Source organism: Podarcis liolepis, assembly GCF_965112155.1.
Source record: "Podarcis liolepis genome assembly, chromosome: 10".
NCBI classification, from domain to species: Eukaryota; Metazoa; Chordata; class Lepidosauria; order Squamata; family Lacertidae; genus Podarcis; species Podarcis liolepis.
In genome coordinates this window covers 41,771,814-42,348,529 of record NC_139562.1, presented here as the reverse complement: position 1 = coordinate 42,348,529, position 576,716 = coordinate 41,771,814, and the positions used below count along the sequence as shown (strand labels likewise).

General features: G+C 41.1%; 1 protein-coding gene and 1 long non-coding RNA gene across 10 annotated transcripts; one reads left to right on the top strand and one right to left on the bottom strand.

The window, feature by feature from the left end:
- Positions 1-107,890: 107,890 nt before the first annotated feature.
- NAV3 (neuron navigator 3) lies at positions 107,891-534,487 on the top strand. 9 transcript variants are annotated; one of them, XM_083463072.1, is made up of 41 exons: positions 107,891-108,985; positions 215,184-215,588; positions 363,429-363,546; positions 364,179-364,231; positions 381,142-381,214; positions 386,677-386,860; positions 396,066-396,134; positions 400,725-400,864; positions 404,975-406,007; positions 413,623-413,738; positions 432,253-432,361; positions 433,590-433,973; positions 440,243-440,362; positions 464,309-464,393; positions 467,108-467,384; positions 469,056-469,764; positions 472,489-472,977; positions 479,154-479,195; positions 480,820-480,977; positions 482,310-482,498; positions 485,242-485,294; positions 489,171-489,194; positions 490,625-490,702; positions 499,090-499,173; positions 501,084-501,195; positions 503,176-503,297; positions 503,844-503,864; positions 505,023-505,195; positions 506,560-506,625; positions 508,443-508,596; positions 513,132-513,306; positions 514,638-514,735; positions 515,377-515,472; positions 517,516-517,684; positions 519,333-519,568; positions 521,300-521,454; positions 522,605-522,676; positions 523,471-523,667; positions 525,458-525,576; positions 527,039-527,236; positions 531,595-534,487. In XM_083463072.1, exons 2-41 carry the CDS (start codon positions 215,517-215,519, stop codon positions 531,712-531,714), a joined length of 6,942 nt encoding a protein of 2,313 aa, XP_083319198.1. In that variant the 5' UTR covers positions 107,891-108,985; positions 215,184-215,516; the 3' UTR covers positions 531,715-534,487. The 9 variants fall into 9 exon arrangements, with proteins under 9 accessions (XP_083319198.1, XP_083319197.1, XP_083319199.1 ...); XM_083463071.1 differs by having other exon boundaries at positions 108,103-108,985; positions 464,309-464,447; XM_083463073.1 differs by lacking the exon at positions 396,066-396,134 and having other exon boundaries at positions 108,107-108,985; positions 464,309-464,447.
- On the bottom strand, positions 167,243-203,325 carry LOC310687705. The gene is made up of 5 exons (XR_014516551.1): positions 203,017-203,325; positions 196,903-196,934; positions 174,064-174,338; positions 168,814-168,972; positions 167,243-167,280 (listed from the first exon to the last, which is right to left on the bottom strand). It is a non-coding gene; the product is annotated as an uncharacterized lncRNA (long non-coding RNA).
- Positions 534,488-576,716: the final 42,229 nt, after the last annotated feature.

The following is a 576,716-nucleotide window of genomic DNA, read 5'->3' as shown; positions in this document are numbered from 1 at the left end:
TGGCTCCCTTGGCCTGAAAGTGAGATGAGAGCCGCAACCCCATAGTTGCCTTTGACTGGACTTAACTGTCCAGGGACCTTTACCTTTACCTTTTTTTACTTCTGAGTAGAACGACACTCTCAATGAGGCAATGAAATTGGTGTAGGGCCATTTGTGACACTTAATCTACATGGTTTAACTATATAGGGGGAAAGGGCTGTGTAAAAAGATCATATTGTGAAAATATTGAAATTGTCTATTTTATTGTGATTACCTTTGCCTGGGAGCCATTCTTCCAATAAATACCACAATATAACTTTTTATTTCCCCCCCAGTCCCTTCCAATAGCCAATCTCTGCAGTGGACCAACTGAATGTAGGGCATGGTGGCTTTTAAATAAATTGCAGGGAAGGAATATTTGCTTGGAAATTAATGCAGTAACTACTGTTCCAAACTGTGTGCCTTTTCCCTGAGCATTTTCTGAAAATTAGTAACTCTTTTCTCATTCATGCCTCTAGCTTGAATGCTAATATGTACGATCAGCCAACATCTGACACTCTCCATACCAACAATTCTGGAGTTCATTTACAGAGAAAGTCATAACTCGGTTGTGTGTTTAAATGTGCAGTTCTGTTTTAGAATGTATTTCTGAAGCATTCGAAAATATGACGAAAGGTAATTTGGAGGAACGCAGGAAAGGTGATTTGGACAAACATAAATCCTAAGGATTGGAGCACAAGAAATGGATCTGAACAGTGTAGTTTCTATAAGTGAATATGGGAAGGACATGTCTAGTACGTTCTCAAGACAAAATTTTATTCTTGGCATATCTGCAATGGATTTTGCTCCATGATTCACCTGTCATTAACTGGGTTAAATCTCCGGTAAAGCCTCCTACAAATATAGGTGAAACGAACCTCTGAGTAATGTATTCTTCTTGTTGAAGAACTTGTGTTCTTCTTCTGCACTTTTCTAAGAAATATGGTGGCCATAATTTTCCAGGTAGAAATAATTTATTGACATATGTCCAGATTCTACAGTGAGGTACCCTTAATTTCATTCAACAGGTTAAGGTTGGGAGGAATTTCATTTAATAATGGGCAAAACACAGTATTCTAAAACAACATCACTGCATGCTAGGGATATCCTTAACTAAAACGGAAATAGACAGTTGTCAGGCTCCATCTGCTGGTAACGACATGTAAAGTAGGCTCACCTCACCCACTGTCAGCCCTTGGGCCAAATGTGAATTTAAAGTTGTCAAACAAGTTGCGAAAGGCAGGGCGCAGAGGGCTGTTGCAACATAACTTCACTTGCAAGTTATGTTGGAGGGTGGAGCTGTCCCCACCTACCTTTTCAAAGTGGTTGCTAGAAGTCACTCCCTCAGGCAGAGTGGCCACACACATGATCTGGGGATAAACGAAGAAGTCCCTGCTCCAAATGCCACCCTTTATGGATTTCTGGGTGTCGTCTAAAAGGAGCAGGGTCTTATCTGTAGTGGCTCCCAATTTATACAAGGCTCTCAATACGTCCATTGATCCCCTTCTCTTGTTTTCTTTCAGAAGCAAGTAAAACACTCCCATTCTGCCAAGCTTTTGAAAATTGAATTGTCATTTTCTATTTGTTTCTAATGTTGTTGTCGTTTAAAAAGTTTTATGATGTAACTCACCTTGAAAACTGTGTTGAAAGGTGCTATATAAACGGTTTATAGAAATAAGTGTGGGTCCACCAGCAAAAGTTGTTGCTGAGCAGGGTTGTAAAGCAAGGACTGGCATTCACACTGGGAATCTGTAGCAAATGCAATAAATAAATGAAATAATTCACTTCAGGTATCACTTTCCTCAGGACAGTGATGCCTTCTAGATGTTCCATGTTGGGAAGCCCAGTACAGTGGTACCTCGGGTTAAGTACTTAATTCGTTCCGGAGGTCCGTTCATAACTGTTCTGAAACTGTTCTTAACCTGAAGCACCACTTTAGCTAATGGGGCCTCCTGCTGCTGTTGCGTCGCCGGAGCACAATTTCTGTTCTCATCCTGAAGCATAGTTCTTAACCTGAAGCACTATTTCTGGATTAGCGGAGTCTGTAACCTGAAGCGTATGTAACCCGAGGTACCACTGTACTAGGTCTTAGTATCTGGCCCTATGGATGGAATCTAACCATATTCAAAAGCTTCATGTGGATCACTCCCTGTGATTTATTAATGTATTATTATTCACCCCCCCCAAAGCTTTGGGGCAGGATAAAAACCCACATAAGCACAGGCTGCTCATTGTAAAGAGCTTGGGCTATTTGTTTATAAGCCAAATATCAGTGGTACAAAGACTTCATCATTAACCAGAAGAGGCTGCTAGTCAGCCTGATTTAAATGTTGTGCTTCATAGGTTTTCTGGCAAGGGAAGCTTTTTAACTATTGACCCTGTACACAAATCTAAGCCTATTATAAAGTGATAGCTGTCATAAGGACGGATAGCCTGATTCATTTTAAATGGCTGCTGAGTGTTCATCTTTAATGAAACCTTGAAACATCTGTTTGTGGTCAGCTGTGAAGCATTTCTGTAGCTCACGGTCATTCTGTCTTGTATGTTTTTTGTAGTTAGGTTAAAAAAAAAAATTAAGAGCCCATGTCTGGAATCTTGATCTAGGATTTAGCCTCTGGGGTGCTAATGCTACCATTGGCATTGCAGACATAAACTGCGTAATTATGCTGCAGTGATGTTGTCTCTAGCCTGAGTGGATGAGCTGCAGCCTGTGCAATTCGATGCTCCCCATACCTCTGGGAATTCACTCATAGCTTGAAATTAATCTCTTACAGCTGCTTTGGTAAAGCAGGTGAAAAGTGAAAATAATTATCAAAGCTCTGTGACCTCTTATAATTGTGTGAAATCCGCAGAATATGGGCTGACAGAGGTCGCTAACGTAGCTTGCAGTTTGCTGAAATGACATGCTGCTTAAAATAGATAGCACCATGTTTTTTCTTCTTCTTCCCCTTTTTCTTTTCTTGAAAGGGTAGGTAATCAATTCTGCAGGCTAGGGAACAGTCCCCTCTTTTCAAGCCATCCCGTGAATGAATGGCTCGTGCCGCAAATTCAAAGGCCTAAAAACACACAATCAGTGATCCACAGGGGCGCATGCCCTAGATCTGCATGAACACTGAGGTTTTCTGCTTGTTTTGTCTCCAATCCTGTCAAACCCATAAATTGCTTTTTAAAATTATGCCAGGTTTTAAAGAAAGCTGTTACAGTTCTGCATGGTTAAAGAACAAATGTGTGTGTGTGTGTGTGTGTGTGTGTGTGGATTGAGTGTGTGTGTATGAGGGTATGCATGCCAACAGATCACCTATGCAAATTATGCTCACGTTCCCTCCCTCCTCCACCTACAGTTTTGTTATTGCAAGCCTTTCTGATTCGTGTGCCCCAACCTCTGTCCAGTATCAGCAATTACGATATATTTCACCATTTCATGTACAGTGGTACCTCAGGTTAAGTACTTAATTCATTCCAGAGGTCTGTTCTTAACCTGAAACTGTTCTTAACCTGAAGCACCACTTTAGCTAATGGGGCCTCCTGCTGCTGCCGCGCCGCTGGAGCACGATTTCTGTTCTCATCCTGAAGCAAAGTTCTTAACCCGAGGTAATATTTCTGGGTTAGCGGAGTCTGTAACCTGAAGCGTATGTAACCCGAGGTACCACTGTAATTCATTGTCTTCATCTTGACCAAGCATAGAAGCATGCTTTTATAGACATTATAATGGGCATTGTTTATATTCCTCCCCCCCCCCGGATGAAGCTAATTATTTGGATCCCTTTCAATCTAGCTTCCATCCTGGTTTGATACCGAAACTGCCTCAAGCTGTGCACACGCTATGCCATTAAAGCACATTCAAAGCACATTATTTCCCTCAAAGAATTCTGGGTACTGTAGTTTGTTAGTGGTTGCTGGGAACTGCAACTCCAATAGGGGTAAACTACAACACCCAGAATCCTTTGTGAGGAAGAATGTGCTTGGGTACTCTGGATGACTTGCACTGGGAGATTGCTGGGGCAGTTCATCCCTTTGGATTCTCAGTAGCCTCCAGTACCATGCACGATGTATTCTGGGTTATCTCTCGTGAGTGGAGTTGGGGAACACTACACTAGCGTTGGTCAATTGCATGTTCAGACCTTTAAACCTCCCCCTTAAATAAATTCAGACAAGACCCAAATTTTGGTTTGGTTTTTGGCAGAATTTAGGCCACAACTTTTTTGAGTACAGCAAGTGAGTGCTTGCATAGGCTCTGGTTCGACTAGCTCCCTGCACCGTTGCAGGTAGCGCTGACCCAGGGCACCAGCATAGGTCAGCCTAGGGTGAACACCAGGATAAGCGGAAAGCCGGGAACAGGCTATCTCTGCTACCCAAATCCCCCCCTGGACTCAGGCACGGGCACAACCCCCTCACAGGGGTTGACCAAATTATCTGAGTCCCTGGGTTCCTTTAACGGAATACCCTTCACATAGGGATTGCGAGAGCGTTCTCCCATCCCTATTGTTATGTATTGAAGTTTTCACCCTGGCCACCAGGTGTATATTGTTTTCACTCAGGTCCACGTCAGTTATTTTAGGCGGGAAACCCTGGGTTGCTGTTGCTACAATGTTGACAGTCGGCTGCCTATAAAAGCAGGCCAGCTGAGCTGTTTGCTGTTCAGTTCTGTTCCAGCTTACAAATAAAGAGCTGTCTGAAGAATCGCTGTGCCGTCTGCTATGTCTACCCACTATTTAACACCTATCTCCTGAACCAGAGCCTATCCGCAACCTTACAAGTTGTGACGATTTGCTACGTAGCAGGCGAAACCCAAATGGCCAAGTGGGGAAAATTCCTGCCGTGCCCCTGTCCCAACGACAGACGACGCATGAGGGCATAGCAAGGTCAAGCTCACAGCCCTAAATATAGGGAGAGGTGGGCTGGTGTTCCGAATGCACGCGCTGAAAGAGGAAGCTGTGGGTCACGTGCGTGGGCATAAATAGGTCCCTTGATCTGTTTAGCATGTGTCCCATTGGCCTGATTAAACCCAGCATCAAGGGACCTACCAATTGGGTGTTGCGGCTATCCAATCGTATCCACCCACAAGACAGGGTTTGGTTGCCAGGTCTCACCGCAACACGTTCCCTCTTTAAGCGAGGGCCCGATTTCTAAGAGCCAGGAGCCAAAAAGTGGTTAAGAATTACTGCTGGCCAGCCTCACAGCCATTGCCCTATGGGGTGCTACAAGAGTCGATCTTGCCCCATGTGCTTTTTAACACCTGCATTAAATTACTGAGTGGGACCAGAGTGTTACCACCAGCATGCTAATGATACTCAGCTCCAGTGCTATTTTTCTAGAAAAAGAGGTGCTGAAACTCACCGTGAATGCCTCGGTGGTACTCTTAGAATGGCAATGGCGCCCACCTGAGAGGTGATGGAACTGAGTCCCTCCTGAAAAAAAGCCCTGTTCAGCTCTGTCTCTCACTTTTATCAGATCTTAAAGAGATAGTAGGGATGCGGGTGGCGCTGTGGGTTAAACCACATAGCCTAGGACATGCTGATCAGAAGGTCGGCATTTCGAATTCCCACGACGGGGTGAGCTCCCTTTGCTCAGTCCCTGCTCCTGCCAACCTAGCAGTTCAAAAGCACGCCAAAGTGCAAGTAGATAAATAGGTACCACTCCGGCGGGAAGGTAAACGGTGTTTCCATGTGCTACTCTGGTTCGCCAGAAGCGGCTCAGTCATGCTGGCCACATAACCCGGAAGCTGTACGCCAGCTCCCTCGGCCAATAAAGCGAGATGAGCGTCACAACCCCAGAGTCGATCATGACTGGACCTAATGGTCAGGGGCCCCTTTACATTTTAGGAGATAGTGGAAATCATAAACTGAAATGTTGAGGCAGTAAAGAAATGGATGAAGGAGGACAAACTGACACTTCATCCAGATAAGGTGGAAGTATTTTCCATAGTATTTTAGTTTAACCAGCAGCAGGAGTACAATGACCTGCCTTCGATGGCGTCGCACTGATAATAGGTTTGCGCCTTGGGAGTGCTACTTGATTCAGTCCTGCTTTTGAATACTGAAAAGCTAGTAGTGACTAGGGATGCTTTTTTTTAGCAGCCTCGTCTGGCCTGGTGGCTATACCCCTTCCAAGAGAAAAAAGACTTGGACACCGAAATTCAGGTCTTAGCAGTGTTCTGACTATATTGCTTATAAGACACTTTATGTGAGGCTGTTCTTGAAAAGTGTGTAAAAAAATTCAGTGAGTCCAAAATGCTGCCACCTGCCTCTTACCTGGAGACTATTAGACCGTGCAAAAGACTCCAATATTAATTTATTTTCTTTGTCTACTTGTCACCGTATTTTTCGCTCCATAAGGCGCACCGGACCATAAGGCGCACCTAGTTTTTAGGGGGGGGGGAATCAAGAAAAAAAATATTATTTCCCCCCCCCTTCCCCAGCCCCAAAGAGCTTCTGGGGCTGTCAGGGGAAGCCCGGGTCCCCCCCCCCCAGCCCCAAAGAGCAAAGAAGCCAAGACAGCGAGTGTGATGGATCCCGCTCGCTGCCTTGGCTTGGTTTTTAGCCGTGCGCAACCTCTCCCAGCTGGAGAGGTTGTGCACGGCTTTTGGCACAGGTCCTTATGTAGCTCTTTTAATAATCGGAAGGGGTGATTATAAGGCTGTTCCCTTTCTCATACCAATGTCCAGCATTCAAAACTTTTTTCTGCTCCTACCCCCCCCCCACTTTGATGGAGGTGTGTTTTTCCCTGCCAGCAATCCCACTGGCTGTTTGTTTATTTGGGGGAAGAGGTACATTTCTCCCAGTGAAGGGCTAGCTCCCTGCAGAAAGATTCTCCTCCTCCATTATGTTTGAACAGTTTTCACGCTGTCCCTGGAGAATCAGGGATAATAGAAGCATAGTGTAGTGCAGGAAGCTGGTGTCTGTGCTGCTAAAAAAGAGAGTAAATAAATCAGCCCTTATACAAGCTCTTGGTCTCAAGCAACAATCAGCTCATAGCGGGTAGAAAATCTTTGCTTTCTGTGTCTATGGTACATGTTTGCAATGCAGGTTTTGCACTGATAGCAGCCAATTTGTGATAAAAAAACACCCCACCACTCAACACTTTGTTTCAGAAAATTAGCCCAGATCTTCTGACTCCATGATTCCAATGTCTTTTACTTGCCTGAAGTGTGAACCATGATAGCTGCAATCAACAAGGGGATAACAAATTGGCAGGCAGGAGATGGTTGAATTTCTTACCTGATTGAAAAACTCTGCAGTGCTTTAGAAATTCACAAAGCATTGGATGTGTACAGTAACTTTGAGAAATATTCAAAGATTATCTTACTACCTCAGATTTTTTTTAAAAAAAGAAATATTGCTCTACAGCATCTGGTAGAGTCATTGCTGGAAAGAGGATAATGAGCTAAATGTTTCATTTACTATGGTAATTCCTTCCTTTCTCTCAAAGAGAAGTTTATTCATTCATTGGGTGTATCCATCTAGAATTCTCAAGATGGTACATTTTTTTGTAGCTTATATGTATGCAGTACACTAATTTGACTTGATCCTAGAATTTGATTAGAGTCTAAAAAACCTTGCAGTTGGATATAGAATCTAGGAACTTCTTCAAAAGCGTGACATTATAAAAAGCTACACTTATATTCTACCTTTGTCTCCTTTGTGCCTTTCAGGTCATTTTTACTGAGAGAAGATCTGTTGTTGGTGGTTCTGAAAAAACAGTGGACGTTCCTATAAAGGCAACATTAGATGCATAGGAAATGGAAAGATGTCTAGGCTATAAAATCCAGTAGCTCTTGGGTGCCCAGCTATTTCAACAGTAGAGCATTCATGCTTTCACATGAAGGGGGAAAGTGGCAGGTATCAATCAAGAAAAGATCATCAAAATGCCAAGCAAGCAGTATGGAAGAACAACAGTGTTAAGTTGTGGGTGAACATATCAGACGACACAGTGATTCTTCAAACAGTTCTTGTTTATTCACAGGCCAGAACAGAACTGAACTGAAGGGTTCAGCCAGCCTGCTTATATAGAGCTCCACTAGAACGCAACAGTAACCATTTTCTGTAACTATCCAATCACTGAATGTCACTTTCGATCCCTTATTTGCATATGTGAACCTGAACTATCTACAGTATCCCCCTGCTGGCCCAGGGTGAGAACTTCAGTACATAACAAACAGGACAACAGCAGCGATGGTTCCGAAATTTCAGTTGCTGTCTGATGGAGCTGTAGGCAAAAGTAGCATAATGTAGGGGTCATGGGTGCAGGTGTGCATCTGAATGCATAGGCCATTTCCATCTGAATGGATATGCCATTTCCACATTTGCATCCATGTTCAGATCCACATGCATATTTAGCATCTGTACACATCAAAGGTAAATGTATAGTTCTTGATTTAGCAAGGGATACACATGTATGGATCTCCTTATCAGGACTGGAGTGATAATCCCAGTTTCCTAAGGTAATAAGCATGATCCAGTTCACTCGAACTCATATGTGCATCTTGCATTGAACTGGGCTACTATAGCATGATGTTCAATATCTCTAAGCTATAGTTCAGAAATCAAAGACTGCTCCCTCGCTCTGGACCCTCTTCCATCTGCAGTGAATTCTCCCTTCCTTCATCCTTAACAAGGAGCAATGTCCTGTGGTATATTCAGTAAGTATTGGGATAACTGATCTTTGGGAAACAGTACAAATTCTGTAGGTATGTGGGAATTCCTCAGTTAACAATAAATTAAATTTATTGTAAACTGGGTGGGGGAAGGGGCTTTTGTGCAAACTTAACTGAGAGTAATGAAAGCTGCACAGTGACTCGGCCTGTTGGATTGCACATTATGCTATCAAATTTCACCATCCACTTTGTGCTGAGCAAAATAAAAGGAAGGCATGAGAAACCATTTCAGCCTCTTGAAGTGGTCTCAACAGAACTGCCAAGGACTTGTATAAGGGAGGTCTTTAACGTAACCCTGAAAATTAAATACAAGAGTCCATTGTGAGGAGAAGAAACAGATTTTTTATTTTTGGAGATCAAATTTTGATCCAAACGTAATTGCATCCTACAATTCCAACCCCCCCCCCCACGACTTAAAGGCAGAACTTTGACTAAAGAGCCATTAACTTCTTCCTGTTTGCCTAAATGCCTTTGTGTCTTGAAGGAGGAGAAAGAGGTTCTCTTTTCCATGTAATGAAATAATGTATTTATACTCCAGCTATTAGTTTTGATTTGTTTACTCCTTCAGTCTAGTTGCAGACACACAACAGCGGTTTAAAAGGCAGAGAAGAACCTGTATCCAACTTGCTTTAAGATCAGTGGAGGAAACTTTCAAAAAAGAGAGAGGAGGGAGAGGCTAGTACCCATATTGGCTGCAATCGCTCACAAAGCTTAATTTGGCCTCATAGAATTTTAATAGTAGGCTTAGCAAAATTTCCCACTTCTTCATTTCTCTTGAACAACGCCATTCTCTATCATTAAAACCCCACCTGAGGCCTTTAAAAAGAAACGTATTAAAACTACAGGGGCAGTTATGGAAAGATCTAACCTGTAATTTACTCCCTATATTTAACACTGAGGGGTTTAGGGTCACCTTGAGCAGGAAAGTATATCTCTAAACTATCCCACTTAATAGATGCTCTATTGAGACTCACTATCCTCCCACTTAATCTCGTTTTGTAATGCATTCCTAACCATAAGAATCACTCTCAGGTGCCTCATAAATAGCCTTTTGGGAAGTATTGATGAGTTTGCTGAACACAACCGAGGATTTGAAATAATCTTCACACTAATGAAGCAGAGGAAGTGGTGAGGACAAGACCCAATGGACCAGCTGTAGAGGAAAATGCTTATTTATATTTAAACTTGTGTGGAATCTTCATTAGGCAGGGATGTCCTATTTCTTCTTCATCATCATCATCATCATCATCATCATCACTATCATTTTATTATTTATATCCCACCCATCTGACTGGGTTGCCCCAGCCACTCTGGGTGGCTTCCAGCATATATAAAAGCATAATAAATCATCTAACACTTAATAAAAATCTTCCCTACACAAGGCTGCCTTCAGATGTCTTCTAAAGGTTGTGTCTCCTCGGCTTGTGGGTCACAAAACTACATACCCTCCAATATTTCTCCATTTAAAATAGGGACATCCTAAGGAAAAGTGGAACATTCCAGGATTATATCCATAGCTGTCAACCTTCCCTTTTTTTGTGGGAAATTCTTTTATTCCAGCGCCATTTCCCGCTGCTATCCCGGAATGTTAGATATCCTGTAGACTGTCCCCGGGACAGGTGAGACTGCTGATCCCTTATTTTCAAATCTGAAAGTTGACAGCTATGATCAAATCAGAAACCAGGACTGCTTCTGTAAATCCAGGACTGTCCCTGAAAAATATGGACACTTGGAGGGTCTGGCTCAATGCAAGATGGCAGCAGGCCTCTCCTTGTTGATAGTTGCCAACAACTGGTCTTCTGAGTCAAGTGTTGGGGATGAGCAGCTAGAACTCACTCAGCCCATGATAGAAGCAACAGGCCTCTTTTGCTTCAGATCATGGATGATTAGAAGCCATTGACAAACATTTATTCTATGAATTTGTCTAATCCAGTTTAATCCACACTGTGGCAGTGAATTTCATAACAGAATGTAATCCTTTCCCTTTCCTGCTGCTGCTGAGTAATTTGAACCATAGCCCATACATCTGGGAATAAATGAAATAATTTCCAGACCAAAGGGCTTTACTTATAAGTGGGCTTGAGATCTGGCTCCTCATCTCTAAGAAATTAAGCACCATTTCTATAGTAAATCTTTATGGTGTAGACATGCTGCACTGTAAAGCTGAATTCTCTACATCACTTATTTCTCACATTTTTTTCTAAGTACATCTTTCTGACCCAATGAAATTATTCAGTGCCAGAACATCTCATCTCATTGTTTTCTTATGTGGCTGTAAAATCAGCAAGGAAATGGTTTGATGTAGCCAATTTAATTTTACATCTTATCTTAGGTAGGGCATAGGGAGAGGGCAGCCTTTCTTTTTGTACTTTGCGATGTTCTTTTTTATCCTTACAGCTTTGATGAAAATGTGAAAGAGGATGGCTGTAAATTGAAGGATGATGTAAATACCATCCTTCAGACCAAAGCACTGGACTAGGGAATAATGCCATTCATTTCATCTCAGCTGTTTCAGTTGTATTTCACTCATTGATTTGTCGTACATCTATAAATTTATATTCACAGGGCATAACAAATGGTTCACAGAATTGGGGGTGAGCTGCAGATCCTCTACTCTCCAGTCACCAGCCCAAAGCTCACTTGGACTCTCGTAGTTAGCAAAACTAATTGAAGTTTGAGGAATGTTTAACCAACGTAACATTGAAGGGGTCAGTGTAATTGCCATGCTTGATGGCTGCTTCAGCAAGATCCAAGAATTTAAACGAGGGTGACTTTTCAAAGATGGTGCCTCCAAATGAATTAAAAATACAGTATTATTGGGATTTTTTGTTCTTTAGTGATAATAACTTTACTCCCACTGTCACCCTCTATCCTCCCAATTTTATATTTCGGTTTGATTTTGACAGTAACATTTTTAGTATATGTTACTATTGTAATAGCTTATTTTTAATATGAGTGATAATTTCAAACCCATTATTGTGTTTTATGTCCACAACAACCCTGCGAAGTAAGGTCAGGGTTATTTCACTTCCACTCAAGAGAGTGCAGGGCTGTGAAATAAATCAGCCAAAACAGCCATATCCATTCATTACTGGTGGGATTTGAACCCATTTCCAAATCTGGTTTTCTATCCAACAAGATCAGAGGTAGTGCTCAATGACTCTCAGATCTTGCAGAGGTCAATATGCCTGTCTGAATACAAGACTTCTCCTTCTCCTTCCATATATTTATATCAAGGTGATGTAAGATGAAATATACTCAGAGTCGAGAGTGGATTTCATGCTCTTTATTCAGCTCATAGTGGTGAGGAGGGAATGAATGTCCCCTCAATGGGCTGCACGTGATTTGCTAATTCCGGAATTCTCCTGTAGGCCAATCAGGTTGTGGATTCACTTCTATCTGGAGCTGGATTGGGTGGCTCCTGCCGACCAATCATACTGTTGCATTGTTCTAGGACCAATCAGGCTGCTGCATTCTGAATCAATCCTATTGTTCTAGGACCAATCAGACTGCTGCATTCTGAATCCTATTGTTCTAGGACCAATCAGACTGCTGCAGTTTGGATCCTATTCAACTCAGTACATAACATAAGAAATTTAAGAAAAGCAATTAAAAGCAGTTTAAAACAACACAAAAATAAAGATGGATCTTTTACAATAATACAAAATGGACATCCACAGCAGATACCTAGTTATCCAGCTGGGAAACCTTGTTTGAACAAAAATGTTTTCTATTGTTTCCAGAAAGCGCAGAGAGCAAGTTCCTGTCGTATCTCAACAGGAGTCTTGTTCCACAGAACAGGGGCAACCACATGGAAAGCCCTGCTCCAAGTTACTGTGGTGCTTCCATCCATACAGTACCAGGTATATGCACTTCATTGCTAATATTATCAATAATAATGAGATCCTGTGATGTCTACGAAGGACGGTTGCTACACCAGCAATTACACTGATGCAAACTAATCAGCATCCTGTTCCTAGACAATAGTTTGTGACCTGCATTTTCTCTGGAGGTCATTATTTAGCGTGCTTCCTAGTCACTGTCCCTTTCCCTTTGTGAGATTGTGACTGATGAACATTCACTGTATGTGCCTGTGGCATGCTCCCACATGTAGGTTGCGTGGGCAGTGTGTGGCATGTCATTTTGTGTCTACCTGTGCTCATGTGGGAGGAGTTTGATTTCGTTTCCTTTGAAAAGAGGCCTTAGGAAGATTGTGGTATTTTGTATTTATGTACAAATACAAGGTTGCGCAGAGGTGAAGGCATAGTTTAAGCCAGTGGCCCTCCAAATGATATTGGGCTACAACTCCCATCATCCCTCATTAAGGCTGACTAGAGTTGGTGTTCAACAATAGCTGGACGGCTACACTCCATATGTGGGTTAAACATTCAAACAGACACTCAAAGACCACTTCTTCCAGGGAGACAGCTAGTAGCCCAAAATGTTGTTAGCTTTTCATAGCCCAGCGCTTGGTTCTTGGACTCTTTACAGATCCACACCACACATTCAAAGCACATCCACTGCACATTTAAAGCACATGACTTCCCCCAAAGAATCCTGGATAATGCAGCTTCCCCCTCACAGAGCTACAATTCCCTGTCCCCTTAACAAGTCACAATACCCAGGGTTTTTTTTTGGGGGGGGAAGCTTTAAATGTATGGTTTTGTAACAGATCTATTCTCAGGCTGCCTCAAAATTTTGCTTTTGTTTCCTTCTTGAGGCTCAGAAAACTTGATGACAACCAAGGGATGGAGGAAGGTGAGCTTCCTTCTCCAAAATGGCTCTCCTACTTCGGAAGAGTCTCTGGCTATTTCTTAATCGTTCAGAAAGATGGTGTAACAGTTAGTTCCCATGGCAACATATCACCCTATTTCACTAACAAAAGAACATGCCAGGCTAGGCCTGGCTCACTGGTTTTACCACTTTAGCAATCTTCCTTTTGTTCAGATTCCAGTACCAGAACAACAGAATCATAGTGTGAAAAGGCACCTTTGAAATGATCTGTTCCAACCCCCAATTTCATAACAATGCTCATCTTTTATGGTCTACATCTTACAGTTTTTGCCATGCAGCTAGCTTCTATTTTCTGTTGAGAATTCGGGTGTTGTCATGGGGCCACCACCCTCTCTGATCTATTCCCATTATGCCTGTTCCCCCAAATCCTGCAAACTTTGCAGGCATCAGCATATAAATAAATTCACAAGCCAAAACACCTACTTCCAGGTTTGCAGCGTTCTTAATCCAAGTTGTTCATAAATTAAGATGTTCTTAAACCTAGGTACCACTGTACTTTGAGATTTTGCTTAGTATTATTCATACAAGTTATACATAACATAATAGTTATTTATACATCATCTTTAGAGTGTTCAAAGCATTGCACATACAAATATAATGTATATGTGAATAATAGTCCTCACAATAAAATCCTATGATGTAAGTGTCATGGAAGGCAGCAACACAAACCCCCAGACTCTACCCAGATACAACTAGGTCCAGTGCTTTCTTGTGGCTAAACTATATACAGTCATACCTTGGCTCCTGAATGCCTTGGGAGTCGAATATTCTGGCTCCAGAATGATAAAAAACTGGAGGTGAGTGTTCCAGTATTAAAACTTTTTTTGGAAGCCGAACGTCTGGCGCGGCTTCCGCTATTGTTTCCAACGCGCCTGAGCAATTGGAAGCCGCACCTTGGTTTCCAAACGTTTTGGAAGTCAAACGTACTTCTGGAACGGATTCCGTTCGACTTCCGAGGTATGACTGTAATGATGCTATCCACAGAGTCATTATTAGGATGCCTATACTGCAGATGCACCATTGTGGCGAGGCTAGGATATAGTGTCTTGCCTATAGGCACCTTATCAGGTGAAATTCAATCCAGAGACTCCCTGCTTCATAGTTCAGTCTCTTAATCCCATTCTGAACACTTTTCTGACCCCGTTGTCTGAACACATACACAAACACTGAACACAAACACCATGTTGTCTGAACAGGGAGCAAGGTCCTGTTAGTGGTCCATCCCTGATCTCTGCAGATTTCTTGGTGCCTGTATATATTATGTCAAGCAGCAGAACTGTGAGTTAAGTCCAAGCAAGATGTGGTTTTTATAAGCAGAACCTGCACAACTGCTACAGCATTCAGTAAGGAATTCAAGAAGCAGGCCAAATATCTCCCCATATCTTCCCTTGTCTCCAGGATTCTTAGGCTGCAGAATAATTCAGACAAATGCTTTTAAGTATTAAAAGCACATGTAAGGGAGCAGTAGGGCTGTATGGATTAGTCCCACCCCCTGTTATCACTCTCTTTGATGATACCCTGCCCCTTGACAGTTGGGTATATCAGAGGTGGAGGGACAGGGCCAATGTATTGTCCTAGATCTAGGGTAGCAGAGTCATTAAGGTTGCCCCACATTGGGTGAAAGATTGGTGTTAAGTTGTGGGTGAACATATCAGATGACACAGCGATTCTTCAAACAGCTCTTGTTTATACACAGACCAGGACCGAACTGAACTGAAGGCTTCAGTCAGCCTGCTTATATAGAGCTCCAGTACAATGTAACTGTAACAATTTTCTAAAACTATCCAATCACTGAACGTCACTTTCGATCCCTTATTTGCATAACTATCTACAGTATTCCCCTGCTGGCCCAGGGTGAGAACTTCAGTACATAACAATTGGTGTGTTCCTTCCAACTCTACAGCTCTAATTCTATGATTCTAGAAACAATGGTGAGCCAAGTACTGAGCCCTTAGGGGTCACGGTCACTGGCAATGGAGAAGAACTGTCCCCACCCCCCTCTGAGGAGTGTACTACTTTACTTTGCCAAACCTTTATTAGGCATTACAAATAAAAGCAATCATAAAAGTTCATATATAAAATTTTGAAATACAGTGGTACCTCGGGTTAAGTACTTAATTCGTTCCGGAGGTCCGTTCTTAACCTGAAACTGTTCTTAACCTGGAGCACTACTTTAGCTAATGGGGCCTCCTGCTGCCGCCGCGCCGCCAGAGCACAATTTCTGTTCTCATCCTGAAGCAAAGTTCTTAACCTGAGGTACTATTTCTGGGTTAGCAGAGTCTGTAACCTGAAGTGTATGTAACCTGATATGTATGTAACCTGAGGTACCACTGTATATACAAAAATAATCACGTAAAACATGTAGTAATGAGGATTTTCATTGGAGTTTCTTCCTGCTAAATAGTGCTAAATAGTGACAAAAGCTCAGCCACCTTTGCAGTTACTTCTGGGTTAATGTCAGGCAGATAGAATCTGATATTTTCATTGTGACGTGATGTTAGACTACCCGAAAAAGGGAATAATGTGCTTTTGTACAATGGACAGTAGAAAAGAATATGTTCTACAGTGTCCGGCACATTCAAAGAACATCCACAATGTCTATTGCTTCTGGAGATGTTTAAATATCTGCCCTTGACAAAAGCTGAGGGGGAAAACGTTCAGTCGGGTTAACATAAAGGCCCTGCATTGGACTGGAACTATTGATTTTGAAATTCAAGTGACCCTGTTATCTGTTGTATTTAAACCATCGAACTTGGGGGAGCACATTTTATTTACAGCTGACTCAATGTTTTGTTTTTCAATGTCCCTTAATTTGGTTTGAACGTTGCGATAAATATATTGCTCACTTGAATTATACAAGAGTTCCAAGTCGATACCAATAGATCTAATTTTGCTATGTAAGAGTTGGAACCATCTGGATTTATACGAGTCTTTAAGTAAGCCAGAAAGCAGACTCGAAGGTTAGCAATGAAAATGGCAACGCAACCAGCATTTTATAGCGCTAGCCCGCATCCAATATTCCATTGTGTGTATACCTAGTTCTGCACACACCGTCTCATACTTGATTGAACTTGGGAGCTTGAGGAGTGGACATAGACAGGAGATTGCCAGGATGACAGGGGGTGTGATGTCATGGGGAAATGTGTTCTTTTTGAAATCTAATGGGGTTCTGGGAACAAGAAGGAGGAAGTAGGCAGAAGCATCGTGGCATCGGCTGGAGGAGGCTGCACTGCAGAACCAGGATGTTATGTACTGAAGTTCTCACCCTGGGCCAGCAGAGGGATACTGTAGATAGTTCGGGTCCACATATGCAAATAAGGGATCGAAAGTGACGTTCAGTGATTGGGTAGTTACAGAAAATGGTTACTGTTGCGTTCTAGTGGAGCTCTATATAAGCAGGCTGGCTGAACCCTTCAGTTCTGTTCTGTTCTGGCCTGTGAATAAACAAGAGCTGTTTGAAGAATCGCTGTGTCGTCTGATATGTTCACCCACAACTTAACACAGGAGCCATGACTGACTGCTGCTTTGGACCCACACTTGCTGAGGGTCAATGAGAGATATTCTTGGGTTGGACTTGTAAAAGGGTAAAAGAGTATTGGGAAATGATCCACAATGAATTGAAAAAAATGTTCAAAAAACCCCCAAAAAACCATAATCCTTTTTGTTGGGGATAATTCAGACGGAAATTCCCAGGTCTCAAAAAAGGTTATTTATGTATGCCACTACTGCAGCCCATGTTTTGTTAGCCCCAAAATGGAAAATGAGCGAGGTCCCAACTAAAGAATGCCAACTTAAGCTGATGGAATATGCACAGCTTGCAGACCTGATGTAATGGGAATTGGGGTTGCTTGTGCATAAACTGCAAACTGCTCCTATAGTCGTATAGCTAAACCTTTCCCTGGTTTGACAGCCCTTACAACGCGACTGTCTTAGTCACTGGCAGAATCCGTGAGTGGGCATCTCCTAAACTTCTTCCAACATAGAAATTCTTTGACGCCCAGTCTCCTCCTAGATTCTCTGCGCGGAAGCCTTCTGCGCAGCGTGGGCGTGCCAAGCGGAGGTCCTGTGCTCTCTCCGCTGATTTCACTGGAAGAGTCTCGGAGCCTCCTCTCCGCAGTACTCTCCGCCTCTCCTTCCTCCCTGGTGTCCCCTGGATTTCCTTCCCCAGCGGAAGCGCTCTCTCTCTCCTTGCTAGTTCCCTCCCCTGCATCATTGGAGCATCTTACCTCTCCTCTAGCCTCTGGTGGCAGTTCCGTGACACCTGACATATAGAATAAGAGAACAAGAAGAACATACGTTTAAAGAAGACTGGAAAATGTTTATTGAATATATGGGGGGGGGGGATTGTGTACACTTGAAAACGCTGGCAGCATTAAGATAAATTCAACAGTGTTAGTAAATTTTGATGGATGTAATAATGGAATGGTTTAGTTCAGAGGTCAGCAAACTTTTTCAGCAGGGGGCTGGTCCACTATGCCTCAGACCTTGTGGGGGGCCAGACTATATTTTTTTTTGGGGGGGGGATGAACGAATTCCTATGCCCCACAAATTACCCAGAGATGCATTAAGTAAAAGCACACATTCTACTCATGTAAAAACACCAGGCAGGCCCCACAAATAACCCAGAGATACATTTTAAATAAAACAAAACATTCTACTCATGTAAAAACACACTGATTCTTGCACCATCCACGGACCGGATTGAGAAGGTGATTGGTCCAGATCTGGCCCCCGGGGCCTTAGTTTGCCTACCCATGGTTTAGTTCATGTAAAATATGCAGGGATTTATGGTATGCAAAATGAACCATGGAAAGAGAAGAAGGGAAGTCATTGATATTGTAAGGATGTTTAAATGAGTATTTAACAGAAAATCTATCTATCATCTATGACACTCTTGGGGTATAATGTTCTGCACCTTCTCTACTGAAGACTCCAGGTGTAAATATGTGTACAATAAACCATATTTCTTAAAAACACTAGTCTCTGCTGTGCCTCAATTTTTCCCAACAGAAACACAACCCTGGGCGAGAGCCTGGAGGCCCCTCGGAGTCTTGCTCCTGCTTGGTGGAGATTGCGGGTGCTGTACCGCCTTCGTAACAGGTATGCTATGCAGCCCTACAATCCCCGTGTGTGCTTTGTCTGAACCACCCTTACATATCCTCCCAGCAAGTGGTGCTTTGTTGTTTACAGGCACTACTGTATGTAAGAACGCAGCAGGGTTCACCAAACCTACACACTTGCCAGTTGTATACATATAAGCTGCCTCTACACAGCTTTTTTGCATGCATCAGAACACACAGAGGTTTAGCACATACTGAGCCAATGAATGTGTCTAGAGCTGGGTGTAGGAACAGTGGCAGAATCTCGCTTCTCTGTATTCATTCAGCCTCCACAGTTGGAAAGAGTCACACCAGTTGCTATGGCATCTCTAAGGAGATGCTCAAGTGGGGTAGCGGGTTGTGTGTGTGTGTGTGTGGAACAGGAGTGGGGGAGAGAAATTACTTTTCACCAGTAGAACAGGAAAGAAAATGTACCACTTACCACTATTGCACTTTGAAATGCTCCAGTAGGAAAAGGATATATCACATACCAAATCTGCATCAATTCTCTCTTCACGTCTTTTCAAATCAGGTGCAGTACTGGCTAATCAAAATGTATGTCAGTGAAAACAGCATAGTGATGTTAAGCTGGAAAAAGGAGGAAAGATCAGTGTAGAAGTGGAGTTATCCAAAATCCATATCTACGCATTGATGTGTGTGTGTAAGAGAGAGAATTAAATTAACTGCGCAGTGTAGAGGACGCATGATAAGAAGCGAAAAACCAGTGAATATGAATGAATCTGCTGCTGTAAGGAGAATAATAAATCACCAAAGTTATGCTAATTTGTAGGTTCACCATTTAATTCTATTTTTTCCTTTGTTAATCTTTTTTTAAAAAAACAAATTAACTTGTTAGGTTGCTAAATATGGATGAGGTGAAAATGTTGGGTATGCATTCATGATACTCTGCCTAAAACCATTCATTACATTTGCATTCTCGGCACTACTCTGTGACAAGCGTCATTAAACAGCTAGACAAGTCAGTTTATAGTGACTTCTGAAAGTTTTTCGTTCTTAGCATTTCTAGAGAAGTCAGTAGCCTAAACAGGAGATGACACAGAGCCACCTTTACTGCACTTTCTTGAAGCGCCTGAGTGGCACATGGTTGCAAAATATGGACCAGTCCAGCTAAAGGTGTCACAGGATGTTGGACATCACTTCGTAGCAAATGTTCTTTTCATTGATGTTGTAGTAGAAGAGCAGTGAATGTTTAATAACAATGGCAGTATCTTGCATCACTCCAAATTTAAGGGAAAGCACTGCATGAAGTATTTTAAATTATTTGTGCTTGTGGTCTTCAATTGCTTTCTACAGGGCTGTCACTTGATTAAATAATACTGATTTAGTATATTATTTTAGTTTATTAAAACATCAATAAATGCAGATTAATTCATACGTTAATATAAATTCATTGTGCTGACTCTGTGCACCTTCATATCTACCGTATTTTTCGCCCCATAGGACGCACTGGCCCATAGGACGCACCAAGTTTTTTTGGGGGGGAAATAAAGGAAAAAAATTTATTCCCCCCCCCCAGGCGCTTGTGGGGCCGGCTGCAGGGAGAAGCGCTCTTCTCCCCGCCGCCCGCCTTCAGACCAGGTCCGGGGACAGCGGGAAGACGCGCTGCGCCTCCCAGCTGTCCCCGGAGCTTGCGGGGCAGGCAGCGGGGAGAAGCACACGTCTCCCCGCCGTCAGCCTCCAAGCCACATCGGGAGACAGCAGGATGGCGGCGTTCCGCCTCCCCGCTGTCCCCCGACCTTGTGGGGCTGGCGCTGCGGCTCTCCTGAAGCCTGGAGAGCGAGAGGGGTCGGTGCGCACTGACCCCTCTCGCTCTCCAGGCTTCAGCGAAAGCCTGCATTCGACCCATAGGACGCACACACATTTCCCCTTCATTTCCCCTATAGGGCGAAAAATACGGTAAATAAAACACTTCTGAAGAACAAAGCATTCTTCCTTTTTAATAGGCACATGTCATGTGAGACAATACTGAAGAAGAGGCATTTTCTTCAAATTAGCACAAAGCAAAAATTGGTCAAAGGGGGAGGAACCCAACACATTTTCCTCCTTTGGTACGTTTGTCCATTTATTTGTGTGAATTAAGCATAGATTTAATTCTCTTACATTGGTAGTAATAATTGCTTCCCCAAATTGTTTTAGATATGTGCATTATACCTTCAGGCACGCTTCTTATCCAGCACAGGGCATCTTTAAGAATAAACAAATTGCAGGGGTTTGCAAACATTTTGACAGTAATAACAAGACACCACATCGTTATAGCAACACTGAAATAGTAAACAAGAATTAGCATAGAACACAATAGTAAACATAATGAGATTCAATCATTGTTGAGTCATTTGTCTCCTCCCTATGGAGTCCAGTCCAAGACTGGCAGATACAAGCAACAGCTCGCCTGAGTTTTCCCAATTGGTTCAAGGCCTTCAGTAGCTGCGGAAATTAGATGCACCCACATAGCAATATGGTATTGTATTCAGGTCTGCTCAAACCCAATATTACAAAGTGTTTGCGTACAAGATGGACAAGTTAGGATGGAAGAATCCATGGGACATAACCAAGTTGTAGCCGTGGCATGAAAGCCATTCTCCCATGGTGATGCTGTAACCTTTGATGTGACCAAGGCCAAGCATATGGATCCTTCCCATGCAATCATTGCTCAGGGGCAAGCAGGTAAAAGGACCCATAAGATTGTCCCTGTGGATTGCAGCCCCATGTGAAGTAGCTCCTACTTCACAACTGTAATATAGTCAACAGCTTACTTCCCGAATGTTTTGGCTCCCAAACGTCACAAACCTGGAAGTGACTGTTCCGGTTTGTGAACTATTTTTGGAAGCCAAATGTCTGATAGGGCTTCCGCTGCTTCCGATTGGCTGCAGGAGCTTCCTGCAGCCAATCAGAAGCCGCACTTTGGCTTTCAAATGTTTTGGAAGTCGAACGGACTTCTGGAACGGATTCTGTTCAACTTCCAAGGTATGACTATAGAAAAGGCCCCCCATTCTTCTTATTCTGTGTCAGTGGTGTAGTCCCCAGCTGGATCAATTTCTTGCATCAGGACACAGACTGAGACTACCTGACAAACTTTATTAGCTCCCAGTCACATCAAAAAAGGAGTAGATTATTAAGGGAACCAGACTTTAGGGAGTAAATGAATTCAAGAGAGCATGAACCAATGAAGCTATAGCAGACATTCCTTGGCTGTAATAGGTCTTGTTCAAATAGTTCTCTAAGCTTTGCTGATTATAAGGGGACACATTCACTCCATTTGACATACTGGGAAAAGCCAAGACCACGTCACCATTTCGACCTGCAAGAGGAAACTGTTTACCTAATCAGAGGAAACTTCCATGGACAGAAATCAAGAGGATTTCTTTTTATGATGTCATGCCTATGCCATGTGTCCAGTTCAATGGCAGGAGTAGATGTCCATAGGTATATATTTATTTGGGAATGCATCATAGTACTGTAGAAGCACATTTAACTGTTCAATCCTATACATATCTAATTAGAAGTACAGGTAATCCACAGCTTACACACATCTAATGTGTGCACATTCAGCTTTCTGCACTTGGCAAAAATGAAATAAAAAGGGGGCAGAAAGGGGGTGGGTGCCCAAGAGAAAAGGCTTTGGCAATCCCACCCACCATTGAACCCATTGGGCTATTCTTAGTTTTGGCTTTACGGACTATCCCTGGGATGTACCCCTGCCCCTTAAGTTAAGAGTCACCTGTAAATCCCACTGAATTCAATGGTGCTTATTCCCTATAAATGTAAATTGGTTTCAGCTCAAATCATTTCAGCACCTGATATTTCATTGTGCATTTTATTTCACCAGTTTTATAACAGTGTTCTTCTAAGTGCTTCTACCCTCTCTTTTGAACACCCAAGATGAAGCTGGCTAGTGTGGAATTACGCATTGCATAGAACTCTTACATAGGAATGCATTTGGGGTTTTGTGATTTTTATTTATGTAGCGCAAATGCATCTGTTGGGGCTATAATATAAACAACATTTCAGTGAAATAATATGGCAACATAGTGCCCTCCAAATGTTGGACTACAACTCCCATCATCCCTGACTACTTTTCATGGCAGTTTTGGGACTCCATGTTGGCTACCCCAGCCTATTTTTGCTGGAAATAACATACTCCCCAAGCTCACCATCTCCCCACTGATTAAAATTTATCTAAATGCTTTTTCAATGGGATGAAACGGAAGAGGTGATTTTCTGTAAGGAAGTGGTGCAAGGAGAAAGGGTTAAGAAGCCTCTCCCTCCCTGCACTTCAAATTTCAGTCACACTAGAACAATAAACAATGGTTAGTTCTGACTTAGTAACTAAAACTAAATTCAAATGAATCTATTTTCTTAGAGGAGATAATTTAATGCAAGAAACCAGCACCAACTGACTTCACAAAATTACAGCAAGGCAGCTGTCTACTGCATACTGTACACAGTTTGTGGATGTGACAATATAAGACTGAACATTGTTTAAGAAAAAGTAACATTTCAAGCAGCCCTTAGATGATGGTAGTTGGGGTGCTTACGGTACTGTACTAAACTGGCTAAAGTGATTACTATTACTTACTGGCTCACAATGATCAAACAGTTGTAGAATCCATATGAGGAGTCTGACTGAGAGAACTAAGTCCAACAGACTTAATTGCTTTCTTCTTCCACTCTGTCTTGGCCCAGGATCTGGACTCTGACATTTCTATCTCAGACCTTTCCAAGCAACAGTCATTTCTCAGACAAAAAAAGAGAGACTTCCTTCCAGATTGCATTTTGCTTTGATCAGAGCAGGCGCCAATGGGGGATTCCTCCCACCACTAGCAAATACTAGCTTCCCCTGTTTAGGGACGTTTTTAAGGATTGATGTTTTTATTATGTTTTAAGATATGTTGTAAGCCATCCAGAGTGGCTGGGGAAACCCAACCAGATGGATGGGGTATAATTGTTGTTGTTGTTGTTGTTGTTGTTGTTGTCACATGTAGTTTGACCCACAGAATATTCACTGTCTTCCTACCCACTTCTGAGCAGCGGCTCCTCTGTGAGCTTCAGTCATAAGCAAGAGACATTTCTGTTAACTTGCATATCACTTTATGGCATCTGGCTGTCTAGCTAACAGCATAACTTTCCAAGTACGACTGGTTTATGGTTCCTTCCTGCACAAGCAGCACTGTGTGATAAGTAAATATTGCTTAGGAGGATATTCCTTTTTCACCAACAAATGTCAGAACTAAATCGCCATTTCAAGCTGATGTTTACAGCAGCAGACGTACAATAACAACTTAATTTGTCCAGAACTATAAATGGACTTTGGTATATGGAAAAAGGGAGATGAAAACGGAAAAAAACCCTACTATCTTTCAGGTGCTGTGAAATTTGTTGTAACTCAGCGGAAGAAAACAACACATTGTAGAAAAATTTGCTCTGTACCTGACGTAGCTACCCTGTGGCCTCCTAGATGTTGTTTGACTGCAACTCTCATCAGTCTAGGCCAGCATGGCCAATGGTCAGGAATGAGGGACATTTTAGCTCCGCAACATCTTTAGGGCCACATGTTCCTCATCCCAGCTCCATAGGAAGTAGATGTGCTGTCAGACTTTAAATCCAGCACTTTGCCAAAGTGATATACAGTGGAACTTGGGGTTACAGACACTTCAGGTTACAGACTCTGCTAACCCAGAAATAGTACCTCAGGTTGAGAACTTTGCTTCAGGATGAGAACAGAAATCGCGTAGTGGATGCGGCGCGGCGGCAGCGGGAGGTTCCATTAGCTAAAGCGGTACCTCAGGTTAAGAACAGTTTCAGGTTAAGAACGGACCTCCAGAACGAATTAAGTTCTTAACCCGAGGTACCACTGTATATTTGTTTTAATCTAACGGGAATTAGTTGATACATTTTTTTTGATGGATTGGGACCCGATATCTATGGCAGGTGAAATCCATAACTTTGGCTTTCTCAGATTTTCAGCATGTTAGTTCAACAGCATTTCTTTTTATGTTGTCAAATTTGCAAAACTAGCTGTAAACAGAATTTTTTTAAAAAGATGTTGGAATAGTAAAGATAATGCTAGCTATTTCTGTTTTGTCGTGTTTTGTTTGGGTCTTGTATACTGTTCCTTTCTCCCTTGTTTCGCTTGCTTGTTCTGTCATTGTGACACTTCGTGAAACTAACAAGAAATGATCTGATCTTCAAGCAACGCTGCCCAACCAGGAGGCAATGTTATCAAGTGCCGAATCCCATTCTGTTTGCAGCACTTCTTAAAGTCTTTTTGGGTTGTGTATTGATGGGGGAGAGAAAAACAGTATAAAAGGCTGGAGGGCTTGTCTGCAGAGCTGAAGAACAACTAACCCACATCTGGAAATTGGTGTTGGCATTTCAGGTTACACCATTTGGAGAAGGGCAGATGTTCCTGATAAAGCTTGAGCAAGTTACAAAAAAAATTGTGTGGAGATGGATATGAGAGATAATCTCCTGGTTGCCATGGGTTACTCAAGGTGATCTGTCCCTTTGCTACCTTTGTCCATTATGGTTGGCCTAAAAAAGCGTAGGAGAATTGCAAGCTGCTTGGGAGTAATTGCTGTGGCGGCGGAAGAAGTATGAATGTACCTGAAGAGAGGAAGTTACCAAGGCAATTAAGGAACTTACTAGTGTAAATGCATCCTCAGAAATGAAAAATGAATGCCTGTTCACTGCAGAAGCAGTTGGGGAGTTGAATAGGTTACTCAAGAAAGCTGTGGATTTTTCTAACTGGAGCTCTTTCTCTCTCTGTGTGTGTCTCTGTCTCCGTCTCTCTGAACCTAAATAAGTATTTGGCAAGCAGGAGTTCCAGAAATCATACCTATAAATGGCAGGTGCCTCCAGACTGCCAGTACTTTGCAGGAGGGATTCAATTAAAGGTCATCTAAAGCACAGCAAGTTCACTTTTTTTTAAAAAAATGACTTTTTGCAGTTTGGAAAGTGATGGGGAAATCCGTTGAAAAATGTGTAATGGGAAGATGCCTAAACTCAGAATGAGTGCTGATTGTCGTATAACTGCCCTGTGCGCAAATCAGAACAAATGCTCCATAAAAACAGGACATAGTTTTACCGTACATTTTGTGCAAGCAAATCAGGATGAATACAGTGGTACCTCAGGTTAAGAACTTAATTCGTTCTGGAGGTCCATTCTTAACTTGAAACTGTTCTTAACCTGAGGTACCACTTTATTTAATGAGTCCTCCCACTGCCGCTGCGCGATTTCTGTTCTCATCCTGAAGCAAAGTTCTTAACCTGAGGTCCTATTTCTGGGTTAGCAGAGTCTGTAACCTGAAGTGTATGTAACCTGAGGTACAATGTACTGCATAGAAAGGTCATCTGGAGCAGCCCACCATGGAAGCATTGGCACTAAGGTACTATTAAAGCTAGCAAGCAAAATAGACTCATAGACTTGTAGAAGGGACCCCAGGAATCATCTAGTCCAACTCCCTGCAGTGCAGGAATATGCAGATTTCCCATATAGGGATTGAACCTACAACCTTGGTGTTATCAGCACCATGCTCTAACCAACTGAGCTATCCTAAAAATAGCTTGGCAGCAAAATTCTAGAGACAATGTGGCACATTCAGGGGCCTCCATGCAAGCAATATGGCAGATAAATAGAATCTGGGCCTGGCTTATTTTGTTTCGTGCTGAAGAGCCTTTGGCTGTTTGAACATCAGTCTTACTGCAGATAAATTAACCAAAAAAATTCCTCTGGTCTCACATGAAAAGAGCCGGGAGGAATGGTATTATGTAGAACTGAGGCCAGCAAGGGAGAGATTCAGTCCTGGATCCCAGATGTTTACATATATACCATGCAACAAGAGAGTTATATTCAAATGTAGCTTAATGTCAACCAGAATTGTATTAGGCAAAAAGAGGTGGATATCTAAGTAACATTCCTGTCCCCTCTCTGCTGTTGTTTAAAATATATGTTAAATCCATGGGAGATATTTTTTCTCTGTCGCGGGAGGCATTCCTTTGGTGTTAATCTGTCAGGTGGCATGGCAGCACTGGCCAGAGGTGGGTGGGACTCAAGCTAAAAATGGGAGGCATATCCCTCTTTCTTTCTTTCTCTCTGTCATCCTTCCCCCAATTTTGCCTCCTTGCCACCCACATGGAATTATGCTGAGGGCTGCATTGAGCTTTTGGGCCACAGGTTTCACAGGCTGCAGTGTCTATCAGGAGAAGTGCTTGCAATAGCACCCTCCCACCCCATGCAGATAGCTAAGAAACACACTCAGGGGAAACAATATCTTGGAAACAAAGCTTATTATGTATTTTTAACTTTGTGAAACTCATGACAGGTTTTGCACATTCCATGAATAGAAGAGGGGGAAAAGGTCTCTTGCTTAGTATTGAAACAAGGGTTTTTTTTTGGCACTACACCGCTGAACAGCTTGCACCACCAATCAATTTGACAAAAGGCTCTTCTCTCTAAATGCAGATAAGTGCATCATGTTTGCAAGGCCCATCTATTCCCTGGCTTAATAAATGAGTCAGTCTCTGTTAATGCACAATATTCTTAAGTTTCAATCTGATTTTTTTTCTCCAAGAGAGAAGTCTAACCATTTAAATAGGTTAGCATTTGGGGCTGAGAACACAGCTTGTTTTCCTTTGACAATACCCCTAATAGGATACTAGCCTGCTAGAATAGCAATTCAAAAGTTTCAGCTTAAGAAACTTTCAGTAAGCTCTTGGAGTATTCCCATTATTTCCCCAGATAGATTACAGGTGGAATTTCTCCCACCTGCCATCTACATGACTGGTTTTTCTGTTTTTTGTTTTATACTATCAATATGGCTTATGACTTCAAAAAACCATTTAGAAGCCTGGAACGCAGACTCTTCAGTACATAATTCTTTTACACTGCAGCTGTATATCCAAGAAGCTGAGTTGATTCCCAGTGTTTCAGTCCAATATATTTATAATCTTGCCATGTGCTAAAGGAATACAGATGCCGCGATGCATCCATTAACTTGATCATAAATCATCCCATGATAGCCCAACACTGCGCTGTCTGCTTCCACACTAGCATGAAAACGTCCTTATAATAAAAAATGTCTCCAGAAATGTTTAAGTTCATGCAAATGAGATATGAGTAATGGATTGTTTACTCTGCATCTTACCAAGTGATAGGAGACCATGAACTTGATTATATACATAACCCCAGGATGTCCTGAGGCTGTGGCAATTTGAGACTGCAATATGGGAGCAGACACCATTGAACTAAACATATATGTAGACATTCGTAAGATTGGCCTGTGAAAAGATTGACTCAGAAGCAAGTAAGATATCTCGACGACTCAAGATGAGCAAGTGTTTTAAGTTTTACTAGCTCTAGCAGATATAAATTCACGATTCTCCCTCTTTTTGTAAACTGCTTTGAGGTTTCTTATGATCAAGCGGCATACAGTTTTTTATGAAAAATATATATAAAGAAATGGGGCAAGCTGTGCGTGATCTAAGAAACCTAGCAGTGACCGGCCTTGGTCCAGTATACCTGAAGGAGTGTCTCCACCCCCATCGTTCTGCCCGGACACTGAGGTCCAGTGCTGAGGGTCTTCTGGCGGTTCCCTCACTGTGAGAAGCCAAGTTACAGGGAACCAGGCAGAGGGGCTTCTCAGTAGTGGCACCCGCCCTGTGGAACGCCCTCCCATCAGATGTCAAAGAGAAAAACAACTACCAGACTTTTAGAAGACATCTGAAGGCAGCCCTGTTTAGGGAAGCTTTTAATGTTTAATAGATTATTGTATTTTAATATTCTGTTGGAAGCTGCCCAGAGTGGTTGGGGAAACCCAGCCAGATGGGTGGGGTATAAATAAATTATTATTATTATTATTATTATTATTATGGCAAAAACATTATGCAACTACATAGACAGAGGGGTTTGTTACATCATGCTAGCAATACAAAGGCAACAGCCTCTGATTCTTGATGGCGTGAAAAAAGCCTCAGATCTAGTCCAAATATCAAATCTCTCCCCCGATATAAATTTTGCAGTCTGACATCTAGGCTGGTTCAACGCCACAAATGAAAGTGTCACAACTAGACATATTGCCAGTTGTCTCCTTTCCGCAGCATTTCAGTGGCAACCGTTTCCTAGCTAAAGGGTAAGGCAGAAGGGTAAATCAGGCTGCTTTAACAAGAGCTTTAAGCATCAGCACGATTCAGATTGCTTTGAAGGAAAGCGCAAAATTAATCTTCTTGTAGCTCTGTAAGCGACGCACCGGCATGCAAGGCTATGCTCAAAAGCTTTGTCTTGACAGACTATAGATGTTGTGTCACATAAAACACACAAGATTTGGTGGCTGTTGTGGCAGAGAGCGCAGAAGCTCCCTCTCTGGGGAGCAGTAAGCTGGACAATGCCCTTTCTGGCATCCGGCCATGGCAGGAGACATGCAACAATGTAGGAATGTAAATTGGCTCTTCTTAGGCAGTGTCTGAAATGCCAGGGCTGGTACTGAGCTTGTACATAACAAAAAAAGGGGATGACAATCCTCTTACACTCTCAGTATTATTATTTGTCTTTCCCTCCCTTTCCCCACAGGATGTCTATTGTGATGCTTTCATTACACATGTATACTCGCTAGGCCATTCCTTCATGCAACGTAGTTTGAAAGCAAAAATCTAAGCATTTGAGACTATTGTAAAATTGGTATTTGTCGCAATACTTTATCCCTGCTAAGAAGGTGTACATTGATTGTCCCATTGTGTTATCCTTTCATTTAAAAAACAAACTGTTTTGAAAGTAGGGCAGATATAAAAGCACAAATAAAATAAAAGTGCAAAAATAACAGTGATGCACAGTCAAAATAAAAAAAAATCCTTCCAGTAGCACCTTAAAGACCAACTAAGTTCTTGGTATGAGCTTTCGTGTGCATGCACACTTCTTCAGATACACAGTGATGCACAGATTTATTTGCTAATTGTTCGGAGAAAGAATCAAAATATGATTAGTATTTTGTGGTGTTATTCAGAGAGAGAATGTTAAGGGATAATTTGCATGGGTTTTTTTTTTTAATTGGGCTGATCTGTGGTGTGGAACGATGTCACACTTCTACAGATAAGTTTATTCTTAATTAAAGAAAAAAGGCTTTCTGGTGTTTATATATGCAAACATGGAGCACAATCTACTATTGTTTAGGGTTTTCTTAGTTCTCCCACTGAAAACAGTGAATCATGATGTGTTCTGCCTATTCTCTTCTCTTCTCTTGCTTAAAAAGATCACACAGCCTGTTCCACTGAGGCAGTTCCTATCCTGCTCCCATTTCCACCATCCATCCTTGGTTTCTTATTTCCACATCTTTACGGGTCCACTAAATCCATGCTCTGTGGTTGAATTTACCTGATTCATTTGGATACCGAATAGGGACAGGAAAATCTGCCAGTTTTGATTTCTCTTATATTCTTGTTTTTAAATCTTCAGTTCTCCACATTTCCACATCCATTTGCATTATTTTATATTAAAAAGTCATTATGAAAATTCACCAACATTTTAGTGATGATTTTTACTCTGCTTGGATAGCTTTACCAAATATACACATTCTTGCAAAGCAATGCTCCTTTGTATAATGCACATGTGTGCTAGTTTCCTTGTTATATGCATTTCCATGCACACCTCACCCTAGCATAGGCATTTTTGCATGTATTACTCCGCCAGAGAACTGCAAAGCAAAATTCGGCCATGTGTAGATTTTGAAAGGTGGCTGTGATTCAGTTTGCATATTGCTTTATAGACTGCAAATTAGAAAAATTCCCCTTTACATGCAAACTGGATCAAATTTCTCCTCCATTCCTGATACCAACCTGAGGCAACATTCTACCATCACCATCCTATAAGTGTCAATTTGTTCCAAGGGACCTGCTGTGCTTTCAAATGCTGCTCAACCATATTCTCAGAAATGGTAGTTCCTGTGGAATAGTTAATATTAATTTTTCTATTTCAAGGTGCCTCTAGGAAAAAAATAATGCTGTAGGAGAATGGTAACGCACACACAATTCATGAACCAATAGGATGACAAGGTGGATATGCACTGTAGGCCTTCATTTTGGTGAGAAGAGAGATGGATGGAGCGTTGGAGCATGGAATTAAAACGTAAGTAAGCACAACTCCACAATATTTTTCAAGGTGATAGAAGAGCATGAGACTCTTAATCTTAGGGCCATGGATTGGAGCCCCATGTTGGGCAAAAGATTCCTGCGTTGCAGGGGATTGGACCAGATGACACTTCCAACTCTACAATTCTATGATTCTAAGACTTTCCTCGTTTAGGGGAAAGAGGATAAAAATCTAGACAAAAGTCACTTATCCCTCCCCCCCCAATACATGGCTGTACAGTCGTACCTTGGTTTTCGAACAGCTTAGTTCTTGAACATTTTGGCTCCTGAACGCCGCAAAACCGGAAGTGACTGTTCCAGTTTGCAAACTATTTTGGGAAGCTGAACGTCTGATGGGGCTTCCGAGGCTTCTGATTGGCTGCAGGAGCTTCCTGCAGCCAATCAGAAGCCACACTTTGGTTTCCAAACGTTTTGGATGTTGAAAAGAATGGATTTTGTTCAACTTCCAAGGTACACCTGTACAAGGCTGGTTGCACCACACTGGGCGCTGAGCTTAGGGAGTGCTGGAGGGTGCCACAACTATGACAGAGTAAACTGAGCAGAACAGAAGGCAAGAGGCAGGGGGAGGTGGTCCCAAATTTTGGCTTTGCACAGGAGACATTGCTGAAATGTGAAAGTATTCCATATTTCTCTGTTAATTATGGAGCAGCCCATTCTGACAGGGCAGGGTGGGGGTACTCTAGGGGAGGGACTGCAGAGAGTCCTGCTGGCTGCATGGATGAAGCACTAAACTTGACATTTGATTGATTTCCAGAGTATCACACCTTTTCTTCATGGATTCCTAGGTCATCGAACAGCGCACACAACAAACGATGTCTGATGATGGATGCTGCATACATTGAGGCAGGGCTTTTTTCAGCTGGAACTCATTGGAACACAGTTTTGGCACCTCTCAGGTGGGCGCCATTACCATTATAAGAGAACAAGACACCTCCTTTCCTCAAGAGAACTCAGGTTCAGGCACCTCTTTCCCTCAAAAAATAGCACTGCATCCAGGTGCTTATTGTGTGTTCTCAACATGCTGAGCCTGAGAACCACTACAGCTATACAATTATTCTTAGATTAGTCACTGTAAGTTGTTTTTCAAGAGCATGATTTCAGCCTAACATCCCCATCTTAAGAACAGATGAGCCACAGTTGTTCCGAAGCACACCACTTCATTGCAAAAACGTAAAACTAGATGGCTTTTGCAATGATGCTGCACTATTGCATTGTATCAGTCCTTGCTGCAAAGCAGGGCTATTTATTTGCCATCGCAGATCAATTTACACAATCCAGACATTGTGCCAGATGAGCAAGGTAAAAAGCACTTTAGAAAGCAAAGCAGGTCAAGCTACAATAAACTGAAGGGGACAGCAAAATATGTAGCCAGATGTACTGTGGCAAATGTTTAGGATAATGATGCCATTCTTTAAACTCTTCAGATGCTTTAAAAGTAAGTAACAGCTCTATTACGCCCAATTTGGACACATTGGAACTATTAAGAAACATCAGCATTTCTTTGTACGTGCTGCTTTGCAGCTGAAATAGTGAACTTCGTTTTCCACTGTAAAATCTGTCCACTGAAATATAGCTTAATGGAACTCAGATTTTGTTACACTCCAGGAAACTTAATTTAGATTATCTTCAGATATTACGAGTACAATATGGTTGCCACTGAAAACCTGCTTCTTTATGGTAGGAGCTAAAGCCATAATACAGTGGTACCTCGGGTTACATACGCTTCAGGTTACATACGCTCTGGTGGTGCGGCGGCAGCAGGAGGCCCCATTAGCTATAGTTGTGCTTCAGGTTAAGAACAGTTTCAGGTTAAGTACGGACCTCCGGAACAAATTAAGTACTTAACCCGAGGTACCACTGTATGTGTAATGATGTTGTTAGCCATTCCTATGCCTCGTGGACACCTGGTTGGCATAATGACTTAACTTGAATCTGGTGGCAACCATTCCACACTCATAATATCTAGAGTCAAACACAGTGTTTCAAAATGCAGTTTTTCCATCCTTATCATTCAAGCAGGGTGTCAGTATTCACACCTTTTTCTTTTAAGATTTATTGCCTTGGACACAGTGCATTCTCCCACCATACTTTTTCAGTATACTTTGGCTTCTTGTAGTTGACCTCTCGCTTGAGTTCAAGGGTGGATGCCGAAACATCTTTGATAATGACATCAACCGCAAGATGAGTTGATAGCTTTTGCGTAATTTGATTACTTCATATGCAAGAAAGTATGGTTACTGCACTGTAAGCATGATTTTGCAAGCTTCTGAACAGTTTTTTTTTACCAAATTGAAAGACATAGTCACAATAGGGCTCTTTGGTTTTTATGTTTTTAGATTAGCTTGGGTGGTGTATGCCACAACTCCCTATGTCAAAGGTTTTCAACCTTTTTGAATCCATGGCTCCCTCGACCAACTACATTCTTTCTGCAGCGCCCCTGTGGGGCTCAGGAGCCCAGTTACATCACCCCTTGACTACAGAGCTGGTAGCCTCTCAACCCTTTCTTGAACAGCCTCCCTTGTGGAGTGTTCTCTCAGCCTCCTCTCCTCTCCCCTCTCCTTGGGAGTCCTCTGGGCAGCAGCTGCTGCTACTCCTGATCTCTGAGCTTCCTCCCACCCCACCCGCACCCCAAAGAGAGGTTCCTCCTCACACTGCCTCACAGGGGCCTGGGACTTGTCTGTCCATTCCCAACAGCAAGGGCTGGCAGAGTGTCTGGCTAGGCTCCCTTGCTTGCTTACTCTGAGGCCACTTCAGCTCCTGGCAACCAGCACTCCCTGACCAGCCCAGAGGCACCATTCACCTGGGGAGCTTGTAGCCAGGGCTGCTGCAACAAACAGCTGTGCAAGCCTTTGGGAGGCAGAGATGCTAGAAGGCATAAAAGGACGGAGGGAAGGAAAGAAGGACAGAAGCCAGTGTTGCCCGCAGCACCCCTGCCCATCATTCAAGGCACTCCAGGGTGCCATGGCACACTGGTTGAAAAACACTGCCCTATGCATTCCCTCCTTCTGCCACCTGAGACAATTCAGTTTAACAGTTGCCCTTTACTTCCTATATCACAATCAGATGACAAAATTATTTGTGTTGTCGTTACCCCAAAGCTTAAACATATTTACTCTGCATGGTTAGAATTTATAACGGAATATGTTTAGGATCACAGCCAAAAGAAAGGATTATTGCCATTTGGTGCAAGACAATAAAGAAGTAAAATACAAGCACACTAATGCTGGCATTAAATACCAAATATAATTGCAACTGGGGTTGTTTAAGGGCCGTGCTGGAAATATTGATTGAATTGAATGTGCTTAAAACATGACTTGTTCAAAACAGATTCCCCTTTTTTCTGTGAACTTCTCTGAAATGAACGGTGTGTATACAGTACTCTAGTTCAACATCCATTCATTTCAGTGGGACCTCCATAAGACCAATTCCCAATGGATTTTGCCCAAGAAAGAAAACCGAGTTGTTTATATATTCCAGAGCGCAGCAGTGAACAAAAGAGGCATCCTGCAAGAATCCTCCAGTGGCACCTAAGACCCAGAATGTCTGGAAGGATTACAAACAGATTAATAGTTCCAATTATTTACCCATCCAGAAAGATCCTATTTGTCCTTACAAATGAAGTATGAAGAGAAGCTGATAATTTGCAAATGCTGCATATTAGGGCACATGTGAATAGCCTACAGAATAAGTTAAGATATAAATCTGAGCGATAGAGAAAACCACAAATACAAAACGCCACGCAGCAGCCTATCTGAAGAAGCAGCAGTAACATCTATGAAAAACAATTATTCTCATGTAAGAAGCAACTTATCTTCCTAAGATCTGCTATGTCAGCAGATAGGCAATCAGAAGGGATGTAACGTATACGCTGATGTTTTAACTCAGTCTCACAACACACACCATTCACTAGCTTTTCAGGCAGCTGTACTTTGGACTGGGGTTCGATACTGCAGCTAAAAAAAAAGCTGAGGCTGCTGAAGAGCCCAGAGACCATCTTGCCTGTGAGTCCTAGAAGACCTGCTTCCTGTTCCAGACCAGGCCCAGGGGCAGACCCACAAAGATTGCATTGCAGTAATCTAGTTTAGAGTGCATGAGCTGCAGATGTGGGCAGGGCATTTGAAGTTCTCTTTTAGAAGAGCTCATTTTACTCAAACCCCAGAAAAAAATCTGATGTGAATGCAGGGTTAAAACCATGCTATCAGAGATGTATGAGAAGCATACCCGAAGAACTGAAGCTATGATTCAAGAGCAAACGGGTTAGAGATAGATAGCTTATTTTGTTGCCAGCAAGTTCTTCACAATGTGCTTACATGGGATGAAAGAATGAGAACTTGATCGTTTTAAGGAACAGATGGGGTTTTGTAATGGTCTGCACGAGTGCCAGCAGAATCAGACACAAGGCACTGGTTGGATCTAAGTAGCGCTTGGCTGTAGTCACAATATAAGCAGCCTGGACTGCATAATTTGAGAGGCTGTATTTTGAAGGGAAAAAAAAAAAACCATTCAGATACTCCACAGAAGTGGCAACCTAGCTAACTAAATGGCCCTGAAAGGTATTTAAAATATGTACAGAGCTGTGTATGCTGGGTAAATGTGAGGAGAAAACAACAAGAAACCAAATCCAAATTGTTGTTCATCTGTTATTAAACTTCATACACGATGGAGGTTCTCAAGGGAAAATGGTCCCATTAGACATGTGATACATAAGGGAGAAAACACACCAGATTATTATATATTTGACAACAAAGCTTGGGTAAGAGATTATACTAAGTTGCAGAAGATTTTGCAGAATCTCTTATGAACCTTGTGGAAATAAGTGTAATGTCCACAAACAATCCTCACTCCGCTGCCTTTTATCCTATTCATCTCTCTTTATGGTCCCTAAGGTTTGAGTGATGGACCAGTGTAGGATAATCTTCCTACTGAAGCATAAGGAACATGTGCTAAGCATGATGGGTGGCATGGATCACCATAAAAAGTGGCAATGGTGATGGCAATTCCATACGAAATGTCCAGTATGGAAGTATCCCTCAAATGCTGGAACTGGAGCAAAACTAGTGCTTGTGGGCAAAATAAATAAAATCAAAAAATTGTCCAGTATGATGTCATAATCCATTAAACCAGGGCTAGGAAGTCAGTGTCCCTCCAGATGTTCTTGAACTGCAACACTCATTAGCTCTGACCATTGACTATGATGGATGAGAACAATGGAGGTTGAAGTCTAACAACATCTGGAGGGCCAAAGGCTTTCCCCATCCCTGCCTTAAACTAGACCTTCATATTTATTTAAATGCTGGGTGTAGGGGGTGGCAGGGGGGAAGGTAACCTTACAGTTGTTTGTTCACTATCTATTTAAAATATTTCTGCATTGGTTTCCCCTAACTCCAAGCAGGTTATGCAAGGCAATTAATTACAAATTAGTAACACTATTCTTTATGTTTTGAGGTGATAATGATCATTACGATGATAATTACAATGAACAACAATCAATTAATTAAAACAGTATTTTACCACAGAACCATTAAAAATGGCAGCTGAGCATCATCAAAACAGTTTGTAATCAAATTGACAGCTCAGAAGCTTTCCAAAACAGCTAGATTAGACAACCCTCTTGAAAGGTCATGGTGAGAGAAAACAATGGTTGACTTCACTACGGACATCATTCCAAAGCAATGACATTTTTACCTCACATAATGAGAATATACAGAGCAGGCCCCAGTCTAATGACTGCAATTGGTGCTGAGGCATGAAGAGGCAGAAATGCTCTCAGATGCATTTTTGTTCCAGATCACAAAAGGCTCAAAGGCAAGCACTAGAATCTTAAACTGGGCTTGGAGTTTACAGGTGGGTTTACAGCCAGTGTGGGTGCCAAAAAGAAAATACACTTTTGTTTCCCAGAATTTCCCAGGAGATGAGCCATGGCAACTTGCTCTACCTTCTGAGTTATCACCAATGACAACACCACATAGAACACAGTACAGCAGTCAATTACAGAAGTTATAAAAGCATGGATAAGTGTGGCAAGAGCCTTTGTGTTCAAAATGGGGTGCAGACTTTACAACAAAAGAAAGAGCTGATAAAAGGTCCTACTGACCTTGTGTTGTGAATTAAGAAAATCTAATTTTATTTATAGCATTTGTGGTGGAATATTATGAACCAATGAATCATTATTGTTTTGTTACATATAGTGTAATAGTAATGTGCGTATAAATTTATTTTTCTGTAAAAAACAATTATAAATCATTTTTAATTTATAAAAATTATTTATTTTTAAAGTAAGAAAGGGACCAGTAGTACTTCCTGTTTATCCAGGAGCAAAGCAGGATATGCGATAACATCCTGGCTTTGGAACACCACGAACACCATGCTACCTATGACAGGCAGAGCATCTCCATCAAGAGCTTTGGAATTTCTCTTAAAATAACTCATAGCACATCTTCATACAATGTCTGTCCTTTTCCTCCACTATACCTTCCATTCCCTCAAAGTATATCAAGTCCTGAGACCATAAATTTATGCTGACTTTCATAAATATCAGAAACAATTCTCACCCCTCAAAGCTGAAATAGTCTTTCCACCTCTACCACTTGAAGTCCTTGCTGGAAAGCTGTGTCAGACTACCCTGCAGATAATGACTCGGGAGCAAGACTGAAGCTATGTAGCTTTAAACCATATTACCCCAAATAATCCTGGGGGGACTGTCGGTGCTGGGAACTGTAGCTTTGTGAGGGGTAAACTACAGTTCTCTTTATTTATTTGTGTGTGCCCACACACATGCTTTAAATGTATTTTTAATGAATGATGTATACACAGCCTCAGAGATCAGAAAGCAGAAATGTAATAGAGTTTCTTTATAGAGTTGAGAATCATGAGGCAGAATCTCACACAAGGCAAGCATTTTCAAGTGAAACATAGCTTTTAAGGGAAAAACCAAACTGATAGTGCATATTACCCTGAGCTGCCAGGTATAAGAGGAATACTTACTATCTGTTTCACCTGGGGGAAGCGTTTATCCTAGATTTGCTGAAGTATTTGCATATCCATAATTCTCCATGGCAATTTCCAGAATCCCTGTCAAAGATACCTGAAGTATAGCCTTCCTGTTGTCATTGGCACCTACTTATTTCCTCCCACATTCAGGCAGGGCATTTCAACATCGTTGAGAGAAATACACCCACAATTTATATATCTCTTTATTAAAATACTTAGATACTGCCTGTTATGCAGTTATCTCAGTGTACAATAACAAAGTCATAAAGTAAATCCAACTGAAATTATTAAAATACAGTAAAAGAAACAATCTGGCAGGAACTATCTCCTTAAATTTCATAATGGCTTCCATGAGTTGTCAGCAAAAGCTTCCGAACCAATATTAAGGGCAGCCCCACACAGAATGCATTAAAGTGATTGGTAATCAAGATGACCAATGTGTCAGCCGCTGTAGCAAGGCTGTCCTTGTCCAGGAATGGTGCTTCTCACAACTGTGGTGACGTGGGCCTCCAGCAACAAGGGCTTTAGTAGCGTCCCACAAGACTAAGTCCTAACTGTTGTGAAATAGCATTCAAGAATCTCTAAAATTCCATAAGTCTCTGGGCATGGAGATTTCTAATGGTTCTCCTTCTACTACCGGGGCATGCCAACAGGCTTATCGGAAGTCCTCCTACATTCAGGTCACCCCTCCCATACTCTGGGATAAAAGCCAAATCCAGGGCATGTCCTGCCCTGTGAATGGGCCCCATAACAAGCTGGGACACCTCCATGGTTGAAATTGAAGCCACAAAATCCTGAAATGAGCAGAACCGGTTGTCCTGGAACTCTCCAAGACCTAAGACTTCATCTGCCGAAGCTGCTGTGCAGCAGGCTGGGTGGTACACCAACAGCAACCTCCATCTGACCCTTTAGATGTAGGTCCTTCAACACCACTCCAGAAGTAAGAGGTGGAATCTTCATGAACCACAATGACCCCCGTCCCCCTCTTCCAGCTTGTGCCAGTGCTTCTTCAAGAACCTTAGTGGGCACAGCTGAATCAGGTCTGCCCCACCCAGCTCGCTTGCTTGTTCATCCAGGTCTTGGGTACAGTGGCAGAGTCACCAGATTCCCAAGGAATGGTGGGAGGGCTATAAAAGGGAAGAGACCCTGCGTACTTCTAATTCACTTTATCCTCCTATCTGTAAACACTGTTAGATGACACCTCCTCCCACATTCCAAGCACACAGGCCGAAATCCTGTGCATACTTCCTTTGGAGTAAGCCCCACCAGGGTTCCCCCCCCCCCCAGTAAGCATGCACAGGATTGCACAAGGCAAATGGCAACCGTGTGACCTGCTGTTCTCAGGTGTTGCTTGCTTGCTTTTCACTTCTAATGCAGATATGCCTTTTTGACGCCTATTTGGACAGGCAGTGCTGTCAGAATCAATTAAGCGCCTGTATTGCAGACCACTTGCTCCTTCTGAATGAAGAGAAGGTTAGTTAAATCGATGTGATGACTGAAAACAGAAAAATTATATTTTGCCAAGTCAAAAAAGCCCCGTATCTTGTATAGAGAGAAGGACATCGCCATTCCTGCTCCCCTAAGCCAAGATCACAGCTATGTGTCTATGTACTGAATGTGATATGAACATGCCTCTTTTTCCGGAGGGCAGGAAGCATAAGAGTGAGTGCAAGCGATACAGTGAAGCTCCAGGGGAAACCGTTCCAATTGCTTTCCCTGTCAAACCTCACTGTCAGACGCTGAAATGAATATGATGATAGGTGGATGGTTGAACCCATCTTGGCCTGAGGTTAACTGAAGCTGAATTGGGAAAGTTGGAGGAAGAGATGTGACTAATTATCAGATCCGCGGAAGCAATTGTTTGTGCAGCCTAGTCCGGGAAGGGAAATTGCACATCACATGAAAGGCCAAGTTTAAGGGGAGCGGGAATCCCTTGAGGGCTGAAGGCAAGCTTACAAGTCGTGCTCAACGCCTGAACCATCCAGAATTAACATTCTGAGGCAGCCTATCTCTGTCAGGAGCTGTGCCTTTAGCCATGACTGTCTTGCGATTCAATCCTTGGTGTACCTGCCTGAAGGTGGATGTCACATTAGCAAAGCGAAATTTAGACTCCTGCAAGGTAATACAGGTTGCATTATAGGGAATAAAAGAAAGAGAGAGAAAGAACACAAAAACACATTTTCCAGGATCATCTAAGAATATGGCAGAAGCCCCCTACCATTTCTCTCTTAATATCTTTCATAACATAGGTGCAGTAGACAACATTTTCACTACATGACACCATGCTCTACATTTAAAGAACATTAAAAGCATCCCTTCCCACAAGAATCTTGGAAAATGTAGTTTATCCCACACAATTTTTCACTTCATGTTGTTTAGTCGTTTAGACGTGTCCGACTCTTCGTGACCCCATGGACCAGAGCACGCCAGGCACTCCTGTCTTCCACTGCCTCCACAGCTTGGTCAAACTCATGTTAGTAGCTTTGAGAAAACTATCCAACCATCTCGTCCTCTGTCGTCCCCTTCTCCTTGTGCCCACCATCTTTCCCAACATCAGGGTCTTTTCCAGGGAGTCTTCTCTTCTTCACTTGAGCTCTCTTCTTCACTTATAGCACCCTTAAAAACTACAGTTCCCAAGTTTCTTTGGCCGGGGTGGGTGGGTGGAATAAGCTTTAAATGTGCTTTAAATGTATGGTGTGTACACAGCCTAATTCACTCTTTCTAGCTGCTTTATTTCGGTTACAGCTGCTTCCAGTTGTGCCTGCCAACAGGCTATAAATGGAAACGATAGTTGCAAACCCTCCTGTTTGGCATCAAAGCAGAACAAAAAACCCACCTTGTATATAACATATACAAGGTGAGAGAGCTGAGCTGGGGGTGTATTGGATCTCCGCTCCAAAAGAACTTTGTATAGGGATTTTATTCCCTTGGACAATTTATGCAATCTTAAATTACCTTCCTCTAAATCTGTAGATAACTGGAGGATGTGAAATGGATTATTATTTTTTTCCTGAGCAAAAGAATATTGCTGATGCATGGTGATATGAAACCTATAGATTTCTCGGGTTACAGCAGGCACAATTTTACAACTTGGAAGTAGGATTATTTGGGTAACCGAGTATAAACAAGACAGAAGGAAGCAAAGATTATCTGCTTAAACGTGCACAAAATTTTGGAATTGTTCCACCCAGGCAGAGAGAACGTCCACCCATGTGTCTGATTCTGTGTTTCTCTGAAATAATTTTGTCACTATAGATCATTAAGAAATCATTGCCTCTTTAAAAAACTGAAGCAAATCTGTGGCTTTTCTTATATTATGAAGAGCTATCTGGTCAAAGTAAGTTGTGTAGATTAAGAACCACAACAAGCAAGAGAGCCTTGAAGTTGCCCACCAGCAGTTAGGCCTTTGGCAGCAGGCCATGCAGGCACACGGGCCAATTGGCCAGTCTTCCCTATTATATTTCTATTTAAATTACAGCAATTATTTCTAAATTTGTATCTATACAACAGCATAGGAAAATTTTAGGCAATTCAGTGTCCTGACTTCTTTTCTTTTTTGGGTGATGCATTTCCATTTTTGACAACACGTAAGTCCTGTTAAGGGGATGTCCTATCCCAGAAGTCCTCCTTTATTTATTTACGGTATATGGTTGCTCAGTTATGTGGATCCCACATAAGAGGCTCCGGACCCTGTGATACTAGGGTTGTCATATTTAAAAAACAAAATTCCTGACAACCGCAAAATTGTTGAGCTTTCTCTCTCTTTTTTTTTTTTTGAACAAACCCAAATTGCTGAGATTTTTTGGGGAAACCTGCCCCCAAAATGCCTTCCATTCCCAGCTTTGGGAGCTGTTTCCGCTGCTTTTTCCATTGTGTTGCCATACAGCCAGGTTTTCCCTGACATTTTGACATTTTAGCAAAATCCCCCCACCCCTGACACCATTTTTACAAGCGAGAACCAGGACATGTCAGGAATTTTCTTGACGTATGCCAAGCCTAGTGAACCTAAACTCAATGTACGCTTGCATGGAGAACTATCCATTTATTACTTACGTCAGAGTGGTGAATTGGATAGAATGTAGGTTTTAAATCAGGCTGACCTGGGTTCAAATCTCTGCTCAGCCATAAAGTTTCACCCAATAATTGTCTCTCAGCCAAATCCACCTCCCAGGATGTTTTATTGCAGGTACAGCCTGCAACATGCTCATTACAAAATGGTAGTTCATTTGTGCTGGACTTTTTCCGCTTTAGTTTGTTCTGCAGTGCTTCTCCAATGCTACCACAATATTGTTGTCTGGAGCGGAAGCACTCCTATGTGTAAGGATAAATGGCGGCCAAATCCAGGTATGCTTTCCTGAGTGCGTAAAGGAAACTGTGGGATATACATGTAGCAAATAAAACTTTGTGCTTTGGTGCTTATACTCTTTGGGAGGAAAATGCTTTCAGAAAGAAAGAATGGAACAGGGAAATTCGGTAAACAATGTCTTTGCTGTGAAAAAGAAATGAAAAGAAACAGGCTGCAGATTTTCAGCCAAAGCATATACCTGCAACCCTTGTACTAGGTTTGTTGGAAGCATCCTTGCTCTTCAAACGTACCTTTTCGACATTCAGTGGGATACAATACAATTCCAGGAGGAAACATGGCTAAATAATGCCCCGAGAAAGGAAAGCTTGTTCTGCAACTGCCAGAATGTGAAGAGGAATCCATTCGCCATGTACCAAATGCCTTTCATAAAGGTGAACATCTGCAATGAATATGCCAACCACCTTTGATGAATGTGTCATTCAGAGCTTTGCCACACTACAGAGAAAAGCTCTGAGGCCCCGTTTAATATAATGGCCTTTTCTTTATGGATGAAGAAGGCTGCCTATAGCACAGCATCTTATTCAGTGGGGGGCCAAAACAATGCCGAAATCAAGGTGTTCATCATGCTCTGTCTTTATTACTTTCTTTTAACGTGCATTAGGTTAGGTCCCTCTCTAAATAAAGAGCCCCAGTTTAAATGAGTGAAGGGGTGGTTTTTTAAAGTAGTATTACTATTCATAATTATGAAATTCCCCAGCTGATTGGCACTCAGAAACACTTCATATAAAAATTAATGAATATAAAGTCAGTGCTTTTTTCTCAGGGGGTACTCAAGGGGACGTGGTACTGGCACCTCTTTTTGTTGTTGTTAAAATGTGTGGCACTTACTGTAACAGCTTCATGGTGAGTACCGGCAACTATTTTTCTAGGAAAGAAAGCACTATATAAAGCCATAATGAATTTCAAAACCCTTTGTTGGGGGGGGGAGCTGAAAGGGAAAGGGAACAAAGTGCCAGGATATTTCATACAGAGAAATGTCTTTCAGGAGGGTTGATGGGGGATTCAAATGAGACAGAGACACCTCACAAGGCAAAATTTTCTCCCAAGAAGCTTCTGTGGCCCCAAAATTTCTGTTTTCCTTCCAGCAACAGTGTCAGCTTTTATAAATCCATTCAGCCTGATTAAACATGACTTTGAACAGTGGGTGTTTTGTGCTTGTCTTTATAGGTAGAATTAAACGTCGGCGCAGTCGATGTAGCGCCAGGTATTTGTAGGCTACGTGTGTGAAATTACATCGTGCGCACACCCAGTGCAAGTATGTCGTGCAAACCTGGCTAGATTTATCAGCTGCCATATAAGCAGCAGCAAGAAAACCTAAATTAGAGGTTGCTAAGTTACAAACCAGATAAGGCTAAGGCGTGTTTCCAAATTTATATAAACACTCTGTCTTAATTTCAGCAGAAGGGTCTCATGTAGTCTTGGCTGAAGATGGTACTAGCATGGAATAGGTTAGCTTATAAAATGGATTTATCTCTTGCTCTCTGCAGGGCCTTACTTCCAGCTATATTTCAAAGAGGCATTACTGCATTCAGATCCTATTACAACATATAATGTAGGAGAGAAATAATGTCTAATACCCAGCATGGGAGCTTTCTAATGGTAATACACTTTATCCCACATGCCACCCCCAAAGATACGCTGTGCTGCCCTGGAGTATGAGCTCCTGGCAAATAACACACAAATCTGTATATCCTGACAACACAAGGAAAACAGCCCCCCCTTTTTTTTACAAAGCCCGGAGAACAGAGATGCCTTCATACACACAGATAATGTAGACATTAATCCACTGACTGAGGGAATGGGATTTGAGCTGTGCAAATTCTAGTTCAAAGGAGAAAGCCTTCTTAGTCGTGATGTCTTTGTTATCAATGTTTAGCTAATAAATGACTTAATATGAACTACACGGCTCTGATTGGCTTACCGAATGGATTTGGATTCCTCTAAAATTACAGCTGGCACCCTGTTAAGAGTGATCAGGAAGAGGACTTGTGCTCAAGACCTAAAGGGGCAAGGTCTTTAACAGAGGCACTCTTATCCCAATTTGCCATTTAGACAAGTAACCTTGACACTTGTGTGGAGATATTAGCTCCAGCTAGCTATTAAAGTAGTCTCGGTATGGGTGCAAGGCTGTTGATCTTTAGAGTAACTACTGACCTCCTGGTGGTGAAGAATATATACCGGTATATATTAAGTGCAAGTTTCTGCAGTTTTTGTTTAAAAACTTGAAGCTTGAAAATATGTATCTTCAACCTGTGTTGGGGAAATCCATGCTGTGTGCTCTGCCATAGTGATGTGGATGGGGCAACTGCTGATGCAGGGCGGGTTTTAAAATGTTTCCCCATTGGGATGGAAATTATTTCCACTACATCCAAGACTGCTGTAAAATTGCACCAGTGGCAAGGGAGTGGTCACAATCTGGGGTAGCATAAGATTTGGCATGAGTGTGCCTTCCCTCGGACCACCCATAACTCTGCTGCTTCATTCTGCCAATGTATTTTCACCAGCTGGTTATTTTCATTGGCTGGCATATCTTTTTGTGCTGGTGGTTTGTCTCAATTTTTGCCACCAAATCCTGCAGACCTTCATCCGACAGACCCTGGGTATAGGAATTTCATTCTCTTATTGTTTTAAATAAGCGTTAAGACTTTTTTTTTTTGGCAAATCAGTTGAAAATATGGCTTTTATATTAGCCATGAAAACTAAATGGTGCCTCCATGATTAGACACAGTGTTCCATTCCTGGATGAGGGAGACAAAAAACCAGGGGAACTGGTAAGCTTTTGAAAACGTATGGCTGGCCACAATGCTAGATTTCCTTTGATCAGATAAAAAAATGCACTTTTTGTATCTTGTAAACACAACATTACAAATGGATATTTCAGAATCATAGAAACTCAAGTTAAACTTCCAGAAACGTTCACCAGCACCAAATCTGTATTAAAACAAATGGACAATATTATAAGATAGTCCATAGTCCACTTTAGTGACTTACATACCTTGTCTTCCAACGTTTTAACATTCTGAAACTCTTTGTAATAATCAGACTTATTACAATATAAAAGCAAGAAAACACACACAAAAATCCCACAACCTTTGGTAATGTCTCTCTTTTCCTGTGAGTAGAATGCATCTTAACTTTAAAAGTCTCCTCAGACATATTCCACTACCAAGAATACACTAAAGCTGCTTTTGCGTTTGTTGTGATATTGCTAGTGCCTCCATGCTGAGCTACTCGAGAGAATCCGAAGAGAGATCCTCTGTAATGCAAATCCTCCTTCCCCGGTTCTTAGTATAGTACAGCTGTTACAGGCAAGAGGCATGCTTTGAATACATGATTTTTCTCCCACCCCCACCCAATAACGCACACCTTCATTTTTCCTTTCAAATCAGTTCTTTACATTGCCTTGATATCCGGTTGTAGGATTATCTCCCGACTCAGCCTTTTAGTCACTAGCCACAGTTGAGCAGCCACTTGGTGGTTACTTGGTGCAACTGACGAGGAATTAATTTTGCTACCTGTCAGCTGTTAGCTGCTGGTTATAAACATTCTTCTCATGTCGCACCAGCAGCAATGTGTGTGTTCAGCTTGATCAAGGGCCCTTACTCGCGGCAGAGCTCCGGATTTGAATGCATAAGGTCTCAGGTTTAGGCCTTGACACCCCCAGGTGGGTCTGGGAGACACCCCTGCATGAAACCTGGAGAGCAACAGCTATGCAACATGATGTCTACATGGGGTCAGTTCACTCTGTCTTGCACCATCTGTTGGAAGGGCAGAATGGTCCTACTGGATCATTACTGTGTAGTTCATTATTGTGCAGACACTACCGAACTAGATGAGCCAGGGGTCTGGCTCAGGATAAGACAGCTTCCTGCATTTCAATGCAATCAGAACTGTCTCTGCCACCATTGCCGTTGAAAGTCTGATACCAGTATTATTTCCAGCAGACTGAAAAATTAGAAATTGGAAGCTCAGCATGGTTGTGGTATCTGGATTTTGCTAAGCAAAGCTGCTGGATTTGATGTTATTTGTATGACCTCCCCCTCTTCACGACTAATTCTTAACATTAAGAAGCTTTTTAAATATGAATTTTGCTCTATTCAATCAGTTTCCTACCGATCAACAGCTCTTTGTTTTATAAATACAATTTTTTCCTCATTATGGGAACTGCCCTTAAAAATATGGTTTTTCTACTTACACACACATGGAAGCTCATTTTGCTGCATAACCACTGGTCCACTCTTTGGGGATTTACTAGAAAAATTAGGTCATCCTGTCGGACAGAACGGTACTAGGAAGACAATGACCCTACTTCTACCAAAGTGAGGATAACAAGCAAACCCTACCTGAGATACTGTAAAATGTAGAAAGATTAAACCTTTAGAAGTACAGTGGTACCTTGGGTTACAGACACTTCAGGTAACAGATGCTTCAGGTTACAGACTCCGCTAACCCAGAAATAGTACCTGGGGTTAAGAACTTTGCTTCAGGATGAGAACAGAAATTGTGCAGCAGCGGCCCAGCGGCAGCGGGAGGCCCCATTAGCTAAAGTGGTGCTTCAGGTTAAGAACAGTTTCAGGTGAAGAATGGACCTCCAGAACGGATTAAGTTATTAACCCGAGGTACTACTGTAGATGGTTTTGGGATATGAACGATTAGACATATGTTGTAAGCAGCAGGGACCCACTCACTTAAGGACAAATCACACCCTAAGTTGGTGCAAATAATCCACGGTCCACTTCTGACCCACAATGCTTTTGGAGTTCCCAAGACTCCTTCCAATTTGTTACCTTAACTTTTTTAAATTGCTCCTATTGTTTCCCCAAATGATGCCATGTTGCCAAAAGCTTTTTTCTGTAGCTCCCAACCCCACGAGGTTTTTTCATTCTATTACCCGCCCCCCCAAATGGGGCCTATGTTTAACATGCAAGCTCGTGTTGAAGGGAGCAAGCTCATGCCCCTATGAAAAAAAATGGTGCATGTACAAATTGCATTTGCACAGACGTATGTGCAACAATGGAACCTGCCCATTGAAGAGCTCCCAGTTTTCTGCCCATGCTGATTGAAACTGTTTTATTCTTCTCTCCCCACTGGATTTTATCATGAGCCCTGTGCTATTCTCTCGCTGCAGAATTCGATTAGCCAATATCACACATCGCCATCTTGGCTGCTGTTATGCAGATGTGATATGGGCGATGACCGCCTTCCCTACAGGACTGGTTACACGTGATTGTCAGAGGGAGTCTCTGTGCTATGGATATATTATATCTAGCAACCTCCTATGTCTCTCAGGAACAGCTCGCTTTCATACAAAAATGATATTGTGACTGTCATGCCGCCAGAAAATGTACATCACTGTAACGCAATTGTGTGAAAACTTGCTTTACATGGCAAATTACCCAGAACATGAGAAGACATCTAGGTGGGAGTTCTTTTCCTCATTGAAATGTATACCTCCTGGAATCTTGACACATTTGCGTTAATTTATGCTTCAGCAATGAGTGATCTAAGTTACTGGAATTGCCAGTGAAGTCTTTTAAAATATCAGTTTTAAGATCTCGGCTCTTTTTTTAAAAAAAATCCTCCTGTTGCTAATGGCAGTACTATACGTGATCTCATCAGAGTTGGCGAAGGGGACAGAGGAGAGGCATACCTATGGCTCTGTAACGGAACTTGGTTAGTGCTGAAATGATTCATACTGATTCTGGGCCCTCCTCTGCAAATCATGCTGCCTCTTCAATTTTGTTCTGCATTTCCAGTAATCAATTCAAATGTCTTTGGAAGTCGCAGTGTTTACGTGTAAGCATACACAGTACAGCCTCCCTGGTATAATGAGCAAACCACTGTGTGCATTTCAAAAAATGAAATAGATTGTAAATAAAGCCTCAGTAGGGGTTGGATATTATATATCTGAATAAAGGTATGGAGCGGGGGGGGGGGGGCAGATCTAGAGAGATTATCTGTTTCCTTTCCTCATTGTAAGCGTTTCAGAGAGAAAGTGCGTGTGTGAAGTAATTTTACATCCTCACAGAAATTATTTTAACAGCTCAGGAAGGACTAGGAATGCACGTTAATTATATTACCTCAAGCTTAGAACAATCAGCAATTTCGCCTTTGGGATAATCCCTGCAGGGCTAGTAGCACACCAACAGCATTTTATGCTCTGCAGGGCTGCGGGTTTCATGCCGTGCTTACGGTAAGATCTAGGTCCGAAATCACCACACTAGCACTCAGTGTGCTTAAACTCCTTGCAAGATTGATTAGGAATTGTTGCTGCTGTTTCAAATGTAAGGTGCTGGCACAGCAGAGTGGTCCCTTGCTTTAGTCCATGGGGCATGACCCTGCTAAAATGAAAAATGTCAAATAAAGGTTGTAATTGTGAATAATCACAAATATTGCCTCCCCTCCCTTACAATTGGACATCTAGGCATCTGGAGGCACTTCATTGTGTTTCTAGATAGATCCAACCTTAAAAGCAGAGTCATGACAGATTTTCCCCCCGGAGGGAATCCCAGCATCTTCCTGTCTCTGCTATATTAAGTGACAGACCAACAAATCAGCACGTTGAACGGTGCTTCACTTCTAAGTCTTGTTCTACCAACAATGGTTCATTCTCCACTTTGTCTTTATATATTTCTAAGTGTTTTTATTCTGTTAGATATTCATGCAAAACTTGACCAGAGATGGAGAGGACATGAGTTTGCGTAGGGTGGGCTAGATGTCAAATTTTGCGCAGCGCAGTCCTCTGTTTTGAAGGGCTGACCAGTCTAAGTCTGCTCTGAAGATCTACAGTGGTATTTTGGGTTAAGTACTTAATTCGTTCCGGAGGTCTGTTCTTAACCTGAAACTGTTCTTAACCTGAAGCACCACTTTAGCTAAGGGGGCCTCCAGCTGCCGCCACACCGCCAGAGCACAATTTCTGTTCTCATCCTGAAGCAAAGTTCTTAACTCGAGGTACTATTTCTGGGTTAGCGGAGTCTGTAACCTGAAGTGTATGTAACCTGAAGCGTATGTAACACGAGGTACCACTGTACAACCATAAAGAGGGTGTCAGGAGTCAGGCCCTATGACCAGCAGAGCTTCGCAGGACTGGGGCCTTCCTAAGTTTGTTCTGGAGAGGCGAGGCGCAGCTGCACAGGTGAGGCCACTTGGTAACTCACTGCACCTGGTGGCAAGAGCCGGGAAGGGATATAAGGTCAACATTTCCCTTTGGCATTTTGCCACAGCAACACGTTTCCTGCCTTGCTGCATTTGGCTCCTTGCTTCCTGATCCTTGGACCTTGGCTCCTTGCCTCTCGACCCTAGGACCCTTGACTTCATGACTCCCTGCTTCCTGACCCTCAGACCCTTGGCTTCTGGACTCTCATTCCTGCTCCCACTCTGCCATCTTGCCCCTGGTCCTGATGTCCTCAGCCAGGACTTTGATCGCCCGTAGACCGGAAGAGGACTGCGGAGGGAGCGCAGCGCCCCTGGCAGCGTGATCCTGGTGGGGTGCCATCACGGCTGCTCCTGGGATGTGCACCAGCCCTGCCCCTGCCTGCTCTCCGCCCCGCCCCCCCCGGTGCCGGAACATGAAGCTCCGCCACTGGGTGGGCCATGAAGTTTGTTTGTTGATCACATCTATATCCCACCTTTGTCTTCAAGGAGCTTAAGGCGGCATACATGGTTCTCTCCCTCCTCATTTATTTTGCAGAACAGGTATGGTTTTCCAGGTCCTAGTCTGGCACTCTAATCAGTACAGCATCAACAAGTAGAAAAGCACCTGGGCAGCAGACTGAACACGTGCACAGGCAACCTAACCACAATCTTCTCCGCTAGAGTGAGATGTATTATCATTCTTATGTTATAATAAATTATATTTCTATTTAATTCACAAATGTGCATGTGTTAATATAAAATTAAGATAAATTAAGATATGCACACATTACGCAGCTATGTCATCATTTTGGTGAAGTGTGCCTGTCTTTCTTTGGCAATGCGTAATTGGCCACCCCAGAGATGAGCGAATCAGCACTACGTACAGCTGGCTTCTGCTGCAAATTTACCAAACTGTGTGTGTCCCCACCACCCTTCGCTTGATACTGGTAAGAAAATGGCTTGTTTGAACAGAACGTGATCCTGGGTGGCCCTGTTGCTCAAATAATGCTACATTAGTATGCATTCCAGTTTCTCCAAAATAAAAGCAAAGTATCATTCTAACCGTAGCATATAACAAGACAAGAGCACCGGTAAGTGCAGGAGGTTTAGATTCAGGGGAAATTTGGAATACAATTGATAGAAATAGGTTTGCTTTCAGGAAATCGGTTCACTTAGAATTCAAAACACACCCAAATGTTTTGCCATCAGAACCATCAGAGAACCTTTTCTGCGTCTTCCCATCATTTGATGTTAAGCAGAGGATGACTGGGGGAAAGGCCCATCACTTATGGAATGCCCTCTTCATCTTTCATGTCATTCTGGCACCAGGCGAGTTTGTTTTCTTAAAAGTTACACTCTAGCATGTGGTGTAAGCCGCTTTTAACCGTGGCTTTATCTGCTCTGCTAAATTTTATTGTCTACTGTGACTGCTGTTCTTCTATTTTTATGGTTTGCAGAAGTCTGTCACACTTAATCAGAAAGTATTCTTAGAGCCTAAGCTTCTTTTATTAAATATTTTTGAAGATCCAAACAAGGAACTACTGCTCAAAGAGTTGAACATGCTTTTATTAATGGCAGGGGAAGTGTGCTGCATAAAGAATATTAGGAGTGGTATTAATGGGAAAAGGCGCAATATCAGTCAAGGCTGTAACATGGCCAGACTCATTTAATTGCATGTGGCTCCATATATTTCCTCTGTAAATATCAGTGTCTGCAATACAACATTGTATTGTCATTGTATTGTTTTGACGCCCGCTAAAAAGCATTTTGTTTAGGCAAGCCTATGCAGACATGTAATTTTATTATGTGCTTTTTCTTAAACTCTATTTTATCTATATTCTATTTGTTTTAAAATTTATACATTTTCAGTATTTTCTCATGAATATGCTATTTTATGTAAGTCCTTTACCCAAGACTTATTATTATTATTATTATTATTATTATTATTATTATTATTAAGCAGACTGTAAATCTTGTTAAAGAACTAATAAGTACATACTGTATGTCTTTTTTGATAGGTTAGCTGAGGCATCTAGGTGAATCTAACGGAGCAGAACTTGCTACCTTCCTTGTTTTCTGTATTGGTTTGTGGTGTGCCTGTTTGCTGACTGCTTAGCATGCAATCCTATTACTTGAGAGTAAGCCTCACTGAATGAAACTGATTAAGTTCTGAGTAGACGTTTGTAGGATTGCACTGTAAGTTGTTACAATTTGATTTATTTTGGAGTATTTAAAGCCTGGCTGTCAACTATAGTTCTTGAGGTGGCTTGCTATGTATTTAAAACATAATAATAATAATAATAATAATAATAATAATAATAATAATAGTACAAAGTAAGAGACTTGCCTCTTATTTTGTAATTTGAATCTTCGTTATATTTGTTTGTTCTTTTAAAATGTTGTGAGCTGTCCTGAAGGTTGTTTACTATGGAACGGCTAAATAAAACTATTTTGAATGAATGAATGATTGAATGAATGAATGCAAAAACAAACGTGATGTGCCAAAATAACATCATGGGAATTCTTAGGAAATATTAGTTCACTTTCAACACCGAATATATAAATAGCTATAGTAATAATAATTGTGGGCCTGATAATACTCTGAAGTGGAAAACATGTATCATTTGAATAGGCCCTGTCCGTTGTGAACTGAGGTTGCATTATGAAAGCCAGCTTAGGAATTCTTTGGCCTTGATTCATGCTCAGAAAAATCCCCTGAGCTGAACTTGCTTGCCAGTGGTTAGGTATCAGTTTCAAAACAAAACAGTTTATAAGTGTTTACCCTCTGTGAGGAAAGGCTTAAATTATGTTTTTCCTCCATTTGTTTTTAACAGAAATTATCCACTAACAATGCAAATCCCCGCTCTGTTGGAATGGCTGGAAGAGAACAGGGTAAGATCAGTACAGTATACAAGTGACGTGCAATATTGCGAGGGGAAAAATAATAAGAAAACAATGTTTTTGCCCATTGTTGGGCTGAATAGAATTCAGGAAACGTGGGCTAACAGCTGGATGCAGGTGTGCCCAGTCTACAAACAACATTGTCTGCAACTTGATGAGAGTTTCCAGCAACATCTAGAAATAGTTGTTTGTGCCTCTTTTTAAAGTGTTGGGTTTCATTAATTAAAATATACCCCACATAAAGAGAAATAAGATTGTTTAAAGACATCGATTGAATCCCTCCCTTGCCCTGACTTTAAGTAAAAAATATTTACTAAAGGTTGGATACATAGAAACACAAAACCTAGCAGACCATGACACATATGTTCGACTAGGCTTTCTATAGCATTTGTGCCATAATAATATACACCACACAAGGTCTGTGTGGAATAGAGCCAATGGAGGGATAAGCAGTGCTTGGGATTCTCCAGGGCCATGCATCGTCTCTTCAGGTCATATCCCTCACCCAGCCCTGCTCCTTGGATGCTTTCACATGACCAGAATGTGATAATAGCATTTCGCTCACCTAGATGGATGGAGAGAGGTGTGTGGGTATGCACAGACACCTCTGGCTTTTGCCTGGCTGGAATATAGCCTGCTGTAGAAAGGTAAGAGCCACATCCATTGCCCCACCCACTTTTGCTTCTTCCCCTGCCGACTTTTCTCTCTGGCTGCAATGTCTACTAGTATGCAGGGACTCAGCTACATTAGTAAAGAAACAATGATTCGTATGCGCTATAAACATGCAACACCGGATGGTGCTAGAGAGCAGAAAATGTTAAAATGCAATTTTCCGTTAGAGTTTATTCCCCTTTCATTAGAATAATCTAATTTCTTACTTATTTATAGCATTTTTTCCTGTGTTTAGATCCACCCCAGTTCCGGAGGGCAGCCCACATGGGAATTTCACCCTCAAGCTAGGGTGGAGGGAAACGACTTAAAACGTGGTTTGGATGTTCAATTCTCAAATGTATTTTTGGATCTTGGCAGAGAGGTTAATTTACTTGATTATGACCAGTGTTTGGCACCATCGGAGAAAGAACCCAGAACTTCCTCTGCGTTTTTGTGAAGAAGGTAAGCAACATGTTGTGTGATGATCAACGAAGCACCATATTGGGAATGTGAGGTGGAAGAGTTGGCAGCATTTGTACTGGTTTCGGGGATTTTAATTGTTAGGCCCAGAACATCTCAACTTTTGTCATGATGGGGCGTGCGCTATTCAGACACCCAGGCTCACCTGGAGACTATTGTTCTCAGCAAAAACCACAAGCACGTAATGCTGTGCATTTCAGATGTCCTCTAGCTTCCAACTTGGGACGCGGGTGGCGCTGTGGGTAAAACCTCAGTGCCTAGGGCTTGCCGATCGCATGGTCGGCGGTTCGAATCCCCGCGGCAGGGTGAGCTCCCGTCATTCGGTCCCAGCTCCTGCCCACCTAGCAGTTCAAAAGCACTCTTAAGTGCAAGTAGATAAATAGGTACCGCTTTATAGTGGGAAGGTAAACGGCGTTTCCGTGTGCTGCGCTGGTGCTGGCTTGCCAGAGCAGCTTCGTCACACTGGCCACGTGACCCGGAAGTGTCTCTGGACAGCGCTGGCCCCCGGCCTCTAGAGTGAGATGAGCGCACAACCCTAGAGTCGGACACAACTGGCCCGTACAGGCAGGGGTACCTTTACTTTTTAGCTTCCAACTTAGCCAGGTCTGCTAAGTGTCTGCTTTGTAATGTAGGCTAGGACAATGGTTCTTCTGGAAGATTAGCTGAAGGGAGCGTGTCTCTCTTCCTCTCCTTCCCCTGGCTCGAGGTGATGTCACTGGGGTGTTTGAAAGAGAACAGTCTTGGTAATAGAGATGAAAAAAGAGACAGAGGCCTGTCTTGCTGTCTGCATAATCTAAAACTATTGCTTTGGTGGCTCCCTCCTAATGGGGGACCATGATCTGTTGGAGAGTTAATACTATGAGCCCATCCATCTTATGCTCAGCCTGCATATATAATGTGTGTAAATAAATCTTAACATTGCAGAAAATGCCCTCACTCTCCAGTTACCTTTGTTCAAGGAAACCAAAACCAAGTATGTTCTGGGCACCCCGCTTGGAGGTCGGGGTGTGCATAACACCATTATTTCAGTTATATGTGTCTAGGCTTATAGTAGGAACTAGGACTAGGATTGTGCCAAAGAATGAAATCATGTCAATGTAAAGCACAGTTTTGGGTGTTAGCTTTGGGATTAATAAAGAAAACTGAACACATTTGATTCAGAATAGTCTTTTGTCTCAAAACTTTTGAGAGATCACACAGTGAGAAAACATTCTCACCTACCGCATCGCCCTGCCCTGGAACCTTCTAGCAACAGCAACTTTCTACTATCTCAAATACACTGTGATGCTTAATATGTGATGGAAAGACAAGGTCACATCGACAATGATCAGCGCTACAGCACTCTATGCTCACAATGTCTTTGGCATAATTGGCCCATTTCCACCAGGTCATTCCCTTGCATTAATTATTTTAGCTGAAGCATGAAATATCTGTTTTTCTTTTGGATAATATGCTGCAATGGAGGCAATTTGCTACTTCCGATAGGGCATGAGAGATGCTGATAAAGAGGCCTGCCAGTCATGAGGATTAATTTTCCATTTCAACCTCCTGCCTTGGAATCAGGTCACATCTTGTCAGGCCTTAACCAGACTCTGCTCTTGGTCACCAAGTTGAGGCAAGGGCATGGTCTGGACAGGCACCGTCTAGGTCAGAGCAAGCAGATTAGGGTCTCAGGGGCCAGGTCAGGCTTCAGGAAAGCAGATCACAGTCCAAGGGGCCAGAGGCAGCAGCATAGTCAAAACTGAGCCAAAGGCTGAGTTCCAGAGAAGGCAGTGGGGCTGCTGCTGCTCCTAACGAAAGTCGGATGTGTCAGCTTTGAGGCTGTAGCTTTTTAGGGCTAGATGAACAACTGACATGGTGTGATGGTGTCAGCAGACAATTACTGCTGCCTGACCTGGTATCCTTGTGCTGCAATGCTTAGTCATTCAGGTATGAGGAGAAAGCAGAGTATTAGGAAGTAACTGGCTTCTGGTGCCCCCAATTTGAGGCACACATATATTATGGCACCTTACAATTGTACTGTTGTTTCATATCTTTGACTTAAGTGTAAGTCTGGGTTGTTTCCTTGTCTTGTACTGGTTCCTATATGCTTGTACTGATGCTGAACAGGTGTGTTGGTTCCAGTTCTTACATCCTGTCTCACGTGCTACCTAAGTGCAAGGCGGGGAGGGGGGAGCAACTTAAAGGAACTAAACAAAGGGGAGAATGGGTTTTTTGCATCAGTGAGCACTGGTGCCTGTTCATCTTTTTATTTTATCCAGGTGGCACCTAGCCTGACCTTGCACAAATTGATTTGTTTTCTTTCTTACACCCACCTTAAGTAGTTCTTGTTGATATTTGTTTTTACCTTGCAATTTTACTAACAGGGTTCTTCAGTGTTCCAGTTTTCACATGTAAGCCCATGACTGGATAACTGTAGTTTCAACTGATAATTTCCAACAAATACAAATATAATCTCTCTCTCTCTCTCTCTCTCTCTCTCTCTCTCTCTCTCTCTCTCTCTGTGTGTGTGTGTGTGTGTGTGTGTGGAGAGGCTTAATGAAATCCAGAAACCCCACCTTTGGACTCACTAAAGTTTAGCCAAATCATGTCCTCTGTTGCTTTGTAAAAACAACAGCTAAGAGTGTTTGACAAAAAATATAAGAAGGTTGCCTCTCTCCCCCACTGTAATTTAAGCATTGGGATTTTTTAAAAAAACAATAAAATCTCTCATTACCTCAAGCGTATTTTTCTTGTCCGGCCTGCAGTTCTAAGGGATGGTTCGCACATGCATATACATCACTTCAATACTTGATTACTCGGTACTTGAGAAGATTTGTAGCTAAATATGTGAACTGACACCAGTAATTCTTTTTTACTCTGGCATCCCGTGTTAGAACAGACTGAAATGGAAAGATTAATTTGTAGAGAAATCCTTTAGCTAAGAAGGGTTCCCTCCATCTCATCACTTACTCCATGCTACTGTCTGCTAAATCAAGTACCTCCAACCATCTATCAAAGCTTTGGAAAGGGCTAGAATGGCCACCTTGCCAGGTACTGTACCAGTCTGTTCAAAGCTATTCATTGTCTAGGCCAGCTGAGTAGGCCAGGCATCCATCCTATTCTGCCTAAGAGAGTTACTGCTGCCTGTTAAGGACTAGTGCCCCCCCTCCAGACTAGTGTTTTATTGTGGGTTTATCCTGCAACATGTTCTTGACACAATAACAGTGCACTAGTGGTGAATTGATTCCGCTTTATTAGCTGTCATGTGATGCTCCCCTCACATTATTGCTGTCCGACAAAATCCTGTGATTCAACAAAAGTGGAACAAAGATGAAACATTTGGGGTATTTAAAAAGTTAAGGGATTCCAGGAGGAACTTTTAGGATAGGTGCCAAATGCAGTGTTCAAGGTCCAAAATGTTGGCAAGTGCAAACAGTATTGAGAGTGAAATTGTGTGTGACCCACACCCATAACAAAAGAACACAAATTATCATGAGTGCACCATAAAAAGGATAACTGGAGGGCCCCCGAGGGAGGGCACCAGGTTGAGTCCTTGTGGCCCCTCTGTTCCAACAGGTGATCAGTATTATCAGTGGATGGGGGCAAGACAATGCTGCCTTTAGAGTCAGGTGCTGCTGGTGTTGAATTGGGAGCTCAGGGGAGTCACGTAGTGATTCCCCCCCAGTTCAGGGAAGGGAACTGCAGGCACTTTGAGCTGGGGCTCTGCAGCCAGGCTGACAGCGGAAATCTAGTGTGAGCCAATTCCCTGCTAAGGTCTTCTCTGAAGCTTTCAGACCTTTTCTCTGTTTCGCCGACTTGTCAGTGGGAGAGGCCACTGTACACGGCCAGACTACTCTCCCTCTGGTATTTGTCTGGCCTTGGATCTGAGCCACTAGAGGGTTCAGGTGGGGGACAAGCTGGGCAGAATACAATAGCCTCTTTCAACTTATTTGATTCTATAATTAAAAGGTGATCGAAACATTTCAACAATGATGAATATTTTACCAACAGGCCCATTTCATTTGCTTTGAATAGCCACATTACCAGGCAAAAATAATCCTTATCAGCTTGACCTATGTCCCATTTCCATGAAACATATATGTAGGTCCTACAAAACCATTTGGATAATCAGAAGTTCAAACAACTGCTAGTTACCATATTTTTGTGTGTATAAGATGCCCCCTGTTTTGGGGGACTCCAAATTAAGAAAACACCCCTCAGCACTACCCATGTATAAGACGAGCCCCAATTTTAAACCTATTTTTTGGGTTAGATAACCTAGTCTTATACACGGAAAAATACGGTACATTTGGGCGTGCAGTACACTTAACAAACCTGTCTGTACAACAAGTATTCATGAGGATTCTGTATTTGGATGGTGGGTTTTATTAGTGGGATGTAGCTATGCTTGTGTTTGTGTGGGTGTTAATGAAATCTACAGACTGATGCACCAGCCAGTGAGATGTTTTAATTCCTTTACTACATGGCATTAATTTCCAAATTCTAGCAGTGTTCCAAATAATTTCAATTTGCATTCATTTCTTAAACTGATTTTAGCTCGATTAAACATATTTCTTCCTGCTAAGCGCCTCTTTCATGCGGAGTGTAAAACAATAATCCCATTGTAATGCTTATTGGCAGTGACCCTCAACAAAAGAATGATGATGAAACGGGAATTAATGAGGCAATTTGGTGGGCACCTGGATTCAGCACACCTGGGAGGCTGCTGTTGGGGTGGCAATGTTGATTAAGGGCTCAGCTGAGCATTAGAGGGCTAACACTGCAGAGGTCTCAACTGAGCAATTTTGCTGAAACCAACATTGACTGCAAGAGCACTCTGATTTTTGGCAGAGCCATGCATTATCTTCAGTGGAGAAAACCATGCCCAGAATTAGGCCTGCTGATTCCAAGAGGTATATTCAGCAACCATGAGGGAAAATGCAGATTGTGCCCAAGTCCTAAACTGGCAACTGTGGAAGCCACTGTGTTGTAGTGGTAAACCTGCTAAATTAGGACTGGTTCAGTTTCCCCCACAGTCATGATGCTAGCATATCCTACAGCATTTATCCAGTGAAAACGGGGACGTCCTATTCAATAACAATAATAATAGCTTTATTTTTTATGCCCCAGCCACTCTGGGCGGCTTCCAACATATATAAAAACATGACAAAACACTGAACATTAAAAAACTTCCCTATACAGGGCTGCCTTCAGATGTCTTCTAAAGGTTGTGTAGTTACTTATCTCCTTGGCTCGGGGGTCGCATAACTCCATACCCTCCAACATTTCTCCAATGAAAATAGGGACATCCTAAGGTAAAGTGAGGTATTCCGGGATCAAATCAGAAACTGGGATGACTTCTGTAAATCTGAGACTGTTCCTGGAAAATAGGGACCCTTGGACAGTCTGCGCTAGCTGTGCTCATCATCAGCCTAAGGTAGAAAAATCAAGTTATAGTAAGCGTCAATCATGGGGCATCAGTTGTTGCTGGACTACAACTGCCATCATTCTTGACCATTGGCTAAGATGGCTGGGGATGAAATGGAATTTTTCACTTTTCCAAATGTGCACACAGGCCTGAAAAGGTTGGCAACCTCTACCAAAAAAATCTAACTGTGCAATCCTATGGCATTTATTCAGAAGTACATCCCATTATGTCTGATGATGCTTCCTCCCTGGCCTAGTAAATGTGTTGAGCATTGTAGCTCTGGTCTCTGAAAAATATTATCTGAACAAAGTCAAGAACACACAGACAAAACCCCCATGCAATATTTGATTGATTTTGAAACGTGCACATCTAATAACATTGCACAGGCAAGGATCAAATGTTACATTATTTCCCCTCCTGAAATTAGTGTATTCAACAACGATAATTTACAGCAACAACACTTTGGGTGCCCTGGGAGCAACGGTTTGTTAAAGAGGAGCCTAGCTGATATATGGGTAGAGAAAGAGGCAAGCAGAACAGAGAATGAGGGTGAAGATGCTGAAAAATGAACTTCTAGCATTAAAGAACTCAGTATAGCATTCAAATTTAATTTGTAATTTAATATTAGACCCCTTGAGGACCCCTTAAAAACACCATTGGGATCCTTGGTCTTTACTGAGATATTAAGCTGGTCAAAACCACTCAGTTTCGAATCAGATAACCTTATGTTTTGTTGGTCCACAATTCTCTGGCTTCCTAAGTTTCTTTGCTTCTAGAAAGTCCCCACCCCTTCACAGCTGGTCCTGTGCATGTAACAGAAGTTGACACAAAGAAATGAACAGGTGAAGCTTTCAGCATCAGTTTATTTAGCTTGGGGGGGGGAAGGGAATCATCTGTCTAATCTCTGTGTCAGACAGCTGTCAAGGCAAGGATAAAATATGGTAAACTATCCTATTTGCTCAACCACAACTCCAGGCGTTCTGGACACTGGGACCCAATCCACATGGGCACCCTTCCTCCCAGGACTGCTTTTTGCTTGCTCATGGGGTGCCTGGCACAAGAACCAACCTGTAGGCACTCCTTTACTTTTGCCCCTTTATTATGGGATTTCCAGTGACTCCCCCCTTACTTATTATGTTGTTTTTGCACTGTGCTTTCCATCTGAAGCAGCTATGCAGTTGCCGTATTATTGATAGAAACCCCATGGAGGCTTCTTGGCAGAGCTAGTGATAGTGGGAGGAGGAATGAGATGAGTATGGAAACCGATTTGGGGGTTGGGCCCTGTTGCTTAGGAGATATACCAGTGACAGCGGATGAGATGTCGGTTGCGGCAGCACAAACAGACTTGCTGGTTTTGTTGTATGTCTTTTGTTGTAGTTTTATACTCTTATATTTTGAGATTATTTTAACGTTGTTCTGTACATTATCAGTTTGCCAGCCATCATGAAATTGGAATGTAGCTTAAAAGCAACTGCATGCAACTTGAGGGTGCCTTAAAGGAGATATGATAGCCAGCTTCAAATATCTAAAGGGCTAGAATCATAGAATCATAGAGTTGGAAGAGACCACAAGGGCCATCGAGTCCAACCCCCTGCCAAGCAAGAAACACCATCAGAGCACTCCTGACATATGGTTGTCAAGCCTCTGCTTAAAGACCTCCAAAGAAGGAGACTCCACCACACTCCTTGGCAGCAAATTCCACTGTCGAACAGCTCTTACTGTCAGGAAGTTCTTCCTAATGTTTAGGTGGAATGTTTAGGCTGTCACATGGAGGATGGAGCAAGCTTGTTTACTCCTGTTTTGGAGGCTAGGACCCGAGCCAATGGCTTCAAGTTACAAGAAAGGAGATTCTGACTAAACATCAGGAAGAGTTTCCTGACAGTAAAAGTTGTTCGACAGTGGAATGGACTCCCTTGGGAGTCCAGTGTTGGACTCTCCTACCTTGGGTTTTTTTAAGCAGAGGTTGGATGGCCATCTGTCATGTATGATCTAGTTGAGATTCCTGCATTGTGGGGGGTTGAACGAGGTGACCCTCTTGGTACCTTCCAGCTCTGCAGTTCTATGATACCTCTGTCTATGCCAGTTTGCTGGCATGCACTGAAAGCAGCAGAAGCAAAAACACCAGCTTTTCTTGATACACAGGGCCTTGAAGGGGCTGTGAAGGCACATATGCCAGGAGAACAGGGTGTGTAATCCATTGGTATGGCCCTGCATACTCAGCCCCTGTTCTTAAATGTTCCATGTATTGCATTTACAAGAAACAGCACATTTTGTTTCTACACCTCAGAGCACTGCTAATGGATGTTTTAATGCTTCAGGATAGAGCACAGAGCTTAGGCCTTTCTGTCAGATCTGGCTGCCACAAGTCACAAACCACTGTTGCAGTCCAGGCAAAGTTCCAGTTTGAAGAGGAAGTCTTTCATAGTCCTTCCAGGTTGGGGTTTGTGGGTGGCGAGAGGCAATGGCCAATCTGGGCAATCCCAGCCACTCATGAGAGGCAGGTTGCTTCCAGATGGTCTATTTACTGAGCATTCATCCTGATCTATTTGCACAAAGTTTGCAGGGCAGACAGTTAGATTATATTGGGTAATTATTGAGCGTTCATTGGACTTTGCCTGTGGGAAGGTTATATGGCACCACGTCCAAAAAAAAAATAAAAAAAAAAATGCAACTCCACACCTTCCAGTGTGCTTCCCCCCCCCCCCCGAAGTGGGTTTGTTGTGCAAGAACAGCAAATCAACTTCAATTCAAATTAATTTGCCAGTCTTTCACAAGTTCTACTGAATATGCATCAGGGCCAAGTCTGCTCCTGGGCTATACCTGTTTACATATAATATGTGTATACTGTCCTACAGCCTACAAATAATAAGAGACAGAGATACTAGCAGGGATGCAACAGATAATAAGGGCAATGATAAACAACACTTATTTAGTATGGACACTGCTGAGAACTATACAAACTGCACAGACGCCACCTGTAGCTATCTTGGTCAGGTGCAGGCGATTTTGCCTACTCTGAAATATGTAGGCTAAACTGTGGTGATTGATATACTGATAGCCTTTCCACACTTGCCATTTATAGTGGCATAGTTTCTGTCTGAGCTGACGTTATTAAGAGGTCATTTGAAGATCATTGTCTGCTCTGTTGGTGCATGCCACTGTTTTTAGAGAGTGAATGCAGGGTTTTTCCTGTGCAAACCGATGGTAGGTTGTGCCCAAGCTGAGAAAAGTTCCATGGCTGTGATCCTCAAGTTCGAGCCAGTAAATGTTGGAGTTACCAGCATGCACACGGAGACAGACATTTTGCAGTTTTTGTGTGTGCATATTTAATACCTAGCATTCTGGAATTCTAATCTTGTGGAAGTGTAGGAGATCAGAAGAGGTACTACATGTCTGCTTGAGATATGGCCAGCCTGGTTACTGTGACAAAATTTTGTCTGCAGCTAATGACTGCTGTCATGGGCAGTACTTTGACTCAGTGCCATCATCTTTATCTGCTATATCTCTGAACTGACTTCACCTGTGGATAACTTGTGTTAGTCAAGAGAAAAATGGGACAAAACATGTCTCTCCAAAACCATGCCCACCAACCCCCAACCCCTCCATACAAAAAATGCAGGAAGATGCTTGTACATATGCCACACAAATGAAAACACTGAAGATTTCGTCTGGACCTTTTGCAATATAGAAAGCACTTTTTTAGTGCATTATTCCAAAATACTAGCTGAATAATGACAAAGCTTTGTGGTTGCATGCCAAAAATCCCGAAAAAGTAACAACTACACCACTAAAAATGGTTAGTGCAGAAAGACCCTGAGTGATCATCCTCAGGGTAAAGGATTGGACCTCACTGACCTCCTCTAGACCCATGATTATATGGGGTGGCAAGATGTTGTTGTAATTAGAATAAACTAATTTTATTAAGTTTTCCTAATCTGGTTAACAAGGCTAAGTGTAGGAGGGATGTGTAAAATTACATTAATTTTGCTTATGGAAAAATTAAACCAGTAGTGATTCATATTTCTGGCTCTTTGGCAGAAGGTGTGAAGAAGATCCTGAAATAGAAGTGTATGCAAGGTGATAATCTGCCTTTTCAAATGTGCAATAAACATTGAGCCTTGATTGAAAAAGGTGCTATTGCGAATACCAGAATTGCTTTGCTCTGAAATGCTATTTATTCCTAGCACCTGATAGGAGGAATGAGTCAACTTCTAAGCAAAATGACCTATCGCCAACTGCAGTTGTAAAATACAAGGTTAGGTTATGCTTCAACTGCAGAGAGAAAGAAAAGGAGGATTTTATTTCATGCATTTTGTTGGAAATAGTGGCATTTTCTTCATGTTTCTCTCTGCTTTACAGGTCTTTTCCTGATGACTTGTTCAATGAGCATTCAACTTGATTTGTTTGCACAAAGTTTGCAGGGAGATTAGCCAACACTATGTATTTAGCATTCATTCTGGATTTTTTGTGAGGTGGTTAGATGTTGTTGCATGTATCTGTCAAATTCTAGGGCATTTTCCCATCCCTTTCCTTATCACAAGAAGTCGGGGTGTGTTTTTTTTGGGGGGGGGGTTGTTGCGCAGGAGCTCCAAATCAATATTAGTTGTACAACCAGAATTTGCTATTCTGTGACTGAAACCCACCCCAAAGAGTGAGAGCCTGTCAATGTGCTCATTCTTTTTAAAGAAATCCAAAGAGCTGGAAGAGACCAAAATGGTATGCAGTTTAACTCTTCCCTACTTTCATGGCAGCCTTATAAGAGTCTCAGTTCAGGACTACTTGGCCAAGCATGCCACTGTCTTTCTGGCACGACATCTCCCAACTCAAGTCATTACTCATATGGCCATCCACTGAGTGACTAGGTCTAATCTGAACAATTATTTCTAATAAATAAAGTAAGTACACTCTAATATTATAGCTCATCACAATGGCTGGATATGTCCATGTTTATTTTTGTAGGGTCATGCCCACACCTTATATTTAAAGCACATGGCTTTACCCAAAGAGTTCTGGGAACTGTAGTCTCACAGAACTACAATTTCCAGGGCCCTTAACAAACTACAGTTGCCAGCAATCTTGCGGATTGCCTTCGGCACCGCCAAAAACTTTCCTCTTGTTTGTAGCTGGGTCTGCCAACCCCCCCCCCCAACATTGCTTGGCATAGGGCCACCAACTTTGCTTTAGAAAGAAATGAATAATAAAAAAATAGAACTCTGTTTTATTTCAGCATTTATTTTTTTTTGGAATATTGGATAGGATACACTTAGCTCAGAGGGGATATTATTGACAAATGCGTTAGCGAGCGTGATATGCTGCAATTATTGACTTAGGTTCAAGTTCTACTTCCCACCGTGAATTATTCTGTGCTACATAATAATCTGGCTCCGCCGTAAAGATTTTGCACTTCATCTTTCTCCCCTTGAAGCTTTCTCCTCACTAGCATGGGGTTAATGCCAGCATAAAACAGTGTGAGGGAAGGCAAGGTAAATTGTAAAGGCGGAAGCAAAACAGGAGAAGATGTTCATAGATGCCATTCCTTTTCTGTAACACAGCAACTGTTGCTGTTGCTCAGTAACAGTCAGGGATTGATTTCCGGACATAATTTTATAGAAATCTACACATAAAAAGGCAGCCCTGCATCACAAAGATTGCACTGTATGAATGATAACGCATATTACCACGGTGCAGCTGGTGACTAAGAAAACATTTTGTCGAGGGTAGTGCTCCTGTACCCTGTAGATTACGTGCCAGAGATTCCATTAGAATGGTGTAATGAACACCTGAACTCTGTAATGTGTGGGTGATCTCCATCTGTGCTTTAAACCTTATTGATCTGTGAACAATGGAGACAAGATTAAATGGTGAACCTTAAGCCTCATGCAATCTGCTATTTAGGCAAATAGAAACGGCATTTTCAAAAAGCACAAAAAGCCTTAAACCACAACCTGCAACCACATGACAAGTCATATTCTGGCTTACCATGTGGCGCGAACCAGGCTTTTGTGCTTGTCCAACAGTCAGCATTTTCACCATTTTCCTACCATTACTTTGCTCGTTTCTTCTTTCTTCTTACCCATTTCCTCTCAGTTTTCTGGGTGAAGCTCTTACTCACCCACCTTCCTTCTTGAGGAGGGTTGCCATCCTATCTGAGAGAAAACAAAATACAATGGCTATTCATATTTTCATGACACGTTACTGGTAGGGATGTTGGAGAATTTCAAGGAAAATGGGAGAGGAAATTGCCAATTCAGTGGTACCTCGGTTTTTGAACGCTGATGAACATTTCGGAACTCGAATGCCATAAACTCGGAAGTAAATGCTTTGGTTTTTGAACATGCCTTGGAAGTTGAACATACCATGTGGCTTCCGCTGAGTGCAATACCTGAAGCCTGGCTGTCAGCTATTGAGTTTCAGTTTCTGAATGTTTCGGAACTTGAACCGTCTTCCGGAACGGATTACGTTCGAAAACTGAGGTACCACTGTATTATTTGTTCCACGTCCAGAACATAAACAAATCCAGTGAATACATTCGGTCTTTGCTGTTGTTACTTTCTGTCTGCAAATGATACATACCGTATCTGTATTTCCTTTGCACTGAAATTAATGGGGTGGGATAACACAATCAGAAGTTATATAATTTTGCCACAATGGATGGTTTTGATGGAAGGTGAACTGGAGCAGAATGGAAACAGCGCTGCATGCAATGAATACAGACCAGAACAGAAAGTGGTGCCATCTTACATCCCAAATTATTGATAAATTACTACTTATCTCCATGCCAGAAACAGTTTCACTTGCTGAATTTCTATATATCAGAATATCAGGGCTGGGCCCTAAAAAGAGCAGAAAAAACAGCAATGCTTTTCATTCTATTGTTAATATAAGAGATCCTACATGTGTTAATTCATGTGTATATTTAAAGTTTAAAATTTTTAATTGAACACCATCTGAGGTCAAAATGAAAACAATAAAAATAATCTGCTTAGGTTTGGCTAAAGCCATCTAAGTAGCAAGCCCCAAAGGGATTTGTTTTTAATATCTCATTTCTCTTAACTTTCTACTCTCACTCAATTTAGGATAAAATAGATGGCTTTGTGCCTTGGAGAATACAATACAAATGCACACACACTCCATTCACCACATTCAATTCTTGATTTTTACAAGCCTCTTATCTTTTGTGCGACTTCTTTTTCTGCAGCAAAATTAGCAGGTGGACTAATATGCATATGAGGCTGGAAAAGGACCCAAAAGAAATATTTGAAATTCAAAATCCATTGCTGGAGTTCTGAGGGGTTCCTTCTATACCCAAGATGCCAAAGGCCTTTTCCAAATGCTATTTTATATGCACCAAGCACCGCTATTGTGAAGTGTTTTAATTCCCTCAGCTAATTTATATTTACCTATTCTTGTCTCTTCCTCGAACACTGACATCACAGCTTTCTAATAATTTATGAAAATGTGAGGAAAACACACATGTGTGTGTAACGAGGATAACTTTCCCAGGGCTTTCAATTAACATATGCCTTCAAATAGGGATATCCCTTGGTTTTGCCGTTTGTAATAAGAGGACAACGTTGTTGTTTTATTTTGCTATAAAATCCGCTTTAGCCTCCACGCTCTTATAAAAGCTCTTGCCCCAAAATGCTAGTTATTGATAGATTTCATAAAATATAAATATTTATTGATAGATTCCTGTGTGCATTAGACGTTTTTCAAATATATTCTTGAAAGGAATGACACTATTTAAGTCCCACAAAATTTGTTCTACCACCTGAGGAGGGTAGACAATTATTTAGTATTTTATTAGTATGTAACAAGAGCTTATAATGACTGGTGTGATAACAGCTAAAATCTTGCATCGCAACAGCCCCTCTTTTGTGGGTGGGGGGGGGCTGCTCCTGCCTTCCTGGCTTACTAGCAAGGTGCGTTAGTTAAGCTGTAAATATTGTAGGGGCATTTGCTATATTCTACACTCTCGAAGGACTATTATATTTGAAGCACAATGCTTTCATAGTGGTTGTGTGTATAGACTGTAAAATTTAAAATGGAGAAAATTTACCCATGATGATAAGAATTTTATTTTCCATAGAAACACTTTGGGCGGGGGAAAAACATCTTTGCCAGCCCTGGCTGCATTCTTAAATAATGGTTCATCATTTGCTCAGGCATCACTTGATCTTGTCTCACTAGGCGAAACCATGAGGCAGGCTAGCCTTCTATACCATTGCTTGAGATAAAGTAAATTTGCCGCTGCCTGGAAATTTGACTTGAAGATAGAGAGATATAAAAATACCTACAATAAATAAATCTCTACATTCTTACCAGTTGGTGCATAGTCTCTGGGACAAATGACAAGCACTCTGGAGCTTAATTTTAGTAATATTCAATTCAATAGCTTTGAAAAAACAAGGCTACCTGTGTTTATTTGTATGTTCTTTCAATGATTGCATGCTCCATTATGCCCTCCTGTGACAAAGTTTCTAGTTATGGGGTCCGGACAGAACTCAGAACTTGTCCTAACTTGATGACTGTTTAGAAAACAGGATAATGGAAGTATCCTCAGGCTTCCAAACACAAGAGGAGAACTCTCATCCACACACTGAGAATGTGTGAAAAGAGCCTTACTTGCTTATTTTCTAACAGAAGGTAGATTCCCATTTAAATATTAGGATCAGCTTCTTAAATGTATGAGCAATTCAAGAAGGGAACAAGCTGCCTCAGGAATTTGTGGGCTGTTTTTCTTTGGAGTTCTTCGAAGGGTCAGGCACCAGAGGTACTTTAGTACAGGCCATATGATATCCTGTTGTGAGATATAAGAGGTATCATATGGTTTATTTCCCAGTGCTGTTGGTCTCCAACTTATTATCCCAAGCCAATTGCCAGGGATGTTGGGAGTTGTAGTTCAACAACATCTGGAGGGCCACAGAATCCTCATCTCTGGTTTATTTTAGTTCATTTAATACTCGTGGTTTAAATTTAATCCTATACTGTTTAATCTTGTACATGTCTACTCAGAAGTCAGCCCCACTGATTTCAATGGGTCTTGACCCCAGATAAGCAAGTACAGAATTGTAGCCTCAATCAATTAGTGTCATTGCATCCAAAGAAGCCCTGGATCTGGTTAGACTAGTCACTAGTATAAGAAGTTAAGCTCTGCCATATTGTGCATGGATTCTTCACACTCTTCTGTCAAAGCAAATAGCCCTTCTCTGATGCTTAGCATTTGAAACTTAATGTGAGGTAGATATAGGGCATTTAGAAGGCAATCAATTTCCTGTCACTATTTTTCATATTCCAGGAATACATATCCTGAGAGCCAGTTTCGCACTTAGAACGTTTTTTGTGTGTGGTGTTTTATTATTCCTGTATACTTATGACAAATGCTTTAAACGATTCTTTCCATTTTTATTTATTGGCTGATCAGAACATATGAGGCTGTAAAGAAAAACCCATTGGCAGCAAAACAGTGTGAGCAATCTATTTCAGCTCAAACTTTGTACATTTCTTTGCCCATTGCTTTTTTAAAAAAGCTGATTCTAGCAAACCAAGACCTATGGACCTTGATTTCAGAATTCCTGCCAGGTGTAGCTTATATTTTTTTACCAAACAGAATACGTTGCAACTATTTAAACCCAGAAGTAAAGGCCACTAACTTTTGTCAGCTGTAGGCAAATAAATATTGAGGAAAGTATAAGTTGGGTATTCAGATTTGTAAAATTTCCATTATGGAAGACTAGGCTTACTTCAGACACCAGGGGAAATGCTTAAACAAGTCCATGCTTAAACACACATATCAGTATATATTGAGAGTGAGTCCCTTCCTGGTCTGGAATTAAGTGTTGATCCTGGTTAACCAATGAATGATTTAATAACATCATCAGTACTGTAGGATATTGGAAAAAGACCCCTGAACCATAGTATACAATCCTACAGGAAGGATTAGGAAGAACTTCCTGACAGTAAGAGCTGTTCGACAGTGGAATTTGCTGCCAAGGAGTGTGGTGGCGTCTCCTTCTTTGGAGGTCTTTAAGCAGAGGCTTGACAACCATATGTCAGGAGTGCTCTGATGGTGTTTCCTGCTTGGCAGGGGGTTGGACTCGATGGCCCTTGTGGTCTATTCCAACTCTATGATTCTATGATTCTACAGGATTAGCTCTGCAGAGAGAGTTGGATATGCTACCCTCGCAATGCAAGATGTTTAGGCTCCAATGTATACTAGCTAGCCTGGAAGTAAGCCCCACTGAACTCAGTAGGACTTGAATTTGGGTAGACATATACAGTATAGGATTGCACTGTAATGCTCCAGAATTGTGCAGACTTAGATCCCATTGACTCCAGTGGGATTTAAACAGCCTTACCTTTATAAAAAATTGCAGTCATAGCTATGAGTGATAACATGAAGTATCCAGTGCACAAGGAAATGAAAAATAATGTTTAAACCTCCCTTATCTATCTCAGCATTATCTACACCAGCATCCCCCCAAGTTGCTGTGTCCAGATTTTTGGACAATTTCTTTCATCCCTGAATATTCATCATGGTTGCTGAGGCTGATGGAAGTTCTTATCTAAAGCATCTGGAGGGCACCAGGTTGGGAAAGACTGGCCTGCCTTTGCTAGCAGTATTCTAGACAGGTGTATTTTCTTGGCCCTACATTGAGAGGCAAGGAGACTTTCACAGGTAAAACCACCCTGGGATCATCAAATTTGATGAAGGGAGTCCTCTGTCCCTGAGCTTTTGCCTTTCCTGAACGAGCAGTCTTTCTTCCGTTGGCTCTTGGAATAAAGTTCTTGATGGGCGGGGGAAGCAGCTGCTAAAAAGAAGGGGAGAAATTGAAAAGAAAGGAAAAACCCATTTGTACAGTCTGCTTTCTCACTTACAAAAAAGGGGACCATTTCACTAGGGACAGTCTGAAGTGCTAGTCTGAAGTTCATTGCTTTGTTACTCTTACTTTACTATCTGGGCTCCTTCTTGATGACATAGCTTTAGAGTTATTATTACTGAACCCTCCAGGGAACCTACATATTTTCCATTTATCATGGTCTCTGGAAGAGACACACTAAGGGTTTCTCTACCTATGAATTAATAGGAGGCTTCCATTCACTCTAGCTACTGTGAAGGGAAAATGTAGCTGCACTAGATGCAATTGCAGGCAGATTTTAGAGCAATCAACCCGTCTCTCCAAGTGTACTGGCTCGGTGCTTCCAGTTTGATGAAAAGGACTTTAATTAAACTGGCGAGATCATTTGTGAACTTTGGGAGCACTATGTGGGAAAGGTGGGAGGGCAACCTTATTTATTTATTTGGCAAGCATCTTATTTATTTATTTGGCAAGCATCTTTTTTACATAAAAAACCCCCAACAAAATCAACATACTTTATAAACAAGCAGACTTAATAAAATTATCAATATATATATATAAATCAATAAATCATATGTACACACACTCACTTGGAAGGGATGAAAGCATCCCACAAAATTCAGTGGAACTTGATTTCAAGTGACCATAAAATATAATTAGTGCCTTTTTTCCAGGGGGTACTCAAGGCAAAAAAAAGCACTACCTGCAGGCATCTTCTACTTCCATTTCCAGTGCTACACTGCATCATTTTGTACTAATTTTGCCATATTGTAACACGTACCATTTAGGTCTCTCTCTTTTTTTTGAAATATAATCAGTAACTGGAAAAAGTTTGACAATACGTGTAGGGGTGTGCATATTCAGAATTATATGTCAGTTGAAAGTCGGTCTGGGGGGTGTCATTTATTTAGCAAAGTTTCTGTCTTAGCTTGCATTTAAAAGTGAATAGTTTTAAGGCACAGTTAATTGTTGTTAACTGCCCCCCCCCACAAACACACAAAATTAATCAAAATCAAGAGGCTTTATGAGCATCAAAGCATGGTTAAAACATTGTGAAATGGACTGTGATAGCTGCTGACATGTCAGTCTTGAAAACATGCAGCTAGAGACTTTAAAGCATGGATTGTTGAAGGTATTGATGCTATTGCTGCTATTTATTTAGACAATATTGAAAGAGGATAATGCTTTTTGCCAAAGATGTAGATGGCTTTTGTACTACACAGGACTTTTGGGACACATTCCCAAAAATGATGCAAGCCATTCAAGGCAAAGAACTTGTGTAAATTGGTGGCATGACCATCATAGGTACTCCCAGACACACAGTGTTGGGGAGAATCTGTATGGAAAGCGCAGGGAGTTCCTGCCAAAGGAAATTTTTGCCATTCCCAATTGATTATGCCACTCAAATGTTAAGATGTGTGAATTATTTTATACAGATATGTTATTTGTTTTATTTATTTTTATTTAGACTGATGTAGATATGATTTAATCAGAAAACTGCCCAAGTGATATATATAGTAAAATTATCAGTAAAACACAGATCAAAATTATCAAAATGTTTTAAAACAAATATACACTATACAATAACAGATGTATTATATGTATGGGTAGGCTTGCTGAAATCAAAAGTGATAGGCAGGGAGTTTCAAAACATAAGTGCTGTCACACTGAAATATGCTCTGCAAATGATCTGCAAATGCAAACATTGTAAAATGGCACTTGTAAAAGTGTAAATTTTGCAGATCAAAATGGTCAAATATGTGTATTCCTTTGCAACGGGATCGCCCCAGCCCTTAGGGATTTTTCGTTATTAGTGTACTGTCATTGTTTTACATCAGGGATGTAGAACCATTTCTGTACAATGGTTTGGATCAAAAACAGGCCAACTCTCCATGGGCCACATTTGACTGGTGGGCAGGTCTGCCTACCTGTGAATCACCTGACATCATATGATAGCATCAACTCGATCTGGAGGAGTGTCTCTGAGCTCTGCCAGAAAGCAGCAGGTTTGCATTTGGTGCTGAATTTCAACAGCACAGATCTCAAAATCCCTTCCAATAAGTTTGGTCTCATGTCCATAAATCCAACTGCTTGACTAGAGGTTACATTTCTTAGAAAGGAAAGCCCTTGTCTGATGCACAAGTTCCCTGAGCAGTTTTTCATACTTAATAATTATAAGTCAGTGGGAGCTGTGTGCACATATTGCAGAGTAGACTTTGACCCACAGGCTATTTGTTTAAAAATCTAAAAGCTAAACAACTGTTTTCACTGAGCAATACACACATCCGTTGTCAAATTTAGTTCAAAGCAACTCAAGTCAAGGAAGAACAAAAGCCTCTTAACTTGGCAAACTCTTGTTTTTTCTCTCTAGGGAACTGCTAGACTCTTTGAAGAGCAGCCCCAGAGGCCAGTCTTTCACTATCTTTGCAGAATGACTGACCCATGTCATCCTTCTATAGTCTCAATTTTGACTGCAACCCGTGGAATCAACCTGTAACTTTTGCAGACTTCCTTCAAACTGGCTGAAAGGGTAGGCAATTGCCTGCCATTCACCTTAAGAGCCCAAGAGTAGACTGACGTAACATTAAAAACAGAACCCGCAGCTCATACTTCAGATCTTTCCTTTGCAGATGAAAGGAGAGAAGTGCATTGAAGGAAACCAAGCATTGCTGTCCTTCCTCACTCACCTGCCTGTTCCTTGCTATTGCTGCTGCCTTGACTTTCTCCAGCTGGAGAAAGCAAACAGGGTGCCTGAGAGCTGGGTATCTCAGGTGAGAGGAAGCAACCTCAGTGCAAGCAAAAGGATTAGGCTTCCCACACCATATCCCCTCTGATTTTTTCCACAAGTTTGAGGGAGCAGGTCATCCAATTTGAGCAGCACACTGCTATATACATCGGCAAAAATCTCAGCCAATCCCCCCTCTCCAATTTTGCTCCCAAACTGATCAGCATGAGCCACTGACTTTGCTATTAGAGACATGGCTAGATTCACATGCAAGAGGGCTTTGGGTTAGAGAGACCTCAGTGGGCCCAATGGACTGAGCTCCAAACCAGTTTACCTGGTGGTGGTGGTAGCAGTTCTCCAAAGGTTAGCATCCAGTGGTGCTGACTACAGCACAAATCTTGTGTGCTTCTTCCTCATTTTAAGTTCCCCATATTGCAGTGCTGTTCATACGTATAGCATTGCTAGCTAGACATGGTGGTGTGGTGGACCCAGCACTGCTAGATACCCAGTGCTGCTGCTGTGAGGTGGTGCCAGGTGGGCAGGGAGCCCAACAGTGGCATAGAAAGGAGTACTGGGGCCATGCACATGGTCCCACCCTTACCATGGCAGGGTCAGCTGCATGGTCCTCGTGCTTCTGTCTGTAATGGCCAACAGGCCAATAAAAAGCAGGTCTGGCTGGACCCCAGCATCAGCACAGGTGGGCCCTTCTGATGCGACAAGGCCAACCCAAACATTAGGCAGAATGAGGTAACTGCCTCAGGCAGCATACTTGAAGGTAGTGGCAGTAGCCCTCCAACTGCTAGAGGACAAAATTGTGTCCCACATGCCCTGCCTTGCACCCCCCAAGTTATCTACAACTACAACTCTGATAATCTTTGGTCATTGGCCATGTTCCCGGGGCTGATGGGAGCCAGAGTCCAATATGGAACTGGTGAAGGGTGTGATATAAATTTAATAAAATAAATATAACATTTGGAATGCCACAGGTGTCCCATCACTGGTATTTGAAGCCAGGTTATTTTTAGAGGGGTTTTTCCCGTAGGGTTTCCGAAGCCTATGACATAAGCTTTAACGCGATTATCCTTCGAAGGAGAAATTTCTGACTGACATTTAATGCATTTTGTTATGATGGCTGACAACTGTATTTCGCGAGCTTTGCCGCAATGAAATAGTTGAGGCGATGTTTGTGTGTGCTTAAAAAGAAAGTAAAGACTAGTTGCGATTATGCAGTCCTGACAAAGACATTGACTACCTTAAAACCTGGAGGAGGAGAATAGGATTGTTTCTCAAATGCTAATAAATACTAGCAGCATTATGGTAGGACTGAGTCTTGCCTTAAGAAGATAAGCTCCCTCTCCCTTTCTTTCCATGCTAAGAGGATAAATGCTTCAGCTGCAATTCAAATCTCTGTCAAGACCAATATTTCCCTAATATTCCAAAGGAAGTTGTTATGAGAAGCATGAAATGAAGAGCCGGTGTATATAGACCTCATGGGGCGCTACTGGAAACAACCTGCTTTTAGTGAGTGATCCCTGCCCTACCCATAAGATTTAGAGATGCTTACTTTCAGTGCTGGGTTACCCTATTGATGGGCTAACCACATGTTTGGGGCACCTACAAAGCAGGGGCACAAACAAAGGAATCTGACATTTGATACATAAAAAAGCATAAAAGTAGTCATCTAGAAAATATGGAAAGAATATATTTTAATTTCAGCATACCTGTAAGTTTCATTAAAATAAACTTTTATTTTGTTGTTTTTATTTTGAATTACATATGCAGGGAGCACAATAATCTTTTTGGTGCTTAGGACCTCTAAAGGTCTCAATTTGGCCCGGCTTACTTTGGGGTCTACTATCATTGCACTGAGATTTTCCATGCAATGTGCAGACTCTTGTTGTAATAAAGTGTGTGTCTTGATTCTTCATTTAGAGCGGGTGTGGAGAACCTCTGGCTCTGCAGATGTTGCGTTACTACAACTTCTATCATTCCCGGCCAATGGCCATGCTTGCTGGGGCTGAGTCGTGGCTCAGTAACATTTGGGGAGGGCAGGTTCCCCACCCTTGATTTAGAGGCTAATGTGTGTTGTTTAACTTGCTTCAAAATGTGGTGAGCTGGCTGGCTGCATTTGGATACCCTTCTGCTCATTCTGCTTAGTGGTGGTCCTGGATAGCATCACTTGTTCCAGGAAATGTATGATATCAGAAGATCCAGTTGTGTGGTTTATCTTCTCAGGCTTGATGCCAATGATGCTTCAAGGAATGACTTAGATTAAACACGAGATTTACTTTGCCTGGATCTGCTTCCCCAGTTGCAAATTCTACTTTACCCTGCACGGAATAGACTCCTGTGTATTATGCCTTCTGTAGTATTCTGATACTTTGCTTCAAGGTAGAAATGGGATTGACAAATAGCCTTACGTACATTTTTCTACTAATGTTCAGACCTTCAGGTCCTTATTGACCTTTTGTACCTCAACAGAAAATGACTTATTACTTATAGCTTTGACTGCCAGTCTACAAGATATTTCTAGCTGTTTCTCAGGTACCTAAAAGAAACTTATAAGACTTTTTAAGAGCTTTTTAGAAGCTTTTTTAAAGAAGTAAAAATGAAAAGGTGAGCCAGAACATAAAACGGACACCACCTTTACTTTTTTTTTCATTTGGTGTGTAAAGGGATGGTTGATAGTTTTGTTGTTTCCGAAATACGGTACGATTCCTTGAAATTAATACATTCCACTGCCCCTTTCCCCACTTAACTGCTGCATTAAAAAATAGGGCTTCACAATAGTCAAGCCTGCTAGTGAATTATAGACCACTAGTTGCCTTATTTGATAGGGCGCGAGAGTGCTTATGAAAAGCCAGTCCTACTTCAGAGGCAAAAACTATATAAAACATAAGGCTGAAGTAGACGTGGTTTTAAAAAAATACAATATTGTGCTTCTAGAAAGGAATTGTAATATGAGACATGAAGATTGAGCTGCTTCCTAGCAGGGCCCCCTCATGTGGTGAAAATGTGTTGACACTGTTCTGTGTTTTCCTGGGCTTTTTCACCTGGAACTCAGTTCTGTCATCTCTCAGGTGGGCACCATTGCCCTTCTAACGGAACAAGGGAGGCATTCATGCACCTCTTTTTCTAGAAAAATAGGCACTGGTGTCATCCTAAGACCAACTTGTCTCATGTGATATTTGGGAATCAGGACTTTCAGGGCCTCTGAAAAAAAATCCAGCATTTTGTGGTTGCTTTACCCATCAAGTTCATTTTTTGGGGGTTTTTTTGGTCCTGTAGAATAGATTAAAGTAAATTGTGAGGAGCCTGTGTCTGTGACTTTTGCTGCTTAGGCTTAATGTTGTATATGCTGGTCCTATATGAACAAGCTATTGCAACAACTGTTATGAGCACACAGACAGAAATCAAAGTTGTTTTGAGGAGGGACCTGCTTCTTTAACATATTTTAAGGCCCCATTTGTTTAGGGGATTATGGCATGGTATGACTCGCTGAGCCCTGCTGCTTAACATCTGAAATTATTAGTGGAACATATGGATAGCTGTAAAAGGAGATGTCTTGAAAACACAATGCATGAGATGTACTCTCTGCTTTTCTTAGTTGCAGCTGCCAGGATCCAAAATCAGTGAGCCATTTTCAGTGTATTTCAGTACAAATACACTAGCACAGACTCTGGTCCTGGTAATTAACAAGATTTTCCTTATAGAAATAGCTCCATTTTCAACTGTTAAGGTCTGCTAATATGATGGTGATTGAACACCTAGGTTTTTTTTTACTTTTAAAACAGATTTTTAACTTGCCTGGTAAGCCTGCCCTGTCAATTCCATGTTCAACTATTTTATTTATTACTTTCTGATTTTGCCCCCTAAGACCCAAGAGCAGGATATAACAATAACAAATTAAACAATGAAAATGAAAAGAAAAAGGAAATTATTAACAATATACTTTCTTAACTGCAAAAAGTCCTTTTAAAAAAGAGGTGGATTTGTTGCACTAAATCAACATCAATCTAAATTTATGGATGTGGTCAAATCCTTCCCACAGAATACAGTGGTACCTCGGTTACAGACACTTCAGGTTACAGACGCTTCAGGTTACAGACTCTGCTAACCCAGAAATAGTACCTCGGGTTAAGAACTTTGCTTCAGGATGAGAACAGAAATTGTGCGGTGGCAGTGGGAGGCCCCATTAGCTAAAGTGGTACCTCAGGTTAAGAACAGTTTCAGGTTAAGAACGGACTTCCAGAACAAATTAAGTTCTTAACCCGAGGTACCACTGTACTGACAGACTGGAGGCACCCCAGAATTGTCACTGTAGAGAAACAAAGTTGTTCTACAGTTAAAAGAAAATGGGGGGTGGGTGGGAGAGAAATAGCCCTGTCCACTGAGTAGCCATAGGACTGGAGAGACGTGAGGTGAAGCATCTTGCTTGAGACTGACCTTTGCAAATGCTTAATAATAATAATAATTTTTATTTATACCCCGCCCTCCCTGGCAAAGACCGTTCTCAGGGTGGCTAACATCAAAGTATGATACATTATAAACATAAATCAAACAATCCATTAAAATACAGCTTAAAATCAAATTTGGAGCAGAATAAAATCAGATGGCAACCCACAGATTATAACTATAGGGGATGGGAACATTGAGTGCTCACCAGGCCCAACTGTTTTATATATGCCTTATATGAGCCGGTGGAAAGGGTTAGGGAGGCCACTTACTTATTGGGTCTTATAACAAAGGGGGGGGGGGAGAAAAGAAAAGAAAAGGGAAGGGGGTCAGACTGGGCCCCGACCAAAGGCCTGTCAGAAGAGCTCCGTCTTTCAGGCCCTGCGAAAAGATGTCAAATCTTAGGAGAAACTAGGGCATTTTTTGCCATTTATACAGCCTTCTTCAGGTGTTATGATGGGGTAATAAGTCTTGGTTATTATTTTTTTAATGCTTTGTCCATCTATGTCTAGTTTTGTGACTTTCTGAAATTTGTTTAGTACTGTGTGCTTTTCTTTTTGTAAATCTACCAAATAAACAAAAACAAAAACAATCCTGATTTTATTTTATTTTATTTTTAAGGGGTTTTCTCAGGACAGTGGAAGGTGTCTGTGCTGTGTTAGCGGTGACATTCACCCGTCTTCTCATAGGAAATGGGGGGAAGGGGGAGAAATGTCCCCATCTTCATCTGAAGAATGTTGGAGAGTGAAGTGAAGGCCCAAGACAGGAATTGATCATTATGCAAGCTGCGCACAGGTGGGCTGAAGCAAGCTACTGACCAGTCCTGTGGAGCCTCCTTTTATTGAGACAAATATGCAAGTTAGGCAGATACATTTTGGGCTGTGACCTTTACACATCTTCCGTCCCGAGATCGTGGGATGGTACAAAGCTATTTTGGCACCTGTTCCACAGCGTCATTTCCCCCTTGCACAGTGTATGACGAAGGAGACAAAAGGTCTCAGGGACAAAGGTTACAGACAGGACACTGCTGACTGCTGAGACTGCAAAAGGTCAGACATAGGTGGAACGATGTTCCAGACAGCTATGGCTTGTCTGAGGGGGGAGTTTTTCCTGCACCCCAGGGTCACGCGTGCAGGCAGACTGTTGCTGCCTGCTGGTGGAGAGAGTGCTCCCTCCGGACCTCACTGTCCACTCCGCGATATCCCTACAGGAGAGTATGTTTCCCCCCTGACTCGCAGCTTTCCCTGCAAAAATCTGCTCTTTAAAGTTGAAGTGCAACAAATAGCATAGAATCGTAGGGTTGGAAGGGACCCAAGGGTCATGCCTGCGATGCTGGAATCTCAGATAAAGCATCCATGAAATTAGGCCATCCAACCTCTGCTTAAAAACATCCAAGGAAGGAGAATCCACCACTTCTCGTGGGAGAAGTTTTTCGGTATGTTTAGTTGGAAACTCCTTTCTTATACCTTGAAGCGGTTGGTTTGAGTCCTACCCTCCACAGCAGGAGAAAACAAGCTTGTTCCAATTTGTAATTTCCGTGGTAAGTGTGGATAAGCCCTTAGTTTTTGTTTCCTGCCACAGAGTTGAGAAATATCGTTATATCCTTTCTAATTCTACAATCCGGAATTAGGAACCTCCCACTGACACTAGAATTTCATGTCTTACAGGAGGAGTGAGAAGCCCTTTTTAGCCTGCATTCTCTCCTTGCGGGCAACCTTCTGAAGGCCTCATAACAGTGGTAGGCTGGCCCAGAGACAAAAGTTGGGTAAACAAACAAATATAAATCAGTGTTTGTGTTGTAGCACCCTATCCTCCATTTAGATAAACAATAGGCATCGTCATTGATGAAGGACACATTCTAGCTAGATGCAAAGTGATACGGACCGGGAAAGGGGGGGGGGTACCTCCTTCCCCCTTCTCCTTTGAACAACCGAGGCGATGACCTCGAGGGTGCCCACAATACACCCACCCTCAGCCCCCTCACCGTTACACAAGCACCACACGTCTCCCGTCTCCCCCCTTTTCCTTCTTTCTTTCTGGAGCGAAATAAGCTCAAATATATGAACATGTCCTCCTATTTCTTCCTATGGCTATTCGCGCTCCATTCTTAGAACGGGTAGACCTGGCGTTCCAGCTTCTCCGCTAATTCCTATGGCTGCGCCTTAGCCAATCACAGCCATGCATTTATCCTGCACGAGCTAGCTCACGGAGCCCTTGCACGCCTCGTTGAGCCTACTGACAAGCTGCTGACGGCCCCCCACGGCGAGAACAATGGATCCGAAACCAAGGGCCTCATAAAGCTGTCAAAATGTATCCATTCTTGCTACAATGTATCCATTTTGTTTCCACTTTCAATCACCGATACGGAATAGGTCAGACAGCATAGGAAACCTTAGGAAACCTTTAGAAATTGATATAAAATCAACCGTAACTCCGATTTCTTTCCTTTTGGTGTCATTCAACTCGGCTCCCTATGGACTCCATGATGCTGCCCCTACCTCCATGATCCCCTGAGCGACAGGTCACGTACTCAGGAAGACCTTAATCCTGTCAGATCGTTCTGCCATACCCTTCCTCCGGGCGATGCCAGGTGGCAGACGATGCATATCTCCGCCATTGTCTTCCCATCACCTGTACTCAGGAAACGCTTATCTGTGTTTATCTGTGCATATCTCTTACTCTGCATATTTCCCCCTCCCTTCCTGAAATGTTAATCCATGTAATCCCACCTTCCTGTAATGTATTCATGATGTAACCTGGAAAACCCAGCCTTCTTTTAATGTATTCATGACGTTTTGTCGCACTGTATTCTGGGACTTGGAGGGAACTTTTAAAAGTTTATGTCGCCCCATGCTCGGGGTTCAATTCCACTTTGAACCTGTTGCGCAATAAACTCGGATCTTCGCATTTTGCTCCTGCGTCCGGCTGAGCTTCCTTTTCTTCCGCTAGAATCCACGGACTTGGTCCGATTGGCTGGGTGGCAGGGTAAATACGCACCCAGATTTTCCGTAACAGCTTGGCGCCCAACGTGGGGCTGAGCGGTTCTCCCGGGTTGCTGACCGGGGGCCCCGAATTCTTCAGCCGGCTGCGGGCCAATTTGCCCGAGAAGACCCTTTTGGACCTCCGACCATCTCCCGGGCGGTAATCAACAGCCCCAGGAGTTCAGCCGGGGAGCAAAAGGGATCCAGCCGGCTTATTCATCGATCCCGGGATCGGATCGACGTAGAAGACGCGTGAGTATAGGAAAATCCAGTGCACTGGTGGGAAGGGGTGGAAGTCTCCTGGCAACCGAATTCTCTGCCCTCCTCTCTATCGTGCCTTCTTGTCTTTCTCTTGGTCCAGTCGGTGAGAGAGATCGTGGACCGCTGCTCGACCCGAAAGGGGGGTTCTGAGCTCTATCTCTTTATCTAAACTCTCTAGCCAGCCGCACCAATTGGGAGCCCGAAGGGTAAGACGGAGAGATCCGACTTGAAAGATAGCCGACTCTCCGCAAACGGGTATCCCAGTTGAAAGCAAGGGGTTGGAGCTCTCTTTCCGATCTTCCCGAGCGTCCTTTCTAGGGGGCAGGAAGTGGTCTTGCTTTCTATCCCAATCCCAGCCGCACCGGTCGGGCTACGTGCCACGTGTATCGTAAGCCCGCTTCCGAAAGCAAGGGGGATTTTCGACCCGAAATTCTGTCCAGGGATCACCCGATCTGGCACCGCACGGCGCGGGCGTTCAGTAGGGCCCCTTTTCCTGAGAAGTTTGACGATAGGTAGGAGGTTGCCAGGAGGGAATAGCCCATGAGGAATTGGGCGGGATCGGCAGAGTGGAAAAGGGACCCCAGGTAAATGGTTAAGGAAAAGGGAAGAAAGGAATACCGGATAGCTAGAGCTCTTTAAAACCTCCCTAGGAAGTTGCCAAGCGACTAAAGACCTTTCCCTTTCTTTGTTTCAAGTCCTTTGTCGGACAGCCCTAGACCCACAAATCCTTATCGGCCCTCTCCTCTCTCCTCTTTCCTATCTAGACACGCGTGAAATATACTATGGGTACCCAGGCTTCCAAACATGAGCGGACTCACTCTGGGAGGAAGGCTTCCCGGAAGCCATCCCGTTCCCAGAGAGATCCCGACTCTCCTCTCCAATTCGTCATTGCGTGTTGGAAGTCGATTCCTGGCCACAAATTGTTATCTAAAGAAAAATTAGAAGACCTCTGCTCCGAAACATGGCCCGCCAGTACCGCCTCCGCCAAACCCGAATTGCGGTGGCCACCGGGGGGTTCATTTAATGAAGAACGCTTGAACCACCTAAGGAAAGCCCTGATAGAAGAAAAACCCCGCCAGTTAGAATATCTGGCCACCTTTGAGACAGTAAGGAGAATGCTCCAAGCCCCAAAGGGAACGACCTCCTACCAACTGCCTATATTAAATCCCGGGCGACAGCCAATGCCCCCCCCTTACGAGGATGACGATATACGACAGACCCTGGTCCCCTTCTACTATCAAGGACCACCACCGCGAGCCCCAACATCCAGTGACAGCAGCTCTAGTAGTGGGGAGGAAACGGGGGAGGATGAGACACAAGACACTGACAATAGGAGGGTCACACGACTACAAGCGAGAAAGGACAAAGGGGGCGTCAAACAAGTTAAAAACCCCGGACAAGCTAGGACTAAAACCCCCTCTTCTACTCCCCACAACACCATTGAGAACTCTACCCAAGTCGTGAATAAGCCTACTCCCACGGAACCTCATGGCTCTGCAACGGGGACCCTGGGCTGTGATAAAGAGACTCCGGGGACTTCTGACCAAGTAAGCTCCACCGTGACTTCTACTGCTGTCCAGATGCCCTTAAGGGCCCTGCCCATCCCTCCTCTCCAACCTGATGGGCCCCCACGGATGGTTTACACGCATCAACCCTTCTATACCTCAGACCTGGTAACCTGGTCAAATCAGATGCCCTCACTGAGGGACGACCCGGACAAATGCCACCGCCAGGTCAGCGCTATCTTCTCCACACACAATCCCACCTGGCCAGATGTCCACGTCCTTCTGAATGCCCTCTTCAACGAGGCGGAGAAAGCGGACATCCTAACTAAAGCCGGGGAAGCCATAGAACTACCCGACTACCAAAGGGGACGGCCTCAGGGATTGCAAGCGCTCACAGCACAATGTCTTAGAGTGGAACCGGAATGGGACTATAACACCACCGAGGGTATTTGGTGCTTAAACCTATTTAAAAAGGCCATTTTAGACGGTGTAAAGGCCGCCGGACGACGCACCGTTAATTGGACCAAAGTCCAGTCGGTCATGCAGGGACCAAACGAACACCCGTCCGATTACTACACTAGATTGGTCTCTGCCATTAAAACATGGGGGGGGATAGACCCCGAAAACCCACAGCATGAAGTAATCGTTAAAGGGTTCTTCAAAGATCAGGCATGCCCAGATATCAGAAAAGCTCTGAATCTCCAAATTGGATACGATGGAAAGAGCGTAAGTGAAATCTTGTCCATCGCAAAATCTGTCTACAACTCTCGGGATGAAAGAAAGAAGAAGGAAACAAAACCCGAAGTTGAACAAATACTAGCCTTAAGCATGGACACTGCCTATGGTCCTAATCGAGGCAGGGGACTCCCCCGAGGAAAAGGGATCCGTGGAGGAGGACCCCCAAATCCCTATAGGCAATGGGGACCGGGGACGGGAGGATGCTACTACTGCCAAGAAGAGGGACACATAAAAAGATTCTGCCCCTACCTAAATGCGACACCCTACGGGGGACCAGAGGCAAAGTCTTTCCCTGTTCGGAATCCCCACCCCCCTTTCTCCCCGCAAGCCAACGTAACTCCAGGCTACAGCAACCACAACCCAGCGGCTTATACCCCGCAGACGGCCTCAAACCCGATACCTCAAACCCGACCACAACCGGGACCCCGGACCCAAATGCCGGCCATAGACCAGCCCGCCCACCCTTGGGCGAATGCTACTGCTCCCCCCTTGCACCCTCCAAACCAACCACCTCCCGATGATCAGGACACCTATTGACAATTAGAAGGGGATCCCAGTCAGACCCAAACCATCTGCCCTGTCCTTACATTGTCACCTGAGGACCCGGTCTGTACTATCGAAATAGACGGCCACCCCTATCAATGCCTACTGGACACAGGGGCTACCTATTCCACCCTAACCGACAGTCATCTGGAACCAGGGACAGTGACCAAGAAAGTGATGGGACTGGATGGGATACCCCGCACTTGCCCACTCTCGCGACCGGCCAAGGTCACCCTCGGACCATTACTAGCGGAACACACTTTCCTTTTAACAAGCAGCCCTGTCAATCTCCTCGGCAGAGACCTACTCTGCAAACTTAACGCCACTATAAAATGCTCCCCGGATGGCATTTACCTACATATGCCAGGGAACTCTATCCCCATGTTCCAAGGTATCGTTCAGGAATCTAAAGCGGATCGACAGTTTCCCGAGCTCCCTCTAGACCTGGAAAAGGAATTGCCCCCCTCCCTATGGGGCACTGAATCAACCTCAGTCGGGCTCTTACTCTCCGCTACTCCGGTCAAGATCACTTACCGAAGTGACCTACCCTTCCCGTGCACCAAGCAATACCCTCTGCCCAAAGAAGCCATAGACGGTCTAACACCCATGATTGAGGACTTCCTCGAAAAGGGGATCCTAGTCTCATGCGCTTCACCCTGTAATACCCCAGTTCTCCCGGTCAAGAAGCCCGCTAAGGAGGGGACACCTGTACGGTACCGTTTTGTGCAGGACTTGAGATTAGTGAACCAATTCGTGATACCCCGACACCCGGTAGTTGGCAACCCGAACTCCCTCCTAAACGCCATTCCAGCAGGGACGACCTGGTACTCCGCTGCGGATCTGTGCTCTGCCTTCTTCAGTATACCCCTGGATCCGGCTAGTCAGTTCCTTTTTGCATTTACCTGGGGGCCTGGCCAACTAACGTGGACCAGACTGCCCCAAGGCTACGTAGAGTCACCCGCAATTTTTTCGGCCGTATTACACCAGGACTTAGAGGACATCCACCTACCGGCTAGCTCCACCTTACTTCTTTACGTGGATGATATTTTATTATGTTCTACCAGCGAGGAAGCGTGTAAGATAGATACCAAACACCTCCTATCAGAACTAGCAAGGAAAGGACATAAGGTATCTCCAAAGAAACTCCAGTATTGTAAACAAGAAGTTAAGTATCTGGGACACATCCTGGGAGTAGGGACCAGAAGTCTGGCCACTGACAGGATTGAGGCAGTCACTAAAATCCCTCTCCCAAAAACAAAGCGACAGCTGCGCGGCTTCCTTGGCATGGCCGGCTTCTGCCGGGCATGGATCGCTGGTTACAGTGAAATAACGAAGCCCTTAACTATCATGACGCGTCAGGACCACCCAGACACATTGGTCTGGGAAGAAAAAGCTTACAGCTCTTTTGAACGACTAAAACGGGAACTCAGATCCGCTCCTGCCCTGGGGCTACCCGACTACCGAATCCCTTTCAACCTGTTCATCCACGAGCAAATGGGGGTAGCCTCCGGTGTCCTAACCCAACCCTTCCGCGATCAAGAGAGGCCAGTAGCATATTATAGTCTACAACTTGACAACACTGCTAAAGGGGCTGTCAGTTGCCTCAGAGCCATCGCAGCCGCTGCCGTCCTCCTCGAGAAAGCCCAAGAGACGGTCCTGGGCCACGAAATCACCCTTCACGTTCCCCACTCAGTCTCAACCCTCCTAACCTTAAAAGGATGTCACCATTTCTCGAACTCCCGCCTCAACCGGTATGAAGCCCTCCTACTAACCCCAACCAATGTCACCATTAAACGTGTTAACTCGCTAAACCCCGCTACCCTACTACCCCTTCCCGACGATGGCACCCCGCATCATGACTGCACCACTATAGTCCGGCAAGCCGAAAAGCCCCGCGAAGACTTAGATCATCTTCCCCTGGAGAACCCGGACTTAATACTATATACTGATGGTAGTTCTAAAGTAATCGACGGGGTTAGAAAGACTGGGTACGCGGTAGTCTCCGACTTCGAAGTACTAGAGTCAAACCCAATCAACTCCCAGTACAGTGCCCAAGCCGCCGAGTTAATTGCGCTGCTGCGTGCCTGCGAGATTGGTGAAGGGAAGCGAATAACCATTTATACAGATAGCAAATACTGTTTCGGCCTTGTGCACACAACTGGCCAAATTTGGCTCCAGAGAGGCTTTCTAACCGCTGCCGGGTCTCAAATCTCGCACGCCGCCCTAGTTGAGCGACTTCTCACAGCGATCCACCTACCTGCCGCTATAGCCGTTGTCCACTGCAAGGCCCATACCAAAGGCAGGGACTCAGTTTCTAAAGGAAACAGACGAGCCGACAAAGCCGCACAGATGGCTGCCTTACGCATCCCTAACAATGAATCCGAGTTTCAAGCCCTCCAACTACCAGCAGACCTAGATCTCACAGAAATTTACAAATCTGCCCCAGGGGATGAAAAGGCTACGTGGGAATCGCTAGGTGCCACCGAACAACAGGGTGTCTGGGTCCTCCCCGATGGAAGAACTGTCCTTCCAAAGGCCTGGACTCCAAAAGTAGTGAGGTTTCTTCATCAGCGAACACATTGGGGAAAAGGGAGATTAATGGAGCATGTAATTAGATCTTGGTACGCACCCGGGATAGCGGCCGCTGCAGCAGCAGCAGCAAAGAATTGCATTACCTGCCATCGCTTCAATCCCAAGCGGGAGCCCAGGAGACCACCAGGAGCCAGACCGTGGGCCTTTGTCCCTTTTGAGAACTTGCAGCTTGATTTCATTGATCTGCCCCAATGCCAAGGCTTTAAACATGCTTTGATTATAGTTGACCAATTCTCCTCGTGGGTGGAGGGATTCCCTTGCAGAAAAGCCACCGCATCCGTAGTTGCCAGGGCCCTCCTACAGGATATTATTCCCCGCTATGGCATACCCCGCCGCCTAGACAGCGATAGGGGAACCCACTTTACTGCAGAAGTGGTGCAATTAGTGGCCAAGGCACTCCAAATTAAATGGGACCTCCACACTCCATACCACCCACAATCCTCTGGCCAAGTGGAGCGTATGAACCAGGAGATAAAAATACAGTTGGGCAAACTTTGCGAGCTCACTGGCCTAAAATGGGTGAATGCACTCCCACTGGTTCTTCATAACATCCGCAGCGCCCCAACCGGACGTTTGAAACTCTCTCCATTCGAACTCTTATTCGGGAGACCTCCTCCCGTCTACAACACTCTATTCCCACTATCAGAACTGGAGCTGGGGGAAGCAGAACTTACTAATTATGTTATTCAGCTCCAGACACAACTACAGCGCCTCCACCACTACGCGGCCATCGAGGGACAGAACCTGCCCATCGACGTCCACGCTCACTCCTTCCACCCTGGTGACTGGATCCTCGTCAAAGTCTACCAGAAGGAACCACTCCAACCCGCGTGGGAAGGTCCCTACCAAGTACTCTTGACATCGCCAACCGCCGTGAAAATAGGTGAGAAGAATTCTTGGTTACATCACACTAGGTGCAAGTCCTCACCCCCTCCACCAGAGACTGAAGAAAGCAACGGCGAGGACTTCACCTTTTCGACTCCACCTGCTCCACCGGCCTCATATATTGACAACGACGACCAACAGACCGGACTGGATCGGGGCCAAGTTCGGGCCCAACAGACCGGACCAGCAGATCGGGGCCAAGTTCGGGCCCAACAGACCGGACCAGCAGATCGGGGCCAAGGTCGGGCCCAACAGACCGGACCAGCAGATCGGGGCCAAGGTCGGGCTCAACAGACCGGACCAGCAGATCGGGGCCAAGGTCGGGCTCAACAGACCGGACCAGACACCGCGACACCCAACTGGACGTCTGAAATCATCCCAGATACCAACACCATCAAGCTACGTTTCAGACGCGCTGACAACCACGTTTGACAGCTCCGTTTGACAGCTCCATTGACAGCTTGCTTCGTTCATCTGACAGCTCCGTTTGACAGCTCCATTGACAGCTTGCTTCGTTGATAGCTTCGCCTTTTGACAGCTCATCTGACAGCTCCATTTGACAGCTCCATTCAACAGCTTCCTTTGATAACTTCACTCTACAGCCTCGCCCTACCTAACACCTTTGTTCGTTAGACCATCTGCGCCCTCCCTACACGCATCCGAACCATGGGTCTGCTTGGCACCGCCCTTCTCCTCGCTGCCCTATCCTCGGTCGCGTCCATCTCATCAGACCACTGCACGGGCTTGCAAACGAACTACCACTTCTTGGACTATCATGAGGTCGAGACGGGAAGGTCAAACCCTGATCGAATGGGGGACTTTGATTTCTGCCTTCCTGAGTCCCGAACCCTGCTGCGCCATTCCCTAGTTCCCCAACTCGCCGAAAACGAATATTGGGAACTTTTCATCCGGAACAAGGATTTACACCGCATCGGCTCTGCGGCTCTCACTCTTGACCACTCCTCTTACCGGCTGACCTGCAGAAATGGGACTTATCTTCTTTACGAGAGTGGAGAGGTCTCACAAACCCCAAATTGGACCGAAGTCGAGACAGGAGGGGCTACTCACGCTTATACGCAATCAAGCCACCCCTCTGGAAACTTGATTTTCGGGTTCCAATGCCTCCGCTCCACCCCAGAAACCCGAAAGCCCCAACTCCAAGGACTCTGCCTGCGACGGTTCTGCTGTTTATGGGACTTAGGGGTCACTCATGAGTGGAAAGGGGCTGAATATCTCGAAGGGTGGCACCACCCTATACACCCCTCACTCTCCCCCTCCTGGGACCACGTCGGACCCCTGCGATGCGGCGGTATCGCCAGGGATAGGCGACTACTGAACACCACCGACCCCCTCCATCCGGTTGGTACGGCACCCCGACAATTCGGCACTGACTCGGCACTCCCGGGAGAAGATCTCCTATCATCTTGGGAGCAGAACTCCTACATTAAGCTTCTCAGCCAGGTGGCGAAGGAGTCACCCTACCCGGACTGCTGGATTTGCGCTCACGCACCCAGCCATCTCCAACAGAGCCTCCCACTGGTCCCTGTACCAGTGACCCTAGAACAGTTCCGTTCCGGAAATGTTACCTCCTGGAACTTGACCGCACTCAACTTAACACATCAATACCTCTACCTCACCGGCCCCACAAAGGGACCCCTTTGCCGCAGCTTCTCAGGGGAAGGAACCTTCATCGGATCCAGTACATGCATCAACACTCTAGAAATCCTACCAACTGGACTGGTCACCGTCTCCAACACTAGGGACTCCCGGACTTTTCCTAACCTTACTGTTGCCTGGGCCGCTGCGGTCGGACACCCCTTGGACTGGAAGCCACAACCCACAGACACCATGCTGCTGCAAACTTTTGCCTCAGGCCGAATGGAATCTTACCTCAGCGGCCTATTCTGGGTGTGTGGACACCGCGCTTACACATGGGTGAGCCCACACATGTCCGGATCCTGCTTCATTGGCTACATCGTTCCCGGAATTAGAATAGTACCACACCTACCCCCTGGAAGACAACGAAACAAAAGGGAGCAAAAGGAGCTGTCAGATCTGTCAGATGTCGCTGCAAATGGAGAGACCGTAGGCCGGTCGCTTTTCCCCGCCTACGGTGCCGGTTCAAATCATGTGGATATTCTCCGACTCACCGACATCCTCCTTAAGTTCATGCAGGAGGCGACTCAGATCACAGACTCTCTCATGTCGGAACTATCCGAGGTAAGACAATTGAGCCTACAGACGAGAATCGCGACAGACTTCCTCTTGTCCAGTCAAGGAGGCACCTGCGCATTAATAGGCACAGAGTGCTGCACATATGTGACTGACCAGACTTTGAATATAACTGGACATTTAAATAACATTCATGAGCTAGCAGGGAAGCTCCACGACATCCAGCATGAGGGACTATCCGACGTGGACTTATGGGGATGGTTGCCCAAGCTGGGTTGGCTCAGGCAGTTATTGAAAGTCGTGGTGTTCATCATTTTAACTGTTTTCCTTTGTGTCTCCATCCTCTGTTGTACTATGCATTGTATTACCCCTTGCTGCTCTTTCCTCCGTCAGTCTGCCTCTCCTAGCTCCTTCCCTCTTCGAGCCTATTCCCACTCCCGACATGCTCCCACTTTCCCGGACTACGTACAGATGAGGCATTTGGGAGAAGGGGAATATGAGATCACCGAAATTTGATGCTCCAATGGTGCGGAGAAAGGATTTGCAAGTTCTTACAGAACTTTAATGCAAATCTATCTCCGAATGGGGGACTGATACGGACCGGGAAAGGGGGGGGGGTACCTCCTTCCCCCTTCTCCTTTGAACAACCGAGGCGATGACCTCGAGGGTGCCCACAATACACCCACCCTCAGCCCCCTCACCGTTACACAAGCACCACACGTCTCCCGTCTCCCCCCTTTTCCTTCTTTCTTTCTGGAGCGAAATAAGCTCAAATATATGAACATGTCCTCCTATTTCTTCCTATGGCTATTCGCGCTCCATTCTTAGAACGGGTAGACCTGGCGTTCCAGCTTCTCCGCTAATTCCTATGGCTGCGCCTTAGCCAATCACAGCCATGCATTTATCCTGCACGAGCTAGCTCACGGAGCCCTTGCACGCCTCGTTGAGCCTACTGACAAGCTGCTGACGGCCCCCCACGGCGAGAACAATGGATCCGAAACCAAGGGCCTCATAAAGCTGTCAAAATGTATCCATTCTTGCTACAATGTATCCATTTTGTTTCCACTTTCAATCACCGATACGGAATAGGTCAGACAGCATAGGAAACCTTAGGAAACCTTTAGAAATTGATATAAAATCAACCGTAACTCCGATTTCTTTCCTTTTGGTGTCATTCAACTCGGCTCCCTATGGACTCCATGATGCTGCCCCTACCTCCATGATCCCCTGAGCGACAGGTCACGTACTCAGGAAGACCTTAATCCTGTCAGATCGTTCTGCCATACCCTTCCTCCGGGCGATGCCAGGTGGCAGACGATGCATATCTCCGCCATTGTCTTCCCATCACCTGTACTCAGGAAACGCTTATCTGTGTTTATCTGTGCATATCTCTTACTCTGCATATTTCCCCCTCCCTTCCTGAAATGTTAATCCATGTAATCCCACCTTCCTGTAATGTATTCATGATGTAACCTGGAAAACCCAGCCTTCTTTTAATGTATTCATGACGTTTTGTCGCACTGTATTCTGGGACTTGGAGGGAACTTTTAAAAGTTTATGTCGCCCCATGCTCGGGGTTCAATTCCACTTTGAACCTGTTGCGCAATAAACTCGGATCTTCGCATTTTGCTCCTGCGTCCGGCTGAGCTTCCTTTTCTTCCGCTAGAATCCACGGACTTGGTCCGATTGGCTGGGTGGCAGGGTAAATACGCACCCAGATTTTCCGTAACACAAAGCCAGATGGAAACCCAGCCAGATGGGCGGGGTATAAATAATAAATTATTATTATTATTATTATAAAGCAGGGCAAGTGAGGGCTGTGGCATGGGGAGTTTTCGAGAGACTAGGTGGAGGGATGCATTTGGTCCCTAGGTCTGAGGTTTCCCACCCCTGTCTTAGTGAAATAAAAACCATGCATTTCAACTGCAAATATGTGGTCTTTCTAGGGAAATGTACATAACAGATGACTCAGTCTCTCTGGAAAGGATGTGGTCTGCTTTCTTCGTTTTCGAAACAAACATGATCTTCGTAGTATATTGCCTTGGTTCAAAACCTTGCAAGATAAAGACAATAAATCTGTTTCAATAAACAATATATAAATGCCTAGCCATAGTCTCCTTAAATTATTGGTACTCCCATTTTTTCTCTCCACACAACTGAACAAAAACTTTCAGTAGAGCAAAAAAAGGGGACAGAATGTAGATCTTATCAGCATGTGAAAAACCATAAGAAAACAAGGGCAAGTTCATACATCCATTTTAAGTGGTAGACTCAAGATGGGTGATAGCCAATTTACCTCCCACCTTGACTTCCATTATTGAACAATGGTGTGAAATGATAACAACCAATGATTTATGCAGAGGCTGATTACAGAAGCTTCACATGTTCGTGTTATCAAGTGCTGATGGCAGATAAAACCTGAATAATGTAACATGTGAATTCACCTTTAGCTTATTTATCTGAATCTCCTTATCTACACCAAATGGAATCCCAAAGAAAAAAATCTGTAAGAATAACCCCAAATGCTGCAACTGTACATTTATTCTAAAAGGGAAAAGTTTTTACATTAAATATAATCTGAAAATTTCTAAAATTCTTATGCTATTGGCAAATCATAACACTAGTGTACAACATAATGCCTATACCAGAATTTTTTGGGGAGGTATTCAACATTAGTCCCATTCAGAGTAGATTTATGGAAGTTAATGGACATAACTAACTTGGATCCATTAATTTCACTGGGTCTACTTTGAGTAGGATTTAGTTACATACAACCTGTAATCTATATTGTCAACCCATATTGAAACACATTATTTGGTGAACCTACAGATATTTACAGTTTGAGTTATACTCGTCCCAAAATTTAGAAACCTTTGTATAAGTTATATAAGGGGAAAAAGGGGTGGGGTGGGGGTGAATCAAAGAGAACTACAGATTGGGCTAGAAAATTGGATGGTATTTGCTCTGGTTCCCTTTTGATTCCACTTTATACATAGGGTTGATCCTGCCAGTAATTACTGCTTCTAGATTCATGAGAAAATCTAAATGTGTCATATGCATGAATTAATTTCCCCACAGCCTGCCCAATTTAACTCAGTTCAGCTTAGAGTTGTTAGCTGCCACTGAATTGTGGTAGTTTCATAAATTATTGAAGTAATTTTGCTCCTAGTGTTATTGATCCAATGCATTTCACAAGTGTCTGGTTCATTTACTAGAAATAAACACAAAAGCAAAATGAACCTGTGTTTGTGATATTGCCTCAATTCAGAACTGGGGGAACCTGCAGCAAGAACATCTGCCGTTTGGAACTTTCAAGCTAATCACATGTCTATGGCAAACCTCTATAAAGATCAGGCTCAGTTCATAATTAAGTTGTGATTGCTTTTTCTCCTTTCCTTCTGAAACTTAGCTGGAGGTAGTGGTGACATCAATAAGAAGAGATGCTGCTATGGCCTTCACTCACCCTGCAGCTATATTATGGCTGCCAAGACCCTGGGAAATGCATTTTCTGAAACAAATGCACTTGTGGTTAGGATGAACTAGTAACATATAATCCAAAATATGTGTCCTTCCTTCCAGTGTTGTCTTCAGCAGTTTCAAAAGTTGCTGATGTTTCTGAAATTTATGTACGAATGCAATAAGTAATTTGTCCTCATTTTCAGTTTATATGCAGAGTAGGAATAGGCAAGCAGCAGGCTGTTCACCCTGAAAATGAATCAAGCCCTCTTGAACATCAGTTCTTGTGACTGATTCCTTCCTTAATTCCACCCACCCTCCTTTCCTCCTCCTCTTTGCGAGTCTATCTTTGCTCTTAGGCAAAAACTAACTTGGAAGCTGGCAGGTAGCAGTGGAGGCTCTAGCCAGTGTGGTTACTCCTTGGGTGAAAAAGGCCTATCTCACCTCCCACTCCTTTCTCTGCAAAATTGAGAGGAGGCACAGCCAGTGTCCTGACACAGCAAGTTTCCTTCTGCTTGTGGATCATGGGAGTTGAACTACAATTTCCACAAACCCTGTCAATTGCAATTTTCTGCCAGCGATTATGCAAGTTGTAGTAAACCAAGCTTCTTCAACCTCGGCTCTCCAGATGTTTTGAGACTACAATTCCCATCATCCCTGACCACTGGTCCTGCTAGCTAGGGATCAGGGGAGTTGTTGGCCAAAAACATCTGGAGGGCCAAGGTTGAGGAAGCCTTTGGTAAACTGATGACAGAAGTTTTAGGTTAGCTTTTGCCCCTAGGAGAAGATGAATTGGAAGGGTATGTACATAAATTGAATTGGGTAAGGCAGTTTGATCAAGGCAAGCTGTCCTTCCCATTCCAAACAATTAAAGGGGTTCATCCTTTTTTTAAGGGCCACCACTCTCTCACTCTCTCTTTTTTTAGTGCTGCATATTTTTTGTCTTGAAAGAACTCTGGGGGCTATTTTTGTTTGCTAGTTCTTAAAAATGCAACAGCTGACTTTCATGTTTACAAATGTACATTAATTAACAAGACACATTGGGTTTGCTGAAAGTTGAGTGTGTGATCTATTTTGCTAGAGGTTTATGATGCTGTCATAATAATTCATCAAAGAGATGACATTTTGCGGACAATGCCGGTCAACCATTACAAGACACAATTGGGCCACCTGTGGTGGACCTTATGGACCAGCCTGTAGTTCTTATGCCTCTGGTGTGGCAAGGCTGAAATACCGCAGGCACAAGACATGTGGCTTGAGCCCAGCCTTGTAGAGACAAGTGCATTGATTCGGAGCCTGATGAAAAAGGCAGGAAATGTGACTTACAGTTTTGCCCATGCTACCTCTTATGCTTAGTTTGCCATGGCTGTTAAGCAAAGAACTGGCACAGTCAAACAATCATGTTGCAAGACATTGAAAAGGTCAAGTTATCATAGGGTTGTGCATTACATAAGACTATTTGAAATACCTAGATACATATGGTATGCTTCTTTCTTTGGAAAGTAAAATAATGGTTAAATCTATGTACAGATTTTACCATTAACTCCTCCCAATTGTAAACACATTCTAATTCAATATAAATAGACATTATTTCAGAGTACAGTGCCTCTTCGGTAAGTATCAAAGCTGATCATCTTTCTTCTTTTTCAAATTTTTATTAGGGCAATTTAGGTCAGTGGCAGGGGGCAGGGAACTTTGTGGGTATTGTGGTTCAAATGACATCTCTTCTTTCCCTTCTATTTGGCTCTGATCTGCTGCTGTTTGGACAAATTCAGATAAGTCTGGACTGAGATCCCTGGAGTGACAATAGGCATCGATTGCTGCCACACTGTATGTTATATGATGGGGAAAGTGCTGTTACCTCTTTCTAGCTGTCAAACTGTGTGTTGTTTATGGAGGGCATGTATGCACCAGAATGGGTGATGCAATGTTTTCCTTGCATGCACGACTAACATAGCAGGAAGCATCTCTGGTAGTCTAGAGTTGAAGTTTGTAAGGATGTTGTGTCTTGTCAGTGATACCATAGAATCATAGAATTGTAGAGTTAGAAAGGGCCACAAGGGTTATCTAGTCCAACCCCCTGCAATGCAGGAATCTTTTTGTCCAATGAGGGGCTCAAACCCCACAACAATGAGATTAGGAGTCTCATACTCTATTGACTGAGCCATGTTGGCTACTGTTCTGTAACTACTGTGCCTCTGACTCTCTTGCTAGTTGTGCTTAGGGCTGTGATTGCATTATACTAGTAATAGCCTTGGCATAACACTGACCACATGGCACCACAGGATTGCCTTGCCTATTCTGGTATTCTAAAAAATGTTCTGGGGCTGGACACTGACACCAACTAAGCTCCGGTTGCCTGCCCTCAGGAGCTGTCAGATGAACCATTGAGTTGTTATGAATTTAATTGTGAATGTCAAAAGAAAGGAATCTCATACCATGGCTCCAATCCCTCTCTCCAAGTGGATAATGGCCTAAAGCTGTCACTTGTCCTCACATCCTCACTCCCTCTTCCACAACACGCTTTCCCCTTCCTTCTTGATGCGTCCTGTGGGGGGTCTGTCAGCTTAGGTGTCCCTGCTGAATGCAGTTGCTGTTCCAGAAAGGTGGAAATTTGAAAGAGACTAACCATATGAACTGCAGAAATCATTTGGCATGGCTTTTTCCTGTTGCCCTCCACACTTCTGGCTCAGCAGAAGACAGGAACTCTGAAGATCGCTGATCCATGAGAGAAGATCGTATGAAAAACAACCTTAAAAACGTGTAAGGAGATTCCTGATTGTGCCAGGTGCTCCTCCTGTAAGGCTGATTGTTGAAATGGTGCTGCCCCTAAGCTTCAGAGTCCAAGCGAGACAGCATAGTCACAGCAGTAATAATCTGTTCTGAAGGAGGGAGGGGAGGAAAAGAAGTGCCCAACCACTACATTTTATATAAAAGACCATCACTGTGACAGTGCTGGTTTTCAGGAGTCTCCAGCGGCACTCATCTGTAGGACACATCTGTAGGAAAGGAGGAGGCACCTATCTGATCCAAGCAAGTGTGGTTTGCTTGGGCTGTCATAGGAAAGTGTAAGTCTTCTAGTGTGAAAGCATCATTTTTAACTTTTGCTTATGCTGCAAAGACATTCTGAAGCTATCGTGGGCTTTTCCTCCTTAGTAGCAGATCCCTGCAGAGAGCAGGCTTTCATTCTCCAACTATCAGCTAATAGGTGGCAACCCCAAGCCAGCTGCATAACTGAGCTCACTGTATGGAGCTCATTTGTGCAACCAGTTCCTATAGAAAGCAGGTTTGGTGTCACTGCCTGGCAGCAGATGGACAGTGACTTCAGACCTGCTGATCAGTGGTGCTCCAAAGCACTTTTCAAGCCTTGCACGATTCTTTAAAGTCCCAAGAATCATCACCTGACATCAGGTGGTTGGCAAGTAGGTGGCCTCATCTAGCTGTCAGATTTGCTCCACATGGCATAGGCGAGATAAGGATCTCACCCACTGTCCAGATCAGGTTCCCCACCTCCTCTATACTATGGCTGTGGTCTTCTTTCAGGATTGCAGGACATTATTCCTTCCCACTGCAGATAGCACCCCCCACTCTTAGCATGTAGGGATCTAATCCAGGGACAGCTCCAGATGGTGGAAAATTGGGGTATTTGCCAGGAGAGAACCCAGAGGTCCAACAGTGTTCTATTTAAACTTTATTTATTTAATGAAAATAATTTGTACACTGCTACTCCTGAAAGTGAGTTTGCAGCAAACATCCACATGTACAATAAGAGCCATGTAAAAATTTACCACTGGAGATTAACTATTATGGAAATAAGCTTTGCACAGATTATTTTAAAAATTTGCATGCAGCCTTAGATTATTTTCAGTTTACATGTCTGGCCACTTCTGGATAAAGGGGGACATTGTGGATGGTATGACTAAGGGCTCTCAAAATCCAGGAGCCTGTGCCAATTGAATCCCTTCACCTTGTTACTTTGTATTGTTACTTTGGCTCGGAAGAGATAGTCTTGATGAAGTTGTCAAGAACCTATTGCTGCATCTTATACATAGAGACAAGAGCTCATATAAAGACAATGGCACAAGATATAAAATGCATCTTCAGTATCCAAAGTAGGCCTGATTGCTTACGTAAGCTCTAGCAGGTTAAAGAGTATGATACTAAACACACTTTACTTAGGAGTGAACCCCCCTGAACTGAATTAGGATTTGCTTATGAGTAAACATATGCAGAAGTCAGCTGCAGAGCTGCAATCCTTTGCACACTTACTTGGGAACAAGTCCAATCCTAGCCATTTTGGTGAGTAAGTGGTATGTAAATTAATAAACAGTAATAAAATAATTCCATGAGGACCTACATATGAGTAAACATGCATAGGCTGAACCAACAGGAACATTCAGGTTTTAAACTGTGCAAGTCGTATTTTTATGCTTGAAGGTGAGTTTAGCATTTTAGTGCATGGAGGGATCTTAAGAGTGCTTTGGGATGGATAGATTTGAAAGTGACAAGCATTCTGAATCAGCACACCTGACACTCACAATCCACATGGGTCCATCTGTGCTGATCCTTGTGCTGATTGCTGCTAGTCCAAACAGACTAGCAGGGTCAGCACAAGTCACACAGCAGCCACTGAAGAAACTCATGCTCTAGCTGGTAAATCTTTCTAGACATGACCCTTAGCCTCCTGTCTTTATACTACTGTGTTGAGTAGTCCCACTCACCCCCCCCCCCCAAGATTCCTCCAGAGAGTGTGGTTTGAAGGCTGCAGCTATTAATATTTGGGGGCAGCAGAAGAAATTCTATGTTGCAGGGAAAGATCTTAATTTGTTCTCCCTATCTCCTTCATATTCCTTATTTGCAGGTCCACAGCCAAAAGAGGGGAGGACAGAAAGGAATAACCCTTACTCATTTATATTATTCTACTGAGCACTTATAGAGGTTAGTTTCACTGATATTGGTGGGACTACCCTGTGAAAGTGTTTAAGAGTTCATGACTTTTCCCATCTATTTTTGTTCTATGGTAGTCAGATTAATAGCAGGAGTTTTTCTGAAATAATTGTATGATACCCATTATATCCCAAGATAGTAGAGGTGTGCAGCAGATTTGGACAAATCCTGCACTGAAGCAGGATGTTTCAGAAGCGTTCTGGGCTTGCCAAAGGTGAAGTGGGATCTATATGAAGTGCCCTGAATCAAAGTTAGTGATTCAAACTATGGGGGATTCGAACAGCATCTTGGTGATTCATGTGTTAAAAAAGCAATGCAGACAACTTGTCTGCTAAAAGTGTAGCTAATGGTACAATTAAGGAAAATGCCAGGGCAAGGTGAGGAAGAACTCAATTGTGCTGGACAGGTCACACTTGCATTGAAAAGGAATGACATAACCCAGACTGAAATGTTGCATGAAACATTGCATGATTCACTGTCAGAAGAATCTACTGTGTCTGCAAATTCTATCAAATCTGCCCAAAATGAACAAAAACAGTAAATGTTTCTTTTAAAAAACCCCTTTTGTTTTTAAGTCACAACAAGATATTCAACCCATTTTCCTGTAATGTGACAGATATTATTCACTCTGAAGGGGCTACAATGTCTGCAAATTTCACCAATTTCTGTTGTTTTGTTCCCCTATAGAGAAAAGAAGGGGGATGTGAAGCCTGGTCTTTTCCAAAGTGGACCAAAGCTTGGATTCTGAGTTGAAGTGCTTCACACCAAGATGTGCTATTTTCTAAAGCACCAGTGTGGTGTCTCAACCAAATCTTGTGGTTGGTGCACACCCCTACAGGGTAGCATTTCAGTGTCATCATAAAATCCTTAGCACAGAAGAAAGACATTACAAATTAATGACATTGGGGAAAATACTCCATATCCCATTCCTCCTTCTGCTCTTCTGCCTCCTGAGTGATAATTCTTAACAGTAACGATGCTTCTTCAATTCCAGATAGTGTGGTTGAATTAAAAACAATCTAGTAGGCATTCTTTCCCCTTGGAACTCTCCTACTTTTTTTTTTAATACCTTTGTTTTACATTTACATGTGTTGTGGAGATGGAGAAAACAAGACCTTTTAACCCTAGGTTTAGTTTAATAAGATGACTTTCAGCAGCTGAGGGAGGGTTGTGTTAATATACATAGAAAGTGATGCTAATCTGTCCTTTATGCTTGGTGATAGAGTCCTCTAGGATTTGTGAACAAGGTCACATGTCTAACTAAGATGATGTCATTTCAAATCAGTTGAATGTATCTACCCCAGTGGGATGCATTTATTATTTTGCAGTTGTAAGATTTTTCTTTGTTTTGCCATTCTAGTTACACAATTGTACATAATATAAGATAATTGAGCTCGTTTAGATACACAAGGCAAAATACTACAATTTTAAATTAATGCATCACTTCTACTTGTCCTAAATATTGTAGAAATACATTTCCATGTGAACAAGTTCCTGCTTTGCATGAAACATGTGCATTTTTTTATCTCATGAGGACAAAACTGCATTGTGAATCAGCCAACATTCTCCTATTCAGTTTTTTTTTGGGGGGGGGAGAAATGATTTACAAACATCTCAAGAGGACCTGAGAGTTGTCTTCCCCTCTTTCTCCCATGTTCTGTCAGGCAATTTTTATTTGTTAAGGATGAACAGAGTTACAAATCAGAACATGTTTAAGACTGCCTATTTCTCACTATCTCTTTTCTAATCCCTTCCATAAAATGTTTTAATTGCATACAGTTAATATGAAATAATCAAAACATGCATCTCATTTAAAAATTAATATTAAAAAACTGCAAACAGATACTCAACAAAGAGGTGATATCTTGGCAAATGTTATTTGACAGCCATTTGACAGAACAATCTCCTAGTAAAAAGGAAGTCTCTCTATAAAAATGAGATGGAATCGTTTGTATGTGGTTTCTGCTCTGACAACTATAATCTTTTTACAAATAAAGAAGGTCTCCCACACCAAACTTTTACTTGCTGTGGAACTGAAATTCATATAACATATGAATTAGTGGAAAATATTTGTGAAACTTAACCAAGTTATATATCCTTTGTGTACATGTTTTTAATATGACTCTTCAAGATCACTTAGTGTGGATTAGTTTCCCCTTAACACTTTTTGTAGTCACAAACAGGATAATTAAGAAATGGATTTTTCACCACTGCATGCTTGTGCATAAGGGGGACGTTGTAATGTGCAGTGCTGAATTATGTATTGGATTTGGATTAACATGTAGTACAATATTTGCGTGTAGGACATACTATTTCAGGGCCAAACTATATGTGATTACATACATCTTTAGATTTAACCTACATAGTTCCTCCCCCTCATTTAAGTCGCCTCAAGTGAGGGAGGGGGGAGCATAATTATCATATTCGCAGCTGGGAGGGAGAGGGGTATAATCCTTTCCTCCCATGCTTCAGTTCTGGGGGAAATCCTTCCTCTGAAGCCAGTATTTGCATTGGAAAGGAATCCCCCATTGGCACCAATTCTTGAAAAGCCAAAATAGATAGACCAATATCTTAAAGGGCAGAATACAAAATACCTTGGAAAATAAAGGAAACCTTATAATTGCTAAGTCTATGTCATGATTGAACCATCATGGTTTATATCTGAAGTGGAACATTGATTTGAGGCTTGGCATCTACATATTTGTGACCATAATAGGCAAAGGACATTGACTAGCATGAATATAATGTGCTAATAGCTACATTACAGCTAGTGAGACTTCAACATGGCCACATGTGCCAAACAATTTGTTCACCTACGTATTTTTTGTCTTGCTGTTTGAAGCCTTTTCTTCCCTCTGCCCAAGTTGTTTGGATTATTAAAGTTTTCAAGGGCTGTGTTTTATAACCCAATAAATCAGTACAGTTCATATAGCTAGGTGCAGTCCAATTAAATTTTATTGGATTTGGCTACTATCAAGTACACAAACCATTTTAGGCAGTATCATTGATGTGAAACAGTTAACACCAAGAACTTAGTAATTGATCATTTGGCCTACCAGCAATATGAGCATCTGTTTTCTTGTTGTATCTTGTTAAATACAGTTACTTTTCTATTTCTAACCATTTAATTTTTTTAACCATTTCATCTCCAAACTACTTACTGTGGCACAGAACTTCAGGACCAGCTTTACCCTCCAGATATTTTGGACTACAGCCACGCTGGGACTGATGAGTGTTGTGGTGTAAAACATCTGAAGGATGCAAGATTGATGAAAACTGCTCTAGAGTTGCAGTCTCCAAGTCGCCTGCTCCAAGTAGTTTGGAGATGAAAAGGTTGTGCCAGTGGCGCTTTGCTGGGATGATGGCAACTTAGTTTAACATTTCCTTAAAACATTCCTTCCTCCTGCTCAGCCACCTGTTTCTTTTTTAAAGATATTTTTAATTAATATTTCATTAATAACAATCTAATGGAGGCCACATTAATACAATACCAAATCATACCAAATCATAATACAATAAAAAGCCAATTAATCAGTTCCGAATTCAATATTTTTGGATAACTTCCCATGTTCCAGCTATCAGGAGTTAATGTTATTCCTTGGTCCTGCTTCAATTCTCTTCATTTGTCCAAATACCACGATTCCGATCTTAATCCTTTGTTTTAGCAAGCATGTGTGATGACTTTCGTTTGTATTTAATAAATCCATATCCATTAACTTGCAGAGGGAATTTATATCCTGTAATTTTCTGTGTGAAATATTTGTTTACCTTCTTCTTTTCCTTCATGTTGTAGTCAATCAATTCTCTTCAACATTGCCCCTCCTTTGAGAACTCATTTCTTATTATGCTACAACTTCTCCATTTTGCTTCTCCAAAACCGAAAGCACTCCAGTGTCCGGCTGTGACTCCTGGCTTACTTCCAGCATTTGTCTCTTTTGATCCTTTCCAACCTTCTAACAAGCTGGTGTATCGCCAAAACCATAATAAATTAGAATTAGAGCCCTCTTGAGTAGGCAATGTCACAAGTCATCACAGTATTTCACACAGTCTATTCTTTCAAGTACTCCAAAAAGAAAATTATAAGTTCTTGTTGAATCCCTCTTGCATTCCATATATAGTTGTAATCCATTCAGTGAAGGCTTGTCGAATCATAGTGCAGCAAATATAACGTAAATATAATATAAAAAGAGAACAAAGGCTCCCCTTCACTTACGTAGCATTCCAATGACAACGAGAGTCCTCTCCAGATCAAAACTTTGGCACTCTGTGGCTGATTCATTTAGTAGGTTATCTTTCTGCTTCATCCAGAACACGTCTGTTTCTTAAGTCCAAATTCAGATCCATCTTAAAAGAAACAGAAGTACTTCCACTCATGGTGACTGTATTGGGGAGTTTCCAATACGTACAGTGCTATGCACTCTGCGTCCCTGTCCCTGCATTCCATTGGAGAAAAAGGTAGTTATCGGACGATCCAGAGGGAAAGCTCTCCCCACCCTGACCCGGGGTGGGTGGGGCTTGCAAGGATAATTACTCCCAGATTGTCCTTAACTGCATGGCTGGCATGCGCTACCGTGGGATCAGCTTTTCACTATGGCAGCAGTGCCGGAAGTTGCTCAGTCACCTATTTCATTCAACATAACAACAGTGGCACAGTGCCCTATGTCTCACTTGAAAGTTTCTGTCAGCAGCAAGCTGGCAATGACATGGGCATAAGGGAATGAAATAGTGAAAGAGGAGGGTAGGCTAGTTCTCAAAAACAGAATAATGTTTGTACAATTTATTTCATACCTCAGGTTGTACAATTGCTATAAGCTCACCCTTTATTTTAAAATAGAATCTGGAAATCTGGGGAATAATGATAATAATAATAATAATAATAATAATAATAATAATAATTTATTATTTGTACCCCACCCACCTGGCTGGGTTTCCCCAGCCACTCTGGGCAGCTTCCAACAAAGACAAAAAATACAGTAAAATATCACAGATTAAAAACTTCCCTGAACAGGGCTGCCTTAAGATGTCTTCTAAATGTCAGGTAGTTATTTATCGCTTTGACATCTGATGGGAGGGCGTTCCACATGGCGGGCGCCACTACCGAGAAGGCCCTCTGCCTGGTTCCCTGTAGCTTTGCTTCTCGCAATGAGGGAACCACCAGAAGGCCCTTGGCGCTGGACCTCAGCGTCCAGGCAGAACGATGGGGGTGGAGACGCTCCTTCAGGTATACTGGGCCGAGGCCGTTTAGGGCTTTAAAGGTCAACACCAGCACTTTGAATTGTGCTCGGAAACGTACTGGGAGCCAATGTAGGTCTTTCAAGACCAGTGTTATGTGGTCTCGGCGGCCGCCCCCAGTCACCAGTCTAGCTGCCGCATTCTGGATTAGTTGTAGTTTCCGAGTCACCTTCAAAGGTAGCCCCACCTAGAGCGCATTGCAGTAGTCCAAGCGGGAGATAACTAGAGCATGCACCACTCTGGCGAGACAGTCCGCGGGCAGGTAGGGTCTCAGCCTGCGTACCAGGTGGAGTTGGTAGACAGCTGCCATGGATACAGAATTGACCTGCGCCTCCATGGACAGCTGTGAGTCCCAAATGACTCCCAGGCTGCGCACCTGGTCCTTCAGGAGCACAGTTACCCTATTCAGGACCAGGGAGTCCTCCACACCAGCCCGCCCCGTGTCCCCCCAAAACAGTACTTCTGTCTTGTCAGGATTCAACTTCAATACATTAGCTGCCATCCATCCTCCAACCGCCTCCAGGCACTCACACAGGACCTTCACCGCCTTCACTGGTTCTGATTTGAAAGAGAGGTAGAGCTGGGTATCATCTGCATATTGATGGACACATTAAACCCTGGGCCAACTAACTGCCCTTAAGCCCTTCTCCCCCAGACACCCATGGGCAATGAAGATGGAGTGTGGCTTATATCAGGTGGTACAATATATTTTGCTGGCCCTGACATTTGGTAAAAGTGCAGGAGCCCTGTACTCTTTTCCCATCTGGCAACCCTAGCTGATGAGGATATTGCTTGTTGCTACCTGAAATGCTTCCCCTGATAATTTCTGAAAGTACTGTACAACAGCTAAGACTATGGGATTAATCCATACTTTCTCCCCTAGTCAAAGTCAGTGCGCAACCTTATTGTGCATGGCAGGATTGTGAGAAACACAGCAAATATGTGCTTTCTTCTTGGCAGCTGATTCTCTCCTGCCACTCATGTTTAAAGGAGGAGCAAAGTTCAGGTAGAATCAAGAGTCATTTTGGACTTGGGTGTAGCCTAATTCAGAAACATAACCCATGGCATGGACAGCCACTCAGAAACATAGCCATGTGAAGCATCCATGTGGCAGGCCATGAATATGTTTCCTTCATGTGGTACCAGAACGGCAAGGGAATTGAACAGAGAACACAAAGGGCTAAAAAAGTATGACTAGGAAAAACCTGATCCAGAGTAAGAACAGAGAAAAAAATATTGAGAATGAAGCCCATGATGAGCAACCAGAGATTTGGATGTTGTGATGCCTGAACAGAATAAATATATGTGTTTATCCTCATGTGACAATATCTAGACGCTCATTACAATGCCATATGGACACCTCAGTTTTGCATAGATAACTAAGCTGCAAAGGAAAATAAGATCATAATGATATCTATTTGCCTGTACCACTAACATATTTCAGGGGTAGGGGAGATATTGATTGTTTTCTAACAGAGTTAGATGCCGATCTATTTGGGCACTACCATACCAAGCCTAGTTTGCCATCAGTCAGACCTCACCTAGGTGCTTTCTTACTTACAACCAGTCTAGTCAGTTTCCTTGCCCTTTGTCTGTGTTGCACCTCACAGAACTCAACATAAAGGAGGATGGGAACAAAACTAAAATTACCTTACTCTGCCTGTTATTGGCATTGTCTCCACCTGCTGGAGTGTCTCTGTCATCTGCCCCAATGGGCACCAGATACAGCTTAGCAGAATAGCTCTTTAAGAAACAGAGAGGGAAACAGAACCACCTTCAGGGCCTTTAATGCAAGAGTCATTGTCAAACTACTTCATCTCCTTCAGCCAACTGTCACGGGGTTTCCTGCTCCTCTGCTTCCCCATTGTCTCTGTCCTTTGCCAAAAAGTGTCCTTGCATTCAGGTTGTTCTCCCCCTCCTTTCACTTCAGAGCAGCTGTATAATTCCCCCACCCCATCATTTTAGTCCTCACACCTGTCTGCCCAACAGTGAAAATGTTGTGAACTCGATATCACGGCAGCTTGGCTAATGCCTGTGGGAAGGGTTTATAAGTGACGGTGTGCAGCAGGCAGCTGTTGACAGGTGACAGTCAGGTTTGAGCATATTATGTTCCAGATTACAGGCATCCATTTAGCTATGTTCCCCCTGTGATTTCTGATATAAAATGGGTACTTTTATGCTGTTGGAAAAATCTGTTCCTTATTCAACAAATAATTATTGTCTTCCCTGATACTATCTAAAAAAGGGAGGAGGATAAAATAAGGCATGGCAGTTAATTATTATCATAGTACTTTCCCTGTTTAGAATGACTAATATGGTGTTGCATTCATCTAACACTAATCCTTTGAGGCAAGACACTATTATTCCAAGTTTACAGATTGAGAACTGAGGCTGACTTTGTTGGTTGTCAACCAGGAAATTCCTGAAGGGTTTTGAACAAAGATCTTCTGCAGTAAAGAAAGGGTTTCAGGAGAGAACTCTAATTTAATTTATAACCTCGCCCTGACAAGGAGAGGCTCCTATCCACTTCTTCTTCTTCTTCTTCTTCTTCTTCTTCTTCTTCTTCTTCTTCTTCTTCTTCTTCTTCTTCTTCTTCTTCTCCTCCTCCTCCTCCTCCTCCTCCTCCTCCTCCTCCTCCTCCTCCTCCTCCTTCTTCTTCTTCTTCTTCCACTATTGCTCCCAAATGAGCCCAAAGCAGCAAACACATAAATAAGAAAACAAAACAGTAAAATATCTAAGAACAATTGCAATACAGGTGCAGACTGGGGAAGATCAAAAGGTTTGTTGGAAGAGGAATGTCTTCAGTAGCCAAAAAGACAGCAGAGAGGGGTATCTGTCTAATATTTCAGGGGAGAGAATTTCAAAGGCTGGGTGTCACAACACTAAAGGTGCAGTTCCTACATTGTGCAGAACGGACTTCCTGATAAGATGGTATATTCTGGAGGACTCACTTGCAGAGTGCAGTGATCAGTTGGGTATATAAAGGATGAGATGATACTGCAGGTTTACACACCTTTACACACCAAAGCCAAATCAAAACAATCTTTTAGCAATTCTTAGCAATCCTGTGATGCAGATTGGGTTGAGACAATGATGGGCCCAAGGTGACCCAGTGAACCTCACACAGTTTTGTGCCTTATTTGTACCTCAATAAAAGATGGGCCACACTCAAAGGGTAAGGTGGCCAGATACAAAAGCAGACAGGGCTCCTTCCCCTTTAATATTTGTGTGCACAAGGGGAATATCAACAGGTTCTGTTTGCATGATAAAGTATACCTATTGAAATTCCCTCAGCAACACAACAGTTAAAGGGAGTCTTGTCTTCTTCTGAACCTGCCCACCTTATCAGAGGGTGGAAATCTACCAAGCAGAACAGTTGAAAAGGCACATCTGTGTATATATTTTTTTGTTTGGCTCCCCCCGCCCTTTCCTCGAGCAGCCATAAAGGTTTTGCTTTGAACGGTGTCAGTCCTGGGAACTTGATAGTCTGGGCACCTGATGGGCTTTTCGTTCTCTTCTTTGTGTCTAGTTGGGAGCAGGTGTGCACACAGCTTCTTGCAACAATGTCTGCACAGGCAGCCCAATTATATTCCGGAGTTAAATGTGTCTAAGTAATAATGGGGTGGCAAGGGGAAGAATCCCATGCCCCCTGCTTTCCTTCCACCAATCAATAACACTGCTTGCCATGGGTGAGAAGTGAACATTTGGATTGCATCTTCCTAGTTAAGATGGGCCGCTTTGGAAAAGTGATCCTGGGCCTTCTTTTTAACAGCAGTTTCTGCCAAGCAGAGATTAAGCAGGTGGTGCTTTTCCCACCACTCATCTCTGCGCTGGGAAAACTCTCACCTGCTACACGTTAGGTTGATGGCAAGGCTGTAAGAGCAGGACTAATAATGATACTAGAACCTTCTAGGGTGGTGAGGTGGAAAAGAAATTTCAGTAGTTTTGGAGAAGAGGAGATTTTAGCTGTTTGTACAACAACAAAGGCACAGGAGCCCTCTTGGAGCCAGGAGTTAGTAACATGGCTTCTCCCCCCAAATCCTGAGAGCTGTATTTGGTTAAGTGTGCGAGGAATTGTAGCTCTGGGAGGAGTAAACTACAGTTCCCAAATTTTGGTGTGTATGTGTGTGTGTGTCATGGAGCTGTGGCTGCTAAAGTGGCTACTAAATGTGTTTTAAAGGCACAGTGTGGATGTGAGCTTATACAGCAGTCTGCATCAAACTCGGAACCCAACTTTGTGCTCTCTACAAGGAAGAAAGACCAACTTGAATTCAATGAGCCTCATTGAAGTAAGTGTGCATCCTCAGACCACTTATACAACATATATATTTTCCCATATTTGAGTGTAAATCATTGGGATAGAATGTATATTTGATTTCACAAGCTTTCTATAATAATAATAATAATAATAATAATAATAATAATAATAATAATAATAATTTATTTATACCCCGCCCATCTGGCTGGGCCTCCCCAGCCACTCTGGGCGGCTTCCATAGAAACCAAAAATACAGTAAAATATCACACATTAAAAACTTCCCTGAACAGGGCTGCCTTAAAATGTATTCTGAATGTCAGGTAGTTGTTTATCGCTTTGACATCTGCTGGAAGGGCGTTCTACAGGGCGGGCGCCACTACCGAGAAGGCCCTCTGCCTGGTTCCCTGTAGCTTTGCTTCTCGCAATGAGGGAACCGCCAGAAGGCCCTCGGCGCTGGACCTCAGCGTCCGGGCAGAATGATGGGGGTGGAGATGCTCCTTCAGGTATACTGGACCGAGGCCGTTTAGGGCTTTAAAGGTCAGCACCAACACTTTGAATTGTGCTCGGAAACGTACATTACGTATAATACATTAACCTGCACAAGCGAAAAATATGCTTAAAAGAGTCTGTACACATATACATAGAATCATACAATTAATTGTAGAGTTGGAAGAGACAACAAGGGTCATCTATTCCAATTCCCTGCAATGCAGGAATCATAGCTAAAGAATCCTTGATAGAAGGCCATCTAATGTCAGTTTAAAACCCCCAATGAAGGCGAGCCCACCAAGTTCCAAGGTAATACTACTACTACTACTACTACTACTACTACTACTACTTTTATTATTTATACCCTGCCCATCTGGCTAGGTTTCCCCAGCCACTTTGGGTGGCTTACAGCATATATAAAACATAGTAAAATAGCAAACATTAAAAACTTTCCGAAACAGGGCGGCCTTCAGATGTCTTCTAAAACTTATGTAGTTCTTTATCTCCTTGACATCTGAAGGGAGGGTGCCACTACCAAGAAGGCCCTCTGCCTGATTCCATGGTTGAACAGCTCTTATCCTCAGGAAGTTCTTCCTAACATTTAGTCTGAATCTCCTCTCTTGTAATTTGAATCCATTGCTTTGGGTCCTATCCTCTGGAGTGGCCGAAATCAAGTTTGCTATCTTACGAAAAAGAAAAAGGGGGTTGGGACCAAGCTTGCTCCATCTTCCATGTGGCAGCCCTTCAGATATTCAAAGATGACTATCATATCACCTCTCATTCCCGTCTTTTCCAAGTTAAACATACCCAGGTCTTCAACCGTTCCTCATAAGGTTTGGTTCCCAGACCCTTGATGTTCCAGCTTGTCAATACAGTGGTGCCTCACAAGACGAAATTAATTCATTCTGCAAGTTTTTTCATCTTGCGAATTTTCGTCTTGCGAAGCACGGTCAAGTCGCAACTGCACCTCTTCAAGCGGTTTTAAGAAAAAGGAAACAAACTTGCAAGACGTTTTCGTCTTGCGAAGCAAGCCCATAGGGAAATTCGTCTTGCGAAGCAACTCAAAAAATGAAAAACTCTTTCGTCTTGCGAGTTTTTCGTCTTCCGAGGCATTCGTCTTGCGAGGTACCACTGTACCCTTCTTAAACAGTCGTGCGCACATCTAGATACAGGATTTGAGGTGTGGTCTGACCAAGGCTGAATAGGGCAGTACTATTACTTCCCTTGGTCTGAACACTAAAGCAGTCTAGAATTGCATGTCATTCCGTGGGCCCCAATTTAGGAGTTTCTTTCCCAGTATACTTTGGGTGTAAACTCTTTCTTTGGCCTTCTTGACTCAGTTTTTAAAAAACAGCCTTGATTCCCCACCCTCACACCATTATGATTCAGGGTAAGTTTGCAAATCGCTGTGTTGTTGTTGTTTTAAAAACCCAACCCTTAACTTGGCTCCATAGTTGTCAACTTTCCCCTTTTCTTGCGAGGAATCCTATTCGGAATAAGGGAATTTCCCTTAAAAAAAGGAAAACGTTGACAGCTATGCTTGGCTCCAACCATTGGATGCTGCTGCGCTGCTGGATGCGCATTCCTAATGTAGAAGCATTGAATATAAACAATAGAATCGAAACCTGCGTAGAAACCTCGGCTTTCCGCACGCGCTTTGCATTGTTCCTGCCGGAAACTTTCCTCTGCGCGACCACCCTCCTTCCTCTTCTTCTTCCTCCTCCTCCTCGTCCCCTCCCGACCCCCTGCTGATATTTCCTTCTTCTTTTTTTCTTTTTAGGTGATTGAAGGGGGAGCCGGCACAGGCGCTTCCCCTTTAAATTCCAGCTGTGTGGCTAGGAAACAGCTCTTCTCGTTGCAAAGCGCTGGGCTGGGGCTGCTGGTGTGAGACTGTCCTTCCACTTCCTGGCTCCGGCAGCCGGGAGAAGATCTGATCGCCCCGCCGAGTCCTCGGGGGAGAGAGAGAGGAAGGCAGAGGAAGGAAGGGGGCAGGCGGCGCGACTCCTCCAGACAGAGGGAGAGAGAGAGAAGGCAGCCACACAGCCGGGGGTACCTTTTGGCTCCGGTTTCTCGGCTGCCCTGGGATCGGTAGCCTTCGCGGCATGTGCAAGAGAAGGATGGAGGTGGCTGGTTTCTAAATCATCCTGAAGACTATTTCCATAGTAACCTGCCGAAGTGGTGCAATTTGAGCGGACTGAGGCTTTCTCTCCGCACTTCCAGGATGATATCTGACAGGTAAGGCTTCCGGAGGACCCTTGGACCGCTGGTCTTTCTCTCGAGGGTCTATAAATATCCATATGTCTGTGTCTCGATTATCCTATGTTTCCAAAGTTGTCTTTAGGGGGGGAAATCGCTTTTTCCCAATTTGATTTATTTACCTGTATTAAAGAAATGATGTAATTTCTGGGCTCCTAACCCTTCCTACATTAAAAAAATAATTAAAAAATAAAGACAGCTGTGGGGGTGGGGGTGGGAATGGGTTTTGTTTTTTTTAATGCTTCTGTTCTTCCGTTATTGTCTTATAAAGAGAGGGATATTGGTAAGCCTGAACGCACAGTCTTCCTGAACGTTTTATTCTGTGGCGTCGGCGGCAGCGGCGTAGATTGTGGACTAGTGACTTTAGGGAGCCGGCTTTGCTTGTTGGCTGCTCCAGAGGCGTGTGCCGAGTAGCAGCACCTTTGGCCCAGGGCAGCCTTTGCAGGCGCCGGATTGATGGGTTGCGAGGGGCTTTTTGGCAGATGAGAGAGGGATGACGCTTCCTTACCTTCTTTGTTTGTCCCCTTACTACATATTCTTTCCTCCGCCCCATTTTCCAGTTCCTCTTCTCCCACCCCCTCTGTTTGTTTGCCGGTTTCTCCCCCCCCCCGTTTTTGCTTCTTTTATTGGGGTGGGGGCGGGCGAAGGCGTAGGAGAGAGAAGCTGGAGAAAAAAAAATGCATGATGTACTGTGCCTTAAAACCTGAAATCCCGAGAACACCCAAAAGCAAACGCCAATATTGTCATCCCTTCTCCCGCCCTGGCTGGCCTAAAGCAGGCGATCAGCACGTTTTCGGTACTTTATTGATCTTTTTTCTTTCTGGGGGATTGTAGGTGCAGATGCATGTTGTGTCTCTCCAGCAGTGCAAGGCAGGCTGCCGCCCCGCTTTGAGAGGCGAGACACTATTGTGGTGATCAGCGTTTTCTCTGGGAGATGGATGGCACCTTGATCTCTCCCCAAAGCAGTCATTTAAAAGGAGTTAACGCTGAACATCCATTCTCCCCTGTAAGACATGAGGTTGGCAGCATTAGGGGTGTGTGGGCTGGAGAGACGGAGGAGGGAGGGTGAGGCTTGCTAGTGGCTGTGTTTGAAGTGGGGAGATTCAAAGCAGAAGCTGACAGTTTGGGTGTTAAAGTGTGTGTGTGTCTGCGCGCGCGTGCGTGTGTGTGAGAGAAATGCTGGCTCTGTGCACGCGTGTGTGTGAGAGGGAGGGGAGGAAGGAAAGCGGGTAGGGGAGGGGGCGAAAGTAGAAGAAAGCAGCCTGTTGTTAATTGCCTAGGTTACAGTTCCTGCATCCATGCCTGCCTGGACTCTTCCAAGTCCTAGTGCCTTCCCTGTTTCCAGGTTGTATGCATCAGGTACAGCTGGAGAGTTCTCTGGTCCTGGGTGGGTGTGTGGCAACAATCTGATTCTGAAAGGGAGTCTAGCACTCAGTTAAATTCAGATGTGGGCAAAACGTATCTCAATCTAGCATTGCGTATAGAATTTGACTAACTTCCTCTCTGGCACAGGTATTGTGCTATTAATGGTTGCCCAAAAGGAAGAAGGTGGATCTTTATCCAACAACCCATTCCAGGCTTGGGAGCTGGACATTTTCTGCTAATTTCTGCCTGTCAAATTTCTGTTAAAGGTACAGGTATCCATCATTAGAATGCCGACAATCCAGTGTGAATATGGTGGACCCTCATAACGTTGTTGGAAGCCCGACTTCCTCTATGATTTATATTATTTGGTCTATTACTTTGAACACAACCTATATAGCTTGGCCCAAAGTATTCTGATTTGGGGTTGGGAGAAAACAAAGTAATGCACAAACAGAAGTATTTTTAGGGTTGAGACGTGAGCACTCGGACTATTGTGTTCTCATGTGACATTTTCCAACTAGCAGGGGTGGCCAGTACTTTTTGCATTGGGGACTGGTCAAGCAGAAGGCAGGGAGGTCAACTGTAGGTGGAACCAGAGCCAACTAATTCTCGTAATGTCCCCATCTTCCTCCCTGCTGAGTTCTATAAGGGCAAGACTGAGACTAAGAAGGAGGAAGCTAACAACATAAGAAGAGCCTGCTTGATCAGGCCAATGGCCCAACTCATCATCCACTTCTCACGGTGGCCAACCAGATGCCTTTGAGAAAAGTATGACGGCAGGACAAGTGGCAGGTGGCTGAGGGCAGGCTGAAGTTGGTGGGGCATTGGCCCATTTGCCTTAATAGACGATCCTCCATTGCCAACTAGAAATGACAAGCTATTAAAAAATAGATGGTAATCTATGAGAGAGATGGATGGGTGTGTAAATTACATATTAACACACCACACCTTCCGAGCAGTAGCAAGGATCCAGGTTATGTTTCCATTGGAAAATCAAGGTGCAGCCAAGTTGGCAGAGTCTTAGAAATACGGTTTATTCATGTTTACACCAGAAACCTTCAATAGAGGGGGGTACAGAACATTACACCCCCAAGCGTCTCTCTCATTGCTCCTCTCATAGTTTCAGCAAGGTTGGGTCCAATGCAGCAGCCAATCATGGCCACTGGTGTCTCAGTGCAGCTTCGTAGAGCCAGCACTGTATGGGGTTCTCCCTACTCCCTACTTTCTCATGCTTGTTTGCTTGCCAAAAAAGGACAACTTTTTTTCTGTGTGACTCCACGCCCATGTTTCCCAGGCAACCTCCCCCTCTACCTTTGCCTTGTAGATGGCAGGGCCATCATCTCTGTCTGGCTGAAAAAATGCTTAGCCAGTCACCTTTGATTAAATTCCAGTACCCCAGGATCTAGAGGGGGAAATCTTGCATCCAGGGATCTGGGCATCCCTGTTTCCACACTAACCCATAACACTTGATTGATTGATTGATTGATTGATTGATTGATTTAATTTAATTTAATTTATATACCACTCTTCATCAAAAGATCTCAGGTTGTTTCACAAGATAAAACCATGAGATAAGGGCACAAATAAATAGTTAAAACAGAAACAACTAAACAATACCTCCTACAAACACACTTAAAAGGCTGTAGAATATTAACTGGCCAAAGACCTGGTTGAAGAGGAAGGTTTTTGCCTGGTGCCTATAGGTGTATAATGAAGGTACCAGGCAAGCCTCCCTGGGGAGAGCATCCCACAAAAGGGGAGCCACTACAGAAAAGGCCTGTTCCCATCCTCTAGACCTCACATGGAGGAGGCACATGAAGAAAGGCCTCAGAGTCCAGATATATATATCAAATCTAGCCTTGCTCACCCTGGTAACTGTGGTGTCTGGGGCTGATGTGGTCCAGAAACATCTGGAGGACCGCAGGGTGGTGAAAGCTGCTATAATGGATGGCAGAGTGGACTGACTGAAAATGTCCCAACTGTTGTATTGATGGTGACAGGAAGAGAAGTGCTTGTTTAAGGGGACCAATATATTGACCATAAACCTGTATTTGGAAGTTCATATCAAGTGCAGTTACCTAGAATGAAGTGCATTTACTTGATTAGCATCTAAGCCCATGTCAACACTGTTCAGTGCTGATGCATTCCAATGTGACTTTGTGTGGCTTATTCCTGCTGCTGAAACACAGGGCCAGTTATGATGCTACTTAGTACTACTGCACAGAAACCATTTCTACAAGGCTCCATAATGCATTGGAATGTGAGGTTGGTTTTTTTTGCAGGAAAATATGAAGCCATGTCTTATGCCCAGGTCAGACTATTGGTGCATCTGGCTGAGTACTAGCAACTCTCCAGGTCAGAAGTCCTTTCCTCTCTTACTTCCTGGGACCCTTAATAGGAAAATGCAATAAATGAACTTTGGACCTTCTGCAGGCAAAGCAGGTGGTTTATAAATGGACCTATGGTCCATTTCCCACTTGTTTCAGTATTCTTGTAATAAGGAAGTGATAATTTCTATGTCACTAATTCATGCTTTTGTGTTTGGGAAAAACAGTATATGTATATGGGTGTTGGTGTAAAGGCAACAATCTATTTGCAGAATTGTTGCATAAATAGATGTCGAATTTTTGGAAAAGAGCCCTGGGGCTCTTTAGGACGCTTGCATGACAAAGTGCTCAGATGCCAGTAACATAACAAATAACATAATTTGTAATCATGATAATATTTACTGGAGAATGAATAGTTCAAGTGAGATATTAACATTCCACAGAAGAACCCCATAGCCTACTAGTACCTATATGCAGCTATGAAAAAAGGCAATTTTTGGTGGCACACGCTGTCTTGGGCTAGAGTTTGCTTCGCCAGATGCATCATTCTTGGCAATCCATGGAAATTTACGCAATAATACATTTGCATAATGTGCTGGACTGTTGTGTCATTTCACCTGCAAGCCATGGCTGGTTGGCTATCCTTGGCTGCTGTAGAATCTCTGTATTTAATGACTCAATAATAGTAACTTCAGCCTGCAATATCTCATTGCCATTCAGCCACATGATACATAGAATCACAGCTATTCTTTAACCAAAATGCCAAGGAAACGAGAAGTACGTGGCTGTTGCATCAAGGAGATAGTCATCACTGCTAATGGAATCCAGTGAGAGACTAGAGCAGTTCTAGGCAGGTTTTACTAAAATAATAATAATTAAAAAAGACTTGCAGGATCCAAAAAGGAAATACATGCCCCAGCATGCCTTTGGATAAGGTCATTTATCCCTTCCTTCTTAGCATAATTAATTATCCAGTTTATTCTATCAGCTTTTAATGAGGATGAACTGCTGAAGGATTAGAAAACATGCTTTCAAAAAGTAGTAATTTTATGGCTCCCTTCTCCATTCAATAAACAAAAATGTGTGTGTGTGTGTGTGTGTGTGTAGTACAAATAAGAGACTCATCATTATCTATTTTTAATGGCTTATCTCATGGGCTCTCTAAAGAAAAAAAACACAATGAAATGTAAGCATTACTGTCAGGAGTCTAGTATACCTGTTACATCTTGGAACTGGTCTTCGTAAACTCCAGAAGAGCCAAGAGCCACCATCCCTGCCAAGTCCATGGGGCTTTGAATCTTTTCAGCAATACTGATTCCTAAAGCTAACGTAATGAGTTTTATGCCATTGCCCTGTTAATAAGGGTGCATGTGTGGATGGACTGATAATCTATCTACATTGAGAAGTTTGCTAATTCTGATGATATTAAGGTAATCACTGATTGTTACTGGAGATACACTGAGGAACTTTTAGGCATTCATAATAGAAACTGATACTCTTTGGTCCCTATCAAGGGCCAGACAAATGCACAATTATTTCATTAAAAAATTATTTCCTGCCAGATACCATCGTGCTGAAGCTTTTGCTCAAAGCAGGCAGAAGACTGATTAGTCATCTAACGAGTGAAAATAGTTTAGTTAAAAAACCACACAAAAAAACCACATGGACGGCTCTTGTTTTAAACATGTAAAATCTGCAGGAGATTAATTTTGCTTATAAGCAAATTGTATGCGCAAGCCAGGCGCATGGCATAAGCACTGCTAAGCTATTTTAGAGAGAATGCTGTTTTTCAGCTGATACAACCTTCACTGTCCTCCCATGTAAACAGACACGATTCCTTACTAGATGTATCTAAATCTGTACTCCTATTGCAGGTGGGGCTATAATATTAGAATAAATGTTCTAACAGTAGGATATGTTTGATTGGAACAGGCTGCCTTGGGCAGTGGGTACTCCTTGGATATACTTTAAAAAGAGGCAAACATCTGTATGTCGGGGTGCTGTAGTTGCTGTGTTCTTGGTCTCCCAAGGTTCCATTGAAGCCTAGGTAAAGGTAAAGGGACCCCTGACCATTAGGTCCAGTCGCAGACGACTCTGGGGTTGCAGCGCTCATCTCGCTTTGTTGGCCGAGGGAGCCTGCGTACAGCTTCCGGGTCATGTGGCCAGCATGACTAAGTCGCTTCTGGCGAACCAGAGCAGCGCACGGAAACACCGTTTACCTTCCCGCCAGAGTGGTACCTATTTATCTACTTACACTTTGACATGCTTTCGAACTGCTAGGTTGGCAGGAGCAGGGACCGAGCAAAGGGAGCTCACCCCGTCACGGGGATTCGAACTGCCAACCTTCTGATCCACAAGTCCTAGGCTCTGTGGTTTAACGCGTAGTGCCACCCGCATCCCTTCCATTCAAGCTTAAAACCCTATAAATACTACTATGGGGTTGAATAGGATTGTGAATAATGGCTGTATTCTCCCCCATTAAAATTAATGAGCATGATTGCTAGATCCATTAATTTCAATAGGTCTACTCTGAGCAAAACTTAGTTGAATACTACCCTTGAGGTCTTAAACTCCTTCAGAGCACATCTGCTTGGAATGTACCAGAGCTTGAGCCACAGTGGGAAACCTAAAGTGTGTGGGAGACTCTCTATTTGGTGGTAATACTGTATATCAGTATTACGGCATGCTCTCATGAACAGTGGCATAATGCATATTTCTGCCATCTTCCACAGATCAATTGCATCTTTCAGCAAAGTCTGAAAGTATAGAATGTGCTTGGAGACTGTAGGCATTCCCTGCCCCCCCCCAAGCTGGTAGAGAACATTTACATTTATGTTGCCATACTTGTCCTTTTAAGTCAGCCTCCAAGGCAATGTTGTGGTTCTTGTATCATTGCAATTTAAAGTTAATGATCCTGAGCTTCCTGTTGAAATGATGAAAATATTGTGACATAGCAACACAGGGGATAATTTTCAACCCTGAGGTTTTTTTCCTAGCTCTGGTTTGAAATGCAGCAGGAAGCCTTAGGTTTATCTTCAGAACAGAAACAGCAGTGACTTACCAGAAATGTATAATCAGATATATTTTAATGTTTCGGTATTAAGAGCATTGCATTTTTAGAGCTGCTATGAGAAAGCAGGGGCGGCTTGATAATAAAAATACCAAAAATAACCATTCTGTGCCTTTTTATTGTAATGTTCCTATCCTTCTCTTAAAAAAATATGGCATGCTGTCTAGGGCAGAAGAGCAATATTAAGACTGGTGTTTTCATCCCACCCTCTGAAACTACACTATGTGATCTGAAGGGATAGCTTAAAAATGTTATAAATAAGCTATGTGGAGTGATGTTATGTATTATCCCATGGTTCCTCCAGCCCAAGACACTTTGCTGCTTACTTTGAATAGCAAGATGGTGTCCCATCCGTTTCCATGCACGGAAACCATGATGGGGCAGTGTTCTCATTCCACTTCACCTGAGGGTAGCGGACTACCTTAAGGGGCACAGGCCAAGCTGCATGACATATCCAGCACTGTCCTCCAGGACCTTGCTGCTTCTCTGTGTTCCTCTGCACCTGCTGTCTGAGGTAGCTTTCTTACTCTAAGGGTAATGCCAGCCCTCAGTTGAATGCAGCTATACTCTAGCAGCAGATACGTTTGTATACATAGGCTTCATGCTGAGGGAGACCTGGTATTGCAGGGGAAACTATTTTATAAAGTTGCCATGCCAACAGCTGTGCTTTGTTTTACCAAAGAATCCTGTTGATCTGGGTTTTTTTTAGTCGAAAATATGTGCCAGTATTTTCAATATGCGTCATGTGAAACATGATCCTATGTAGGCTAGTGAAGGAATAAGTTCAGAAGGACTTGCTCCCAAACAAAGCGTTCACATGTTTACTTGGCGTGCCTACTTGGAAGTCAAGTCCCTTTGTGTTCTGTGGAATCTATTCCAGAGTAGAATGTGTAGGAATACATATCTTCTGCCTTGCAATAGCTTCTACAGAGTAAGGCTGTCACAATCTTGTTCAGTTAAGACTTGCATTGGTAAAACAGGGAGGTATGAGCACGAGAACAATTAAGAATCACATCATCTGGTTCATGGGCTAATTTCTGTGGCAAGAGAGGCTAATGCATGCAAGCTTCCTTCTGTTGCTTTTCTGCCTTTTTATTTTTAAAAAAGAAGGTGGCAGAAGAGCATCCCCTCCCCCCCGAAGGGAGCTGCTGATTCTCTTCCAGTGCTAGGCCAAATATTTGGCCACAGTGTGAAAGATTAAATGGGGATTAGCCATGCTTCTGACAAACCCATCTGCATTGGTGCCCAATTCCTTTCAGCAAATCTGGCTCATGGACTGGAATAGTAACTACAGAGCTCAGTGTTACTTCATTATTTCATTTAATGATCAACACATTTTAAAAATAACTATTGATTAATTGATTTACAAGACTTGATTCATGGTGTACGATGCCTTTCTCAAATCTTTGTCTGCCCAGCTTTGTTTTGAATCCACTCCAGTGCTTGATCCTTTTAATGTGTTTTCTTGAGAGTTGACATTTATCCACAGTGGCTTATTTGTTGCTTTCACATTTTTGTTTTACGTATTTATATCCCACTGGTAACCACTGGCACCTTTCTTAGATTAGGGAGGAAAAACAAGAGTATAATAGCTTTATAAAACTTAGAACAGTGGTGAGTGAGAACAACTTTTCTCCTTTCATAACTCTGAGACTTAGAGTCACTCACTGAAACAGGTTCAAGGGTGATCAAAGAAAGTGCAAATCCACACAATGTGTAATTTAGGAGGCATTCACCTTAGGTCAGAAGTGAGTTTTCAGCCAAAGGGCTGCATTCCCTCATGAGTCGCTTTCTAGGGGTTGCATACCGCTGGTGGGCGGGGTTGGAGACAAAAGTGGGAGGAGCAACAGATGTTACTCCCATCTTTGTTCAGCCTACATCCTCACCGCAGGAAAGCTACCCTCCTCTCATCTCTCCATCCAGGCAACCATGAAACTTAATCAAAGTTCCAGCCAAGCTAAAGCACTCAAGGAGGGTGTATAGCACATGCCCTCAAACATTTCTCTGATGAAAATAGGGACATCCCATTCTGTAATGATAATTTTACTATTTATACCCCCCACCCATCTGACTGGGTTGCCCCAGCCACTCTGGGCAGTTTCCAACATATATAAAAAATAATAAAACATTATTTTTTAAAAGTAAAAAACTTTCCCTATACTGTACAGGATTGCCTTCAGACAGCTCAGGGGTCAGATAATTCCAGACCCTCCAACATTTCTCCATTGAAAATAGGGACATCCTGAGGATCAGATCAGAAGCTGGGACAGCTTCTCCAAATCAGGGACACCCCTGGGAAATAGGGACACTTGGAGGGTATGATAGAAGGCCCAGTGTGATGTTCCAAGAGTCAAGTAGCGACCTGGAGGGGTCATGCTTGGTCCTGGAATTCTCCACTCATATATTAGATGGATTTTAAAAAGAGTTAGTTGTTTTGTCCATTAGATATGCCTGCAACATGGAATCTTTATCTTCTGGGCAAGAACACGTCTGCATACAAGGGCCCGGGGGCATACAATGGGGATGGGCTTTTAGCCTTCAGGACCTGCATATGTGACCTTCCATAGGCATCTGGCTGTCCATGTTGGAAAAGAACTGGACTTGATGGCCCTCTGATTCAGCAGGGCTGAATTTAAATTGGCTGTTTCAGTGTTATTTGGAAGGTTTGATTCTATCTTGCATTAGTGAATTTTTCAAACGACCAACTTGGTTCCATAGCCTGGGTATGGCTGCTTTTCAGCCTCATTCTATTGGATCTCATTTTCTTATTGAATGGAGGAACACTTTCTATGTGCAGAAGAGCAAATAGAAAGAAAGCAATTTGGGATACAGAAAAAAATACTGCTGGGTTTTTAATTTTATTTCAGCAATGCTACAATTTGAGGAGATCTGAGCTATGAAAAGTAGAAAAGTCTATTCTAACAATAGCTATAAGGACTAAAAAAAAAGTCCCCTTATTTACCTTTTATAAATGTAATCTGGGATCCAAAGACGTATTTTAGACAAGTCCTGGATTTTAGAAAGTAACCTGCTTGGTTATTGACTTTCCCTCTATCCCTGGTTAATGACAAAGCCATACCACATTGCTTTTGATATTCGCCTCTGTTTGATTTTTCTAACTGCTTTGTTGTCATATGTGGGAGGGGTGGTGTGGAAGTCCAAGGTTGCTTTGGGGAACATAGAGTTAGTTTCATTTTCTTAACGTGGTACCCACCCCATAAAGAATGTGAAAAATAGTAACAAGCTATCCATTGTTGATATTAAACAAGCAAACAAAAAACCCAGGTGTCAAAAGTACCTTCAAATTTAGCAAGATCTGTAGTGATCCCAAAGTGCACTTGTTATAAGCACTGAACACCTTATTCTTTGAGCTTGCATTGCACCAGTGCCTTTCCCCACATTGTTTTATTCCCAACTGCACAGGCAAAAGGGGGACACCTAATATTATTGGGACATCAGATTATTGATAGGTGAGCATCCCACCCATCTACCAAACTTTTCTGCATCCAGTAATTAGGTGGAGACAGTGGAGTCTTTTTATGTATTGTGTTAAAGGAGGAATGCATTGCGTGGAGGTTTGCGGTGTTAATACATGCTTATCAAAAGCATAATTGGCACAATAACAATCTGAATAATTTCTCTGTTCTTTACATTTCTCTGGCCTAGCTTCCTTTGCTTAGCCTCTCCGTTACCACTGTTCTTCATTCATGAGATGCAAAGTAAAGCAGATACTGTGCTGAACACAAATATGTTATCAGTTCAGATGTCTACAAATAATGACATCAACTCACATTTTGTACATGCATCATTTAAACGATGATACTGCTGTTATCATCATGCAGCCATGATTGTTGTCATTATTATTATTGCTTTGAGTTGATCTTGTTCTGCAGAAGCCTCAAGAATAAGTCAGTTTTGATTAAGGTTATGTAATTTGATTTTAAAAGGTGTCTTATGTTGGGCACAAGATGTAAATTACTTTTCCCATTTAGATAGATTTAGTTTCTTGTTTATGCTGTTACCTTAGGACTATCTTTCCATGATCTTGCCCTTAAGATGTGACTTGATTAAGAACAGCTTTTCATTTAGCGTTTGCTTTACATACATGGACACGTAATTGCTAAAAGTTGATTTTTTTATGTAGATAAAAGTTTCAGCAGAAAAATTACTCAAGTGACTTCATGCTGTGAAGTGTGTACTACATTTTTATGGGCTATTCCTCTGCTTAAGTGAGTAATATCAGTCGTTTCTGTCCTTTTAATGCTGACACTTGCTTTCTGAGCTGGCGTTTAATTCATACAAGTGTCACTGAACAATTTTTCCTCCTTAGAGTTGATGGGTACAGCCCACGAAAGATCAATGGTGTGCATGTTATATTGAAATTTAATGGGAATTTCATATGACCTTACCAAGGTAGGCGTCTCTGTTCTGCAGTAATGGTGGGCGCTATTAATGGTGGCCTGTTTTTAGTATCAAGTTTTTATTAAAGCTTTTTTAATATAATACAATAAGATGAAAGAAACTAATCTAAATAATAACAAAAAACAGAGAAAGATACGGATGGGGTGGGGTGAAAGACTCCTCTCTTGAAGGTAGATCTTAACCCTTGTCTCATACAGAAAACGATGGGCCCTCCCGCCTCTCACCTGGGAACTCTCATCCTTGGAGTTCTTTCATTCCCTGCCTCTCACTCAGGGTCTTTCCACCACCCACCCACCACATTCCTGCTACAGATCTAACAGAGCTGAATTGTACATTTCCCTTAGTTCAGATTTCATGTTGGCACCTCCATCATGCCTAATACTAGTGAATACTAATGAACCAGCCCATCCAGGTTTAGAGAAACTTGATTAATATCAACAATGCTTAAAAGTTGTAAACTGTGCCCATTGCCTCTCTTTTTTAGTTTCATTATTAAAGATAATGCTTAATTTTGTATCAGGCCAAAGGTACTCGTTTTATTTTCACTTCACCCTGCAGTGTTTTGTATGACTTTGTATTTTCTCACTCTGATCCATTTTCTATTAATGGTGGAATTTACCGTACTGTTTGGTAAAAGAGTCATGAATTCTGTCATGCGGCTAACTTAAGGCTATGATCTTCTGGACAGGGGAAAAAAAACAGGTGCTTGAAGAATGGTTTCACTGTTGCTATCTTTGGGTTCTGACAGTATTTGCATGGTATGCTGTGTCTTATCCCTGGTGAACTTTATTCCTGTTTTATAAGACACATACCCCTCCCCGCTCTCTGTACTTAATGACAGTCATGAAGTCAACTAAGGAAAAGTGAAAACAGCAGCAAGGGTGTCTTCTCTGTTGTTGCATGATAGTATTGCTCACTTGACCACATCACAATCCAAAGTTCTTTATGAGTTACTCAATCCAAAGTTACTCTGAGCAGGTCCACACCATACCTTTAAAGCACATGACTTCTCCCAAAGGATCCTGGGAGCTGTAGTTTCCCTCTCACAGACCTACAGCTCCAGCATCCCTAGCTAATTACAGTTCCCAGGATTCTTTGAAGGAAAGCCATGTCCTTAAATGTGCATTGTATGTGGTATGAAGGTATGATGTGGATCTGCTGTTACATATAATTACCCAGTGAATTTCTTTTAACATCACAATGTAAAAACAATTTCCTTTGCTCGGATTCACCAGAATATGTATGCAATAATGTCTATCCAGAGCTGATATTTGTGTGGTTGTTTTACACCTTAAAAGCTGTAAAGTTCTATGCATCACTTAAGTATACTATGTCATGATTTTCTCAGTTTTCCTTGTCTACTTAATTTAGCTGGAAATCTGTGGTCAAACTTAATCCTTCATAGTAGGGCTTCCTTTGGTTAGCCTGTTAGCCAGCGTGGTGGAGTGGTGGACCGGGTTTGATTCCCCGCTCCTCCACATGCAGCTGCTGGGTGACCTTGGGCTAGTAACAATTCTTTGAAGTCTCTCAGCCCCACTCACCTCAGAGAGTGTTTGTTGTGGGGAAGGGAAAGGAGAATGTTAGCCACTTTGAGACTCCTTAGGGTAGTGATAAAGCGGGATATCAAATCCAAACTCTTCTTCTTCTAATTGTGGGTCTGCTGTGAAGCTTTTGCCTATCGTGATGCTACTTTGCTTTAGTGGTATAGGCCAGCTGCCTTTAAATAAACACGTGCAATTCTGCAAAATAACTGTGAAAGGCTGCCAGTTAATATAGAGTGTTCAAGATTGGTGTTGTCACAGTTTACTTTTTTGTGTGTGTATTCAAGAATAATATTTAGGTACAGAATAATAAATGTACAGATATTTGTCATTCTTGAGTCAGTAACAGTTATTGCAAAGCTTGATGAGTATAATAGACTAAGTAACAATATAACAAATAACGATTTACCCCCCACAGGACCCTCTCAAAATAATATTCTTTTGTTTTGTTAGCAATGCACATGGTGCATCTTCCAGAATAACATTTCAGCAAAACAGTCACATCTTATTTAATACTGTATGCATATTCTTTTGCTGGCTGTTGTATGCAGCCCAGCAAAAGCAAACTTCTCCATTGTAACAGTTTATTTGGATTTTGACCATTAGCCAGTGATAGATCTTTACTATTTCATAGATGCCTTGATTGGAAATCATACCAATATCAATGTGTTGGGCTTTTCCTCTGTGTTGGCCAAAATCAATGCTTGACAAGCTACAGAATAGGATTTTATTTTCATTATCTCTACATATGCATAACAATTCTTCATTGATTTATAGATCAAAATAATGTTATTTTGCTGGTGGTTGTTGTTGTTTTTTGCCATACTGAGTTTCACTGGGAAGGACAGGGTAGAAATTTAATAAAAAATAATATTTGGGTCAATGGGTATCTCATTAATTTCAGTAGTCCTTTGCATACTAACCCCCCCCCCAATCTTATTAGCTAGTTTTCTATAGGGATGATTTCCCTACAGAATTTACCTATATATAATTTTTGCAATGGACAAAAAAAGTATACTTTTAATAGTTTAGAGTGCTAAAATTGTGGTAGATCTGCAAAACAGGGAGTGCTGTTTCTATTTAACTTGAAACAAACAATACAGGGAAATGTATTGCTGCAGGAAAAATGCTGTTGGTTAATATTCCTTCCCACCTATTGAATGAATCAACTGGAACTTGGGGACGGTGGCAAAACAATAGGCATGGAGAAGAACATTAACTTAGTCTTCCTTGTTTGCAGTCAAACAATGCATTGAATTTTACAAGAACCTTCCTGCTCCAATTCTCAAAGAAATGTTTTCCACTAAAGGCTTTATTGCCACAAAATAACTGCTAGTGCTCAGTGAGTAAAACTGGCTAGCCCTTCTTTGGAAGAAATGGGTTTTATTTTCCATTCCCCTAGTGTGAAAATTTGAGTGTGTGCCTTAAATTGTTGTCTGAAGATGCACAATTAGGTGCTGAAGCATTAGAGGTTTTTGAGGCACAGCAAAAGTAATAGTATCACCTGAGGTGGCGTTAAACTTTGAATCTCTGAAATATATGCATATTTCAGCAAAGCATTTATCAGACTTTCTGGTGGTTCGTTTTAACAAAGTCCTAAAGAAGTTAAAATGGAGTGGTGGGGGATATATTCAGCCAGTACCGAAAACTGTTTCTGTATGGAACAAGGTTCTACTTCCTTTAATTATACTGATTTGGGGCATTCTAAAAATATGAGTCCAGCATACAGCCTAAGCATTTTTTCCCTCCTTGGAATCTGCCAGTGCATCTACATGCCACCAGGGGGTGCTCACATGGCAACTTTATAGTCATCCAAAATAAGAAGAAAAAAAGATCATTGGAACCTTACAAGGATAAGAAGGGAGACCTCAAGAAAATTCTTTGTGCCACCTTCTATTATAGTGAATGCTGAAGGAAATTACTGTTGGGAACTGTGAAGGAGAGGGTGAGAAGGAAAGTGAGGCAGGGATTTTGCCATGGTGCTAAGAAAGGGCAAAGGCTTTGAGGCCCCACTGATAAATTTTTCACATGAAACTAGGTGAGTGGATTTTAGGTACCTTCTTGTGTGAATATAAGAGACTATTTCAAGCTGACAAATTGCCACAGCATTCATATAACTACTTGGTAATCTGTGTTATTTGGTCAAATGAGGAAAACTTCTACCTTACTTCAACATTTTAGAAGCAATCGAGGGAAGCAGGGGAACGACTAAAATTCTGCCCATTACTTGGCAAGGCAGATCTGTTGACTAACACCATAGGTGTATATGGAATCACTTGTTATAAATTGCTTCTTGGGAAATCTGTAGCCTGTGGCAGATTTGCACATATATGCTCAAGGACCAGAGTGCATTGGTTTATATGACAGCTCCTGATGAGCTTTCCTAACTTTTCATGTTGGTGACACACTTTTCAGACAGGTGTTATTTTTGTGACACAGTAATTTACTTAAACTAACCCCTTTCCAGCTCCGGGAGGAGTGCAGGGGAGAGTTCGCGCAACACACCTACACACTGCAGCTGACACACTTAATGTGTCGCGACACACAGTTTGGAAAGCTCTCTTCTGATTACTAGATGGTGAGTAGTGCCTGATTGCTCTTCCCACGAGGTGCAGGATATTTAGCAATATTGCCTATTTCAAATTGTTGTTCCTTTGCCATGATAAAATCAAGGGAATTGTACTTTTTTAGATGGATTGACTATATAGTGAATCCATCCAAAGGGGCTAGCCGAGTTCACTTATTTACTAGTCTGTGGAAGGAAAGTATAATGAAAAAGTAACTTCACACATGATCGTATGGCCCACCTGTGTGTACATGAATGAATATAAGCATTACTTCCACTGACAATGGAGGCAGAACATAGCCATAATGGCCGGCAGCCACTGATAGCCTTTTCCTCCATGAATTTGTCCAATCCTCTTTTAAAGTCATCCAAGTGGGTGGCAATCACTGCCTCCTGTGGGAGCAAGCTCCATCCTTTAACAATGCATGGTGTGAAGAAGATGATAACAGGTGTTTCCAAAAGACAAGGCTTTGTATAAGAAGCAGTATGGGCAGATGTCAGAGCCCACCTGGCCCTGCAGAGCCCACTGCTGTAGACATCTGCCCTGGATCCCACGTGTGGCTATAAGCTACTGTTGAACATTTCTTTTGGAGGCTTGGAACTTGAGGCTAGGCAACAAAGCTGATCTAAGATAGCAGCTGCCTTGCACAGAGCTGTCACCTCATTGGCTCCCATCAGAAAAACACTAGCACAGGTAAGCCTGCCAAGGCAGGGACCCTACCAGTGGGCATTATGCCATGGAACCGGCTATGCATGGTGCGGGCCCTCGTATTAGGAAAGTTGCATGGGATGGTGGTTGAAAAGATGTGGGCGATAATAATGCATTTGAGCACATAGACAAATTAGCCCCCGACATCTCTATTCATGCTCAGTTTGGCATTTTAACCAATATTTGGGGAAGACCTCTCTTGGCCCAGCAGTATTGTTCGAATGTTTCTTGTGTGGTTTGTTTGCTTACAAAAAGGGGGAAGATGAAAAGGCAGTGTTTAAACTGACAGTCATTTGATTTGCATTTGTAGCAGGCGCTGCCTCTCTTGTTTAGAGGCTATACAATTTTCATTTACAGCACGACACATGCTGCATTCATCAAGAGGATTAGCTGTATTCTGTGAATTAGGAGGACAACCTTGCAGAGAATAATGCATTTGACTACATGAAACGCTTTCAGCTTGTTTCCTCCTATTTTTAATGCCCTCCCCTGAAGTTAGCATGTTTGTCCAGATCCTCCTTATTTCTGTCCTTCAAAATGTGCTTTCTTTAAAAGATATTGGATCTAGTTCAGGCTTGCATTGAAGTCTTATTGGCAGTGGTTAGGAGTTGTGTAGGACTAGGGCCAGTGAGACAATAAGACAGAGTTGCTCTCAGTTAATTTGTTTGGGTTGAATCTATTTTTAAATAGTGGTGGTACATTTCTTCCCATTGTAACGTCCAGACTCAGATTACTTTCATATGTGATTGACCGTATTATCGTTCCAAGAAACAGCAGTTTAATTCCATGCAATTTATTGAGTACTTTGTCTTTTATAAATCAGGCTTTGAAAAACTGAAGTAGGAATATTAATGCTAAGATTTTAAAGATGTCTGGAGAATTTGGATGTCTATCGCAATTAGTTCTAAGAGGAAGTGTCTGTCCAAATCTTGGAGGAGGGTTTTTGGAAGATGCTTTTGTATAACGATGTTGAAAAAGCATGCCTTATGTCTTTAGTCTGAATTTCAAGGATTTCCACCCCCATGAATGTGAAATAGAGAATAACAATGTAGGCTGGATTCCTTTTCTTTTTTTCAATCCTCTCCTCCCCACTTCCTTTCACGATTAACTTTCTATCCTATATTTCATTATACTTGATTAAAAATAGACATTAGGTAAAATTTGCAGATGGAGGATAACATCATAAAAAAACCATAACTGTTGTTTCATTTTTGTTTTGATTCTGATCAGTGAAAAAATATATTGACATTCTGTGACATTGATATCCTGGCTTGTAATTGAATATTAAACCGCAGTTCACAGTTTGTAATTACCACGGAGCTGCAGTGTAATAAACCCCAGAAATACTGCATTCTGATGTATTCAGCAGATGCTGGTCCAATAGGACCGAGTCCCATCAATTTGTCCTCAGCCAGCTCCCACCTGCCTTCCTTCTTGATTGCATCCAGCCCTCTGCCTGTCACTTCCTCTTTCTCAGTCTTCGTGTTGCCCTTGTAGGACTCAACAGGCAAGAGGATTGGCAGCAAAACTATAATTAGTTGGCTCTGCCTGTTATCTGCTGCATCTCCACCTATCATTGGTTTTGGTTTCACCTACTGTTGCTCTCCCAGTCACCACGGGATGCATAATAAAAAGGAGGATGGAAGGCGATGAGGGGAGTGCTTGACGACTAGGCTTGTTCTCTACTGCCTATGCATGATGATCTGGCCTTCCTGGACCACTAGAAATTTCTCTTGACAAATCTCAGATTCTGATCAGGCATAGCTATAGAAAAAAATTGTAAGGATGGGTTTGTTCATAATTGTTAAGATCCACAATATTTAATGTTTATTGTATGTCTGCTTCATTTTAGGAGTTAGAAATAATGGTGTGTGTGTGTGTGCTGCAAGGGACCAGGAGTTTGCATTTCATTACTAGTACTGAAATCAATGCTCATAGTGATGAATGCATGGGAAGAAAAATACTGGCTGGGTCATGTGCTTCAACATTACTTTTCTTCACAGTATTTGCCTTAAAGTTTACCTGGGAATGAACTGCTGGGTACAGCAGCTATGTAAGGAAATGCACTGGCATTTTCACCATCTATGGCCTTTTTATTTCTTTTTTTTTTAAGTTACAGAAGTGAAGGCAAGTAGATCCTTCAGGGCAATTGAAAGTAACACAGTTGGTGAGGCAAAATCTGTTAATTCATTCCAGTTTTATGTAACTTCTGATTTAGGTCAAAATGACAGCACTGCAAGATGTATGTGAGGTGAAAGCCAGTGCAGCAACTCTCAAGTATATAAATGAAGCAGCATGCCTCTTTGAGCAAGAACAATCCTCAAGAGCATATCACACCCAAGCTCAGCACACTCCACCGGTTCTCTGCTTGCTTGAGGATATACTTCAGAGTCTTGATCTTAATCTCTGAAGCCAATAATAGGCCAGCTTCATTTCTATTTGAGTCTGTCTTGCATCAGCAAAAGTAGATAAGGTCGGCTGCCAAGACCTTTCCCCCAACATACATATTTCAGTTTGCAATATTTGCAGCTTTTTTAGTTTAGAAAAAAGGCAGGTAAAGGGGTGGGGAGGAGGACACACACATGATAGAGGTGTATTGCTGTTTGCAAGGTGGGGAGAAAGTGGATAAGGGCAAAAACTTCTCAGATTATTAGAGAATTCAGCACCGTGCAATGAAGCTCAATTCAGGACAATTTTTTTTAAAAAAATACTTCTTCACACAGCATATAGTTAAAACGATGGGATTAATAGCAAGGGCCATCTATTAGGATAGATTTAAAAGGGCATTAGACCAAATAATGGGGGGTGTCTATGCTCTGCCTCCCGCTTTGAGGGGCAGCATGTCTCTGTATATACCAATTGCTGGGAATTGTAAGTGAGGAGAGCATTGTTGCATGTAGGTCCTGTTTGTGGACCACTGTGAGAAGACTAGATGGGTGGACTAGGTGGGCCTTTGGCCTCACACAGCATGGCTCTTCTTATGTTCTTACTTGAATATAGCTCTGTATACGTTTCTCCAAAAAGGAGTCAGAAGTATCACCCAAAGGCTAGACTAGCAAGGGTAGTGTTTAATGTTGCTAACTTGATTCTTGGCTCATTTGTAGTGGACATAGAAGCTGTGTCCAAAACATCTAGGACTAAAGATAAACTGTCTTGGCTGTTTCCAGTATTGCTGCATTTAAAGTATTGAAATGCTGATTTTTGCTCATGATTTTGTAATGCAACACTGCATCGCCCACAAGAGGGAGGGATTGGCAGGCTTGGAGTTAGGACAAAAAGTGAAAAAGTCAAAATTATATTCAGAACAAATTCTATGTCACCACCAGCACCCCGTACCAAAGCAGCACAATTAAGCATTGCTTTAAACAACCAGAATGAAGATAATGGAGAGTGGGCTGAAACCCAGATGAGAGAGAGAGAGAGAAAGAGAGAGAGAGAGAGAGTTTTGTTGTTTGGATAGGTTACTTCCTGTTTTGCTCCAAGAAGCTGTTTTTTAAATGCCCCTGGAGTTGGAAATGAGAACTGCTTCTAGGAATCAGTGGAGAAATATAAGAAATTGAAGCTGCTTAAATTAGGGAACTGTTTGCCCACCTTTAAAAAGAAAAGCCCAATGAGGAGTGAGCATGCTCAGTGAGCATAGAATACACACAGGCACAGAGGAGGGGAGACGCAATGCAACTTCTGGAGTCCTACCCCACTCATAATGAATACTGGTCAATTTGGAGAGAGAAAATCCTTAACATTTAAAATTGCAATGCTTTTCATGTCAACAGGACATACCATTATTCCCCACTCTTCCTTCTTAAAATCAGAACTATCCAGATATGCATCACGAGTGGACTAATATAGTCTGGTTTAAATGCAATTTGCTAATACGTATTGTGGGATGTGGGTTTCTGTATTTTTTACCTACCCACCTTCCAGCCTCACTTATTATTTTCATGGCCTGAAATTTTTCTGCCTTGCATTTCTGAATTCCCCACCCTTTCTTCCTTCAAAATTGGTAAAGTTGAAAAAAAAAAGTCCACCCCATGTGGTGTTCCATCTTTCTGATTCCGTTCTGTTGGCTTGGGGCTGATAGCATAGCCATTAATTGTCTGCTTTAATTATTGCTGTTTTTACAGTAGATGCATGCTGCTTTCATGTAAACTGTAAATACTGCAACACTTAGAACATCCAGGTTCTTCAGATGCAGCTGGGCATGTTAGTTATAGTCATGCCCATGAATGTGTTATTGTTGTGACAGAAATGAGAGAACAGACAACACCTTCCAATAGAGACATAATAGAGACAATGTTAAATAAAAAGACAAATCTGTCTAACAAGATGGATTTGGGAAGAAATGGTAACAAAATTGCAACAATATGGGAAGTACATTTGCTGATAAGCATTGTTGCAAGTGACTCTGTGCTGGTAAGGGAATTATTCCCCTCATGTTAAGGTAATCATTACCTTTCTGAGTTAGTGGATATTCAGAATTGTCTTGGAAGAGAAGTGAATTCACTTGCATCCCCCCCCCAATGTTTCAAACAAAGACTTCATTGCTTCAGTAAGAAAGGAGACCTTGCCACCACTCAAGCTTGACTACTTGTGGAGAGGAAGGTTTAAGCTTGCCAGCTCTGCAAGAAATTCTTCCTAGAAAATAAATGGAAAAATGCAAGCAATATTTAAAAGAAGTGGTCATGAGAGGATTGGATTTCTCATGAACATGTCATCAGAGGTGTTGGTAGTAAACTGGTTAGCTGGTTAGTGCCTGACATTCTAAGCCAAACCTTGGTACTGAGACCATGAGGAAGGGCCGGCTTCCTAAGAGGAGCTCAAAGACGCGCGGATCTTTCCTGGTCCTTTTTGCTGCCACGCTAAGCCAAGCCCCAAGGGACAGGAAACTGGGTTTGGCCAGGGGATCATGTTCCAAATTTCCTCACCTCCAGTGGGACAACTTTGACAGGTGTTGACATGAGGTGATTGGTGGTAACCACAGCCTCCTTTGAACCTAGACAGACACCAATCACCTGAGTGGAGCTGGGAGCACCTTTAATGATGCTTGCTATGGAGAGAAAATATGCCTTCATCTTTAAATGAGGACGTACTTTATTTTTCACTCTATAAGACGCACCCAACCATAAGACGCACCTAGTTTTAGAGGAGAAGAACAAGAAAAAAATATTCTCTCCCTCTCTGCGCAGAGCCCCTTCAGCGAAGCGGCAGGAGAAACGGAGCCCCTTCCATTTCTCCTCCCGTTTCGCTGAAGGGGCACTGCGCAGAGAGGGAAAGCTGCGCACCACCTCTCCAGCGAAGCGAAGCCAGGAGAGCAAGAGGGATCGGTGCACACTGACCCCTATTGCTCTCCTGGCTTCAGCAAAAGCAACGCGAAGCCTCTGGAGCACAGCAGGAGCTCCCGCTGAGCTCCAGAGGCTTCGCGTTGCTTTCGCTGAAGCCACGGAGCCTGCATTCACTCCATAAGACGCACACACATTTCCCCTTACTTTTTAGGAGGGGGAAAGTGTGTCTTATAGAGCAAAAAATATGGTAGTTTGCAATTAAAGCTCTTCTTCCAGCACCAGCTTCCAAACCACTTCCTCTGAAGAGGGGGAAACGATCTGTTTTTAAAACAAAGCATTTACTCCTCTGTAGAGGAAGCAGTTTGGAACTCCCTAGTGCAGCTGATCAGTGCTGGCAGGGGGTCCCACTTGCAAAAGGAATGATCAGGAGCTCCATTTTAAGCTCCCATTTCCCCTTTTCTTCTTGTGTTTATTTTTGCCCCACTGCTGATATCACATATGCCATCAGGTGTGGGGCAGTTTTGTGTGGTGTGTGGGAAATGGCCTTATGAGGCAAATTGGGACTCATAAGCTTTGCATGTTTTCTGAACTGGAATTCATGGTCAAGCTCTCTCCTTGCTAATTGCAGCTGTAGCCAAGCAAACCTTGTTCTGCAAAGAAGCATGTTCATTTTTCTCCTTGGTCAGCAGGAATAGTTTTGTGGGAAGACAGAAAGACAATCTTCAATAGCAGTACCTTTTCCCTTCCGCTGCAACAGAATGCATTACTGAACAAGGAAATGGTTAAAGAATGAATGGAAATGTTATCTACCTGATAGGAAACCAGGCTTACACCAAGGTTTCTTAACAATCCTAACATTTGCTGACTGCAACAGATAACTCTGCTGAAATTGTGTTACCCAAGATATTTTGACTAGTCGGCAACATGATACCCTAAGACTTGCTGTTCTGCTGATCTTGACAATTCTGGCCTATAGAGGAAGACGCTTACTGCTTTATAGATGTGGAAGAGATCTTGTGACGTGCAAAATGAACAAAATGTTATATGCAGCTTGATGCTTAAATTAAAGCATCTCAAATGCTACAGTAGATTCAGTAAAAATATACACATAGCATCCATGGGATGACAGACCTATGGACAAGAAAGATGGCTTAAATCCCAGTTTGCCTTCACTACACCCTATTGCCTAAAATAAAATAAAAAATCTAGCCGATATCAGTCTTGTGAATGCAGAACCAGAACCTTGCATGAACTTTGAGAATCTGAAGGCATCAGCACTGTGTGTGTGTGTGTTTTCTCCTCGCTGGTGGTATTTGCATAAATAAGGATTTCAGAAATGCATCTGCAAGACAGCTTTATTGACTCAAATCCCTTGGTGGGAGCAGTGCTACTTACTAGCATGGATGCATAAGGCAAATAGGATTTTGCTGATTATTGTTGCTACCTGCAACAAATTGTCATCCACAATTGATGTGGGAATTTAAAATTCCAGTTTATCCTGCACTTTTCTCAAAGCTCTTAGGAACCCATTGTCTTTGTGAGGGATGGGAAGAAATGTAGTTCTGGCTAACTGGCTGTTGTTTCAGGTTGAAGGGTTTTGCGTAACTTAGTGGGGTTTTTTGATTTTTTTAAGAGATGTGCAAACTAATTTTGAAATCACAATCATTTTAGGGCACTCCTGCAGTCTATGAATAAGGTAGTCATGGGAATCGAATCATTCAGAACTTATGCCATGCTTTGTTAAAATAACTAGCATGCTTTAGAATCAAGCTTGAAGAAGGGCTGTTAATATTGTGCATACCAATGGCCAGCCTTTATTGGAAGTGTGAGATCCCAAAGTAAGAGCTTTTTATGTTGGTAGGTAAGATATTACTTGGTAGGTACGATATTTTATGTTGGTAGGTAAGACTATTAGGATAGCTCAGCTGGTAGAGCACAAGACTCATAATCTCAGGGTTATGGGTTTGAGCCCCACGTTTTAAGGGATGCAGGTGGCATTGTGGGTTAAACCACAGAGCCTAGGACTTGCCGATCAGAAGGTTAGCGGTTCAAATCCCCGCGACATGGTGAGCTCCCATTGCTCTGTCCCTGCTCCTGCCAACCTAGCAGTTCAAAAGCAGGTCAAAGTGCAAGTAGATAAATAGGTACCGCTCCGGCGGGAAGGTAAACGGCGTTTCCGTGCGCTGCTCTGCTTCGGCTTGGTCATGCTGGCCACATGACCCGGAAGCTGTACGCCGGCTCCCTCGGCCTATAAAGCGAGATGAGCCCTGCAACCCCAGTCGGCCACGACTGGACCTAATGGTCAGGGGTCCCTTTACCTTTTACCTTTTTAGGTAAGATACTCCCAGGATAAAAGCATTGTTCAGTATCCAACAGGGATAGGCAGAGAGTAGACCAAAACCTACTGGCGAATCACTGGGTGACTTATACATAGTAGATCAGCAAGGATTTTCTGTTTCCCAGTTGTTTAACAATAGCAGCAACAAAATGACCACCCCTCCTCAATTCTATGGGTGAAATGAAGAAAGCATTGGATGACCAGTGGGGGATTTTTGTGTGGATGTGAACACAATCAGTTCTGATACTCAAAACGAAAGCATGTGCTTGTAATTCTTTTAATTCTTTTTGTGCCAGGCTCTGGATAATTAATCTTGGGTTTCTAGTAAAACACACAATAGACCCCACAGGTCTGAATCTGCCCACTTCTGGCGTAGAATGAACCAAGCAGGGAAAAGCCTTGTTATACACAAACCATGTAATAATAGCTATTGATAGCTATAAAGTAGGCTTGATAACCATTGTAGCCCGTCTATGGTTTTTTAGGTTGTTTCTGGAAATAATTCCTTAATGTTAGCCACACAAAGTGGGAGAAGTGTGATCAAATGCCTATTCACTTTTGAGCATTCATCCTCTTTAATTAGACGATTCACTGAAGTGGCTCCATTCCTCTGACTTCTCAAAGCACCACTGCAATTCTTTTAAAGTTTGCCTCCATGTGTGTCTGATTTAAAGCCAATAGTCTCTTCCATTAGGGGGTCTCATGGGACATACCCATGAACTCCCAGTAGTCAAGACAGATTCAATTAAGTAGGACAGAGTGCTTGCTCATGTGTAACTGCCTTGCTGCTGGGAGCAGTCTAAACATGCCTTTTTATTAATTTGGATAAAACCATAATCTCTACTTTCTCAAAATATGTGTGTGTGTGTGTGTGTGTGTATCTATCAAATAACCCTTTGTGCTCTTTGCTTCATACAGAAACCAGTCCTTAAACTGGTTTTGCCACATAAAGGGTGTCTGGCTGTGACTTTCAAAACAATTCTCATGTGAGACCCTTAATTCAAAATAGTTATCAGATTAGTGAGCACTTATAGGAACTATAATGTATAGGTGAAGCATACTTTCTCTCTCTAAATGCTGGTATTTCATTAACTGACCACCAGCTGTAAGGCACAATTCGATATTAAATCATTTAAAAAGTAGCTTGGTAATTTATCAATAAGCATTGTACAAAATGGATGACAATTAGGTGTATAAACTGTGCCAAGCAGATTCCCCTCTTTGCTTTTAATTCAAAGCTTATGAAAAGCTTTTGAAATATACAGGTAGATAACCAATGCTTTTAACAGTAATGCTCAGAGGAGATCATTTTATTAAACCTATACACAGTTTCCTTCCTGTCAAACTGTAGAATGTAGATGGCAGAATCAATAATGTGTTGCCCACTTGGGATTTGCTAATACACAAATTAGTGTGCGGAGCTCCTGTGCTTGATAAGCACAAAAGCCTGTTTTCTTTCAGCCTTTTTATTGCTGTGCAAATGAAAAGAATTATGAGCAGGAACAATCCCAATAAATTTAAAACGTAATATTTCAGAAACAAAAGGGCTTACAAAGAAATATTTCCTCAAAGGAACTGCTCTGTCCATCATGTGTGGACTTCAGTTTAATAATGGTAGGATGTGCAAGGATAAAGGAATGGCAACATGCTTATTTTGTGCTGAGCTCCAGTTAAATCTAATATTAAGGGTTGTGTTCAGTAACTTGTATACACATGTATAGTCAAATATGACAAAGCTGGGCATTTGAAAACCCCCAAAATAATGCATATTGTTGTCAAACGGTAATTAAAAAAGCTTTAAAATATGTACAGCTAAGTGATTTGACTCCCCTGATTATTAGTTGCAAGCATGCTTACTTTTGTAATCAATGCATTATGACTCAGGCTATCTTTAGTGAAATTTATTACCTCATTTTTTATTTTAGCCTACTTAAATATTCAGTAGCCAGTCCCACAGAAAATTACGATCTCTGCAGAAAAGAATCATGGTGTCAGAGGTCGGAGCTCATCTTCTTCATGTGTTTTTAATGTTCTTGGAAGGGCAAAAAAGCACACAATTTGCATTTAAAGCACTGCTCTCGGATGTTGCATTCCACTGAGTACAGCTTTCAGATGGCTGACATTTATCATGGTATTGCTTTCGAATCTCGAAACGCCGCAGAAGGTAGCCTGAGAACCTTTACAATCATGCAGTATAAGGTAATAAATCAGAAGCTGTCACATGATTACTATGGTAACCATCAAGCCTGCTGTGTTGCAAGCTCTGCAGATGCCTAGGTACAATTTTCAGCTCATCAAGTGTTCAGTGATTTACTTGTTGACACTGCACACTTGATGCAATGGGTGTTAATTCTCTCTTGAATCATGAGGAGCTAACCCCACCCCCCCATCTCCCCATTTCATAAAACAATATGGCACAATGACCTCAGGGAATAATTTAAAATGGGAAGATTGCATCTTTGTCAGCAAAAATGTGCAAAGTGCATAAATTGCTGGGCTTGAAATGCTCTGTTATAAGTAGTTAGCAACTTCAGTAGATTTATTCTTATCTGCAAATCCAGATATATATTTTTTTAAGTATTGGGTTGTAGTATGGAAAGTCTTTGCTTGATTTTTTGACAGCAAAAGCTACATCTGTATTCCTTTAAGGACATGCATCCATTTGTTTTTATGACCTAGTCCAATTTTTTGTTGGAGGGCTTACTGCACTTTAATATGCAGCACTCTGAGAATGTATTTCGTATGAAATTGACTTGGCTAAGTTCTTATTAGTATTGCATTCTGTGGGGTTTTTATTTTTGCACCTTGAGTATCTTTTCAGACTTGGATTCTTCTTTTCACCCTACACCATGTGCGCTTGATTCTTACATCCATCATAGCTAAAACTGAGGAGCGATGAGAAAATACTGACTTTTTAGGGCTTTTGAAAAAAGGAGCCATTGAAGCTTGCTTGCAAGAAGCAGAAGTAAGACTGCTGTTGAAAGAACTGTCCTTGGAGAAATATATAATGGTTTCTAGTCTCTCTTTTTTGATCAAGGTGATTGAGTAGGTTGTGCTTGAGTACTTCTGGATGATCCCAAGACATTATTTCAATCTGGGTTCCAGATGGGGTTCTTTGGAAGGTTACCTTTAAGTTTTGTTTTGTTTTGTGATGGTGAATTATTATTAGACGTTTCTGTGTGTCTAACACTCTATAATGTTAATTTAAAATTGAAAGGTGGGTTATGAAATCTTGAAATGTGTTTAACAGGGCAATCTTACGCATTTCGATTAGCAAGTCCTAGTAAGTTCAGTGATAGTTACCTTGGACTAAAAACCTTGTCCAGGTGTTGTTAACACACTTGTGTAGGAGGCATGTCAGCTTGGAGTCCCAAATCTTCCCACATTGAGTGGGTAAGGTCTGAAGGAGCATTTTACCTCCATTGGCTTAAATGCGAACATTTATTTATTTTTGATATTTATAGGCTTTCACTGTAAAAGGTAAAGGTAAAGGGACCCCTGACCATTAGGTCTAGTCGTGACCGACTCTGGGGTTGCGGCGCTGATCTTGCTTTATTGGCCGAGGGAGCCGGCATACAGCTTCCGGGTCATGTGGCAGCATGACTAAGCCACTTCTGGCGAACCAGAGCTGTGCACGGAAACGCCATTTACTTTCCTGCCGGAGCGGTACCTATTTATCTACTTGCACTTTGACATGCTTTTGAACTGCTAGGTTGGCAGGAGCAGGGACTGAGCAACGGGAGCTCACCCCGTCGCGGCCATTCGAACCGCCAACCTTCTGATTGGCAAGTCCTAGGCTCTGTGGTTTAACCCACAGTGCCACCTGCATCCCAGGCTTTCATTGTAGATGGCCACAAAGTGGTTTGTACCATGGTCAATAAAATCAAGTTGTGTTTAAAACAAAAATCACAGGCAATGGTGGCTAATGCCAATTGTGACTGGTGAGAGACCTAACAGTAGGTGGAACTAGTGCCAATGACAGGTAGAGCCAACTTATTTAATTCTGTCTCCTCCTCCTTCCTCGCTTAGTTATACAGGAGCAGGATTCCTCAACCTTGGCCCTCCAGATGTTTTGAGAATACAATTCCCATCATCCCTGACCACTGGTCCTGCTAGCTAGGGATCATGGGAGTTGTAGGCCAAAAACATCTGGAGGGCCAAGGTTGAGGAAGCCTGTACAAGAGCAACACTGAAACTAAAGAGGGGGAAATGGCTGATAGGCAGGGCCAGCCCCTGAACTGGTTGCAAATAAGAAGGTATGCAGGTGGAGGCTGGCTGAGGTTGCTGGAGCAGTGCCCCTTTCCCTAGTAGATCATCCTCCACTGACCACAGGTAAACACATGTTAAGCAAGGCATAGTATGACATACTTAAAAAGCCTGCTGCAATAGAAAAGTCACAATTATAACAAATAAAGGCTTGACAGCTTGACATATCTCACTTTGCATGTCATGAGTCTATCTCATATATTAGTTTCACCTTTTAAGTTGAATTACTGAAATAAATGAACTTTTCCACAATATTCAAATTTTTCGAGTTTCACCTGTATGTCTGCTCTAAGCCAGGGTTTCCTAAACTTAGGTCTCCAGCTATTTCTGGACTACAACTCCTATCATTGCTAGCTAGCAGGACCAGTTGTCAGGGATGATGGAAGTTGTAGTCCAAAAACAGCTGGAGACCAAAGTTAGGGAAACCCTGTTCTAAGCAATTAGGGGGTCTGCTTTGCTAGGGCTCTACTCACACTGAAGTGTTCCCTTTTTACCCTTGATGATATTACCAGATACCTTTTTCAGAAACATAACCTTCATCATTGTGATGGTTTGGTGTAGGTTTTAAAATACTTTTGTTTTAAAATTATCAGATAAACCGGATCTCTTGATGAACAACAGCAAATGGGACTTATTTATTTATCTGCAATAAACATCGCTTTCTAATGACGGAAAGATTCTATGAACACATGGGGGGGGCAAATGAACACATTGTGTGGGGTGGTGGGGTATAACTTAAGAGGGTGCCTCTTTAGTACCTCCATGTGCCAATGAGTAGAAAGATCTAATGCCCCCAAATGATAGCTTACAGAAACATGTAAAGCTGATATTTCTCAGGGGATTCATATAGAACGTAGTGAGGGAAGACTCATGGGAACAAAAGCTGTTTCTGGCTAATAGATACTATGTAGGAGTTAACTGCTCTGAGAACAGGCAGATGGCTTGTGGGTGCATGCATACTTCAGTGATAACTGTAAGGAGTTGGACTGTGTGAGAGAATGTTATATATTACATGTGCGTATTTTGTACATGAAGAATTATAAAATTAGGGGTGTGCATCAGCTCTGTGTTCACCTGGAATAATGGGGTTATCCAAATCATGATATCACATTCCTGTGCCATTAACAAGGAATTTCAAGATGGAATTTCAAGACCACTTTCTTGGCTTCCAACTCACTCTGTAGTCTTAGCTTTCCCAAGAAATTAATGTAAAACTTTCTCCGTCACCCTCCTCTTTTCTGAGAAACTGAACCAAGCTGACTGGAGAAATGCTCATTGCTCAAGAGGAGGGGAGGTGCAGTGGGCAGGGTGGGGGGAGATCTTCCATGTCAACAGGCAAGTTTAGCTTTTAATCAAACTGATTCCCTCCCCCCTCAATGCCATTTCAGTCACAGAAATTTGTGTAAGGGATGTTGGAAGTCGATTGGAAGTTGACTACCCCTGTGAAGTGGGTAGTCAAGTTGTGGACTTGAGAGCAGGGTATAAGCAGAGGAGTTAGACTGTTGAACTATAGTTCCCTCAGTTTACTGACTGCCCACCTTTATGCTTGGAACTAATAATAATAATAATAATAATAATAATTTATTATTTGTACCCCGCCCATCTGGCTGGGTTTCCCCAGCCACTCTGGGCGGCTTCCACAGAAACCAAAAATACAGTAAAATCACACATTAAAATCAACCTAATGTTAGATTCCATGCATTTAGGATTAGAGTGCTTCCAGATTAGACAGCACGATTGTTCAGCAGATATATGCCCCTTTGCTTCCCTTGCTCCTCCAAATTAAGAACCTAAGCCAAATTAAGAACCTAAGCAATATCTTTTGTTTCTATGGATTTGGGTTTTGAAGGACAGGATTTAAAAATACTTCATTTATTATTAAATTTACATCCCTCCCTCCCAAATGTGCTGTATTAATTGTTGCAGCCCATATTGATTTATGTCGCTTCTGGGAAAAGAAGGGGGGGGGGATAAAATGCAACAGGAATTGAGAAGCTGAGGGTTTAGGGAGTGAAGAGAGAGCACTATTCTACTGCCATTTTGTGTCCCCTCTCTCAAGCCCTTTGGCTAAGAAGAATGGTGCGCTGCTAAAGATCTAGTAAACTAGGACAAAGTGCACTTGAATGTTCTCCCTCTGTGGAAATGGGCAAAGTGCCAGCAGCTTTTACTCCATTGCTAGATAATGGTCTGAATTCAGCCACAATGTAAAAAAGTAGACTACTCCAGCTGACAGTTTTATTCTTAAGATTATTTGGGATTATTATTATTTACTTACCAATCACTAATACTCTTAAATGCTTGGCAGCTCTCTCGGATGGTTGATTTTAATAAGAGAAATTCTATCCAGGATATTTAAACAAAGTTATTTTCCTTTCTGTCTTTCATAACTGCTATAACACTTTCAAAATATCTCACCAGGTTTCAGGTAGCTCCAGGATGTTGATGCTTCCAAATATTTCCATTCCATTTTCCATGCTACTTTGGTCTGAGTGTACAGCACATATGAAATGCCCTCTGTGTGACCTTTCCAAACCACCCTGTGATCCTTGGATAAAGCGGTAGTATAGAAATTTAATAAACTAAAACAAATAAGTAAATAAAGAGCTGTTTTCTTTTTGCTCTTCGATCTTTACAGTATCCATTTCATGTCCTGCTATTCTTTCTTCCTGTCTGCCAGCACTCTCCCCTCCTCCTCCTCCCTTTGCTATACTCAAGATTTCTTTTTTAGAAACTTGAAGCCAATGCAGTAGTTTGAAATGTTAGACATTTACAGTATTCAGAGTGTTTGCTTTATGATTATATAAACTGCCTTGTATGGTCTAGGCCCTAAAACACAACTTATAAACAAAAGTACAGTGGTACCTCAGGTTACATACGCTTCAGGTTACATACTCTGCTAACCCAGAAATAGTGCTTCAGGTTAAGAACTTCGCTTCAGGATGAGAACAGAAATCGTGCAGCGGCGGCACGGCAGCAGCAGGGGGCCACGTTAGCTAAAGTGGTGCTTCAGGTTAAGAACAGTTTCAGGTTAAGAACAGACCTCCGGAACGAATGAAGTACTTAACCAGAGGTACCACTGTACATCTATATTAATATGAACATGCAATTGTGCTGTATCAAGCAAATAAATGGCAATGTCTCCCAAGCATTTGCATAGATTGCTTAATAGCCTTTACTGTGGATAGCTATAAAAAGGGAGAACAGTGGGTTAGATGGACCAATGGTCTAAGGATAAGACAGCTTTTGATATCCTGTGTCCAGCAGGCCCCATTTTGTATAGGCATCTGATCCCATTCACATGTGTTCTGGAAAGCTTACCAGAAGACATCCATGGTGGGTTAGTGATTCGTGTTAGACTAAATCTGGGGAAACCGGAATTTAAATCCCTACCTGACCTTGAAACTTACTGGATGATCTAGGGCAGGTTGCTATCTCTCAGCCTAATCAATCTTGCAGAGTCATTGGGAGTGTGAGACCCCTATATACTGCCTTGAGCTCCTTGGTGAAAGGCAGATTATATAAAAGTTTTCATTATTTTGCACATGTAATATCTTTTTCATTCTTTTTTGGCATACGCACACACACTCAGCATTTCAGACTCTGTAAATATTACTTAGTTGTCTTCGGTGTGGTGTTTTTTTTTTAATCTTTTAATTTCTCCCCTCTCTTCAGTACTTTTTTCCTCTCTTCAGTGATGTCAGGGAACTGACATCGGAGCGAGAGGCGAAGGGGAGGCTCCCAGATGATGCTGGCGAAGGACCCAGCAGCAGGGGGAGAAACAACTCAGTAGAGGGGGAAGCCGATCAGCGCAACACCAGGGATAAAGGGGGGCAGACGGGGGAATTGGAGAGAGGGCTCCAGGACTCTTCACTGGATATCAGTGAGGAGAGCCCAGGTCCTCCGCTACCCACGCCTTCCCTGCGCAGAAGACTCCCGCGCAGTGAGAGGAGGAGGAGACTGGGTGTCAAACAACTTTTATGTTGGAAGAGGTTCAAGAAACGCCCACTGACGGATACTGCCAGTGACTGAGGCAGCCACGATGAGAAGGGGCTGTGCAGTCAGAAAGGTTTAACAAGGCAAATTAACCGAGAAAGGCACCAGTTTACGCACGAGTAACTCATACCTATTACAAGTACTATTATTATTTTTCTCTTTCAAGTTATAGGTACAGGAGGGTTGAATAGGTCAGTATGTTGTTCATTCTCTTATTCGTGGGTTGCTGGCACCAGTCATTCTGATGAAGAGCTGTGATAAAAGCGAAGTGGTTTAAAATTACTCCAAGTTCAAAGTAGATGCAGTACGTCATTCACAGTATCTTTGGGCAAAGAGATGAGATTGGTGAACCTTGATTGATCGTTTGTTAATCACACCAGTGATCTCGAATGGACACAACAGCCTCCTCTTACAAGTTATTGTGCCATCAGTTGTTACCACTGCTGTCTTATGCTACCCCCTGCCCTTAACAAAAAATAAATTGTTAACTAGAAATAAATAATAAAGGAAGGGATCTAACAAATTGCGCTGTTATGGGAGAAGAAGTGTTAATGCCATTCTTGCTTGAAATAGGCATCAGTAGGTATGTGCTCCCCCCCATCTCTCCATCATTCCATTCTGCTTCTTAAATCCCCTTATGATGCTTTGCTTGCTTGCTTGCTTTAAAGAAGAACCATTGCCCTCGATATCTAATGGATTAACTATAGGACAACTTTCATTTTGCACAATTGAGTAATGGCCACAAGAAAAGATGGAAGATATTTTGGACTTCTGCTTCAAGATGGTTTTGTGTAATATTTTCTATTATAATTAGTGGGTTATATCATCATGTTTTATGAAAGATGGATGTGGTTATCCTTCATCTATTCTGGAACATTTTTTTAGTGGGCTGTGTGTTTCATAATTCCCAATTACCACCAGTTCCAGTTATTATTCAGTAAGAGGCAGTAAGTAACTCATAGGATGATTTTCTGAAAAATGACTGACAGAATTTATGAATGGGAAGATGGAAGGGAATTTTTCAAAAATATGGATATGTTAAAACTGCTGATGACTTTGATAATATCCAGTACATTTCAAACAATTGTGCTTTATCTTTGATGACTGATGAAATTCTTCAGATACCTTTGCAATCTACATAAGCTGAGGCATTTTTTGTTTCCCTTTTTACGCCTATGTTACTGCTATGTTAAGTTTAACTATGGCTAACTAAGTTTTAAGAAGCTCTTCACCTAGAACAATGTCAGCTTAAAAAAACCCACAACCTTGGCAAGTTCACATCTATTAAATAAAACTGTTTTTTTAAGAATTGGAAAATGACTTTCATTTTGGCTACAAGTTTGTGGGAAATCTTGTAAACTCTTACAGAGTTTAGTAAGCAAACTAATTGTTATGCTCAAAGGGACCAATTACACAGTTCTTTGCTATATATCCCCAAATTTCATATGGCACAACTTTAAATCTCCGTTTTGGAATCTTGCCAATGCAGTGTTGCTTTAATATCTGAATATAGCTTGAGCAAACAATCCAAATGTTTGAAAGAGCCAGGTAGGGAAGTGGTAGTAATTTTCACGATGAAGATGTTCGCTCTGTGTGATTGTGTTCACAAAGGGAATGTCTGATCCTCTGCTGTCCTTTCACCCTAGAAACTAAACAAGGCTAAGCTTGCCAGAAAGCAGTTGTAATGCCTGGGGCTTCTGTTGCAAAGCTTTTGGCTGCAGTGGGGAATTGCTGTTCTGCAAACAGAAACAGATTTGCAAGTGGGATGCGATGCAGCACAGCAGTGTAAGGCGGGAGATATATATGGTAAATGGGAGATTAAGACATGGGACTTTATTTGGAAGCTTAACTGGGAAAATGTTGCCATTTGGGCCTAATAGTTATGCCTGTCAGTAATGGTTCATTGGCACAAGGAAACAAGTTACCGTATTTTTCGCTCTATAAGACGCACCAGACCACAAGACGCACCTAGTTTTTGGAGGAGGAAAACAAGGGAAAAAATATTCTGAATCCCAGAAGCCAGAACAGCAAGAGGGATCGCTGTGCAGTGAAAGCAGCAATCCCTCTTGCTGTTCTGGCTTCTGGGATAGCTGCGCAGCCTGCATTCGCTCCATAAGACGCACACACATTTCCCCTTACTTTTTAGGAGGGAAAAAGTGAGTCTTATGGAGCAAAAAATACGGTACATTATCAGAGCCCCATGCCTCCTATTAAGAATTATGGTATGTTTCAGTTATAGTCTAAAGATGTCATTTATAGCTCACCTGTGATGATTAGCAGTTGCCCCTGCAGTAGTGGCATGAAGGCAGCATTTGAGACAGGCAGCCAGGGCCCTCCTCAGCAGAATGAGCACCAGGACTGCCACATTCTGAAGTAATACATGTTAACTGCCAAAAGGGGGATCCAGGCCTTAAAACCACCTAGTCAACACTCTGAAATTGCTCAACTACACCATTGTGCCCCTAGCCAAGGAGACATGTGTCAAATTGTAACACATATATACATTTTTGTTTGTACTGTCACGTTAGACAAAGTGCCTGTGCTGGCTGTTTATACATGGGTTTTTGAAATTTGGCAAACAAGCAGAAATTTTGGAATGAACAGGGCTGAGCCTACGACCATGAGCAGGAACTGACAACTGCCTGGTGTATGTAGCAAGCCTTTTAAAAGGTCCTAATTGGGGGAGAGGGACCATTGGGGCTCCACGTTCAGCAGCAAAATGTGCTGGGGTGGGAATAGTGTACAGCAAAGCCTGTTTGCAACTTTTCAAGTCAAATTATGCAGAAGGCCATGCAAATGTTTTAACTCTAGACCTAAAATTGGGATATGGCAGTTGCATCAGATCAGCAGGTTGCCACCTAGCTTTTAGCATGTGCATTCTTTAAAATTAAAATCCAGATAATTGCTTTGGAGTCAGATTTAAAATTAGCCTTTTTTTTGGCCACAAATGGTTTTTTACAATTAATATTACGGTACCCCTCAGCTAGTTCATTCATCTTTTCCCCTCAGCTAGTTGTAGGTTTTCCCCTAACCTACATATAGAGTCTTGCTGTGCCTTTATCATGGATTGTTACTCTTCACAGCTGTTTAGAGATAAAAGCAATGCTTTTCTTAAGGATGCTCTTCCCTTAGAATTTTATTTTGTGCACATGGGCTTCTGTCATTTCTTGCTAATGTGCTCAAATCTCTACCAAGCATGCTGCTCTCATAGTTACTAGAGTTTATCTCCTGAAGGATATGTATGTTTTAGCTGTGTGCAAACTAATGTTCCAGGGCCCTTTAGTTCTGATTGCTTTAGAGCTTTATAACTTCTTTCATTCTAAAAGTTTATATTTTTAGTATATGCCAATTAGATACAACACATTGTTTTATATTCTTGGCTTTAGTGAGCAGTTAGTTGTACTAGAGTGTCCAAATCTGCTACCTTTTATTGGTTGTATGTCCCCCACTCCGTTTCCCCACCCTTTGTGTGCTGTAGTACTTCTTTGCACCATAAGAAAGTAGTGTTGGTAATGAGGCTGCGGTCTTCTTTATAATTGAGCCCTGTCAGTGCTGCCTATTTAGTCTGCAGTGTGTGTGGTGCCTCATTAGTAAAAACCACTCTAATTTTCTTTTCTACCTTGGTCTCCTCCTCCCAATGTAACTCCCCCCCCCCCCCCAGATTGTAAATTGTGACACTATCTCGTAAAATACAGGGATTAGTTACTAATTGCTCTTCCTAGCTTGGCTGGCAACATACTTGTTCTCAAAGAGGCATGTGATAAAGTTCATCTTTAAGATAGAGGGCAGAGAGAATATCACCTTTTCCTCTCTAGAGGAAACCCGCCTATCTAGAACCACAATGAGTTAAGTGTTCATGTGTTTGCTTTACAGTGGAACCTTGGTTCTTGAATTGCTTAGTTGACGAACAAATCGGCTCCCGAATGCCGAAAACCCGAAAGTAAGTGTTCTGGTTTTTGAACGATTTTCGGAAGCCGAATGTCCGATGCGGCTGTCAGCTATTGTTTCTGGGGTGCCTGCGCCAATCAGAAGCTGCACCTTGGTTTTCAAATGTTTTGGAAGTCAAATGGACTTCTGGAACAGATTACATTCGAGAACCAAGGTACCATTGTACAATTCTTTTTAAACTCCTTTTCCACTTTGTTTGGTCCTATTAATTCTATTCAAACTTTCTGGTTTCCTTAAGTAAATTCTGTTTTACTTTTTATTCAAACTGTGCACCAGAGATTCATTTATACCTGTCCTCCCATCCCATCCCCTCGAGTTATGGGTGGGAGGGCTGTTTTATGAGAGGTGTTGCCATCCAGTGATGTTGTCATCCAAGTTTGAGTTAATATTTATGTTGTTTGCATTGGCAGCTTAGTTACATGAGGCTTAGTTACATGAAGCTTAGTTACATGAAGCTTAGTTACATGAAGACGAGGGAGGGCCCTACACCTCTTGTTTGAGTTGGATCTTCTGCAGAAGGCTATCAGATTACAGTATGTTTGTTGAACATGCTTAAGGATTCAGCTAGCATCCTTGTAGAGCTGGAAGAAGACCACTGCTGGCCATCTTTGACAGTGCAGCACAGTGTGATATACATAAAGCAGCTTCTTGTAACTATTAGGTCTAGTACACCAATTGTTCCAATTAATGTACAGACGGGAGGTGGCTGTTATTCTTTCCAGTTATTGAACATGAGATTGAAACAGAGTTTAGCTATAAAGCCACATTATTTATTTTTTTAATAGGGATGAAAATACTGCTTGTTGTTTGGATTACCTTTGGTTTGTGTGTGATCCATAGGCTGTGTATACACTATACCTCCCAAGCACATCTGAAACGCTTTCTTTCACTCAAAGAATTATGGGAACTGTGGTTTGATAAGGGTTGCTGGAAATTGTAATTCCATGAGGGTTAAGCTACAATGCCTAGTATTTGAGAGAAATAATGTGCTTCAAATGTGCTTTAAAGGTATGATGTGTACACAGCCACAGGTGCCAACAGCTATGTACTTGGGATCAGTGCCGGCCCAATACATTTTGCAATTGAGGTGAATCATAAAATGGTGCATTGTCCCACCAGGGGTGAAGAAAGACATCAGGATCAATGGGGAAATAAAGAGCCACCCCTGTGGATCCTGCTGCCTGAGGCAGCCGCCGCATCTAGCCTCATGCATGGACTGGCCCTGTTTTGGATGGTTGGATACCTATTATTGTCACAAAACATGATAGTCTCCTGCCATTACTCATAATTCTGACATTTACTAGCTGGAAGAACATTAGGGTGCATTAGGGGTGTCACTATAGCCGTGGAACTTTTCTCAGCTTGCCATTAGTGTGGAAAGGAAAACCCCACACCCACTCTGTAATAATAATAATAATATGTGACCAGAAATGCAGACAATCGGTACAAGTTCACTCTTTAAAATGTTGGCTCGAACAGCAATTATTCCATGATAATTGGTAAGCGTGCAAAGGCCGAAAAGGTCTGTGGAGCACTGCTGTGCATATGTGCAGGAGCTCCCTGCTGATACCATAATGTAAGCCTTTGCCAACCAGGAATCCTCCAAATGTTTTGGAGTACCGCTTCCAAACTGGCTGGGGCCGATGGGATTTGTAGTCCAAAACATCTGGATTTGTAAATGCTCTTCCAATGAATGTGCATAGGTTGTGGGTAGATGCAGCCAGCACAACGCCACTCCATCCCTTCCCCATCGACGTGCATTTGTTTAACCACTAATGAACATCTGTATAGGACTGTCTTTCCAAGATGGCTATAGACAGATGTGAATTACTGTTGAAAGAAAGATGCTGCTGATTGCCATGGTAGCATGCTTGTTCTAATGGATATGGAAATTTCTTCCTCCTATAATGTATGGAAACATAATTGGCTGTTGTTTGACAATAGACTGTGCATTTATTTATTTTAAAGTCTTGCTTCAAAGTTATTTTTTACTGTTTTGCTGGGTGTTCTTTTTCTTTCCCCACAGCTTAAATGAAGAATATTTTTTCTCAATCTCTGCATAGTACAGAGTGCTGTGTATTTGCATAATGTGCAGAAAAGCATTAGAATTTAAATTTGAATAACTGGTTGCAGTATAGTAAAGTTCATTGCAAAAGGTTAATAAACAACAGCTGTGCATTTCCTGTCCAAAACATTATGATACTTTCCAGCAAACAGGCACCCAGTTTACCTTAATAAGAATGGAATCTGAACCCTTAAAATAATTCACATGTGTCAGACTCTTCTTCAGAACGGATTTATCTCTTAAGCTAATCAATTTAAAACAACATTATGCAATCTTCAGAAGCATTTTCCCTCCTCATGGTCAGAGAAGATAGTGATCCATGCAAATTTAGAGACAAAGAAAAAGGAGACTTGTTCCTTTACCTTTTAGCATTCTGCTTTTTTAAAGCCTTAATGCAGAGATGAGGGTGAAAGCTGCAGAGCTGCACCCTGAGGGTGAAGCAGCAAATCTCTGAAATCGGCAGGCAGAGGTTTTGAATTGGATTCTGCTGAACAAATTTGATCCTTAAGAAACTCCTTTTTGTAAGTGGGAAGGTAATACCCTCTTTTCAAAATAATGGTGTGTTGTTTATGCAACGTGGCTAACATGTACCCAGGCTTATGTGTAAGTGATTACATCTATAGTCATACTAAATATATAATCCTCTCTATACTTCCTGTAGGCGAGGCTAAAATCTTAAAATGGCCTTAAAAGAAAAAAACAACAACCTGGTAGCTTAAGCGAAATGCTTTGAATTAGGGTTGCTGCCATGGGCTGCCATTCGTCTGGATTTTCCTGGACATTTGACCAATTTCTGCCTGGACACTGCTGCTGGCTGCAGTATTCCAGATATGTCCAGGAAATCCCAGACGTATGGCAACCATATGCAGGTTCAGTTGTGGTGAAGGTAAGACAGTCCTTTGAAGTGGTACCTTGGGAAAGCAAGACTCCTGTTAAAAGGATGATTGTGTTTATTGTGCTTGCTGTTTATTCCAGTGCTTTGTGGTTCAGTGGCCACTGTTTGTATTCTTATTTCCTTGGCATATGCCAATAAGAATGTGATATCATGTTCTTGTGCTGAAATGGCATTTTTTTTTGCAAACCTCAATGTACTTCTCCAGCATCTCTTGCTCTCTCTCTCTCTCTCTCTCTCTCTGTGTGTGTGTGTGTGTGTCTGTGTGTGTAGCTGATTTATTATAATGCTTAAGGCCTAAAAGTCCTTTCTTGTGCTCCGGAATAACTAATTTTTTTTACATTAACGTGACTGAATAACACATTCGATTTATGAGGTACTATTTACTGGTCTGGCTACTGAAGAAATATATACGTGTATATATATTTGCATATATTGCAACCACAGAGGCAGGTTTTAATTACTCCCTTTTTGCTCCTTGAATCCTTGAAGGAATCTGCATCGCCCCCTGAAAGTTAGAATAAATGGAGGGTATTCTGATTTTCATTAGTTGCTCATGGCCTAGCCTTTGGCTGGCTGTTCTATATTAGCCAGAAATTGTCCTGTGCTTGATAGCTTACTTAGTTTCACATAGGTGAGCAGGTGCAATATATCCTCAACGGCAGCATCTCCATCCCCCTGCTCCTTGCAAATCAAACTAGTATAATGTGTCTGCAGCTGGGATTGGGGGAGCTCAAGTGTAATAAAAAAGAAAGAAAGAAAGATGGCACCCTAATTGTAACAGCGAAAAGAACGCTGGAACCATCTGGTGACAAAAACTGGACAGTGCCCAATTGTGTACCACAGGGAAGGGATTTTGTTTAGCACAGAGGGCTACATTAGGAACACACAATTAGCTGGAAGGCTGTGGCAAATTTGCATGTTTTATTTACACATAATTAACACAATTTGCATAACATTTGTAAGGACATTGTGAATTCAGGCCACAGCTGGTGGACATGTTGCACTTCCTCTGTGATGACATTTGAGCTTTTCCCATTGTGAGATCAGAGGCAATAGATTTTAGGATGTCTCTCTTAGAGAGCCTCATCAATGGATGCAGACACTATAATGCTCTTATTTTCTACCCGTTGCTACATTTGAGATACAGCAATTAATCAAAATGTTTGTTTACAAATGCACCCTGCAGAACCACTGTCCAAGGTAAGCAGTTAAACCCCACATCTCTATAGAGCCCCACTGTTAGTGCCCCCTTCCAAGTCTTCAAGTCACGTGGCTCTGCTCCTTGGCTCTGCTCCTCCTTCTCCTGATTTCACTGGCAGGTCACCAGCTCTTACTTTTGCTGTTGCTTACATACCGCTTGTTTATTGTTATTGTTTTGACTATCATGGTCATATCAACCACAGGAAAAGGAATATGAGTAATACACACTGATGCAATATTGAAGAACATTAAAATGATTCATGCTCAGAGAGAAGATGGAGCAGAAGCTTCCATTTACTGTTTGTGCTTCCTCCAGTCAGTTGTACCTGGAGGGAGAGAGCTATTATGGAGCAGCAGCAGCAACCACACCAAAGCTCATGTCTTTTCGTCTGCCCAGATGACAGTGGCAGAGATTCACTACTTGTGACTCCTTAACAAATATCAGCAACTCCCTCTAGAGTTGTGGCATAACCTCTTTAGTTATAAAACAGGCTCCCTTAGCATAATCAATATACAGTGGTGCCCCGCAAGACGAATGCCTCGCAAGACGAAAAACTCGCTAGACGAAAGGGTTTTGCGGTTTTTGAGCTGCTTCGCAAGATGAATTTCCCTATGGGCTTGCATCGCAAGACGAAAACGTCTTGCGTTTTTTGCAAGTTTGTTTCCTTTTTCTTAACACCGTTAATACAGTTACGACTTGACTTTGAGGAGCAACTCATAGAACGCGGTGTGGTAGCCTTTTCTGAGGTTTTTGGTGATTTTTGAAGCTTTTCCAAAACTTTTCCGACATCGTGCTTCGCAAGACGAAAAATTCGCTAGACGAAAAAACTCACGGGACGAATTAATTTCGTCTTGCGAGGCACCACTGTATAGCTGATAAGAATATATGTTAAACAATAAAAAGGTCAAGGTAAAGGGACCCCTGACCGCTAGGTCCAGTCGCAAACAATTCGGGGTTGCACGCTCATCTCACTTTACTGGCCAAGGGAGCCGGCATACAGCTTCCGAGTCATGTGGCCAGCATGACTAAGCCGCTTCTGGCGAACCAAAGCAGCGCAAGGAAATGCCCTTTACCTTCCCGCCGGAGTGGTACCTATTTATCTACTTGCACTTTGAAGTGCTTTCAAACGGCTAGGTTGGCAGGAATGTTAAACAGTAAATAGTGGCTTCTTTTAAAGTTAGCAACAACTACTTTTGACTTTATTTGCTGCATGATACATAAACACACACACACTGCAGAGAATTGCATTATTTCCTTCTATCAACTCTGTTGATCCAGGAAGTCATTTGTTCTTCTATTTATTATTGTGCAGTGGTACCTTGGTTCTCCAACTTAATCCATTCTGGAAGTCCGTTCCAAAACCAAGGTGCACTTTCCCATAGAAAGTAATGCAAAATGGATTAATCCGTTCCAGACTTTTAAAAACAACTCCTAAAACAGCAATTCAACATGAATTTTACTATCTAATGAGACCATTGATCCATAAAACGAAAGCAATAAAAATGTACTGCAATCACACAATCAATGAAACAGTAGCTGAACTGGGTTCCACACAGTCACCAAAAAAGAGCCACAAAAACGCCAAATAAATAGCAAAAACAGACAGACCTCAGCATAACACTCAAATCAGAAGTGTGGCACTCAAATTGGAAGTGTAACTCTCAAATCGGAAGTGTAACACTCAAAATAGAAGTGTAACACTCAAATCAGAAGCTGAACACTCAAAATGGAGCACGTTCGGTTTCTGAAAAAGGTTTGCAAACTGAAAAACTTACTTCTGGGTTTGCAGTGTTTGCGCTCCAAGTTGTTTGAGTACCGAGGCATTTGAGAACCAAGGTACCACTGTAATGTGTTCTTTACCAGTCTTTCTTCTCCATTTCTTCAGCCTATCCTCCATTACATTCACTTTTATATAATTCTTTTCTCTACCATTAAATTTCTTCATGCTCTAGTAGTTATCTGCGCTTGCTAGGGACAAGCAGCATAACGTGATTTAAAAAGTGTGTTTTAAGCCTGCCGTTTTTTATTTTGAAGAGAAAAGAGCCAAGCAAGGCTCTGATTCAGATTGGGAGTTTACATTAGTTTCCCACCAGAAACTGCCATGGTTGCTATTTGCCCCAAAGGTGCTCTTTGTAGTAAATAACTGGGGGGTGGGGTGGTTGGCACAAAAAGGTGATTTGGGCTCCTGATCTAGAACGTTACTTAAAAAGAAACTGCTCTCTAACTTGTGTCCCATCCTATCAGATTCTCATATGGTGCATGTGTAAAAGTACTGTTAGTATCTAGTTAAAGGTTCTCCTATCCTTAAGAATTTTCTCAACCATTAACTAAAGCCCTCTGTTCTACTTGGTAACCCCTCCTCGCAAATCCAGGGGTTATAAAATAATAATTTCCATAGTAAAAAATAAAACATTATGCAAGAGGATCTTTGTTAGTCAAGTTTATGTCTTGAGCCTCATTGCTATTTACAGTAAGAGTATAACTGAAAATCAGTTATCTAAAATTAAATTGCAAATGAAGCTCATTATGTAATGTTTTATGGTAATGTGATAATGTATTTCAGTTTCTTATCACAATGTCACTGGTAGGTTGTGGACAAAATTGAGCCCTAGTTTCCAGTGCAGGCATTAACTACAAAACATTGTTTTGGCATTTAAAGCATTCAAAACCTATATAACCTTTTGAAAATAAAACCTTGCTGAATGATAAAGAGCTCTAGAATTATTTATACCTCAGGCTATCTTTTTAATTAACTTAGCAGTTTTCCACTACTAGCCCAGAAAAATGTAAAGCTCCAAGACTTGTTCTCGAACAATGCAGAAAGAACAAGTCTTGATGATCTCTTGAGGTGTTGAGATGAGGGGGAACTGTACAAATATATATATATTGTTTTCAAAATATGGGCATTCAGGGCTTTGGCAGCAATTCAGGGAACAGTTGCTTGCACATGTGACACAGCTGAATGCATGTTTATTCAAAAATGCTTTCCCCTGTTCAGTGGGGCTCATTCCATTAAAAAATGCATATAGGTGTATATAGGATTCAATTGACATGGACAGTACACCTAACTTTTTGCTGGACTTGTACCTTCTTAATATCCATATGCCATGACTATGTGTTCCCAAGCCCTTTGATCACTATTCCATCCCCCACCCCACCTCCATTTTAGAATCTGAAGTGTGCTCTCTAGAATTTGAGGAGTTCCTTCTAAATCTAGCCAGTTACTCCCTTCTAAATCTAATTCTCGTCTAAAGTTTGCCATCTCTGTGGCCAGTGGTTGTGCCAGCGTCAGGGTCAGCCAGATCCCATGGTCCCACTTACCTTTGTTTTGAAGATACCTTACGTTAAGGTCTGCTTCATGAAAATGTTCATTTTGTACTGGCGATGGATCCAGAAAATATAAGTTCAATTCAGGTAAGAGCTACTACATAGATATTTGGCGAGTTCTTAGGATGCAAATGTAGATACAGTCATACCTCGGGTTACGAACGTGATCCGTGCGGGAGGCACGTTAGCAACCTGTAGCATTTGCAGCCTGAAGTGCTGTGTCTGCGCACACGCGTGATATGATTCAGTGCTTCTGCGCATGCGCATGACGTCATTAACCCTTAATGACACTTCTGGGTTCGGTGCGGTCCGCAACCCAAAAAATACTCAACCCACAGCATTTGTAACCCAAGGTATGACTGTAGTTTAAAACAAACAGGTAGCACTAGGTAAAGCAGAAGGGACTCAAGAATTTTACCTGTTCCAGTTAATTTCCCCAGTTTATCTCTGCTCACCCTCTCCTTGCATCCTGTTTGCCTCTACCCACAGTGACTGGAGTCAGTAATGTAAATGTGTTTGCATACCCTCCAACATTTATCCGATGAAAATAAGGACGTCCCATTCCAGATTGATAATTTTACTATTTATTCCCCACACATCTTATTGGGTTGCCCCAGGACTCTGGGAAGCTTCCAGCATATATAAAAACAAAATAGAACATTAAACATTAAAAAAACCCTTCCCTAATACAGGATTGCCTTCAGATGGCTTGCAGGTAACTCCATACCTTCCAACATTTCTCCAATGAAAATAGGGACATCCTAAGGAAAAGCGGGACATTCCAGGATCAAATCAGAAAATAGGGACACTTGGAGGGTCTGTGTTCGTTGAGTATAATACCCAATAAATTGTGATCCTTAATGTGTTCCACTTTAGGATTGTATATTCTCTGATCTATTTATTTATTTAGATTTGTATACTGCCCTTCATCATCCATAGATCTCATAGTGGTTCCCAACATAAAAATACAATATAAAAGCTCAAAATACACAATAAAAACAAGAACAGAAAACAACATACAAGCCAATAAACTCACCTCCCCACACCCTTTCCCTAGATATATTGTGTATATCTCTTGTGTTATTTACATGTGAAATGAAATGAAATGGGCCTCAGAATGGGTTGGATATGGGATATGCCAATAGGACACAGCTCTTCTGCCGTGACACGTTTCTTAGACATGCTTTGTCAAGCAAAAATGTCATGATGTTAACAGTGACATAGTATTTTCCTTTTCTTTTTCTGTGTGGGAGAAATGCATTTTTGCTTGCAGATATTTTTGTTCTTTTATTACAATATTATGACATCCACTGCTTGAAGTGAAATAAAAACTTGGCTTATGATTTTAAGAGGGTTATTGGCACTAGTTGCACTTCTAATGTTAGAGGTTGATAAAATAAAGTTTATTGTACAATATCAGAATATTAAAGATTCCAGAGTTAATGTTTGATTTATCTTGTGTAGAGCAGCAGCCGTTCTTGATGATGTGCAATTCACTAAATATAGAAAATAAGCACATCAGCGAAGCTACACAAAAATGTTTATCCTTTACAAATTGTTTTTCCATGTGCTGGTAGTTAATTGTTGGGTGATTTTTAAAAATAATAATAATGGGGGAGCATTAGAAATATCTTGATGTCTCAGCCTGTGGTTTATGGAAATTATGAGACAGCATCCACTAGATGTAATTTCCATAGACTGCAAGCTGAGAGAGCAGACCTTTTGCACGCTCCCTCATATTGATCCATTTAACTGGTCTCTAAGCATCATGGTCCTTGTTCTTTCTGATTTCCTTTATGTATAACTGTCCCAGGCCTGTACCCATTCTTTGGCCCTTTGAAGAATTTAAAAATGACTCTCCGCATATTTTCAGTGTATGGCTAATACATTTGCCTCCTGATGACCTCTACAATCTTGAAGAAATGAAATCGGTGACTTTGTACATTGTGAAATGCCCCATCACTTCCATAACATATATGTGTAGATGCAGTGGTCGTTTCATCTTGTAGTTGCTTTTTCATTAGTCCTTGTCTCTCCACATCCTAAGTATTTCCAGCAAAGAATTCTAGAAAAAAGTGAGTCTGAACCAATTTTCCTTTGATGCCAAAATAATAATAATAATAATTTAAACAGTGCTCTAATGGGCTGATTTAATCTTTTCTCTGTCATGCTTTAAGTAATGTTGTAGGCACGGCGACACAAACAGCTTTTATTACCCTCCAAGCACCTCTGCTACACATGGCTGTTTTAATTGCTCTGTCGTGAACAATATCCCTGAAAAAGAAGCTGGCAGGGACAGTTCTGAGTCATCAAGAACTTCCGCAACAGGATTATTAAACAATTAGTCTTGATAGGTCATGTTTTCCTGGGCTATTAACATATGTCTCAAGTGTGCTATGAGACAGACTGCTTTGGTCACAAAAAAGGTATGCAAGTGCCATCTCTACCTACTGAAGATGCTGTGCTTAAGATCTGATCTGTTTGGCTCCTGTGTTTGGAAGTTGAGCCTTGCAAGATTGTGAAAGCTCTACACAAGAAGTGGGGAACCTCTGGCCTGCTAGATGTTGCTGAACGACAACTCCCATCAACCCCAGAAAGCATAGACAATGGTTAGGAATGATGGCAGCTGCAGTTGAGCAACATCTGGAGGGCCAAACACTCCCCAGCCTGCCCTACTCAAAACACGGGTGAAACTGGGTGTGGCATGGGAGTTTTATTATTGGACTTTCCAGCATCTTTTTCTTTACAAAAAACAGGCTGTTTGGCACCCCAAACTAGAGAGAGACCACAATATTGGGGATGGGAGGGTTGTTCTGCCATTCTCCATTGAAATTACCTCCCTGTGGCAGAATATATTCACACAAGGTTCCACCTTTCCCCTCCTATACTAGTATTAAATTGCATTGTCGGTTGTTAATGGTTCCCCATTGGCTAAGTTTGAGTTTATCCAGAAAATTATACCATGGCAAGTGTAGACAGTAAAGAGCTGATATTATTTGTATTTGGTAGAAATGCCTGACGGCCAATCTTTTCTGGAAGGAAATTGTATATGTGAGTTCTATCATCATTCATTAGTCATTTTATTAGATCCATTAGTAATTTTATTAGGACATGTTAATAACCATGTAGATTCTAAGAAGAGAGAGTTTATACTGAATTTGCTAATGACAGTCAAATGTTAGTAGCTAAGAGATGGAAAGATCACCCCCTTTTTTAAAAAAAAAATATGGCTGAGATTTGGAAAACAGCTGGGATGAAAACACTACTGAATACATACTGGCAGACAAACATGTTTTTCCAGAAGTTGGTCATTATTTATCCTTCCCTTTGGGGGAAGGGCTGTATGTAGTTCAGCGCTGGAACACCTGCATTGCACATGCAAAAGGTTCTAGGTTCAAGCTACACAATCTCTAGGGAGCCCAGGGAGAGACTCCTGCCTGATATCCTGGACAGCCATTGCCAGTCAGTGTAGGCAATCCTGGGTCAGAGGGCTAAATGGTCTGACACTGCATAAGGCAGTTTCCTATGTTTCATTTTATGAAAACATAATTGTGATAGCATTAGCATGATTCCCAAAATTTTACTTGCCATATTGTAGATGCAAGCTATGTTTTTTTTTTAATGTACTTGGTTTATTTGTATTTCTTCTTCCTGGTAGGGGACAAACACATCTTGCAAGTTTAGCCTTGCACTGTCAAGGCACCCCAAGCACCTTCACCATGCAAAACAACCCAGTTTTGGAGCTGGGGAGCTGGCAGCGATCACCATGCAACTGCTATTGCTATGGCCTTTATGATGTTTCAGTCGTTGGATCTGAGCTTGCCTGGGGAAGGGAATTTAACAATAGAATGATAAAGGATAATGGAAGGATTTTATTTTTTTAAAAAACATATTGCCTCTTGATTCTGGCACAGGCAACATTTTGCTAATAGATTTAGAGTATCATATTGTCACATACCACCCCTATCCTTAGAGCAGTGTGAAATTTCAGGGGTTCCAGGTGCTCCTTTTGGAGTTACCTTTACCCAGGGTTCCTGTTTACTTTTGGAATAAGACACGTAAATATGGTTTATTTATGTATTCATACACAGCATCAGCCCCACAAACAGACGTCAAACGTTGATTTCTGACTCTCTCTCCAGCTTGCTGGTTTTTCCTTTAGGTCACATCACTGCAAACTCTAAACTTAGCTTTGTCCTGCTAACTGTCTCTGAGTTGAGGGAGCCATTTGCTATCTCACACAGAGCCATATTCTTTTGTTCTCTTAATGGCCTATTGCTCAGGCCATCACCTCAACACAGGAAACCAGCCCGGCTTATATTTTAACATTTGCTGGATCCAGGGTGAAATATACTCAGAGTTGAGAGTGGATTTCATGTTCTTTATTCAGCTCATAGTGGTGAGGAGGGAATGGAGGTCCCCTCAAAGTATCTGCTTTATATACATTATTTACACAATGGGCTGCACGTGATTGGCTAATTCCGGAATTCTCCTGTAGGCCAATCAGGTTGTGGATTCACTTCTATCTGGAGCTGGATTGGGTGGCTCCTGCCGACCAATCATACTGCTGCATTGTTCTAGGACCAATCAGACTGCTGCATTCTGAATCCTATTGTTCTAGGACCAATCAGACTGCTGCATTTTGGATCCTATTGTTCTAGGACCAATCAGACTGCTGCAGTTTGGATTCTATTCAACTCAGTACATAACACAGGGGTTAGAAGGATCCTTACTCCCTCTCTCCTAAACTCATAATACTTTTCAGCGGGATCACAGCAAGACATGTATAATGGAAATCTGAATTAAAATGCCACTTTTATAAAGGACTCTAGTTCAAACATCGTTAGTCACTATGGCTATAAAAATGAACAATTTTATCATGAAAAATCTACATAATTTATTATTGAAGGGAATATAATCTTAAATTATTCACAGCATTTTCATTGGCTGGATTTGTCTGTGTCTTTAAGATTAAATTTCACTCGAATTTACAGAAATTTGTCTTAAAATGTCTCTATTTGAAGTATTCATCTTTCCACTATCATAGCATAGTATTCCTCATAACCTGTAAGTTACAGATATAGTTAGAAAATGAACATTGTGCTAATGTGAACTTTCACATTGTGACTCTGAACTCTTAAAAGAAAGTCAATGAAAGGTTACATTTAAATCTGTTTTGACATTCACAGGTTCAAGGGTAATGTAGCCTAGCAGTCATAGTAGATTCATGCGGTGAAAGTCTGCCCTCCTTTTGCACAGTGGGTGATTATTTTTACTTTCTTCCCCTTCTCTCATGGAATTGTGATGATTAGCTTTTGTTACCAGCCCACAAAGTTCAATAATAATAATAAAAAAATCAAACAAGAACATATTGATTTTTTGGGGCAACATTTGCAAGAAGGTGTAGGTGAAATAAGAGCCTTAGCTTCATTGTAGCAAGTAGCTGAAAGTGCTTAGTAACCTAAGATTGATCAGAGAGCTGATGTTAGGGAAGCAACATGCTTCAGATGTTTGACATTCTACTGCACTGTATGATATCTAGACATGTGATGCTCAAATTTTGCAGCAGTATTGGGTTACTTGGTGAAAACTTTCTCTGAAGATTTATTGAGACATTGCTGAATGCAAGTACAATGAAGAGAGGGGGAAAAATTGGAACTGTGGGAAAGGGGGAACTCTTTCTGCCTTTCATTGGTGCAAGCTTCATTCTTCTGAGGGTGAACTAGATGGGAGAGTGAATTGTTAGTTATACCATGCTTTTCTTTATTTATAAACCCAAGAAGCTTAAAAAATAAAATAAAATATGTAAAACACAATAAAGTTGTTCATAATGCTACAAATAATTTCAGAAAATTAAAAATGAAGATCAGGATTCAGTACTTCAGTTTTAAAATAAACACCACAGGAAGACAGAATTTCAACACATGCTAAAAGCTCAGTGCCATTAGAGGGGGGTGGGGACTCATTAAAAGACAGATCAACTGAACCTCTCTAGGGAGGGAGTTCCACAACCTGGGTTCCATAACAGGGAAGGGAATGAAGAAGACCTTTCTTCCCATCAGAAGATGAAGCATCCTGCTTTTATCCATTTACACCAAACTACACAATACATCAATCGGCTTAGAGAAATCTTTGCAGTGGCTACTGAGCCTTTGGGAGTTTGGTAACCTACACAAATGAGGCACTGAAATGATAGTATATCAATAAGAAATATTTGAAATTCAAGATGCTGACACAGAGGAAAATCTGTGTCTGTCATCTTGTTTTCCTTCCTGCAGACCATCTGACATTCAACATAATTCAGTATGCCAATGGTATACAGTGGTGCCTCGCAAGACGAAAATAATCCGTTCCGCGATTCTCTTCATCTAGCGTTTTTTTCGTCTTGCGAAGCAACCCTATTAGCGGCTTAGCAGATTAGCGCTATTAGCGATTTAGCGGTTTAGCGGCTATTAAAGGCTTAGCGGATTAGAGGCTAAAAGGCTATTAGCGGCTTAGCGGCTTAGAAAAAGGGGGGGGGAAGTGAAAAAAATCGCAAGACTCGCAAGACGTTTTCGTCTTGCGAAGCAAGCCCATAGGGAAATTCATCTTGCGAAGCGCATCGAAAAATGGAAAACCCTTTCATCTAGCGGGTTTTTCGTCTTGCGAGGCATTCGTCTTGCGGGGCACCACTGTAATTATTATTTTTTCTGCAATGAGGGGCTGATGGCAATTAAAGATTTCTTGGTTTATGAAAGTATGTGCAATGTCTCTTTTTTCAAGTTACATTTTCTACAGATCAATTTCATTTGCTGAGACATTAGTGTTACATTAGGAAGAAAAGGGGGAAAGAGGTGGAGGGAGGTATGGTGAGTGGGGTTGGGTGGCAATGTTTCTATTCTACTTAGTGTATGTTTGGGGTTTTGTGGCAGCATGGCTTGTGCAGGTTCTCTTTACTATTCGCTTATATTTCTTTGGTGGTTAGAGAGGTCATAACCAGGACATTGGAGAGACTTGTCAGGAGTAAGCAAGCATGGACCAATGGTATCAAATAGTATGGGAAACAGCCTTATTAGAAAAGCTAACCAATAAACTGAAACTGATACGGGGACAAATAGAAGAAGATGTCTTCACTGTGTATGGCTCCCCTTTATCACACACACAGCCCAACAAGACAACGACAAGAACCTGCCAACAGCATACGAATCAATCTGGCTAACCTGGTTCAAAAACACCCACTCACACATGTAAACAAAGTTCACCACAGCCAACCACAAACAAACAACCACACCCTAGGGCTAATGGCTTTCTGAGCGACAACACCAAAAATCCCACTATGGAAAGTAAAGAATGATAAAGTTTTCTCCAGTGAAAACAGGTCTCTGTTAACCTATGGTTACATTGGATAAATGTTACAGAACAGCCTTAAAACTAGACCAGGTTCTGTATTGTACCATGTCATCCCAGTCTCCGAGCCAGTGGCATAGCAACTCTTGCCACCACCTGGGGTGGAGCTTTTTTTAAAAGATTGCTCAAAGTTGTGGAGCTTTTCTTTTAGGAGACCTGCCAAAAGCTGTTGGGGAACATCACTAAAACTTGCTTAGCTGGCGTTTTGAGGGCTGTACATGCCGCTCAGCAACCCTACAGCCCCTCAAAATGCCCGACAGCATTCCAGGTGCTCAGGGTTCATATTTGCTTCCTTAATGACCCATTACCTTTCCTTTGTTCTCTTGATGACCCATCACCCAGGTACTTGCACATAGAAGCTGTTGTTGTTGTTGTTTAGTCGTTTAGTCGTGTCCGACTCTTCGTGACCCCATGGACCAGAGCACGCCAGGCACTTCTGTCCTCCACTGCCTCCCGCAGTTTGATCAAGCTCATGCTAGTAGCTTCAAGAACACCATCCAACCATCTCATTCTCTGCCGTCCCCTTCTCCTTGTGCCTTCCATCTTTCCCAACATCAGGGTCTTTTCCAGGGAGTCTTCTCTTCTCATGAGGTGGCCAAAGTATTGGAGCCTCAGCTTCACGATCTGTCCTTCCAGTGAGCACTCAGGGCTGATTTCCTTCAGAATGGAGAGGTTTGATCTTCTTGCAGTCCATGGGACTCTCAAGAGTCTCCTCCAGCACCATAATTCAAAAGCATCAATTCTTTGGCGATCAGCCTTCTTTATGGTCCAGCTCTCACTTCCATACATCACTACTGGGAAAACCATGGCTTTTACTATACGGACCTTTGTTGGCAAGGTGATGTCTCTGCTTTTTAAGATGTTGTCTAGGTTTGCCATCGCCTTTCTCCCAAGGAGCAGGCGTCTTTTAATTTCGTGACTGCTGTCACCATCTGCACTGATCATGGAGCCCAAGAAAGTAAAATCTCTCACTGCCTCCATTTCTTCCCCATCTATTTGCCAGGAGGTGATGGGCCCAGTGGCCATGATCTTCGTTTTTTTGATGTTGAGCTTCAGACCATATTTTGCGCTCTCCTCTTTCACCCTCATTAAAAGGTTCTTTAATTCCTCTTCACTTTCTGCCATCAAGGTTGTGTCATCTGCATATCTGAGGTTGTTGATATTTCTTCCGGCAATCTTAATTCCGGCTTGGGATTCATCCAGCCCAGCCTTTCGCATGATGAATTCTGCATATAAGTTAAATAAGCAAGAAGCTAGACATAGAAGCTAGCCTGGCTTATTTAGCTTTTACCACCTGCTGGGTCCAGGGACTCAGTGTCTGACACCCAGTTTAACACCCCGAGCCTTGATTAAATTCTATCACTTATGTCATCTAGGAATTGAGAAGAGTCTGGCAAGCACGTAACACTATCAAATATTCAGTACCTGTTTGCCAGCATGGTTCACGGCGTAGTTGCATCTTAATAATAATAGCTGTCAAGATGCTGTTTCTGGAAGTTACAATAATGTGTTTACTGCTACATGCCTCTCTATTTGAGAAATAATAGATACTGACATTCTGTGACCTAGATGACGTCAGTAACTCTTCAAATGAAATTCTCTTGTGTCTTGCATCCTTCTGTGGTAAGAATCTTAAAATCAATATGTCTTTTCATTGATCACTAGTGGGTGTGGGAGACTTGAAGAGTATTGGGCTTTTAAAAATCTGAACTTTACAACAATGTGCAACATGACTTGACTCTGCTTAGGAAGAAATTTGTGTAGGTTTAGAGGTTGCTTCTGAAGGTTCTTTAACTTGACAGTTAATTGATAACTTGGTACTATAATTGGATGTGAGTAGATGATTCCTTCTTAACTGGAAATGAAAGAGAAGTACTGTAGGTATGCCTTTTCTATTTTAGATAAAGGAATTTTACAATAATCAACACTTGCATATACCATCCTATTTTCATTATGGGGAAATAAGCAATTTGGATAACATGAACAAGAAAAACAAGGCTTTTGAATCAAATTCTTGCTTGTATGTAAAGTATTACACTGGAACAGTTAATGGAAGGTATATTGCCTAAACTTGTGTTAATTGTTTAGCTGAACAATTAAGCTATCAGATGAAACATGCATATGTGGAAGCAAATTCCAGTTAAATTAATGGAACTTACTGTTGACCTCATACTGCACAGACAGATGGATATCAGTTTGCTTTTATTTGTGATGGAACTGCATTTGATATTTCTTAGTGATGTAAATGGTGGTTAAAAGCAAGCTGATGTAACACTCTCTGTCTTTAGTAGTAGACATCCAGTCCAGTAATGGAATGGAATGGTGGAGATAGAGAGTAAGTTTTGTTTACCCTGGGGAAGAGACTATTTCTTAGTTTGGTGGTGGTTGTTTTTAAATTACAGTCTCTGTTGCAACTTGCACTGAAGTTTTGAATCAGTAGGCTTTGGTTTCAATGGGCATGTTTTAATAGGAAATACACCCTATGTTTATTCTGGCCAAGTTTCAAGTATTCCAGAGATGAATGGTCAGCTTTCCCATTCTGACTCCAGTGTCTCGCACTAGTTATTTCTTCAGAAGTGGCATGAGTGGCTATAGGAAGTGGAAGTAAGGAATTCACAACACCTGGTGCACAAATGGAAAACCTTTCATGGCTCCTTTTGAGTACTACCTCTTGTTCTGAATCAAATATTCATAATAATCAATTACAGAGAAACTGCTTACCATCTGCAGGTGGTGGTGGCTTGGCATAGGGCTGCCATAGGGATGTGTGTGGGAGGAATTTGGTTGGATCCTTAGTCCAAAGCAACAGGGAGCTGGTGCCTCACCCCTGGATCCATAACAAAAATTCAGGGTACCCCAGTAAAGGGGTCCAAAGGTAGGGTTCTGTCCAAAAGTCCAGACGGGGGCTCACGGACTGTAAAATACTTCAAATGGCAGGATCAGCCTATTTGATTTGCATAATGGGGGAAACTTTAACGCCAGGATTGACCCCGATGGAGTTATCAGCCCAAAATTGGATTGCGTGATTGAGGATACAAATCCAGTGCCTATGCCAAAGCAGATTTATATCTATAATCAGTATTCCCATTTACTTGTTTCCAACAAGTATCAATGAAGCATCTAAACTGTGGAAACTCCTCTCTTTGCTTCACACAATGGACGTGGTAAATTATAACAGCCGAGACTTTCCCTTTTTTAACCTCAGCACGCCCCAAGCTTCTGCATGCCGGCAAGCAGTCCGCTGCCGCCCCAAGCCTTGCGCACCCGGCGGGACCTCCTGCCGGGTGCGGGAGGCTTGGGGCGGCAGCGGACTGCTTGCCGGCATGCAGAGGCTTGGGGCGCGCTGACCTCAGCACGCCCCAAGCTTCTAGGTGCGCGCAAGCAGTCCGCTGCCGCCCCAAGCCTTGCGCACCCGGCGGGACCTCCTGCCAGGTGCGGGAGGCTTGGGGCGGCAGCGGACTGCTTGCCGGCATGCAGAAGCTTGGGGCGCGCTGACCTCAGCATGCCCCAAGCTTCTGGATTAGCGCAGGGGTCCGCTAGCCCTGGGAGAGGCGCCCGGCTCTCCCACGCTAGCGGAGACCTTGCCGGCACGCAGAAGCTTGGGGCGCGCTGAGCTCCGCACGCCCCAAGCTCCTGGTGTAGCGCAGCGCACCTGGGGGGGGGGGAAATAAATTTTTTCCCCTTTATTTTCCCCCCTAAAATCTAGGTGCGTCTTATGGGCCGGTGCGTCTTATGGGGCGAAAAATACGGTAAGCCTTGCTGACTTTAGTGGGACTTGCTTTCATGGAAGCATACATCAGGCTTCAGTATTGTACTTTGCTTGCACAGTATTGCACCCTTAATAGTGCAACCCTCTACACATAAGTAAACCCCATTTGAATTAAATGAGACTTATTTCTTGGTAAGTGTGCATAAGATTGCAAGCTTCGACTTTGTAAGCTGATAGAATTTGACTGCCACCTCCATGTGGTAAACTAGAATTGAGAGATGGAATTCTTATTCACAAATGAACTTTAAATGACATTTAATCTAGGTAGCAAACTGCCTGCTTCAAGAAAAAAACATTTTAAAAACTTTAAAGGGATCACGAAATACACTGTTTCTCTGAACTAGGTTTTCCTTTCCCCTTTACACCCAAATGTCTGTTACCTTGGTTTTTTTTGAAAAAGGTTAATGTAACCTTTAGAATGAGTAGAAGAAGAATTAAGCTTGCTTCTCTTATGCCTAATAGGTTCTTTCACTTGAAGCTGGGAGAGGCTGTACAGTTTATATCCAGGTGCCCAACCCAGTTATCACTTCAGTGTTTACCTGAGAACCCCTTCTGTCTTGCAGAAAGTCAGTACCACGGGCATCTTTCTCTGGTGGTGAATATATTATCAAAGGGTTATAACATTTAGAGAATGGTAAACACCCACAGAGGGACGCGGGTGGCGCTGTGGGTTAAACTACAGAGCCTAGGGCTTGCCGATCAGAAGGTCGGCGGTTCAAATCCCCATGACGGGGTGAGCTCCTGTTGCTCAGTCCCTGCTCCTGCCAACCTAGCAGTTCGAAAGCACATCAAAGTGCAAGTAGATAAATACCGTAGGTACCACTCCAGGGGGAAGATAAATGGCGTTTCCATACGCTGCTCTGGTTCGCCAGAAGCGGCTTAGTCATGCTGGCCACATGACCTGGAAGCTGTACGCTGGCTCCCTTGGCCAATAAAGCGAGATGAGCGCCGCAACCCCAGAGTCGGTCACGACTGGACCTAATGGTCAGGGGTCCCTTTACCTTTACCATTACCTAAACACCCACAGACTAACCTTTGTACTTTATCATGTACTTTTTCACCCATTATCTTAAAACCTGAATTCACTCAAAGTTGCCAGTTTAAAAGCCCACAGGGGATATATAGGAATCATGGGAAGCGAACTAGGCTGGGATTGAATCTGGGAGATGTGTACAGGAAAGGGAGTAGAGACTATAGACATTGAGTAGAGACTAGGCAACAATATTTGTTGTTGTTTTTAAGTCGTTTAGTCATGTCCAACTCTTCATGACCCCATGGACCAGAGCATACCAGGCACTTCTGTCTTCCACTGCCTCCCGCAGTTTGGCCAAACTCATGCTGGTAGCTTCGAGAACACTATCCAACCATCTCATCCTCTGTCGTCCCCTTCTCCTTGTGCCCTTCATCTTTCCCAGCATCAGGGTCTTTTCCAGGGAGTCTTCTCTTCTCATGAGGTAGCCAAAGTATTGGAGACTCAGCTTCAGGATCTGTCCTTCCAGTGAGCACTCAGGGCTGATTTCCTTAAGAATGGATAGGTTTGATCTTCTTGCAGTCCATGGGACTCTCAAGAGTCTCCTCCAGCACCATAATTCAAAAGCATCAGTTCTTCGGCGATCAGCCTTCTTTATGGTCCAGCTTTCACTTCCATACATCACTACTGGGAAAACCATAGCTTTTACTATACGGACCTTTGTTGGCAAAGTGATGTCTCTACTTTTTAAGATGCTGTCTAGGTTTGTCATTGCTTTTCTCCCAAGAAGCAAGCGTCTTTTAATTTTGTGGCTGCTGTCACCATCTGCAGTGATCATGGAGCCCAAGAAAGTAAAATCTTTCTTGATTTACTTACCAGTAAAATGGAAGCTAGAAATAAATTGGGAAGGCAAGATACCTATGAGTTTCTTTAATGATAAGCCATCAGCACCCACCAAATTACTAGAATTCAGTGTCTTCTCCTGGAAGTGTATCCAGAAACATCCCCCTCTTTCATGAGAAATTGATAGGTCTAGGAAGGTGCTGGGGAGCATTTTCAGCCCAGCACTAGTCATTCTATCAAGATGGGCTTTCACCTGTTTTATAATAATGTTACATTCACATATTTTATGGTATTCAGAAATGCACTCACACCTTTATGCCAGAAGACATATTAAGCACAGAATGATTGCTATTTTGTTGTTGTTGCTTTCTGCTTTGTAAAAGCCATTTACAATGATGTATATAAGCCATGAGGTTTCGTCTGGATATTTTAATTCTTTTTTTCATAGCTTTTTGTCATTCTTGGAACCATTACAGTGGTACCTCGGGTTAAGTACTTAATTCGTTCCGGAGGTCCATTCTTAACCTGAAACTGTTCTTAACCTGAAGCACCGCTTTAGCTAATGGGGCATCCCGCTTCCACTGTGCTGCCGGAGCATGATTTCTGTTCTCATCCTGAAGCAAAGTTCTTAACCTGAGGTGCTATTTCTGGGTTAGCAGAGTCTGTAACCTGAAGCGTATGTAACCCGAGGTACCAACTGTATTTAATTTGTACATCATCACTGATGCTGAGGTTTTTCAAATTAAAACAAAATTGGTTAAACAATTAATTGTTTACTTTAGTATTAGGGTTGTCCCCTGAAAAGGCAGTTTATTACATTCCTATAGATTGCCATCAACCTTGTTGAGCTAGCAAAGAACATATAAATTGCATATGGAACAGACAAGTCTGGTCTCATTATGGATGTTGGAGCTTGTCTTCATTAACTGACTCTCTCTATCTCTCTTTGTGTGTATGTATGTGTGCGCACATGTGCATATAAATATAATGATTGGTATGCCTGGCTGTAAAGTTAACTGCAGTGACAGTAAACACTGGCATTCAGACTGACTTTAGAGGTTATCGGAATCCAACATCTTGAGCATTGTCACAGCATACTGCTTGACTTTGATATATGTAGCTCATACTAAGAGGATGTTAAAGCAGTACTAAAATCATTGCTGTTCTTTATTTATGGTTTCATTTGATTGGTCTGATCACAAGCTTAGCATTCATCTTTGCATTCTGTGCAGCCTGGTACTAGTTCAAGAAAAATTGCTTGAATTTTTAGGTATGCTTGAATATGTCTAAAATGAGAACATTCTCAATGTCAGAGCATAATGTCAGAGCATAATAGCTTAGGAATGATATCTTATTTAAATCCTGTATAGAATTAGCAATTCTATACATGAAGTAAAGTAGAAGTGTGCATTGGAATTGCAGTAACAAAAACCCAAGATGCTCAAAAGTACTTCTCTAAATACCATAAGATCTACCTTCCTTTTTCTTTGTGTGATGTTTTGTATTAAATATCCATGCTATTAAGTTTTAATATTTGATTGGGGTCCGCATGTCCTTGTTTCCTTGGGACTGTAAATTATGCCTTTAAAATAAAATCCAATAACTATTTCTTTTTTGAAATTTACATTCAGAACCAGATTAAGACCTTTACGGGCCCTAAACACTTAAAATATTATGGTGTCCTGTATATATAATTCAGAATAAAAACAGTACTAAACCTTAAAATACCCCCCCCCGAAATAACACAAAATTTACATGTATGCTGAAATGTACATACGTGTGTGTTGTGTGCAACACATGATAGATCAAAATCATGCAAGGAAAACAGATGCTATATTAGCATGACATCTCCTGGCTTAGGTGGGGTTACGTACAGGCAAATCAAACGTGCATGTCCATGCACACCCACACACATTTTTGACACCACAAGGGGGCCAGACTTACGGGTGTCCAGCCACCAGGAGCAGAATCCCCACACAAGTGGGGAGTTGCTTGCAATAAAAAGAGAACAGAGAAATCAAGGAAGTGTGTATAGTGAAGAAAGTCTAACAAAAATCCTGATTTCCCCCAGGATGCTTTTCCTAATCTGTGCCCCCCCCCCCATAAACATCTTTCTATATGTTTGCTGGTGCCCTAAGCATATGCTTAGCTTGCTGATTGGTTAGTCCAGCTGTTTAAACTGATCCATCTGTACTTAACTAGGAATGAAAACAATAAAAAAGCTTATCCTCTGTGATTCCTGTTAAGCCATATTAAGTCATGTTCTCAATTACATGCACAGCAGAGCAGGAGGGGCAATTGCTACCTCCACCTTTTTCGTGGCTTTCCTGATAGCCCAACCCAGTAGCATCCTATGCAACAAGTTCATGATACTCATGTTGGCTTCCCATGCAATCTAGAATTTGAATTACCAGGGCTTTCAATTTTGCAGAGAGCATACATCAGTAGAGAAGACTCCCTGGAAGGAGTTTCACTGAAGAGGCTCCCATTCTCTCTCCTCACATGATGAGAATTACTTGAGGGGGAAACAACTGAATTGGGCTGAAGTGTTTTCCAGTTTCCAGTGCACAAGTAGACCATGTTGTGCTCAAATATTACAAAGAACCTTTTCCATTTGATGGTTTATTAATTAATATATGGTGCATATTTTTAGAAGCCTGGCATCTGTTGTACTTACCTTACTAATTCTTGCCTTTGAATTCCAGAGGTATCTTCCAAATTACAAGTGATAGAATATTGTATATATTGATGGAATTAGAATGGGAACTACTTGTATCTAACAGTTTATGGGGATCATTTGCAGCTTATATTATAAGACGGCTGGCTGTTTGATTTCTATCCCAACTTTGCCCCCTTGAGCATGGCAGTAGAAGGAGAATCAAAACTGCACAAGTGCCACAAAAGAGATATAATTCTGTTTTTTTAATAATAGTTCTGTAGTGACAGTTCACAATCATCTGATGTACAAACTGATAGCTGATTTTGGCCCTGTTGCCTTTTGGTGACATTTCCTATGTTGCAGTGATAGTAGCATTGGCAAATGGAGGGCTGGCTTTCTTATGGTATCTCTGATGTAACAGGGCAGAATGTTGCTGTTGGAGATAGTTGCTTCTCAGTATCTGTTCCCCATTCACAGCATATCCTCGATTAAATTGTCCATTATCTCTCATGTGTATGTATCATAGACAATGGTTCCTCTTCATGAAAGGAACAAGGGTGAAGCTCTTTTATACTCTATAGCAAAAAAGGACAAGATTGCATAGCACTTGGGCAAGAAAAGAGATGCTTTGTTAAAGGGGAATTGTTATATTTTCTCTTCCAGAAGTGCAATAAAAACTCATAGATGACAGGGATGGATACAACAACGTAGAAAATGTGGTTGCTAGGACTGGGTACCCCCCCCCCCCGCTCTTTACAAAAAGCTGTGCTGGTAAAAGTGAGGAAAATGGGTAGGGTGCAGAACCTGTAAAGAGCTGTATTTCTGTCCTATTCCCTATTATTTGGTTTGTGTGGAAAGAACTCACCGTGTTGTTTTGATGCTGCCAAACCACTGCTTGTATCATGTCTGTTATGTTGAGTTTCTGAATATCCTCCTCCCTTTGTGAGTTCTGGAATATTTTGTGTAAATCTTTAGATGTACAATTGAAGAAGTTCATTATCAAACAACCAGCATCCTTTCAGTCCTGCAGAGAGAATAATTATTTATAGACTCCTGCTGATTGTACCACATCGCCCACAACCAGTTTCTGTTCTTCCATGAGTTCAGAGTTGATAGCACACTTTCCCATTCCATCACAAGTCTATTGTTCTAACACTGATCGATGCGTTTCATCATTGCATTGGTCCAGAAATCAGACCTGCCACAAAAGTTGTTTTGGTCTTTGATCTCAGTCTGTATGATGAGAAGTCCATCTGGTTTCTTGATGGTTGGCCATGTTGATGGTCCATCTGTGCTTGGCATTATAGATGACTTGTATCACATCCATAACATTTCTGTGCTGTCATATTCATTTCGTATATGGGTGTAAGAGAGATTTTACACACCCATTGTTCAACAGAATTTTGAGTATTGGCTGTATTTTCTTTGGCAGCAAATCTTTGTCAAACTACTTTCCACCCTATATATCATAGTCAGTGTGACTATTGTGTTGCAAAGTTTTCGTGGTTTTTATTGGTGACATTATTACATTTCTCTGACATGATCTCCCTATAGACTTGATCTTCTCCATGCAATTTTTCTTTTTTTCCTTAATGTAGTCACACATCTCATGTCACAAACTAAATTTTTACCTATAGTGTTGCCATATGTCTCATGCTGAGAGTATCAATATTGTTTCTTGCATAGACTCAGCTATGAATCACCACCCACAGCCTCTGATGACATAAGAGGGGTCTAAAGTTCAGCTTTTTCATAAGAATTACTTATGAAAGAGAGAGATGTGACTCTCTGGTTGCATTTGGCAAGCCCCTACTTCAGACTAGTCTGAAGAATACTGAAAAGAATTCAACAACCAGATGAATGAATTTTCTACAGATGTGCAAGACCAAATCTGCACAGATGCCATCACACACCTGTAGGTGCCCTACTCTTCCCTTTGTTTCCCTTAATGGTCTATCACTCAGGCTATTACCTAAACACAGAAAGCTAGCCTGGGTTATATTTTAACACTTGCTGGATCCAGAAGTTAGAAGGGTCTCGCATACAGTCTACTTGCTCCCCATCACCAAACTCATGGCAATAGATTAGTTCTTGAGAAAAAGTCTTAAGAATTGTGTTTCAGCAGGTGTTTTATACTTGGGGACAAGAATGGCATGAATTAAGATTTAAAAGATGGGGCTTTTGGGCTGCGTGCAAACCACATGTTTAAAGTACACGTCTCCCCCCAAAGAATCTTGGGGACTGTAGTTTGTTTTGGGTGCTGGACATTGTAGCTGTGATGGGTAAATCTACAGTTCCAAGGATTCTTTGGGGTAAGTCATGTTATGGTTTTTATGCAGCCTTAGTGAACAGGGTGAGAACACCACATGTTGCAGTTTTACTAAACCTTAGCAGGTGTGGAGTTGATCAGAATTCGTAGCAGAAACCAACAGGAAACTAGTAAATAAATACTTATTTTTTTAAAAAAATATATTATAAGCTATCTTTTAAACAAACGCATACATGTATATTATTGAAACACACCAATACTTGAGTAGTACTGTAAAACAGTTTATGCCTGCCTCAAGTCTAATGGCCTTTATTCCTTGGTTTTATCCCTTGATCCAGTGCAAATTCCCTTATCTGGATTTGTGTGATTAACCTAAAAAATGTGATGTTTTCTATTTTAATTTGGTAGTTTTGCACAGAAGTTGTATGCCATTCTTCATAGTACAGAAGTAATTTGGTGATCATCTTACTAAATTAAAAATGTATATGTGAGAGTTAAGGATCCTACTACAGCTAATTATTCACCAAGGACTTGTGAAATTCCGTGTTAATGAGAGAAAACATAAAAAGGACCAAATGTCTGAATAATAAAATAGCTTGTGTAAGCAAATGTGAAAGAGATTTTAAATGGGACAAGCCTCTGGCCAATGTGCATGACTGAAATAATGAGTGAATATAGATAGCTGAAAGCATTAATTTGATAGGACCTTAAATGTCAAATGCTGAGGAGAAGCTTAAAATACTCAGGGATCCAAAATAATTGTGAGATAAAAGCCAGTGCTGTAATGAAGTAGTAGCTTTGTTTTATTTACTGGGGGCTAAACTAATGAAAGCATGAACCATTCTGGCAAACTGAGTAATGCATTTTGAGGAACTGGTGAAATGGCACAGAGAATAATATGTACTGGGCAGCAAACTAAGCATGACAACTCTAAGGCTTGTATTCCAGAATGGCTTGTATTCTAGAAAGTTAATTGTACCATATTCCTGTACAGAATGAATGCTTGGGGGAAATTCCTATACAGATGCTTTGCAGCAGGGACATGTATGTGGGAATGCTGAATATTTCCCCTGTCCTGCTGGTCTACCTTCCTTGATCCCTACCACCTACCTTCCTTGATCCCAGCCTTTCCCAGCCAGGTGTCCTCTAGATGTGTTAGACCTGATGTGAAGGGACCTGGTTGGGGGAATGCTGTGCTAGCCATATTTAACTGGTTAGGTATCCAGACTAAACTTCTCTCCTGGGAGAGAAGCACCTAGATGTAGGGTTTGAGGGAAAACGGCTGAGGTGGAGAAAGGTTTGATCTTTCTTGTTCCTTTCTTTATAGCCTGGCCCCCCAATATTCTCTTTTCATCCACAAAACTGCCACTGGTTCCTGTCTTTCAACCTCTGCTCATCCTTGCTCTTGTTTTGTTTTGTTTTGTTTTATAAGATTTATACAACACTTGATTGGGGGGGGGGGGAAGAACCCCTCAAAGTGGTTTTAGACTTGGCTGCTTCCTGTAACCAGTCTTCTTTCAAAGCAGCCACAACATTGGCAAGAATGTAGTTAAGCTTGCAGTGGCCTTGGCTATCCAAAAGACATATGGCCAGTTTCTCCCTCCTGATGAAAATAACTGACTGGAGTAACACCCAGAGCTCGTGATGGCAGGACTGGGTTATAAACCCAACACATACTTGCTGATGCCACTTAGAGTGTGCCGGCAGGGGTGGAGTGGGATAGGAGTTGCTTTCCTATCATCTCTTTCAATAATGCAATAACAACTTTATATAATGGCAGAGTCCTGGCATATTGGATTGAAGTGAATTAACAGAAAGCGGAACTGGTAGTATTTCTGATTATGGAATCCAAATGATGAAAAATGAATGAAAAGAAAAAACATCAGTGTAACACAATTATAATATGAGACTATGGGGATTTTAAACAAGATAATTAGACACAAGACATATGATGGGATTGTTGCACGCATTAAACAGATACTACTGGGAGAAGAGTCAGTCCACATAAGGATTGCAACTCCCATTAAGGGGCTAAATAGTAATAGAAAATGCACACAAGCACACAGCGGGCAGTTGTAAGTTCCCAGGGAGTGCTGCTGTTAGATGCTGATGACTTCTTTTCCCATGGCAGAGAAGAGGTTTGCCATTAGTGATCTCACCATGGCAGTGGCAAATGCCACCACTGTCATGGGTACACTGCCAGTGGTGGGTTCAGAAATGATGCACCCTAAACCCCTTTGGTCCGTGGTCATTTACCCAAATGGCAATACACTATGCCAGCTCTGGAGCAGACAATGAACTATGCTTCCCATTGGAATTAATAGAAAGGGGGGGAGATGCTCTATAAGTGCGGGGGTCCACATATACTACTCCAAGCAACTGTGAGCCAGAAGACATCTTGCCACAGTAATGGCTTGGGACGTATCTCAAGATGGGTCATTGGTGACAACAGCATTTGTAATGTGTTCAGAGAGATTGACTAGGGTGGGTTCTCAGTGGAAGTGGCCAGGCAGCTACTGTCATTTCTCCACCCTCAACTTGTGCCACCGAAAGTAGGCCCTTTGCTGTACCCAGTGCCAGGCTGGCTTAGTGGCGGTGTATTTTACCCCATTTTCTACTTTTAAAAAAATCACGTCTGTACTCTTGCTTTTGTAATAAACATGTTAAGGTTATCTTATTGGCACCTTGGCTTCTGAAAATATAATTACCTTTCTAATGAACACAAATTATGAAGAAAAGCTTTATTACAGGGCTAAGAAAAAAAAAAGTGTGATGAAGGAGAGGACTGGGGACAAGATGGGGCATGGGTGAGGGAGATGCGCATTTTCTTCTTTTTATAATGAAAATCCAACAAAAAGAAGGACAAGCCATAAAAATTTCTGGAAAGAATGGGCTGTAATTAGGGTTATGTACTCAGCCTATGCTTCAATGGCTTTTAGAGAAATATTATTTCTAAAGGATCTTCTTTGTGAATGAAATTATTATCATTTAGTTCAGAAGTTATATTCACCTCATTTATTTAATAAAATTAACTTATTATTCTCTTTAATACGTGCTCTCCTTATTTAATTTCTGATTGCTGTATCGTTCTTAATTTTCCATGTCCTCTGAATGTGCATAGTTCAGATGATTACATTAATAATACATAGATGTCAAAAATTAAAGTGCAGCCCACGCAACATGCCTAGTATATTTAATGGATTTTCTACTTGTAAATAGGCTAGACATAAAAACTGGGGGGGGGGGGGAGTGACGATCTAAAATCTGTGCTTGAATGGCACTCCAGTAAGATGATCGCTTTCCCCTGTCACCTGTTCATCAAAGATCTTTTCTACAAAGCTTTATGCATTGAAAATCTACTTTGTGCCTTGACTTCCTTTGCTTTGCCTTGTTATGTGATTTAAAAAATTAATTTTGTAAACAGTTTTGTAAGCTCACACTATTCCCTTTTTGTTCTGTAAGTTTTTTATAAAAATGACATCCTGGAGAAGGTATGATTGAAGACTAGATGGGAATGCAGATATTAATTTCTCTCTGTGTGTGTGTGTTTAAAATAACCTGTAACAAAGGTGGGCCTTTAGCTGCCTGAGATGCAAATAGTTCTGCCTGAGATGGAACAGCCCCCTGCCCCCTGCTGGTAGAGTTACTTTGGCACCTGAGGCAAAATATCCCACAAGCATCTCTCCCTTTTTGGCATCTGTCTGTTTTGAGAGACAGTGGAGTGTGCCTCCAGGGGTGAATTCAAACCGTTGTAGAATCACAGTGCCTGCTATAGCTGCAGAGACATGTAACTTGTAATTGCTGCGCCCCACGTTGTTTTTGCTGTGTTAGCATCACCAAAGTTACCTCTTTGGGATGCAAACCTGGGCAGTGTGTGTGGAGGTCCTGGGCTGCCCAGACAAGACCCTGTCTCTTGGCCTCACAGATATGGACCAAAGGAAAGGAAAGCAATACATCTGGCACCAGCTTGACTGCAAGAGTTGATGGAAAGAGGTGTTCAAGACGCCATCCAAACGTCTTAGTGTAGGGTTTACTCCTCAGCCTTTTCTTTTCCCAAAGGCAACAGATACGTACTTTTCCTCAGGGTTTACTCTTGAAGCCTTTCTCATGAATGAGTATAGCTGCAAGGAAGCAGAAGTTTAGGACCAGAGTTTTCCTTCTCCTAGACTGGCTACCGTCTTAGGTTAACACGCCCAATCTGCCCCTCACTTCCCTGCCCCACACATGTAGTAACTATCTTCATGACCACTGGACCCAGGGCTTTTTTCAGCTGGAACTCAGTTCTGGCCTTTCTCAAGTGGGTGCAGTTGACATTATAAGAGGACAAGGGGGGGGGTGTTCATGGTGAGTTCCGACACCTCCTTTTCTAGAAAAATAGCACTGGCTGGACCCACTATTGGTCTCTGATCAATCTGCCAGAGCCTGTTTTCGCATGCAGGGGAAGTCCCTAATTCAGCAAGGGTTTGAGACCCATTGGCTACCCATAGTTGGAGACCCATAGTTTAGCCGACCAATCAAAGCTGGCTCCCAGGGTGTGGCTGCTGTCACATGCTGACAGCTTCTAAAAGCTACAGGTGAGAGCTGAGTGCAGGGTGGGAACCAAAGGTGGACAAATTACCCCAGAAGGAGCATGACGTGTCTCCAACCAGAGGTACTAACCCTCCCCTGATACCCCCTTCTCTCCCTACAATAATAATAAATAAAATTATATACTCACTGCTTGACTTTCATTAAACTCAAAATTAGATGCCTCAGGCATCCACCTCACTCTGCCTAGTGGGAGATCTGACTCAGTGGGTAACAGGAACCCTATACCTTAAAGAGTTAACTGGGTTTTTTTTGTGGCATGAATTTTCATAGGCACTAGTCTACATTACATAAAGTACATGAAGACAGAGGAAAAAAGTGAAGGGCATATATATATACACACACACACACACACACACACACACACACACACATTCGTTTTAGGTAACAAGAAGAAAAAGGAGAAATTAGGATGGAATTTAAAGTAGACCTACAGAAAACACAAACCAGTAGTAGTTCCATAATGCATACTCTACATATTACCCAGAGCTATCATGACTGAGCCTTGAACTAATGAGCTCCTCTTCTCTGAATCTCTTTTGGTGCAGCCCATTACTCCAGCAAGCGTCCTGTTGCCCCATGGGTCCTTATCTGGGGAAGGTGTTTAAAGCAGAGGGGAGATGCTTCAGAAAGCAATTTGGCTAACGCACCTCCCACTCTCCTTTAAAAGGGTGGGCTGTGAGGAGAAGGTAAAGGGCTTGGGGCAAGTAGTGAGAAGGGGGGGGGGGGAGGTGAAGGAATAGGCACAGGGACATCAAGGTGTAAAGTGAGGAGGAGTTGCTCAGGTGTAAAGGAAGAGGGTTGGTGAATGGAGCAAGCAGGGGCATCAGCCCCTGGTTAAAAACACACACAAATGTAGCAGGAAATAATGATCTTATATTTGGACATGGTTGATATACATGCAGATACTAAATAGCATATCATTTGTTAATGATAATAATATTGAACAGTGGGCAGAATTCATCAGTAAAAGAAAAGGAACCATAACTTGAATAACTTTAGTCAATTTCTCCTGCTCATCAAATCTGCAAGGAGAAGGGACTGAGATGCACACACACATTATCTTCTGTCTCTGGATGCTTTTGATTAACTCCTATTATAGTAGTTTCAATCACATTGCATTTGTGCCATGTTTCCCTCCCCCTCCCCCTCCCCCGCTCCACTGATGTTGCAACAAAACATTGGCAACCCAGTCAGTTTTTCATGCAAAAGTTAATTGGAGGTAAGTTCAAGAACATGAATTCTAGTCATGAATGCACTGTAATCAAATTATTCTCTTTTTCCTCCTGTTTATGATACAGTGTCAACAATGCATAACATTACTGGACTTCAGCAGTCCCTTCTTATTATCATTGCTGAAGTATTTAATTATGCTACTATTCATTACTGAGAGATGTGAGGTGTAGATTAAAAGAAAAATCTCTGGTGCTGAGCTGCCAATAACCACACTGCAGGTTTCAATTACGATATAATTATTTTAATTATTCTGCTTAACTCTTTGGAAGCAAAGGTTATAAGAATAGTTCTCTTTTCTGAATGAGCGTGAGAAAATTGTTTGAAGGAGTAGCAGAATGCTGTTAAGAGATGGTAGTGCATTTTAAGAACATGAGTTGAGTCTTGCTGGATCAGGCCAAAGGCCTACTGTCTGCATTCTGTTCCCACCAACCATTGTTGTCCTGTCTTCCACTGCCTCCTGCAGTTTGGTCAAACTCATGCTGGAAGCTTCAAGAACACTATCCAACCATCTCATCCTCTGTTGTCCCCGTCTCCTTGTGCCCTCTATCTTTCCCAACATCAGGGTCTTTTCCAGGGAGTCTTCTTTTCTTATGAGGTGGCCAAAGTATTGGAGTCTCCATACGCCCATGGAATTCCAACAGGCAAGACATTATCGCAGCAGCCCTCTTCTGCTCATGTTCCTCAATAACTGGCATTCAGAGGCAGGTGTAACTGCTATTTAAAGGATATACAGTACGTAGAAGTAATCTCTCTCTCTCTCTCTCTCTCATGCACTCTCCCTTAGAATAGTGAAAGGGAATAGACTGGAGCTTTGTCATGAGATGAGCACTTATAAACTTGAACGGTGTAGGAAAGGTTTTCATTTAGATGTGGCTCCTTTGGGGGTAAGAGTTTAATATTTCAGATCTGTACCTACTGTCTTAAACTCCCTGGTATAGGCTTGTGCCTGTTGCTATTTCTACCATGCTATCATTGTTCAAAATTTCTACCTCCCAACGGAACCCAGAGACCAAAACACCAAAATGGTAGCAAAATACATTTGAGAATAAAATAAAACTTATCACAAATATTAAGAGCATCCAAAAACATGTAAACATATCCTTTCCTTGCTGCCACTATAGTTTTCCCTTTCCTCCACCCCGCTGGCATTTGTGATTCTTTGAGAAAATGTTACAGTACAGTGCCTTTTTTCTGTTTTCCTGTCTTTTTTGATCGACTTATTCCAGCCTTTAAGTTAGTGGGTTGTGAATGTTAGATATCCAAGTTATCCAGTTCTACAAAGTGATCAAATTTCTTTGTGTTGAATGCCTGACTTCTTGGGTTCTTTATATAGGGTTTTCACATTCAGTGTATATGGCAAGATACACCAACCTCTGAGTATAAAAGAAACGTGCAAGAAAAAAAAAGGCGGGATGGAAACAGATTAAACTGAAAAATAACTGGGATGTATGTTCTACTAGGAAGGGTGTTGTTTCCCATGCTGTTTTCAGATAGTAGCTCAAGACACGATTACTGCTTCTCAATCAGACTGGTATACCTTTGTCCCATTCAGTGTAACTTTACACTGTTTTGCCCTAACAGCTGCACCCATTCTGCATCTCTCTCCCAGGGGTATACATGAGATTTGTGTTACATGTAGTAAAACTACAGTGGTGCCCCACAAGACGAATGCCTCGCAAGACGAAAAACTCGCTAGACGAAAGGGTTTTTCGGTTTTGCGTTGCTTCGCTAGACGAATTTCCCTATGGGCTTGCTTCGCAAGATGAAAACGTCTTGCGCTTTTTTAAAAAAAGCCGCTTGAAGAGGCGCAGTTGCAATGGACCGTGCTTCGCAAGACGAAAAACATTGCAAGACGAAAAGACTCGCGGAAGGAATTATTTTCGTCTTGCGAGGCACCACTGTACCAGAAAATATCCCCCCTTCCATCTATCGTCTATCTGTCTCTCTATCTAATCATCTATCACTCTTCCATCCTACAAATGAAAGTGATTTTTAAGAATGCTCTCCACAACCTAATGTACAGAAGCAAGTGAACATACAGGGAAGTTACCTATTAACAATAGTTTCCTTCTTTATCCAGATTATAAAACTGTGCTTTAACAGCTTTGGAACACACCCAAGTGTGTTTGAAGGTGGTTTATTCGGTTGACTTACCTTGAAGTTGGCTTTTCCTGACCAATTAACCATTATTTCTTGGGTTGTATGAAATGGGACTGCATGGACACCCACAAGGCTAGTTTATATTTTGGCCTACTAAAATTTGATCACCGGAACCAAATTATGAAACACAACCTGAGCACATGGCAAAGCAATAATTGTGCTCTGATTATTTTTTAAAATAAAATAAAATAAAATAAAATAAAATAAAATCTTCTGTTTATAGCCCACATTTCTTCTATCACAGAACCCAGACCCCAGGAGTTAAGAAACTTTTAAATAAATAGTTTTATTGCTTTTTCTATGCTGCAGTTCAGGCCAGCCTGATTGAAATTACACTATCTGATGTTAATTCAATCTAATTTAAAATGTTCTGACATTTCAGATTCTTTTGATTGCATCCAGACATGCTGTATTTGATAGCACCACTTTACTAGGCCTACAGTTATAGAGGAACAATGTAAATTCAGTATAGAAAATAATAGGCTGTAGGTGCTGATAAAAATAAAATTATTCACAACAGTATTGTGCTCTGTTCTTTATTACTGCTTTCAGTAGTAGATTGATTTGGATACCATTTGTCAATGCCATTGAAATGCTTTTAAAATTAATACTTTTCATGATGTTGATCATAGAAAGCCTGAAAATAGATGGTGAATTATTTTTAGAGTGACAGATGAATGGAACATTAGCAAGAAGGTGGATTTTTAAATGCTGTTAAAAAGAAACTTATATAGTGGATTTCTTTCTTTCTTTTTTAAACCCTCTCTGTCTATTGAGCTTAACCTTAGATGCAGCACAGAGAAGAAGAATGGAGGTGAGGTAGGTGTAGACTCATTTTCTTTACATCCAGTCAATAAAAAATGAGCTTTAATACCTGGCTTTGACTATTTTCATTCACTACTTATAATGATCAGATAATTATTAGTCAGAATTTTCATGAGTTGGACTTGCCTTTGTTATGTTACAGATTAAGTAGACCTATTGCTGGCATGAGTTTATGTTTGCATATTTATGGTGGACTTATGACGGACTTACACATATCTGTGACTGACATTAGTTGGTCAGTGCAAAGTAGCTGCTTGATAGGAATCCAGAACTGAAGAATCTAGTGTATTTTGTAAACAGAAGTCTCTTTACACCAATACACTATCCCCTGACTGCATCCCACACTGGGCTATTTATCAGGATACTTCTTAGTTGTGGATAGTTGTATATATTTTACTGTATAGGAGAAGCTTTCTGTGACATCCATTCTCAACTTATTGATGAACATGCTGCCTTGAAATCTAATAATTTTTTTTGAGCACATGGGCATTCAGTTTGTGCAGCAATGAGATACTGTGGAATAGATAGGCTTTGTAAAAACTTGCCAGTATATTCTTCATTTCCAGTTATCATGGATGAAGTCATCTTAATCAACTGACCAAATCTTCATGCTTCCTCTTTGATGAGGAGAGGGTATGGTTATTGGCAGTCCTGGGTACTAGTTCTAACACCACTATGCTAACAGGTGTGCTCTGCTAAGTTATAGCTTCTTACACTTAAGTGAGTAAGGCAAAAGTGCTTCTCACTGGGTTGATCCAGACATACATTTCTACCTGGGGAAGGAGTATTCAAGTCATGAAAGGACTGTTTTACCCTTTACATCAGAGCATTGCACAAACTCAAAGACACACTTTTGCTTGTGCAAATTCTTACACAAGCAGAACCCTAACAACTATTCTAGAACTTATTCTAGCCATGGATGGACTTGTCATCCAGTATTTGTCAGGCAGATATTTGCAGAAGAGCGCTGGCGGTTGTTTTTCTTCTGCTCACAGTTCCAGCTAACCCAACGTACTTTGAAAGATATTGCTCACAAGTACTGCTAATACAAAGCAGAGTATAGAGATCTGATAGTCACACTTTGACAATCAAGTAAATTTCATCACTGCCATTGGAACAGCTGTCAGGTTTGTGTAGATTTCAATTTGCTTCTGAAAAGTATTCAGTCATGAATGATTCATAATTTGAGAGGCGAATGCTTATGATTTGAACACTATCAAACTTACTTTGGAGAGAAGCTTTCAATGAGCCAAATAATGTTCTTGAAGGAAGAGAAATTGTCCCTGTTGGGTCAAGTTTACATTAGCAGTTTACATTAGCTGTATATCTTTGTGTTATTTACTGCTTTGATCACTTACATAGGAAGCCTGCTATGTAAATCCTAATATATTCTCTTGTTTACCTTATCCATCTGAGAATTTGTTTTGAAAGTTATAAAGAGAAAAATCTAACAGTTCTCCAAGTCTAATTCTGTATAATGAATCAACTTATTTCCTATATCCCTTGCTATATCCCTTGCATTGGAAGCAGGGAAATTTCCATAGTGATATTTTCAAAATATTTCACTCTTTAGATAACGTTTGTATGGCTACCACACAGTGAATACTAGTAATTGCTGATTTCATGCAGTCATGCAGGACTTCACATGCAAGGATGGGACCACTGAAGTATTCTTGTCCACATGGTTCCTTTTATAAACCACAAACAATGACCTTTTTAGTTATCCTCTGTCTACATGCACACTGTGCTACATTTGCCACCAATTTCTTGATCAACTGAAAAACTACTTGTTCCTCAGCAAGCATTATTTTTTCTTTTTAATATGCCCCTTTCCAAAATCAGCCATCTAACTTATTTTTCCTCTTCTAGGAGGCACTGATGGCCACCAACCTGGATGGCTTTAAAAGAGGTTTAGACAAATTCATGAAGGAGAGGGCTATCAGTTGCTACCAGCCATGATGGCTGTGCTCTAAATCCACAGCTGGAGACGGCGATGCTGCCAAATGCCAGTTTCTAGAAGCCACAAGAGGAGAGAGTGCTTTTGTGCTCATGCTCTACTCCCTGGTTTAGCACAGGCTGGTTTCCCTAGTTGGCCATTGTGAGAACAGGATGCTGGACTAGATTGGCCATGGGACTCATCCAGCAGGCTATTCTTATGTTCTCATGAAATGGAATCTGTTATGTACTGAAGTTCTCACCCTGGGCCAGCAGGGGGATACTGTAGATAGTTATGCAAATAAGGGATTGAAAGTGACGTTCAGTGATTGGATAGTTTTAGAAAATTGTTACAGTTACGTTCTAGTGGAGCTCTATATAAGCAGGCTGACTGTACCCTTCAGTTCAGTTCTGTTCTGGCCTGTGAATAAACAAGAGCTGTTTGAAGAATCGCTGTGTCGTCTGATATGTTCACCCACAACTTAACAGAATCCATTCAGTGAACTTAATTTAAGAGTGAGTTGCATGGTTTCCATGAGATGAAAGGGAAGCAACATGATACAGCACTGGGCACTTGTTTTATGATTTGTTGTTATACACATACCATTTTCTGCAGTATTTACTTTGCCCTGGACATGCATTATTTACCTGAGAATCCATCAGGCTATATTTTTAGCTATTGCTCATTGATGGATTCCCCCACCCAATTTGATGGGTGTTGCATGAACATACATTCCCATTAAGGCATAGGCAGGTGTACACAACAACAGTTTGCCAAAAGGTAAGCTATTACATTAGGAAAAGAAATACCCCCTTTCTCTTTATGGATAAATACCATATTTAATTTTATCCTCAACTTTTTATCCTTCCAGGTAAAATTATGAATTTCTCCTATACATTCATTCCATGGGATTATTCTTTATGTATTTAACCATCTTGATTTTCACAGCAACGAGAATTTTGCTCCCTCATCTGTTACAAGGAGAGTATATAGTAGTTTAATATCTCTTAAATCTCAACCCTAAATTGACTGATGACCATTTCTACTTCTAGCCAGAGCTCTAAAAAAATCTAAATAATATATCTTCCTCTTCGGCATGATTCCCCTCTGATATATTTGTAGAGTACTGCTATATTGCTTCCTAAACTTCTTTTGCCAAGCTCTTAATCTCTGCTCACAAAATAGATGCTTCATTTCTGTGAACATCTTAGTTGCTCTCCTTTGTACCTATTCCATTTTGAATTCATTTTGCAACTTCAAATGACTGCAGATATAGCCCAGTTTCTCTTTGTGGTCTTTTAGATGATTTAGATAGGGTAAAAAGGAAAACAAGCAACCAGTTTGGTTATATTGGTTCATAGGATGTTCACAACACAACATTCTATTCATGGTTAAAGCTGGAAATATTGTACTCATTCTAAACTCAGCTAACACATACTATCTATTGTAGTAAAGGGAACCCCTACTGATTTGGTTGTAAATTTTCCCTTCTTTAGTTTTTCACTGTCCCTAAAACTGGCAGTAGCAATATTATCAGAAACAAGTGTCTGCAGTTGAACACAGTTTAGTTTAGAAAACGAAAGAAACCAAGCTAAGAAGAATATTATAAGCAGTAATCTTTTAATGTTGTGACAGATAAGTCAGCCTCATATCTTTCTAATCCATGGAATGGAATGAATAATTACCACCCCTTATTCAAGAAACTGCATGTCCAGTTCATCCGCAGAGTTGCTAGTGTGAGATGGTAGATTCTCAAGCACATGTCTCACAATAGAGTCAAATATGTCTTTTTCAGGGAATTTGAATTCTATTTTTAAAGAATGCATGAAACTGATCAGCTACAGTACCTCCCCATCCCAACTTTCTTTTGCAGATTTGAGTTGCCTTTCATCCCTTTCTATGCTGGGATGTCTGCATATCTGCAAGCTTAACTGTTTGAAATGTGGCTCCTGATTTATTAGATTATTGGAATGTGCCAAATAAAAGCTGTTCAGGGAAAGTTGCCTATAGTAAAGGTTAAACAACTGATAAGCATAAACATAGATTTAACACATGCATTTTTGTAAACATCAAATTCATTAAACACAAGTGGGTTACCCACATTGAAATTAGAGATGTGGGAGTGAAGCAAGGTTTTCCTGGCCATAGCAGAGTAGAAACTAAGCTCCTTCACCATAATCACCTTCTAGAAAATTCTGAAATAAAAAAGGGAATCTATTTGTAGGTGAATTGCATAAAGTGCAATGCATAATATTTTGCACACTTTCTTCAATTTAACCTGATCTGAATATAAAAGATGGTCATATGTTGGGCTACACGAAGCTACAAAATTTTCTCAGGTTTTATTAGGGTCCTTATGGAGGAGACTCTTGAGAGTCCCATGGACTGCAAGAAGATCAAACCTCTCCATTCTTAAGGAAACCAGCCCTGAGTGCTCACTGGAAGGACAGATCCTGAAGCTGAGGCTCCAGTACTTTGGCCACCTCATGAGAAGAGAAGACTCCCTGGAAAAGACCCTGATGTTGGGAAAGATGGAGGGCACAAGGAGAAGGGGACGACAGAGGACGAGATGGTTGGACAGTGTTCTTGAAGCTACCAGCATGAGTCTGACCAAACTGCGGGAGGCAGCGGAAAACAGAAGTGCCTGGCGTGCTCTGGTCCATGGGGTCACGAAGAGTCAGACATGACTAAACAACAAATCACATTATAAACCACAATGTAAAATAAAAATAGTGCCGTTCACTGCTACATACAGTAATATAGAATGGTGGCAACATTCTCAAGGGTAGTAAGATAGTATTGCGCTTCGAGACCACAACTTTATTAAACACAGAATGTGAGTGGTATTGGCTTAGGCACTGGAATCTCCAAACTATATCAGACTCACACCCGCTTTCATGGGGAATCTGATAAAGGGTGAAACACTGCCAGAGGGAGCCTGGCCGGTGGCAACTGACTCAAGCTCATCCCCGGTGTCTCCGTGGGGTCCTGGTATGGCCCTAGCGTCTACCACGGGGATTCGGACAAGAACCAGGGCAAACCCTGGATTTCTTTAATGGAATACCCTTGACCTTGGAGGGGCAGGTGGTGGCCGCACCTCCCCTCCCCACACAACACTGATCCAATGCCTAACCTCATGGAACTTTGAAGTGTCAGGCATAGCCCTACTGGCTTTAGCCCAAACGTAGCAGAGTTTTCCTGCACAGCGAAGAAGCTAGTTGAGGTGGTAATGACTAGTCAGCTAGACTCAGAATAACTATTTACAGGATTTATTAAAAGGAAAAATAAAAACCAGCAGAGTTTCTGCATACAAATAAAAGCAAAATAAATCCTCTCTTTCTTTCTCTCTCTCTCTCATAACCATACGCAGCACTTCTAACTCCTAACACACCTCAACACCAAACTGAGCTAACAATCCCTTGATAACAGAGTTGAGTGCTGGTCGTTAACCAATCAGAGTGAGTAGTTTCTAGGTCAAGCAGACCTGGGCTTTCTGCCAAGAGTAAATTGACACCAGCTTGAGTTAATTGTGCTAAGCTAGAATCTGCAAGTTTCCCACGAGAACCAATTAACAGAAACTGAACACCCCCTCACAGATTCTGCTGAACAATTAACACCAAATACACCTATGTGGGAGATTATTTTTCCAGCAAACCTAAACCCTTGCACATTCGCTTGTTCTTTATCTTTGCCAATGGTTTAGTTAACACATCTGCTACATTTTCTTCACTTGACACATAAGTACAGGTGATTACATTGTCTTGTACACAGCAACGTACATTTTGGTATTTTACAGAGATATGTTTGGAACGCGATTTGAAACCCTCTGTTTTACTTAAGGTTATACAAGCTTGATTATCAATGTAAACTTGTACTGGTTCTCCACAATTTACATTTAAATCTGCCATCAAATGCTTGAAATAAATCACCTCGTTGCACAATTCACTCAATGCGGCGTACTCTGATTCCGTTGATGACACACTTACAATGTCTTGCTTGCGTGACCGCCAGCTGATTAAAGCTCCACCGACCATTATGACTAGTCCTGTGACAGATTTTCTATCCGGCAAATTTCCCCAGTCACTATCACAGTAGCAACTCAACATTTCATCCTCTGAAGAATTTAATTGTAACATATAGCCAATTGTCTGTTTGAGGTACCTCAGAACTTGTTTTACCCCTTTCCAGGCATTTAGTGTGGGTTTTGAGACCAATCTACTTAATATGCCTACTGCATAGCTAATATCAGGTCTGGACCACTGTGCTATATACAATAAACTTCCAATTACAGAGTGATATACATCAGGATGTTCAAATTCAGGACTCTCATCTATATGAAGTGTTTTTATGAAACCTGGATCCATAGGCACCACTGCCCCTTTGCAATCCTGCATCCTGTATGTAGTCAGTAGTTGTTTAACTTTGTTCTGCTGACTAATTAGGCAGCTGCCATCTTGGGCCCAGCACACTTCCAACCCTAGATATGTCCTAACTGGGCCTAAGTCCTTCACTTTGAACTTACTGGACAATTGCTTGGCAAACCTTTTAGTTTGTTTATCTGTTTTACAGGCATACAATACATCATCTACATAAATCAGACAAAACTCTTGATCACTGCCTGTACCACGTACATAAACACAATTGTCAGCTGTACTCTGCTTGAAACCAAATGACACTAAGGCCTCATGGAAACATTTGTTCCAAGATCTTGCAGCCTGTTTGAGACCATATAGAGCTTTGTTTAATTTCAACACTCTATTGGAACCTGTCTCATAACCAGGCGGTTCGGCTAGATAAAGGTCTTCTGATATTGATGCATGTAAATATGCAGTCTGAATGTCAAAATGGTTTAACAGGAGTTTTCTCTTTGCTCCAAGCGTTAGAATCAGCCTTACACTGTCCCCCTTAGCAGTAGAGGAAAAAGTCTCGTTATAATCTTTTCCAGGCCTCTGAGAATATCCTTGAGCCACTAAACGAGCTTTGTATTTGTACTCTCCTGTCACCAGAGGTTTAAGTTTGTACACCCACCTGCAGCCTACAATCTTTGCCCCCTCAGGCGCTGCTACTGGTGTAAAAACCTTGTGCTCATTCAGAGAGGACATCTCTTCCTCCATTGCCTGTTTCCAGAGCTCTGCCTCCTCTTTTGGTAACTTTAACACCTCCTGAAAACTCTTGGGTTCTGCACTTACACTAAACACATTTGCAGTATCTGGGGAAAAACGCACCGGAGGCACTCCTTTGTTTTGTCTTTTAGATCTTCTGGGAGAAAATTTTTCTTCTGACCCACTTTCCTCCTCAGAACTACGACCTCTCTTTTGTTGCTTAGCAACTGGTCTTTGGCTAACTCCACTTTCTTGAGAGCTCTTATCTGAACTTTCCTCCCCCTCAGACTCTGACTCTCTGTGTCTACCTTCAGAGTCATGAAGCTCCTGGGAAGGTTCAAACCAAACCTCAGTATTGGCATGTAGTCTCTCCCAGCCACTATGTTCACAAAAACTGGCATTCCTGGAGATCACAATGCCATTTGTCCCTTCAGCAAAGCGGAAACCTTTTCCCAGCTCCTGGTAACCCACAAACACTAACTGTTTGGTCTTAGGATCTCCCTTCTTCCTCATTTGTTTCGGAATTAATACCCAGGCTTTTGATCCAAACACATGCAAGTGGTCAATTTTAGTTTTTTTCTGAAACAATTTAAAGTACGGGGTTGTACCTATTGTTTGATGAAAGAGCCTGTTTTGGAGATAACACGCGGTGAGCATGCTCTCCCCCCAATAAGACATGGGTAAATCAGCATCATCAAGCATGGCAAACATCATATCTTGTAAAGATCTGTTTTTTCGCTCTGCAACGCCATTCTCCTCTGGGGGAAAAACGTTCGTTTTTCTATGCCCAATGCCACGCTTTTGTAACCAATCTTTAAAGGCATTTGACATAAATTCGCCACCTCTGTCCGTCTGAATCCTTTTGAGTTTAATGGACAGAAATCTTTCCACAGATGCCACCCAGCCTTTAAACTTAGTGAACACGTCACCCTTATTCTTCATGGGAAAAACCCAGGAGTAACGCGTGGCGTCATCCACAATTGTTAGTGAAAAGCGCGATCCACCCCTGCTTACAGCAAATGGACCAATTACGTCCATGTGAACCAGCTGTAGCGGTGACTCACTAACTCTGTCACTTCTGGGGTAAGAGACTCTGTGGGTTTTAACCTATTTACACACATTACAATCAAGGTACTTGTTACAACTCTTTAAATTACCCCCATCAGCCAATTCAGACATTTTTAGTACACTTTTCCAGCAAGCATGCCCCATTTTCCTATGCAATAAGTGCACACAGTTGTCATGTATAGCTTTGTTATTCACTGCAGGCTGAGATTTACTGACTACTGCTGCAACTTGAGATCCTGCTTTAAGCCAAAACAAGCCTCCCTCTGACTTAGCAGTGCCTAAAATCTCACCAGCCTTCTTAATAATGCAACTGTCTCCTTCAAAATACACTTTAAACCCAGCTTTTAGCAAACAATCTACAGACATCAGATTGCTCCTTAATGACGGCACACAAAGTACATTTTGCAGGCATTCACGAAGACAAGGAACAAAAACTGCACCCCCCGAAATCACTTCGGAAGTACTTCCGTCTGCTAGAGCCACCTGGCTGCGCTGTGCTGAGTTCTTGGAAACAAACAATTCATCTGAATTCACGATGTGGCGAGACGCTCCCGAATCGACCACCCAGACCGCTTGTTTCTCATCAGCAATCTTGACCTCGCCGGTCACCAGCTGAGCCGACTGTTTTCGTTTGAAGAATTTCCTTTTACGCTGCTGCTGCTGCTGATCTCGTCTCTGCTCCTGCACCGGCAACTGAGACTTGACCAACTCCGGACATTGTCGTTTTAGATGCGCTGAAGACCCACATCGGAAACAACGCCTAACAGCAAACGCTGACTCTTCACCAGTACGCTGCTTTTGCATCACCTCTGGCACGGCATGAGAACTCCTTCCAAACAGCCCGCCTGTAGAAGCCTCTGCAGCCAACGACCTTTCTTGCCTCTTCTGCCATTCTTCAATCAAACGCCCAGTAACGTAACTGACTGATAAATCACGCTCCTGTATGCCTTCTAGAGACAAAACTAAATTATCCCAGCTTTCCGGGAGAGAACTCAAAATAAGAGCCACCTTCTCCTGCTGGTCTAACGCACAGTCTCTTTCCTGTAGCGCAACAAACTTTAACTGTAAACTGTGTAGGTGTTCCTGCATTGTAACCCCAGGCTGTAACATTGCCTTGTACAATGCCTTGCGAATGAACAGCTTGGAAACCGCTGTCTCACGCACATGGAGTTCTTTAAGTGCTTGCCACACACCTCTAGCTGTCTTGATTCCCCTCACATATGGCAACTGGGAATCTTCCAGCCCCAAGACAATTGTGGCCCTTGCTCTTTGGTCTTTATCGAGGTCTTCATCATCAGGCTTCGTAGGAAACTTACTCACCACTTGCCAGAGACGATCCCTCTGCAGCACTGCCTGCATGCGTTCCGACCACAGCAAGTAATTGGAGTCATTCAGACGCTCAAAAGCCATCTGAACCGGTTGTGAGGCCATCTTGAGAGCGATGTCCCTGGAACCCGGAACCAGCTACTCACGACCACCGAGAGAGAAAACAGGAACCACAGCACCCAGCACTCACACGCTGCAGCTGTTGTCCTTGTGTCCACTGCGTCACCAGCTCACCACGGTCAGGAACCAGCCAGAGAACAACAACTTCTGGAACTACTGGAACCAACGCCGTTGATGCTGACACCACCACAACTCAGGCTGGCAGCACAATGCCCATAACCTCATGGAACTTTGAAGTGTCAGGCATAGCCCTACTGGCTTTAGCCCAAACGTAGCAGAGTTTTCCTGCACAGCGAAGAAGCTAGTTGAGGTGGTAATGACTAGTCAGCTAGACTCAGAATAACTATTTACAGGATTTATTAAAAGGAAAAATAAAAACCAGCAGAGTTTCTGCATACAAATAAAAGCAAAATAAATCCTCTCTTTCTTTCTCTCTCTCTCTCATAACCATACGCAGCACTTCTAACTCCTAACACACCTCAACACCAAACTGAGCTAACAATCCCTTGATAACAGAGTTGAGTGCTGGTCGTTAACCAATCAGAGTGAGTAGTTTCTAGGTCAAGCAGACCTGGGCTTTCTGCCAAGAGTAAATTGACACCAGCTTGAGTTAATTGTGCTAAGCTAGAATCTGCAAGTTTCCCACGAGAACCAATTAACAGAAACTGAACATAACCGCCCAACCTTACAAAGTTATGACGCTTGCTAAGCAGTAGGCAAAAACCAAATGGCCCTGCCAGTTTGCTAAATGGAAAAATTCCTACCATGCCCCCATTACAAAACAGGCAACCAACAAAGTCCATAGCAAGGCCAAACGCACCAACTAAAGAGGGTGGGGGTGGGGTGATCTGCTGCACGAAGGCAAAGAGGTCCAGCAAACGGCATGCAGGGTTTAAAAGCGTTTTGCAGACACCCCCCAAGCCAAGCAAGAGTGGAGCAGGGCTAAGCTCTGCCCACACTGGGAGGTGTCAGTGTACATAGGCAATAGGGCTGTTAAACCGAATCACAGAATAATGCTATTATCAGTGCTTTGTAACCTTTTATTTAATATTGTACCTATCTTGACAAAGATATGACATTCAACTATTAAATCTTTCATAGATTTTAATTAACATATATAAAATTTGCAAATTAGTGTGTAATTATCTGAGCTTATCTGGGAGACCAACCGAACTCTACTTAAAAGCACATTTCTAGCAATACTGCATACTAAAAAACTATGGGTAAGAGCTCTCAAATCATGTATTTGGATTTAATACTTTTATTTCTCAGAGAACTGCCCTGTGATCTTTGGATGAAGGGCTGTATAATAATACAATACAATACAATACAATACAATACAATACAATACAATACAATACAATACAATACAATACAATATAATATAATATAATATAATATAATATAATATGCTATGCATATGTAGTCTGCACTCTGTTGTTGTGGTAATAGCTATAAATATGCTCAGCTACATTGTGCCATTTGGGATTTTTTTTTTAAAAAATGGGCAAAGCAGAGAAGGAAGTACCAAATTAGATTTCAATAAAGTTGTCTTGAAAATGCAACTTCACTGACACTGGAAGAGATAAATGTTCACTTTCATTCTCCTTCTCATCCTGATTCTAGACTCTCCAGTCTAGTCATCCAAAAGGAAACATTAGGCATATCTATTCAACCCGAAAAGCCTCGGGTTACAGTTCTGCTTAAAAGATGAGTTGGCAGCGAGCCACAAAATCAGGCTTATGTTGTTTAGCCATTTCAGACCTTGTTATGCGAAACCTAAATGCCAAATCGGGCTTATTGCACTGCACAGGTAAAATGCTGCAGTTTGTATTTTGTGCGTAGTGCTGAGGAACTGGATACCTTCTCCTGTTTCCTTTAGGAGGAGGAAGGATCCCATCTGGCAACTTTTTGAAGCATCCCATGGGTATTGGGGATTCATTCGACCTGCTGAAGCTCACACAATTATTTGCTGAGGCCTGGCAGTGTTTTGGCAGAGGCAAAGAGATGGGCACCTTTTGACTTCTGTGAAAAGAGAGATGCCGCTGCCACAACATAGCTCAGCAGAATCTGTCCCTAAGCCAATAAAAAGTAAAAAACCCAACGAAAACAAAACAACCATGTTGGAATGTCTCCAGGGTATATCGAAGAGGAAATACATTTACAGATTCTTGTAGCCTGTGGCTATAATAGTTATATTTTGTGTTATAGCAAGTGGTAGGTAGCAATGCAGAAATTGTCACTTTTCACCTGAAATCTAAAGGGTCTGTGGTATATTGAAAGAAGATGAAATTTTGTAGGGTCAGGTTTGTTTGTGCACACGCTGGCCACAGAAAAGCCTTTGTTTGCAAAGGAGGACATTGCATTGCACTTGATTCTCATGAAATGTCATTGTTAAGGAAAAATGTAGACTTCTAGCAATAGATTAGTATACCGCTGTCATGTGCTGTATATGCATAATAAATCTGTGGGTCAGAAAGTTCTCTTTACTGACTAAAGCATGAGTTATTGGGGACTTTAAATGATACCATACTAATAATTTGCACTGAAAGAGCTATGCAGGCCGAGGGCCTTAAGACAAATTAATCAAATAGAAACCCTTAGATATACTTAGAGAAAGGAAAATGAGATTAGAGGTGACAGTTTACCCAGACAAAGGAAAATAAAGTGGCAGGTTTATTTAATGAAAAATAAAACAAGGATTCTTCATATTGGCAGAGCCAAGGAAAGAAATATAAGAAAGGAAGATTGTGGAGGATGGAGTGGTTATGCGGTTAAAGGGTTCAGGTTGTCTGGAAAAAACCTGACAAATAGGGATTAGAGGGTAAAAGAATGAGTTTGTGCATCAAATTATGAAGAATATGATGTTAGTACAAAAGGGTAAAAGAAGATCTAGGCCACTTGGGTGAGGATTATTACTGAGAAGTGATAATTGAGGTTGGAGGGAAGACAAAAAGGAATTTCAATTGAAAAGGGATAGACAAGTTTTTAAAAACAGGGTTTAATGAGAGAGAGAGAATGTATGCCATTTAAATTTCTTTTTCATTTAATCCATTAGGTGAATAATACAAATGACTAATCCATGTCTGGTTTCAGGGTTCACCCCCACTCCTTGCATGCAATGCCTCATAAATTCTTTCATAGAGGACATAGAATGAAATCACGGCTACACATTCGTGAAATGGATTTGGAGGGCATAACATTTCTTATATTTTGCCTGGTATGCTTCTGGGGGTGAAAATGTTAAAACTAACAAAAAGCAGATAACCATGCAAGATTCAATGTTTGCCTCAACTGAAATGAAATGATGTGTCTCAAGGAGAAAGTTGTTTGAGGTCAGAAAGCTTTTGAGGGCATGTTGTTACAGGATTCCAGTGAGGGTCCAGGGAACATTGCTTTCTGATCTTTGGTAATCTTCCTGAATATCTACAACCCACAATCTAGTGTGAGACTGCTTGTTATAGGGTTGTTGCTTTTAGTACATCGCAGAAGAAGTTGGCTTAACACATACAAATTCTGTTTTCTGGGCAATGACATCAGTACTTTCATTATATTCTGTTTAGCACAGGGAAGATTTTGTTGCAAGCAAAATGAAAACCCATTCTCTGTAAGTCCACAAGAGCATCTATGACTTGTGTGGCATGGCAGGTAGCTTATGTACTTTACTTGGACAATCCTGGTCTAAATTGAGAGAAATAGCAAGAGGTATGAGTGAAGACTTTTAAGAAAGAATTATAAGGGTATATGCATTATAAAGATTGCAAAGGTAGTGTTTCTGATTGGCTACTAGACACAGTGGCCATGCTCTGCCTTCGAGGTTAGAGACATTATGTTTCTGAAAACTAGTTGCTGGAAACCACAGGAGGAGTGCTCTTGTGGGTTTCTGAATGTACCCAAAAGTTAAGGTGTTAATGATAACACAGTGTTAACAGTCTTCAGATGTACTCATTTAATCAAAGGCTGATATTTAATTACTATTATCAGTCCCTCATGTTATGGGAACTGAAGAACCGAAGAACTTTCTATGATCTTCCCCACAAAGGACAAAAAAAAGTAAGAAAGAAAGAACAGAGCTGGTAGACTAAATTAATTCTTGTGCAATTCCACCGAGTAAGAATACGTAATACTTCTTTGGGCTGCTGAAAAGATGGAATATATTTTCAGCTGAGGAGTGCTTACAGGCTGTGAAGATGTTACTGATGCCGAAATGAAAGAGGGCTGCGGATCTGAAAAATGAATCTAAAGTGGATGTTGTACGTTGGAGTAAAGACTTGCAATCAAATGCTAGCAGCAGAAACAGTGCTGGATCCACTGAGAACAAAGAAATGGGAGGTTAATAAACCATACCAAGAAGATTAGAGAAGACATTGTGCCCCAGAGGTTATGGAAAAGATTGAAGAATAGAAGCAAGAGATTTACTTATAGCTTAAGGAAAGTACTTGCTGCAAACAATCACCTCTAATACTAGCATGTGTGTTTCTAAAGCATAGTTTAGTAATGACCACTTTTATATCTTGCTGTAGTAGTAAGCCTTTGAAATGCCAGGGATAAAGAGAAATACCTTACATTTGTACCCCTAATAATCTTCATTAAATATTACAAACACCATGTTTTGGTTGAATTGGCATGCACCTCTTAATACTTTGCATGGTTTTTGCATGTTGTTTTTTTAAAATTGAGTATCACTGTTATTGTTATGCAAAACATAGGGTTTGGGGTTTTTTTTAGTTGTCTTATTATAAGCAAAATGTTCTATGGACATTATCAAGTTTAGCAGCAATCCTGCTAGGTAGGTCAATATTATTATCATTCTTCTTCTTCTTCTTCTTCTTCTTCTTCTTCTTCTTCTTCTTCTTCTTCTTCTTCTTCTCCATCTGTCATTGATGCTTTAGTCGAAATTCCTGCATTGCAGGGGCTTGGACTATATGACGCTTGGGGTCCCTTCTAGGCCTGGGTGATGTATCGATACATCACCCAGGACTGCTATGAGGGGCAGACTGTGATGGCGGCTTCACTCCAGCAGTATATTGTGGGTGAAACTGATGCCGCTCCTAGTCCCTCTGCTACCAGTACCACTTTCAACATCGGGCCACTGGTAGTAGAGCAAGATCTAGTTGCAGTAATGGGTGAACCTCTGGCCCTCTAGATGCTGATAGGCTCTAATTTCCATTAGCCCTGGCCCATGTGGCCAATGGTCAGAGCTGATGGCCATTGTACATCTGCAGGGTCATACATCCACAGAACTCCATTCTTGTGGAATCTTGGTTCTACATCCCTTTAATTCTTTACTATCTATGTCAGATCACTATGCTACAACAGTGAATGTGAGCATTTTAAAACTTGAGAATCTAATAGGTAGCAGATATAGTACCCATCAACTATAAAAATTGGAGGTGTTATTTATACCTTGCTTTGTACTTCCCCCCACTGCTGTTCTACAAGACGATCCCAGTTGGTTGTAATGAGATATTAATGTTTCAACCATCAGGATTGAAATATGATTTTCTTTTAACCATGGAAAACTGTCAAGCCCATAGCTTGTGAAAAATGGCCTCTGTGATAAAAGCAAGGTTATTGGAAGCTTTGCCTCCCTCCACCCTTTATCCTCCACCAATAATGATTGATGTTTTCCTTTTACTCTTCTCAGGAATTCATTGAATTGCTTGGGCAACTCATAAGGATTTTAAAAATGGTTAGCATTTTATATCTCTACTCTGTTAGAGCAGGAATCTGCTTTTTAAAAAAACAACAGTGGATCTGTGATCCTTGACTAGAATGCTGTTTTAATCTCTTCAGGCAAATCAAACTAAACGATAATTTGTATGATTCATTGCTTAACCTCAGTAGTAAAGCAGTGATCTTAAAAATCCATGTGCAGCAATCTAGCAATCTAGAGAAGGCTGAGTAATAAGCATAACTATTATTGTCTAAAAATCAAAGAACAGTTGAGAGCACAATGTTAATACAGTGGTACCTCCGGTTAAGTACTTAATTCGTTTCGGAGGTGCATTCTTAACCTGAAACTGTTCTTAACCTGAAGCACCACTTTAGCTAATGGGGCCTCCTGCTGCTGCTGCACCGCCGGAGCCCGATTTCTGTTCTCATCCTGAAGCAAAGTTCTTAACCCGAGGTATTATTTCTGGGTTAGCGGAGTCTGTAACCTGAAGTGTCTGTAACCTGAAGCATATGTAACCCGAGGTACCACTGTAAATTGATGGCCTCACAGTTTTGAAACTTTCCTTCTAAGTGGCCTGCACTTGGGACGTTCAGTACAGGATTTTGAAGAGGACCTTGAAAACGTCACTGCTGCCTTTCATGTTAATAACTTTATCATAGCAAATAACTTTATCAAAGCAAATTTATCACAGTAAGTGTACACCGATTGGTGTACTTAATGTATGTAGCACCATTCCTTTTAGGCACATTATTTAGGGAGGGCTTTGTCCTACAAACTGGTATAGAATTACTTACAAAAATAAAATAATAAACTTTTCAGCTCTAATAACCAGTAACAAGTCACCAAGGTGGTGACAGAAAATAAGGCATTTTCTGACAAAGATTGTCTCCCTCTCTGTGTGTGCTTGTGATTTGCATCACTGTCCCATGCATTCGGGGCCGGCCCAAGACATTTTGGCACCTGAGGCAAACCAGAAAATGGCACACACACTTCACCACAGAAGAAGGAGTCAGTGACAATCTACATCGGGAACAAAGCGGGGAATGACTACATTGGGGATGGGGGAGCTGGTGTGACACCCTGTAAATCACTGGTCCCCTCTCCTGAGTCACTCCCCTGGTCCCCTGCCTCTGCCACACCCTCTTCAGAGCCCTGCCATTCCCCAACATCGGGGGGGGGGGGAGAATGGGGCCATACAGATTCACATTGGCTATCTCTGCCCTGGCTATCTTAAGAAAAACCAGTTGGGTTGGAGCAAAGCAGAATATGGATGCAATGCCACCCTTCTGCTTGTGATTTCGAGTGGTTTGTATTCAGAGACATACAGTCTCTGATACTGGAAGGTTATATACTGTAGCTAGCATGGCCATTAGTCATTGAGAGCCTTAATTTTCATGAATACACACAAACCTCTATTAAATCAGCCCAAGTAAGTAGACATCACTATTACCAAATACCAAGGCACCATGTTTTATCTACCCTTAATTTCCCACCATTCATCTTCACTGGGCAACCCTGGGTTACAAAAGAAGGGGGAGAAGATATCGCTCTCTCTCCCCCTACACCAGACATCATGTTACACACTTGGAAGGAAACCTTTCCTCATAGGGGAGTTTTTCCACATCCTTGGCTGCCCTTCTCTGAACATTTTTTGAACTTGACAGTGGTGACTTAATTCCCTGGAAGGATTTCAGAGGTGTTAGATTTTTGTGATATAAATAAAAGGCAACATTAAAGTGAATAACAAAAACAGTTCCAAATAATTTGTAGAGTAGTGAGTATGCTGTTCATCCTGTTTACATTAAAGGACAGAAGTGACACCCAGTGATGGAAATTGCTTTAATAGGGGTTCTCATAGCTATATTGAATGCCACACTATAGTCACTGTAGGCCACAACTTTCCAATAAAATGATTCAGTTAAGTATAAAAAGGACCTTCAAAGTTCTTTAGGTTTCAGAAGTCAAGATTCTTCTACGCTACATTGCATAATTGCCCCTTCCCACATTACTTTGCGGATATGTAATGGTGTGTGTGGTGGGGTCTAAATTCTAACACAATTTCACATGTCTCTACTAAAATACTTATTGGCACACAATGAGGGGGGAACATTTTAAGTGTGTCTGTCTGTCTCTACATATAAGTGTGTCCCTAATTTCATAGAATTATCGAGTTGCAATGCAGGAATATGTAGCTGTCTTTTACAGGGTTCGAACTTGCAACCTTGGCATTATCAGCACCATGTTCTAGCCAACTGATTGCATATCACTGCGACTTGATTTGGAATACTACAATAAATATATATTTAAATATAATGTAATATAATAATACAAATTTAATGAAAGATCAAACAGCCGACCTACCTAAAAGTATGCTATCATGCAGGGGGTTGGACTCGATGGCCCTTGTGGTCTCTTCCAAGTCTATGATTCTATGATTCTATGCTAACTACCTTACTTGATGACTTAAGTCAGTTCACATGGTCATTCTTCGCCAGTTTTTTCATGTGCACTGTCCCTAAATGTTCAGCCATGTGTAGAAACCTTTGGCCTAAAGAAATGCTCCTGTTTTAATGGACAATCATATCAAGAAGAAGAAGTACTATACTGTATTTCTTAAGTTTTCTAGACCATAATGCTGAAATAATTACCTATGTTGATCTCAGTGTTCCCAAGGTCTGCGCTGTGGCACAATGGATTGCAATGTACATGCATGTACACACACACACACACACAGAGAGAGAGAGAGACAGAGAGAGAGAGAGAGAGAGAGAGAGAGAGAGAGAGACTGGTAATTAGTCATGGTAATCGTGTAATTTACATAATTCTTCTGTGAAACACAACTGCTAAAGTTCATAAAACAAATGACCATGACTATAGTCCTGTGCTGAGAAATACACACCTCATAATGTTGATTTAGGATTTGTGATATGCTGGAATGTGTGATTTTTGGCACTCAGTCATGTGCGCTTAATCTCCTCAGAGAAAAAATTAAGAAAAAAAGGGTATATACATTACAAATGTAAGTAGAAGTTAACGAAAATTAAAAATGTGGATTAATGTGAAAGCAAAAAAGTTTATTCTTTTGGCCTCTCTTATGGGGTTTTTCTTTTTTTTTTGCTGCTTCATGCTATTCTTATCCATAAATGTGTCCTGTACAGGAATTAATGTGTAACCGGTAAATAAATGACAGTTGCACAAGTGATTTTTTCACTCTGGCTATGTATGGTTGGATGCAGCTTCCTGGCATGTGTATCTAGAACAACAACAAAAATGTGTATGTGCTGTCATTGCATATTAAATCCATCCAGGTTTTGTATGAAGATCTATAGAGAAGTGCCCTCTGTAGGAACTTTATAAACATTAAGAGGGAAAAGCCTTTCAATAGTTTATTAGCTGTATTTGGATGCAACCGTAAGCCATGGCTTGTCACTGTGTGAATGAGCCACAGTAAGCCACACAACACCCCCCGCCCCCAAATTGCAGGGCCAGAAGGAGGACCTCAGTAGCATTGATTTTCAGTTTCCCTGAATCTTGGCTTCTTGTTGCGTCCAATCTGAGGATCATGGTTTATTACTAACAATAGTTAGCTCATACATGTCAGCAACTGCCCTGAGACCTCCGGGTATAGGGCGGTATATAAATTAAATAAATCATCATAATCATAAACCATGCTTTGAAATTGGCTTGTTTTGAAACTGATCATAGCTATTGGTAAATCACAGTTCCTAGATTAAACTCTATAATAAGTTTGAGCTACAACAAAACTGAAAAGCAAAGCTTCTGAAGGCCGCTTCCTGACCATGGGACTCATTTCTCTCATTATAAGCAATAGTGTATTGTTATGTCTAAAAACAGCCTACGTGTTCTAAATCTTATTTTCCCAGTGTGTTGCATGAGGGGTCTATCTGTAAGTGATGGTTCTGAATATCTCAACCTCTACAAGATGTAGCTAACTGCTAGTGGGAGCAGTGAAATTCACATAATTATGTAAGAACTTGGAGTAACTTGAATTAGTCATATGTTACAGAGGTCAGAGCATTGGTATTGGAGATGGGGGTCTGTATTTGGCACCAACCCCACATTATTTGTAAGCTATAGTTCTGCCCTATGCTCCCCAGTAGAGGATTTTAAATGCGGGATCTTTCTTTATTAGAAACAATTGCCTACCTTTTGACTTTCAGCATAACTGATACTGACAGTATATGATTTGCTGTGATAGAGCGAATCCAAGGTTAGGATGAAAACTTTGGATCGATAATAAGCAATTGTAACCAGTTTGATTTTGTCTCTCTGTGTAATCTAAGTTAAAATGAAAAAGTCAAATTGACAATTCAGCACAGAGTAAGGCACTTTTACAGCATGCCTAAATCTACTGGGTTGTGATCAAAGCTCAGTGTATCGTGTTTCCAAATTTGACTGCAGCAAACATAACTGTACGTTGGAAAATGGGAAACAAAATTTGTAAATGGGATATGCTGAGTTCAACTATAAGGCTTCACATTTCTTTGTTCAGCAGCTGGATTGCTTATGTAGCAAATCTTTGCATATTTCATCCATGTGTTCTGTCTATGGGAGATCAGCAGCATGTAATAGCAGATGCTTCCTCTTGTAGTTGTTTCTCAAATGATAAGAAACTTGGTATCTGTTACTGATGTATAATATGCCATATTGACAGCTTTGGGAGCTGGTTTGTTTGAAACTACATACCCCACTGACATATTTTTTCTTTGACGGCAGTAACACAACACAACTGACATTGCATTAAACACTCCTCAGTAAGGTAGCATAACCTAAATTTACTCCTGTGAATAGAAATGCTGTGTCATTTTCTTCTATTTTTCTGCAGTGAGCTTCCTTGCAAAGTTCTTCTTTTAATAACTGGCAAAGTTGTTTATAAATTCTACAATATAGCAAGTGTGCCTCTCCTGAAACAATATTTGCTTCATTCATTTTAAAAGTAATTTTTCTTTTTTTGTATACTATAATTATTATTAGTTTCCAGAAAATCACAGCTTGCTTCTGAGATAGTACTATATTTTGAATTGGATGTGCAAAGTGTATGTTTATGTTGCACAATGAGCCACCTCTTTGCAACTCATTTTTGGAGTTCATACCCAATGGCTGATCACTCACTAAATAATGCATAAAATTGCAACTGAATATTATTTTTGACCCAAGCCACATACCATATATTAATGATAAAATAATTCTAGTTCATAATCTGGCAGCTGTATACATTTTCACTATTATTCTTTGTTTTGTATATTACCAATTCACGTTATTTTTGTTGGCTGCTGGCCACACCCAGCATGAGACAAGAAATGGAAAGGTGGCTACATTCATTAAAATATGAATTGGAGAAAATGCAGAACCAATTATCCAAATCCAGGTAGTATGCGAAGACAAGGATTTTAACTAATTCTGTAGGGGAAGCATCCCCCCCAGACCCCTTGGGATGTAATGTAGTCTCCGGCTGTGACACCCCAACTAAGAATGGGGAGGAAATGCACCTTTCTTGCTAGATGAGCCTTAGGTATCTAACCCACCCATGCAGGCCCTGCAGTCCAGCGTTCACCCAAAATGGACATGTCACCCCAAGTCACCCCAGGTGTAGTCAGATGTCTGAAGTGTGGCCATACTAGAACAACTGAACTTAAAAGGGAGAGTGCACCACGAAGCTATTAATTACAATTCATCAAGAGGTCCAGTGCTATCATTTGTGAACTGAATTGTTATTAATGGTTTTTTGTGAAGGGCCACTGTTAAGTAATTGTTGTCTGTACTTTTCTGCCTTTGTTTTTTAATTCTTTTAACCTGACTGTTTACAACCTCTGTCCCAAGCTACACACCCATCTACCCACACACATACTTGCAATGGCAAATAAATTTTCATACATCTGATGAAGTGGAGTGTAGCTTATGACGTAAAAATCTGTTATTATCTTTGTTGTTTAAACTGCTAGACATAATCTAGTGAGCTTCATGGCTGACTCAGGCTCTGAAGCTGAATTCCTGCCAGTGTCTGGTATTGGGCTTGGATGTCAGAACCTGAAAGCGCAACATGTAGTGATCCTTGCATAAACAAGAGCTTTCAGCTTCCCCATCTGATGGCTTTTGAGTGCTGCCCCCAATATCCCCTGAAGGACAGAGATGACCTGTGGAGCATCACAGCATGAGCCAAAAGCAGCTGATGATGGAAAGAAAAATAGGCCACATATATCCCATGCACATAATGAAGTACTTTATGCATGCACATGAGCTTCTTTGAGCTCCAGCTACCATAATACAAACACTTTCAGTTGCCCTCTTTAGGAATGTCTGAAGATTTGTTTTAAAAAACACATGTATTTGGGGGCTCTTTATACTATGGACTAAAGTCTAGGATTGATTTTTGTTCTAAAATATTGGCTGCATGGCATCTACTGATTGATTGCTTCAGGCAGAAGATGATGGCTTTTTCTTTCTTTCTTTCTTTCTTTCTTTCTTTCTTTCTTTCTTTCTTTCTTTCTTTTACTGAAGTGGCCAAGCTCAAAAAGTTTGTGCAGTGCTTATAACTGTGATTTTATGAAGTAGAAACAATTCAACTCAGAGGTTACAGTGGAAAATGAAAAACACTTTTATTATGGCCAGCTGTTCTCCTTTTTCAGTGAAAGTATAACTGTGAATGGGTCTGTCACCATGTTGTTGCCTTAAATGACTCTGGACTGGAGTTGGAGACTTCACACAAAATAACACTGATGTCCTGTAAAGGTTAGGGTGTTTCCCAAATGGACAATTCACCTGTAGTGGTGGGTTCTGAGACGGGAGTGCTTGGCATATTGCTTGAAACAGCACCTGGAAGATTTGAAGAGACAAAGGCACAAAGTTGGCTGAAGCATCTTGGGGAGCAGGATCCTTGTGGACTAGCAGATATGCTGCCTTCTAGAAGTGCCTGTTTGCCTCCTTTTATGCTGCTCTTCTATATCTTCACATAAAGCAGATTATGACCCACTTTGCATGCAACATTAAGCCGCAGCATGGCTTAGCATAAATGAGGAAATGGATAGGTTCCTGAAGCAAAGTTCACAGCTGCTTCTGCACTACCAGATGTTATATCTGAACCAGGTTTGCCACTCATGTTTTGTATTGGGGAAACAAACCACTTGCCCATGTTCAGATGTAATGGTGAGATGTAAGGGTAAATGTGCTGGGATAAAAACACAAAATACATAATAAAAACACAAGCAAAGCAAAACAAAACAATAACCCTCCTTCCCCTTACCTTCCCACAAACATTGGCCTGGTGAAGAGTTCTGGACAGCTCGGAAAGCTTCACATTATTTTGTGACATTTTTGTTGGTCTAATAAAAAAATTGCCTCAATGTGGGTTTTGTAATTTTCATTATTATAGTTAGTTTTAATAAATTACTTCATCCAATATACCTGATATATATTGGTGGATGACCCACTCATGTGATTTTCTCCAGAGTATAATTTCTTTATTTTTTGCTGTGGAGCAACATCCCCTAATAGATATTCTCCCATCTTACTGGGTCTTACGCGTTGTGCTTGAATTCCAGTTAAGAAGCCTTAGGCTGGAGAAAACCAATTAAGAGAGAGTTAGGCACTTGACACAGTTGTACTGGTAAAGCTAAGCGTTAGTTTGGGGACTATCTGGGAACTATCTGCAAGGCACACTAAGTTGTTTGGAAGAAAAAGAAAGCTCTGATGATTGATTGGAAAAGGAACATAGATTGGCTTACTTTAGATTATTTCATAATCAAATTGGGTGCAAAAGAAAGAGAATAAAGTAAATCTGTAGTTGAAATGCTCTTAAAATTAGCTTTTAGTGCAAAGCATATTATTAAGATAATTGGTAAGCATTGTTATTGTTGTCTTCAGAGACAATGGAGTATGTCTCTGTGGCTGGAGCTAAACCACTGTGTTAGCAGCACCAAAGTGACACCCCCAGGCTGCAAGTCTGGGCAGCCTATGCAGAAATCACTGTTGGACCCACTATTGGTCTTTTATGTTCAATCTTCTAGAGCCTGTCTTCGCATGCAGAGAAAGCCCCCTAACACACTGATGGGTTTGAGACCCATTGGCTAACCACACCTGGTTTAGGTGGCCAATCAAAGCCATTCCCGGGGTGTGCCTGCTGTTGTACGCTGTTGCTTGCTGACAGCTTCTAGGAGCCATAAGAGAGAGCTGCGTGCAGGGTGGGGACCGAAGGTGGACAAACTATCCCAGAAGTAGCATGACCTGTCCCCCGCCTGAGGTACTCCTTCTCCCCTGACACCACATATACCCCTTGGCAAGGGTAAGAACCATTTGTTGAAAAGAAAGAGGTTGTAGTGGAAAGGGCGTGGAAATGACACATGGAAGAAATATGTGATGCTGCTGGCCTCTGTTTTTTGTCCTGAGATTTCCTATCCCTATGCTCTTCAGGGCTGTGCTTCTGTTCTTCCCTTAAGCACTGATAACATTTGGGGCAGAAATAACAATGGTAATTGCAGGCAATCAGCTCCTTCTGCTCAGATAATGGTATTCATTGATGTTACAAGCACCCAAGTTGCTTTAGTCTCAGCATAGTGTCTCACACTGAAATCATATTTTTTTTTTTAAAAAAAGCTATTTGTCAGAAATTTGAGGGAATCCCCCCTCCCCCGGCATTTCTCTAATGACTGCAAGTTGGTGAACTGCGATTTAAGTGCTGGAATTGGAGCAGAGGCCCAGAATCCTTTTCATTAGCAAGAGCCAGCGTATTCAGGCAGAGTACTTACTGAAACCAGAAGTAGAAGTTGAGGCATCATTGGCTAGGCATAGTCATAAGCAGAACACTGGGAGAGCATTACCGATCCTTCTTGTAATATTTAGAAATCCATTCCATGTGTTCTAGTAGTAACAGAGCCATTCAACAATTTAAAAACTCCCTGCATTTGCTATTTTAGTTCAGTAGTTGCAGCAGTGGGTTGCTTGCTGTGGTACAAGGATGTGGAAGCCTGTGGCCCACAAAAGTTACAGCTTCCATTATCACTGACCACTGGTCATAATGGTTGTGGCAGAGGAGAGTTGGGAGCCCGATGAGACACTGCAGGGTTTCCATCTGTGTTATAGCTGGTTTTGAAATCAAAGTGCAATAAAGGGCTTGAGAGAACATGGGCTTTGGGACCAGGATGGAGGACAAAATGACCTTTTGGAGTCCCTCACTATAATTACCATGGGTCTCTTTATTCATTTCTCTCTGGTGCACACTTTACTCTGTTTTTTTATCAAGTGTCAAGAGCAAATTTTAATTAGTGGCATTAAATTAATCAAATATATATCCACGAAGCCATACTTACAAGGCGAAGACGTATCTTTGTCCAGACTCTCACACTTGATCTACTACCACTCATCCTGTGAAAATGATTTGCAGAGATGACAACTGCCCTTGGAGAGCTGGAATTATTACTTTTAGTTCCACAATCTTTTCATCCCTCGAGCATTCCTGTTTGACTAGTCCTAACCACATTACTCTTCTGCTTTAATTAGTGTCTTCCGAAGCCTTTGTGTTGTTGGCAAACCCTGTCCAGGCTCCCCCTCCCCACTTTTACAATACTGATAATAAATGAAGTTGACACATGTCACAACAGTATCTGAAAGGCCTCCCCATTAGGTTTTGACTCTTTTTTTCTGAGCAAAAAGCAGGTTGGAGTTATGTATCAATGGTGCTTCTTTGCTTTAAATTTTGAGGCAAAGTTTGCTAAATTCATAACCGCTTGCCTTTGCAGATTGTTTGTATTCATTCTTCTCAGGTGTAGGCTGACTCTGTAATAGCAGGGGCATTGCTAAGCCCTTAAAAGATTCTGGCCAGAAAATTTGCATATACTAATCTGCATAAAGGTAAAGGTAAAGGTAAAGGTAAAGGTACCCCTGCCCGTTCGGGCCAGTCTTGCCAGACTCTAGGGTTGTGTGCTCATCTCACTCTGTAGGCCGGGAGCCAGGGCTGTCCGCAGACACTTCCGGGTCACGTGGCCAGCGTGACAAGCTGCATCTGCCGAGCCAGCACAGCACACGGAACGCCGTTTACCTTCCCGCTGGTAAGCGGTCCCTATTTATCTACTTGCACCCGAGGGTGCTTTCGAACTGCTAGGTTGGCAGGCGCTGGGACCGAACGACGGGAGCGCACCCCGCCGCGGGGATTCGAACCGCCGACCATGCAATTGGCAAGTCCTAGGCACTGAGGTTTTACCCACAGCGCCACCCACGTCCCTATACTAATCTGCATATAGATGCAAATTTAGGCCAAATTTCAAAGGGGTAAAAGCAAACTCTGGCTCTTGCTTTCAGGACTTCCCTTGAGCCATGGGGGCATCAACAGGATTTTCTGGATATGCTGCTGCTAGATATAAACAGAGCTGTTGTATGTGTGTCATCTGTAAAGAGCTGGAAAAAAATATATATGCAAGTTTTAATTTGCTGTGGGAAAGGCATCAGATTTGGGAATAACTTTGCATTTCTGGAATATGAAATCATGCCAGCAAGGAAGCAAATGCATTCCTTGTATGACACATCAGTTTTGACACGTGTTCCGTGGTCTCTTATTCTCCTTGCCACATATTGTGTTCTCTGCGATATGGAATTGGGTTTCTGTTGTTTATTTTTTCAGCTGGTTGGTAAGCATGCCTTTAGATGTGCCTGATGGCCAGAAGAGACATGGCATAGGCAATCTGATTAAAATCCCCTCTGAAGTTGTTTTACATTAAACTTCAAAGCAGCTGCACACGGTATGTGCACTTTGATTTTGATCTGAGCAGCAGTGCTGATGGAGGGGAGAACTGTAACCCTTTATCCCCTTGGCTCCTTTTCCAGTATAAATTGTGTCCATCTCTGAAGCAGCTATTAGCTCTGCTGGAGAAAGAATATGGGCACAATTCAGGTACCTGTAATTTTTTCTGCAGTAGGGCTAAATGGCAGCTTTGAGTATATATGTGTGTGTAATTTGAACTGGGAAATCTGGCTGAAAAGAGTTAATATCCTTCTTCCCCTGTACCACAGCTCTGATCAAATTCAGAGTAGCCATAGCTGCTTTTAAAGTGTGTGGGTGTTTTTTTAATGGAAGGTCCAGTAAGAATTTCCTTTAGTCCTAAAGCTGTAAAGTTACTCATAATAGGACTATAATCATTCTTTCATGTCACCTCTGATATCAAATGCATTTTAACCAAGGAATTAGACGTACTACACCAAATAATCTTATTCTGTATTCTCTTTAAAATATAGATAGCGTTTTAGGATGCTGTTATGACCTGATTAGTAGGAATGTAGTTTTACTCATAGGGGACCGCGGGTGGCGCTGTGGGTTAAACCACAGTGCCTAGGACTTGCTGATCGGAAGGCCGGCGGTTCGAATCCCCGCATGACGGGGTGAGCTCCCATCGTTCGGTTCCAGCTCCTGCCTATCTAGCAGTTCGAAAGCACCCCAAAGTGCCAGTAGATAAATAGGGACCGCTCTCCAGCGGGAAGGTAAACGGCGTTTCCGTGCGCTGCACTGGTGCTGGCTCACCAGCTGCGGCTTAGTCACGCTGGCCACGTGACCCAGAAGCTGTCTTCGGACAAGCGCCGGCTCCCAGCCTCTTGAGCGAGATGAGCATGCAACCCCAGAGTCGGTCACGACTGGACCTGTTGGTCAAGGGTACCTTTACTTTACCTTTAGTTTTACTCATAATTTACAAGGGGAAAGATGGTTTGAGCATGTAGCATCAATCTTGGCCCGACTGCATTGGCTGTCAATTAGTTTCCAGGCAGAATTCAAAAGGACAACACTTAGAATGGTTGACAAATATTTAGATGTATTAAAAGTAATTTTAGCAAAATATGTCCAGATCATTGATATCTAATGAATGTATGTGAATTCTAAATCTGGAGGAGGGGAGATGGGTCAACTTTCATTGTACATTTCCAGCTCCTTCTCCTACTGATATCTTAACACCATTTGAAGAATGTAGCATCCTCTGCTGAGATGAACAGGAATAACAAAAAAAATCAATTTGTTTGTACATTCCTACTTTTGGATTGAGTTTTGTGAGATGGTTGCAGGACTTGCTTATAATTTGGTGGCTTTAAACAGCTGCTTGGGGCAGCATTTGCAGTGGGAACAGATGAAAGGGTCTTTCCCCAGCTGCTATCACTTTTTATTGCTAAGGAATAATGTAGACTTTAAAGAGATCTGCCTTTACAGCTTAAGCATCAGTACTCAGGTCAGACTCCTTACCACAGAGAAGGCTTCCAGCAATAATAAGTCCAAGACCTGTCACTCCTTGCCTGGTTATACTACATCAAATAACTTCTGTAATCCAGTGATTGCAGTACCTGAAAGGCGTGGACAAGACTTTCAATTTTATACTTTGCATTCGGAAAGCTTGAACTTTATGATTTGCACCAAGCTAGCCATGTTAGTCTCTTGCAGCAGAATATACTACTTATGGAGATCACCAGATTGGCTACTCCTACAGAAGAGTTTAATGTAATGAATTTGTCAGTCTTTAAAGTGCTGTAAAACTTCATCTGAACTCTGCAATGTTTTCCATAACTTGAATATGTAGTCTTTTGGGGAGAAAATGTGTAGTGCAAGTGAACTCAGCAACAGCTACCAGTGACCTTTGACTACTAGATCCAGTGTTTGATGTTTGCACTGACGCACACAGTAGTGACTTCTGCATACTGATTTAATCAGAGGGACCTGCTCTGTTCACCAAGTTCCTTTATGGCAGGGTGGCCCAACTGTTGGAAAAATGCCCTGGGGGTGCCTGCAAGTCCCTGAAACTCTGAGAGTCCTTCGGTACGCGCATTTCCTCCCTTCTCCAGTGCACTCAGCAACATATACCAGCTGGTATATGCACACTAATCTTCTGGCAAAACACAGAAAGAAGAGTGAGATATCGTAGATCTCATCTACTATTAAATTACACAATATGTACAGACAAAGGCATAATGGCATCTGTTCTCTCCAGGTCCGAGAGAACAAAAAGAAATAAATAAAAGCGAAAGTACAGTGTAATAGGGACGTGGGTGGCACTGTGGGTTAAACCACAGAGCCTAGGACTTTGCTGATCAGAAGGTCGGCAGTTCGAATCCCTGTGACAGGTGAGCTCCTGTTGCTCGGTCCCTGCTCCTGCCAACCTAGCAGTTCGAAAGCACGTCAAAGCGCAAGTAGATAAATAGGTACTGCTCTGGCGGAAAGGTAAACGGTGTTTCCGTGCACTGCTCTGGTTTGCCAGAAGCTGCTTAGTCATGCTGGCCACATGACCCGGAAGCTGTACGCAGGCTTCCTCAGCCAATAAAGCGAGATGAGCGCCGCAACCCCAGAGTCGGACCTAATGGTCAGGGGTCCCTTTACCTTTACAGTGTAATAGTACCTGCAGCAGAAGTGATAAGACTTCTTCCTTTCCCAGAGTCATCCCAGACAGGCATGTGATTTACAACAATCTCATCTGTAGCATTGGAGGAGTGAAATTGCTAACACCAACATGCAGCTGCCTCATAGACCTCGTACCACCTTTTGAAAGCTGCATAAGTGAGGCACTGGGCTTTGGAAAGGACCTGAGTGGACCTCTGAAGGGATCCTAGAGTCCTCCTGCCCCCTTCCCAAAGCCTAGTTAGTGCTTTCCAAGCTTTGGGAAGGAGGTGAGAGGGCTCCAGGGCCCTGCCAGAGCCTCACACCTACTTCCCTAAGCCCAGTGCCTTGCTCACCCAGCTTAGGGGAGACAGTGTGAGGGTTGGTGGGGCATAAAATCTATTGGGTTCTTTTGCTGAATGACTGGGGAAGTTCCTCCATGTCAATGAGCTCCTTGGTCACATTAAAACACCTCTTACAGTAAGTGATTAGTGGTTCATAGCATTTTAGGGTGTGTTGATTCTGCCATTCCCCCTGTTTTTTACATGTGTTAAAATATTCACTTCAACTATTTGTTAAAACATGATATTAATTATTTATTTATTTAACAAAATGTATTAACCACTTAATGATATCTCTGAGCAGTTTGCATAATATTGGATAAAAATATTTATAAGAAAATACCCATAAAACAAACCTAACTTTAGATGTTTGACTCCTAAGCACATCAATAATATTGCACTTTACTAGGGTAGAAAAACACATTAACCTTGCTATTATGGTGCCCAGAGAAAGATTAGCAAAATCAACAGCACTGGCAAACCAACTGGTCAGCCACAGAGAAGACCCCTAACTATTAAAAAAGCTATTAAAGAAAACGACCTATTAGTTGTTAGTTTGGGAGACATCCATAAAACAATCTCTGAGGCTTTAGCAATATCTGACAACTTTCTAATCTCTGTCTCTCTCTCCCCCGCCCCCTTTCTCGGTAGATTTTGTTCTATAAACCTTCTCTGACCTCTTGTAACATAGCTGGAATATACTGATGCATTTAATAGACATTTTGATGAACAGACTAGGCAGAAATGTTGGAAGAAATAAGACACTGTAGATCTTGTGGTTCAGTTTCTTGCTCAAGTTGTTAACGGTGTATGATTTATTTATTTTACATTTAAAGATTACTATAATACAAACATTTTTTCAAAAAGAGAAAATTAACAGTTAATATTTGAAAGGTCATTGGTGGACTCTCTGTTAGAAGTGTCACGTGTCACTGTGTGTTCAAACAATATCAACATTTAACAGCACAATCCTACCTAGAATTATGCTCTATTGAATTCAATGGCATTTACTTCTACTTAGGTATGGTTAGGATTTCAGTGCAAGCTATTGCATCTGCCAGCAATATGCCCTCTGAAGTATATTGATTCTGGCTAGGTTCATATGGTTTATGATTATTTATTGTTTCATCTTAGCCAAGTATATTAGTGGCACTTACTCTCAAGTCAAATGTTATTCTATTTTTTAGAGTACCTGTAAAGTTGGTCAGCAAGACATAACTGAATATAGTATAGTCAGCTAATTGAGATGTAAAGCGATGTAAGACTGTTGTAAAGCAGTCAAAGGTTAGTAATCGGGGAAATAAAGTGTACCTGTCTTGAGAGGTAAGTAAATCAAACTGTGTAATGAGTTTAGTGGCAATGGAGAAAGGATAGCTTGGGCTAGATCTAAGTAAAAGGCAGTTGGATTAATGCAATCATTCTTATCTATGTCTTAGCCGTTTTTCTTAGGTACATTGGTTTCTGGCATCTTCTGTGCAAGACACCTTTGTGTGCCTTCTGTTTCTATAGGTCCTCAATTGTAATAGAAAGAAATGCAGCATGGATGTAGAGCAGGGACTGTTTCCTCTTTGATATTTGGAAGCTGTTCTGAAAGATGAAGAACGAGGCTGCTAATGCATATGGACACAATACTGACTAGCATTAAAATAGACAATTGCCTGTTTAGATCACATGGAAGTCTTTTTGTTGGCTTCAGTGAAGTCCAGGTTCATCCTGAGAGGTAGGTGCATATCAGTTTAACAGTGCATTTCAGTTTAACAGCGCATGGTGTATGTTGAAACTGGAGTAATGATTCAGGCTCCCTTAGTAAACAGGGTTTCTTGAAAACAGTTTCTTAAACAGGGTTTTATACAGCTTTTTGGCAAGGCTCTAAACACAGGCCTACAGAGGGGTTTCTTTTAGTCCAAAAGAAGAATAGGAGGAGACCATCTAGGCTGGATTGTACCAGTGCACAGTTAATTCACTGTGGCCAAATTCACTTAATCAGTCCATCTAACAATACCTTTGATGGTCAATAGGAGGAGGGCAGCTGTCTCCCATTAAAAGGGTCTTGGCTCTCTTCCTTTCTTTAAGTGTCAGTTAGCAACCCATCTATGTACCCTTTTCAGAGTGCAGGATTAGCCAGTCACCATCAAGAACTGTAAGAATTATCAGCACTGTTCTCTAACCAAATTATTTTATGCATCTTGGATTGCCCTTTTCACCTATTCCTGTGCTGTTCTGATCAGGGCTATGTGGTTAATTTGGCTTAATTGGCTGCTAATCTGTCACATCTTGGCAATTTCAGCATTTAAGGTTAAGTACCCCAAGGCACCTTTTGCGAAGGCCATCTGACAAACCACCTTACATTGCAAGGTGGCTTGAGGCATTTGCTTGGTTTGAGGACGTGCCCTGCTGGATGGCAGGGGTTAGGCTCCCCTTTGGCAATGAAAACATATCCAATTTATAGATGGTGTTTAGGTTTATGCCAGGTGGTGTTTTCCAAAACAATGAGCAATATTTTTTTGGCATTCCTTTGCTCTCTTCCAAAATTCAGCCTGTAAGTGTTTAGTCCCATGCTGCACATTCTTTCGTACTGCTAATAAAGTTGTGGCCATTTAATCCCATCTTCTTGTGTGAGTCTCTATTCTAGGGTGTGGGGGCTTATACTCATATACTGTGTACCATTGTGGCTCATTGTTAAATTGGCAATATTGCATTGTGCTGAAAAATGAAAAAAGGTAAGTATAACACTTCAAATAGACCTTATTCCCTTGCTCTAGTTTTATAACCTCGGGTTCTGAAAATAAAGAAACTCACAGTCATTGGTCAAATGAATTGTCACAGGTTAAATTAAAACAAACAAATTATTCCTTAAACAATTCATGATAAGCACAACAGTCAGAAGTCACTGCAGGTTTGAGTGCACTTTTAACACCCATTGATTTTGATGAGCTTCAAGCGTGCTTATGTTTGTTTGGTCTTGTTGTCATCATAGATTTTATTTCTCTAGGGTGCTCTAAGACCCACTAACTCCAGAAACAATTGACATAACTGTATGGTGGTCAGTCTTCCATAGCCACTAATGGCACATGCAGTGTCCTTATAAACGCTGTTTACCAGAATTGGGAACCAACTCTAGGGAAGGCTATGTTCATCATGCCCTGTTTGTAATCTTAGTCTGGGTATTTGGCTACCTCTGCTGAATATAGTTTGCTGTATTCAGATGGATCTCTAATGTGGTGCAATATAGCAACTGCTATGACCCTGTGTCCTACCTTTTGTTTTGTTTTGCATTAGACTAATAGCATCCAAAAGTGATGGTGTGCCATGTTCCATGTACAGTGGTACCTCAGGTTAAGAACTTAATTCGTTCTGGAGGTCTGTTCTTAACCTGAAACTGTTCTTAACCTGAGGTACCACTTTAGTTAATGGGGCCTCCTGCTGCCACCGCGCTGCCACCGCATGATTTCTGTTCTCATCCTGAAGCAAAGTACTTAACCCAAGGTACTATTTCTGGGTTAGCGGAGTCTGTAACCTGAAGCATTTGTAACCCGAGGTACCACTGTATAGCATAAATATGTTGCTTTTTGAGAAATGAAATATGAAGAAAGGGCTGCACTGCTGTGTTTATTATGTTATCTGCTGCACCCATCTCCCACCTTATTACAGTACTAGAAATTTGCCTGCCTTTCTCACTGGTACTCTTACAGCACACTTCTCTCTGCTTTACTGTACAACTTCCTGTCTGATTTTCTTGCTCTCTGTACCTTGTATTCCTTACCTGATCTGCATGGTCCTCCTCACTGCTGCTGTCAGGATAACAGAGTGCTGTGAGTTAAACAGCAGTTCTCTTTGCTGAGCTAAGCCAAAGATCATTCCTGTATCTGAGTTGCTATGTTTATTACAGGGCACCACAATACCAGAGAACAGAATGAATACCAGAGAATATAATAAACACCCCTTATGTCTACTTTTTATACTTCTAAAATGGGTTGTATTCAACCAGGGGTACCCGCTGAAATTAATGAACCTGAGTTAGTAATGTCCAGTAATTTTATTGGGTCTATACAGAGTGGCCAGACAGAGCCCAAAGTGGTGCGCACACACCCCTCCATTCAGTCAATAAAAGAGGCATTATCACCGGCGGGGGGGGGGGGGGAACGGACCTGAGGCCAAGGGCTGCAAATGACCCTCTGGGCCTCTCTGTCTAGTTGTTGGCACCCTCAGGCCACACCCCTCGTTAGCCCAGCTTTGCACCCTGCTTGCGTGTTTTTGCCTGGCTAGAATTCATCCTTGAACTATGATGATAATGTCTCTTGCTTGCTTAGATGGAGGATAGAGGGTTGTGTGGGTTTGTGTGTATAAGCTAGCCTATTGTACAAAGGTAAAATTTTTGCTCTGGCCACTTTTGCCTCTGACCCTGCCCACCACTGGTTTGTGATCCAAAGAAGTTTGCTCAGAAGGGAATGCAGCCCTTGGACTGAAAAAGCTTCCTTAACTCCTGCATTACCACAATGCAATAATACATTGTAGCCAAACAGAAGCACTTGAAGAGGGAATGGAGCAAGGCCTGTGTGGATTGCTACACCTGTACTAGTGCATTCATCATGCTGCTGTCGTCCCAGCCTCAGATGTGAAACTTGCCTTTTCAAGAAAAGTCTTGCTCATGGCTGGTAGGAGTTTTTTCTCCAATACTGAGCAAAATGTTTCTTTAATACTACATAATGAGTGCAATGCTTTGTTTTGTTTTACTATAAAATGGTTATATCTCTGATTTTTAATTATCAAAGGAAGGAAGGAAGGAAGGAAGGAAGGAAAGAAAGAAAGAAAGAAAGAAAGAAAGAAAGAAAGAAAGAAAGAGAAAAACTCATCCAGGGCATATGTGTCCCCAGCAATTTAGCTTTCAAGTAATATCCCTGTTTGTTTTCAAGACTGTCACTTACTCTTAGTCCATGGTGTAGGTTTTGTTGTGCCTTGGACACACCTATCTTGCACATTAAACCCATAGGAAAATTGCAATGAAAAGCAGGGTGAGAGTACATTGTTATTGACTACCTGTCTAGAGTACACCTTGGATATATTTTCTTTCTCTTCTGCTTGGTGACCAACAAATTGAATGATGGAGGAGATAAAAGGAAGGACATACTTGCTTGGCAGCCTTTCCAAGACTGAAATAAAATGATAAATAACAGAAGGTTTGGGGTCCTGTGCATGGCATCTCAATCTGTACAGGGAAGCTGCTATTTACTCTAAAATGAGGCAGGGAGAAGATAGAGGGCATATTCATTTGACTTTTTGACAGGGGTAGAGCCCGAATCCAAGCCAATTTCAGAGAATGCTTTGTGTGGAAATAACAAATTGCTGGGCCAGTGATAAGTGGCTCTGGGGGACTCTATGAATCAAGACAGACTCCAGCTTTTGGTAGACAATAAATGATAGGGGACTCCCCCGCCTTGAAAAATAGTGCCCCTCCCACAAGACACATCTCACAAAGCAATGGCATTAAAAGACCCTGAGGTGAAATGCTAATGTTAGTCCATTCTATAATTTTGTTTGTAACTTTGCAAACTTCTTTGACTATGCAGACAGACAAGACATGAAATGTGACACTGGGGTTTTATAAGAATTATTGCATTATTATTGAAGCATGCAGGCCATGATTAGCATACCCAGTCTTCCTGAATTCTACAGGAAATATGGCAGAATTCTAACTTGACAACGAAAGTTTTACCTGATTAAAAGAAAAACAACAGCTCCAACCAACTGGAAAATAGTGGTCCAAGGATGAATGAAGAAAAATCATCTCAACTATGTCCCCCTACCTTTTCACAAGACAGTGCTGTTCTGAAAATATTATGCACTTAAAATAAATATTTAAAATCACTGAAACTTTCTTTTTTAAAAAAAGTTAATACAAATTGAATTTAGTTTTTAATTGCACTAAGTAAATCAGTAGTTTACAGATTTTAGCATATACTTGAAAACAAGCATCAGCTGCTTTACTTATTATTATTGTTGTTGTTGTTGTTACACATTTTATCACTTCATTGATCTATTATGTCCTTCTACAAAAAGGTACAAACCACTGAATTCTGTTTTTCTATCTCTTAATTACTTTACATTAAAGCCAAACTAGCACCCCGCCCCCAATGCATCATTTTTGCTTTCAGACCACATATCTGATTTATCAGTAGAAACATGAGTTTGAAAGGGTCTGTTGCCATCACATCTTGTTTTGTCCTTGAGATGCTGTTGCTGTCTTTTTTCTGTAGCGTTCTTGATTGTGGTAAGGGGCTCCAGATGTTTTTGGCCTACATCTCCCATGATCCCTAGCCAGCAGGACCAGTGGTCAGGGATGATGGGAATTGTAGTCTCAAAACATCTGGAGGGCCGAGGTTGAGGAAGCCTGGGCTAGTCTGATTCACAAGGCAGTGACTAAAGGACTGGTGGTGACCATGTATGGAAATAAGGAGGCAAAACACAAAGGTTAGGTGAACTTGGCCACATTCATTAATTTAGTGCAACACATTTACGGAAATGAAGCAGGTTGTGTGATGCTAACTGCATACAACAAACTCTGTGAGCCAGCACTGCAAAGGTAAGAGGGTAGTGTTTAATGGAAGGTACTGCCTTCCCGTGAACCTCACCCTTTTGGGTGAGTAGGGTGCTTCACCACCTCCCAGGGCTCCACAACTCCCAGTGGGTGTTCGCAGGTGGACCTCAAAAGTGTCCCTCACTCTATCAGCAAGTCTTGAGACCCTTCATCCTTAAAGCTGCCTAGATCTGAACTGCCTGATAACTTCATGCACTTACCTGCCATGGAAGATGACAGGTCTAGCTTAGTCTAGCTTTGTGTTGCTCAAGGTGCTGTTGCTCTGTTGTTGGTTATGAGCCAGGGGCTAAAAGCTGCAATTTCACACTTTTTGAGGATTTGCCATAAGGTTGCAGTTTCATCCCTGGAAACTGCATTGAAACCAATGGGGCTTCCAAGAAATGCATTTACTTTAAAGGCTGTTCAGTACATTGTGTCAGACAAAAGGGAGAACTGGGCAATCACACTTAGTTGGAAATAAGCCCCACTGGACTCTTTGATGGGACATTTCTCAGTATATATGTTGAGGAAATGACTGAATAAACCTTTTGTGCATACTATATTTTTACTGATAACTTGCTTCTCAGTTAACCAGCTTCTTCCACGTATAAAAAGAAAAATATAGTAATAATTAAATGTTTTTTCTCCCCTCCTCAACAGATTCACAGACAGGATGTAACCTTTAAAAATGGAAGCTTGTATAGGAAGCAACAGATAACAGTTGGAGCTTAAAGGAGCGGATGAACATTTCTCTTTGGATGTATTGTCTTTTAAGAACGATATGTTGATTCAGAAGGTCCGAAGAGAGAATCGTGAAATTTATTTCCTCTACCCAGTCACTGGATTTTTAAACCATTCCTTGGAGGTGGTGAATTTCCACTAAGGTGTGTGATGGAAAAAGCAGTGCGTCTCTGTGTCCGTAGCCCATACGTTGTGGATTAGTTTGCTGTTCCAAGGTACAAATTCCATTTTGAGGGACAAGGAACGGATGTGATGGATTTACCTTCAGAAATGAGCAGGCATGGAAGGAATCCGCTCAGCCACAAGCTAGAAGATCAGAAAAAGGTAAAAACTTACTTTTGATAATTGAATGCCTTTTAAAATTCGTATCCCCTTTCTCCACAAATATATTTTTTTTAATGCTCTAACCTTTACAAAACACTGTGTAAAATTAAATGTGTTCTTATATGTATCCTTATTGCTATCAGTCTGTTTCTGTGCAGCTGATTTTCATTGCTACCTGATAATCTGACTTCCAAAGGGTCTTGAAATTATCTGGCAAATTGGTTGTCAAAAACATTCACTTTCCTGCCGTTCCTGACTCTGTGCCAAATGTCTCCTGTAGTAAGCAATATTGTTAACTTTGTGCTGACCTTGTTTGAATACGTTCTCCCTCGCGATGGGAGTGACAATTTGCTCTTCCCAGACTCTTCTGATGGTAACTGTGAAAACTGCATTTCATTGTAATTAATGCTTGTTAGCATTATGTGTAGAATGATCAAACGTGTTGCATTTGCTTTTAAAAAATGGTCTTTAATTGAAGGAAGTAGAATAATTAAGGTATTGGATAGCCACATCCTGTTTCATGTTTCCTGGGATAATTTACAAACTTGATGAGGAAGAATACTTCCTGTTTTTAATAGGTGCCCTGTACAGCTGTTATTATGCTATGAGGGAACACAGGTGCAGCAGAGGTGTGTGTTTATCCCTGTCCCCAATGTTGTGTGAATTCTCCTGTCTGCTTTGTGGGATGAAAGTTAACTTCTACAGCAGAGAACCTTTGTGTCTGTGGAGGCTCCCTCCAGAATGGAGAACCTTGATTCTGACAGATCATCACACCGACCAGTTGAAAGTCAATTGATCTTCATTTTGCAAAAACCAAAAACCAACCACAAACACCAATGCTACATGCTCTAAAAGAAAGCCTTTTTGGGTAGCTGTAGAGGAGACATTGTGTGGCAAAAGCAAGGTGTTCACCAGTGGATATTTTTGGGAATATCCTTCTGCTGAGAAGGAAGTTGGCCTTGAATGGTTTCTTCTTGTCTTGTTTCTATATGTTCCATTTGCTGTGTGCAAAGCTATGAAGAAACGCAGTTACTATTGAAGTCTGGTTGCCTTTCATGGATGTCTGAACAGCAACATCTATCCCATTTAGTTTGTGTTGATGGTGTTAGGACATTTTATTGGCTGACTTAGGCTTCTCAGTATGTCATACTTGGCAGAAGGTTGAATAACAGTGCAATCCTATACATATCTACTCAGAAGTAAGAACCATTGAGTTCAATGGGACTTACTTCCAGGTAAGAGGGTATATGTTTGTAACATAAGACTGCTATGTTTGCCATTGAGGCAAAGGGAAATGGATTTTCCTTCTAATGTCACCTGTGTTCAGTTTCATAGCCCTGTGGTGGGTTTTATGGCTGTCTGTATAACAATAGGTGTGGTTTGAACAATCTGCTGATTGTTGTGGTTGCACTGTATTTTGTCTATTGTGTATGAAGTACCGGTAACTGATATGTATGAATCCAGTTTTAGTGTTTTACATCCCAAGTTTTCAGTCTTGAAATGCCAACACTTCAGTTATAGAACCACCATTTTCAACTGGAGTCAGGTTGATGAGAACCATTGAAAACCTTATTTATCTATTTTGCTAGTGGTATTGAAGATATTGGTTACTATAATTGGTTGTTGAATTGAATTTTAATGTCTGCATTTTCATTTCCAACAATAAAAAGAAATCATAAGAAAATCAAGTGTTTCTCTGCTTGTGAAGCAACAGCCGCTAACAAATTAGACAGCACTTGGAAAAATTGCTCATTTTTATGACTTCAGGAAACATTGCAATTCATGAGCACAGGGCACTGGGCAATGTTTCGGGAACTAACATTGCTGACCTTGTAATGAACTTAATATTTCACAATGTTAGTATTGTTGAGTTGAGTTGTTATATTTGGATTTTAAATGAAATTGTACCAGGCTGTCTATTGTAGTGATGCATTGATAGGTGTTAGTTTGTGTGTTATTCATCACTTAGGGCATAGTTATGTGGAAATGCAGCATACAAATTAAGATAATATAACAACACTGACTCAGCTACAGTTCTACCAGAGTCCTTGAACAGATTCTTTCCGAGCCATCCCTAAACTGGTGGGCAGTATCCACTCATTTAGGCTGAAGAGATGATTTACATAGGCCTGGTTTGCATGTAATGCTAAGTCAAACTCACTCCAGACAAACCACCCACTGTATCAAAGGTTTTGTTCTTGGCTGACCAAGAGAGTGGATGAAATGCTAAGCCAAACCATGATATCTTTTCTCTGACAATGCTTCCTGTGACTCATGTATGCATCACCATGCAGCTCTGGAAAGCATCAGTGCCATCTCAGAAGAGGCATTCTCTCCTTTATGGTTATTTATTTAACATTGGTAAAAATATCACAAATGCAAAACATAAAGGATAAGATTTTAGAGTCTTCTCCCTTTTCTGACTTTGAAGGTAAAACTACTTTCAGAAATCCTCAATGAATGCAGTATATCTTTGCTTAAGTGCTCTACAGAACTAGTTTGCTGGATGCAAACTGCTCATATTGCTTACTATCTTCAAAGGACACCTGCTAGCACTGAACAGACAAAGAGGAATGCTTGAGTGACTGCTGCAGCTGTAGCCTTGTCGGGCTCAGGAGATGTGTATTTTATGTGTGTTCCCATTCCATGAGGCACTTTTTACAAAACATGGTCTTGGCTTGCAATGTTGCATTTATTAGTTACTGCTATGCATTTCACCAACAACAGGTTTGAGCTCCTGTTGCTACCACATAGCTGATCGCAAATTAATTTCATTAAGGCATAGTAACAGCTATACTGTTTTGCGTCTGTGCTCAAAACAGCTCAGCTATTTAGCAATTGTTTGTGTTATCAGGTTCTTGTGTTGCTGAAATGAACAGTGCTTCATATTTATTGATAAGCACTAGGTGAAGCGAGTTGCAGGGGAGGGGAGCAGGGAGGGGAAAGAGAGTTTGGTCTGATTACTTTCTTGGCTTGGGGTAATTGTATATTCAGTGCTAACTAGATTCTCTGTGAGTGGATTGATGTGGCATCATGGAGATCTTCCTGTACTCACATATTTGTGACATCATTGCAGTGCTTTTAAACATTTTCCCTCCAAAGCTCTTGCATCTGCAATCCTGAAGAACTCGGTTGTCAGTGTTTAAATTGTCTTCCACCTCTGAACGCCTTGGAGAAGAACTTGACAAGATGACACTAATGTGTGAATGTATCTCATAAACCAAAATACAAAATGTGTGGGTTATTTTATTCAGGAAAAAAAACCCCTAATGATTAAGTGTTACAGCTTTGTATACCTGTGGGAATTAAATAGCATTTTTCTATAAATATGAAGCAAAACAACAGCTTACGTTAAAATTCAAATGACTTTTTTCTTCTTTAATTGAACAAGTTCATGACCATCATTTCCTTGTCTTTCCTTCCCCACAATGTTGTCAGTTTTCCATGTGATGATGAGATCAGCTGATGGCATGTAAAATTGCCCTTCATCGTGTCCCTGCTTTCCCAATTAAGAGAGCTGTCTGGATCCTGCTCTTATTGTACTTATGCCTTGTGGTAAACCAAAACCATAAACAGGAGCAAGGCACACAGAATCATTAGCTTATAATGATAACACACACCTAATCTGTGGATAACTGCTGTTGGTTTCACAGGCACCATCAGCCCCGGGTGAGTGTAGTGATGGTCAATGATGGGGAAAAACCTATATGAAAAAATTGCTAGGAATCTGTCACCTTCCGTGTGTTTTCAGGCAGGGATGGGAGTAGCCCTGGGTCTGCAGAACTGAAGGGAATATGTTTTGGCCCTTTCTACTGACCTGAGACCTAAGGGTTTGTTGGAGATTGCATCACTTGTCTCCTAGGAAGAATATTGCAGAAAGGGAAAAACCAGGTTGGTCAAAGAAACAGTGGCTGTGGGAGTGCTTGATTCCACACTTCTTGCTTGAAAGAGCACTTCAGTCCAGCTACTGTTGCTGGGTAGATTTAGGCTTTCAGTACCTTTTACCTCCTGCAGAGGCAGGGGATTTTTTAGGATGGTCCCTTCTTGGGGGCTGATGGATCCAATTGTCTTCCAAGCAGCTCTAGAATATTTTCTGGCTGATATGACTGGTGCTCCTTTTGAAACCCTGGCCAATTTGTAGAACATGAGAATGGCTTGGGCCATGGATAACATGATCACCCCTGCGCTTCATATAGTCTGCTTGGCTCCTTGGTGTGTACTCCAGAACTCAGGGCATTGAAACAAGTTGGCTTGAACACAAGTGGAGGAAAACTACAGACAAATGCAATCAAACACTGGCGAGTGCTTATTATCAAGTTTACTCAGTGACAGTGAAGGCAATAAAGAAGGCATACTTTGCTGCCTCCAGTGCATCCTCACCATGCTATCTGGCAGTGATTTTCTGGGTAGTATGGGGCCTTTTACAATCTGGTCCAAAGTAGGTGGTAGAACCAGTGGTAGCTCTCTGTGACTCATTTGCAAAACATTTTGAGGATGAAATCACTTGCATCCAGGGACGCGGACTTATAAAAAATATTGGGGGGGGGCCGGGAAAGCTCATGAATAATAAATAAGCTCATGAATATGCAGATAAAGTGGCGCCGCCTCCTCGTGAGCGAATAGGGGAGAGCGTGCTGCGCCTATTAATCAGCTCCGAAGGAAATTGGGTGGAGCTTTTGCTCGGGAGGGAGGGCAGGAGGCATGCAGCCTGACCCTGTGCATTTTGGGCTGGGGGAGGGGCGGCGGTGGCGCTCTGCTGGAGGGGCGCCCAAGATTATTGGGGGGCGGAGCCCCCCCAAACGAATTTTTGAGGGGGCTCGGGCCCCCTCAGGCCCCATGGAGTCGGCGCCTATGCTTGCATCTGCCAGGACCTTGACACTGCTGTTACAGGAGATGAATCTCAAGAGGCATGCAGAGCACCATGTAGTCCAGTTATCTTAGCAAAGTTTGAAGATATGGACACAGTGCTTGGTTTGGTCCAGGCTCTTGCTCCTTGCCCCTCATCGCTGATAAAAAGTAGCAAGGAGGGGACAGCTGATTGGGCCAGGGCAGTGATCAATACTTCCTTGTGAGAGGGCCTGGCTTTTAAATATTGCATTGGTTTCAAATATTATTGAAATCTGTTGAAAGTCACTTTGAGGCTAGTTCAGAAAAGAAGTTAAGAAACCACACCCTTTTTATTGGCTGTATCTAGCATCTGGTTAGTTAATTTCACTTAGTTATTTGTACTGCACAAATCCCTGTACATTTTATAAAAAGATGACAGCCCTGTAATTAACTTACTCCAAATTGGGGGAAATGAAGCCTGTGGCCCCACATATGTGGTTGGACTCCAACTCCCATCAGCTCTAGCCAACATGGCCAGTGGTCAGGGATGATGGGGCTTGCAGTCCAGCAACAACTACAGAACTACAGGTTCCTCATTCCTGCTCTAGTTCTAGCTTGCTGTATGGTTTGTGAGCACTTACTGAAACAAAGGTGAACACCAGTTTTTATTTTATTTTTAACTGAGCACTATATTTCATTATATACATATACAACAGATCTAGAATTGCTGCCAGCGTTCTGCTTACTTTAAGAATGTGTTGCCCAAGTGATGTAAGACTACTGTAACTATTTAGATTTAGAATGAAATAGAAGAACATAGAGGCTTTTTTGTTTTTAATGTAGCCAGGAATGTGCATTGCTTTAGTTGTCGTAATAAATAGTATACATGATCTTAAATTGTCCTGAAAGGCATTGCCATTCAGCAGCCCGCTCATGAGAATTCACACTTTCTCGCTTCTTTCCCCTGGAAATTCCTGAGGTAGTGAAGTATATCTCACAAGGTCAGTTGCATCCCTCCTGATTTCCTTTGGTTCAGCATCACACAGAAAACGCATTGCACTCTTATGTAATCAATTGACTTTGAAGTTTGCAATGAAAGGATGCAAACTTTGGTTTGTGACCAAAGGATGCTGTCAGTGCAGCTTGAAATCCATACCTACATGGCAAGAATGCCAATGAATTTGAAATCTGCTTACCCAAGCAATCAGCTGTTGAAGCAGCCTCTGGATTTGAAGTACCCTTGACTGCTGTATTCTGTGCCTGGAGCGGATGAGATAGATGAAGATGCTTTTTGATCATTTGTGCTCTGGAAAACCCTCTAGTACTCATGAGGATTTTCCTGCTTGAGGGACAGAAGTCAAGCGTATACATAGATAACTAATTCTCTGTATTATGCCAAAGAGCAGAGAAATATTTGTGACACATACCTCACTACTTTTAGTGAATGAGCAGCAAAAGAAGGTAACACTGCTGTTACACACACACACACACACACACACACACACACGAGAGAGAGAGAGAGAGAGAGAATGAATTAAGGCTGTCTCGTTTTCGAATTAGTTTTCGAAAAACATGCGCATTGTCTATATTAAAATTAAACTGTGAAACTTAGCATTTTAAGTTTGTTGACAACACTATTGCTTCCTTTATTTATTGAAAATATCTGAGATTTATCCAGCAGTGCAATTTGGGGTTCCAGAATTAGGGTCACAGGTTTCCCATTCCTGATGTAGGAAGTCAGGGTCAGTTTAGCACTCTGAGGAGTCATTTAAGATGGTTTAGGAGTTTAAAAGCATAGGAGAAAATATTTCCTTTTTAATGGTGTCTAATCAGCAGGCTCAGTCATCAATAGCATCAGAGGGGTGATCCACCCATGAGGTGGGATAACTGTTCTTGATGTAAGCCTGCATGTATGCAAGTAACATCCAAAAAATTAGGTGACAACCACTAGGAATAACCTTGAGAAATAAAAAGGATATAGCCATTCCTTTCCTGCCCGACAAAAGTGTGGATTTAAAGTAGGGATGGGGAATCCGTAGCCCTCCAGATGTTGTTGAACTACAACTTACATCGTCCCTCACCATTGGCCATGCTGGATTTTGCTGATGTGAGTTGGAGTACAACAACCTATGGAGAGCCAAAGTTTAAAGATTTAAAAGAATCTTGGAATTATGGAACATTGAGGAATGATGCCTCCTTATTCCAGCCAGTGTTTTCAAAATGCAAAAGCAATGGGTCTTCTCCATTCAGATGCCAGTTGCAATCATTCTCTTAAGTTTAATTTGCCATTTAGTAAATAGTAGTATTTCTCTAAACCCAGACAACAATGAAAGCAAAATAAGCCATTTGTGTTCCAATTAGTAGATGACTGCATAATAGAAGAGACTTACAACAGTAAAGAGAAGACTAAAAAGTTACCTGCCTGGCTTCTGTTGTTCATTCTTTAAAAGTCTTGCTTTTATTCTTTGATTCCACTTTTCTTTTAAGGAGTCTTTAAGGTAGTTGACAAAATAATAAAAGGCAACTTTTAATTGCTGCATGGGTTGGGCAGGAATTCATGGAGAATGCAGCTGGGGAGGGAAGCTACAATCCCCATAAAAGCCAACGCTCTCTGGCAGAGGTGGGGAACTGGATCTTTCAAGTCTAGTTGGTTTGTGTGTGTTTGTAAGCCCACTTGCAGGTTTCCTCAACCCTGGTCTGCATATTCATTAGAAATAAAGTTCCCGAGAGCCAGCTGTTTCAAGGTAACCCACCATAATGGGTTGTCTCCAAAATCTTCATGAAAAGTTCATATTTAGAATGTAGGATGGGAAAGCCAGGGAAGAGTTTGAACATAATACAACATTAGGAAATGGAACCTGCTGTCTCAAAGGTGAAATGGGGTCTCTGAGAGTAGGTGATCCTGAAGCTGCAAGCTAAGTCCTGGAGCTAACCAGAGTGCTGAAATGACCAAGTTCCTCTGTGTTGTAAAGCAACACCTGAATTAGAATGAGACCTGCCTGCATAGCTCTAATGAACTGACAGTTAAATATGAGAGAGAGCAGTAAAGGCGTATGAATTTATTTGTTTCTGCTTGCCTTATTTATTCATGTTCCTATAATTGCTGTATTTTTGTTCACATTTGTACATTTCTGCCCTGATTTCAGATGAGTAAATCTGACATTGCTTCATCACCAAGAGGTTAATAATGCTTACTAATGCCAGCCCAACCTGTAACTTCCTTACGTAGTGGCCTAAACTAAAATGCAGGGCTTAAAATACCAGTGCTTACACAACAAGCAGTAGTTGTGAAGCTGTGTAAAGTGGATGAGAACGAACACAGGTGAGGTTCCTCTAACGTGAAACAGTATGTTCAGACTTTGTTGTCATGGTTACAAATTATTTGCAATAGTACTGTTGTCCTATATAAGCTACTACACTATGCATCTCATTTAAAATACAGTGGTACCTTGGTTTACGAACTTAATCCGTTCCAGAAGTCAGTTCTTAAACCAAAACCATTCTTAAACCAAGGCACGCTTTCCCTAATGAGGCCTCTCACCACTGGTGGCCTTCTACCGTCCGGATTCCATTCTTAGACCAAGGTAAAGTTCTCAAACCAAGACCCTAGTTCCGGTTTTGCAGAGTTTGTAAACTGAATAGTTCATAAACAGGGCTGTTCTTAAACCGAGGTACCACTGCATTAGTATTTTTATTTACTCATGTGGCTTTTTTGTGAAGAAGAGAGAAGGAAAAGTATATGATAAAAAGAAGACAGCGAGACAACTTAAGCTGATAATAGGACACACCTCAGGGGAGCAGGACATCAGGGAAGGAATGGAATGGACATATGCAACGGCTTTTTAAATTTTGAAATCCAATTTGGGAACAGTGCACACCAAATCTTGGTCAGTGCTCTAACATACATTGGTTCCCCAGTCGATGTTCAAATTTCCTCAGCAGCAACCCACTTAATGCATAAAACCACAGACTTAAGGTTGTAACTGAGGGGTTATCCACACTTCTGGTTGCCCCACTGCTTTCCCTCAGGAAAACTGCTGAATCAGATCAAACATCAACTGGGTTTTCTCCAGATAGATGTTTGCTCTGATTTTCTGCTAAAGTGTGGGCTTTCCAGGGGAAAGTGGTGGGACAAAAGCAAAACTGCTTGGACCCATTCCTAGAAAGCATGGGGCAAGTGGAAAACTGCTCAGACTCATGCATTTTAGGCACAGGGCAAGTGGAAGGGTGGACAAGCCCTGAAACAAATCACTTGGTTTGTTAATTAACAAAGTCGAATAGTATTATTAAATTGTGAAATAGCATCAAAAATAAAAGAAGTTGCATAAAAATAAACAAATAAACAAACTTGCATATGATGAACTTTAAAGCAATTTGATCTATTTTGCATAAACTGATTAAAATGAAAATGGAAGATGTTCATAGGTTCAAGAGGACATTTACTGTCTTATTTGGATAACTAAGAAACCCAGATAACGAAGTTTATATTATATTAAAAGAATAGTAATTTCAGGGAGTCTACTTTTGGTTTCAAATAGTTCCAAATTTCTGTGGGACTTTGTAGTCATGCATAAGATTATGCTGCGGGTCACCTTAGTGCAATTAGTAATTTCTCCAAGCTACCACAATGCCCTCCTCCCCACACCCAAATAGCACATGTAATAAAATAGCACATATAATGGGGTTCATCTCCAGATGCAATAAGCAATCAAGCTAGGGCATCTGTTGTATTCATGTGAATTTAATGTGCCTTTGAATCTAATGCACACCTCAGTTTTCACAACGTAATTTGGCCAAAAGAGGTACACATTACATTTGAGTAAATATGATAGTTTTGTTGTGATTGTTTCAACATAATGCAGGTACTTTTTTCATGGGCTGTTTCCCCCAGCCAATTTTCTGTTTTATAGATCTGCCTGTGCAGGGCAGCCTTGCTCTCCTCAGTGCATGATGGAGACTGGACTGGCTATGCAAGAAGTAAGATTAATTATAGCACATATGGATGAAACCACTAATTACACACACAGTCACTGCATGCTTAGTAAAAATAGCTCAACTGTATTTGAGTTCAGTCAAATCAAATAGCACTTTCCTATTGAATTATTTGACCTATGCAGTGTACTCAATCAGAATTTCAAAAACAAACAGCTTTTCTAAAAGCCAAAACCAGTATGGGGGAGAGGGAGTAGTATTAGGCCCATGCAATACCTGTTGATGAGAGTGCATGCACACACCCACACTGCATGTGCAATCTGTAAACAACCACATCTATTTCCTACTCATTTCCCCCAAGCTATATTGTTTCTATTGAAACCATCATAGGCAATTCTATGGAATGTGGGGCTTAAATAATTGTTAATAGACCCCAGCTTGCTGAGTAGTTTGTCTGTTACTTGATATTATTAATAAGCGACATTGAAAAGGCAATTTTAAAGCACATGCTATATAAGGACAGTTTATATGCAAAGCTATCACTGTGTGATTGACAAAGAAGAAACGAACCTCTAATTTGCAATCGTTAAATCGAATGCTAAGTGTTATGACTGAGATTACCAGTTCCTGGAAATCTCAGGATGTGCGAGTGTTCCTGTGCTCAGGTCCTGCTGGCGCGCTTCTCATAGGCATCTCATTGGCTCTGGTGAGAACAGGTTGCTGGACTAGATGGGCCACTGGCCTGATTCAGCAGGCTCTTATGTTCTTATCTAGCCCAGTTCTGTCTCTACAAACTGGCAGCAGCTCTCTAGGATTTCAGAGAAGGGTTTGGGGCTTGAACTTGGGGCCTTCTACATGCAAGGCAGGTACTTTACCACTGAGCTGCAGGTAGGCAGCAAACGTTTCTTCATGTGCAAAAATGTGTCTTCAGCTCACTCACAAGTGGTAGCTTGGGTGCAGAATTGCTGTTTATCCCTGTATTCTTTGTCACCATTTCAGAGAGGCTATTCATACTGATATATAAGTAAGGGTAAAGGGACCCCTGACCATTAGGTCCAGTCGTGGCTGACTCTGGGGTTGCGGCGCTCATCTTGCTTTACTGGCCGAGGGAGCAGGCGTTTGCCCACAGACAGCTTCCGGGTCATGTGGCCAGCATGACTAAGCCACTTCTGGCAAACCAGAGCAGCGCACGTAAACACCGTTTACCTTCCCGTCGGAGCGGTACCTATTTATCAACTTACACTTTGACGTGCTTTTGAACTGCTAGGTGGGCAGGAGCAGAGACCGAGCAATGGGAGCTCACCCTGTCGTGGGGATTCGAACCGCTGATCTTCCGATCTGCAAGTCCTAGGCTCTGTGTTTTAAACCACAGCGCCACCCACGTCCCATATATATATATACCTCTATCTATCTATCTATCTATCTATCTATCTATATAGATACAGATACAGATATAGATATATAGATATATAGTCCCACAGTAAACAAATGGTATCAATGCAGCCTCATGCCAACTAGCTAAAATCTTGCTGCTTAGGAGAGCTTTTGAGCCATGAACACTTTTTGAAAGATGCTTTTAAAATTTGTTTTCAACTTGCTTCATTGTTTTTTACTTGCTAGAAGATGCCAGATTGTTTTAATGGCTGCTTTGTTGCTGTTTCCCCTCCTGTTCTGGTGCTTTTTAAAATTTTGATGTACTTTGATGTTGGCTGCCTTGAGTAAAGGTAGGATATTAATGTTTTAAATAGGTAGGTGTTATTCTCCTTGTACTGAAATCCAAACATGTGTCCCACATTATTCTATTATTTCTAAATCTGGAATGAAGCTCCTTAAGGCATTGCAAAATATAAGGTAAAGGTAAAGGGACCCCTGACCATTAGCTCCAGTCGTGGCCGACTCTGGGGTTGTGGCGCTCATCTCGCTTTATTGGCCGAGGGAGCTGGCGTACAGCTTCTGGGTTGTGTGGCCAGCATGACTAAGCTGCTTCTGGCGAACCAGAGCAGCGCACGGAAACGCCGTTTTACCTTCCTGCCGGAGCAGTACCTATTTATCTACTTGCACTTTGACGTGCTTTCGAACTGCTAGGTTGGCAGGAGCTGGGACCAAGCAACGGGAGCTCACCCCGTCGCGGGGATTCGAACCGCCAACCTTCTGATCGGCAAGTCCTAGGCTCTGTGGTTTAACCCACAGCGCCACCCATGTCCCTAGTATAGCTGCATCTTATTTGTGGCCCCAGTGGAACCCTGCAGATGTGGCATGAATGGACCATAAAGGGATCTACTTTAGTCTAGCCGACTTGCTCAGGGGAGAATTTGTCAGACAAATAAAATTGTTGGGGACTTAATCCATTGCCTCATTTAAAACTTGCAATAATTAGTACACACACATTAAAAATGATGAACATCTCATCGGTTTGAAAAGGGCAGAGAAGATGGCTCATCTTAATTAAAATAAAATTCTGTTTTCTTCCTCATCAATATAAAGGGGAGTGATTTTTTTTGGGGGGGGAAGGAAGTGATTTGAGTAACTGTTTAATATTCCATAAAATTTTGGTGGTATTTTCATAGGCTTAACATTAAATCTTAATCATTGCACAAGGTTGCTATCGGCTTTGATCTCTTGTCCCAGTAGAAAGCCTGTGCGCATGAGTCTGCAAGACCTTTTGGAACTGTGAAGTTCTAATTATCTTTTGTTCGCTGCTGCAGGGTTTTTGTGTCCTTGTGCCAGTCTCTTTAATTGCACAGAGGTTTGTGGACAGTGAAACTACCTGGAAAAGAACGTAGGAGATTAAGAGAAGAAAAACTGCCCTGGACCACTGAGAGCTGGAAAGTGTCTGGGGGCATGCTTCTAAAAGAGATGTTTCTGTGCCTCTCGAGAACAAAAAGAAGCTGCTTAGAGACAGCAGACTGGATCCCTGTCTGCTCTGTCAGTCCTGGCTATATTGTACCATAAATTTAATAGAGACCTGGGGAGTGTGCAAATGCAAGGCATCGAATCCTAGGGAAGCCTGAAAGCGATTGTAAGGCAAGAGTTCTGTATACTAGTTTTACTGGATGTGAGCATTTAGCAATACTTTAATATGTCCTTTTAAAATTTAAAAATAAATGCAGAGATATGCCAGAACAATCTCTGTCACTTGCCCTGGGGTGCACTGCCTTTATATGATTAGTGTGAAGTCTTTTATTTATTTATTTGAATATAACTATATCTATCTATCTATCTATCTATCTATCTATCTATCTATCTATCTAATGTATGACATGGATGATGACATTAGAACACCTGACTGGAAGAAACTATAGAACATGGCAGATGGTTTCCGATCAAATCAATAAGCATTCTTTATCAGAAATTATTTATTATTATTTATTAAATCTATAAACTGCCCTTGATCTGAAGATCTCAGGGCAATTCACAAGATAAAGAAAGCATTGTTTATGCATCCAGCTTAGCAGTGGCCTACCATGAGGAATGCTTTCTGAGGCAGCACTCTGGAAAGGGCAGTAGATTTGGATCGGGATGCCATGCCCACCTCCTTGCCACCTGCCTGCTTCCTTGAAGCAGCGGTGATACCTCCCCCCTGAGAAAGTTTCTTGATACTTGCATATTCCTTTCTATCCTCCATCCAGGCAAGTACTCATCTATCTCTCCCCCCCCAACATTCATCCTCTTTCCATTCCACTAACCTCTTCCTCTGTGCCTTTTGCAGCATGGGTTACAGCTGGAGACTGAAGCTGTTCTCTTGCAAAGGCAGGAGCCTGCCCATCAAGAGATAGCTGCACAAGCAGCACAGTACTTGAGCAGGACTATGTGGGTTAGTGTTTTGATAGATGTACAGAAAAGGAAGGCAAAATAGGACAAAGTGCAATGGGGAGGAAAACTGCTGTGAGTGAAGCAAGGGAGCCAGAATGGAAAAGGAAAATGGAAGGGCAGAAGGGGACAGGAAAAGCAAGGAAGACTTTCCCTATCCTCCTCCTCCTTTCTTCTTCTCCATTTTGTTCTCCTTGTTTCACTAAACTCCCTCCCCTTATTGCAATGTGTTTATAACTAAAGGCATGTTGGAGTAACCAGACATAGGAAGAGGTTAATTTCCTTCATGGAGTATAAATCACTATGGATGAGCTAATCATAGGTGCAAGTTCAGCCAAGGCAGTTGTGATGATAATGGCCCAGTGCCTCAACTATATCTATGATTAATGTACGTCAGCTCAGTTAGTTAGTATGTGAGTCATCAGTCTGTTGGTGTTATTTGTCCAGTGTTATGCTTTGAATTCCTGGAGTTTATTTGGAGCAATGGAGATACTTTGTACTCGTATGTAGCTGTATATAACTGTATCTAAGTCCAGAACTGTTTTACTGAACGTTATCTTCCGTAACAGTAAACTATTTTTAAAATAAGATTTTATTAAAGCTTTTTCATAATACAATAAGTTAAAAGAAACTAATCTAAATAAAAAATAAAAAAAATGTAGAAAAGAATAAAAATAGCAAAATATTTAATCAGTTATTCAGGTGTCATGCTGCTATTGTGATTTCTTTCTTTCTTTCTTTCTTTCTTTCTTTCTTTCTTTCTTTCTTTCTTTTCAATTTGAATCAGGTAACTAAAATACTATAAAAAATTTACAGAATTATATAAAAATCATGTTCAAAACATTCTTGTAATTCATGTGCATTATACCTTTCTATCTTTATGTCACTTGGAATATATATTAACAAAGGTGCCAAGAGGATTAGAAACAGTCAAGATCATTTTCATTTGTATCTTTCTGTAGCTGTAAACAGTAGAAAGGCCTCATCTGTCTGTGAGCTCATCAGCCTGCATCTTCTGCCAAGAGCTTTGTGGTGATAGTCCTTATTAGATCTAATCTCTGGTGTTGGCTGTGACATTGCTATTCACTGTACAAGTAATTTAATGAGACTGAGGAATCCATATGTTAAAATGTTTGTGGTTTATTTTAGTTTGGATGCTGGAATGTTTGACACAATGAACTGCTGATGAAGGAAAAATTGGGAATTAAAATGTTTTTGTCTGCACCACGCAAGAGATCTGGGCTTCAAAATATCAGATTAGAAATGTGCAAGCCAAGCAAGAGTAAGATTAAAACTCTATATTGATAATCCTAAAACAGTCACCCTTGAACACTGGTAGAATGATAGGATATAAATCTATGTATATTAGTTTTGTTTCAGAAACAAAAGGTGGAGAATGGACTATTTCTTGCTTTGCGTATTTAACTTGGTTATATGAAAGTAACTTTTAACATTGCAGCATAGCCTCCCAAAGGTACCCAGAGTCCTATCATTAAGACAATAAGGTATCGTCGCACCACAAAAAGGCTGTATACAAAAATAATTTGAACTGTCAAAGTGCACTTGTGCTTTTTTCAAGCAAATATTACTTTCTCCAGGATCTTAGGGAAAACCAACTGCACATTTACATCAGACGCTTCTGTGCACATCACTGATTGGCCAGTGATTGGGAGTTAATAAGCCCCCTGGTTTTCCGATAATTAGAAAAAATGATTTTTTAAAAAAGATAAGGAGACAACAAACATTTAGTTCAATAAACTTGCACGTATCACTTCCAAAAATAAAAAGGCAAACCTGAAGCATTCAGCATTCACATTACTGGCAAATTTCCATTAAACGTCTTATTAAAGTGAGGTGAAAAAACCCCATGATGAGTCCCCGTCCCCCCCATACACTTTTCTTCAGAGCATAATATATTGCAACAGACAATGAGAGAATAGTACAGTGGTACCTCGGGTTACAGATGGTTCAGGTTACAGACTCCGCTAACCCAGAAATAGTACCTCGGATTAAGAACTTTATTTCAGGATGAGAGCAGAAATTGTGCGGCGGTGGCATGGTGACAGTGGGAGGCCTCATTAGCTAAAGTGGTACCTCAGGTTAAGAACAGTTTCAGGTTAAGAACAGACCTCCAGAATGAATTAAGTTCTTAACCTGAGGTACCACCGTATGATGAGAATAGCAATGATACAAGGCAAAACTGGAAGAGGATGGAGACATATTGTATCTCAGCAGGGAGGGAGCTCCGTAGCACTGGTGCCACCAGTGAAAAAGTCCACCTCTATGTTACCACAAGCAACACGGATTCAGGCTTACATAGTTATCAAGTGATTTGCATAATATGTAAAATAGGCTTCCTAGGTTTGGGGAACAGGATTTCCATCTCCCAACTTTTTCAGGTTCATTGCCCCTATCCACTTGAAGTACCGTATATGAAGCCCATATATTTGCCATATTTGAAGTCCATTTGCCATATATGAATTCCATTGCACAAAGAGCAACATGGGAATAACTTGTGTGATTTGAAATGGTCCTCTGGGGAGCTTACAGTGAAGAAGGCTCTGATAACGGGCAGGAATATTGACTTTGAGACATAATTATGAAGTAGCTGGATTTGTACTGGGTCAGAAAACACTCCCTGCAGCCCTCTTGAAATATGAAATTAGCACAAGAATTTAATGAGGTATGCATGATAAATGGATGTATTTCCACAAAATCAGTTAAAAGAGAACAGTTTGAGACAGCTTGAGATAGAATTGTGAAATACCCAATGTTATGCAAGTTCGAAAAAAGAATTAATTCTGAAGAGTAGTTATTAGGTGACGAATTGGCGTAGAACCAAGGTTTGAAAAATAAAAAAGAGGGAAAGAGGTGGCAATATTAATTCCCTAACATTGCCACCCCTTTCCCTCTTTTTTATTTTTCTAACCTTGGTAATTCTGTATTGATTTGTTTTGTTTTGGATGTTGTATGTGATGCCAATAAAAGGTTTTACGAATACGAATATTAGGGAGAGGCAGGACAATAGCCAATAAGAAGAATATAGTGCCACATTTATCCAGACTATGGGGACATTGTCATGGGGATAGGGTGGGTAAAAGAAGAAGCACAAATTACCACAACCTAAACATGGTGCAGTGAAGTGAGGACTGCATCAGCTTGTCACATTTACTGAGATCCAAAGAGCTACTCTGAGTATGTGTGCTCTTGAACACTGCCACCCACCCCCATGCTATATAACCATCTGTCTTAAAAGCCCTCTGTTTGCCATATAACATGAGTAGCTTCTGTTTTAAAAAATGTACGTCCACTTGGTATGCTGAACTGGTTGTTACATGTTTGGGGTTCCTTTTTTCAATTTTCAGTGATGGGTGCACTGGCAGAGGAAGAGGGGTGTGGGGGAGCGCACTGCCCCTGGTAGCCCGATCCCGGTGGGGTGCCATCGTAGATGACCCCATGCTCCTGTGGGCGGTACACCACACCCCCGGGATGTTCACCAGCCATGCCCCTGCTGCTCTCCACCCCCAGGTGCCGGAGCATGAACCTGAATGGGTGGTGTGAATGTGAGCAGATATGGTCATGATATGTATAAACTCTTTAAAAAAAAAAAAAAGATGCTCTGCATCGGTGAACTTGGTGGCCATTCATTAGCACAAAATTTGTCTTGCAGTGTTCAGAGTCAGAAGGTCAGTTTGAAGGGAAGATTAAGTATAGTTAAGGCCTTATATTTCTTTCTAATGAGCCTATTTTTAAAACTAATGGCTTTAATGCAGATTGCTCTAGAAAGTAAATATTGTTTCCTGTCAGTTTATGAGCAACAAAGAAAGCACAGTAAAAAACCTCTCCATGTGCACGTAAATGTCTATCCCTTTCCTGCAGGAAGATAGTTGCCATCAGTGATTTCTCTTCTAAAGTAAGTGTTCAGATAATTTATTTTATGGGAGCTCTGTGGATTTGATGGATTGCAATTTTATTGCTATTTCCAGAAGATATAATGGAAGGTCTCTCTGGGAGGAGGAATTCGCTGGGGCTGTATAGTCAGGAGGCAATTGAAAATGAGTATGTGTTCATAAATTATCAGTATAGAAATGTATAGGCGGCAGAAAATAATTTGAATATTTTTTCCTTGGTATTTGGCTTGGTAAAGTAGTTGATAAAGTTGAAGCAATTTGTTTTGAAAGTTTGGAAAGTAAGACTATCATTTCTCTGTTAGATTTTGTTTATTATTGTTGCACATCTTATTGTTTCCTGCCATCAGTAGGTTTCTGAGAGTTCCATCATTCATGGCTGCAATCCTATGCTTGTTTATCTGGGGATATGCTGAGTTGAAAATACTGGGGTTTGCATCTGAATAAATACACATAGGATAGTGCTGTTCATTCTACTTTTTTTCCTGCATGGAGAAAAAAATACCTTGCCCATTATAGTTCTAAAAAATGTAATATATTAAACATAGAGATTTTTTTTAGGGAGGGTAGGTAACAAAATAATATGACAGGCTTCTATTTATTTTATTCTTAATGTTTTGAGAAACAATAAAGGACACTTAAGATCAAAGTGTCTGTTCTAATGATTTGTGGACCTGATATAAATCGCACAGTAGATAAACGAGAACCTCCTACAACAATTTAAATTTAACAGGAAAAGACCTTGGCCAGAATTTTCTTCTGTGTTGTGACAGTATAAGAATCTCATCCCAAGCTGTAAAAAGTGTTGCGAGTCATGTACTGCGCATTACTGATCTAAAACACACTACTTAAAGCTCCTTAACTTCTAGGGCAGCTTTGAATCTGTAAATTACACTATTTGGCTTCAAAAGGTGAAGAGACACTGTTCCTGCAAGCCTAGAGATTAAAAAGTTGAGTGGAAAAAGAGCATTGACAGCTCAAGCGCTGTGTAATAATCCCGGCAACTCAAAATTTGCACACCAAGTAATCCTTGAGGGGAGAGTGAGATGCACACACACAAAACAGCTCCCTTTTCAGAAGCTTCCCAAGAAAAGAATGGGAGGAGCTGGCCTGCTTCTGGTTATACCAACTGGGTTTTTTATTTTTTAAAAAGTTTCTTCTTGTGCTGTCCAAGCAAATTTACATCTTTTCTTAATTCTGTACCAACTTAAATGCATGCTTGCAAATGTTACGAGAAGCTCTAAATCAGCGACTTTTAGAAATAGACTGACATGACTTACTACAACATACTTTGAATCATCATTCTGCCCTAGTACCTTTTTTATCATCAAACATATACCTCAGCTACATTCTGTGCAATTCAACCACAAATCCTGCAAGGCAAAAGCATGATGTGCCATCTCTGTGTAATAGATAGTGCTGCATAGATCTTATAGGAATAGCCATGTGGACCAAAAATGGCAAACCAGCAGCCCTATAGATATTGTTGGATTCTTATGGCTGATCATATAATACATACCATCCCATACCGTACCATATCATACCATAATGGAATGGTATGTATAATTAGTGGCATACGGTGAATTTTTTTGTAGGGGAACAAGTTTGAGCCAGAGGTGCCAGCTTGCAAGAATGATTGGGGGGGGGGGAGCAGCTGACATTGCAGCTTCCTGACATGTGTTTAAGCATCACACCTCTGTCCCTAAGCTGGGCAGAAGCTTCCCAGGCTTTGGGATGGAGGCACCAGGCTTTAATCCTCTAATTTATCGGGAAGGTTTAGGAGACTAGCCTAGTCCCTCTAGTCCACTGACCACACGCCACTGAATATAATATAATGCAATCCAACCAAATGTATACATTTTCACTGAAGGAGAACTGTGTACAGCACCTTCCAAAATTACAAATAAATGAAAGTAACGAAAGTTTCACAAAACAGGGAGGTATCCTTGTTGGGTTTTCTAGGATGTTATTTTGTAAAACCTGGCTAGTTATAAGCATTGGCTAAAGGCACAACCGGGGGATGGGATGGGAATAGAAATAGACGGAATTCATTTTGGGGGTCGGCCAGCAATGCAGTGCTGAGGTGTGTGTGTGTGGGGGGGGGGGGTTGGAAGCGGCTTGCCTGAGAGTGAAGCATTTACCCCCTTTTCTGTCCCTCTGGTGTAGTCTATGCATAGTTACCTAGGTCTTATGTAGGGCCAAACTCAACAAAGTGATGAAAGTATTATGATTATATAAGCAGCACCAACCAATAGATGGTGCTGTTTAGTGTCCTTAGTACTAAAGATTTTGCATTTTGCCTTGTTTTGTTTTGCATGATGAAAAGAGCAGAGGCTTTGTGTTGTTGGTTTAACTTGCAAATCTTTAATAAAGTCTATTTCTTTGAGTAAGTGTTACAATATAGATGAAGGAGTGGGGTGTGGGTGTGAGTTATTTGTAATCACGTCACAAGCCATCTCCAATAGATTTCAATTTAGCTTGCAAAGCCACATTCCGCTCTATAATTGCAATAGCACTGAATGCGCTATCTGGAGGAAGTATCTCATTTTCTCTGGAACAAAATGCAGTATTTTGCATGTGGGGAAGAAATAACAGCACTGCAACAGATGGGCAACCTCTACTAAACACATGTAGACTCTGTGCAACTATGAGAAACAAAGGTGCCTTTATGGTGCAGAATTGTTTTCTGTCTCTTAAAGAAAACTTTCTGTGAAGTCTAATACAATCTCACACCTTGAAAGCAGATTTCATAATTGTTTCATATCTAATTTTCTTTCCTCCTTCGAGTCAGCAATAAATTGGGGAAGATGAATATTTGTTCTGCTGCGTAGGATGATGTCATATCTATTCACATCCTTCACTGGCTTCACTGCTGGAGTCATGTGGCAAATATAAATCTCAAGAACATGATCTTTTGCACACACTACTTTTTTGTGTACAAGGGAGAATCCTGGCTTCCTCCCTCTTTTGAGGGTGGTGGAGTGAAATAGAAAACTGAGCGTTTCTGCCTCTGCTAGGAAGGTGGGGAGTTTCCTGCGAAGCACAGTGCTAGGTAGCTTCAGCTTTTTTCTCTTTCTTTTTAATTGACCCCTCTGTGGGAAAGGGGTTCTTTGGTATACTAGATTTTGGGGTGGGGGAGTGTTCCTTTTTTTTATTAAAAAAAAGACATTAAAAAGTCCTTCCTAGTACACTAACCAATCTCATCTCCCATGTGAATAAAATGTAAGTCCATTTTGAATGTATATACACAATTAAATGACTACAGTAGCTTGGGAAGGTAAATTGCTGCTTTGTCCCTCCTATTTAACCCCAAGTTAGAGGAGTTGGTCATATGTCTAATGCCGTCTTTAGCCTATTTTAGTTCATTTTTTTCATTGATAGCAATGGGATCTTATTGTTGTGAGGACTCTGAATGCAGTTTGTCCCAGCAGTAAGGAGAAGAGAGATAAGGCTAGTGAAACCACCTGCGTGTCTCTCCCCAGCAGCCTGAGGCCTGTGAGTGTCTTCAGGAATGGAAAGAGGACAGAAGCAGCACCTGTGGCTTATTAATCCCCTCTTTTTCTGTTCTGCTGTGTCGCTTCCAAGGACAATGGGTGGGAGTTTCTTGCTGTGGATGCTTGTGAACAACTACTCAGGGTGAGAGACTGGCCAGGTTGGAGAATGTGAGTGAAATATGTTGACTTGTTTACTGGATTTTTGGGGGGGTAATTTTTCTATATCGTTGTTTTCCTGTTTTTGTTTTTATTACTTTGTTACCTGCTCTGAGATGATAAATGCTCAGTGCTAAGCAGGTTACTAATACTTAAATTAAACAAATATTTTGAGTATTGTTGATTTTAGTGACTGTAAACTACTTTATGAGATACTTGCTCTGAAAAAAATGGCATATAAGCCTTTTAAATAATTTTTTTTTTTTACGACAGAAACAGTCATTCCCAATAGATCTCAAAGACTAGATTCATATGAGGAAATTGTTCTCTGAGGTGTGTTGGTGTCTTGAGATTTAAGGGTTTCAAAACAATAGTCAGGTCCTTGAATTAGATTCCAAAGCTAGTAAGTAGACATTGCCCAGCAGAATGCTGTAGTGGACCCGTTTCTAGAGTTTCTTCAGATTTAAAATTATTTTAATTAATGAATAAGACTGCTTCAATGAATCCTGTTTTCTTTGTATGGCATTATTAGCGGTTGCTAAATGAATAAGCTGAGTCACAGCGTGATGGAATACAAGGTGAAATTCATTCATATACCAAACTAATGAAAGAATAAGTATTAAGCTTTTTAATTCCCAAGACTTTACAGTTCACTGGTCTAATGCTCAACTAGATAAATAATCTCCCTTAGTGTTTTTGCCCGTCTGCAGGTTTAGGAATTATTTCCATTAATTTATTAGCACCAACTAAAAAGTCACAAATGAATTTCAATATATCATCTCCCCCCCCTTCCCAGTTTCTTTAATCTTTCTAAAGAAAGAACAAGAAATGAATTTTAAAAGGGTAATGTGCTTATGTATCACAACCTGAGTCCCTCCATTTTACTTCAAAAAATCAAAGAAGGTGGTGTGTGTTCTGGAGACGTTTTACTGCACCTCCTGATGGTGTGCCTTGTCAGTTTAGGTCACACATGATATATTGTATTAATTGTCTGTGTGCTGTTGAAGGAATAGATGCCTTTAATATCCTAGAGAACTAGTTGGAAAGGTGGTTGTAATTATTTCTTTGTTCTCAATTCTCAACAGAAACCACTGTCACTGGGGTGGTGGTGCTAGGGGTGAGCTGCCAGTATATTTGGATAGTGTTTTTGTGTTTACCCCATAGAACAAGAAATGAGAGATGGTAACATATATATTTTTACCACAGTTATTCAGAATATAGGATGTACACTCTTGCTTTAGCTGACCTGAACACTGCCCCATGCCACTACAGTGGTACCTCGTGTTATGTACTTAATCCAGAGGTCTGTTCGTAACCGGAAACAGCTCGTAACATGAGGCACGCTTTCACTAATGGTGCCTCCCACTGCTGCCGTGCCACCGGAGCACGACTTCTACTCGCATCCCAAGTTTGCAACAAGGGGCATCTGCGCCTGGGTTAGTGGAGTGTGTAACCCGAAGCATTCGTAAGGGGGACGGTACATACACTGGCAGAGGAAGAGGGGTACGGGGGGAGTGCTCTGCCCCCGGCAGCATGATCCTGGTGGGGTGCCATCGTGGCTGCCCCCCCGGTGGTGCGCCACGCCCCTGCGGGCGGTGTGCCACACCCCCGGGATGTGCACCACGCCTCTGGGACGCGTACCAGCCATACCCCCAACTCTCCGTTCCCCGGTGCTGGAGCATGAAGCTCCACCACTGGGTACATAACACCGAGGTACCACTGTTTGCCAAGAAATGATAGTGCTCTGGCTAGTTTGTTCTATGTATGCTGGGTGGTTGTTTTTTTAAGACCATTCAACATATTACTCAGATTGTGGTGGTGGAATTTTGGAGCCTTCCTCGGCAGACTTAAGAGTGTTTGTGTTGTAGCTTTGTGCACGTAGTAAACTAGCATATCAATAAGAGAGCTGGGTTAGCCTTTTCTCCCTGATGTGCTTTTTTCCCTGCATGTAGGGAGGTTGTATTTTTGACCCGTATAAAAAATCTATTTACATTGTAAAGGCAATTCATGTTCACACTGTATTTCTAAAATGAAGGGTGGAAGGTATTTTAGATGTTTTCATAGAAGAGCCCTGCTGGATCAGACCAAAGGCATATCTGGTCCAGGATCCTGTTTTCCATAGTGGCCAGCCAAGTGTCCTGGGAAGTCCACAAACAGAAGGCTTTAAACTACCTTCTGCTGCTGTTGTGTACCAACAACTAGTTTTCGGTGGCTTACTATTTTTTGAAAGTGAAATTCAGGCAAAGTGGTAACACAAGCGTCTCCGTGCATGCAAATATATATATATATATAGATATTGTGCCAGGAACAGTGCAAGCTGTTTTGCCATCCTTGTAAGAGTTACTTTAGCTGAATTCCCTTTATGGTACTAATTTGAAGGGCCAGGTCTGCTTGACAGAGACTGTAATTAGAAAGAGATTTGTTTGATCATGCATCAGAAGCCAAGCTGACCACTCTGCAAACTCATGCCAGAGCTGGTCAGTTTTAGACTTGTTTTCTTGATCTTGCACAGAGAGCTGGCTTCCTGGGCTTTTAACTTCCGCTTTCTTCTCTAATTCTTTTTTTCTCTTCTTGGAAAGTTTTATTGCTGCTATGTTGGTTTTCTGCACATGTTTGCTTTTCTTTAAAAAAATCATGTTTTTTGTTTTGATTCGCAAGGGTGTAATGGTGCAATCTAACTTTCTGTCTTCAAAGTGGAAACACTGGCTATGTATAGAAAAACAAAGAATAACTGGGCATTTATCAGACCCATTGTAGGGGAATGAAAGGTAACATCACACCCAAAAGCACAATTTATCCTTCCCTATGAACTCTTGAATCACAGAAAGAAAGATAGAAGAGAGGAAGTATTTTGTCTATTTTTATATCATGGTGGCATAAAAACTTCCTGACAAGATATTGTTGAATTATAGGTCTTAAAATGACTATTTTTATTTTGGTAGACTTAGCATGAGGAACAATATCTCTTGAAAAACTGTATCAGTATTTCCTCCCTTCCTTTATCCCTCTTCACATACCCATGGTGTGTTCTTTAATAATTATGTAGAATGGACAAAAAGAAGACATGCTAACTATAAGGTTTTGGGAAGAAAGTTGAGTTTTAACAGGATTAGTTTAATTTAAAGCGTTTTCTGATATGAGGTATTTCATAATAAAATTGTAATGATGTCTTGCTGAAGTTCTCTTGGCCACAGTGTGATGAGAGGCTGGCACTGCTTCTGGCCATGTTCATCCTTTCTGGCCAGACTGGAAAAAGAAGGTTTAATTCCCCCCCTTCTGCTGCTGTTGCTACAAGGGATTGGGCCAAGGGATTGGTGGCTGAAGTGAGCAGGAGTGGTAACATTAAATTATAGAATTATATAGCTTATAAATTGACTGTTTGCCCAGACAGTGTTGCTGTCAGAAAGTTCCAAAAGTCACTACAGTGGTACCTCAGGTTACATACGCTTCAGGTTACAGACTCTGCTAAACCAGAAATAGTGCTTCAGGTTAAGAACTTTGCTTCAGGATAAGAACAGAAGTTGTGCTCTGGCAGCGCGGCGGCAGCAGGAGGCCCCATTAGCTAAAGTGGTGCTTCAGGTTAAGAACAGTTACAGGTTAAGAATGGACCTCCAGAAAGAATTAAGTACTTAACCCGAGGTACCACTGTACTCTAATAGTAAACATTTAACAGACAACACCGTTCCCAAGTGAAAATTTGCATATTCTGTCTGTGTCACATTCAAATTATACAGGTATGGATAGTTTTGCTACTTTTCTCTTGACTATACAATATTCCAATTGTGCTTCTGCTGCACCTCAAGACAAGAAGTCTTGAAGAAGCCAATACAGTGGTACCTCGGTTTACAAATTTAATCCATTCCGGAAGTCCGTTCTTAAACCGAAACCGTTCTTAAACCAAGGCACTCTTTCCCTAATGAGGTCTCCCGCCGGTGGTGCCCTTCCACTATTCAGCTTCTGTTCTTAGACCGAGGTAAAGTTCGCAAACCAGGACACTACTTCTGGTTTTGCGGAGTTCATAAACTGAATACAGTGGTACCTCTGGTTACATACTTAATTTGTTCCGGAGGTCTGTTCTTAACCTGAAGCACTACTTTAGCTAATAGGGCCTCCTGCTGCCGCCACGCCACTGGAGCACGATTTCTGTTCTCATCCTGAAGCAAAGTTCTTAACCCGAGGTACTATTTCTGGGGTAGCGGAGTCTGTAACCTGAAGCGTATGTAACCTGAAGTGCATGTAACCCGAGGTACCACTGTAGTTCATAAACAGGGCTGTTCTTAAACCGAGCTACTACTACCAATCTCCCACTTGGAAGGCTGGTTGATTCTCATTTCCCCGCCTTCTGCTCCAACTGCTCCAAAATCTCAACCAGGAGCAAGGCCATTCACAACCAATAATGTACAGGGAGTTCCCCCACCTCCATCATACCTTGAAGAAGCAACCCAAAGGGGTGACCCTCTGCTTCGGTGTCAGCCCCTTCGGGGCCATTCCATTGGAGCTGGCCCACCAGTGGCCTCCAAATAAACAGTCTTGGCCCTTGGAAGCTAGCTACAGGTGTGGCAAAGTTCTTGCTCTTCAAGGGCAGGGTTCTTTTAACATGCTGCTGCTGTTCTTCAGGTGCAGTGGTAAAGGGCAGGAAAAACTAAGGTTTACATGTCCCTCCCAGCCAGAAGTAGCCCTATTACTACTCTTTGCATATCACACCGGCAGGTGAACGAACCCTAGATGTTGTGGGTGACATTTATTAGGTTCCTGTTGCCAGGTAACACAGCACTGGCGAGGGGCGGGGAACCTGGCATTTGGATCCACTACAGGATCAGGTGCCTGCATCTGTGTCTCTGTTACATGGCCTGTTGTTACTGGTAAGTAGCTGTTTGAGGCTACACAGCTGTCTATCAGGAAGGACAGGTGTACCACCCAGGTCCTGTGAGATGGATGTTTCACTGTCCAGAATAGGCTGTAAATCACTGATACAAAGGCATGGGTTTATGGTTGCTGTGACTTCTAGCTGCCTATAGTAAAAGGGAAAACTTTTACAGTGGAATCCTAAATGGTCCCTATTCACGACTCTTGAATATTTAACTGATGAGCTGTAAATAAATTGAAATAATTCTCTGAAAATAAAGGATGGTCCCCCTCCCCCAATTTTGAAAGCGATAGGTTTCACCCTAAGGTGGTGTTTGCCTCAATGTTCTTTTGGAAATGCTAACATTTGAAAGGAATTTTAAGAGCATGTTGAAGCAATGCAAATCTTCATAAGGGTATAGTATAGAGCTCTAGAGTTAGGTCAGGAACGGATTCTGTAGCCTGAGATTAATTGGCTCTTTTTAGCCTGGTATCTTGGTTATTATCCCTCAACTACTGATAAGTAAACTTAGGACATTATCAGGATTAATAATGGTAAAAGTAGACTGTGTTCTGTGTTTGGGTAGTACAAAAATAGTAGCTGCATAAAATTTTTAAATAAGAGGTTTTATAGTCATCTTTTTGAATATAATCTTTGCACAAGGGCATACAGCTGTTTGTGGAAAAGTTACATTCATTAATTGTCAGTTTAAGCTCACACTGGGCAAAGCTAATTTTTTGGGCCTGATTTAGAACTAAAAGGGAGCAGCACAAGTTCTAGGATACCATGAAATTGAGTCTTGAAGAATTTGTAAATGTGTTACCAACTCAGCCTTATATGATGGACCCAATAATCTGTCATTGTTGCAATTAAATACATGATTGATTGAATGTATACATGCATTACATTGAATAGGTGCATTTTTATTTTAAAAAATCCTCTGGGTTTTATGTTGTGAATGTAAATAACAAAAATGGATATGCTGTGTTTGCTATGATTAGTTCCATACATGAAAGGTAAAAAAAAGCCATTTGCTTAGAGTGGATTATGTGCTCACTTATTTTCTTCTTTTTAAGTGATAGAGCACATCACTGTTGCCATAGCAACCCCTGGTCTGTTCCATTAGCTGCCCTGTGCCAATTATGAATACAAGTTTTGACGGGTGAAAATAAAAACTTGAAATAGTATGATTCATCATTTTAAAAATAAATTCAACCAAATATATTGGCTAATTAGGTCTTCATCATTATTTTAGAATGCTTCGTATAGTAAAATACGAATACTGCTTAAATGATAAAACAGTCACATACATATTTCTTGGTTCTCTTATTACACAGTGCTTTGAGAGGCTGTGGATAGTCCCTGTCATTCTCTGTCTATTGTGTCACATTTCTTATGCTGCTTTCTATGTTTGTTTTTAAATCTATTCTTGCATTGCAAAGTGCCTATTTTTACAATTCCATCATAAGCTGTGGTAGAGCATCTGCTTTGAACCCTTAAGTTCCTTGGTTCAATCCCTGGCATTTCCAGGTAGGGCGGGAAGAGAACCCTGCATGAAATTCTGGAGACCCACTGCTTATCTGTGTAGCCAGCACTGAATGAACAAGGTGGACTCAATGATCAGACCCTGGTATAAGGCCACTTTCTGTGTTCATTATATGGTATACTAAGATAGTAGTTCTTTGCAGTCTTTGGAGGACCATTGGTCTAGATGACAGCTTTCAGTCTAGGGCTTGGTAGCAGTCTGTATTAGATAGTTAATGCTATAGTTAGATTTCCCCTTTCTTTTTTATTCATCTCTTTATGGCTTTTCAGGTTTAAGTTTTATTTGGTAAAACATCTGTTAGCACTTTGCATACATGATCCAGCCATCTCCATCTTTTAGTACTTTAGCCATGAAATAGGGCCAGATTTGACTGTTCCTGGCAAACAATGGCAGTTCTTATAATTTAATTAGGAGTTATAATGCAGAAAGGGATTTACAGTTCTCATTTGTTGCCCCTTTTCTTTTCTTTTGTAAACCCATGTGGGCTAGCTTAGCAATATGGGGATGGGGAACTGAGACTGAGAGACAATTGTTCAAAGTTATCAGTGAGTTCACAGCACAGTGAACTCTGTGTTCGGAAGGACCTGACCAATTTGGTTCTCTCTGTTTCTCATTTTTCCAATCTGAAATTCACTTCTCCATATTTTTGCAGCAATTTGTGTTTCGTTTTTTAAATTCTTCAGTCTTATAGTTCAAATTTATCCCAATAAAAAAGAAAAGGATAGTAGAAGAAAGGTTTGCTAGAAGTTGAAGCAATCTTTGGTAATATCAACACCCTCATTGCCAATCCTCTGGAGACCACATTGGCAAAAGTCAGCAGACCCGTGGCTGTGACTCTTAAGTTTCTACAATGTGCTCCATTCCAGCCAAATCAGGTGTTTTTACACATGCACCTTCCCATCTTTCTGTCCCTCATACAGACAGGCAAGAAGCTTTATCACAATTAAAGGACACATTCCAGCTAGGCAAAAGCACTCAAGGAAGGTGCAGATGAATAGTAGTCGCAGAAAAAGATGATGATGATTTTAATTTCTGTCCTACCATTCCAAAGGAGCCCAGGTGGCAAACAACAAAGCAGCATAAGAATGCAATTAAACAAAAAATAAATCATAAAGACCACCTAAAAACATTTGGCTTGCTCCATCTAGAAGTTGCTGGACCTAGGCATGTGAAAGGTCAAGCTCACCTGGGGTAGAGAATACACAGCAGAATCTAGGACTGGACACTGGAAGCTGTTCAGCAATAACCAGAGAGGTATCTAATTCCACACCTAGGAAATCAGTGCCAGAGAGTAGGCATTGACAGAGCAGGGTAGCATGAATATTGCACCAACATCAATGATGATCCATCAGTCATATTCTGAAGTTTCTAGAGAACTTTCTTTCTATGGTGCTGCTTGAAGTGCTCTGTGTGCTCATTTCTTCAGAAATGTAGGTGTTCTCTTTGCTAGATCTTTGTGCCTTGGGGACATCCTGAGGAATGCCTGGACTCCTGGAGATCACGTTAGCTAGAGCTCCCTGCTTTTGGTTTTTTTCCTGGTGTGAGGTCTGATTTTCAATAATGATAAGAACCAGGCAATAGGAGTAGGTCACTTGACACGGAAGCTTCTTCGCCATTGGCAGAACATAATGGCCTGGCCACCTTGTTCTTTTCCAGGAGGTGAGCTTGTGCAGGAGTCCACTGCAAGCCATTGTGATGAGGTTGTGCCCTAATTAATCCACAGAGCTGTGCTGAAATTTCTCTGCCGTTTTCTTGAAAATAAATATTCTCTTGTGATGAAAGCTTTCATTTTTATGCCTTATTCTGAGAGCACTTTAGAATTTATTTAAAATTTTGGTGGGTGGGTGGTTATTTTTATTCAGTTAATTAAGAGTATTTGTATCCTACCCTGCTATTATATAAAAAAGCAATGTTTAGAGGGGAGTTATGACATATTAAAAATAACAAGAAAGGCACATGAGTGTTGTGATATACAATGTGATTTCACAGAATACAGAACAGTAGCATACTCAATTAATCAGATGGCCATATGCAGAGCTTTTAAACTTACCTTATCATTGCAGAGTAGCTGTGGATACAGTGTGTGGGGTGTGTGTGTTTATTTTCCAGTATATATTTATCCAGCACTCTGTAGCCTCCCTGGCTGACCCACCCTTCCCAAAAAAGCTCCAGGAGAGGAGTTGCCTCCTGTCTTTCTTGGGACCTTAACCAAAATATGAGTGCTGACCACTGGGGAGATCATCTGTAGGATGAAAGAAAGGGCATTCACAAACACCACTCAGTCACCTCAGAAATAAGGTAAGCACAACAAAAAATCCCACACCCCATCCACGAGAATTTCACTGAAATTTCCCTTGCCCTTTAATAACATCCAGATGTAATTTCTTTTCAAAATAATTGTTGAGTATTGGTGGGTGGGGAAATGTGGGAGACATTTTTGGCACTATGCTAATTAAAGCCAGAGAAGGCATGGTTATTTTCTTCCACTTGAAAATTAATTTATGCTTTTAAAACTTTTCCACTATAGCAGATAGAAAATTATTTTGATACACGGAGTGAATATTCCAATTAGTTGGAGATAAAATTAATTTTAAAAATGGTCCTTTGAGAAGTTTAGAAACCTAGTTTGACCCTTTTCTTGTCTGGAGCTATCTTAATTATTCATCAAAATATATTGTACAGTCCTTCCTAAATAACTAAAAGAGCTCAAATCCCTCTAGATCAGCTTCATTTGGAGATAGCAAAGGATTCATGGGAGAGATTTAGCTCAATTATTCTTCATAAATGCAGGTCATGTTTTCATCAAGGGATTAAAAATAAAGCTGTTCTGTGAAAATTCCCACACAGGTGTGAGAATTAAATAATTAAACACCATAAACTCTTCCTTATAGTGGTCTCATGTGAGACACACACACACACGTATTTTATCACATGTCTATATTATTGCTGGTGATATATAGTGGATAAATATGTGTTCTTAATAATACTTAGTGGCTGCTCTGATAAAACAGCAAAGCCAGAGACACTGATGAATGTATGTTGCAGATTTCCCCAACTGCTTAGCCATTAGTTCCTGCAAGTGGGGATCATAGCCAAGGTATGCTCAGTGAATGTGCAGGTCCGACCAGATCAACGGTTCACATAACTTTGGATTTCTTTCTTTCTTTTAGAACGTTTTACGGTAAATTTATGGCAAATCAACTTGTGTTAAAAACAGCTTGTTTTATTTTAGTGATAACTGTTAAAATTTGTAATGTTTCAAATTCTCATTTACCTACCTGGCCAGCTCTGTTTACTAAACATTCCACCCTGTTTCAGTGTAGATTTTCAAGAACACTGCTGAATTTAAAATGTGTTATGTCTATGAATAAGATTATTATTTAGGCAATATTGATATGGTTGGGTGCTTATCACATATAGTGATAGCTTCAGTTGCATAGACTCCAAATGTTTATTCCAGTGAACAGACAAATCGGGGACTTTAGGTCAAGTGACCTACTACAAAGAGCCATCCAGCAAAAAGGTAGTGATGCATTTGGAACTGACCACAGTATAGGGTCCCATCCCATTTTAGGGTCCCATCCCATCCCTTAACACAGGGATCAGCAACCTTTTTCAGCAGGGGGCTGGTCCATGTCCCTCAGACCTTGTGGGGGGCTGGACTATATTTTGAAAAAAAAGAAGAACAACAAATTTCTATGCCCCACAAATAACTCAGATGCATTTTAAATAAAAGCACACATTCTACTCAGGTAAAAACACGCTGATTCCCGGACTGTCCGCGGGCCGGATTTAGAAGGCACTTGGGCCAGATCTGGCCCCCAGGCCTTAGTTTGCCTACCCATGCCTTAACAGGTCCAATTTCTCAGCATTTTGGAGCTTTGGTGAACATGGAAACCCCTTAACACAACATTGTAAATCAAAAGGTGTTTTGTTTTTCAAAAAGAAATACAATCTCACCAAAGTGGGGAAAAACCAGCTGACTGGTGTGCTTGAGCAGTCTGCTGGTTGAGTGCTGCTAAGTATTGATGGGCAAGAAGGCTCCCCCTGTCACTTTTTACTGTTTCTTTTCTTTAAACCAGACTTGCACTGGACAGCTCTCAAACAGAGGGCACAGCCCTTCAAAGGAGAGAACTGGGTTCTGTAAAGTATAACGCATGGCCTACCCTGAAGGCAAATAGGAAAAGGGCAAGGCATAGAGAAGAAATGGTGGCTCAGAAAGACAAGTGAGTTGGGGTGACAGATGGGAAACAGGGACCTAGTTGTACAGACAAAGGTGAGAGTGGTAAGGGGTGCAGAGAAAAAGAGAGGGTTGTGTGATGTAATGCCTCTTTAAATCTTATGGTAGTGTGCAGTTTTGCTTCCTGTTTCATGATTTGATTCTCTCTTCATTAAAATGAAGCTTACCATACATGCTAATCTCCTTTGAGCTACTGTAAGTCTGCACAGATAACTGAGAGATGAGAGGCAGAGAGGCTTGATGTTGTGGAGGAAAGGCATAGGCCATGGGATACAAAGAGAAAATTGGAGTTCACATAGAGTAAATGCAAAGGAAAACAGTGAGCTAAATATGTAGCTAAAATACTTTCCCAAGCTTAATGTACTAATGCAGTCCTGAAGTAAATAACAACGTGAATCTTTATTTCTGCCTTGTGTGTGCTCTGTGTCTGACATTATCAATCTTTAATAAATTCAAAACATATTACAGCTCTCTCTCTGACTCCATGTAGACAATTAATCTACATTATAGCCATTGTTCACCCAGTAGATGGGATATGTGTACTATTGTTCTACACACATAAAGTCTAGAAACACTGTAGAATGTGTGGCCTCTCTCAAATTAGAACCCTAATGGTACTAGAATTTTTAAGTGATGCAAGATCTCTGAGATGCATGAAACTCTTTTGTAAGCATCCACAAGGCTGCAGCCTTTGGCAAATTCCCACTGTCCTGTAAAACCTGATAATGAGATGCTTATCAGACATTCTCTAATTCCAGAATTTAAAAGTCATATAGTCGCTTGTATTTAGTTAATAACATGAAATCTCTGCAATGTGTATTCTGGCTAGAGTAACAAAAACTTTTGTATTCCATTGCCAATGAAAATTTATTGATTGTACTTCTCAGTGTGATATTTATTACTAGCTTAATGACTTAAGGTAGTTGCCTTTTTGTTTTAGTTCCTCCACTGTGTTGATGGTGGGCAGAATACAATCCTTCCTTCGTAGAGTTTCATGAAGAACACAGTAACACAGAGTCTTATCAGGATCCAAATCACAGTGTAAGAAAGAAGCTATGTGTCTTTCGGATAACTATCTATTTTGGTTGGAAAATAATAGCGGTGGTTTAAATTGCATTTAGTCAATAAAAGCCTCTCACAAATAAAAGGTTTCCCCTTGATATTCCAAGGACAACCTTTGTCTCTCTACTTGTGCAGCTTTTGCCAAATTTATTTGTATAGTAGAACATTGGTAGAACAACTTCTGTTGAATTATTTTTCAAGTAGTCTCTTATATTTTTATAGAATCAGAAGTCCACAAAACTTTCATAAAGTTATAATTTTAAAAACTGCATTGGGTTCTGCGACAATACAAAGCCCCCAACATGGTATAAGTATTATATACTTTATAATTAGAAGGGTGGTTTTGGTTTTATATTAATATAAAATATTGCTAAAATATTGGCAGGAGATACTACTGAGGCACCTTAACAATGCAGTACAGTGGTACCTTGGGTTACATACGCTTCAGGTTACATATGCTTCAGGTTACAGACTCTGCTAAGCCAGAAATAGTACCTCGGGTTAAGAACTTTGCTTCAGGATAAGAACAGAAATTGTGCAGCAGCGGTGCAGCAGCAGCAGCAGGCCCCATTAGCTAAAGTGGTGCTTCAGGTTAAAAACAGTTTCAGGTTAAGAACGGACCTCTGGAACGAATTAAGTACTTAACCCGAGGTACCACTGTAATATTTTCAAAAACAGCACTTGAAATAAAGTTAATGTGTAAAGGCGGTCTTAGTAGCTTGAGTTCTGCTATACTCATATCTATGTAAGTAAAAGTATCTTGGTCACTTTCTATATGCTCATGAGCCCTATGAGTTGTGCATGCCATTCAAGATGACAGAAAGAAATCCTGGCCTTTTCTGCCTTGTGTCCATTTCCCGCAGATTGGAGCAAAGGTGTTTACATAGCTCAGTTGTACCAGAAGGGCTGCCTAGTTAGTCGTTTGGTGAAGAATTTGGGTTACATTCTGGTCTGCCAGCTAGCAGTAAATTGCAAATATTCTGAGGTGAGGAAACCCTGAACCCAGTATCATGTATGAAGGCAGAGTTCTGAACCACTAGATTGGATCCAAGGCTACCAGCTTTTGCTCTTCATAGTCATTTGACAAGAGGTGGCAACAGAAATATGCCTGGCATCAAATGAATGCTGCATGTTCCTTCAGAAGTGGCAAACTGAATTCTAAAACATTCTAATTCCTTCGAGATAAAAATTGCACTTTTTAACAAGACATCAAAACAATCTTGTCAATATGCAATAACATTGCTTAATATTTGATATGCCATCAGAAGATATTGGTCTGGGGTTTACCTAATTTAGAACCCATCTTTACCCTTCTGGATTGCATCCTCACTGAGCAAGACAAGACTTCCTTGTCCCAAAGTTTAGGACTTGGAATTCTGCCTAGGGAAAGATCAAAACCATATTATAACTAAATGCACATTTGAGTCATATTCTGGAGGTTACCGCTGGGGACTTAAACATGGCTAATGTTGTACTTACTGCTGCTTTTCATTTAAAATGGAAATGTTTGCCTCCTTCCTCTTATATGAAAAATGTGCTGTAATTATCTTTCCTAATCAAATCTTGGGACAATGCAGTAGGAATGTCTTATGAGCAAGCTCCCATCAAATGAATTGGATTTGCAGTATAGTAGCTGCATACCAAGGTGTCACTTGGGAAATGAAATTTGCTCCACTTGCTCTAGCAGCTGCAGTGCGTTTCTTAAGAGCTTCCAAATGATAAGGTATGGGTGAGAAAAGTCTTATTTTTGGCATCACTTAATTAGGGTTGAACTCCTAAATTCTCTACCCCATTGGTGAATTTGAGGACCACTTCTGCATTTTTGGAAGGGAGTCTTTGAAACTGACTGAAACCTTTCTGGCAGCTTCATGCTATTGTTGGTGTTGTTGATCCCAGGGTTTGTTTTTAAAAAAATCATTTCTTAATGAGTTGTTTTCATTAACTTGTTGTTTGATCATTAAGTTTTTGTTTGAGCAGTTTGTTTCGCTGCTCAACAATCCTGTGTAGCAGTCATTAATATTCCTCTTTATCATGTGGTAAAATCCGTCTGACTCCCCAAAGATTACCCTGTTTGAGTTGGGATTTGGGACTATATGTCCCAAGTGTTTCATGACCCGCCCTCCATTCAGTAGGACGCTATATGTTGTACTGTACTCAGTGCCATTTATTGATGTACCCAGGCAACTTTCAGGGTGCTATATCCTATTCTCCACAATAAGGAGCAATACATTCCCTGTGTCCCATTAGGGGGAAAGGCAGCGTATAAATAAATATAATAATAACAATAATGTCTGGCATTTCATGATTTTAACATGCAGGGAGCCACTTGAATTGTTGGAACTTTGTATCCCTTTTATGTAAATGTCTGCAACATGCTATGCAGGAAGCTAACATTTATGTAATAGCCTTCTTTGAATTTTATGGAGGCTTTAAGCATTTGCAGAAAGCAGTTAATCTTGTAAAATGCAATGCATTGTGAATGCATCTTGTACATAACAATATTCGGCCATCATTTAGATCTGTGTCCGTATGTGAGTGAAACCCTAGTTTAAGGGTGACACTGTTGTTTTTTTTAAATTACTATACAGTTCATTCTTTGTATCCACAAACAAATTTGGAAGCAACATTGTTAACTTTATCTTCAGGAAACAGGACTAGTAATCTTTGTGTGCAGCATGGAGCTTCTTTTGCTCATAAATGTAACCTGAATTTCCTGGAAAGTTTGAAACAATTTTCTTAATGATAATGAATGATGGTGTGCTTTATTTTTGTCCTGCATGATGATGTTGTTTTTAATTTCTGTTGTAATGTTGAGTGATTGATCCCTTTTTAGTTTCTTTTGATGTATGTAATGAAACAACTGCACACGAAATGCTGTGTAATTGAGACATTGTTCCTTTTCATCCAACATTTCAGCTGGAATACATTTTAGAGAAATGTTTCAATATGTAATTAATATTAAATCGTAGTAGCAATGGGAACTTGAAAAAAGTACTCAGAAATCTTCTATTGTCGGGGGGGGGGCTGGCTTCCTTTTTTATTCCCCATCAACAGTTGACTATCTGTTTTTCTTTAAAGAAATACTGTACTTTGTGTCTCCTTCCCCCCCATTTAAATTTTATTTACTATTGCTATGTTGTACACATTAGAAGGAGTGACCACATATCTTGGGCTACAGCTTAGATGTGTCTGTGAAATGACTGGCGATGAAGCTGGTATGTCCTGGCAGTGGCATTGGGGTGTAAGCACAGCCCTATCTTTCACTTTACTGGGTCACTAATGTTGTGTACTACTTTTTTACTGTTCATGTTCATGGCACTTATTAGATTATTTCTCAAAGGAGTCTGTTTTGCCTTGGTAGTACTGCCAGCTTAATTTGGATGTGAATCTTAGAGTTCTGATGCTGTGGACCAGTATCTTTGATTTTCCTTATGTCCAACCATATCATAATCACCCCAAGCTAAAATTAAATCTACAAGTGGTTTCCTTGTAGTTGGGAATGGAATTCTTTGCTGAGTGGCACCCAGAATCAAGTGAAGTAGGGGAATATTCACATTCAGTGGAACTTGTCTTTCTTTTTCGCCCCTCCCCTTAATCAATATTAATATTACAGTTTTATTGTAGCTATATGTAGCTATATACTGTATTTTTCCATGTGTAAGATGCCCCTATGTATAAGACGCCCCTTATTTTGGGGGACTCCAAATTAAGAAAATAGCCCTCAGCACTACCCGTGTATAAGACAAGCCCCAATTTCAAACCTAATTTTTTGGTTAAAAAACCTAGTCTTATACACAGAAAAATATGGTATTTTGTTTAAAATTGATTAGTGATCCCTATTGAACTAGCAGGTCTGAGGGTAACTTGTAGTTTGTGATTTTCAGGAATTGCCACCTTGGGAGCCTGATTTAGATCAGGAACCTAATTGGGGGTGGGGTGTAGGAGGCTTGTGGTGCTGATCCAGACTGGGGACTCCCAAAGCTGCAATATGACTGTGGAAGAAACTCTTGCTCGCTTAAATAGGAGCTTTTCTCTCTCGCGCTTGGAATCTGTAGGCATATAGGGACCAAGACTTGGACTTGGGTCTACAGCCAGGGGCAAAGGGCTAAATAGCAAGCAGCATGATTAATGTCACATGAAGTTTGGCCCAAATTAGAAGACAGAGGATTGGCATCCCTTAACATATTGGACAGGAGGTCACCCTGGAAGAATGAAGACAATTAACATTTTCCTAGAACACATTTCCTGAAGTGTTAGGTACATTAACCTGACATAAAATATCGTATGATCCGTGTGTTCGTTCACCACAGAGGATAAATAAGTTGGCAGACATTAAAGGCTGCTTGTTTGGATGTTCTGAACACCCTCCAGCAGTTCTGTCTGTGCTGTTATAGCCATCCTTGAAGGTAACGCTGCCACCTTGGGTTGAGAAATTGTAAAAGCTAGGTTTAGTTCCAAAGATAGGGCCCAGCCTTTCTTGAGTTATCACCTGAGTACAAAGTTTAGCTTTTGTAGGTTTAAGAAATAGCTGAGCACAAATATTTAGAACATGAACTGAATTATAGTACTATCACACTTAAAAAAATATGTATTTTTGGCTATTGCCTCTCTTAGTGTTTCAAGGGTTAATTCCTGCTCCTGTATTTTGCAGAACCTTTCTATTTTTAATTAATTATACATATGGATCAGCTTAACTGTTGCTGATTAAGGAATCTGCTCATCTTTGGTAGATGCCTAGAGAGCCCTCACACTTTCTTATTTGAAAACTGAAAGTTGTTTGAAGAAAGCTTATGTCAGGTAGTTGAATCTGCAATGTATGAACCTTGAGAATATGGTGAGAAAATGCTTGAGGATTTCCTTTCTACACACAAAGCTGTAAAAGAAATTACAGCTGGTCAAGTCATCTGTTTTATTTGCTGTCTTTTGAAAATGTTGACAGATTATAAATCTATTTTTATTGAAGACCAAAGCTTTTATCATAAAACACGTACATAATACTCTAATAGATAATGACTAAAACTACAGGCTGCTACCCTAAGGCTTACAGTCAAAGACACATTAGGAAGGAAAGAAGTGGGGAATGAGCTGGATAAATGACTGAGAGCAGCATGAAGGCTGAATGGTGTTGCAAAAATAATAATCAGTAGACAGTTTTCTTAATCATTCATCATATCATTCTAATAGTTGGTGAACCCCTTTCAACCACATAACCACATGGACACATAACTCTCTACCCTCATCTACTCCACCATCTACTGGTATAGGATGCCTCAAACTGGGACAGAAGTTACCATTTTAATTGTTTAGCACATTCTAATGGTCCTGACACTAAAGTCCTATGTCCCTACTTTACCTGGGAGTCTTTACTACTTTATTCCACCAGCGTTATGCTACTTCTATAAAGGCAACATGGTTGCTGTTGAAGATAGCCAAGGAAACTGAATATATGTTGTTAATGGGAGGTGAAGATGTCAGAGGTTTAGAGAGGGACTTAAAATATGTGCATAAGTTGCAGCAGTTATCAATGGCAAATACAGTGAGACTCATAATTCAAGAAAGAATAGTGACCATAAAATTACATGAAATACAGTCATCATTGAATTAGATGACAGCTAGGAGCTTTTAAGAAATATTTAAGTGGTATATAGAAGACAGAAGGTTGGGATATCAGTCACAATATGACTTCTTTTCTTAATTATTTTTAATCTGGATTAATTTATATATAAAAATAAATGTTATGTTCTTAAAAGAGCATTAGACAATTACATCTGTGCTTAACAAAACATTGGTCATTCAAGACAATAATAATTAATATTTTAAAGACTTTCAGATTACCAGAATGTATGGAGAGAAGTCAATACAAAAATGTAGCTGAAGGGAATAGAAATGCTACTAGGTTAACTAGTTAAATATTGAGAAATACTACCTTGGAATGTGACTGGAAACATGGTCCATAACTGTGTTGCAATTGGAAAAGGGAAAGATGAAATAATTTGTACCATATATTTTGTTAAATATAAACATTTGTTATTTATACATAAAGTTGTCTCCAAAAACCATTTATAAGCAATTTAGTTGTACCTAGAATCAATTTAGTTTCTCGCAGTCGCCAAGTTTTAAACTTTCATTAGTTTTCAATTGGCTCTCGCTACTGCAGGTTTAGTTAAAATTTCTGCTAAATAGATTCTTTCAAATAGACCCCCATCACGTAACCTCAATATGTACAAATTGCTGAAGTTGATCCCTTATAGTATGGACTGCAGTTTGTACTTATTTCAACCACCAATCTTAAGAAAAGGCTACAATATGACTTCCTCCTAACAGTTCAAAACCCTTACCACATTTCTTGTATGAAATAAGTTGAAAGATATCTTGATTTTAATTACGTAGGTTCATTTAGGGTATTTATGTGAGAACATTTCAGGATGCTAAGTTATTTTTTATTACTACAGTTTAGTTTTATTTATGACCACACTTACCCATTTTATGTACTGGATGCAATTTTGTGTCCTGCAGTTCTCCCCTTTATATTACCTTCCCTGGGCTGAGCAGCATAATTGGATATTTCATAACAATTGCTGTTAAATTTTGAAAAAGATTGCAGAAATGCTGTTTCAGGGTCTGCTGTGCTTGTGCTTCTCCAGCGTTTTTAAGAGGTTTTCTTGGCAAAAGCAACCAAGGGAAGAAAATGATACACCAGCTCACAAAACCCAATCAAGCCATTAATTTTCTCCTACTCTACCTTTTATGAACTATTTTCTGTATTTGCTATGCTTGGGAGCCTTTGATGGGATATGGAACATATAAACCCAGTAAATATATAAAATAACTTTATACTGCATGTATCTACTATGACAGAGGGTTGGGGGTTTTTTTGGAATATATGCATATACAAATTCATATCCTGGATTATTGATTTGGGAGTGCAACCCCTCCCTCTCCAATTCGGAAACACTAGTGACCCCTTTAGAATATATGTACTCACAGCCACCTGGGAGCTACTTTTCTAGGAGCTGATCCATCTCTGCTGGGTTATAACTGAGCATGGGCATGACAGATCACACGATCTTTCACACAAAACTGGCACGTTGCCAGGAGAACGGGGGCTGATTTGATTTTAAAGACCCATGGCTGCTCATTAACATGCTGCCCCAAGCCATGTGGATCACTTTATAGATAAGTGGTTCCCACATACTAGTGAGTGCATCTAAATGCTGTTTTCTGAGTGATTGTATAGGGTTATTGGTGGGATGCATTACAGGGTAGTATTTCGAATTATATTTTTTAGCTACTGTTTTATTTTTATGGTGATGTACAGTTAAAACCTAGTCTGTACTCAGGCTTTGATATTTGCTGTATGAATTATCAGGGTGGAGAGTGATTCCCCTGGCTACCATCAGTTTGTGATTGTCAGTTCTATGTGCAGCCTATGCAACTTGGTGGAGGAGGAGCTGGGGCAACCAGGGCGTGTTTAGTGTAAGAGTCATGAGCAGGAAGGAAGGGGCAGATGAGACTCATCAAACTGGAAAAGTAGCCCATTTAGGAGAAGAAAAGCCCAGATCCTGAACATCAGCTGCCTTGCAGAATATATCTGGAAGAGGACCTTGCTCGGGTAGTGCTGATAACAGTGGTTTGACTACATTCATGGGGGTGGACACTATTGTCTTTCGAGACAGACAGATGACAACAACAACAAGGGCAAGAGGAACACCCTCCAGCAGTTCTGTCTGTGCTGTTATAGCCATCCTTGAAGGTAACGCTGCCACCTTGGGTTGAGAAATTGTAAAAGCTAGGTTTAGTTCCAAAGATAGGGCCCAGCCTTTCTTGAGTTATCACCTGAGTACAAAGTTTAGCTTTTGTAGGTTTAAGAAATAGCTGAGCACAAATATTTAGAACATGAACTGAATTATAGTACTATCACACTTAAAAAAATATGTATTTTTGGCTATTGCCTCTCTTAGTGTTTCAAGGGTTAATTCCTGCTCCTGTATTTTGCAGAACCTTTCTATTTTTAATTAATTATACATATGGATCAGCTTAACTGTTGCTGATTAAGGAATCTGCTCATCTTTGGTAGATGCCTAGAGAGCCCTCACACTTTCTTATTTGAAAACTGAAAGTTGTTTGAAGAAAGCTTATGTCAGGTAGTTGAATCTGCAATGTATGAACCTTGAGAATATGGTGAGAAAATGCTTGAGGATTTCCTTTCTACACACAAAGCTGTAAAAGAAATTACAGCTGGTCAAGTCATCTGTTTTATTTGCTGTCTTTTGAAAATGTTGACAGATTATAAATCTATTTTTATTGAAGACCAAAGCTTTTATCATAAAACACGTACATAATACTCTAATAGATAATGACTAAAACTACAGGCTGCTACCCTAAGGCTTACAGTCAAAGACACATTAGGAAGGAAAGAAGTGGGGAATGAGCTGGATAAATGACTGAGAGCAGCATGAAGGCTGAATGGTGTTGCAAAAATAATAATCAGTAGACAGTTTTCTTAATCATTCATCATATCATTCTAATAGTTGGTGAACCCCTTTCAACCACATAACCACATGGACACATAACTCTCTACCCTCATCTACTCCACCATCTACTGGTATAGGATGCCTCAAACTGGGACAGAAGTTACCATTTTAATTGTTTAGCACATTCTAATGGTCCTGACACTAAAGTCCTATGTCCCTACTTTACCTGGGAGTCTTTACTACTTTATTCCACCAGCGTTATGCTACTTCTATAAAGGCAACATGGTTGCTGTTGAAGATAGCCAAGGAAACTGAATATATGTTGTTAATGGGAGGTGAAGATGTCAGAGGTTTAGAGAGGGACTTAAAATATGTGCATAAGTTGCAGCAGTTATCAATGGCAAATACAGTGAGACTCATAATTCAAGAAAGAATAGTGACCATAAAATTACATGAAATACAGTCATCATTGAATTAGATGACAGCTAGGAGCTTTTAAGAAATATTTAAGTGGTATATAGAAGACAGAAGGTTGGGATATCAGTCACAATATGACTTCTTTTCTTAATTATTTTTAATCTGGATTAATTTATATATAAAAATAAATGTTATGTTCTTAAAAGAGCATTAGACAATTACATCTGTGCTTAACAAAACATTGGTCATTCAAGACAATAATAATTAATATTTTAAAGACTTTCAGATTACCAGAATGTATGGAGAGAAGTCAATACAAAAATGTAGCTGAAGGGAATAGAAATGCTACTAGGTTAACTAGTTAAATATTGAGAAATACTACCTTGGAATGTGACTGGAAACATGGTCCATAACTGTGTTGCAATTGGAAAAGGGAAAGATGAAATAATTTGTACCATATATTTTGTTAAATATAAACATTTGTTATTTATACATAAAGTTGTCTCCAAAAACCATTTATAAGCAATTTAGTTGTACCTAGAATCAATTTAGTTTCTCGCAGTCGCCAAGTTTTAAACTTTCATTAGTTTTCAATTGGCTCTCGCTACTGCAGGTTTAGTTAAAATTTCTGCTAAATAGATTCTTTCAAATAGACCCCCATCACGTAACCTCAATATGTACAAATTGCTGAAGTTGATCCCTTATAGTATGGACTGCAGTTTGTACTTATTTCAACCACCAATCTTAAGAAAAGGCTACAATATGACTTCCTCCTAACAGTTCAAAACCCTTACCACATTTCTTGTATGAAATAAGTTGAAAGATATCTTGATTTTAATTACGTAGGTTCATTTAGGGTATTTATGTGAGAACATTTCAGGATGCTAAGTTATTTTTTATTACTACAGTTTAGTTTTATTTATGACCACACTTACCCATTTTATGTACTGGATGCAATTTTGTGTCCTGCAGTTCTCCCCTTTATATTACCTTCCCTGGGCTGAGCAGCATAATTGGATATTTCATAACAATTGCTGTTAAATTTTGAAAAAGATTGCAGAAATGCTGTTTCAGGGTCTGCTGTGCTTGTGCTTCTCCAGCGTTTTTAAGAGGTTTTCTTGGCAAAAGCAACCAAGGGAAGAAAATGATACACCAGCTCACAAAACCCAATCAAGCCATTAATTTTCTCCTACTCTACCTTTTATGAACTATTTTCTGTATTTGCTATGCTTGGGAGCCTTTGATGGGATATGGAACATATAAACCCAGTAAATATATAAAATAACTTTATACTGCATGTATCTACTATGACAGAGGGTTGGGGGTTTTTTTGGAATATATGCATATACAAATTCATATCCTGGATTATTGATTTGGGAGTGCAACCCCTCCCTCTCCAATTCGGAAACACTAGTGACCCCTTTAGAATATATGTACTCACAGCCACCTGGGAGCTACTTTTCTAGGAGCTGATCCATCTCTGCTGGGTTATAACTGAGCATGGGCATGACAGATCACACGATCTTTCACACAAAACTGGCACGTTGCCAGGAGAACGGGGGCTGATTTGATTTTAAAGACCCATGGCTGCTCATTAACATGCTGCCCCAAGCCATGTGGATCACTTTATAGATAAGTGGTTCCCACATACTAGTGAGTGCATCTAAATGCTGTTTTCTGAGTGATTGTATAGGGTTATTGGTGGGATGCATTACAGGGTAGTATTTCGAATTATATTTTTTAGCTACTGTTTTATTTTTATGGTGATGTACAGTTAAAACCTAGTCTGTACTCAGGCTTTGATATTTGCTGTATGAATTATCAGGGTGGAGAGTGATTCCCCTGGCTACCATCAGTTTGTGATTGTCAGTTCTATGTGCAGCCTATGCAACTTGGTGGAGGAGGAGCTGGGGCAACCAGGGCGTGTTTAGTGTAAGAGTCATGAGCAGGAAGGAAGGGGCAGATGAGACTCATCAAACTGGAAAAGTAGCCCATTTAGGAGAAGAAAAGCCCAGATCCTGAACATCAGCTGCCTTGCAGAATATATCTGGAAGAGGACCTTGCTCGGGTAGTGCTGATAACAGTGGTTTGACTACATTCATGGGGGTGGACACTATTGTCTTTCGAGACAGACAGATGACAACAACAACAAGGGCAAGAGGGTATATGGCAGAGACTGCCAATCAGCCTAGCTAAGGAAAAGGGGCCACCAACATTGAAACAGGTGGATGAGGGAGCAGACTTGCTATACTATATTAAGATATGCAAGGATAACTTCGGTAATCCAGATCTGGATCAGCTCTGTGCTTATAGCTATTGTCCAATTGGATTTGATCATTCTTTCTAGGAGACTAGTCTGCATTGGATCCAGATCAGAGGCTCTGTATCTGCTGCTGGGCCAGAGAGACACACCTGGGATTCCGCTAGTGTACAGTCCACCTGCCACCCAGCAGTTTAGTGTGGACTAGAGTGCCTAGAAGTTTTTGTTGTTTTTTGTCACAAGGACCCTTAAATTGTCCATAAACTGTGAGAAATCAATTTAGAAGAAACCGTCAAAATGGTTAAGCATTCTTGCTTATTTTGATGGGAGCTTTGATGCAATTTTTATATTAAAACTATAAAATAATTAATTGGCACAAAGTATCATTGGCCCAAATCCCAGACAAAATAATCTTCTTTCAGTCTTTACTGAAATCAATAGGACATGTTAGTTGTGACTAATTTATGACCACTAATTTTAACGGGACTTTAAGGTGACTTACATTTTTGGGATTGGGGCCAATATGTCAAAGTTATGAATAGAAATGTGCCAATGTAGACTGAATGTCTGAGGTGATAACTTAGAAGAAAGTCTTAGGAATTCACAGAGGATTATGTTTCTCCAAACATTTGGAAGTGTGTTCTGATTGCTGTTTTGTTTGTCAGTGGATATTGTTTACTAAGATGACATAATTTTCCACTGCAAGAGAGATTGTACCATACAGTACTGGCAATTTTGCTTGTTTCCAAGTTCATTATTATCTCTTCAGTTGTATTTTATTAGCAGTTATGTTGTTGTACTTGCTGTTGCTTTACTACACACTTCTGCCTCTTTAAACCAAAGAAACGCATGCTGCACAGCTGCTAACCATTGTATATTTTACACAGCCTCTTTATGACACTCAAAGCAGCCAATCTGTCCAAGGACTGCTGTAGATTACATGCACTTGTGCAAAAAGAACATCCCTAATTAGGAAAGAAGTCTGAACTGTTACATGTGTAAGCCTAAAAACATTTTAGAGAATTCATATCCAGGGGAAAGTGACTCTGTCGTAGGGCTATAGGACCATGCTCTGTTGGCTGATTGTCTTTTCCCCTTGACGTTGAACTAGTTTGGACAGACACACATCACAATGAATGCACAGTGTTTTTCTGGAAAGAGGACTGGCAGGGCCAGCAGTACCATGCTAGCGGTCGTGACCCTCCCAGCAGCAACATTTCTGCTTGTCGGGATGGGGCAGATTGGCAGAAAGATTGGGGGAGCTCCAGGTATATATTTCCTTTAATCTATATATGAAGCATATAACCATACTTGGCATATAGATAGATCAACGCAGTAGATGTTTTATTCTAAAGATATACCAGTATAAAACTTTTGACCTTAAGACTCTAAAAGTAAATCTGTAGGTCATAGTGTTGATCTGCTTGTCAGCATAAATTCTCTATGTCGAAAACCCTAAGAATAAAATGGGCAAAAGGGAGAATCTCATTGATGGAAGATTCATTTGAAAGTAAAGAAGATAAGGCAGTGCTTAAACTGTGTGTGTGTGATAAAGACATTCTCGTAAAGATGTTTGGCATAGTGTAGCCTGCAGAGAGAGTCAACATGTTCCCTCTTGTGCATTGTAGATATGTCCATGAAAATAAGCATGACTGAAAACAAAAACCAATGAAGGGAATACTATAATGGGTGCACAGAACAACCCAGTTTTGTTTGCTAAATGAGCTTAAGCATGAAAGGCAGAGCTGGGAGTATATTAAGACATGGGACGTGCTTGAACTATCAAACAGTATTTCCACATGTAAATGAGAAAATAAGCAAAATCTCTTCAGACAATGTAAATTCTGCGAAACAGGCTCCTGTAAAGCATTCTGTAATGTAATTGAACAGTTTGCACAGAATGCTTCCAGGCAGTCCATTGGAGTGCTCATATGATGGTGGCTGTAATCTTGAACATACTTGGCAGGGAGTGTGTCCCACTGAACATTGTTATCTGAGTATACACGGATAGGTAGGATAGTAGTATCCTACCTACTGTAAAAAAATCACTTTTACAGTGATAACTGTAAATGAGAATATGTGGAATACTCTGCTACCCCCAGTTTATTCTCTTTTATAAACTGTATTGTAAGAATGTCATTACAGATGTGCACAGACCAACAAACATGCATGTGTGAAGGAAAGCTATGTACATAGCTGGAGTTTTCTTTTAAATTCTCACCACAGTACACCCCTGTAACTTCAGATGACAGATTTTGTAATATGACAAATACCTTGTCCTGATCATGAGACTCTTCATCTCAGGGTCGAGGGTTCAAGCTGCATGTTGAGCAACAGATTCCTGCATTGTAGGACCTTGGACTAGATGACCCCCATTGTCCGTCCATTCCAACTCTGCAATTCTATGATTCTATGAAATTGCACAACAAAAGTAAAGCCAAGTGAGGCTTGAAGTTGCCACCTATCAGCTAATGATGGTGACTTCAAGCTTGCTTTCTGCTGTGATTGGCTGCATGATCAAGTTGTTCAACAACAAGAACAAGAACAACAACAACAACAGTTATCCTCGGTTGGCTTGCAGTTATGTGAATAACCTAGGAAGGAAGCAGAAGCATTTATTGAAGACTGGTACTAAGCATTACATTGTTTAAGGGTGGGAAATTGTTCCCCTACCAATATATTGAAGCCTTAGAAACTAGAGTAATTAAGAAGGAAACTATTTAACTTTTGACAGGCAAAAGCACAACATTTTTGGAGAGTTATCAAAATATTTTATGCTTATGCAAAAAAAAATAATCTTGGCAGTTTAATGTAAAGAAGTCCCTCCCTCCATCTCAGTCTGTGTCTTGGGGGACCTACAAGTGTATTTCACATAACTGAACTGCCACTTCCTCCCAGCGGAGCTTTCAGAGTGTCATGGAGCACAATGTGTGAGATGATTTGAGTCTGCAGTGGAGCTGACATGAATAGCTGAAGTGGAATTTGATTTCACAGTTGTGCATGTGAAAATAAGAGCTTCATCAAGGGATTATAGGGAGCAGGCGGGTTTATATAGACAATTATGGTGTCCTCAGGCTTTTGTTGGACTGCAACACATTGATATTGTTGATGCTGGCGGAAGGTAGTGGGAATGCATGGTTGGCATAGACCCTACACCTTTGTAGTTCAGAGTCAGGTGCTTGAAGCATTCTGAACAATTCAGTAAAGGCTTCAACCTTTTTTTGCCGTCTTTTATGCATTGCCCTGTATCATTTGAATCTCTCGTTGGGTTTCCAGCCTTATGCACTTCTTAAAAAGTCAAAAGACTGAAGTCCCATATATAAGTTGAACAAATAAAGTAAAGGAACCCTGTGCCTGAAATGGTAGGCAAACGTTACTGCGTTTCTAGTACAAGGCTTGCTTGTGAGTAATGGGGTGCTGATGAGGGAAAGGGTTTATGTATTCTACAAGGGTTAAAAATGCTGACTCTTTCCCTGAATTATTTTGCTTCATGTTAAAGATTATTGGTGAACATCTGGTTGAAAGCAGTCACATTCTGGTAACACATTTTATTTAACAAAATTTATATAACAGTTGATTGTAAGAAAACCTCTTAAGTGGTTTGCAAAAATAAAACATTAAACTTATGAATAATTTTAAACAGATAAAAAAACACAAATGGGAAGATACTGCATTTCCTCTAATAATGAAGCCTCATGGTTGACTCCATGTGCTCATGAAAAGGTGGACTTGGGGATTTGCATGTATGTGGCAGATAGAAATAGGGATGGATATAGGATGATATGCTTTGTTGACAGTAACGTTAATGGTCTTAACTATGTCTGTATTGCCAAACCCAGATACTAGTGAGCCTTGCATAGTATTTTGGCAACCATATTTTAAAATTATTCTTCAAAGTTGATAATGAATTGTATCCACCATATCCACCACCTAAGTGGACACCGTCTCACATTTGCCTAGGAGAAGTCAGAGAACAGCAACCTGTGTTTTGTATTCCAGACGCAGCTAGTCTGCCAAGAGACGAGATCTAGGCATTGCTTTTAGGGGTGTATTTGTAGCTTTGTATTTTTTACTTTGTTTGGACTCGCCATCAACAGCAATAGTCCTTTCTTTTCTTGTTCCCCTTCATCCCAGTTCTTCCTCCTGCCATGGTTGGCAATAAAAGTTTGACATTGTCCTGTTCCTGCTGTGCACAACAGCCAGTTATGCTGTTCCTGCTGCCGCTGCAAGCTCCCCTTCAATTCCTCATGAGAAGCACACCTAATAAACTTGGCTTGCTGAGTGTAGAGGGAGCTATGCTTGAGCTGTGCCTGTTCAGGCCTTAGACATTTGGAGAAGGCATAAGTGCAGCAGCCCCTGAGAAATGTGAAGCCTGACAAATGAGCTTCCATTGATGGGCCCTTTAGATCCCAAGGGCCACTGTTTGGTACCCTGCATTACCAACCTTTGCTGCCAGCTTAGGAGTTCTTAAAAAGAGTCTGTCCCTATCCTCACTTATCCACCTTGATGGGAGAAAGGCAAAATTTGTACAGATGTGGGTTCTGCATTTCATTGTAACATGTTTCATGGGTATACATTGATGGATGTTAGAAGAAAAAAAGATTTATATGAATCAGTAAGACTTAGTAAGGTAGACACATTTTTAATAAACAGCTGTTATTAAAATAACAACTTTAGTATTCTGAACTTTCATCTTTTTACAATCTACAGCTTCTGTTTAAATCCATAGTTTGGTATCAAAGCTTACAATGAATGTAAAAATTAAATATATTTTTAAAGCATTCTAATACATGAAGCCTTTGTTGGGATACTGCCAGGGAGACAAAGTCCATCATGGCCCCACGTCGCCTCCGGACGTCCATCGATCTCCCGTAGACACGCAGTATCAGCAATTAGCGACACAAGCTCCTGAAATAACTTGCCACATTCTGGAACTGATGCACGCTCTTATCAGCAGATAATGCACAGCGTAAGATGCACGCAGGAGAGCATATTTACAAGTTTGTTCAGCGTTGGTCAGAACAAAGAAAAAACATGACCGCCTGCTTCAGTGTTCAGGCACCGAGAGAGAAATGAAAGCAATAGAAAACATAAACATCCTGTGAACAGGAAGTGCGCAGACTCCGTGACTCACAAAGCCTGCTCCCTTTTAAGGTGGAACGGAAATATCCTAACATCCTTCTAGTACATGGTGCCAGACTATTACTGTATAACAGAAAATGTCCTGCCTTTGAGGAATTAATCTAAATTTTCCTTCCTTCATACCAATTGAATAATGTGTATATACAGTATTTGTGCAAATTGCTCAGAATATCCAAAGGGGAAAAATGGCAGGCATTAATTTGTGGATTACAAACATACAGGTGATGGTTTGATGGGTTAAAATCAAAATGCATAATAGTGGCACATCCTTTTAAAATTGAAAGTTAAGAATTTTATACAAGTTCTCAATCAATAAAACAAATTGCAACACCCTGACTTTAAACACATGTTGCATTGCATATGTACATATATAAAGGGACTCCTGACCGTTAGGCTGCGAGAATTAATCCAATGTGATTGCAGCTTCATCAGTCTGTCCTGTTACAGTGAATCTTAGTTGTGATAACATTATAAAATATTATTCCCAATACTGGCCATGCAAGATTGTAACCATCAAGTTGGGCTCTTTGTTGGCCACCGTCCCTTAAATTTATCATGTAGGTGAATCATTCCAGCATGTCCAATCCATCCACTTTTGCAGCCAATCCTGCTGTTACACGTGGTCAATTGGATTTTAATGACAACTTAAATTGCTTCATGATTCCAGTTGCAATGTTCTTTTGGTTCAGCAATGCATCCTAATATATATTTTATCCATGTAGGAACTCATAGGATCAAGCTTTAGTTTTGTGGAATTTTCTAATCTTCATGTAGTTGAGAATTAATTACAACCAGGAAGAAAGGCAAACAAAATCCTGAGTGTATAACTATTATGGAACCTAAGTTGACTCTCAGGTTGATTCCCAAGACATGGAAGTGCTTTTGGCCACCTCTGCACTGAAATCAATTACATTTCAGTTGTTCGTCTGATTTTCAAACAAGCAAACAAAATAGTCCAAGCAATATTATTTAAGTAAAAACCATAACTTAAAGATTCAACCCATTGTTTGACTTAATGGATTTTAAATTATCTTTCCACCTATGGAGCTATCCATCTGAAAGACTTATTAAATTGTGTGTGTGTGTGTGTGGCAATTTTCCAATGTCTTGTTAAACTGAGGACTTTAATTAAACTGGCTGATTTATGTTCCATCTGGATACAAGCAGGATCATGCTGTAAAATGAGGGAAACAGCTGGAAGATATGGGGACATAATATAAATTGTATTCTGTAAGGAATTTCATCCATCTTATGGTAACCAGGTTCACAGGCTTATATTTTATACAGTGCACTTCAGTTCCCGTAGGCCTTATCTGTACTATGGTTTTATGTTCATCAGTACAGAAAACATCTGGAAATTTGTTTAGGTGTGGCATTAACCATGTAGAGAAACTGTCCCATTTTAGCAACGGCCCGACTGCCATACTTTATCATTTAATATACGGTAATTCTAAATATAGCCACGGGTAGAAATGACAAAACATTACTTACTTTTCTGTTTTGTCCTTTCTCTGTGGTTCCAAAGTTAAGTTTTTAATTTACTCACCCGGCAGTATTTTTGTAAAGTTTTATACAATTGTACAAATTCGTAATGTGATTCAAAGGAGAAAATGAAAGGCCAGGATATCAAAAGCTATTTAGGCACACCTACTATACATTTTTGAAAGTGGTTTGTCTATTTACTATGCATTTGGACACCTCTCAAGTTACCATAACTGGATTTTGCATGATGGCTCCTAAGGATTAAGGAGCATGTTTTTGTCCCTATTTGGATACATTTGGGCACCATTTTGAATCAAGATGGCAGACTGAACGTTTTAAAACTACTGATTTTAACTACTGATTTCCAAACAGCAGCAATGTTTGGTTTCTTATAATTCCCAAGCAACACAGGGCATGAGGATGCTAGTACAATAGAAATATGAGCCTCTTTTGGTTTTGTTTTATTTCGAACATCTTATAAAATATCTTGTCTTCAGTACCAATAGTGAATTTAGCAGAGCTTTACATGAAAGCATTGCCCAGCAATTCATGGGTCAGTATTGTACTTGTGTACCAGTATAAATAAACAGCAGTCAGGGAAAGTCTAGCAAAGGAGAACTAGCTAAGTCTATTTGCGCTCCGAGGCCCCCAAGCCCTTCTCCCAAGTAAATAACTTCACACTGACATATATTTTTGGTTTAAGTTATTGGGCAATATTTAGGCCACAACTTCATTGATTACAGCAAAGTGAGTGGTATTGGCTTAGGCATTGGCAACCGACTATAACTGACTCCTACCTCTCTGGCAGGTAGTCTGGAAGGGTAAACACCAAACAAGGGAGCAACATTGATGAAGACCAACTGAAGTTCACCCTGGGGTTCCTGTGGTCCTGGCATGGACCTTGCCCCTCAACCGGACTTCAGACGAGATCCAGGACCCTCAGATTCCTTTACCGGAATAACCTTATTCATGGAGGGGCAGGTGATGGCCACACCTCCCCTCCCACACACTTCACTAAGCCAATGCCTAACTACCAAACCTTACAAAGTTGTGACAATTCCTACCCGGCCCCTGTTCCAAATCAGGCAACCAACCAACATCCGAAGCAAGGCCAATGCAGCAACCTATAAATAGGGACAGGAGGGCGGGTGTTCGGCAGCGTGAAGCAAGTGCCTTGGCCACGTTGCACTGCCACTTTTAAAGCCCCCGCAATCACACCACCTGCCTCGGATTGGCTCAAACGGCCTGGTGTGATTGTGGGGCCAAAATGACAGGCCTGGGACACGCCCAGCACCTACTACCTAGTGGGGTGTGTGTGTCTCAGGGGCCCGAACGCAACAAGGACCCTCATTAAGGAGGTTCCCATTTGTTAAAATTAAGGTATTCCTTCATTAGTGGAAAGAGACAAATGATGTCTTATAGTATACACTTTTGCACCTAAAGCTAAAAATTAAAGTGATACCTCATTTGTTTTTAATTGTGTGTAAACAACACAGATAGATGAGGTTCAGGTCAGGAAAATTTTAAAACTCCCTCCTTACTTGAAGTAGCCTGCATAGTTGATAGAGTAGCACCTGCTGAGCTTGCCATAAAGAACTGGTGAGGAAAATACTATTGTAGACAATTCTTTTATGAAACGACCATGTTTTGGCAGCACAAGACAATGTCAACTTTCCAGTTTCATATAACTGTTTTTCAGTCTGAAATTTCCCCTCAAAACTGAATGGTAATTTTGTATATCCAAGAAAACAAAGGAATGTGGCATTCATATAATTAATTTGCTTCAGTCACACTAAATTGTGTTTTCAAATATGTCAGTATGGAAAGACATAACAATGTACTGTACTCTCCCATTTCAGAATTGTGTGAATTGTGAAGAATTTTTTATCAAATCTGTCAGAAACTGCTACTGTTGTGTGATTTATGAATTATTGCTTAATTTAAAGAGCAGGATACTGTTTTGTTAACCTAATGCCATTTTTATTCCAGTATCCCAAATAAGAATTAAATGAATGACTTCACTAGAGGACAGTTATGACACAGGTGCAGTTTAATATGGTCTTATAAATGAATTCTTGACCATGGGATAATTAACTTGTCACTGTGTAAAAGCCCTTAACTTTTACTGCTCTGAATATTACCTTGAATTATGAAATTCAATCCTTCTCTTGTATTACAACTTTTTTTTTTAAAAAAAAAACATTGTTACTGACTGGGAAGAATTCAGACAGTTTTGGATTACTCTGAAATGCAGAATTTTCAGGTCACAGATTAATTCAACCTCACAAGAACAGTTGCTCAGATATTGAAAAGGGAAAGGTCTTCTAGGGATGAGGATGAAATCTGTGCAATGGAATTTAACATACTCTTCTTATAGTAATTTTGATTTTTGAGCATCAACTAACTGCATGCATCTTCTGTACATGAACTATTCATGGGGCTTTTGAATTGATCTTTTGAAACAAACCCCTACTGTATTGAGAAACTGTCCTTTTGATTTATTCACTATGCATAGTCTTAAATGTTGGGAAAATCCATTTCAGAAGCACATGTGAGTGAAATTATCCTTTTGGCAAATAATAAGATAAACAAATTCATTCCTGGTTTAAGAAGATGTCTTCATATTCAGATTAAGCTCTCTTTCATTTCCATACAACACTAGTTTTGGTTTAGTGAATGGCATCTAATTGTCAAAACTACATTTTTGGCTGATTGGATTTGGTTCATTTTCTTCCTTTTCATTCCCCACTACCCCCAATCCTCAGTTCAATTTTCCCTTTGCAAAGAATGAGCTTCTGGTCTTTTCAGTGGGAAGTTAAGCTTCAGTGATACTGAGTAATTGCCTTTACAGCTCACATGCACTTTGAATTTAAAATTTAATCTGTTCAAATCAGCTTGCATGACAAGCGGCTTGTGCTTAGCATGTTGCATGAATGATTCAGTAGATCGTAATAGCTACCTTAGTAATTTCTTATGAATGATTGGAAGTGATCGCATTACTAACACTACTGGTAAGCGTATTTTCAAGAACTGGTATTCCACAGCAAAATTCTGTCAGACGGTCAGAGAAAAAGGCATGTACTCCCCCTCCCAGCCTTTGAAAAAGGCACTTGAGTGTTTCCAGGCTGATGGAAGATATTTGCCTGTTATAGATTTACTAACCAGACAGATTGTTTGGGATACTGAACTGACAACCACATTACAGAGCAAAATAGCTGCCAGTTTGCATATATACCATTGCTCCAGGAAAGATGAACCTTTCTAGCAGCTCTAGACCATGCTTTTCATCACCAAGATTGGATAAGTTCACACTGTCTAGATTCACTTGATTTCCAGCCACATGGTAATCGTACACATGGCAGTGAGGAACAAGGGATGATCAGATTCATTTCTCCTTTTTAATAGCACTTGGATTGGTTTATTTGTCCAACAGCAATAATATTTACAATCAGAGGTTTATGTCTCATATCCAATGCATTCCAAATATGTTTAAGTCATACAAAATGCAGGATGAAAAGAACACAGTTTATTTTCCTGTTATGTTAATCAAAGACTAAATAATGAATGGGGATATAATTAATCTCCTGGAGCCAAACAATTCCCCTCCAAAATCATTCCAGAAATTGTAAATAATCTTCCAAAGCACTGAAGTAACTAATGTACTCAAAATTCATTCTAATAGATTCCATGTTCCATGTTGAATCTGCTCTCTGTTACCATATGAAAGAATGCTGCATTTTATAGTTGATGTTCTAAGATGATCTGAGTGGTGCTCAGGTACTAAAAGGGCAGGACATATTCTTTCATAAAAATGAATAAATATATTGAACTTGGTTGAGTTCCTTGTCAAAAAATGAATATAAAATACTGAGTCATATATTAAGTTCTGACACTTTCCCTTTTTCTTTTTATCTTATCATAGCAGTGATTTTCTGTTGTGTCCATCCATAGTTAGAACCAAAATAATCCTCTAATATGGGAGAAGACCTGTTGGCTGAATATATCCAAAATAACGTTTAAACTTTCCATAAACAATCTGTTGTGGGAGCCAGGAAGTCATGGAAAAGGCTTGTAGTGCCACCTGGTGCCTTGCTGACCTCGGTGACCAGCACTCTGAGCTTACAATGTATTAGAATGTATTGACCCTATATGGTTTGTGGGTGGGTTAAAGCTTGACCGGATGAGGTAACGTGAGACATTGGAATGCAGCCATGCGGCTGGAGAGAAAAAAGGATAATAAAACCGGAGGACAGAGAGGAAGGAGCCTTTTACCCTCCGTCCATGGAATATTGCTGCCTTTGTGTGTGTTTTTCTTTGCCTTGCACCCCAAAATGACGGCTGGTTTCCGTCAATTGGTTCCCACAATCTGTATTCCCCAGCTTCTCACCTCCAGGAGTAGTAGACTGAAAGAAAGCAAGCATGTGCTAACAAAAGCAATATGGGACAAAGGATAATTTAAACTTTATACTTCACATTACATTCAGTATTCTAGTAATCCTTAAAACCTTCAAAGGGAATGGAGCCTTAGTGGAATGCTTAAAACCTCTCAGGACTGTTTTATGCAGGTGCAAAGGTGCCAACAGCAACATGGTGGCACAGAGAGGGCTGTGACCAAATTGCCCTACCACCAGCATATACAGTATTTTGTGCCTTGAGGCCTGGCTTCTGAGAGAGAAAGCAACAGGGCCAAAGGATCTTACCTCTCTCCCTCCCTCCCCCTAATGAGATAGTTGCTTGGTGGTGGAGGTTTTTAAAAACTGTTTCCTTTCCCTGGAGACAGATTGACAGAAACCTTTCAGTCACTGAAAATGTATAGACAGGAGAAAGATTTGAACTGTGCCTTTGTAGGTTTGGGGTCTCCAGTATCTTGGCAGGCATATGCCTTATTTTGCCCATAAGAGAAGCCTCCCCTGACACAGAAAGGAATAAAGGTGGGCAACATTATCTCTTTCACTTGGCAGGTGGTATGGCACTTCTGGACTGGGCAAGCCTGATGCAAATACTAGAAGCTGGGCCTTCTGTGCTTCCCTGATTAGCAGAAGGATAGGTTCTGCCTTTTGTATTTCAGACTTCAGCACTGGCCTCATGGACCCACCGTGGGAAAATTATGCTCTACATCTGTTTTCAGATATGTTCACACAGAGGCCTGCCCATCCAGTGAGTTTATGGCTTATCTGAGATTTGAATAAATGTCTTATCAGTTTAGCCACGGCATAAAGCCAGTTCTGACATGCAGCTCTTTGCAACATGATGTCATTAATATACTTCTGTTATCTGAAGTAGGCGGCTACAGAAATGCCTGCTTGAGTGAGCCAGTTCTTTCTAAGGTGTCCTAGCATTTTGCCTTTATAATGGCACAATCGTACCTTGGTTCTCAAACACCTTGGTACTCATACGTTTTGGCTCCTGAACGCCGAAAACCTGGAGGTAAGTGTTCCGGTTTTTGAACGTTTTTTTGGAAGCCAAACGTTCTATGCGGCTTCCGCTTGAGTGCAGGAAGCTCCTACAGCCAATTGGAAGCCACGCCTTGGTTTTTTAATGGTTTCGGGAGTCAAACGGACTCCCAGAATGGATAAAGTTTGGGAACCAAGGTTCCACTGTAATGATAAATATTATTTATTTATGTTTCCTACCATTTACTGGATTGTTAAATCTGCTCTTTGCAACTGTGTTGTGGGGCTCTGATTCTTGTAGCCCATATGACCCTTGGTGTGCCTTTTGCTTGAGGTCAAGCACTTGCTTGAGGTTTCTATTGTAGGGTCAGATCCAGTGCTGTTTTACTAAAAAAAGAGGTGCTGGAACTCACCATGAACACCTCCCTCGTTCTCTTAGAATGGTAGTGGCGCCCACCTAAGAGGTGCTGCTGGAACTGAGTTCTGGTGAGTTCTGGCTGGGGAAAAAAAGCCCTGGTCAGATTTATTCAGCATACTTATGTGATATAAAAAGCAAGCAGTGCTAATTTTAACAACACACAAATGATAATTATTTATGCATATATGTAGTAGGTTTGATTACTGTGTACATATCTAATCAGAAATGTAAGCCTTTAGTTTGGAGCTGGGTATTGCTATTTGGAATTGGCATAAAAGAGATGGAAATACAAAGGGGGAGTTTGAGGAACGTTGCTACTATTTCAACACAAAATCCTTTCAATATCTGTTTTTCTTTTACTACTGGAAAAGCCATTTTCACAGATGACAGGTTTACAGGTAAATTAGTCCTTTCCTATGGGTATATTCTCCTTCTTTTTGAAGGTATGTTCAAAGTACTATTTCACATTTTGTTTGTACTTAGGAATACGTTTTAGCATATTTTCCCTTTTTTCATAGAAATTAACTAGGTGTGGTATGTATTGGAGTTTTCTTTTTAGTTGAGAGTGAGCCAGACATTGTGTATTTCAGTACTCCGTATTTGCACTTTACATACCATACCTTACACAGACAGATGCTCTGGATTTATAAGTTTGAATTTAAAGTTTGCAGTACTCAAGTGTGTCATTTTGCATTAACTGAGTAATTATCTGAGAGAAGAGGAAGGGAAGGCTGGGAAAACTGTCAGCATCTTCATGACTGTTGCTGATCCAGCTGGAGAGTGTATACTGCCCTTTGTCTGTGGTTTAGAGGCCAATTGTAGGGTTGGCAAGAAGGAAGGTATTTTGGGTACTTGGTACAGGGGTCACAGACAGACACAATAAATGTTTGGGATGTTGTGTTATCCATTAGAGGTTGACACCCAATTCTTTTGCTCCTTCCATGTGTGTATCACTTGAAGGAAAGTAAAATGTGCAACAGGGCCGTGGGAAAGGATGACATCACTTGCCCTACTCCTAATGTGTCTGAAAGGGGAATCCTACAGAGACTATTTGTGTGTGCCCACAGCATTAAGAATGGGTTAAGAATTCATGTATAGCCTTTCTCTTCTACACACTCACACCTTGTGAGTGCCAGTAGCATCACGTGACCTTAAGGCAGGACCAGGGATGTGTCCTGCAGCCACATTTTGTGCAAAATTCACCTTAATGCAATGCACTCATGAAGGTTGCTTAATTTCCCCTTTTTATCAAATTCAGGTAGTGCAGCTGCAGCCGAGGTGCTAAATCAATGTTTGGCCATAGTAATGGATGGGATGTGGGCCAATCAACTGAAGTATTGATAGGTATGTGGTTCAAATGTTGAATAGAGTGCTGTGCTAAATAAGGTTGCTGCCCTTATTTAAAGTGGCTGCTAGATTGCTAACAGGGATGGAGTGTTTTGATCATTCAGTTTATTATAGCTTCTGGCAGCTCATGACCAGAACTTGTAAACTTGGGTGTTTGTGAATGTGTTTAGGGAGAGTTTGAGGGGGAGGCCTGGAGTGCTGTCCCATGGTGTACATAGGACAGAGACACAGAAGTTGAGGGAGCTGTTGCAGTAACCTGCAACACCTCAGCCATGTTTGTCTTCTACCTGAGAATGTGCAAAACTACACCTGCAGCAATTGCAAGCAGGTTCCTTGTGGGAAGAGAAAGTATAGCAACTTGAGGCCTGCCTATCCACATTTCAAGTAAGATGAGGAATTTCTCAATAGAGCAGAGTGGACTATCATGGAACAACAGCCTTCTGCAGGTACACCTCCTATCTAATGTGAGGTGGGAAAGAAGCAGTGAGAGGACCTTCTCAGGGGCGGTTCACCTGTTTGCCTACTTGTCTGTCCCTTTGTTGCCAAGCAAATATCTCCCCTAATGAGCTTTTTAGATGAAATTTTAATTCTGCTGAATTTTATGCTTTATTTATAATTTTTTGGCTTTTAGCTTATTTTCTTTTTTACATTTTTATTATTTCATTCAAACCAGATTTCTAGATGTTTTCCTTACTGCAAGAGGCTCATTTTCGGTCCCTTGATCATAACCTTCAGCCACCAGGCAAAAACCTGTTTATTGGTATTGATTTGTTTTTCTCTGTACCTCTGTGTTTTAATCTCTGTTTTTACATTACTTAGGTTTCCAACTGGCTGTATTTTTTAAAAAAATCTGTTCCTAGCTTATTTCAGTGTGGTTTCACTGTCATATTTATTGAGATATTGCTTATTATTATATATTGAACTATATGGTTAGACATCTTGGGTATATTTTTATGGAAGGTTGGAGTATAAATGTAACAAACAAATACTCTTTGAATCACATTCCCAAGTATGCTTACAATGTGATCTGTCATGGAATGGTTGGACGTAGAGAAATGGTGGGAGGAACCAGCTGGGGAACCATCAAGGGAAGGAGAAGTGGTGGTGGGACAATGATGAAGGAGAAGACTGGGAAGACAAGGTGTCAGAAGCTGAAGAGGTGACAGGGCTTAGTGAGCTGGGAGAGGCTGTGGCAGAGAAAAATCCAGAATCAGAGGTAGAAGGTGAAGCTGGCGAGTGGGAAGAGGGAGGCCAGGCAGAGATTAGTCTGGCTGGTGAAAAGTCATGGATGTCTTCCCTTCCTGCTGTGACAAGCTCCCCTCTGCCCTGTTTACCAGAACTAGAAGTGGTCTGAAACAGGTGGAGCAGCAAAAGGCATCACACAGGCTCAGTCTCCGATTGCTTGGGAAAAGCCCTGGAGCGGAGGGGACAGCTGTGGGGAGGTGGGGACTTTCAGTCTTGCCAACTGAATCATGGGATAAGACTTTCTGGGGATGAGAGCTGCTGTGCTCATTAGGCCTGACACTCAACCAAGCCTGTGAATATCGTGTTTTTGCTCCAACTTTGAACACTGTGATTTACTACCAGCTCGCTCTTTGATACCACCCTTCTTTCATTATGAATTGGTCAGGGAAATGGAGCCATGTTTCTTTTTCTGATCAGATTTGCCCTAGTATTGGACTAGAACTGGTTGAACCCTAGCTCAGTCTCTCTTAGCTATGATATTCACTCCATAGCCATAGTTTTTCTCACTGCCCTGAGTTATATTCATTCATCCATCCATCCATCCATCCATCCATCCATCCATTCATTCATTCATAAAAATGTTTATATAACACTGTACCATAAAATATATATCACAGCAGTTTACAACAATATGGAAACATAAAGCTTATTGTTCCTTCCTGTTTACAATTTTTTATCAAATACTATTTTGGTTCACACATTCTTTGTTTTCTTTGGCTTTTTGTCTAATATGGAAGGCTTTTGAGGTCAGTTGACACTACAGGAAGCAGAAAATAGTTGGAACTTGCATGTGCATTGGTGTATTTGTGTTTGGGTTTGTGCATGAATGTAAAAAAGTGGTGCTCATTCTACTATCTGCACCTATGCTTCTTTACTAAGTGGTAAGTCTTGGGGAATTCACTGGAACTTAACTACCAAGTAAGTGTACCTTAGTTTGAAAGAGAACATAATAATGAAAATTAGTATTCTAGTTGGGTTATAATTTTAATAATAATAATAGAACAGTCTTGATGGAAAAATATTGATTTTTAATTTGTAATCTGATTATGTGTTTAGTTTTGAAATACAACTTACTATGTTAATGGAACAACAAACTTCATAAAACACATAAAAGTGCATAATTCAATTAGAGTACATAGAAACTGTTTGAGAAATCTATTTTTGGATTTTATCTTTTCATATTAGTCTATGCTATGGCAATGACTTTGACACTGATTTTTTTTTTTAACCCTCAACCCTGACTCATATATCTCCAGGAGAGTTGCTAAAACACCCTAGCAATGCATCTGGCCCAATGTTATGTTATGGCATAAGTAGTTCTTAAGTGCATTGCTCCACCCTAACAACAGCCAATGTACATTATACACAAATAATGAATTCTGAGTGTCCACCCCAAAGTAAGGTTTGGTTGGCCATAGATCATACACTCACATACTTCCAAAAGAATGTCCTCTATGAGACTCTGTGCTATTGTACTCAGCCCACGCAGATGCTGATAACTGCCAATATAGGTAGGAATTTTGAATTCAATTACTAAATCTAAAATTGTTTTCTGTAAGAAAATATCTTTTCTGTTTCCAAGGGAGGACCCTCAGGAAAGTCTTAGACTGTAGCACAGGAGGATGTACTGCTTGAGGAGACAAGATAATTGCTGAAAATATGCTTTCAACTACCCCCCTCTGACTGCAATCCCCACATCACATCAGTGACCTTTTCTGGGAGTTCCCTGACCTTCAGGAAAGAAATTTGGATGGAGCACAAGAAGCTGCAGTAAGCAGGAGGCAAGATATCTTTCTTGCAGACATCTGCTTGCTTAATTAGAGGTGCAGCCCAGAGATTAAGACTTCTGTACTGTACATTGAATCCTTCTCCCTTCCTGATACCTTATAGACTTCTATTGCATATACTGTATAACTAACTGATCAGAAAACTTTTAAATAGGTTATTATCCTTTCCTGACTTTCCAATACATAAAAAACCTCATGCACTCTGTAGTGTCGTGTACTAGGTGTTTCCCATCTATAATTAGCGGGTACTTAGGTTGTAGTTCCATTTCCAGGCTTGAATGTAGTTCTTAAGCAACTGTCAGGCTTTCGTTAAACATTTTGACAGAAGCCTTTTGAGTTTTCAGTGAATTGATACTTCAGTGTCTTAAAGTGTGTGACACTTTGTGTCATAAAGCTGTAATTTATTATTTTTGCCTAATGCTAATAGAAACTTTCCTGTCTCAGAATGCTGATATAGTTGCTTATGCATAGTGTGCATGGCCTTCAATAATCCAAATAGACCATACGTTTGTGAACTATTGTACACAGCAGGAGCTTATTTTGAAATGCATTACAGTGTTACCTTGGTTTACAACTATAATCCGTTCTGGAGGTCCGGTTGTAAACCAAAACAGGTTGTAACCCAAAGCGCGCTATCGCCAATGGGGTCTCCCCCAAAAATAATAATTAAAAAATTGGTTGCAATCCCCCCCCAAAAAAGGGACACGTACTTCAAGGTTTGACGTGGTTGTAATCCAAAACGGTTGCAAACCAAGGTGCCACTGTATTCAGGTTAATCATGGGCTATAAGTGATTCCCAACTGTAATGGTGCTATTTTATCGCTACAAGGGTGGTGGGCAACATTTTCTATACTTTTTAGGAGTAGGATGACTAAATTCTTGCAGGAGAAAGGGGATGTAATGTTTGAAATGTTTACTTTTAAAATACTGCTTTTGCAGTATTTTGCTATGAGTGGAGACAGCACTCATAGCAATGTTTAGGACCACTTCACCCTACAGAAGGACACTATGCTGTGATGTCTGGGGCTTCCAGATGCATCGTAGGTGGGGACGGGGGATGGGGGTGGATATGGCTGCATCCAGAAGGACAGTGGTGGCAGCCATAGTATCTTTCTGCAGAGGCACTGTGGGGCAAAATGGCCCCAGACAACACTAGAGAAGTGCCTGCTGATATTCTATATGGAAGCCCACTGCCTCTGTTTTGCCAGACAAGCAAATAGTGTAGGTACCCTCCTTTTTCATCCCCTCTCCCCTTACAAATGTATTAAAACATTCAATTGGAACTTTCAGCACAGCATTAAACAAATAATTATATTTGCAGTGTTAACCTTCAGCTGCATTTCAGAGATTTCTTTGCTACTGAGCCAATAGTTGATGCCTTTCATAATTGACAGATGAGCTATAAGTAATAGCTACTGCAAGGGGACAGTGATTGGCAGGGCAGGGTGTGTGTCTTTTGTGTTACACTTTTACCAAGCATATGGATCTAATATTCCATTAATTAATTTGTTTTATAAAGATCAAGAAATATTTTAAAAAACCCTTTCCATCAGGGTTTTGATTTCTCCTTCTGAAATATTTTCCTGGCAGAATGGTTGGAATTCTTTTCATGAGTGGCAGATTTTATATCCTGAAGAGAGATACTTCTATTCTGATAGCAGATCATTGTCTTAAGATCTCTGAAGTATGTGTCTGTGTGCTCACACTCTCTCATGCACACATCTCCCCCTCCCAAGAGGCATTTCCATAGCAACTTGTGCATGATTTTGACTTGTCTCAAATGGAGCACATGCCATCTACTGGTGATTTTCAAGAGTTGTCAGTCGGCTAGAAAATAAAATGGTTCGTAAAATGCTGAGCTAGTGTTTTGTTGCCTCGTTATGATGTGGTGGTGGGAAGAACCATAATTGTAGTGAAGCTCACGTTTTAAGGCAAACTAGATGTCCGCTTAGTATGTAGTGTGCTGTTCTGTATCATATCCCCCCCACCCTAGCCATTCTTACTTGAAAGGCAGTGTGCAGGGAAGAATGCCTTATCTCTTCAAAAGTTCTCATTGGTTCCTAGCTGCAAAGGTGGGGGAAATTTCTGATCCAACTGCAGTGGGAAAGTAAGGGGGAAAGCCTTCCTGCCCTGGGGTTGTGGCGCTCATCTCGCTTTATTAGCCGAGGGAGCCGGTGTACAGCTTCCGGGTCGTGTGGCCAACATGACTAAGCCGCTTCTGGCGAACCAGAGCAGCACACGGAAACGCCGTTTACCTTCCCGCCGGAGAGGTACCTATTTATCTACTTGCACTTGGACGTGCTTTCGAACTGCTAGGTTGGCAGGAGCAGGGACGGAGCAATGGGAGCTCACCCCGTCGCGGGAATTCAAACCACCGACCTTCTGATCGGCAAATCCTAGGTTCTGTGGTTTAACCCACAGCGCCACCCGCATCCCTAAGTCAGCCTCATATAGTGATTGGCTAATCCTGTACTGTGCAAAGGGAGGATGGGCTGTTGCTGACACTGAAAAGGACGAGGGTGGTGTCTCTTTGCAGGAAACAACTACCCACCTCCCAGCCAGGAAAGCTGTGCAAAATTTCTTCCTCACAGAGGCTGGGCTGGCTACACTTGCTGTGTTTGTAATAAATGGCAGCGTAGTCTGATGCCTTAACAAGAGTGAGAAATGGGTCTTGCTTCTGAAAAGGCTTGGTGCTTTCTGACATCTACATTATTCCACTAAATTAGATTATCTAATGCGCTTTCCAGATTAATCCCTAATTTTAGATTTTGCAATGACAATTTTTGTCTGGCCTTGTTTAGCCTTTGCTTTACAAGCATTTTGCAAAAATAGAATAGAACTACAGAGAGGGAAAGGGGTTTTAATGACATGTATGGTTATTTTCCTTTTAATAATACAGATTATTAGAGAAAGCAATGTGTTTGTTTTATATTCTATGCTGTTCTCCTTAATAAGATTAGAGGAATTAACATCATGTATCTGAAATATATGCAAAGCCCAGAAAGAATTGGTAATGATCTGCAAAGTCAGGTTGGATTAATACTGTGAGAAATAAAAACCTAGAGGTTTTGAAGATGTTGTTTCCCGCCACCCCAATCACCGAGTTCTGTGAGGAGTTCAAGGCATTTACCCAGTGGTTGTGCTTTTGTGAGTGGAGATTGTGGTGTCTTCATGATATATGGCTTATTTACACATATATACAACCTGAGCCTACAGTGGAGGGGTTCATAGCATCAACACGCCAAAAGGGTCTTGTTTTTCCATAGCCACAGCCTTGGATTCAAGAAGAGACCCAGCATGGTGAGCGCTCTCTCTCTCTCTCTCTCTCTCTCTCTCTCTCTCTCTCTCTCTCTCTGCTTTTCCTGCCTGCTGCTTTTGCATGCAGCTTCTAACTCACACAACTAATCTAAACTTTGATTTGTTATTTTGGGGGGTGGGGTGTCCATTTGAGGTCTTGCACAAAGCCCCCTTGATCCTTCATTCTCTTAATGACCCATTATCCAGTGCTCATCTCAACTAAAGAAACTAGCCTGGCTTAATTAGCTTTTAAGAATTGCTGGATCCGGGAATTAGAAGTGTCTAACACCCCAAGCCTTGATTAAATTCTAACGCTTACTAGATTCATGAATTTATAGAGGTCTAGCACCCATGAACTCATAGCAATACTGTATTGGTTAGCAATGTCTCTTTTTTCTAAGTAGGTCTTTTGATATACTCTGTGTGATATACCCTTAGAATAATGCTTTTCAGAGATGTTGCTTCTATATGCCTGGACTGATTCTATTCTATTTCTTTCTGACATGCCAATCCAAAGCAGAATTAGTCACAGTTAATTGAGCTTAGGTGTTCCTCTATCTGCCCAGGTCATTAGTCCAACTAATGAGTTTAGGGTTGTATTCTGACATAAGTAGAACTGCACCAGCATTTTCTCTTAACTGACTGAGTTTATTTTTAGAGAGAAAGAGACAGACCAAGAAATAAAGAAACAGAGTGGGGAGAGGAAAAGGAGGAAGAGTTTCTTTATCTTTAATAGTTGTGCAAAAGTTATTTTCTTAGGTGTCGTCCCCCCCCCCAATCCTTGATTGACAAGCTGTAACTGCCCAAGGTGCATCCTGTATGCAACTCTTTAAAAGGCAGGGGTCTTCCTGTCCTTTGAATATGACTACCCTAAGCAGAGATGGTGAAAAAAAGGGCATAAATGGTAAAAAGAACATCAGAAGTGGATCTGTGATGCAGTTTCTGATGAGATATGGGTCCTGGTCTGAAAAGGCTGGCAAGGCATAGACTACTTTTTTCAAGAGAGAAGGTATCGGTGGCATGAACATGCTGCCAAGTCCACATGACAGATGGCAAATTAATATTTTACAACAATTTTTTTTTTAATCTCTACTTGTGAAAGCTGCTTCAGACAAGCAGAATTTGTCATTCTTAGCTCCCTGATGAACAGTGTGTTTGCATCCCTGTTTTGGTGTGTAGAAGTGTTAGATTTGACCTTACCCTCAGAGGCATTCCCCCCTCCCCCGCTGTGAATATTAAAAGAGAGGGAAATGAAAATATGAGCTGACATAATTTTGATTCTAGTAAATACGTTCACTCTAACTCATGCTGTAACTTTTCACCTAGAAACCTGCTGACTTTTTCATCCCTGTATTCTGCGCTTTGTCCTCATGTTTTGATTTAATGTTTTGAAGTCAACAGCGAAGAAGATTAGAAGTGCCCACCTGTATCTTTAGCTTTCTCTCTGTTGAAGAAGCAGAACAATGGCTCAGGCCAAAACAGTCAGGACTTCTAGAGACAAGAGCTAGTGACTTCAAGAGGCAGTAAAGGAAAGTTAAAACAGATTTTAATATTTGATCCACTGAATTTCAAAGCAAGGCAAATAAATACTGTTCTTGTGTTATAACCTGAAATGTAATCCACTGTTGGAAATAGTTTAACTATGTGCTTTCTTCTATCTGTTCTGGATCTTCCAATGTCCAACTTCATTGGATGTCTACAAATTCTAGAGTTCTGAAAGACTGAGAAAAACTTTTCCATATCCACTTTCTCAATGCCGTGCATAAGTTTATAAACTTCTATCATGTGACCTCTTAACTGCCCTTTTCTCTGAACTAAAAGGTACCAGATGCAGCAACCTTTTTCTGAACCTTTCTTAAAACTCTGTATCCTATTTGAGGTGGTGCAACCAGAACGGCACACAATATACCAAATGCAGCTGTACCATAGATTTATATAATGGCATGATGATACCGGCAGTTTTGTTTTCAGTTCCTTTCCTAGTGAACCCTAACATGAATTTTGCCCCTTTCACATTAGCTGCACACACTGGGTCGACACATTCATCGAACTATCTATTACAACCCCAGGTCTCATTACTGGTCAGTCAATATCAGTTCTTATAAATGAAATTGATTAGTTCTTGACCCAATATCCATCACTTTATGCTTGTTTACATTTAATTGCATTTGACATTTTACCGCCCATTCACTCAGTTTGGAGAGCTCTTCGCAACCTCCTGTTGTTTTAACGATCGTAAATAATTTAGTAATTTGAATAATTTAGATGCATTATATTAGCTGAAACTGCATATAAATTTGCAGTAAAATACTGATGAATTTTCATGAGGACTTTAATAATAATAATAATAATAATAATAATAATAATAATTAATAACTGATATGGAAATACGGAGAAATGAACTTAAGATTGTGAAACTGAGAAAAGTTGAAATAGATTCACACTAGGTGCCATTCAGAAAAAAAATCCTATATGATATAAGTCTAGACAGGGGGAGACATTCTTTCCAAAACAAAATCCAGATTTACTGTTTCTTTGGAAAATCCAATAAACACAAAACCAAAACAAAACAGCAGAATGGGTAAATCTTGATTAAATGGGGAAATAATGTGGGACAACATTTTGAAGACAGCATTGTGTAATATCTTCTCAAAACGTGCATACATGGGCTACAGTAAACTGGCAATAAACACGGCCACAATAAACTGTCACATGGAAGTGCCCTGGGTCTAAAATATCTAGATAATTAATAGTCAATTTGTCTGCAACCGTATTTCCAATTACCTGGGAGAAATGTCATTGAATCCAATGGGACATAATCTCAGAAGAGATTAAAGGATTGAATTCAGCATTTTTATTGGTGTGAAAAGGAAGAACTGAGGGACAGTTGTTTTAAAATTATAATACTTCACATTGGATCTAGTAGAAAACAAGTGGAATGAGGCTGATGGAAGCTGACTGCCCTGCTCTCTCTTTCCTCAAACCTCTTTTTCATTAACGATTTCTCTTTATTGCCTATGTGAACACACTCAGTCAAGGCTTATTTGTCATTTGGGAAGTACATTACACTATTTTCAGAATTTTCTTTTGTTTTCTATGAGGTACTGTTGCCTTGGCTTGCCTTTTCACTGTGTGTTAGAACTGTTCTAATGATTTGCTCTCAGCTTTAGCTGTAAGTTCTACTAATTCCATAAAACTGCAATTTGTTTAATAAAGATGACACTCTTGGTTTAATAGGCAGGTGCTTGCTGAAAATGCTGTAAGACCAACTGCCTAGGGCTGTCAATTTTTACAGGCTCATCTAAAACTATATAAAATCTATTCATCAGGTACGTACTGTCAGTTTTCACTTAATCACAAAGTTTTATGATTCATTGCAGTGAACCATGAAGGTTGCTCAGAATACACACAGACACAAACACATATGTATCATATAGTTAATCATGATAATTTCCAGATAAGCTTTGAATATAATTTGTGAACAAGTCTGAGTAGCCATGTCTTGTGCTTTTCAAAGTGTTAGCAACTTTTTTAGCCGAAGCCGTAACTGCGAATACTCTGATAAACATAAAAAATGTGATCAAGTCTTGTTATTACTACTGTGAAAGAATCTGAAATAAAAAAATCAGGAAACCAAACACTGTAGATTTGTAAATTTGCATGAAGCAATTGTGAGAGTCATTAACAATCTCTGTAGCATACACAGTGCATATTTCATGTTTTCCATTCTCAATCATAATTCAATTCCGGGAAAAATTACTGAAAAGAAACAAAAGAATGAATAGTAGGAAAAAGATAAATTATTAGCATTTTCTCAGTGGAATCACCACTTCTAGCTTTTGACACCGTAATGCCATTCACACATTTTGCTTGCTAATTCTATCTGCAGTTTTAATAATGAGAAATGTATCTATGCAGTTGCCCAAGTAATCTATTTTTTAAAAGGAATAAAAGATCTCAGAGCAATTTCATACATGTCTATTTAGGCGTAGGTCCCATTGACTTCAGTGGGACTTAAGGTGCTGGTTTTAACCTTTAAAACCCTATATGGCCTAGGACCCTCGTACCTATGGAACCGCCTCTCCTGGTATGCCCCACGGAGGACCTTATGGTTCGTAAACAATAACACCTTGGAGCTCCCGGGTCTCAAGGAGGTTAGACTGGCCTCGACCAGGTCCAGGGCCTTTTCGGCACTGGCCCCAGGGCCCTGCGTGATTTGACATCTTTCCACAGGGCCTGTAAGCTGTTCCGCCATGCCTTTGTTCGGGGCCCAGTCTGACCCCCCTCCTTTTATAAGATCCTTTTATAGGATCCTGCATGTAAGTGGCGTCCCAAACTCTTCCCACTGGCCCATATAAGGCCAGCACAAATAGTTGGGCCTGGTGAGGACTTAATGTTCCCCACCCTTATAATATCGTGGGTTGCCATCTGATTTTACTCTGACCTAAGCTTGATTTTAAGCTGTATTTTAATTGATTATTTGATCCTATGTTTTTAATGTATTATATACTCTGATGTTAGCCGCCCTGACCCCGGTCTTGGCCAGGGACGGCGGGGTATAAATAAAAATTACTATTATTATTATTCTCAGTAGAGATATATGGTGGGTGTGGGGAACCTTTTGCCATGCAGATGTGGCTGAAGTACAACCCCTCCTTGAGCCCCAGCAAGCATGGCCAATGGCCAGGGATGATGGGAGTTGCAGTTCAGCAACATCTGGAGAGCTGAAGGCTCCCCACACCTGATGTATGGGATTGCACTGTAAAGCTTGTTACAGTCTGGCATCCTACATTTGAAGTGGATGTTATATCATAAGGGAGACATCTAGACTTCACACACACTCTTCAGTTTCTCTTTGGAGTGTGTAATTTTATATAAATGTAAACAAGGCATTAATTCCGACATTTTCCAGGGAAAAGGATTGATTTAATCAAACATTGTCCTTGTGTATGTATTTGAATGAGACAAATCATCTGACTCCATCTGGTAGACATCAAGGCTGTCACAGAGCCATGACATTTCAAAGGAGATTGAAAGAAGCAACTTCTTCTGTTGCCCAGAAAAGCTCTTAATGGTGGGTCTGCCTGGAAATATTCCTGCAGTTAGGGAGGCTCCATAAAGGCTGACAGGATAGCAATGTAGTCTGTGCAGGCTGATCGGAACAACAAAAAGATAGTCAGTGTCCTTATTTGCTGGTTGCACTTGTTGGATTAGTGCCGGAAGACGGCAATAATTGTTCCAAACAAAGTTCAGCTATTGCAAGTGTATAAAGTATTTTAAAAACAAAACAAAAAATACTGTGGTCTTCCCCAAGAGCAGTGTTAGCTAAATTGATCTGCTATTTGTTTTGGAGCTTGTAGCACTGTAAAAAAATAACTAAACAAGAATAACCCATAAACCAGTGGGTGGGGAAGCTGAGTTGTCCGGCAGGCCAGATTCTTCTCTCCCACACCCTTTGTGGGCCAAATTTGTGGGCCCATGTCATAAGCCATATGACTATTAGCAGAACAACCGTACTCACATACCCCACCCCAAAGAATACACCACAGCAATTAAATACTGACATTATGAAAAACTGAAATTAGGTTAAAGAGGCCTTCCACAAGATCAACTGTATTATTATTGCTTTAGAAAATACTCCACTTTTTGCACTGTGATTACAGTCACTGAGGCAGGATTCCACATATACTTTGTGGAGAGAACTGCACCTCTGAACTGTGTTATTGAATTTCAGATGTCATTTCAGCATGCATCTATTGGTGAAAACTCTACAAAGCCTCCTTTTTCCTCACCTGTTATCTTGACCATAGGTTATCAGTGCATGGTCAAAGAGACATCACCTGATGGGCTTGGGCATTCTTCAAAAAGAAAAAAACACACCAAAAACAGGAAGCATCCAAGAGAAAAGTGCAAAGAAAAAGAAATATCTCACATTTTTGCAATATGCCCTATATGCTTTGGTCAAAAATGAGTTTGTCAGGTGCTTGCTTCCCTGTTTCTGATCCAGTCTCAAAAACTTCTGTTGCCAAAGACTTGCAGGGCAAAATCTGGTGTCTCCTCCTTTGGGTTCAACTCCACTTCAGTGAACCCTATGCTAGCAGTCAGCTGCTTCTCCTTGAAGCTGAAGCTAAATTCTTCTCCATGCCCAAACGACTCCCCAATCCAGCTGCACACAAGCTGGCAGTGAAAACTGTTGGTAAAACTGCAAATGATCTGGTGAAAACATCTCACTGGCTAGCCAGCAATAAACGTATTTATGTAGCTTTCTTATGTTATGTTGGTTGAGAGAAAGAAAGAGATTAAGCGGTATATAAATTTGCTAAATAAAACAAGTAATAAAATGAATAACAATCTCAAGTGTATTTTAGCTGCAGCCCTTGTTCAGGGGCAAATATATTGTAGAGAACCTGGCTAAATATATATAGTGCAATACAAAGTTTTTGCAGATCAGCAAAATACAAGGTTTGATGGAATCAAATCCAGTGCACCACAAGACTATTGCAAGTGAGTTTTGATCCAGGGGGTGTAATGATTATAACCAGGGATGGGGGAAATACTTAAAAGCAATCCTTTCCTTACTCATTTTTCTAACTTCAGCTAGAACATGGTTTAATACTGTGGCAAAATTTCTGTCAGAAACATTTTTATTGGATTCTGCAGTACGTCTGTATTTCATCTCATGCCCATGTGTGTCTTGTGTACTTAATTTTACTGCTGAATGAAAGAGAAAAGTCAACCAATGTTATATTGTTATGTTAGATACTGTGAGAAATAGCATGTCAGCTATTTCAAGCAGTATGACCTAAACCTCATATATATATATATAAACCAATAGAAGTGAAGGTATATTTTTCTTTACATGTCATGTATAGTGTATACACTTCTCGACAAGTAGATTAAGATAGCTATGAATTCACCCAAATTCTTTCTCTTGCCAGGGTTAGCTTAACTACAGCAGCGCTGTACTCTACTGATCAGCAGGCTATCCTCATAGTGCTCTGTGCCTAGGAATATTTTGTCTGTAAAAAGCTGAACCTGTGAACATAAGAGTCTTGCTGGATGAAACCAAAGGCCAGTCTAGTTCAGCATCCTGTCCCCCCCCCCAGTGGCCAACCAGAGATCTATGGTAATCCCACAAGCAGTGGGTGAACTTAGTTTTAAAAGGTGAAATGCTTAAAAATGCTTGCAGTGGCTTTGAAATCTAACAGTATTTTTTTTTTTTTGTAGAATGCTATTCAAATTCTGTAAATATAAGTTTTGTTTCATACATGCAGCCACCACATGGAACAGGGTTCCATCTGACAAGCTATCTTTATGGTTGCCTAAGTTATTTGGTCCATTTTTAACTACATCAGCACAGCTACTTATTGGTGGGTATGGTCAAGGGGAAAGTTGTACTGGCATTAAAATCTACCCAAAATATGAGTGACAATTCACATAGTTCCCTTTCAATTAAACTCCACTCATGGCTGGATTATGAGTGAATCCATGTGAATCTTGCATGTATGAAATGGGGTCATGTCTGATTTAAGTGCACCATTTAAATCCAGCTGAATCAATGTATGTGCAGAATGACTTCTGTGACAGCAAAGGAACCTCTTTTCCCTCATGCCCCACATGTGTGCCCCCTGCACCACCCCACATCTGCTCTGGAGGATTGGGGGTGCATGGGCAAGTAGAGGGAAGCAAAGTTTCATTGCACACACATTTGCAGACGTTGCGCCATACATGCAGTTATTTAGCTGGATTACAACCCCATGATTCCAATGTTAATATAGGTTTATTGTTCAGTTCTTTGCACCTTGTAACTTAGATAAATTATTTGTCACATTTAGCATTAAATGTGGTATATTTATTGGATAAATTTAATATGGGGAAGGTGAAGGAAGGGGATTAAATAATAGACAAAATTAAGTTATACTAATGTCATTCTGTGTGAAATCAATTTCTTAAATAAGCACATATCTGATGAATTCTGAGCTAATTAGAAATATACTTTTCATATCTGACCTCTAATCTCTCAATGCAATTAATTGTTGAAAATGCTTTTTCTCAGCATTCAAATTAGTCATCTTCTGTACCACAAGATCAGTGATTTAAAATTGTCTTCTGTTCTATGACAACCATTATTTTAAATTGTCCTCATGCTTGGTTACTTAGTTCAAGTTTGAGGAAGAATATTGGAACTATTACATGTTTCATTGCGAATTAAATCATACATTGCCGGCAGACACACAAGCTTATCTTGTCCAAAAATACAAAATCTATGAGTCATTTTCTCTTTGCATTTCCACTATAAAGAATGGGTGTCAGCTTCCTATATAATTTTGATTTGTTTTTCCAGCAGTTTTGTTTGTCCATGCAGTTTTCTGTGTGCCAATTGTGGTCAATATTTGGTTTCTATGAAAGGTATGAGTTTGCTTTGAGGCTATCTTTTTTTCCACTGTTGCCAAATCCACAAACTGATGCACTATATAACTTTGACTTTTGTTCTTAATTTAAACTTGGCAGAGTGCTTCCCTCTGGTGTAAAACATGAAACAGCTTCCCTTACGACACTAAAACTAACCGGCTACTCCTCTGCCTGTGATGTGTTGCGGTTTGAGTCCCATGGAAAGGACTTTGGTGCTTTAGTGAGATTCCAGCGTAGTGGTAAATTATACTTGGCTCTACCTGAATTTCCCACTTGAAAGTCTTTTCTCCCCTGAGCTGTTGTTCAGTGGATAAACTTTTCTGTAGAAACTATTCAGAGAATTTTCTTCCGAAAAAGCCAAGGTAGCTGTGTTTGCTCATAAGAAAAATATATATCCCAAATCCAGAGTTGGACAACACCTTTATTATGACCAACCAAAGTATCACAAATCACCTCAACAACTCAGGTTTTATGACTTTTATAACAATGACCAAGGCTTTTATTTAGCTAGAACTCACCAGATTTCAGTTCCAGCACCTCTCGGGTGAGCACCTTTGCTATTATAAGAGAACAAGGGAGGTGTTCATGGTGAGTTCTGGCACCTATTTTTCTTGAGAAATAGCACTGACAATGATACTCCAATTTGTACTGAGCAGGTCAGGCTATCTGTAGAAGTGCCAGAGTTTAATTGGATGTGTATTTGCCAGTTCCAACATTTATTGACTGAAAGGTACTAGCTGCTAGACCCCTTACTAAATTTGGAGTGATTTTATTGCTTCTGGGTCATTGGGCAGAAGACTGGTATTTGTTATTCATAAGGAACTTCTTGATACTTCTATGGGTCTATTAAAAGGTCTTAAACTTACCTGTGAGAAGGACCTGCAGTTGAAAATAGATGACCCTGTGTAAATGCAATATGGGTATCTAAGGACCACAAATCAACCTCAACTTTATAATAAAAATAAAAATATTTCATTAGGCTCAAAAGCTAAAGTTTTCAATATTTTCATATTACCTTCTCTCATAAAGCAAAGTTTTAATGGGCCAATAAGAGGCCCTTGCCTGTGGGCAGTGCCTTGCTGGCTGACCGGGTACAGGCTGCTCCCATACTGGGTCAGCCAGTAATTCACAAAAGCCAGGTGCACCTGACTATTTCAATATCTTCTATACTTCTCAAAAAAACATATTATTGCAATGAAGCCAAGTAACTGATACATACACATCTTAATAACAATGCAAGTAATAAGGTAGTTATTACTGAGAAAGTTAAAGGGAACCTCATCCTTGATGCTCTCCCTAGACTTGTATACCTGTTTTTTGTGAGGATTTTAGTCTACATTTACAGTGCTTTAAGATTATTTAGTCATCTGGACTTAGTTGTTTAATAAAGTGAGAACTATCTCTGATTCAAATACATTTAATTCCGGGTTGGCGCCATTTTTAAAATCTGTTAATTGATATCGCATCCACTGTATATGGATTTAAATATAAATGTAAATCTAAATAACAAACTGGCTTTTAGAGAATTTCTTCTTAAGTATTCTGAGTTGCGGACAATTTTCTTCTGCTTGCTCTAGCTTTCCAAAAATGTCACATTCTCATTTTAGTTCCTTGTATGATTTATTTTATATAAAAAAGCTGCTGCCATTGGATGGGATGTTGATGGTAACCAAGGATAAACTTCTGACAAAGCAAAATTACTACTAGCATGAATAGAAGCTGAGCCTGGGTGAAGTTTGGACAAAGGTCATCAAATTGAGTTGGATTCTTCCAGGAAATCTCCACACAAAGTAGTAGATTATGCTAGGTTTTTATTTTAATTTATGGTTGCTTCTGACTACTGTTATTATGAGATTAGCATTTGATGGATATATAGTAATTTGAGAAGTTAGGTTAAAGTTGAATTTCCCTTACTCAGTTCAAATAATCAGCAACAAATCTTCCATTTTCACTGGGATTTAGGTTTGTTGTTGATGGATAAAATGGTCCTCTCTAAAATCTAGATTAAGCAACATTATATGATAGCATTCTACCTTTGATCCTGCTCATTGGCTACAGTTCTTGCCTTCTGTGCCAGCTTTTATTGTTGTCATTTCATTGTCTTCCACATATGTCTAGGGGCCTCATTTGAGCATTTCAGCTGAATCAGTATTTTATGAATGTTTTCTGCTCCGGAAAAATGTGCCCAATTTCTCCCAGACATCTTTTCTCACCAAACTTTTTGCCCAAGTAAATGCTGAAGAGATAAGTAAAGTGTGCAACTCTGATGCACATTCAAATGCCTAGAGTTCCCTGTACATGGTAATCAAGCAATAGCAGCACTGCTTCATTGTGGACACCATAGGACCTGCCATGCTATTTTGTTGCTTGGAAAATAGCTCTCATTCGTGCTAGTAACAGTTACGTGACCACTCAGCCAATCAACATTGTTCCTGAGGGCTAGTTCAGAGAAAGGGTGGCACTTCCCATATAGAAATTATCATCTTTCTGAATTTATCACCCCTAGCTTTATTTGCTTTACTTAATATCATGTGGCCAAATCTGACTGGCTTTGTCACTACTGTATGCCACCATATCAGCTGTAGCTGATCAGGTCTGTGAGACCAGTAAGCCTGCCTTAAAAAGATACATTTCTATTTCAGGAATCCTTTTAATTCTCCTAAACGCTCCCTCTATGTTTTATGCTGAAAATGTTTACTGGAAAGCCGTTTGCTCAGCCCTACATTAAGATGCAATCTTAGTTAACAATCTGTTTTATAGTGTCTTAACTAGGTTAACGTGATAAAAAATTCCGATTCAGTAAGTGTGGAATATGTTTATTCATGTTGATGTACTGTGGCGCTACAATTACATGCATATGCAGAATTTGCCCAAATGAAAATATTAACTAAAGATTAGGCTAAGGTGTGGCTTTTGCGAACCAGCAGGCACTGGAAATCTTAATTTTTGCTCTTCATATAGATGTTCCGGATTAAGAGATCAACAGATGTAAACATTTCTAAAACAATTAGCATTTCTCATAATTGCCCGGAGCTGTCAATCAGAATACTGATTCAGCTTTGAGGATATATAATACATATTAGTACATCCTCTGCATATACTTAATACAGTGGTACCTTGGGTTACATACGCTTCAGGTTACATACGCTTCAGGTTACAGACTCCACTAACCCAGAAATATTACCTCAGGTTAAGAACTTTGCTTCAGGATGAGAACAGAAATCATGCTCCGGTGGTGCGGCGGCAGCAGGAGGCCCCATTAGCTAAAGTGGTGCTTCAGGTAAAGAACAGCTTCAGGTTAAGTACGGACCTCCAGAACGAATTAAGTACTTAACCCGAGGTACCACTGTAGTAACAAGATTGACATTTGCCAGGAAAGTTCCTGGTTGAGTTTAGTAGGTATCCATTTTTTTCAACTGCAGCCACTCTTGTTTTCAAAATTGCTGCTTAGAAGCAATGTCATTTACAAGCACTCAATGTTGCTCCAGAAATTCATCTGAAAATGAATCAGCTCATATTTAATTTGAGAGCAGATTGGACACTCAGGCCATATCAGAGTGATGCTAGACTCCTTCCTGCTCTACTCTCTGTGGCATGGGAGGTAATGAAGAGGACTGTAGGGATATTATGGCAGGGATTCACACCCTGGGTTAAAACCATGCTTGTCTAAAACAGTCCTGGCTGCAAGACATCATGGGAAATGTAGTTCTCATGGTTCCAGCATTTGTGGACATTGCAGTGAACCATGAACGTGGGAGCTGCATTTCCAGTGATTCTTAATTTCCTTGTATGATCCTGCCATTGCAGCATCTGTGCCCTCAATCCCGGCTACAGCATTCACCAGGTACCCATCCCGCCACATCCTGTACGTTGAGCAAAGCATAAGGGCATGGTGGACAGCACACCTCATAAGAACCATAGCAGAGACTGGTCAGTTCCAAAGAAATTTGGGGGAAGGGGTGGATTTGGAATTCGATGAGATGGTGGACTTCCAAATTCCCAGTTGCCCAATTACTAGTGTCAATTTGTCCAGAGAAATTCTACGATTCTTTGTCAAATCAAGAGCGCAACAAGTCTGCCAGTATCTATTGAGCTTTGGAATCTTAAAATAAAAGAAACTAGATTGTATGGTTTAGTCATAGTAGTCACGTTTATGTATGGTTCATACGTGAAACTGTACAGAACAATTTTAAAAAGTTTTAAAAGCATATACCAGTCAACAGAATCCAGGGAAGCAGTAGTTCGTGTTGCTTTTTCCTACCTACCATGAAGCATCCTATATAATATAAACATCTGTTTTCCCCCAGGCAATTAAACAAACCCTGAAATGTAGCCCTAGCAAAGAAGATAGCTCCTTTCATGTTTGAGGTTTTTCCAGTTTCTTTTCTTCATGGAAGATAAATGCTGTAATGGGAGCAATATATGTGTATGAATTTGAGTTCTTGGAAGAAATGGCAGTTCATCATTCAATAATATGTTTCTGGAAGATGGTTGCATTCTCTGTCCCCGGCCCCCCCTCACTTCCAGTGCACAGCTTCTATAAGATTTTCTTCATTCTTTCTTACATTAATAGCATTTTACTTTCTCAAGACCAGGAGAAAAACTCTGAATGGATGCTTGCATTGTCTACTAATACTTTTGGTCTTGTTCTTTAAATGTCCTTTACAAAAGAAAAAGACAGCTCTCCCAGTGCTCAAGTGTTCTTTGACATGGCAAAAGAGGAAACTAACTAGGGCCAGTGTAGATTGATGAGGGGATTATTCAATATTTGCTCAATATTTATTTCAGTGTTTATATACATTCATTAATGTTAAGTAGCTCTGCTTTGTGGTAGCAAGCATTGTCAACTTGCTTCACTACTGTAGCCATCTTACAGATATTACTAAATTTTACAAGGTGATAAGACCAATGTTAGGCCCCGCACATAACCCCAATGATTTGTAACTGGAAAAGTTACTTGGTCAGAAAAGACCAATGAAACACTTCTAATGCTAAATAAAAAGTAATTAATTTTGAAATAATTTGGGCACTAGTATAGACCTTTCTGTTGTGGGAGCCAAGATATGACCTGTGTAATAGTAGCAATATTTGGAATCTCTATAAAAAAATTTCCTAAATGCCTGGAGCATTTTGCTCATATTATTTCTGGAGTCCTTAGAACATTCCTGTGAGTTAAGCCTGTATTGTTGTGTCCTATGGGGAAGTAAGTTTAAAATAATGACCACCCAGAGAACTTACAAAATTAAGCTAAGATTCCAATCAGGGAAATCTAGGTTCATACTTCAGAGTAGCAGACTAAAGCCCTATAGAACTCATTTAGACTTCATTCTGAGTAGACATGTATAGGATTGCATTATAAATCACTTTTGTTTCAGCTCCATTTGAAAGCTCAAATAGTGACTTAGGCTCTTCATGGCAAATGTGTCCCAGTTATGAATTGACTTGACATTAATGCCTCTTTCTATTTATTGGAAAAATGTTATCTGTTTCTTTGTTTTTATTTCTAATGGTTTTTGGCATCTTGTCCTGTTATTCTACGCCTTTGTCTCTCATATGCTGTCTCAATAGGATTCTCATGTTTCTTATCTCTGCATACATTCAACCTGTAATTCCATATATTCTTAATTTCCAGTTCATCCCTTCCAAAGCTCCTGTTCTATAGGGAACTTTGTTACAGGCAAGTGGATTTGTTGAGGAAACTAAAAAGAAAACTCAGACATTAGATAATATCTCTTGATAAGTCTCCACAGTTTAGCAATGTTAGCAGTCTTTTCTTTGGCACTGTAGTCTTGGAGTTTGGTTAGAACTGTCATTTTTCTATTTCTTCTGATCAGTTCAGCTATGAAAGTTGTAAAGGCTTTTCTGTGTTTGGTGCAGTTTTAATAATTCTCCACATTCCAGCAGCTTTAATACTTTAAGACATGTGAGTTTCTTCTGTGTCAGTTCTGAAACAGTGTTGGTGTTTCTCCTGATGTTATTAACGTTGTCATTTTCCCCTCATTGACTTTAGCTGCTGTTGTGTCTACATCTTTAGGTTATTTGCTTTAATCACTGCACCTCAGTGCATTTTGAGTGGGAAATGAATAAAATGAATCAGTTTGCAACAATGATATATTAATTGCTTCCAGACCCAGATGAATAAGAAGGCATGATTGCATTGGGATAACCATGACTGCAGCGTACTTTATATACGGAATTGCAGAATGGAGCTATGTTTAAAGTATGAGCCCAACCTAAGACCACAAAGTGTGTAGTGCAGGGAAGCTTTCATTTCACTGGACTGACCTCAATGTCCCATTGTAAAGTATCTAACCAATGAGCTGCAAAGAGCATGTTAATGCACCATTGCTACCCAAATGACCATGATGGAGAATCTTTGAGGTCTCATCACCCTTAATCACATGCAAGTAGCCATTCTATCAGTACTTTTCTGACCTTTCCAACCCCTTCTTTAGAGGGTTCTGCCTATTTTAGTTATGATATTAAAGAGAGCCAATTAATCACATGAATGTTTTCTTAAAATCTTCTAAATCCTAGGAAGCCACAACAGTTTAATAAAGAAAGCACTGCACAGTGCCTGTGTCATCAAATAGGGTGCCTGGGGACCAGACCATTGGTAGTGAAAGTGTCCAGTCAGCAGCACCCACCAAAGGATGGAACAGACAGGATAGGCATCAGTGCTGGGGAGTCCTTCAGGGTGTGTAAGCCCCAGCAGCAGCCCAAGTTTTACAGGACCTCAGATGTGAATTTGTTTGCTCTTTGCTATGAAATGTATGCCTGCAGGCTCACATTGCAACAGTAGCTGAAGGTATACTATTTTGCCACCACATGTTTAAACTACTTTGCAAGACTGAAGGTTAGAAACATACTTTGAAAATAACCAAACTTAAGTTATTCAAGATTCTTTTCAAGAAGAGCCTTGAAGGATACTGGTTCTGTTATCTTGGTTGTGCTGTCAACTCTCCAAATCAGAACACTACCCGTAAGCTGAACAACGATCATGTTGGCAATGCAAAAATAAAATAAACACAAAACTTTTTCGTCCAGCTTGTGTTTTGTGGCTTTTCAGAGACAGAGCTTGTACAACCCCTCCTAACTTAAAAGTAGTCTTTGGTGAAGTTTTATGTTGATGTTAATAATGCACATATGGTATCGTTTCCTTTTTCATTGCCCCATTTTAAGACTATAAATAAAAATGAAATGCTAAGCGCACATACAAGACACTTTGTTCGGCTCTAATTTTTCCACTGATGTCCAATAAGTATAAGAGGCCTCTGATTGTACTGATTATTTTATCCCCCAAACCACAGTCAGCAAGCAGCTATTTTGGGTTATACATGCTGTGGTTTGTTTTGCTTCATAAGGAAACATGGCCTTATCTTTTACACTTGGGTACTATGGCCCCAGTTGCTGGGATCCATGTGTTTAAACAGCTATTCTATTTCACTGGTTTCAGTCTTCTTGATTGAGGAGTGTTTTTGTCTGTGCTTCAAACAGTACTGCTTTTGTCTGTTTCTTGAATGGTTCCTGAAAGCACACATCTTACAAATTATATGTTATAAATTAATGATACATGTTTCAGGTCTATTCTTGTCATGAATGAAATGATTGGCAAGATGTATACCCAAGTTAGTGACATAATATATAATAACCCTTTGGTGCAAAAGACCTTCGTCAAACTGAATTGTTATTGACATTCTTCCACATGGTAATTTTTCCATATTTGCAATCTAGCAAATGTAGCTTTTCATTCTCCTAGTCACCTTCTTCAGGTTCTTATGAACCACATACGCATGTAATTCTTCATATATGGTCGTGACTGGTTCTGTTATGCTTTGGTCAGACACTGGCTTTGGGGTTCAGGGAAATAAGTTAGCCATGAAAACCCTTTTTAAATGTTATTCCTGTGCACAGTCAGTATAATAGTTCCCTGTGCAACCATTTTTTAAATGAGGATTTTTGCCATTTTACACCCCTCTTCGCTTATGCATATATACCTGAAGTACACCTGAAGGAGCGTCTCCACCCCCATTGTTTAGCCCGGACACTGAGGTTTAGCTCCAAGGGCCTTCTGATGGTTCCCTCATTGAGAGAAGTGAGGTGACAGGGAACCTGGCAAACCTTTTAAGGATCTCCCTTCAGAGTAAGACCTTGAAGTGAGTGCCAGTATATGTGTGAAAAGAAACAGGCCACCAAATGAAACGCCACATTGGACTAATAAAACCTGGTGATAGCTCCAGCTGGGGGGGGGGAGCGGATAGCATTTCCTGCCCCAAATTTCCCCAAAACACATTGTCTTGATGATGAAAAGGACTGTAAAATACTACAGTATGAAGCTATAGAACATATATTCCATGTAAGAATGTGTTTGTCAAATGGAAAAGATACTTGGAAAATAAACTATTCTATGCAGAAACAAACAAAAATCTCCACTCTTATCATTATTATTTACTGAATTTTTGTATTCAAGCAGTTCATTATGCTTGCCTTTGCATGCTATGACCAGCTACTTGCATACACTTAAGATATTAAGAAAACAAAAACACTTGTCAAAAGATGTGGAAACATAAATCAAAGTCTGGCATGCTGTAGCAGTCATGTAATGGGCAACTGCTTAGTTAAATTTTAGCTGCTGCTACATTTTGTCTTCACAGCAGCTGTCCAAATGTATCTATTTCTTGATTAAACATCATGTATTTATTCAATGTCAAAAAATAGTTTTGCGGTATGTTGGGTTTTTGTTTTTTTTTACGTCCTCAGACTTAAAAAGAAAGTCTTCCTTAGGCATGAACTCAGTCGAGAGACTATATCAGGAAACTGGTTTTATGGAGTGAAGATAACGTGCTTTCTCATCATTATCTGCTGGAAATTGTAATTGTTAATATTATTAACTGAATTTCAGTGTAGCAAGAAATCTTGATGGGGGTAGTCAGTGTGTGTTTCCTTTAAAGACCTTGCAGCTTTTCTTCAGCCAAACGCACACTGACTACCCCCATTTTAACCTTATCTCTAACTATTACGTATATACAGGCGACTCTTAACTTATGCAGGAATTACATTCTGGGGAACATAAGCTAAAATCACATATAGTTAAAACACATTGGGTTCAGTGGTGAGTGGAATTATCATTTTCATTTTTTTTCTGGAATCTGGTCACTTTCCGCCCCCTTAATTTATTTTTAATGCACGTAAGTTGTGAGTTACCCGTATTAAGTGAGTGTAATATTTCAGCCAAAGCTGTGATGCAGACAACAATGGCATGTAATTAGTGCAAACAATGATCTTAGTAAATCCTAGATAATTTAAGAATCCACTTTACTGTTGATACCATTTATGAACTGCATCAGTTTAATCTAAACATGTTTATACCAAATCTGCATTTTTATTCTGCTTTTTGTGCTACTACTTGTAGTATTTGCTTAGGAATTCAATACAGTAGTGTCTTTTTAAACACTTGAATCATATGCCTTGTTCTCGCACCCAACACCAATATTTCCACTATCGCCCAATATCGTTTGAAATATGTCCATGCTATTATTTTCTATTAGCAAGTCCACAACAAAATAGGAGTTCTCTAGGTTTTTCTCTTGGAGATCAGTTTTATTTTCAAAGCTGGTAGAAAGTTGGGTTAGAATACTTCATCTCCCTTAATTTCGGTTCCTTATGTTCCACTGCAGCAGAAACTGAGTTGCCAGATATTTTTATTGGCTTGTCACTTTAAATGTTATAAAAACATTCAGTTGTGAATCTATTGAAACCAGATTCTAAAATGGGTTAAAAAAACCTTAAGTATATATTAGACTGTAGAGTACAGGACTAGCCTGATGAAGGTAGCATTCCCTACTTTGATCTTTAAAGAAATATACCCTGACTCATTCCAAAAAGTTTTTATTTATTGACCAGCCTGAGTCATGTGTATCTAGTTTTAAATTATTAGGGTGGTGGTTTTTTGTTTCTTTGTTTGATTGCTTCACAAGGAAATGGCAATTAGTTTTAAAGTGAGAACAATCGGATTGTCGCTCGAGATATCTGCAATGTAAATACCAGGTATTCCTTCCCCCCTGAATTAGAAGTATGGCCTAAAGTTTATAATTTGGATAGTATTGCAGCATATGTTGGCCAGTTTCCCTGGACATTATCCCTTCCATAAGCAGGTGGGTTTCCCACTTCAACATTGGGGAGGGGGGGGGAATAATCACACTCCCTTTTTTCCAGAGCCAGCAATGACTTGACTTGAGTCCAGTAAGCTGTGAGGTTGGGGAGATGAATGGTGTGAGGCACCCTCTGGCCACTGACACAATACTTATGCAGTGTGCATTTTTTTACAAGACTTCTGATGTAGCATCATGTCGCTGTTCTCATATTTCTGTGGGAGGGCCACTCTATGGATTGGCATAGCTGCTCCTAGATTTGGGGGCTAGTTTGCCTTCATATGCTATAATATATAGCCAAAGCCAATGCAGAATATACAATATGGGTGCACCGGAAGCAATGACTTATATATAAGATACATTTTGGTTATATCGAAGCTGAGTTAGAACATTAGACTGTCTGGCCTGGAGTGTAATACTCTGACTTCCAGCTGCTCACCAGGGTCTCCAGCAGATGTATTTCACATCGCCTGATACTTTTCCAGTTAACTGCAGATTGAATTTGGGATCTTCTGCTTGCAAAATATGTGCTCTGTCATTGAGGTGTAGCTCTTTTCTCAAAGGGTAATATAACTGTGTTTTCTTTATGATGGTGTTCTCTGTTGAAAAAAAGTTTTTTAAAAAGACATGGTTTTAGTTTGGACATCTGACTAATTAGTGGTCACTGATTGTGCTTTGCTTCTAGAAAAAATGGTGCTGGTACTCTGGGCAGAAGCCCTAGACAAAAAAATTCCTTGGGGCAAGAAGAAAAGTTATATGTAAAACAATTATATGTTTTACTGGAACTTCATTAAGATTTTGGTATATAGTTATTACATGATTTATCATAATTAAATTACTTGCTGCAACACCATATCTTTATTCTCATGACCTGACTGTGCATGCCTGTTTCATACTGTCCAACGTTCGGCCAGGACACAGGCTCACGCCTACTTACCCCAAGCCTGGGAAGAGTTTGCCCACCTTAGGAAAGGAGGTGTAATGCTCTGACAGGGTCCGAGAGCCCTTCTGCCTCTTAATATATTATTAATTATTATTATTATTCTTAGTAGTAGTAGTAGTAGTAGTAGTAGTTGTTGTTAATTCATACATACATACCCTGCCCTGGGTTGGGTTTCCCCAGCCACTCTGGGCGGCTCCCAACAGAATATTAAAAACACGATAAAATACCAAACATGGAAAACTTCCCCAAACAGGGCTGCCTTCAGGTATCTTCTAAAAGTCAGATAGTTGTTTATTTCCTTGACTCTGATAGGAGGGCGTTCCACAGGGTGGGTTCTGAGAAGGCCCTCTGCCTCGTTCCCTGTAACCTCACTTCTTGCAGTGAGTGAACCGTCAGAAAGCCCTCTGAGGTGGACTTCATTGTCCAGGCTGAACGATGGGGTTGGAGACGCTCCTTCAGGTATACTGGTCCGAGGCCATTTACAGTTTTAAAGGTCAGCGCCAACACTGTGAATTGTGTTCTCTCCCCCTCCCAAAACGGGTTGCATACCACCAGAGAAAAGCACTGGTGACTGGTTAGTCTTATTTTTCAGAGATGCAGGAAACAATTCATTTTATGGTTGGTTAAAAAGAAAAAGAAAAAAGTAAAGCAGTGCAGCTATGAAGAAATACTGTAGTATGGGGTTTCCTTTTGAAGGAATTTCAGACAACTATTACGAACCAGCTAAGAACATCAGAACTATCGTCCCAGAACAAAGAAAGATAACTCTTTTCTAGGTAACTGTTAACTCACTTGGAGCACTTGTCTCTTGAGGGAAAAGAATAAATCAAAGAGGAAAATCCGTAATGCCTTTACATCACTGAGCCAAAAAACACTGAAAGCTCCATAGCCAACAAACTCCAGGGCAGATGTGTGGTTAAGTTAGTTTGCTGTGTTTGCCATGAGCCCCTGCCTTACCAGTCTAATGTGGAAGGAGCTGGGAACAAAGAGAGTAAATGGCTAAAACAAAGCAATGAATGGGGAAAGCAGGCATTTGGCCGATTATTATGTTCTCATGTTACTTCTGTTAAATAGATAAAATGTATTATCACAGGAAATGTGGGTGTCCAGCTTTGCAGTTAATGGCATCTTCATATATTTCATCACTTTCCTACCTATGTATGTGAGCTTTATCAGTTAGAAGTTTCCGAAGCAGATAAAGAGCAGCAATGTATTGTAATATGAAATGTAGTGAAAACCACTGTCCATTGCTGTTACACATGTGCTTTTTAAAGACTTTTTTGTGGGGGGAGGAATCTAAAATACTTAGGCAACTGTTTTAGAAGTTTAGGATCCTGGATATATGGACACTGCAGTTGTCCTGCCTTTGCCTGCTTTTCTGTGCCTGCTTCAATAGTAAAATTTGGGAATTATTCTTAAGAAGTTACCATGCTTAAGAAGTTACCATTCAGAAAGTTATTTATGAAAATCAGGCCCACTGCTTATAGATGTATTAGATATAGATGTTAGCCATCCTGAGCATCGTTTGGTAGAAAGGTGGAATGCAAATTTAGTAAGCAAATAATATCTGAAGCCAGGAATGAGTAGCACTCCTCTTTTATGCAATTTGTTTTTATACAGCGTTTCCTGGTGGGATTACTGGGGGGGGGGGCGTGTTTGTGTGTCACCTGCTTTCATCAGAATCTGGTGCCTGGACTCTAATACTGGGATGTGCTGGGATAGCTAAGTTGTTGGCGCATGAGACCTAATCTTAGGATCATGGGTTTAAGCCCCATGTTGGGCAAAAGATTCCTGTTTTGCAGGGGGTTGGACTAGATGATCCTCATGGTCCCTTCTAACTCTACAATTCTATGATTCTAGGACTGTGGTGCTTGTAGGATTCAAAGTCAGATTTGCATATTAGCATTTTTTTAAAGTGCATGTTATATGGCATCAGATGTAAGACATTGAGTATGTTTTCACACTGGGGAACTCTTATATATCTCTTCAGTGTTTAGCAAACATTATTTTGTGCTAATAACAAGAAAGTTCCTAGTAACTCTCACTTCATTTCTCTAGATAATCTGTTATTAATATATAGAAATTCCTATATCTGTATAATCAATGAAATCGTTGCAACATCACTATCCAGTTTCTCAAAAATAAGGAAAACTCTTTCAGCATATTATTACTGAAGCAGACAGAAAAGAAAATGAAACAACACAAAAAATCCCTATAAAATTTAATTTAGTTATAGGGTGTGCTCAAAGTCTATGTATTTAAGGGCTTTGGGTGGATTTGACTTGAGCTTTAGTCATAGGGTTCCCCAGTAATCACAATATTTTCCTAAGTTGAGCAAACGGTGACATCAGAGTGGTTGATGATACATATTCTTTGCAATCCAAAACATGATCCATAAATATCACTATATTATAAAGCTGTCTAGCATTTTATCCTTGCCAGTTCACAAGTATAGAGTTGTGTTCCTTTAGCTGTACCTCATTAGAGGATATATGGCAAATTCCTGTGATGACAGTTGTGACCTTCTGTCCATATGGAGACCTCTCTGATTTGAGGATGCATCGTTTGTCGTCATCCCCTCCACCACACTGCGAGGGAGGAGATGGTAGGAGCAGCTGGTTGATGGAGACTGTTTTCTTATTTCTGACAGCTGCCTGACTCAGTTCTAGTTGTCAAAAGAGTACAGCTAGGGATAGTAATGATGAAGGGATAAGGTCTGTGGATATGTGGATCAAGAGGCTATAGCAGCACTTTGAAGTAGCTTGAGACATGCTGCATGGGTGATAATGGCAGTAAATGGAATCATTAGAGGTCCTAATAAAGAAATATCCTGGAGATCATGGATGAGGCTGAAGAAAAGGAGCAGTCACTAAGTGATGATTGTTGTAAAAGTGTTGATTCATCAGATATTTCAAGATATAGAGCAACGGTCCTTCAACTGTATCATACTTTGACTCCTTATGTCAAGAAAATGTTTCTTCAAGACTACACAGGTATAGCTGAGATAAAATACAGATGCTCACACCTGTCCCAAACTTAGGTAAATAAAGAACAGGAGTGACATGATTGGCTTTAACTACAACATGCCAATAGTTGCAGAAAGAAATGTGTAGCAATCAGTGATGTTGATAAGTTGATAAGTATAAGGCAATAATACTGCCCCCAACTGCAACCTCCATCTTCTCTCCTCTTCATTCTTCTCAGTGGCAGCTGGTGTGGTGAGGCAGTACCATTAAACCACCCTCCTGACACCAGCACCACTGCATGTTGCCTGGACAGGGCTGAGGTGGGGCAGCAGTGAGATTAAGGCTGAATATATCACTATTTGGAATAATGGGCAGGTTTCGCTGGTGTGCCTGCACAACCGCAGTCTCACCCCCTCCCCCGCCATCCAGGTAGGCTGTAGCAACACCAGGGTCAAGAGGGCAGTCCTCCTTCTTCTCCTCCCCCTCCTCCAGCTTTCCTGCCATATCTGTAGTTAGACTTTCTTCACAGCTGTTTCCTTATGCTTTCTCAGTTTTGCTACCCAATATAAAGTCAACAACCCAGTCTTGTCCATGTGCCTGTATTTTTGCTAGTTGGTGTGTAATTTATGTGTGTAGTTGCCATGAGATATGCAACAGATATAAAAGATTTGCGTGCAATGCAGAGTTGTAAGTACTTTGAAACTGTGTGAGATGACATACTGAAAAAGCCAAGACCTTTCACAGTGCTGTGAAATCTAGTCTACTTACACAGAAAGGTTGGGGCGACATCTCGGAAGTTAATGAGATCCCACTGGAATAATATGTAACAGCACTGCTGGGTATTATGGAGGGAAAATATAGCCTGGTATGCCATCTAATTGCTCCGGAGAAGGTTGCAATTTTCTCTTTCGTTTACAAAGGGTTGTGAAAATTGATCATTGACATTATTTTCAAAGAAAGATTCAGGGTCCACAAGAAGGCTAAGCTTTACAGTGAATATCTTTCCTTATCTGCAGTTGAATGAAGAAATCCCTTTTCAAAATATTGTGCCTTTAAGGACTGGCTAGAAGGTGGGTATTGTTAAGAGGCAATTTGTATGTGAACTTCACAAAGGGAATATTCCAAAGAGACTGAGGAACTGAGGAAAACCTCAGAGAAACTTGAGGAGCAATAAGCATTCTTTTCTCATAGTGGCCAACCAGATGTCTGTGGAAATCCCACAAATGGTATTCAGAGGCATATTGTCTTCAGCAGTGGAAGAAGTACACAGCCATCATGACTTACCCTCCATAAATTTGTCTAATCCTCTTTTGAAGCCATCCATGCAATGGATGCAATGGAACTCCAAAGGCATTTTAAAGAAGACGTATAAAACATTTAGATGTCTGCAAAGCAAAGCAAGATACAATCTTTTGAAAGCAATAGGCCTCTGTTGTTGGTTCAGAATTGTATCCAACCTTCCTGCTATGTGCAGGCTAGAAGATGTATATTGCTGGAAATGCAATACAATGAGACTTACTTTTTTACATTAAGGAATTCAAAAAACTCCAAACCATGGTAGTGAAAGACAGCCATCCAATTTAAACAACACAGACAGTGGTGAATAGCATAAAAGCAGCTGGACCTATTTGTATGCTTACCAAGGGGAACTCTTCTCATGTCTGCAAGTTCAGACCAATTGTCCACTGTAAACCAGGTGCAATTAAGTTATATTCCTTTTTTAACCATCCGAAAGCAAAAACTGAAGCTATTTTGAAATACTGCGATATTCATGCCCTCAGAAGAGGTACTTTCAATTTTCATGTGCCTCCAAATAAGCAAGTTGTTTCCTTTAAAAAATAATGCACACACACAAACGATGTAAAGATGCCCATTTGCCTGTAATTTAGCTAGCTGTATCCACCACGGAGGGCTACTGTGTCTGCAAGTTTAATCCATGTCTGTCACAAGGAAGGAAAAAGTTATAACTGTTTTTTTTCCCCCTATAATGATTGGGGGTGGGGAGGGTGTGTGTGGAAATGAAGCTGATAGGTGGATTCCTGGCTGAATGAGACAGCCTATGAAGTGCCGTGGACTAATATGATCTGTTTTCTCTGAGTGCTGGATTAGGGTTTGAACCAAATATTGTGGTCAGTGCACACCCTTAGATATTGTGTATTTGAATGATGCTGCATGAATGCTTTTCTTAGTAGTAGTTGGTTATATTGTCCTACTGCTCTGTACTATGTACTTATTTTACTTAATCCCACTACCGAATTAGCAGTATACTTCCATGAACCTTGTTTGTCTGCATGCCTATATTTCTAGTACTATGTGTAATCACTGTGGTATATCATTTGTTCTGTCTTCTACGTAATCATGGAATAGATACTAAATTGTCTTTTTTCAGCACTCTTCTCAACAAGCCTGTGTGAAATATACAGGCACCCTTAAGTTTATTCACACACACACACACACACACACACACACACACACACCTTCCTCTTCCTCTGTATTTGTGTCCCCCCCCCCCTTTTTAACTGATTATTATCTGACAAGGTTGTAAAATTCCAGTTCTCCTGATTCCACCTGCCTGAAATGGCTTGTTCCTCCATGAGAATCATGCCTGATTTCACTTAAAGTTTTATTACCTTTTATGTAATAAAACCTTCTAATGAAAAACAACAACAATCCGTGACCATCTCTAGATCAGGAAGTCTTCATTTCTTGGCTGGGTATCAGATAAAATCCCACAAAATCCCATTTTGTAATGGGCAAGGATAATAGCGCTAATTTACGCTCCAACCCAAACAAAATGTATCTTCTCTGTAGAGAGGCTCAGTTCATGCTCTGAAATGGATAGTTACAGAATAGGAATTTCTCCAAGACACAAGTCGTGCTTGATCCATAATGGCATTTTAATTTTTGCATTGCTCTTAAAATTCTCTAAAAGCCTTGTGTGGATAGCACAGAGCTCTCTATATGCTGGCTGACAACCTGGAAACACTTCCTGGAACTTGCAAGTATGTGATGCAACCACCACCACCTAAAAACACAACAACCCTTTCTCCAAACTTTGCACCCATCCCATCCTCTTTGAAGGCATCTGCTTCCGTCCTACCTGCACACACATCTCAAACAGTTGGAAAAAAAACCTTGGAAGTTTCAGCAAAGCACACTAATTTATTGCCTCTAGCCTAAAAGAAGTTCATGATACAGTGTATGTGTATTTGTGGTATACAACATCATTAAAACAATGTTACATTGGGGCCCATAATTTTGTTCAGAAGCTGCCTCTCATACGTCTTTCTTTTCTTTTCCTTTCACTTTCTTCTATTAGGTTTAGCAGGTTACATAAATTAGTTAGGTTACATGAAGAAGAGCAAAAATAACTTGCAAGATGTTTGTCAGGTCCCTGGAAATTCTCTGGGTGAACAACTTACAGTCGGTTCTAGACAGAAATATAAAAGGTCAAAGGGGCAGAAAAGTTGCATGGGCAGGTGTCATTTTGAATATTTCAGAAAGCAACAGGGCACAAAATAAAGGCTACGAAGGTTTACACGAGGGATGTAATCATGCCTCAGAAGATTATGGTAAAAATAGAGAATCCAGCAAGTCAGAATTGTCAAACCAAACTTTTAAACTACTAGAACTACTGCTGGCTGCATCCATCCAAAGTTACAAAAATACATTGATTTCATTGAAAGGGTTGAATCTTTCTCACTGAAAACTCTAGTACTTAAAAGGTACCCTTAGGTTTTTTTTAGCAAAGGTTTTTTTTTTTTAAATCATTCTTAATTTTCAGGGCATTGCATATGTCACTTCCAGCAGCAAACTAGTAATGTGAAATAAAATCGTGTTTAAAACATAGAAATCACAGTGAGATTAACATAGTCCACAGTTAGACTATGCACTGTGTTGATAAGCCCCAAATTACAAAGGAAATGCTACCAAGCTTCTAAAGGAAGCTAAAGTCACTGCTTGAAGCAACAGCAAATATTTTTTGGTATCCTGTATTGTTAGTTAGTGTTGAATTGATCATATTAATTGCAAATGAAACAAGAAATGTATCTTTCATACAAGCATTGCCTTTACAATAGTCTACACCAGTTCGGAAAGCACAATGGATGCAGGAAGATGGCTAATATAACCATTTGTCTCCTGTTTTGCCCTTTAAGGCTAGATCAGTTTAATAAATAACTTTAGCATCATTTTCGTGCAAGGCACATCTGTAAGGTAATATTTCTGATTCTGAATAGAACACTCAGCAAAAGGAAGAAAATAACATCTGTAGGATCTGAAGTTCTCTTTCACAGCTGTGAGCTATTCTGATCTCTCCCATTTGCAGAAGATGAAACACAGAAGGTGAATTGCTAAGGAAGCGGTGATGAATTTTAAGCACACACATGGGAGCCAGACAGGCTAGTCCACAAGTTGATTAAGCAGAAACACGTACATTTCCCCCAATTCTGCTTCAACTTCAATAGAACCAAATTGACTATAAGCCAAATAATCTTACTGAGCTGGGTTTCAGGAAGAGTGGAAGGAGACAGTGGCTCAGTTTGCATGTCCAAGTAAGTGGATTATGGTTTACCATGAGCACAGCAATTGTTCTCACTTTGCTCTTCTCTAGCCAGCGGGAGCAACACCTCATGATCCCTAGCATAGCATTACATCAAACTGGAGGTTGCAGTTTGTTTTGTTCAACAAACCATGATCGGAGCAAAACAAACTATGATTTCCAGTTTCAATACAACACTAAGGCACAGTTTGTTGCTTCTGCTAGCTAGAGGGGTGGAATGAAGTATGAGCCTTTTGCAAGTTCACAGTAAACTATTAACCATGGTTTACCACCGGGCGGTCAATCCACAGGATATATGCAGCCAAACATGAGAGGCGGAGTGTGTGATCTGCATGCACACGCGCACATACACACACTTGTTGCTTACTACTTCCTAGAATTCACTCAAAGAATGAAGAAGTATCTATTTTTCTCAGGTGTTTTGAACCGAATGCATCAAGGGGTTCCTGCTGATCTTAAAATTGTTATTAAAGCTGGTTGCAATGCTAATAATGCGTCCACTGCCTTTAGATGTCTTGTGTCAGTTGCCAACATGATGGGATTTCTAAATAAATAATATACAGACATCCCCCCACACGTGGGGGTTACGTTCTGGGCTCTCATGTGCATAAGTGAAATCATGTGAAATTGGGAGGATCCCACTTTAATAGGGAGGGTGTGGGGGGAGGTGGGGATAGAGACTGACACATCCTGAAAATCTCTTAGGCCGCTGCCTGGCCTGTCCTGAGCCTGCCTGCCTGCCTGCTTGAGGGGATGTAGTGTGTGCAGCAGTGGTAGCTGGCCATGGACGGTCAGGGCCAAAAAGGACACCCAGCAGAACTGATGCCAGGATAGGAGTGTAGATTATTGTCAGAGCATTGGAGATTGGGGAAAAGGTGTCTCCCACCCTGCGCCACTGGTCGATTGAAGGCCTCCCTCCCTCACTTGGGTAGCAGCACCCAGCAAGGGAAGGCCAATCTATTTAATATTTTACTGCAACCCATGTAAACATGGTCATGCATGAGTTGGATGTGCATAAGCAGTGTGTGTGTGTGTGTGTGCCTGTTTATGTTTTATAAGATGTGACTGAGCTAACTGGCAAAAGTCTCAATTTACCTGTCTCCTACAGTGACTTTATTTTTTTTAAAAAAAGAACTAGGAAGTATTGGACTGTCTAATCCTATGTTTGTCTATTCAGAAGCAAGTCTAACTGTGTTCAATGCGGCTTGCTCCCAGGAAAGTCCACATATAAGATTAAAATGCAGACTAAAATGTGGCCCCAAGCAATACACCATATCATAGAAATAGTTGTTTGCTTCATTCAAAATAAAATGGAGCACCTGTGTTCAAGGAAATACTCACATATGCTTGGCAGAAGACAAGAGGCCAAGAGTTGATGGGAACATATGGATCTTCCCTACTTATTTGTGGATGGACTAAATGTAGGTTTTCCAACAAGGTAGAGAACAGTGGACTTTGATCTTTTTCTCTGTTATGTTGCCAGAAAGGAGGGGAGTGAATCAAATGATTCTGTAGCTCAACTCTTCTTACTGTTAGAATCTGGGCCATCTGATTGCTTATTTTTAAAGGTTATGTGAAAGGGTGTGGCGCTATGAGGAGGACTTTCAGATATTTGTGGCTAACTGAGAGACAGTGTTGAAAGAGGACATGTAGAACAACTTAGGTTTGAGTTCAAGTGCATAAACTTTGAATGTAGCACTGAGATTAGAAATGAAAAATGAATGATACGTTTTGTTTCTGTATTTCACAGGCATAAATGTCTTTCCTAATGAAGAAAGCAGAAAAAGTAGGAGATAGAGTCTGAATATTATTAAACATAGATTAACCTCAAGAAAATAAAGACTGATTCATCTGTTTTTGTGAAGATGATGCTAAAGTGAAACCATGTGGGTTGCCTGAATTATGTGGATTTCTCCCCCACACCAGAGTTGCTGGCTTCCAGGCAGGCATGATGCTGAAGTAGGAAGGAATCACTTTTCTTTTGCAGGCATCATTGGAGTCGCAAGAGATCTGCCACATTCTACTCTAGTAAATGAGGTACTGGCCTTACAAGTGAGAAGTTCCAAAGTATTGTGCGCTCTGTACAAACTCAGGTTCTTCTAGCAGCGGTTCTCAACCTGTGGGTCCCCAGATGTTGTTGGACTACAACTCCCATCATCCCTGAGCTCTGGCCTTGCAGCTAGGGGTGATGGGAGTTGTAGTTCAACAACATCTGGGGACCCACAGGTTGAGAAAGGCTGTAAGGTTTCCCTTCTCATGGTAGCCTTCTATGCCTCCCTCCCAAGAAACTGCTCCCTAAAGATTGGGGTGTGTAAGGATAGCTGCCAGGATGGAAAATCATCACACCTGCCCAGATGTGCCTGCAGAAGCAATATACATGCATGGAAGGGCTTCTTTGAGTTCCTGTCCATCCCGTCCCCACCCACCCACCTTTCAGAATCCCCCCCTCCAATTTTAAGGGAGCAGCTTATAGTTGGGTATTCTCTCCCCCCCCCCTGAATTTTAAAGGTGCGGCTTATATTTGGGTGTGGCTTGTATTCAGGCCAATACAGTACTTCTGAATACTCTCAGCTTTCACACTGTTCCTTCTGCTCTGGGTTAGCCTAGTGTCACCACCAGAGCATAAATATTTCACATGTCATTTTAGAAGAGCAAGTAACACTCCCTATTTTTATTGGGAGCTTGTCATCTAAGGGGCAGTTTGTATGATAATTTTTTGTTGTCTTTGTTGTAATAGTTTGCATACATATGCCTGCAATCATGCAGAGATAGATATGGACCAGTGGTAGATGGGTAATAGTTTTACTGCAAAAAGGACAGAAACACAATGAACCCATGTGCTTCTGGGTTGTAAGTGTTGCCACTCTTTCGTATGCAAAGTCATGGAGACTGTATGTGTATAAGGAACCCTCCCCTCCGCAAAAGATAGCCATATGAACTAGTGCTACTTCTTCCAATCAAGATTCATTGTGGTATTCTTTATTTAACCCCATTTGTAACTCAATGAAATCATACTTGCGTGTCTCCAAGGGTCATACTGCTAAAGTAAGCTGAACTATTCTACATCTGTATTGGGCCATTAAACTGTCTCAATCCTTTCCCCATTTCAATAAGCACTAATAGCTCCCCTCACCTGTTGTTTGGGATGTAATTTTGTATGAGTTGTCTTGCAGTCCTTCTGTGTAGGAATTTCCATTGACTGTAAGAAGATCTGTTGGTGATAGCAAAGTTGATTGACTTCAAAGTATCTCACTGCTGTTGCCAAAGTGGGCCAAGACTTTGCTCATGACTGCAACAGATGTTTCTGCTTTTTTTTTTTTTTTTTTGAAAAGAAGAAATCCGAATGGGAACCTTATGGAGCAATTTTCTGTACTCTAGTCCAGAAACAAATGCCAGCATAGCTGTGATTTTGAAACTCTCAACCTAACCCACAGTAACAAAAATTGGTCAGCATCAAAGAGCTCTGGACCAATATGAAGAGAAAAAAACCCTTTTCGAAAGATGAAAGAATTAATTTGCCACCCTACCAGCTTCTTGGCAGATAACCAGCAAACTCCTATTCAGTTTCAGATCCCTTAAATTGGCAGGTAGGTTTTTTTTGGAGGTGGAAGAAGCTGAAAGAGCTTAGAGTTCAGCAGAAAATTTTACAAATGCGTTTCTTTTGCCATTTCAATTGACAGAGGCAGCTGGGTATATAATAATTGGCTGCCCACAAACTGGCCCCATCTTCATGGATGATCTGATGGCATGCCCTGTCCAAGAACTATTGAACTGTTGACGTAGTTTCACAAGTCATCATGTTGTGCATGCCAGTGGCTGGGAATTGCAGGTAGGCAGAATGCTGTTGCGCTCATGTCCAGCTTGGAGACTTAAAACAGGCAACTGGCTGGCCCAAGAACAGAATGCTGGACCATAAAAATGTTAACATTTTTGAAAATAACAGCAGCAACAACAGCAGCAGCAGGTAGAATTGTTCCTTCAGTGTGTAGAAGGGATACAACTGGATGGGCTATGGAATGCATACTCAGACCATCCTGTAATGACCTAGTTCTGTAGTTGTGCACGTGCACCACACATGGGGGAATGGACTCTGGTGCTATTCTAGCCGAATTCTTCTTTGGTTTTCATGTTCCTTTTGCTGAACATGAAATTGTTGTTTTTCATAAGCTTTGTGTGCTGTTTGCATTATCAAGCCAATATATAAATTTTGTCATTGTGCAGGTGTTGGTCCTAACAATAGTTTCATTAATTTTTTCCAGTTGTATTTTGTTAACACATGATGATTGGGGTGTGCGTGGAACCTATTAGATGTTCATTAATTTATCTATCCCCATGTTCAGGTACTCAATTCCCAGATCCTTCCCATAAGCCAAATCTACACACACACACACACACACACACACACACACACACACCCTCTCATACACACGCTATCTAACTAATGGCTTCATTATGAGGCTTAACAAAGAGCACCACCTCTTAAATCAGTTTAACAGCGGCATGAAGCATCCTGACAGCTCCTTTATGTATAATAAAATGAGATAGATTTACAAACTGGCCCAAAACACCTATGGTTCTACACACTCACAGTCGGGCAATGATGTATAATGTACCATCAAAACACAACATATATGAAGGTGATTTTTCTATGAACCACTTAGCCCAATGATCTCATTACCTAGAATATTCCTACTCCTATTTAGCAAGCATTAGTTCACTCTCACAACAGCCTTGCAAAGTAGGCTAGTATTTTTCCTATGACACACCAAGGCAGAGAATAGTGATGTGGATAAAGTCCCACAATGATTAATGGTAGAGATGGATATTGAACCTTTAGCTTCCCAAATCTCTGCCTAGTGGCCCATGCTAGCTGTCGTAACTATTGTGAGTCTGCATAACGTATGTCTGCATAGAAATGCATTTGATTTCATTCCTGATCGTATTGTACTTAAGTCTTCTTTTGTGTCTGAGCAGGCGAAGTCTGAGGAAAGTCTGAGTTGGTGGGATTTCCTCAGCCATCTTCACAATGAGTTAAGATTCAAAGTCAAGATGTTGCTCATTTTGCTTGATAAAGGCACTTTTCCACGCTTTTTTTAAAAAACACACACATAAGTAACACGAAGTTTTAGACATTGCTAGATGACTGAATTGTCAACTATTTTGACAACTGCCAAAATGAATATGATATTTTGAAAGGTGGCCAGGGCAAAACAACAACAAAAACTGCCACTAATGGAGATACTCCCCCCCACCTCCCCTTAACCTTTGTTCTTAAATGCGTTTAACATAGCAAAGGCAGACAGTATCTGAGATTCAGCATCCATTGCTAGCCTGTGTGAACTTAACCTGATTTCATGGGAGGAACAGTGAATGAAGTATTGTAGCTTATGGCTGTCAGCAGTGAAAAATAGTTGGGAATGGGACAAACAGCTTCTTAGCTGTGATTGTTTCCGGCTAAAACACTTCTAACAGCTGTTTGCTTTGGCCATGAGTTGGATTTCATTTTTCCCCCTCCTTCAAAATGGTTTTTTAGACGTTGTGGGCTGGTTATTTATGTAATCAGGAAGAGGTCTGTGATTCCAGTGTTGTGGACTCACTGCTGTTTAGACAGTTGGGATACGAGGTTGTTCCGCCTTCTGGCCTCTCTCTCTCTCTCTCAGTTTCTTTCCGCTAATGCACGGCAATGCAATGGTGTAGGGAGATGAAACAGCAAATTTATGAGTGCTTTAATCCCAGACAGGCGGCTTTGCAGCAGTTACCTTGAAGAAAAGTTCACGCCTCAAAGGAGTGTTTAGTCTTACACAGTCACTGACTTAACTAAATGCTGTTTGTGCGGGAGAGCAAGAGCAGAGATGAACGAAAAGATTTGCCTCTTTTTGAAAAAACCGTCATATTGTTTTTAAAACTTTCAAAAGATGACTGCAACTTTTGTTTAAAGCATTTGTTCTGGAACTCACTGAAGCTAAAATCTACCCGGCTGAGGTCAGAAGCAATTTTCTTTTTGGCAGAAAGCGGAGACGTTTATAAAAGCCATGCCTGTACTTGGTGTTGCCTCAAAGCTTAGACAGCCACCTATAGGGTCAAAGCCTGTTCATACTGCCCGTCCGATACCAAATCTTGGCACAAGCAGGTCACAGCAATATTCATCAAAGTCTCTGGAGCTTCCTAGGGCAGAGAGCTCAATGCTTTCTTGTCAGTTTACATTAAAGTCAGCCTGTGATTTTGGAGAAGTAAAAGCACTCCAAGGAAAAAACAAGGAGACAGAGGATAGCAAGGTTAGTTCTGAATTTTACCTGCAGATCTGAACTTTGTGGGGGAGTGACCTACTTATGCAATGCTTGTCTAATAGTGTGGTGGGTATGAGAATTGTATACAGTGAGCTAATTTGGGGAGTGAGTGATTTTAATTTTTATTCTGCGTGTTATTTGCACTTCAGATCTTATCATCCCGTGCAGAGGCTCAGAGAAGCAGACTTGTGAAATGATGTTGGTTAAGGAAATATTGATGTTTGGCGGGTGTGCATGTACTGTATTTTAAGAAACACACTGTTCCCACGCTCATCCTGACTCCCAAAGGGAAGTTGCTTACTAACTCAATAACAACAAACACTCTTGGTAGTTTGGGTTTTGTTTTGTTTGGTTTCCCAACCCTTACTGCTTTACGTAACTGTGTGTGTGTGTGTGTGTGTGTGTGTGTGTATATCCTAGCATAAAAAATTGCCTGTGTGCAAAAAAGCTTTCTATTTTGGCTACCTCTGTTTCTGATATTCCAGAGTGCTCTGATTTATAGTGACAAATCTAAGATTTCTCTCCAGCATAATGTAGTTTGGAGAACTGAAACAATTTTTGTTTGTTCAGTGAGAATCATTGCTATTTTTTTCCTGAGCTTTGTTATCTTAGAATAGTAGTACAGTGGTACCTCGGGTTAAGTATTTAATTTGTTCCAGAGGTCCGTTCTTAACCTGAAATGGTTCTTAACCTGAAGCACCACTTTAGCTAATGGGGCCTCCCGCTGCTGCTGCGCCGCCGAAGCACAATTTCTGTTCTCATCCTGAAGCAAAGTTCTTAACCCGAGGTACTATTTCTGGGTTAGTGGAGTCTGTAACCTGAAGAGTACATAACCTGAAGCATATGTAACTCGAGGTACCACTGTACCAGCAGAATTCCATTTGCTTTATCTCATGTATCTTGCTGCATGTTCTTAATTTAATAGTACAGGTTTATATATCTTTTGGATTGCAGGCATTAGGCATATTCTATCAGGACATTATCATGGGAAATTGGGGGGGGGGCAGCAAAGAGCACCTGGCTTAGGTCCTGTTTGTCTCCACAAGGTGTAAACCAGAACACATCTTGGGAAAACGTGCTCATACAAATTATACACAATTCTGTGGCAGAACATCAGTGTTTTAAAATAAACCTTGTGATAAAAAACCAGGCAGATGTTGGTCACAGTATTCATACTTGCCTACTGTTAACTAGGATATGAAGTGATGACTTGGGAAGGTAGTAGCCACTTTGCCACAAACTCTCTTTGGAACTTAGTATGTGTTACTAGCCTGTGTTGAAATGTGGTGTACAGGTTTTGCCACATTCACCAATGTGCAGTAAAGTTCAGAGAATGCTCTTTTTGAAACTTCCCAGGGCTCCTTATTGATTTCAGTTTTTTTCCTGGCCAGAAACAACCACCTTTTTTCTTCTCCACCAAAAGTTTTAGTTGAGTATCACTATCACTAAACCTTTGCATGCAGTATAGAACATATGCTGCATTTTAGTTGTAATGGAGTCCTGCGTATTTCTTTGCTCTTGATACATTTGAAAGAGTGTAAAAAAAATGTTTTCTTTAATATTATTCCTTCCCAAGTTACCATGGGGAAACTCTTTTCATTCTGAACATTATTATTTGGCAAGATGGAGAGAGCATTGAATTGAAAAGGTAACTTCCTGAGTCTTTTATTTAAACTGAATACAAGTTTGACTTGTTTTATTGCTGGTACATGATTTTTTTTCTGATTTCCATAAGAAAAGCTGCTGATAGAAATGGTGAAAGTCATAAACAATCCAGAGACCTGTAAGCATACTTATGTCACATGTATCTTAATGGGATGTGCTTTTTCTATATCTGGATTGTGTCCTTAGTCTGTACCTTGTACTGGGGCTGGAGACACTGGGAGCATCTTGTTTCTTTGCACAGCATTTTATTGCTGGAACTTGTGACTGGGCTACAATGCTCCCTAAGGGGGACATTGATCTATAATACATGTTTTATAGAGTCCACAATGCGTTGCTGTTCTACATTGTGAATGTATTTCAATGAAACACACCGTAAGCCATTGAAATTATGCTTCTGTGCTTGGTTGATTGTGCCCTTTAACACCTCTTAAATCAATGGCCCCTTTGACAAGCAGCTTCATAGACCCAGATCACGAATCATTGATGTTGTCTTGCACAGGCAGGCAGTGGGCTGGATGAAAAGGTGCCTTTCCATTCATGGAAGGAGACCTTCCATTCACAGAAGGGCTCCTCTTTGACTTGGACCCAGGGGGGTTTCCATGAATGGAAGTTAGTGGAGTCCTTGCCAACCCTCACAGCAGATCTTCAACAGGCTGCAAGTGAAACCTAACAAGACCCAGTTCCACGATTGTAAATTTGCTTATGAACTCTAAATTGAACTCAGTGGCTTCTTCTGTAAGCTATAGTAGAAGGAAGTGTCCATTCACCTTAAGGGATTTCCCCACCATTTCCACAGGCAGAGTGGTTTACCATATTAGCTGCAGGCTTGGCCTGAGGTTCAGTTTACTCCTGCACTTATAGGCATTTTCCTCTTTAGTTAATCATATAGTTCATTGTATTTAAGTTTACTAAAGTGGCCTTTAGTTCAACCCAACCTACTGTGTCTGACTCCTTTATTTGGCCGTTGGGTCGTAAGCAGCCCTGGGTCAGGCACTCAAGAGGTGCAGTGACAGGAGGGTGTGGAGAGCCACACTTTCCATGAGGGCTTTTCAAACAGCCCTACCCTGCCTGTGCCAAGATGTGCCCATAGTCAGAATGAACAGGATTGCACCTTCCCCCTCACCAGGTGGTGAGCAGATAGTGCAATCCTGCTGGTTGCAGGAGTCTGCTTTGCCTGCATGTTTCCCACATGTAATGTGCTGGGAAAGCAGCATGCAGATGTAAGGCTCCGCTCACCAGTGATGGTTATGCATACTTACAATAAGCAACTGATAAATAATTTGTCCTCAGATGGAAACGTGCAGCAACTAACATTGCCAGATGAGGCCAGACCTTACATATTTTTGTGCTGAGGAGATCTAGAATTGCAGGCCAATAAGGGTTACAAATCAATGAAGTAGCCCTTTTAAGTTAATTTGTGACACTAAGTGTATTTACTTGATGTATGCCATGTTGAAATTTGTGGGACTTCTGTATAAAAAGGTTAAAGACTGAAGCATTGTCCTGTTTATTTTAGTGACACTGAAGTCAATTGAAGCAATGGCTGTAAATCAGCTCAAATTGAACACAAATTTAAATACTGTTGTGCTGTTGAATTGCAATTTGCATTTGAAATATCCGCCTCTGTTGTGATTGAATAATCTCTGTGTTTTTGCAATGGGGTGGGGGTGGATTTATTACTTTTGTTGCACTCAGTAGCTTTCCTGGCTATGGCTCCCATGAAGCATTTGCGCCTACTTCAAACAAAATATATTTACTCCCAGTGCAATACCAGCTGTAGCACATGCTATACTCTAAAAATATATTGATTTTATTCTACGGCAGCTCTAGTTTGGTGAGGTGTTGAGTCTTGAATTTTCTGCTAGATATCCCTTCCCATACATGCAGAGAAGAGTGCTTCCAGAATACTCTAAAAAGTGCTGTTATTAAACCAGTTTAAGTCTGCAGTGCAGATATGCCCAGATATAAAACTTCTGTTGCTTCTTTTTGCTTTATCCTCGTCAGTAAAAAAAACAGTATGGCTAACTAAGGCCACATTCAGACGTGCAGTTATTGCCTTGGTTTTACTGGCTACGATACTAGTTCTTCTGTCCTGATTTCTAAAGTTCATTTGACACTGCAGTACCTTGTTGTGTCCTGGCACGGTAGCTTTATGATTAATTTACAACTTGTGGCACTAAATTTTAAATGACTGGGGGGAAAACTGTTTTGCAGGTATACCACCCCAGTTTTTGTCAATACAAAACTTCCATGCTTTTCCGAGTTAACAGTGTGGCAAATGGATATTTTCAGGAAATAAGAGAGACACGAATGCTAAATTTCACCTAGATTCCACTAGATTCCCAGATGTAGCTTTTATATCATGTAAATGATCACATAATATATGAAATTAAGCAGGCATGGAAATGTTGTGAAGATGGAATGAAGTGCCATCTGAAGGCAGCATAATTTACCATGCAGCAAGCATGAGATTTTGGGAGATGCTGTCTTTAACATTCCAATCATTAAATTCTGCTTAAGCCAACCAAAATGCTTACCCTGAATTTCAGAACCACTGTCCTTTTACTGTGGTTTCACTTTGGATGCATGAAACTACAGTTAAATTGTTTGGTAGTTATTTAATACCGGTCTTCTGCTGATCAAGTGCAACCTTAGTAGTAGATGGGACACATACAGAAATTACTTCAGCAATAAATCAGTGGTAAATATTTAGTGTGGATTTTGAGTTGTCATTAGGGTTAATGCTTCTCCAAGTTATGCTATGCAGATGTGGACTCAGCGCTATTGCTCCCCAATGCTCCAGTCATTTTGTAGGTGAATTTCTTGGGAATTAGCAAATGCATTAAACATATGACATTCCAAGTGTATGTATAGTGCTATACCTTTAGGAATGTTTCCATTGACACAGATCAGATAAAAGGCCTTTCACTCAAAGTGTAATGAATACCTTCTCAGAATTTCCGAATGCAAGAAAAATCTGCTTGTGTTTGGGCAATTATGGAATATAATTGGATATGTGGGAACTCCTATTTTTGAGGGGAAAATGATGACTCTATCTGTTAAAGATAATGGAAAGTATGAATTAATCATCTGGTTTACATTTATGCTTGGCTCCTGCTTCCAGGTTCCAGTTTGCTATTTTAAATGCATTGAAAATGCAACTCTAGCAATTGCTAGAGTTGTTAACCTTTCTTGTCAGAAAGGTGTAATGATTAACATGTAGGAAATCCTTGGTGCATTCCTTCTGTAGCTTGAAGTGCTCTGAATTCCAAAATAAATTTGAATTTTCTACATCTCAATAGAGTACATTATTTTGCCACCCAGCTGTTTTCCCCACAATCTTTGTGTACTGTCCTCCTGAATTGTAGAGACTTTTGACACCCCAGTTGGCTTCCAGACTTCATTATATTGCCAAGTCTGGCTTAGAGTACAGCTGCAGGAATCAGTTCATGGCTACCGAGAAGCTCCTCCTTCTTAGATATGCTGTGCTTGCAGTATTTTTAAGCTCCCAACTAATATGCAAGGTAGGACTGTCAATCATCTATCTCTTATATCTATCTATATCTGTCTGTCTATCTATCATCTATCTATCTTTCTATCTTCTATCTATCTATCTATCTATCTATCTATCTATCTATCTATCTATCTATCATTACACAAGTAGTATGTCCCTTCTGCTGCTATTTGGGCACACCATTTTGAAACTTGAGGAAACTTATTTTTAAGGAAATGTGATATATATATATTCTCATAGCCAGCTACTGACTAACAGAGAGATTATCCACATTCCTGAAATGCTACCCAGCTCCTTACTGCATCCTTGGGTTCCCCAGAGGTACCTGTTTTTTTTTGGGTGGGGGGCACACAAGTATAACCATCCCCTTCAAACTCTTCCCCCAGCTTATCACTTTCCTTCTCTTCCAAACCACTTTTTGGTCAGAAGGAAGAAGGCACAAGTTACATGTGGACAAACTTTGTTCCATCACATCTGCACAGTCTGTATATGAAACCACCTTTCTTCCATGGATCACTAAACAAAGATGATTCTGCTTTCCTCTTCTTACAGCACTAACTTGCCATGCAGTTGTAGTCCTTGCTGCAGGAGTAGTTGCTACTTCTGTTCATAACAGTTGGTTACTTTCTATGAATTTTAAGTTTCTGGGCTGGTTTTTTTGTTCATTAGCCTCTTTTGCTTTTATTGGAATGAAAATTCGCTGAAAGATTGCATAACACATTGAAATTCTCAGTCAAGGAATTCACAATGTTTTGTCTGGTAAGTGCAAGCAGATAATCCCCTTGTGTGAAGTGTGCTGCTTTCTGGTGGCTCTTATGCAAGCACTGTATAAACCAAGTGTAGAGGTTTTGGAAAATAAGCAAGTCAAATCAAAGGGAAGCTAATCCTCAAGTGGTTAAGGCAGGATCATACAGTTTGTGGGTATAAATACTGAGAAGCTGCCAGCTAATAACCACGTCTGCAAGTCTGAATGTATAAAACATGAGAGAAGCTATAACAAAGTGCCATATTGATCGTGATGCCTAGGAGATGACTTGCATGCTGTTTCGCTTGTAAATGGCTTGTTCTAATCTAATGGTTGGGCATGGGTGATTTCAAAATACAGTCGTACCTTGGCAGTGGCGTAGCGTGGGTTGTCAGCACCCGGGGCAAGGCAAGTAATTTGTGCCCCCTCTGCCCTAGGGGCAGAGAGCTGTGAGTGCGAGCGCCCCCCCCAAGATGTTGCGCCCGGTGCGGCCGGCCCCCCCCTGCACCCCCCACGCTACGCCACTGTACCTTGGAAGTCAAATGGAATCTGTTCCAGAAGTCCGTTTGACTCCCCAAACATTCAAAAACCAAATCACGGCTTCTGATTGGCTGCAGGAAGCTCCTGCAGCCAATCAGAAGCTGTGGAAGCCCTGTAGGATGTTCGGGTTCCAAAAGAATGTTCACAATCACTTCTGGGATTGTGGCATTTGGGAGCCAAAACGTCCGAGTTCCAGGGTGTTCAGGATCCAAGGTATGACCGTATATGGTTCTTGGGTGGAGCCCAGTAAAGATTAGGGATGAAGTTCCAATTGGAGCTCCAGAAGAGAATGAAGATAACAGCAAATTCTTTCTGTAGCTGATGTTGACAAACATGTACCAGCATGTGATTGTGTTCCAAAGTGGAGTAAAGGAGTGACACAGGAAAATGGGTGTGAGAGCAATCCTCACAGCTGCTTCTGCCAACTTGGTGCTACTGTGCTGCTGTCCATCTTGCCTGCTTCTGCTCAGCAGAATGTGTGGGACAGTGACAGAAAAGCACACTCGTGTGCTCTGCATTCCTTCCTATGCAACACCATGTGAAATAATGAGCTGGGGTTGAGTTTCGTAACCTGGCCTCTTAGGGCACATGCATAATTTATCACAGCTTAATTATGTTCACTAAATGGAAATGCTGTTACTTAATTTGCATGCATGCACACACAATTCTAACATTTCTCAAAATGTTATGGCAACCAGCCCCAAATTTTGGCATCTCTGCACACATATATTCCCACTTCTGCTTGAGCTGATTCCCCCCCCCCCCCAAATTGGTCAGCAATACTAGATCAGGGAATAAGGCTTCCTGATTTCCCTGCCACACAAAAAGAAATGCGTGGGCAGTTTTCCTGAACCTCCCTGACTACCTTTCTGCCCTGATCTTCTCAGATATTTCAGATAGCGTGGCTTGGTTTCTCATTAGGAAGATTCGCTTTCAACACTAGCTCAAAATCATTATTCAGCTGAAAATGTCCAATTAATACAGCTGCAGTTAATCTGGAAAAGGAGTTCAAGAAGAGGCAATGGAATCTCCTGAGCCCCAAATATTGTTCAGCAAAGCTGCATTCCACATTTCTAGCACCTGGCCTAGCATCTTGATGATGCTGTGCTGGACTCCCAAGGACTTGGCAGCCTCTGCTTCCTGTTGTGCATCAGAGTTTGATTTATAGGACATCTGTAAAACCACCACATATTAGTAATCAGGATGGTCATGCATAGAAAGCTTGACTTCCTATCAAGTGTTGCTGAATGCTTTCATCCAGCAGGAAAGGTCTGTATGGCTCATACATGATTTAGGGTGAGTAAGGCATAAATCAGCACACAGGACTTTTACTCACCACTAACAGCAACAATGGGATTTCCTGCCAAGGCATGCCAACCAGTAAACAGGATTTTCTTCTGTGAATATAGCTTGTCCATTTAAAATAATGTAAAAGAGTCTCCAGTGGATCATATAATTTATAAATAGTAATTGTTACCTTAAACAAAACAACAGTGTGACCATGTTGCAAGACTTTATAAGAGATGTGTAATTGAATTCAGAATCTGAGTGCAACACAGTGCAAACCACCGAGTGAGGATTTTGTCTTACCCATTATAATGAACAAAAATCTTCATCTTGATTGGAAAACCAGTCAGTAGTTACATGCATTACTGGAGAATTCTTAAAAGAGGAGCAAGAAGCTTCCCTGAAGTCGTTTTGGGGTGCATTTGCTTAGCTTTGCCCAGACTGTGATTAGTATTCAGGACTAGGAGTGGGGAAGAGTTAAATGAGTTAAACTAATAATTGTACATTCTGCACAGCTGCAGTGTCTCATTTTATGTTTCAAGTTGTAGAAGAATCTCTCAGGGAAACAATGCTCAATCTGTAATTTGCTAGGCAAATTCATATTCCAAGCCAGGAAACTGAAAACTGCAAGCTTCAAAGCACCAATGCTTCTTGGTTGTGCAAGAAAGAGCTAAAGGAGCTGTACTTTCTCTGTGGGTGTCATAGCAATAGCATGACATTTCAGAGTTGTAAATAGCTTTACTTAGAAAGAGCTTGGTTAAGGAGGAAGAGGAATGGCTAGTCAGAACAGAATCCAGGAAACCGGGCTTTGCAACTGACCCTGAATATTGTTACTCTCAGCATTTCTTTAAACACAAAACAGGAATGATGTTTCCTTTTATGAAGTGCATCTCTAAGCTCATTGGTAGAGCCTGCGGTTTGCATGAATGAGGTTGCTGAAAGGAAAAGAGCTATTTCCAGCCCAAACTGACAGTGCTGATATAGACAGACCATTTGCCTGAATAGGTATGGGACAGCTCCTTATTTAGAAGGGAACCTATTGGTAAATCAGCTCAATAGCATAGCTGCTTGTTTAAAATGAATGTGCCTCCATAACCCTGATTTATATAGCTTATTTCCTCACAACAATTAACTTCCCAAATGTGAGGCTGATTTAGGTTATTTAATAGCATTGGGCAAGTCCAATATCTTTTTCTGTAGGAAGCAAGCAGAGAGAAGGTTGTGTGAATAATAAGTGTGCACTGTTATGCCTAATTCCAACTATCCACATGGGGCCACTCTGATCTCTGTGCTGAATGCTGTTATCCCAGACTAGTAGGGTCAGTAAGGGTGGCATTACTGTGGCACAGAACCAACAGCAGTGGCACCAAACTGCTGCACTAGCTGGTAACTTATTCTGTGAGGCATTTCCTTCCTTCCTTTCCTTCGCTCCCTGTATTGAAGGAAGCAGCCTTATGGCAATAATCACCTGCATTTCTGGGCATGCTCCCAGACTAATTTATGCCATTGAAAATTAGTTGTAGTGTGCACCTTGACTTAGCCGTGAACTTAGATCAGACGCCTCTACCTGATAGTCCCTGGTGCCTGAGGGTTACTTTTGTCAGGAGTCCCAGGGAGACAGCATGTAGGGGCTGGGTGGATCAGAATTGTGGGGAGGCTGGGGAATTGCCTGTTGATTCCCCTAGGGAGGGTCCAATGGGTCAGGGCCTCAATAGGTTTAAGAGTCATCTTGGGAGGGAGTTACAGATGACAAGGTCAGATCCCAGGGAGCATCCCAGCAGTGTAACCACTCCCCCTTCTCTGCTCTGTCCTCTCTTACATCACCTAGGTGCACTGTGCTTACTTCAACTCCCGATTGCCTAGGTCACAGAAGCGCCAATGCAGGTCAGGTCCAGCTCAGGTCCAGCCAACCTGGACGAGTTCATCTTTGCTTGCGCAGTCTAAAGAACAGTCCCACTTGCCATGCTGAAGTTGTGCCCACCTCGTTCCAAAATAAAGGGACCCAAGGGGGCATGCCACAATGTCTTAGCTTGCTTAGCTTATAACCTTATTCTGCCTATGTATCGTACTGATTTGAGTGTTAAAGATTTGGGCAGAAACCATACTCTGAGCTTGAGTTCTTCATTCACCAGTGATAGCCAGGTCAACCTTCAACTCATACGCACATATTCACACCACCACACACCACTGACATTAGGCTTCAAAGAACCCAATAGAGTAGGTTGCCATTTGGTTGTGCAGTGTGTGAGGCGCATACGACAGCTTCTCCTGTGTGCAAATGAGCCCTGGACCCAAAAAGGTTGGCAAACTATGACTTAGATTAACCTTGATTCTTCAGAATCTTAGCAGAAATCTCTTCTAACTTTGAACGCTCGTAAGAGTTCAGTTTGCTGGGACATTTGAGGCAAATATGCAGTGGTCATTATTACCTTATAATTCTTGCTTTCACTCTATTTTCCCCACTTCTTCTCTTTAGTAGATCTTGATTAGTCAGTCCTGGGATCATTTCCCTCACTTTTCAAAAGTAATAATAGTATGCCAGCACATTACAAGGCACAATAATTGGATTGATCCAGAGATGCAGCAAAATGGGACGGGACTGATAGCATCGTATTGTAAATAATTTCTCAAGCATACACTAAAAAGTATGATGGTAGTGGTAGTGAAAAGTACTTTCACACATCAGAAACTTGCTAAATTTATTCCAGATTTTCTTGGAACATACGCAGATTTCTGGGTGTCAGCTTTACAGCTTTCCTGTGAAAGTGGTTTTCGAAGATAAGACAATTTAAAAAGCTTAGGAAGCAGTAGTGCAAAAGCAGTCCGTGTTATATATATATGAATTATAGGGTTGCCATGTGTCCTCTTTTTCCAGGACATGCCCTCTTTTTCAGGGGTAAAATGTCTGTCCAGGTAGATTTTTTAAATTTGCCAAATTGTCTCTGGTTAGACTCTGGATGAGGCATTCGAGATTACTGGTGGTTGAAGACTTGCTTTCCTCTTCTCTTGCCCACCCCCTCAGCAATATATCACAACTATTCAAAGTTTTTTGGGATTGTACTTCCCTCCTTCAAATTAGACTCTCCACTTGGTTTTTTTGGGCTGACTCAGAGTACTTGGGTTTGTTCTAGATTTTGAAATTCTAAGTGAGGCCCTCCTGCCCCAGTTTGGTCAGGGATCATATTAAACTCTGAAAAATCACAGTGACCTCAACACAAAAATTTAACATGCCCATCACCCTGCAATCCTTGGGAGAAGGTTGCACAGAACTCACTGGGCTTTGCTTCTGAGTTGATGTGTTCAAAGTTGTACTGTGAATTTTTTTATGCTGCAGACATTTCTATGGTGTTTTTATTGCATATTTTAAATACTGGATTGCATATTACATACCGTATGATATGTTGTGATCTGCCCTGTGTTCCAGTTTTGCAGGAAGGGCAGAGTATAAACACTAATAAACAAACAAATGTGACTGAAATGTGACATATATTCAAACAAACAAATTCTGCAAAACTCTTAGTGTGAATTTTTAAAATGTAGTATGTAAAAAAAAAACCTTTTAAAGATAGAATCTGTGGATAGTATTCAGCACTAGTTCTATTCAAAGTAGACTCATTTAAGTTAATGAATATAACTACAGTAACTTAGATTCATTAATTTCAGTGAGCCTACTCTTTGTAGGATTAGCATTGAATACCATCCTAAGTGTAAGAACAATTATCCAATAGCTTACTCATAAAAATTAATGCAAACAAAACTTGTATTTGTATGTATATAATATATGACTGTGTTTCCCCAGTACATGAAATACCGCATGTAGATTTGCAGAAGGAAACAATTTTGAGCTTTTCCCCCACCCACACCTCAAAGGGAAGCAATTTGTGTATCAGGAACTGTGCTGAGTTGTTTTGTTACCATGTGGAGTTAAAAAAAGGAAGTACCACAAAACTATAGCTGTTAGAATGCTGGATATTTAGATTGCTTTCTACTTTCATCTTTGGGAACATATGTTTTTGTTACTGTGAACACTATATTATTGTGTTTTTCCTCAACCACTGGGAATAATCCAAATTGGCACACAACTGACCTTAGCTTCCTGACCACAATATGGTACAATGTGCAGTTTTGTGCCTGTCTGTTTCTGCAGTGCAAAATCCAACACGTTTATGAACAAACAGCAGATGAGGAGAGGATATTGCATCTGACTGTGTGAAAACTCTGAGGAAATGCTGATAACTAAAGCAGCCCTTAAGTTCCATCTTGAGGAACTGAATCTGCCTCGAAATTTCATTCCCAGTTTTTGGCTGGAACAAATACTGGCTGTTTTTATTTTCTTTTGAGGAATGTCAGAATTTAAAATCTAATTTCTGTGAAAGGTTTTTAAATACTATGGTTGTTCTCACCAGGAAACAAATGTTTTAAGGGATATGTAATGCTAACATGTGGATAGATACATAATCAGTCTGGTAACACAACCTGAAGGCTTTATTTGTTCCATAATAACCAGTGATGTAGAGATGAATTAACCATCATATTAAACATTCTATAGAGTAAGGGCATAGGTAAATTTATAGTTCCTGCTGTGAAGATGACTTCTGGTGATATGATGTGGGGGAAACCATTAATTAATTTGAAGTATAGCTGAACCTTTAAAATATAGACCTTAACTATCTAACGTAGGTTTGGATCAGTGACCTTCTCTAACATAGACTTGGATCAATGAATGGTGGAATATAGTTATAGCTAATTTTGACTGGATTGGGTCCATGAAGGGATAAGAAAAATAGATCCATATTTAGCAGTCCAAAGGCCTTCCTAAACAATCACTCAAAGATTATGAGGAAAATGTAAAAAGTTTGAAGTAAAATGTTATTAAATTGCTATGTAAATAGAGGGTCAAGTGTTCTTTTTGTATTGTACTGCTGTCCTGTGAGTAGTAAAGCCTAACTGTCATTTTTGTACACTAAGTATACAGATAGCCAACAACTGGGGGTCAGGTACCCCCAGAACTGGGCCTCCTGCAAGATGGAAGGCTGCTTACTCAGCTTAGGGAAGGAGAAGCTCCAAGATCCCTTAACCCCTTTCTACACTTTGATTGAAGAGAGAATAGGGCTGTCTTTATCTTTTGCCATTGCTCTGTGGGAAAATCAGTTGGAAGGGGTAGTGGTGCTTGTTTGAATGCCTGGTTTGTGGATAAAGGCCGCAGTTATTGAAGGAGTTCTCCACCCAAAACAATTTCTTGTAAAGGACTAATCATAAAATGGTTTTAGATTCATACAATATGGGAGCAGGGGAATGTGTTCTCTATTGAAATTTGTTTAGATTATTATTGGCTTTGCTAAAATTGGTGGTTGTAGGTTTTCTTTGGAGCCAACATTGTATTCTTGATTAAAGCCTTAGAAACCCCTTGATCAGAAATTCTGGAAGCTGATGCTGTGTTAAAAAAAGGGGGGGAAGCCAAAACCGAATGCAAAATGTAATGCATCTCGTTTCATAGGTTATAGTTTACAAAACGCTCAATCACAGTATATGATTGGACTCTTCTTGGTGTCGCTGCAAAACTCTTCTAGAATTAAGGCAGGTGGCTCCCTGCACAGTAATAAACATGGAGCACCCAAACGTATATGCCATTCTGGGATTCCTTTCTGTAATTATGAAGGATACATTGAGGTCAAATTCTGAAACGTGAGATTTAATCCATTCAGTTCAATAAACCATTAAGTTTCTCAACCCTAATTCACTCCTGTTTGTCCTGCTTGAGTTTAAAATACAATCTACCCAATCTATTGTTTTATCTGTTTAAATTTACATTCTGCCCTTCCTTCCAAAGAAGCCAAGGGCAGCATGAGGTCAGTGACATGAGGTCAAGAAAGATTTGCCCCTTACAGAAAAGGGAGATCCCAAGATATTATAGGTTTAAATATGTTAGACATTAATAGCATACTACACACACACACACACACACACACACACACACACACACACACACTAGTCCAGAAGCCTTAGCTGGAATTGACTCTGATGCCTAAAACTTGAGAACTTACTACTTCAACAATATCACCACCAATCCATTGTGGTTTTACACCACTATTGCAACACCCTGCCAGAAACGAAGGCTCGCTTCCATTGGCTTGGATGTATTTCTGAAGGGAAAGTGCTGATCTGAAGCGTTTTGCATATTTAAAAAGCCAAGTTTTAAAAAATGCAGACTAAGTTATAGGAAGATACAATTTCTGTAACAGAATTCTCAGATGTTGCTAAACTACAGACCACAATTTGAAGACCTCCCCACTTTTCATTCAGCATCTTACACAGCCATTCCCTTTCCATTTGTGACCAAATTGTTTTTTAGTGCCAGCTACAGAAATTGCTTACATTGATAAGCTGCATGAGGCAAGTGTTAAGGCGACCAGCTGCTTTTGGTACAAGTTTCTAGGCATCTTTGTACAGAGGAGATGAGAAGAACATTGCTATACTATGCCTTGAGATTTGTTCCTTTCGTTCCCCACCTCTCAGCTGGAGCTGGCAAATCTGATACGCCAATGATCTTTTGATATTAAAAGAATATAATGGGATCTAACAGCAGAATAGCAAAGTCACAATGAAAATATCAAATATGTGTCATACTGTTAAGGGTTAATATTCTGGGACCCTGAATATATTCTGCTCTGTTCTGTAAAAAAGGGAGAAAGGAGTGACTTAACATTACTAATGCTATCCTGGAGTATTTCCAGATGCTGTCTAGCTTCTAGAGGTACAGCGTCAATTGCAATGGACTTTGCATATTGCCAGGGCTTTCGAAATTTTGGTGTGTGTATATTCTGCTGTGTTCCGAACAAATGGGTGTGAAATAGCTGCATGGGCAAGAAAGTTGTGTCTCCTTTCCCCTGCTTCCTTCCAAAAGAATGTTTGATACTTCCCCTCTCAAGATCTTTCTTTGTTTCTCTCTCAACACATGTGAAGCAAATTTCCACCTTGCGGCACAAACACTGAGATGAGTAGTTGGCAGTTCACTTATTCTGGGGGTGTAACAGCAGTTTCATCTGCTGTGCAGTTGTGGTGCTCTCTCCAAACCATCAGGACCCTGTGTGCAACGCTGTGTGCCTGGGGATTCTCTACAAACCTTCTAAGGAATGTATATAGGTCAAAGGCTGGAGCCCCCTGTCACGTGTTGTGCAGAATTAATTGCAGATTGAACTACAGTTCTGCTAAATCCAATTAGGGTATCAATAGACAGTAAACTTGGGCTGCTCCAGATGTCATAGTACTAGAATTCCCATCATCCCTGACTATTGACCATGATGGCTGGAGCTGATGGGAACTGAAGTCCAATAATGTCGGGCTAAAACCTGGGATAACAACGTTCAACCCTCTTAGCAATGAAGTTCATTTAGCCCTGTCACTATCTCTCAGCCAACCTACCTCCCAGAATTGATGTGAGAATGAAATGAAGAGGAAGACAGCCATTGATAACATTTTGAGCTCCTTGAAGAAAAGGTGGGATATAAATGTAACAATAAAGAAAATTGTGGAGCTACAGGTTCCCCATCCCTGTCATAGATGCTTCACTTCTCATTCCTATTTACTTTATGAGTTGCAAGCACTGATATTATGCTGCTTGAACAAAGTTGTAAAGCCCAGTCAGATTTGAATATGAACTTCACAGCACAGTAAAATGGCTCTATGGTTGGGTAAATTGTTGACATTCTAAAAGATAAGAATCGCCTTTTACAACTGAGATGTTGCATTCGCTGCAGCTACTAAAGTGATAATAACACGAAAATATAGCTTAGCAGGACAAACAACTATTGATTAGTATAATCACCAGTATGCCTTACAACCTCTGATATGCAAATGTTTCCTCCTTCTTTGCACTGCTATATTAACAGGAGGAATGAAACACAAAAGATGAGATTAAAAAGTAGATTACAGACAGATAGACAGAGCAAATGAATCTTTTCCCAATGACTCCATGAAATGACCTAATGCTACATCAGACTTTTTTTCTTTACCAGTGTCTATGGGTCTTTTGAGTCCTATGAGATCCACCAAGGCTTCCACAACAATAAAAATGGAAATTAATAAAAATTGAAAACACTAAAACCATTATAAAAAGCCCTTACAGCACAAAAACAGCAGCAGCCATCATATATATATATATATATATATATATATATATATATATATATATGATTAAAGGTAAAGGTACCCCTGCCCGTACGGGCCACTCGTGTCCGACTCTAGGGTTTTGCGCTCATCTCGCTCAAGAGGCTGGGAGCCAGCGCTGTCCGAAGACACTTCCGGGTCACGTGGCCAGTGTGACGAAGCTGCGCTGGCGAGCCAGCACCAGCGCAGCACACGGAAACACCATTTACCTTCCCGCTAGAAAGCGGTACCTATTTATCTACTTGCACTTTGACGTGCTTTCGAACTGCTAGGTGGGCAGGAGCTGGGACCGAACGACGGGAGCTCACCCCGCTGCGGGGATTCGAACCGCCGACCTTACGATCAGCAAGTCCTAGGCACTGAGGTTTTACCCACAGCGCCACCCGCGTCCCTATATATATGATTACAATCCATTTAAAGCCTACTGAAATGCCATGCTTGGTGGACATGTAAAAAGGCTAAAAAAATATTGGATACAAATACATCCACTTTCCCCTCATTAGCTACTTTCAAGTGAATGGACGGTGGGTGGAATAAGTGCTGAGTGACTTCATCCATTGTTGATGCATACTTCCCACTTAGAAGCAGGTGTATCTTTAGGGATCTAAGGCTGCAATTATATACCCATTTACTTAAAATGAACCCCATTAAACTTAATGAGTTGTTTCTAAGTATACATGTATTGGATTTTTACTCAGGATCATACTGTCATACTTATTTAGAGAGGAAAGGCACTCCTTTTCTGCAACCTGACAGAATGGTGACTGTAAAGTTGCCTCAGAATATAATACTAAATTGGGACCTACACCAGATGATCAAAGTAGTCACTGCGTCTGCAATAATTTTAAAATAAATCCCTCTTACTGCCAGTCCTGAAGTATTTCTTTGTTAATTCCCACATATGTGGACAAAGCTGCAGATAATTTTACTCCTTCCCCCTTGACTTTTCTCGGTGAAGGTTTAGGATTCCATGAAGGTTTTTTTTAATGGTTAAACTTGGCTTTCTGTAACTCCAAAAGGAATTTTCCAGATGTTCTTGGCTCATTGAAGATGAATTCCGCATGAGTTCGGAAAACTTTCTAGTAGTACTAAGGCATGTCCATTGATTTCTCCTTATATTAGACTAACTATTGGTTTCATTTCATGTATTCATGAAAGTAGAAATGTGTAGGTGTCAGCTCATTTTCCTAATATATTGTCTGAAGGGGCAATGCATGTGCCATTCAACGTAGAAATTTTATGACCATCCACTAAATAAAGTTTCATTTCCTTCCTTCAGCTGTGTTGTTTGACCTGTTGTCCAACTGGACTGAACCCAATCTTCAAAAAATGATTTTCATCTAAAGATGATGTGTAACTCCAACCATCCTCTGCTAAATCTGTTCAATAAATGTGAAGTGTTTACTTTCTTTTATATCCAGGAGGGAAAGCAAGAATGACTTATCTCCAGTTATTAACTCCATTGTACAATTGGGATAATCAACATAAACTACCCTAAATGTTAAAATGGAGAGATGTAAATAATAGTAAAACAGAATACATGTTTCATAATTTGCTTTTTAGAGAGCTTTTTAATTCAGGAATTTAGGAACAGAGGAAGTTGTCTTCTCCTGAGTAAGACTATTTAGCTCAGCCTTTAATATCCCCTTTTGGATATTACAGATATTTGGAATTTTATTTTGGTACTTGAGAAGGTGGTAGCATTTCAACTACAGTCATGTTTGCAGGAAACAATATCTAGACACATTTCAGTTCATCTTCAGGCTCAGGTTTGGCATTGTAACTAGCTTGGTTGCCCTGACTGATGACCTTTGTTGGGAGAGAGGGAGTGTGATTTCAGTGGGTTTTGATACCACTAATCACAGTCACCTCTTTGAGCTCATGGATGGTACTGTAGCTACATAGTCACATATCAAGTGGCAGGCTGAAGTGCTCTTTCTGGCAGGGAAAGAGAAAGCAATTTCCTCATAGGTGGTTATTCTTTAGCAAAGGATTGAAGCACAGCTTGGTTTTCCCTTTCTGCAGTGTTCTTTCTTGGAGACAGCTGACACAGTCTCCAAATAGCCCTTAGCCCTCAGGTCAGTGGCAGAGTGTATTCCCTTCAGCTCTGCAGACCCATCTATGCCTAGAGACACAGGGAAGGTGACAGATCTCTAGCAATTTCTGTTCCTCTAGATTTGTTCCCATCATTGCCCATCACTACACTCATCCAGGGCTGATGGTCCTTGTGAAACCAACAGAAGCTACCACCTGCACTCTCATTAGAAGCTTTTGGATGTCCCTACTCAGGTCAGGGCTCAGGCCTGCCCAAGCATCTCCTCTGATGAAGAGGAAAGGGAGCAGGAACTTCCAGAAGATCTGAGGTGCCATGGGATACTCCTGCCCCAGTACCATCTTCTTAGGTTCCTGGATGGTTCTTTCACTCTCCCCACATGTTCCCAAGGGCTACAAGAACAGAGGAGATGGTGAGCCAGTCAGAAACTTCAAAGCTTCAAAGAGAATGACTATCTGTACATGAGGCATTTTCTGAGAGTGTAGTGAATTGATCAGGGCCTGACTTAGAGCCACTAAGGGGTAGAGGCTCCACCTCTTAGAAGTTAAATACTTTGCATGCATAGCTCCTTTTTATAGTGTTTTACCACAAAACATAACAAAATAATGGAAGACAGCCCTCTCATTGGGAATGGATGGATTGGATAGAGGATAATTCTACATGCCATTAGTTGATCTTATCATGTGGAAAACTGACAGGATGGTGGGGAAGGAATGAGGTCAGGAATATGTCAAATACATAAAAATTCAAATGGCTGTATATTTGTTAGACTTGTTTTTTGTTGTTGTTGTTTTTGCTTCATGTTCCGAGAAGCATGTCATTTAACTCCCACAGCTATGCCAAGCTGTAGCACTTAGTCACAAAAAGTCACCAGGTCTCTTTTAAAAAATAAAACAACCCACACAATTTGTATTTTGGTTTATGGGACACATTCACACATTAATGTCATCTTGTCAAGTTCTTCTCCAGGGTGTTCAGAGGTGGAAAACTGTTGAAGCACTGACAGCTAAATTCTTCAGAATTTGAAACACTAGGGCTTTGAGATCCTACAATTGCTGATTCTCTTCTACCACTTTTGAGCTTGTTTATAGACTTGGATTGCACTTCACAAGTCATTCATTCATCATGGACTCCATTTGAAGTCCACGGCTTGGATCTAGAGTTTGTTCCTACTAGGTGGAAGCATCCCATGAGTATCACAGAATGCTGCCCTGGCAAAAAGTGGGTGGTGAAGAGGCTGCAGGGGGAGAGGGAAGCAGCAGAAATGGTCTCATCCTCTTCAGTCAGTAGTATCCACTGGATCAAGCCTCTCCTGTGAAGTGAAGGTACTCTTCTAGTCATAGAAGGCTGACTTAGAATCCAAGCCAATGGTACTGATGGTCCAGAATAAATACAAAGGCTTTATAAGCATTGGTATCACTGTCACATTGTGTGTGTGGCTGTATTGCTGCTCAGCTTCTCCTTTTTTTGGGGGGGGGGGAGAAATAAAACATTAAAAATATTAAAGGTTTTGAGTTCCCTGTGAAAGGAATTTTTTAAAACTCACATTGAATTTAACCACATTGCACCTGTTTTTAATGGCTGGGTTAAATGGAAACAACAGTGAACAAGAAACAATATCAATAATTTGGGTAAATTCCTTCCTTCCACAAAACCTCTAAACTATCGTTGGAGATAAATCTAATATGAGCTATATGTGGAAACATTTTAATTGTAGCTATCAAAATATACATTAGACTGGTTTCGTTTTGTCTAGACACAATAATGAGACTAAAAAACAATCTGTTGTCTGCTTCTGTAGGTTACGCCTGGTCAAGCCAGTTGGCGTTTTCCATGGTTAATAAGAGATGGACTTGAGATGGAATTCCCAGGCAGAGTTATGCTAAAATCTGAGCCTAGTTAAATACTAGCCCACCTGTCTTCGTTTTCCATAACCACATCCAGGCATTGCCCTGGTGCATAAAATGTATGCATAAAATCATATTCTGTGTTCACTGAAGTTTATAAACTTCTGGCATAGTCAGAAATTGTATCAACAGTTGACTGGTTTATTCTTTCTTTTTTTAAAAACCATTTAATTTTAAAATATTTTTAAAATGTATTTAGCTTTTTGGACAGAAGCAGCATGTCAGAGCTTCCTGCTCCACCTTAACATGCTTTGTTAATGGCACAATATAATTTGGGAATGGGAGAATTTGACTGAGCCCCAAAGCAAAATAGGAGGAGGCTACTCCTAAGTACGGGCAGCCCCCCACTTACGTGGGAGTTACTTTCCAAGGCACCACACACTTCGGTGAAATAACTAAACCCATTGTTTAACTAAACCCATTGAAAAAGCCTGCAAACACCCCACTCCACCCCCATCCTGTTCCGCCCTTTTAGTTTTGTTTAAGTGACATCTTTCTGATGTTTCCGGGTCACCTCCAGTTTCAGCGCGATGCACATATTCATACAGGTGAAACTCGAAAAATTAGACTATCGCGGAAAAGTTCATTTATTTCTGTAATTCAACTTAAAAGGTGAAACTAATATATGAGATAAGACTTCTCAGAGGTCCAATATTGCTCTATTTGCAATCCTTGTTTTGCTGATTTCATTTAATATTCTCATTTTCTGAGATTGTACGCCATAATCATCACAATTATAACAAATAAAGGCTTGACATATCTTGTTTTGCATGTCATGAGTCTATCTCATATATTAGTTTCACCTTTTAAGTTGAATTACTGAAAGAAATGAACTTTTCCGCGATAATCAAATTTTTTGAGTTTCACCTGTAGCTGCACACGTGTTGGACATGTGTAAACAGGACTGTCTGTAAGCCAGCCTGTGAAGACCCTCATTAACTATTAGGTTTGGATGTGTAGATTTGGATTAAGTGCTATGCTAAGAAAGACTAAGTTTAAGTCCTGTGCCACTAAAACCAAGTGGTTTGGAAGCATGTGGAATTTGCTGACATGTAATCAATTACTTATGATTAGTATTCCTTAAATGTTTAAAAATCAATAAAATGATGTAACCATCCATCCCTTAATTCAGATGTCTTGTTAATACTTTCTTGCTTGGACAGGACTTTGCAACATGAATGCCTTTTTTAATCCAATCAGTATTTATTTATTGTTCCCTCGGCCAGTAAAGCGAGCTGAGCGCCGCAACCCCAGAGTTGTTTCACAACTGGACCTAATGGTCAGGGGTCCCTTTACCTTTATACCACCTTTATCTTCCAAGAAGCTCAAGGGGGTGTACATGGTTCTCCTCCTCCCCATTTCATCCTTAAAAACAATGACCCAGTGAGGTAGGTGGGTTAGTGGTAGTTTAAACCCAGGTCATAGTCTACCACTCTATCCCTTATACCACACTGACTTGTTTTTTTCTGGATCTTTATTTTGTTTATACTGGGTATGTTGTATTCTGCCTTGTCATATTTTTTTAATGAAGGGTGGTATACAAATTTAATAAAATAATGAAAGAAACAAAACAACAACAACAACAAAAGTTTAGCTTATAATTTCACAAATAAATAAATAATCTAGAAATATGACATTACCCAATTTATTTACTTTCAGACTTGGTTCAGACTGCTTTGCATGTGTTGTTTGCCTCAGTTTTCCATTTACATCTTTTCACATTTGGAGGTTCTGACGTATTGGACTGTTTGTTCATTAGGTACATTTATTAAATCGTAGGGTAAAAAATAAACTTCGGTACCACCTGTGGTCTTGCAAATCAGCAACTTGTAATAGGAGAAATAACCATAAACTTAAAAATTGTCAAATTGCTCATGTGCCACTTCCAAAATTAAGAATTTCTCCAAATTAAAATGTAAAGCAGGTGAAATGTAAAGGGTGGAGTCGACCTCTGCAGTCAAATAAAGGTAAAGGTAAAGGTACCCCTGCCCGTACGGGCCAGTCTTGACAGACTCTAGGGATGTGCGCCCATCTCACTCTATTGGCCGTGGGCCAGCGCTGTCCAGAGACACTTCCGGGTCACGTGGCCAGCGTGACAAAGCTGCATCTGGCGAGCCAGCGCAGCACACGGAAACGCCGTTTACCTTCCCACCAGAGCGGTCCCTATTTATCTACTTGCACCCAGGGGTGCTTTCGAACTGCTAGGTTGGCAGGCGCTGGGACCGCTGCAGTCAAATAGGATGTATCTATTTTCCCTTACTTGAAATGTAGTGTTTCAAAATCAATAAAAAGAAAGTTTGTGTGAGAGAGGTTTCTTAAAACCACACATTTTATGTGTGTATTTTATGTTTTATTTGCTGAGTATCTTGAGATTTAACTTTTAATGAAAATCATACTTGAGGCTTTGAAAGCACACATAAGAAATAGTCTTTGTTCTAAGAGAGAACAAATTTAGAGAGGAGAGGCTTTCTCAAGGCCTGTAGCATGAGGCTGCGGAGGATTAACTGCTAGCAGACACAGCTGAAAGGAAGAAATTCAAAGCCAAGTTTTATGGAAGAAGTATGTTTTAAGGATGGATCTGAAGGTGGAGAGGGAAGAGGCTTAACGAAAGACAGGAAGAATCTGTTCAAGGCATAGAGCACACCTTGCACTAGATTTGAAGACAGAACTGAGAAGGCAGCAAGCTTTTGTGGGACAGAGTTGAAACAATAGATTGAAACCTGGTTAGGGCAATGGTGGTTTCACATCTATAGATCTTTTTATGACCAGTCTGCTCTATCCAGGTATTTAAACAGCCTCTAGAAACCCACTTGCATTTTCTTGATGGTTTTGGAATGATGCTGTGGAAATAGTTTATATATCTTTTAGCTAGGTATAATTTTATCGGCTGTCATTTGTATTTGCTTTTTAATCTTTGTAAGCATTGTAAGCCACCTTGTGAATGTTTTTTGTGTATCCTGAAAGGCGGGCCTAAAATAAATAAAATAATATATTAAAACCTTTGCAGGCACTGAAATTGCTTTGTGCAAATCCATCTTCATGTGGCTGCTCTGGTGGGAATAGAACTTTAAATGACCTAGACATCATTATAGCAGAAAGGCAGTATAGAAAACTTAAAAATAATAAAAAAGCTGTGCTACCATGCAACTGTAACTTACTACACATTATCCTTCAAAGAGAAAGTTAGGTCACTAAAGAAGGTCAAAATTGTAAGAGTCCATCTGAATTGATATCTAAATCTACTTCTACTATTCTTGTTATTCAGTAAGGTTTGTGAATTGTTCATATTTATTCTACACTACAGTTCAATTTCAGCTGGCCAGGATCACAGAAAAACTGCCTTATATCCAGGGCTTTTTTTCCAGCTGGAACTCAGCTCCCACCTTTTAGGTGGGCACCATTGCCATTCTAAGAGAATGAGGGAGGTGTTCATGGTGAGTTCCAGCACCTCTTTTTCTAGAAAAATAGCACTGCTTATAGCACTTCAGACGGTTTATCCTTTGAACCTTGTTTTGTTTACTTTGATTAATGGCAGCTTTTCAGAGTCTCAAGAATGTCTTTTCCTACTACCTGCTACCTGACCCTTTTAACTGGAGGTGCCTGATTGGCACAGAATCTTGGTATTGAATTTGGTAACTTCTACATGCAGTGCATGTGCTCTAGCATTCGTCCCCCAATAATTAACTAGCTGCTTCAGAACAAGGTCCACATAGTCCAGAATTCTCTTTTCCACAAGTGTGTTCTTTTTCTTTCCTCTACTACCAGATAGATAGATAGATATAGAGATAGATCAAAAAGTTTATTATCTTCCACCTGTATCTGTGTTTGACCTAATCATGACAGATTAATAGTACAGTGGTACCTTGATTTAAGAACAGTTTAGTTTATGAACAACTTGGATTAAGAATGCTGCAAACCCGGAAGTAGGTGTTTTTGTTTGTGAACTTTGCCTTGGAAGCAGAACATGTTCCACTTCCTGTTGAGTGTGTTCCATTTGTAAATTGAGTCCCCCGCTGCTATGGGAAAGCATGCCTTGGTTTAAGAATCCTTTGGTTTAAGAACGGACTTCCGGAATGGATTAAGTTTGTAAACCAAGGTACCACTGTACATTAATTTTATATTGTTTTGATGGCTTTCTGGGAAATGATCCATCACTATATAAAATAAGGTCTGGGGCTTTGTTTTGTCTTTTAAAACAAACTAAGGAAAAATGTTTAAAAGCCAAAGATGTGACAATAAGCACACTTAGAGGAAGTGCACTCAACATTTAGGCCAGTCTTCAGGAAACTGTGAGAAATCTACCCAGTCATTATGCAACAACAAAAAAAAGTGCAGGAAAAGCAGGAAAGTGTGTATGTGCTAAGTAAGTATGGTTAAAGGAAAATGCAAAACCCATGACACATGAACACAGAAACTGTTCAGCAGGCATTTGAAAGCAGGCTGTAAGAATTTCCTTTTGGGAGGAGAAAAGCTAACAGATTAGACAACTGTACACAACTGCCCTCATCCATAATGGTTTAGGTGAACCTAAGCTCCTACAGATAAATAGGTACTTTATATACACTGCTGACTGCTGGGTGAATAACTTAAACTAGACAGCATACACAGAGGGGAACAAGCAAAAAATAGAAGCCAACTAGACCATACTCTCTAAGTGTCCTGGTTTTCCATGGAGAGCCCTAGAATTACGAAAGCCACCCTGACTTGGCTTGGAACCTGGTTGGCTAGTGTTGTTCTGGCTTCTCCCTTTATCTGAAGATGGCTATAGAATCATAGAATTGTAGCGTTGGAAGGGACCCCCAGGCAGAGGTGGAGCTAGCTGCTCCCGCCCCTGGAGCTGCGCACATGCTGTGCACCTGGGGACAGGGCGAGCGTCCCAGGGCAGTGTCACCCCACCCAGGGATGACACCCGGGGCGGGCCACACCCCCCTGCCTCCGCCAGTGCCCATAGGACCATCTATTCCAACCCCTGCAATGTAGGAATATGCAGCTGTCCCATGTGAGGATCGAACCTACAACCTTGGCATTATCAGCACCATGCCGTAACCAACTGAGCTATCCATGCACTGAATATAGATGGCGTCAGGAGAGAAAACTGTGAGTTTACTCAAGGATCCTTAAAGGTATATAGACCACTTTCTGGAAATATGTCATAGACCGAAAGATCTGCTGCCTTCTAGGATTGCCTGCTGTTTCCTCCATAGCCGTTTAAATATCAGGTGCCTGCTTTCATGTGCTATGTTTCTATGCCTTCTAGCAAGTGCTAAATCTGTCATTCAGTCCCTTTTCTGTACATATATATATATATATATATAGCCATCACAAAAAACATATACAAATAAGTGTTTCTGTATTTTATCACAAAATGTGTATTTAAACACATATTTCATCCCAGTGTACTTATTTCTAAATGTGTTTTACCCCAGAATAAGCACTTGGTGCATTTTGACAGCTAAGAACTGTAGGTTGTATCCAGTGTTAATCCAGAGCAGACCCACTGAAATTAATCTGCATGACTTAGATTTATTACTTTTAAGTGGGTATACCTGCACCTTAGGTGGGCATAGATGTAGATTAGGTGAGTTCACACTGCAATTCACAGAGATGAAATTCCTCAAGCATCCCTAGAAGTTAGAGTGAACAATTCCTATGGTTTGAAATAGTTCACCAAAGAGAGCATGTGAACAGAAGTGAATCTGTTCTGAGGAGGGGAATGTAGCTGTTTATATTGCTTGATTATTCCCATTAGTTTTTACTGGTACTAAGAGGACTAACTACCCTGTTCCAGATTTATGAATGGCTTTTCTGCGTTCCACATGCAGATGCTTCAAAGCTTTGCTCAATGTTGTGAAAACAGCTGAGTTGTTTGAAGAGTTTGTGTCAAAAATTACCACCTTTGGTTGGGATCCAAAGGGTCAAGACATGCTATGAGGAAGGGAGAAAGCTGTTTAAAGAACCTAAGGCAAGAATAACACACATTATTTGGATCACCGTCATGTTTAACACATATTTCTTAAAACAGCCCTGCCGCTATCATGAGATCCATTGTTGAGCAGCAAATCTGATTTTTGTCAGACAATTTTCGAACCACAATGCAAGTGGTGCTTCAGCTTCAATACTGAATGAAGCTGATGTGCAATCACAACACTGCTGTTTTTTTTAATGGCTTGTTATTCTGTAACATAATCTGATGGAAAAGTATTCTCTTCATAAACCTGCAAAATACATTTTAGATTTTAAGGATCGCAATTACCACTTTTCATATCGAATTTTATAACCTTGTTATAAAATACACACTTGTGATTTTAGATCTGACATAGCATAAGGCTAGGTCTGAGCCATGCATCTGCTTTCCTCATTAGCAAAAGCTCCAATGTTTTGAAATGAATCCTGCTGGGTATCATATCATGAGATACATCAGTTTAACTTTATGTGTCTATTAGCCGGCTAGGTAACTTTTACTATCTGTGTTGAGTGAACATGAGAGGAGGGGATGCCTTGAGTGGCCACCCAAGAGACCAAGGCAAATCAGTTACCTAGCAGAGTTGCTGCAAGGTCAAAGCCCATGGAAGTGAATGAAAAGATTCTCATGCACTCCAGTGGGCTTTTGGCTTTCTTCAAAACAATGAATGAAAATGAGCTCAGCCTGTGGGAAGCTATCAATTTGTCATTATGTGCAGTGGTTTTCATCCTACAGATGAGCTTTCATCTGGATTTTGTTTGTTTAATACACAAGGGCTTGTGTCCAGTCCTCCAACTTGCGTATGCAGAAGTGCTTCAGCTAACACATGGCAGGGTTTTGATGCAGCACCAAACCGGGCATTGTATGTTGCTGCTTAGTGTCCCTGACTCTATGGAGCAGCTGTGTTTATGTGGAGATAAGGGGCTGGAGACAAAGTTGTGGCAATCAGACCCCCCAATGTAGTGCTTCTGTTTCCAAACATGTGGAGGTGTGTTTGTATAGAATGTATTTTTGGTAATCTAATGTTGCCACCTCTCCTATTATTCCCTCTGTTTCTGATGTCCAGGCTTGAGTCTTACTGCTTAGGTAGACAAAATATTACAAGCCACACTTAAAAGGCATGTACCAGCAGTCTCAGCAGAGCCCCAAGGTTTGCAGAACCAATAAAAAAAATCTTCACAATTTAACCCTAAATAGGAAGGGACCTTCAAAACAACGCAACCAGGACTGAGTGTGCACAGTGGCCATAAGATGCTGATTGACTTGGGGGGTAAAAGATGGGTGGATGGAGTGGAGCAAAGTAAGCATACTGGCAGTTTTCTGTGGTGCCACTCAACAGCTGCCTAGGAGTGCAGCAGGCAGTCATCCACATTTTTAACTCAATAATTTCTGGCAAATTCATATTCCCAATAGGCAGAGCAGGAGGGCTGGATTCTGAACTCCTCCCATAGTAATTCTCACCACAGCCCTTCAGCTGGACTTCTTGTTTTAGGACCAAGTTGATAGAAAAATTTCTCATAATAGGCAATCCTTCATTGCTGCAGATTGTGTCCCCTTGGCCCTTCCTTAGTATTAGGACAGGCTTCCTCAAACTCGACCCTCCAGATGTCTTTGGCTTACAACTCCCATGATCCCTAGCTAGCAGGACCAGTGGTCAGGGATGATGATAATTGCAGTCTCAAAACATCTGGAGGGCCGAGTTTGACAAAGCCTGTATTAGGAGAAAAAGAAAGGTAGTGGCTATGTCTGCATATCACAGCAGGCCATTAACCACAGTTTACTGGGCATAAACAAATCCTAAGCCTTTCCCTAACCCCAGTGCTTTTTTTCTGGGGGGATGCAGGGGTGCTCATACCCCTAAACATTTTGTGAATCTAAGTTTGGCCTCATTGAGGGGCAATATTTCAATATGAGTAGGAAAATGAGAGCACCCCTAAACATTTTTTTAAGAAAAAAAGCACTGCCTAACCCTAACCCTTTCCAACACTGGAAGGAAACAAACCACAATCCCTTGCAAAGCATTGCATCCAAACCAGGGATTGTTGTTAGTTTCATTTCCAACAAGTAGTAATCTGTAGCCAATATTTATTTTTACTATCTGTGTGATGTGTGAATGTGGTCATAGTGGTAAAACTCAGTTTCCCATGCAAAGTACATTCTGCCTTAAATGAAACTTGTTGCAACTGCTTAGGTACAGGATTGCATTTACCAGACATGCAAGTTCTCAAAGCTTGGAGATGTTCTTTTCTTAGTCTCTCAATTTATGTGATCCTTACTGCCTCCCTGTATTAAGCTAAGATTGACTAGTAGCTGCACTTAGCAGTTCCTTTAACAGCCAACCCTGATGGTTATTCCCCAAGCAGATGCATTCTCTGCTCTGTTCATACTGCTGCATTTCTTATCCTCTCATTTAAGAATTTGGCAAATCTTGTTATAATATATTGTGTTTATTTTGAATTATTTCCCACCCTTCATCCCAGGGCTGGTATCAATACAAAATATGATTAAATGATCAATGCAATGCCATCTTATTTCAAATGATCAATTTCAAGATAAAAAACATGATTACAAAATAAAGCCGCACACAACACCATTTTAGAAAAGATATATCAAATCAACTCCTTACAAAACTCTTGAAGAAGTGATAAACATTTTATATGGATCTCAGTGGTGGTTGATTGACACGTAGGTTTCAAAACAGAAGATATTCCTATCAACTAAGTCTCTGAATACTGCATTTTGAGTCTGGTTTTCATCAGTGTACCAAAATGTAACATATAACCCAGCTGGTGTAAAATAAAGTTCTGATTCACTTAAGAGCACTGTTTGAGCTCTATAAGCTCTATCAATCATGCAGTGGTAATGAGAGCATTTCTAATTCTCATGTTTTGATATCTGTTTAATGGACAAAACAAAGAACTATTGTATTGATTAAGAAATTATATGGGCATATTTTTGCTTTTCTACCAACTTTGTGGTTTGTGGTGACTTTTAAAAGGAATTTCTTCAAAAGGTGATAAGCGGTGAATAAAAAGAAAGAGGAAAGCATAATAGGAAAGTAATTTAAAATAATATGCAACCAAGTATATGTGCATCTGTATAAAAAGTGGAGGGAAATGTCCAGTGTTTGAATCATATACATTTTTAAAGTATTGCTTAAGCTCAAGGCTAGATTTTTCCTGTGCAGAAGTTATCTTATTCAGGGAAAAGCTTGCTCATTTTCAGTTGTGAAGTGCACTGTGTTTATTTAGCCGTGAATATACAGGTCAGGAAATTGATATGACTGAGCCAAATGGATCTGAGTTGTTTTCAAATCTTTCTGATGACCTTTGGGTTTATCTGATTGTCAAAATGTAATTGAAATACTTCAACAGTTAATGTTGCTTTAAATGACAATGAACTTGTCCTGCATGAATCAGTTACCATTGCTCAAACCATTCTCATTGTATCTTTTGCTACTCTCTCCAAGGTGTTAAGCAGCATGGTTTTCCATCCCTTCCTTCTAACTTGAGATGTCAGGAATGGAACCTGAAACTTTCTACATGGAGAACCTGTGCTTTTCTCCTTCCTTCTCCATTTCCATATTTTTACTGCTTCAGATAATCAAAATATTTATATGGTTTATATAAGAACAATACAACAGCATTCAATAAAGATTCATTAAAAACTAGATGAAAACACAGAACTAAACAAGATGCAACAGTATCTCACAATAAAACTGAGCAGTGTGCAAAATAAAATAGAAAGTAAGAATCAGAGTCCAGGAAAGCTTGGGTAACACAACTGTCTCTGCCTCACAAAATACCTCAGGGAAGGTGTTCCAGAGGGTTAATGCTATCACCAAGAAGGACATTGTCACCAAGTGAGAATACATTGGGCAGGGAACAGCCAGCAATGTCTTCTCTGAGGCTTTTAAATACCAGTTTGCTTTATACCAGGGGAGGCAGTCTGCCAAGTATTCTGGTGTTTAGGGCTTGAAATGTCAACAACAAAACCATGAACTTGGCTCAGTAGCTAGGAACGTAAGAAGAGCCTGCTGGACCAGGCCAGTGGCCCATCTAGTCCAAAATCCTGTTCCCACAGTGGCCACCCAGATACTTGTGGGAAGCTCATAGGCCGGACTTGAGCGCACAGAACTTTGCCCACCTGTGATGCCCAGCAGCTGGAATTCAGAGGCATACAGACACTGACAGGGGAGGTAGAACATAGCCATGTGTCTGCCTTCTGTGGGAGCGAGTTCTATAGACCAACTACGCACTCCATGAAGCTGAATGTTGGAAGATTTAAGAAAGATAAAATATAGTTATTCTTTCTGCAGCGCATAGTCAATTTGGATGGCTTTAAAAGAAGATTAGACTAGCCATGATGCCTATGCTCTACCTCCACAGCTGGAGGCAACAATGCTTCTGAATGCTAGTTGCTAGAAACCACTGGAGGGGAAAGTGCTCTTATGCTCATTTTCTGCTCTTTGGTTTCCTGCTCTTTGGTGATCTGGTTGGTCACTGTGAGAACAGGATGATGGGCTGCTGGCCTGACCCCACAGGCTATTCTTATGTTCTAAGAAGTACTTTTCTATCTGTCCTGAATATTGCAACATTCAGCTTCATTGAATGCCCATGATTTCTAGTGGGGGGAAAACCTTGTCTTTATCCTCTTTCTCCATCCATGCATAATATCACGCTGCCTCTTACTCGCATTTTCTCTAAACGAAAAAGTCCTATATGCTACATATTGAGTTGTTTCATCCCTGTAATTGCATTGGTTGCCCTTTTCCCACTCTACAGTATTTTCTTTGAGGTAAGGCAACCGGAACTTGACACAGTTTTCCAATTGTGGTTGTGTCATAGGTTTGTAGAATGGGGTTATGAAAGTGGCAGTTTTATTTTCAGTTCCTTGCCTAAGGATCATTAGAAAGGACTTCGTCCTTTTCACAGTTGCTGAAAGCTGGTTTGAGCTAATAGACAGCCAATGCAGATCTTTTAACACCTGTGTAATATGTGTAAAGCTGTACATCCTCTGAGCACCCTAGAAGTTGCATTTTGTACTAGGCACAGCTTCTGAACCCAAGTACAAAGGTAGCCCCATATAAAGCACATTATGGTAATCTAATCATGAGGTTACCAATAGATGGACCACTGTGGCAAAGATATTTTTGACACTGGTATACTTGAGGCATTTTTTGTGGGCATAACACATGCATTGCATGCAGATGGTTCCAGGTTGAGTCCCTGGCATATTACTTCAAATTCTGGATGTAGTACACAATCAGGCTCTTCAGGCACACCTTTGACTGCCTTGCCATCCACTTTCATGCTGCTAATTTATTTAATTTTTTATTGCTACTCTTAATTTGTTTTTTCAGTAGCATGCTCCTTAAATTCTTTTGTGCATCCCTTATTATCTGCTTGTATTTCTTTTGCCAATGTGTGTGTTCAGCGTTTGAAACTCCCATTGTTCTAGGCGCATTTTACGGCAGGGGAATTAATGCGAGCAGTTTCTGAACTCTGGGCCCTAGTACTGAGCCTAAGATTGCCACTGCTGGAGGAAAAGGAGGATCTTTTTCTGCTTCCCCACTTCCAGCCACTCTCTGAAGACTGGAGAAGGGAGCCTCATAAGAATATTAGGGTGGGCAGGGGAAGTATGACTTTGTTATTGCAGTCTTCAGATGAGGACTACACCATGTGAAAACTGAACATAGGATTTTAGCTGCAGTTCATTCATTTTTAGCTTTGTATTCTTGTTATGAAAAGTGCGTCTAGACACTCCATTGCAGTGCCCATAACCTAGGTTTAAGGTACCATTTAACTCCTAGCTTTCATATCACAGTTCCTTCACATTTTCGTCATTTGTGGAAGACATACGTTTTCCGAAGGAAGCGTTCTTGCCTGTAATAGCTTCCTTGACTCTACTTATTAGCCACACTGGCATTCTCTTGGACTTGGTGATACCTTCCCTGGTCTGCAGCATACACTTTAAACCAAATTCTCTGTGCATATAATTTTCCAGCAGCAGAAGGTCTTGAATCCATTAATTAAATATGAATCTGGTTCACCAGGCTCTTGCTATATTAATACAGTAAATATTCTTGTGGTTCATTAAGCTTAGACATTTTATCTGCAACTTCCAGTATATTATAAAATGGTTCTCCCCCTTTTGTACATTAATTGCCTTCTCCAAAGCAAATAGCTTGCACGTGCAGTCTTCAGAGGCCAGTCTGTGTACCCAAGATATTGATTTCACAGCACTTTACAAATGACCTTTTTCTTTATTAGCCTTTTCATGCCTTCATTGTTGTCATAATATATGGGTTTGCCTAATAATGCTGTAGTGTATATTCCTCTGGTATGATTTCTTACCCTACACAATATGTCTGTGTATAGACACACACACACACACACACACACACACACACACAATGATGATGATAAATTGAGATTTCCTTTCTTAATCTCTACTTACTGCCCTAATACTGTCAACCCTGTGGCTTGTATTCACTTCATCAAACATCCAAAATCCCCATTGGCCATCTTTGAACAAATCATTGGCCCATCTGCTTAAGGAGAAAGCCATTGCAGATTAGCAGTTGCAACTATATCACTGCACTATATAAGGGATAACAGAAATAAAAGTTTCTGTTGGAGACACAAACTTTAAAATGAAAGTTACTGGCTGTTGGTGATGCAAACTTCAACCAGTTAAAATGCTTTGTAGATATGAAAACTTCACACTAATTATGGAGTTATGAAAAAAAAGTTTTATGTGTGTAACATCCCTAAATTTCTTCCAGTATAAGTTGATGGCTTTTTTATTTGTGTTTTAATATGGATTGAAAATCTATTTTAATATTTCTATTCTTAATTTCAGTTTGTAATTTTGTTTATTAAATTTCTATCCCTGATATTTCAGGGTGAAAGGGAGACAGATTAAAAATGTCTAGATAAAAAAATTACTGCTCTTAGTCATAGAAAAACAGATACTCTACTGAATTGTAACAGTAATTTTAATCAGATTCTGCCTTCCTAATGCTTCATGGGAGGTAAGCAGATATATCTCTGTGTCATTTACGTGTTAATCTTACAGAACAGAACCAATCATCTCATTTCATGCTTGATTTTTGTCTGCTCTAAACCTGTAGCCTTGTTGCACAGTGCACAAAAATTGAATGTTGTTAAACTGTATAAACACTGAAAGATTTTTCTTTGAAAATCCTAATGTAAAACATGCGTCTCAGTTTCTTTGCCTTTTGCCACAGGCACCCATTTAAAATGCATTGCTTCAGATTGGAATGGGGGCAAGATGTTTTGTTTGCATAACATGCATGAATAGTTTTGCTTTATTAGTTATATCTCTCCAACGTTTTGCAATGTCAGACCTCCCAAGTTAAGAAACAAAACAATGTTAAACCTCTAGTTGAGATCCCTGCATTGCAGGGGGGTTGGACTAGATGACTGCTGGGGTACCTTCCAGCTCTACAATTCAATGATACTTTGCATTTAGTTAAGAGCGCAATTAAAATGTTCACATGCAAATGATTTGTTTTCTACCTGATGCATGCATAAAAAAAAGTTAAAGGACCCCTGACAGTAAAGTCCAGTCACGTACGACTCTGGGGTTGCGGCGCTCATCTTGCTTTACAGGCCAAGGGAGCTGATGTTTGTCTGCAGACAGTTTTTCTGGGTCATGTGGCCAGCATCACTAAGCTACTTCTGGCGAACCAGAGCAGTGCACGGAAACGCCGTTTACCTTCCCTCCAGAGCGGTACCTATTTATCTACTTGCACTGCATGCTTTCGAACTTCATGCTAGGTGGGCAGGAGCTGGGACCGAGCAACGGGAGCTCACCCCATCATGGGGATTCGAACCGCTGACCTTCTGATCGGCAAGCCCTAGGTTCTGTGGTTTAGACCACAGCACCACACCTGGTTATTTTTTATCACTCCATCAAGTAGTAAGAAGAATTTTACAGTGCAGTAGCTTGGTTGGTTCAGGTGTAATATCAGGAGCTTTGATTTCTAATCCTTGTATAGTTTTATGCATTTTTTGCATGGTGATTCTTTCCATTCATTGTTGATTGCCTGGTTTGAGGTGATCTGGTTTCTGACCCTGGCTTGTCAGGCAAGCACTGACCACACGTTGCTGTTGGGGACAAAATGGGGAACTTGCTTTCCTAAAATTAGTAAAGGAAAAAGCAAGCAACGCATTCACAATGAGAGAAGTGTTAAGGTCATTGACATCTTCTTTACATTATGCCAAATGGCAATTTGTCATTACGTCTGAACATCCCATGTGACAAAGCACATAATGAAATAAAATGATTGTATGGACTATGTACTATCTCAGAAAGTACATGGAATTCTGCTTGTATGGAAAAAGTGTATATATCAGGGACAAGATTTTCCATGTGAGGGAAGGTTTGATATTATCACCAGATGTGCAGCTACATGAAGCCCTATGCCCACATAAATGTTTATGTTTAAGTATCTTTTAGGCTGGATTATCATGCTTATTGGGAGGATGACTTTGCTTGATGTTTTATCATTGTGAGATTCAAGGTAAATAAATAAATATAATTTTAGGTTGGAAATATGAGTATGTGGTAGTAGGGATACTTATGCTAGTTCTTTAAAGGGATTTTTTTAGTGCTGAAGCCCCATTGTTTTGAATAGGAAATTGAGGTTAAGAAAAGAGTCGTAGCCGTATTTCAGTAGAATTATGTCTGTGTCAGTAAGTTACTGTGTTGGGACTTTCAACTTTGTTCTAAGAAATAGCATTCTTAGAATTCAAAATGATATCCCTAAGATAAATAAGATGGATTTATTTGGACTGAAATGGCTTAACAGTTTTTTTTTTTGCCACTGTACGAAACACTAATTTATATGAAGTCCAGATTTTACCAGACAAAGCCTTCCAGAAGTTTCCTGCCAGAACTCAAAGCCAAAAGAGTAAATCCAAGCCTATACATTACAAGTTAATAGTGGCTTATAACATATCTCTTCTGTGGTGATGGAGCTTTAATAGAACTCAAAGTTAATTGTATTGTATTCAGGGTATCGAACAGCACTGGGGGCTTGTTATATAAGGGCATGGGAAGAAAAACCAGGTTTGCGGAGTTGGTTAGCAAGAGTACATTTTTATGTCTCATTTTTAAACAAGGGGCTGTTTCTGGATGTTTAGGTTATAGGTTCAGGGCCATTACTACATTTTAGGATACAATGCCAACTATGGAAAAAATAACTGGTCACTATCAGCTATGCCCTAGTAACATTTACTATTAATTCATTTAAGATATTTCTACACAGCTTAATAACCGAATACTCTTAAGTGGGTGTGCATAAAAATTATAAAAATCAGCTACAAATAGTTCAACATGCAGCTGCCAGCGTATTAGAATGTACTGTATGGAGCATATAATTAGGATGCTACATCTTGGTTTTCCACTGGCTTACAAGTCAAAGTGCTGGTTTTGACCTTCAAGTCTTTAAATGAACTGGGAACAGGATATCTTTCCTCTTCTGATACCAACCTAAAAATTGCCTCTGGCTCACGCTCTGGCTCATTGGCCTTTTCATGTGCTCCATGAATAGGTAGCAACCCTTCACGGTCACACACACACACACACACACACACACACACTTCTTGTGGCACAGCCAGGCTAACGGGTGGAGGCAACATGTTGCCATGTATAGTGTGGTTACCAGATGTCCCCATTTCCCAGGGAAAGTCCATTTACAAATCTGTCCCCGGACAAAATCCATCCCCGAATTTCATTTAATGTCCCCGGATTTATATTTTAAGTGTTGTAGATTTATTCGTAGGGAATGAATATTGCATGATTGGTTCAACGGCACAAGACACATCATATGGGGACTTCTGGTGAGGCAAAATGGCGGGTGCCACGGCAGCAAGCAGCTCCTGAAAGCAGTCAGAGCCAACTGCGGATTCTTTTAAAAAAATCTGGTAACCTTAATGTATAGAATCAGAGTGTTGGCACAACTAGCTTTGTTTCATCAACACTGATTATATAGCAGCTCTTTGGGGTTTCAGGAAGATGTCTTTCGCAGCTGTACCTGGTGATGCTGAGACACTGAACCTGGGACCTTCTGTATGCAAATTTTCCCCCATGGTTCCTTCCCAAAGGAAAGGAAGATAATAGGAGACCTTGATAGGTCTCATTCACAGTTTGTGAGGGCCTCCCAAGAACATTGTGTGTGTGTGCATGCGTGTGCGTGTGCACGCAATAGGGCATATGCTAGAGAGGTTACTGACAAAAATAGTGATTTCCTTTGTGATTGTGTTGTATAAACTAGGAAGTGAATCATATATGAAAGACTTCCAGATGCTAATAATTTCTGTTCCAATGCACTCAGTATGGGGTAAATCACATAGCAAAGTGGGAACCATCACCTGAAAGTTAGACCTTGCTTCATAGTATGTATATTCATTCTCCTGTGGGCATGTTTGCTTTGCTTGGGTTTTGATACCAGAGTGGTATAATTACATTAAAGGGAGAAGAATCGCAATGATATAGGTTTTGAGCAACCACGCCAGATTAATCAAAATGGATTTAATAGTTACCAAAATATTGAGTGAAACATCAGCAAACAATGGATTCGATCCAAAAGTTATCTTCTTGTAATGGAAAGATCCTCTTGCAGGAAAGAAGTTTCCTCTTGTGGAAAAGCCTCTTCGTATCAAATCGCAATAATAATGGAGTGGGCCTCATAGGCCACCTGGTTTAGTGCTATGCTGAAACACACCATTCAGTTTCTCAAAAGATTTCCTCCCCTGTGAAAGAGGCCTCTACTTCTGTCCTTCATTCTTAGGGGTCTTCCACATTTCTTTTGAATTTCTTCAGAATGTTGTGTAGACTTGAGCATTCTTTATTGTTGTGCAGTGACCATGAGTGGTGTAGTTTTTCTTTTCTGTGAACATTTCTGTTGCCTTTCCAGCTGCCCAATTTGAAAAAACCCCACAGGAGGGGTTACCTCACCATGCTGCCCCCTGAGTTTCAGCTGAAGCACAGTAATCTGGGGAGGCTGGTGCTGGGCATTTAAGATCAGTGAACGTATGTTATTTTCAAGGGGAATCCTTCCTTTTACCTTTTGAGAAAATATTTCTGCTTTTGAAAAAAGGTGCACAGTAGGCTGCCTCCCTACCTTCTTTAAAGGAAAGATCATCTGAGGACTTCATGGTGTTTCAGGAAATGTAGGCACCCAGGAAGGCTGCAGAGTGCAGACCTCTGGAGAGTTGATCGCAGAATAAAAGAAAGGACACTTGCAATGTCTTTGTTACTTCGAATGGAAGGCAAGCATAACAAAAACCCTGCACCTCATCCATGAGAATTTATCCAAATTTTCTCTCTCCTTTGTTGATTTTTGAATGCAAGTTTTGTCCATTAATTAAAAAGAAATGTGGGAGAAATATTTGGCACAGCATTGATCTAGTTCAACCTACTGCTTGATGCAGGAAATCCAGAGCTGGAGCACCCCCAAAAGATGACTGCCCAGCCTCTGCTAGAAGGCCTTCGGTGAGTCAGGGTCTACAATCCTCGTGGGAAGTTCGTTCCATTGTCATAGTACTTCTACCATTTAGAAATTCAACCAAAATTTATCTTTCTAAAAGTCTTCTGGAATTAAATATTTTGAAACAACATTGAGCTGTTGAGCTTTAATTAAAGAACTGTGGAATTTAATTGATGCAATAACTGAATAGCAATAACTGGAATATATACATAGCGAAACAGTTAAGGAAACAGATATTTATATGTGTGTATATATATCTGTTTCTCTTCTTGTCTCCAGTTTGTATACTTAACGATCCCTAATAGCAATTATAAGAGGTTGACTAATCAAAGACATTATTTACAACAACAATAATAATGGCAACAAAAGCGTGAGTAGATGATATAGATAGATACTTGAATGTGTTTAGCTATCAGGGCGTAGGATCTCATTACTTGTGTGTTACAGTTGTGTAATTATAAACCAATTAGTTCTGCAAAGGAAAATTGAAACATTATTTTCAGCGTCAGCTTGTGAAAAGAGGACCACAGTGAACTCATAACTCTACTAATTCTGTGAATTCAGACAAAAGCCAAATTCAAATAGATCAGTCTTGTGATGTGTGCAATACAAAACTCAAACTACATCAAAATTGCCTATGTTTTCAAGTAACAATTTCATATGCAGGATCTGTGCCAAGGCTTTGTTGAACTGTTTCTTGCTTTCCACATCTTTTTTTCATCCCACCTACCGGCAATCTACAAACCACTTAAAACCTATGTATTTTACCTTATATTGATTTTTTTAAGCCAATGTTAAAGTGCCCAATTGAATTAATTTGGTTTTGAATTGATGTGATGAAAATGATGTTAGTATTCAAAGTACTTAAACAATAAGGTTATTTGTCAATAGTGATGTGCAATTTATTTATTATGTGTATATGCCACCTTTTCTCCCTGGAGACCAAGGTCATGTACACGATCCTCTTCCTCTTTTTCTCCTCATAACAAACATGCAAAGTAGGTTAAGTTGACAGTTGATGATTTGCTCAAGGTCTGTCAGTGAACTATATCATTGAATGGCAATTTGAACCCAGGTCTCCCCAGACCTTGTCCAACATTTGTGCATCTGCCTAGAGAGTCTTGACAGGGTGAGATAGAATTGATCCTAGGTGTCTCTATCCAACAACCTAGCCACTAGACCCTATTGAGTCTATAGAATGATTAAACTGAATTTTTGTAAAAAAAATAGAGCAAAATACAGCTTGAATCTAATGTTTAATACACTGATGTTTGATGATGATCAAAATGATTTAGAGAAATGTAGCTTCTTGGGGGAAAGAGTGGTGTGGTCTAACACTAAAAGAGGTGCATATAGAAAAGGAGGTGGCTTTGGTAAGCAAAATAGTTATTCAGTAATGCCCTAGATTCTTGAGTAAGTTAGCTTTACTCATTAAGAATTGAAAATGTGTCATCAAAATAATTTCAGAATCAGGCTGTAAGTCTACAAGTGAATACGATAATTTTTTCAATCCACTTACCCATATAAATTAAACTACTACTAGAGTCAACAAGCATACTGCAAGGTAAATGTGTGGATTTTAATATAAATACCAGTAGGATCACATTACTAATGTTGTGCTTTTTCTGTGTCTGCGGAATTGAATTCAAAGGTAATGAATTGCCTTAAGTGTTGGCCTACTTCTTAGGTCATTATTTCTTTAGTACATCAAACAGAGTAAACACACCACAATTTGGTGTAGTATAATATGTTTTCTAAAAATCCAAACAAGGAACCATTTATTGAACAGTTGCTGAAGGCCAGCTGTGGATCCCTCATAATCACAGTAAAAAAAAAAAAAAATGGACACAGTGAATTAGCAAACATCTGTTTTATTTAGGAAAGCAAAATTGTATGCCATGAAAGTGGGCAGCTTGTATTTATATGTGAACTGTTTGGTAATTAAATGGTTACCACATTTGTGTTAAAATAAGTTTAGACAGTTGTTGCCTCAACTCCAACAAAAAGCTAATTAGATTTTCAAACTAAATAAGAATTAATCTGGTTGAGGTTAACCCAACCTGTTAATATTGTTGGGGAAGCATTGCTTTAAAAGTATCTGTGTCTGGATTTGTTTCAGTACAAACCACAGAAGAAAGAAAGAAATGTAAATTGCAGAACGTAAGGGAAGGAGGGGTCAAAGAGAGACAGATGAATTTTAAACTTTAGATCAGATACCCAAAATATAGCATCACAAAATTTGGAAATGTGTGAATTTTGACGGATAGCAGCATGCTAGCGTGCTCTGGTCCATGGGGTCATGAAGAGTCGGAGACGACTAAATGACAAAACAACAACAGCAGCATTTTGTTTTAGGAAGTGTAAAGTAGGTAAGTTCACATTAAAATGTGAGCTGAACTAAATTTCCATCCCTAATTGTAACACACACACACACCAACCACAGGTATACAAATTGAATTGGTTTTCTGTTCTAGTTCATTGCTGGGTGCTCTGACGCTCATGCTAAGTTCCATTGACCTGTAGCCTGGTGGACATCCTTCCCTCTACCTTCACAATTGCTTTCTTTCACAAACTTTGCTGCTACACCTCCCAAGGTGGCTTCACTTTTTTTTTTGCCCCTTAACAACAGGCACACCAGAAAAGAAACTATTCACTTCTCCCTCCCAAGTTACATCCTTTACCATTTCCTAGCTGAGAGGTTCTAGGAATTAAAGTTTCATCTCTTGGCAGCAAACATCAGAGGACTAACTTACTTCATACCTTTCCCAGTGGGCATGTTTTGTAATTAAATATGGCATATGTGAGTAAGCCTTGTTTGCGAACTGCCATGTCCACTAACATCAGTACAATGAAGTATTTAGCATTTGCTGTTCAGTTGGATTATTTTCTTCCCACCTGTCAAGACTATACACTATGGTTTGCTTTATTATGTCTTGACTAACTGTGTAGCAAATACTTTCCCCTACAGTAGATTAACTGAAAGGATGTCTGTCTTACTTAACGTTGCCCTAATATAGTGGGGGCATAAAGGTTTCTGTACAATAACCTTAGCTGGAGGAGAACGGGTGCCAAACATGCAGTTCTGGCCTGATTCAACTGGCAGGGTGTGCATGTAATATCACGGGTTAGTTGTTTAAGTGGCGGGAAGAAGGGACTGGATTTAGTCATTCTCTCCATCAGTTAACTGACCACTGCAATTGCTAATTAATGTCATGGCTCATCCCAGATAAGGAAGACACACATCTAATAGTTAGCACTTTATTGTCAAAAGAAGAATTTACAGCAGCTTCCACATTGCTCCAGATACACACACATAAACATGCTTCCATCTTCTAGGCAGCTGTCCATAGGTCTGGGCCCTATGGAACAGTTGCATCAACAGTTGGGCCCCTCCCCTCCCCTGGTTTATATCTCCTCCTCTGATAAATTGTGTGCCTGCAACCTGAGACTTCTGCACAGACGTCCACTGCTCTTCCCTTTCGAACCCCCTCCTGGTTCTAGGAGACAGTGAGGTGGGGGAAGATGAGGAATCTATGGACCCATCCCTTGCCTGAATTCCCTTTTCTTCCTCTGTTATATGTTGTGTGCCTTCCTCTGCCTTGGACTGCCCCTGGTTCCTGCCTTGCAGGTGGTGTGACTAGTCCCCTTTCCTGCGTCACTACCCTGGTCCCTTGTCTCCACCCCACACTCTTTGAAGCCGTGCTGGTCCCTGACAATTAATCTGACTTGAGTTCAGGTGCCTTGGGACCTATGGGCTACTGTTTTTTTGAAGAATTTTTGCCCTTCAGACAGTGTCTGGCTGGAATGTCTCAATGACGAAACTATAATTAATTAATTAATTAATTAATTAATTAATTAACTAATTAATTAAATTTGTTAATTGCCTTCCATGTATGTGCCCCAGGGCATTTGATAGACATGTTCTTAAACATTATCATTAATGTGTCATTACAAACAGTAAAAGAGAACCTTTTAAGAGCAGCACAACTGAGTACAAGAAAAGCTGATCAAAGCAAAAATGCCTTCGATTGTTTACAGGAAACATAGATAGAAGCGACCTGTGGTAACTCAGTGGGACTATTGTTACACAGAACAGGGCCAGCCACAATGAAAGCTCTGTTCCAAGTTGCTGTGGTGTGGGTTTCTGTCATCTTAGTGAGTCTTCCTCTTCCTCATTCAGAGAAAGAGAAAAAATCATGTCATGTATTCTAGACTCTTGTACATTTCGTCACTTCTCATGTTTAGGTCTTACCATTACAATCAAAGGTACAAGTTATTCAGGTCATATGGTTACCCCCGGCGACAGATTTTTGCCCCTTCACTTGATTTGAGTTTCTACTGAAATGAGGCTGCATTTTAGTGTTGTATTTTAATCTTGTTTTTAAGTTGCATTTTAATCAATTGTTTTTATACCTGGTGTTAGCCGCCCTGAGCCCGGTCTTGACTGGGGAGGGTGGGGTATAATTTATTTATATAATAATAATAATAATAATAATAATAATAATAATAATAATAATTATTATTATTATTATTATTATTATTATTATTATTATTATTTAACAAATCAACAACCTATTGCCCAAGCCTCACTTTATGGAGAGGAACACAGATTTCCACTAAGTGTGAATCTGCACATAATATACATCAGTAGGAGGAGGTTTTTATTGGAAGCCTCCTATAGTTATTGTTCAAAGGGACCACTGGATCTGAACTGAGATCTAAAGCTGATCTGTAGGGTTGGGTGAATGATGAGTCAGTTTAAGCAATGCTTGTCTCTGGTTGGGATCATTTTGACAGCTAGTGTCCTTTTCTTTTTCTTCTGACACTCAACACCACAATTAACAGTTGTGTGATGTGTCACTGCCTGAACAGTGATTATTTGCAGTAACACACTGCTGGGAAGCATCAGCTGTCAAGCCTGCTGTTTTCTGCTGTTGCAACATGATGTTCGAGCACCTTCCTGTGGTGTTCTGCCGGAACTGCAAGACAGACAGTTACCTGAGTCATCCTAAAATGGTGAATAGATTACAAAGATCAGATCCTCTGAAGAGCAGAATAAAGAGTTTGTTCTACAAAATGGATGTACTCACGCTCCAGTTTTATGATATATTTCTCTGTAGCAAATCCTCAACAACACCTATTAAATGTCATTGTTTATGTTGTATTTTGGTTGAGTGAGAGAGAGATGTCATCATCAGCATAAACATTCTTGGGGTGGCTTACTGTACTACAAATGTAGCAAGATAGTGTTATTTGGCTGTAGTTTGGCTGTAAATATACTGATAGCATATTGGCTGTAAAAATCCTTAAATGCCTGTCAGTAATTCATGAAAAGGAAAGCTGCAAGCTACCATAAATATTATTGCATTTACCGAGATCTCATTGTTTTCATATTGTATATTTGAGAAAATTTGGTCCCAGGTATGTCAGCCTTGCTGCTAGTAGTTGTGATTGTTAAATTCTGGCCAGGTTTATGGGATTATATTCAATATTAGTAGTACTCAGAGTAGACCCATTGAAATTAATTGGCAAGTTTGTCATGTCCATCAGTTTCAAAGGGTCCTGTGAAGTAGGACTAACATTGCATGTGGCCCTAATACAACCTTGATGCCGGTAGTTTAAAACATTCATTGATTTAAATGATTCAGTACTTTTCTCCCTGTGGCTTGGAGATAGATAGGGACTTCAAAGGTTGTTCATGATTGCTACACTGAAGATTTCAGCTACTTCCTTTTAAAAAAAAAATCTCACGACTGCTGAGAATCTATTTAATTATCTTGTATTTTAAGTGGAACTGCTGGGATCTTACATAATGTGAATACTGGAGAGCAAAAGGCACACTGAACTTGCCATTCGCTCAGCAAGGGCTTGAAAAGCAGAGTTTATGAATTACAGGGTACAAAGTATTCTGTTAAATAACATGAACTGTGTCACAATTTGAAACAGATACATTTTGTTGCCTGCCTGTGTCTTTTCCCCTCTTATGTGGCTGGCTTAACATCTCAAAAAGCTTTCGTGTTTCCTTAAGGATGAATGAAAAGTGAGACAGCCCCCCTTCTGTTTCCTGCAATTGGTTTATGCAGCTATATACCTGGGACGCTATAGGGGGACGCGGGTGGCGCTGCGGGTAAAATCTCAGCGCCTAGGACTTGCCGATCGCGTGGTCGGCGGTTCGAATCCCCGCGACGGGGTGCACTCCCGTCATTCGGTCCCAGCGCCTGCCAACCTAGCAGTTCAAAAGCACCTCCGGGTGCAAGTAGATAAATAGGGACCGCTTACCAGCAGGAAGGTAAACGGCGTTCTGTGTGCTGCGCTGGCTCGCCAGATGCAGCTTGTCATGCTGGCTACGTACCCCGGAAGTGTCTGCGTACAGCGCTGGCTCCTGGCTTATAGAGTGAGATGAGCGCACAACCCTAGAGTCTGGCAAGACTGGCCCGTACGGACAGGGGTACCTTTACCTTTATACCTGGGATGCATCTGATCTTATAATACAAGGCTTCACTTAAGCAGAGCTCAGAGCTTTACACTTGCTCTTTGCTTAGAGATTTTATTATTTTAATATGTGGCCCCAACCAACACATGTTTTACTGGAAGCCCCATGAGTAAGTGTGTATAGGATTGTAAACTTAATGTAATTTAAGTGTGTGTGTGTGTGTGTGTGTGTGTGTGTGTGTGTGTCTGTATCTATTATATATTTTGGAAAGTTGCTTATATCTTCACTATGCATTTAGGCATCTCTTAAATGTTATGGCCAAATTTTGCATGATGGTTTCAGAGATCAAGGAGCAAGTTTTCATCTGTGTCTGGCTACAGTTGGACATCATTTTGAATCAAGAAGGTGGATTGCACTTTTCAAAACTGCACTGATTTTAATCACTACTTTCTAAACTGCAGACAACCAGGCAAACAATAATTCCACAAGGCACTGGAAACGTCTTTAGAAAAAGCTTTCTAATGATGACTCAAGGAGCAACTCTTTCCTTCGTCCTTTTCCCACTGCTGTTGTAGGAAGGCCTGTTATGGGGAAATAGAAGGCTTGGACTTTCAGAATTGTGGGCTTGCAGGCCTCGTCAAGGAAGGGGAAGCTTGAGTCAGAGCTGTGGAATACATGAAAATACCCCAGAGCCAGGTAGACTGCAGTTGCTTAGGCAAAGTCTCAGCCCAAACAGGAAGTCTTTTATGCCTCCTCCTGCCAGGTAGGGCCTAGTGGCCTGCCTAAAGAGGCAGCTGTAGTCCTAAGCAGGAGAATACTCCTGTGCTGCCCAGTGAGGTGCTCCAAACTGCAGTTCTGGGCCTCACCAGAGAGGGAACTGCACAGATAGCTGAGGTTTCCAGTTGGGGATCTTGGCAATATATAGTTGTTACAATCCTCTGAGAGATAAGTCACCATTATCCCCAATGTTCAGATGTTTAAGGCAGACACCAAAGGTATAGTGCACTGAGCTGGGATTTGGCTCCAAATTGCCCAAGCTGAAAGCTCAAACCAGTGTACCACCACAGAAACTGGCATGTTTGTTTCCAATAATAAAAGACTGACTTGAAGTGTCTGAATAATCCCATAAGGATTTAAGAGCTTGCCTTTTTAATCAATTCACTTCAAGCATGCATGTGAGTCCCCTGAGCTTGCACCAATCTTTCATTGGGAAGGGCATTGTGATAGATGGGAAGAAAACGAGTATATTGCCTGATGTGAATTGACTCAAAAAGTGCTACAAAAATTTTTAAACTTCTGCACGATATAAGCAGAAGCCAGTCTTGTATAACAAAGAGGGCTTTTCAGAGTTGTATCATCAGGTAGCTTTCCGTTCCACTGTGATTTGGCAGGTCTCTCTTGTAAATAAGGTGGAAGAGGCCAGCTGTGAGACTGTAATGTATCTTTGCTTCCTGAACTTTATGGCTGGGGTGTGAGGGAGAGAGAAATCATCTCTGAGTTCTTACGAATGTGACTCTCAGAGGTTGTGGAAGGGTCAGAGTATCAGGCAGCCAAAGGTTGGTAGGTGCTTGGCAGCTAGGTCTGTCGAGCCTCTCGCTGGCTGCCAATGCTAATGGAACAGAAAGGAGATCCAAGCTTTGCTCACTGTGGAAAATGAACAACTTTCTTGTATTCACATAGCTCTGGAAGCTGGCTGAAGCTTATACTTGGCTGTACAATGTTGGAACAGCGGTGGAACAGCCCAATAAACTAGTTTGCCTCATGAAAGCTATCCTTGCATTAGCCAAGAATGGATGCTGTTGTAAAAATCAGAAAGTGTGGAGGTTTTCTTGTGTTGTCATTGGCTTAATACCTAAATTTAAGCTCACAGTTTTGTTTTTTTATGCTGTCTGGTGTGCTGTGTGCTGTACGGTGTGCCTGTAACCATTTACCTCTCCCTGCATATAGCCTGCTATTGTACATACTGAGCATATCTCTATTGCATCGTTCCTTTCAATTACAGGGGGGTGATTGGTACCATCTTGAGCTATTAAGTTCATCAAACAAATGGGGAACAAATACAAAACCTATAGCCTCAAACACACACACACACACACACACACACACACACACACACACTCTCACACTTAAGGTTCCCCCACCCCAGTGAGAAAGAAGCCCTCCTGAGAAATGTCTTCACTGCATACACTAAAAGCAAAGAGAAGGAAGCAGGAGCCCTGAACCCAGTATTCTGGCCAAAGTGGTCCCAGTCCCAAACCCCATGCTTTAGCAGAAGCACTTAAATGCACACAGCTGCATGGAGTCTGCAACTTCGCATGATCGACTTGGAGACCACATGGAATGCCTATCTCTGCGTATGCAGCTGTATGCTCAGTCCTGTGACAGCAATTTGTAATTTAACTGTTTTTCCTGCTGGATTTTAAAATGTTGTAACACGCTCTGGAACCTGCTGGTGAAGCGTGGCTAATAAATTTAACAGCAGCAACTATGAGAATAATGCAGGCCTCCCTTTCAGACAGCCCAGCAAATGCTCTATGCACATGGAAACAACTTCTGAACAGGGTTTCTGGTCCATTATTCATCAGGTACATCCTCTTTGTTGTCTAAGGCTCTATGGATCACATCATGACTTTCTAAGAGATCAATATCACTTTTAGGTAAAGGTAAAGGGACCCCTGAGCATTAGGTCCAGTCGTGGATGACTCTGAGGTTGCGGCGCTCATCTCGCTTTATTGGCCGTGGGAGCCAGCGTACAGCTTCTGCATCATGTGGCCAGCATGACTAAGCTGTTTCTGGCAAACCAGAGCAGCACACGGAAATGCCGTTTACCTTCCTGCCAAAGCGGTACCTATTTATCTACTTGCACTTTGACGTGCTTTCGAACTGCTATGTTGGCAGGAGCAGGGACTGAGCAATGGGAGCTCACCCCGTCATGGAGATTTGAACCGCCGACATTCCGAACAGCAAGCCCTAGGCCCTGTGGTTTAACCCACAGCGCCACCCGCGTCCCATTATTATTTTTAACAACTGAGAAATCAACAGTTTATTTATTCATTTAAATTTTTATACTGCCCTTTATCCACAGATATCAGGGTGGTTCACCACATAAATTTAGAGGGATATGTGCTCTATGCATTAATGCAGCAGCCCTCAAACTAGATATTGTCCATATTTTGGCAGATAAAGCTCATCGCTTGGGATCCTTCTATTTTTCATTTTTATTTTTGCTTCTTTGCATTCAGGGATCCCCCTCCCAAGTGTTATTTCAAATCTTGTTCAATTTTGCTGTGTGTAAAATTTATATCTATATTTGAGCATTATAAAGTATAATATAATTTCCTTTGCTCGTCTGATGACAAGTACTTCAAGAATCCTAACATGAAGAATAGATAGATAATAACACAAGGAAGTTGCTTCCTTGCTCAAGTTGTCCTATCCTGTCTAGTGTTTCACATTGCAAGCAGTTAAGCTGTCCTTCACACACACACACATTGGGACCACACAGATGCAGAATTTATTCTTTTACATCTTGTTGAGATTGTTCTGTTAAGGCTCAGATGATTCCAGCTCCTGGTATGTAGTGCAACCAATTTGTGTTGAAGGCAGTTGTTTTATATATAAAAAACAAAACAGTGGGCAAAGAGGGGGAACTTTTTAAGGAAATGAGTAAGGCTGCAGTTTGTTCCAGGGATCAGTTACTGAGAAGCATTAGCAAAGTTGAGCACAGTGACTAATGCTCTGCATGTTTTTCATTTAGATGTGACGCTTGACACAGTCTGTCAGTGTAAACTTTCTAATAGCGAAAAATAATTGAAAGCTGAATGAACAAATAAACAAGACAACAAGTTTTGCATGTGACGATGCCTTCCCTACTTTTACTGATAAGACATGGTCTCTCACAAGATTCTCACAATTCTCACAAGAATTGCCACCCTGACAAAATCAAAATGACTCTAATAAATGGCTGACTTGCTTCCTTTTTATGTCGTTTGCATGCTGGATGTGGGAGTGAAGATTTGAGTTTATTTATGTGCTGGCTTGCAAGGAATTTGTTTCAAAATAGAATAGTGCAAGAGCTGACTGGAAGAATGTACAAAGCCATGCTCTCTCTTTGGTTTGCCCTGTTGCTTCCTACAACATAACTGGAAATTGAAACATAAAACTGTGCGGCTTAAAAGCATTAGATAATTATCAGCTGTTGTAGCTGTGATAGTTCTATTTTAAAACAGAAGCTCATAATGGAAAATGCAGATTAAACAAATACCACACATCTGGAATGCAAATGACAGAGGGAAGGGGAGTCAGCAGTAAAACATTAGAAATATGCACACGAGGCATTGCAGAACTGCAAACAGGTGCTTTTTTAAACTGAAAATAATCTGCATATTGTAAACACTTTAAGAAAAGAAAATGTCTGGAATGAATATGTGAAGCATAAAAGTAAGCAGAAAGGATGTGTGCACTGACGTATTAGGCACGTGAACATTTTGCTACTTTGTACACCTCTTTCCTTGTTTATTGCTCCATTCAGTTCCCATCACTTCATTGTGTGAATGGCTGGTGAGAAAAGAAGTATCCAGCACTCATCTTTGTCTGCTCTTTCCTTGCAAGATCCCTCCCTGGGGACTACCCCACTTTAGAGAATTTACTGTGCTTTTGAGTTAATTAGTTAAATGTGTGGCTACTGTTTCTGTGTCTGCTGACTCCAAACTCCTCTCTGCAACATGACTTCAGTGGGAGCCACCTGCTGGCAGAAATCTGAGTTCCCCATGCATTGGCTGCTCACTGGCTTTGAAAGAGGATTAGAGAAACAGTTGAAGAAAGGGTTCTTATCTAGAACAAGACTTTGAACTGGTTATTCCTTTAAATTATTTTTTGTTTTGTTTTTGTTTTAGTTGTGCAACTTCCGCAGTTCAGTATTATGGATTTTGAAAGTGGAATTTATATTTTATTTCTTACACCAATTTCCTTTTGCTCGAAATTGTAGCCCACTTAGAGGTTTCTGTTGAAATATGAAGTGGTATATACATTAAGTAAACAAGCAATATAAATTTGTCAAAAGTCCAGTTAGTCTGGAGGTGGAAACCCTTTGTTTGGCTAACTATCAATCATGGTAGAAGAATAACCTCCCCAGCGCATTATTTTCCATATTTTGAGAAAGAAGAGGAGAAGTGGCAGCTGTGGTCTTAAAAAAATTCTGCTTGTTTGTCTGTCTGTTACGTTGCCTATATTCAGTACTTTTCTTCTAGAAAAAGGGGGACGTACTCACCGTGAAGCTGTTACAATAAGTGTCTTTAACCCATGCTGTTCTTCTAGAAAAAAGGTGCCGGTACTGTGTATACTTGAGTACCCCCAGAAAAATGTTATTCTAGCCTCATGGGTCATCTTGAAGTGTGGATACCAGAACTGAGCACAATATTCCCAGTGCAGTCTCACTGTAGATTCATTTACCACCAGTCTAATAGTTGGCAGCTTTATTTCCAACCCCTTTCTTATTGACATAGATTTAACCGTTTTCACTCCTGCCATGGAGGTCAATGTTTTTTGTTGCAGTGTCTACCATGACTCTAAAATCTCTGTCCTTGGCAGGCACCACCAGTTCAAAAAGTGTGAAGTTGGGATATCCAGAAACTGATAACCTTATTCAGCAGTCTTTGGACTCAAAACCTTTTTGAAAATCTAAGCACACAATGTCAACCGGACCACCCCTTACTCATACGCCTATTGACACTCATTGTCATTTCCTGTTCAGTCTCTCTCTTGTCCAACCTACCAACTGACTTCCACCGTTAACATCTTTGGTTTAACTGTCAACACAGCATATTTTCAAAATATATGCAGTTCTTTCAACAATGTGACCTCTATGTACGTGCTGGTTTTGCAGCCCTATATAGGCATTTCAGCACATTTAAGCAAAGGTGACAGGACAAATGAAACTGTCTCACCGCAGCAACCAATTGTATGACTGTTGCATCCAGTGAACAAGAAACATTGTCACCCACAGGGTTGCGAATGACAAACCCAATGAATTTGTACCAAGTGCACCATGCAACACAATTTGCCCTTCGTTTCCTTTTCATTTGCTCCTGGATAAGCTGTACTCTTTATGTACTCATGGCTCTTTCAGTAAACTCTTCCAAGTTATTGGGGGAGGTCTCCTTAAAGATGACTTGGTTGCCTAAACAGACCATGTGGTAATGATAACTTATTGCATTAATATACATCTGGAGTGCAGGAAGGTACTGGGAATATATCGATCTATTAAACAATGACACAGGGAAAATACACCACAGTGCTTAAAACAGCACCACTCAGCATAGTTTTCAGTCTAAGTATATTGAAGTGAATCAGATCAGACTAAGAGTAAATTTTGACATAAGTTTCCTTGGCATTCCTAAAGGGGCTTTTGCATGGTCACAGTGACTGTGGTGTTTCATTGTGCAATAAAATGATTCATTCATGGTTAAAAAAAAATGGCACAGGGACAGAATTTTTAAAAAGGTTTTAAAGGTTGTTTTTTTCTTCTGACTCCTTAAACTGGAATGTACGTTAGAGCTCTGCTCATCTGTAAGCCAACATTTGTCTTAAGAATTTTTATTGTCTCTCTTTCTCTCCCCATTTCTCCCACTCCCTCTATTCTGCAGATATACACTGACTGGGCAAATCACTATCTAGCAAAATCTGGCCACAAGCGGCTGATCAAGGACTTACAACAGGACATTGCCGATGGAGTTCTGCTAGCAGAAATCATCCAGATCATTGGTAAGATCTGTGCTCTGAGCCACAGCATGATCTGACTTCTGGCTTAGGAAGGAAAAGGCAATAGAAGTAGAGCCAGCTTAACTGTAAGATGGGTACCAAATAGAGAGCCGTGACTTGGCCTCCAATTTCTCCCAGATTTTATATGTGTGTGTGTGTGTGTGTGTGTGTGTGTGTGTGTGTGTGTGTGATAGATATGTTTGTGTCTGCTCCACCATTCTTTTAAGGGCCAGAAAACTGTTTCACACACTTGGCATTGTTTAAAATGAATGCTTCATTAAGCCATATGTCTCCAATGTGTGCATTTTATTAGCTGGAGTGGTTTATACTTTCTGAGATGCCTTGAAACTGTATCCTGATCCCACAAAGACAATTGTGGACGATTTCATGTCAGCAGTCATTTGGCAGGGGCTGGAGAATTGGTAGCAACCTCCTTTTGCACTTCCCCTTTGCATGATTTGTGCATGGGGAAGGAACTGCTGTTAACAAGGCAGATTGTTACTGTGTAGCGTTTCAGTGTGCTTAGAGCAAAGTTCAGGATCTACAAAATTCTTGTATGTCTGTTTACTTTCTTCCTTGTGGTCACATAGTTTACTCTGACTTTTTTTTTTTTAACCCTCACTGTTTTCCTTCAGCAAATGAAAAGGTTGAAGATATCAATGGCTGTCCTCGAAGCCAGTCTCAAATGGTAAGAATAAACCAGATTTTTGTGTTATGATGTCACATCTGAGCTTTACTGGATTGTGTACTACTGGCTATTCATTTTGCTTTATGTTGATTATGCTATGCATATTTCCTTTGGTTTTTTGAAAACATAGTCTTGGTTTGTTATCTTTGGATAGAAGCAAGTTCAGGGTATAAGGGAGCTGAAAAACACCATTAGCATTGACTATTAGATTAATTATGAATGTATTTATTTCAACTTATTTCTATGTTACTCCGATTTATATGGATAATTTCAATTCCAAAGCTGCTTTAAAGACAGAAAATAGCAGAACCAATTTTGAGTGGAGTCTTTGTGTCTGGACTACTGGTTTGAAATAAGGCGTTTGCCAACTCTTAATGAATATAAATAGCCTCTCTGCTTGTCCACAATGAAGTCCAGTTAAATAGTCTGAGAAGTATCTCTTGAGACATGTGTAACCTTCTACTGGAAGAGGCTGAGCTAAAACCAGCAAGTACTTGAAAGTCAGGATATATCCCAAGGCAATTAGTTTCCCATCCAGAAGTGGGACTTAAATTTTGTACTCTTTATTGATTAGCAGTGTCTGTGGCTATAAAGAGAATTCATTGTAGAATGTTGTGGAAACAACACATGGAATCTCCCTTTCCCCAGATCTCTCAGTTAATTTTCTCCTATAGGATTGTTCTAATTGCTTAGAGGCATAGTGACACTGTATGTTTTAGCTGCTAATCATATCTCTGCTAGATAGTTGAGAAAGGAGGCTGCTAACATTCAGTGTGACACAGGAAGCTGCCGATGCTAAAATTAACTCTTCATTGACAAGCTGCTTGCTGGGGCAAAACTAAGCAGCAGGTGTTGATCATTAAGAGAAAGACGGCTAATTCAAGTTAAGATAATAACTTTTGTGTGTTTCTGCCAGTATGCCCATTAAGAAACAGAAACAAATAGTGAAACAATAAATTCAGGATCTTATTACATAAACATTGCAGTTAAGTTCACTCTTATATGGCACTAGGCAGCTTACATTAAAAATGAAGAAATGCCTGGGAAATAGTGATACGGGGCAGTAAGGAAGGGGCAAGAAGGAAGACCATAATTTTCTAATTCCTGTACATGTCTGCTCAGAAGTCAGCTCCACTGAGTTCAGTGGGACATTCACAGGCCAGTGTGTATAAGATTGCAGCCTAAGAGTAATCTGACCTATTCCAGGCAGCTCTTAGGGGCATCAGCCAGTGTGAGTGTTGGTTGGTTCAGATTACTACTTCCACATAGTTTCACATGATATCTTGCTTATGTGACATCCCTGTGGTCCCAGAGCTTCCAAGGGACAAAAATGATCTCTGGATGGGTCAACGCCTCCATCCAAGGAGTGCAAGACTCTTTCTAGACAAGCTGCTAAATAGCCATTTGGCTTTACATGGGGCTGCTCTTTAAGAGGGTTTCGAAGCTGCAACTAGGGCAGAATGCAGCAGTGAGCCTGCTTCTGGATGTACAGTCTTAAAAGACTTTTATTGGTTGCCAAATTACTGCTAAGTGGAAATTAAGGTGTTAACACTGACATATAATTCTTTAAATGGCTTGGATCCCAGGTATCTGAACCCCTCCTCCCACGTTGAACCTGTTTGGGTGGTAAGATCTGCGGGATAAGATCTCATGCATCATCTGTGGTTTGATGGTGCATGAAAGGGCCTTCTCTGTGTTTGCCCCCAGCTTGGGAAATGACATTCTTCTCATAATGCACCTCGCACCATCACTGAGTGCTTTTTTAAACAATTGGTCAATACAGACCTTTGTTCAAGTGAGTGTCTTCTCTTCTCCTGCATTGCTCTTCTGTACTCTTCTGCTTTGTTAAGTTTGTTACTAGTCAGTTTTGTGGGTTTAAAAAAATATTTTTAAATGATGATTTATACCTGTTTTAACTGTGATATTTTTTGTAACCTGTCCTAGAACTATTTGGCGAAAGGAAGGCAATAAATAAATGACTAGGTGTCCCCCCCTCCCCAAGCATATTGCAATGAGCAAATCTGCCTCTAGGATGAAGAACCTTGTGGGGGAATAAGACAACCCCTGTGAGGCTCCTACATATAAAATAATTATGTCCATTATTTTCCCTTCTTCCGACCTCACCACTCTGTCTTGGATTTCCATATGGTGAGACAACCATGGAGACCCAGGTTCTGATTCCCAGTCATCTGTGAACCTCACTGAGTGATTATGGTCTTATCGTGGTCTCTCAAGCCTACCTCACAGGGTGGTTGTGATGTGAAGATAAAGGGTGTGTGTGAGAGACAGACAGGGAGAACTATCTTAAAATGAAAAGAAACAGCTAAAAGAGATGTTGTGAAAATGGGCAGCTTTCAATTATTTCCATATTGACTAAGCAAACACACCTTCTTATCGTGACAAAGAAACAACATGACTTTGTATGATAATATTTTAATGCTTTTTAACGGTTACTCACAGAGTTGGCAAGAAGGGTAAAGGACCTTTTGTTTTTGCCCAGAATCTGGCTAGACATGTGCAACTGTGAACACAACATGGACAAAGTCAACATATAAAGTAAACATGGCCTAGAGAGATCAACAAAGTCATCCTTAATTTCAGGGAATTTCCCTCAACTAGAGGGAACTGGTTAAAGGGAAGCTGAAGGAGAGGAAGGGTATTCAGATCCTTTGGGAAAGCTTGCGTGCAATTTCAAATGGAAGTACCTTGGATCAAATATTTGAGAGAATGATCAGGGAGAACAGGGCCAGATGTGTAGTATGGTCCAACTCGCCCTGATCCTGCAAGCTGCATCTGCTGCTACCTTCTGTCCTTGTCCCTGCAGTGTTCCTCAGAGCAGGATGAAGGCAAAAGCGGTTCAGCTCTCCCAGTCCTAGTGTCAGACCTTGGTATCTCAGATTTCACTGGTGTCCTGTGCAATCCCCAAAACCAGCACACCTCACCTCTGGCCTTCCATTGGATGTCATAGCCGTGGTGCCTGCTGCAGCACCCCAGAAGCTCTGCTCTCCTACATCCACCTTTGCCAGTTCCCGGGAGAGTGCAACTCCCACAGTGAAGGGAGCCCCCAGGAGCCTTCCCTCTCTGTGAGACTCATGCACAGAACATCCTTTTTCTGCTGGGGAACGGACTGGGGCAACAAATTCCAGCATCCTCAGTGTGCTTATGTCACATGGTTCCCGATGAAGCGGAGGCTCACTAAAGGCCTTCTCTCTTGGTGGGAATAGCATGTGCAGCATCATTTTCATGTTGGGGATGCTGGGACTTGGAGTTGCAGTTGAATCCTCTCCAGTGGGATGATACCTGAAAGCTACAATCTCCCTCTCTCTCTCTCTCTTTGCCTGACTAAAGGTAAGCTTTTTTCTCCCCTATCCCGAATGGAAAGGAGGATGCATAAATGGTGGTTTCAGGTATATTGTTGTTGTTTGTTTTTATTAAATTTAAAGGATCTCAGGGTGGCAAATACATATTTTTTTAAGAAAATAAATACAATTTTTAGAAAGCCGACTTTTATTGAACAGTTAAAAAATTGGAAAAGCATTCACCGCTAATACTTTCAAGTTTGCCAGGAACAGTGCCTTTCAACCATCAAGTCTGGATAAAGAGGAATGTTATTAAATGAACAATAATGGGGGAGGCAGATTCACCTCACCAGTGAAGGCCAACCCGCAAACAGAACTACTAGTGAAAAGATCCTGTTATGGATCAGTGCCAACAGCGCAGTGGCCAATGCTGGCACAACCAACAGGGCAGGGGTGCCAACTTGAATGGTATAGTGGGGAGGGAGAGATAATACCAGCCCCACACGATTGATCACAAGATATGGCATGCACACACCACTTGAATGACAATGGCCACCAACTTTGTGGGAGCTGGCCCCTTCAGATATTTTGCTGGGAGGGGCAAACTTCTAGGAGTTTGCTCCTATGCAGCAGGGCTTCTCCTGTCAATTATAAAGCATGAAGCGGTTTCTTAAGCACTTTTGAGGAATTTGTCTGTAGAATTATAGAATTGTAGAGTTGGAAGGGACCATGAATGTCATCTAGTCTAACCCCCTGCAAAGCAAGAATCTCAACTAAAGCATCCGTGACAGGTGGCTTGCAATGTGTCTTTTAACCTTGTCCCCTTTTCAGAGCCGCACTTGTTGATCCCTTCACTCTTATCTCAAAAAGGCTTTCTCACCTCTGGAAATGGTTCACAAAAGAAAAGCAGCTAAAACGATATTGGGCTTAGACCAGAAGGATGAAGCTTATATGGCTTTTAGTTTATTAAGAAAGACCTTTGAAAGGATCATGAAACTGGCTTATAACATGATGAGTGGGGGAGAGAGAGAAGGATTTTTCTTCATTGTACTAAAACCAGGATATCCAATGAAATTGATTGTATGTTTGTTCTGAATCTGGACAGACAAAAAGAAATTACTATTTCACGCAGTGCATAGTTAGCTTATGGAATTCACTGCCATAGAATGTGATGGTGGCTTAAAAATATTAGACCTATTTTTATTTTTATTTTATAAAGCAAGTGTTTAACCAGTATAGTTAGTGAGTTGCCACTTTTAAAACTTTTTAAATACTTTGTAGAACTCAGTAATCTTTGGAGAACAGGTTCGTTTGCTTTTTCAGACCTTCCTGTAAAAGAAAGAAAGAAAAGAAAGCATATTTTTCAGGCTGTATATGTAAAAGAAAGCAAACTCCAAGGATGTTATCTATGATTCTGGGCCTCTCCAGACTGCAGGTGTATTCTACAATATGTCCTTGATACAGTGCATTAGTGATAGACTCTGGTTGTACAATGCTTCTCCAGTGCCACAACATTGTTGCAGTCCAGAACAATTATGGTATAAAAATTAAGGGATTTCAGCAGGAAGTGATGGGATATGCACTGATTGGAAATAAAGCAGTATAACTACCCCAACACTTTGCAGGCACAAAGAGTATTGAAAGCCGGATTGCATGTGACTGCCCTAATAGCAAAATGAGCACAAATCATAATGAATGTGCAATAAAAAGGATGTCTGGAAGGGTGCACTGCAGGAGAAGGTAGGATTTAGCTGTATCAGTTATTATGAACTAGCCTGTCCTTGTAGCCTGTCCCTACAGGCTGCAATTCCATACCCACCACCCAGAGGTATGTGAGCTCAATTTAATGCAATAGGACTTATTTCTCAACAGCAGGTGTGGAGAAGCTTTTTCAGCCCAAGAGCTGGATCCACAACTTACCTGTGCGCCATTTTTGACTGGTGGGTGGGATACTCACCTGTCAATCATGAGCAGGCACAGGCTTATGTCCAGTCTTAGTACTGTAGTCCCACAGCACTGAATTTGGAGATAAGCCTCTGATTGCTCTAAAATACAGTAGACATAGGTTTATCTCATCTTAGGACTGTGGGGTCCTGGTGCTAAGATAAGAGATTAAAAGCTGTTGGCTTTTATCACCACAGAATAAGTCAGCAGACAGACCAGGATGGTAAAAGGTAGCATGCCCCAAAAGTGATTAATATTGTGACCACCCATGAAAGTGAACGATCTTCTCTTAAGTTTGGCCCAGTTAAATTTTAATGGGAAATTGTTTTGATTTAATAGCTTTCAGGCAATGGGTTTGGAGGAGTGGGGGAGAAATGAGAAAACAAAAATGTATAGAGGAATTTAATATGCAACATTACTTTTAAATTCTTTATTTTTAAAATGGTCAATAATTAGAATCTTAGTTTTCTGTGAAATATTTCAAAATCTGGAAATTGTTAAAAGTTCTAGTGAGGCCTCTAGGCAGCCAGTCTGCTTCTTATTAAAGGGATGTTGTCAAGGCTAGCAGTTAGGTTAGTCATAGTTGTACAACTTTGTTTTTAAAAGGAAATGTTTAGCTTCAGATTAGTCAAATATTCAAAGCCCTGCAGATTAAATGTGAAATGACCAAATCTATAAATATTCTTATGATATTGATGGTGCCTTTCTGAAGAGTAGTAATTTATACCAACAAAGAAATAAATTCTAAGCCTATTTTCCCTCATGGCAGGCAGGGGAGAAGCCCAAGGCATTTGCTGCATGGGTTAGAGGACAAGATGGCTCCCCTCAAATTTCGTGAACAAAAGCCAACAGGACTGGAATTTAAATCTTTCTTTAAAACTGGTGACGGGACATAATATTCCACTGTATCTGAGAACAACAGGCTAGCTTAGGTGGCACCAGATAGACCACATAGGCAGCGCTCTCCTCATTTTGTTGGCATCTGTCTTTCTTGGAAGACAATGGAGTGTACCTCTGGAGGTGAAGTCAAACTGCTAGAGAATCACAGGGGCTGCTGTGGCTGCAGAGACTGGTAGCTCATTACTGCTGCCTACTGTGGTGTTTTTGCTGTGGTGTTTTTGCATCAAAGTGACCTCTCTGGGGCACAAGCCTGGACAGTGTGTATGGACGTCCTGGGATGCCCAGATGACAAGACCCCATCCCCAGCCTCACAGATGTGGTCCAAAGGAAAGCAGAGCAATATGTTTGGCACCAACTTGGCTGCAGGAGTTGCTGGAAGGAAGCGTATAAGGCACCATCCAACCATCTTAGGGACTCTACTCCAGATTTGTGTAGAGTTTACTCCTTAGCCTTTTCTTCTCCCTAAGATATCCCACAATGGAGCAGAGGTTAAGGATCTGGGTTGAGTGCACTGGCAACCAATTAGTTTCTGGGCCCAAATCAAAGTGCTGGTTTTGAACTATAAAGCCTTAAATGGCTTAGGACTGCAGTACCTCAAAGACTGCCTCTCGCCATATAAATCGACCCAAGAGATCTGGAAGGTGACAATGTGAGGCTGGGCCTCTTCTCTGTTTGCTCCCCTTTTGTGGGATGCTCTTCTCAGGGAGCAGAGACTTGGCTGGTTCCTTCATTGCATATCTTTAGGTGAAGTATTTCTCTTTAACCGGGTGTTCAACTGATTAACATTACAGTGGTACCTTGGGTTACAGACGCTTCAGGTTACATACGCTTCAGCTTACAGACCCCGCTAACCCAGAAATAGTACCTCGGGTTAAGAACTTTGCTTCAGGATGAGAACGGAAATTGTGCTCCGGCAGCACGACAGCAGCAGGAGGCCCCATTGGCTAAAGTGGTGCTTCAGGTTAAGAACAGTTTCAGGTTAAGAACGGACCTCAAGAACGAATTAAGTACTTAACCCAAGGTACCACTGTATATGGCTTTTAAATGTGTTTGTGGAAGTGCGGGGTTATTGGTTTGTTTTTGCTTTATCATGTATATTTTGTATTCTCTTTTTGTATTTTTATGTTGTGAACTGCCTTGGCATCTTTAGATGAAAGGCAGTATACAAATGTAATAAATATTAATAATATAATTTACGTACATTGCTAGTGAATTGGGCCTGTATTGGTTGCATTGCATTGTGTTGTCGGTAATGTGATTTAGTAAAATAGGCACGCCTTGTAACAAAAATACAGCAAACTATTCACAATTACACAGTTTGTTTTTTGAATGTGTTTATCTGAGCACAAAAGTATCAAACTCTGTTAGTTGGCCTTGTAAACATACCAAGACAGTAGTTGACTCTAAGAAATATTCTAGGCACACCTGTTTGTTGCAGGAATGAATAAATTTCTTTCAGGGTAACAGAAGGATTAGAAAAATATGTCGGATTCATCAAAGTCTATTTATATGATTGTTTGAAAGGAAACGTTTCAGCATGCTAAAGATACAAAGAATGTGCAGAATGCTACCCACCACTTAAAATAACATCAATAGCAATATTATATAAACTCCCCCCCCTTCAATGTGTATTATTAAACTGAAATTCAGAACCAATGTAAGCTGCACTTGGGATAGATGATCCAATGATACGTCTCTATACAGCTATGAAACAAATAGCTACCGTATTCCCAAGGAACAGAAACCAGGGTTTTGATTTGACTTGCAATTTATTTGCCTAGACCTTAAGAGGCATGACTCATAAGAAACAAAATGCTTGAAGCAGCAGGCACCAAACAACTCAGGTTTATTCAAATAAGATATATTACTACATGAATGCTGACTTAAGCACTTCCACTTTCTCTGTTGGCAGTAACAACAAACAGGAACAGCCCACCATCAACATCCTAGGAGAGAGAAGCTTAGAGGCTAAGCAGTCACCAGTTCAAATCCCCGCGACGGGGTGAGCTCCCGTTGCTCGATTCCTACTCCTGCCAACCTAGCAGTTCGAAAGCACGCCAAAGTGCAAGTAGATAAATAGGTACCGCTCCAGCAGGAAGGTAAACAGTGTTTCCGTGCACTGCTCTGGTTCGCCAGAAGCTGCTTAGTCTTGCTGGCCACATGACCCGGAAGCTGTACACCGGCTCCCTTGGCCAATAAAGCGAGATGAGCACCGCAACCCCAGAGTCGGTCCCGACTGGACCTAATGGTCAGGGGTCCCTTTACCTTTTAATGCATTCATGACACAACAACGTCCCATCATTCCACCCTCTTCTGCAGTTTCCTTTAGAGCACAGGCTTCTTAGTCAAGAAGACCACTGTTTCAATTCCTGGAATCTCCAGGTAGGGCTGGGAAAGTCCTCAGTCTGAAATCCTGTCTGTGTAGAATGGGGTAGTCAACCTTTTTATACCTACTGCCCACTAATGCATCTTTCTTGATGGTAAAATTTCCTTACCGCCCACCAGTGCTCAATAGAAGGAGGATCCAGCTTGTGATGTAGAACCACCTACCGCCCACCTAGAATCCTGAAACGCCCACTAGTGGGCTGTAGGAACCAGATTGACAACCCCTGGTGTAGAATATCGAGCTAGGTAAACCAATAGTCTGAATGAGTATAAAGCAGCTTCCCCTGCACCATATTGTGCTAACCTCTTGTTCCTGCGGAAGCCAGTTCAAGGATTCCTGCTGGTGCAATGAGAATCCCCCCTCCTCCCCTTGCGTGATCCCTTCTGTCCCCAGATTTGCTCTGGAGGATTGGGGGATTCTACTACCAGAAGAGATTTAGGGGATACCTGAGATTGTTGAACCACATTGTCTAATTGTGAGTGAGACTGAGATGAAAGCCCCTAGTCTCACTTTTTTTCCTCCCCCCCCCCCTTTTGCCACCATTGCTTATTTTTCAGTGGTGATGTGTCAACCCCAGTAGCTGAAGACTGCATTTTTTAAAACCACCAATTTTAAATGTTTCTCTGTCCTTGGACATATAACTTCTCACCACCACCACCAACAACAACTAATAGCCTTGGGCTTTCCATCAAGTAGGGCATTCTAAGTTCTGTTAGCAAACTGTGACATTTCACAGCAGTATCTATTCATCTTTGCGGCTGGCCTTGGGATAGCATTTAATCTCTTGTTCAGCATCATTTCCTCAAAAAGCCTGCCCAGAAGGAGTTCTGCATACCTAGTGTTATTTGTTTCTAAGCAGAAATATTTCACCAACATATCATGCATAGCTGTCGTTCGTATACCTGCTTCCTTGTTACTTGGTCATGCTGAGTTTTAGGTTTATCTGCTGCAAATACTCAAAAATACTTAACCTTGTCTGGAAACCTGACTGACTTAGCAAACTTTATAAGCTGATAACATGCACCCAGGAGGTCTACATAACAACGAGGGGGGGGGGAATCTCATTGATGTAGTGAGTGCTTAAGATGGTTGACTGGCTTGCTGATTTTCCTCCTAGGAAATTATGATTCTCTTCTGCATGTGTCTCACAACTTCAGAAAGATATAAAGAGAAGCAGAAGACTGAAAAAGGGGAAGGAAAGGTGGGGGAATCACTTATATCCAAGGACAGAAAAGGTTACGCAAAGACAGCTGAAAGTTTTTTTGGTTAAATCAGTATGCTGGATGGAGGCAAATGGGGTATAAACAGTCAGGAATACACAAGGGCAAGAACCCTAAGGAGTGTAAGGGAAGATATTTCATTTCACAAAGGACTTTAAAACAGGAATGAGGGATAATGGGAGTTCAGCAACATCTGAAGTGCCACAGGTTAGCAAACCCTGTTGTAAAATAGCCAGTCCGAACAACAGTCACTTAAGGACATGCACACTGTTAAGACCATATTCATGTAAGACAATCTTAATTGGGTACAAGTGATCTCTGAAGAAGAAGGAGAAGAAAGAAAATAACCAGTAATAGTTGCAGGACCAGCCGTTTTCCTCGCCCATTGTTTGCTATTAACATTAGCAACCACATAATGCATATTAGCTTTTAAGCTATTTTATGATTATTATTTTTTTTGCATTGCACTCTTTGACATGGTTAGTTTATTTTTGCCCATTTTATATTGCTTTGGTTCCTGTGATGATGAACAGCTGTATAACACTTCTAATAAGTACTGATGTAATAACACATTCATTTCATACATTAATATGGCACCTTATAAGAACCATATTTATCCTTTTATCATGTGTGAGTGTCCCTCATTCTCTTGCTTTCCCGCTTCCTAAAAAGGCATAGGTTAAAGATTATCCTGTATTTTTTCATTCTGAAACAAAAGAAAAATGCTGTATTTTTGAAACAGCTGATTTTCTGGTTATTTTTCCGTTCTTCGATCAGTTGTCGTATCTTGTGGGGCTTTCCCCCACTTAGAACTTGGTGTCAGCCTGGTGTTACTTTATTTATCTGGCCTGTGTTTATTTCAAAATGTGTTTATTTCAAAAAGCTCTAGTCCTGTTTTAATGGTAATTATGCTTAGGATAATAATGCTCAATTTGTGTTTGATGTTGCAATCCTATGAACATTTAGCTTTGATTAAGCTTGATTGAAAATAGGTAGACTTTACATGTATAAAATTGTACTACAGTGGTACCTCGGTTTAAGAGCAGCCCTGTTTATAAAATAAATATATAAAATTATAAAAAAAGAACAGCCCTGTTTATGAAATAATGGAGCTTCATAACATGTACAGTGGTACCTCGGGTTAAGAACTTACCGTAATTCGTTCTGGAGGTCTGTTCTTAACCTGAAACTGTTCTTAACCTGAAGCACCACTTTAGCTAATGGGGCCTCCTGCTGCCGCCGCGCCACCACTGCACGATTTCTGTTAGCGGAGTCTGTAACCTGAAGCGTATGTAACCTGAAGTGTATGTAACCCAAGGTACCACGGTACTTCTGCCCTTTGGTATGATAGCTTGGATCCTAACTAGACTTAGGCTTGCTGGAGTATCTCCCACCCCCATCCCCAGATGTTCACACTTGCAGAAGGAGGGTGGTTATTTTCATTGATTCCCTTTTTCCCAGCAGTCCCTTGTACACTCTGAAAATGTGCTTCAAAGTGTTGGGGGCCTCTCCAGACCAGCATGAGAGGTGGCACAGGTCACCTCCTGTTGAGTCAAAATAGCCTCCTGCGTTTTGCCAGTGGCATTTTCTGTTGGATCTCAGCCCCAGACCTCAGGACCATGAGTTAAGATTACTCAAGAATCTCTTAAGAGCTGAATACGCAGAGAAACTGGAAAAGACAAGTAGGTAACAAAAGTGCATATAATCAATGGAAAGCCTTTATTTGTCTCTGTGAATACTTCATGTCAAATAACCTTCCTATCCAATTTAAGGATATTGTGCTTAGAATTTCCTAAGACTCCACACTCCCCAAATGAGCTTAACAGAATCCATATCACAACTTCATAAATGAACGCTGATTTTTTAAAAAAGAAAAAAGAAGCATTATTGTAGGGTGGAAGTTTTATATATATAGACATCTTGTCCAGCATCCAAGCTCTTCATCAATCTTTGGGGCTTTTAAATCTACTTTTGGCAATGGATGCAAAAACACAGAAACATAACAAATCTATCTTTTAATCGTTAATCGTTGTCACATTTCCTTAGAAGTGTCCATTTCTTTAAATAAAATACTTCTCTTAAGCGTGCTTAGGATTCTGGGCTCTCACCAGTATAATTTCTTTAGTAAAGGCTTGAGAATCTGGCAGATTGTCATATTTATGGAACTGATTAATCTCTGGGAAAGGAAGGAATAATATATAGTTGTATTAGTCATCATTAATTATCCTGTGTACATGCTATAATTCATTATGTTTGGAAGCAGAGAAGGTGCAATCTGCCAGAGGAAGGAGATGAAAGCAACTCTTAGTAATACGAAAATCAATGATAAAGAATATACATTTTTAAGATAAGCCAGTGGTGAGTTTCTATCCAACAACTGAATTATTCATGTAAATTTATTTACTTGCAATTACTGGATAATGACATATGCTCAAACTAAATTTTGATTTGCAATTTTTCTTTTGTAAAATATTAAGATACTGTATGAAATACTCACCTTGTATTCCATTCAAGCACCTCAAAAGGGGGAAATTAACCTTTTGCTTCACAGGGATGAATTCAGAATGTGCATTGCTAATATTTTTACATAATGGGAAAATCTGTAGGTAGTAAACAGCTTGTTGTCTTCCTAATTGCCTATTGTCTTTCTAATTACCTATTGTTAGGTCGGTGGTTCAAATCCCTGCAACAGGGGTGAGCTCCTGTTGTTCGGTCCCAGCTCCTGCCCACATAGCAGTTCAAAAGCACATTAAGTGCAAGTAGATACCGTATTTTTCGCCCTATAGGACGCACCGTCCCATAAGGCGCACCTAGTTTTTTGGGGGGGAAATAAAGGGGAAAAAATTATTTCTCCCCCAGGCACGGGGCTGGGGCGGGGGAAGCCCGAGCTTCCCCCGACCCCAGCCCCCAGAACAGGCAACTCTCCGCAAGCCGTGGGAGCCCAGCGCAGGGCTCCCGCACCTTGCAGAGAGCTGCGTGAAGCCTGGGCGCACTGATCTCAGCGCGCCCAGGCTTCGGCATGCAGGCAACTCTCTGCAAGCCGTGGGAGCCCAATGTGGGTTCCCACGGCTTGCGGAGAGCTGCGCGAAGCCTGGGGAGCGAGAGGGGTCGGTGCGCACCGACCCCTCTTGCTCTCCAGGCTTCAGCGAAAGCCTGCATTCGCCCCATAGGACGCACACACATTTCCCCTTCATTTTTGGAGGGGGAAAAGTGCGTCCTATAGGGCAAAAAATACGGTAAATAGGTACCGCTCCGACTGGAAGGTAAACAGCATTTCTGTGCGCTGCAACTTAGACATGTTGGCCACATGACCCAGAAGCTGTCTGTGGAGAAACGCTGGCTCCCTCGGCCTATAGAGTGAGATGAACGCGTAACCCCAGCGTCGTCCGCGACTGGACCTAACGGTCAGGGGTACCTTTACCTTTATGGTCAGATTCAATAAGGTTGCTGCATCTAATCTCTTCCAGCCATAGTCCTAACCCGTTGAAGATCTATAACAATATTCTCTATTTATACTACAATTATTAAGTTCTTATTTAAAAGAAATAAACTGGGTCCCAAAAGAATATTAAACCTTCAATCTAAATTCCAAATTCCTTCATATTTATCTCAAAGTTTTAAGCACATAGCACCCTCAGCTCTCACTAGTGGACTTAGTGGGAAAGAGCTGTGATGAACATAGTATTCCTGTCTCTCATAACAGGTACTTAACTTTTTTGTGAGTCTCAACCCTATTTGCCTTTTAAAATTTCCATTGGGTACATTGGACTTGCCTTTCTGTTTTATATTGTTTTAGTTTCTTGCTTGAGTTACAGCCCTTTCTGAACTTTTCACACACATCTTTTATTCAGTACTTGTAAGATTTGTAGCTTTAATATTTCATAAGCCACAATTCTTGTAATATTTGCTTTGCTCACAGCATTTTATCACAGATTTCAGTGAGATTACAGAGGATGGATTGACCGATCCCAGGATAGAGATGCATACACTAGGTACATTGTAGGACTGATTTATTTTTTTAAATGGAGCATATTCCCTAGATGAGATTTGTTGTTTTGTGTTATGTTGACAGAGTGACTATCCTGCCTTATGTAAAACCCAACAATATAGACAAGTATTACTAAGAAGTACTAGTAGGAAGTAAAACGGCACCGTATACTACATTAACCCTAAAATTTGCTCCTTTAGTAAACATTGATTTCAGAGACCCATTCTAGCTAGCTCTGATTGAAACAGTATGGAGAGCTTAGAAGCTGGATAAAGTCTATTCAAACTTCTGCAACTGCAAAATTTAAATTATTTTCATCTGCTTGTAAGTTTGAATAAAATGTGTTTAGGGCTGCTGGGGTCTGAGTTCAAAGAATAATTGTGGTTTGCCAAGGCAAAAGAGAAGGTAATTAAAGCAGTGTTTATGTACACAATGAAAGCTTCAAAATGGTTAAACTTTGAAGTGTTTTTTTATTATTATTACTGAGTGGAAATGAAAGTGAAAAATAACCCCAATAATTTATTACCCAGTGTCATGCTGGATCTTCTAACAGCATTTATGTAGCACATTTCAAGCGCTCGGTGTAGTTCTTATACATTATCTTGGTGATCTTTGCAAGATACTGTTAGGGAAGGTCACTGTGGTTATCCTCATATTGCTAATGAGGCCTGAGAGCAAAAAGGATTAGTGGTTTGCTTTTGATGAAATAGTGAATTCTTGGCTGGGGTGGGATTTTGAACTGAGTTCTACCTGTTAAGCTGCACTAGTTTGTTTTATTCAGCAAATGCAGATGTAATAACACCATGGACATGTGTAAGTCCTTATACTGTTATACATGACTTCACACTCAAGAATCTAGAAACAGTTAACAAATTGTTCAAAAAGGATTAATTAATTTGCTTTTTCTTGCCCCTTCTATTGTTGTGTCAGCAACCTGCTGCAAAAAAACCCCCTGTATTATTCGGTAACCATATGTGCAATAAAAGGCAATTTTGTTTTTGAATAAATTGACGCTTAACACAGGAAATATGTTTACAGAAGTGTCCAAACTTCTTCACAGAGCTTTCTTTTTCTTGCAACCACCTCTGCAAATATCAATGATGCCGTTAATTACTGTGCGGAAGTATTTCTTCATATAAATGAAGATATTCATAGCAAGTTCAGTTTTGATTTTTTTTATATAAAAAATTACCAGTTTTGTGCTTATACAATTATCTCCAGTAAACATCATTTAACATTCTATCAAATGACAGGCAAGAGGGTAATTTTGAATTCTGCATATTTACTTCAGTGAAGTTAGTCCAGATTTATATGAAAGTGTCGTTAAAATATAGACCAATATGTTTAGTTTAACGTGTTAGCTATTATATTATTTACATTTTGTTGGTCTTAGCAAAACATACTTGGGAGAGATGTTTTCACCCTTGCCCTGACAGATGATAGTTGTCCTTTGGATGCTGTTTCACATCCTACATGAAGAACTACTTTGATAAATGTTTGTTTTTCATTGCAGTAACTTGGTGTGTTCTTTCCAGCATAAAATATAGCCTTCTATACTTTTGGCATGCAGTTTACTCTGAGCTTTTGTGGATGGAGTGAATAGCCCAAGTGTTAAAAGGAGCTTCTGGTTGGTTGATGGGGGGGGGGGATTCTATAATTAAAATACTATTTTTCAGAAGTCATTTGTTCCTTCATCATTTCCCTATGAAATAGCTATTCTTCACAAATATGTAAGTTGATAAACCAGTGGTAGATAAGCCTAGAATGAACCTGGAACTTCATGAAAAATCGTGTCCTCTTCACGGAGGGCACGTGTTGCAGTGAAATCACTAAAATTGACCTTACCATTTTTGTGGGTGGGATTGTTTGGATAGCCACCACAACCCGATTGGGTCCCTCAGTTGCTGGGGTAATTCTGGCCAATGGGGTTGAGAGAATTTGCAGCTGGGGGACCTATTTATACAACTGCATGTTGCGTCGAGCTTCCTCTTAGCGCTTCGTGCACCGGTTCACCCACCCACCTTCCCTATATTTAGGGTCTTGCTATGACCTTGCTATGCTGTTGTGGGTCATCTGCGTTTGGGGCAGGGGCCCAGTAGGAATTCCCCCATTTGGCTGATTGGCTGGTGCCACTTGGGTTTCGCCTCCTGTGTAGCAAATTGTCACAACTTTGTAAAGTTTGGAGGTTCAAGGTGTGGTGAGGGGAGGTTGACACCCCTGCCACTCCCAATGTGCAATAGGGTATTCTTTTAAAGGAATCCAGGTGCTTGCCATGCTTTTGTCCGATCCCCTTCCAGGGGTTAGGGCCACGCCACAGCACCCAGGAGCATTTTGGGGTGAGGTTACATCTGTGGTAGGACCAATGCTCCCCCAGTCTGTTTACCCTTACTGACGTCTGCCGGTGTCCAGTTGTCAGTGCTGCCCTGCCAGAGGTGTAGGTGCAGCTAGTTGAATCAATGCCTAAGCGAACCACTCACATTCAGTAATCAATAAAGTTGTGGCCAAAATTATGCCAGTAACCTTAAACTAATATTGGTGTCAACTGTGTCTTTCTTTGGGAGGTCTTGGGGGTCTTCACACGCAAACCATTGTTAATGAAACAGGTTTCCCAGATTAACATGAAGGAATTCAAGAGATAATGGTGGTGGTGGTGATAATCATATAATATTACTGAAGTATTATTGTCATTATTTAATTTAGTTTAAATAATAACACATACGAAGCTCGCTCACAAAGCTTAGTAAATAATATCTTCTGATATCACACCTTATCCCATACTTTTTACAACCCATTTTCCCCATTTTGCTCTTGACACATTGTCATTGAATCATCTGTTCACCCACGACTTTGTACACACGCTGCAGTATTGTCCATTGTTGCTTATTTTTGTATACAGAATCCACTTTTATGGTAAGTAGGTGGGTTGCTGATTTGTCAGTGTGCCATTCTGGATCAAGCCTTTATGAATTGTTTTTAAGCACCAAAGTGGACAATGAAAGCTTTTATAGCAGCTGACCAATTAACAGTAATCATTCTTGTTAAACTTTACTAAAGAACTGGAGTATGTGATGAATGCAAAGTATTCATATCTCTCTCCCCCTCCCTTTGCTGCATTCAAGTCCATCTTGCAAAATAGCCTTTAACTGCTTTGCTATTTCATGTTCATTTTGCAGATTGAGAATGTTGATGTCTGCCTTAACTTTCTGGCAGCCAGAGGAGTAAATGTCCAAGGTCTTTCTGCGGAAGGTAAGAAAAAGCCATCATCATCATCATCAGAGATAGTGAATTACCTTCTGGAAAGGTACTTCTTCAAACTTGATTTGCAGTATATTATTTTGGAAAAGATATTACCGTATTTTTTTGCTCTATAAGACTCACTTTTTCCCTCCTAAAAAGTAAGGGGAAATGTGTGTGTGTCTTATGGAGTGGATGCCGGTTGCGCAGCTATCCCAGAAGCCAGAACAGCAGGGGGGATCACTGCACAGCAAAAGCAGAATCTTTTTTTTTCTTGTTTTCCTCCTCCAAAAACTAGGTGCATCTTATGGTCTGGTGTGTCTTATAGAGTGAAAAATACGGCAGTTGTCTTATGAAATACAGTTTTGGTTTGACACAATTCTTGGCATAAATTAAAACACTTAAAAAACGCCATTTCCTATGGGAAATATTTATTTAAATTAGCACTTTCCCCTTGAATATCGTTGCCTCCATTTCTTCCTCTTCCTAAAGATTCATAGGTAGAAATATGCTTTCTACAAGTACAAAATGAAAAATGCATATGTGACTTACTGTACTGTATAGTGCAGACAACTGAAGTCAGGAGCAAACCTCATTTTAGCAAAACTCATCAGAATTTGCCAGATCAGAAATTGCCAGATCAGAAATTGCAAGCATTTGCTTCAGAATCTTCTCAAGTTGTGGAGTTTGTTATTTACTGGGAATATCAGCCATTGTCTGATACTGTCAGTAAAACTACAAAGATTTAGAATTACTATTTTTAAGATTGGAAGTTAAAACACTTTTTGTGTGTGCAGGCTTACGTGCTGCACTTAATGACATAACATTATACTGAATCTTCCCGACTAATTCTAAAGTAGCATCATGTTCAGTGGCTCTTAAAAACTGAGAAATGGTGAGTAGTCTACATATAACCAAGTCAGAAAAATCATAGAATTGTAGAGTTGAAAGACATATTTTTTTTTGCATAGATGACTAAACTGATAAATTTTGAATTATACTTTCTCTTTTATAGGAAACATAAGATGTAGTTGTTAGAACTATCTTAATAGTTCCCATCTCTTGAGAAGATTTAAGTAATTAGTTTTTTGACATATATCTGATCAGTGTTGAAAAGATCAAATGGATGAAATGTTTTTCTCTCTCAACTGTATTCAAAAGAAAACAGATTCTGTTAACTTCAGTGGGAAACATTTTTTTTTTTAGGATAATAGGTCACCCTCATTCACATCAGAGAATATAGATTTGTTTGATGTTCCTGGAAGGGGATCATACTTTTTTAAAGCCAGAAGTCACCGGAACTGAGTTCTGGCACCTCTTTTGTGCATTCTGTCACTTACTGGTTGCATTCCAACACCTTTGTGGCATTGTGGTGCTGTTCCACGGCATGGCACTTGGGACTGTGTTTTGGAGGTGGTGGGTGGCATGGTGATTGGAGCGACGTGGCCATCAGTGGTGTAAGGTGGCAGTTCATGTTATTTTGCCTTGGCGGTGGGGCAAACTCAACAACTTTGGTTCCAGCACCTCTTTTTCTAGAAAAAAACGCCTGTATGTACCGTATCTTCCCAGTGTTCCAACTCTGTGTACTGAGCAAAGGTGATATACTGGTGTGAAATAGGGTGCAAATATTTAGAAACTTCCCAAATGTATTTCTCCATTTTGAAATATAAATATATATAATTATTCAAATTACAAACTATTTAACTGCAGTTTATGTCACCAGTTTGTTTCTCTTTATGCTGCAGATGCAAAATATAAATATATGAAATTTCCCCCAAAGTTGTTATTAATAAATTAATATAATAATTGCTCAGTTTTATAAATGTTGTATTTTACAACATGAAGCTCTGTATTTTGTATTAAAAGTCACACTTCACAAATTCCACACCACAAATTCAGCTTGAGTAGGCCTATATATGGTCAGTATCAAAAGAACAGCTACAGTATGTGAGTTTTCCATATTTTAAGGTAGTATTTGAGATCAGATAGGCTCAAGCCCAGCCCAAAATGTTTTGCTGCCTGAGGAACAAAGGACAAGATGGCACCCATTCTGTTCCATGTACAGAAAGTGACTAGGCTGGCTGTTGAATCTTACTTCAACATTGGCAATGGGGAAGTGAACATAACAGGCTAGTTTAGGGGGTTCACAGCATGTGTAACACACACAGCTCTGTCTTCCAAGAGAGGGAAATGGCAAGCGAGCTCAGGAATAATGTCTGGCACCCTGCTGCTGCCCCCCAACATCTGCTTCCTGTGGGTGTGTGGAATTGCCTTATTCAGCCTAATAGTAGGATTGGTCCTGGGAAGGAAATTTGCAGGATTTCCGTATATTCAATATGCTAGTATTACTTTTGGTATATAATTCTGTGGTTTTTATCCAATGCTTTTATTCAATCCCATGCAACAGACTTGTGCAATGAAACTTTCACCTCCACAGCAGGTTTGGGGGCATGTCAGGAGAGGAGAGGAGATGAGAGGAAACAAAAGTCCAATTGCATGAGAAGAAACCACTTACGCAGTATTGGATACAATCCTGTGTATTTTGTACACAACAATTCATGATGCTGCTCTCACCTGATCAATCCTCTTATGTTTCCTACAAGAATCTGGCATTAATAAATGTTCTTAGAAGAACATCCAGTAACCAGGTGTCCTTTAAGCAATCAATGATGCTAGTCTGTTTGGAAATACTTAAAAAGCAATGGCTAACCTTCCATAGAATGATATAATTTATTAGGGTTTTATCTAATTCTGTAATTAAAAAAAAAAAACCCAAAACAGAAAAGCTCCAAAACCTATATGATACAGGATTGTGTTTCTCATTTATTCTGCCTTTTAAAAAAAGTAATAGTTTTTCCTGTCACAGCTGGATTTTTAAAGTCCGTTGTTTGATACAGTAGTAGCTTCCTTGTAATCATAGCCTTAGGCTACGCACACATGCTTGAGAGGGAAGCCTTGTTGGAGAGAACAGGATTTACTTGCCAGGAAACATGTTAAGAGTATATCTACAATTGCCTTTATTGTAAGTGAAGTGTGTCTGTGTGAAATGTTTTCCATCCATTTCAAAAATAAAAGAAATAAAAATACCGTATTTTTCGCCCCATAGGACGCACTTTTCCCCCTCCAAAAATGAAGGGGAAATCTGGGTGCGTCCTATGTAGCGAATGCAGGCTTTCGCTGAAGCTTGGAGAGCGAGACGGGTCGGTGCTCACCGACCCCTCTCGCTCTCCAGGCTTCAGGAAGACATCCGCAGCCTAGGCAGCCCTGCAGAAGTTCCCACAGGGCTGTCTAGGCTGCGGATAGCAGCCTGCTTCCCGGAGCGCCGGGCGCGCTGAAAGCAGAGTCGGCCATGACTGGACCTAATGGTCAGGGGTCCCTTTACACATTAATGCATAGCATGCAACTACATGCCATGCTTTTCTCTTATTAGCTGAGAACTGCAGCTAATGAATCTTGTTCTCTGGTGATCCTTAACGACACTTCATATTATGGAAGGGTCAGCTTCATACCTGTCTCCGAGTATAGGAAAGCATTTATGCTTGTTCATTTTAATGTGCTGTTTGCCGTGCTGTTAAGTGGATGATTCAACAAGATTCTGGTTAACAAATGGTTGGCGTTTCTGTGGAGCTGAAGCAATAGAGTCTGTTGTTCACATTCTTTTGCGTAGGAACCTGCATAACAAGTATAGAGAGAGGCTAGTTCTCCCTCTATAAAGCACATTTTCAGGGAATTTTGAAAGCCACATTGCTGAGAAGTTTGCAAAAAGATTGTATGTTGGCTGTTTGGGGGGGGTATTTTGATGTATTCATTTTAAAGCTTTATTTAGCTGTATGTTTCATTTTAACTAGCTGTATGTTTTATTTGTGTAATTTTTTTGAGTGATTTGTGTAATTTTATTGGTCTGCGGTCATAATAAACAGCAACAACTTTCATTGCCAGCGGAGGAGGCCAAATTGTTGTATGGATTGCATTGTGTAGGGAGGGAAGTTTATCCCTAGTCTGTTGAGCTATTCTCCCCTACCTACCCCAGATTAGCTCCCTGTGTAGCTACGAGGCTTAGGAAAACAAGATCTGATTCATACCATTGGGAACTTTTTTCTAAGTTGTGTAGCTGCCTGGACGATGATTGTCAGGGTGGTCATGCCTGGGAAGGGGAGGAAGAGAGAACCCCCCCCCTTCACTGCACATTACAATCCCAATAATGATCTGCCCCACATTAAAGGAAAACAAGGAGGCACAGGACCTTGCTGTGTTTCAAGTATAACATGTAGTTTGATTCATACTAATGTTTAAAACACTATATTATACAGTTTGGGCAGTATAAGAAAATGTAGGCAGCTGCCTTGTAATGCATTTTTCATGTAAGTCTGTTTTTTATCCATTTTTGCAAACCGCTTGAAATGTAGATGCTAATTATACTAATTGCGTTAGTTTACTTTCTGCACTTTTTTCCACACCCCTTTTTTCTTTGACCACTTTATTTACAAATGAAATTCTTCTAATAACATATTAATCATAAAAAATAAGAGGTTCATAATGTGGTTTCATACACACATTTATTAGGGAAGCAGAACTGGTGACCTTCATAAATTTCAGAATGGGAGCACAGGTGGGGAAAGAAGGCTTCAGATTATCAAACAGATTAACAGCAGCTGCTTCTGTAGCAAAGGCTAATTTATAAAAGGAGAGAGATAGGGCTGCACCTCTAGAACTCAGCCTGCTTGCTTGCTTGCTTGCTATGCCTTTGGGTGCAAAAGTTGGCTGTGGAGGGGCAAGTTGAGCTGAGTGCTCATGTGTGGAGATAGGGAGACAGAGCTAAGGTTGAACAGCCAAGCCCAGCTCCTCACTGTGTATGTGCTGGATGAGAGCATATAGGGTTGTGATGAAGCCAGATATTGACTCTCCTTGCTCTTGCTTGCGGGAGTCAAATAGGGGGCCCTCAAAAATTGTATCATGGTGAAATAGGAAGTGCTTACCTAGCTCATCTTGGACTGGTGCAAACCATTTCAGACATATAGAAGAACCTTTGGAATCTGCTTATCCAAAGCATCCAGTCTTCAGACTGATGGAGATCAAATTCTGCTGGGGTGAAACTTGGAAATAGACTTGAGTGGTGGGGTGACTGTCTACAATTCCGATGAGTTATAGATGGATCGGACTCACCTTTACAGATTCTTGTAGGCTCCCTCTGTTCCAGACCTCAGCTCTCCTCTGCCCCTTTCTGGAGTAGTAAGCTGTCTGTAGCTGCAGCAGTTGGGCCTTTCTGCAGGAAGGACACCATGTGAGGAGTGATAAAACATAACTAGCTTTACTAGCTATACTTGCAACCTCTAACTAACCTCCTTGCACATGAGGACCTGCATTTGGTAACTTCCTACAATGCATTGTCTATGGGTCTGCTGTTGAAGAGGATGTGGAAACTTCAAAGCATGCAGAGCAGAAGTCTAATTCTTATATTTTCTTCATTTTTTCAGAAATAAGGAATGGAAATTTGAAAGCCATTTTAGGGCTGTTTTTCAGTTTGTCTCGTTATAAACAGCAGCAACACCAACAACAGCAGTACTATCAGTCTTTGGTAGAGCTACAGCAGCACGTCTCTCATTCTTCACCTCCTGCTGATATTGGCCAGCCCAAAACACAGCAAGATATGCAGTCCAGGTAGGTCAGATAAAATATGCAATTAAAGTGCTTCCATGTTGTAATGGTTTTCAAGATCTCCTGAATGGGAAATAATTGTTTAGAAACCAATTCTAAATACTTGTCTACTTAGGAATTAATCCTAAATTCAATTTGACTGGGGAGTAGGTGTGCATCGCAGCCTTAGGTTGCATTCACACAGTTACTTTAACTTCTCTGTTGTTCCCAATAACAGTGGCATGAATGATATGGCGTGAGGAGTTGGGGAAACTTGTTAATTTATAAACAAATATCTTACACATTGAGGGGATCAACTTGTGAAATGTGAAATGACATACAGAGTAAAGAAATAAGAGTATGGATTCTTCTAACTCTTGTGTGTTGCAATGTTTGTTGTGAAAACATTACAGGGATAAGGCCTATTCTTCCCCTTCCTAGAGTTATTTTTACTACACAGAATAGCATGACTATGGCATAAATAGTGTAATACGGAAGTACTCTGGGCTGTCACTACACCATATAATTGAACATGATCTTCTCTGGTAGGGCAAGAAAGCACCCAGTTCTTAAGACACACCAGAGATTACTTTTCTGAATAATATGCACTGTTTGTTTACATTGCGTGTCGAGGTCCCCAGGGCCACCCCAATAACTCACACATCACACAGAATTTTTGTTTAAGATTTTTGGCATAATTTTGACCACAACTTTATTAAAATACAAATTTGTGAGTGGTTGCTTAGGCATTGGTTGCGACTATCTGCCCCCACCATGGGGGACAGACTGACATTCCGCACAATGCGAAAGTCAGAATAGGGGAATACACTTGGGGGTAACAACGGAGCAGGGAACCTGCCCTCACCCCAAATGCAACCAGGAGCTCATTGCTATGGCCCGAGCCCCCTTGACAGAGTGGACAAGCAATAGTTAGCCCCCGATTCCTTTAACGGAATCCCTCGCAGCAGCAGCATTAGAGGGGCAGGCACTCAACCTACCAAGGGCAGGCACTCAACCACTTCCCCTCAACCAACCAAACCATAAGCCAATGCCTAACCGTAACCTTACAAGTTGTGACGATTTGCTATGCAGTAGGCAAAAACCAAATGGCCCCAGCCAATCAGCCAGATGGACAAAATTCCTACCAGGCCCCTGCCCCAAGAGCAGACGACCCCATGACAGGCATAGCAAGGTCAAAGCGAACAACCCTAATTCTAGGGGGGGGGGGCAATCCAATGCACTGTCAAAAAGAGGAAGCCCTAGCCTCGTGCAAGGAGTTTTTAGCATTTCTGGCTGTCAATCAACAAATGGCAACATTAACTTCTTCCCAACAACAAGGGAAGCCCCAATCGCATCAGTGGCCAATGAACAATTAGCCCGCCCCCAACTTTGGAGTGTCCTGGCAGCCCCCACCGCAACACGTGCTCTCCATGAAGGAGAACACGCTTTCTTCTAAATGGAGTAATACACTCCTAAATTGCATTTATCTTTTAGTTTACTGAACATGGTTTGTAGAAGGTATAATAAATGGTAACTGGAAGTCTACTGACCTAGGCTTGTAAAGTACTCTGTTATATCACTGTTAGTGCTGTCTAGAAAATTCAAATCTGGATTATCAACAGAGGATAATCAACAGGATTTTATTTATACAGTGAAACATATTTCTCTAAATCATTCTGTAAGAATAGTAACACAACACAGAGATGATTAGACTTTGGTAAGCATGAACAAAGAATACACTTCATAACACTTAATATAATTCATGGTTAGAACAAATCTGCACATTTTGTGATATATATTTAATTGAATACAACATGTTGCTTTGTGTAAATTTTTCACTCATCTTCTTTTCAGTGCTTTTGAAGAGTAAGGAGTTGAATTAAAAAGTGTTTCTCACTCGTTTCTTTTTTCTGCTTTAGCTATTGAAATGCAATCTACAGTGGGATAGTTGGCAACAGGTGTGCACTGTTTTCCCAATGAAGCTTAAAATCATTAGGAAAAGTGCTTTGCGGCTCATGACACTATAATATTGCAATAACTACATTGGGTAGTATTTACATTGCAGTCAGTGTAGTTTCCCAAGGGGCAAGGGTTCTTTGCAAGAGGCTGGGGCCAAGTGGGAGGAAGAAACCCTCCTCCCTTTTACTGTGGCTGCAGCAGCATTGCCACTTCTGGCCTAGTTGGTAAGCGTGTTTTAAAAGGAAGATGAAAGGGTTGCATGGTGGGGTGACTGGGGGGAGTTGGGATGGGTTCAAGAGATACAGAGGAGGGTTTGGAGGATAAGCGAGGCTGAATTGTGATTGGCTTGGAAATGAACTGAATCATTTCCCAAAAATTGAATTGTTTTCCGTCATCCTAACATTTGCAGATAGTTTGTCTTAATTTGTGCATGAATGTGCATGTATAGTATTCATAGTGGACATTGCTGAAAATAGTTGTACTTGGTATACAGTATTATAATTAGAGTTGCATTGTTTGAGATGTATTCCCTGCCCTCCCCCAAAAAAGATAAAAGGAAAATTGAGATTCCTTATGTTACTTTGAATACCTTTCATCAGGTAGAATCATTTAATGTAATGACTGTAACTTTAAGAGTGCACAGTAAAAAGATGTCTCACACTGATCTTGATGTATTGGAATATGAAGATCTATTGAGCCATTCCTCGTGGTCCAATAAAATAGGGTAAAATGTGGCCTGGCACTATGGTTATGTTTCTCTGTGAGGGAGTGTAGATTGTAAAAACATTAATCAGAGTAATTAGCCTTTGCTTGGCCCTTGATCAGTGTAGATCTTTGTAGAGGCTGACAAGCACATGGGAAGTTCTCCACTGAGAAGAATGTGCACTTTCCAAAGGGTGGGGGGTGGGGGGAGATCACTTTGTCTGATGCACTAAGGAGAACTTGGATCAGGTATAGGCAAACTTGGCCCTCCAGATGTTTTGGGACTACAATTCCCACCATCCCTGACCACTGGTCCTGTTAGCTAGGGATGCTGGGAGTTGTAGTCCCAAAAATATTTGGAGGGCCGAGTTTGCCTATGCCTGTGTCTTGGATGGTAAAACAGAGAGGATGCATGAATTATTCAGTTTCCCCGTGAAATGTGCAAAGTAGGGACTTATTTTTGTTCAGATGCCAGTGGAGCTAACATATGATGTTTCTTCAGAGATGTGTGAATACATTCACACTTTGCATGTTCAAAGAAGGTGCAATGAGAGGAAGTTAGCATATTAATCTGCATCTGAGTAGCTTTGTATCTTTCCAGTGAGGAACCTTCTTTATATCCAGGCTGTTAATATTGCTGTGGTTGTCAAGGAGTTGTTGCAGTACAACTCCCATCTTCCTTAGACTGCAAAGGATGCCAAGGAGACAGGGATGATAGGAATTGTAGTTTAGCAACATCTGGAGGATATGTTGACTGCCCCAAATCCATCAAGATAAATATGAAAGGAAAGGGTGTTTTACAAGAGAGACATTTTGGCCATCAATAAGCCTTTGTTTCTGAGAAAGGAAAGAAAATAGTTATATTGAACACTTCTGCTGAATTCTCTTTTTCAACATTTCACTTGCGAGTTAGTCACGGATTCATTTTCGTTTATTTTACACATACACAAAGGTCACAGCACTGATGGCCTTTTTTATACCTGTCAGCAGAAATGCATGGCAACAATGATTATATTATATTTTATGATATATTTTGCTAGTGTGTTTCATCATTGCAGCATATATCTAAGCTTGCCATGGCGATGATCTTTCAACCACCCAGATGCTAAGGGAAAACACATGTAGATGAAAGTTCTGTCCCATTTGTGGATTAGTCGATAACTGATTTCAAGAAGCTGTCAGCAAAATTCCTAAATGCAGGCAAACCAACATTATCACATATAGAAATAGTGGTCGCAGCTTGACAGCCAGATGGATTTGCTTAATTCATTAAAGTTCACCCTGTGTTACTTTAGAAAAGCAAATATATTTGGCTGGTTGGTACTTAAGGCCATTTTTCACTATGGCTGGTTTTCTGTGGGTAATGTTTTACTTTGCTCTTTCACAAAAAAAAAAAAAAAAAGCAAAGGGAATAATGACTCTCACAGGACTAGCAGTTCTTGTGAGTTTTTCTGAAGCCAATCAACAGCCGGGTTCACATGTAACACTAGGACAAACCATGACTAAATGAGCAAACATACAACTGCATGGAGCAAAATTCACAGTTGTGCCCCTTCCTTGGTCTTCCTCCTGCTGCTCTTTTCAGAGCCAAGCCATAGTTTGGTTTAGCATTATGTCCAAGCCCAGTGTCATACCTTGGCTTGCTCCAGACAAGTCATGAACCATAGCTAAAGTTCATTTTTTATTTACTGCATGCTGTTTGTATCGGGAAGAACTACCAGTATCTGTTTTGTTTGGTATGAGCTTTTTTTAAATTGATTGATTGAGTGAATTGATCCTCATCCAGCCCATTATCACAGTGATTCAGCACATCTACCACCTCACCTGCTGGATAGTAAAAAGAAATAACAATTTTCCGTATTTATAGATTAGGTTCATTGAATGAATTGCTTTTATCATGGGTGGACTACCTGTGGCTCTCCAGATGTTGGAATCTAGCTCCCATCAGCCTCAGCCAGCATGGATAGAGGTCAAAGATTAAGGGTACTGGGTCCCCTCTGCCTACTCTTTGTTTCCTAATTTTGGTTATTAACTTTTAAGGTCTCAGTCAATAGGATAATCCATTTTCATTCTGTCCCATGAGTTTCCCTAGGAGCCTTTTGTGGTGGACTTTGTCCAATATGTCTAACATATCCAAGTACATTGTACTGACTGGTACTGACTGGTTCTGATGTTGTAGTCTTTAAGGAAGGAGTCGAATGCAGTAGGAAACCCAACCAGATGTTGACAGACTACAGCCCCCATTATCCATGACTGTTGTCAATACTCCCTGGGGTTGCTGAAAGCCTGGAACCTTTACATTTTTTGGGTGGGGGCACAGGTTCCTACACCTCAACATGCACATATTAAATAAACAAAATAACTACTAGGATTACAATTATGACTGTGTGCATAAATACTGTTACAAACTTGACTGTTTGGAGGATGTTACTTGTAGACAAATTTATCCAGCAGGACAGAGGCTGTAGCCAATTCCTGGCTTCCCTAGGCAGGGGCTGGGAAGGGATGACTATTTGAAACCCTGAAGAGCCACTGCCAAGCAGTTGTGTAGACAATATGGAGCTAGGTAAAGTAATGGCCTTACAACAGAGGGCTCTTTTCCTCATGTCTTGGCTAGGCATTTAGTTGGTTGCTGTGAATGCTGGACTGTGTTGAGATCAACAACTGTCATGTGCAAGATAAGCAAAGCAATTTTACTCTGCGTCCACCAGTTTGTGCATTTTGGCTCTTGCTAATTTTGCCAAGTAGCAGGACAATGTTGGCATTTCTAAAGCATTCCTGTTTCTTGCGATAACCTCTGTGGCACTCAGTTGTCTCCAGTATAATTGTTCTGTGAACATGAATGTAAGATACGAGTTCACATGCAGATCTGGTAATGGTATGCATTCTTATTATTTTGTTTTGAATACTGTCTCTTGCCATATATTTTTCCCTCAGTGACATAACCATATCTAGGTTGGTGTAGTTTTTACAGTGCATAATATTTTCATATTGTATCACTTTTATATAAGCTATGCATGTGAGATCTCATTAAAAGTGTTGGAAATTAAAAGAGAAAAATAATATGCTTAAGTTTTTTTGAGCTTTATGGTTAGTTTGGGGATTTTTTTCTCATATAAGACAAAATTGCTCCTACAATTAACAACATATTTGACTTTTCAGATCATTGGCATATCTGCATTGCTTTGCAACCTGTTTTTAATCCAATAAAGGACTATTTGCTTTATTACCCAAGGCTTCAATAATAAATCACAGGCTTCACTATTAGCTTTAGTATTCACCACAGGCTAGTATTCTTCCCTTATGATTCTTGATGACATGAGTTTAGTGGTGTCTGTTGATGAAATGAGTAGTCTATTGCACTGCAATCTAAACTTTTTCTCCCTCAAGTCACTTTTCAGTAAGTAGCTAGCTGCCTTTGTGAGTCACTCAAAGTACTTTTTCCATTTTCCACATAGAACCATTCTTGCTTCCAGGAAGAGACTGGGGAATAATGCCAGCCTATCACATAGAAACTAATAGTCATCATTTTTATATTCATAATGCCAAGTGATTTGGCTTACACCAAAATTGCAGCCCTTTTTACTTGTTTCACTTTTCCAACAGGCAAGCATAGCCTCAAAGTGAATGCTGTTCCAAGTTGTCAGCCTTGCCTCTCCTATTCACCCCTTATCTCCACTCCATATTACCATCTCATGCTGCTGCTGGGGAAAATTAACAAAGTCCAGACAAAACTTTGACCATGCCCATTGATTTCTCTTTCTCTGACAGTTTCCAGAGTTCACCCCTCAATATTAGTGTGAAGGGAGAACTTGCTTAATCAAAAAGGGTAATTTTCTTGCCAAGTAACAAATCCAACATTACAACTTTGCCAAAAGTTCTTTTGATAGTTCAAAATGTTGAAGTATCTTCAAATTTAAACTTGCAGTATTGTGAGGCTGTCTGAGTGCTTTTAAACCATTTTATTTAACTTCTTTAAATGTAGAAGCCCCTTTTAGGAGACTAGGGAGCACATAATTTAAAAGTAGGCCCAGAAATGTCCCTGGAAATGGCACTTACGTCATAATGTAACATTTATTTCCTGATGCTTAATTGGGCTGTGTGCGTAAAATAGTTGCCTCCATAGGTCCATGTGGACAGTCTTCTTTCTTCCTCTGCATGTTCCCTGAAAAATAAATAATGCTATTTGATCACATTGAACCATTTCCAGGGGCATTTCTAGCCCTGCTTTGAAAGTGGGTGGCAAGAACCAGTAGCAGTCGGCAGGATGGCACAGACTGGAATGGTTTGCTGATTTGGCTTCCCAATGTTGCATGTTGAGACCAGTTACTGAGAAGGGGATGAGCAGGCCATAGATGGGGAGTTCAGCACAGTGCAAGTGTAATGGCAGGAGCGTCAGAGTGGCTCCACTGCTGCTGCCATATCAACCTCCCTCTTGGTGATGACAGTGATGTGCAGCATTGGGAAAGTGAAGTCAACAAAACTGTCCTACCCACAGTCCCTCACTAGCCACTACTGGCAAGAAGTATGCTTCCTAGTCTGCCAGAGAGACTTTGACATAGTTCATTGGAATTACGTTACATTCAGGAATTATGAACAAATGGAATTTGACTTCCAAATGGACAAATGCTGAGTTTCAACAGCATCACTAATCAGTATATGTGAACTTGGTTCCAAATCCCTGGATTGCAGCAGTATTTTCTCTGATGCTGTTAATACTAGCTGTGCAGTGCTAGGACAATCTAGATGAAGCCCAGCTCTGCACCACCTTATTGCGGTCTTCCCATTCTGCATTCCCCCCCATTGTGTTGTTCTTGCAAGCTCTCACTTGTGTAACGGGAAAAGTCAGGCACCTGTGGCATGAAGGATTCAGTCTTGTGATTCCCAACTGTAATAAGTCATACAGTCCAGCAACAGTTTCACAAAGTTATAAGTGGTCTAGTTACATCCCTTGTCATATATTCCTGCCCAAATCACATCACATCACTTGTCACTATCATCACCTCTTAGAATTAACCATGCTATGTTCTTTACTAACACCAGCACCTTCCTTTGATTTTCATTTTGTGCATCATTGCTATGCATGTTTCAAGTATAGGCTGTGCTTACAGAACACATCGTCATTGTGTCCATGTTTCCCAGCCAGTAGTGTTGAACAGTAACAGTGGGACAAATGTGTCATAATATAATGAGAAAGTAGATTTGTTTGCTACACAATGTCATTCTGGTTAGTTCTTCTCACACAAAAAGTTGATTTTAGTAAAACAGCCCTAAAATGCTGTATAAAATCTTTAATGTGCTTTTTAATGAAGTTTGACGGTAACACATGGTCCCCATTAATACTTTTGGGTGTCCTTGTGAAGCAGGAATGGGCAAACTGCAGCCCACCAGATGTTGCTGGATTAAAGCTCCCATCATCCATAACTACTGGCCCTGCTGGTTGGAGCTGATTGAGGTTGGAGTCCAAGAACATCTGGAAGCCACAAGTTTCCCATCCCAATAAATAATGGCTTTCTTCAGCAAAGATGATACCCTCAATTAGTGTTGAAAGTGGATGCTTAGATAAAATTTTATGGCATCTACTGCAAAGTTCAGTGCCAGTATTTGTATCTGCAATAAGCTCTGAGTTTGCTTAGCAATGATACATCTTGAGTTTTAACCCAGCTAGAATGTTGACAGTTTACCATGGTCAACATAAAGAACAATATTACAGAAACAAAAGTAGTATCTCCAGTCCCCCACTCACTCCTTTCTGATCCTGAATAAAAAAAAAGCAAGATTTAAACAAGAACATTCTGCCAGAGATTACCATGTGGGGCTGGCAGTTGTGAGTTTTACTTATTCTTATTCACACAAGCAATACATGCCCACCAAATCTCAATAAAATCATTGTCTTTTTTTCCATCTAAAGCTTGTTTGGTAAATCTCTCTATAGGAACAATTGACCAGATTTGTTGGCGCCCACAGTCTTTAGATAAATTGTCGAAGTTCTTCCAGTTGTGTGCAACTGAATGCCAATTGAAATGTTCCTGTTCTCCCCATCAAAAATGGCTAACAGAGCTAATTGGGTGCAAAGACTGTTGAGTAATCTCTTGTAAGAATGTCTTTTAAACCACGTGTATAGCTTCTAATAACCACCACATAAGGTAGAAGGCTCCAGCCTAGCGACATTTCCTTCAACAGTGTGGTGAAAATAGAGAACCACCTGTGTAAGATCTTAAATGTTATTTCTTTAGTCTTAGGAAATACAGATAATAGAGGTTTCTTAGTACACACATTGCAGCAGTCTGTCCAGTCCAATTCCTTTCCCACATCTTACTCCCATAGGTTTTACCACTCTGGGAAACTGTGGATGGGACAGTTTACAATGCCTTGCATTACAACATAGTCCGTACTTTGAAAACTCATGGTATAATCATTACATTTAATGCATTCTTTGATTAATTTGTTTTCTATCCATGTTCTATTTGCATAACATTAAGTCATCATTTGGTGGTAAGTTTTTGCTTTTTATGCATATTCAAAAAAAAAATTCGTTAATTCAATTTCTCTGTTTCTTCTCATACAGTCTGACAGCCAGATATGCAACTCAGTCTAATCACAGTGGAATTGCAACCAGTCAAAAAAAGCCTTCTAGGTCAGTTAACATCTCTAATTTATTGCTTGCTAGTGATACTTAATGGAGTCACTGCCCACTGGCATTTTATTCTTTAAACCACAGTAGACATTCAACCCTTTATCACCATATCTTTTAAATGCAAGCTTTGCATAATTTTTAGTTGGCCAGTGGAAAAGCCTTGCCCAAGACTGCAAAAATAACAGCTTTGTATAATAGCTGTAGGGATATCTGTGTGTTGCAACTTAGCATACCGTATGTAAAATAATTGATTTAAATGAGCTGTCAAGTTTCTAGAGGGATTTTAGTGCTCTTATGCTTCTTGCTCAACACACAGACTAGAGACAGACTTGAAGCATATTATTTAGCTCTGCCACAGGGGAAACTTTGCGTCTGAACTGTTGATAGAGAATCATACAATGAAATCCACACTGTCATTCCTACCCACATTGCCCCTTACTCTTTGCCAACTTCTGCTGTGCCTCCTCTGCCTGTCTGGAAAAAAAATAACAACCTATCATGCACTTGGGTGCCTGAGCTGGGAAGCATCCCATTTCAGGTACTTGGCTAAATAAAGCTTTGTGGCTTTTAATCAGCTGAAGAAGGCTAGCAGCGAGTGAATGATCAAAAAAAGGGGTGTAGTAGTCAAGGACATATATTGGCTCAGTTGTAACATCACAGCACCACTGCAAGCTCTGTATTCAGATTATGTCTGTCTGCTCCCATAATTTGGTTCACAAGTGAGTATAAATTCTACTAATCAGTTTTTCAGTTTATTGGCCCAGTTCAATAGAGCAGAAATTGAACTGTATGATACTGTTTATCTTGGTGGAAAACAACTGTAAATTTTAAAATGTAAGCATGTTCAGGAGGGTTGTTAGTGTGGGAAAGGATTAGAACAATAATGCTAAAACTTCACCTTTTGGATCCCTTCTTTATTGCATTGATTAGACTGCCGCTTAAAACATCCCATAAGTTATTGTCAGAATCTGTCTAGTGCAGACCATTCTCGCCTATATTCCTCATTGCTAGTGTAGAGATTGGGGTCTGCTGCTCATTTTATGTAAGTTGAACCCTAGAATGTGGATATCACATGCAGCCTGGGCACTGCAAGGGTAATATAGTAAGACCAGAAAAGCAATGAGTGAGTATTTATGCCTTTATCAGTCTTTTCATTGAGGGAGCCCTGACAGGAAGGGCTGTAACACAGTGGTAAAAGCACATAGAGTTTCCAGGCAGGGCTAGTAAATATTCTGAAGCTCTCAGCCATTGCTAGCCAGTGTAGATGATACTGAATTAAAAGGTCTGACTCAGTGCTACAGCTTCCTATGAAAATAGTTTAAGAACCACTTGGGTAGAATAATTAGCACTGCTTCAGCCTGAAATGTATTTAATAAAGTATTGTGTGAAATTTCTACTGTTAGGGACAACTTTTGTTTGTGTGGAGCTAGGAATTAAATGAATTGAAACAATGAATTGTCTTTAAATGAAACAAAATCTTAGTCTTAGATGGCTTGCATGTTGATTGCCTGTTCTACCTCCGCCATTGATTGTGACTTCTCTATTATAAACACTAAAATCTGTGCATTTACTTCCTAAAGGAGGACTCCTAGCTCCTCTTGTTTTGTTCAGTCCGTGTTGATTATGTGTAGTTAAAAAATGAAACTGTTCACATTATTTGCTTTGCAGTTCATTGCTAACAATGAACTATCAGCTGTGTAATCCAATGTATGGCATCAGTTTTCTATTGTAAGCTGAACTGCTGGTGATAGCCTGGAATGAGCTATACCAAAGCACAGTTGTTGTGCACCTGTGGTCATAGGTTTTCAGTCTGCATTTATTGTAGGCTCTCTTGTCTCCTTCACAATTCATCATGTCTGGGCTCTAACAACTGTTTCTTGTCTAATGATATAAATTTATAACAGTGTTTGCACATTTTTGACCAGAAGTATGTTCCTTGTGAATTACCTGTTCCTTTATACTTTGCATTTCCTTTGTTGCTTAAATGATTCTGTGGGAGAATGACTGGAAATGGAATGAATTGTGTGTGTGTGTGTGTGTGTGTGTGTGTGTGAGAGAGAGAGAGAGAGAGAGAGAGAGAGAGGCAATAGCCTTGAGATCTGTTTTCAAGTATAACGAAGGCCCTTTTGGGCTGTTTCCCGCCTCATTTTCTTAACTGGAATATAGGGAGGGAAGTACCTGAGAAATATGGTTATTAATACAGTGGTACCTCGGGTTGCAGACACTTCAGGTTACAGACGCTTTAGGTTACAGACTCCGCTAACCCAGAAATAGTACCTCAAGTTAAGAACTTTGCTTCAGGATAAGAACAGAAATCATGTGGCGGTGGTGAGAGGCCCCATTAGCTAAAGTGGTACCTCAGGTTAAGAACAGACCTCCAGAATGAATTAAGTTCTTAACCCGAGGTACCACTGTACAAGCAACTGAATTTAAACATGCATTTTTGTATATTTGTAAATTGACTGGATCAGTAGCCATAGATTTGTTGTTGTTGTTGTTGTTGTTAATTGAATTTGTATACCACCCTTCATCTGAAGATCACAGAGTGGTTCACAATATAAAATGAGAACCCAAAATACACAATAAAGCATAAACAAGCCAATAACATCCCTCCCACAAACACATTTAAAAGCCCATAGATCAGCCAAAGGTCTGGTTCTAGAGAAACATTTTTGCCTGGCGGTATCTAAAGGTATGTAATGAGGGTGCCAAGTGAGCCTCCCTGGGGACACCATTCCAAAGGGGGGGGGGCAACACAGAAAATGCTTTTTCTGGTGTTGCCACCCTCCAAACCTCTCATGGAGGAGGCACATGAAGAAGGGTTTCAAATGATTATTGCAGGGTTGGGTTGAGGTGGGCCATATGGGGACAGACGGTCCTTGAAATATTTCAGTTCTGAGCCATGAAGGCTTCATTGGTCAAAAGCAGCACTATGAATTGGGCCTGAATACTAACTGGCAGCTACTGCAGTTGGGGCAGGATCAGTGTAATTTAATCAAACTGTCTTCCCTCGATGAGCAATTTCACTGCCAACTTATGCACCAGTTGAAGTTTCCAACCCATTTTCAGAGGTAGCCCTTCATATCCAGTGCTAGTTTTCTAGAAAAGGAGGTGCCAGAACTCACCATGAATGCCTCCCTTGTTCTCTTATAATGGCAATGGCACCCACCTGAGAGGTGCTGGAACTGAGTTCCAGTGACTTCCAGCTGAAAAAAAGCCCTGTATATAAAGTGTTGCAGTAATCTAATCTAGTGGTTACTTGAGCATAAACAACAGGTGTTAGGCTATCCCCATCCAGATAGGGGCACAGCTGGGACCCCAGTCAAAGCTGACAGCAAAGTACCCCTAAGTTATGCGCCGGTGCCCTCAGAGGTCTAGGGAACCACTCACTAACAGTGCCCCAGTCTTACCTGGATTTTATAGGCCATGATAAAGTTTTGTATGCTTAGATTTGCTGACAGTGCAGACTCCAAAGGAACAGGCCAACAGCCAGAATAAACTAAAAAGTAACATGGATTATTAGACATCTAACATCGCAATTTTCCAGTTGCCTACTTCACAAAGTGGTGACCTGCATAGATAGAGATATAGTGGTTAAACAACTGCAGTTTTATATTGAAATATGCTCTCTTGATGTGCCACTATAGTAAGCAAAGCCCTTTCTTAAACAAATGCCCCCTTTCATTTTCTTCTTGCATTTTCTCCCCCTGTGGCAGCTATTAGCATTTCACAATGCAAATGTTTGAAATATCGTAAACTAGTAACACCTACTTCTAGGTAACATTCACAATCCTGATTTAACCTGTCATTAAGTCTGTTGAGGTACCAACTGTGTGCATTGAACTAGAGCAAATTATTTTTATTGGCAGCTTGTAAGACAACACAACACTGCTTAATCTCCACACCAGACAATCAAATCAAAATAATTACAATGTGAGTCTGTACTTATTGCAGAGAGTGGCATCTTTATTGTTAACTCTGATACCCAGGATATTTCAGATGGTGGCAGCAAATACCAACAAGTGAAATATGTAGCCTGAGCAGATCACTTTAATTCAAGAGTAATGAAGATGTGAGCAATGTAAAATGTTGAATTTCTCATCTTACCATCTAATGCCTTCTGCAGATATCTGAGTTTCTGGAATAAAAGAAGAAATAAAGCACTCGTGGAGTACAGTGCTTATTTACAAAACTGTGTTTAGAGTATATATTTCCACTAAACTGTATTCCATGGGTTGTTTTAGCTTTGTTATATTTATCTTAGAAATATATGGAACTGAAATATTTGAATAAAACAGTTGTATGGCTCCTGGAAAAACATGGGTGAATCTTTTTTGCAGTGTAAATGGAAAATGCAAAGGATCCTTATATGTTTGTCTCTGACTGTATATATCATATTTTCCCTCTTTTGTACCGTTTAAGGTGTTCCTTTTGTCCATGGTCTAACTAACCATTAATTATGTTGTTGTTCATTGTCATTACCTTCCTTAAAACCATTGTTGATCAGCTCTGTGAATTTATTCTGCAACTGAAAAGTTAACTGTCTCATATGCACTTGCAAGAAATTCATTTCTGACTGTGCTATTCTAGGCTTCCCGGGCCCTCAAGGGTGCCAGCTGCAGGCAGCAGTACCAAAGTCCAGGGAGCCTCAAATTTAAATCGGAGAAGTCAGAGCTTTAATAGCATTGACAAAAACAAGCCTCCACAATATGCAAATGGAAATGAAAAAGGTAAGTGTTTGAATGGATGGCAGGCTTACTGAGCATACAAATCTGTAAAGGTTCTACACAAGTCAGGAAAAAAAAGATGAAATGTTTAAAATACTAATTCTGAAATATAAGTAGAATATAATTGTTGAGTTTTCAATTGGGCTCTCAGGATCCTTTTATTTCTGGCAAAAGATGTCTAACGTTTTGAGCTGCAGTTGGATATATATAAATTTTCTGCAGCTGTTTTTGGGGCGTAGATTTCAGTCCTAAGCAGTGGAAACTTCATAAAATCTGACACTCGGTGATGGCTCAGTTTTGAATGTAGTCTTAAAGCATCCTGCATCAAGGATGATACTTGCAGCATCTCTTCTGCACTTGTGGTAAATTATATACCTTCTGCTTTCAGGAATATCATTCTTGCATATATTCAGTCACTGAAATATTCTCCCCCCCCCCATCTCAGGGGTCAGGAAAATAGAACATTTTTAAAAAAGCAATGTGCAGCAGCTTTACCACAAGGTGGGAGTAGATGTCATTGAATGAGCACCAGTGTTCAGTTAGATGTGGGGGAGGAATTAATTCACATAGGCATGGCAAATTTCTGTACCAAGCAAGTTTTATTGTGGTATCTTTCTCTAAGGATGTTTCTTTAAGCAATATTAACATTTCATCTTCATTACTTATCATCACATTCAATCTGTTATTCTCTACCTATTTTGGGTAGGATTCAATATGGTTTATGATCCACCTCATAATTAAGAGAATTTGATGCTTATGGAGCATCGTTTAGACCGGGGTAGTCAACCTTTTTATACCTACCGCCCACTAATGCATCTTTCTTGATGGTAACATTTCCTTACCGCCCACCAGTGCTCAGTGGAAGGGGGATTCAGCTTGTGCCATAGAACCCCCTACCGCCCACCTAAAATCCTGAAACGCCCACTAGTGGGCGGAAGGGACCAGGTTGACAACCCCGCTTTAGACATTGAAGGAGAACCTGTTACATCATGTTTGTTACCCAACATAATAATTACTGGTGTAAAGGAATCTTAATAATACTTTAGAGGTAATGCATTTTGATTGCTAGGTTAATCGTGGGCTTTAAAAATAAACAGTAGCAAGATATATACTGGTAGTATATATCAGGAGAGCAACAAAGGACTTAAAGGAAAACAGTTGGTTCTAATTTGCATGACTATCCATAATTTGATTGTTCCTTTATGCCATAAGAGAATCTTCAAAATACTTCAGATCTCATAATAATTTATGGGTTTCATATTTATAATCCATGCTGTTTGTGCGGAGTAGCTGTACAATTAACCTTGCATCAAAAGCTTCCCTTAAAGATTAATATTGTTATTTGCCAAAATCAATCCCATTACTACTACTGTAAGAATAAATTTGCAGTAGATAAATAAAAAATAAAAAAATGGGGAATAGGGTTTAGAATACCATATGCAGTGCTACAGGGACACTTGGCTATTAAATTAGAGCAACCTGCAGACATTTTCCATAACCCAATCTGCAGAGTTGCTGAACCTGAAAAAGAAAACCTTTTCCTGAACAAAGTGGATCCTAAAAAATGGTTTCAAATATAAGCGCTGCCCTAATTTCCCCCTTCAGTGAGGGCTTCTCTCAGAGCTTTGTGCATTGAATTAAAAAATTGAGAGATACTTCTGTGTGTGTTTGATGGAAGATGCTTAGAAACCTCCACACAACTGAAAATCCTGATGAGGCATGAATGTCTTATCATGTTTGTGGTGCTGGGGAATTGAGGATGGAGTTTCCTCGAATGCACACTCCTGCCCCTCTATGCAAGTCTAATATTTTGAAGACTGAACTGGTAGTCCTTGTAGGTTCTTGGTGAAGCTAGTCACTGATTCGCAAAGCCATATACAAATATGATTTAATGTGTAAAAGCAGAATGTTCCATAATCTCTGCTTTCAGGACTTAAAAATGCTGCTACAATTTCTTTTCAGACTATTATTCTCAGATTATTTTATTGGGTCCTCAGGCTTGCTTTTCCATTTGTGTCACGGGCTCCAAATTGAAACCATTAGCTACATATACAGAAAGAGTATTTTCTTTGACATACTGTGGAACTAAATAGCATAAATCCATGCTATAAATCCCTTTTAGCTAACTGGAAAAGTGATCTAAATAATTAAATTATGTACAGTAGTTGGGCAAACATAACTGGTGGTTTTCTATGGAGTAATCACTATTTAACACTTCCTTTTCCCAAATCTTTGCTTTGTTTTCCAAATTAGCTTGGTTTATTCCAAACCAAATTATGTACACATAGGAAACAATAAATGTGTAGTCTTGCCTTTCGTACTTATTTTTTTCTACTTTAAATAGCAGCAATGGGGGGAGGGGGTGATCATATACGCTTATAAAACGTATATCATGACAAAATATGTAGATAAATGCATACTGTATCTCAGTGTCTGGAATTCTAAACATATTTTATTCTGAAGTGTGCATGGTCAAATGCATGTTGGCATGATTTTTGAGCAGAGAGCAACATTCAGCGGATACTTACATTCCAATCTACGCATCAGTCCACATGGTGGAGATCAGGTCATGTCACATTCACAGGAAACTAATTTCTCAAGCATCCCTAATATTGTTAAGCACTTCAGTCTTGAAGCTTTTTGGCATGATCAGTATTAAAAAGAAACATGGGAGTTAAATTATCTCAATCCTTTTCAAGCTTGAGGCCTGTGGAAATTTCAATCTTGTTCTGATTCAATTCAATTGTTCCCTTTATTTAATTTATAGTGATACCATCTGCTCAGGTAATTTCTAGCCCTGTCCTATTTTTATTACTGAGATTCAATTCCACCAATATATTTGTTGGGTAAACCACTGAAAACACCACCACCACCCTTGTATTGTTTCATCGCTGCTATTCCTTTACTTCCATACTGTGCTTGCTTCTATCAACTCAGCTTCATTTATTCCCCTTATCCTCTATCTTACAAATATTTCTGGTGTAGCTCCTTTTGCATACAAAATCCTACACCTGACCTTTCTGATATTTCCATCATGTTGCCCATAGGAGCCCTTATGTCTTTAGTAGTCATGTCATAGCGCTAAAGCCCCGAGATAAAATGCACCTGCTGAATGCCATCCTTCCATGCTGCTGTTAAGGTCACAGGGGTGAATTTTTTAATACCAGGTATTGGTAACCTTAATGTATCCAGGCCAGAGAGCAGTCAGTGTCAGCCTTAATTTACCCCCGATTTGATGGATGTGACTGTGCAGGTGGAAATAGCTGGTGCCGACATAGCTAGAGGGACCCTACATGAGGCAAATGGGGCAGACCTATCCTACTGTGCTGTCTGTCACTTTCAATCCCGTTAAACCAGATACATAGGCTTGTGTTGACCTTGGTGAGTCTGTAGTGGCCAAAAGGGCCTCTAGGATGTCACAATAAGAATATTATTTCAGATCTTGATTCATTCCTCCTGTTACCCTTCTCACTGTTATCACCCTGGGTTTCTGTTCCAGGACAATATTCTGAATCTGTTTGCAGCATGCAATTATACACTTTCTCACTAGCACAGTGGCTTCTAGGACAAGGCTGTTAGTTTCATCCATTTATTTTTTTAAGGAAATAATTACAGATTCATGTTCCTCTTCCTGTTACCCACCAGCCCAGTGCCATATCCTTTTGTAATCTGGAGCTCCTGTTAATACGTGGGCGGCTGAAGCTTCCTCCAATCCAAAACGCTTTTTGCTGAGCATAAAACAGCAATTATAATGGATGATTTGTGAGGAAAATAATTTAAGCAATCAAAAGGTATTTCTGTACTTAAGTTTCTGACAAGTTTGGAGGAACGATAAGAGGGTAGGCTTACGTATTTAAACTAGGTCAATGGGAACATGTTTTAGAAGGCTCAGTTCCCACAGTGCTTTCAATTGTGCAACTAATTGAAAGATTATTGGATTGTTTTTGTTTTTATTATGTATTGTGTGTTTTTATGTTAGAACTTCCCTGAGACCTGCAGGCATAGGGCAGTATACAAATTTAAATCATCATCATCTATCATCATCATTTGGAATGCATAGTTTGGGGAGCTCTGCAATTTTAATGCCCTCGTGTTTTTCTCTTTCAAAACCAGAATCACCCAAAGGTCCTCATCCATCTGCAGGCATGAATGGAAATGTACAGCATCCTACCAGCACTGGGCAGCAGCCGGTCTCTGCCATCCCCTCTCCAAGTGCCAGCAAGCCTTGGCGCAGCAAATCCATGAATGTCAAACACAGTGCCACCTCTACCATGCTGTCTGTCAAGCAGCCCAGTCCCGCAACCTCTCCTACGCCACCTTCAGATAGGCTTAAGCCACCCCTTTCTGAAGGGCCCAAAACTCCTTCATCTGGGCAGAAATCCATGTTAGAGAAATTCAAGTTGGTTAACGCTAGGACTGTTTTGCGGCCTCCCTTGTCATCCAGTTCAGGTCCCAGCGACAGCGGGAGAGACGAAGAAGCCTTTTTAGATTGTGGCGAAATGGACGGCTTCGGCGGTGGTCTCAACAGTGGTGGCTCCACCAGCAGCAGCAGCCCTAAAATATCACCTAAACTAACCCCTCCAAAAGCTGGAAGCAAAAATCTCAGCAATAAAAAGTCTTTGCTACAGCCAAAGGACAAAGAGGAAAAGAGCAGGGACAAAAACAAAGTTTGCACTGAGAAGACGGCGAAGGAAGAGAAGGACCAGGCCACAGAGACACCTGCAAAAAAGACCTCAAAAATTGCGAGCCTGATCCCCAAGGGGAGCAAGGCTGCATCAGCCAAGAAGGAAAGTCTAATACCTTCATCTAGTGGTATACCAAAACCTGGATCAAAAGTACCAACATCAAAGCAAAGTACTTCACCGGTATGTTCAGGAAGTAAAGAGGCGGAAAAATTGAGGAGTGCAAAGGGGAACCAACCCCAGTCAACAGCAAAATCGCAAGGTAATGAGAAAGCATACACTCCTTCTGGTCTTCCCTCTTCTGAAGGAAAGGAATCTAGTACGGCTCTTACCCCTAGTTCATCTGCTGCTCTCTCCATTGCTGCAACTAGTGGGCAAGCACCAGGAAGCAGTATTGTGCAACTTCCTCAGCAACAGCAATACAGCCACCCAAATACGGCCACAGTAGCACCATTTATTTATAGGTAAGACGAGTTTCTACTTTTTCTGTAACTAAGTGTGGCAAGCTATTTTTCAAAGAAGTGGTTTTATTTTAATATATTTCACCATATATTTAATTATTTTAGAAAACGCAGTTGCTTAAAACAATGGCAAAAAACTGATCACACAGCAATACCATCTTAAGAAAAGTTAATCATGGGAGTTTTCTCCCCTGGTCTATTCCATTCAGAACTTTCTGTAGAAAGATTTTTAATCGACCAAGATTGGTCTATTAAAAATCTTTCTAAAGATAGTTTGCTATTTAAGTTACATTATAGTCCAAAGGCTATTAATCATGAAATAAGGATTTCTTTTAAGTTTTTCATGTGTGCTAAAACTCAATCTAATTGTTTAACCACATCAGTTAACAAACATGGATACATATGCTATAATGTTATTGTTTTAGTTAAATAAATTGTTTCAATTGTACTTCCAATAAAGTACAACAGAAAAGTTGTCCAAATATAAACAGTTAACTTATTAAACCTCACAATAATTTCATAATTATCTGTTGATGTATTTCTAACAGTATAACCAAATCAGTAATTTTTTTATAGGACTGTAAAAGCTACTCTGAAAATTTATTATTCCGAAAATGAAACCTTCATCTGGTTGCAAATACTAAGATTATACCAGCAAGAATGAGTCTTTCTGTAAAAGATTTAAATCAAGTCTTACTTAAATCAAATCATATCCACCTTGACTAGAAGCCATTCTGTTTTGTTCTTAAATTAAAAACATTGAAAGTTTGGGATCTCAGGCCAGGATATATATGCTGCTTCAGTACCTCAGCAACAGATATGGAGGCAGATTTAAAAACAACATGATCTTTGGATTGGATAGTTCTTTTTATCTATCATGCGAAGAGCAGCACAGAAACAAGTGGCCCCATGTCGCTTCCAGGGAACATGGGAGGGGCAATGTTACATTATCCTTTCATGGTGCTGCATTTAGAAGTAAAACTCACAGGCCTGTCAGCACCTTCTTGCATCATGTACCTTTTTCAGCCCACAGTTTCCCACAAACAGAAGTTGTAGCTAAGTATTTTAAAGTTAGATCTTCCGTGAAATGGAAACTCACAAGGATGAAGTTCTGTTTCAAGATTTTTAAAGAAGCCAACACACAGTTATCATAGGATATATTTAAGTTGAATAACTGTTTTTGTCAGCTAAAAATTAACTTGTAGATTCTGTATGCTGGTATGCATATGAGTCTTTGATAGGTTTTGAAATAGTTAGCATAAATGGGTATGAAAATAATAGTGGTGACTATATTAATAGTAATTTATTACTATATTAATAGTAATAAATATATACATGACAACCAAGTGGGGCATCTTAGAAAACAGAAAGATAGGTGATTGCATTCTACTGTTATGTATTACCCTCCCTTTCCTCTAAGAAGCTCATGGCTTATATCAGTTTATCTTTCATTTTATCCTTGCAAATTTTATCCTGCTTTACAGTTTGCTATGGCTACCCAGTGAGCTATCCTCATGCTGACCACCGATTTGCACCTGAGATTTTCACACACTGGCTTTATGTCTAAGGTCTACACCTGTTAACTTGCATTTGACTGCACTGAAAAAGTAAAGCCTGGTTTCTGCAGGCCAATGCATATGCTTCTTTCTCTCATTCTCTAAGGCTGCAGTCCTTACCAGCAGCGGAGCAAGCCGATCGGGTGCCTGGGGCAGGGCCTGTGCCCAGGGGCAGGGCCAGCCAGGGCAGGACGCTCTGCCGGGCCTCCAAGGAGTCTGCCTGCCTCCTCCCACTCAGCCGCCCTACAGCTGAGAGGGAGGCGGCAAGTGGACTGTTTAGGGCAGAGTGGAGCCTGTGAGCGCCCAACCCACCGTGTCACTCCCAGGAGAGACGCATGGCTCGGGCGTGCCGCAGGCCCCGCGGTAAGTGCTGGCCGGCATTTTGTCACCCCCTCAGTTGTGACACCCGGTAGTCCCCACCACACCCGCCCTCCTCCGCCCCTGATCCTTACCCTCCACCCCACACTGAATCAGCCTCAATGCCATCAACCAAACTTTGGGATTCAGTGGATCCCAGGTCCATTCAGCCCCACCCCTGGAGCTCTCCATGGGCCTACCACCTGCATGTATAGCAAGTAGGATGGGGAGCACAACCCTAATAGAATGATGCTTGTGTCATCTGGTGAGAGCAGCTGGCTCAGCCAGTAGAGCTGAATGGAATGACATCCCCACTCACTTGAAACATACATAGCCTGGTGGGGTGGAGAGGTTGGGTGGCTGGCTGGCTCTGCTCACCTAGATCCTTGTGACCAGTATCTTCAATTTTCTCAGAATAAAAATCAACAGAATAATTATACATTTTTAGTTCATTTTAGCATTTAATATAAGAGAGTAGGCTGTTGGAGATATTCTGGGTACTAATATTTCATTCCAGCAAACCGTTCGAAACTCTCTAAGGCTGAACATCAGTGTGAGCCTCTCTTTTGCTGTTTATCTGAAAGGCTGATCGTTACTAATGCAGAAGAGATGCATTTGTAATTCAAATGAGAAGACTGATTGATATAAATTTCATATTTGCATTTCAAATTTATTTAAGCAAAAACTGCTTTAATACTCATATATATGGAACATCCTTAGTTCATGCTTGTAAACCACTATTTCGCTAGTAGCCGATGGCAAGTAAAAGATTTATTCTAGATGACAAGGCAGGGAACCTCTTATAAACAGCAAAAGAGTTGGTTCATTCCTCCCCCCCCCCCCAGCCCTCTTTATGTACCACACATGACTTTGGTGTGCATGGACACATCTTAGTGGATTTGTAATGACTATACTGCCTTAGTCCAAGGCTGCCTTAGTTTTTGGTGCATTTAATGCACTCTAAATCTACTTTTAAAAAAATCATACATGAATGGGGCTTTAAAATAACTTTAGGATCTTGCCATGACATTTTGCACATGTTTTGAACTGAGAATTAGATCACAACGTTTGGAGAAGTGCAAGCTTTAAAGAAGCTTGAGAGGTGTGAATTACCGTATTTTTTGCACCATAACACTCACTTTTTTCCTCCTAGAAAGTAAGGGGAAATGTCTGTGCGTGTTATGGAGGGAATGCCTGCGGGTGGCGGGGGGGATCTGCTGCAGTCATGAGCAGAGGATCCATGGTTCCCCTTCCTTCCCTCCTCTGTGGTTACAAAGCATGGATCCACATGGATCCTCAGGATTTTTGTACTGGGCTACTCCAAACTCACTGACAGATCACATGTCTGTGGCCACAGCATGAACCACAAAAATCATATATCCACTATTTCGTTTAGAATATTTTTTTTCTTGTTTTCCTCCTCTAAAAACTACGTGCGTGTTATGGTCTGGTGTGTGTTATAGAGCGAAAAATACGGTAAGTTAGTTCACCTTAAAATGTTGACCAAGCTATAGACTCATCCATCACTTGCATCTCCCCTTATTGATGTATTCTTCAGGCAACCGGTTTTCGATTAGACTGAAGCAATGAATCATACTGAAGGAAACAAATATTCTGTTTTGAATGGAAAGTTCTGGAGAGAGGAGTGTATTATTTTATAGTGCATATCACTTTAGTGATTAGTGGGCTATGTGAGTGCAGTGCAGATGCTAGGTGCCAGTTTGAACCTTTTCTCCTTGAAAGCAGCTTCTCTTTTGTCTACACAAGTATTTGAATACCATTTTCAGTCCAGACCCGCTTCTTAGCTGGTATGCCTGTGAACATAGGAATTATAATGCTAAGCTTATTACAAGCTGCTCTGTCCTTAAAATGGCAAATCACAGGCACGAGCACAAGAGCGAATTAACAGTTTATGTCATTTACATTCATTGTTGCGAAACTGAAGTGGCAGCAGGCCAAACTCTGCCAGTCAAAGCTAGCACTAAGATTTCCAGCAACAGACAGTCCAAAATATTTAACCTAGATATTTTCACGGTTGTATCTTTGGCTCAAGCATAATTGCTGAAGTGGTGCATTTAATAATGGTCTGCCAAGTCTGAGCTAAAGTAGGTGGTAAAAATAAAAAAAGAATATTTTCCCATTTTCGCTTTTGTACATTTATTAATTCATTGTACAAAAGTGCGAATCTGGATTTTGTTTTCCCTACTATTTAACACTGTGATATATTGATACTACGGCCTAGTCTTAAAATCAAATAATCATTGGAATTCATTCAGGGCAACTGAAGCAGTGAAACCTGTCAAACCGTATAAGCCATATTAATTGTATGGCTTTTGGAATGTCAGAGAATAGCTAAGGAAATCTTTGATATCTGTGGGAAAGGTTGTTCAGACACAGAATAATGGCTGTTAACGATAGATATACAATGGCTTGGTTTCTGTGCTCAGCTAAGTGCAGCCTCATTTAGCCAGAACAGTCATTTAAGTTAGAGGGGTTAATTGAGGGCAGAATGCAGTACACAGACCAGAAAGATAACATAGCCGAAGGTAGTCTATTTTCTTATATAACTTAGCCAGTCAATTGGATAAATGGGCATTTTGAGTTTGATGGGTCAACTGGTTTAAAAATGAAATATGTTTGAAAAACAGGGAGGCTTTTCCAACGTGATCAGAGTGAACATATTTCATAAGAAGCCACTGTAGTCTTCCCAACCCAGCAGGCTATCTCTGTACTCAGTATGCTGCTGTTAGTTTGAGTGCACTGCATCTCAGAAAGTTTATGCCTTTTAACGGCTAAAATAGACATCATGCAGAAGATGGTGTTTAAGATCTATTGTGTTTGTTTAAATTAATAACAGCCAGGGAGGAGGTGAATCTGGTTGGGTCTGCTGTGCCTTGGAAACATTTTCCCCATGAAAATTAACCTTTGAGAGCTTTTCATGAGTTCCATTGGGAAAGCTTAAGGTACCATATAGTTACCCATACACTTTCCCCTGTGGAGCAAAGAGAATCATCAGAAGGAGGTTGAGATTTTAACTGGGAGAAATAGTTCAACTCCTCACCCAATGTCACATTCCTAGTGAGGTTCAGTTTCTTGTGCAGCTGCTTTTTTTCTTTTTTATGATGGAAGAGCATAATCATGGATCACTTGCATCATGTCTAGTTTTCCTTAAGCTGAGGCTTTCTCACCTTAGAACATCTCACAGCGCACAGCTCCGCAGCTTCCTAGCACAAGGTTGGATGTTTCCGGACTCTGTCTCCCATCATCCCTGACCATTGGCAATGTAGGCTCAAGCTGATGGGAATTGCTGACCAGCAACATTTGGAGGGCCACAGATAGGTCACCCCATTCTATTCTATGAAACTAGATACTTTGAGACTATGTTAACAAGAACTCACAAGCTAAGAACTTTGAAATATAGAGGGCCAGTACAGACACCAAAAACATGGTTTGGTTTCCCAAAGATGTTCTGCAGTGAGCCTCAGGCTTGCTCTCTCTCTCTCTCTCTCCATCCCTCCTGCTTATATGAGGGAAGAAGAATGCTCCCCCTTTCAGCTTTGAATAAAACACAGTTTCCTGTTACGTTCAAACTCAGGAAAATGTGGTTTATTCTGATTTTAGTTAGTTAATAAACTAGAATCTGAAGCCACAGTTGGATTTGGATTTGTTAAACTAGCCACAGTTTCCTGAATTCTGAGTTAATGAGATACTGTGATTTATTCAAAACTGAAGGTGGACCCTTTCAATTTCCTTACCACTGATTTGGAGAATAAGAAGTAGTAAAGCAGAGGCACAGAAATTCAAGTTTCTTTTTGGCTCATTCTCACAACATTAATCTGTTGTTTAGTATTAGAACTGCACTAGGCCATTTGCCTCAGGTCATGGCTGCCAAACCTTTGTTTACTGTAAATTAATAATTGCATTGGCCAAAGCCAAACATGAAAAAGTGCTTATCGGCCTTCACTATGTCTCAGAAACTTGAAAAAATAAATTCAAAAGTCAAGCGCAGTATATTTTATCAGATGTCATTTTCTGTTTATGATGCTCTTTTAAACATTTTAAAAATATTATCAGGATCATGCATTCTGCTCTGCAGTGTGCTTCCTCATCCATTTCAGCATGCTTTTGAATAAACCCATTAGATAAGCAACTTGGAAGTAGTAAAGATAGCAAAAGAGCTGACAGGTTGTTATTTTCTAAAAGACATGCTTTTAGAAAAGCATTCCAAGGTGTGCTCTGTTTTTATCAGGCGCTAAAAAAGTGCCAAATACTCACAAAACAAGCTAGTTCTCTGAATCAGACTAAATGCAATCCTTGGGTTTTCAGAAGAAGCAAAAATCAATGCCTTTCGATTGTCTGAGGTGTGAAATTATCATTTATTATTACACGTAACTTGCAGGGGACATGGAAAACAGTTTTGCTCTCTTTTTTTTTGCCTCTCGTGAAGTTCTCATTTCTTACTATTTTGCCTTTAAATACCTATATGAGGACTGAGACATCAGTTAGGAAAAAAATCTGTGTATTAACATCAACAGTATTTTTTTAATGATATAATTAATATAATTTTGAAAATTACATGATTGTGTGGTGGTTGTGAAACTCAAGAAATGAAAGCATTTTTTAGCTACATGGAGTGAGTATGGCCTGGTTTGTACATCATGGTAAGGCAGCTGTAGTTTACCAGGACTGTGTAAGTGTGCTGACCTCTGGGGAAGAGATCGCAGTTGCTTTACTCCTTCCATGTCCTTTGGGTTCGGTTCAGTGTAATGCATCAGCTAAGCCATGGTTTGACTTAGTGTATCTGCCAAACCTGGACTCATGATTAAGCTCTCACCATCTTAACCAGGAGCCACAGCCAAGGTTTGTTTATTTCCAATGCTGGCCTTTGGCAGCAATGTTTTGCTTCTGGGAGAGCAAGTGTGATGTAGTGGTTAAGAGCGGTGACTCGTAATCTGGGGAACCAGGTTTGCGTCTCCGTTCCTCCACAGGCAGCTGCTGGGTGACCTTGGGCTAGTCACACTTCTCTGAAGTCTCTCAGCCCCACACACCTCACAGAGTGTTTGTTGTGGGGGAGGAAGGGAAAGGAAAATGTTAGCCGCTTTGAGACTCCTTCAGGTAGTGATAAAGCGGGATATCAAATCCAAACTCCTCCTCCTCCTCCTCCTCCTCCTCCTCCTCCTCCTCCTCCTCCTCCTCCTCCTCTTCTTCTTCTTCTTCTTCTTCTTCTTCTTCTTCTTCTTCTTCTTCTTCTTCTTCTTCTTCTTTCCTTTATAATTCTTTAGCTGAGACACAAAAGCAGCAGAACATTTAGAAACTTGCCATTCCCAGCATGTGCCTGGTTAACCAAGCACGTCCTAACCAGTAAATTGATGTACCCATTCCCTTCCTACTAAGCTTTCATCTTATAGGGGAAATTTGATAAGACATTTAGTCCTTGACACCTTGTCTGGTTATATGTGATATAAAAAGATGTAAACTTTCCTCCCTTGCAACATATGGATATAATCTTATCTGTCCTGATGAAGAGTTTAGCACTATGAAGTTATGCAAAAGAAAAAAAAGAAAAGAAAAAAGAAGAGAGGTGCTAATGACATTTCCAGAATCTGGCTTTTTATGAAATGTGTGCCACTCTGCCATTCATGGACTTGGCAGTTAATGCTATGATTATTATAGGTGCTACAGTGAAACTCTTTGATTAATTTCAGAACTCATTCAGAAAATGACAGTACCTCTCTCCCACCTGCTGACTTCTGCACCAGTCCTACAAAAATGGATCTGGCATATAGTAAGACTGCCAAACAATGCCTAGAGGAAATATCTGGTGAGTAATGCGTATTTTATTTTTTGCTGCTTTATTTTGAAATTTGGATGAACCAATTTGGATGTGCTTTACATAAAATACCGTATACAAATATTCTAAAGAATGTTTTAAAAAATACAAATTGTGTATGTATATCTACATGGGTACCTGAATCAGTCTAGGCCAGGCTTCCTCAAACTTGGCCCTCCAGATATTTTTGGCCTACAACTCCCATGATTCCTAGTTAGCAAGACCAGTGGTCAGAGATGATGGGAATTGTAGTCCTAAAAACATCCGGAGGGCCAAGTTTGAGGAAGCCTGGTCTAGGCCCTAACCCTGAAGTCTTGGATTATCATAGGCAGATTGATTTATATCATTAATTCAATAAAATAAAATAATTTTAAATCATGGTTTTTAGGTTTCTGCCAGATCTGTTTAGCATTGTGTTTCCTTGGTTAAGTGGGAGTGGAATTAAAATGCAGGTTCTGTGCAGTGAGAGCTGAATTGTGATTCCCCTGTGACTCACATACTGCTATAAAGTTTACTCAGAAGTAAATCTTACTTAGCAAAGAGACATTCTAAAGTTAAATAGAAATATTTTAACTGACATTTCTGGCTATTTTATTGCCTCCACTGTATGTGGCTAGATTAGAAGGTCACTGATGGACTTCCTTTTGAACACTTTGCCCAATGCTAGCTTTTGGTTCAGGAGGAGCTTTGATTTGTACACCAGGGATGGGGAATACTCGGCCCAAGGATCAGATTGCATACAGTCCCCTTTGCCCCCTTCTACCTACCAACTGTTCATCAGACAGCTGGTGAAGAGTGGGGGGAGACGATGATGTTGTACAAAATGTGCAGTTGTACTCCTTCCTCACAAAGATCTGTTGCAGAGATCAAAACAGAAGGGGAAATGTCTCAGCAAAGTGCTAGGCTTGTGTTCCTTGCAAATATGTAATAAGTATCCATTATTCTGCAATTGCTTGTATGCGGTTTTTGAGGCACAGTTGCATTTCTCCCCCCCCCCTTTTGAGGTTTTGAATAGCTGTAAGGTAGGGCTTGCAGTTCAGCCGTGCATCAATGTTATTTGTAATTTCCTGGAACTACTGGGGTCTTTTTGCCTTTTGCACATTCAGGACAGATAGTCTGTGGAGAAAATGTAAGGTGAAACTTAATTGGACTTACTAAGAATTTAATATATGCCTCCCCTGAGTAATAGTTGTCTGTCTGTGTCTATGTAAGGTTTTGTGTGTGTGTGTGTGTGCGCGCGTGCGCGTGTGTGCCCCTCCCCACTGCTGAATGTGGCCCCCAACAGCCTTGCCACCTTCAGATTGAAAAAGGTTCTTCATCCTTGCTGTACTCTTCTGAGTGTACAGTTGCAGTCCTACTATAGCAGAAACACATAAATCCAGAATGTTCCAAAAATATCATGAATTATCTGAGTACCTTCCACCTGAAGAAAGGCTAAAGCATTTTGTTCCCTTATCTTAGAAAAGAAAGGACTGAGAAGGGCCATAATAGATGTGGAGAAGGTGGGTAGAAATGTTTCCCCCACTTTTGCTTAACATTAGATTTTGAAGCAGTTGAAAGGCCATAGATTCAGGAGAAAGAGGAAAATAAGATCTTGATTACCTAATGGAATTTGCTGACATGAGAAATGATGATGACTGCTGACTACGATTGCTTCAAACGGTAATTAGACAAATGCATGGAGAATGGGTCCCTCAAAGGCATGATAACTAAATCAGATCTCCAGATTCAGGGGCAATATGAAAGGCATGGAGAACCAGTGGCTCTTCAGATGTTGTTGAACTACACCCTCCATCATTCCTAATCATTGACTTTGCTGGCTGAGGCTGAGTAGGAATCTAAAGGCATTTAGAGGGCAGCAGGTTCTTCTTCCCTGTAGTTTACTTTCAAATGTCATTTTGTAATGAGTATGGGTTGCTCGTGCGTAAGTTGCCGCCTCTCCTGGCTATGTTGCTTGGTTAAACCTTTCTGTCTGGGCAGCCCTTCACTTCGTGGCTGCCTCAGTCGCTAGCAGAATCCGTCAGTGGGCGTTTCTTGAACCTTTTCCAACATAAAAGTTGTTTGACGCCAAGTCTCCTCCTACTCTCCCTGCGCGGAAGTCTTCTGCGCAGGGAGGGCGTGGGTAGCGGAGGACCCGTGCTCTCCCCGCTGGTGTCCGGTGAAGAGTCCTGGAGCCCTCTCGCCGATTCCCCCATCTGCCCCCCTTTATCCCTGGTGTTGCGCTGATTTGCTTCCCCATCTGTTGAGCTGCCTCTCTCCCTGCTGGGCCCTTCTCCAGCATCATTTGAGAGCCTTCCCTCCGCCTCTAGCTCCGATGTCAGTTCCCTGACACATTTCCAGCTATTGTCTTCAGTTTGCTTTTGTGGTTTCTTAGGCCATTGTCCTAATAAAAGAAACAAGTTGCTGGCCTCTTCTTATATTTGACTTCTATTTTAATACAAAAATTGAAAGATAATAATTTGCTCTGGTGGCACTGTAGGACTTACACTCCTGAGTAAATATGCATAGAATTGCTCTGTGTACACTGGCAGAGGAAGAGGGGGGCGTGGGGAGCGCATCACCCCCGGCATCGCGATCCCAGTGGGGTGACATCGCAGCTGGGGCCCCACCCTGTGCGCACTGAGTGCCACGTCCCTTCGGGCAGCATGCCACGCCCCTGCCTGCTCTCCGCCCCCCAGTGCCGGAGCATGAAGCTCCACCACTGCCTATGTACTACGATTGATCCGCAGAGCCAGTTCCTTTCCCCTAGTAGAACATTTTCCCATTTCCCCCTGCGATCCATGGATATGGTTGTCTTTTGAATAACACATGCAACGCATGTTGATAATGCCTTCCAAAATCTAGTGTTTACTGGATGCCTGGTGGCTATAGCACAATGCCAGTTAGATTTATCTGCAAAGACTGTCATCTCAATATTCTCAGTAAAGATTCTATGGCTTAGACGAATCACACAAACTCACATGAGCCCTAGTAAAGCCGACATAGTGGCCTATCTGGAACTGATGTGTACCATCATGGAATCACAACTTAAACATCATAGGAACATAGGAAGTTGCCTTATGGCTGGCAGCATCTCTCCAGGCTTTCAGGCAGGGTCTCTCCCATCCTTACCTGGAGATGCTGGGGATTGAACCTGGGACTTGTGCATGCAAAGCAGGTGCTGTAAAGTTTATGGTAGATTGCAGGTGACTTCCTTAGAATTTTAGAGAAGCGAACTCCCCTTCCTTTCCCCCCTATTCCATCCATTGTCTGAATGCTACCTTAGCATCTACAGTCACCACGTTAGGGACATTTGGTTGGTGTGTGTGTGTATCTGGCTATGAGTTTTAGTTTTAAAGAACTGGTACTCAGGATTTCAATAATGCTAGGCACCTACTTAAATGCTTCAATCTGTGAACCTTTTACTTTTAGATGCCTGCTAGAACCATTTTTATTTCAGCATCCATCTGGGCCACACTTTGATGTGGCTCAAGGTGACTCAGCCTTAGGGGAATGGTGCCTATCATAGGCATCCATAAAGGGAGTCCAAGGACCTCATGCTTGCTCCCTCTGTTGTTGCTGGTCATTGTTCAACAAGAAGATAACTCCCCGGGCCAATATCTGAACCCTCTTAAGCTCACCAGCAATAAGAGATTGGAGACTTAGCAACCCTTCACACTACCAGCGCCTCAAGGAGCTCACCAGATATTAAGCATTTGCCTATGTGGTGTCTCACTATCCACTATGAAAGCGATCAAAGCCAATCGGCCAAAACAGCACCACCTCCTTAGCACAACAGTGCTGAGTGTGGGCCGAACAGTTAATTTAGGACTCATCGGCCCTCATTATGAGAAAGTAGCTGCAACTAGACAAGAGGTGGGTGGGAAGGCATGCCATGGAGAGAAAGGAATAGTACTGGACAGGACTAGTTTATAAAGCAGACAGCCGCACTCCCGTCAGCTCTGCATGCTGTCCGCCCTGCGTACATCATTCCTTCCTGAAGGCGAGGTGGGGAGCAAACTCACCCAGTAAAAGCTTGAGGAATAGCATTCTTTGAAAGCAGGCATAATTTCAGGTAATTTTCTTCTGCGGGAAGAACATTTGATTGCACTAGTAGAAATGCTGCCTTGTGTATTCATTTGTACAGTGATTTAAATATTCTCAGAATATGAGTTAAACATTTGGCTGTTTAGGCCATTGGTGAGCTTTGTCTAAATGTCCAGAATTCAAATACCATTGTGTGTCTCCCGCCCTGCTCTGTGCCATTTTAATCCTAAGCAGGTAGGCCTCCCCTTCCTCCCATTGTCTCATCCTCTGAATACAGTGCATGTTCACGTCAATTTCTCATGTCAATTTGCATATGCGAGCTCAAAATACCCAGGTAAAAATAAATGCGTACAAAACTGCTTCAGTAGGGCTGCTACAGATGGTATATGCTCCACATTGGAGTTAGCAGAAATAATCAGGCAGATGGACACATAGGTAAGCAAATAGCTAGCCCTTTTTACCATAATGGGTTTTACATTTCTGCTCCAAAATGACGCAGAAGGGTGAAATGGACACAGGAGTGTGATCAGACAAGTTCCTGGCTCATTTTTCAGAATGTCACTGGTACTCGATTGAGGAACATATAGTGACAGTTCAGTTATCCTCTCATGGTATATTGGAAATACTAAAAAAGAAAAGAAAAGCAGATGTGTGTCACTCATAATTGCCTTACAGCAATGTGAGCAAGTGAGTGAGAAAAAAGGCTAAAACGTTGCATGCATTTGTTGAACAGGATGATTATTGGCTAGAACAGAAGACTGAAAATGTCCACATGCTAGATCTGCAGTCCACTGTTTCAAGATGGTTCAGTCGTGGGGCAGGTGTTTGCATTTTTCAATAACATTTCATCAGCCTAGGAATACTGTCCATCAAGTGATACCTGTTGTTGATACTTGTGGGGGTTTTTTTTTGTCTTTTATGCTGCCATCCTTTGGCATCTGCAGTTACTTTGCTGCTTTGATGATCTGATGTGCAAGGACAGCAGCTAGCAAATTGTTAGCCATTTGACATCTTATCATACACAGTACTGGAAATGTCTCAGGAGATGTAATTGCTTGTGGAGGTCACTCATAGTGGATTTGAACAGTGTAGCTCTCTTCCTTGAGTGGTTGCCAAAAAGCACTGTCCAGTGACAGTTCTCCATGTGGTGGGTGTAACATTTGAAAGGCTCTCACCCCATGCGCTTGATGCACTCCAGAGTTGTATAGCCCTGGAAGTGGTTGCACTGTCATATAGATGGTGCCTTTGTGGAGGCCAGCACACTAAAAGCCTTTTAAACCTTGCTCTTGCCAGGTGTAAGGTTGGCACTGTGCTGTAAGTGCTAATCAGTAGCCTCTGTGTGGGGGCAATCATGCTTAAATTGTCCCTCAGTGGTTTTTGAAATTGAAATGATACCGTGCTCCACATTTCTGTTTTTTGCCGCCTCCTGCTTCAGTGTTACTGTGCTAATCCAAACAAGCATCAGACCTACTAAAATGCAAAACACACACACACACACACACACACACACACAGAAAATTATCTGTTCTTTATGGGATTGGCTTTGAACATTGGCAAAATTGCACTGATTCACCAGTGAGTATCCGACAACCAGCTTTTTCTCAGTAGAACAAGATCTACAGAAAAAAATAGTAATCGTAGGACATCATTATCCTTAGCCTAGTATTTTTATTTTCTTTTAGCACATATGTACCACTGCCATCAGCAGCGCTAACATCATGCTGATGGTGGCATACTGTTATGTTTTCCTTCAGGCACTTGGAAGACAGTGGACGTTTGTGGCCCCAGGGCTGATACTGTTTTCTGAAGCTGCAATGTAATGTTTAGTATTTCTGTCATTGTGCCGATTTTTTAAGAGGTTGCATAATTGTGTTTTTAAGGTATATTGGATGTTATTTGATTTTGTTTCTTTTAAACCCCTCTGAAGCTTAAGGATTGTGAAGATAGGTTTTGGTAAAGGATCTAGTTAGCATTCCATTGCTGCTAAGTCAGAGAAGGTGATTGATCTGGGAACACCTAAGAAACTGCTATGCTAAAGATCATCATCTTTGTCATTTCTTTTGAAGATGTTGCTTTTGTCTTCTGTGGGGGAAAATCCATCTCCTGTTTGTCTGCATTTATCCTTTCAGTGATAGTTCTGCCTGTACCTCAAGCACTATTTTTGATGTTTGCAGATGAAAGCATATTTAGACATAGCAGAAACAGAAGGCCTTGGTTGGGAAAAGCACACTCTGGGTGTTACATAAATCTAAGGAGTTTTGTTAGGCTGAGGGTCATGTTACTGTGAAACATTATGAATTATTGTTGCAAAATAATGTTGTAGTTATTTAATTGTGTTGATTATTTTAATCTAAGCAATCTGCAGTAAAACTAAAAACGTTCTTTAGCGCTGAATATTGGCACAATGTGTTGCAACAGAAGGTGTGTACTTTAAATTATATTTATATACTCTTATACTTCTCTGCAAATGAGAGTGGATAACCTAGGTTATAACGTAGGTGGTCCTTGTAAGCTGTTTGCATGTCTTGTCATGTCTTATGTGACAGAATGTTCAAGTAAATCAATATCCTATTTTGGATATGGTCTTTGCTACATTACCTACATGAAGAACTTTCACTGTTTTATACAAACTTGTGTCTTTTAGACCAAAATGTTTAACACCAAGAAAATCTCAGTAACCACAACACTCTTTCAAGTATCCCCATGATCTGTCCAACTGATGCAGAGGCAAGGTGGATAAGAACCTGTAATTCTTCCATGTTAAATTTGTTTTTAAGAAACAGCTTTACAAAACATTGATCATTCTTTGGTTTTGGAAGGGTATTTTTTTCTACTGAAATTACATTGCAAACATTTGTATTTGGAACATGCTTACATAACATCTTTTTGATACAAATTTATGTTGGTCTAGGAGACAATGGCAGTGTATGGCCTAGTTCAGATTCTAAAATTATCTGCTTGGAGTGGTCCAAAGGCAACTGCCATGTGGAAAAGGAAAAGGATTCTGCAATGTGTATGTACGAATATATGCCACTGGGCTGTATTCAATGCAATGTCTAAAAATAAATAAATAGAAAGCATCAGCTGTGTATTAACATGTTGTGTTGGTTCTTTTCCTGAGTTTAAAATATGTTTGTATGGCTGGTGTATATGTATTAGTTATGGCTGAATTACCTGAACTGAATAAATATAGAAAGGACCTGAACATAATGTACATTGCTAGAAGCACACATGCACACATTCCTAAAATGTGAGAACAATTACATTTGGGTATGGAATCTTTGAAGCCCAACTATTATTTATTCATTTATATCCTACCTTTCCTCCAAGGAGATCAATGTGACTTTCATGGTCCTCCTCCTTATTGGTATCCTCATGGCAGCCCTGTGATGTAGGTTAGGCTGAGAGGCAGTGACTGGTCCAATGTTGCCTAGTGAGCTTCATGACTGAGTGGGGATTTCAACCTTGGTCTCCCAGGCCTCCTAGTCCAGCACTCTAACCACTACACTAAAGTAGCTTGGGTGCCTTCTTTTCCCAACTGCCTTTAACTGTACCAGTCCCCCCCCTCTCAGATATGGAACAGCTATTCATTGAGAGGTCTGCTACCTTCATTCAGCAGTTGTACCTGAAGTAGTGTTTAAGCCAGGCATAGGCAAACTCCAGCCCTCCAGATGTTGTGAAACTACAATTCCCATTATCCCTAACCACTGGTCCTGTTAGCTAGGGATGATGGGAATTGTAGTTCCAAAACATCTGGAGGGTCGGAGCTAGCCTATGCCTCGTTTAAGCTTTCATTCTGCTAGCAGAAAGGCCGTATTTTGCAATACTCCCATGCAAAGAAGGCAGCTCAGGTTTCTTTAGTGTGTTGTAGGAATTTGGCCTAGGGTTTGATTGTGTTAATCATTTGATGATATTAATGGTGGGCTAGGTGTATATTTTTGGTTTGTTAAATGAAGATGGTGTGTGCATGTTCTTCTTTGCATTGTCATTTCCCTCCTTCCTTTTCATTGTGCCATGATAGAAAATTTCCTCGACTAGCTAAGCGTAGTTTTACCATTTCACTCTGAAATAGGAGACTGTGATTACTGGGAGTGGAACCAACTAGGATCTTAAACCAATTTCAAACCATGGGCTAAACTCATTTTTTTTAACACTGGTAAGAGTAAACAGAGCACTTGGACGTATCTAAGTTTAACTAGCCAAAATACATAAATAACTGAGCCAAATTTTCCTGGTGAAAATGCATCACTAGAGCTATTTCCATCTATCAAAGTGTTAATAAAAGTGCACATAATCTGCCCAATTTCCTTCTTTGTAATGCAGGAAGAGGTTTAAGATTTATTCTGTAGGTTTATTCTGTAGGTGTGGCTGAATGCTGACAAATGACATTATGGTCTTTAGATACCTCTATTTGTGAGCTGGATTAAATTTTCAATGCTATAGTTTTTGCAAATGAAATTCTTTTTGTATAATACTTAAACACAAGGTTTCATTTATGCGAAAAAACTACCTTATAGCTATTAATTATACTTTCTCATTGCATTTTAATGCTACTGTGTATAAAAAAATGTTTAGAGCTTGTGTACTTTGCTTCATACCTCGACTGAGATTTCCTATGTGGTGATCTACTCAATTTAATAGTTTCCCCCAGAAGATTGGGATTTTTTTTTCCTTTGAACATTTAGAATCACCCCTTAGTGGTTTGAGAATCCAAAGCATTTTATTTTGAAGGTGGAAATGAAATGCTTCACATAATAAGTAACTGATCTATCAAACAAACAAAAAAAGGCTCTTCTCCGATAAATTCTTTCTTATACTATGGGAAGAGGCGTATTCACCATGCACTGCAAGAATCAAATACCATTTGAAAATCTCCTTCTAATTGCCTGCATAACGGATAGCAGCGGCAAGACAGAAATCGTTTTCTAAATCTTACCGTACAGTGAAAGATACCATTTCAAGGTGTGCTGCAGCTAATGCTGGGACCTCCCATTTGGCTTAAGCTGTGCCTCAAAACCCCTGGCATTACGAAATTGGGCAGAGGCTTGGGTCTTTCCGGTTTAATTTGCTAGGCTGTTTGCTGCCATGGCAGCCAGCAGCATCCACTGCTGTAGCAGAGAACAGTCATAGATCTGGGAATGCAGGTTGAATACTAAAATGCAAGGAAGCCTTTTCAGTGCTTTGCTTCGCTGGTTAATTTTGGCTCTTATTGAGCTCTGACGTGCAGGCTGCACTTGCATCTCTATCAGCCCGTCTAAAGTAAAGAGCTGTGCACAGCAACCGGCCATGATCTAGCGGGAGAGCGTGGGAGAAGCACAGTAGTCTGCACTTGCTCCGTACTTTTGGATTTCAGAATACAGCAGCTGTAGAAAGGGATGCAGGTCCATCACTCTGATGAAACCGATGATTGGATGGAGAGAGGAAAGCGTCGCTGGCTTTTAGGATTACTTTTGTGCTGGAGCCGAGTGTTTGATCAACTCTCTTCTGCTTGAAGGAAATTCAAGTAAAATGACTGTAAGTACTGCAGATTAACAGGGCTGGAGAGAGCTGGCTTAGCATCAAAACCGACATAAATTCAGACAATATGACTATGCCTGTCTAGTCATTTGCAGCATGCACACTGGATGTGTAAGCTATGTTTCTCGGTACCAGTGGAGAGGAGAGCTGCAGGCTGCCTAAATCGTACGCTGCTGAAAGGTTCGTTCCTGATACCGGCTTAAAAGATCTTGCCTTCCCTGCATCTAGGAAATGTGAAGCATAATTTGAAGTGAATCTCTGGCTAAAAATCATGCAACGACCTGCTGAACTCTCGGTGTTCAGAGGCAAGGATGCAAGAAATGGGGGTGCTCGCCTTCAGAAGCAGAGGTCTTTGACGAATCTTACTCTCCTAAGTGAAGGGGAAAAGAGGCGATTTTCATGCAGAGAAAACTGGTTTGGCAATGCTTCTAAGTCTAGCCAGGTTCATCATGAAGGGGAGACAGAACTTGGAAGCAGAAGCTTGCTTTCCAAAGCGCTATCAAAATCAGCACATTCCCTTTACCATGCCAGCTTCAGGGAAACTGAAGAACTACCACCTGTCGGAGGCAGAAAGTCAAGCAAAAGGCTCAGAGGCTATTCTGCAGATGAATGTGGCCAAGGAGAAAAGAGCAAATTGGGTGATGAAAAAGTGCCCTTTAAGCCTAGATTCACCAGCAAGAACTGGGTGGAGGAGGAAGAAGGTTGCTTACGCGAGGGGACAGCACAGCTGGATGAGGACGTTATAATAACAATGCTTGGTGACTTAGAGCAAGTGCTTTACAATGATTATTTGGGTGAGTTCACTTCTGCATGGCATGGGCAGATAGTTTTATAGGCACTGGCACATCTGCATGGAGGAGATTTTGGTGATAGTAATCTTGGAAGACACATCTGGGTTCGTGTTCAGTGTTGCACGGTGGAATGTTATCCTTCCTTTTAGATGAAGTGATTGCATTTTTTATATGTTAAAAAAAACCACTCAGATAATCTGTTTTGAAAGCTATGCTTGTGGCAGCACATGATTTTCCCAATAGGTCATATTTGCACTAAAGCTGACCTTAGAACAACAAGCGATGGTAGGCTGTGAATTTTAACCTGTTTCATTCGTGATTGTTTTATACATACAAGGGAGTGTCATGCAGTCATACTATCATTTTACCATCTTAGGGAAGGTGGTGTGATGGAGTGTGCCTGTGGTTTGCTCCACATGTAATGGCCTTATTGAATGTAAATCTTTCTCCTGGCTAGGTACCTGTGTAAGTTTGCACTTCATTCTCAATTTCTCCGTTTCCTGTATTAATATGCCTTGATACTTCAATAATAAAAAATAAGGCAACCAGCAAACTTAATAAGGTCTGATGTATTTAGGCAGTACCATGGCCTACTTTCTGCTCTAGCTCCATAAGGCTCCCTACAGAAATCTTACCCATAAATACACGCTTTGAGCAGAATTGTGAGTGCCAAGACTTCACAGACGAGCTACATCAGTGAAGGCAAATAGGCATCGGTAATCCACAGCCATAGGTACTTCAAATGATTCCTCTGCAGCTGGCTGTACTTTTCATCTCCCTTCACTCAGAAGTGTGGGTTGCTCAAAGTGCTGCATTCAGATGTTTTATGTAATTAAATTTTTGGAACTCTGTGCCTCTTCTTCTTCCCCCCACCTCTCTCTCTCCCCTCCCTCCTTCATTTCCCTGTGGCATATACTTGTGCTAAGTCTGAAACTGAAGCTTTATGTATGGTGTGATTTAAGCAGAATTTAAACAAGAGATTATGGGCTTGGTAAAATCAAGTAATCTGTGTTTCTTTCTGCCACTGATATGTTGTGTGACCTGGAAGAAACCCCTGTTTCTGTCTATGACTTTTGCCAGATAGCACATTTTCTTAATCCTGGCAAATGTGGGGTGGGGTGGGGCGATATTTTCACAGATGGATGACTTGTGTCATGATGCAAAGCCTTTTATATTTAACTACAATGGGTGATAGGAAGGAAATGTTTTATGTTATACTAATATTAAAGTATAATGGTAATGGAATAAAGGTGGCTGTTGAATTTTTTAATGAGATAACATTGCAACAGCATGAGATAAACATGGCTGCCAATAGCTGCATATGCCTCAGTTTTCCCATCTGGAGAAAAAGACATGGATTTTTGGCACACGTAGATTGTATCAGAAACTCGTGCAGTAGGAAATGAAATGTAACCCCGTATCTCTGCAAATGTCATTCACCAGTTTCTTTCAAGGACCAGCAGCCATTCACCAGTTTCTTTCAAGGACCATAAGCTCAGCTCCCTACATTCCAATGTACATTGCATGTGCAGTCCATGTATGGTAAGCATGAACTGTCAAACTCCCTACTTGGTTTTGCAAAAACTGAACTCCAACTTATTTGTTGTCTTCATATTTGTACAGTTTGATGAACACCCCACAGTAACATGATATGAGACTAGGTGGGTCATTTCAATTAATGGGGGTTTATTTGCTCATCAAAAGGAAAAAGAAAAAGGGCGGGGACTTGGAAGCTTATAATATGTACTTGAGAGAGGCAGGGAGTGTTCTTGCCGGGGCTGTTGACATTTGCAAAAAAGAGAAACGTGGCAATTTTGTGAGTTCCTCCATGCTAAGCAAGATTTCTAATACCCTCTGCTTTTGAGGACCCCACTAAGTGGACGCGGGTGACACTGTAGGTTAAACCACTGAGCTGCTGGGCTTGCCGATCAGAAGGTCGGTGGTTCAAATCCCCACGACAGGGTGAGCTCCTGTTGCTCGGTCCCTGCTCCTGCCAACCTAGCAGTTCGAAAGCACAAAGTGCAAGTAGATAAATAGGTACTGCTCCGGTGGGAAGGTAAATGGCATTTCTGTGCGCTGCTCTGGTTTGCCAGAAGCGGCTTAGGCATGATGGCCACATGACCCGGAAGCTGTACACCGGCTCCCTCGGCCAGTAAAGCGAGATGAGCGCTGCAACCCCAGAGTCGTTCACGACTGGACCTAACGGTCAGGGGTCCCTTTTCCTTTACCTTTAGCTAAGTGGATGCTAGCTGTACAGGAAGAATGCTCCTGGTCATGAAACTGCAGAAACCAGAATGGATGCAGTACAGTATCTGAAGTAGGCTAGTGGGCATAAGTAACTGGTTCTGGGTGACTGGCTTGATTTATTAACTTACCTGCTAGCTCATGCACCTTATAGATCCATTCAATCCAGACTTTACCTGTTATTCTTTCTGACATGTATGCCTGATGTGTGGAATGTTAATTTTCATTTGCAGGGTGCTTTCAACCAGCCCCATTCTCCCTTGCTTGCAGGCCTTAATGTGACAAATGTAACTTTCATAACAGAAGCACGAAGTATGGGGTACTGTTAATGTTAGCTACGCTGAAGCAACTTAATTATTTATAAAGATTATATTCCGTTTTTGTCCAGGAGCACAAATGATCAGAGAGGAACCCTGGGATTGGCATGGCATCATAAATGCTGAAAATGCAACTCATGCAGTTCGGAACTCAGCTAAATCCTTTCTGCTTTCTGATGTTCTGATTGCTGCCATTTGGTTGCTGCCTTGTACCATAGAAGAGAGGAGAAACTTGTTGGTCTAGTACCTTTAAGCAATAAAGGTGCTTAAGGTTCTATCTCTCACTCCCAGGATCCAGATGATTAAAGTAATAATCGTCTATTTATTTTGTTCTGGGCTTGTTTATTACTGTTTAATGGGTAAGATGGGACATAATACTAAACCATAATTTAGCAGCGCTGGAATGAGCCTGGGTGAGTCTTATGTTCATACGCTCCATCTTTCGCTATTCTCCACATTGGCAGTGAAAGGACTATGTGAAACATCTGCTTCTGTTTCAAAACTAGCTGCAGTCCGTTGTGAATATAAAGGGCAACCAGTAGTTTAAACTAGAGGTGTTCTGAAAATTCACAGAAAACATTTCCTAGGAATAGGAGGCCTGTTTGCATACTCTTCCAAGAATATTTTACACGTGTGTGTGTGTGTGTGTGTGTGTGTGTGTGTGGTGTCCCCAAGCCCCCTTGAATGACACTGATCTGGAGTATTGTGGGGAAGCAAACTGACAGCCAAGTTGCCCACTGGAAAAATTCTGTGACATGTTTGCCGAAATTTATGTGCCCACAAAGAGAGATTGGATAATTTTGAAAATCTGTTTTTGCACAGCTCTAGTTGAAATGGTAGTTTAGTGAAACAAACCAGGAATCACTAACCAAGAAGCAGCAAATGGTGATTGGAAGCATCCAATTCCTTAAAAAAATAATAATCTCCTCCTTGCATCTATACTGGAAAAGGAGAGAACAGAGAGAACCACATGATCATAACGCTACCCAGGCTATTGTTTAGCACTACTTCCAGACTGGACAATTGTAACATATTTGGATTGCTTCGGTAATGGACTGGATTGTATCCAACAAACTAAAGCACATTTCAGATGAGACTGAGACATGGTTAACAGGTGGCTCTCTAAGCCAGATGGATGTGGGGGTTGGCTGCTCTTGAAGGCAGTGGGTACATAGTTTTGGGGTACCCCTGGATCCTTGCTGTTGCTTGAGGCTCAGGTGGCCTCAGTGGCACTGAGTGTCTTCCATCAGCTTCGGCTGATGGCCCAGCTGTGCCCCTCTCTGGACAGAGATGGCCTAACATTTGTCATCTATGCTCTGATAACTCACTGCAACAACATTCTACATAGTGCTGTCTCTGAAGATGGTTCAGAAGCTTTAGCTGGTGCAGAATTCAGTGGCCAGGTTGCTCATTGGGGCAAGGCACTTGGAACATATTACACCAATCGTTGCCCAGCTGCACTGGCTGCCAGTAATTCAAAGTGTTGGTTTTGACTCTGGCTCAGATCCACAAAACCTCAAGGAGCACCTCTCCCTATATGAACCGATCTGGACCTTGTGATCCTCATCTGAGACGCTTCTTTGTGTGCCTTGTCCACAAGAGGTCCAGAGGGTGCCAACATGAGAACGGATCTTTTTCTGTGGTGGCTCCCTGTTTGTGGAGTACTCTCCCAAGAGAGGCATTTCTGGCCCCTTCATTACATATCTTTAGGCCCCAGGCAAAAATGTTCCTCTTCAACCATACCTTTGGCTGATTAACATTCTAAGTCCTTTCAAATGTGTTTGTGGGAGGGGTTATTGGTTTGTTTTTTTGTTTTGTTTTTTGATTATGTATTTTGTGTTCTCTTTTTGTATTTTTCTGTTGTGAACCACTCTGGGATCTACGGAGGGAGGGTGGTATACAAATTTAATAATAATATACACATTTTTCTTTTGTATTTGTTTTATTTATTTGATTAGCAATATTACTCTTGATCTACCTTTCGGCCTTCTGGACCCTTCTGACTAATCAATAATGCTCACATTGTCTGTATGTGAAGATGTTTGGACATAGGACAGGAATAGAGAACCTTTGGCCCCGACATATGTTGCTGAACTGCAGTTCCCATCCACCTCAGGCAGCGTGGCCCATGATCAGGGAAGATGGGATTTGTAGTTCAGCAATATCTAGAGGGACAGAAGTTTCCCACGCCTGACTTAGGGGAGACTATTAGTCGCTAAGTGTATGATGTATTAATATGAGTACTGGCGTAAAATCCCTGCCTCCGGTCATCTAAACACCCACAAATTATTCTGATTTTCCGTGTACATAGTGATATGTAATGAACTTCTGATTTATTCATACAGAAGTTAATAAGATTCTTCTTCTTGTAGAGATACTTTGCACCAACTCCATTCCCTACTTTTTGTTGCTATAAAAACACAGCTGGTTTTCCTGTGCATGATCACAAATAAATTTGACTCTTGTGGCAGGTTAGTTATAACCAAGCATCATAACAATGATAAACAACAATAATATTTCACACTATATGAGCATCTCTACACACAAAAGCTGTTGGGATGTTGAATTTGAAAATCAACAGGCATCTTTCTTGGCTCTGTTTTGGCATTAAGCAAGGATAGCTAGGGACCAATCCTCAGGAGAAAGAGAAGCTGATGCTTTGGTGGTATCTTGAGAGGCATAATTCCTAGAGATGTGCGAACTCATTATAGCTCAGTATGCAGCTGAATTGTCAGAAGTATGAATTCCTTAAAAGATTAGCTTTTTTTGCTTTTCTTTTTGGTGTTCTAAGCATGTTTGACCTTTGCATGTGTGCAGGCATGTTTTCATACGATTTATGAAAGTTCTTCACATCCTTGCTTACGTTTGCTCCATTGAAGCCCTGAAAGCTGCAGAACCCTCCCCATTATCTGTGAGCTTAGCACTAGTGGAGGAAGAGGCATGCTGTGGGAGCACACCTCCCCCAGTAGCGCGATCCCGGCAGGGTGCCATCGCGGCTGCCCCCCTGCCCGTGCTGGGCGCCATGCCCCTACGGGTGGCACTCCATGCCCCCAGGATGCATGCCACGCCCCTACAGGTGGTGCATCACATTCCTGGGACGTGCGCCAGTCCCGCCCCCGCATGCTCTCCGCCCCCCGGTGCCAGAGCATGACGCTCTGCCACTGAAGTTCAGAACCAAGCAAGGAGCCAGAAATGAGGCTTATAAGCAGGTTAAACATGACATTACAAACCCATTATTTGCGTGCTCTGTCAGCATCCCTATCATTTTATTTTATGAAGGTCATTTAAATATGTACTGAAAATCATGTCTTCTCCAATATTTATGAGCTGGCCTTGGCGCACGGAGTCCTCTCACATATTCTCTGCTTTCTTCCCTCTGTTGAGCACTTAATGGCAGAGCAAAAAGATCACAGAATTGCCTGAAGATGGGATTCTGTTACCATGCAATTTTAGTTGTTAATACCTCCTTGTGGTGAGGGGAGCAGGGGATTAGGGAGGAAAAAGAGTGGGAGTAAGGGTATGCAAGCCTATGACACATTCCTGATCTCATGGAGCACACAAACCAGAAGGAAGGCTTGTCAAGATAAGGAAAGGTTATATTTATTAAAGTATAACAAGGTAGAACTTATGCCATTCTTGCATAAAATCTGTGGACAAGTATGACCTGCACATACAGGTAGAAAATCTCACCTGCTGCTAAGGGCCAAACCCACCCCAGAACAACTTCGATACTCAGGGAGTCTCTCCCCTGGGAGGAAGTCTTGCAAAGTTGCTTCCTTAACTGTGTGGTAGGGAATGGTATTAATATGTAGTAAAATGCGCTCTGTTGGCCTGTAAATCCCACGTTCCAATTAAATACTATAGAAATTGGCATGTTGCTGCTAGAATAAATAAATAATAATTGGCAAGTCTTAAAATCAAATGAGAGTTTAGAATTAAGTTGTTGCAGTTTAGATTTTGTATATCTTTGAAGTGTACTTTTTACATGAATACTCATGTTTATTGAATCTGGATATATTTTATGTATAGAGTCTAAAGCTTGTATGTACCCAGTGCTTCCCCTCCCCCCCTGCGCAACACTAGCTGAGGCCCCCACCCTTACTTGCTAGCCAGAGGCGGTTTCTCCTTTTTCCTGTGCTCACTTAGAAAAAGAAATTGGGATGGAGTGGGGGTGTCCTGCATATTCAGGCTACCCTGGTCTGGCTGCGAGGTGAAGTTTCTGGCAAGTGCTGCCTTTGCCCTAGGGAGGTGCTCTTTTCAATGGGGGGTACTGCTGCTCATGTAGTATGTGTGTGTGTGTCTGTGTGTGTCTGTGTGAGCATGTGTGCATGATGGACAGAGATATGTATGTGTGCTTTGTTTGAAAGAGGAAGGGTTGTATATGGGGTGGGTGGGTGAGGAAAGGAAGAAAACATCTATATGAGGTCTTTGTTCATATGTGAGAAAAGAGACTATGTATGTGAGGTCTGCAGAAGTGAGGGAAGGTGCACCTGGACAGAGAGGAAGGTCTATGTGATATGTGCATACATGTTTGTGTGTGCAAGTTGGGGGGAGGTATGTGTACATGTGTGGTATGTGAGAGGGAGGGACAGGTGCACCTGGACTGAGAGGAAAGGAGGCATATATGTGTGGTTGTGTGAGAGACAGACAGGGCAATTCATGTGTGTCTGTGGTCTGAATAATAATAATAATAATAATAATAATAATAATAATAATAATAATTTATTATTTGTACCCCGCCCATCTGGCTGGGTTTCCCCAGCCACTCTGGGCAGCTTCTCACAAAGATTAAAAATAGATTAAAACTTCGCACATTTAAAAATTCCCTAATTCTAAATGTCAGGTAGTTGTTTATCTCTTTGACATCTGATGGGAGGGTGTTCTACAGGGCGGGTGTCATGTATGTTGAGTGCATGTGGGTGTTCCGTGCTGGTGCAGCAGAGAATGCGGTTGGTCACCTTGTATATTTTCCCTGGAACCAGGTTATGTTCCCTGTGGTTTGTAGACAACAAGCTCTCTCTCTCTCTCTCTCTCTCTCTCTCTCTCTCTCTCTTTCTCTCTCTCTCTCTGGGTGTGGGTGTGTAAAATCAATATTGTGTGACTGCCACAAAAAAACCCAGCAGGCAAGCACCTCTAATGTTGTGCTATGCCATACCATACCTGTGCCACATCATACACTCCACACTGGGCATTTTGTGATTGACAGCAGTGTTAATTTTTAATTCTTTTTAACAAAACCCTTCAAAATTATCTATAAATCTTGATTTTTTTAAAAATGTAGTTTTAATTTTTATTATCAACTTTTTAATTAAAGATTCCTCACAAATTCAGTGGAAAAGTGGGTAGAGGGAGTGCAGGAAGAGGGGAAAGGCCCTTTTACTTTCTCAAGGTGTGAGTACAGGAACTTCGGTGTTGTTTTTTTGCCACCCCCACGCTGCCCCCATACAGAGCATCAGCTAATTTGCTGTTATGAAATAACTTTGCATGCTATAAGTCATTGTCTGTTTCATATTAGAGAAGATTCAGAGATATGTTATTGGAATGATCATGGAGATCTCTTCTGATATTTATTGCAGTATATTGTTAGCTATATACACTGTTTCATTGCAGGGGAAGATCCTGAAGCTAGAAGAATGAGAACTGTAAAGAATATAGCAGATCTGAGGCAGAACTTGGAAGAAACTATGTCAAGCCTTAGGGGAACTCAAATAAGCCACAGGTACTGTTTAACAATTGGTTAAATATATACGGGTTGAAGCAGAAAGCGTGTGGGTTTTGAAAGGAGAAACCTTGAAGATGTGCACACAGTTTCATTTTTGCCAGTTTTCTTATTGTCAGTGCTATCCAGTTAAGTAGCAGCCTCCTTAAATTCCATGAATGAAATGTGTCAGATTGGGCAATGCCTGTCAATACGCAATCCAGCCCATGCTCACAGATAGGAGCAAGAGCACACCTTTGCTCCCTACTCACCTGGCATTCTTCCCCCATCTCTCCTTATCCTGGGATTTAAGTACATAGGACTCTCCCTTTTATCAAGTCAGACCCCTGGTCCTTCTAGCTCAGCATTGTCTACACCTGAACTTTTCAGGGTTTCAGCAAGGGGTCTGTCCAAGTCCTATCTGGAGAACCCAAGACTTTCTGCATCAAAATATGTGTTCTACTTCTGAACTATGACCCTTCCTCCTGATGAGTTGGACACACGCGCGCACACACACACACACACACACCACTTTGTGTGGTGGGGCTTGCATCATCTTCTTCCAAACTCCATGCCTTAATTCAGTGAATTAGTTTTAACAGGTCCTACATGTGTAAAATCCAACACACATAGACCCAAACCATGTAGACAATTCTCTCATATATTTTTCTAAATACTAATTGCACAAAATGGGTCCATGTATGTTGGATTTTACAAGTATAGGTCATATGCTAAATGGGCATATGTCCTATGGATACTGAGACATGCGATAGTACAGCAGTAATGACAGATTGGCAGGAAAGAAAGATATGGAACAGATCAGAAACTGGGATTATCCAGTCAAGGCCACTGTCCATCTAAACCACAAAACATTTTCATTTACAGCCGAAATGCTAAAAAAGGATAAGCTGTCTAAAATGCCACCATAAGATTAGCTGCAACTTCTGTATATATTGAGTATGAAAGACCCACATTTTCCACTGAGATGTTGCATTTTAATTTTCCACACTTATTCACTTGCTTTCTTCTCATAATCCACCTGCAGTAAAATGATGAAACAAAAAAGTATCCTTTCTTTGAAAGTGTTGAATAAAGGATTTGTTCTTGTAGGAAAATGAACGCATAAGACTGTGATGGCCTTAAATTTAAACTTCATTTTTGTTCTGTGCTTTGACTTTTACTGTCTCTCCCCTCCCTATGCTCAGAAGTATAGAAAGCACAGTTCATCAGTTTTTGTTTTGCTTCACAGCACATTGGAGACAACATTTGACAGTACTGTGACAACCGAAGTGAATGGGCGAAGTATCCCAGGCTTGACAAGCCGATCCTCTCCAGTGACCTGGAGGCTTGGACAAGCTAGTCCTCGTCTCCAGGCAGGCGATGCTCCTTCCCTGGGTGGAGGGTACCCTCGCAGTGGTGCTAGTCGCTTTATCCATACTGACCCTTCTCGGTTCATGTATACCACGCCTCTTCGCCGTGCAGCTGTTTCTCGCCTTGGGAACATACCCCAGATAGACATGAGTGAAAAAGGAAGTAGCGATCTGGACATTTCCTCTGATGTTGATGTTGGAGGATACATGAGTGATGGGGACATTCTTGGGAAGAGCCTCCGTGCTGATGACATCAACAGCGGGTAAGTGTTTGCTTCCCCAGACCCTCACATAACACACAATGTTCTTCTTGTTTGATGTGACCACTATAAGCACCATATGATTCGAAATGTATTTTCTGGGTGGGTTGGCCCCCGAAATATATATTATAGTGATGCTCCCTAAGGTATGCACCATCTTTCTTTTGTCCTTTTAAAGTCATGGAGAAAGGAGAGGCAGAGAGAGAATGAAAGACCCTCAGTCATCTCGTGTTATTGATGTGTCTGAGGCTAAGTTAGGCCAGCCCCCTGGAAACAAAACTGCTTCAGGGAAATTCGTTTGCCACCAATCTTGGGGTATCTTATCTTGCCCCAGCTCCCAGTGTATGGCTTAAAAATATAGGCCTAAAAGTTTAGCATAACCCTTGTGGTGGGGCATCAGGTCAATCTGCCCCTGTAGAAACAATTCTGGTCCACCATTCTTGACAGGTGTTTGGTTTTGTGAGTTAGAAACTGTGTAAGACAGAATTAGATCCTCTTCTTAACATTAATGGTAGATGCGTTCCTTATTTTAGTAGGGGCCAAAAAACAGAAGGAATGTGTGTGTTATAATGATCTTAGCACATTGGAATGAATGATAATTAAATGAGAAAGAGATTACAAACAAAGTTTTTGTTTTGCTATGCACACCATTCCCTCTAGGTTTATTTTGTTCCAGTCGGTAGATGGCAGACATGTTTTAAATGGGGGAAAACAAAAACCCGGTTCTTACAGGCGTGAAATTTCAATACCTACCTGTCAGATTCATTCTATTGAGAAATAAGCTTTTCTGGCGTTTATCGGTTGTGCATTTTATATCTGACCACAGGAATAACCTCAAGAGATGGGAAGGTATCATTTATTAACTTTATCTAGTAGGGACTGCTTTGGGGCACTTCTGAATTTCAGTACTGCTTGCAATTTGATGGGGGTATAAGCACAAGTGTTTTTCCCACAATGGCCACATAGATAGCTTTAAAATGCTGGTATAGATGAGTTATTCATCACATTGTTGAGTGGTCACTGATATAGATTTATAGTCACCAATATTTTAATGTTTTTCTAGAGAGTATAGAGGGTTCTAGAGAGTATATAGAGTTCTAGAGAGGGACGCGGGTGGCGCTGTGGGTAAAACCTCAGCGCCTAGGACTTGCCGATCGCATGGCTGATGGTTCGAATCCCCGCGGGGGGTGAGCTCCCGTCATTCGGTCCCAGCTCCTGCCCACCTAGCAGTTCAAAAGCACCCTTAAGTGCAAGTAGATAAATAGGTACCGCTTTATAGCGGGAAGGTAAACGGCGTTTCCGTGTGCTGCGCTGGTGCAGGCTCGCCAGAGCAGCTTCGTCACGCTGGCCACATGACCCGGAAGTGTCTCCGGACAGTGCTGGCCCCCGGCCTCTTAAGTGAGATGGGCGCGCAACCCCAGAGTCGGACACGACTGGCCCGTACGGGCAGGGGTACCTTTACGTTTACCTTTTTATAGCTGTATTAGTCTGTTGCAGCAAAACAGAGTTGTTGCGCCTTAAAGATTAACAAATTATTTTCTACTTTTTACTGATACTCAGAAATGTGTATATTTACTACATTACTCAAAGAGTTGTACGTGCTGAGAATAAATTCAAATAATAATAATAATAATAATAATGTCCTATATGGAAAATAATGAAAGGGTTTCCCCTGCTTGCCAGGGTTACCACTGTTGGCAATATTATGCTTCCTTTCTACATAATACATTAGATTCCTAGGACATAGAAACAGAGGCCCTCAGTTCCTCTTTAGATCACTCATGTTCAGTGCATAGGTGTTGCTCTCATGTTCAGTACATGGGTGTGTGATGTTCTCCTGGACGTAGTTCCATGGCTGCTTTGATGCATAGGGAAGAACTCTACAAGAATGTAATCCATATATCATATAAGAATTACAGATTTAGTGTCAGTCAACATGTAACATAATAGGATCGCTGTTTTTGGTTTTTTTTTATTAAGGACTAATTATCTGCCCCACACAGCTGCTTTGATGATTGGTGAGGTTTTTTAAGTCTTTCCTCTCTATAATCCAAATCAACCTCATCCAAACTGGCTATTTGTTATAAAGCGGTGTAGGGCACTAGAGTGGTGGGCAAAGAAGCAAGGCTACATTGCTGGTCCAGCCCCCGACACCCATGTGTTGAGAGCAGATGTCAGAGGAGCTAGTAGCAGCTGTCAGGGAGAGAGCAGATTACATCAGGGATACATAAGAGAGGATGAGTGTGTTAAAAACTATAATTGATCCAAATGGTAGATTTCTCACATCGTTACGTTTGGGTCTTTAGGAGATGGGCAGGGGAATGTGACCTTGTTGCTCCTTCTTGATTGCTCAGTGGTTTTTTTAATACTGGTGACCATGGTTTCTTCCTGGACTATTTCCATGAGTTGGGACTTGGTGGCACTGTGTTGCAGTGGTTCTGCTTCTACCTGTGGGGATAGGTTCAGAGAGTAGCATTGGGGGAGAATATGTGTCCATGTCCTGGCAATTTTTGTGTGTGTTAAATAATTTATGGGTTTCTAAACTGTGTGTTGGAGGGAGGTATGGTTTTTTAATTATGCTATGTATTTTTGTGTTTTATTTTGTAAACTGCCCTGTGATCAGCTGTTGGCCATTAGGAGATTTAGGGCATTGTATCATCATCATACTGATAACACCCATCCCTTTCCCCCCTGTTATATCTGAGTCAGGGGATGCTTTTGTACTTGTGGCTAGCTGTAGTGGTGGGCTGGATAAGGGTCAAAATACAGAGATTGAATCATGGTAAAATTGAGACTCCATGGGGTGAGTGGTTCCCATATTCAGGAGTTAGGGAATTCTCCACTTCTGGACAAGGTTGCAATCTCTCCGAAGGGACAAGTTTTGAGGTGCCCCTAGGTCCATCCTTCCTATTACAGACCCTGGAAAACTCTGTGCGAAGGACTGCCCATTATCTTAGGTTGGTATGCCAACTACACCCTTTCCTGGACAAGAATAGCTTGACCACTGCAGTTCATGTGTTGGTGTCCTCACAGCTGGACTACTATAATGTGCTCTATATGGGACTTCCCTTGGGTCTGATTAGGATGCTGCAGCTGGCGTTGAATACCATGGTCAGGTTGTTGAGTGTTTGTCTGCCTTTCAAAGTATGAAAGACTGAAATCAGAATTAGAGAATTTCAGTCTCCATGTCTAAAACCAAGCCTGTGTTCCTAAGACAAAGTGTGACCCATTCAAAGAAGTGGTGTTTATTTCCAAGTAAATCTGCTTGGGATAGAGCTGTATGTCTGATTGCTCATTGATTTGAGAGTTCCATGGGATTTGGTGCCACTGATTTCTATGTAAGCATGCATAGAATTGAGCTCTGAAAGTTTCTTCAAGTGTCATACTCCAGCATTGTTTTTACATTTTCTGGTTGGTCCTGACTGATGGACCCTGGAAGTCTGGTTCAAAAATGAGAAAAAAGCAGACTGCACTCACCTGAAATCCAGCCACTATCTAGTATAAGAACCTTTGTGCATCTATGCAACTTAATGACTCATGTGAAAGCATTCAAAGCAGTGTGAGACTTTCTATCTCAGCTAATTTTTTCTTGGATATTTTGCTTGTGACATATACCGATTAACAGTTTTTGTACTGCTTGACTAAATATGTATTAATTAGTTTATCACCTTAGAGAATAAATTAAGTTGTCTCTTTTGACATCCGTAATGAGAATGACTTGGTAGATAGTAGCAAGCAGCAGCGCTCTTGGCCAGAATATTTTTTAAGTACCATTTCTGCGTTAGAATAAAGAGCAAAAAATGAATAATAAGCACTGAAAATTCATGCTTCATTCAGGCATGTCAAGTCTTATCTCTTTCCTCTTTCATTCCCACTTTAATTACTTTAAACACTTGGGGATGAGAATCCAGCAGTAATTAGGAATTAATGGAAGAGGGGCCTATTTCTTGTGAGGTTCAGCCTCTTCACTAATGCATTACCATGTAAGAATCAAAATGCATTGAAGTCTTGAGTCTTGAAGTCTTCTCCTCCATTTTCCTACCTTTGTAGTTCTATAGGAATGAAGGCTGCAATCGAGTCCCATTCCCTCCCCTCCCTGGCAGAAGGCATCATACAATATACACCATCTTGTATCCATTGGAAAGCAACATTCTTGTTTGCATTTCTGAGTGCAAGATCACATCCATAAGTGGTTCCAGTGCCTACAGATATGACTTTGGAGTTCAAATACCATAGGTTGGTGTGGAAACTGGCCCCCATTTTATTCACAAGATTTTCTGAAAATGACTAATAAAGAAATTCCCCCTAAGAAGCAATTCAGATAACAATACATACCAAAATAAGATGATATAAAAATAATAGCAAGGTAAGCTTCCCATTATTGTAATCATTCTGTGGTCACCAAGCTCGCATCAGTTTCTCAAGCAGGTCATCTCTATCTGGTGCATGAGGCTGGCCTGTCTAGGTGAATGCGGTGCTTTCATGACTCTTCGTTTTGTGATTGAGGCTAGATATGCATAGGATGCGGGCCATAGATAAAGCCGCCTCCCCATGAAAGTGTTACGTGTGCACCATGTCGCCTTTAAATACTGTCAAAAATTTAGTAAGCAGCAAACCCATCCATGCCATTTGTCACTGGTCTGCCAGTATATACTGTAAATGCAGGTGGACCAAATACATGGGAAAGAATTTAAACCCACAGAGAGCACCTTTCCATGGATTTTGGACAAGAGTCCTTGGCCTCCTGCGGGATAGCTCAGTTGGTAGAGTATGAGACTCTTAATCTCATGGTCGTGGGTTCGATGCCTGTGCTGGGCAAAATGATTCCTTTGTGGTCCCTTCCAGCTCTGATTCTATGACAACCTTTTCTGAACTTATAATGGATTGAACCTGAGATGGTGAACATATGGTCTTATCACTGAAGTCCTTCTCCTGCCTGTATCCTATAAAGAATAGGCCTTAATTAGTCCAAGAGGTGTGCGCCAGTATAGTTAGTGTGTCAGTCCTTCTTTTGGTTGTTGGCAGCTGTGTGTATATATATCATAATAAAAGAAAGATTAAGGCACCATTTATGGTCCTCCACTTTCACTTTTCTGATATCTGTCTTTACCAGGACTAAGTGTATGAGTCCTGGGTATACTCAAGGGTATATTCCACCCCATCCCCCTTTCATCATTCATTTGCTTCACTGAGATTCTCACAGAGTTGGCCAACTCAGCTTTCACATAGGAATTGGTCATATTGTAGCATTTCTGTCGAATAACTGCATCCCCAGCAAAACTGACTTAGATGGAAGGAGAGTTTTCAAGCCTGAGGCGGCAAATTTTGACAAGCGCATTTCACATGGAAGCGTCTCCTGTCAAGTGCTTTTCCATGTGAGAGGACTGTACCACCTGACAAGTGAACAGCTCAATCCATTCCTAGTTACGGTGGTTCTGTATGGCTGCTTCCTTTGTAGAGATCTGCAGTTCGATGTTTATAGATACTTTTGGGTATGTTTACTGTAACACCAGTTTACCGTTCTCTGTGTTACTCTATTCCTTATCTGCAAGGTAGGAACTCCTCCTCAGTCCTTCCTTCCTTCCCTTGCTACAGCAAAATTCAAGCAGTTGTTCTCCTGACGTAGGGGCAAACTAGGCATGACAGCTTTGGAAGGGGGCACTTCAAATATGGACAACAGTGATGGTGTAGGAGGTTTCACCATGTATGATACATGTACCCGTATGGTTTTTGTCATGGAACAAATAGCAGCTGTGGAGGTGTGCCTTTAATAAGAAAATCAATACAGTGGGAGATGGTTAAGCACCCACTTAACTGCTGGGAAGCATAAATAAGTATTCTGGAAGGGAGAAGCTGCTAGGCCAGAATGGTTGTCCAACTATGCCAGTGTTATCTACTCTAACAAGCAGTGGCACTTGAGGGCATTGGACAGAAAAGAATCTTTCTGCCTGATCCTTTTGCCAGGATTTAGACCTTGGAGCTTTCTGTAAACAATGCATGTGCTGTACTACTGAGTTATAGCTCTTCCCTTTTGTGCTGACTGCTGTTATCATGAGATGTCCTGTACACAGAGCTACCAATTCACATCTCGTTTGGTTCTTAGTAAGGTTCACCTTGATGAAATTGGTAAAAACCTTTAAATTCTGCAGATCAGAAACTTCATCTCTTTCTTTCACTCTGCCACAGCGCTGCATTGACAGTGCTATATATAAATAGGTAGCACCAGCTGGTGGCATTTTCTCATGATTAAAATTATATATTTTTATTTTCAGTTACATGACAGATGGAGGACTCAACCTGTATACAAGAAGCTTGAACCGAATTCCAGACATAGCAGCCTCCCGAGATGTTATTCAAAGAGGGGTTCATGATGTGACGGTGGATGCAGACAGGTAATACCTCCCTTTATTGTCTAAAAAAACACACACCCAAACAAACAGCAAATTATTACAGAGACCTTTGAAAGGCTGTTGACATTCCCCTGTGCGAGGCGTAACATTTTTATATGGAAATCTGTGAATCCGTACCTAACAGGTTAGACAGACATAAGTAATGATAAAGAGAAATCAAGATAGAATTGTGAATCAGAAGCTGTGGACAGAATACAGTTATTCCTGAAATGCCCTAGCCTATGTGGGAGAAAAGCAATGCTCCAACAAGATCCCTTGCACCAGCAGCAACAGGACAGGGGATCCCTATGGCTTGGTGCCTGAAACACAACAAAAACTGCCAAACAATCAAAACAGTTGGAAAAATTACGGTTCATCAACTGTAACTACTTTGATTTTTTTATCATTAAGTATAAATGCATGGGACTATAATTGCATGGGACAGTAGGAAATGAAGATGGAGCACCTCCTTGCTAAAAATGTGTGGCACCTAGTACTGACACTGTTTTTTTCTTGTGTATCATATGATTGCCAGAGTTTAAAGTGGCATTTTTAGCAGGAAAGAGTTTAAAGTGGCTCTTGCATGTATTTTCACTTTCTGATTTATTTTTTATTCCACCATATGTGCATGACGCACAGCGAGTGCATGTGTGGTGCAGCCCACTGGCTGGTTTTTAAAATGGGAACTGTAGCCTCCAGATTAAAAAATGTTTACTGTTCCTGTTTTTAAGGCTTCCTAAAGTTCTTGCACCATCTGCTACTGGATAGAGGATTTGGCAGTTGTCTTGGGCTCAGTTCAGGCTAATCTGCTGTGTTTTCTCAGCCAAACCACAGTCAACATAACAGTTTAACAATAAAATGTCCAGATTTCACTGATAGTTTAGTAACAAGCTTCTGAACTTTTAACTGATAGACTGGAGTGGCAGTATCATTTATCTTTTCCTGCAAAAAAATTCCATGCACTGATCAATTTTATGTTTTGTGTATGTTTATGTATTTTGTAAAGGCAGCCAGAGACAGGTTATTATTCAGACCTCCTTTAAATTATTTTGGGGTGGGGTAGGAGGGTGCATGAAAGGAGTGCTCCCCCCCCGAAGAACAGTCCCAGTGTTCTTGAGATGCTCTGTTTGTCTACTGTTACCCTCCCAGATGCGGGTGGCACTGTGGTCTAAATCACACAATCAGAAGGTCGGCTGTTCAAATCCTCACGACGGAGTGAGCTCCAGTTGTTGGTCCCAGGTCCTTCCCACCTAGCAATTTGAAAGCACGTCAAGTTCAAGTTCATAAATAGGTACCACTCTGGCAGGAAGGTAAACAGTGTTTCCGTGCGCTGCTCTGGTTCGCCAGAAGCGGCTTAGTCATGCTGGCCACATGACCTGGAAGCTGTCTGCGGACAAAACATCAGCTCCCTCGACCTATAGAGCGAGATGAGCGGCGCAACCCCAGAGTCATCTGCGACTGGACCTAAGGTCAGGGGTACCTTTACCTTTACCTTTACTCTCCCAGTCATCACTGTCACAGAAAGAGGATACAGTGGTTTATGGTGCAGCAGCCAGAGTCTAACTCAGGGAGATTTAGTGGGAGTGCCTGATAGGGTTGTGAACCTGAAGGGCCTAGAGGGACATGGGATGGGAATGGAATGACACTTGGTTTCTATAAATTGGGAAAAAGTGGGGTCAGTTCATGGCCAAAACAATAGCTAGTGTGCTTTAATAACCCAGCTGGATAGCAATATTGGAGGCCTTTGAATTGTTACTAAAAGTGATTATGATAAAAAAAGTGTGAAGTAGAGATTAGATAGTTAAGCAGCCACAACATAATGAATGTAACTGAAAGCAGGGGCAGGCTTTCCATTTAAAAATTTGGGTGGTGTGCTCCAAAGAAGCAAACTGACATCATTCTGTCTCTAACCTCAGTCCCTTGGAAGCTATTTAGAAATTAGAGGCAAGGTGTCATTTTCTGGCCAGACTAGGTGCGGTTCATCTGTGGCCATGGAGTAACAAAAAGATACTTGTTTTATTTCATTGAAAAACTGAGTGCTAGTTAATTGTTATTGTTTTACACACTGGTATTTAAAAACACAATGTTGCTAAATCACATTTGATATCCATTAAGGTATTTTATTTTTACGTGTTAGGGTGACAGTTGGTGAAGATAAAGGTTTGTTAAGCAGAGGGTGCTTACAGGTATGCCACTGGTGCCCCTTCCTTAAATTGTAATCTTTGCAGACTCTCTGCTACAAAAATTGTTAATGGCACTGACACTCTGCTTGTTTCCTTGATTTCTTCTTCACTCCCACATTTGCCTTTAAATGGTTATAAATTATTTGCTTTGAGGCTAGATTTTAATTTCGATTATCCTAGTTGAGGGGAAGATTTAGAAGAGTTAGAATTTTTTTTTTTTTTGCGTCTCATTATTGCAGGAGAAATTGTCGATCTGTGTGGTACAGCAGGGAGTCTCAGATGCTCAAAGCCTTCAGTGCACCTGCAGTGCAAGCATTTTTTTCCTGCAACTGATTACTCTGGGAAGAAAACAGATCCATAGTCTGTCTCTAATTAAACCTTTAATATCGCAGCAAGATTTTGACCATTCACTAAGTTACTCTGGGTTTAATTGTGTGAATAATTTGTGTGAATGTGCTCGTTGTGACCGTATATATATTTGATTTTGGGAATCAGGGAATATACCATACTCCTTAGGTCAGCTTTCCCCAAAACTGGTGCCCTCTGGATGCTTTGGGCAGAATAGACTGTGGTAAGAGATGATGAGAGCTTTACTCATCTGTCAAAGTTAGCCTGCAGGGTAGAAGTGGAGATGTCTCCCTCCAGCCTGTGTTGGTGCTCAACCCAAATATTCAGGTAGGCACAGCTGAGTCAGATTGAATCTGCCCAGTGTTGCCCACCCAGGTTTCAGTAATACATTACAGGTCTGCTGCCTCACCCAGGATCCAATTGTGAATGAGCATAGGCCCCTTGTGAACCAATCTGCAATTTAAAGGCCTACTTCCAAGCAGGAGGGCATGGCGACACTAACCAGGGTCTTGCTAATTCTAATACAGTGGTACCTCAGTTTATGAACTTAATCCGTTCCGGAAGTCCATTCTTAAACCAAAGCCATTCTTAAACCGAGGGGCTTTCCCTAATGAGGCCTCCCACCACCGGTGCCCTTCCACTGTTAGGCTTCTGTTTGTAAACTGAGGTAAAGTTTGCTAACCGGGACACTACTTCCGGTTTTGCAGAGTTCATATACTGAATATTTCGTAAACAGGGCTGTTCTTAAACTGAGGTACCACTGCACTCTACAATTCTATGATTCTATGATTCTCCGGAGGCTGAGGTATAAGGGGTTGTGCCAAAGGCTTAATATAAAGTTGGATTTTGAGGATTTGAAGTAAGAAGTAAGACAAGTAGCATCGCACAGAAGTTCTGGAAGGCAGTTTTAGGCATGAGGTCTAAAAAGAGCAAAATAGTGGAAACAAAATACTTTTGGGTGGCTGAAGATGGTCATGGGCAGGTGTGTACTGTGATATAAGAGCAGAGGCAGGAGAAAAGCCATGGAGGACTTTGAATGCAAGAAGGAAGACAGATTGCCACTAGTCAATCTGACAACTAATTTTGAGTTCAGACATGGATGAGGGAGTGTGGTGAGTGGTGGTGATGATTAATATGAAGATGATATTTGAAAACTCAAAAACAACAGCAGAATGGGGACTAGGGCAAGAATGAACAAACATGGAAGGAATGAGCAAACAAGAAAAGATCTTTCAGTCCCAGAAGCTTGGTATAATCGTAGATCAACTTGTCAGACCATGATGATCTAGTCAAAGAAGAAAAACCACAGGTCACAGCAGAGAACATAACTTGCTGTTTATGGCTGCAAAGAGAACGCTGTTGTATGTTAACCTCTTTCTTTGAAGAGCTTTCTTTCATTCTTATCTGACACTTTCTGTTTTGTAAATCTAAATTATGTCACATCTAAGCTCCTTTTGATCTGTGGAGCAGAAGACGAGCCTCCCTCTTCAATAGGTTCTCATAACAGAGGTTTTTTCAGTCTTACCACCCTTGTTTTCAGTCCCTTGAGCCAAGTTTCTTTTAATAACAAATGTTTGCTACAATAAAGCTTGCAGTTTGTTCCCTTTTGAAGTTTCAGCCTTAATCACAACTGTATCTAATTGTTAAAACATGCAACTTCCCATATCCCCTGCTTGCTGTACATAAATAAACAATCTTGTCACAATAATGTAAGCGGGCTCAGATGCATAAAATTAACAATAAATTTTACAAAAGCTTCTTTGTACTAGTAGGTAAATACTCTTGGTATTTAATGCTACTAAATGGATAAGTTTATCTCTAGGATAAAGCTCTTTGAAAAAGAAATCATTAAATAACTTTGGGTGATTGAAACTTGCACAGAAGAGCAAACATGACTCATATTGGTTCTAATGGTAGTATTATGGAGAGCAACTGCCTTTGATCTGGGGCACACTGTGACATAGATTGGATAGATGCAAGGGCTAAATAGCCACTTTAGATTATGTGATTCTGTTTAACATTATGCAGGTATTGTGACTGTGCACCTAAGCAGTTAAATATTTTTAGTCACTTTGGAACAATTATACCTGGGAACATTTTTCAAGCTGAAACCATAATATAAAATGGTTGGCTACACTAGATACTGCTGAGTGGGTAAATTCATTAAAGCAAAAATTGCTTTATTGGATTTTAAAGGAACGTGTAGCTTTGAAAATAATTGCACTGCCTTGGGATGAATAATAATTGATGGAGCAGGTATTTGCCATTCCTCGTGGTGTTTTATCCAGAAATATGCCTTAAAAGTCTTAGAACTTTTTGCTAAACATAGTCCTCAATTTTAAAGAGGCATACCTTATTTGCTTGCACATGAGATAAACTGTTGGCCCAGTGGCAAATTGTCCAGGAGGGGTGAGAATGAAAAAATTGCAAAGATGAAAGACAGCAGAGATATTTTGTGGATTATTTATTAATGGTTTCTTTAAATATCCTAGGAATAGATATTTTGCACCAGTCTGAATAAAGAGTATTTAAACACAGCACTGCCTGTGGAAGGGTTTTGCAACCTTCGTATGTTAGGCAGGAGAGCAACTAGCTGGCTTGATGATAAAACCTAATTTAGTACATTCAGAGCTTATGAATCTAGACTTAACAATACTTGCTGATTAGTTAAATAGATGACAGCAGCTCTGGTTTTTCACTTAGTGCAAACATTACTGAGAGATGCAATAGAGGTTTGTTCTCAGAGAGCTGTTTTATGTCACTTGCTGGTAAAGTGTCCAGGAGAAGCTTTGGCCAGTCTAACCCTGCCACACACAGTTGGGAGGTACTGTAGGCAGACTTGGAATACCTATACCAAGCTTTCTAGAGTCCTGTAGATCCTCCATGTTGAGTTCATAGGAAAATTATGCCCGTCAGACTGGATGTGTAATAGTTTTCCAGGAATCTACATACTCACACTGACATTTGCAGGGCTGTTCATATGGCTGCTATAAAATATTTTGGAGTATATATGTATGTGTAACAGCTTAGGACCAGGCTACTTAAATATATTCTCATCCCGTATGTACCCAAGTGATTACTGTGTTCTGCGGGACCCTGCAGATACCATCCTATCAGGAAGTCCATTCCTCATGATGTCATAATTGGGTCTAACCAACGGAATGCCCTCCATTGTATCAGAAAGATACCTTCTCTGTTGTCTTTTTGGCCTCTGCGCTTTCAACAAGAAACCAAGCCTTACGAGGTATTGTTGAGGTAGTTGGGCATGTTTAGCCTGGTGAAGAGAAAATTGTGAGGTGATGTGATAGCCAGATTATCTGAAGGGCTGTCACATAGAGCAGGCTTGTTTTTCTGCTGTTCCAGAGGGTAGGACACAGATCAATGGATTCAAATTAGAAGAAAGGAAATTCAGACTAAACATTAGAAAGACTTTCTGCTGGTAAAAGCTGCTTGGCAGTAGAAACGACTACCTCAGAGGGTGGTGGACTGAATCTTTCATTGGAGGCCTTTAAACAGAGATTGGATGGCCTTCTGTCAAAGATTTTTGCTGTGATTCCTGCTTTTCCGGGAACTAGATGGCCTTTAGCATCACTTCCAGCTCTAGAATTCTATGATCCTACAGACCCTTCTAAGTGGATTTCTTCATTCCAGTTCGTACTGGTATTGGATTAGAAGTGACAATATGTGTGTGTGTGTGTGTGTGTGTGTGTGTGTGTGTGTGTTTATATATGTAAAACAGTTTTATTATATTGTGAATGACTTTTGGGTGCCTCATGGAAAGCAATTTGCAAATAAAATAACTAAACAAATAAATAATTTGGACCATGTAAACTAACAGCAACGTTAATTGGAAGAAGACTGTACTTGCTGCAAGAGAAACGCACCACTGATACCTTCAAGCAGATTTTAAGAAACTTAAAAATAATGATACAAATAGCCTGCTGTTGGTTTTTAAACAGTACGTGTCTCATCTGCTATGAAATCTCAACAACTATTTGTAGTTACAGCAGTCACAGCATGAAATGATGTACTTCTATCAAGCATAGTATCAGAGCAATGAATTGCCTTCAGCAATGTTTTGAAAAGGCTTTCTTTTAGGGAAAATATAGTATGCCTGGGAGGAAATTACTTAAAGGGAATTCAGAGCTTCTTAATGGTTGAGAATGTTTCTTCCTCTTTCTCTTCTATTAAACGTTACATTTCTTGCATTACATGAATGTTGTACGTGATCTGACTCTTTGTATGTTGTACATGATCTGACTCTTCTGATGGCAAAAGCATCTTTGAATTGATGATAGATTCTAAGTGGCTTCCTACCACTTTGAATGAAAATAGCTATTTCCTTCTTGTTTGGAACGCCTCCTTTGTTTTTAGGCAAAGAAACACTTTTAAAGTTAATGATAAATCAATGCTGTCAGGAAAAAGATTTGATGAAGGAAGCAGGAATTAATGTGATACTGTAACTGAACTTGTAAAATGTACACTTAAAAATGCAAAAGCACACTGAAGTTTCTAATGAAATCGTTGTTCAACCTCTCTGGTAAACAGCAGTCCCATGTGTCTTTGGGGACCAAGGTCATTGTGCCTAGTGCACTCCAGTTTTTTTGCAGGAGAGAGGGGGAGGGTTAAGCTTATTATTGTTTTAGTTGCCTTGGTGTAGATAAACAGGGAAAGTGTAACTGCTGTGATTATACTGGATCTTTCAGTGGTTTAGTAGTTCAACAGTATATGAACCATGGTACCCTTCTGGGATTACTAAGTACTGTTTTGCTGTGATTCTGGTCCTCCTTCATGGGCAAAGTCCCAGAAGGTGTTGCTAGGGCCTGCTGCTCCACACTGTGGATTTTGGTATATGGGATGATGCCACAGGGTTCCAGTCTCCTTACTACCTACCTGAAACATCTTTAATCATAGGCTGATGGGAATAATTTCAGACAACTTATGTTTACACATGTAACTGGGATATGAAAGATCCCATGAGGACTTGAGAGCATGTATGCAATGTTTCTGTATAAGTCAGGGATGAATATATACTGGGAAACAAGTTGCCAGCAGTGACCAGTATAAATTCTGTATAGCTGAATATCACCTTGGCAGTTTCTCTTTGCCATTAAAAAGTGTCCATATTGTGTTCTAATACTTCATTGTATTATTATAATATTTTAATCCTGCCCTTCCTTCAAAGAGCTCAGAGTGCCGTTCATGCCTCTCTTCCCACCTCCATTTTATTCAGCTCTGTGGCGTAGGCTAGATTGAGAGATTGTTACTGGCCCAAGGTCACCCAGTTAGCTTCATGGCAGATTGGGGATTTGAACCTAGTTCCCTCTAGTTATGGTACCACCAATACTCTAGCCACTTTGCTACACTGGATCTCTGCTTTTTTCAAAGTGCATTTATTCATTTATTGGCTAACACTTTCTAGCACTGCTTTTTCTTTGGAATATTTACTGAATCTCTTTGTTATTCTCTCATGGATAGTGTTAGTTGATTATTTTTGAAGTGTCCTTATCTTCTGCTTGCATGAGTTGATTGACTGTGTATTATTAATTGGCTGCCACTATCCCATGCTCCATTGAGAATACTAAAGTTCTAATCTCTGATCTTTAAACAGTTTCTTATAATGTCATTTTGAAGCTCTCTTGCTTCCTGCATTTTTAAAACGGAAACAAATATCTTCTTGAAATAAGGCACAGTGTCTGGTTCCTCATCTTTGTCGTACACAAGTCAAAACTGAGCATTTTCATATTGTTCAGCCTCTCATCAAGTTTGAGCTGGTTTTGCCTGAGACTGAGTGCCTATTAAGAAATCATGAATAGTAAGGAAATAGAGGTAGGTGGTAAAAAGATTATAGTGTGGACAAAGTATCTGCAAATGGAGAGGGCTCAGTAGAACTCACTTTTTTAATCTTTCTCTTTGGTATCACCCACTCTATTTAAAAGAGAGCAGTTTCATTTTCCAGAGAGCTGGCAGTGCAGCAAGGATTTTAAATAACAGGATTTGCATGCCCGCATGTGCTGCCAGCCATCTGTAAAATACAGCTTTTTAAATTTGTGTTTTTATTTCGCAAAAGGGGCCACTGAGAATGTGCGGTCATTATATGACCAGCCACCCCTGGCCATTGCTGTGGCATTTGGCATGTGGGAAGCAACAACTCAAGTTCTGTAGCCCATCAGCTGTGCATGAAACATTTTGCATCTGTATGAAATATTTACATAAGCTCCACAATGTCAGTATGCATCCTGATCTAAGCAAAATGTTAAGCAGAAATGACCTTAACAAATGGAGCAACAGTGGTGCCCCGCAAGACAAATGCCTCGCAAGACGAAAAACTCGCTAGACGAAAGGGTTTTGCGTTTTTTGAGCTGCTTCGCAAGACGAATTTCCCTATGGGCTTGCTTCGCAAGACGAAAACGTCTTGCAAGTTTATTTCCTTTTTCTTAACACCGTTAATACAGTTGCAACTTGACTTCGAGGAGCAACTCATAGAATGCGGTGTGGTAGCCTTTTTTGAGGTTTTTGAAGACTTTGGTGATTTTTGAAGCTTTTCCAAAACTTTCCCGACACCATGCTTCGCAAGATGAAAAATTCGCTAGACAAAAAAACTCACGGAACGAATTAATTTCGTCTTGCGAGGCACCACTGTAACTGCGTTTTATAGCATATCAACAAGGAACCATGGCAAGCCTGTCTTGAAAGCTGGTGCATGGACAATGCCACTACACACTCAGAAAACGAAGTGGAAAAAGTGTACCATAGTGAATTAAGCAGTATAAAACTGTTAATATTAGGATAATACTGCTGTATTAATGCTTGCTGTATGATTAATTAAGTAAATCCGCTCTTGACGGTTTTGTTCAGAGTTCCTAATTGTTATAACAAATATGGAGTTGTTTGCTTGGCAAGAGGATCTCATATATCTTAAGTAGCCAGAGTATTATACTTTAATTATATAATGATCATACCACTGTGATGTTTCTGCTACCATTTAATTAAAAGAGCAGTTATTCCATGACGAATGAGTACTCTGGCATTAGTTTGATTTTATTTGTTCGATTTTGTTTTATCATTTTTGTTTAATTTACATTTCCTCTGGCCTATGAAACAATGGATGTTTTAATGTATCAGAAATTTAAAAACACCTATGTGCCAGACACTACATGACTTAGCAGGAACTCATGGTTTGTGACTGAGACCTAGCTTAGTGAACTACCTGGAAACACCACTGGTGAAGGGTCATAAAGCCCTCATAAAGATGGAATAGAGGAAGCAGCATTGGTCTCTTTGATTGGCAGGCAATATGAAGCCCCCGGTTTGGTCAAACCTGGCTGACAGCCACCTGACCTAGATTTTAGTATCACCGCTCACAATTCCAGCTTTATCAGCTCTGCTAAATTATTTATTATTTCTGGTTTTGATAGCCAGAGGTGTACATAGACTCCCTTGTGCCCTTGGCAAGGATATGTATCAGCACCCTGCCATCTTCAGGGGAAAAAAACAACCATGACATAATTCATTTACCAAATGACTCTTAAACTAAGTGTTTAACAGCACAATTCGATAAACATCAACTCAGAAGTAAATCACACTCAATTCAGTGGTGCTTACTCTCAGGAAAGTGGGTACACAGGACTGCAGCCTAAATTTGGCAAGCCAGAGGCAAGAACTTCTGACAATACCTCACTTGCCTTTTCATTACTTCTGAGAATGCACCACCAGAAAGGCACTGGTTTTGGAGGTTGCACCTCAGTGCACACCTTATTCAAAAGTAAGCCCCATTTTAGTCAATGGCCCTTGCTGTCTGGTAAACATGCTGCGATACACAAGCTGAAAATTGGTCAAGGCAGGAAAGAACCCAGGGAAAAGTGACTCGGCTGTGGTAAATTGAGAGCCTAGCTTGACATATCTCAGCCACCACATCTGCTGAAAGGCTGCCTCATGGCAAGCAGGGGGAGTGGAGGGTGGGGAGCCATGTTAGGATGGAAGGCCAAGCAGTGCCATCCTTAAGAGGGAGCCCTGCTGCACAAACTATCATGTGGAAGGGGGTTCCACATGCCAGTGTCTGGATTCCCCTGAGGCTCTGAGAGAGGCACAATTTTTGCTCTCCCCGCCTGCACCCTTGGTGGCAGCCAACCCCTAGATATGCCCCTGTTGATGGCACAGTGTGTGGCCCTTGAATTCTTCCTCAACATCAGTCACTGTTCTGTACTCTTCTAGCCTCCATTCCAATATAAAATCTCTTTAGCTGCCAAGACTTTCTCTGCCTTACATTAGTTCTGTGCTCCCCAAGCAAGACCATACTTTCATGCAACTTGCTGGGGAAAGCCAAAATTAAATGCATGCAAACTGTCCATAAAGAATACAGCTCACACCTATTTTGTATTTGGGAATGTGTTTCCATAAAGCTCTGAGCCCTACTGCGGCGTCCATTTAATGGTTCCAATAACTGCAGCTCAACAGGAAATCGCCCTAAAAGAATATTCTCACTTGTCGGCATAAAGTTGTGATATATTGTGATAATGAAGAACTCTGAAATGCAAAAGCAGCATTCTGAATTAAAACAAATTGCTTCTTGTTTAATCTAGATCTCTGCATCATGATTTGACTTTGCAAATGCTAATGCCAGCTTTGTTGGTTTTCTCTTAACATTTCCAGCAACTTGATTTCCACAGCTTGCACAGGCAGTTTGGAAATTAAAAAGACCATGTCCAAGATAGCTATCACAGAATGCAGTCAAGGCATACATGAGTCACAAACAAAGCAAAATAACGTTGGCGGATTAAGTGTAAGAAATATGAACAGACTGAGGAAGACATTCCTCAGAAATGAAATGTGAATATAAAAGTAGATCCCTGCATAATTGGAAATAGTGGTAAGATTCAAAATACTGTATTCAGTATAAATATTTAGCATAAATTATACTAAATGCATTATATCCACACTGATTTCAGATTGCTTTAAGAAAATATTAGATTTAGGTCTACTGTCCTCTCCCCACTTAAACCCATGCTAGCAAGACAGAGGGGAAATGGCTGTTGGATTTCCTCGCAGATATTCATGAAGCACCTGCACTTGTTTTTCAGGTAGGATAAGGGGGAATAGATGTGAAAGGGGAAAAGAACTTAAGTTGGATTCTCCAAATATGAAAGCACAGGTGTTGTGAATCAATATGCTGTTTGTCGGAAGCTTCTCTAATGATTTAACACAAAAGGGGAATCAACAGCTGGAAGCAACTGCAGTGCCAAGGAGCATAGCTGCTCTGGAAACAGGCAGTGTCAAAACACACCTCTGCTACAGCAATGCTGTCACCTCATGTTCACCCAGAAATCTCAGCACAGGCTTTTTCTAATAGCGCTGAAGGAAAATTTTCAGCGGCAAACATGTCATCTGTGACATAAATTCGACAGAGGTCACTGAGGAATTCTTTTTATATCAGTGGGAAGCATTGCTTGAAAGCAGACAGAGTTTCCCATGGCTATGCATTTGCATTTTGTTTACAGTTGTGTGCATGCATATATAGCCTCTTATCTCTAACTCTAAATATCCAATAAAATTATATTGTTCTTTCCATAACTGTTCAGATACGGTTTCCTGAAAAATACTGCAGAGGGTCTAACCCCCCCCCCCCGGCCCCATTACACTTATTTGCAGAATTGAAAAATAACTGGGGCAACATGGAATGGAAATGATAGCTTTTCAAAATAAGTACTAAAATGTCATTTTTTCCCCACAATCTAAAAGAAAGCTGGGCAATAAGAAAATAAGTGCTGAATCATTATTAATGGTGTTTTTGCTCCCAGCACGCTATTAATGTATCACTATTATAATTGGAATAGTCTCACATCTTAATGTCAAAAAATCCAATAACATTTTAAAATTGAAAAATGAATGCATTTGATAAGAACATAATGTTTAGATTCATTTTCTCCATTTTCAGTATGGTTTTTCAACTTATACTACCACATGCAAGCCACTAATTCTAATGCAGCCAATGTTAGGTTATTCATTGAGATGACAACAGTGCTAATGAAATACATTTTGCATTAATGGCTCAATTATAACACCAAAGATCACTTGGTTCCTGTTAAAACCACTGCCCCCCCCCACTGCAAATAGAGGCAAATAGTGAATTAGGTCTATACAATGGATTAAAATAAGAAAAAGCAGGCTATTCAACAATTTGGGAAATTACAGCTGTATTATATGATTTGGCCTCATGTGAATGTTAAGCTTTATGCAACATTTATATGTGGCTATATATTAGATTTATCTTCTATCCTGGTTTTATCCTACATATAGGTTGCAATTATCCCCTAATGGATCCTTATTATATATAGCAGTGGATGGACGTCCGATTCATTAGTCTTCTGTAAACTGACTATGTTCCCTCTTTCCTATCATTTTACTCTTCACTGAAAAATTCTGTAATGAGTTGACACATGTACAGTTTGCTTTTGCTGCAGCTTTTCATTTCATGCATTAATTTACAATAACTTTTGCCATCCATATCATGTGCATGGGCGTTTAATCATGGTGCAAGTTTCTGAAACATGCAAAAAAAAAAAACACCTGTTCCTTTTGTCAGTGCAAGGAACCCAATTTTTCATTGGAACTCCAGTTCATTTAAATTTATATTGCAATGAACAACTGACCGCTCTTGGGACTATAACAGAGGCCTTAAAAGAACAAACCAGAGAGGGGAGGAAAAGATAGAGATGGATGGATCTGTCAATTTCAGTTTCTCCCCCCCCCTCCCAGTTTTAAGTTCAGTTCTCCGTTCATTTTGCATCAGTTTCCACATCAGTACAGGTGCAGTACGAAGGCATGACTTCTTACAAACAGAGAGTAGACACTGCATGACATTTCACAGACAGAATTCGCATGTATGGGTAAGGCGACCCCTTAAGTAAACTGGTCTCAAGCCTTTAGAGATGATTTGGGCAGACACAAAGATAAAATACTTAATAGTGTAGTACTTACCGTGCTTTTCTGTGTATAAGACTATATTTTTTTCCTTTAAAAATCATGCTAAAAAGTTGTCGTCGTCTTATACATGGCTAGTGCATAGCGTGGACGTTTGATTGGTTGCTGCCATGGCTCTCAGTGGCTATTGTGCGTGTTATTGGTGGCTGCGTCAATGGGTGGTGTTGATTGGCGATGGGACAGATGGGAGGCGGATTTTGTAATGTGTGGGGGTGAGCGGTTTTTAGCCATCCCCCCTTTAAAAAGCTCAATACCCCTGGGTAATCTCCCCCCAAAAAGCTTGACCACTCTGTGCCATCTCCCCCCCATTTTCTTAAATTTCAGTCCCCCAAAATAGATGGAACAGTATGGTAGTTATCATTCAACTTAGCAGCAAAGTAGAATTGCTTACTTCTGTGCCTTGTATACTTCAAAGATGAGCAAAAATTGAATACATGACAGCATGCCATTTTCCCCCAGCATCAAGGTGCAGTTGTGGGGAAAATGGCACTCTCTAGCTATCACTGCCTAGTTACCAATTGTTGCTATGCTTCACTCAGCATGCTTACCTGAAAGGTGAGGCTGAAAGTGAACAACTGAAGGAAGGAGGGAGCAGAAAAACTACAAAAATAATTGTCTGTTTGAACTAGGAAAATGGGAAGCTGCCTTATACCAAATCAGATCCTTGGTGCATCCAGCTCAGGGCCATCTGTACAACTGGCAGCCCCTCTCCAGGATTTCGGGCAGGACTCATCTCCCTTGAGATGACCAGGGCCTAATCTGGGAGCTTTTTCATGCAAAGCAGATGCTCTACCACTGGCAATAATATTCCTGCAAAAAACCCTCACCTGGCTCAACAGTGAAGAGTGCTTCACATTTAATATACCTTGCAGTGCATTTACAAGCTAGCCTATATATGTATGTGTGTGTTTTAGCTGAAGGGGGGGGGGGGAAACAAGCTTCATTAAGCAGCGCCTTTTTAGTAAAAATCTTCACTCTTTTTCAAGTTCAATCATTTCAGGGAGATAAAACTAAAAGATGTGAAAGGATAGAGATATAGTAGTCTGGAAGCTTCCTCGTCCACAAACCCTGGTAATAAAAAACAACAACAGGAAAATCGAAATACTATCAAGGGATAATTTATATGGGGATGCCTGAGTTGGGCAGAATCTTAAACGCTTTTCCTGTGCTCTGAGAGAACCTATGATATGTGATGTAATTGATTTTTATAGCTCCTTCCCCAGAAAGCTGTATGGTGTTTGATGTTCCTGAAAGTTAGGTCATCAAATACTGCATGCCCATCTGGATCTCAGGTAGGAGCCCCCGACCTAGGCACTGATCATTCAAAAATCAATGGAAGTGAAGACAGCCAATTATGTATATAGATGGAAGGACATTTACAACAGGCATAGGCAAACTTGGCCCTCCAGATGTTTTGGGACTACAACTCCCATCATCCCTAGCTAACAGGACCAGTGGTCAGGGATGATGGGAATTGTAGTCCTAAACATCTGGAGGGCCAGGATTGCCTATGCCTGATTTACAATATCATTAACACAGCCACTTTTAAAATCATACGATCAAGGTGGCAAAAGTGATCCCTTCCCCGTTAGGTTTCAATATGGTTATGTATAGAAAAGGTTTAAGTAAATGATTCTGAAATAGATTATGATTAAATATGTTTAACATTTAGATTTAGAGGGGGAATTAGCTATTCTTGGAGATGTAGTGCTTGATTTCCTTTTTCCTTATTATATTCATGAGACTTTTTTTTGCAGACAGTGGCAGCTTTAATCAGTCTCTAGTATCCAACTGATAAAGTGATTTCCTTGGCTGCGTACTATCTGTTTTTTGTACAGCTCTGACCTTTGCATGTTAGATTGTTGCTGCTCTCAAGTGAGCTTTATACCATGCACACAGTTTCTTGCTCTCTTGGTTTAATTTATTATCTTCATCAAAATGCAGTGGCAATATTAAGTTCAGTCGTAGCGTTTGCTACATTCGTTAAACTTAGTGTTATCTGCTGCCTACCCAAACCATCACATTATCCTTTGCCACTCATAATTTCCCAAAGTTTAAAATTTAGATTACGGTTAATTGAACAATTATAGCTGCCCTCCTTGGAAATAGACACTTCCCAGCTCTAGCCAAAGGGCAGTATCAGGTATCCCCAAAGCTACTTCCATGTGTCCAGGAAGGAAATATGGGAGGTTAATGGAGATAACCGGAAGAGCAAAATTGTGTTGATCCAACCTGCAACCTTTTTTGAAATGAGCAGTTTTTTACATAGAACAATTGAATAATTTCTCATGGATTACATTCAACAATCAACAAACCAACTCCGGGGGGGGGGGGCAGTTGCCATTCCTACTCCCTTTCCCTATATTTGCCACTGTCTTGTTTCACCCTTGACCATTTTGAAAGCTCTGAACGGAGAAGATGCACAATTGCTGTTGCCAAGCAACCTTAATGACACTATTTTGTGCACCTCCAGATGGTGCAGTCCTGTACATCTCTGCTCAGAAGTAAGCTCCATTGAATTTCTGGGAAAGTGTGCTCACTGCATATATGACTGTCCATATATAAAGAAGAGGAGTGGTGTGCTGAGCTGGAGCCCTAGCAAGGATAATTTCTTGCCCAGGGGGAACTATTTTGACATGTTTATGTGCATGTGTTTGTGTGCGCGCCTTATATAGAAGAAGTGTTAAGGTAATGGGGTAGTGTGATCTTTGTCATGCAATGTGGTCCTCTGAGATGGTCAGGAGCATCAAACCAGGAGGGCTAGGACACTTGAGCAACAGCAGGAGCTAAGTCCACTATGTAGTAAAACAAGGCACTGAGGCAGCAGCTGCAGAACAATGTCATAAATTGCAATAAAGCTGGATATTGGAGCAAAAGATCTGAGCCTCCAGGCGTGGTAATGAAATAAGAGCGCATTGAAGCGAGAGCATCTTTGTACATCTTTTGCCCCAATTGAGGCCTGGAGTACCCAGGAGCCCAGAGGCTAATTCCTGAACCCTGCCTACCCGCACCTGAATGAAATACCTGGAAGGAACAGGATTCTATACTCTCAACATCAGATCCATCTCAGCCTCCTCGTGCTAAGGAAGTGGATATAAAGCTAAACACCTGGTCCAAATCGGATGGACACAAGGGCCAAATCTCTTCTGTGCACAAGAAATCTCTCCAGCCGTTCCGATGATTGTTACTCTCATCCTTTGCACAAAGCAGCCAGTTTTGCACCCTAATGTGAGTTTCTCTTGCCCTCTCCCAGGAACAGGTTTCTGTGACTGTGGCATGAAATCCAAAAAGGGCTTGTCAACACTTCCATTTATCCCATGCCTAGAAAGCATGGGTTTGAGCTGTTTTCCCCTTGCCTTGCTACTTTCCAAGGGAAAATGCATTCTTTAGTGCTAAATCAGAGCAAACGTCAGTCTGGGAAAGCAGCGGGGAGAGAGGAAGTATGGATGAGCCCTTAAAATTTGTTTCATGAGCATATGCCCGTCCCTGGATAGGGATATGTGTTTTGCATGAGGCTGTGCACCTTTCCTTTCTTACATTAGCCCTACATAGCTGTAGTAAGCTTCCATGGAACCAGACTATGCACATGTGTCTTAAGGCTGTGCTGTCGTGCTGAGAGGGAATAAGCAAGAGAGAATACAAAATCAACTTTCTGTTTTAGTGAAAGCAACCATTTTACACAAGGAGATTTCTGCTCATGTGATTTTGATGGTTACTTATAGACGAAGTTTGATGTGTAAACTGTTCACATGTATCATTTTTGCCCCTCTGGATGCGAGCAATTAAGTTTATCAGAATACTTTCATAGAATTATCCAGTGAACCATTTGCTGGTATGAACACACACACACACACTCAGACTCTTACTTCCAGAAAGTTTACATATCTTCTCTACAGAGTATTTTGATCCTCATAGCAATTATACTCACCTTCTCGATATATCTTGTTACAGTACACTACACAGATTTTAAAGAATAGATTTCTTTAAAAAAGAAAAAGAAAATACTGTAAGTATGGCTGTTAAAAGAAGAATTCAGTAATAAAATTATAAAAGGCATAGCCTGAAGAAATGTATTGCTTATCATCATTTAACCACATTAATATCTGGTTTCAATTATACCATGGTTTAATCTTTTGTACATAGATAATTCTGTGAATGCTTAATAGGGAATTTAACCAATGACAGAGAGTTATGGACAGAGCCTATGTACTGTATCAGAATGGGCAACATGTAGCCCCAATACTTCTCAGTCATTCAGCAAACCCAGGAACTGAATCCAGTTGTCAGAAGGTTTGTCATGCATGGCCAGCAGCTGAGTTGCTAACTGCCCAGAAATATGTTCTAGCTGGCCAAATTTTTGCTTTGGGACCAGTTCCCAATAGTAGCATTGACCCCACCCAGCATAATGAGCAACCCCCGGCCCCCTGACAAGCAGCAAGGCTGGCTTACCACATTTTGAAATAATGCACATTACAATTTAAAGAATGTCTGCATGTCTGCTACATTCGGTCTCTAAAATTATCCCTGTATCACTGGTTGATAGAAGCAAGGGCCATGGCTGTTTGTTTACTCACTAGTTATTAAAAATGGTGTGCACCTAGGGAAATAGACAAATTTTGCTCTCAACCTGCCCCAAACTGGTGGGCTCTGTCCCAAGAGTGGCAAGAAATCTGGGCTTCTTTGCCTCTTGTATAGTGGATTGGCTCAGGGATCCACCCACACAGGTTCCAGGTTTTAAAATTTATTTCCATAGCAGGCAGTCCTAGTAAATAGGCATTATATCTGTTTTCCGCAAACTGCTCACAGACCTTTAAGTCAGGGCAATTAAGCCTGCATACATGATTGTCTTATGCAAGCATATATTTTTGATTCTTATCCCGCCTCTAAACACTACAGAGAAGCATGAAACAAAGTGCAATTAAAATACAGTGGTGCCCCGCAAGACGAAATTAATTCGTTCCGCAATTTTTGTCGTCTAGCGAATTTTTCGTCTTGCGAAGCACGAAATCCCATAGGAATGCATTGAAAATCAATTAATGTGTTCCTATGGTCAAAAAAAGTCCAAACAAAGCCAAATTTGGTACAACAACAGTTTATTAACTGCTCTTTAAAGTCACACATACTGTAAAGAGCAGTTCAAAAACTGAAGGGAAAATAAATTAACTTTATAAACAAAACATGTCTTTGTTTTTAGACAAAGAAAACAAAGTCGCGAGACGTTTTCATCTTGCGAAGCAAGCCCATAGGGGAAATTCGTCTTGCGAGGCAAATCGAAAATGGAAAAACCTTTCATCTAGCGAGTTTTTTGTCTTGCGAGGCATTCGTCTTGCGAGGTACCACTGTACAGTAATCATTTAAATAGGATAATACGATGAAAAAAGGAGAGGACATTTATAACACTACACAAAAAACTTTAATATTTCATACATAGGAAGAGAAAGTAAGCAAATAAAATATATATCCAATATATATGGAGTATTGCTGCCTTCGTTTTTAAGCTCTTGCACAGACAGTTTTTGATAAACCAACAAATAGGTGCTTAGTTAAGTATTAAATGGGAAGAAGCAGAAAGTTATTTTACTTAATAACTGAAAACAAAGAATCAAGGTGACTTGCTCATTTGTGAGCTCCCGCATTTTGGCCTAAATTTAACTTGTGTTAATTAACTTGTCAGCACCTGTGTGTGAAAAATGTAAACACTCTCTTGGCTGCAAGCTGTATGTTTTGCAACTAAACAAAAAGCATCTGAGCGGTAATTTTAGCTGAAGTGTTGTTCCTGTGGGTTATTAATACATCACTGTAATTTCTTGATGGAATTTATTGATGGAATTCTTCCATTGTGTTTAACTTTGTGTATATGTGTGCTTGTGGTCTTCCATGGGCATCTGTATGGTTCGCCAATGCAAGAACAGAGTGCTAGACTAGGGGGAGTTGTGACCTGATCCAGCAGGTCTCTTCCTTTTGTGTGTGTGTGTGTGTGTGTGTGTGTGTGTGTGTGTGATACATATCTAGAGCTAAACATTTTTGAAATCCACTTAAATGTTATGCCACTAATCTGTTTTGAATATGATGAAGGATAATGAACAACATATTGTTTGCCACTTTTTAATATTTGAGAATCTAGGGGCAGTCTGTTTCATTTTGACTTCATTACCAATCCAACAGATAACTTTGTCAGATACCTGTAATACTCCAGTTGTACTCTTACTTCAAACAGAAATCAAAGTTAAAAAGTTTGACTCCCAATTAAAATTGAATCAGCAGATTAGTTGCTCCCATGCTGCTCTTGCAGAATATATATCTTATTTCAGGCAGAGAATTTTAAACCCTGGTTCTACATATTTGTTTACTACATGTGGTGACTCAGAAATATTTGAGGGGATAATTTCATGTGTAAAACAAGATGCCCTTTTATTGAATGGTAAAATGCCTCATTTTATTTTGTTGTATGTTTCCATTTTTCCTAAACCTACAGGGAAAGGTACCTTAAAGAGTAATAGATAGTGGTGGTTCCATTTGTTTATTCCTATTTTTTTCCTAGCCACATACAATTTAGCTGTGAAAATGGTGATGAAATATATTCTATGACCCTGAAGTTATAGGGAATTTATGCTTCAGTGGTTGCCATGCTTGAAAATGACAGGTAATGCATTACGCTTGCTGTGGAAAGGAAGGTAAAGTATGAGTCTAACGGCCTTCATAGGCATTTACCTATGAAGATAGAATAGCTGTTATAAACTTCTAGAAGGATTCATTGTGTAGTCTGACTTGTACAGACAGCGGCTTCATTTTTATGTAGTCTGTGCCATCTTGAATCTGACTAGACAGGGGTAGTGCTGCTGCTTTATGACTCATTAGCCGCCATGCCCAGGACTGAACACAAAAATGGTTGATGGATCGAACTTGGTGTCATGGTGATGAAGGCAGTCTTCGCAATTGATGTTTAATGGTATATTACAGAGAGGTTTTCTCAGTAAAATGCTCCAATTATTTTCTTATCTGTCTACCTTAACGAGCTAGAAATAATTCATAAGGAAGTTAGTGAATCAGTTATAAAGTCCTTTTCCTGCCCTAATTCAACTCGATGTCTAAATTTAGGTTGTTATTTAATGAGCAAAGCTGCTTATGAGGCCAGACTCCCAAGATTCTTCACCTTTCTATTGATCCGTAAAAGAACACATTTACCTCTGTCAATTGTGTACTGTATAGTTCTAGAATGGCAAAACCGCTTAACACCTGACCTTCAAAACTTGTAGGTGTTTATCTTAAAGGTGTTTTCACAAGTGATGGTAAAAAAAAAGCCTATTCATATCTAGATAAATGTGCCACTTGAAAATACTAGCTCAGGATAGAAGGTGGGGAAAAAGCTAATTTAAAATCAGCCTCACTTATAAAGTGGGAAAATGGGAAAAGGTGATTTAAAGTACACGAGGAACCTTTTTGTCTGTGGATTCAGAATTCTTCCCCCTATCTGCTACTTCTCTCCCTTCCCTAAACTGTAGTTCATTTCCTAAAACAGGGATGACATGGCTAACCCTTTTTGGGCTGAGGGCCACAAAGATCCAGGGCAAACCTTTTGGGAGCCACATGTCAAAGTGGGTGTGGCTGGAGTGTAAAGCTAGGTGTGGCCAAAGTTTAAAAGTGAACATAACCAAAGCCAAAATTCCTCTCTCCCTTATTTATTGATTCAATATGTTATCAATAATTAAATTTACTGAGCTATATGCACTCCACCCCTTATTCTGTTAAATCCTTCTGCTGTTCCATTTTAGATTCCCACACTCCCTTCCCTCCTTATTCCATGTTAAATCAACTCATTTGTGCCCAATAATTGGGGTGGGGGTGATGGTGGGGAAGGAGTGGAGCAATGGGTATTTCTTCACTTCCTACCTGCAAATGAAAGGAGACAGTTTCCTCCAATCTCCTCCACTGAAAAAACCCCTCAGATTGTCAAAGACAGGTGGAGTTTTCCTTGCGAGCTTTCCCTCCCCTAGAAAAACTCTCCTCATTCTTACTTGATGGAGAATTCCACTGCATTGCTCCAGAAGCATCTACTACTGTGCTATTCAAGGCAGAAAGCCACAGTGAATCAGGACAGAAGGCAAAAGCGTTGCTATTCACCATTGTCTGTTGAGCAAGGTGTTGGAGAGATCCACATCACCAACGTTGCTCTAGTCTTGAGTGGAGAGGTTTGAAAACTCTTTGCTCACACTAGCACCCTGAGAGGGCTCAACAGACCACCTGCTGCTTAGCATCACCTCCTGCTCACATTTGCATCAGTGCAGCAGCTATATTGTTGGAGGGCATCAGTAATTGCTTCATGCACAGATATGGCCTGTGGATTAGCCCACCCCCTGGTCTTAAAATGCAGCTATCCCTCTTCCAGGCTCCATTACCAGAGGTCAGCATAGCTGTAAAGAAATCAGCTATAGGCAGGTTTGCTGCCGAGGAAGACGTAGGAAGGCTTGCCTGTGTGTGCTTTTTATACTTTTAAATTGCACCCTGCCCCTGCTTTACATGTGACTGCTCAAATTCACATCTTCCTCCATGCAGTTTGGTCCATCAGATGAGAATGAAGTGCTTGAATTGAACTTCTGATGACCTAACCCAGTGATAAGTTCATTGCATGAGTTTCAGAGAAAGCCGATTAAATCTAGCAAATATAGCAAACAAAATTAATGGCACTCTCTAATTTGAGATAATTATTTTATCTGGCAGGCAGTTGCTTAGGGAAATTCTTATTTAAGATAATGGCATGTTTCCGATTACACATGGACATTATCATTGACATGATACGGCAGCAGTGAAGAGTCTAAACATTTATTGTAAAAAACCATGAAGTCGCTTTGATTTTTTTTTAAACAGCAGTTGTTAAACATTCCTCAAATGATTGAGTTTCTGCCTGCAGAAGTCTTTCTAATCGCTCAGCTCCATCATGTCTGGCCACCTCACACCTCACCCCACCAGCTTCTTTTAATAGATTGGGGAGGGTGTACTGTTTATGCAACAGCTGTGAGATGAAGCAACAGCTGCATTTGCTTACACATCAAGAAGTGTCACAGAAAAAGCTAATGTGGTACACTCAAGTGAAAAACAGCTTTTTATAGTGTGGTGGCTCTCTTTCTTGATGTGGGGGTCTGCAGATGGTAAAACGCCTGCCATGACTGTGCAATTCAACTAAAAATCTGGCTGACCCAACTCCATTTATCTAGCAGCTCAACATCTACTTTTAATGGTCACCTCTTACTTAAACTAAAACTTGGACACAGCCCAGAATTGTTTTTGAAGTGTGCTACTGAATTATTATTATTATTATGGGGGGGGATGTCTACAGAGAGTATGGAAAGCCTGGATACAAATACTCTCAGATCCTCTCAAAACTGAGTACTAAAGATAATTAAAGCCTTAATAGGTGGTTTTGAACCTGGGGCAGAAAGTAATCAATAGACAAGGGAATTGCTCAGCGGCCAAAGTACTGTTGCAATTTATTCATTCAATTTATGTCCTACCACATGCTATAAAATACAAAAAAAGCGCCCCAGGGTAACTCACAACAAATAAATGTGAGATTTCAAAGCAATCTTGGTGGCTCCTGTTTGGCAAACATCTGAGGAATTTTGAAGAAAGCAATAGGAATCTCATGAAAAGTAGCAAATTTCTGATAGGGAAATTTCTGCTTATCTGGGATGGACAGAGCAGGGGGTGGTTGTCACTCCCCTGTGTAGTTGGCAGCCTTCACTACATCAATCGGTCACAAGCTGTGCAGGCTTGCTGAAAACGTGCAATGGATTTACATCAAGGATCTGCATCCAATCATTGCTCCCTGACACACGTCCACTGCATATCCTCCCATTTTTGCAATCATGCTTTCCTCCTTCAGGCATTGTTGGTGTTGGCTAGACAGGGTGGACAAACTTCAAACCTAATCTGAGATCTAAAACACGAATCGGGCTTGACAGTTGGTTAGAGTACATCCAAAAGAAATATTTCTTTTCTTTTTCCCGGGAAACCCGTAGAAGTGCTTCAAGCTTAATAATAAAACTAAGGCCAGAAATTCAGGCCGGTGTAATGAATTTCACTTGGCAGTGTTCCAAAGGTGATTGCAACGAACCATGAAGCGACCAGCTCTAACAACATATATATATACCTGGCCCTGCTAAAAATTGAAATTGCATTTTTTGAATGGCTTCCTGATGGAGTTGCTATCAAGGCATATATATTTTTAGCAAGAAATGAATGGTTAATTAAAAACACCTAGAAAATGATACAATGTCATGTTTAATTTCTAAGGTATTGTTTAATTTCTAACCTCTTTTTTTGGTGGTGGTGGGGAAATGGTGAACTAGCTGATTTCTATTTGCATTTTCTCATCAAGGTGTGAACAGATGACATACTCATCTTCTCTTTCTTTCTCTCCCCCGCCTCCACCTGCCTGCAGCTGGGATGACAGCAGTTCAGTTAGCAGCGGCCTCAGTGATACTTTGGATAACATCAGCACAGATGATCTGAACACAACATCATCGGTCAGCTCTTATTCCAATATTACTGCCTCTTCAAGAAAGAATGCACATACCCATGTAGGTGTTGACATTTTCTGCCCTGTCTAGCACTGGCAGCCTGATGAATCCAGGCCACTGCTTAGGGGCTTTATTGCTTATTTTTCCATTTCACTATTGCACACACACATTTTTTCCCCCTTTTCCAAATGTCCTTTTTATTTATTTTTGCAGGGTGGTTTGTTTTTCTTTGTTTGCAACAACCGCAATCCTCCTAAGCTTCTCCCAGCACAATTTGCAAATATAATTATGCAAATCTGATGACACAGTGACGTCATAAAACCACAATGAAACAGTTAATTGAATACAAAGACAAACAAGCACCAACTTCTGTGCATGTATCTTCGTGTACCAAAGAGGAAGACCTGTTTCCTCATCAAGGGCCTGTGGAGAGTCATAAACTCTGCTGGAGTTTAATGGCACTATCACATTTTCTATTGCTCACAGCTTGAAATTTTTAGGAACTCAGAGAAGTTCTGTACTTTATTCTGATGAGGAGGGGGTGGTTTAAAGGTAAAGTGTCATGCTATTCGTGATTATCACACCCCTTTTATAAATGCAAGCGCCATGTGTAAGGATACAGATTGCAGCCCGGCTATTTTAAAGAGCTGTTGTGCCCTATGTTGGCCTATTGGCACCTAATGAGAGCCACATTTCAGTCAAGCCAGTTATTGCAGCACTGACAACTTTGGTAAGCATATTGCAAACTTTTGACACATTTGAATTTGCTTCTTGTTTTCTGTTTTTGGCGCATGAGCCCAAGACATGAAATCAAGCTAAAGAGACCCTGTTCATTGTTGCTGTTTTAAAGGCAATGGAAAGAAGTCACCTTATCGGTTTGAGCTTATAACTTTATTCTAACAAGACTCCTGCCCCAGACCTCAGGCAAGCTCTACATGCGCCTGGTTATAAGCAGCATTTGGTAACGGCCACAATTGGTACCAATTGTTGCAAATTATTATCAGCTGGCTATTGTAAGTGACGCGGGTCACTTGTAAGAGGGACACATGTGGCGCTGTGGGTTAAACCACAGAGCCTAGGACTTGCCGTTCAGGTTGGCGGTTTGAATTCCCGCAACAGGGTGAGCTCCCATTGCTCGGTCCCAGCTCCTGCCAACCTAGCAGTTCGAAAGCATGTCAAAGTACAAGTAGATAAATAGGTACCGCTCCGGCGGGAAGGTAAATGGCGTTTCAGTGCGCTGCTCTGGTTCGCCAGAAGTGGTTTACTCATGCTGGCCACATGACCCAGAAGCTGTACGCCGACTCCCTCGGCCAATAAAGCGAGATGAGCGCCGCAACCCCAGAGTCGTCCACAACTCGACCTAATGGTCAGGGGTCCCTTTACCCTTTACCTTTACTATTGTTAGTGAATGCGGTGCGAAGGACATCCTCTGTAGATGCCCCAGTTTTTCATAGGCCCAGCATCCATATGCAGAAGATTCCCATACGCGGCAGAAGGCTGCCACCTTCTCACCCCACCGTATGTGCATATAGGCGCATGGCGAGATGGTACAAGATGGTATTAGGGGGAAATGGGAAAGCTGGACACACACCCCTGTTTGCACCACCAACCTCCATGGCACGTGAGTGAATTTAACTGAGTAGAGTAGGAGATCTGATCCTCCATTCCAACTAACAGCCGGTTGTGCAACCTGCCCATGCGCACCTGTAGGTAGAGGAAGGTGGCACTTAAGGATATCCTCTCCATGCAAGGTCTATGCCTGCATGGTCTGTATTGTGCCCTCTGGGTTGTGAATACTGAAGGCAACAGCTTTGATTCAGAAATTCAGGAGCACGTTCTGAGGTTCAAATGCGCCTATGTGGAGCTGTCCTCAATGCCTCCATTCTTGTAGTAGTCCTGGCACCTGCTGAGCTCCATGGAAGCTTGCTTTGGGGTGGAAGGCTGCAGCAGTACACCCAGATACATTTACTTAGTGGTATTACTTAGCATTTACTTAGCATAATAGGCTTATGCTAATAAGATTCCAGGTTAACTCGTTATGTAATTCTAAGTCCATTGGGCCAGTGTCGTCATGCCAAGATTTGGGTGTTGGAGTCTGGAAAAATCTGGAACAAGAGGTTATTCATTTTTAATGTTCTCTAGCTTTCCATTTTATGGGGGCCATTGTCTTAGGGTCTCTTAGGCAATGTTGATGTTCTAATCCAGGCTTTCTCAACCTCGGTCCTTCAGATGTTTTGAGACTACGATTCCCATCATCCCCGATCAATGGTCCTGCTAGCTAGGGATCATGGGAGTTGTAGGCCAAAAACATCTGGAGGGCCGAGGTTGAGGAAGCCTGTTCTAATCAAGGGGATTCAGGCAGATATGGAAGCGTCAGACAAACACTGCTTCTTTTGGATAGGGTTTTTTTAAAAAAATAAAATAAAATAAAATAAAAATTAATTGACATTTACAAACCAGTGTTGCTTCAAGCTAATAACATTTGAGACATCTCCCTGAAATGACACCATTAGTGCCAGCAATATAAGTAGTGTTGTTGTTCGTAAAATTAGTGGAGGAAAGCTTCTCAGAGAGACTATTAAGCAGTTGGAGCTAGGGAAGAAAGATGTTAAAGTGAATCTTTGTTTCCTCCTCCTAATCCCTGCACTCTCATGCCGTAATGAAAGAAAATAAAAGCCAGACAATTACTGAGTAATTTTCATGTTATCAATTCCTCATAGCTGAAGACTGATTCAGAGAAACGTTCAGTAACAGATGGCGAACCGTGGGGCAGCAGCGAGGAACTGAAGAAACCAGAGGAAGATTTTGACAGCAACATTGACGGCAGTGGCAAATGGAAGAGCCATCCCTCTGGAGCGCTTGAAGATGCTGAGAAGGGGGGCCAGAAAACCTCTCTGTCTGTCTCTCAGACTGGCTCCTGGAGAAGAGGCATGACCGCACAAGTAGGAGCAGCGCCATCTAGGCACAAAACAGGAACAAGCACTCTCAAGACGCCTGGTAGGAATGGGCATCATCAGAAACTGAACTTGCAGTCGGTTGTGCAACTTGCTCCAAGTTATTGTTCTCATTCATAAGACCCTGAGAACGGGTTAGGGAAATTTCCACATGACATCTTCTCTTTTTGAGTAGAAAGAGGCAGCTATAGAGTTCTAGAGAGAATTAGAGTTGCTATTCAGATAATTGCTAAGCGTGAGATGTATGAGTTGGGCTGGTATTTCAGATACACTTAGCATTCACTATGCAATAAGGAAGGTTCAGCCTTTGTGAAAGATTACTTTAAAATAGCACTATGCATGTTTGTGTTAGTAATGAGTGACTAAAAATTGATAGATGAATGAAATGAAAATCAATAGACACATTTTAGTTCGTTGGACACCACATCTGAAACCTGCAATTATTCCTAAGTAATAGGCTTGAGGAGTTTCCAACAGCTTTTAGTACAAGCTATAAGGCTACGCCAACCAAATTTAGCTAAGTGTTATTATTAACTGCAAACAGCTAATAATAGTTGCATGTGTCGGGATAGACAATAACAATGAATTTTAATGTGAGTGGTGATGAATATATTATAATTCGGTATGCTTGTTTCACAATGCTTGGAATTACAAGCATACACTATTTTACAAGTCATAGGAAGGATTCCAACTTACCAATGCAATACAATTAAAGAAAGCAGATCGGCTCTTACTTCACATTAATAGGTTCTGGGCCAAAACTAACGAAGCCAATTTCAACAAAAATAAATAAAGCATTATGTACTTAGGAAGCAAAAATCAGGTACAGAAATACAGAATAGGTGACACCTGATTTAACAGCAGTGCAAGTGAAAAGCATCAAGGGTTTTTAGCAGAATACTTGTAATTCTAGGTTACATCATCTAAATTATAAGTCCGGATCAGAAGTAGCAATAGTGCCATTCTGTTTTTCCTTATACGGCGTTTCCATGCATTCTGGTTTCCGCCACGGTGTTCTGTTGCACCAGAAGCCGTTTAGTCATGCTGACCACATGACCACATGTCTGTTGGCAAACGCAGTCTCCCTCGGCCTGAAAGTGAGATGAGCGCCGCAACCCATAGTTGCCTTTGACTGGACTTAACCGTCCAGGGGTCCTTTACCTTTACCATACAATATTAATAGCAAATGAATTCTGGCTCAAAGCAAACGTATATTATTCGAGGGGAAAGGTGGTATAGGCATCTGATTGGCCACTGTGAGTAGTTCAGAACTCCACCTAAATTGAGTTTAACTGAACTCTCTGATGAAATGGTCTCCATAGGTTCTGACTTCTTCCAAACATCCTGACAGGGTCTTGTGAATTTGTGTATATGGGTTTAAAAACTGAATCAGTTCATTGCTGTACGTGGATGAGTGAAGTATGCAGACATCTATGCTCCATTTAATGTTAATAATGGGGAAGTATGGCAGGGGGGGAAATGTAGTTCAGTGAATCAACCAGAATATCTTAAGCGATCTATGGCCATTGACAAAATGAGTACATTGCATGGTGGAATTCTGCCTGGCAGTTTTACACACCTCTCATCCTGAAATGCCAAACCACTTCTCTCTTACAAAATCCATAAAAAACCTATCATTCTACATATTTGCATGTTTTACTGAAAATGTACTGCTGCAGATATGAATTACTACAAAAACTCTGCTTTCTGTTAGGAAAAACAGATGATGCAAAGGCTTCAGAAAAAGGAAAAACTCCCCTCAAAGGAGCTTCTATCCAGCGCTCACCTTCAGATGCAGGGAAAAGCAGTGGTGACGAGGGGAAAAAGCCACCCTCGGGCATTGGCAGATCAACAGCTACCGGTTCCTTTGGTTTCAAGAAAGCTGGGGTTGGCTCTTCAACCATAATCTCTGCAAGCGGTGCAACCATAACAAGTGGATCGGCTACCTTGGGGAAGATGCCCAAATCTGCAGCTATTGGTGGGAAGTCCAATGCAGGGAGGAAAACCAGCCTAGATGGCTCACAGAATCAAGACGACGGCGTGCTGCACGTGAGCTCAAAGACTACCCTGCAGTACCGAAGTTTGCCGCGTCCTTCGAAGTCAAGCACAAGTGGGATTCCTGGCAGAGGCGGACACAGGTCAAGCACCAGCAGCATCGACTCCAACGTGAGCAGCAAGTCTGCAGGGGCCGCCGCTACCAACAAACTGAGGGAACCTACGAAGATTGGCTCAGGGCGCTCCAGCCCTGTCACCATCAACCAGACAGACAAAGAGAAGGAAAAAGTGGCCGTTTCTGATTCTGAGAGTGTGTCGCTGTCCAGCTCTCCAAAATCAAGTCCAACCTCAGCCAGTGCCTGTGGAACACCAGGCCTCAGGCAGCCAGGTTCAAAATATCCAGACATTGCCTCGCCCACATTCAGAAGGTAAGGGGTTTTCTGTGAAATGGCAATGTTATGCTCGGCCCACTGCCCAGAGAGTCGAGAAGTTCCAGAGGAACAGCATGCCACATGGGCCTGGTTTCTTTTGGAATGAGATCACTGAAGACTTGGGGGCATTTGTGATATTTTAGTGTATTTACAGGCTGACCATAGGTTCATTCTCTCCAAACCTACAATCTGCCACCTGTGTACCAGGGGGTCTGGACTCAGCTTGTTTTTGTGTGAGGGGAAGTGCCATAGCTCAGTGGTAGAACATCTGCTTTCCATTCAGAAGCTCTCAGGTTCAATCTCCAACATGGCCAGGTAGTGCTGGGAGAGGACCCTGCCAGAAATCCTGGAGTGCTGCAATATTGAGCTAGATTGTCAGAATCAGTATAAGGCAACTTTCGGTCCTCCCCACATTGATACCTAGCCCATCGCTTATACTGTGGTACCTCGGGTTAAGTACTTAATTCGTTCCGGAGGTCCGTTCTTAACCTGAAACTTCTTAACCTGAAGCACCACTTTAGCCAGTGGGGCCTCCCGCTGCTGCTGCGCCACCAGAGCATGATTTCTGTTCTCATCCTGAAGCAAAGTTCTTAACCCGAAGTACTATTTCTGGGTTAGCGGAGTCTGTAACCTGAAGCGTATGTAACCTGAAGCGTACGTAACCCGAGGTACCACTGTAATCAGACGAGACCCCTTTTTTCATCTGTAAGTATGAACTGAACAAGTTTTCTTTAAGCAACTGATATTAATATTGGCCTCATATTCCACTATTTATTCTGTTTCCTTCCCGAGAATTCTACAGAGCAAGCACAGACTTATACTCTGCTTCCCGCAATCACCTCCGGCTCTCGGAAGTGATGTTTTATATTTAGATAAGTGAACACCGGTCCGTTCTGATTCTGCAATAGAAATGCGAATATTTATTTCTCAGATAAAGTAACCCCTAGGAAGGTTCTGGAGTACAAGTGCAGAGCCTTTCAAGTAGGCATCTGAGAGAACCATCATGGCTGTGAAGTGAAAAGCAGGCGATGAGAACCACCTCCCATCCCCACTGGCATTCCAACCCATGAACTTTGATTGCTAAATCATTTGAAAATCAATAAAGCTCTATGCTGTGTGCGTCCCTCTCTCTAAAGCTCCATACAGCAGCATCCTGGTTGTGTCCTCTTTAGAGACTCTGAAGAGTGTCCATCAGGGAGGAAATAATTGGGGCAGGGCCTAAATCCAGTCATTAACAGCAGATTGATGCTATTCCAGGTGGCTAACTCAGGGTGCAACAGCATAGCTGGGGTTGGGAAGTTTTGCTTGTAGCAACTGTTAGCAAATGCAGTTTTCCCATCCAGCCAGGAATAGCACCCACATACATAGGGCTGGAAGTGGGACCTGGAGGAACTGAAACAATGTGATTTTTATAGGTAGTGGCCGAGAAGGGCATATCGGAGACAGCTTGGTATTCCTTTAACAAACTGAAAGGCTTCCTGATGAGGGATTATTAAGGAATAAATGTCACTCTGACTATAATTTTTCTGATTGTAATTTTTCCTGGATAGCTAATGGATGCAGATGAGGAAACTGAATTTCATTAACTATATATTTTGCAAATTGTTTTTAAAATGTTCTGGGTTGTAGTCAGCTAACTTTTACTCAGAATAGACACAATTTAATGAATGGGCCTACTAGGCCATCGATTTCAATGGGTCTACACTGAGTAAAGCTGGTTTGAATACAACCCATTGGTTTTGGATCTTCTAATATTGTAACAGGATTTTCAGTAGGAACTAAAGGGGAGGGGGTGCAAAATAAAATCCATCATTCTATTTTACACTGCTGGTGGCATCCGAACATCAGCGTTTACTGATCTTAGCAACTTTGCACTATACATCATACCATAAATCTTAGGAATCCAAGCCTATTTCTTTTCTGAAACAAAGTCAATGCTGCCCTCTTGTGGCTAATTGCCAGCACAATGCTTTTGCATAAGAGTTATCAAATATACTATTTTGGTTGCTATGGTTTTTATCATAAACGTTATGCCAGTTGCTTTTTGTTTCCTTTTAGTACACTGCACTGTAAATCTAGAAAACCCTTTGCATAAGGTGATGCAGAATATTTCAGACCCCGCAGAAACAGAAATTGTCATAGCCTTAACTGTATATCCAAAACTTAAAATAGTATTTCTCCACCCCCACCCCCACACACAATTGCAAAATCTTTTCACACATACGCAGATAGGGAACAGACCTCAAATTAGCATCTTGCATGTCGTATAAGTATAATTACTTCTTTAAAAATAAAAAAAAAAGATTTTGAAATGGGGGGGTCCAACTATTTACAAGGCTGTCCAGCCCATGCTGTGCTAATTTAAAAACAAATGTCCTAACTACTGAAGATTTTGTGCTAACCACTGGATTTGGGTGAAAGTTTAATCTTTTTACGCAATCTCATCACACAGGGCTGTTGTGCTTTTCATCTCCCTGGGAAGGTCTGTTTCCTCTCAAAAGACAAATCTTGGAATTAATGCTTTTGAAACAGTAAAATAAAGTATGTCCAAGGGCTTAAGCGGATTTGATTGTGAGAAGCAATTGGGGGGGGGGGGGAAGAGAAGGGCCTTATATTAGCTGTTTTCATTATTCCCGTGCCTTGGCTTTCAGAGCATTATTACGTGAAAATTTGGCTTTTCCAAATAACACTTTTGTTTCTTTCCTTTGTTTTTTCCTGTAGGTTGTTTGGTGCCAAAGCAAGTGGCAAAACTGCCCCTGCACCAAATACAGAAGGTGCCAAATCCACATCTGCAATGCCCAGCCCTAGTACCACGTTAGCTCGGCAAGGCAGCCTGGAATCTCCCTCCTCAGGTACAGGTAGCATGGGCAGTGCAGGTGGGCAGAGTGGCGGCAGTAGCCCTCTCTTCAGCAAACCCTCGGACCTGAATACAGATGTTGTAAGTTTAAGTCACTCCTTGGCTTCTAGCCCGGCGTCAGCCCACTCTTTCACGTCAGGTGGTCTTGTGTGGGCTGCAAACCTGAGTAGTTCCTCTGCTGGCAGTAAGGACACGCCAAGTTACCAGTCAATGACTAGCCTCCACACAAGCTCTGAATCTATTGACCTCCCTCTCAGCCACCATGGCTCCCTGTCTGGATTGACCACAAGCACTCAAGAGGTTCAGAGCCTGCTCATGAGAACTGGAAGTGTGAGATCTACCCTTTCAGAAAGGTGAGTTGGCCATGGAGAGAAGTATTTTGATAAGGGTCATAAGATAGGCAAGGGAAATGGAAGCAGCCAGAAGCATGGCTTTAGAAATATATCCTCAAATCAAAACCAACAATGTAAGAGGGTAGGGGAGGAAAGGAAAGTAAAATAACTGGAAACGCTCCTTGTAGAAAGCTCTGCAGTACTTCCAAAGTCTTTATGCTCAGTAGAACAGATGATTCCATTGAGGGCTTTCATTAGAGGCAGTTTTAGGGTACTTCAAGCGGGGCAGCCACTTAGAGCACCATTTTGCAGGGAGCACCACATCAATGCTGCAGAACAGAGCAGAGGGTGCCGAATTTTAGTGTTGCACAGGGTGCCGCTGAAATTTGAGAACCCAAAGCCCACAACTGCTTCATATCTGCGACATTTTTTGCTATATTTATTCTGAAGTAATTTAGTTTACACCTGGGAAATTACCATCAGTTCCTATGTGTATGTTAGGTTACAAATACTTGCAGCTACAAAAACAACAACAACCACTTCCATATTTATTTGACCCAGAGACTGAAAGGAGGGAAAGTGTGCATTGGGCAGACACAATAAACTAGAGCCAACAAAAAAGAAACCATCTTCTACACTCTGGAAAACATTCCAATCAAGATTATGCTGGTAGTTGGTATATCTAGGAAGAGTAACATGAAAATCAAACCACAGATTTATAAATTAAATAGTGACACTATTTCTCTAAAATCTATTCAATTTATAATTTGAAAAAAAAACTTAGTCTGAAGTTACAAAGTGAGGCATGAAACTTTCTAAAACATTTAAACATTTTAAAAGGTTAATAGTTTCCATAGCATCAAAACTTTAAACTGGCCATTAAGCACTCCAACTTATATTCTCCTATCTGTATAACAATGATTTTGAGTGAATCTGAGTATAACGCAGTCAGTGTACCTATGCAGAGAGTAAATGCTATCACATTAAAAATACAAATTGATAGGCAAATGTTCACAGGTAGCCATTGTGATGCACTATAAAAAAGCACTTCATAGGCATTATCTTCTTATTTATTTATTTATTTAGTTTTATTTATACGCCGGCCAAGACTGGGTTCAGGGCAGCTAACATCAGGTATAAAAACAATTGATTAAAATACAACTTAAAAACAAGATTAAAATACTACTTAAAATGCAGCCTCATTTCAGTCAAAGCCCAGATAAAAAACTGTTTGGGGGGAGAAAATGTCAAATCTTCACCAAGGGCAACTAATCTGACTTCCTTCTGGGACCTCTAGAGTGTTGCTATTTATGGACCTTAAGGTCCTCCACAGGGCATACCAGGAGAGGCAGTCCTGTATAATAAGATAATAAGGCACATCGGTATTTTTATCCACATTCTCTTGATCAGGGTCATGATCATGGGCCAACTTTGATAGGCAGGTGGGGCAGCACATCTGTCAATCACATGGCATCTTTGTGATATCACACGATTGGCATACAGGTTGTCCCGCCCAGCTGTCAAAATTGTCCCAACCCTAATTGTGTTCATCTTAACTAGTTCTCATAATGTTAAATCAAGGTTTAGCATTATTCCCAGACATAAACAATGAACACAGCCTGCTCCTATTCAAACCAGCGCCTTTCCTATTCTCTTATATACTATGCTATATGAGCTCTGTTGCAGATTTGTACACTGTATTAAATCTCAAGGATTCTCCATATTTGTTCTTTAGCAAATATAACTACATGGAGACATTATAAAATAATTTTTGGAATAGCTATTGAGTTTATTTCTGCCTCAAGGGTATTTAGATAAAATAATAATTTTGTCTCGGCTTTGCATTTTTCCAAGTATTCTTTGAGAGAGCATTGAAATTGCATGAGTACTCCACTGAATGGAGCAGTGTTTGTAGACTCCTAATATATGTGTATTTACAAATGTTAAGCAGTTAAAGAGGCAAAACACGCAGCATAAACCAACTGATTCTACAGCAGCACAGCTCTCTAAGCATAGCCCAGTCCTATAAAACATCCATCTCATAGCATTTTCCAAGTGAGGGCAGGCAAAAACCACTCCATCCCTCTGTTATATTGGTGTCCATTCAAGGCACAGCAGATGGCTGACAAACTAGGCTGAAGGGGGCTCCAACTTGCAGAAAAGCATCCATTTAGCTGTTCTCTTCTGTCCTGCCACTTTTTGGGATTTCTCTGAGCTGTAACTGATACAGTGCAGTACAATGTAATCTGTACAGTTAAGTGTGGTACCTTGAAACAGGTAGCCCATATCTTTTGTGTAAGCCAGACACTTTTCTATACCCTCTTTCTCTTCAGCAGGGAGATGATGATTTGTTACAAATGTGGCTTTGGATTTGCATATGCAGTGTGGCCATAATGTACACATTCATTGTATTCCCTAAACCAGGGGTCTGCAACCTGCGGCTCCGGAGCCGCATGTGGCTCTTTTACACCTTTGCCGCGGCTCCGGGGCGGATACTAGCGAGGGGAGGAGGCGCATTGTGCGCCCCGACACTCCCCACTGTGGTGGGCGCTGTACTGGCTGTGACGTCGCATGGGGGCGGTGCGTGCGTTAGTCACGCACCGTCCCGGCGTCACCTTCCCGCCCGCTGTCAGATCGCGGCTCCAGAGATATATTTGTTTTAAATGTTGCAATGGTTTTGCGGCTCCCAGTTTTTTTCCCCTTCGGAAATGGGTCCAAGTGGCTCTTTTTGTCTTAAAGGTTGCAGACCCCTGCCCTAAACCATAATGGCGAATGAATTAAGGGATGAATTCTGGCTTTTTACTTGATATTTGAACTAAACATAGGTCCTTATCTACCATTGAGTTACTACCTTGTTGTGAATATGCAGGTACAAGGTTAGGTCAATCTTAGATTTGCTACATTATCTGCAAAAGATTAAAAAGGTGCATAATGAGGCCCTGAACCAAGGAAGGTTAAGCACACCTAAATTCCCGCAACGACAACATCAATCCAGAGAAAGCTAAGAGTACTCCGTAGCTTTCTCTGGATTGATGCTGTCATTGTTTTTGTGTGGGAGCAGTTACATAAGACCGATTATACGCTTCCATAAATAATTTAACCGCAAGAGATAAAAACTATTCTACCCAGCTCCCTTTCCCTCTAGCTTAACTTAGATGCATTTGAGGTGGGGGGATTTTCCCCAATCTGTCAAAACAGATAAAATAACTGTTGGTCATCTGGATTGTAAAAGAATGTATTAAAATAGGTCTGCATGGTTTGTGACCCAAGCTTGCTTGGAGCTATAAAAATAGTGAGATTGTCAAGCATTCAGCATGTGTACTTGGGGAAATCACAATGTGTGCAGACTTGCATTGCAACAGAGAAACCCTAAAATGTTACTTTGATGGTATAGTGGCCACAGAGAATGCAATTGTTTCCAAATATATTCCTTTTCGCAGAGGAAGCCGTTCATTTGGAGCAGATCCCTTCTTACTTGTGCTAAATTTAATGATATTAGCAACCCTCTCCCACCTTTTCCAGCAGGTTTTACTCTCACCTTTTACCCCACCTTTTCCAGCAGGTTTAGGTGGAACTAAGCCATTTTTAAAAAATGAAAGGGAATTCAAATTGGAGCACATAAGCAGATGAAAATGCTAAAACCACATAAAGGTTTTTCATTTGAGTGGTATATAAATTTTGTTTAAATAAATAAAAGGAAAAACTCTGCCCCTACCAATGAACATCCAGTCAATACAATGCCAGCAGGATGATCTATGCGCCGACAAAGCAATCACGCTCCAATGTAACAGTCACAGTCTAATTGCTACTTAATATTTGTTCAGAACCTTCCCTCCATATGCAAACATAGCCATATGCACTTAAACAGGCATTTCGCCACATATTGGGGAACAGAGCCAAAGGGCACGGTCATGTTCTCCCCTACTACTTTGTAATTACATAAAACTACATAAAATAAAATTTGCACACATAAAATGATATCCTCTTTAAAATTTCCAACAAATTTCATGTCTCCGTAAATCATTTTAAAGCCCAAACTGCAAAATAACACAATTTTCTCAAGCTGATACACGTGTTTTTAGTAGGAAAATAATCAGTATTAGACGCTATTAAGTAGCGTTTGAAGTAGGTGATTTAGTTTCTATCTGTTCATATTCATGTTAGAAACCAACTTGGCTTATTTTATTAATACTTATATACATCATTCAGTAGTCCACTGTGTCTATCAGGTTTAGGGTATATAGCAACATTTTTTCTGTTTTTAGCCTGCAACAACCCCACATCTCTTGCCATGTCCACAGATGGAGAAACAAAGCCATGGTAATCAAATGGATTTGATTTCTCATTTGCAGATTGTGGTCCCACCTGTCTGACTGGCATTCAGTTTGGAGGCATGGGAAATGGATGTACTCAATAAGCAAATTCTAGCATATATAATCTAGCCAGGGCGTCTGTGTTTCATTTTGTATTCTACTGAAAGAAGTGGAAAGCTCCAGTATTTGGATGCACATACTAATGCACATCTGATGAGCAGTGTGAGGCTCCTAAAACCAAAATATATTTAAGACAATGCATGGACTTTCTATGGGCATCTGATGCAATTGAACAAATAAATGGAAAATGTGACAGGTTGTGCACCTCTCTAGTTGTGGCCATTCAAGGGACCCAGGAGTCTTGGACCAACATCCATATCTCATCCTCCAAACTAAACTAAGTCCTCTGTATAAGTGGGTTTCTAAATTGTAGTACAGGTTGGGCAAAATAAATAAATCATGGTTCTGTCAGTTTGATGCAGCACATCATTATAATATCCTGATATGTACTTGTTTTTTATTTGGATATTATGTAAATTGGAGTTTGGTAAGTAGTTTATTCTATGGAATGTGTAAGAAAACCTGAAATCTTAACATTATATTTGAAAAATCAGTGACTGCTTTTTGTTTTGTTTTGAATAATACATGGATTTAAATGGCTCTGCTATTGCTGGTGTTTTTCATGTACTATTCAACTTTTTTCAACTCCTGAGTTTTTGTTTATTTTAATGGCTGTTTAAAATACAAGGAAGAGTCATGGTCACACTGAAACACCCCTCCCCATCAACATGTACATACTAGTCTGAACATCTTTGTGATCCATATGTCTTGTTTTCTAGTCTATAGATCACAGGATTCATCGCTATGTGCATAGGCTGATGTTCATGTAACCAGTATGAGCCCAAAGCTGCTTTTGCAATATCCCCTGTGTGCAAATCCAAAGAACGTCTGTACAAGGCCCTTCAAATATAATGATTATAGATCTGTCTTATGAGGCTTGGCAAATAAGTGACTCATCCATCACCATTCTTGTAATTACAGTCTCTCCACAGCTACATACAGAACAACAATATCAGAAACCAAAGCGAAAGTGGTTTTCTTTGAGACACACATTGTTTTCTACCAATCATTATTAGTTGATATATATTAAAAGGTTTTAAGATATACTTGCAATAAAAGATTCCCCTTTTGGTTTGGGTGAGGTTTGGAGAAGCCCCTGAACAGCAAGCAGTGGAAGGAGAAGGGGATCATTCAAGCTGGCACCCATTGATATTAATGATTGGTTGGGCATCTCAGTCAAGAAGATGTAAGCCCTAAAAAATGGTGCTGACAGTCACACCAAAACATTGCTAGTAGTTCAAGCAGCTTTTGTCCTCATGCTACGGAATGGGTTCCCTTTCCTCAGCTGATGGGTCAAGCCAGATGCATGGCCAGAGAATACTATAATAATAATAATAATAATAATAATAATAATAATAATAATAATTCCCTGGTGATTCTAGACTTCAACAGGATAATAGTCTTTACGGAAGACAACCAAACTGAAACAGGATAAATCTTCTGACCTTGTTGCCCACATTATCCTTCCTAGGACTCTTATGCTCAAATTCCGTAATAACTAAAGCTGGAATGGGAATAAGATTAAGCAAATTCTCAAATCAATATGTATTTTCTTTACAAAAGTATGGCATTTTTTTCCTTTTGAGAAAAAAATAGCAGTATATTACTTGCACTGATGATTTTGAGTGTTGCATAAAAGGTACCTTTCAAAGAATACATTTAAATAAATCCGAATGCCTTTTTTGTGATACAACACTTTAGAATTTATAATTTTGAAGTGCTCTTTTTACTATATGTCCTTAGGGGTTTTCTTTGTTTTAACAGCATGCAACTTGACAGAAATACACTACCCAAAAAGGGATTAAGGTATACGATGTTTTATTCAGCATGGCTGCTGTTTCTCTGTTGTTCCGTAACTTTTTTCTATAATATTTCATCCTTTTCTTGTCACTGTGTATCCTGTTTCTCCTGTTAAACAACTAATAGAAAATCAATTTACAATAAGAATCCCCCCTTTTTAATGTTCTTTCACTTTCACTTGTTCCTTGCCCTCTGTCTGATAGGAATTAATTCCTCTAAAACTTTCCCACTTATTCAGATCGGAGTAATCATATTTCCCCCCGGAAAAAACATTTTAATCAATGAACTGCAGTAAGCTTCCTTTGCTTCCAGCTTTAATCACACACTCAGAGGGCTAGGACCATTGGTTAAGCATCTGGCATTGTCACTGCTGGTATTTTCTATGCAGGAACAATATATGACTTCTTCTGTTGCACTTGAGTTGTAGCACATTGGGGTGCCAACCCTTAATTTGTGTCTGCCAGGGGCTTTGAAAAGGAAAAATCTGAAGAACCTGTCTGCTCATCAAAAAGAATGCACTGGGTAGTAATCTTGACTACGCTGCAGATGGCAGAGCATTTTAATGTGTCTCCTGGAATCAAACATAGATGGTGTTTATTCAGTCAGCAGTTCTCTTCCTTGCACACCATCCTGTAGAATCTGAGACATTGTGGCAACAGCAGAAAGCTCCCAGTGCACTCAAGGAGGGGGAACTGCAACAGCCAACAATGGTAGACTTGTCTGGATGGGGGTGACGTTTTTGATCCCACCACTGTTGTTTAAAATGGTACTGGAACTACGTACAGTAATATATAGGTTTGCAAGAAATTTGGCTGAACGAAGCCTACTTGTACAATGACAAAGAAAGTGCACACTCTTGAGTTGAAATCCGAACTGTCTGAAATGCCTGCACAGCTAACTTGCCATGTTAATCCATTCAAGAATTTGCTTTTCTCAGTCCCTGCCGCAAAGTTTGGCCGGTGGGCTGCAGTGTGTGTGCTGCTGGTGCAGTTACATTTTTGTATTTGGCAGAAGCACCCAAAAGTCTTTGAGAGGTTGGGTTTCCCAAGCTTTTTCTTTCTGCAAACACATTTCTTTAAAAGTGAGTATTTTTCTTCCCCCATCCCTTAAATCTTACCAGTTTGGGGGTAGGGCATAGCATCAAGGACCGACCCTTCTGAGAGACACTGTATTTTGTCCCTTCAGATGTCACTAACAAAAATGCATTTCTTTCACAGCTGCTCTTCCATTTTCTTCTGCTTTCAGCCAACCTGTATACTATGTTCCTGTAGCTCGTATAATGTAGGAACTGGACACCCGTCTCTCCTCACTACCAAGCTCTCATTTTCCAACCTTGTTGATATGCTTGAAATTAAGTTTTTGCTTTATCTTTTTTATGTGTTAGAATTGTTGTTTTGTTGTTGTTTTTTTTAAAAAATTATAATAAGGCTTAGCTGTTTCCTTTATACGTCTTCCCATCACATGCAGATATGTATTGCTGATCGTTTGTCCGTCTGTTTCTTGGGTGACATGACCCCAAGTCTCCTCTTCAGCATTGACTAAACCAACTGTCTGATTATTGCTTGATTCCAAGCCACAATGTGGCAGTTCATGTGGAAGTTTTCAGTGTATCAGTGGTGATGTCTTTCAGGTATACGCCATCCTCTCGGCAGGCCAGTCAGGAGGAAGGGAAAGAGTGGCTGCGTTCTCATTCTACTGGAGGGCTGCAAGACACTGGAAGTCAGTCTCCTTTGGTATCTCCTACAGCCATGTCTTCATCTGCAACTGGGAAATACTTTTCCAACTTAGGTAAGAAAAAGAAACTACTTGCAGTACTCCATTACTGAGCTTCCTTTATCCATCTTAAGCTCTCCCTCACTCTTTTAGAATGCATAACTTCAGCTATCTAAAATAAAGCATTCATTTTTTCTGCTCCTACTATATCTGAACATATTCCTTGTCTCCCAGTCCATTCTGGGGATCAGTTCCAAGTACTGGTTAAAGTGCTGCACAGCTTGGAACCTCAGCATCTAAAGTAGGGGTGGAGAATTTTTTTAAAATTTTTTTGAGCCCAGTGAGCAGATCCTTATCTGTACCAACCCCCCAATGGGCCAACTTTGACTGTTGGGCTGGAAAAATCACCTGTCAAAGAAAATAATTAAAAGTGCATTCTTTTCCTACATTTTGCTGAGCATTTTTAAGTTCCACATCTCATTTACTCAGAAGTAAGTTCCATTTATTTCAGTATAATTGTGTGTCAAGGCTTAGACTACAAGTGTAGACAAGGTTAAACTTAGACATAGTAACAGTTTTTTCCCTTTGGTAGAAACAAATCAGTGTGTTTCTGTGGTTTAGTTTTCCTCCACTGTGGTGACCCAGTACAATGGCTTATTGCAAAAGCTTTCTTCCACCCCTCTAGCATTTCTTTTCTCTGTGGGCCATTTTCCTAGTGTGTTAAAAGACTCTCAGAAAAATACTGCTCCAGACATTTTTATTTTAGACACAGCCAGCAATGCTGGAAACATCTTGCCGTACGCCATTAGTTCAAAATATTTGACCCTAATGTCTGAAGGGGCAGATAAATGCTGTTTTCCTTGGCCCTAGTTCCACGCCAGCTAGATGGGTCAAAAATGTTCCCTTTAAGCTTGTTGAAAAACAGCTTACCAAACCGTGAGAGCAGCATTTGAACCAAGAGGGGGGTCTGTTACTTCTCTTTTCAATAAAGCCCACACATATGAAAGTTCCCATTTAATATGAGGATTGGGGTGTGTGTGTGTGTGTGTGTGTGTGTGTGTGTGTGTGTGTTTTAGCAGGAGGAAAATGTTGCTTGAGCAGATACTGGTAATCCTGGCAAAAATATCTCCATACTACAGACTTAGGAAATACCATATTATAATTGTAAATAAATTTGGAACTATTGAAAGCAAAATTTTGCTTTTTCTATGGGATCTGTTTTAACTCGGTAGGGAGGAGCTTCAGACAAAATAAGCCAAACATGCTTATGAGAAACCACTCTAAAAGTGTTCCTAATTCATCAAAAAATTAAAAGCCCAAATGTTATTTGACAGAGCTTTCTTTTCCCCCTGCAGTGCAGTAATATGTAATCAAAACTTATGGTATTATTATTATTATTTATTTCAGTGAGTCCAACAAACTTATCCCAATTCAAACTCCCTGGGCCCAGTATGATGCGGTCCAACAGCATCCCTGCACAAGATTCTTCTTTCGATCTTTACGATGATTCCCAGTTGTGTGGCAGTGCCACATCCTTGGAAGATAGACCACGTGCAATCAGTCACTCTGGGTCATTCAGAGACAGCATGGAAGAAGGTAAGGCTATGTGTGGTATATTTAACAGAGGCTGCCTTTTGATGTAGCATGAAACTATGGTTTGTGCCATAGAGTTAACTAGAGTTAAGAAGGCACACCATAGTTTCAGCTTCAGGTGTACAACAGGTTTATTTTACAGATTGATTTCATTTTATGTGTTAACTGTTCAAAGATAAATGGAAATGCATCCAGCTACACCTATTCTATTTTTGTAATCAAGCCAACACTTGCCAAATTGCATCCTTTTGGGTCTCTTCATGGCCCTCTCCTGGTTCCTTCATCTTGTAGCACCCAACTGAGCACCCCATTTTCTCTTTTGCAACTCTTTAACCCAAGCTCTTCAATTCTGACTTCACAACTTTAATCCAAAACTAAATAACAGTACCATGTTTTCTAGCTTGACTTCTATACAGTCTTCCCTTCCTAACCTTTTAGCTAATCAGGAGAAAGAGTCTTGTGTTTTCTTTTCCCTTAATTGTCAGTTTCCTAGAATAAATATTTTCTCCATCTGTGCAAAGCTTACTGGACAAAACATCTCTTAAACTTTTCACTCTCCTGTGAACAAAGCAGCCCCTTGTACTTTAAATCTTCCTGTGAACTTCTCACCATCCTATGCACAAAAATGTTCAAAGGCAAAAGCAGCAATTTTACAAACAAGCTGAAAGACTTATTACTTCACACAGGCATAACAGCAAACCACAGTAAGCATAAACTATAATTTGCAAACCAGCTTCAAACTGTGGTTTCACATCCTGGTTTGTTAGCCCAAATCACAGATTGTGAGCAGGCTCGCTTTCAGAGCAGCCCATTCTGGGGCATTGCCCCTAAATAGAGGGGAAAGTGTTTGACTGCAAAGATCTGAATTCAAATTCCTGCTCAGGACATTTGGGCCAGACATAGTTCCTCAGCTTTGAACTTTATAGGGTCGGTCAGGGGTTCAAGTAGGATAAGAGAGGGCTACAAATATGATAAAGGTGAATTGTGTTTGAATACACATGTACATGTTTAGGTGCAGATATGCGTTAAACCCTGCCACATAGCCCTGTGGTACCACTACAATATGAATACACTCAGAGGCTAGTTGTTGGTGAGGCAGATGTGCTAACAACTCCTCTTTAATATTTAGACAATTGCAGTTCTTCAATATGCAGAACTTTGTTAAAAACGAAGGCAGCTGCCATATACTATAATTAATACAACATAATATAGCATTCTTACATATATTTAGGCTTATCTGTACTCAAATGAGTATTCATGCAGACTCTTTTTGTCAAGCTCTAAAAACCTCCCATATGCTTTACCTATTCAGATCTCTGCTGGGACAATAATTCACAGCTGTTTATCTTTCTGCCAGGGATGATGATCCATGCCACCCGGGCTGCTAAGCTGTTGAAGCTCTCCCAGGCTTTTGCTTTCATCAGCCTGATTTTCACGTTCTCCACTTTTCTCAAGAGTTGCTGGCTACGTGCCTAGTTAAGCTCTCCCACACTGCTTCACTACACAAAAAGTCAGTGTTTTCCCCCCACCTCTAGTTCACAAGCACTATCTGTCTAGCTATTTTTCTGTCTAGAGTTGGCAGCAACCCAAGCTTTGCAGATCCCTTTTTTTCTTCTTCTGGCATTTGCAGCCACCCCCTGCTGACTTTATACCATGTAATGTTCCAAGAAGCTTAAGCAGGCCTTGGCTAGACATCCTCAGCTAAGGATATCAGCATTGGAAAAGTAAGGGATATTGTGGAACAGGTGTGACTGAACTGTGGGGATGAATAGATCTCTACCGATCTGAAAAAAGGAATGATGTTTTGCATTTTTCTTGATGGAGAAATATGGCGATGTTAGCACTGACCCAGCATATCTCTATCACAGTTTTGCTGGGGAGTGCCAAGCAATGTGGTGTTATAATTCTGCCTGAGTGATAATAGCAGGTAGAGCGTTTCAGTCTGGATATCAAATTCACATCTATGCTGTTCCGTTAAAGCTTCCTGGCTGGCTTTAGGGTAAATCATAACTAGAATATGTTAGATACTGATATCTATCTAAAGTGCTACGTAAGTGTTAAATCATAATAAAAGTAACAGTGCTGGAGTTCCAATAATATTTATTGGAAATTCAGCTTTTAACAATGAAAATAGGTTAGCCCCATTCAGACATTCTAAATCTTCCCCATTATCTTACACAAATAAATATTTAGATAATTTTAAGTTAGGATTAAATTATTTTACCCCCACCCCCAAATCATAGCCCTAATCTGGATTGAGCCCTCTATTACTGTATTTGCTTTTTGAGTCATCCAATCAGTTGGTAGTTGTTTGAAGGATATGCACACACACACACACACACACACACACACACACACACACAGTTACACAGACAGACCAAGATGTACTTTCATTCCAAATCACAGTTTAGAAGTCATCCTTTAGCTTTGCCAAAAGGTGATGTTCAGATGACATTTTGCTATCAAAGAAGGGTAAAATAATTGTTGTTTTCTAGCAAAAAGGCAATGGACTATTACAATCCAAAGGCAAGTGTTTTTCAGTGGACAAAAACCATTTTAGGTGTTATAGGAACTACTGGGGTGTGTGTGTTTCTAAATGGATACCCTCAATAATAGCTTTCTTTTCCCCCCCTTTTCAGTTGTTCCTAATTGAAAAGAGATGTTCTGTTGTTGCTCGTGACAGGAAATAACTCCTGTTGCTTCATCAATATCTTTGTGGTAATTCTCTTGATGTTTCTCTTTTCAGTACATGGGTCTTCGTTATCCCTAGTTTCCAGCACCTCTTCTCTGTACTCCACAGTAAGTTGACAATATATAAAAGACTGCACCTCATGATATCGTGCATACCATGGAAAGCCAGGGGGATTGCTAAGTGGTTCAGGAAACAGATGTAAATTTGGCATTGGTAGGACAATGAAAATCTCCCACTGCTGTTTGACTTTAACATTTTCTTTATACTTTTCAAAGTACAATGCACAACTGCCTCCTTGCGTTAAATTTCGCCATCTGTAACATCTTTTGTGTTTTCCCTTTGAAAGCGGAATTGTACAAAATCTACCAGTGCCAATTGTTGTTGTGTACTGCTCAGTGCCCTCATGCTTAGCCATTCCACCTTGTCCCACCACCATTTTTGAGCACATTAAAAGAGCCGATAGCACTTGGTGGATTGCTTTGGTAGGGACCTGCTGAGGTAGAAAGATTATTCTGAAATTACAGCATTGCTTTGAGGTTGCAGTTTTGGATTCTGACATAAGATGATTTTTATGAAACCAGACAGTAGGTGACTTTAATTATTAGACATACTTGAACTTTCAGACAGTGGAAATTTATTATTTTTATGTTGAATTTGGGAAACAATGTCAACTTCTGGCTAAAGAGAGAGAGAAGGAAATACTGCAATGCATTTCATGTAATACAGGGTACTTAGGGTTGAAAATCTACTGGCCCAGCTAGAGCTTTGATAAGTTATTGAGCATAGAGCAAGCTTATCATACATTTTGCAGCACACTGTGAGGTATACTGCTGTTCAAGAAATGCATGACCTAAGCCCTACTTGTGTAATACTTTGGATTCAGTTTTTGTTGAAAGCATGGCTGCTGCCTCCTTAAGGTACAGAGATGTTTGGAAACAATTGTTCATGAAGTTCATGATGAATCATGGATTGAATTATGTTCTCTATGTTGAGGTTGCTTTGGTTGTGATAACTTGCCCATGTATGTTCTCATGCCACCAAACAGATCTTTCCAACAACCTCCTCTACCCATTAAAATACCACACTCTATTTTAAAAATTTGTAACAAAGCTTGCACTTATGAACATTTGCATATTGCATATTTAATTTTAGTGCCTAACACTCATAATTTGCATATTATCTCAAGTTACATTAACTGCAGCTGTTTTTGAAGAACTGAGCAATGTTCCAAATATGGACGACTTGGGGAAGGGAGATATAAAATCCAGTTTTAATTTGCATAATGCACAGAGCATATTTGGCACAGTTGAGTTTATATGCTTGAGAATTCAGATTTTTAAGGGCACAGAATAATGTTCTTGCCACCTGAACTTGCTTATGATCGAATGCCAAATGCTAACTCCACTGAACTGGTAGATGTAAAACACAAATTGTCGTGTATGAACTTCAAGATTCATTGGATCAGTCTCTATTCTTTTTTTATCTGTCTATATTTTTGAAACATTTCTATGCTTGCAAATATATTTGCATTAGCAATTTAGACTATAGGCCCAGGTGCAGTCAGCCCATGACCATTGGAGGGAGCCACAGCATGGGAAGATATAATAAACTCAGGACAACCTATTGGGATCAAATAGGCCACAATTTTATTGATTACAGGTGTCAGTAGGTTTTGGCATAGCCATTGGTTATGTATCCTGCATCACCCAGTCTGCCTACTGATTATTTTGCAGGGGCAATCCTGGGTTAAGACGCACATGAAATCAAGGTGCTACTCTCAAGAGTGCCATATTGAGCAGTGCTGTGGCCTATCACCCCCCATCTGGGTATCTGAACAGAAGCACCTCTCCCTGGACCCCTTTAATAGCGTATCCCAATTCCTTAAAGTGAGGATGGCTCACAACCTCCTCCTCCCCACCACCTAGACTAAAATGGAATATACACACAAATAAAAAATGTTCTGAAAATGTTTTTCTAAGCGTTTTTTAAAATACAGTGGTACCTCCGGTTGCGGACGGGATCCGTTCCGGAGCACCGGTTGGATCCTGAGGTTTCCGCAACTGGAGGTGCCTGTTCTGCGCACACATGCAGTGCAATAGAGCACAACTGCGCATGCGCGCACAGCAAAACCCGGAAATATACTTCCGGGTTTGCCGTGTGCATATCCCAAAGGATACATAACAAGAGGGGCACGTAAGTAGAGGTACCACTGTACATTGCTTTTTCCATAAGGCCCACCATTGGCATCTAGTGCCGCATTGTATTTTGCACTTAAAACGTTTTATTTGCAGCTGTATAGCTGAGTCCTAAGAATCGAGCCCAATGCCTTATCTGCCAACAAGTTGTGACAATTTCTATGTGGTATGCAAAATTCCTAGACAAACCCAATTAGTCTGCAGGCAAATTTCTCCCTGGCCTCTCTGAATACAGTGACCAAATACTTCCATAGCAAGGTTTTAAGCGTGGACTGCCTGCTCATTTCCGGGCAAACATGTTGCATAGGCAGGGAGGCTGGGAAATCCAGTGACAAATTATGTGGTGAAGCTAGGGGCAGCAGCTCGCACAGCTGGTGAAGGAAGAAGTGACCTCCACCAACTGTACGGGAACCAGGAGACTGCCTCTGGCTCAGCCATGGGCATGCCAGGTGACAGTTGCCGCTTGCTGCCCTGCTTGAATTGCACAATCAGGTAACCATTACCTTTTAGGACAAGTAGGACAAGTGTTTATGAATCATACACTTAACCACACACCACATCAGCCGATAAGAATGATCATTCTAAGATTTCTGTTGCTTGATCCCTTCTCCCTTTCTCACCATTTGGCATCACTTCTTGTTCAGCGTTTGAGTATCTAGCTGTGATAATGGGAGCTGAAAACCTTTTAGTTAAGGGCAAGGGATGCTTTTGGACTATAAAATCAGTAGTGTGAATTGTAGTTGAAGGACATAATCCCTGTTCAGCGTTTCCCCTCTTTGTTCTCATAGACTCCTAGGGATAAAACTCATATGATTGTGAAGCCCCTAATCAGGAAATGGTACTTCAGTGGAAATATCAAGCATTTGATTTCAGTGATAGGCAAGAAGACCATAAAGAACAAAATTTCATTCTTCTGTGATATTATACAGTGCTCCATGCCTTCTTTTCTATCTACATGTTGAGCTTAAAGTAGCTGTTCCATATTTTTAAATCGAACTCTCCCCACTACTATGTCATGGTGCCCACAAATAAGTTTTTATATGATTTTCTGTGCCTCTGGTCATACTACCGGGATAAGAGGTACAAAAAGCTTTGTTACTTTTGATGCAAAAGATGCATTGAATAGACTGTCACTCTCTTTGCTCTCTTTATCTCACAGCTGTGTCTGATTAATGCAGACTTGTGTAAAATTTCTTGTTTTACCTTTGATTTTATTCCAAGTGTTATGCTTCAAAGGAAGAGGCCTTTTGAGTCTGTAAACTGGGGTCATGTGGAAATGTGGGTAGTTCCTTGGCAGTGTCATGGAACTATACCACATTTCTATACCAAAATTTTAGGAGTCTTTGCTTGATGGTGGTTCTAAGAACATCTTATTCTCTATTATTTTTATTTTTGAAATTTCTATATAGTCCTTCAATAGCCCATTCAGTTCAAATCCTAGCACAGGATAATGAACAATTTTTAAAGAAATCTTTCAGGTATAAGACAGAGCCAGCAGGACTTAAAGTATCTTCTCAGAAGTCAATCCTGTTATGTTTGATAAAACTTGCTCCCAGGTGTATAAGGTTGTGTCCTAAAACACTAGTAGTAACTTCATTTGCAAACAAAGTTGCATCCAAAAATCTGCTTATGATCTTGCTTTCTTCATTCTTAGGCTATGTTTTTTTGCAATTATATTTGAGAACTTGTTTTTATCTGAGTCAAAATCTATTATTTTGATTTTCTTAAATAGAATTCAGTTGTATGTTTCCATAAATAAACTGCTCTTGCTTTCACTCTCTCCCATAGGCTGAAGAAAAGGCACATTCAGAGGTAAAAAGATTGGCATTTTTAATTTTATACAAAATATTTTGCTGTACAGAGTGCTTTTCAATAGCCTCAAATGCCCAGCATGAACCTATGATGACGGCAGCTCTCATGTACTTGTATGGTGTTATTTATGCCAGCACATTTTCTTATCAGAAAGGGCACAAGGCCCCCTCAGTCACCACCAGCTGCCCGCAACCTCTTACTGCTATCCTCACCTGACTTTACCAGCCATCGCCCTATTGAATCCATTGCTACTCAAATAATTAACTGTCTTTTATGATAAGGGCTATTAAACTATTAAAATATTATAGAGAGGCACTAAAGGTTAAGTGTATTACACTTGTGGTTCATGTTTTGTGGGGTGTCTCTTGCTCATTCAGCAGGGCATTTGAGTCATTATTCCATCATTCTCATATATATATATATATATATATATATATATATATATATATATATGATGCCAAAATCTATCCTCTATATAGAGACGCCAAAATCCTTCCTCCATTTTCTCTAAAGTTTTATTTCCCTGTGACAGAGGCTTCTATTTTTCTTACCCATTCTTCTGGCATTTTATAATTTCTTTAGAATTTTAGTGGGTGTGGGGTTTTGAACTTAATGTTGCAAGGCAACTGGGAGTTGGGTCATCTGTTTGACATTTCCCCCCCCCCCCCCCGGACCCAGTAAACATGTCTCCATCATTCTCTAGCCTTCAGGGCTGCCTGCACTTCCTGTTCTGCAAAAGCCTTGTGTGGGGGGTTCCTGCATGATGTTGTCGTCTTCTGGGACTTGACTGAACTGTGGGCCTTCAGGGAGAATAAAGAAGTGAGATGATTTACAGAATGCAAAAAGGGACACTCACAAACATGCTTCAGAAATAAGAAAAGTATGACGAAATCCCCACACCCCAACCATGAGAATGCACAATAGCATCGAATCGCAACCCGCGCATGCACAGACGCAGGTTGCAAATGCTGCGGGTTGCGAATGTGCATCCCACATGGATCACGTTCGCAACCCGAGCATCCACTGTACAGTTTTCTCAGTAACCGATGGAGAATGGTAAAAAAAAGGGGGGCCTAAATTTTCAGCACATCACTGCATTGGATAGAAATTAACTCATGCTTCACATGCTTAATACTAAGCTTATGCAATTCAGTTTGTATCATCATTCACGCGTTTTAAATAAATATCTAAAAGGCTTTAAAATTTAGATTTATGTGATGTGCATATGTTGTATCTTAATGGAAATTTTAAAACCATAGATGAAGCCTTTGATATACAGTACTGTCTGTAGCATATACAAAAATGTTGGAACAAACAGCACCAGCTATTCTTCTACTGTACTATAATTTCACATATTGAATAGCCTTAGTTAAAGCATAAGGTTATACTGGCATATTTGGAGAGACATTTGTGTTTGTTCCCACATCCAGCAAATTCATAAACTACGAAGGGAGCTGGTTGCATCGCAGGAAAAAGTGGCCACCCTGACATCACAGCTGTCAGCTAATGTAAGTCGTTTACTGCTGTCATTAATAATTTCTACAGGCTTTTAATGTATACAGGTATATGCTTTTATAATCACAATAATCATGTGAGGAAGACCACTGCCATTATCCCTTTGCAAACACAGGTGAGACTGATGATTTTAAAGGCATTTATATACTACTATTCTTCAAGCCAGTGTAGGGTGCCAAGCAAGCAAACACACACACACACACACACACACACACACACACACACACGGACTCTTTTCTGACTTTGGGTGAATGCAGATGCATGCTGAAAAGGGTTATAGAAATAGAACACACATATACATTGTAATGCAACATATGTGCTCAGGACCGCAAAACCTCAAGGACCAGACTCTGCAATCATCATCTGAGGCTCTTCTTCATGTGCTTCCTCCATGAGAGGTCCGGAGGGTGACAACACAAGACTGGGCCATTTCTGCAGTAGCTCCCTGTTTGTGGAATGCTCTCCCCACGGAGGGTCATCTCATGCCTTCATTATACATCTTTAGGCACCAGGTGAAAAGGTTCCTCTTCAACCAGGCCTTTGGCCGATAAATATTCTACGACCCATACAGCACATAGGCAACAATTATTCACACAATTAATATTCTTGTTCAAAATCAATTTTTCAACATTTATCAAATAAGAAAACTATTTACAAAGTGCCATAAAAACTTATAATCTATCTAAAATAAAGTGAACTTGTCAACGGCACAGGTTGTATTTCTTCAGCAGATAAATATTCTATGGCTTTTTTAAATGTGACTGTGAGAGGGAGAATTATTGTTGTTGTTTTTTATTGTAACTATTTATTTTGTGCTTTTCTCCAAAATATTGTTAGCTCACAGAGCTTCAAACTCCTCCCCTTCCCACCCACCCCAAACAAAGATTATACTGTGCAAAACGGGAGCTAGAGGTGAAAGGCATTGCCCCCTTTCATGCATTTCCTATTAATTCAGAAAGCATTCACTGGCCATTTTATCCAGCAATCTCCCTAAAATATCTGCTTTCCTGCACCTGTTCCACAGGGCAATATTATTTTTTACCTCTGTTTCCTGCTCTTAAGAGCCGAGCAATATTGTTTGCTCAGCTGAAATTCCTCACAGTATCACCACCTTGTATAATTCACTTACGTGCACTGGGCAGGGATCAAAACAACTTCCTCCCACTGTTTCTGATGTACTGTTAGCATTGTGGCCCTCAAAGTGCTTGGCGCAGATATTTAGTCAAGCGTTTCTATGGCCACACTAAAAGTTAAGTATTTTTTCCTAGGATCTGGGAAATCACGATGGTGGGATTTCAAATTCTTGTTTATAATAAAAAAGTGCTATTGCTTTTATGTGAGATATTTTTATTCTTTCTCTTTGAATGATATTTACATTCTACTTATTAAACACTTAATCATAACAGTAAAAAAGAAACATGGGGAGAGTTACAGCTACAGACATTTCAACTGTCAGTAAGACAATGATAACTACTCAATGTTTGATTCTTTTATGTACACAGTATGTAAAGGGTTGTGTGAAATGCGACTTAAAAAAATAATAATCCAAAAGGAGGTAGCTGTTGGGATTTTGAGCTTCTACAAAATGATTTTAGCTTTTGTTGAAGCACAGCAATTACTACTGTCAGAAAATAAAATGTCAGGTGTCAGCTGGTGGCATTGGTGGGTGCTTTTGAATAATGCAACATTTTTATCGTTTTGTGTTTTGAAATGTGACTGACTAGGAGCAGAGAAGTTCAGATATGGACTACGTTTCCAACTTTTTGTAGTACTCTAGCAGCTTATCTTTTGAAATTGCTCCTTTCCCTAAAGGGAACCCACTTGTATGATGGAAGGTGTTGTAATTCTGGACATATAAGATTGCTTTTGTGTAGCTAGTATCCACCATATTAAATTATTAATCCTGTTGAAGGATGAACCCCAAAAATCCATATTCTGTCCTACTTTGACAAACAGTTTTTGAACTACTGGCTACGGTCAGTCAGTGTCAGAACTTCAGCTTCCATTTATGGCCAGCAAGAGTAATGCATCCTAGATTAGCAGTAACCATAGAAGTGAAAATTTAAACTTAATTTAAAAATGTTTGAGCAGTTTTACAAGACTTCCTGTGTTACTAGTTTTCAGTGTTTCATCACTGTGAGAGAAGAAAGGTGAGTCCTTTTCTCAGCATAGGATGGAAATAAAATGAGCAGATGATGTAGAAAGAAGTCATCCTGCATATGCTGCTTGCTATGGAACAGTAGAGATAGGAGGAAAAGAGCCATTGCTTAGGAGAAGAGGTGTGACATGGGGAGAATGCCAGACAGAGATCTGGTGGACCAGGTTAGATCTATGGGCCATTTTAGTCACACTGAAATCAATGGAACTTTAGTTACTACAAATTTGCCTCATTAAGTTACTCAATTAGATTTGTGTGCGTAATCTTTGTCAGAATAAAAATTGAAATGTCTTTTTGCACATCTTTTTACATTTTCCTGTTTTCTGACTTAGTAACAATACCTATTGGAAGCCATAATTTAGCAAGCATGTGTTTTATCTCTTGTTTGTTAGGCAAGATTATCTTATCTGAGACTCCTGTGCTCTGTTCAGTATCTAGTTATTCATCTCAGCTGATAAAGCCCAAAGCATCTTCCTTTTTTTACAATTTAATCTACTCAAACTCCAGCTGCTGCTGATGTCTTGATTTCCAGTTACTTCAACTTGATGATTGAATTTCCCTCTGTTGTTTGCTTTTGAGCTGCTGAAGGGGAAATCCCAGAACTATTTTTTAAAAAAGGTGTTCTTTTAGTTCAATTTGTATCTAACCAGCAGACTTCCTACCAGATTGAAATGTCATTACGATCACTCATTTTTGGGCCTACCTAGCATATTCAGTTTCTCTTTGATCAGCACATCTTGAGGCCTGGAGAGCAGGGAATGCAGAACTGGCACTGGCTGAAAGAGTTACTGGGGGTGCACAGGTGAGAAATTCATGAGACAAGGCACTTTAGGCTCATGGTTCTTGCAAGGTTGTACTGGGTTTCTCTACAGTGTTCTCTTCCTCAGAGGAGGTCTGGCCTGGTTTAAGGGAGAGGGATTGTGATAATGCCTATGCCATGTATATGGGTTTTATGGCTGTCCTAAGTAGACAAATTAATTCAGGAGTTTCTCTAAGGTATTAAATTAGGAGACTTTTATCCATCCCTATCCTTGCCCAGTGCCGATCATATGGTCGGCGGTTCGAATCCCCGTGGTGGGGTGAGCTCCCGTCTTTCAGTCCTAGCTCCTGCCCACCTAGCAGTTCGAAAGCACCCCTAAGTGCAAGTAGATAAATAGGTATCGCTTTATAGAGGGAAGGTAAACAGCGTTTCCGTGTGCTGCGCTGGTGCTGGCTCGCCAGAGCAGCTTCGTCACGCTGGCCACGTGACCCGGAAGTGTCTGCGGACAGCGCTGGCTCCCAGCCTCTTAAGTGAGATGAGCGCACAACCCTAGAGTCGGACACGACTGGCCTGTATGGGCAGGGGTACCTTATCCTTGCCCAGGAGGCTTCACTCATGGATAGGATGGACCTGCTATTAATTTAAATTTAAATGAACACATTCATTTCCCTTAAAATAAATCTTAAAAAATAAGGCATGAGCTGTCAAAAATCTGAAGACCTCCCCCACATATACTGTTACTCAAGGAAAAATGGACCATTGTTCCATTTTTTCAAAAAATAAAATAAAATCAATAGTGCAAGACAAGAACCCAATTTAAATTTTTGAAGTGTGTGTGTGTATGTGTGTGTGTGTGTGTGTGACAGTTGCCTAGCAATAAGCATTTCAACCATGATATTCATAATGCAGCAAAAGTGCTTTCTCTGTTGGAATGCAATTGTCGATTTTAATGCTGAATATTAAATTTGATTGGTGCTTTTTAATTTAAAACGTGAATTTTGCATTAATACATAGAATCAGAGAATTAAAGAATTGTAGAGTTGAAAGGAGACTCTGGGGATCATCTAGTCCAATCTTCTGCAATGCAGAAATCTTAACTAAAGCACCTATGACAGATGGCTATTCAACCTCCAAGGAAGGACAGTCCATCACCACCTGAGGGAGTCCATTCCTCTGTCGAACACCTCTTACTGTCAGAAAGTTCTTCCTGATGTTAAGTCGGAATCTCCCTTCTTGTAACTTGCACCCATTGGTTCAAGTCCTATTCTCTGGAGCAGGAGAAAACAAGCTCACTCCATCTACTTTAGATATTTGAAGATAGCTATCATATATCCTCTTAGTCTTCTCTTCTGTAGACTGAACATACCCAACTCCCTCAACTGTTCCTCATAAGCCTTTATTTCCAGACACATGATCATCTTGGTCACTCTGCTTGCACATGTTCCAGCTTGTCAATATCCTTCTTAAACTGTGGTGCCCAGAACTGGACACAGTATTCCAGATGTGGTCTGACCAGGGCAGAATAAAGCGGTACTATTACTTCCCTTGATCTGGACACTATAATTCTGTTGATGCAGCCTATAATAGCATCGGCTTTCTTTGCTGTTGATGCTTGTGGTTTACTAAGACTCCCTAAAGCCTCTTCACATGTACTACTGGCAAGCCAGGTGTCCCCAATCTTATATTCGTGCATCTGGTTCTTCCTGCCTAAGTGCAGAACCTGACATTTGTCCCTTTTGAAATTCATTTTGCTAGTTTGGGCCCAGTTCTCCAATCTGTTAAGGTCATTTTGAATTCTGATTATGTCTTCTGCACCATTAGCTACTCTTCCCAGTTTGGTGTCATCTGCAAATTTGATAAGCATCCTGTCAACTCTTTTGTCCAGGTCGTTTAAAAAGATGTTGAAGTGGGGTCTTCCTGTGCTTATGATGCTGGGTCTGGGAAGGAGGTGATAAGAGTAGCCTTGCTGTCTTGCTGTCACTGGGATCAAGGTGGTTAGAGCAGGCTTCCTCAACCTCGCCCCTCCAGATGTTTTTGGCCTACAACTCCTATGATCCCTAGCTAGCAGGACCAGTGGGCAGGGATGATGGGAGTTGTAATCTCAAAACATCTGGAGGGCCGAGGTTGAGGAAGCTTGGGTTAGAGTGTGCCGGTATGACTTTCTTCTTCCTATTCCTTCCTTCATGGCCTTATAGATTGGAGCCACCAGTAGGGCTATAGAGACGCTAGTATTGTCTTTATATGCCACTTCCTCATCTTTTCTGGAATGTAGCCATACTCCTCAGTTAGTGCCACAACTGAGTTACTTGTAGCATATTCCTCCTGGAAGCATTTGATTGTATTCAGTGAGATTTGTAGACCTTAGATACTGCAAAGTCTGCTTCCATTTATGTGCTTGGCAGAATATATCTGAGTGAAACAAAGGAAGATCTATCATCATTTGGACACAGTTATGTTCGTACTTCAAAGTTATAGCATGTCAGTGCACAGGGAACATGCATTTTATCACAGACTTCTAAAAATCAATATTTTTGACACAGTTATCATTCTGTGAAGATCTGGGCACAGTAGTAAGCCCATCACCTTTATAGTACATTACAGGAAGCTTACTATGGGGGTGGGAGGTGGAGCTGTACACAGAACTCAAGTTACCTGGACAAAACCAACTTCTGGTATAATTTCCCTAGCTTTAAATGTCATATTTATCCGGACAAAACAATATTCTCCTTTGTTTCTGACAAACATTACTGGGGAACTTAAATATAGGAGGAGGAGAATTATTTGAAATGCAGCATAAAGTCAATAAAAACAATATGAACCTAATGTGATGTCTCCCGTACAACCCCCATCATCCCTAACTTTTGGCCATGCTGGTTGAGGCTGATGGGAATTGTAGTCCAAAGTATTTGGGAACTGCATTGGGAAAGGCTGAAATGAACAGATACTGACAAATTTAAAGCTGAGCAAGAGGCAAAACAGCATTAAAGCCAAGGTCCAGAAATCCTGGAACTCATTAAAAAGATTTTCACCTGTTGCTGAAAACAAAACAAAACCTATACCATGCAAATACCCCTGAGAAGAAAGTCCAAAAGAGGTTGGACCTGCCATCGCCACCCACATCACCTCTGATGGCAGAGTAATAGAAAATTATAATACCTAGAACATTCTTGCACGGTTAAGTGGTCCACACAGTACCAGGGCTTGACTGATTCCCAAGTTGTTTAGGGCTTTTAAAGTTAAACGAGCTGGGTGAGCCATGCTAAAAAATGGACTTGAAACTAGGGATATGCATGAGATGTGGAAAAATCCCAAGCTCAACTTGGGGTTGACTCAGAGTAATTTTGGGCTTGTCTGAGATGAAGCAGGATCTGCACAAGGTAGCTCAGTGCTTTGCTGGCCTTTGATGATCTCTCTCTCTCTCTAAAAAAAATTTGCAAACATCTACTAAAAGTAGTAGGTCTTACTTATTGTAAGGAATAGTGCTACGATGGGGTGCTGAGGGAAGGGAGATCAAACATCCAAGTGGGAGAGAGCCAGAGATTGGTGCATACTGGCTTATATTTGGAACCAGTGTAATTATTTCAGAATTGATGAACCATAGTTCTGGTCCCATGTAGTAATCTTGCCACTATACTTTGACGCAACATGGTTTCCAAACAGATTGGCCTCTCCAACAAAGCGGGGAGATCACACAAATAAAGACTTCATATTCCTGGATATGCCTCAAGTGTTTGGTTCACATTATTTTCATGGTATAAAGAGGTGAGGCATCTGATGGCTGTTCCAGTAGGTATTACGGGACCAGGTATATTTCTCTGTTCACAGAATAATCCCCAATTAGGTTTTATTCATTGAAAAGCATTCAGTTTTAATAACATCAGCACAGGAAGTGGATTCAGATGGTCATAATACATAAGACTGCTATCATATAGTTTCCTGCCTAGCATGTTCACTTGCCTTAAGATGACCTTTCCCTTAGCCTCAAAATGCTTGTTAGTTGTCAGTGAAAATAAAATTCTCATGTTATGTTACCTTCTTCTGAGCGGACTTTTTCAACCCGACTCGTGCATATTTAAAGCAAGCAAACAGAAGCATAGCCAGTCTTCTTCCTGCTGTGAGACTATATTAATATTTCACACTATGATTGTTTTCTGTATCTGAGGGGGTTTTCGTACTTCTTGTGCTATCAAATTCAACACCCCACCACCACTTTAAAATGCTTTATTAGTTTGGAAAGTGCATACAAAATATATTTAGCCAGTAACCAAACATAAAAATAGACACATGTATCTCTTCTGCACACAAGTATTGGTTCTTTTAAACTGGCTTACTGAATAAAGCAAAAGGGGTGGGGGAAGTCTTCTGAATGCACATTTTAGAGGAAGGACAAAATGGAAAAGCAACAGCAGAGGATGCATTTTGAATGGGATTAGTTTTATCTGGCAATAAAGTTACTGTTGTTGTAATTATTGAATACACACTTAAGGCAGAACCATGACAATCCAATCCCTCTCTCCCCCACCCCAAAATTTACTGGGCCTTGTGGATTGTAAAAATGCACTGAGGGGTTTCATCACTTTTTTCAGCAGGTAACCCTTTAAAGCGTTTCATGTGAGTGTTTCATGCTGGCCGCTGTGCACTCCTGGCAGTTTCTATTTTCATGTTTTCCTCTCTCTCTTTAAACTTTTTGCTGTGCCTGGGGTGGCAAAAGTTGAATTTTGTGGCTGCTGCTGCTGGTGGTACTCCCAACTGCTGACTGCCATTATTCTTCCCCAGAAGGCCCTTGAATAAAGATATAACAATGTTCTGAGGATGATTTGTAGAGCAAAGTGCAGGTTCGTGAACTTCAGAATGCTTGAAAGATGGTTTTAAAAGATTCCAGAAAGCATGGGTGCTGCCCTACTCTCAATAGGACGGGAGGCAGATTTTCCAAGAAATTCACTCGACAAATCTTTCCAACAGTTTTGGGTGCTCCTTTAGGCACCCAAAAACCATTTCTAGCAGAAACTAGAAACACTGAACTTTTGCAGACCTCTAGTTTGGAGTAGGGCACAATCAAGTACAGTGCTGCCATATTTAAGGGTTGTTATTCTATAGCAAGTCCAGGTGAAACATGTTCTTGTTAAAGAATGCCCAAATAATTGTCCTGGGCAAAGCATCACAACTGTACAATTGATCTAGTACTGCCCCAAAGCCACAGAATTCTACAAAGAAACTGGAATTGACACTGTGTACTACGGACAGCTGGGAGTAGTGTCTGCCTCGTCCAGATAGGAAAGTGCAAGGAGGTTGGAGAACGATTAGGAATTTAAATAGAGGTAACTTTTGATGGTGATGGTCATGTAGGGTTGTGTGTTTTTTTTAAGCAGAAGTACATTCAAGCATATTGTATAGATTTTGTATAGTGCATTTGAAACCTATTGACATTTGACTGACTCCCCACCACCCCATCTTCTTCACAGGCCCATCTCGTAGCAGCTTTTGAAAAGAGCTTAGGAAATATGACGGGCCGGCTGCAAAGCCTAACAATGACAGCTGAACAAAAGGTATGTTAGAAACAGCAGATGCTTTAATGTGGAAAACCGTTCTTGGTTTATATTAAAGTTTGTATTGAAGGCTGAATGAAAAGACAGCTGTAAGAATAAACAGGCAGGTGCATCAATTTTATGTTTTTATGACTATCGATGCTTCGTGAAAGTGCAATAAGAATAACATTGCGCACCATCAGATTTAGCCAAGCTATATCAGAGGGCAGTGTGATGATAAAATCTTTCATTTCCAGATTTTAATTAAAACATTTGTGACTCTGAATTTAATCTGTATTGAAAGATTAAGCAACAAAAGATGGTCATAAACCAAGTGGAGTGCTTGTTCCAGTCTGCCAGCATTGTCAAAACGCTAAATATTAGACAGAAGAGATATTACAAAGATAGAAAAACAAGCCAATAGCAAGTGTTATCTTGGAGCAGCTGGGGCTGGATTTGGTTTTGACTTTGCTTGTTTTGCAATGCTTTTAAGTCAGGGTTGGGAAACTGGATCTGGCTGATGGACCAAGTCCTCATCTCCATAGGCCCTCCTGTCTGTCAGTCATTTGCTGTCACAATGAAATCTGATGATCCATTTTAGCCCATGAGGTTGGAAAACAAACTATGAGGGCAAAAATAAAATTAAATGTGTGGACAGTGCTTTCCTAATGCTGAATATGATTTCATACCATTTGGACAGAAACATCAAAGCTACAGGTTGCAGAAAAGAATTGGCAGGATCCTCCATTGAAAAGTGCAGAAGGATGAATGTATGCTGCTCAAATTGATGGTTTAATGATGGGTAGAATGTTTATGTGTATGAAATTATATTCTTTTTTCTTAATTTATTATTTTAATGATGTATTTATTTAGTCCTGGGACCATTTGTTGAGGAGCAGGTTATTAATACTGTAAACAAAATGACTGGAAAATGAAATGAAGGCAAAGGCAAAATAACTTTTCCTTGCACACCTCTTGTTTCCAATTAAGACATGTGCGAGGATCAAGTTCATTAGCTTCTCTTGTGCTGTGGCTACATACTCAATTTGGCTGCTCCTGTAGGGATAGGTTATTTCAGGCTTGTAGGATCTATTTTGTCTGCTAGTAGATCCCTAGGGTCCGTCAAGTAGGACCAGCTGGGGAGAAAAGTGGCTGGGGAAAAAGCCAGGAGCAAAGCAGTAGCTTGGTAGTAATACCAAGATGGTGGTGGTAATACCAGTTACTTCCTATAAATTGTACATTGGGATAACCCATGTATATACAAGTGCAGATCTACACCAAAGTTACTACAGACCAGGGATCTACCACAAATCCATCTTCTGCCTAAGGGCACACAAGTGAACCACTGTAATAATAATAATTTCTCAAAAGGAATTTCTTCCAGTTTGATCTTTTCATCTTCTATAAAGCTTCGGGCTTCCTTTCTCAAAGAGATTATAGCACTGGCACTGACTTCAATAAGCTTTCCTAGACATTTGAGCATATAAGCTTTTCTTTTTCTTCTTCCATGTTGCTGCTAAGGTCAAATTCCTTCAGTAGCTTTAATCCTCATTATATAAAATGAGAACTAGAAACAGAAATGTTAAATGCAGTTTAAATTAAAACTGTGCATTACACTTGTTAAAACCATCCGCTGCCAAGTGAAAAGATGAGTTATATTGCTTCATTTCATAAGAAATCGAATACATTTTAATAGATGTTTGTATATTTTTTCTTCAAAATTCTTGGTATGCAGTATTTTATAGAGATAAATAGCTTCTAACCTGATGGTTCTGACATACTGTATTAGCTGAGTTGAAAAGCATACATGATGCCTAGTTTTCACCTGAATTTCACCCAAATTACAATGCAAAAGTGCATTTTGACCCCAGTGGGGGGTGGAAACCATAGTTACTCTGATACTTTTGTGACTTTTTCTACTGTTCCCAAAGGAATCGGAACTTATAGAACTACGAGAAACCATTGAAATGCTGAAAGCCCAGAACTCAGCTGCGCAGGCTGCTATTCAAGGAGCTTTGAATGGCCCAGACCACACTCATAAAGGTATGGATTGCTGCTGTTTTTTCACTGGGAACTCATTTTTGTCCCAAAGAAGTGCTAAGCTACTGGCTTTCTGCTGTTCGGAAGAATAGCCTCTCTCTCAAGTTTTGATCTAGTTGTATTTGTGGTGTTTCCACTAGTGCTGTGTGCCAAATCCTGTCCTCCAGTTTCTTGAAACATTTCTTCCTCTGCAAAGCAATATTCCATTTTTCTCCCTCTTTCCCAGAGTACTTTAGAATTCATTCTTTGGTTGGTGCAGAGTTGAGCTTACTCTATTACTGCAAGGTGGCCATGGGTGGTGTGTGTTTATTTCTTTCCATTCAACTTCTATCCAGCACTCTGAAGTCTGCCTGGTTGCCTGCCCTTGCTAATCTGAAAAGACCTCAGGGGAGTCCACTAAGCTTTGAAGCATGGTAGCCTGAGAGTCTGGCTACCAAGTACTTAAGATTGGTACACCTATCTCTTTAATAATAAAAAATACTGCACTTAAAAGGAATGAACAGCTATCAGACGCAAAGTAGGCAGCCTCCCCACCTTCCCATACTTACAGGAAAGCCCAGCTGCTGAGGATGTCATGGGGTTTTCAGGAAACCTGGGCACCCAGGAAGGCTGCAGAGTGCAGATCACTGGAGAGACGATTGGTACAGTGAAATAAAGGACACTCACAGCAGCCCCCCTTGGCCACCTTGAAAGTAAGGTAAGCTCAAAAAAATAAATAAATCCCACTGTTGAAAACTGCACTGAAAATTCCCCTCCCCTTTTACAGTTTTCTTATGCAGTTTCTTTTGTTATTATTTGACGGAGAATGGCTGAAAAACATGTAGGATAAATTTTCAGCCACAACAATACAAACACAAAATGTAGGCTAATAGTTATTAGAGAATTTTCAGGACAGAACTAGTTTCCACAGCTGGAAAACTTCCATGTGTCATTTATACACCACAGAATTATCTGACTTCTCTTGAGGAATTAGTCACTGTCTAAGGCTTGATAACCCCTTTAATGCTGTTCTGCATGTGCACCTTGTGCATAGCAGCGGGAAAAAGTTCCAGCCAAAATGAATTAGTTTTAAGTCATACACTCATTGAGTGAAGGTGTGTGGCCCACTCCCGCTGAGCGCCGGCTCGGTTTTTTCCCTTTTAGCCTGCAGGCGCTGAATTCTGCAGGGCGCCAGAAAGCTAAAGAGGGAAAAACCGAGCCAACACTCGGCGGTAGTGGCGCATGCACCCTCGCTCGCTCGGTGTGCTTGCCTGCCCAGTGGGTTGAGGTGCAGGCGCCCCTCCTGCTAGCCATCTTCGAGCCAGGCATCAGGCACCGCGGATCTCCATGGGGGTGGCTCCCCCAGCTGGCTCAACACACTTGCCTGCCTTTGCCATGCCGCACTCAAGCCTCCGCCTGCCGTGGCCACCATGGAACAAAGCAGCTAGCTGAGCCAGGAGGCACCGCGGCCACCCTCCACCTCTTCCCCACCAGAGGAGCTGCCCTCCAGCCGCTGCCACCTCCTCTAGCCCCACAAAGCTGGGCTCATTGCTGGCAGCACCCAGGCTTCCTCCACCGCTGCTGGTGTTCCTTCCCTAAAAAAAGGTCAACAACTCTGGGGAAAGGGGGAGGGGACACCAGAGGGATCTTTGCGCCATGACGCAAGACGGCCCTGCCCGCTATCTAGTTGTCCAGGGTACTTTGCTTCTTCTCATGCTGGTTGTTTCCACTGCACATGAAGAAAGACACTGGCTAGGGAGATGGTGGAGACCAGATAGGTGGCTTTCTGCACTGAGAATGAGTGTGCCACCAGAAAAAAAGATTTTCCACAGTCACTTCTACAAGTAACAGTTTATTTGCGTTTCCCTTTGGAATCCTATTCAGCTTCCACCAGAGCGCTCAGTTTAAGTGGAATTTGGCATTCCATGACATTATTAAACTCTAGAAAAGGGGGGGTCCCTTGGGAAGTAAGGCACTTCCATATTTGTTTTATTATTATTATAGATCTGCGAATAAGGCGGCAACATTCCTCTGAAAGTGTTTCCAGCATCAACAGTGGCACCAGCCATTCAAGCATGGGCAGTGGTAATGATGCTGATTCAAAGAAAAAGAAAAAGAAAAACTGGGTAAGCGCTCTAGAGATTTAAATGTATTGAATAGACTTTTATATGGCTTCCTTCTTCATAGATAACACAACGGTGCATATAAATAACCCTTATAGTGGTGCCCTTCTGTATAATTACCTGTTGATAATGCTGTGGCTAGATAAATATGGATTTGTTTGCACCTAGTGAGGTATGAGCATTGGCAAACAAAATATATTCATATCGATGTGTAAGCATATGAAAGCTTAGAGAGATAGATAGATAGATAGATAGATAGATAGATAGATAGATAGATATAGTTTTCTCACTCATTCTATAAAATAGGTCAACTGTCTGGAATGCTTTAGAAAGAAAGCCAATGGAAATGTTTTAAAGATGGATAAATATAAAGTCTTTGATTTGAGAAGAACATACACCTATCACAAGGGCTTCAGATTTTAGTGAAATAATGGAGAATTTACTTTTGTTGTTTAAAATATGTTTATTACGCAGGTAATATTTTAAAAATACTGATTCCAACTTCATTCCCTTGATTTGTAATTGCACACTCTTTCATGTTTCTGCAAGGTGAACTCTAGAGGAAGTGAGGTGAATATAAATCCCTGGAAAATTTGGCATGCATCTCAAAGAACTCTATCTTGGCATGATTGCTATTCATTTTGGCAGTAGGCTTTTGTACCCTTCTAAAACAAATTATTCTTTATGTCTCCTTAGTTTTTTCTCTATTCATTTTACCTCCAACTTTGAAATCTAGAAAGGGGGAGTGTCGCCAAAATCCATTTCTTTCTTATTAGAACTCATAAAGTAGAATGAATATAAATTATGGTAACTCAATCAGTACTTACACTCCCTGCTCTTGAACTAATATTCATAGAACAAAGTGATTATGTGCTCCAATGTTTAGTAGAAGAAACATTTGGGTAATCAAAGCAACTATTTGGGAGAGGGGGGAACACACTTTCCCCCTCTGTATTAATAAGTTGTGTATTCGTGAGACGCTTTTGACAACTCGAAAATAACTGCATAGTGCTCATTGCATCCATAACGTTTGCCATCTCTACTCCTGAAATAAATGGCTCTTTGGCTATTCTGTCCCTTTCAATAATGGATAAAAAAACTTCTAGAGCAAAATAAAATAAAAGCAGTGCTTATGCATATGAACTTGCTTCTTTAAAACAGAACTGCAGCAAATACCTCCTCTTTCCCCAACCCTTTCAGCTTCTTGTCAGCAAAAAGGCAAGCATCATATAACAGCTTAAAATATGCTTATTTCTGATCCATGCTACTGTAGAAATAATAGGGTCAAACTTCTAAAGGAAAAAAACCAACAATTTTGAATAAATGATGCGCAAAATCACATTGATTGGAATGTCTTCTGAAAGTCAATAATTTTTAAACAATGTGGCTATTTAAGACCAGTCACCTTAATGGGAATGTCAGAGGAATGGGATTTCCACAGGAGGTGTAGGGTTTTAAATGAGCATCTGTTTAGCTGTACCACTTGATCCTGTACCTTTTCCATAGCGTTCAATGTTTGCGCTGTGCTCACTTGATTTTTAAAAAAGCACTCTATTGTGTTCTTAAAGATACTGTGTTGCACATGTTAATACCCTGCTTAATCTATACACTTAACCACAGGCAGTGGCTAGATTAGCATCTGCAAACTAACTTTTCAACAAAACGTAAAGTGAACCAAATGACCAGAGATAATCCAAATAAATCTTAATTTTCTTTCTTCTTTCCTAGCTAAGAAGTTCATTCAAACAGGCCTTTGGGAAGAAGAAGTCCACAAAGCCTCCTTCCTCACATTCTGATATAGAAGAAGTCACAGATTCATCTCTTCCATCCTCACCCAAGTTACCCCACAGTTCCGGAGATTGTGGGTCTACATCAATAAAGCCATCCCAATCGGCATCCGCGTATGTTTTCCCTCTTTCTTAGAGAACAGCCATTTGTTAAAGAAGCAATCTTCAAAATAGTGATTGGTATTTCAGAAATACTGCCTCTCAACTTTCAATTCTGTACTTCCATTAATTGTTGCCTCTCAACCACTCTCTCGGTTAAGACCTTAATTTGCTGTTTAGAAAATTATCCCTTGAAAAATGTTATTTATCATCCTGTGCGTAGCTGTATTCAAACTTCACAGAGTGGAACTCTTGCTTCCATTGCTTTTCCACTTCATGCTACCTTGAAAAAAGCATTGATCTTGCATTCCTTTCCTTTCCATGTTTTCTTGGTGAGGGGAGACATACCTGGCTCATGACTGTTCCCTGCCGTTTTCCTTTCCTGCCCCCAAGGCACCTCTGATATATATATATATATATATATATATATATATATATATATATATATATATATAAAAAACACAATGTCAGCTGAAAGACTGTTGAATGCATCTTTGTAAGCTTTTGTGACAGAGCCCGTTTCATCCAATGCATAAAGTGTCCTTGGATGTTATACATGCATACAAACAAATAAATTGTATATATGAACACACACAAACATAAAAAGAGGAGAGGTCAAGGGCACAACAATTCAAGAGAAGATGTGTCACATTACTGTACAAAATACACGAGGAAACAAGCTCAAGGCAACAGGGTAGAAGATGAAATCAGAGAGAATGTCTTCCAGTCCAAACAATTAATGAACTAGCAAAACAAGAAGACCCGTGTCAAAAAATACTTAAGCACTTCCTGTAGTGAGCCAGCTAATTCTTTATCAAGTTTCATTGTTACCACCACAGAATGCACATGCCTATTCTTGTTAGATGCTTGCGATTCCAATTAGGTAAGGTTTTGATAGTCAAGTTATATTCTAAAGGCACAGCCAATAGTGCTTGCTGCTTGCAGGGTGTTCTATGGCTTGGGCAGTCAAAATATAATATATTCTCAAAAATATTATTGCATCTAAACATCTGCTTTCCTAAATGATGTGTCTGGTTTTGCCTCTTAGTCCTCAAGTTAAGCATCTTAAAATGAGACTGGAGCGCACTGTCAATCTTTTTATTTGCAGTCTGCCTATGCATTTGGCTTGATAGTACTTGGGAGAAATTAAATCTATGTACCGCAAGCTTTGGCATATTTTGCTTCTTTGATTTATCATTCCATTCACACCTTCCACACACACACACACAAAATCATTGTATTTTCATTCTGCTGTGTAGTGTGCTCCTTTTGTTTTGGTTTTTTTAGTTTGTTTCTTCCTTGGACCTGATCTCATTTTCTAAACCATTTCCTTTACTTTCTGTCACTTGCATCTGTCTGTCTATTGCGTGTATATGCAGGTCATCCCAAATCTGGGCTCCAAAGAAAAGGCAAAACGGTCACGTGATCTACAAACATAGATCCCGGTAAACTGGCATGTGGGGCTTGGAATTACATGTCTAAGAACTAGACTGAAGTGGCCCATTTGCCCTATCAATAGGCATTTGTAGTCATTCCATGAAAAATATAAAACATTATAGCACTATCATACTGGATGTACACTAACATATAATAGTGTATGAGTGGGTGGGGGGCCTGTAGCCCGCATCAGTTCTAGCATGGCTAGAGGACACGAATGATTGTTTGGTGGAGGGCCATAGGATGCACATCCTTGATATCTAATATGTGGTACTGAAAAAGTTGAGCAGTGTAGATGTATATTGTTCTAGCTTAGCACAGCTGTCACCCCAAGGACATGTTTCTATATGTTCATGTATGAAAAAAATGGCATATTTAAAAACTGAATTATCTTAATATGTCTCTCACATGGTTTCAGAAAAGGGGGCATGATCAAGATTCACATTTTGCTACATGCTTTTTTTTTTCATTTGCTTGTGGAAAACTTTGCAATGTATGGAAGAGAATAGGGAGCCTCTTTGCCACTGAGCTACTGGATTGTGATTATATCCTCTTTCATAGCAAAAGAAAATAGCATCAAGGCAGAGTAGAGTAATGAACGTCACTTTAAAAAAAATGTATCAATCTGTCTCCACAAATAAGTTGTTTTGCCTTTGCAGTTAGTCAGGAAAAAATATTTATATTGATAATATCATCTGTTCTGCACCTTAGTACATATTTCTCTCAAATGTGGAAATTGTAAGGGAATGTGACACTGCAGTTGACTATACAGCCATGTGGAAACCATTGCTCCTGCAATGATCTGGGACAAGCAATGAGCATCTCTGGTTTCTCTCTTTGCTGATGGAGAGCCCGTATGATGGGACTGTTCCATATGAGGAGTTCCCTCTTTGTGGCTTTCACTATGTGGAATCACTGCCAAAGAGAAGCATTTCTCAGTAGTCTTCACAAGACTGTTTCCTATTTTCCAGCAGCTGCGTGAAGACTGCTGAGAAACTCTTCCCTTAGGGGAAGTGATTACTTGCATTTTTGAAATACTGATCATAGATCAAATTCCATAGCATTTGTTACACCAGCCATCACCTTAAATATAATAATATAGGGCTAGCCAATATGGTGCTGTCCAATTGTTGTTACTATAATAACTCCCATCATTCCTTATCTTTAGCCCTGTTGTCTGGGGCTAATATGGAGGGTCTGGAGGGTGCCATGTTTGCCAACCTTGCCATAATATATCAGTAGAAATGGTTCCCATATTCAGCTAGAAGTCAGGAGTTGAGTAGTCAAGTAACAGCTACCAGATGTGGAATAATCAAGACAATAACAATGTGTGGGTAAAGCAGTCCTATACTTTTGCATTATACTTTACAGATAACATTGCAAAGCTAAACTAACTTCATTTCAGCTCCAATACTTTAATTTTAATCACTGCTATTTTGGAAGATAGTTAACAATTGCATTGCTTTCATGGAACGTTAAATAAAGCTGCTACTGTTTTGGCAAATAAAAAACAGCCCTTTTCTACTTTGGGAGGAGTGAAATAGTCATGCATAATAATTACACCTTGTACAAAAAGAAAATGTTAGAACTACTTAGGAAAGCTATAAAAGCAAGCTTATAATTTTATCTGGACATTTTTTCCCCCTTTTCATGTTATTAAATTGAACCCATTCATGTAGTTTTGATGAAATTCTCCGTCCTGCTCCTAGAGAGCTACCAGCAGCAACCCCTTTTCTGTTCTTTGATACAGAATAATAGCACGTTGCCTTCAGAAGCGAACGTTCCTTTAATCTTCTGCCTCTCTACCTTTTCCAATTCTTTTTAGGATCTGCGAATGCACAGAGGCAGAGGCTGAAATAATTCTGCAGCTGAAAAATGAGCTCAGGGAAAAAGAGCTCAAGTTAACAGACATCCGTCTTGAGGCCCTCAGCTCAGCACACCATCTTGACCAGATTCGAGAAGCCATGAACCGCATGCAGGTCGGCATTACTCACAAAAGCCATTTCCTCAAATCCCCGCTGCAGTCATCATGGGCTGAACAGAGGCATGGAATGGGATCAATAGAAATAATGTAGCTGAGATTTTAGTAGGATTGAAAAATAATGTAATAAGTAACCGAATTAGACCGTTAGATTTATGCCTCTCTCTAAAAGGTACTATTTTGCTTAGTGTCCCTGTCTCAGTTATTGGCAGTGATCCCCTATAATTGTCTTTTCCACTGCAAAATGCTAGTAAGAGATAACCTACTCAGAAAAGAATCTGAGAGGCTTCTGTAGCTTTAGAAGAGTGCTTGCTGCTTCAGTAAGAATTACATCAAATTTTCAGGGCAGCTGAAGGTCTTCATTTGCCCCTTAATTCCACGGTCCTACCATTTCCCATTTTGCTATTTTACTTTATAACATTTTTTTTCTAGTGGTCAAGCTTCCAAGCTCGTAAACTGAGTCACAAAGTCTAGGGCATGGGTAGGCAAATTAAGGCCTGGGGACGGTCCAGGAATCAGCGTGTTTTTACATGAATAGAATGTGTCCTTTTATTTAAAATGCATCTCTGGGTTATTTGTTGGGCATAGGAATTCGTTCATTCCCCCCCCCCCGAACAAAAAAATATATAATCGCCCCCCCCCCCGCAAGATCTGAGGGACAGTGGACCAGCCCCCTGCTTAAAATGTTTGCTGACCCCTGGTCTAGGAGATGCAAATGGTCATCCCCTACAGGGGTTGAGAAAATGAACTAGCTGCTACACTGTTTTCCCAACATTTTCCCCAGCGGAGTCATGCAAGGAAATTAAGACCCAATTCCTGACACTAGAAAAATATTTCTTTGAACTCAGCAGAGCTTGTAAGTAATTACATGTAGGCACCCAGTCCCTGAGTATTAAAATCAAATAGGCAGCTTTGTTTTACTTGAAGATGTTGGTTCCTATTAATGTTATGATTCTGAAAAAGAAACTTCAATCTTTTTATTGCTTCACCTATCATGCATTTTAGAGCATTTGCTGTGATTGCAGCAATATGGTTAAAGTGTCAAATTAAAGCACCCCGTACAAAGTTCTGCTGAAAAATTAGTGTAACTCAGGAGTGGATAATTGGTTGCCTTCAAGACTATAGTTCCCATCAACCCAAACAGCTTGACCAGGAATGATGGGAGTTGTAGTTTAGCAACATCTGGAAGGCTATAGATTGGTCACTGCTGATTTATCCCAATGAAAGGATAAAAAACAAACCAGTTGATTGGTGAGCTAAGCTGTTGTGACGCTGCAGAACTGTAGGTTTCTGGCTGTTGTGTTTTGAAATGAGTACGTGCAAGTTGTAAAAATGGTCACGTGAAACATATTAGGAGCCTCAACGGGAGGAAAGGACACAATGCTGATTAGAATGCTAACGCCTAAGAGGAGGGTCAGACTGATCCATTTGTAACTTACAGCACAGGTGACAGGAAGGGCTTGATAGCAGTAAAACAAGCAAGAGACTAATTTGGCTGGTAAACAGAAACCAGAAGCAGCAACTACTATGGCTTGAAGATAGAGGTCCGTTATATTTTACACATACCAAGTTTATATTTGTTAATAATATTATTAGGTGTGATTGGCATACTGCATCTTCTGCTTTCCACATCGTGAAACTACCTCCTGAATACTTGGATTAATTTGGTAGATTTTCCCTATAATATTTGGAACAGTTGCATTGTGTTTGTAAAGGACACACTGTTTCAAAGTGTCGTTTGTCCAGCCAAGCAGATAAGGGGTGCCAAAATGTCTGAGTGAATGGGAGGCAAGCTAGATATGACTTTAAAAGTGCCTTTGCATTTAATGTGCAGGTTTTAAAAATGCAAATAACCTCAATTTGGTGTGGGTGGGTGTTTTAATACTGGACTAGAGTAGGCAGGAATGGGGAATTTAACTCTTTCCTCCTCTGTTGCTGTTGTCTTCTCTTTTGCATTAAGAAGACATCCCCATGGTCACCAGTGGTTTTCTTTATTGTGTTACATATTTAACTGTGTTTTGTTTTGCTTTGTTTTATTCTGTGAGCCACTTTGAAAGGGCTGTGGCTTGCAAGGTGGATTAAAAATCTACGTATAATAAAACTGGGGCGTTTTAACTGGCACCATGGCCTGATTCTTTATCTTAAACATTTTTCCAACCTGCCACTATAATGTAAGGACACATTTAGTGTTTGGCTTGCAACCCCAACAGAACTGAGCAGTTCTGTTCAAATCAAAAAGACAGCAAGCTATGGGTCATATAATAAGCAATGGCATATAAACCAGGAAGGCGAAGCAGAGGTGTTCTGGGCCTTCACAAATAGCAGCAAAGATTCTAATACCAGGCGAAGCAAAACTGTCAGAAACAGTTTCAGCATCTTCCTTTGAAATGCTGCCAAGGGACACATGGTATGTTTTTCAAAGCTACATCAACAATAAGATAATGCAATGTTGCTATAGAACAGGGTTGAGTTTTAATAACTTTGGAGGGGAGTGATCACTTAGGAATCTAGGAAGTTGCCTAGCACACAGGATATGTTTATTTGTGTATGTGTGTATGTATAATCCCAAACACACAGGCACACAGCACCCTTCCTAAACTGATAAATATACATTAGCTGGGGGTGGGGTTATCATCCAGTGCCGTGTCCACTTTCTTCTCTGCTGCTGCTATCAAAATTGAGAGAATCTTAGAGGACCACTAAACTGGACCTTACTTTATGGATTTCTTCCATTTCCCAAAAACTATTGCAAGGAGTTGTGCAATTTTGTAGCAAATTTAACAGTCACCATAGCAATCTGGTGCTTGGCAGTGCTGCAATTCTCCAACTGCTTAATTATCTTCTTGCTTAATTGACCCTTTAATTTTGCTTAGCTGTCATTTGCAGTCCTCCACATCCTATTTTTACTTCCTCTTAACTTTGAAAATGTTAATGCAGGATTTTTGTAAAAGGCTAGAGCATCAGCATACAGCTTAATCGGAAATTTGCACTTCCTTGTTTTTAGTTTGGTCTGAGGAATTCACAACTACCTGTGTTTCTGAAATATACTTGGAGTAGAGTGGATTTCATGCTCTTTATTCAGCTCAGAGTGGCGAGGAGGAATGAAAGTTTCCCCAAAATATCTGCTTTATATACATTATTTACACAATGGGCTGCATGTGATTGGCTAATTCCGGGATTCTCCTGTAGGACAATCAGGTTGTGGATTCACTTCCACCTGGAGCTGGATTGGGTGGCTCCTGTAGACCAATCATACTGCTGCATTGTTCTAGGACCAATCAGACTGCTGCATTCTGAATCCTATTGTTCTAGGACCAATCAGACTGCTGCATTTTGGATCCTATTCAACTCAGTACATAACAGTTTCCATGCTATTGTTGTACATTTGGTAATCACTCAACACTGCATAAGATTCAACTAGGCATGTGACATTCCTTAGGCATCTTGGCTCTTTTATTACTGACTGTGAAACATCCCCAATCACAAGAAAAGCCAAATGTATACTGCAATTCTCCTCTTTAAAGATGTTTTCCATGCCCGGACAATGGATCTGGCCCTCCTGTTCCCTGCCATGTGATTAACGGCATGAGTGAATGCCTGAAAAGGGCTTATTTGTGTTTTGATCCAGAGATACTTGTCCATTACTGTACAGTGGTACCTTGGGTTAAGAACTTAATTCGTTCTGAAGGTCCATTCTTAACCTGAAACTGTTCTTAACCTGAAGCACCACTTTAGCTAATGGGGCCTCCTGCTGCCACCGCGTGATTTCTGTTCTCATCCTGAGGTAAAGTTCTTAACCTGAGGTAGTATTTCTGGGTTAGCAGAGTCTGTAACCTGTAGGGTCTGTAACCCAAGGTACCACTGTATTGTGAAATTGCCCATGTAGTAGTAGGAGTAGAATTCTAAAACATACATCATAGAGATCTAGAAATGGTTAATTTCAATGTTCCAGTGTGTGTGTGGTGGCAAAATATGATATGTCATGATTTTAAATGAGCATGTATGAATCAACACTTATCTCCCGGCGTGCAGAAAGCTGACGAAGCATTTGTCTGCAATATGCTGAACTTGATTTTGTGCCATTGTAGCAGTATTCTGGCCAGCCATGCTACACTGCTGATGCTGGTCTTACATTTACTGCAGTACTAATAGACTCTGATAGCTAGGAGACCTTTGGAATATAGGTACAGTGCAAATGTGAAGTACATGTGCATATGTGTTCATTTAATGCTTTGTCAGCTTTCTGCCACCTAGATGCAGCCTAACTTGAGTTTTCGGGATCTGATTTTATCTTGTCTATTTGCCATGGAATTAGAGAGGTAAAATTTTATAGGGCACGCAACAGTTTCGTGGCATGTTCCAAAGATGAGAACAACTTAAAGTTCCAGTGGATGTACCATACCATAGAAAATGCTGTATTGCCGATAAGTAGTTTTCTAGCTAACAAATTATGCATATCCATAATGCACCCAGCGGTATTAAATGCCTGGTTCCTCACCTTAAAATGTTGATTTCTTGTGTTTTAAATGCTAGAATGAGATTGAGATATTGAAAGCAGAAAATGATCGCTTGAAGGCAGAGACTGGAAACACTGCAAAGCCAGGCCGGCCATGCTCAGAGTCCTCAAGCAGCACATCATCCTCCTCTTCACGACAATCTTTAGGTCTCTCTCTGAATAACTTGAACATCACTGATTCAGTGACATCAGGTAATACATGTTGTTATTGTTTTAATTTGCCCTACCAGATCATTTCAAGTGCCCTACCAGATCGTTTTGCTTGCATGTGCACATGCAGTTCTTGTCAAACTGTAGAGAAATCTAGTTAATCCTAAATTTTGAAAGCTGTTCACTATTTGTTTGTTTGTTTTATTAAATTTGTACACCACCCTTCATCTGAAGATCTCAGGGTGGTTGACAACATAAAAATACAAAATAAAAACACAAAATGCATGATAAGAACAAGAACAAAACACAAACCCATAAACCCCCTCTCCCAAACTACCAGTGTGCTGGGCTAATATGGTAACGCCCAGGTGGGAGATAATGAGTTCTGGGAGACAGTGTCATCTGCTCCTGGAGACAGCTTGAGAATATTCTCTACCACTTGTTTGTAAAACCACCTTGGGTGCCTTGGCAGAAAGGTGGTATTTAAATGCATTTTAAAAAAAAATGGTGCCTAGGAAAAGGATGTATACACTTAGTATACATATTTACATTTGCCAATATTTGTAATTGTGTTTTGGTGTTTTATTGTTCAGTTCTGCAAATGTTAAAATAAAGGCTTGACACCTTCACTAGCCCTGTAGGTTCTTCTACCACTAGTTGTTTTCTGCCATGTCTGAGACTTTAAAGGGCGACAGTAGCGCAGGGTTGACTCCAAGACTTCAGAACCTTTGGCAGGTGACCTTGGATTCAACCCCCAAAATGGTCTCTTATTTAAAGTCTCAGGTGATGCATTGGAGTTTCATACTTGCAGGAAAACCCTAGATTCAGCGAATCGAATGGAACAGGCACCATCTGTTTTTATATCTTAAAAAGTGTAGATGTTCTGAAGTATAAAAAGCAACCCTCTGGCCCTTGTAGAACCCAGGATACAAGGCGTTTGTTTTGTGAGAAACTTAACCTGCTCCCACCTCTGCCTGATTTTAGCAATCACTCATATTGAGGGAAGCAGCTCAAACCAATAAGACAGAGAGAAGTCTAAAGTGTCACACCCATTGTCCAAAAAAGGAACATCTTGGTTCATTTTTAAGCCTTTTATTTTGGTCTTTCCTTTTGGAGAAGTGATTGCTGCCCCACAGAAAATAATTCTGATATACAAGATTTTAGTGTAACCCCGATTGGGCAGTAGTGTATCAATCCCGAAACATTATGCATTGCTTTTGCCAAAAGATTAAAGAAGTGGCAGTTGGAATATATATCGGGCTTATATATATTTTTAAAGTACACTTTAGAATTACAAATAAAATCAAATGGGTCTCTTTTGCCAAGTTAAGTAAATTTTAAAAGGGTGTTTTTATTTGTTTCTTGCTTGTTAGATATTTTACTTGAAGATGTTACAGATGGAACTCTCCATAAAGAAGGCCAGAATGTTAAAATTATAGTCACAATAAACAAGGGCTATGGTCGATCCAAGGTACTTTGACTTCCAGGTTTTATTGCTGTGTTCATCATCATAATTGTCCTTATGTTTCTGCTGTTACAAAGGCTGTACTACCCAGTAGTATATTCAATTAAGAATTCAACAGGGAACATTGACCACAGCCTTTTTAATTTATCACACCTTGTACCTATATTTGTGTCATTCTGGCAGTGCCTCTAATTGATGATAAACAGCAAATTGTTCTGCTGCCTTTCATAGAAGTTCGGGTCTATATATGTCACAGCATGCTTTTGTTAGATAGGAAACGTAGTTACCTACCTATCCTTAAAGCTACTTCTGAATAAAGAGGCCTATTGTGGGCTATATGTTAGTAGTCCCCACAAATTTGCCACAGAAGGTTTCCCATTTCAACCTTCGATCTTGCATTAGATGAAATAAAAGGTTCGCACATCACTGAACTAATTTCCAGAAATATCTGCATGCACAGCTGTATATCTTAATTAATATCTTAATTAGTATTAGGTTTGCATCTGTTTTTGTTGTGATAACTATGGCATATCTCAAAGGAGGATAATGTCTTCTTCTGTGGGAAAAATATTCAGTAAGTCTTACAAAATACTTTAATTGTGTAAGTTCTTCCACATCTCTCCCCTGAATACCTCTTCTCTTTACAGGAGCAAAAGCTGCAGGCATATTTGATAGGATCCATTGGAGTCAGTGGTAAAACAAAATGGGATGTATTAGATGGTGTAATCAGACGGCTCTTTAAGGTAGGACTTTTTTGAGTCAGTTCAGAAGGAAGAGCCTAGGCTAGGTTTTGTAATGTTTGCCTGGTGTTTAATTTTCTTATTACTCGCAGCTTTGCCAAAACAAATAGATCGGGGCAGGTAAAGGAGGGCTTTTATATGCAGTGAATCGGTTCTTTTAGGAAGGTAGAGGCTCCTTTTTTACTTCTTCCACCATGAAGGAAACAAAATGCCATAGTGGGGTAGGAGAGCTGAAAATAAGGCTAATATGTTTCACATCTGGCAACCAATGTACCCCTTTGGTTTCAGATAGTACATGGCTGGACAAATCTAAAAAGCCTGGGGCACAAATTTTCACGGCCTTCTAGCGGCTATAGTGGTTCATTTACCAAGTAAATTACTGGAAGTGTATACTTGATTCTGACCAAACAAACCCTACTCATGTTTGCTCTACAACCCCACTCCAACCCATTCAATACAGGTCACCTTGGGGCCTCACATTTTGGAGTGTTTATGGTCAGCCAGCTGACTGAAGTAGCACTTTTAGTCCAACTCCACAGCAAGGCTATAGCTAGGGACTGGTAAGGTGGGCCCCCATCAGAGGGGCAGGCGATGGGGGGGCAGCGCAAAATATGTCCATAAATATTGATTATTGCCTCATAAGAAATGGTTTTTAACAGAGGATGAATTGAATGGGTGGAAGGGGGAGGGTTGGAGCAGAGGCGGAAAGAAGAGCTAATTTGTCCATGGCTAGGGGACGCAATCTGGATGGTTCTGCCAGGGCGCAAGATCACCCAGCTACGGCTCTGCCCCCCAGTCCCCCAAGCCAGGTAGGCTGGAGCTTGGGTAGAAGCAGATGCTTCAGCAATGGAGCAACTCAGATTGGGAGCTTATATAGGAGCTGGCTGTATCACACCCATTCCTGGCTCTCATGTCAGGCTTGGTCTGAGCAGCTGTTTCCATGCACTTACCCTTTTCACACAGCCTCATGCACAGCTAGCCAGCCACTCTGTTGGTGGCTCTAAACTTTCTGCCTGGATCTCCATCTCCTCTGTTTGTGTTGCCCTGGGGAAGATGGAGAGGACTGTCTGGAGCCAACCAGAAACAAATGCAGCTGCTGTGAAGACCCCATTTCTGGGCCAGGGATATCCTTATCTGATGACTCCTCAGAGTCATTGGGAGTGTGAAGATCTGCTGCCAAATTAATTGTTCTGCTATACAGCCAGTGTAAAATTTGAATTTGTCACTCCTTAGACCAGAAATATTGATTAGTTTTACAACATCCAAGTTTGTAAGAACCATTTTACAGATAGGGTGGGCTATTCCCTCTGTGCTTTGAAAGCTATCAGAATTGTGATATACATATATATTGAGGTCAATGTACACAGAAACAAAATGTTTGCCTTTAAATGGAATGTGAGTATCTACACATCAATATGGGGGAAACTATAGTGTAGAAATTGAACCTGTGTTCTTTCATGATGTTCTTTAAGATGTCATAAAATTCTTTCTCGGGGTATGTCTGCACTACATACATATTCAAAATTTCCTTCATCCATTGAAGCTAATTGTTCATAAAATGGCTAGCACCATTTTATCTTAAATTCTGATGATCTCAGAAAACCAGTTGCTAAGCTGGAATGTATGTTTGGATGAGCATCAGCATGCAAACCACACATTCTCTTGGGCGCAAGATAGGCAATGTGCCAACTTGTATACTTAATGTGCAGCCAAATACCCAGTTCAGTTCAGTTCAGCTCTTCTCTTGTTTAAAGTATTGTTAAGCCCCTTCTTTAATCTGATTCCCTTTTATTCATTGCTTCATGAGTATTTAATATATTTTATGTTATGGTAAATGTCAAAATGTCTGAAGATTGTATGAGCCCCAGTGGGAAATATAAAAAAAAAATGCTTTCTGACATTTACACCTAAAGCATAGTGAGTGTTCTTTATCTGCAAATGATGGAAATGAGTGTGACATTTAAACAAGTGGGTGCATTTAATTCTTCTATCCTTGTGTCACATATAATGGCTGCTGCATATGTATTTTGTCTTTTCTCATTTCAGGAATATGTTTTCCGAGTGGATCCAGCTACTAGCCTTGGTTTAGGTTCAGACTGTATTGCTAGTTATTGTATAGGTGATGTCATTCGATCCCACAGCCAAGAAGTGCCTGAACTGCTACCTTGTGGGTATTTGGTTGGAGATAATAATATAATCACTGTGAACCTTAAAGGTAAAATTATGCTATATTTTATTCCCTTCCTCTGCATTTATTTTCCTCCTTGAAGCTTCTTTTTAGCACAGTATAATTCCTTTATCTTACAAACGCATACATGCTCTTGGGTAGCATCCCAGTTGTGTTACTAAATTTACAGCTATAAGTAAAGTTAACTATGCAAAATGAGCTTCTGGATTTATGGGATCCCTAAAGCAAGCAGGGCCTCTTTTGGGTAGCTGTCTATAAATATTGTTATGATGTTTTGGGGGTGGGGTGGGGGTTAGGCTGAATGCCTGGGCCTCCTCCTAATTCCTGTATCCAGCACAGATTCAATTGCTGGAGTAGCCAGGCCAGCCTAGGTGATGGGCCGTTGACAGAACAAAAGAAAGGTGCTCTGTGCCAGATGACAAATGGGTGGGGCCCCTCTTCCAACACTCATTTAGAAGGACAGAGCCTGAGTTTTTAGGGCAGAATTTGCTGCATTGTGATCTGGAGTCTAGAGAAAAAGCAGAAGGTCAGACAGCAATGTTCGATTTCTGTTTGAATTGAAGGCTGGAATTATGGGAGAAGCAATACCCTTTTGAGGTGTTAATACCTGTGAACCCCTCCATCATAGGCTCGGGTTGTATAGATGTGTAAACAAACCATGTATCATAAAGACACTCACAGCATTTGCTATGTCTGATTCCCAAAAGGAAACACGAATAGGGATAAGCACCTGAAACCCCTGTAATTTCAGAGATTTGGGTGGCATGTAACAATATTTATCGTATTCAAAATCTGCATCAAGCCATCTGGTGTTTTTATAGTTAACATGTACATGTTAAGGTCCTTTTCCATCCAAAGGAGTTATGTGGCAGCAGCCATCTTTCTTTTAAATATGTAATTCCCTCACCCCATATGACCCCAGTCTGCCACACCATGAGTAAATATGATAACACCGGGGGCGGGGCGGAGGGTGTATAGAGAATAATTCAGTGATGAGTGGAGAGGATGCAGTTGTGTAGTTTTGAGATGGGTTAGATTCAAGCTTTCAAGCTTCAAGAACTCTTGCACCCTTAACACTTCACCACCCTAGACTGATGATGACTTGCTTTGCTTTGCATCTAAAAGCAGTACAGAAGAGGACTTTAATATAACAATGAACGGTTAGAATTCCAAATCAATCACTTCAGATAGGGACTTTAAATATTTCATATAGCCATGGGGGCATTCTATTTTCAGGGTCTTCAAAAAGACTTTGTGTCATTTGGTGTGATATCTCTCTCCTGCTAACCCTTGCTTTGACCTTTTTCTTTTAAATGCCTCAAACATTTCAGATATACATCACTGCCTCAATGAGTTTTCGCTTCACATTTGCTTTGATTGCATTGCTACCATTCATTGAGTCATGTGGCGAAGGCACTGTTTAATCTTTTTTTTGGCCCCAAGGAAAGGTCTGTGCACTTCCAGTGCTTTTCAGATACTGGAAGAAAGGTTTGTATTAAGGGCATTTACCTGCTGTCAACATTTCAAAAACTAGAAAGGGGGGGGGGAGCAAGTATTAAAAGTTCCTTCTCTTAAATAATTCCATGTTTTGCCAAAAACAATGAGACAGAGAAAAATAGATTTCCTCTCCTCACCCCCTACCATTTCTTCTCCCCCCCCCCCATCTAATTTTCAGGAGTAGAAGAAAATAGTTTGGACAGCTTTGTGTTTGATACATTAATTCCTAAACCAATTAGCCAACGGTACTTTAACTTACTGATGGAGCATCACAGAATTATCCTGTCGGGACCTAGTGGCACTGGGAAGACCTATTTAGCCAACAGGCTTGCAGAATACGTGATAACAAAGTCTGGCAGGAAAAAAATGGAAGATGCCATTGCTACTTTTAATGTAGATCACAAATCTAGCAAGGTAAGACATAAAAAGAATCAACAGCTATCAACTGTACAGTTTTTAAGAAACTGCAGATGTTTCATTACATGCCATGGACTTATGTAATTGCTGGTGTTTCCTTTTGTTCTTTTTATTTTTATTTAGGATTTCCCAGCATAGTCTAAATACAGTAGCCATTTGTGATTGCAAATACTTACAAATAATTCAAGGTGTTTTATCAGTATCAGTTAGCATATTGAAAGTTAAATCTCCAATCTCTGTTTTTTTCTTTTTCTTTTTAAAAACAACAACATTTATTCAAAACCATTCATAATATGGAAATTTTTCAGTATTCACAGTAGATCAAAAATGACACAGTCAGAAACTTGCAATATCAACCTTATCATCCCACCATTTACATGCTTTCTGTCATGTTACAAAGATTGTGCCAGTGTTTTTGTACATGAAAAAAAACCTGTCTTCAAAAATTTAACCAACACACTCGTACATTGTATATTTGATGCCCCACCTAATTCACAACCTGCAGCTTTTTAGAGAAAATGAATTACTTTGATTGAAGAAATTCTTCCATCTTACCTAGAAAGTGAATGAGTAATTCCATTGCTCATTCACTTTTATTATGGAAGGTGAAATTGGAATCCGCCAACTTGGGCCATCTCTAGCCTCCACATGTCCCGCAAAGGATGTAAAAGGGGGTTCTACACACATACAACTCTATGTGTGGGACACTTCCACTCAGAAACCCTGCATGAAGCTCCTTTTACACCTTCTTCTGAATGAACAGAGGTCAGGGTGGGGCAAGCAGAAACCAACTGTCTTAGGCGTGATACGTCTTGTAAAGTTTCCTCCCTTGTGGTTCAGATGGTTAGACTTACCGTATTTTTCGCCCTATAGGACGCACCGGCTCACAGGACGCACCTAGCTTTTTTGGGGGGAAATCAAGGAAATTTTTTTTATTCCCCCCCCCCAGGTTTGCACAGCCATCCCCAAGCTAGAAGAGGGAGACGGAGCGCTCCGTCTCCCTCTTCTGCCTTCAGGGACAGCCTCTCTAGCCTCCGTGGGGCAGCGGCTTGCCCCGCTGTCCCCCGAGCTTATGGGGCTGGCGATGGGGAGAAGCAAGCTTGCTCCCCCCCCCTGCCAGCCTCCAGATCAGGTCGGGGAATAGCGGGGTGGCGGCGCTCCGCCTCCCCACTATCCCCCGAGCTTGTGGGGCTGGCGGGGGGGGGGGAGAAGTAAGCTTGCTTCCTCCCCCCCGCCAGCCTTCAGATCAGGTCGGGGAATAGCGGGGTGGCGGTGCTCCGCCTCCCCACTATCCCCCGAGCTTGTGGGCTGCAGGCTGCTGCCTGCAAGCTTTGCGAGCCAGCGGGACCTCCCGCTGGGTTTGCAAGGCTTGCGGATAGCTTCCTGAAGCCTGGAGAGCGAGAGGGGTCGGTGCGCACCGACCCCTCTCGCTCTCCAGGCTTCAGCGAAAGCCTGCATTCGCCCCATAGGACGCACACACATTTCCCCTTCATTTTTGGAGGGGAAAAAGTGCGTCCTATAGGGCAAAAAATACGGTAACTAGGATCCTGTTACTGAAAACCAATTTTTAAAAAAGGAAAAAAGAGAAGAATGCTCAGAGTAAGTACCTCAGGCTGACATTGTCAAAAATGGTTTAAGCAGCAATTCGTTTTAGTGGAAGCTTCGTAACTGTGAGGGTGTTAGTTGAGCACCTTCTGTTTTACTGGGTTCTTCCTTCTTTTCTTTAAGGATGTGCAACAATACCTTGCCAATTTGGCTGAACAATGCAGTGCTGATAACAGTAGTGCTGACCTTCCTGTGGTAATAATTCTTGACAACCTCCATCATGTTGGTTCTTTGAGTGACATCTTCAATGGTTTCCTCAACTGTAAATATAACAAATGGTAGGTTTGCTCTTTACCTTGTTTGGAATATGCTGAGTGTAAGTCATTCGTGTGGTACAGGTTACTGGCTGCAGCTGACGGGAGTTTTAATCCAAAAAGCTTCAAAGCATTAATTTGTGCATGTCACAACACAATTAAATAAGAACCTGTATTCTCAATAGCAGTGAAAGCTTAATATTCTGCTATCATAGATATGGCTGTTATAAATTGCTGTCACTTCAAATAAGCACTTCATACGATTTCATATAAGTAACTGCACCCTATAAATTCATATGAACAAGCATAGCTTGTCTCTAAGATCTTGGCAACAGTGACAAGCTATGCTTGTTTATGAGTCCAGTTATGAGTCTTCTACATTATAGAATCCAAGCCCTGCTAGCCTAGAATGAAATGAAACTGATCAGGACCTGCTGTCTGCAGGTGTGTCCCAGGGCCATTACACACCCGTTTTAGAGGGATGACAGAAGTGAAGGTAACGCCTGATAAACAGCAGAGTGGCAGCAGTGAGAAAAAGATGACGTTGCAGTGTGTGGTGGAAATAAGCTCAGCTGAGTCATTGCTGACACACACAAAATTCCTTTATGCAATGCAAATTAACACATTGTAAAATGAATAGAAGGAAGAGGACATTAAAAATGAACATTCTTGGTCATTAGATCTCCAGAGGCCTTTCTCTGGCTGCCCCGCCTTTGATAGTTAGGGAGTGACAATCAGAGAACTGGTTTCTTTGTAACACTGACAGACAGGTGAACAGGGTAGGTAGGATTTGGGAGACAGCCCAGCAGGTGAAAACATTGTATTCATTTTTGGCCATGTTTTGATTTTTACTTACTACATATACCCCCTGTTTTTGTTTAAGAAATGATAAAGGCCAATAACAAGAAAACCTAAAGCATAACAATAATTAATGTTGCAATAAATATAATAAAACCTAATAAAAATCCGGGGGGGGGGATTAACAATGATTTTAGTGTAGCCTTTTGGTTTTTATTTTCATGCTGCAAAAACATTTCCTGAATTTGATATTTTATCATATTTTAATGGTGGTTTTATGTTGGGGGTTTTTCCAATTCCACCTAACATTTAAAAACAAATAAATGACAAGATGTAAATGTGTTAAATTAATTGGCAGCTCTATTTATTTCTGTAGTCCCTATATTATTGGAACTATGAACCAGGGCGTTTCATCTTCACCTAACCTTGAACTGCATCAAAATTTCAGGTAAATGTGTTTAAAAATGCTTCTTCTGATCTAGGTTTAAACCTTTGAGGTTATATATATATGGTGTATGTGTGTGTTGTAACAGGTCTGTTTTTTCTGATGTGGATACATCAGGAAGCCACCACGTAGATATGTTTCCAGATAGTCCTAAAATAAAACAAAAGTTAAATGCCAAGTGGCGTTTAGTAACTTTTCACCACATTTCCAAGGCACCAAGGTGATAAAACTGCTGTGCACTCTGTCCAAATAGTTTGGGATACTGATGTCAAAAAGGTCACCTTTGCAGGGTTGGAAAAAAAATATACCGGTATGTTGATAGATAAATAGAGAGTTCATAAAAATTTTACCTTTCTCACTGAGCTTAGGGCCTGATATTGAAGAGAATCTATGAGTTATGAGGAAGAAATTTAAGAATCATGCTCCTGTGGCAGTTCTACTTTCTAGTTCAGCAGCTTGTTTACAGACAGTGGCCAACTGAGTGCCACAGGCAAGCTCAAGAAGGGCTCACCATCCCCTGTTGATAATTCCTAGCATCTGGTAGTCAGAGATACACTATCTCTGAACACAGAGGATGCTGTCAGGTCTCCTAGAGGACTGAAGCCCAAATCTTCCACGTAATTATTTCATATTTTCTTTTTAGCCAGTTAAGCTTGTGCCTATCACATCGGCCGATGATAATGATATTGTTTGTAGCTTAATTATGCAGTATGTGAAGAGGCACAATCTATCCATTTTAATGGATTGCCCAGAGTTCCTGTAATGTGAATCCGTTCTCTGATTCTTTGCCTGCATAGGTGGGTGCTGTGTGCCAACCACATGGAGCCTGTCAAAGGGTTTTTATCCAGGTATCTGAGAAGGAAACTGATTGAAACAGAAATAGAGAGGAGCGCACGCAATAATGACCTCATCAAAATAATTGACTGGATTCCGAAGACATGGCATCATCTGAACAGCTTCTTAGAAACGCACAGTTCTTCTGATGTAACCATCGGTGAGGCCTTTCTTCAATTAATAATGCAAATTATGGGACAAAAACGGGATCTTGAGGCTTATCTAAACTTACAGGCTTACTGTGAGTCTGCTTCACTGATGTCAAATTAATTGGCAGCTGACCTTTTATGCTCAAACAAAACATTTAGCAGTGGATTGAGATGGAGCTTGGGTTGGCAAACTTGGTAATGCCGCTTATAGTTTTAAAAAACCCCTATTAAAATGAAAAGGACATGTAATTGCTCACTCATGCTACACAACTGCAGTTTGCTAGTTGAGTTTTTTCTTCCTTTGTCCTTTTCCTGCTTGTCCATTTTTCAAAAGGTTTATGGGATTCTTTCTAACTTTCCGCCCCTATATTTCCCCTTGTTTTCTGACTTTCATTAGCACAGTACTAGTGCACAGCTGTAGATTTATTTCACAAATTAAAACAGGGATATCAGCCAAGAGAGTGGAGCAAGAGGACATTGTGAACAAATTCACAAGACTGCCGTTACTTCAACATGATCTGTGGTTGTTTTTAGAACTGAGATGTAACCCACCCCCATTTTCTCAGGCCCATTCATCCGCCATGACAGTGGGGTGGGTGCACTGGCGGAGGAAGAGGAGTGCGGGGGGAGCACACCACCCCTGGCAGCGCGATCCCGGTGGGGTGCCATCACGGCTCCCCCCGCCTGGCGCCACGCCCCTCCCCCGCCTGCTCTCCGCCCCCCGGTGCCGGAGCATGAAGCCCTGCCACTGGGTGGATAAATATTTAGTGACTTGTGAATGGCTTTCTTTTTAAAAAATAAATAAATGGGGAGGGGTTCCCTTAGCTTTAAATATGATGTGTGGGAGGGGTTTCCCCCTTCGTTTTTTAAGCCACAGCAATAACAACAAAAATGGTGGATAGTGTTTGAGGTGAAGGCTTAGCTAATGCAGTTGAATTTCTGGTCAGAACATCCTTGGGAATGTCCTAGCCTGCAAGCAACTAAAGCATTGTAAAAATAACAACTCAGTTTTCCTTAGCACTAAACTATGCTTTATTGTCCTTCTATGATGTCAAATACACTAAGTCAATGGTAATTAGAGGGCCATGATCCATCTGCCACTGTTGGCCTCTGTGACATCAGAGCATGGCAGCCAATGACATCAAGAGAAGCACCAGGGACAGATAAGACTAAGGCTAAGATAGGCAACATAATTTTACATTTTTAAAAGAGAGAGATTTTTAAAATTCAGCTTTTCTCTATAAGCATTCCCAATTGGCCACAATTTACTTTGACATTTGCCATGTAGCAGCTGGCAGCTGCTGCAACGTAGACAAGCAAGTGAAATAAGTTCAGCATATTTATGTAACAGCATGCCTTGCTTTCAGAAGAAATGAGCACAGTATTGTGTCATTTCTCCCAACATAAACAAACACAATATAGAACCTATGAAGGAGTTTGATTTTAATAAAAGCAGAGCTCATATTTGCTATGTTGCAAACTTCCAAAATAATGCCAGATATTGCCCTTTTCTTCTTCTTTTTTACAAAACATGTTGTCATATCTTATGTACAAGTAGTGAGCTAAATGCAAGAAATATGATTTGAAGAATTGTGAATGTGGAATGTTAACTTCAGGGATGGGAAATCTGCCACCAACCATGTGGGATTGGACCCCAACTCCTATCCACCCCTTCCAGCAGTGGTCAGGGATAATGGGAGCTGTAGTCCAACAACATCAGGAGGGCCATAATATCCCCCCTGTCTGCTTTAAACAGCTTGCTGAGTTCATGTTTTCTAACAAAAAATAATTCCTATCTCAGGTCCTCGCCTTTTTCTGCCCTGCCCTATAGACGTTGATGGTTCCAGAGTGTGGTTCACAGACCTCTGGAATTATTCCTTGGTACCATATATTATGGAAGCTGTGAGAGAAGGGCTTCAGGTAAGACTTTAAACAGATTCCAAAAGTGTAAAAAGCATATGCGTTTCCCAACGGATATTTTTACTTTTTTTTACAATACACTTCTGGCTGATCTGTGACAGGGGGACACTGAAATATATCAGCATCAGCTTTTTGTGCCCATTTTTATCCTCTTGCTGCATACTACATATCTGGAGGAGAATGAATTCCTTCTAAATTTAGAGCTTCATTTTAGCAATCCTTTGTGCTTAATTAAGAAAGAAGAAGAGGGAGAAAGAGACAAAATTACTTTTATGTATTTAGTGGTTTATTGCCTGAATGGCTTTTGCATAGGAAAGAGGTGGTGGTTCTGGCAATGTGAAATTTTGAAGTACTTGTTATTTCATTCTCAGACTGAACCTCGGGTTTATAAACTTCTGATTGTGGCAAATCACTAAAAGTGATCTAGTTATATTGGCAACTAGCACTCACCCAAAATATTAACTACTTCCATTTTTTTTACCATTGAGAGGTAGTGCGGTGTAGTACTTGGAAGCCACAGTTCAAATCCCCTCTTGGCCATGAAGCACCCTGGGTGCCTTTCAGCCTAAGCTACCTCACAGGGTTAGAACCATGTACACCACCTTGAGCAACTTTGAGAAAAAGTGGGATATAAATGCAATAACATGTTACATCAATTGTAACATGTTAATTATAAAGATATTGGCTTGTCAATTTAAGTCACAATTGAAGCATCTTGAATTGTTTAAATATTACACTGATTTTTCGAAAGTGCTTTCAAGAAAGATTCCAATACAAAATAGGAGCAGCATCTACAACCCTCCGAGGACACTAAAATGGCATCTTCATGGCACTGAGAATTTGAGGCTTTGAAAATACAACTAATATGTGACCAAACTATGCATTGTGCCAAGTTGTTGTGTTGTATTTAACTGTATAATTTAAACAAAAGTGGAGCCGATCAGGATAGGGACTGTGGGACGTGGAAATTTAAGCCTGTGACCCCCTGCCCTAGACAAAACTGCTTCCCTTCTGACTGTATCCTATATATCGGCCAAAAAATGTGGATGCATTTTGGGTTGGGAGGAATTTTGAGGTTATGGAGGCATGAAACTCACTGGCATTCTTCACTACTGCTAGCTGCCATTTTTCTTCCCCAGAAAAGACTATAGAAGAGCATTATGTCATTGGCATAATGTCATTCAGATAGGCGTTCTGGGGAGAAATGACGGTATCCATTGGAAGCTGCCATTCCCTCCCCCCACCCTACATGCCATCATTCTGGGGAGGGAGAAAAATTGCCTGCCAGCCCCAGTGAGGTTGAGTTTCTATCACCTGAACATGCAAAAGGGAGAGTTAATGAACCTCATCCCATTTTGTTGTCAAACAACAAATTTGGGCCAAAAGGTCTTGTACTACCATGCTGAACATTCTCCAACTGAAATTAAATGACCCATTTTTCTATTTTGCAATGGACACTTAGATGTATGGCAAACGAGCACCTTGGGAAGATCCTTCAAAGTGGATAGCAGATACTTGTCCATGGAGTTCACTGCAGCATGATTGGTCATCATTGCTTCAGTTGAGACCTGAAGATGTTGGTTATGAAGGTTATGCATCTGCCAAAGAAGGAACCACTTCAAAGCACATTCCACAGACAGATTCAGAAGGAGATCCTTTGGTAAAAGGATTGTTATTACTATGCTATTATTATTGGTGAGAGCCTACATAGTGGGAGAGGCCATCTAGTCACACAGCAGTGTTTATCCTTCCTCTCCATTTCCCTGTAGCCCCCTCACAAACCACCAAAAACTGCTCCAGAGGATTAAGGGAACCTCCAGAACATATTTGGGTGCTGGAGGAGAGAGAAGAAAAAACAGAATTTCAGTTAAGCAATCAGTTTTGCTTTGCACAAGTAGGTGGACATTGCCTTGTGGAAGTATGTAGACATGTTTTTCTTTTTCAGCAAGTTCAAAAAGGTGGTTGGCTATTTCTTATCAATTTCTGCTTACCGTATTTTTCGTCCCATAGGACGCTCCGCCCCATAGGACGCACCTAGTTTTTTGGGGGGGAAATAAAGGAAAAAATTTTCCCTTTATTTCCCCCCCCAAAAAAGCAGGTCAGGGAAACCGAACCAGGTCGAGGAACAGCAGGATGGCGGCGCTGCGCCTCTCTGCTGTCCCCTGAGCTTGTGGGGCTGGCCCATGTCTGGCCAGCGCGAGGGGCGCTCTGCTTCAGGGCGCCCCGCCCGCCGGGCAGCAGGCTGCTATCCGCAGAGTGGGGAGCCCTGCGGGGAACTCCTGCAGGGCTCCCCATGCTGCGGATGTGTTCCCGAAGCGCCGGGTGCTCTGCTTTCAGGGCGCCCGGCGCTCCGGGAAGCAGGCTGCTATTCGCAGCCTAGACAGCCCTGCGGGAACTCCCGCAGGGCTGCCTAGGCTGCTGATGTCTTCCTGAAGCCTGGAGAGCGAGAGGGGTCGGTGCGCACCAAGCTCTCCAAGCTTCAGCAAAAGCCTGCGTTCGCCCCATAGGACGCACCCAGATTTCCCCTTCATTTTTGGAGGGGAAAAAGTGCGTCCTATAGGGCGAAAAATACGGTACCTTATTTTACGCTCCATAAGACACACTTTTCCCCTCCTAAAAAGTAAGGGGAAATGTGTGTGCGTCTTATGGAGCGAATGCAGGCAAGAGGCTCTGCTCGGCACTCCCTTTAAAGAGCCGTGTGAAGCGTGTGTGCGGCTCTTTGGGGCTTTTCCCCGAGGAGGGAGAAGGACTGCCCTTCTCCCTCCTTGGGAAAAGCCCCCAAGAGCCACACATGCACTCCGCTCACTCTTTAAAGGAAGCGCGGCTCATGGGGGAGCCTAAGGCGCATGCAGCCTATCCTGGGCAGGTGATGAAGGCTCCCCTTGCCCAGGAGAGGCTGCACGCGGCCAAGCAAGAAGCCAGGACAGCGAGCAGGATCACTGCGCTGCGATCCCACTGGCTGTTCTAGCTTCTGGCTTAGACGCGCGAAGCCTCCGCAGGGCTTGGGGAGCCTTCATCCCGCTGCCCTGTGGAGGCTTCGCACATCTATCCCTGGCTTTTGCGGGAGATGGGGGAAGGGACAGAGTGCGCGGCTCTTGTGGGAGGTGGGGGGGAAAGCTATGGTCCGGTGTGTCTAATAGAGCAAAAAATATGGTAAGTCTCACAGCTCTCCAATTAAGTACCACATTGCACTTCCTAGACTGTTTTTCTGCTCACTCCTTTTTTGACTCCCTTCTTTCCATATGATGCTGTCTCTGCTCTTTCCTTCATTCCTTGCTTTCAGTTAACTTTCTACTCTTGCCTCTTTTCTTGACTCACTTGTTTTGTGTTGGCCCAGCCACTGGCGGAGGAAGAGGAGTGCAGGGGGAGCGCACCGCCCCCAGCAGTGTGACACTGTGGTTGCCCCCGCCTCCCCCAGGATGCGCAGCAGCCCTGTTGCAACCTGCTCTCTGCCCCCCGGTGCTGGAGCATGAAGCTCCATCACTGGGCCCAGCTTCCTGATCTTTATTTCAGTATAATTACTTGAGGTTTAAAAATCACCCTTACTCCCCAAGTAGCTTGCCCAGAATCATGAGTAGGAAATCCTCATGTACAAGAGTTTTTTCCAACTGGAACTCCAGTGAGCACCATTGTCATAAGAGAACAAGGGGAGCTGTTCATGGTGAGTTCCAGCACTTCTTTTTCTATTAAAAAAAACAGCATTGCTCATGCATATATATACTTTTCCTCCAAATAGTCTTGGATTCTTATATGGTTGCTTTAAATTGTCATCTGCCTCCATATAGTGTACCCAAGATAATATTGGTGTCTATTCACCGTATAAGGGATGCGGGTGGCGCTGTGGTCTAAACCACTGAGCCTAGGGCTTGCCAATCGGAAGGTCGCAGTTCGAATCCCTGTGACGGGGTGACCTCCGATTGTTCGGTCCCAGCTCCTGCCAACCCATCAGTTCGAAAGCACGTCAAAGTGTAAGTAGATAAATAGGTACTGATCTGGTGGGAAGGTAAACAGCATTTCCGTGTGCTGCTCTGGTTCGCCAGAAGCGGCTTAGTCATGCTGGCCACATGACCCAGAAAAACTGTCTGCGGACAAACATCAGACAGTAAAGGGAGATGAGCACTGTAACCCCAGAGTCGTTTGTGACTGGACTTAACTGTCAGGGGTCCTTTACCTTTTATTCACCATATACTGCCATAAAAAGGATCTAATCAGATTACACAGGACTTGTGCCTGAATGTAACGATTCTTTTAGCTTCACATCAAGGAGTTATCATCAGTCTATTTCTGTGCCAATTGCAAACATTTTGACCTACCCTCCTGATGTCCCACCACAATTTAAGAGTGAAAACGAAAAAGGGGGGGAAGCCCCATATATCCAGGTGAATATTAGAGGTTTAGTGGGGAGAGATCTTGAGAAGTAGCTGAATTAAAGGCTGGATCCTCCCTTACACCACTTTAGTGGTATTCTTTATTTCTATTCAAAAAAAATTTAAGGAACTGAAAGCAGCTAAAAAAATCAGTAGCAAAGCAATATAAAATAAAACAACCATGACCAAAATTCCACCAACCTCCCCCCCACAAACATAATCAAAATGTTAACATATATAAACAATGTGCACAACATTATTCAACCCAAAGACTTGTGGCTAGCAACCTATATACCCTGCAGAGGGGCATACTATATGGTTGTGGCCTCTGTAAAGCTAATAAGAAGACCCAAATAAATCTGAGAAGAAGGTACGGGGGCAAGAGAAAGCACATAGCCTACTTTTCTTTGCTCAGAAAAACCAAAGCACTTCGTTTCAAATAATGCACCATTTAAAAATGCTGGTGGTGTAAGATCAATTCCCTGAGCAACATGGCGAGAGGGACGATTTCTAAATACCAACTATAATTACAGTAATTTTAGGCACTGAGCATCTTACAGCTCTCCGGGGCTCTTGATGTTAAGTAAGATGTGCTTAAAGGCTCCTCTGGAAACCAGCCTTGCAGCTGTGGCATGCTATTTTCTGTTGCCAAGGTCGGCTCCTGGGCAGCAGATGGTGCTCTTGTATCCAGCAGCTGGCTTCAGTCCACTCCACGTCAGTCCCCACCTCCCCTTCTTCTCTAAGATGGTGTGACTGTGTATGCAAAAGCGATTGCATTCCTTTTTATCCCCACAGTGTATTCTTACACCAAAAGCCTAGTCTATTCTTACCTTGGCATTGGGAAAATGGATTCAGGATCGTGGCTCAGATCAAGAGCTCCCTGTCCTTTAAACACCTTTGAATTCCTGCAGCCTTTGATTCTCTCCAAAGTTTCCATTGCTCCCTGCCTGTGGAGAAATTAAAAAAAAAAAGAGAGGGATTCAAAAGTTTGCGATCTCAGCCAGCACTGATGTTTCAAAGTGCTGGACTCTTCACATGTCCCTGTTGCCTGCTCAAAGGCTTGAAAGCAGAGATCATGTCCTCAAAATCATGGAAAGCCACGTGTTTGGTTTTTGCCTACCGTGTAAAAATCGTCACAACTTTGTAAGGTTGGCGGTTAGGTATTGGTTCATCCTTTGGTGGAGAGGATTATGGATTGGCTGTGCCTGCCCCTCAATTTTGTTGCTGCTGCTAGGGAGTTCCATTAAAGGAATCCAAGGGCTCGATTTACTCTATCTGATCCCCTCTCAGGGGTAGGACCATGCTAGAGTTCCTGGGAACATCTGGGGTGAACTAAGAGGCGGAAATCCGCCTCTCTGCTCCCCCAGTGTGTTTTCCCTTACTGACCTCTGGAGGTTCCAATTGTCAGTCCTGTTCCTGCCGGTGCAGGTTCAAGTAGTCTGAACCAATGGCTAAGCAACCACTCACATCCTGTAAACAATAAAGTTGTGGCCAAATTAATGCCAAAAATCCTAAACAAATATTCTGTTTCCTGTGTATATTATTATTATTATTATTATTTTGGAGGGGGGTTGGGGGTCTTCACACACAACCACTGTTGCCTTCACTTCTTAACAGCAGTGACACCAGCATTTCCTTGTTTCTTCCTCAGATGCACATGCTAATGAGGCTCAAAGAAGCAGCCAGCTACTCCAGCGCACAGAGCTGCGACAGCGATACTGCTAGTCACCACGATGATATTCTGGATCCCTCGCTTGAGTCAACTCTCTAGAGAGGAATGGGCCTGGTTATATAGGATGCTGGTTAAACTGTCCCGGCTTTAACTGCTGCAGTGCCGAAGCAGCGCGTGCCAGGGTGGCCCGAGAGAGAGCGTGAGTGCTGTGTCATATATAGGCGGTCGACTTATCTCTAGAAAGTCAGGAAAGCAAATCAAAATGGAAAGCTTGAATTAGTTTATTTTCAAGAGATTTCAGTATCAGTGGAGCTGAGTGAGACTCCATCAATCAACTGGAAAGGGCCTTTTAATGGGAGGGGGAGGGGGGACAACTAAGCAGATTGCACATGTGTTAGCCAAACTGGAATCTCCTTGGGGTTGTTTCTTTCTGTCTTTCTTCCTGTCTCAAAAGTTTACAATGCAAGCCTTTGGTTTTTTTTACACTTCAATTTACTACGAGGTGCTTGCATTAGTGGTCTTTGCGATCCTGGTCCTCTAACCTCTGCCTGTGCCCCGTGGCACTCATTACAAGACACAACGGTAGTGTTTGAATTGTACACTGCTGCCCATTCCAAAACGAGTTGGAGAAAGAAAAAGAAAATACAGAAAGCAAACTCCATAAAAGCACAAAACAGTTTTGTGCAATTGCCAGGAAAACGCTACTGTGATATATGCTGGAAAAGTGCCAATTTGATACTAAGCTGCCAAGTTTGCAGTGATGTGGTCCACCAAGGTTTCTGGGTTGTTGTTGTTTTCCTGTACAAATCATCTGTTTTATATACAACTTGTTTTTAGCCGCGAGGGTATTTTTTAAACACCTGCCCACCTCTTAACAAGGGTTTTTTTTTACCAATTCTTATCTGACACTGAGTAAAGGCTTTCTTAGGGCTTCGTATGTTTCGAGCCTTTTCAGTGGGGGGGAAAAAGAGAACATTTCCTATGGTGCTGTCTCACTGCCTTAAAACCGATTTCTAGAACAATTTTACAGTTGGTTTAATTTGTTAAACCATTGATTATTTACACTGTTTTCTTTCTTCATTTACTAACGAGAGAGCATCAGTGAACACAGTAGCCTCATCTCTGTATATCATGTTTTTTAACGAAGTGGCTAGAAGAACGATCTATTGATATAGATATATAGATAGATTATATATATATATATATAGTATTTTTTATCTTGTGTGAATAGATTACCATCCAAAATATTCAAGTGACCCAGAAGCCACTCCTAATAATAAACAATGATTAATAACAAAACCTGAGACAGTTGGCTTAAGTCCATTTGGTTCTATGAAAAAGAGCTTATTAAAAGAGAGGTGTTTTGGGGAAAATCTTATCCAGCAGAGCTGGGTGCACTTGGTGCAGCATGAGCACAAATATTTCTTTATTCTTTTCCCTTCCTCTTCATTCCCCCCCCCCCTTAGTTTGAAGCATGCTGTTTTGATTGCAATTGTTGTACATGAAGAAATTCAGCATTATGACACAGTGATTGTCCACTGTGGTTGAGAGAAAAGTTTATACTGTAAAGGGGGAGGGGGGGTTGGTTTTGCACAGTCTACTGGGAGGGTCTTGTAATATTAAAAAAAAGCCTTGCACAAATGAAAGCAAACAACAGTGACAGCAACAACAAAAATAAGAAACTGTATTTTATCTTGTTGGTGTTAAGAGATGTTTCATTTACTGAGATTACCTGTATGTTGCAAAAAAAATAAAAAATTTAAAAATATCCAGAGCGCAAACCATACAATCTGGAGGTTTTTAAAAATATATATATTTAAAAACAATGGTGTGTTTGTCCTGTATTTAGAATTGTTATGACTATGCAGGAGCTATCCATGCTAGAGTGAGCATGTTTCAATCTACATTATAAAAGCCAATACATCTTAGGCAAATACAAAAGTGTTGTATATCCTGGCAGACTACACCAGTTTGAATGAAAACTGATCAGAGTAATTGGATATGCCGATTCAACTAAATAAAAGTAATACGAGGGCTATGGCATTGTGTAGACATGCACTTGTATACTTAGAGCCACAGTCCTGAAATTGCCAACTCTGAGCACATCACGGTCACTGCAATAGGATGCTAGTGGTTGCTTTCCAGATCCAGCTAGCCAGTGAGTACCTTCAGGACATGTAACTGGTGCTACAAACTCCTGTGGCCCATCTACTTTATAAAACAAAGTCAAGGAAATCAGTGTAGTTTTCCTTGCTGCAGCACTGAAGCTACAGGTCCCCTGCATGGTGCTATTGCCCTAATAAAAAAAAACCTCTGATATTATGCACAAAGAATGTAGTCTGAAGTCAGGCACCAATCCTAGATTACTTTCTCATATTGTTAAATGACATGCCACTCTCTGGCAGATGACTAAAACAACAACTGCTCTTTATGATATATGTGGTCTGAAACAACGTATAAGCAAACCCATGAATTCCTGCCATTTTGACGCACACACACAAAATACCTGTATGTATGTACCACATAATACAAATTTCCCTGCAATACATCTCAATGAGTCCACCTAGTTTACAACTTTAAAATGTTTGTGAAACATTTGTCTGTATACATTTTATATTTTGTACATTTTTGATGTAACATATCATGTAAATAGACAGAAACAGTGAGATAAATCATCTGAAAAGTTTTGTAGTCTTTGTAAAGCCCTAATAATAAGTATTTGGTGTCATCAGACTTAACTGGATGATGTATTTTCTATTGATTTGTTGTTCTTCTAGCTTGTAAACCAGCTTGCATATATTTTTTGCAAGTGTGCACACTGTATCTGTCTAAATTATTACTTTGCCATTAAAGTGGAATTATTTATTGACAACTGAGTCTGTTGTCCTTTGCACATTGCAATGTTACTTTCAATAATATATGCATTTTTGTTCACACTAGTTGGTGCATTTATGTACACATTTTTTTAGTCTGACAACTGCATCACAGAAATTGTGGAAATGTGAATTTCAAAGGATCAGTTGTGTTTCAGTTCACATTGTTTCAGGAAGAGTGAAACAGGTAGGTTCGCATTAAAATATGAACCAAACCAAATTGTTCCTACTATTTATACCTCCATGAACCATTTTCACATGTGGAAGCCTCAAATCTGTCACTATGTAGGCCCTACATATTGTATGATACCTAACTGTAGGTATCCAGAAAGCTACAAACATGTTAAGCGCTTCCACTTCACCAAATTGTAGGCTGCTTTTGGTACTTGGATGACTTAAATTCAAAGACAGGGGCAAAAAGGCAGAACTGTTGCATTAAGCAAAATATAAAACCCTCATGGGAAAAGTAATGTTTGCTGAAAAATAGGGAATACTCACATTTTGGGTGTGGTGGGGGAAGCATGTCAGTATTAAAGCAAACAAAAATGGCATAAGCAGAATGAAACACATTTATATAAGCTTCTGTTTTTACATATGCTATGAAACTCATTCTATTAAAAAAAGGGCATTACTACAGTATGGATGTACTTCCTCAAATAATTTCTAAATGGTAGTATTATTCAGAATGTGCTTGATTGAATCTCTTCACCTAATTATAGTTTGCAGGGCAGAATGGGAAAAACATAGCAAATCTGCATGCTCCTACCTCTGTATTCAATTATCAATTTATTACAGACATTATTGTTTTTAAAGTGAGTTTCCATACTATTTTGGCTCTTCTGTTTTCAAAACCAGTTTTGACATTCTGGTACCATGATACAGTAGCCAAAACTACTGTTAGAAGAAATCTAGATAAATTAGGAGGACAGGCATAAGAACACATAATAGCTCTGTTAGTTACAAGAAGCTAAACTACAACATTCTATTAATTGTTAATGTTTTGTTTTTAAGAACCTGGTAGGTGGTGTCTAAACCACATGCGGCCGCAATTTCCGGTGTCTGCATTTGCGCAGACACAATTTCCGGTGTCTGCACCTGCACAGACGTGATTTCGGCATCTGAGCATGTGCAGACATAATTTCCGGCGCTGTAGAAGCAAGTCCCTGACCACGCTGCGCAAGTTTAGTGCAGCTCGCGGGGACTCGCTGAATGGGCAGCTTGGTTCGGGGAAGGCTCATGGGCCAGCTGAACGACCCCCGAGGGCCGCTTGTGGCCCATGGGCATTAGGTTGCCTACCCCTGACATAGACTCTAATGCTATATTTTGTAAATATGCTTTTTCAGCATCAAGAGAATAACTGCAACTGAACAGTTATTTTGCTATATAAAGCAACCATCTTGGATCACCCTTGAATTATCTTCTGCTCCCTGCCTTTGGTGAATAAAGCTCACCTGATCTGGGTATACTGATGTTTCTATCATAGTCTGAAGTCTATTAGCAGTGGCGTAGCAAGGTCAGGTGGTACCCGGTGCAGAAAATTTCTTGTCACCCCCGCCCCAATTTAAATTTAGTTGGACTCCCAAGAGACTGCGATCTACTCACAGTATAAAAAGACTGGCTGTGATCTACCCATTATCATTGCCAGGAGTTCTTGAGCTTTTTTTAGGGGAGTGTTGGAAAAAGTTGTTCAGCTTTTCGGGAGGTTGCAGGGTTTCAGTCCTGAGTTGAGAGAGCTTCTGCTTCTCTCCTTCCCTCCACCCTCCTTTGTTTGCTCATCTGCCTCCTTCCCAACCTCTCCCTGCCTCCTGCCTGCCTGCCTGCCTGCCTCCTCTGGGAGTATGGGACTGTCAAAATGTAGTGGTGAAAAGCTGCGCAACTACCCCCTTTCCCCCAATGGCTCAGGGTAGGCAGGAGTCGCAGGCGGGAAGCACACCGAATGTCACCCCTCTCGGTGGCTACACATGGGGCAGTCCGTCCCCACCTTGCTCCGCCCCTGTCTATTAGCAAGGAATGTTGTTAGCATTGCGGCAGCTACATTCATTAAGGAGGTTGGGGTAAAATTTGCACAACAAGTGTGGACTTTACCAAGCTTGGGAATAACAGAGGTATGAATATCATGCAATGAAGATGGCAGGATACCCGATCCAAAAGCATTTCAATAAAAGATAAGCAACCCATTAGTGTAGCCAGCAAGTGCAGAGGGGAACCGTTGCCCACATAAATCAAGTAAACAAATAAAAATACTTAACTGACCAATTGCATTGCAGATAACTCAGTCCCCCCCCCCCACATAAAGGCTTCTCCCCAAATAAATCCCGACTACACCCATGCAGTAACCTAAGGAGCAAGGAGTCTGAATATGTCTTATACCAGTCAGTAAGAAAGCCATCTGGGTCCAGAGCTTTCTGAGCCCTCATACTATTAATGACATTCTTTATTTCTTCCATCTGCAAAGGCTTTGCAAGAAATACCCGTAGTTGTAAATCTAAGGGCAGAAGAGCCAACTGTGAAAAAAACATTTTAAATTCACACTCCATAGGATCCTTTTATTTCCTATACAAGTTAATATAGTTGTTTTGAAACTCTAAATCTATTCCTTTCAACAACGTATATATATTATTGGATCCATCCTTTATCAGTGAGCTATAATTCAAGCTTTTGGGGAAGTCATGCCCATAGATATGCCACAATTAAGTGAAATTCATAAAAATAATAAATATAGAAACAAAAACTCAGTGTCCCACTTCTCAGTATTCTAGAACATAACCCTACAGCAATGTGCAATTGTGGAAATCACATAAAGACAGTATTCAACGATCTGTGCTAAACATCACTACTAAAACCACCAAAATAACAATAGTATATTTGGAACAAGAATGCACTTTGAGCTGTGAACGAAGCAAGTTAGACTGTTTGTGTCGGTTTAAAAAGAAGTCAAAGGGAAAACAAGGAAGAGAATGTAAGCAATTAATAAAACAGGAAGAATGGAATGTGATGCAGACTCTGAAAAAAACTTGCACACCTGAGGAGCAGCAACCTCCCAGTAAACAGACTGGAAGCATCCCATGTGTCACCTGAGGCACTTCCCTCAAATTCACTTCAAATTTCACTTTAGGTGAAATTTTGGTGGCAACTGTAGCCTACAAAGGGGAGGACAATAAGCCCTTCTGCAGCCAAGAAGAGACCATTGGATAGCAGCTCCGTGATGGCCAGTAACACGTGAATTATTAATGGTATGCTATGAGTTGTGCACTCTCTCTCTACCATTTAACTGGAAGTACTCAGAAGTTCTAACAGTGCTGAAGACCGGCAGTTAAGTAGTTGATGGCTGTCCTCAGGTGGTATCAGGTGCACTAACAGAGCCAAGCACACTCACCACTATGCCCACACTGTGCCCAAGTCCCTGCCGCTGCTTCCTCTCTGTAACCACCAGCAATGCTCGGGGTGGGGAACCCTGGAACCTGAAGTGCTCCTGAAGTGCACACAGCACTGACCTCTTGTTAAATTCAGCCAGCTGAGGGAACTGAGCCTGGCCCAGCAAACCCAGGCCAAGCAGCTTCACCTTGGCTTTCCTCCTTCCCTACTCTATAAGACTGGGGAGGTGACCTAACCTACAGGGACTTGTTCCAAGCATGCAGACAAATCATACCTTCTAGTTTGATTTAATCCCAAGCACATGTTGAAGCCAATAGATGAATATGAGCTCAGTCAGAGGCCTCCCCATTGCAATCACTGGAACCGCAAACAGTTCTTTGCCTTCTGTAAATGTCTTCTACATATCCTCCAACATTTCTCCAATGGAAATAGGGAGGTCCCATTCCATAATGATAACGTTAATATTTATACCCCACACATCTTACTGGGTTGCCCCAGCCACTCTGGGCAGCTCCCAACATATATAAAAACATAATTAAACACCCTACTGAACATCTTCCAAGATAATAATGCCTACTCACATCATAAAGAGCTCATAACCCACCAACTCTCATCAGCCAGAAACATCATAGCCAGGACAATGGAGAGACTTGTCAATAGTAAGCATAGTCCAATGGTATCAAATAGTATGGGAAACAGCCTTATTAGAAAAACTAACCAATAAACTGAAACTGACACAGGGACAAATAGAAGAAGACGCCTTCACCCCAGTATGGCTCCCCTTTATTACATACACAGCCCAACAAGGCAACAAGAATCTGCTGACAGCATACAAATCAATCTGGCTAACTTAATTCAAAAATACACACTCACACCCTGCTCTCACACAAAAACAATTCTTACTGCAGCCAACCAAAGACAACCAACCACACCTTCAGCTACCACCAACCTCTCTTTCCACCATGGAAATACAACAAGAAAATAGTAAGAGAACCCAGACAAGTAACGCTGACACAAACTCCCCCCCCCCTAAGTAGAAGAATGGAAGGATAACCACCCACCCCCACCCCACTTGCCATTCCCCCCACCCTCTCTTTCCCCTCTTTTCTTCCTAACAAAAAGAAAAACTCTGTTCTACCCTGTTTCCCCTTTGTTTAAACCAATTCATGAACTAAGAACTTATACATTGACCACTAATAATGAGCCCTATGTTGTGGATATCACTCCACATTTATAGTGTTATTTTTGTGATATACAAATGACAAGAGAAAACTTGGTATACTTATTTGTATAACATTCGTGTTTATAAAACCCAATAAAAAGTTTTTGCTTTTAAAACTCAAACCATAATTAAACATTAAAAAAACCCTTCTCTATACAAGATTATCTTCAGGCAGCTCAGGGGTTGGATGACTCCATACCTTCCAACATTTCTCCAATGAAAATAGGGACATCCTAAGGAAAAGCAGGTCATTCTGGGATCAAATCAGAAACCAGGATATCTTCTCTAAATCAGAGACGCCCCTGGAAAATAGAGGTACGTGGAGGGTCTGCTTCTACCAATCAAAAGCTGCAGTTGGGATCGCCTCACAGCCAATGTGTGTATCCTGTTTCGCAAGCCAGAGCTATAGTGACTCTCATGAAATAATGTATCTGTTGCTTATTACTCCTCGTGCCTTTCTTAGGCATTACAGTACCAAATTTAATTGCCAAATTGTGTTTGTGTGACTATGTGTCAACACTGTCACTTATTTGACTTTGTCTGGATGTGTGACTGATGACTCCCTGGCCTGCAGTGACAGATATTGGAGGTTCTGGAGAATGATAGTCTATTTCTCACAAAACAGTTGTGTTGTCGTTTCTGGCTCTCAAAACTGCTTCTTATGCCATAATTAAATATACATAGTTCCTTAGAGGGTGGCTTATTTTCCTTGATAACTGAATAATATCATTCAAATTAAATGTTGCTACCATGAAGTTAAGTTTATGCTGCAGCTATGAATGCACTTTCACCATGCAAATGGGTTTCTGTATAATAATACCACCAGCAGAAAATGGAATCTGTCATAAAAGATAAATTATGCAAGGAGTGGACCATGTGGCCTGTTTGCTGCATTAAATTGCTTTTTGTTTGTTCCTCATTCAACTACATTCTTAAATAAACATTGATAAATTGTACTGAGTGATCACATTGTTACCAAGAGCAACCTTTTACCAGCACTCTGGTTTATTAAACAACATAATATTTAGACTGCCTTATGGCAGTATGCGTCCTTCATCTTTAATGTTTTATTCAATTAGATATTATTTGTGGAGGAATGTATTCTTGCATAATTTAATGAAAAAAGTAATATATTTTTTTATTTAAAAAAACCACCTGTAAACACAATACAAGAATGAGAAATATGGCCATATGGCTTGAGATAGTGCATTGGGGTGGGGAAATATTCAGCCTGAAAGCTGCATTTCCTTTTTAATCATGCTTCAAGGGCCACCATATGCCAGCAGTGGACAGGATTAGAGACAGAATGTGTTCAGTGGGCTATACACACTCAAATACCTCTCTCTGCCCTCCCTACAGGCAAACAAGAGGGATTCTCAGAGTTCAAGGGCATATTCCAGCTAGGCAAAAAACATATCTTATGCTGCAAAACAAAGTGAGTGAGGGATGCGGCCTACAAAACTGGAGTGTTACGGGGGGGGGGGGCCTCTGAGGGCCAGGTAGGGAGGCCTGAAAGGCCATGTTTGGCCTCAGAAACTGAGATTCATAGAATCATAGAATCATAGAGTTGGAAGAGACCACAAGGGCCATCGAGTCCAACCCCCTGCCAAGCAGGAAACCCTTGTGGCATTATTTCCTCTGATGAAACTAGGGATGTCCTATTATTATTTTATTTGTACCCCACCCATCTGACTGGGCTGCCCCAGCCACTCTAGGCAGCTTCCAGCAGATAATGTTTAATGTTAATGTTTAATGTTTTGATATAAAAACATATCAAAACATTAAACATTAATAAACTTCCCTATACAGAGCTGCCTTCATATGTCTTCTAAAAGTTACATAGCTACTTGGCTCAGGGGTCGCATAACTCCATACCCTCCAAAATGTCACCAAGGAAAATAAGGACGTTCTAGGGAAAAGTGGGACATTCTAGGGTCAAATCAGAAACCGGAGCAGCTTCTGTGAATCTGGGGCTGTGCCTGGAAAATTGGAGTGCTTGGAGGGTCTGCTGTGGTAGTTTGGCCACAATTTTGGCTACACCAGTGTTTCCCAACCGGTGTGCCGCGGCACACTACTGTGCCGTGAGACACCGGCTGGTGTGCCGTGGGAGGGAGGCGGGCGAGTCGGGCGGCGAGAGGCGGCGGCGGCGGCGGCGAGGATCCGCGTCGAGCCGGGGGCGGCTCCGCGGAGGTGGTGCCGAGCGGCGGGGCAGCTCGCGCAAAAGGGAGGAGCGCGAGACAGCGGAGGAGGAGGAGGCCGGCATGTCCGGGCAGCAGCAGCAACAGCAGCAGCAGCAACTCCCGGCGACGGCTCCTCCTCCGCCCGCTATCGCCGCCACCACCACAACAGCCGCCGCCGCCTCAGCTGCCGCCGTCCCTCAGTCCCTCGCTCTGCTGCCTCCTCCCACCCCGGCAAGGGGAAGGGAAAAAACGTTCACTTTTGTGCGTCCCCCCCCCGCGTGACGCTGCGCGCTGACGTCACGGGGCGGGGCTTTAATGGTGGTGTGCCGCGAGATTTTTTTCCGGTAAGCAGGTGTGCCGTTGCCCAAAAACGTTTGGGAAACACTGGGCTACACATGGCAATAATCTCCCTGCAATCCAGCAAAGCTCCTAAACAGGCACTAACATGAGCTGTAAGAAAGTTATTCATTAGAATAAACTGGTTCTGAAAATTACCTATTCAAGATGACTACTGCAGGACTGATTGTTTCTTCCATCCATGCCACTGTTGCTGTTTGTCACGTTTTGCAGGATAAATATTTGTCAATCTATTCCATGTACATAAATCTCTGTCAAGATGTTTTTGTAGCCAGTTGTTTTTACAATGTTAATTGATTCTATTATGTACACCAACCAAATTTGCATTTAAAGTATTTATTAGTTTTAATTGCTTTCAGGAAAACAATTGCAATCCTTGCAGGAGAAAAGGCCCAGAATTAAAAGCTGCAGAAGCTAATCTATATTTTAACTCTCTGCTTTCATACAGGGGTGGGTGGATCAGTTTGTTTCTGGCCTACGACAATGTTTGATATGCCCATTCCTAAATTCATTCCATTATTTCCACATCAGTCTGTGGGTTTTATTTTTAAAAGCTGCATGAAAGCTTGCATTATTTTTCTGACATTTTATTCTAGCATGCATTTTAATTTAAAATGCATGGGAACAGTTTGCTTAAAAAATTGTGTTCTCCCACATATGCCCACTCATCTGCCATGATCTGGAGAAGTGCCACATGATGTTCATTCCACACTTGCAAGGAATAAATACTTTAGTACGGCAGCAGTTACATTGTGGAACTCCTTGCCCATTGCCATTAGGCAGGCCCCTTAAACAGTAATGTTTTCAGAGCCTGCTAAAACCCATTTTGTTTCAGCAACCCTACCCAGATATGTAAAGTTGACATTTTGATATGCAATTTTATTTTAAAATGCATATTTTTCAGCTGCTGATTTTATTTATATCTTGATTTTTTTGAAAATCAGTTTGTTTTTAACTTCTGACCTTTATTTTATAGTTTATGCAAGCTGCTTAGAGCTTTATATGATTAGGTGGTGTGCAAACTCTGTTAAATATAAATAAACAATAAATATGTTTCTGAGCCAAGAAGTGCATCTCATAATTCAGAGAAGTGTGAAGATGGAAGATTATGTCCAAATCACGTACTTGTCATGTAAATACAAATCAGGTTAATTTGCTTAAAGATGTGAACAACAAAATCCTCACATTGCCCACAACTTGATAGCCTCCACTTTAACTTGATGTACATACACAGCACTGATCTTGTTACTTGAAAATCCTCAGTTTTGCATTCTCCAGGCATTTCCAGTGCAAAGATCAAGAAAGGAGCTCTTTCTCTTCTAAGGATCTAAGTTACATTTAAGTTCTGTGACTATTTCAATAGCAGGGCTGTACATAGCAATATTTTTAGCTCACAGCATGGAATCTGAACCTTTGGCTTACCTTCTGGATTAAAAAAATGTTTCTAGTTCTCAGACTACAAATAAATGTTTTAAAATACTGTTTTTCTCTCACCATTCTCAAAGTGGTGAGAACTTAATTCTAAGGTACAGTACTTACCTAGATTTAGTTTTCTTTGGAAAAAGAAGACTCACTGTGTTTTATAATGTTGAGTTTAGGTACAAAGATACAAACTGACCATATAGGTGGAGACATGGCTAAAGCAAATCCACAGCCCCACTTTCAGAAAGACTGGCGCTGTTTGTTTCCTTTAAGGGGAGAGGACTCCCTGGGCCCTTCCTCCATCACCAGGTGATTACCAAACCCATCCCTCTGGCATGCTTAACCCTGGGTAAAACTCCACCAGGGAAGGTCAAACAAACACTCCATCAGGGGGGCCGTGACATACACAGCCTTCAAAGGGCATTTCCTATAGTAGACGTCAGCAGAGCAGCTAATTGGGTGTCGCTGCACATCTTTTCCAAACATCACAAATTGGACACATGTGCTTCAGCTGATGTCAACTTTAGGATGACGGTGTGGCAGATGGTGGGACAGCCATGATTCCTCTCTGGACCCACCAACTCAGTGACGCTCTGGTAAATCCCAGCATTAGCGCTACTCTCCAGGAGTCACTGGGGAATGAATTTTTTTCCCCCAGGGGCTCCTAGATGGCTGGATCCACCCCTTTAGGGCAGTTACTCATGGCTGGAGAGGTAGATTGGATCACTCAGCTGGGAATAGCAGGAGGTGATGTTTCTTGGGGTATGAAGTTCTACTTCCTTGGTTTCACCTCTCTTGCCTTTGTTAGTATTTTCTTTTATGGAGCTGCGACTACATCGCCCGAGTTCTGTACTGAATGCAACACAACGCAGGATTCGACAGAAGAGATGGCTAAACTGATGGCACTGATAAGAGACTCAAGCTTACATTCTTTCAAGGAGCACTTTTCTAGTTTTCTAAACTTTGCTAAAAAGTAACTATATATGAAGTCCACAACAGGATTTGAAGTTTTAACGTGGGGAGGGAGAAGTAGATTATTTTAAGATACTTGTTGTAGAGGTTGAACCTCAATATGAGGGAACTTTAAAATGCAATTACCGTATTTTTCGCCCTATAGGATGTACTTTTCCCCCTCCAAAACTGAAGGGGAAATGTGTGTGCGTCCTATTGGGTGAATGCAGGCTTCAGGAAGCTCTCTGCAAGCCTTGGGAGCTCCGCGGGAGTTCCCGTTGGGCTCCCAAGGCTTGCGGATAGCAGCCTGCATCTCGAAGCCTGGGGCGCGCTGCACAGCGCACCCTGGGCTTCAGTTCCCCGACCTGGTTTGGAGGCTGGCGGTGGGGAGAAGCTTCTCCCCACTGCCAGCCCCACAAGCTCGGGGACAGCGGGGAGACGGAGCGCCGCCATCCCACTGTTCCCCAACCTGGTTTGGGCTTCAGGCAGATATCCGCAAGCCGTGGGAGCCCGCCAGGAAGTCGTGCCGGTCTCCCAAGGCTTGCGGAGAGCTGCCTGTTCTAGGGGCTGGGGTCGGGGGAAGCCCCGCGCCTGGGGGGGGGGAAATAAACATTTTTTTCTTTATTCCCCCCCAAAAAACTAGGTGCGCCCTATGGGCCGGTGCACACTATGGGGCGAAAAATACGGTACGTGTAGTTACATTTCTAAACATCGAGGATGGGTGAGTGGGAAGTCATTAGTAATTTAGAATTGGATTATAAATATTGAGTGTTAAAATGTAATTTTGAATATTGAAACTACATAAAATATTAATATCAAGAAAGGCTTTTCCTGTGGCAGTGGCACTTTAGGGGGACATAAGTTGGGTTTTCCCTCCCCCAGCAAGGATCTTTTATTGACCCTGCCTGCCCTGCCTGAAGCCATTCCAGCATTAGCACTGCCCTCCGGGAGCCCTTGGGAATAGAAATTTGCTTGTCTCTCTCACACACAACCCTGATGAAAAACTCTCAGCTGATGTATGAGAGATGAGTTCCCTTCTCCTGGCTGTGATGGGTTTCCCCATCCAGAACATTCCAGAGTGATCTCCATTTTCTAGCCATTAAGGAACCATCAGGTCACCATTAACATTATTTTGCTTGACAAAGGACATGGTCTTTCTCATAATAATAGTTAGCTGTTGGAACCATGCTGTTTACTGGAGGAGGAAGGAGAAGTCACAGGGTGGCCATACTTAGGGAACATGTTCCTTAGTACAGTGGTACCTCAGGTTACAGACGCTTCAGGTTACAGACTCCGCAAACCCAGAAATAGTACGTTGGGTTAAGAACTTTGCTTCAGGATAAGAACAGAAATTGCACGGTGGCAGCGGGAGGCCCCATTAGCTAAAGTGGTACCTCAGGTTAAGAACAGTTTCAGGTTAAGCATGGACCTTCAGAACGATTTAAGTTCTTAACCTGAGGTACCGCTGTACCTTTGACTTATGTAATAACAGTGGTTCAGGGATTTTTCCAAGTCAGTTGCAAGAGGAAGTCTTTCCAGGCAGAGACCTCATCTAAAATGTAGATCTATGTAGCTTGGTCATTTGCCATCAACACCTCCCTCTTCCTTGGATTCAGATTAGAAAAAATGTAGAATAACACCCAACATTTGCATGTTATTTGTATTTTCACATAATGGGTGGTCACTTTTTCCAGAATTTTTCTTCACAAGAAAGACAGCTAATAGAGTAGCAGGCCCTGAGCTTGCATCTTTCTGCCACACTGTGAAAGTATGCCTCTAAATTTAGTTTGCTTTGAAGGCAATAGGCTTTGAAATAACTGGATAAGACATTTCCTCCTTGCCTGTAGGAGCCATGGAAGGTTAGTCACCCGTGTCTGCTGCCGTTAAGAGACATGTGAGCAGCTGTTTACAGAAAGGACATACCCAGACTTATTTTGGGCAACAGCATCTAGCTCTGGGAAGAAAATAACAGCCTTAGCAGACAGCTTTGAAACCAGCAAGCTCCATTTTTGTGATAAAATAGAGCCTATAGGACAATCAAAGAAGGAACCTATAAAAGCATCATCATAGGTCCTTCCTGAGATTTTTACATTTCAGGTGGTTGGACTAGATGACTCTAAGGGTCCCTTCCAACTCTACAATTCTATTGCTAATTCTAATTCTCTACAATTCTATTGCTGAGAGAGAGGCTTTCATGTGAATATCAGCACTTCCTGAAACACAGAGCAAACCAGACATACCCAGAGATCAGCTGATATTCTCTCCTTCTGTATCAATGTCATTGCTGAATGTCTCTGCAAATAGACGGCACTCAATGCAGCCTGGACAGCAGATCTATGCATGACATAATCTATGCATCAGGGACTAAATCCCAAAGAAGTCAGTAGGACTTACTTCTAAGTAAACTTGTTTAGGATTGCACTAAGTGAGGTTGCTAATATCTGTAATTATCTGTAATTGGTTAAAAACATAATAATTTACTACTACTACTACTACTACTACTACTACTACTACTACTACAAATCAAGCATTATACTCTCTCAGAAAAATTCTTAAACCAGCTATAAATGTAAATGTGGTACCAGCTTTGTATCAAAAATATCATATGGAGAAGCTCTTTAAACATACCGGTAGATCCTTTACTCTTGAATCAAGATTCTTTATGCATATTTTTTTTAAACAACAACAACAACAACAACAACAACAACAACAAATATTTCCAGAAACCACCAGCAACTATGCTTGTGAATATGATCCTGGTACTTTCTCTGACTGGATTCAAGTTGTCATGTGCACTTATCCAACTGATACTGATCTTCCCTGTGTAATAGACGTTAAAGGGCTCAGCACTGAGTTTGTATGGCTAATCCTCACATTTTTATAACGACACATGGCCTAATCCACTGAGAATTTCTTCTGGGATGTCCTTCAGTGTGTACCACTTTGAAATTAATGGATGTTGCACAAATGCACCCATCCTTTTGCACCAATTCCACTCCTTTCAAAAGGGGCTTTCATAAGAGAAGTTCCCAGTGGGTTGTGTTCATCGCTTATTCTGGTACTAATTAGTGTCAGAAGAGGTGATATAAACAGCTGGACTGGGATCACCAGCTCATTGCATGTAGGTCACTGAACAGCCCTCACTCCTTAATGAGGTTCAGTTACCGTGAATTTGTTAACCGAATCAGACAGAATAGGAAGGATTTGATAATAAATATATTTTAGAGATGAGGGGAAGGATCACTCGGATGTGGAGTTAAACATATTAAACATACAATTTTGCATAGAGCATAACAGATGCCATGGTTAAATATTCAGAATCATTATCAAGAAAACTGAAATAGTTCTGTAATAAGAGAGAACTGAAGGTGCTAAATGAGTGAACATTAACTTTTTGTCTTCCATTCCTTTCCCCCACAAATATACTTTCCCCCCTTTAATGGTGAACACTTGGCAATCTTAGGACCCTTAGGGAAATTGGCTGTGTGGCTTTAACAAAAAAGAGAGAGATTTGACAGAATTACAGATTTGTAGTATTTTAATGCTAGAGGGGAGGATTTAAGACAGTTGTCAAAACCCAAATACTTCACACAACATCACTTTCTTCCTCTGACTACACTTCCATGTTGTTTTAACATGATTTTATTCCCTCATGGCTGCTCATTCTTAGAAAAGCATCTACTAATAACAGCTAGTCTTAGATTTATAGCCTGATTTTTCTACCCTCTTAAGCTCTGCAAATTGCAACCCTAGACACACAGTTACCTAGGAGTGAGTGTTATTACAATCAAGAAGGCTTACTTCTAAGAAGGCATGGACAGGCTTACAATACCAAAGGCAGAAGGAAAGGTCATGGGAGAATATGTTGTCTTTTTGCCCCCCAAAACTGAGATTAGTTCTTGCTGAGAATGGAATCCTTTGTTATAGGATTCCATTCTGCGTTTTCACATAAAAGCCTGTCAGACAGAACCCTATGGCTACTACTGTAGACTACAGCCCTGGAAGGAGAAGACACAATGTCCCCTGACTCAGAGGTAGTGGCAGCTTTGCTTCTCCAAAGGCAACATGTGATGAAAGGAAATGGAGCTGGGAAAGCCAGAAGCTGGTGCCAGTGTGCCACAGATGTAGCTAGGAAATTTCCCCTTTCATGCAGCTCTTGAGGAACCTGTGGCCCTCCAGATAATGTTGGACTGCTGCTCCCATCACTCCTGGCCATAGGCCATGCTGGCTGGGGCTGATGGGAGCTGGAGTCAACAACATCTGGGCTTTAAAGATACAAGTTAGACCCTCTCAAGGTCTAGAGTGAGAACTCTATGGCTCCTTGTTTCCAAGACCCAATGTTCTCCTGCATCCAATATTCCCATAGCTATCTGCTCCATTTCTGCCAACAGCTCAAAGACCCTCCTTCCTCTAGGTCCTCTGCTGGCATTTTCCCCAGTGCAATCTTCTCCCTTAAACCCTCCTTATCTCCAGCTCACTATCTCTACTACCTGCTGTTTCAGGAAGACTTAGCTACTCAGTCCAGCTTCCTTTGCCAGGCTGACACTAATTGATGTTGCTGTCTCTTCTCACTCTTCAGTCCTATGTTTCCTTTATCTGGACATGACAGTCTTCAGCACCTGTCTGTAAGAAATAAGAATAGTATCTGAAAGAGGAACCAAAGGCCATCTAGTCCAGTGCAATTAAGGCCTCCTCTTTCACTTGAAATTGGTTGTGTGCCTTCTGGAGTCCATGTGATCACAGCAGAATTCATAGTTGGCAACTTTGGGGTTTCTGCTGCTTGATCCAGTTTGATCCAGTAAGATAACCTCTTAAGCAAACAAACAAACTTCTTCCCTTGCCTACAAGCAGCAGTGCATGCAAGCAATCTGCTTCTCTTGCTCTCCTCTGCCACATGATTTTATACACCGTCTGCCTGCCCATCTGCTCAAACCACATTAACAAACCTGAAATCATCCCTACTTTTTAACTGATTAGGAGGTTTCAAAAGTGTGTGCAAAATGTCAAGATCATGGTCAAGTGGCTGGAGTGTTGTTTCAAATGGTGGGAAAGCATTTCACATATATAACCATCTTAAATTCTCATAACGTTATGGGAATTGGATTGTCAATAAGTTGTTTCCAATCACATCACTGTTGTGACTACAAGAGCCCTTAAGGTACATTCCACGTGTGGATTACGAGACACCTTTCATCAAGACACCCTGGACTGGATCTCACATTCCTAGGATTCCTCTGCTTCCCATTCTTGCATTTCTAAAACGGAACATGTTGACAATACAAAACAGCAACCCATCTATTCAATCTAAATCTAGACTAGAAAATGAAATCCATCCAGTCTGTTCTCCCCAGACCCTACTGCAATTTTTCAGGAAAGTTCCTGGTCCATCCTTTCCTTTGCTTCCCATCTCTTTCTACTATTCTGAACCACTGTTCAGAATAATTTACTTTTCATGGAACATTATAGAATAAAAAAGGCATTGATTGCCATTAACATAAATATCACAGCGGCACCTGAAAGCGTGTTTTTCGATCATTAATCCTGCAAGGGGAAAAAATGGCTGCCATGAGGCATTTCATCTGGTTTCAAAAGAAAGGAGCACCTGGAAAATCAACTCTTAGAAAATTAAACTTCAGACAGCTGTTTTCAAACACACTGCTAAACGATGACAGTAGTTTTCCCCCCTTGCATTGTCTGCAAGGTATAGTTTTGCTACTCCAAGATGTGACTACACTTAAAAAGATCCAGCCAATTCACAGCAAATAAAGCTTCTACTTACGGAGGCAACATATCTGGCATATGGTGGCATCCATCAATCACCAGATGACTGCCAATGCCATGCCCTACTTGGGGGTTTTCTTGAAACACCTTGCTGGGGTCATGGTTGGAAACAATCATTATCATTACTTTATTATTTGTTAAATTTGTATACCGCTCTAGGTCTCATATTGTGGGTTGGATGAAGGATAGTCAATGCTGTGCCCCCCAGATACAGTAAGCCTGCAACTTGCATCAACCTCAGTCAGCACATTGGAATTACAGTCTAACAGTTCCTGGACAGGATTAGATGAGGACTACACACAAGTCCCATCATTCCTGACCACGCACACTGGGGCTGATGGGAGTTGTGGTGAAAAACATGTGGAAGATAACACATTGGCTACCCCAAAAGCTCCAGTTTGGGGAAGCTTGATAGGAAGGGGCACACACCAGTGTTAGAACATGAGAGCATATGGAAGAAAACTGAGAAGAAAAAGTTAAAGGAAGAAATAAGGATATTTCAGTGTTCCATAGGAAATAATAGGTTTTCAAGAGCTTCCCTCTTTCTTCCCCACCTCAGTGACAGATGCATTTGGAGGTAATTGCTATGCTTTAGTAGTTGAGTGGTATTAGAGGGAAATAGCTTTCAGAGATATCTGGCTCTTATGGTGGTAAAGGGTGTGACCAGTACTTTGTGTGTTTGTAAGGAGACAAATTAAAGGAAACTTTCTACTGCTCGTTTTCAGTTTAAAGAGGCTGTTCTGCCTGGTACTGCTGCTAAATTTACACTGATGCAGAAGGAAGCATTACCTATGACTCATCATGCTCCTTAGTAAAGTGGTTCCTATGAAGCATGAGAAGGGCTAGTTCAAGACATTTTGCTGCCTTCAGCGGAAGAGCAAATCCATCCACCTACACACACACACACACACACACACAGAGAGAGAGAGAGAGAGAGAGAGAGAGAGAGAAAGAGAACGAACCCTGGTGTACAAGCCAAAGGCTGGCAAACTGATTTTGGCCCCTGAAGGCAGAAAATCCCATAAACCTCTCCCTGGCAGCAAGATAAATCAAATTATAATTTGGGCCATTTCAGGACACTCCAAATCACTTGCCTAAGGTGACCTCAGGGCAGATATATGTGATCTGAGTTTTAATGCTGGTTGCACCTGAGAAACCCTTGGGGTGGGCCAACTGCTTTGTTTATAATTGTTGCATGTCCCACACCTTGCTGCTGAAATCATCTAACCTTTAATACCATAAATCTCCTGGTATTTGGTATTTAAATTCCTATTTAATGTGCTTTTAAAATGTGCTTTTAAAATACTATCTTTCTCAATGTACACATTTTAAAAATACAGATTGGATGTTTTTGTTCAGGTGAGAACTACTGAATCTGCACAGAGGAGCCTGTCACATCAATACATACCAGAATTTGTAAATACTGAATTTGTCAAGCACCCCCATTTGGTACCCAAAGTGGATGTGGTCCCCCCCCCACTCAAGTTGGTTGCCTAAAGATTTTAGAGATATGAACAATAACAGTTGAGAAACAAAGATGAGACACTTCAAATAAATGTAGAATAAAAACTGAAGTTTTGAAAAAGCAGATAGAGCATCTAGAAGAAAAGGAAGAAAACTAGACTTCAATGCCACCCCTGTTTTACAGACTTCTGTTTCTGTAAGGTAAAGGTAAAGGGACCCCTGACCATTAGGTCCAGTCACAGACGACTCTGGGGTTGTGGCGCTCTTCTCGCTTTACTGGCCGAGGGAGCTGGTGTACAGCTTCTGGGTCATGTGGCCAGCCTGACTAAGCCACTCCTGGCGAACCAGAGCAGTGCACGGAAACACCGTTTACCTTCCCACCAAAGCAGTACCTATTTATCTACTTGCACTTTGACGTGCTTTCGAACTGCTAGGTTGGCAGAAGCAGGGACCAAGCAACGGGAGCTCACCCCATCACGGGGATTCAAACCGCCGACCTTCTGATTGGCAAACCCTAGACTCTGTGGTTTAGACCACAGCACCACAGTTCCTCTGTTTCTATAGGGTTACTAAAATCCACTCTTCTTCTTTCTCTCTAGCTCTCTCTGGATCTAGACAAGATGCCTAGTTTAGGAAGGGACCATAATTTATCCAGTGGTAGAACATCTACTTTGTATGCAGAAGGTCCCTAGGTCCAATCCCTGGCATCTCTAGTCAGTGGTGCCACCAGGGCTGAACTAGTATGTGTAGGTCTGGGGCCCCTTGCTCCCTGGAGGACCCTAGCAGGCTGAGGGGACTTGGCTCTTCTTGGAGGAGGGCTGCCTCTATTATATGTTTAGGTAAGCTTTTTGTTCCCTGTGCACTTGGACACCTCTTATGACATGGTAACCCAATTTTGCATGATGGTTACTGAGATCAAGGCACAGGTTTGGATACAATTAAACACCCTTTTGAATTAAGGTGGCCGACTGAACCTTTCAAAACTGCACTGATTTTTAACCACTGATTCAAAGCTGCACTGACTCCTTGGTGCCTTAGAATTCCCAAGCAACACCTGGTATGAGGCCACTACTAAGTTATATGTTCAAGGTGCCAGAGGGTCACTTTTTAACCTTTAAAGAAAGGTTTGCACCACGCACACCACTCACAGCAGTGCAAGCCATGCTGTCCCTGCTCTCTCTGCTGTCACCTAAACTTCCTAGAAGGTCTTCAGAGAGACATGAAGCAATACCGTATGTTGTCATGTCATTCTGGAGCCTGTCCAAGAAGTGTGGCTGGCTTCACACAGTTCCAGAATGGCTCTGGAGTGAGGCTATGTTAAATTGCGGCATTCCGATGAGTGTAGACACCAGTGAGGAGAGTGGGCACTGCTGCAAGTGACACAAGAGTATTTTATTGTAAAGGTTAAAAAGCAACAAAGCAACCCTCAGCCACCACATGTCTTTAAGGTAAGGGGCAAGGAGAGTGGCCACAGAAAGCGAAGGGTAGCCCAGAAAATACCATATTTTTCGCCCTATAGGATGCACCTCGATTTTTTTGGGGGGAGGGGGGGAAATAAAGGGGAAAAATTATTTCCCACCCCCAGGCGCGGGGCTGGGGAAGCCCGAGCTTCCCCACCCCCAGCCCCCAGAGCGGGTCGGAGAGCGATGGCGAAGGTGCCTGCACGTTCGCCATCGCTCTCGGAGCTTGCAAGGCTGTGGGCGGGGGAAGCTGGAGGTTCCCCCAATCCCAGCCCCCAGAACGGGTCCCAGAGCGATGGTGAAGCTGCGCACAGCTTTGGCATCGCTCTGGGAGCTTGCCGGGCTGGGGGGATAGCTTCCTGAAGCCTGGAGAGCAAGAGGGGTCGGTGCGCACCGACCCCTCTCACTCTCCAGGCTTCAGCGAAAGCCTGCATTCGCCCCAAAGGACGCACACACATTTCCCCTTCATTTTTGGAGGGGGAAAAGTGCGTCCTATAGGACGAAAAATACGGTACCTGCTCCAGAGCACACTTAAAATGTCAGCGCCTCTGTCAATAGTTAAAAAGATAAAAAGGTAATAGGAACCCCCTGTTCTTGACAACCATAAAAATGCTGCTAGGCTGCATAAACAACGTTGGATTAGACGGACCAATATTCTGATCTGAGTTATGGCTTTCTCTGCCTGAGGAAAGAAAGCTGGGATCTTCTGTAATGAATTTTAGGCACCAACTTAATAGCAGATCATTTCAGCAAGCCCTTGGTATGAGAGCAATTTACTGTTTTTATAGCCTTTTTGTAAGGGACCCATTCTGTACTTCTGATTCTTTAATGTGTCGTGCTTCAATTCTATTTGTTATGTTGCTTTAATTTTAATATGCATGCTATATATAAAAAAATCATATGAGTTTGCAGTTTAGAAATAAATAATAACAATTAAATTATAAGGTAGCTTTCCTAGTACATGAAAAGGAAAGGAAATAACCTATGCTAAAAATCAAGAAAACAAAGTAAGAGTTCCCTGGATAGTTATTCCTGCCTAATTAATAGGGTTATTTTCCATTTATTGCTATTTAATTCGTTCTTATTAGTGTGGTTGCTGGTATAGTAGTTCAGGGAAATTCTCTCCACAAACACACCCCATCTCAGCAACAAATGCAATCTAAACTTTGGCCTATCTGACCGGGTTACCCCGGCCACTCTGGGTGCCTTCCAACAGAGTGTGTGTGTGTGTGTGTGTGTGTGTGTGTGTGTGTGTGTGTATATATATATATGCAGGTTTTGGTGTCTTCGGGTGTCTTCCCGTGTAAGAGTTGGGGTGTCTAGGCGACGTTTCGACGAGGTCTCACTCGTCATCTTCAGGCTGGTGCTTTCGGCTTCTTGTTACTGGAACAGAGCAGGATCTCAGTGTTTGAGTTCCTATAAATACTGTTGAGGGGGTGTGTTTATAGGAACTCAAACACTGAGATCCTGCTCTGTTCCAGTAACAAGAAGCCGAAAGCACCAGCCTGAAGATGACGAGTGAGACCTCGTCGAAACGTCGCCTAGACACCCCAACTCTTACACGGGAAGACACCCGAAGACACCAAAACCTGCATTCCTGTACCCGTGAAAATCTACGAAAGCATATATATATATTTTTATATATATATATTTAAATATATATATATATATTTTTAGCATAGGTTATTTCCTTTCTATATATATATATACTGGCTCTGTTCCAGTAACAAGAAGCCGAAAGCACCAGCCTGAAGATGACGAGTGAGACCTCGTCGAAACGTCGCCTAGACACCCCAACTTTTACACGGGAAGACACCCGAGGACACCAAAACCTGCATATATATATATATATATATATAAACAAAACATAATGGAAGTCATTCCAAGTCACCTCACCAAACGTCCATAGAAGAATTTAGGGAAGATTTATCTCTTGGACATACAAAGCACTAGTCACATTTTTAAAAAATAAAAAATAAAACTGAATCTGTGAGCTTTTATTTATTTATTTATTATTTATTTATTTATTTATTGTAGCTAAACAAATGTCAAGGGGAATAACTTTATTTTAAGATAAAGGCACGAGCTTCTGTCCCAGCTCCTATGTTATTCTGTGGGGAGGAACTGCTTGACAGCTACAAGTCAGCTTCCCTGACTATATTCAGGGGTTTATACTTTTTCCACGATAATGATCTTGTTGGGATGTCTGGCCTACTTTAGAAACAGAAATGTAGTAACTCTGTTAGAGATTCTTTTTTTAGTCCAATTTGGAATATGCCTTTTAATGTGCAGCTTCTAGAATTTCAGGGGCCTATGAATTGTTTCTAAATTATAACTACCAACTGACTAGTAGTAAACCAGAATTAAGGAATAAGCAGTGGCGTAGCGTGGGTTGTCAGCAAGGCAAGTAATTTGCGCCCCCTAACCCGTGGATTTGCACCCCCTAACCCTAACCCCCAGATGTTGCGCCCGGCCCCCCCTGCACCCCCCACGCTACGCCACTGGGAATAAGGTATCTTGATGATGTGTGCTGTGGTTACTGGCCTGCATTTTTGTCATCTGCACTGAACTGGCCACTTTATTTAAGCCACTTTCAGGTGTTAATTGAGCATTACTATGGCTTTACCGGGACGTGGGTGGTGCTGTGGGTTAAACCACAGAGCCTAGGACTTGCCGATCAGAAGGTTGGCGGTTCAAATCCCTGCGACGGGGTGAGCTCCCATTGCTTGGTCCCTGCTCCTGCCAACCTAGTAGTTCGAAAGCATGTCAAAGTGTAAGTAGATAAATAGGTACCACTCCAGTGGGAAGGTAAACGGCGTTTCCGTGTGCTGCTCTGGTTCGCCAGAAGCAGCTTAGTCATGCTGGCCACATGACCTGGAAGCTGTACGCCAGCTCCCTCAGCCAATAAAGCAAGATGAGTGCCGCAACCGCAGAGTCGGTCACGACTGGACCTAATGGTCAGGGGTCCCTTTACCTTTATGGCTTTACCATGCTGTACCCATGACTGCTTATGGGACTCCCTTGGCAGGGCTATGAATCCTGGCCAAAGGCCTCTCCTGCAAAAGGAAAGTTGTGACAGGTAAGCGCTTGGAAATGAGAGAAACACAATCTCTCTAAATGCAAGTTGTCAGGGAACTGCCATCGGAGGGACGGGTGGTGGAAGGGCTCACGGAGGTTGGGAGAGACCCAGCAGCGGAAGCAGGAACCAGCAGGGGGAGAGGTGGGTCTCTGAGGGAAAGCGAGCAAGAGGGAGGGCTCAGGGACACGTCCAGCGAGAACAGTGGGGAGGTTTCTGGAACTCCCATAGGGAGACCCACTCCTCGCCGGAAACTGTCACGCCGTGAGTCCAGAAGACGTGTTTCCGTTAAGGAGCTTTTATGTTGGAAGCGATTCCGAAAGCAGCCACTGTCAGAATCTGCGAGTGACTAGAGGAGCCATGTCTGAGGGGCTCCGTCACAGACAGAGGTTTGTGGACTTGAACAAACTCTGAGGGACTACGATTTTACGCACAAGCAGCTCATCATCCCATCACACAAGTAAACTGCGACCTTTTGCCCATGAAGGCAATGGGGAATATAGGAACCTTGTCATCTCTTTACAAAAGGTTGCCACCAAATAGGAACATAGGAAGCAGCCTTATACAGAATCATGGCATTGATCCATCTGGTTCAATATTGTCTGCACTGAGTGCCAGCAGCTCATCAGCACTTAAGGAAGACTTTCCCAGCCATCCCTGGAGAAGTCTTCAATTGAAACTGGGATCTTCTGCGTGTAAAGCAGATGCTCTACCGTGAATTTCCAACTGCCTATGCTCTAGGTTCATAACGTTATGTTGACGCAACTGGCTCTGGAGTAGTGCCACAGTGACTTCCTCAGCATGCTCCCAATCTGCTCCTATACTTCATCTGTCAGTACTGTTGGTAGAATTGTAAACACACACTAATGCCAGCCCTAATGCTGAGGTAATGCTTGCACAGTGCTTGTTCTCCCTCCCAGTTTGCCAGAGAGGCATAGGATCCAAATGATAACACCTACTACCCACACAAATCCTAAGAAAATTAGGAAAACGGAGCCACGTTCCTTAGTAACGGAGCATTTATGCAGCACAAACTACTAAACTTAAATGACTATGCTTTTCAAAGCTAAAGAAAGGAACGGCACAGATCACTGGAAATGTCAGTGGCATATTTAATGAATCCAGTTTGTTTTAATCAATACTGGAGTCTTCTTTCGACTGCCCTTAGATCACCATGTTTTGCAAAGAGATAATAGTAAAATGTCATGTCTAGACAAAGCGAGCGGTTTTGCTCCTGCAAATCAATAGGAAGCATTGTTCTGCTAAGTGTGACAGATATCAGAGACACAAATGCCATCTTTCCTAGAAATCACTATGACAATATTTGAGCCAAAAGTGAAGGCTGACTATTGTTGCCAATAGGCCAGGTCATTGCTGCAAAACCTGGTGCATAGCATTAAGGAGAACTCTGGCAGGAAGTAACGGATACTAGGTATGTACTGGACCAGAACACCACCAAACATATATGTCAGCAACTCTCTACTCATAACTTTCCAAATCCTGCCATATTACTTGAAAGGAACAATGTCCCTTTAATTGTCTTCTCCTTCTCCTTCCGGAAGAATTTTTTTCTGCCACATATCCCTTGCTGAACCCTTCTTGCTAGAAAAGGCACTTGAAGCAACTGATGAGATAAGGATGTAGCAATTAACTCTGAAAACCAACCCCAACTGCAATGGTGAGCACCCATCCTTCATCTCATCAGTCAAAAGTGGCTAACAGACTACATTGCTGAAGTCCAAACAGCAGTGTGATGATCAGGCAGTCTGGTGGCATCAGATGTTGATTCTGAATCATCAATAGGAGCACAATTAAGGGATATATTGTAGAAATGTGCATTATTTTTGTAAGCTTAGCTCTTCATTCCCTCATTTTTAAAGGCCTTTCATTAAAAAAGGGAAAAGCTTCTGTTTACGGTATGTTTCCCGACCACCTGATTAACCAGGCAACCTGCATCAGCCCTTGCACTAGCAATCATTTGTTCAAATTATGAAAGGAAGGCAAAGTGATAATGTTTATGGGAACAGAGTTCCCATATGAAGTGGGGTGGGATGGGGTTTTTTTTAAGGAATCATTGACACTGTACCTTCCTGTGCACATAAATTTCATAGGGACAATATTAGCATGTTTTCACATTTTAGATCTCAGACAGGCCTGAGTGTCCATTGCTCATTTCAAATCCAGTTAGAATGTGCAGGGAGAATGGATGCTTAGCTTGGATGCCTGTGTTATTCTTCTGCATGCAGCAACTGAGTCATGTGAGAAGGGACACTTCTATTTCTGAATCTTTCCAGACCCAGAAAATCAGCTTCCCAGTGGCCAAGACCTATTAGGGAGCCCATTGGTACAGACTCTGCTGCATTTTCCCCTTCTTTGAAGGCTGTTCCTGTTTCATTGCTGTTCAAAGATAACAGGAACCACAGGCAATACAGATTTTACTGACCTATTTCTCTAAGAGCAGAACTGGCAGCAGTGCTAGTGCTGGGATTAAAACGTAATCCTTTAAAAAAAAACTGAAAGGGAGACTTCTTGATAAATATCAGGTTCAGCATATATGCCAATACAGAACCCAATATTGTTGCTGCAGATGCATATACTGTTGATTCCACCTGCATCCAGAATTGGCATGTCCAAGTCCCAAGCAACTAGCATAAGCTTACTTAGCTTAGTTTGCAGCTGTTGAGATTTTTCCTTCCTGCAGAAAATATTGTCGTGGGACATATTGCTCGCAGTGACCAGGTGACTGCTTGTCAATCAGAATTTCCCTGCTGGCACTTCTCCTAACAAGGGATAAGTAAAGACAGCAGCCCAGAGACATAAACTGTCAGAGAATCAGTGAAGTTATGTCTTTCGTAAGGACCCAGCAGCCTTCCATATGCAAGTTTGCAAAGTACACAGAAGCCCTCAGGTTAGAGGTTTAAGATTTTTATTTTTATTTACTTTAAAAAACCTATTTCCCCAAGTGTGAGCATCATGTTAAGTAAGCAATGTTTAGAACATTGTCTAAAGTCTTAAAATGAGGAGACTTACTTGCAAACAAGCACAGAGAAGCCAAGTGCACATAAGTTCCAACATAGCTCTTCTAGGGAGGGAATAGGTATTTAAAGCTGAATCCTGACAAGATGGAGGTTCTGTTGGTTCATCTACCCAGATTGGTAATGCTCAACATATACTAGCTGGGGTTGCACTTCCATAAAGGACTGGGTCCCTGTATTGGGGTGCTCCTTGATCTACCTCTGTCACTGGAGGACCAAGTAGCCTCAGCTGCATGGTGTGCCCGTTACCAGCCAAAGTTTCTGTGCTAGCTTCAGCCTCTTCTGGATAGAGATAGCTATGGCTTCAGTTATTCATGTCATGCTCTGGTGACCTCTATACGTATAAGACTCCTGCAATGCACTGTATCCCAGTTAGCATGACCAATCATCAGGAATTAAGGGAGCTGCAGTGTAAGACACCCTGTTCTAATCCATTTCCAAGCACAATTCAAGGTATTGCTGTGCTAGTACTACATGGCGTGGGACCAAAAGACTTGAAGGGACATACGTGTCCCACCATACAATTGTTATTCTTCAGAGGTCCTCCTCTGAGTGTTACTGCCACCTGACATCAGCCAGAAGGTGACTGGGGAGAGGGCCTTTGTGTTGTGGCACGTTTGCAGTGGTGTCTAATGCCCATTGGGACTGGCAGGGTAGGTGGCAAGGAGACCAAGAGAAGTGGAGCCAGAGGCAGTGACAGGCAGAGCCAACTAATAGCCAGCTTTGTCCCGAACCTCCTCTCTCCTGAGTTCTACAAGGGACAACACATAGACTAAGGAGGAAGGTGACAGGCAGTGATATTCTTTGGACTTGCTTCTAAGTAGGAAGGGAGGAAGGTGAAAATAGATGGAGACTGGTGGGATAGAGTCCCATTTGCACTTCTGGACCAGTCTCCACTGGGTCAATGTATGCAAAGACCCTTTACTGTGATTGAGTGTGGGTTAAAAGCAACCTATAACTTGCCTGCTTTGGTTGTTTCCAGCGTCATTTCCCCACCCTGATATTCAGCAGCAGTATACCTTGGAAATGAGAGTGGAAACACTTCCCCTCCTCACATGTCCTTTCCTGTAACGCAGATAGCTGTAAATATAACATGTCAAAACATCCTCGTTCCACAACAGCAGCACTCAACGTGCAGCTACCTAATTTTGCCCTACATGACAGTATGTAGCAGCTGTCAAAATGCTTCATTAAGGTTTTTTTGCACAATGTCTGTCTTGCACAATGATCTAAAACATACTGTACTCACATTTGTATAAATGTAGATTACCAGACAGGAAATACAGGCATTGCCCCAAGCAAATAAATAAGCTTAGCGCCATCACCAACGGAATGGCACACCAAAGAGTTGGATTCTGTGTTGTGTACAACACTCTTCATAGGGGCAGCGCTTGCAGCATTCCGCCCCCCCCCCTTTGTCAGCACGTCCAGGCTTGTTTGGAAGAAATGCTATTAAAAGAATTCTGAGAAATCCAAGAAATGTTCTGGCTTAGAGCAGATCTCAGACACTAGTTTTAGTGTATCATTCTTAACACTCGGCTGTCAACATCTTAGCTGCAATCTAAATCTATTAGGTATATAAATAAAATATGCTTTGGGCCATGTCATAATGTGCAGAACTTCCCCTTCCATGAAGATGCTGACAGGGGAGCTTCATCTGATGGATTTCTGCCTGCCTCACTGCTCTTAAAGGCACATAACACCTGTTCATAAAGCAGCAACCTTGGGCTGAGCCTTGGTGTTCAAAAGTACATTCTAAGCGTGATGTCCAGAGAACTTTCTTTTATGGGGCAATTAATCATACATCCATACAAGTCACCATATGATTATAGATAGAGAACAACAACAAGAAAAGTGAGGGAGAAGAATGGCTTAGTAGAAAGAGACAAAGTGGCCCATTCTTGTACCTGGTTATCAGGTCCTATTGCATCTCTGTATTCTGCAAAACGATGTACAACTTTGGTGCAGAATAGCCTAAAGTGTGTTCTTCCTCATGGAGAGCGCGTGTTGTGGTGGGGTCCACTGGGCCACCCCTCTGTTGCCAGGCAGGATTACTAAGGAAGCCTGTGGCAACAATTGGATGGCTGGGTTGCTGGGATAAATCCTATGTTGCAATTTGGTGGGAGGGATCGGATGTTTTAAATCCTGTGGACGCAGCTTGGAGCTTTCTATTTTGCTGCGTCCAACAGATCACCCGCCCTAATTTTATTGGGTTTTGCGTTGACCTTGCTATGCCTGTCATTGGGGCAGGGGCCTGGTAGGAATTTTGTCCATCTGGCTGATTGGCTGGGCCATTTGGTTTTTGCCAACTGTGTAGCAAATCGTCACAACTTGTAAGGTTGCGGTTAGGCATTGGTTATCAATTGGTTGGAGGCGGGGTGAGGATAGGCTGGGCCTGCCCTCCAAGGCTGCTGCGGAAAGGGAATTCCGTTAAAGGAATCCAGGGGCTTGCCATCTTTTTGTCTGAATCCCTGGAATGGGGCTAGGGCCGGCAAGCCCTGGGGAGCATGTGGGGAGAGGTGAGAGCCTGTGGCTCAGCTCCATTTCTCCCCAATATTGTTTTCCCTTACTGGCTTTCGGAGGTGCCCAGAAGTCAGTTCTGTCCCCAGGCGGTGGGACAGATAGTCTTAACCAATGCCTAAACAACCACTCACATTTATGTATTTCAATAAAGTTGTGGCCAAAATTATGCCAAAACCTTAAACAAAAATTTTGTGTGTGTTGTGAGTTATTTGAGGGGTGGCTTGGGGACCTCAACACGCAACTGCCACTATGCATGGTAGGTTACTATTTCATTTTACAAAAAGAAAAGGAAGCTAAGCCTGCAACCCTACATACAGTGCTATTTTTCTAGAAAAACAGGTGCTGGAACTCACCATGAACTCACTCTTGTTCTCTTATAATGGCAATGGTGCCCCCCGAGAGGTGCTGGAACTGAGTTCCAGTGATTTCTGGCTGAAAAAAGCCCTGCCTACACATGAATACTTGAAAGCAAATCTCACTGAATTCAGTAGGCTTTCTTTGAAGCAAATGTGCACAGGGTTAAGGCTGTATGCCAATAGTTACTGCCCATAGGAACTCAATGAAACTAAAACAAACATCCTTACAACTAGATCTCTCTTCTAGTCTGAATTCTTGGACCACATTGGCCAACCATGCATACTGATGCATGACAGCATTTAAATAAAATAAAAACCCTTAATGAACTCTTTATACTGAAACAACAAGGTGAAAAGGACCAATTGCGGCTACAGACATATGAATCATAAAGAATGGTCTATGAATCCCCTGAAGCACAATTGTCAAAAAGAAGAAGTCGGAATGGACATTTAAATATATAGTGTTTCTCTGATGATATCCCTGCAGACTGTGGTACTGAATGTCAGGCTTACAGTTCATGTCAACTTCAGTTCAACAGGACCTGCTCCCAGGTAAGTGTGTGTGCTATTGTAGCCTTAATTGCTTTGCGATTCAATTTTGCAACAGTAAAATGGGGCACCACTCTTCTGCGATTCCCAAATGCAAAATAAGGACATGCCTGTACTGCAGCTATTTGCACAATTTTGCCCTCAGAAAGAACAATAGTAGTCCAAACAGTTCCTCTTTGAACAGTAACAGTGAAATTATCGGTACCTTGGATCCGGATACATAATCTGGTCATGAAAAATACTCCCTGCATTGTTGAGAAAGGGATGTGCTGATCTCGAGGGAATTGGAAATGCGGGTAGAAAAGCAACATTTGGGGTAGGAGAAGACAACAGAAAGATGGCCAAGGTTCACAAGCCACAAACTAGGATTGACACCAGTCAGTTTGAAGTATGTAGATTGAGACTGTGATTGTATGTTTACAATCCTATGCAAACTACGGTATATCCTGCTACATTCAATGGGGCTTATTCCACACAGTGGTCTGAATTATCTAGGGTAGTCAATGGGGACTGTTAGTGTGGGGCTAGAAATGAGGGGGAAATTCATTTCAGTTTACACTCAACGATGGAACTACCTAATTCACACTTTCTGAAGCAATATGGGAACTGAAACAAAGTCATCCTTCAAATTCTCACATTTCCAACCAACAAAGGTGTTATTGTTTTGCTCGCTATGTATTTTTGTGGTTTTATACTGTAAAACACCCTGTGATCCATAGATGAACAGCGGTATAGAAATCACACACACACACACACACACACACACACACACAAGATGTGCATAAATATTCATATATTGGTGAAAGCAGCATACAGAATTGTATAGGGGAAATTGATATGCGAAAATGTGCATATTAAGCAAATTACATTAGGAGAAATTCACACTAAAATGCTGGTGAATTTTCATGAGGACTTTAAAACACACACACAGATGTGGAAAACTGGAAAAATGAAAAACTGAAACTGACCAATTCCTGTTTCACACACAATTGAGGAAAGACCATCCTTGACTGGCCTGAGCTCCCAGGTTGCTAGTGGGACCCACACAACTGGTTTGTACCATGGTGGAACCTACTTGCTTGCAACTCCTGTGATTATCCAAGCAGGCAGGCTGGTGTGTGCGTGCATATGTGAGAGAGAGACATTGGCTAGCAGTTGGACTGCCCAATGGATGGATCCTGACCGTATGCCATGGCAGACCAGAAATGTGTGCTGGACATGTTTAACCCACACTCTCGCCTATTGCTCATTCTTGCTCCCACCCTCCTGCACCTGGTTCACAACTACCATGCTGCATATGTACTTCAGTGTTTCTGGTGAAGATGTCTAGAAATAAGGAGATGCAAGTCATCTGTTAAAAATGGAAATTGCCAGCTTTTAAAAAGGCAGGCAAATCTCAGAATCTTACTTAAAATGATGAGAGGGTTGCAATTTCGCTGCCTATCACAGGAATGGATCATTACTGTACCATTGTGTATCCTCACGTGTAAGTGAGCCACAAATTTATCCTTGTGGTATAAATTAGAATGCAGGGCCTCGGAATGAATAGGGCAATAAATGTAACAAGCTTTTAAAGCTTCCAATTGAGTCTAAGGGAATACACTTGCCAATTTAACCTAATCTAATGTTGCCAGGTGTTGCTTCTCCTAGGACCAGATACTAGTCCATCTTATGAATTTTTCAGTATTCTTCTTGTTATCTGAGTTTCTCTTAAGATGCCTCTTGCTGCCATGTGGTCTCCACATTGGTTTTTAATGCAGTACATTATTCCATAACTATTTTAAAAATGGCATGCAATACAATGTAATACGGGAAGAAATCATGCCCTTGTTCAAAGTTATATTCAGCAAACCTCTTTGGGATCATGGTAAGTACACAGCAATATAAAAGGGGGTGGGGGGAGATTGCCTAACTCAATCTAATATTTATAGCCTTTTCAGTGCTGTACTATATTGCACAGGAGAAGAAATTAAAATCTGAATGATGCTAATAAAATACTTCCCTCTCCAGTACTCTTGTTTAGTATGAATGGGATTTCCATTTTGAGTGGAATGGGTGAACTGTCCATTACTGACTAAATATCTGGAAAACGCTTCTAGGTATTAAAAAGGCAACCATCTGTGCGTGTCTCTCCACTGAGAATAAAAATTTATTTCCTGTTGTCTGTTGTTCACATCAACTTATTGGAAAGGCAAAGAACACCCAAGGCCAATCACTTTGTGCAATTCCAGGTGGTGTGCTCTTGCGATGCAAAACATCATTTCACACAATGATGTAATTTCCATTTATATGCAACAGCATAAGCATAAGAGCTGAAAGGTCTCTCAAAGGTCATCCACTCCAATCCCCTACCAATGCAGGAAACCCACTCCTACAGCATCCCTTAGAGATGGTCACTGAGCCTCTGCTTAAAAACCTCTAAGCACACCATCTTCCAAGGTAGTCTGTTCCATTGTCAATCAGCTTGTACCATCCAGAAGACCTTCCTAACTATAGAATTGTAGAGTTGGAAGGGACCCAATGGTTATCTAGTCCAACCCTTTGCAATGCAGGAATCTCAGCTAAAGCATCCATGACAGATAGCCACCCACCCTCTACTTATTCCAAATGGTTTTTCTGGTTATTGACTTGGGTTCTACCTTCCGGAGCAAGTTATCTTCAACCTTTTTAGATGCAGATGACTAAAAATATTTGAAGGTCACCTGGACTTTAGCCTAACTGACACTGTCCCTACAAGTTTTGGCTACCTCACTCCTTCCATTTCCTCTACATGTGCCTTTTAAATCTGAGCTCATCAGAGCGCTCCTTACGCAGCCACCCAAGTTTCTTAGGTGCCTTCATTCTTCTGGTACTTTGGAATGGTTTATGATTATGGGGAAGGACCAGAGGCTAGTCATAGATTAGATGTTTTGCATGCAAAAGGTTCCAGTTTCAATTTCTGGTGTCTTCAGGTAGAGCTGGGGGGGAAACCTTGCCTGAAACCATGGAGACCTGCTGTCAGTCAGTGTCAACAATACTGTACTGGAGGAACCAATGGTCTGACGAATGGTTATGGCAGCTTCCTGTTTTCCTATATGCCTTTAGCATCTCAATTTAAGAAACTCCCACCAATCTTGAACATCTTCTTTCTTCAGTATATCTATGCAGGATCACATGCAGTATTTCACATCACTATGCCTTTTCAGAATACCAAAGAGAGAGAGGTGTCCTTTTGTAGTTAGAAATTAATATCCCACTTTCCAAGCTTTGAGATGTATGAGATGGGAAAAGTATATCTTTATTATTGTAGTGAGCTATAACTTCATACCGAAAACTCTAGATCTATCCAATCTCAAACAGTGGAATGGATAGATCTTTAGACACTGTTGGTTAGCAAAATCCAGTTGTTGAAACCTGCCATATCCTTCCATTGTCTCTCTCTATTGTTTTGTTTTTTACTTAAACAAATAAGTGCCTACAGAGTTTTCATATCATGCAGCTATTCAGACAGAGTACATCATCTTCCCTGCTGTTTGTGTAATTGGTAGTTTAACTCATGAACTCCTGTAACACAAGAGGGGAACTCTTTATGTGATGTGGAAAACTCAAAAGAACAAACATGCAGCTAACAGAGCTTCTTTCTGAAACCATTCTCATTTTACATTTCACAGTAAAATTGTCCGAATGTTAAATGGCATGATGTAAAATTACCATATTTTTTGCACCATAACAGTCACTTTTTTCCTCCTAGAAAGTAAGGGGAAATGTCTGTGCGTGTTATGGAGGGAATGCCTACGGGTGGCGGGGGGGGGTGTCTACTGCAGTCGTGAGCAGAGGATCCATGGTTCCCCTTCCTTCCCTCCTCCGTGGCTTGCTTTGAAACAGCAAAGCGGGAGAAGAGCTGCTGAGTGGGGAGGAGAGAGGGACAGAGAGCCTGCTTGCTTTAAAGGAGCAAAGCGGGAGAGGAGAGGAGCCTTCTCCCCTTATACCCCTCTTCTGCATTATTAGCAGCATCCTTCTCCACCCACCCCACACATGCTTCTTCTCCCCTTAAACCCCTCTTCTGCATTATTAGCAGCATCCTTCTCCTTGTCCCTTGAGTGCTTTTCCTTCCCTCCCCACTTAAAATGTGGTTACAAAGCACAGATCCACATGGATCCTCAGGATTTTTGCATTTGGCTACTCCAAACTCACTGTCAGATCACATGTCTGTGGCCACAGCATGAACCACAAAAATCATACATCCATTGTTTCGTTTAGAATTTTTTTTTTCTTGTTTTCCTCCTCTAAAAACTACGTGCGTGTTATGGTCGGGTGTGTGTTATAGAACGAAAAACACGGTATTTTGATGCATTCTCAGATAAACAGCAACACAGGAGATGAATAGCTAACATGACATTTGTTTCTCTTATTGGGATGGGGTAGGGCTTATTTTACTATCTGTCTGATTTTTGATACTCTTTTCCCCAACTGTGCAATAATAGGGCAGCTAAGAAGTCCAGCTTCTGTAACGGTGAACAAAATGCTGCACTGGTTTGTTGTCATGGAAATGGAAAATCTTCGGTAAAAAAATAGGGTTCAATATCCATAATTTGGTAAGGTTATCCACAGCATGGGAACAGCTACACTATACAGAAACTAGGCATAATTTTTGGTTCCTGTCTATATCATTTCCCTATGCTTTTATACAACATAAAATTGTGTTATTCAAATAAGGCTGGTAAAGATTCAAAACATTTGAATGATTGGTGACATGAACAAACAAGATTACTGATTATAGAGGATCCTGAATTGCACAGACTGCAACCCAATAAATGTGGGTAATTAGAGGATATTTGAATAAACAAGCTCTAGAAAGATAATGCCTTGTTCTTCTTTCCATATATTTCTTCACATTTTAAATCTGAATAATTTCATTTTCTATTTGTAATGGTGTTCTTAAGCAGGACTTAATTTGATGTTTGTGCCTAATTATATGAGTGCCTGAACACATGCATAGGACTTCACATGAATCCAAAAAGTAACAAGAAAGGCAGCTGGTAGGAAATCCACAATTTGGATATGCACTGAAAAGACCATTATGACCTCAGGAAAGTTCATGAAAGGCATGGTGGTCTTTTAAATACCATGAATATGCTACCTGTAGTAGTGCTGGTACTAGTAGTAGCTTGTTACCAGGTCTCCAAGATTCTAAGACATCCATTTCCTATGCCCAGCAGTTATGGCTGTTGCCAGATCAGCAGCATAAACTAATAAACTGTCCTGGCACTCAGCTCTCACACTTCAGCATGCACAGAACTTTCCTTCTTTCTTTCTTTCTTTCTTTCTTTCTTTCTTTCTTTCTTGGCTAAAATAGAACTTTATTGAACAATCAACATCAGCCTACACATCAATACACAATAATACAATATTTACAACCTACATACACGTACCTTACAGAAAAAGAAAGAAGAAGAAAGCAAAAGATAAAAGACAAAAAAATGAAATAAATAAAATAAATAAGATAAACTTCTGAATCTTCTCATTGTACTGTTTCTTATTTTACCCACAGTGCCTTATTGTTATTTTGTTCCCCCAATTCTTTTCAAGATACTCTATTATTCGTCACCAATATATTACAAGAATCATTCAAGGTCTGCCAGGAGATTTTTGTTATCACAATAATTTTTCAAGTACTCTTTAAATACTGTCCATTCTTTATTCACCTTCTGCATCGAATATCCTCTAACTCTCCCTGTCATTTTTGCCAATTGTATGTACTCTATAATTTTTACCCGCCATTCAGTTTTTGTGGGGATATTTCCACTTTTCCAATTCTTCACTACTAGAATCCTGGCTGCTGTTGTTGCATAATGAAGAGTGGTCTGGCATTTTTCTTAACTTCTGTTGACATTATTCCTAACAGGAAGGCATGCACAGACCTTTCTCTCCTCAGACTGCTTGTTTTATGGCCTAGGAATTCAGACAAGTGTAAAATGTGTTGTATTCAATGCCGCCGACTCTTCCGCTTCTTGCACTAACCTTCCATTGGGCTCTTCATCAATATTAATTCACAATTTATGGCTAAATGCCCCAAATTAAGTATCCTAAAATATATCTTTCTCATATAGATGTACAAGATCCTTGTTGTGTGAAATATGCGTGCTAGCTTTGCTTTTCCTATCCACATTCTGTTGTTTTGCAACATTTTCCATGTTATCATAATTTAGTCTTTGACCTCCTGCCCTTTCATCCACTCTCCAGACCCTTCAGATGTGGCTCTGTTCACTTCTATTTTGGCACAAATATAGTATGGCAACTTCACAGTTTAAGTTAATCAATATTAAAAAGAAAACATGGGGCAACTTGTCTTTTTCAAATGCCAACCTGATAAATACTACTCGCCAGGGTTTTTGAGAGTCTTGCTGGGAGCTGTCTACTTGTCCCACACGAAACATTTAATCTTCAAAGACCAATTGCTACAACTGCTTTAAAACCGCCTCTATACCCCCTGTTTGCCACATCCCATAAATTCATTATAAAAAGCTTGCTTTATGAAGAAATTAAACTGATACTTCATCAAAGACAGATAAAGGGCAGGGAGCACGATGCCACTGTATACAATTTGTTAAAATAATATAATAATGAGTTCTTGTATGCACTGAAGTACATTTACAACAATCGTAGTCATTCTGCTCCTGATACTTCCCCTCCCCAATTTTTAAGCTCATTCTAGGATGGGCAGTAGACCACATTGGAGATCATGGGCTCTGTCTCTTACGCCTTGGAGTGAGGGGAACAGTAGCTCTCTGGAACTTGTTAAAATTTCTATCCAAAGTCCCTGATAATGGGCTGCCTCTTTGATTTGCTATTTTAGTAATTAAAATAATTTGGCCACCGAGAATAGCTGTGCTTATTTTATTAAGCATATTTATAGCCTGCCTTTCATCATAATGGGTCCCAGGGCATGACACAAGACACAAATTGCACAAATGCACTAAAAACAACAATAAAACTATAAATCAACATGGGGGGGGGAGCAGCTATAAATCTACAGCTAATACTAATTGAAACTCTTGAAACTGTATGGTGGGATACCAACTCAAAAAATATTCCTAATTACTCTACGAATAACTGGGAAGACAGACATGTGTTTACTAGGTTCCTTAATTTCTTAATTTCCAAACAGAAAATATATTTGCTTATTTGTTAGACTTTGTGTTTATATTTGTATGACATGCCCTCAGAGACTGTGGTTAATGCTTTAGATGTTATGCTTAATGACTTCACCTGGCCCTGCCCTGTGACATCACGAGGAACCACCCTTAGGTCTCAGATTCGGGCCCTGAAATCTAAGGGCCTGGGATGGCCCTGACCTGGCAACACTATCGTTTGGGCCCAAAATGTTTAGGGTTTTGTGAATTGACACAAGAATCTTGGGAGCCTTACTGATCTGCTCATGCATATGGGAGATGCATGGGATCCATACCATTTCCTCCATTCCCAGGATACATTTTTACACAGTATAAGGAAATGTTTTAACAAATGAACCAGGCATATAAATAACTCATTGAGTTGCATAAATGTGTATTTACTGTCCTCCTTGAAATCAGGTATGGAAGTTGCCCTTGACTTGCAACAGATAAAGTGGTTATAAATACACAAACAAACATAGTCTTCAAGACAAATATCACATTGTTTTGTTCCACTTTCCATGTCCCTTTTGAAAATAGGGACAGAAATTGAGCTGGGAGTTTGTAACCCTTGTACAGAATTACCATATTTTTCCGTTACAGGTAGCCGTGTTGGTCTGCCATAGTCAAAATAAAAAATTCCTTCCAGTAGCACCTTAAAGACCAACTAAGTTAGTTCTTGGTATGAGCTTTCGTGTGCATGCACACTTCTTCAGATACCAATCTGAAGAAGTATCTGAAGAAGTGTGCATGCACACGAAAGCTCATACCAAGAACTAACTTAGTTGGTCTTTAAGGTGCTACTGGAAGGAATTTTTTATCATATTTTTCTGTGTATAAGACTAGGTTTCCCCCCTTAAAATGTTAAAAATTAGGGGGGGGGTCTTATACATGGATACATCTCTCCCATTTTCTTAAATCTGAGTCCCCCTAAATAGGGGGCATCTTATACATGGGGGGCGTCTTATAGAGGGGAAAATACCAACATTCTTTATTAATCTCTAAATCTTCAAGGAAGATTTTACACCTCTCCATCCCTCCTTTGATAATGGGCTAAACTAGTATTTGAATCTGAAACACAGAATAAGGCCCTGAATTTGAGTACCAAATTTCATTCTCACATCATGAACAATATGTTACAAAGACACTTTTGGCAAATCTGGAATGTTAAGTAGTTAAACCAAAAGCTGCACTACACTCAGCCAATGAACTCCTTGGTAGTTTCATGATAAAAATCACATCTGTTGATCAAATGAAGCCTCAACGAAAGTACATAAAAATCAATAGCATTGTTTTTGCCAACTAGAGTGTGGGTTCTGTATCCAAGTCACCCTAACTGACAAATATACTGTCTATTACCATTTATATTTTATATAGCTCTCATCATCTTAACATGATCAAAACAATTAATATTCATGAGCAAATAAATAGTGTTTGCCGAAGAAAGTGCTTTTCAAAACAATCTATATGCATACAAATTGTGTCATTTGGATATTCTAATTACTATCTTATTAGTAACATAAGATCAACTAATGGAGTTGGTTGCTGTGTGTTGTAGAGATCAAGCATGCATGGTGAAATTGCGTAGGTCAAAAAAAGAGGGGGGAGACATCAGATCTGTTAGAACTTTCAAATTTGAAGACTTCTTAGCCTATAGTAGCAACTACAGGAGCCGCCACAGAACTTGACCAAAGTGAAAGGCAAGCAAACTGAAGGAAAAGGGAAAAAAGCAAGAACATGGATGCATCAACAATATTTAAAATGCTAATCCATGGAAGGTATTGGAGTTTGGGGCTTCTTCAGCTGTCAACATGTCAACATTTGACTGCGTAAACAGTCTGCTCATGCTGACAAAAGCCACTAGCTTCCTGCACATCTGCAATTCTAAACCAGTAGGGTAGAAAACCGCAGCCTCATGCTATGTCCTGTTGTGCTATCAGCAGCATGTCAGCTTCTGCAAAGTGGCAACTCACGACAGCATTGGCTCCTTCTCTAAGACAGAGAAGTTTGAATGATTCCTATCCAATTTGTACATACAAAAAATTATGAATGAAGCTTTTCTACCCAATGCTGTCATGAGTTGCCATTTTGCAGAAGCTGACATGTGGTTGATAGCACAGCACAACCGAGCATGAGGCTGTGGTTAAAGATGCAGAAAATGAATAAAATCACAAGTAAGTCCATTGGAATCAATTGGCTTAAGGTAACTCGAGTCTGTGGATTTTAGTTGATCTACTCTAAGTAAGACCAACAACATCTGAAGGAGTATGGTCAATCTTGGACATCCCCCATATTTCTTTCAGGAAGGCAAATTTACTGAAGACGAGTCCCATGTTATTTCTGTTCCAGAAAAACAATGAATTCCTTTAGGATGCCTATTTTTATTCCTCCTGCTTTCCACCCTCTTCTCCTGACTTCTAAAGAGAGACTGACTGACCTGCTTCTCTCACATTCATTGTGGATTTTCTGTCAGAGAAAAGGTAAATGGGGCTGTCTCCAGTCAGTGTGAGGTGACAGGAGCAGCATACTGGAACAATGAACAACATGTTATGAAACTCCAAGGGAACTGGAGGAAATCTGTTCAGCTTCCACTGCTGGCAAGAGGTTTAGGGTAAAAGAATCAATTTACCCCACACCAACTTACACTGCAGGGCTATTATACTGTCCCGCCAAGCCCTTACCTGATTGTAGTGGACAGGCGAAATGAAGTGTCACTAATCCTTTTGCTACTTTCAATGGACAGTCAATGGTTTTTTAAAAAAGGCTTTTAAGACAGGGCAGTTTGCAGCTCCCCCTTCCCTGCCCCCAACACCCTTAAATCTAATTATTGTGTGACAGGTAAACAGAAATCCAGCTACCCATTTTTTTCTTTTTGTGTGTGGGGGGCAGGGGAGAGAACTAAGCTGAACTGGGAGATAGGAGAGAAACATTCTCTTGTGATGGGGATAAAGTTGTTTTTTATGGCTGTGTTACAAAAAGGCTTATTGGGTCAGCAGAAAAGCAGGAAGAAACTAGAACAGCATAAGATGCAATCAGGAAAACTGGATATCTCACCTGGGAATGTGAAAATGACCTAGTGTTGTGTTTTTTTAAAAAAATTAAACCATACCATCCACACAAATGCTGATAACACATTTACATCCCCCATCACCCTTAGAAATTTCACATGCTGAGGCTTAAGCTGCAGCCAATGTTTTTTCAGTTTCTTCTACAGTTTGGATTCCATTTTATTTTATTGCTTTATGTCCTAGGGAAAATGCCATGCCATGCCTATAAATATCTAGGACGCCATAAGCTAGGATGGCTTCACACACTATAAGGGGAGCTTAGGGGATCTTTAGCCTCTTTTTTGTTCAGAGTATAATGATGGGAACTGACCTGATCACATAGACCTATGGGAGGGTTGTTCCTCCATTCAGAGTGCTTGTGCCCTGCCTTTCACCTTGCCCTGCAGTGAAGGAAGAAAGCAAGAAAGCTTCCTGCTCTGGGGGTTTATTTCTGATGGATCAGACTCATATTAGAACTGGTTCACTGAAAGAGAGAAGGAAAGGAGAAAGAGGAAAATGGAATCCTGCAGAGAAAATACCAGCAGCTCCTAGGAAATGCCACCTTAAAGCTGGACTTAACCCTGGCTGCAGACAAACACAAAGGCAGCAGTTCACAACCCTTGCTCTTTGTCAGCCAAACGTCATTTTCCCCTCAATTAAAGCACTTCCTTTTACAACCCCATAAAAACAATATGCATTCAAAAAGGGCACCTTCTGACATGTGACCACTTCAAAATCTATTATTAAACACGGAATAAACATATGGATGCACAAGAGTTACATGTGTCAGCTAGCGGGGATCATGCAACACAGCCACTGCCTTTAATACATAGTTTATCCCCTTATGAGGTGGTTTCCTGATTGACCCTTAGAGATACTTTAGTTTCCTCGAATAAATAAAGGTCTAATAAATCCATTATTAAATAATCTGAACATTTTAATACCTCTTTGGCCTGCTATGATTAAATTTCTGATTTGTCACATTTGTTCTAATTTATTCCATAAGTTACATTGCCATATGTTATTCCAACCCATTCATTTCAACCCAACGGAAACACAACACAAATATGGGGAAATGTAATAAACTGCATTATCATTTGTGGACTGAAAGCAGTTTGATTTCCATTCCAAACACACGCAATTACCAATGCCATTTTTGCTGGAATTCTCAAATGTCTTTAGGTCAGGTCCCCAAAAGGACACTTGAACTCAACTGTTACATGTGGGTTCCATCAGCGCACATTTCAGCACTGCATTTCTCCCCTCTCCTCCCTCACACTCTGTTCTTTTAACACCCCACCGAACCAATTTGGGAGGGTGTGTGAAGAGAGCCCCACTGCACTAGCAGAAGTCCTTGCATGCATAGACTTCTGCTAGCAGGACCAGTGAGTTGACTCTTAGTCTTTAATATATCTAGAACTTGGCCTTTGGAACTTTACCAAGACTGTTTCCTTACTGACACTTGGCTTTCCTCTGGGGAAGAGGATGGACTGCACTTGAAATCATGGTGGCTTCCAAAATGTTATCTGGACTTCATTCTGCATTTTCCAGAAACTCCAGAATCAGTCATAGCATCTATGGCTGCCTGAGCCTTCAACAGCAGTGTGCAACAAGAAGAAGCTCCAGAAAAGAAGCTTTCCCCAGTGTGTTATGATCACCTATGGTGTTTCTTCAAGATATAGTCTGAAGGTCTCCTAACCTTTTGTATATCACAAACCTTAGCTTTCTTGTAAGAATGAATGCATTGTTGCCAGGAGACCTGTTATGCTTGAGGCAACATGGCAACTGGATGCATTTGCCAGCCTGGAGATACCTCATTGGACATTGCTGCACTAGGCAATTGCCTTGTCTGCCTATTGGAGTTAGCTCCAAGCCCAAGGACAAACATACTAGAGAGATAAACTTTCCTAGGAGCTGTTTCCTAGACATGCAGTTTTAGGCATTTATCATGATCATCTTGGCTGCCCACAGCTGAAAACAAGAGATTAGACCTAGGCCACTTCCAGGCTAATTTCTGTGTGGGATTGAGTCGCATACCAGCAGACATTTTCCAGTAAGGAAAATGCACTGGGAAGTTTCGGATAGCAATTGTTTGATGTGACATCATAAAATCTCCCCTCAAACAGGTCTAACTGTCTGCTCAGTTAACAGTAGCTATTGTATAACTTCTCTGTGAACTTTTGGCAATAAATCAGTCTGAATGCTCAACCTGGTCACCTGAAAGCAAGCCTAGACTGCACTTTAGTCTGATCCAGCAAGGTAAGGCTTATGTTTACAGACGATATTCACTACCATCAAATGAAGAAAACACCACTGTTGAATATTTGCTTGTTAACCAGAACAATAAGCAGCAATCTCAGGAATCTCCGCAGCCCAACTATGTAAACTCAGCTCCGACCCTCCTTGCTTTTGAGCCTATTACCCTCACCTTTCCAGGTGTTTCAAGCAACCATGAAGCAGAATCATAGCTGCAGCTAGGAACAAGAAAACACTCCTTCTTGAAAGCCAGTATGTACTCAGAAACAACAAACTGCAGTGCCATATTGTATCTATTATTTTTGTACTAATGCTATCTGCATCATTTTATCAAAATGCTAATCTGAGTCACACCTGCTTTGAAAATTTAATGCTGTACTTTCCCCCCACAAGATTTGCACGCGGGCATTGTCTCTCTCTCAAATAAGATAAAGTACCAAAGTGTTGCTCAATGTTTTAAGATTTGAAAAACATAATTATGTTGGTCTATTTTCGCTTGCTTTACAATGTTCGGCAGGAGAGAGAAAAATAACAATCTGAATACATCTAAGGAGCTAATGAGAAAAATTCAAATGGTAGTAAGCTTATACTGCGGAGGGAAAACTAAGGGTTGGAGGAATGCAAATAGAGCAAAGTTACCGACTGACTTCATAGTTCATGACTTACTACTGGAAAGGAAGAACAGGGAGGAACCAGTGTAAGAAGCCTTCAAGTACCCAGAAATATGTTTGTGGAGCCCAACCCCTTTAGATATAGATCCATACAATGTAAAACATAGAAAACTCTATTACAAACTGTTTCTATGAAATATACCAATGAAACTAAAAAATGCCATATCCCTAGAAAGACAATAAAAATAATAAGGGACAGCCAAGTTACACTTTGCATTTTTCATATGACAAATTACAAAGCATTACAATGAGCTAAAAACTCAAAATAAGCTAGATAATTGATATAAATGGCATCAGTATAAACAGATAAAGAAACCACCAATGAACAATCAAACTTAATGATAAGAAACAGAGAGAACCCACAAAAAGAGGTGGGCAGACTATAGCACACCTTGTAATTATATTACACAATTCAACAGCTCTCCCCTACCCCTTAACTGGAAAGAATAAAATAAACTGACCTCTCTTAGGCATAATTCACTTGAGGTTTTGGTTTCCAGCTCTGCTGCAAAAGCATTCTGAAAGACACCACCAGGGTGATCACCCTGCCCAGGTGAGCCCAGGCACAAAATATGCTGTAATCACTGAGGGGGAAAGCTCCAGGAGGAAGTCCAGGTGTGGCTCATTTCAAGAAGCCATAAGCCTCTCCAAACCACCTTTACAGGACTATTAACCCTTTAGTGGCACTGAAAGGCTTCACAGAAGTAGGTAAACCAGGCAAGAATAGGTACTGCAACTAATTAACCCCCTTTCCAATATGGGCTTTGCCCCCACCCTGTTTTTCATCCTATTCCTCAGTATATCCATGCCTGTTACTTCCACTTCTCCAGCTCAACATACCCCTCAGCTAACTTACATACACACACTTAAGTTACGCATCCATCCTGCTGACTCTAACATGGAACACACACTTCCCTGCTGTTTATTTTGCATTATAAGCTTCTTTGGTGGGATTAGAGCCGTAGCTATAGCTCTCTTAAGGCACATTTTGTATACTGTATTCATTATGTATACAGACAAGTACACTAGTTCTATCATCACTGTTCCCGCCCCCAGTTGCTATTCCTGTCTCCTTCCAACTCACGGAAGACAAAGAGAGCCTTCTGTATTTGGTATTTTCCACATTTCTAAAACATGCAGGGAGTCTCCCACAAGTACAGGAGTCTTCCTGCTTCAGAAGATCACCCTCTGGTGCCAGATTCAGCCAACCCAGTATGATAGCAGAAGCCAGCACAGGGTTTCTCATTAGGTCATCAGGGCTTCCCACTAGCACTAGTAGTGCCTATGTAATTCTGTAGGGCACCAGACATATTGATGGCACCATATCATCACCAGACATATTGATGGCACCA

Bases quoted from the DNA above. Each gene is read 5' to 3' on its own strand.
- NAV3 (XM_083463068.1), top strand. From the start codon at position 312,737: ATGCCTGTACTTGGTGTTGCCTCAAAGCTTAGACAGCCACCTATAGGG. The intron at 312,980-363,428 runs GTTAGTTCTGAA...TCTATTCTGCAG, and splicing joins AGGAGACAGAGGATAGCAAG to ATATACACTGACTGGGCAAA. The intron at 400,865-404,974 runs GTAAGTGTTTGA...TTTCAAAACCAG, and splicing joins TGCAAATGGAAATGAAAAAG to AATCACCCAAAGGTCCTCAT.